The sequence below is a fragment of the Bos indicus genome, chromosome 9, assembly GCF_029378745.1.
Source record: "Bos indicus isolate NIAB-ARS_2022 breed Sahiwal x Tharparkar chromosome 9, NIAB-ARS_B.indTharparkar_mat_pri_1.0, whole genome shotgun sequence".
In the NCBI taxonomy this organism is placed as follows: Eukaryota; Metazoa; Chordata; class Mammalia; order Artiodactyla; family Bovidae; genus Bos; species Bos indicus.
This window is the reverse complement of record NC_091768.1, coordinates 44,962,509-45,539,224: the sequence shown is the minus strand read 5'-3', so window position 1 is coordinate 45,539,224 and position 576,716 is coordinate 44,962,509. Positions and strand designations below refer to the sequence as shown.

General features: G+C 38.4%; 4 protein-coding genes, 2 long non-coding RNA genes and 2 pseudogenes across 19 annotated transcripts; 3 read left to right on the top strand and 5 right to left on the bottom strand.

Moving 5' to 3' along the window:
- Window positions 1–28,305: 28,305 nt before the first annotated feature.
- On the bottom strand, window positions 28,306–146,655 carry HACE1 (HECT domain and ankyrin repeat containing E3 ubiquitin protein ligase 1). Of its 6 annotated transcripts, none has more exons than XM_070796025.1 (24): window positions 146,329–146,654; window positions 139,431–139,485; window positions 138,308–138,397; window positions 137,397–137,501; window positions 129,756–129,831; window positions 122,908–123,039; window positions 106,436–106,518; window positions 99,266–99,362; window positions 97,682–97,783; window positions 96,936–97,042; window positions 87,729–87,879; window positions 79,930–80,264; window positions 71,960–72,028; window positions 71,629–71,716; window positions 64,974–65,085; window positions 64,787–64,884; window positions 64,528–64,615; window positions 59,904–60,053; window positions 59,160–59,356; window positions 47,341–47,472; window positions 41,238–41,336; window positions 40,890–40,960; window positions 29,845–29,958; window positions 28,306–29,046 (listed from the first exon to the last, which is right to left on the bottom strand). In XM_070796025.1, the coding sequence occupies exons 1-24, from the start codon at window positions 146,402–146,404 to the stop codon at window positions 28,944–28,946; spliced, it is 2,730 nt and encodes a 909-aa protein (XP_070652126.1). In that variant the 5' UTR covers window positions 146,405–146,654; the 3' UTR covers window positions 28,306–28,943. The 6 variants fall into 6 exon arrangements, with proteins under 6 accessions (XP_070652126.1, XP_019822864.2, XP_070652130.1 ...); XM_019967305.2 differs by lacking the exon at window positions 146,329–146,654 and adding an exon at window positions 138,589–138,735 and having other exon boundaries at window positions 139,431–139,479; XM_070796029.1 differs by lacking the exon at window positions 47,341–47,472.
- A 31,601-nt stretch (window positions 146,656–178,256) lies between these two features.
- Window positions 178,257–182,871, top strand: LOC139184821 (eukaryotic translation initiation factor 4E-like; annotated as a pseudogene).
- A 1,562-nt stretch (window positions 182,872–184,433) lies between these two features.
- Window positions 184,434–202,643, bottom strand: LOC139184916 (uncharacterized). Of its 3 annotated transcripts, none has more exons than XR_011568452.1 (7): window positions 202,517–202,643; window positions 193,418–193,532; window positions 191,342–191,507; window positions 190,623–190,792; window positions 188,734–188,924; window positions 186,399–186,529; window positions 184,434–185,272 (listed from the first exon to the last, which is right to left on the bottom strand). It is a non-coding gene; the product is annotated as an uncharacterized lncRNA (long non-coding RNA). The 3 variants fall into 3 exon arrangements; XR_011568454.1 differs by having other exon boundaries at window positions 202,420–202,522; XR_011568453.1 differs by lacking the exon at window positions 202,517–202,643 and adding an exon at window positions 198,597–202,413 and having other exon boundaries at window positions 193,418–193,651.
- Window positions 202,644–210,879: 8,236 nt separating this feature from the next.
- Window positions 210,880–345,586, top strand: LIN28B (lin-28 homolog B). Its single transcript, XM_070796023.1, has 4 exons — window positions 210,880–212,211; window positions 220,301–220,488; window positions 291,266–291,450; window positions 340,740–345,586. The coding sequence occupies exons 1-4, from the start codon at window positions 212,178–212,180 to the stop codon at window positions 341,098–341,100; spliced, it is 768 nt and encodes a 255-aa protein (XP_070652124.1). The 5' UTR covers window positions 210,880–212,177; the 3' UTR covers window positions 341,101–345,586.
- A 12,701-nt stretch (window positions 345,587–358,287) lies between these two features.
- Window positions 358,288–409,059, bottom strand: POPDC1 (popeye domain cAMP effector 1). Of its 4 annotated transcripts, none has more exons than XM_019967302.2 (8): window positions 408,901–409,059; window positions 399,807–400,043; window positions 396,366–396,490; window positions 393,641–393,828; window positions 392,550–392,658; window positions 382,246–382,413; window positions 381,178–381,319; window positions 358,288–361,947 (listed from the first exon to the last, which is right to left on the bottom strand). In XM_019967302.2, exons 2-8 carry the CDS (start codon window positions 400,030–400,032, stop codon window positions 361,823–361,825), a joined length of 1,083 nt encoding a protein of 360 aa, XP_019822861.1. In that variant the 5' UTR covers window positions 400,033–400,043; window positions 408,901–409,059; the 3' UTR covers window positions 358,288–361,822. The 4 variants fall into 4 exon arrangements, with proteins under 4 accessions (XP_019822861.1, XP_070652123.1, XP_019822860.1 ...); XM_070796022.1 differs by lacking the exon at window positions 408,901–409,059 and adding an exon at window positions 408,530–408,820; XM_019967301.2 differs by lacking the exon at window positions 408,901–409,059 and adding an exon at window positions 408,366–408,502.
- LOC139184915 (uncharacterized) lies at window positions 408,314–475,169 on the top strand. Of its 2 annotated transcripts, none has more exons than XR_011568450.1 (3): window positions 408,314–408,454; window positions 409,459–409,662; window positions 470,201–475,169. It is a non-coding gene; the product is annotated as an uncharacterized lncRNA (long non-coding RNA). The 2 variants fall into 2 exon arrangements; XR_011568451.1 differs by lacking the exon at window positions 470,201–475,169 and adding an exon at window positions 417,369–421,976.
- POPDC3 (popeye domain cAMP effector 3) lies at window positions 428,613–449,971 on the bottom strand. Of its 3 annotated transcripts, none has more exons than XM_019967299.2 (4): window positions 449,534–449,971; window positions 431,077–431,786; window positions 430,060–430,168; window positions 428,613–429,075 (listed from the first exon to the last, which is right to left on the bottom strand). In XM_019967299.2, exons 2-4 carry the CDS (start codon window positions 431,559–431,561, stop codon window positions 428,794–428,796), a joined length of 876 nt encoding a protein of 291 aa, XP_019822858.1. In that variant the 5' UTR covers window positions 431,562–431,786; window positions 449,534–449,971; the 3' UTR covers window positions 428,613–428,793. The 3 variants fall into 3 exon arrangements, with proteins under 3 accessions (XP_019822858.1, XP_019822859.1, XP_019822856.1); XM_019967300.2 differs by having other exon boundaries at window positions 431,077–431,782; XM_019967297.2 differs by lacking the exon at window positions 449,534–449,971 and having other exon boundaries at window positions 431,077–431,826.
- On the bottom strand, window positions 435,985–449,526 carry LOC139184914 (HIG1 domain family member 1A, mitochondrial pseudogene; annotated as a pseudogene).
- Window positions 475,170–576,716: the final 101,547 nt, after the last annotated feature.

Here is a 576,716-nt window from a genome sequence, read left to right as displayed (position 1 = left end):
GATCTTACACCATCTATTCCCAATCATTGCTTCTTGCTTATTGTGTAAATTGCATTTATCACTCTAAAAGGACTTGAGACATCTTGACTGTTTTCTCCTATGTGGAACTTGAAGTGCATCGATTTCTGTTGCTACAGCCCTAGCTATATGTTTATTATCTGTCAGTTCTAGTTTACACAGAAGTTACCTCGACAGAACTTAACAGTCTAAAACCAGCTCACAAAATAAGAGAATCAAAAGCCAGATTTCATTCACATATTGGCATTTGTCATCCACCCTCCCGCTTCTACTCAACATAATGCTACCAGAAAGGCCTCTGGCATCCAGTGGCTCTCTCTCCCTCACAGGTGGCCAGAAGAAAAGCCTTCTAAAAGCCTCCATAGCTAGAAGAGAACAAAGTTGTCACTTCTTGTGATCAAATTCAGCACTTCCTTTCTTCTGCCACCATCATGAATGTATGTTACACAGAAAAGCCACGTGAGGCTGAGTCCCAGGACTCCCATAAAGCCAGGAATACAGTTATCTCCAGGCAAGTCCTGGGGAACTACTGCAGGTAAGTAAAGGCAGGTCTAGAGGGCAGAGGGTGGGCTTTGGGGCCACAGATGTGGTGTTAAAAAGTCATTTAACTGCTCTTGAGGGGTAGTTTTCTTCTCTATACATGGTGATGCTAATTCAGGGTTCATATAAGAACTAAAAATAAAGTCTCTGGGACTTCCCTGGTGGTCCAGTGGTTAAGACTCTGCCTTTCAATGAAGGGGATATGGGTTAGATCCCTTGTCAGGGAGCTAAGATCCACATGCCTCCTGGCTAAAATAAAAACAAACAAAACAGAAAATGAAAGCAATATTGTAACAAACTCAATAAAGACTAAAAAAGTGGTCCAGTCAAAAAAAACTTAAAAAAAAGGAAAACTGTCTCAAAAAACTTACTTTTATGACTAACAGAATGTCCTCAGTAAACAGTAGCTATTATAGTTATGAAAAGAATTTAACGTAATAGCTTTCTTTAAAATGTTACTTTTAACCAAGTTACACATGTTAATATTGTAAATGGTCTAACGGGACAAACAGTCCTCTTATAAAACACTGTCTCTTACCTTACGCCTACTTTCCCCTCCACATGTGAAACCAAAGTGGTTTGGTACACTGATATTCCCACCAGTCCGTGGGCTCTTTGATTCTGGAAACTCTTGTCCTTCAGTACTGCAATGTTTTAAATATTATTTTTTGGTCTATCTTGTGGCTTATTTCTTCAGCTTTACCTTCATGCCCTTCCACTGACTTTTCATTTCTTCTCTCACAGTTTAAACTTTGGGGATCACTTATTGTTTTCTGAATGTCATTTTTATAGCCACTATTTTTTTTGGTCCATGGCTGCAGTGTGTTCTTCCATCCCTGATTATATTAGTAATTTCTTCTGGTTCTATTTTCTTCTCCTATTGCTTTCCTAGTGCTTATTCCCTCCAAGATGCTTTTTTTTAGGTTGTTTTCATCTCTGTTTGTTTTAATGGACATTTTCCTAAAAGGCATGAAGATCTCTGGTTGTCTGCCTCTCTTTAAAAATCTTTCACTAATAAGTTTATTGAAGCTCTGCATACTTGGATGAGGTTTGGCAACTTTGTTCTTCTGTGTAGTCACCTGCCAAGGTCCATTCACTCAATGTCAGAAGAGGAAGGTCTTTCTCTTGGGTTGATCAGATTTTTCAGACTCTTTCAAGTTTCCTGCATATAGGTAAAGCCTGACTCTCCAACCTGGGAACTGACAGGAGATGTGAAAGGGGAATTGAAACCACACTACCCGTAGGTAAACATTCACTTAATCTGTCTATTTTTAGTATGCCTGTGGACATGCTCAGTCACTCAGTCGTGTCCAACTCTGCAGTCCCCATGTACTGAAGCCTGCCTGGCTCTTCTGGCCATGGAATTTTCCAGACAAGAGTACTGGAGTAGGTTGCCATTTAAGGGATCTTCCTGACCCAGGGATCAAATCTGCATCTTTTGCATCTCCTGCATTGGCAGGTGGATTTTTTACTACTATACCACCTGGGTATGGTCCTGGATAAATAAACCTGCAGTGTTCTGCCACATAGGCAAGAAATAGTCACCTGGCTGTGCAGTTAGAGACAAGGTCCTAAGATCTGTTTTTTTGTTAATTAGGAAGATACTTAATTTTTATCTCAAAAATTAGTTCAGAAGTTGACAGATGGTGATGGGTGGGTGGGCTATGCTTCATGAGGAGAAAAAAAGAAAAAAAATAGAAAAAGAAAAATCCAGGTGCATTCTAACTGTTGCTCCACCTTCTCCTAGGAGGTCCTCTTCATCAGTATGGGCATGGTCAAGGACTCAGCATGATATCTACATTCCAGCCCACAGGAAGAGAGGAGAGAGAAACTGAAGGGCAATTAATTTCTTTTCCAAAAGCCTGACCCATCACATCCCATTAGCTAAAACTGATTCATGTAGCCATCTCTCCCTGCAAAATCAGTCCAAGAAATGCCGTTGCTCTCTGGGCAGCACATGCTCACCTAAAACTCAGTGATGAGGAGGTTTTGTTCCAAAAGGAAGCAAGGAAGACTGGATCTGGGGACAGAAGCTTTAACACTTACCAGACATATTTTTCAATCAGTGCCCCTGTCCTTGGCCCACCTCCACATCTCCCTCTAGAACATTTGACACCAATGGGGGGCTTCATCAGAGTTTTGCAGTGCTACTCAGGATGCTTTTTTAACTTTCCCAACTCTGGACCAGGGTTCAGACTTCTTGAATCTGCTTCAGCATTTGCAAAGAATCCATCTGTTCTACAGCATCCAAAATTTCATGGCTGTTGTCATCTCCTGATCTTCTTTTCCTTGAAGATGTATTCCTTGTTTAATAAAACTTTTTACTTGTATTTTAGTGGGATTATGGGAGAGAATGGTGGTTAAATATGTGTGCTCAATCAGCCAATTTTAAACAATTCTGATTTTACCAATTCTAATTTTTAATCAGGATGAAAGGTGACAGACATCTATTTTGGGCCTGTTCATTGGTCATATTTCATATAGTCATTAATTAATTCCACAAACATCAATTAAGGGTCTGCCATATGGCAGTCATCGTGCTAAACACTGGAAAGACAATGCCTTTATCAACCTCATAGCCCAAGGCAAAAACAGATAAGTAGATTTTTAGAAGGTAAGCATGAAGTAAAAATTAAGAAATACACAATAAAGAAAACAAACATTACACTGAGACAGAAAACAAAGAGAAGGTCTCTGAAGTGGTCACGTTTGAGTTGAGACTTGCAAAAAACCTAGAAGTTACCAAAGCAAGGAACATGTGCTAAATTTGCTTTGTTTGATGAGCTAAAAAGATACTATGTTTTTATGGCTTCTTTACAACTTCTTACCTCAGTTCAGGTCAGTTCAGTTCAGTCACTCAGTCGTGTCCAACTCTCTGCGACCCCATGAATCTCAGCACACCAGGCCTCCCTGTCCATCACCAACTCCCGGAGTTCACTCAAACTCACATCCATCGAGTTGGTGATGCCATCCAGCCATCTCATCCTCTGTCATCCCCTTCTCCTCCTGCCTCCAGTTCCTCCCAGCATCAGAGTCTTTTCCAATGAGTCAACTCTTCGCATCAGGTGGCCAAAGTACTGGAGTTTCAGCTTTAGTATCATTCCTTCCAAAGAACACCCAGGGCTGATCTCCTTTAGAATGGACTGGTTAGATCTCTTTGCAGTCCAAGGGACTCTCAAGAGTCTTCTCCAACACCACAGTTCAAAAGCATCAATTCTTTGGCGCTCAGCTTTCTTCACAGTCCAACTCTCACATCCATACATGACCACAGGAAAAACCATAGCCTTGACTAGATGGACCTTTGTTGGCAAAGTAATGTCTCTGCTTTTGAATATGCTATCTAGGTTGGTCATAACTTTCCTTCCAAGGAGTGAGCGTCTTTTAATTTCATGGCTGCAGTCACCATTATGCAGTGATTTTGGAGCCCCAAAAAATAAAGTCTGGCACTTCTTACCTAGTGACCTCTAAATAGTCCCATAAACTTTTTCTTGTTTTTTCCTCCCAATTTACAGTTGGTGGTGGCATAATAAATAGGACATCTTTTGACTCAAAAGACAGGGGTTCAAGCATCCAGCATAGTGCATTGAACCTGGACTGGACGACCCAGAGGGATGGTACGGGGAGGGAGGAGGGAGGAGGGTTCAGGATGGGGAACACATGTATAATTTTTTTTAATTAAAATTGAAAAAAAAAAAAAAATGTCATAACATTTAAAAAAAAAAAAAAAAGACAGGGGTTCAAATTCCAGCTCTCCCATTCTCCAGTTGTGTGACTAAAGTTATTCAACTTTTCGAACTTAATGTCCTCAGTTGAAAAATGAAACATTATAAAAGGCTTATTTCTAGTAAGAATCAAATTAGATAATTCATGTGGAAGTGCCTGGCATTCAGTAGAAACTCAGAAACTGTTTGTTAAAACAAAATCTGAATATTGAACATGTCCTTAGCTAACATTAAGCCTGGATTCTCACTGGCAAAAGACTCATGAATTAATTTTCTACTCAGATAATAAGGAAAATAAATGAATATAGTATCCTAGGTAAAGAAACCAGAATGACTGGGTTAGATCCCTGGCTTCCCCTACTTATAACTGCATCTGCTGGTGATATCCACACCCATGTACCTTGACATCTGTTTCAAGAGTAGGGATATAACATCCCTTAACACTCTCCCTGTCAATAATCCATTATGGAACTACAGCTAATGGACTTATCTAATGTGTTTTCAGTAATTCTGCTTTTTCAGCACATATGAAGTCTTGGAAGGCATAAGCTCCATAAGTTTGGATTTGGAGTACTCTTGTTTATTTTTCCATAACTTAATGTCTTAAATATCATGAAATGCTCCTAGTGATATTATCTAGACTTAATTTAACAAGTATTTCTCCTTTGCTTCTTAGACACACAATACTGCCTTCATATAGAGGGAGAAATACAAAGACGATGTGAATATTTGTGGTCTAGAATATAATAAATTACAGATAATTCCAAACTCTATTTTCAGTGATTCAGTGTTTTATGACCTTAAAACATCCCAGAATCATCATGATGAACATAAGTTACTCTTCTATATGATCATGCTTGTAAGGAAAGGCTGAATAATGAATAAGGTCTATACTGCTAAGTCGCTTCAGTCATGTCCAACTCTTTGCGACCCCAGAGATGACAGCCCACCAGGCTCCCCCATCTCTGGGATTCTCCGGCAAGAACACTGGAGTGGGTTGCCATTTCCTTCTCCAATGCATGAAAGTGAAAAGTGAAAGTGAAGTCACTCAGTCATGTCCGACTCTTAGCGATCCCGTGGACTGCAGCCTACCAGGCTCCTCCGTCCATGGGATTTTCCAGGCAAGAGTACTGGAGTGGGGTGTCATTGCCTTCTCCAATAAGGTCTGTAAGACACAAAATAATGGCAGAAGAGTACATTGCTTTCTTCACACTCCCATAAAGAGCACTCAGTTCCACGTGGAACTTGGAGGTTTGCAGTAACTCAAATGCAGAGAGAACTGCCCTCCAGATTCTGAAGTGTTTAGAGGCCAGGTCTCTGTCCTGTCCATTTTTGCATCCCCAGTACCTAAAATCAGGTGAGACATGCAGTGTACACTCAGTGAGTGTGGCGTATCTAATTTAGTGCCCTGGAAACTATACAATGGTAAATGTTCATACAAAAGACACTCTAATGGCACACTGAAGCTTGGCATTAGCATTGCTTCTAGTGATGCTATCATTTCTATAGCAGCATGTATAGTGCGAGCAAAGGGTTAACACCAGGCCTGGCTGAGGCAGGCCTGCCTGAGAATGACCTCGGTCTCCCAAGGCCCTGTTTCCTTGGAAACAGTAGAGTTAAGATAAATAGAGAACAGTTGTCTCTCCCTCTGTACTGTGTGAAACAAAAACCTGGGTTGGGGATCTGCGAGCTGGCATGCAGATCTCAGGCTTGATGAAAACCATATACAGGACTGATGGGGGAAGGAGACTGTGGACTCTTTGTAACAAGGTGACCCCACACACCTTGGCTCTCACACTTTGGCCTTGTATGGGTGAGGGGGGCAAAAAAAAAGGCTGCTACTAGGGTACCTGCCAGGCCTCCCCATGAGTTGATGATGCTGTATTTCCTTGTTGGGTCTCTTGTCGTCTTCCCTTCCAGAAAGCTCAGTAAGAGCAGTGTTAGATTAAAGCCTGTCTCTGTCTCCAGAATCTTATTTGCCAACTCAGACTCAAGGGCCACACAGTTGTCATAGTCAATAACCTTCATACCTGCTCTCCTGTTCCCAAATATCACTCTAAACACAGAGAAGAAGCGATGTAAAAGGAAAAACAAAAGAGAAGCAAAATCATCAATACTATGGAAAATAAAATGTTTGTATATATCTGGGGTTGCTGTGAATCCCAGGCAGAACCCCAACTGGCTCCCAAGGGGTCAGCACACTTGATGGTCATGTCCCAGCAAGATCAGAATGGAGGGGATAAAAATTAATCCAAGTGGCAATGTCTGAAGGAGGCACTGCACAATTTAAACTGCATCACCAAAGAAAGGCCATTTGGAAAAGGAAGTGAAAAAGAGAAAAAGCAGGATGAGGGTAATTTGATGACTAGGTAAAGGTCAAAGGGGCATATTCACTGAAGGTCTCTCTGGATCAGTAAAACAAGATGGAATAAAAGCACAGGCATGTTCCCTGAAGTTAAAGACCCTTTTAGGTTGTCCTCTCTGTTAAATTCTTATGGCTTGAAAATGGTTTAAATTCCTTCCTGAAACTCCTTCCCCTCTGAGTGAATGTGTAGCCACTTTAAGATGCTTAGCCTGGGAGTTTCATATGTGCCTTCAGCCAGGAAAAGCTTTAACAGGGTCTACTATTCCCTTTGGACATATGCAATTTTGTCAAGCACCAAACAAACAGGGTCCACAAGCTAATAAGATCTAAAAAGGCCACAAGGGGTGACATCAGACAGAGCACGACTCAAAGCACCAAGCTCATCCTCAGAACTCACATTCACTAAGCTGACCATCTTCACTATCCTTCATTCATTACCATATTTTTAAACTTGTATTGAGAGCCCACCATGAGCAAATCTAAATGGCCTTAAATTTCTTTTACCTCATTTATTCCAAGTGCTTAGTTCCAAAGAGGAGCAAACTACAGGCAATTACTCTCCACATATTTAAAAATATCTAAACCACCTTCAGTAGATCAATTCCAAAAAATACTTATAGCTTTAGTTACATCAACATAATACTAAGGTAGACTCTATGAGAAAAAGCATTTTCCTCCACCAAAATCCTAAATGCAATATATTTAAAGCAGTCTACATATACGAATACTATTTTAAGTAAAACTGCTTATATTCCTATAGTCCTTTAATATCTAAACATTTTGCATAAATCATCGCATTTGATATTCTCAATAACCTGTGATATACTAAAGCTGATATTATCACTACTCACCTCTCGTTAAGAAAAGTGGTTTTAAAATGTCCATCAGAACACAATGTTGTTAAATGACCTTAAACTACAGCCTAGATATTCTGACCTCTAGCAAAATGCTCTATTAGAGAGCTTAATAAAAATTAATGAAAAATTTGTATCAGTTCATTTCTTCAAGTTTTCAGTCAGTTAAAACAAAAGTTGTTAAACGTATCTCTCTCCCTCAGTAATAAAGTAACTAAGTAATTCATCTCTAAGTAATTACGTAAAGAGTCAAGCTTTTGAAAAACATGCAGCCATTTCTGTGAAGCTACTGGGGAAGGAACTTACTCTATTTCTTTTCTATTTTTCAGGAGGGATTTGTTAGACAAATACCAAGTTTAAAAATTCATATAGCTCAAGCATAAATTCAAAAGATTTAATCCCAGCAATACAAATACTTAAAATTTCCTGGGAAGAACATTTTTAAAAAAATCAAAATTTGGACCCAAGTCCTTTAGTACTCAGTTCACCAAGCTCCAAATTTTGTTTCAGAACAATTCTAGTGGGCATTCCATCCCCTTGGGTAATCTTCAGATTTGACTTAATTCTTTTGGAAGATTCATACTTTTATAGTTGGGAAAGGAAATTAATGACTTTTATAAAGGATAGGGGGAAAAAGTATTTATAATGGGATTTAGGGGCAGGAGCTTTGCAATTAAAAATACCATTTAAACATTTTACTTAAATCCAACCAAACTAGAGTGTCAGCGCAATTCTATTTGTTAATTTTGACATGATTTACTGAGTATAATCCCCTTAAGTTAGAAGCTGACCTCCACAGCATTCAAACTTCCTGTGGGATCAAAAGGAATAATAAGAAACATGTAACTACTGTAAAATAAGCAAGGCTGGAGTTGTATGCAGGTTTCTTCCTATGTTGTCTAATAGACAAGCACTCAAATACTCAGCAATAACAAAATAAATGTCCAGAGACCTTTTCCCAACCAACCAAGCCGACAACTCAGCAACTTCAAACAGATTTTTTTTCTTTCAGAGCCAATTCACTTGCAGTGTAGGCTGATAAAGCAGTATTAATCTCCTGCTTTAAATCAAGTTTCTGTCACTGGGCTCCATTAATCTCCACCCTGTTATCAAGTGTCTCCATGGCAGGAAATTATATTTCTAAATTGAATTTTGCTCTGTTTCGATGTAGTAAGAAATATTTTCCAGACTACTAATAGGATGCATAAAGATTGTGACTCTGACAATACTGTTAGACAAATAAAAGCTATAAATTAAAACTACCTTCATTCACTAACCGGCATAATAGCAAAATAGAAAGCATTGATTACCTGGAAAGAGTAATCAAATAAAAGATTTTAAATGAAAAGTGAGGTAGCAGATGGTTAACTTTTTAATTTACCTTTTTATAGCAATTGCCCATAAAGGTAAAAAGAAGAAAAAAAAATCAATCCAATGAGTCTCTCAGTGGTAATAAAACACATATTGATCCTTAGTGCATATGCTTACTCTACAAGATGCTAGAACTTGGTTCTTCCACCCATAATGGAAGCAGATACTGTTTATGAGCACTTCAGTGGAGACAAATTTACAGTAAAGAAATATCTCTGGACTAAATTTATTATCAAAGAACACAAACTTATAACCTCAAGCGACAAAGAGATTTCATTTTATTGGTTGGGATCCACTCACAGGAGGCCAGGACTATTCAGTCAAATGGCAGTTCAGTCACTGGAAAAGGTCTTCAAAATTAGTCTCATTTTTTGTTGGTGAACAATACAGTGATTCCACTAAAGTTTAGATTTTTTTTCATCAATATAAATTACTTTGTATTGCTTGCTTTAACACAGGTCTAGGTTCTCCTTGACAGTAACAATGTGAGGAAAGTCTCTTCAAGATGCTATTGAAAGGATAGTCCCAAGGTGGCCCATTTAAAACTTCCCATATTTAAAGGAACACTGCACGAAAGAGGGGCTTCCTTCATGGCTTAGATGGTAAAGAATATGCCTGCAAAGCAGGAAACCCGGGTTCGATCCCTTGGAGAAGGGAATAGCTACCCACTCTAGTACTCTTGCCTGGAGAATCCCATGGACAGAGGAGCCTGGCAGGCTACAGTCCACAGGGTTGCAAAGAGTCGACATGACTGAGCAACTGACACTCTCACTTTTCACTTGCATGAAAGAAGGTTTTCCTTGGGCATCAGTGTAAGGAGCTTGTGGAACAAATAATGAATGCTACCTATACCAAAATGCTTGAAGGATAAGTAGTATTTAACAAATGTACAAAGGAATGGTTGGAATGTTTTCCAGATGGAATAGAGATGAATGGATACCAACACCTCTTTCCCACTCTGAAGCATGGGAAATAGATAAGATATTCAGATAAAATCACATCTACATTCTTTATATTCAAATTCAGAATATCTCAAACAATTGTCAAGGTTGACTTAAACCACTGAAACACACACTATCTTCATCACCTTAAGTATTTTGAAGCTCCTTTAGATTAAACACATAAAGGTGACTTCTAATGGGTAAAGAAATAATAATAATTTGAAGTCACAGGTCTTAAATTTTACCAAAGTAAAACTAAGAATCTGATGAAAATTATAAAGCATACCTTCAAAATAAGTATTAACTAGAACTGGAAAGCTAACTGAAATGGAATAAATTACTTTCAGAAGAAAAAGAAATAAAATGTGTTCTTTTTTTACATAAATAAAAGCAGGTGGTAAAAGGGAAGCCAGCATTTGAAAAACATACATCCTCCTCCTTTATCCTTTGAGTGGCTCTCACTTATATGTGTGAAAAAGAAATTCCAGCATCACAAAGCAGAGATCATAAGTCACATTCCCTAAGAACAGCCAACTGGTAATGGTAAGTCTGAAACCCTGTGAAGCTTATCTACTATTATTATTATTATTGTCATTTAACATAATTTTGACTAGCAAGCAGACAATAACATGCTCCTGGGAGGAATGGCAACAAAAGAGAACAACAATCATTACTTTTTTATATGCTGAAATTTGACAATATATTTTGCATAAACAACAACACCAGATGTCTAGCCTCTGGACTCACTTTTTATCAGAAAGGCCAGCCATCTCATCAAGTGTGATATACATTTCAAACATTAATATCATGCTCCATTTAATGCCAAAAGGTTTGGTGGGGGGTTCCACATGGAATTAATTTATGATCCTGAAAGCCAGTTTAGGACATTCTCAATTTTAAGCTAAGTCCAGCTGCCACAAAAAGGTTGCTTCACACATGAAGTGTACTTGCTAGTGACTAATTTTCAGAAGCATCTCATAGTCACCCACTGGCACTTAAAATGTATACTTCAATTGCTTAGTCATTAAGGGGGAAAATCGATAGTGCCTAAACAGAGTACAACACACACAAGGGAGAAAAAGCACTTCAGTCTTTCAGTAAGAGGGTCTCATCACATTTTTTGAAATTTTCTAGCATCAAGCATGCTCCTGGGCTGACTGTTCAAGATTTTCATTTTCACCATTAAATGGTTCCATGATTCTATATGCAAGGCAGCAAAAGAGACACATATGTAAAGAACAGACTTTTGGACTCTGTGGGAAAAAGTGAGGGTGGGATTATTTGAAAGAATAGCACCCCACTCCAGTACTCTTGCCTGGAAAATCCCATAGACAGAGGAGCCTGGTAGGCTGCAGTCCATGGCGTCGCAAAGAGTCGGACACGACTGAGCGATTTCACTTTCACTTTTCACTTTCACGCATTGGAGAAGGAAATGGCAACCCACTCCAGTGTTCTTGCCTGGAGAATCCCAGGGATGGGGGAGCCTGGTGGGCTTCCGTCTATGGGGACGCAGAGTCGGACATGACCGAAGCGACTTAGCAGCACTGAAACATATATATTGCCATATGTAAAATAGATAACCAGTGCAAGTTCGATGCATGAAGCAGAGCACTCAAGGCTGGTGCTCGGGGACAACCCAGAGGGATGGGGTGGGGAGGGAGGTGGGAGGACGTTCAGGATGGTGGGACACATGTGCACCCATGGCTGATTCATGTCAATGTATGGCAAAAACCACCACAAGATTGTAATTATACTCCAATTAAAATAAATTATTTAATTTTTTAAAAAATAAAAGGCAAAATATGTTTTGCCTTATTTGGCAAAACATATTTAGACACCCAGTCATGTTGGTTCAAAGGCTTCTAGTTCTAAATGTTTATAGGTAGAAAAGAGAAAAGTTAGGAGCCTACTTCACCTTGCCTTTCCCTAAAATTTGTAAAAGGCTGACCACACACCAGAATGACAAGATGTGGCCAGAGGCTTCATTCTTCTGCTGTGAGACAAAGTCCCCAGGAAGGAAATCTCAAGTAAGAAAGGAATGTAAGAGCTCATCTGTAAAGAGCTCAAAACACTTTTGAGCACAAAATGCTCAAGCCAGCTCTTTTTCTGAACAAAAAAAATCAAATCCCATTATCAGCAAGAAGCAAAAGATCACAAGGGATATTCTATCTCTAGCTCCAAAGAAAAAAAAAGCACCCATTCTCAGTTTTTAAAATGCATCTTTAGTCACTTGCAAATATAGCATTAAATATATTGTGAGTTTTAAATATACTGCTTTGCATAATGGTTCTGGATTTTCTATGGTCATGTGTCCTAGGCCATGTACCTTGAATGTCAAAGTGCCCAGGACGCTTCTTTATGAGAGCTTCGTTTCCAGAAGATACCAATCCTTAAAACTTGAACTGAGTAGGAGAAGAGATGCTTGATTTTAAGCATTTTGTCAAGTTCTAGCTGAGTAAAGGGGACAAGTCCCAGAGCTAACATAAAGTGTCTTTGAAGATCCAACTTCATAAGCAACTGGCTCATCGACTGTGAAAGCTTAAAGAGGGAAGAAAGTTCACTGACATAGCTTCTTAATACCTATCTGGCTCCAAATAGCCAAAATTTATACTAAAAGGCTACAGCTGATAATTTTTTTTCTTGTGTGTGTCAGTGTTAAGATCTAGCCAGACCATCTTCTAGAACTCCTTCGATTATATTCTTTAGCTACATCCATCACCAATTCATAGCAAGCTGAGGATAAAGCAGGATACAAATAAACTAAAACAGCAGGGTCTCTGACTTTAACAGAGTTTTAAGAGTTTTTAATTCATTGCTGCTATTTAAAAATTTGAAGATTTCCCATAAATTTCCAGATTTCCATTATTTTTTTTAATTGGAAGATCCAGCATCACTAGGCCCTCAATCCAGTCTAGCAATAATTGACTGGCACTGACTGGCATTGAGGGGCTGCTGTGTAATCCTTGGGCCAGATAATCTCCAAAACCTTTCCAGGAACAAAATTCTGAGTGTCTTAAATATGACTGCAGAAAGTTTATTAAATTTTTCCATTCAGATTGCATTAGCAAAATAGAATTCAAAAGTGTGAAACTCAGTACACATCTTTGAACTTAAAATGAATTCCAGAATTGTTTATTTAAAATAACTGGGTGGTTCCTCTTAATCAGCATTACCATGGCAACAACATATCAACAGTAGGGTGAAACTAACCTGTCTTTCCACAGTGAAATTCCAGCTCACATTCTCTATTAGGGTGAACGATCTGACCGTTGATGAATTGTGCTTCACAATGATAAGAAGAGCCAACATCGAAGGATGGAAGAGCAGCATCGCTATGAATACTTGGCTGCCACAAGTCAGTTATGCCTCTGGTAACTCTTCTGACATCTCCTACTTAAAATACAAAAGGTCAGCAGGATCAAGAGGCTCCACTTTAATGGTCTATATTCATATGGAATATCAAGATCAAGGGAGGTTTTGCCTCTCTTCCCTACAGAAGGTTTTGGTCCTCCCAGAAGAGCCTAGCTGGCTCCAGTCCATAGGGTTGCAAAGAGTTGGACTCGACTAAAGCGACTGAACATGCCCACACGCCAAGCTCACCTTAGGATATCTGCATACTATTTAAAAGGTCTACTGCCCCAGTCCTGAGCAGCCTGCTGGCCCCGGCACCTAGGCGCTCGTTGAAAGAGATGTTCTGTGGTGGGAATTCAGTCCTAGTTACTTGATCATGTCTAAGAGAGCTGAGGCATCATCTTCATCCAGGCTCATCTGCTCCAGACCCATGACCTTGAACTGTAGTCACTTGAAGATCTCTTTCAGGGCCCAGTAGCTTTTGAACCTCTTCCTGAAGCTCCTTGGACCAGAGGAAATTCATGGCCAGTGGTGAGGAGGGGAATGAGGAGGCGATGGAAATGGACCAGGCCAGGGCTGATGCTGCCAAAGAGGAGAAGGCCGCCCAGAATACGATGCCCATTCCTATGGGACCTGATACAGAGGACCGCACTGCACTGTGCATGACCAGTCTGGCCACATCCCATCCAGCAGCCCCAGGCTGGCTGAACCTAGAGAGACACCTCCACTGCACCACCGGAGTCAGCTCATGCGGCATACGTGTGCCCTTATCGCCATGATGGTGTGGAGCATCACCCACCAGGGCTGGGTGACCTTTGCGCTGCTGCTCTGGGCCTGCCGCATCCAGATAGGGCTGCAGTTCCTATCAACTGGCCGTATTCTGCTTCCCCTTCAGCCTGCTTTACGGGCTTGTGCTACTGGGCCATGTACCTGCCCCACCCTCCGTCCCACCTCCCCTGCCCCTCAGCCCCTCAGCCTGTGCAACTAGGGCGGGGCTGGAGCTCACCCACTGCTGCTGCCTGGACCTAGGCACCAAGGCTGCACACTCTGACCTTCTAACTCCTGCTGTGCTGGTTTAGTCCAAGAACAGCTGCTGAAGAAGGTGAAGGCTGTCAATGCAGCGTCTGAGGTCATCGCAGCAGACAGAGAGCCTACAAAGTCATAGATGATTCTCCAGAGCCTAGGGGGAGCGGCTCGCAGCCATTTGGTCACAGAAAGTCACAGCAAGGCTCTGCCTCTCGCTCTTCCAGATCTACTACACACCTGTGGTGAAAGCTGCTCAAAGCGTTCTGGGAGCTGGAGGAGCCTACATGACACCCGTATTCATCGTGGCCTACACCTTCCAGTTCCGGAACTTGCCCATGATGGAGCACACCTGTGCCAAGCAGGGCCAGGCTGGCCGTGGCCCCCTCCAGGGACTGAGAGTGCGGGATCCAGGGCCCAACAGTCTGGGGGGCTCCTCCCTGCCACAGAGATAGCAGTGGTGGCTCTGACTGGAACATGCCACAGTCATCCACTCCTGGACCTGCTTCCTTTTCGAGTCCAGAGGAGAAAGCCCAAGCCGAGAAGCCCAGGCCATGGGCACAGAGCACCCTCCAGAGGGACTACCAGGCATGGGTAGCCATGGCCCATAAGGTGAGGAGCTGGCCAGAGCCAGGAGGTGGAGGCGGCGACGGTACCAGAGCACAAGGTGGCGGGCCACTGGCACCTGACGACGCAGCGAGTGCCGAGCACTAGGCAAGCAGCTGGGGTGCGGGGCCAACGCTGGCAGACTGGCCGCCCACCTGCACGTGACCGCCGGCTGTGGAGCTGCGCAGCGCCCTCTCGTGGGAGCCCCTCAGGGTAAGAGGTGCACCTGGCCGGTTGTGAAGGAATGAAGCTCACGGCCCCTTGGACGCCCGTTGATGCCCCGAGCACAGCACGCAGAGGACCAGGGGCAAAGGAGCTGCTGAGCAGCCCCCCGAGCACCTGCTACAGCCCTGCGGCACCAGCAGTAGCAGTGAGGAGAGGGTCGCCCACCCCTGGGCTTTCCGCGGCCCCACGCTAACACCAGGACTTACTAGGCCTCCTGGGGCTCCTCCCTGCAGGGCGCCTGCGTATCCGGAGCTGGAGGAGTCCAGGTGGCAGACTGACTGGACGCGCAGGGCTGGGGCTGCCGCTGTTGCAGGTGGACCAGTGTGTCCAGAACTGCTCTGCTACTTGGTCCTTGTCGTCCAACACGTGGCCCCTCCTCCCCAGAATCAGTGAATGTCCTTTGTTCTACTCAGTGCACCCCCAGTTTTAAGTATTTCAGACCCCACAGGGGAGGGATTGAGATTCTGATGTGGCTGGAGATGGCTGTGTATAGGCCGATTACGGGGTGTCAGGTTCTGCTGGGGAAGCACTAGCCAGAAGTGACCAGTTAGAGCTCATTTTGCTCCCTCTCTTCTCTGTGTGAGTGACATTGTTGCTCCATCCAGTACTCGACTGTGTTGTATTTCCCTTGGTAACTGGGATACCAAGATGCAGTGGGCAGAGTGTTTAGATTTATCTTCCTGGTGACTGGCAATGTGATGATCTTTGCTATCCTCCATGCAGGTGGAGTCATTGATTCCTGATACTTGAGTTTCTTTGGGATGATGAAAATGATCTAAACTCAGGTCATCATGATGGTCACGCAAGTCGACAAAAGATACTAATAGATGAACATGGTAATGATGCTATTTGTTGACAAAAATGCACTACAAATGCACTAAAATTAAAACTGTATAACCAAGGCTTTCTGTAGCCTAGGTCCAAGTGAGGATTATACTCTCAGGGGACTTCAACTGCTGAGAGAGTAGACAGGAGCCCATCAAGCCAGGTTTCTCATCTCCTCCTCCTCTCCATCACCTTCCATATTCAAAGAGATCAAGGAGCCCAAATATAAAAGAGAGCTGTGATAAAAGGGATGGTGTGTATGAAACTTTCCTCTTACTCACACTTGTTTCAGGACTGTTTTGCTGATTCACCAGAGATAGAGTGGATGTCAGCTTAATGTCATCTCAACCCCTTTTTTTATCTACAGCTAAGGCAGGCTGGGGATGTAATTTCAGACATCAGGCTTAAATTTCACAAGTCAGATATTCCACTCACTTTTTAAAAGATGATGTAAATCTTAGCATACTACTGTTTCTTCTTCTTGATAGTATTGTTTCTTCTATTAAATTCTGGGGTATGTTCAGAAAGGGGGAATTGTGAGACACCTGTGTATATCTCAAAATACTTTCCATTGTTCAGCCAGAACGTGAGTCCTTCCTCCTCCAGTTCTAACAGTGGTCAGTGTTGTGCAAATGTGATCAGAGTAGTACCTCACACATCTATCACCACCTTCACAGTACATTGGGCACGGATAAAGTTGCTATTAAAAGCAATGTACCCTTCCCTCCCTTGCATATGCCTAGGGTCACTTTTGTTTGGCATTTACACTCCTTCACATTATTACAAAACCAGACCCCAGAGTATTTGCTAACTCAGTTTTCTCTTCACTACAGTGGATGCAATTTTCACATCAAGGTGTTTCTATAGACTGGACACAGTTAGAGTTCAGCTACTTCTAGCCAAAGTGTTTAAATTTGACTAGACAGCAGCAATTGCTTTTTAATCTAAGCAAACTGATCTGTCAAAGGCAATCAACTCAGGGAAGTTATTCCTGGAGGATCCTAATAATCCCGATGAATCACACTGCCCTATGTGAAACTCAGCTGCTGAACCCTTGACATAGTATGTCACAAGTACTTAGAGGAATAAGCACATACAGCAGAACTCTGTGTTGACACACAAACTCTAGCTTCTTGTGCACAGGTTAATGATCACTGCTTTGGGTCTGGTGGAAGAGTACACTCCTGTGTGTGGTGATGTCAATTCATGCTTAATGATATAACATCCACCAGGCTTCATGTCATATAACCCACTCTCCTCACAAGCACCTATCAACCGTGTGCTCCATTCCTCAAGATGTTTGCATTGGTGCTTTTAATGACTCCCTATGTTTTAAACAAGGGTTCCCAAACTCTTAATAATGCTCATACCAATTTAGGGCTTTACAGTTATCAAGATCTTTAAGTACTTTTTCTTGTTTAATTATCACAGCGCTGAGAGGTCGGCAGAGATGGCAGCATCATTTACATCATTAGTAAACTCCCAGGGCTGAAACTCAAACCTAGATCTGATGACCTTGAGTTCTGAGGTCTTCCCAATGCTGGAAATCTTGTTACTGGAGCTTTGGTTCTAGTGTCAGTCTAGACCAGCTGGGTTAAGGGGGAATAGCAGTGTTGAGGGTCCTATTCCTGAGTAGGGTGGCACTGTCCGAGTCCCTCTGCTCCCTACAGAGAACCCTTCCACACTTTAGAGAAGGAAACAGAGAACAAATGTGGAGGCAGCAGTAAATGTATGGGGTTTCGTAGAGGGCAGTGCTGAAAATTCTCAAATTCTCCCTAAGTGATGGGACAAGTGTTCTTTGAGAATGACTTCCACTTATTAACAGTTGGAAGAGAGCTTTAAGAAAAGTATTGACATGTACTTTAAAGGGCAATGAGAGTAGATTGGCTAGAAGGTATATGAAAGAATGGTCATAGTAAGAGGTAGGGAGCTCCCTTGTGGCCTAGTGATTTAGGCTCAGCACTTCCACCACCAGGGCCCAGGTTCAATCCTTAATTGAGGAACTGAGATCCTGCAAGCCATGCAGCAGGGCCAAAAATAACTAATGTATATCAAACACTTAATATTTTCCATTATTCTAAATGCCTTATGTTAGTTATTAAATTCTCATCATAGCTACATTAAGTAGGTACTGTTCTTCTGATGAGATGACTGAGGCAACAAGGGGTTGATTAACTTACCTGTGACCACACAGCTAGCAAATATTAAAAATAAGATTCCAGCCTAAGCAAACTGATTCTCTCACTGGTGCTCTGGTTACTGTGTGGCGTAATGATGAATTAGGGAAGACTTCCTGAATTCTGAGAAATTTCATTAATTTTTCTTACTAAAATCAATAATAAATATTTTCATGTCAGGTCATAGTACAGCATAGATGGGCAGTCCAACTAACCATCTCACTGAAAAACACCCAAAATTGATACATAAACTCAAATAAAAAAAAATTTTAACACGCTAACAAGCTGGCAGGAAAGTAAAGAACACTGAGGTGCCTAAATTCAAAAGAAAATGTGGGCCTAGAGAGGCAAGCTGAACCATGAAGTCAGTCTTCACTCATGATGTTCACTGATCGTGAGGACCTTGCTTTTGATTTCATAGGGTTGTGAAGATGGAGACATAAGTCAAAGTCCAGGGTCTGACCAAGGTGGGAAGGCTAATAGGAGACTTCAGTGACCCACAGATCCACTGCCTCCTCCATCACAGATAAGAAAACCTATTTATAATTTCTCATTCCCTAGTGCTAGTAGCTCTTCCCTGGAAAATCCCATGGACAGAGGAGCCTGGTAGGCTGCAGTCCATGGGGTCGCGAAGAGTCGGACACGACTGAGCGACTTCACTTTCACTTTTCACTTTCATGCATTGGAGAAGGAAATGGCAACCCACTGCAGTGTTCTTGCCAGGAGAATCCCAGGGACAGTGGAGACTGGTGGGCTGCCGTCTATGGGGTTGCACAGAGTCGGACACGACTGAAGCGACTTAGCAGTAGCAGCAGTGCTAGTAGCAAAGGAAAAAGTCTTTCCTGAGAATTTGGAACCACAAAACAGACCTTCATTTGGGTTTCTAGTCCAAATTCACACCACTGGAATGATATCAAAGAAACGTCAAGGTAGGACTAGGGTTTAGAATGATCCTGGGTTGATGGTGCACCCAGATGCCTAGCAGAATCAAAGCAGTCCCACCCTAAAGGAGCCAACCTTAGAGTCAGATGTCACCACATCCAAGTGCCCCTTGAAAGTGAAAGTAGCTGTCTGCAGAGGCATCTCCAGCTCAGTGGTTCTCAACTAGAGGCAGTTTTGCCTCTCACAGGACAATTGGCAACATCTGCAGGCATTTTTGAATGTCATGACCCAGGGACAGATACTACTGACATCTAGTGGGTAGAGATGCTTGTTCCTTGGAAGAAAAGCTGTGACAAACCTAGACAGCATATTAAAAAGCCAGAGACATTAGTTTGCCAACAAAGGTCTGTATAGTCAAAGCTATGGTTTTTCCAGTAGTCATGTGTGGATGTGAGAATTGGACCATAAAGAAAGCTGAGCGAAAGAAATAAAAAAGAATTGATGCTTTCAAACTGTGGTGTTGGAGAAGACTCTTGAGAGTCCCCTGGACTACAAGGACATCATACCTAATGTATGATCTGTCCTAAAGGAAATCAACCCTGAATATTCATGGGAAGGACTGATGCTGAAGCTGAAGCTCCAATACTTTGACCATCTGATGCAAAGAGTTGACTCACTGGAAAAGACCCTGATGCTGGGAAAGACTGAAGGCAGGAGGAGAAGGGGACAACAGAGGAAGAGATGGTTGGATGGCATCACCAACTCAATGGACATGAGTTTGAGCAAACTCCTGGAGATGATGAGAGACAGGGAAACCTGGCATGCTGAGTCCAAGGCATTGCAAAGAGTCAGACACAACTGAGCGACTAAACCACAACAAAGTGGGTAGAGGCCAGTTTTGTTTAGTTGCTATATCATGTCTGACTCTTTTGCCACCCCATGGACTGTAGCCTGCCAGGCTCCTCTGTCCATAGGATTTTCCAGGAAAGAATACTGGAGTGGGTTGCTATTTCCTTCTCCAGGGTGTCTCCCGCATTGCAGGCAGATTCTTTACCACTGAGCCATCAGGGAAGCCCACAGGTAGAGGCCGGGAATGCTGCTTAACATCCTACAGTGCACAAGACAGCCCCCTACAACAAGAAGTATACAAAATATCAGTAGTATCAAGGTTGAGAAACCCTGGACATACACTCCATATATGGCCTGAAAAGAAAACAATATACCTACTACCTCTCTTTGGCAAGAAATAAATATGGTTATTAATGCACTGATTGGAGAAGGCAGTGGCACCCCACTCCAGTACTCTTGCCTGGAAAATCCCATGGGTGGAGGAGCCTGGCAGGCTGCAGTCTATGGGGTCGCTAACAGTCCGACACGACTGAGCGACTTCACTTTCACTTTTCACTTTCCTGCATTGGAGAAGGAAATGGCAACCTACTCCAGTGTTCTTGCCTGGAGAATCCCAGGGATGGGGGAGCCTGGTAGGCTGCCGTCTATGGGGTCTCACAGAGTCAGACTTAGCAGCAGTAGCAGCTATGTCTCTAAGAAGAGACTTAGCAGCAGTAGCAGCAATGCATTAATACCTTACTATGTATTCATTCATTCATGTTACAGTATTGGCTTCTATGAAGCTAGCTAGTAGTCACCGAAAACTCTCAGGGTAGTTCCCCCCTCATTACTTTCAAGCCACATGTTCCCTATATTTTCAACTTTTTTTTTTTAAAGCAAGATATGAAATTTTATAATTAACTGTTTGTTTCATGTTGTTTATTAATTCCCATTTTTCTAGTCCATAGCTATCTTTTTAAAAACTGAGATGTAATTGACATATTAGTCTCAGATGTAAAACATATCGATTCAATATTTGTATATATTGCAAAATGATCACCACAGTAAGTCTAGTTAACATCTGTCATATTTTTGTAACATAACTACAAAAACTTTTCTAAAGATTCTTTTAGCAACTTTCAAATATGCAGTCATTATGAACTGTAATCACCAAGTTGTGATTAATGTAATACTTAATAATACTTAAATGTGATAAATGTAATGGTTTACATTTCCATAATTTATTTACTTTAGGTTTATACTTCTTGACTCTTTTCACCCATTTCATCCACCCTCTACCCTCCTACCTCTTGCAACCACCAATCTGTTCTGAGAACTTGTTCTTTTTGTTTCTCAAGATTCCACACATAATTGAGATCATATGATGTTCATCTTTCTGACTTATTTCACTTAGCACAGCACCCTCAAGGTCCATCCATGTTGTCACAAATGGCAAGATTTCCTTTTTATGGCTGAAGAATATTCCACTCATACATGTACCACATTTTCTATTTATCTATTTATCCTATTTATTTTTATTTTTTTATTATTTTTTATTATATTTTTTATTATTATCCTATTTATTCTATTTGTCTATTTATCCATCTATGGACACTTATGCAACCATATCATGGCTACTGTAAATAATGCTGCAGAAGAACATGGAGGTGCAGATTTCAAGTATTTTCATTTCCTTCAGATAACTATTCAGAACTGGAACTGGTGGATCATATGGTAACTCTATGTTTAATTTTCTGAGGAACCTCCATACTGTTTTAGAAATTTGGAATTTGAATGACAATATTAATTTTACTTGAATACTGTATAGCCATATACACCAATACAGCCAAATATGGCCATATACAGCCAATACATATACATATACAGCCAATACATATACAGCCAAATACACCACTTTAAGAACTCTTTCCCACTTTTACAATAAGCTTTTCAAAAAGTTAGATATTGCCACTCTTCTCAGAAAAACATAGACAGCCAGACACAATAGCCTTCAAATCATGAAGCCACCAGATCAGAATTCTCAATGAATAATCAGAACACAGAACTGAGCAAGCCAATACAATAATGAAAAACTTTAGAAAAACTCACTGACTAGCACACATTAGTTTTATTTCACTCTAAGTTTATCATGTTTAACATTTTCACCTATTTGCTCAATCAACAGGCTAATCATTTGCCTCCAAATCTAGAGGGCAATTTGACAATTCAATTAGACCAGATGCTTAAAGCTGTCTTGGACACTCAAGTCTATATGAATCTCTTCTCCTCACTAATACTTTCTGTAACTGGTTTTTACCCTTATCATATGCCACATGCCACAGTTTTAAAACCCCTCGCCAAGTAGGCCTTCCATCTATCTACCCAACTTCATTTTATTTTCTTTGAGGGGAGTGACCTGGTCACTGTCCCTAAACCAGTGCTGAATACATAGAAGGCATTTAAGGGAATTTGTTGAATTGTTTTGAAAAGTTTTCTCCACTAACCATATAACCAGCACCCACCTAGGACTTCTTCCCCTCCATTTCACTCAGCTAGACTCGATTCACTCACACAAATATACCATTATAGTCATTATATTCTCAGTTTATGGTTTTAATGGTTTTGCAACATTAGATGCACAATGTCTTTCCAAGCACCAAGTATGCTTGAAATTGAACACTTTTATAAAGATAATAAAAGTTAATGACTACCCATGATCTACGATCTGACAATACATCTGTTCTTTTTCATCTTGAGATGGTAAAATATCCACCCTCGCTTATTGTGGCACAGTAGGAGAGAAGAAATACAGTCCAATTAATCACTCTTAACTATCAGCTTATTAAGTTATAGTTTCCCAACAGGCTTGTCTTACATGACTATTGGTAGGCTGCAGGTGTTTTTCTAAGAGTCTTTTTATAATGCAGTTATGACATAAAGAGACAGCATGGAGTAAAAGAAAACCTACTGGACTAAAAATCAGAAAATCTAAGTTCTAAATTCTAGCTTGATTAAGTAGCCATGAAGGCTTAAGGAAGTCATCACCTCTCCAGTCTCTAATTTTCTCATCTGTAAAATGAAAGGACTGCTGCTGCTGCTGAGTCTCTTCAGTCGTGTCTGACTCTGTGCGACCCCATAGATGGCAGCCCACCAGGCTCCCCCGTCCCTGGGATTCTCCAGGCAAGAACACTGGAGTGGGTTGCCATTTCCTTCTCCAATGCATGAAAATGAAAAGTGAAAGTGAAGTCGCTCAGTTGTGTCCGACTCTTAGCGACCCCATGGACTGCAGCCTTCCAGGCTCCTCCATCCATAGGATTTTCCAGGCAAGAGCACTGGAGTGGGGTGCCATTGCCTTCTCCAAAATGAAAGGACTGGTTATAAATTAAATAAACAAATTTATGTCAATTTACACCAAATAGTCAGGTAACCACAATCCAAGACCTAAGAATTTCACAATAGACATTCTAACAGAAATCTTGTCCACATTAAACTATCTTAAATCAAACCACAAAGTTGGGATTTATGTTACTAGTGTTAACCTTAAAAGTATGTTTTGTTGCCTAACAAGTGTGGAAGTATATAGGAAACAGAGCATGTTTCACAGAAAAAGCAATTGTGACTATAAGTACACATCAGTTCAGTTCAGTTCAGTCGCTCAGTCGTGTCCGACTCTTCGCGACCCCATGAATCGCAGCACGCCAGGCCTCCCTGTCCATCACCAACTCCCGGAGTTCACTCAGACTCACGTCCATTGAGTCAGTGATGCCATCCAGCCATCTCATCCTCTGTCGTCCCCTTCTCCTCCTGCCCCTAATCCCTCCCAGCATCACAGTCTTTTCCAATGAGTCAACTCTTCATATGAGGTGGCCAGAGTACTGGAGTTTCAGCTTTAGCATCATTCCTTCCAAAGAAATCCCAGGGCTGATCTCTTTCAGAATGGACTGGTTGGATCTCCTTGCAGTCCAAGGGACTCTCAAGAGTCTTCTCCAACACCACAGTTCAAAAGCATCAATTCTTCAGCACTCAGCCTTCTTCACAGTCCAACTCTCACATCCATACATGACCACAGGAAAAACCATAGCCTTGACTAGACAAACCTTTGTTGGCAAAGTAATGTCTCTGCTTCTGAATATTCTATCTAGGTTGGTCATAACTTTCCTTCCAAGGAGTAAGCATCTTTTAATTTCATGGCTGCAGTCACCATCTGCAGTGACAGATATGCCTAAATTTTGTGGTGAAAATAACCAAAATTTTGATATTAGCTAAATGCCCACTCACAAAGACAGCTATGACACATTCTCCAATTGACAAAAGGGTTGCACTCCAAAAAAACCGTGAGTCCATGTCTGGGAAGTCTTATAAATGGAAGCTAGGTTTCTAGTTTAACACATAAGCACGTAAGTGACCCTTGATGTAGCTGAACTATATAACATTAAATACTTAAGTTCCAGATCCTGAGACTGGGTTTTGTGTCACATACAAGATGAATTTCCTTCCCTATTCTTGGGGAGAAGACTGGAAGGAAGCAATTATTAAAACTAATTTACCTTTGTCACAGCCTTCTAGCTCTTTCTAACCCTTTCACACTCTGGGAGGGTACACAGCCCTAATTGTGCTTTTGGGACAATCCTATCATCCTACTTAAGGGTTCTCTGTTCCAACAGCCCGTTCCTGAGCCTTCCAACAGTAATTCCACAACTATGGAGCAAGTGACGAACATTTCTACTTAAACGTTTCAACAAATAACCCAGAAAATGTAACTTACTCCTGGAAGCCACCTATTATTTATTTATAAAAGCAAAAAATATTAGAAATGTAAGTGTTAATTTTTTTACAGATCTGGTCAAGTAAATTATGAAACATCTATATGACAGAACATTGTGCCATCATTTTTAAAAAGTTTACAAATAAGCTGCAATAACATAGGAAAAGCTTAATATAAATGATGAATAAATAAAAAAGATACTAAATGCTATGTCCTTTATGAACTCAACTATGGGAAAAATGCATGAGAAAGATTAGAAGAAAATACAAATTATTGGGCAGTATAATTTAGTGCTTTTTCTAGTCTACAATAATCCATACTTTCTATATTTTACCATAATAAATAAGTACCACTTCTGTTATTTAAAAAAAAACAAAAATTGGGATGGGGAGGTGTAAATTCAAATACATTTTTAATTAATAGAATTTAAGAGAGCTATAAACAGGGCTGTTTATCAGGCAACATGGAAACAGAGCTTTGTGGGCAAGGAGGCATTCCTTTCTTAGACTTCGTTAGGAAAATAATTTAATTAGGATAATCTTTTATAAAATGTTTTGTGATTATTAAAATAGTATTTATCACTATTGCTGTGGCATTTTATAAATTCAATAAAACCTACTACTGAGATTTCTCTTGATTTAGGATACTGAACATGTAATACATATATCATATAGAAAATAACACAGGCTTGTGATTTAGATGCTTGCTCCCTGGAAGAAAAGCTATGACCAACCTAGACAGCATATTAAAAAGCAGAGACATTATTTTACCAACAAAGGTCCATCTAGTCAAAGCTATGGTTTTTCCAGTAGTCATGTATGGATGTGAGAGTTGGACTATAAAGCAAGCTGAGTGCCAAAGAATTGAGGCTTTTGAACTGTGGTGTTGGAGAAGTCTCTTGAGAGTCCCTTGGACTGCAAGATCCAACCAGTCCATCTTAAAGGAAATCAGTCCTGAATATTCATTGGAAGGACTAATGCTGAAGCTGAAACTCCAACACTTTGGCCACCTGATGCAAAGAACTGACTCATTTGAAAAGACCCTGATGCTGGGAAAGATTGAAGGCAGGAGGAAAAGTGGGCAACAGAGGATGAGATGGTTGGATGGCATCATCGACTCTATGAACATGAGTTGAGTAAGCTCCAGGAGTTGGTGATGGACAGGGAGGCCTGGTGTGCTGTAGTCCATGGGGTCGCAGAGTCAGACACAACTGAGCAGCTGAACTGAACTGTGATTTAGACAAACAGGATAAAAACTTTATATAGTGAAAAAGTCTTCATCCCATCTTATCCTTTCCCAGATATAGCATGTCTCTGGCCCAGAAACTTTTCTTGCCTATAACCCTATATATATATGGTATTTACACACTAATATTAACAGCACTTTGATACATCTTATTTCATTTAATGAACTTAAGAAACATTTACGTATCAGATGTACACATCCATTTCATTCTTTGTAAATGTGAATTAATATTCTATTGGTATAGATATAACACAATTAGCAACCCCTTACTGATATTTATTTCCATTTTTCTCTATAATGAACAAGTCTTCAGTGAACATTCTTGTACAAATATGTTATATATGTGTATAAGTATATCCACAGATTAAGTCTTAGATGTAGAACTGTTGAGTCAAAGACTTGTGTACATTTTAAAAGTCTGATACTGCCAAATTGCCTTCCAAAGAATTTGTTTCATTTTATACTCCAAGAGAACATTTCTAATCAACACAATTTTTTTTTTTTTAAAGCAAACTCCAATGCCATCAATGTCCAGGAAAATAGTGAAGCAGGTTGGGGTAAGAAAATGGCAAACTGGAGACCATGTTCAGCATTCCAAGAAGTGACTTTTACTCAATTCCAGACTACTAATAATGCCTTCTAGGGAATGTCTGCCCAACGTTAAATTATCTGATTTCTCAAAAGTCAAAAATACGGACTTCTAAGTGAAATCTCCTGATTTTTTAAAATGTTGACAACTTATTCAACATTTAGAACTGGCATGACAAACAAAACACATGTGTGAGTGGGAATTATCTGTGAGCCTCTAACACATAACCTATGTTTAAAGCTATCATTCTGCCACCAAAGCCAACAAAGACATCACCACAACTGGCTGTGCTTAGCAGAGATTTCATGAGATTATATTACCTTTTGTTTTTAGATGAATTAGAAGATGGTTTTTATTAACTATGTGGTCACTATCCTCTCAAATAACTTTAATTAGACTTATTTCAAGTTAATATTATAGATATAATGATGATAATATCAATAATATTACTCTTACCCAGATATTTTCATTAGTCAGTTTCCTACAATATGCTCCTTTGCCTTCTAGCTTCATTTCTGTAAAATGCTGTATTTCTCTGTTTTCTTCCTCATATGAAACTCCCACATGTTGTAAGAGTTATTTTCCTATTAGTGTAATCTTTTACCCAAAGGGGAAGAAAATCTCTAATCACTTTTTTATACTTGCATTCAACATATTCATCTACTTACAGAAGAAACTGTGGGAACAGAATAGAGACCTGCTGCCTCTAGTTTAAATAGGAATTTTAATCCATACAAAATCTTTTTGTATTAACTAAATTCTTAAAGTTTAGAAACTAAAGATAATGTTAAAGAACAAACCATAAAATTGCTAGCTCTAGATAAAAATATTCAAATTCATGGATATAAAACCATGAGATTTTAAATGTTCTATTATCTCCTCTCCATAAATACCTGAAAAAGGACCAGCCTGACAAAGCCAATGTATGACTATAAAAAACAGAAATAAATGCTTATAAATACTAAAATTGTAAGCAACATAATATTAAATAACCTATTTGAAGTTAGAAGGCAATGACCTCTTGTACAAAATTTTCAAAACCCAACGTTTTAAAAACTACTAGCTTCATTAAAAGCATCTGAATCCTAATTTTAGAGCTACTAGTAATTTTAAGAAATTGCCTTGTTTCTAATGTAATCTGTTGAAAGATGTTTTCTTAACATTAAAAAAACCAACAGTAATGGAAAAGGACCAAAAACACATATTAAAGAAGTTTTATAACTTAGCAAAGCAAAGCTTTCAACATATAAGCCTATATACACGTATATACATTTTGTCTATATTGATATATACATTGTCTATATTTGTCACTGACAACTACAGTAGCTGCTGTATTTGCATATATATGAGAAAATATGCATATAAGAGTCATTTTACCAATAATGATGCCACCGGATAGTCTATTTTTAGTTTCCAGAGGCAAGGCCATCAGTTCAGTTCAGTTCAGTCGCTCAGTTGTGTCTGACTCTTTGCAACCCCATGAATCGCAGCACGCCAGGCCTCCTGTCCATCACCAACTCCCAGAGTCCACTCAAACTCACGTCCATCGAGTCAGTGATGCCATCCAGCCATCTCATCCTCTGTTGTCTCCTTCTCCTCCTGCCCCCAAACACTACAAATTCCTCCATTAATATTTTTGAATGTCGGAGTGTGCCTGCTTCCCCGCTAAAAGGTATGCTGTAACTATTCAAATGTGTCTTTTCAAAAGAAAACTGATTAGCCCAACCTAAAATTTAAAAATCCAATGCTCTATATTAGGTATATATCACTTGAATTCAACATTTTAATCATAAAAAGCAAATTTAAGGAAGAATTACATACTTAAATTGTAATCTGCACACTGGATTATGTTTTCAAATGTGACATTAGAGTTCACAGATAAAACCACAGTAATGAAAAGAAACATGGTAAAATATCATATTTTAATTTTATCTAAATATAATTAAAACAAAACATAAGAATAACTTTGAGACAATAATTCATACAATACAGAAAAAGCTTTAATATATAAATCAGATGTCATATCATCAGCTGTTTATTATCACATCAGTCTAAACTTTACATATTAAAATACTGAAAAGCTAAAAAACATCATTGCAATATAGATTCAATATGGGAAAATACATATTTGTGGCTTTATATACAATGTAAATTAACCCATTCTATACAGTAGTTTTCCAAAATATAAACGGACTTTACATGCAATAGGACATACCAGGCTGGATATCCTAATACAATTTATTATATAGAAAAATAAAGTGACAACACCTTTTTAACATAGTTACATAGGAGATGTGGAATGTAGAATAGGATGCTGCCTTAACACACTCTTGGATAAGATTAAAGAAATGTGAAAAAGGACAGTTTCTATTATTTTCAATTACCATTTTTGAAATGAAGACTACTGTGATTTTATATTTTCTAATTGTATCACAAACTGAGAAAATATAAAAGGGAAAGTGAGAGAGAAAAAAAGAAAACCTGATCCTTTATGAATTTTAAACATCAGCCCCGCCTATGGGCTGCATTTGGGCTGCTTTTCTGTTGACAGTTTCCTAAATTACTTCTGCCACTCTGAATTGCTCATCAGCAGTCAGAAGAATTTTCCAGACTTCATTATGCCATTGTGTAACCATAGCTGCCACAATGTAGTGCCACAAGAAGCCTGTCCTTGAGTATTTCTTTGCTTGGGTATTCAGGTAACTTGAGCATGTTGATGCTTTAAAAGAAAAATATACCACTATTAAATAGGAAAGCTCTGAAATATTTTATTGTTTTGTCTAGAAGTGAAAACACTACTCAAAATTAACATAAAACCACCCTCTCAAATTTGCATTCAAATTGGAAAACCCTGAAGTAGTATTTAAAAAGGAAAAAAAAAAACACCAAACCCTGCTGCACTGCAGTTTCCTTTAGTATGCAAATTACCAGACCAAAATAAGTTCCCTCCAGTCTAAAATAAATAAGCAATAGGGCAATTAAGTTTGAAATGATAGTGTAACTCAGTGATACTTATGACAGTGTAACTTTAGTGATATTTGAATTATATGTATTCAATTAGAGTATAGGTAGGGCTTCCCAGGTCACGCGAGTGGTAAAGAACCCACCTGCCAATGCAGGCGACATAAGAGACATGGGTTTGGTCCCTGGGTTGGGAAGATCCCCTGGAGGAGAGCAAGCCAACTGACTCCAGTATTCTTGCCTGGAAAATCCTATGGACAAAGAAGCCTGGCAGGCTACAGTTCATATGGTCGCAAAGAGTCAGACACAACTGAAGCAACTTAGCACTCATGCACACACAGAATATAAGTAGGTAGTTTACTCAAACATTTTCCTACCTACAAAGCGGAAGGCAAGAAACTATTACTATATAGTTCTTTATTTATCAGTGATTACAAAATGAACAGAGATCACTGCTGAGATTTTCCTCTCAATGAAGCAATAAGCAGTCAGACCTTTGATCATTTAAAACTAATCAGAAATTCACAGTGCATTTAAATAAACCAATTTAACATACCATGTGCTTGAAGTAGGTAGAAGATTTGGAGTATATGGCACAGCAGCAATTGTGAAGTTTTGCAATCCACTTCCACCCATGATATTAGCAAATCCACCATGTGGGACCCTGGAACTAAGAGTTCATATCTAGTAAGTTGTACCCATGCAAGAAAAATCTTTGAAATAGATATAATTTGAATTATAAAAATGAATATATCTAGCAGACATTCATTAAATATTTGCTGAATAAATAAATGGTTTACTTGATTAATTCAAGCAACAGAGGCTTTTATGTGTAATCCAAAATGATTTCCCTGTCTGTGAAAAATATCTAGGCTCAAAGGTTTTTGTTTTGCATTCTTTTACACAGTGGGAAACTAGAAAATTCTTTACACTTATCTTTCCAGAGATTTACATTGGATGCATTTTTTTAAATGTTACCTGACATAATGAAAATGCATTTGAATACAGAGTTCCAAAGAATAGCAAGGAGAGATAAGAAAGCCTTCCTCAGTGATCAGTGCAAAGAAATAGAGGAAAACAATAGATTGGGAAACACTAGAGATCTCTTCAAGAAAATTAGAGATACCAAGGGAACATTTCATGCAAAGATGGGCTCGATAAAGGACAGAAATGGTATGGACCTAACAGAAGCAGAAGATATTAAGATGAGGTGGCAAGAATACACAGGAGAACTACACATAAAAAGATCTTCATGACCCAGATAACCAGGATGGTGTGATCACTTACTTGCATGTCGTGGAATGCGAAATCAAGTGGGCCTTAGGAAGCATTACTACAGACAAAACTAGTGGAGGTGATGGAATTCCAGTTGAACTGTTTCAAATCCTAAAAGATGATGCTGTGAAAGTGCTGCACTCAATATGCCAGCAAATTTGGAAAACTCAGCAGTGGCCACAGGACTGGAAAAGCTCAGTTTTCATTCCAATCCCAAAGAAAGGCAATGCCAAAGAATGCTCAACCTACCACAAAATTACACTTATCTCATACATTAGCAAAGTAATGCTCAAAATTCTCCAAGCCAGGCTTCAACAATATGTGAATTATGAACTTCCATATGTTCAAGCTGGTTTTAGAAAAGGCAGAGGAACCAGAGATCAAATTGCCAACATCCGTTGGATCATTGAAAAAGCAAGAGAGTTCCAGAAAAACATCTACTTCTGCTTTATTGACTATGCCAAAGCCTTTGACTGTGTGGATCACAACAAACTGTGGAAAATTCTGAAAGAGATGGGAATACCAGACCACCTGACCTGCCTCTTGAGAAACCCGTATGCAGGTCAAGAAGCAACAGTTAGAACTGGACATGGAACAGACTGGTTCCAAATGAGGAAAGGAGTATGTCAAGGCTGTATACCATCACCCTGCTTCTTTAACTTATATGCAGAGTACATCATGAGAAATGCTGGGCTGGATGAAGCACAAGCTGGAATCAAGATTGCCAGGAGAAATATCAATAACCTCAGATATGCAGATGACACCACTCTTATGGCAGAAAGTGAAGAAGAACTAAAGAGCCTCTTGATGAAAGTGAAAGTGGAAAGTGAAAAAGTTGGCTTAAAGCTCAACATTCAGAAAACTAAGATCATGGCATCTGGTCCCATCACTTCATGGGAAACAGATGGGGAAACAGTGTCAGACTTTATTTTCTTGGGCTCCAAAATCAGTGCAGATGGTGCACGCAGCCATGAAATTAAAAGAGGCTTACTCCTTGGAAGGAAAGTTTTGACCAACCTAGACAGCATATTAAAAAGCAGAGACATTACTTGGCCAACAAAGGTCCGTCTAGTCAAAGCTATGGTTTTCCAGGTCATGTATGGATATGAGAGCTGGACCATAAAGAAAGCTGAGCACGGAAGAATTGATGCTTTTGAACTGTGGTGTTGGAGAAGACTCTTGAGAGTCCCTTGGACTGCAAGGAGATCCAACCAGTCCATCCTAAAGGAAATCAGTCCTGAATATTCACTGGAAGAACTGATGCTGGAGCTGAAGCTCCAATACTTTGGCCACCTGATGTGAAAAGCTGACTCATTTGAAAAGATCCTGATGCTGGGAAAGAGGGAGGAGAAGGGGACAAGAGTGGATGAGATAGTTGAATGGCATCACCGACTCTGTGGACATGGGTTGCAGTAAGCTCCTGGAGTTGTTGATGCACAGGGAAGCCTGGTGTGCTGCAGTCTATGGGGTCACAAAGAATCGGACATGACTGAGTGACTGAACTGAACTGAATATAGTGAGACTACAGAAAGGTGAACAAAGTCAGAAGTCTCACAGTTTCTAATTTTGAAATTTAAACTACAAAACTACAGTAACCAAAACAGTGTGTACCGACATAAAGACAGATAGAAATAGAATGAAGAACCTCAAAATAAACCCTCAAATATACAGCCAAATGATTTTTTGACAGGAGTGTTAAGAACATTCAACAGAAAAAGGACAGTCCTTTCAACAAACTGTGCTGAGAAAACTGAATATTCACTACAAAAAAATGAAGTTAGACCTTTACCTAACACCGTATACAGTTAATTCAAAGTGAATCAGAGAACTAAATGAAGAGGTAAACCTATAAAATTCTTAGAAGAAAATCCAGGGGAAAAGCTTTATGACACTGGGTTTGGTAATGATTTCTAGGATACCAAAAACACAGGCAACAAAAGAAAAATAGATAAATTGGACATAAGATTAAAACTTGGGTGCCAAAGGATACCATGAACTGAATGAAAATGTGAGCCATAGGAGAAAATATTTTTAAATCATAAATATGACAAGGAATCAATATTGAGAAAATACCGCATTGGCCAAAACGCATGTTCAGTTTCTTCTGCAACATCTTACGGGAAAACCCAAATGAACTTTTTGCCCAACCCAATATATAGAGTTCCTACAACTTAACAACAAAAATCTAATTTAAAAAATAGGGACAGGGTTCAAACAGACATTTTTCCAAAGAAAATACACAAATGGCTTATAAGCATTCAAAAGATGTTCAATCAAAATCACTTGATTAGGGAAGTGCATTAGGGAAGTCATTAGGGAAATGCAAATCAAAACCACAGTGAGGGCTGAGGGCTTCCCTGGTGGTTCAATGGTAAAGAGTCCACCTTCCAATTGGTTCGATCCCTGGTCCAGGAAGATCCCACATGCTGAGGAGCTTAAACTAAGACTATGTGCTACAATTACTGAGTCTGTCCTCTAGAGCCTGTGACCTACAATTGCTGAGCACAGGCACCACAACTGCTGAAGCCTGCATGCCTGAGACCTCGTGCTCCACAACAAGAGAGGCCATGGCAATGAGAAGCCTGCACACCACAACTAGCAAGTAACTCCTGATCCCTGCAACCAGAGAAAAGCCTGTGCAGCAATAAAGACCCAGCACAGCCAAAATACGTAATTTTTTTTTAATGTTAAAAAAATAACCTACACTGAGATAACTACCTCAAAGATATTAAGATGACAGTTATTTTTTTTTAAAAAGGCATCAGAAAAAATACAGTTTTGGAAAGGTCATGCAGAAATTGAAACCCTTATGCAACTGCTGAAGGTAATATAAAATGGTGCAGCCAAGTATGGAAAACATTATGACAGTTTCTCAAAAAATTAATCATAGAGTTATAGTATATGTCCAATAGAACAGAAAGTAGAGACTCAGAGATATTTGTACATGCCATGTTCATAACAGCATTACTCACAATAGCCAAATTGTGGATGCAACATAAGTAACCATCCACGGATGGAAGGATAAGTACAATGTGGTAAACACATACAACAGAATACTATTCATCCTTAAAAAGGAAGAGAGTTCTGACATATGCTATACTATGGATGAATCTTGAGGACATTATGCTAAGTGAAATAAGCCTGTCACAAAAAGGCACCATATGATTCTACCTGCAACGGACCTAAAGTAATCAAACTCATTTAGACAGAAAGTAGAATGGTGGTTGCCAGAGACTGGGGGTATGGGAAATGGAAAGTTAGTGTTTAATGGGTGCAATTTCAACTGAGGAAAATAAAAAAGCTCAGGAGATGAATGGAAGTGATGGCTGTATGACAATGTGAATGTACACAGAACTGTACATTTAAAAATGATTAAAATGTTAAATGTTATATATGTCTTACCACACACACTAAAAAAACTGTCGAATAAAGCACCAAGATTTTCTATTAATATTTATATCACAGATGATATGCACATATTCACAGAGAAAAAAAACAATCCAATAGAAATAGATCTCTAAAACTAGCAGTTTTCTTTTCTAGCTAGGAAGTAGTTTTGTTGTTGTTAAGTTGCTTCAGTCGTGTCCGACTCTGTGCGATCCCACAGACGGCAGCCCACAAGGCTCCACCATCCCTGGGATTCTCCAGGCAAGAACACTGGAGTGGGTTGCCATTGCCTTCTCCTAGGAAGTAGTTTGGTTACTATTAAAAACTTTATTGATGAAATGCCTAAATTTACCTTAGAAATTCAAGTGAATGCTAAAAGGATGCCTGAATCTTCCTAACAAAACCCTAACATATAAGGAATTCCTACTTAGGGCAAGAGAATATCTAAAGACCTGAACATATATGTCTATAAAGTGAAATAAAATTCAAGATTAGTTTATCTACGCATATTAACCTTTGCCTACAAAATTAACAAAGGTGACCAAAAATAAAAAGGGATGAAAGATATTAGAGGCAGATTTTAAATACAAATATACAACTTCATCAGGACAGGTGAGAAAATGAGTCTTGACACAGATTCTTACACAAATTATATCACAGAATTTCAATATCACAATTCATATAAATAAATTTTGAAAAATTAGTTGAGCCTCCAATTTTAATATCTAAACTGAAAATATTCTGTAAACTGATATTCACAAACAATACCTGAAATCTTACTCCTCTTTTAAACTATAAACAATGACTGGGCCCCCTACCTGAATAACCAGTGGGTCTTAAGCTAAGATTATGGCTCATCAAGCTTAAGCATATATGAGAAAAATGAATGAAATTGTCTTTGCTTGAGTATTATGACACCTGAATTATACAATGTAAAATTACAGTTAATAAAAATGACATATTTCTATTTTATACAAAGTAGTCATATAGTCTGAGATTCATTACTAACAGATAATGAAACAAAAGTTAGAAATTTAAGACTGTCTTGTAGATAAACAAAATACTGTCACCACCATAAAAATACTTTAAAGTTACTGAGGATACAGATTCTTGCTCCTACAACTAGAACACAACTCTAGTCTCCTACAACTCTTTAGTAAGATTGTTCTAGATTAATAATGGATATGGAGGAAGACATTTTACAATCTAAAGGATAAACAGAATTTTCCAGGAAGTGCAAAAAAGCAAAGTACATAGTTTTGGTCTAGAAGGGTAAACACTATACCTATTGATAACTGGGTCTAGTGTAAAAGGAAAGTTATGGTTTAAAAAAAACTTAAGATTTACTCTGTTTAAATTCAAAGCAAGGACTCCATTTCGACCAAGTGCTGAAAAGTGGACTTTTCAACTTGAAGGGAAAGCTTAGGTCCATGTAGTTTCCCCTCAGCCTCTTTGGCTTCTACTCTTTACCCAAATCCTTCACCTCAGTTTAAATGGATTTGCCACTATACTTCTCTATCAGTTAAATAGCAAACCGTGCAGTTCTTTTCAACATTGCTAATTATGACTATAGAACCAGGAGACATATTGTGTATCACTAATCCAACTGGTTTTTATTCTATAAAAGTAGCAAACTAACAATTTTAGTACTAAAGAACTTGAATAATTATTTCCTGCATTTTAAAGGCTCATACCCACCAAATCATGAAGGAAAATATAGCAATTTATTAAATTGTGTTTAAATATAAACCACTTAGAAAAAAATTAAAGAGCCCTGGCTTATAACATAAACCAAAATAAAGTCCAGATGGCTTAAAAACTGGTATGTAAAAACAGAAACAAAAATGTTACCCCAAAATGTACAAAAACATATAAGTATACAAAATCTTGGGAGTAGGGAAGAATATATTAAAAAAAAAAAACTATAGGAAAGCAATAATCAACTTGCAAACCTAATTTAGAATCTTCATTATAGAATTTTTATAAATTAAATTTATAATCTATATGGAAATCTATATGTCTAACTTAATAAAATTAAAAGGCAAATGATAACCTGGGAAAAATATCTACAGAGTTATAAATGTCCCTATCTGTAATATCTAGGGACATTAAAAAACAAAATTTTTTAAATGATGGTAAAATAATGTACTGGAGAAGGCAATGGCACCCCACTGCAGTACTCTTGCCTGGAAAATCCCATGGACGGAGGAGCCTGGTGGGCTGCCGTCTATGGGGTCACACAGAGTTGGACACGACTGATGTGACTTAGCAGCAGCAGCAGCACAATAATGTACAAAAATAAAGACAGGAAATCTATTCCAACACAAAGTAAACACATAAGAAACCATGGAAATAAAAATGATTATATCTTACATTGACAGAATGAAAGAAACAGGGCCTCTCATTCCCTACTGATGTCAATAATGGTATCTTTCTGAAGTTTAAGTGAGCAATGTCTCAAAGTTATAAAAATGTATATAATTTGCATGCAAAATTTTCCCTTTTAAGAATTTTCCCTATATGCTTATCCTATTTATCCTACATTTATAAATAATCAAACTGCTGCTGCTGCTGCTGCTGCTAAGTCGCTTCAGTCATGTCCAAATCTGTGCGACCCCACAGATGGCAGCCCATCCACTGTCCCTGGGATTCTCCAGGCAAGAACTGAAAAAAATAATAATTAAACTTATCTGCCAGTATAAAAAGCATACAAATTCCTTATTTGTTCAGCATTATTCATAAACAGGAAAATTTAGCAATAAAGGACAATATCCATTCAGTTGAGTTTAGTCGCTCAGTCCTGTCCAACTCTTTGTGACCCCATGAAGCACATCAAGCCAGGCCTCCCTGACCATCACCAGCTCTGGGAGTTTACCCAAACTCATGTCCATTGAGTTGGTGATTCCATCCAACCATCTCATAATCTCTTGTCCCTTTCTCCTCCTGCCCTCAATATTTCCCAGCATCAAGGGTCTTCTCAAATGAGTTAGCTCTTTACATCAGGTGGCTAAAGTATTGGACTTTCCGCTATAACATCAGTCCTTCCAATGAATATCCAGGATTTATGTCCTTTAGGATGGACTGGTAGGATCTTCTTGCAGTCCAAGGGACTCTCAAGAGTCTTCTCCAACATCACAGTTCAAAAGCATCAATTCTTCGGCGCTCAGCTTTCTTTACAGTCCAACTCTCACATCCATACATGACTACTGGAAAAACCATAGCCTTGACTAGACGGAACTGTGTTGGCAAAGTAATGTCTCTGCTTTCTAGGTTGATTGTGCGGTAGTTTGAGTATTCTTTGTCATTGCCTTTCTTTGGGATTGGAATGAAAACTGACCTTTTCCAGTCCTGTGGCCACTGCTGAGTTTTCCAAATTTGCTGGCATATTGAGTGCAGCACTTTCACAGCATCATCTTTTAGGATTTGGAATTGCTCAACTGGAATTCCATCACCTCCACTAGCTTTGTTCGTAGTGGTGCTTCCTAAGGCCCACCTGACTTCACATTCCAGGATGTCTGGCTCTAGATGAGTGATCACACCATCATTATTATCTGCGTCGTGAAGCTCTTTTTTGTATAGTTCTCAGAGGATGAGATGGCTGGATGGCATCACTGACTCAATGGACATGAGTCTGAGTGAACTCCGGGAGTTGGTGATGGACAGGGAGGTCTGGCGTGCTGTGATTCATGGGGTCGCAAAGAGTCAGACACGACTGAGCAACTGAACTGAACCTGTGTATTCTTGCAACCTCTTCTTAATATCTTCTGCTTCTGTTAGGTCCATACTATTTCTATCCTTTATCGAGCCCATCTTTGCATGAAATGTTCCCCTGGTATCTCTAATTTTCTTGAAGAGATCTCTACTCTTTCCCATTCTATTGTTTTCCTCTATTTCTTTGCACTGATCACTGAGGAAGACTTTCTTATCTCTCCTTGCTATTCTTTGGAACTCTGCATTCAAATGGGTATATCTTTCCTTTTCTCCTTTGCTTTTCACATCTCTTTTTATTACAGCTATCTGTAAGGCCTCCTCAGATAGCCATTTTGCTTTTTTGCATTTCTTTTTCTTGGGGATGGTCTTGATCCCTGTTTCCTGTACAATGTCACAAACCTCCATCCATAGTTCATCAGGCACTCTGTCTATCAGATCTAGTCCCTTAAATCTATTTCTCACTTCTACTGTATAATCATAAGGGATTTGATTTAGGTCATACCTGAATGGTCCAGTGGTTTTCCCCACTTTCTTTCATTTAAGTCTGAATTTGGCAATAAGGAGTTCATGATCAGAGCCACAGTCAGCTCCAGGTCTTGTTTTTGCTGACTGTATAGAGCTTCTCCATCTTTGGCTGCAAAGAATATAATCAATCTGATTTCGGTGTTGGCCATCTGGTGATGTCTTCTCTTGTGTTGTTGGAAGAGTCTTCTCTTGTGTTGTTGGAAGAGGGTGTTTGCTATGACCAGTGCATTCTCTTGGCAAAACTCTATTTGCCTTTGCCCTGCTTCATTCTGTACTCCAAGGACAAACTGCCTGTCACTCCAGGTGTTTCTTGACTTCCTACTTTTGCATTCCAGTCCCCTATGATGAAAAGGACATCTTTTTTCCATGTTAGTTCTAAAAGGTCTTGTAGGTCTCATAGAACCGTTCAACTTCAGCTTCTTCAGCGTTACTCATCGAAGTATAGACTTGGATTACCATGATACTGAATGGTTTGCCTTGGAAACGAACAGAGATCATTCTATCATTTCGGAGACTGCATCCAAGTACTGCATTTCGGACTCTTTGTTGACTTGATGGCTACTCCATTTCTTCTTAGGGATTCCTGCCCACAGTAGTAGATATAATGGCCATCTGAATTAAATTCACCCATTCCAGTCCACCATCTCCTGTTTGACCATTTCCAATCTGCCTTGATTCATGGACCTAACATTCCAGGTTCCTATGCAATATTGCTCTTTACAGCATTGGACCTTGCTTCTATCACCAGTCACATCCACAGCTGGGTGTTGTTTTTGCTTTGGCTCCATCCCTTCAATCTTTCTGGAGTTATTTCTCCACTGATCTCCAGTAGCATATTGGGCACCTACCAACCTGGGGAGTTCATCTTTCAGTATCCTATCATTTTGCCTTTTCATACTGTTCATGGGGTTCTCAAGGCAAGAATATTGAAGTAGTTTGCCATTCCCTTCTCCAGCGGACCACATTCTGTCAGACCTCTTCACCATGACCTGCCCATCTTGGGTGGCCCCACATGGCATGTCTCACATTGAGTTAGACAAAGCTGTGGTCCATGTGATCAGAGTGGCTAGTTTTCTGTGATTGTGATTTTAGTCTGTCTGCCATCTGATGCCCTCTCTTAGCACCTACCGTCTTACTTGGGTTTCTCTTACCTTGGACGTGAGGTATCTCTTCACGGCTGAGAGGTCAAGAGATTTAAGAATAGATAGCCATTTAAAAAATTAGATCTATAAATGAATCCATTTAAACAATATATTGTTAAACTCAAAAGTTATAAAAGAGGAACAATGTTTTTAAAAAATAAAAATTTGTATATGTCAGAAAAACTCTGGAAGAATAACCAAAATAGATTACATTCAGAGACTGAGATGAGAGATGATTTTATAAAATTTTAGTCTAACCTTCCTACATATAAAAAATAATTTTAAACTCTTTTTATTAAATTACTGAAATCTCTAGGTATTTCTTGGCAGTGAGAAGCCATGTAAACAAAAAACTGACAAGATTTTGTTTCATATTTTTAGTCTATAATCTGTGACTAATTCATGTTTTATTTATTCTTTAAAATTAGGTATTCATTGTAACTCCAACTATTTTTCTAACTATATACTTAAAAAAATAAAAAATACAGCAAAATATTAATAGTGTTATCTATAAACAGTGTAATTACTTAATGGGATTTTCATTTTCTCCTATCTATATTCTCCATTTTCCAAAGTTTCTACAATGGTTACAAACTACTTTAAAAATAAAACAGTGGGAACTTCACTGGTGGTCCAACAGCAAAGACTCTGTGCTCTCAATCAGGGGGCCTGGGTTTGATTCCTGGTTGGCGGACTAGATCCCACATGCTACAACAAAAATCAAACAGCCTGCATGCCAAAACCAAAATGCAGTGCAGACAAATAAATAAAATTAAAAAAATAAAACAATGGACTTTAAGTTACATATATGTAATATAGATATACATTCACACTATGTTTTTAAAACAGGTAGTAAAAAATAAATATATCAAATTATTTATAATGGTTATTGATAGCAAGTGATGGTTTTTCTTATTTCTTTTAGTTTTCTATGTTCCAATTTTCTTAGAAGAACCATGCAAATTTATAATGAAACAACTGAACTATATTTTGATAAATAGAAGGATACAGATGAAATTCTAAGTTATCAAGGATGAAAATCACACCTTTCTTTTACATCTTTCAGAACTGTAAGTTAAGAGAGATTTAAATCATTTAGTTTTCTAACACTGATGATTAATTGTTTCCAAATGTACACTTTTCAATGTATGGTATCACAAATTAGTTTTTAGGCCACAAATCTTAAAACATTAAAATCTGACAAAAATTGAATAAATGGGTATTATATGTATTTTGTGTGTGTGTGTGTTGTTGCAGCAACAACTATTGGCTACTATTATTGACTTACAGATTGAAAAGACTACCAAGTTACAAAATAATATATATGTTGACATTTCTGACAGGAACAATTTTTTATACCTTAAATAAACATATTTTGGGTACTACTATATATTTTAACATTAATGCCTAAATAAACCTTTGTTTAATGTCTAAAAATATAGAAAAGGAGGTGAGAAACAGACAATTCAGAGTAATAATTCACTTTGAGTTGCTTATCTCTAATCAATTAGAAATGGAATACATTAAATTCTTTCTACATTATCATAAAAACACTTCTTACCTGCCAGTAACAAACTGCAAGAGAAGAACTCTCTCCTCTGGAGTAATATCTTCCACAACTTCCCAGAACCACTAAAAACAACAATAAAAAACTAAACTCACATTTCAGAGCAATTGTAGGCTTCTAAGTACCAGAGCAATGTGCAATATTCATAAAACATATCTTATTCTATGAAACTCATTTATCAAACAAGGTTTCATACAAAGCTTTCATATGGAATTCCCATGAGAAGAATTTAGGGAAAAACTTTACTTTGTTAATTAATATAGGTTTTCATTCAATAGTGCTGAAAAGCTTACAAGATTAAATGGCAAAACTTAACTTCATTCTAAGCTCGAGAGATTTTACCTGAATAACTGGATCTTCTCTTTCATAGCCACTTGTGTATTCTGTATTTTTAATCCAATCACTCACATCAATTTCTGGCATGCCAGAAAGCAGTAGCTCCTTTGGGAAAGAAGAAAAATATTTCATTAATCTTCTTTGGGGGAAAAAAGAGATTACATTTAAATAGCAAATTTGTCTTAATTAGAAACTAATCCCATGTAAAACTGATTTATTTCTGTGACAGTGTCTGCATGTTATCAATAACAAGTACTACATGGTAGAGAACCCTTGATACTGATAATCACAAATACTGTGACATGTGGAGATGTCACTACACTAATACAATTTAATTAAAACATAAGTGATAATCCTTCATGTTTATATAGAAACAGATATACCACAAGTTTATATGTGCAACAATTTTATGAACGTTATTCTCTTTGGTTTATATATATTTTATGAATTTGTTAAATTTTATAAAGATACTATACTCTCAATATAGAAATAACAACAGAGACCTAAATAAATCTGAGTTAAGCAAAGAAAAGATCAAGAAACTCTAATCACTAGAAAAAAGAAGTTATAATAAAAAGTTATTTTTAAAAATCAAAACAGATTTAGGCCTTAGAAGAACTCTATTCTGAAATAATTCCAATCCTTTAAAGTCAAATTCCCATAAGGTGAAAAAAAACGCAATTTTCCTACTAATGACTTTTGGTATCCATTTTTTCAGAAAGATCATCAAACAAACAAAATATCAATCAAATAACTAAGAATGAAATTAAGAATGGCAAAAGTATTTTGCCACAGTATTCCGCAAGTGAAAACAGAACATGAAAAAAGCTTGTCCACATCTCTGAATCAGACCATATCTCACAGTTGGATGTGTTTACTCAGTAAAGTAAGGCAATAACTATCCTATGCTCAAAACTGACAAGCCAGAACAGCAGATTTTGTTATTGCAGAGAAGATACAATGTGGTTCAAAGTCACTTCTCCTACAGCAACTCCTCAAAAATATATAAGGTATATATAGTATAGAGTGTGCTCTGAAAAAGATTAACAAAGGTCCATATAAGGTGGTGTCTGAGAAATCTTGGGTGTTTGAGATCTATTCAAGGAGCCTGCAAGGTTCTCCCTTTTCCAACTGAGGCTGAATTTTCTCTATATATTTCAGTCAAACAACATATCACAACAGATTATAAGCAGAAACAGATATGAGAACCCAGTTTCTTCTATGAAGCCAGACATTAAATTTGGAAAGATATAGAACAATAATACTTTCCCACTATTTTTTATTCTGGAAAATAAATAATTTTATTTATTAATTTAATTTCTTTAGATTTAATTTTCTAAATCTTATTTATGTTAATATGTAATTAATTGCTATTCTTATATGAGCTGATAAAATATTTCACATTTCTGTTCAAATTTAAAATACAGTATCAACTACTATAACCAACATAAACTCTTTTCTTGTAAGGGGTCTTAAGACCAAATAATTTAATAATTCCTGTCTAGGGTGTCTTTTAGTCCTCCTTACTAAGTATTTGGCTATGGTCGATACTTTAGCCACCTGATGCGAAGAACTGACCCATTAGAAAAAGACCCTGATGCTGGGAAAGGTTGAAGGCAGGAGGAGAAGGGGACAACAGAGGACAAGATGGTTGGATGGCATCACCGACTTGATGGACATGAGTTTGAGCAAGCTCCAGGAGTTGGTAATGGACAAGGAAGCCTAGCGTGTTGCAGTCCATGGGGTCACAAAGAGTTGGACACAACTGAGCAACTGAACCAACTGACCATAGTATTATAAAATACTTTTAACTGATGAAGGCATTCTGGTAGGTTCCATTTACCACGCCCAAATACATTTTCCATCTTCCTTTGCACATTCTGTGCCCCAAGTGGCTGATCCCTGCAGACTCGCTCTCTTGCCTGTTGGCCTCAGATTGGGTTCCATCACTGGGAAACAGGCAGGAGTCTGAAGGTAAGAGTATATTCTGTTCCTTCCCTCCTCCAGTACATCTTTTCAGTAGCTATGCCTCCTCAACTATAGCTACCACCTGGTGATTCAGACTCTCACAGGGTTCCTCACAATAATTCCTCCACGTGTCTTCAATTTTAGGGATGATAAAGGCTTTCTCCTGTTGCTATTCTCTGGCTGCCTCAACCATATCTTGTTTATTCTTAACCTACCCATGCCTCTGTAAGTTCCTTCATTAAAGTTTCTTTATTTGAACCATCTAGGGAAATTCTGTTCCCTGGCACTAGATACAGATCTGCCAAAAAAGGAATATGGATGATTGTTACATATTTCTCACAATCCATGAGTTTAATCCTCTTCCCTTCTAGGCTGAAGATAAGCTTTTAATAATACTGAGTATTCTTTCTTTGTTAATAATTGTGAATAAAAATGAGACTACATTCTCTCAAGGAATCTGAAGTATTTCATGAACATCAAAAGTTATGATTTTGTGATGGGAACAAAATATCCTTATTAGCTCATTTAACACTTGGAGGGAAAAGTTATTAAGTTGACTAAAAGAAGATGAAATTGGAAGTATACAATAAAAAATATCAATACATATACATATAGCAAAAGATTTTAGTCCAAGTCAACAATTTATTATTTTTTTAATTATGACAAAATAATTGATCTTTTGGAATTGGGTACAAAATATATATCCCCAAAACAGTCAGAAACTGAGTCATGCAAGTGTTCACAGCTGTTAGCTTACCTAGCATTCACATGGCTCAGTGTGTTAATACCCTGGTACCACCATGGATAAACTCATAAGCAGCACAGTATGGCAGGACAGTCCCTCAGACATTTGAGGAACCCTTCAACTGTAATAATACTATAGATATAGTACTCACAACAATGTTGTCACCATTTTTGAACCTGATGATCATCTCTTGACTTGAGACTGCAAGGACACTAATGCTACTAGATACTTTCTTTTCATGAAAACTCTAGAATCTAATCTGTATCTTTAACTCTGATGAACATGTTTATGTCATGAATTTAGATGAAATGAACTTAGATATTTGAGCCAACTTTTTAAAAAAAGTTTCCTATCCCAGTGTAGCAGAGCCCTTTCCTATGAAAGACACACAAGTCACAAAAAAGGTTCCAAATCCAAGTCCCATTTATAACTCACACCACTGAGAGGCAATACTGATGGAGAGGCTGGGCTATGGGTCAGAGAACATGGTTCACAGTCTGGCTGTAACACATACTCTGTGAATGTGAGCATGTCCCATACCTTCTTTGGCCTAGTTTTCCTCATCTATAAAATGAAAATAACACATGATGTGAAGGGGTCTGATGTGAAGGTTTTAAACGTTAATACACATGAAGTACCTGGCAAATACTAAGTGTTTAATAATAATAATCATTACTGCATAAGTCAGTGTCATGCCAACAACAGTGCTCTTCCCAAACAATCAATCCCACCATCTGAATCAGCTCACTTAGTATAGCCGGAGTCTAAGACAGACTAGGAATCCTGATCTACCTTCTAATATATGAACCACAATTAAAAACTTATCAGTAACAGACTCAAAAGTGAAAGACAAAGGAATTAAATATTCAGAAGGAAACAAAGGAAAATACTTTCATGACCTTGGAATAAGAAACAATTTCTTAAATAGGACACAAAAGTTCCATTCATTTAAAACAAAAAAAGATAGAACAAGTAATAAACTGAACTGTGTTAAATCTAAAAACTGTAAGACACCAGAAAAGAAGATATTCACAATACATATATCTAACAAAGACTCCTGTAAGGTATTACATAAAGACTACTACTGCTGCTGCTTCCAAGTCCCTTCAGTCGTGTCCGACTCTGTGCGACCCTGTAGACGGCAGCCCAGCAGGCTCCTCTGTCCCTGGGATTCTCCAGGCAAGAATACTAGAGTGGGTTGCCATTTCCTTCTCCAATGCATGCATGCATGCTAAGTCACTTCAGTTGTGACCGACTCTGTGCGACGCCATGGACAGCAGCCCACCAAGCTCCTCTACCCATGGGATTCTCTAGGGAAGAATACTGGAGTGGGTTGCCATTTCCTTCTCCTAAAGACTTCTACAAATCAGTGTTAAAAAAAAAACAAAGAATGCAGTAGAAAAACAAATTACTTCAATTAACACTTCTAAAACAGAGTATACAAATGGTCAATAAACATATAAAATACACTCAATCTCACTGATCATCAGGGAAATGAAAATTAAAATCATAAGGAAATACCAATACTCTACACCAGAATAGTAAAAATAAAAAAGACAGAAAAATAACAAAAGCTGGCTAGGATACAGAATACCCAGAACTCTGATACCTGTTGGTGGGAGTGTAAACTGACACATTACTTTGGAAAACTACTTGCTAGTATCTACTCTAATGGAATAAATGCATAGCCGAAATCCCAGCAATTCCACTCCAAGACATATAATCTACAGAATGCATATGTATGTTCTCCTAAAGACATGTACTAGTGTTTGTAGCAGCACCAGTTTAAACAGCCTGAAACTGAAAAGTACCCAACAAATGTTCACCAAGAGTAGAAAGGACAGAAAAAAAAAAAAAAAGTAGACTGACACAATGAAGTACTATAGAGCAATGCAAATGAACACATTACAACTGCATGCAACAATACAAATGATTCTCACAAACTGAAGAAGTGCTAAAGAAGTCAGACATATTCTAGGTGACTATTCCATTTATATTAAGTTCAAAAACAGGTAACCTAACCTATATCATTACAATCAGGAGAATGGATACCCATGAGGGGAAAGTGACCGGGAGGGAACATGACAAGGATCTAGGGTATTAGGATTTCTAATCTGATCAGATGTTCTAAACATTGTTTCATGGGTGTACACAGTATGAAAATTCATCAAGCTATACATTTATGATGCATGTTGTGATTAGGTTATACTTTTCTCATGTATACTGTAACTCAATAAGAAGTTTCATAAAACTTATCAGCATCAACAAATTATGAGGCAAAAGTTTTGTCAATTATCTGTATTGTTGCTATTTTTTATACACTGGTCCAGAAAAAGAATATAATTTTCCATTTAATAACTCATAAGTACACCTCCATTTTTGAATGCTAAAAATAGTAACTCTTATGGGTATGCAAAAACTATATGCTCCTATGCTAAAGAAAACCATTCATCTTAAATCTAAAAACAGGGACAAAAAACTCAAAGCTGACATTTAGTGAAACTAAGTCACCACAGCCTTCCACATTACTTATTAAATTTTCTCCACTACTATATTATGATATACTGTGAGTGATAAATTGAAAATACTGCTATATGTAAAATACACCAATGTATTTATTCATGTTTTAAAATGTAAGGCCCAGGGTGAAACTAACTCATGAGACAGAAAAAAAACCAATGAATTCTTTTCCATCGACCAAAAATTTATTATTCCAAATTATACATCTTAAACTAAGAAAACAGCTATACTCTATTTAAAACACTGTATGGTTTCATTACGACATTAGACAACTCAAGAGTTTGAAAATAATTTAATACCAAAAATAAAAGAGAGGAAAAGAAATGGGGGAAAATGCAAACATAAATCATATAAAAACAGAAACTATTAGATCACAGTAAAAAGCAGGCAAATTAAAGAAGCAAAACAAACATTCATGAAACTAGAGGCAAGCAAAGACAGTGGACTCCATACAGGCTTAAGATGGAAAATTAGTAACAAATATATGATGAAATAAGCTAGAGAAGATGACATAAATATAACAAGAAAATTCTTCTATCAATTTTTCCTTTTGGAAGTACAAGAAGTTTCCTTTACCAAATAAAAAAATTCAGAAATAATGTAAATAATGCCTTTGGGAAGATTGGCCTTCATCATTCCATTTTTGTTAATCACCACCTATATTCTACTTCTCATTAAGAACTGCTAACCTAGTTATTAACCTTTAGAGAAGCACAATCACAAATCTTACAACTCCCTAAACATGAACATTTTAATGGTTTACCATATTTTCTACATTATTCCATTCATTATTGTATACTAAAATTATTTCTAAATTACATCAAATGGAGTTTTGTGTTGTGTTGTAACAGCAAAAGAACTGATGCTTTTCCTTACCAATTCGTATTCATCAAAAAGTTGTATGAGGGATGGTGGAATGAACATATGAAAGCCCTGTAAAAAAGCATTGATCTGAGGCTGAATGGCTCTTGTCATTCGCAGTTCAGTGACAAGCTGGACGTACTCCGCCTATTAAAAAAAAACGCTTCTGTGATTATTTTTTTTAATTCACATACTTAAGATACTGCTGACCATTTCTCATTTTAGAAATAAAGGTTTAGAATTAATTTGGCACCAATGTTCACACATCTCAGCAAAAGAGTAATCTATCATTCACTAAGCTGTTTAGGCCAAAATCCTAGGAGTCAATCATCCAGGTTTCTCTCACACCTTCTATCAGCCAGTGCTATCAGCTCTATCTTCAAAAATATTCTCAGTCAGATCTTGTGGCATCACCTCCACCAGTGGCACCTTGGTTCAAACCATCACCATCTCTCATCTGGATATTAGACTATCTGGTGTCACTGCTGCCATGTTTGCCTCTGTATTTCTTCTTCTCCACATTAGAGCAACTTTTTAAACTGTGTGTGTATATATATATATATTTTATATATAATTCAGATCACATAACCCTCCTTTCAAAAACCCTACAATGACTTCCCATAACACTTGGAGTAAAGTCCAAATTCCTTCCCTAGTCCATAAGGCCCCAAACAACCCAACCTCTGCCTTATCCTCTCATCTCATTTTCTCCCACTTTCCCCTTTGTTCCCTCACTCTATCCCCCAGACACAGCTTGTTCAGGTCTCACCGTCTGTATACTTACTGCTTTTTTTTTTTCTCTTAAATGTCTCATTAGACTGTAATCTCTCTGCAAGCAGAGGTTCTGTTTGTTTACCAGTATATATCCTCAGCTCTTCCTCAGTGATCAGTGTAAAGAAATAGAGGAAAACAATAGAATGGAAGACTAGAGATCTCTTCAAGAAAAGGGATACCAAGGGAACATTTCATGTAAAGATGGACACAGTAAAAGACAGAAATGGTATGGACCTAATAGAAGCAGAAGATATTAAGAAGAGGTGGCAAGAATACAAAGAAGAATTGTACAAAAAAGATCTTCACGACCCAGATAATCACGATGGTATGATCACTCACCGAGAGCCAGACATTCTGGAATGTGAAGTCAAGTGGGCCTTAGGAAGCATCACTACAAACAAAGCTAGTAGAGGTGATGGAATTCCATTTGAGCAATTTCAAATCCTAAAAGATGATGCTGTGAAAGTGCTGCACTCAATATGCCAGCAAATTTGGAAAACTCAGCAGTGGCCACAGGACTGGAAAAGCTCAGATTGCATTCCAATCTCAAAGAAAGGCAATGCCAAAGAATGCTCAAACTACCACACAATTACACTCATCTCACACATTAGCAAAGTAATGCTCAAAATTCTCCAAGCCAGGCTTCAGTAATACATGAACCGTGAACTTCCAAATGCTCAAGCTGGTTTTAGAAAAGGCAGAGGAACCAGAGATCAAATTGCCAACATCTGCTGGATCATTGAAAAAAAAAGAGAGTTCCAGAAAACATCTGTTTCTGCTTTATTGACTATACCAAAGCCTTTGACTGTGTGGATCACAACAAGCTGTGGAAAATTCTGAAAGAGATGGGAATACCAGACCACCTGACCTGCCTCTTGAGAAACCCATATGCAGGTCAGGAAGCAACAGTTAGAACTGGACATGGAACAACAGACTGGTTCCAAATAGGAAAAGGAGTATGTCAAGGCTGTATATTGTCACCCTGCTTATTTAACTTCTATGCGGAGTACATCATGAGAAACACTGGGCTGGATAAAGTACGGGCTGGAATCAAGACTGACGGGAGAAATATCAATAACGTTAGATATGCAGATGACACTACCCTTATGGCAGAAAGCAGAAAAGAACTAAAGAGCCTCTTGATGACAGTGAAAGAGGAGAGTGAAAAAGTTGGCTTAAAGCTCAACATTTAGAAAACTAAGATCATGGCATCCGGTCCCATCACTTCATGGCAAAGAGATGGGGGAGCAGTGGAAATAGTGGTTGACTTTATTTCTGGGGGCTCCAAAATCACTGCAGATGATGACTGCAGCCATGAAATTAAAAGATGCTTACTCCTTGGAAGGAAAGTTATGATGAATTTAGACAGTATATTAAAAAGCAGAGACATTACTTTGCCAACAGAGGTCCATCTAGTCAAGGCTATGGTTTTTTCAGTAGTCATGTATGGATGTGAGAGTTGGACCTTAAAGAAAGCTAAGTGCCAAAGAATTGATGCTTTTGAACTGTGGTGTTGAAGACTCTTGAGAGTTCCTTGGACTGCAAGGAGATCCAACCAGTCCATCCTGAAGGAAATCACTTCTGGATATTCACTGGAAGGACTGATGTGGAAGCTGAAACTCCAATATTGGCCACCTGATGTGAAGAGCTGACTCATTTGAAAACATCTGATGCTGGGAAAGACTGAAGGCGGGAGGAGAAGGGGATGACAGAGGATGAGATGGTTGGATGGAATCACTGACTCAATGGACATGAGTTTGAATAAACTCCAGGAGTTGGTGATGGACAAGGGAGGCCTGGCGTGCTGCAGTCCAGGGGGTCGCAAACAGTCAGACAGGACTTAGCAACTGAACTGAACTGATCCTTTTAAAAATGTGGCTGCTGCTTTCTGTTCAACAAATAACGTGATGAATATACATTCAATAAATTCATTTAAAACATATTTTGAACTTGATCAAATGACTCAATTAAGTGTAGCCTATTCTTTGTTAAACAACAACATTCTGAGTTATGGTAAGCTATCTTGACACATTTAAAATATACATCATCAAGAATAGTGCCACTTAAAATTTAACCAGCAGTAAAAAAATGTATTTTGGCTCAAATCAAAGTGAATGACCATATCTTTCTGTATATAAACCCCATCATTGTTATTATTCGTGTGTGTGTGTGTGTGTGTGTGTGTGTGTGTTAGTCGCTCAGTCATGTCCGACTCTTTGTGACTCCATGGACTGTAGCCCACCAGGCTCCTCTGTCCATGGGATTCTCCAGGCAAGAATACTGGAGTGGGTTGCCAATTCCCATTATTATTCTTACATTTTAAATTACCCATCTAAGTGAAACTTCAAGAATTAAAAGCAATATGTATATAGTTCTCACCTCCCAGGAATGAATGCTCTAAGTGCAGAGAGAGAAAGCCTATTTTAGGTTCCTTCTTTTAATCTTTTTTTGGGGGGTTATTAATCTGACACTGTTCCCCTCAACCCCTAAAAAATACCCACAGGCACTGAGCCAACACGTTGTACATGACTCCAGCTATGAATTCTCCATACATCTCAGAGCTACAGAAATGTCACAGTGGATTGCTCACAGCTTTCCCCAACCCTGCATGGCTCTTTCTGCAATCTGGCATGGGGAAAGCTACCATCTATTACCATCTATCACCATGCTATTCAGTCTACTCTCACTCCAAATCCCACTCCCAACCACCCAAAGGTTTTTCTCCACTGAATAGGAATTAATCAGATTCTACAAGTTACATCCAGTTATTTAGAGAGAGGGGGACATAGAAACGTGTGCCAATCAAACAGAAACACAAACTGAATCTTCAGGATCCAATCTAAGAAATAAAATATACACATAATAGCTACCAATGATTTTTGCACTAACACATGATTATCTTTTAATTGATGTCTGCTCTAAACTAAACTGCTTCATGAAAACACTAAAATTTTTTCTGCTCCATTCATTAATTATATATTTCTCTCAAGAGATTTTGCTTTTATTATCTTAAGGTACTATTCACTTGAGTCATTAATCAACACCTCAAATTATGAAGCATGAACTGCTCAAGTATAGTTTTATCTATTTTAATTTGCCACTGCATCCTGTATTTATCTGAATAGTACACACTTTTCTATCAATTAATTCCTATTATTTCCACATACATTCTGTTTTAAAAAATTAATTTTCACAAATATACTATTTCCCACACTTATTTTTGTAGCTCTGGTCCATAGTTATTGGATATCAATTTGTGAAAAATCAGTTCCTTCAAATCCCAGTCTCCATATTAATTTAAATATGGAGAAATCTTGGTCTAAGTTATTTCTCAGTAAAATAATAAAATCCTAGCCAGCAAAAATTCTTCTGAGTTGTTTAGTAAAGTAAGTTTTCAGACAGCTGAAAGATAAATGTGTTTAATAGAAAAAAATCTAATCCAACTGTTTCTAAAATGTTTCCCTGCTTCCTTACAGAACACATCCTCAAAGACAGTAATACATATTAATATGTTCTTGATAATACAATTATTAGTATGAACATCAACTATCATTATACACTAATATTTTTACTATTCATACTGTGCAGAAATACTACACTGGCTACAGTCCCACCACCTACAAAGGCCAAGTGACTCACCCCGACATTTCATGCTCCTGAGTAACTACATCAAATATCTTAAATGCTCTAAGGAAACACTCAACATGTAGATGATCATCAGTCCACAAAACACTGGCATAAAGAGTTGCTCAAATAAACATGAAATATAAGTAAAACTTAAAATCTCACTTAATTCTAAGGTATTTAAAGAGATGACATAACTCAGGGGTGAGGGATATTTTAGTCATATTGGCTCCTACCTGAGTTTTGTTAATCCTTTGAGGGCATAAAATAATACCAGATATCACAGAATTAAACTGGAGAATTAACTATACTAAAGAATCTGAGTGAGTACCTGCTCTGGTGAAATAGTTGTGATTATAGAAAGTTTTCAACTTAGAAAGTCTCAGCACAGGCAACTGAGTCAATTCCTAGGCAGGTTGATAAGAAGTCCGAGGTCCTCGAAGAGGAGAAAGGGGTCTGGGGCTCTTGAAGTGGAGATGGGGTCTGGGATTCTCAAGGAGGAAGAAAGGACAAACATCTTTTCTCTACATTCTTAGTCTTAGTCACATAAAATGTTTTTTTCTTTAAGCCTGGAACTGATGATGAGACAACAAACAACTCAGCTTAAACTCTGTGCTAAGGATTATATAACAACAATGTATCCTCCTTGAGGACAGTTTCTCCTTCCTGAAAACCTTCTGGCTAATCCTGTTATCTTAAAATGTAAATTATGGGAGTGGGTCTAGTAAGATCTTTACAACCTTGAGACATTCGTTTGATTTATTGTAATAAGCAATTTTAAAAGTATGTAACTCCCTTTTCTAAGACAAGCGAGTGGGGCACTCTCCGTCCCCCTTCTGATGTTTATGTCAGATGCTTTCTCTGTCCCTTTTCATACTTTAATAAAACTCTGCTATACAAAAGCTCTTGAATGATCAAGCCTGGTTCCTGGTCCCTAAGTTAAATCTTCAGAGATCACGAATCTGACATCATTCACCATAAGCTATCATAACAATAAAAAAGAGCCTTAGCAAATTCTTTCAAGCTCAACCCCGAGCCTCATATAAGATAGGTAAGCAAAAAATAACTGCAAAGGGAAAAAATAAAAACTGTAAGATTGAGATTCAGTTTTCAGATATAATATTCTAGTTAAATTACATAGGTAGTTACAGAAACATTTTGTTTTAAAATCTCCTAGTCTTTTAAATCTATGGAATGAACAATATCATCCCTTGAAATCTTCCTTAAAATTTTAACTTCTTTTCAGGCTTTGAGTCTAAATTATGTCTTTTATGAGGAGTAGTGGTAATGCTGAAAACTGACACCTTTTTTTAAAGCTATTTTTCCCCTTTAAAATTTTTTTCACTATTTCTTAAAAGATATACTTACTTAACCAATAGTTAACTTTTAATAGTGAAAGCAAGATGTTCTTATCCCCCTCGAAGTAAACTGATAATCTTGGACACACCCGTAAAATTGTTTGAAATAATTATTTTTAGTTTTAAATGAACAGTTTAAATGGCATTATAACTGGCACAATGCAATTCACTGTTTGAATATAAATCCTTTAACAATAAAAGCTTCTTTCCTGGGCTTATCCACTTGATTACTATTGCTATCATATGTAAGAGTTCTTACTGAAAATTTCTTCAGGGAAAACTCAAAGGACACCAGGTTTCTTCTGCATGAATATGTAGGTGTAAGAAAAGAGAGGCACATTTAAACAATGTAACATTTTCCAATAATTTATCCTTTACCAGTATATTATTTTTAAGGTCACAAATTAAGCTATAAAGATTGATAGTATGATAAATATCCTATTACTTCAGTTTCCTTGGAACAAATTCAGTCACTGAAAACAGTGATTCTTCAGATTACAATTACATGGATTTGGTGATCTTTGAAGTGAATTTTTAGAATATATGAACTAAAATGCAAAGAAAAATATATTCTCCATTGTTGACAAAAAGATACTAAAGATAATTTAAAACCCAAATCGAAAAATACACTCAACATTGAGAACCTTAGACCTAAACTGTTTTAAAAGTTTTCAGAGTACTAAAAGATCTTTCCTAGTATACTTTTCTGAAAACACACATAAGCAATCCACTTTAAGTCAATAATCTATATAGAGAGGTTTCAATTTTTTCCTAGTACAGGCATCAAATGTGTCTGTATGTGAAATAAATCAAATGAAACCAGCAATAAAATATAATAAGTACACACACACTGGGCTTCTCCGATGACTCAGAGAGTAAAGAATCTGCCTGCAATGTGGGAGACCTGGGTTCAATTCCTGGGTTGGGAAGATCCCCTGCAGGAGGACATGGCAACCCACTCTGCTATCTCTGCCTGGAGAATCCCCATGGACAGAGGAGCCTGGCGGACTACAGTCCATGGGGTCATAAAGAGTCAGATGCGACTGAGCACAGCATAGTTAACATACACACTGAGAACAACCAAATAAAAATGAAATGGAGGAAACTATACCAAGTTTTTCAAATTGAAGTACAAAATGGTGTTAGTTTCAGATGTGCAGCAAAATGATTCAGCTACATATGTGTGTGTGTGTGTATTCTTTTTCGTATTATTTTCCATCATAGGTTACTACAGTATATTGAGTATAGTTCCCTGTGCTCCATGGTAGGTCCTTGTTGTTTATCTGTTTTATATATAGTAGTATGTAACTGCTAATCCCAGACTCCTAATTTATCCCTCCCTCCCTCCCCACCCTTACCCTTTGCTAACCATAAATTTGGAAAGCATACTAAATTTGTATTTGTTACCTTGTTCATATTCACTGCCTTAGTAGATAAAAGACACAGCAGTTACACAACCATACAGAACTCGATTTAAACTGAGGGTCTACCAGTTACCAATTTTAAACCCTTAGACAGTTATTTAATTTCTAAAGAAATACAGTGTCATAGTTACAAGCTCAGGCTTGAAATTTATAGACTGTCTGGATTCACATCCACCATTTATTACCCTGCGATTTGGAGGAAAGCAATTTAACCTCACCATGCTTGTTTCCTCACCTGCAGAAATGGGTATCTAGACCTCATATGATTGTTTAAGTTAATACAAATAAAACACCTTTACCAGTGCCTAGCACATTACAAGCACATAATAAATATCACATGCTTTTATTATTAAAGCTGTTTCCACACTGAAGGAATAGAAATAATTACCTCAAAAGGTTGTTACAGTAAATGAGAAATGCACAAAGAACACAACTCAAATACATAAAATATACACAAAGTATTCAATAGGCAGTGTTATTACTATCACTAGAAAATACAAATGCTATGATGAGGTTAATGGCTAGGAGGATAATGATACCACTTGTCATTCTGGAGCCCATCCACCTAAGCAGCTCATCCTCCAGTTCTTCTTTTTCACCTTCCCAAACAGCTAGTATGGATACCATGTTCCATAAATTCTACATCCTAAAAAGCTATCTCATTTTCTCTATCCTTGCTCCCACTGTCTTATAAAATCCCTTATGCATGCTCCCCAACACCAATTCCACCATCACCTATCAGCTGCCCCGACTCCAACATTGCCCCATTTCAACTCATTCTTCACAATCCAAGCTGAGATTGGTGCTGTTTTTCTTTAAAAAAAAAAAGTTTTTAAAAACAGAAATTCAATCATATTGCCCTCTGCAGCATCTGCAATCATCCCCTAGCCCTCAGAGTAACTTTCAGATTTCTAATGGTGGATGCAATGTCTTTCAGGATTTGGCCCCTGTCCACTTCCTTCACCTCATCTTCTCCCATTCACTTACTGTGCAGTCTAAGCTAACATCTACAACTCTGACCTACCCGTGCTTACCGCAACATCATGCTCTATCATCTCTGTGCTTTCCTCTATGCCCAGAACATTTCTTTCTCCCCTTCATTACTCCTATCTGATCACTTAATGCTTTTCCTCTGCAACTCAACTTCCATGCTATTTCTTACATTCCCTGATATCCTGTCCCATCTCACCTCACTTTTTTCCCCTCTTAGCCTGAATGAACTTTATGATCAGTAGGGTAAAGGTATTAATGCTTAAAAGCCACAAAGCTTACTCTTCAGTTCTAAGAACTAGAACTGAAGGTCTAACAAAAATATTTCATTCCTAACACCATTTGGTCAAGAATTTAAAACTGAAAATGAAAAGTGAAAGAAAAAAGCTCTTCTTTAAAAAGCTGAAGATACCATTTAAATGTAAATGTTCATCCCCTGGTAATTCAGTCATTTTCTAAAGTGAAACGAAAGGGGGTTTTTTTCTTCTAGATTTTAAAACAAATCACAGATACAAAGTTAAATTTAGAAGAGCATTTTATTTCAAATGTGGAACTGATATATATTGTTCTCCCTATATTACCTGTATTTATTAATGTACTTTTTTTAAACAAATGTATTTTGCCTGTTTGGTTTCAGTCTATAATTACCAAAGCCTTTCAATAAAACAGGAATAAATGACTCCCCCATGTGGAGATCAGCTTACATAGACTTTTTTCTTACTAACAAGCTTGGCAAGTCATTTAAGATTCAATATGCTTACAAATTCTGAAGTTGACTCCAAATGTGACAATTATAACAATAACATGTCTAAAGAAGACAATTTGAAAATTTTATTTGTAAACTGAATTCTAAATCAAGTGATCAATTTAAGATATTTCCAAAGATTTTTAATTTAAAAAATCAGCTTGCTTATAGCTTACTGGTAATATTAGAAAATGAAAAGGCTCAATTTATTGTGGCTTTTGTTTATATTAGAAATACAAAAGCTGAGAACTAACATATTAGTGATTGAGATCCTCTGTTACCGAAGCTCATCATGAGAAAGTAACACTGACATATATACACCACCACGTGTAAATCAGACAGCTAGTGGGAAGCTGCTATGTAAGACAGGGAGCCCAGCCTGGCATTCTGTGATGACCTACAGGGGTGGGCAGGGTGAGAGGAAGGCTCAAGAGGAAGGGGATATACATATAGTTATGACTGATTCACCCTGTTGTATGGCAGAAACCAATACAACATTGTAAACCAATTATTCTCTAATTAAAAACAAAAAAGCAGTTAGCCTGTCATTAACAAAACAATGTCAATAGTATAGTGTTAAACTTAGAAACAAAACTTCCAAGCTTTTTAATATTACAGGATTATTCTAGCGTCAGGCTAGACCATGATCAAGAGTATAAACTTAATGTAAGTGTATTTGTATTTATTATTATTAAAAATGTTCCTTTGTTCTAGATTTCAACAGAAAGATACAAAGGCAAAAGAATTAATAAAAAAACATATTTTTAAAATCTAAACAAAAATCACATCAAAGTGGGAGGGACACTGTTAGGAGATACAAGTATAAATATAGCTATTTACCATGCAATTGCTAATAAGCCTTTATACTTCCTCATATAAAATGTATCTGAGAGGAATGGCAGATCCACCTACCAAACAGTGTATTCACAGAAAGGAGTCATGTATGAGGGTCTCTCATGAAAAGCAATCTCTTGGTTATAATGAAGATTCTATTCTATGACTTTATACCCCTAACTGAGAGGAAGTATCCAGTGTAAAATAAAATAACAAATGCACTATTAGTGTGTGCGTGCTGAGTTGCTTCAGTCATGTCTGACTCTTTGCAACCCAATGGACTGCAGCCCACCAGGTTCCTCTGTCCATGGGATTTTTCCAGGCAAGAACACTGGAGTGGGTTGCCATGCCCTCCTCCAGGGTATCTCCCCAACTCAGGGATCAAACCTACATCTCTTATCTCGCCTGCACTGGCATGTGGGTTCTTTAGCACTAGTGCCACTTGGAAAGTACTATGAGACAGACAATCTAATAATTAGATTTTTTAAAATACTTCCATTCACTGACAAATTCATCAATCTAATTTTGCTATTTTAAAAGCATTTTAATCTTCTAGAGCTAAACATATTCATTATATTAAAAATATATTAAAAGATCTTCCTCAAGGTGATTAATTTTGCTAACAGGATGAAGAACATTAGACTTGAAACTAGGAAACCTGGGTTTTGGCTCCAGCTTTACCATTAACTCTTCAGACTTCAGAGTCTTCATGTGTAAAATGAGAGGGTAGACCAAATTAGTAAGTATAAATGTGCAAAACTTCAGCTCCTAATTTTATTTTCCAAACCTAAATTTCATGTATTTTTTTAATATGTATAGTATCTAAGTTTCAAAAAGTAAAATTACATAGCTTAACTTAGGTCTTCATTCCTATAGATATGTGAAACCCAATAATCTATTTTTATAGAAAACTATTCAATAACAACTAATGTTGAGTTGTGTTTTTCAGTTTACAAAATGCTGGTACCAATTCTGCATGGAAGGTGTTATTATTCCAGTTATACAGAATAGAAAACTGAAGCTCAAACAGGTTAAAATATGGCCAAGTCTTTTGGCCTTTAAAAAAACAAACAAACAAAAATTACATTAAGTCTTTAGTCTACAAAATGATTCAATGATTATTATTTTTATAGTTAGCTGATCCTGAAGCGGTCTTGGAACTAAAATCCAATGAAAGGAAAGGAAAAAGGTTTTAGTTCTGTTTTACCATAAGTTGCTGCTGGTAAGTGCTGCTGCTGCTGCTAAGTGACCGAACTGGAATTCCAAAATCAGATTTTCTGACTCTCAATTTCCTAATTTATCAAAACATAAAACATATATTGAAAAAAAAAAAGTGAAAGTCACTCAGTCGTGTCTGACTCTTTGTGATCCCATGGACTATACAGTCCATGGAATTCTCCAGGCCAGAATATTGGAGTAGGTAGCCTTTCCCTTCTCCAGGGGGTCTTCCCAACTCAGAGACTGAACCCAGGTTTTCCACATTGCAGGCGGATTCTTTACCAGTTGAGCCACAAGGGAAGCCCATATTATATATTAAAGTAATACAACTTTTAACAGTGTAATTTAAAACATGCACAAAGTTTTTAAAAATATATATACAAACAGGAGATAAAAATAATCAAGTTATAAAGTTAAAAACAAAATCAAATTCACAGGTCTAACAGAATATAGTGGATCCCAAAAGTGTGTACAAAGTTTAAACACTGGAATTTTTTCTCTGTGTTAGAACTCAATATTTCACTTTTAAAAGATAAAACAGTGATTTAGTGCAAATATGATATTGATGTGAGTTTGTATTTCTAATCGCATGTTTGATATGCACATGCCCAACTTACACAATCAACTGAACTGTGCTCTAGGCTGCTTAAGAAACTGCCTCAGGATATCTAACACAGCACGGAAATGATCCTTTACAATTTGAAGTTTATTTGATGGTTTACTCAGTTTACATATTTTATCTGCTATAAATGTTACAAAACTCTAACAGTAAAAGTTTTTCTAGCTAGTGCCAAGACTTTGGAGCAATTAGCAAAATATCAGGGCTAAGTTGCAAACAATGGCTAAGGTAAAAATTTGAATACTTACTTTGTTATTTTGTGTTACAAGAATACTTCCACCCCCAGGTTTCAAGGGCACCTCTTCCATTGCTCCAAACACATCAGTCTCAACAGAAAAAGTTAATTCTAGACCCAAATCACTAATATCATTATCTAAAATCCATTGCAAGTTTTTGGCATATTCTGGATCAATGGATGCCACATCTTGGTAATTCACAGGAATACCTAAAAATGCAAACATACAGCAGTTATATTCTAAATGTTACTGCCTTTCCTTATCTGTTTAATGGTGAAACACTGCCCTCTACAGATACTCTGTAAAACTGCAAAATATTACAATCTAATTCAGAGCATGATTTAAATGAACGCTAATTCCTAAATTTGGAAGTCTGTAAATTTAAGCTTATGTTACTGCCACATTTCTACAATTAGCCTTTCTTTGAAAGAGCTCTTCAGGAAATTATTATAAACTTTTAAAAGTGCCAATTCTCTTAAGTATATTCATATTAAAATGCATTTTTAGCACAAACATATATACACTAAAATGGGAATAAATTTTTATCAAAAATGTAGATTATTTTTTCCTCTCTCTCAGGCCCTCAAATGCCTTACATATGCAGAGAGCAAAATAGCAGAGCAAAATAACATCAATCAAATAAATCTCCAATCAAAATAAAAATTATTCACCCAACTGCTACGGCTTACTTAGCTTTCCCTGACTATTAAAAAACACTTTAAATTTATGTCTATGGAAATAACAATAGAGCCATACCAAGAATGTGCTTATAGAATGATCTCGTGAAGTAAATGTTCACCAGTTGCCTATGGTTCAGAGCTAATCCCAAGATCTGTCCAGCAAACCGGAAATAGTTCAAGTGATCAGGATTTACAGAGGAGTTGCTATTGGGTTGAAAAGTTGTTCCTATTAAAATCAAGATAAAATAATTTATTTTTAAGATTATGTATAAGAGAGATCATTTAATGCAGGTAAATTATTAGTTCACAGACAACTTCAGCAAAGCTAAGGTTACAATGTGCATAAACTTCTGTAAGAAGGTTCTGTGTGGAATATTTAACAGTGGAATTGAAAATACTAAAGATAATCATTAATTTTCATATACATATTAAAGGAAGCCTGTGCAGAGAGAAAATTTTAGAATACTTTTCACTGAAGGTAGCTGGAAGATGTGTCAGAGAGATCCCAGAAACACATAAACAAACACACGTGCACACATGTTCACATTTTCCCAAGCAATGTGGAAATAACTATTTAGGCTGTGAATTAGGGCAGACATTGTCTCATTCATCTATACGTGCCCAGTGTAGCAGGTGTTCACCTCATTTTGTTCCTCAGAGAATAGAGCACTGTAAGAGAATAACTAAAATTTCTAAATGTACAACTGTTTTCATCATAACAAATAAACAAGTTTGAATAGGTACCACTGAGGTATAAAAGTTAAAACAGTATCAGTAATAATTACTACTGCCAAACTCTAGTGCAATGGAGTGCAATTCCATTTATGTGGGGGAAAAAAAGCCTGGAAACAGATAGTGATGAATATACTTAAGGCCAGTGAAGTATACACTTCTAAATGGTTAAAATGGTAAATTTTATGTTATGTATATTTTACCACAATGAAACAGTCTCAAAAAAAAAAAAACAAAACAGTGCAATGGAAAAACCTAAACAGCAAGATTTCAATTCTCTTTTCTTATCTTTTCATGTGATCACTACCTCAAATTACAAATTCTCTCATTCACTCAACAATATTTATTAAGATCATCCTATATATTTCTCTTCTAGGCAACTTGGGCAAAAAGAAAGAATAACTGATAAATCTAATGAAATAACATCAAAAAATAAGTAAAGGAAAAGCAAAGTATTGGAAAGTAAAATGTTTGGTTATTGAGCATACATTTTTGTTTGTTGGCCAAATTTATTCAATACCCATTGATGAGCATCACCTCTAACCCCTGCACAGTGCTGGGAACTAAAGACATGAAAGTCTGTCCAAGGGCAGTCTCTGTCTCACTTGCTGGATGACATAACAGATACACAACTGAAACTACTCAACAGGAGCATCCATAAACTCTTTGTGCTTCGCTGGTCTTTATCAGTGCTGGCACTGGACTAAATTACCATGACCAGTAGTAAGTTTACTTAAATGTAAGGTACATGTATGGATACTTACAGCTGAATGACTTAAAAGGGCCACTGTAAAGTATCTTTTGAGAATCATTCCCAGTCACAATGTAAGACTGGGTATTAAAAGTCAAAGCAAAGTTTTGTGAGATGAAGAAACACTTCAAAGACAAAAAAATATAATTTCAAAAATAACAATATTCTGAGAATAATCACAATTTTACCTATTTCCCCTCATAAGTCTGTACATAACTTCTTTAAGTACTTACCGGGAAATCTGAATTATCAAAAAGAATAGATATAGAGAAATCAAAAGAACAAAAAGGAAATAAGGGGAAAAGTCTTCAGGAAATGCATAAGTTTTTAACTTGAAAATGAATTAAGATAGAATATAAAGTTTATGTCATGCTTTAAGTTCAAATCCGTAAAGCTGTGACATTTCATCATCTCAGAAAAAACCTATTCAATAAGAAAATATCATTTTCATAGAATAGTAATAATAGCCCCTAATATTTATTTCTGATTTCTATGTGCCAGGCATTGGACTAAGCATTTTTAGACATCAGCTATTTTCCCTCTACATTACAAACCACAGGTACTCACCATTTTCAAATATGGGAATTGAGCTGCAGAAATATTATATTTATAAGCCCAAGATCACAGCCAAAAGGACAGTACAAGGACTGACATTCAGTAGAACACACCAAAGGCACTGGTCCCTCCCCTCCATGACTACTGCTCTATAATAAGCATCTTAATTTAATTAGAAAGCAAGTTTTAAAGAAATTACTGTATACATTAGGTCTATCCAAGCATCTCCCATATTTGGGAATCCTAAATGTAACTTTCTAGAACAAGAAAATGTTTTCATCTACTTTTTAATTTACTAATAATATAACCCCAAAGAGAAAACTTATATGGCTCATGAAAAGGACAAGTCACAAACTTTATGGTCTATGTGCTTCAACATATTATCTGCTATAAATCTGTAGAGTAAGTGGTGGTGATGGTTTAATACCTAAGCTGTGTCTAACTCTTGCAACCCCATGGACTGTAGCCTGCCAGGCTCCTCTGTTCCTGAAATTTCCCAGGTAAGAATACTGGAGTAGGGTGCCATTCCTTCTCCAGGCGGTCTTCCTGACCCAGGGATCAAACCCAGATATTCTGCACTGCAGGCTGTCTTCTGCATTATAGGCGGATTCTTTAGCAACTGAGCCAGCAAGAATGAGTAAGTACATCTGGTGTGCAATCTAATGATTTCACACCAAATATATTTCTCAGATATGAAACTAAAGAGACAGCTCAGAATAAGGGACTATAAAGAAAAAACATAAATCTAAAATACAATGTCTTAATATTAAAAAGCAGAGATATTATTTTGCCAAAAAAGGTCCATCTAGTCAAGGCTATGGTTTTTCCAGTGGTCATGTATGGATGTGAGAGTTGGACTGTGAAGAAAGCTAAGTGCCAAAGAATTGATGCTTTTGAACTGTGGTGTTGGAGAAGTCTCTTGAGAGTCCCTTGGACTGCAAGGAGGTCCAACCAGTCTATCCTAAGAGAGATCAGTCCTGGGTGTTCATTGGAAGGACTGATACTGAAGCTGAAATTCCAATACTTTGGCCAACTCATGTAAAGAGTTGACTCATTGGAAAAGATCATGATGCTGGGAGGGACTGGGGGCAGGAGGAAAAGGGGACAACAGAGGATGAGATGACTGGATGGCATCACCGACTCGATGGACGTGAGTTTGAGTGAACTCCGGGAGTTGGTGATGGACACAGAGGCCTGGCGTGCTGGGATTCATGGGGTCGCAAAGAGTCGGACACAACTGAGTGACTGAACTGAACTGAATGCTAAATCCTGCTTCAGAGATTAGGTCTAAATAGCTAAACCAGGGCTTCATCAAATTTGTCATAAAAATCACAAAGATGCCAATTTATCTCAGAGAAAATAATCAAAAGGTTACAGAATTAAAGCAGCAAGTCCCACATTCCTAAATAATCTCAAATAGACCAAGTGTATTTGAGGAGCCCATCAAACAGGTGAATTCCTGCATTTGCCTAGCATCATGAAGCCCAGCCCCACTTGCTTCTCTTACAGTCATCCTTCTTATTCAGTGGAGATTTCTGGTGGCTTGGTTGAATGCAATCAGAAACTATAATTAATGAGACACTCTCTTCTTACAGAAAAATTTAAACACTGAGAAAGAAAAAATTTTCAGAAAACAAAAGCAATTGTACAAAGCATTTAAAACCTGAAATCCCACCTTCACTTGGATGTAAGTCTTCTTAAGTTAGAAAACTCTCAGGTATATCTTATACACATGAGGTGGTAACCACTTCCATTTAGTCTACAATGTATGTGTGTTAGTCACTTAGTTGTGTCCGACTCTTAGGAATCATGGATGCAGTTCAGCAGTCTCCTCTGTCCATGAAATCCTTCAGGCAAGAATACTGGAGTGGGTTGCCATTCCCTTCTCCAGGGGATCTTCCCCACCCAGGAATCGAACCCAGGTCTCCCACAATGCAGGCAGATTTCTATACCGTCTGAGCCACCAGGGAAGCCCTTTAGCCTACAATATCAAACTGTAAGTCTGTAGGCAGCAAACAACATTTCAATAAGGAAGAGTCTTTTATCTGTATTACATGATTAAATAAAAGCTTTTTAGTTACCACGTCAATCTTTTAAAAGGACTGAAAACAAAGTTACTATAGTAATGTAAACATACTATAAGTTAAGATTTAATACCATGACTTCTAGACTTGCTTTTAATGATCAAAAAACTTCCAAGAGTTGGAAACTCATATAGGGTTAGCAAATTTTAATTTTTCCAAACAAGGACTTATATTTTTTTAAAAGTTCATCTACTAGTACCATTTTATAAAAGGAAATTTTAATTCAAGAAAAGTAGACTAAAGGTCAAGCCTTAAATTGAATAAATTTAGCTTTATTTTACAAATAACTGAAGAAAACTTCCTTGAGGCCAGCAACAGTACTTGAGATAAGCATTTGAGAACCAACTGCTTATAGAGGAAAGAATGCTACGCTGAGTCAGGTTCTATTCATGATCCTACCACTTGTGAATGGCTATCGTAGACAAAAACTCTGAATTTCAATTTCCTCATCTATGAAAAGGGAACAGTCACCCTAGCTCACAGGCTACTGTAGAAATCAAAGGATAAAAGGCACTGAAGTAGTGCAGTCTGAAAATGTGACAAATCACAGAAAAAGTCATCTTAACTGTACAACTTACCATCAGCTGACTGGGTAAACAATGCATAATCAGGATTGACTATCTCATTAGACAGAATATCAAACCACTCACGGACAACACCTTGACCCTGAGTTCAAGAAAATAAGATTAAGTATCAATAGAAATATAATGGTGAAATTTTTTCTAAATTATAATAACATTAAATTTCTTCCATTATCAATTAAATATTAAACTTTATGCAAAGGCTTTTCAATCTTTTATAGACAGTGATCTTAACAACACTTATTTGTATACCCACCATGCCTTCTTCTCCATGGAACCGTACAGCAATTCCTTGCTTTAGCTTTGCACAATTTGCTTTTGACACAACTTCACAGCTACTCCTAAAAATAGAATCTAAATATGTAGCAGTGGTTAATTTTACATACTAAAATTTACAAAAACTAGTATTTTGTGTCTTATACACATATCATTTCTAAACATACCTCTATGAACCAGCAGGATATCATTTTCATTCACTGGCCTGTGCACCATGTCTGAATCTGGCTGTCCTGAATGCAAATGTTCATAGAACCATTCACAGCGATCTTTAAATGGCTACCCCAACAAATAACAGTGAAATATGTTAGCAGGACTGCAGTCACTTAACTATAAGATTTACTTAACTAGCATTCTAAATGTCCTTTCTACAAATAATCATTCTTATACATTTATAATTAGTTCTAAATAATGTTCTGACATTTTATTTACTATTCACAAAAAGGCCAATCTAAGTTGAAATACTTTGCTACCTAGATAGTGTATTTCTTTTAATTCCCTGCATTATCTACAGAGAAGACTTGATAAATTAGAAGAATTTAATATCAGACACACAATTGAACACACACTCTATTTCTTTTAAACCCCAAAAGGTTTGTAAAAATGAATTTCCATATCCAGAAAAGTTATGTTGCATATTCCATTTAATTTTCTATGAAAACAATCTTTACACCTAATTCTAACTTCTATCCTTCGAACATATGTAGAAACTAAAATGGAATTTGTTAAACTGTTTTTCTTTCCTTCCTCTACCCTAAAAACTGAAAAATAAGATCTTGTGAACAGTTAAGATAGTCTCTACCTTTCGTTCATTTGCCAGATATACAAACTGTAAATGATTTGTAATTTTATTAATCTGAAAGTATTACCAAGTACCTAGAATGTGCGGATACTCCAGGTAACAAGAGCTGTAAAAATTTCACTGCTAGAAACTGTTCAGTATAAAGAGATGAGACTAACACTGAAACAATACAACACATATAATGATACCAAGTTCTAAACAGTAATGTACAGATCACAGTGCACCAAGAATTTTGAGACTGTGTAGATGAGTGGAGTACAAAGGCTTCATGGGATCCTGGTCTGAACCAGGACTTATAAGTGGGTAGGATCTGCTCAAGCAGGAGGAAAAGAAAGCACACCAGGCTAAGGGAGACAAGAAAAAAGGCACAAAAGAAACCACATCCCCTGGAAGAGGCAGTGAAGGTGCCAGCATAACCCTATATACATTGAAGGAAATAAGTTTTTGTAAGTAAATCAAGGACATAATTATGGATCCTTTGAGTCAAGACACAATGGCCACTGAAGGTACCTGGTCAGAGAAATAGCATGGTAAATGCAGTAATTAAAATGAGAGTAGTACCAGGATAAAGGGAGGCCATCTACACAGCAGCTGAAATACTAGTAATTGAGTGATATGGTCCTGGTCATGGTAGGAAAGAATAATTAAGAAAATCTGAAAGACATTACTCCTTTAAGAGAAGGACTCTAAGGACAGAAATTTACATCAGAAATAGCTTAGAGGGGGAACCCCCTGCCCCACCACTATCTACCCCAATTCCTAGAAGGTACTGGTGAAGATAACAAATGAGATCTTATAAATTCTGAATTTAAGGTTAATAGGGATATAACTACTAAGAGCTTGGAAATAAATACTAGAATGTTCTGCAGGTGAGACACTAGAAAGAGTCATGAATGAAGATAATATAGGAGATAAGGTAATATCTCATGTTCAAGACATTAAAGATACAGGGACATACACCAAGAATGGAGAAGTTTATGATCACAGGTCAATACTGAGAATTTGTTTATTACCAAATGATACACACAGCTAGGAAAGTCAAAGGAGAATCAGGGTGCTGCAATACCAGAAAAGGCAACAGTTTCAAGAGATAAATATGATCAATATCCAACACCACAAAGAGGTTCTCTCTCATGCAATTTTTAGGACACCAGTAAATTTCTTTATCTGAGCTAAATATTAGTTTTGCTTCAAAAGACTTAAACACCACTTTCAACCAATTCTTAATAAAATATTTTTATGAAAATAACTTGTGCAAGATTAATTTTTGCCTTTTAATATCTGTTCTTCCAATAAGAAAAAATGTTCCCTTTCCAAAATTAAATGTATAATTTTATCCATACTTCTAGAAGTTTTCCACATCTTGAATAAAATGTTGCTATTGTTATATTCATTACTGGGTATATTTCATTTTTAGTACACAGACTAGAATGTAAGTGCTTGACATTTTAATGCTGATTATTCCTAAAATCTAGGTAAAAGAGGAGAAAACATTACACAGAAGTAATGTATTTAAATACGGGCTTTGAATTTTGATGAACAATGTTTTGAAATCCCAGATCAATCACTACTAGGTTTGTGACCTGAAGGGAATTACCAATCCTCTCAGAACTTCCTACATGTAATCCTCTCAGTATTCCTACCTGTAAAGTGGGGGAAATCATACCTACTTGGAAGGGCTAATTCTGAGGATTAAATGAAGACAGTTATTATTATAATCACAAATTAGCTAACGTTTATTAAAGCACCTATAAGCCAGGTACTATTTTAAGCATTTAACATGCATTTTCACATATAACCTTTACAACACTCTGAGAAAAAGGGACTCATTATTATTATTCCCATTTTACAGAAGGGAAAAATGCAGAACCAAGAGGTTAGGTAATTTGTGCAAATACTCACCTCCCAGAATCCTAACTTTGGCCACCTGATACGAAGAACCGACTCATTGGAAAAGACCCTGATGCTGGGAAAGACTGAAGATAGGAGGAGAAGGGGACAATAGAGGACGAGATGGTTGGATGGCGTCACCAACTCAATGAATATGAACTTGAGCAGGCTCCGGGAGTTGGTGACAGACAGGGAAGCCTGGTATGCTGCAGACCATGGGGTCGCAAAGTCGGACACGACTGAGCAACTGAACTGAATTGAGGATGCTAACACATACTGCTCTTATCACTCACACCAATGTTAAAATGACTGCAAATAAGTATTTTAAATGACAATAAACCTATTTGCCATTATAAGAGATTAAATATTAAACTCTATCCTTTATCTAGAAAATGAGAACCAGTTTTAAAATAAACACACATGGCAACTTTTTTTAAAAAGTAATTCAAATGTAACATTAAAAGGTACAAAAAGCTAGTAAGTTACCTGTTAAGATCAAAATATCTCCCCAACACATATATGTACATATGCCTACAAAACCAAAGGACACATTTCTGTATGTAAACTTTCTGAGTACCTGTATTTCCATAAAATAATTCACAAAACAGGACTGATAACAGAGGCTCCTCTTAACAGTATTTGTACAGCAATACAAAATGTCTCTCCCTTTAACTACCAGGCCACCTGAAAACCACCAACAGAAGAAGAAGTCAATCTTAGCAGAGGTAGTTGTTTTTACTTTTTTCTGTTATAGCCTCCAGTTTCTTAGTATAGTACAATGGTGTCTTCTTCCCCCTAATGTGAGTAAGCTGCTAATATGATGTCCACACAGTCCTAGAAAATACTTTAGTGTATATATCCTACAAACAAGAGAATTCATCTACATAAGCAGTTCACAATCATCAAAATCAGGAAATTAACACTGATATATCTAATCTTCAGACCCCCATTTCAAGTTTTGCCAGGTTCCAAATAATATCCTGTATAGCGTAATGACTCATGAACTGTATTTATTAATATCTGTCTCTTTCATTTGGCACAGTTGTTCTGTGCTTTCTTAATTTTCAGGACCTACATTTAAAGATTGCTTATATTGTAAATTATATTGTAGAATGTCTCTCAATTAGAGTTAGTCTGATTATTATGGTGTCACAGAGAATGGGACACAATTTAGTGACAGAATAACAACAACCATGATTTCCCATGATTAAATTCAGGGTGTGTATCTTTGTCAACAGTATCTAAGAAGTGATGCCATATTCTCAGTCCTGGCACACTGGTATGTCTGCTGGGACCATTGCCAAACTTTTCCACTGTAAAGTTCCTTTTTAATCTTTATAATTAGTATTCTAAAAGGAGATGCTTTGAGATTATAAAAATATACCACCCTTCATCATAGTTTCCATTTATTCATTAATTCTTTCACTATAGACTTATGAGCTTCAATTTTATTTGCAGTATTTTGCCATCAATATTTATTTTGATGTTCAAATTATTCCAAATTTGGCCACTAGAGCCTATTCAAGCTGCTTCTGAATCATTTTGACACAATCTCATCATTCTTTGAACAACTTTCTTGCACGATAAGATGATGCAGGTTCATCTCACACGTTCCCTAAATTAGCCATTTCTCCAACAGGTCCTAGTCTACTGAGAATGGTATTCAGAGGCCAAGAAGTGGGTCCCAGATTTGCTATATCTATCTACTGACACTGGAAACTCTTAAGTTCACACTGGTATCTCCAATTCTAATTCAACAGTACATGATTCATTGTCTTCCTCCATCTTTTAACTCCTTTCTCCAACAGTAAGATGCTAGGCTTCCATTATCTTTACTAATTCAGTCAACTGCCCTACCTCATACATAATCAATCTTCTGTCACTGATGTGGACCATTCATTGCATAGACACCCTATACCCCACTCAAGCTCTGTTACTCCACTCAAGTTCTGTCAAACTACTCTGAGCAACTATCACCAGCTTGCACACTGGACATCCTCCATATACTGCTCCAACTCACACACTCTATGTTGAGCTCCTCTTCCACACATACACCCTCCTTTAGCACATCCAAGTTCCAAAACCTCTCACTGGGCCACCACTCTGCCATGTGGACACCTGTATTGGTTAGGCGACAAAACCCCTTCTGTGAGTCAAGAAGGTGGATAGCTAATCCAGATGGTTTTTGAATGAATCACTCAGGAAGGGAAGAGGGAAAAGGAAGTGAAAAACAGAGACAGTATTAAAAATAACAAACTACCTCTTTCAAAAACTATAAGTTTCTTTTACCTATAATCGCATTTACCCTAGAATGGATAATAGTGTAGATTAAGAAAATGAATTTAAGAACCAGAGAAAATTTTTTAGATTCTAGTTCCCCCACTAAGCAGCTGAATGACTTAAGTTATTTAACCTCTTCAGTAAATAAGTAGCTATATCATATGATTGCTATGAAAATAAAATAATCTATATAAAACAAATGTATGGAACCTGACCTAAAGTTAGCATTCAATAAATGTAAGTTATTAGCACTACTTTCTCTTTTACATCATCATTATTAAACAGATGCCAAAGACCTATATACATGTGTATAATTTTATAAGGCTTAGTTCTTAGCTTTTTTTTAATTATTGAAAGGATCACTGTCCCTGAAGACATTTTAAAACACCTATAGCATTTACCTTATGACTAATAACCAAACCTTTGCCTCCAGTCTAGCCTACATTTCAGACAAATTATTTCCTAAAACTTTGGCAGGATCATGTTATTCTCCTGAAATAAAGTTATCAGTGGCTCCTGCTGCTGCTGCTAAGTCACTTCAGTCGTGTCCGACTCTGGGCGACCCATAGACAGCAGCCCACCAGGCTCCCCAGTCCCTGGGATTCTCCAGGCAAGAACACTGGAGTGGGTTGCCATTTCCTTCTCCAATGCATGAAAGTGAAAAGTGAAAGTGAAGTCGCTCAGTCGTGTCCGACTCTTAGCGACCCCATGGACTGCAGCCTACCAGGCTCCTCCATCCATGGGATTTTCCAGGCAAGAGTACTGGAGTGGGTTGCCATTGCTTTCTCCGAGTGGCTCCTGACAGTCTAGCAAATGAAAATTCTTCAATCTGGCAATCACGATTCCATGTAGTATAACCCTAATCTACTCTCATTCCTCACCTACACAAAATTCCTGCTTTAACCAACTTTTCCATCTACATGCCCTGATCCATATCTTGGCTAGAATGTTCATCTTCCCTATTTATTCCTATCAAAAATTTGCATGTTTTTCAAAGTCTAGATTAAAATCCACCTCGTCTTTAAAATCTCCCTTGACTACAGCAGCCAAACACAAGCCCTTCCTCCCTCAAACTCCTGAAGAACTAGGTAAAACTGTGATACTACAATTACAGTATTTTACAAGTATATTTATTATCTCCCCTGCTAGGCTGAATTAAGATCCCTTTGGAGATAGAACATATGCTTTTGATCTCCAAAACAATTACCACTTATTGAATATATATACCAGTCACTATTTAAAACATATTCTTCACAACAGCAGTTTTATGAAGTTAAAGAATCATTATCTCTGTTTTTGTAAAAGAAGATCTCAAGGCTCAAGAATATTAGAAAGATGCCCAAAGTCACATAGCTGGCAAGTAGCAAAATGAGCTTTTCCCAAGCACGTCTCATAAAAATGAGATATACGGAATGAACCCTTGGGAAGGAAAGCTCTCAGGTCAAATAAGTTTGGAGGGTTAACAAAGTTAAACCACTGTATTTACCAAAGGGCTTCCAAAGCCTTTAGTAAACTGCTGATATGCTTTATAAATCCCCAACAAGGCATTTGTTATATTTTCCAAATGTATTTGGGGATAAAATCCCCAAGAACCACTGGCCTTACAGGATTAGTGTTCCATTTCAGGAATGTGACAAGGTGCTATCTTTGCACACAGTAGGCACTCAATACACATTTCTTAAATTTACACCTCATACAAAAGTAACACATTAGGGTAATGCCATATACTAAAGAATAAGGTAAAGTCACTTCACTTACAGTAGGTGGTCTCTAGTAATTACTGAATAGTATTCAAATTAAAAACTTAATTTTCCTTAGACAGGCTAAAGAGAGATTTTAAAAAGCACTACCTGTGCCTTTATGATATGCATGAATCTTGACATCAATTCAGGACATTCGAGAAGGAAGTGAAAGTGGTCAAATATAATCTTGGGATTCCTAAAAGAAAAACATGCGCTGCTTGTATAAATGGGAAGGATGAGTAGCATTAAGTGACATATAAATTTAGATACACAGATATTGAAATAGAATAAAAATACATATTAACCCACACCTACTATACTTGTACTTGTCAATGAACATTTTTTAGATAATAATAGAAGTAATATTTTTTCTGTTGAGATAAAAACTGTAAGAAAGAAAAAGTTACAAGAGCAGTCCATTAAACCAAGAAAGTTTTACCTGTTAACAAAGCATTTTAAAACTTCATCATGTTTGCAGACAAATTCAATGAAACGGGGCGAAGTCATTCTGTGAAGGGTAAAAAACAATCAGAATACATAGACAAAAGTTGATGATACGGTAAATTTGACTATGTATTGAATTCGACTGGCTTCTAATCAAAAAAGAAAATGGGGATTGGATTTTCTTTATAGACTCTGAGGCATGCCTAGTCAATTTATAATGTGAAATATATAACTATACACACACACTCATATAGATAATAAAATAATTTTTCATTAACAGATGATATAAAGTGACTTTTTAAAAACCTCGAAGTTTTAAGTATCTCTGTTGCCAACATATAATTAAATGATCCTATACAAAGTAACATTCACCATCCTACATGTTAATAACACATATCGATGTTTAAAACTCAAATATTCTGTATTAATTCCAGATCAGTTCAATGAGTATCCTGAAAATTAGAATAGAACCAAAACAGCATTGTATTTTTTATTTCTGCTATTACAAAGAAATTATAGCTTTTCTTCATCAGAAACTGGGTTTTCTCTGCTTTGTAATGCAAGTGCCTGACTTAAGGCTTGGTTGGTGAGGCATCCACTTCAAAGACGGCTATCTTGAATAAACACAATGCCAGCCCCACGACTAGATAAAGTGCCAGAATGCCTCCCACTGAGGCTCCTGTGTTTAGAGATTCTGGTTAACTTTGATAACTGACCATTTGGATCACCTGACTTTTACTCTTCTCATACTTTATATTCCCACTTGTATGTTTTAAATTCACCAATAAAAAGTGAGTCCTCAAAACCTTTCCCAGGTGGCGGTAGTGGTAAAGAACCCGCCTGCCAATGCAGGAGATACAAGAGACGTGGGTTTGATCCCTGGGTTGGAAGATCCCCTGGAGAAGGGCATGGCAACCCACTCCATTATTCTTGGGATTCCCTGGACAAAGATTTGAAAAATAAAAAATAATCAGAATATTACATGATGACCATATAATTAAAGAGAAACAGAGTGTCTTGGGATGTAATTCATTCATGTCACGCTAGGGCCTGACAGCTCAGCTGGTAAAGAATCCGCCTGCAATATGGGAGACCCAAGTTCGATCCCTGGGTTGGGAAGATCCCCTGGAGAAGGAAATGGCTACCCACCCCAGTCTTCTGGCCTGAAGAAAACGATGTAATCCATGGGGTCACAAAGAGCCGGACACGACTGAGTGACTTTCACTTTTCAAAATCCAAGTGCCCCTCCACCCTCAACCCCAAGCTTATATGCATATTTTCTCACTCCCTCTACAATAACCTCACTGTGTGACCCCACGTGTGCCATGTAATTTCCAGGTCCTAGAAGTAATAAATCTTTCTCCCCTCAAAGGTTTCCAATGGTTATTGCTGAAGGACATCTGTAATCATAGTAAGAATCAAGGATTAGTCCAGCCACAACACTGGTTATTGATAGGTGGAGACTGGCACATAAAACGGTTGGCATAATCAGCAGGACTGCATGATTACCACTGCAGTAAATCAAGGGGAATGCCTGTTAGCTGCAGCCTGCTTACTATCACTTAACTCAGGTGAGTAACACCATCTGGGAAAAGAGTACCACTTGCTGAGGGTCTGACTTGCTGCGACGTGCTTTTACATAGTGCCCATCATGTGTTGCCTAAGGCATCCAACCCAAAAGGTTATGGATGCCATAATCCAACAATCTCAGAGAAGTGTGATCAAGGCCATATGGTCTAATGAGATGATGAGACCACTAATGATAAAGACCTTAACTGACTATTAATGTGTGTGCTGCTGCTGCTGCTGCTGCTAAGTTGCTTCAGTCGTATCGGACTCTGTGCGACCCCATAGACGGCAGCCCACCAGACTCCCCCGTCCCTGGGATTCTCCAGGCAAGAACACTGGAGTGGGCTGCCATTACCTTCTCCGAAAAAATGAATGGACAAATAAAAAATTCTAAACCTCTGGTGCCAGTGCCTCCTAGGAACCCTGAGGAGGTACACTAGCTCTCTGATAAACACAAAACCTCCTGGCCGCTTCCTGGGCATTATTCAATGTCATGCATGCTAATATGCTAAAATTGTATATTACATTTCAGATGCCTGGGAGCTTTTCCCAAGAGCCTGAGCATATGATGCTAATATAGGCAGACCACCATTCTGGAATGCTCCCTTGGGACACCCTGGAAAGGAAAGCAGCCACCTACAAAGGGGCTCACAGTGTTGTCGTCTAAAATTTTCCAGTAACAACACATAAGATTAAGGTAAAAGAAAAAAAAAAAAAAAACAAGAAGTAGAAACGGAAATCAAAAACTACTCCTTAACTGACAGAAGATAAGATGGTTGGATGGCATCATTGACACAACAGACATGAGTCTGAGCAAAGTCTGGGAAATAGTGAAGGACAGGGAAGCCTGGCGTGTTGCAGTCCATGGGGTGGCAAAGAGTTGGACAAGATTGAGCAACTGAACAAGAATAGTCTAATACAGATCCTGACCCACTTTCCACTTTCTCCTGCACAAGGCAGAACTAGGAAACATGCCTCATGAGGCTTCCCTGCTGCCAAATCAAAAGCTGACAGGGTTATCAAGGCTGTGAGTGAGGAAAGAAAGGGACACGAGAAGGCAAAAGGCCCCTGGACCCACCAATATTCATTACCATGGCACTGCCTCCCCTCACTTGGGTATTTAATGCCTGACCCCATGCCAACTTTTCCATCATAGTGATCACTGCTAAGGCTCACTGTGAATGGAAAATATTAAGATGAGGTCCATCCCCTGCTGTGCAAAATTGGCATGATCCAATGGATTCATCATGTCCATGACCAAAGTGACCAAACTGCCTCTTCATTTTTAACCCTGGAAAAGCCCCATTTGACCCTGAGTCCAGAGAATTATTTTTACAGGACACTCACCCTAAGTACAAGGTAGCCCTACTACCTTTTGTTGGGATACGAAAACCATCCAAAAGGCACTAAAAATCCTAGGAGGAAATTTATATTCTTCCTCTGTCCCTGAAGATTTAAGTCTCATCATGTCTTTGAAACATAAATATCCAAGAAGGTAACTAAAATTCTGCCCACAATCACCAGAGACTGAAGGAAAAAGTGGGAGGGAAAGAGGCCTTTTTAAAATATAAACTGTTATAAAATCTCTCTTACTGAAAATCTAGTCCACACCCTCCTGAAGATAACTTGCCAAAGACAAATACAAATCTTAGAAGTCTCCACAAATCCTAGTAAAAAGCTCTAGTCAGGAGCAGGTAACCTTAACTTGTTCCATCTGCCAGACACAATCTGGACTCAAAGGTAAACTATAAAATAATAAGTTGTATACTGTTGCACCTGATTCACAGGGAAAATTTTGGAATGGAAACTATAGGGTGGTTCTGTCTGGCTGCATGTTTCTGTATGCCTATGGATATACATTACATGCAAGTGACTTTTTTTCTCTATCTCTGGATAGTATTGACAAAATTAATTTGTAAAAAAAGCTGTATTTAATTGGCTTAAAAATAAATACTATGAATTAAGTATTCTGAAACTCAGTAATACATGAACTAATCCAACATTTTTCAATTCCATGTGATCTGGGATAATCTTCTACAAATAAAAGGTAGTTTAAGTTTGTTAGTTCAATTAAAAGTCATGTCTCAAATTTATCAATATCAGATATAATATAGACATGCAGCTTTTATTCTACTTGGGTTTACTATTCAAATAAGTTCATGTTATCTAGGTTACAAAATTTGTCAGTAAGAAAAATTACTTGGGATGATGACCAATTTTGCCTAATGTCTCATGAGACTTTCATGAGTAATCTAAACATAATTGTTAAGAATAAGTGATTTAAAGAGATGTAAGTAGAATAAGAGTTTAGGTGAATTTTCAGCAATAGTTTTGTTGTTGTTGTTCAGTCGCTCAGTCACATCCAACTCTTTGCAACCCCATGGACTACAGAACATCAGGCCTCCCTTCACCATCTTCCGGAGCCTGCTCAAACTCATGTCCATCAAGCCGGTGATGCCATCCAACCATCTCATCCTCTGTGGTCCCCTTCTCCTCCTGCCTTCAATCTTTCCCAGCATCAGGGTCTTTTCCAATGATTCGATTCTTCACATCAGGTGGTCAAAGTATTGGAGCTTCAGCATCAGTCCTTCCAATGAATATTCAGGACTGAGTTCTCTTACAATTGACTGGTTTGATCTCCTTGCAGTCCAAGGGACTCTCAAGAGTCTTTTCCAACACTACAGATCAAAAGCATCAATTCTTCAGCACTCAGCCTTCTTTATGGTCCAACTCTCACATCCATACGTATTTTATGGAATGTCTTCTTAAAAATAGTTTCCCGAATCTCTTTGGTGACTTGAAACTTCAGAGTTCTGCTAAGTTAAATGATGGAAAATTTATTGACTATCTGGGTCATTTCCAAATAAGGTAAAACACTAATACTGAATATCAGTTTATCCACTTTGAGCTTTTTGGTTCTCCTTGGTAAACATGTCTTGTACCACACTGAAAAATTATACTATAAGGAAGCATGTGCTTCTAGAAATTATCAACTTATTCATAAATTTGTTAATACAAAGAATTCTGATATAGCAGGCAGTTTACAGTTGCTTGCTTCTCAGTTTTCACTAGAAAGTAAAGTTTCTAAGGGTTAAGAATTCTGATTAATATATTCAATTTAAACTAGTGAAAATAACAGAGGAACTGTCTCTGAATGCAAGGAAAGTAGGATGTGTTTTGGAATAAGAAAGGTGTTGATATTCAGTCGCTAAGTCCTGTCCAACTCTTTGCAACCCCATGGAATGCAGCATGCCATGCTTCCCTGTCCTTCACAGGGAAGGGAAGTTTGCTCAAACTCGTGTCCACTGAGTCGGTGATGTCATCCAACCATCTCATCCTATCACCCCCTTGTTAAGAAAATTTTAAGTAATTTTGTCCTAAAGTAAAGCTGGTTATTTCAGAAGAGGAAAGAAGGAAATAAAGAACAAATGATATAGGAAAGACAGGAAGGTGGAAAGATACAGAATGAAAGGATTTTACCTGTACTGGCAGGCTTTTTCCCCAACAAGCTTTATTATCAATGATATGTGTATGCAATTTTTTTCATCTGCTAAAAGGACAGTTTTCCTGCAGTGTTTGTCTGCTGCTGATAGAGAAAGAAACTGTAAAAAGTTTTCCTTTACCCTCTAAGTAATCTGGCTAGAAAAGCAAAGATTTTGTATTTTAGCAAAATAATTTCCTGTATTTCATGCTGTCTTTAAGTGATTAAGTGAAACTCGCTCAGTCATATCCAACTCTTTGTGACCCCATCGACTGTAGCCCACAGGCCCCTCTGTCCATGGAATTCTCCAGGCAAGAATACTGGAATGGGTGCCACTTCCTTCTCCAGGGGATCTTTCTAACCCAGGGTTTGAACCCGGGTCTCCTGCAGTACAGGTGGACTCCTTACCATCTGAGTCACCAGGGAAGTCCCATGCTATCTTAATCGGATATAAGAAAAATGAGTCTTCTCAATAGGAAGAGTTAAGATTTGCTCACAACAACGTAAGTATATGCATTTGCCTTTAAAATCATCTGTCACTTTGGTTAGGTAGATAATTATTATTTCATAATGATCTGTGATCCTATTTAGTCAAGTGTCTAAAATCTTTTTAATATTTTTAAACAAACTTCCCCAAATCAAATTCTAAACGAAGTCTTTTTGACCTAGAAGTAACTTTTGGATTTTTCAAAAGGCCCCTGGAACATCTCAAAAGATATGTTTTCTCTCCTTATAAAAAGAGAGACATTAAACTAATTAGGCTTATCTGATACATTAAACGTCAGATAAGAAATAATGCTAAACCTTCTTTATCAATATCCTTATTTGGATATGTATTATTAACGTAAGTTTTCCAGAAATAACACAAAATTTCCTTAAAACTCTGATATGTAATATTATTCATCATAATTCCAGCTATCATCTTAAAATGTTGTGTGTCACAGAAATAACCAAATTCCCCTGTCAACTGCATTACAATGAACTCTCATCATATCTTCAACCACTGGCATTTTTCAAGTCTTTTCCCAATTACAGCCAGTTATTATTTTACTCTGATGCTTTTGCAAAGGTGCTTCATCTTTAAGGAGATTCATGGAAAGGACTCTGACAAATACAAGTTTCTGATAATTTTCACATCCTACCACTGAACAGGGTAAGCATTTATAGAACTCTAAGGGAAAAAACAGATTCATAACACTGTTAACCAAAGATCAATATCAAGAATTATATAGGACTTAATGAATTCATGAAGGATGATCACAATTTTTATGAATTTTTGTTTGAAACACTGCTACTTCTTCAATATTTTGCTTTTCAGACTTACAGAAACTTCTCCTTCTACACTAGCAATAACTCAACAATTTGGTAAAGCATACCTCTGTGAACAAACATGAAACAACTACTTTTTCTCCTAACCTGATCCCTCCAGAATTTGGAAACTCTCTGGGTATCCTTATTTTCACGGCAATATAGTAACTTGCATAAGTTCAGTAAAAATCTGTTCTCCTTGTAACACGACACAATCGAAAACACCGGTTATACTGCCAAAGCTTTGACTGGAATGTCTCCCTTTGACAGAAGAATGTATAGACTCTGATATGACCAGACAACTTTAGGGAACTAAGGGTGTTAATTTTATGAAGCCAATAAAACTGTGGAAAAATCAACCTGGTACCTTGCTTACAGGGTTCCTGGCAGAGTTACCAGGTAAGTAAGGAAGGTCACTTCCTGGCAGGCCCAGAAACTTCAAGATATTTTGGGGACCTCAAGAAGAGAGGAATTCACCCAAATCTATAGGCACTGCAGGCAAAATGTGATAGTGAGTCCTTGGCTTGGCTTCTTAGCCTCTAGAGGCTTTTAAACGTTCAATCTGAGATTCCTTATGAAAAGTTCTGGCAAAACAGACAAAAAGGAGCCTAAATGACCAATCACTATTCTTCCTCCACTATATAAATAACCAGGTCAAGTTTAACAAAACTCGATTTACTGTGCAAACATACTAGTCTTACTTTGATTATCTCTGATAGGAATGAGGGCAACAGTAAAGAGAAAAATTACATTTCAATGGAAAATTACAGTACACCCTTGTAGATATCAGATTCTAGTCCTCTTAACTGTCTTTGAGGTTTTTTCCCTACCTGTAAACTTGACTGGATACTGAATTTTCATTTCCTCCAACATCTAGCTAAAATTCTCCAAATTAATGTTTCCAATTTTTCTCCCACCCTTCTTACTTGGAATCACTGAGAACTAAAACTGCTCCTTTTCCAAATTCATATAAGACAGATTAGGACAACTTGATGTAAAATTCAGAGAAGTAACCACAACAGCTCATATATGGATAAACTTCGTGCCTATTGCTAGATGGGCCACTCAGGAAAATCACCAGATACATTCAAACTACAAACCAGGATAATCTATCAGATGGCCTCCACTTTGTCCACTTCAAAGATGACTATCTCCAATAAACACAATGCCAGATCCACAACTAGATAAAGAGCCACCCCTCATCTCCAAGCTCCTTTGTTTCAGAGATCTTGATTGATTTTGATAACTGACGGTTTGAGCCACTTGTGTTTTCTCATGCTTTAAATTCCCACTCTCAATGTTTCAAATTCAGCAATAAAGAGTGAGCTTTTGAAACCCCAGGCCTCTACCTTAAACTCCAATAAAAACAGAACCCCAAGCCCTCAAGCTTTTTTTCTACTGGCAACCTTGCTGTGTGGCCCCAGGTGTGTCATGCAATTTCCAGGTCCTGTAAGTAATAAACCTTTTTTTTTTTTTCAAAGTTTCCTGATAGTTATTGCTGAAGGGTGTCTTGCAATCATAATAAGAACCACAAGGGCTGCTCCAGCCACAACACTGGTTACTGACAGGCAGAGATCAGCACACAAAATAAGCAGAAACTTTCTTACCCTGGAGGCATCTGACAAGAACAGCACATGTAAAAAGCTTGAATGACAGCACTTAGCCGGTTAGCTGTCATAGAAATAACATCCTGACAGTCTGCACTGGCTTCCTGTTTCCCTCCAAGCACATCTGGTTTAGATTCCCCTGTGCCAGTGGACAGATTTTCATAGCTCCCAGGTCCTGGAGGTTCAAATGGAGGAATGGAAGTACCATCTTGATCTTGGCCTTTTTGTTTCAGCAAAATAGAAGTGATATCCGTTGAGTCCTTTTTGTTTTTCATCAATTCTGTAGCTATTAAAACTAGCCATTCATCTAATGAGTGCCAAAGCAATTCAAGAGGCTAAGAAAAAAAGAAAAGTGTTTTTTTTTTTTAAATCATCATTCTTAAACTGCAGGAAAAAAAAGAAACCCACTCAGACAAATATTATGAGAGAATATTTACTCTAGATACTTCTATTTTCCCAAGTTTATGTGACTGCAATGCCTAAAGATAAGTAACAAAAATATAAATGTCATATAATTACTTCATTTATGGCAAAAGTAACAAAAATATAAATGTCATATAATTACTTCATTTATGGCAAAAGCTGATTTTGCATTTATTTATTCCTTGGAATAAAAAAAAAGAAAACTACACTCTAACAAAAAAATTTATAAGCAATCTTCCTTCTTTTAAAATTTTTCAATTATTTAGTTTCAAAACCATAATTACTTTTATGAGTACAATTCCCTAAAATCTTTACTGTATTAATGTGTCGACTGTTTTTAATTATGCTGCTTTTCAATTTAAAAAATAAGTATTCATAAAGAACTTAATAAACAACTTGGTTTACTGCCTTTTTCTTTACACGTAATCTCTGAGATTTTGAAAATTTATGACAAGAAATTTTAGATATCACAGCATTTACAAGTACACATACACACAGAGGCATACCCAATCACAGACAACTCATCTCTAATAATAGTAATTATCAAATATTGGCTAGCAAATCCGGAATTCAAAGTAAAGATTAACAGCTTAATGAAAAAGAAAATGGGAATAAACAGTTTATTATTTCTACACTATGTAAAATATTCCGTTTGAGAATAATGAAATGTTTTTTGTAAATTAACAGCAAATGAAAATTTATCTTTAAAATACCATGTGATCACAAATGCTACAACAGGACTAAGGACTGGAGAAGATGAAATACATACATTATCTCTAGTAAATAGTAGTTTTTAACAGAAGGAGAAATATAAATGCCCAACTATTATTAAAAGACATGCTACTAGGGATCTAATGTACAGCATGGTCACTATAGTTATCAACACTGTATTGTACAATTAAAAGTTGCTATGAGAGTAAAGCTTTAATGTTCTCAGCACAACAAGAGCAACAAAGTAGTGACTATGTGAGGTGAAGGATGTGTTAACTAACCTTACTCGAGTAAAGATTTTGCAATACATACTTGTATCAAATCATCACACTATACCTTGAAGTTACTCAACATTTTATATAACAATTATAGCTCAATAAAACTCGGAGGAAAAAAAGACCTGCTAGAACACTTTAATACCCAAATAAAAATGAACAGTGAAGGCATGGGAGGGCAGGGGAGATAGCAGTTGGTCTTCCATTCCCACATGATTCTCAATATTCCTAATGAGAGTGATAAACTGTCTTTCTACAAATGAATATAAAAATTAATCTTACTTTTTGATTCTTATATGATCACAGAATGCTACAAACTAGACATCTGCTTCTGAAAGACCCACCCTTAACTATTTCAAGTAAAAGATTCTTATTTTTTAAAGGCTAGTAAAGAGATTACACAGCCATATTTAGAACTTTCTAAAGTTCTGTTCTGCCAAGAAATTCTTTCTAGTTATTATCTAATAAATCCCACTACTATTACCTTCAGACTATATTCAGATTTCCAGAACATTCTCTTTTTGAGACTATTCTACTTCTTGAATCTGCAAACACTTAAATCACCCCTAAGTTTTCACTTAAATATTAAACCAAAAAGAAGGAAAAAACCCTTCCACCATCAACAAAAAAACAGTTCATTCATTCAACATATATTTAATTAATACAGCCTAGGTAAACAGGTTCACAAAGTGAGAATTTCTGATAAACATTTTCTGAAGTTGAAATGAGCACGCTTCTCTCCCACAAACAAGGCTTTTCCAAGGTTAGGCACAGGAGTTGGGTGCCTAACTTCTTAAAGGATGGCTGAACTGCTTAAAAGAAGGACAAGAAGCACCAGCAGTCATCAACAATGACATGATACCTTCACTGGAAATGTCTTAATTTTAATCATGATCCAGGTTTAGGTCTATAGTTTCTCTTCATGAGAAAAACGTTAGCCCTGCTATAAAACATGAAAAAGAACTTTTTATGTCAGCAAAAGTATTTTAGCTTTACATCAAAAAAATAAACGCCCTCTAAAGAAAGAATAGGTGGTGATGAAAAACTGCTTCAAACAAAAGGAATAAATGGCCTCTAAGTGAGAGTTGACAAAACTCAGAAAATCCCCACACTGGATGGAGATGAAGGCTAAGGCAGGAAGCAATACCTACTGCTCACGTGCGGATGAGAGCACTGAGCCTGAACTGCAACCATCCTATTCCCAAAAGCTGACAACCTGCAAAAATTAAAGGTGAAGTCTGAATAATTCCAGAAATAATATCCAAAAAAGCTGATCTGTGTAAAAATGACAGTGACAAGAACGATACTAAGAAAAGCTAGAAAGAATTTTCAGTAAAGTAGCACAGCTAAGAATTAAAAGAGAATGAGGAAAAAAAGCAGAGAAGTAGTCAGTTATCTTAGGCCTTTCTTTATTTTCTCTTTTTCTCACTGTATATTTCCTCCTTCATATGTACACTAAAAAGAAATCTCAACCTTAAAGCATTTTTACCTAGGGAGTTGTCCCTTTGAAAACTTCTTCAAAAGATTTATTCCTCAATAACAAAAAGAATGCTGTGAAAATAACTTTAAAACTGGAGTAGCAGTCACAGACAAAAAAGATTAAAATAAATTTTAAAAATTAAAAATAAATAATTGCAAACCATTCTATTCATAAATAATACTGATAAAAAACACTAGATACATAGAACCATACATATCCAATGTTACAGAAAAATGAGTAATGGCTATAGAAAATATTAGGCTTCTTGGCACTATGAAAATAATACTTCATTTCTTATTACTGAGTTGATTTTCACCACAGAACTATATTCTACCTATAACATCAATAATTTGACAATCATACATGATTTTCAAAACATTTCAAATTAACAAGTCAAAGCTGTAACATAAAAATCCCAAACTTGTTGGACAATTTAACAATCTTCACTATCCATGTGCCAAATTAGATACAAGTTTGACAGGGAAGCATTATTAACTTAAATTCATCAACAGTATTTTGAAATTCTGTTAGTCTATTCTCACTTCATAATGTCAAATGCCATAATCCGAAAGATAAGATCTTAAAAGTTTCTCAATCTTTCTTGGCTTCCAAATTTCTCCAATTATAATTCTATGAAACCATTAATAGTCACAGTTTACTACTCACAAAAAAAGACCGTATCAGGATTCAAGAAGCCTAAACTGTATTCCTCATGCTCACCCTGCTTCGATAACCAGAACTACCTTCTCCTTCAGATGTTTCAAAGTTTGCAAGGCTCTAGATAAAAATCTCTTGACACTGAAAGAATGGCTAAGTGTTAAGATTAACTTAAAGTACTTCTAAGATAAATCAGAAAACTAGTAACAGGATGTTAAACAATTTCACCTACTAAAAACACATGGCCTATAAACCCACTCATTCTTAATGGAAAACCCATTAGCTAATCCCAGCAATAAAGTGACATGTTAGAGTACCTAGTTAATGAAACAGAAACTAGGGAGCAACTGCTACCTTAGACAAAATGTGGTAAAAATTAAAATGGTATTTCCAATCTTACATTGTAGCAACTCAGCAGATGGTTCAGATTTTTATAACTTCAATCGTCCCACAACGAACAGAAGACATTAAATACATGGATCACAATGTAGTTTCTATTTTTTATCTTTATAACTGGGAGGGAAGATCATTTTGCCATCCTCCAAAGAGTCCACACAATTAATTCATAAAATTAGATAGAAAGAAATTAATTCCTTAAGAGCAACACTTGCTAATGTTTAAAAAAAACTGATTGAGTTTTGTACAAAAATGTTTTACCAAAGTGAAAGGTCAAAATTTAAGAGAAAATAAGTGGTCAGAAACAAAAGCAATTGTCAATGACACAGAAAAAAAATTCCTCAAGAAGAGAAATAAAGACACTAACAAATGAAATAAAATATAAGTAAAGAACTTTATATTAGGTTGATGAAAATGTAATTGTGATTTTGGACCATGAATTTTAAATCATTATCAGATCATATCAGATCAGTCACTCAGTCGTGTCCGACTCTTTACGACCCCATGAATCACAGCAAGCCAGGCCTCCCTGGTCCATCACCAACTCCCGGAGTTCACTCAGACTCATGTCCATCGAGTCAGTGATGCCATCCAGCCATCTCATCCTCTGTCGTCCCCTTCTCCTCCTGCCCCCAATCCCTCCCAGCATCAGAGTCTTTTCCAATGAGTCAACTCTTTGCATGAGGTGGCCAAAGTACTGGAGTTTCAGCTTTAGCATCATTCCTTCCAAAGAAATCCCAGGGCTGATCTCCTTCAGAATGGACTGGTTGGATCTCCCTGCAGTCCAAGGGACTCTCAAGAGTCTTCTCCAACACCACAGTTCAAAAGCATCAATTCTTCCGCGCTCAGCCTTCTTCACAGTCCAACTCTCACATCCATACATGACCACAGGAAAAACCATAGCCTTGACTAGACGAATTTTTGTTGGCAAAGTAATGTCTCTGCTTTTGAATATGCTATCTAGGTTGGTCATAACTTTCCTTCCAAGGAGTAAGCATCTTTTAATTTCATGGCTGCAGTCACCATCTGCAGTGATTTTGGAGCCCAGAAAAATAAAGTCTGACACTGTTTCCACCGTTTCCCCATCTATTTCCCATGAAGTGGTGGGACTGGATGCCATGATCTTCGTTTTCTGAATGTTGAGCTTCAAGCCAACTTTTTCACTCTCCACTTTCACTTTCATCAAGAGGCTTTTGAGTTCCTCTTCACTTTCTGCCATAAGGGTGGTGTCATCTGCATATCTGAGGTTATTGATATTTCTCCCAGCAATCTTGATTACAGCTTGTGTTTCTTCCAGTCCAGCGTTTCTCATGATGTACTCTGCATATAAGTTAAATAAACAGGGTGACAACATACAGCCTTGACGAACTCCTTTTCCTACTAGGCTCAAACACATCTTTATTAATCAAAATATGAACCACTACAATCAGCACATTTTTGCCAACGAGAAATAAGTTTTTTTATTCCTGTAATGTAAAAACCCATGCTTCAGGTTTGGATGAACTCTTGAAAAATATTTTCTGTCTCCAGCTGGTTGTGGAAGTGTTTTCCCTACAAAAGTTGTTGAGATGCTTCAAGTGGCAGTCGGCTGGCGAGAGGTCAGGTGAACACAGCAGATGAGGTAAAACTTCATAGCCCAAAAGTGTTGGCTGTGCAACGTGTGGTCGGGCACTGTCATGGAGAGAACTGGAACCATTCTATTGACCAATACCGGTTGCAGGCATTGCAGCTTTTGGTGGATCTCGTCGATTTGCTGAGCATATTTCTCAGATGTAATGGTTTCACCAGTATTCATAAAGCTGTAGTGGATCAGACCAGCAGCAGACTACCAGTGACCATGACTTTATTTTGGTGCAAATTTCTCTCGGGAAGTACTTTGGAGCTTCTTCTCGGTCCAACCACTGAGCTGATCATCGTGGGTTGCCATATAAAATCCATTTTTCATCACATGTCATAATTAGATTAAGAAATGGTTCATTGCTATTGCATAGAATAAAAGAAGACAACACTTCAAAATGACGATTTTTTGGATTTTTGGTCAGCTCATAAGGCACCCACTTGTTGAGCTCTTTCATCTTTACAATTTGCTTCAAATGCCGAACGACTATAGAATGGCTGACATTGAGTCCTTTGGCAATTTTTTGTGTAGTTTTAAGTGGATCAGCTTTGATGACTGCTCTCAATTGGTCGTTGTCAACTTCTGATGACCAATCACTACACTCCTCATCTTCAAGACTCTCATCTCCTTTGCAAAACTTCTTGAACCACCACTGCACTGTACAGTCATTAGCAGTTCCTGGGCTAAATGTATGGTTGATGTTACAAGTTGTCTCTGCTGCTTTGTAACCCACTTTGAACTCAAATTTTAAAAATTGCTTGAATTTACTTTTTGTTTAACATAATTTCTATAGTCTAAAATAAACAGCAAGTAATGTCATAAGCAAAAAAACACAAAGCAAGAAATGTGCATTAAAATCATCTATAACATAACCACATTTATTTAAGAAACTATTCCAGTACCATATGGCAAAGTGTAACCATTTAAAACCACAATTACTTTTGCACCAAACTAATACATTATTATATACTTCATTGATATTAACAATGAAAACAAAGAGTCTGGATTTCATAAGAGAAATGCTAAAATAAACAATGATATCTTTTTCTACTATGTTTTATCTGTACTGACTGGCTGGGTAGAAAAATAATATTTAAATCAAGTACTAAATGCCTATAAAGAGGTTACTTACTAGCACATAATTATTTTCTGATATCATTAGCGAAAGGTGGCAAATTGAAATCATAACAAAACAAAGACAATAATAAATATAATCTATACTCAGTTTGTCTAAAGTGACTGTATCTATATTTGGTTTGATTGTTTACCCATCATTACAGATGAATAGAAGAACAAGTAGAAAAATCAATCGGGTAGATTCAGTAACTAACAGCATGAGTCATATTAGAAACACATTAAGAACTTCTTCTTGTAATGTGAATGTCTGAGCAGTAAAACTCACTTTAAACAGCACTAACAAAACAGATCAATAATTCAGATTCAAATTTTACAAAGACAGGAAATTATCACTTCTAACCAGTATTAAAGAAAGTGGTACACTTAAAAGCTAAAATCTGACTTACAAGATGCACAACTTCCTTCTTCCAGGAGATGGCACAATGAGGGAAAAAAAGGAAGGGGAAAAAGACACAGACAGAGCTGACGCAATACAAAATACATTAAGAAAATATCTCAATGTTTCTTAACTTGAAGTTATCCCAGGAATTGCTAGTAAACCCAATAAATTAAAGTAAACTTACTTTAAAAAAACATACACACACACACACACACACACAACACACAAGATAATAAAACCTAAATAAAAACTGGATGTTTTCTCTCTTTCTGAATGAGAAATATTTTTTTTTAAATTGTGATGGCTACATTTAAGACCTATAATCCAATTTTTTTCAGTTCAGTTCAGTTCAGTCGCTTAGTCATGTCCGACTCTTTGCGACCCCATGAATTGCAGCATGCCAGGTCTCCCTGTCCATCACCAACTCCCGGAGTTTTTTTTAAGTAGATTTAATTAGATTTAAACATTAAATATCATTACTCTTAGAATAAAAGACCAGTGGAATTAAAATTTCACTTGTAGGAAAAACATAGAAAGCTCACCAACTGACTTGCTGCTGATTAGACAGAAGAAAGGAGAAAGGTCTTAGTTTAAAAAGTGTCAGTCACAGGTATAAACCAAAGTTACATCCTGTTCAAGAGGTTTCTGATTAATGAATGTTCGCTTTGTCAAATTCATCTCTTTTACATCTATCTTCCTAACAACATCATATACTTTTCTGACCTTGAACACCTGGCTCCTTGGAGTTTTATTCCCATTGTAGCCCATATCAATTCCATTACTGGGAGAGGATGGACCAATTCGAAAGACATGACAAAATATCCTCACAATCCTTAAAAGGCTCTTCATTTGAGCATCGTAATTACTAGATATGCTGAAAATAAAAATTAAAATATGAACAGATTAGGTGGAGTAAAACAAATTCATCTTAAAAATACTAATTTTAAAACATTTTTATTATGCTTACCATCTGTTTGATAATTTAATGAGTAAAATTTCTTTCCTATCATGATATGGGATGGAATGTTTTGTTTACCAGAAAGTTAGCAAATACACATTATTTGGATTGTATATGAATGAGTTATTAGCTTTTAAGCAACTAGACTATACCAATGATCAAAGTATAAAATATGAAGAAAATCACCACTTAATTTATAAATTAAGCTGATTCTTTAGAACTCTTGAGAACATTTCACTGAGAACCAATAATAGAAATGCTGATTATAATATTAGGCCAACCTACAAGTCAATGGTAGAGGTTGAACTTTGTTATTCTATCCATAACCCCATTTTCCCTAGCCCATCCCAGAATAGAAACCAAATGTTCACAAACAGAACATATACAAATTAAATAATCTTAAACTTACTATCTGTGTCAGGGTGGTTCTCTATATAATGGGTTGTCTAATGACTATACATAAAAGAAATATATCCTACTATGAAAAAGGCTGATAAAAGTAATTCTAATCAAAAAGCCCTCTAAAATCCCATAGTGCCTGGAAATTATTCATCATCATTATGGATAGCAATCATTACTCTTCCACTGAGAAAATGAGGAAGTTCGACTAAAAGTGTATGGAATCTAACAACTGATCTTAAAAAAAAAAAAAAGTTGTCATTGTTGTTCAGGGGGTGGTTTTATTTTGAAACCTTCAACATAAGTTATCTTGTATTATAATGGTACACAAAAGCAGAGTAAAAAGCTGCATAAACATTTGGGCAGAATGGTATGACTGCCTTTGTATAAATTTAATCATCAAAGCTTACCCTACCTTCCTCAGTTCATTAAAATCTTCCGTTATGATATTTTTGGGTATCCTCTAACACTGAAAACAATAATGATTAGTAATGAAGAAACTGCAAATCCCTATTCTAAGTATTATGATTTGATAAGTGAAAAATCAGAAGCTATTCTCTATTCTAATGACAACTGAACCAAAATTTCATGACATTTTAATTTCAACATTCATGCTGTTTCCTCATTCTAAAAATTATTAAAAATAATAAATAAAAATTAACTATCAGTTACAAGTGTTAGTAAAATATAACAGCTATTGCCGTCCATATTGTATTTGACTAGGATAGCTACAACACATTAGCAAAACTTTTTGTTTTAGTAACTGTGAATCTAATGTGCATAGAATCGTTAGTTTAACTTGCATGGATTTTTACATATTTGCCTTTACAAAGTTGCTTTTAATTCTACAACGTAAGACTCTTGAGACTGACAAAAGAAAAAAGGAATTTGGTTTAAACTAATATTTCTTTCTTCTATTGTGTTGCAGCTATTGCAACGTGAACTCCAATGACTCTCAAATTTTTCTATAAGAAAGATCTGAATTTAATTTTCCTCAGTGAAATTACCATATATATAAATATTTGCTATAAGTACCTGATCTAGAGAACTTCATGAGTTAATTTCAAGGTAAGTATTTTCTTATACAATGGAGTATGAATATCATCAATTATTAACATAGTTTAATAATAGTCATTATACACTCAGTGAGGACCAGCAGTGGGACAACTAGGGTACTGGGCATGCCATCCAGCTACACTGAGTGGCTAAAGGCACATCCCTGCTAGTCAGGGCCTGACAAAACGTAGTCCACTGGAGAAGAGAATGGCAAACCACTTCAGTATTCTTGCCTTGAGAAACCCATCAACAATATGAAAAGGCAAAAAGATGTGACACTGAAAGATGAACTCCCCAGGTCAGTAGGTATCCAATATACTACTGGGGAAGAGCAGAGAAATAGCTACAGAAAGAATGAAGAGGCTGAGCTACAGCGCAAATGATGCCCAGCTGTGGTTCTATCTGGCAGTGAAAGTAAAGTCCAATGCCATAAAGAACAATACTGCAAAGGAACCTGGAACATTAGGTCCATGAATCAAGGTAAATTGGATGTGGTCAAACAGGAGACAGCAGGAGCAAACACTGACATCTTAAGAATCAGTGAACTAAAATGGATGAGAATGGGCATATTTTACTCAAATAACCATTATATCTACTACTGTGAGCAAGAATCCCTTATAAAAATGGAGTAGTCCTCATAGTCAACAAAAGAGTCTGAAATGCAGTACTTGGTTGCACTCTCAAAAATGACAGAATGATCTCGGTTCATTTCCAAGGCAAATCATTCAACCTCACAGTAACCCAAGTCTATGCCCCAACCACTGAAGAAGAAGCTAAAGAAGATGAACCTGAAATATTCTATGAAGACCTACAAGATTTTCTAGAACACCCAAAAAAAGATGTCCTTCGCATCATAGGGAACTGGAAAGCAAAAGTAGCAAGTTAAGAGATACCTAGAATAACAGGCTGGAGAAGGCAATGGCACCCCACTCCAGTACTCTTGCCTGGAAAATCCCATGGGCGGAGGAGCCTGGTGGGCTGCAATCCATGGGGCTGCTAAGAGTCGGACAGGACTGAGCAACTTCACTTTCACTTTTCACTTTCATGCATTGGAGAAGGAAGTGGCAACTCACTCCAGTGTTCTTGCCTGGAGAATCCCAGGGACGGGGGAGACTGGTGGGCTGCCGTCTATGGGGTCGCACAGAGTCGGACACGACTGAAGTGACTTAGCAGAATAACAGGCAAGTTTCGCCTTGGAGTAAAACTCAGTAGTAGCCACAGAACTGGAAAAGGTCAGTTTTATTTTAATCCCAAAGAAAGGCAATGCAAAAGAATGTTCAAATTACCATACAATTCCACTCATTTCACATGCTAGGAAGGTAATGCTCAAAATCCTTCAAGCTGGGCTTCAGCGGTATGTGAACCAAGCATTCCCAGATGTACAAGCTGGATTTAAAAAAGGCAGAGGAACCAGAGATCAAATTGCCAACATCCACTAGATCATAGAAAATGCAAGGGAATTCCAAAAAAACTACTTCTACTTCTGCTTCACTGACTATGCTAAAGCCTTTGACTGTGTGGATCACAGGAATATTCTTAATGAGATGGGAATATGAGACCATATTACCTGCTTCCTGAGAAACCTGTATGAAGGACAAGAAGGAACTGTTAAAACCTGTTATGGAACAAAAGACTGATTCTAAATTGGGAAAGTACATCAAGGCTGTACATTGTCACCCTGTTTATTTAACTTACATGCAGAGTACATCATGAAAAATGTCAGGCTGGATGAATCACAAGTTGGAATCAAGATTTCTGGGAGAAATATCAACAACCTCAAATATGCAGATGATACCACTTTAATGGCAGAAAGTGAAGAGGAACTAAACAGCCTCTTGATGAAGGTGAAAAAGAAGAATGAAAAAGCTGGCTTAAAACTCAATATTTAAAAGATGCAGATTATGGCATCTGGTCCCATCACTTCATGGCAAATAGATGGGGAAAATGTGGAAACTGTCAGATTTCATTCTCTTGGGCTCCAAAATCAATGCAGATGGTGACTGCAGCCACAAAATTAAAAAACGCTTGCTCCATGGAAGAATAACTATGACAAATCTAGACAGTGTATTAAAAGGCAGAGATATCACTTTGCCGACAAAGGTCCATATAGCCAAAGCTATGGTTTTTCCATAAGTAATGTACAGATGTGAGAGTTGGACCGTAAAGAAGGCTGGGCACCAAAGAATTGATGCTTTCGAACTGTGGTGCTGAAGAAGACTCTTGAAAGTCCCTTGGAAAGCAAGGAGATCCAACCAGTCAATCTTAAAGGAAATAAAGCAAGAATATTCACTGGAAGGGCTGGTTCTGAAGCTGAATCTCCAATACAGTGGCCTCGTGATGGAAGAGCTGACTTACTGGAAAAGACCTTGCTTGGGAAAGACTTGCTGGGAAGAGTGAGGGCAAGAGAAGTAGGTGACAGAGGATGAGATGTTTGGATGGCATCACTGACTCAATGGACATGAGTTTGAGCAAACTAAGGGAGATAGCAAAAGACAAGGAAGCCTGGCATGCCGTAATTCATGGGGTTACAAAGAGTCGGACACGACTTAGCGACTGAACAACAACAACAAGAAATACTCTAAGATTATTAGACTATATGAATATTACTTTACCCAGTTTAAACTTCTTCCAAGTTAAGTCATCGATCTAAACAATGTCATTTTTCACTTTCCAACCTGTGAAATATCCTTCATATTATACAGAAAGATCATAGAATCCAAACTTCATCACAAACTGCTCCAGCTCATCATAAAATAATTTCTTCACAAGCCACCAGGTCTCAATATAAGAGTTAAAAAGTTAACTTAACTTTTTAATATTTAACTTTCTAAAAAGTTAATTTAACTTTTATATTGTAAACTTCCTAATTCAAAGCCCTGTCAACTTACTTACTTTTGGTTAATATAAGAGTATACTTTCAGTCAATGTCTTATTTAGCAAATAGCTGTGATTTCTCTTTTATATTTCTCTTTTACAAAGATAGCACACTGATAACTATCTTCACCTTCAATCATAAATATATAGGAAGCAAGATAACTCATTTAGTGAAATACAACACTATGTGCAAAAGGGCCCTCATTAAATATTTATCTTTAGCAAATATTCCTAATATCGGTTAGACAAAAGGCTATCCATTTTTCCCAAATTATGCTAAAGAACATCTCAATCATTGCTAATAATACATATTTGAATTATTTTAATTAAAATTTCATTTTAAATGGCCAAAATTATATCACATTGTGAGTTAAGAAACATACAATGATTCACAAATAAATGAACAAAATAAAGACAATCTGCAAAAAGTACCATTAAACTAACTGGCAGAGAGGGATGATTTGTATTTGAGGTCTTCTTAAGAAACTAACCTGGTAGCTGTTGAGAAAGTAGAAAAAATAAGTATTGTCTTCTGCCCCTCTCCCAACTTTCCTGGTATGAAGCTCCTAAAACTCTTACAATTTCCAAACTGATAAGTACACTAGGAGCATCTTTCATTCTCACATTGGGTCTTTGACCCCAGTTCCTGAAACAGAGTTCCTAAATCCCTTGGAACTTCTTGAGTGAAACCAGTATCTTCTGCTGTAATTAGGCAACTATTACTGGGTTTTTGGATGGGGGCTGGTCACTAGAAACACCAAGTAATGATTAGAAGCTTGGAATTTTAGCTTCAATCTCCATTCTCCAGAGGAGGGTAGGGGCTGCAAATGGAATTAATGATTAACACATCAATGTGATGAAACTTCCATTTAAAAAAAAACAAAAATATGGGGGGTTCAGCAAGCTTCCAAGCGTGCACACACACACACGTAATATAAGGGTGACGCACCCCAACTCTATGGCAACTCCTGTCTCTGGACCCTTTCAGACTTCATTCTATGTATCTATTCATCTAGTTGTTCATCTGTGTCCTTTATTATGGGCTTCCCAGGTGGCGCCAGTGATAAAGAACCTTCCTGCCAACACAGGAGACATGGATTTGATCTCTGGGTTGGGAAGATCCCCTGGAGATGGTCACAGCATCCTTTAATAAAATGAAAAAAGTGAAAGTTGCTCAGCCATGTCCGACTCTTTGCAACCCCATGGACTGTACTATCCATGGAATTTTCCAGGCCAGAATACTGGAGTGGGTAGCCATTCCCTTCTCCAGGGGATCTTCCCAACCCAGGTCTCCTGCATCGCAGGCGGATTCTTTATCAGCTGAGCCACAAGGGAACTAGTTAAAAAAAAGTAAGTGTTTCCCTGAATTATGTGAGCTGTTCTAGAAATCCAAGTGGCAGGTGATCATGAAAACCTCTGATGTGCGTAGTCAGGTAACGGAAGTTGTGGGTAGTCTGGGGATCTACTATTTGCAACTGATATCTGAGGTGGGGGGCAGTCTCCTAGGACTGAGTCCTTAACCTATGGGATCTGATGCTTTCTTCAGGTAGACAGTGTCAGAATTGAGTTAAACTGTAGGACACCAGCTAGTGTCCTAAGTGTCCTACCAAAGAATTGCTTGGTGTCAGAAATAAAAATTCATACACTTGGTTTCTGAAATGTTGTGAAAAGTGGTAGTCTGTCAAAGTAAAGGAGAAACACAGGAGGAGGACTAGTTTTGCCAAGACAGCACCAATACAACAAATTCTAACATAGTACGAATCAATTCTAACAGAGATGTTCACAGACCAAACTGGCCAAAATAATGGATTCCATACGACATCTGAAAGGTATCTTTGTAAGTGGTGAGGCAGTACAGTTTAGCAAAGCAGTTTTAGAACTTGTTCTGGCCATAGAACCCTTTTTGTTACCCTGTTTCCCCTGTTCCACTAATAACCCTATCATTTTTAAGAGCTAAATTGGAGCCCAGGATCTGCTCTTCATTAATTAGTAAGGATATAAGTCCTGGTTCTTCTAGCTAGCAAATCACTGAACTTCAATTTTCTTATATATAAAATGGAAATAATACCTACATCACAAAGCTACTGTGAGGTTTAAAGTAAATAATGTATTTGAATATTCCATAGCTTATTATAAGTTTCTTAGATATGTATTAAAGATGAACATAGAACAAAAATAGAGAAACATAAAAATATAAAAGCTTCTGATTACTAGGAAGAGTGGAAAATAGGCCAAATACTTAAGCAGAAAAAACAAGTTTTCTAATGTAGGAAAACAGGATAAAGATATTATGAGGAATTTTAAAAAGAACTATCATTATCACCATCATCATCTCTACTATGTGCCAGACACAATGCTTGGTAGTATGCTCACAACATCTTAACATTTCATTCTCACAACAATTCATTAAGATATTTACTATCATTTTTCAACAAGGAAATTAAAAGTTGACTAGACTATAAATTAAACACAGGATGAGATTTTGTCTGTGTTAATCATGAGAAACGCTGGGCGGGAAGAAGCACAAGCTGGAATCGAGACTGCCGAAATATCAATAACCTCAAATATGCAGATGACGCCACCCTTATGGCAGAAAGTGAAAAACTAAAGAGCCTCTTGATGAAAGTGAAAGAGGAGAGTGAAAAAGTTGGCTTAAAGCTCAACATTCAGAAAACGAAGATCATGGCATCTGGTCCCATCACTTCATGGCAAATAGATGGGGAAACAGTGGAAACAGTGGCTGACTTTATTTCTCTGGGCTCCAAAATCACTGCAGATGGTGACTGCAGCCATGAAAATAAAAGACGCTTACTCCTTGGAAGGAAAGTTATGACCAATCTAGACAGCATATTAAAAAGCAAAGACATTACTCTGCCAACAAAGGTCATCTAGCCAAGGCTATGGTTTTTTCAGTAGTCATGTATGGATGTGAGAGCTGGACTATAAAGAAAGCTGAGTGCCAAAGAATTGATGCTTTTGAACTGTGGTATTGGAGAAGACTCTTGAGAGTCCCCTGAACTGCAAGGAGATCCAACCAGTCCATCCTAAAGGAGATCACTCCTGGGTGTTCATTGGAAGGACTGATGTTGAAGCTGAAGCTCCAGTACTTTGGCCACTTAATGTGAAGAGCTGACTCATTTGAAAAGACCCTGATGCTGGGAAAGATTGAAGGCAGGAGGAGAAGGGGATGACAGAGGATGAGATGGTTGGATGGCATCACCGACTCAAAGGACATGGGTTTGGGTGGACCCCGGGAGTTGGTGATGGACAGGGAAGCCTCGGGTGCTGTGGTTCATGGAGTTGCAAAGAGTCGGACACGACTGAGCGACTGAACTGAACTGAATCATCATTTTGTAGCAGATGGCCTAGTGGATAGCAGGCACTCAAAAATATGTATTGGCCAGATGGATGGATGATGAAGAGAATCTCCAAAAAGTTACCTGCTGGAGACACACAGTCAATGGTGATGTCTGAATTTAAACCTGAGTCCAGCTAACTCCAGAGCCCACACTCTAACTCAGCATGTCTTAGAAGGGCCTCATCATATAAATGGATTAACAGAAATGACTAATAAAAGGAGAGCATTATGTCGAGCTGGAATTAAATGAATCTTAAAGACAGCATCTAAAGTAGTATCAAAGGTAAAAGAGAATAATAAGAAAATTAGCAAATGGTATACTGAGTAGGACTGTATAAGAAATACTTAACAGATAATAAATAAATCCAAGAAAGCAATCTTGGACCATGAATGTAAGGAATGTTTTAAGCAAATAGTACAGAGTATGATTCTGGTCTGAATGAAAGGTACAAAGGAAGACAGGAACAAAGGGCTGACGTAATGGATTTGACAATGTAGCTGATTTACAGAAGCAGCATCAAGCTGGGAGGAACAAAACCCAGTTGCACACAGAGGTGAGAGAAGATCATGATCTATTCTAAGACCATCAATGTGTTAAAAGTTGAAGTAAAAAGAAAGCTACAAAGGAAGAAAGTATCCAAACTAGAAATGGGCCAAATCTGTAAGCTAAGAAATAACACATTAACTATTTTTAAATAGCTGTTTAGTCCTAACTGGGGTGGCTAACCATATACAAATAAGTGGAGGTGCAGAAAAATATTATAAAGGCATTAACTTCATGGACTTAGTTATGAGCCACTAAAACCACAGAATTGGAAAGAACAAAGAACTGAACTCAGGGGGACAGTTCAGGGAGAAAACTTTATAAAGAATCATGAGGGTTGATTCTTTATAAAGTTGATTTTTCATAAAGAACACTGCCCAGTTGAACAGTAGCCATACTCAGTTTTGTAAATTAAAGCTTCCTAAACTACATTCTTGACACTTTTTTATGAACACTACACATATGACTAGTCTAAGCAATCATTTTATAAAATTCTAGACATATAACCCCAAATCCACTTAAGTCAGTCTCTATTTTAGTCTCTTTAGACAGATTAAAGTCTCCTCAGTTAATTGCCCTAGTCCTTTAAAACAAAACAAACAATAACTCAGCAAAATTTTAGAACATCTTAACACTGACAAAAGGCATCAACAAAATAAACTATTCCCAGAAAAGCCTAAAAAGAGACAAAGCTGACAGATATTGCTGCCTATTGATTTGTGTGTATTTTTAAACACTTACCTAAGCAATTTATGACCATTTGTTGTGGCAACTTCAGCAAGGCTTGTTAGAATCTTTAAATACTGGCTTTCACTTTGCTGAGACAAATGCTCCAGAACTTGCCGTAACTAAATTTTTTACAAATAAAAAAATATAATTACATAATAATCCAGTAAACTTTGTCAAGAAATGAAGTACTTATTAGTTTGGTAAGTATCCCAAAGCTCAATTAGCTGAATCAAGTCCTTTACAATTATCTGGCCTTGTATAAAATCAAAAGCTTATACAGAGATAAGATGACATAAAATTTTTATTCAAACTCACCCAGTGAAAAAGTATAAATAGATAGAACAGAAGTCACCAAGTATTTTTATGGAAATTAATGCCAAACCTCTAAAATGTAAAAAAAACTTAAACTCTATAATTTTTCAAAGAGTAGAGTATTAAAAATACAGAGTTCAGTAAACGTGATTACTAATCATAACATGATATTCCTTCTTAGGTTCTTTTCCTCTACCTATGGGAAATATTCTACTTATCTTAAGAAGAGATCAAAGGTGCAGAGGACAGAAGATGCACAGGGCCAAATATCAGCACAAAGTTTATTAATTACTATGCAATTCATACTCGCCCTATAAGCAGATAAGCCAATTCAAATTATTTAAATATTTACATAATAAAATTACTAAACACATTTGTAAAATGCCATATGCACCACATATGAACAAAGCTTGTTCGTTTACATGCTATTAGCACAATTATATTACCATGTTTTCTCGGAGATCTTCATTCTGTGTCATTTGAATAATTGTCTGGAAAAGCCTAGGGTGATACTGAATTAATACTTCACAGGTCTCTCCATATCCACCCTAAAAACAAGAGTTAAGATTATCTAAGTTTAAATACAAAATTCCTAAAGGAAAACCTGTTTCTTCTACATATAAGTTTGGTACCAAATATGTGAGTCTTCCACACCAAGCAACTGTCCAGTTCTCTGTGGACACTGACTGGGTGTCCCACCGTTTAATTCAGTTATGATGCTAACTGCCTTGGAGTTAGGGCATACTACACAGTAGGGAGTCAGTCCTGCAAGAGTGCCCCCAATTCAAAAGCCAATCACAAGTCCATATCACCCATTCTTTTGACTGACTATAAGTAAGGTGCTCCCAAGACCTACTCCTCAGGTTTAATAATTTGCAAGAACTGTTCATAGAACTCAGGGAAACACTTTACTTACATGTTTACTATAAAGGCTACAACTCAGGAACAGGCAAATAGAAGAGACGCATAGGGCAAAGTATGAAGGAAGGGGCACAGAGCTTCTGTGCTCTCTCTGGGTGACCCACCCTCTCAGCACTTTGATGTGTTCACCAATCTAGAAGCTCTCGGTCAACCACACTGTTTAGGGTTTTTATGAAAGTTCCATTACACAGACATGAATGATTAAATTATCAGTCACTAGTAACTAAACCCCAGAGAAGGCAATGGCAACCCACTCCAGTAGTCTTGCCTGGAAAATCCCATGGACGGAGGAGCCTGGTGGGCTGCAATCCATGGGGTTGCTAAGAGTCGGACACGACTGAGCGACTTCACTTTCACTTTTCACTTTCATGCATTGGAGAGGGAAATGGCAACCTACTCCAGTACTCTTGCCTGGAGAATCCCAGGGACAGAGGAGCCTAGTGGGCTGCTGTCTATGGGGTCGCACAGAGTCAGACACGACTGAAGCGACTTAGCAGCAGCAGCAGCAGTAACTAAACTCAGTCTCTAGCTCAACTCCCTCCCCAGGAATGGGAGACGAGGCTGCCTCTAACAACATGGATGGCTCATCTGTCAACCAGTCCCTTTCCTGAAGCTACCAAGGGTCTTTCAGTCACCTCATTAATACACAAAAAGACATTCTTATTACTCTGGAGATTCCAAGGGTCTTAGAACCTCTTGTGTTAGTAACTGGGATATAGGCAAATATATATTTCTTATACTATCACAGTTTCTTTTAAAGATCATATTCTCAACAGAATAAGAATCTTTGCACCCATCCTCTCACTTGAGGGGAAAAAAAAAAAAAACAATCTTACCTGTCTCAGTTTCTATTACAAAGTAAAGTGAAGTGAAAGTCGCTCAGTCGTGGCCGACTCTTTCTGACCCCATGGACTATACAATCCATGGAATTCTCCAGGCCAAAATACTGGAGTGGGTAGCCATTTTCTTCTCCAGGGGAACTCCCCAACCCAGGGGTCGAATTCAGGTCTCCCGCATTGCAGGCAGATTCTTTACCAGCCGAGCCACCAGGGAAGTCTAAGAATACTGGAATGGGTAGCCTACAGTAGGAATATACACTAACAACATACCTGTACACATAAATCCAGAGGGGTTACTCCGTTTTTATCTGACAGATACTTGGCACCTCGTAATAGAAGAATCTGTGCTGTGTCTCTCTGACCATGACTGTATAGAAACAGAACCAAGTTAACATATGATCTTTTTAATAAGACATAAAAATGTCTTTCACAATAAATTATGGACAGTTAGTATCAATCAACAGAGGATGGCAATTTTGACACACTGAGACGAAGATCTGAACTACAACCTCAACAGTTAGAAAAACTTACCAATGTTAAGTCATACTTTAATAATGTAGATAAGAAACTGACCTAGTGAATCTTAGAATTGAACTTGGGACATATTACTACAATAATGCATAACATTTTGAGATAAGTTGCTGCTACTTGGGCTTACGCTGTTTTTTTCTTTCAATCACTTTCTTCTCAATTCTAGCCTGACCTGCTTTCCACCACAAAGGTCCAAGTCTCCAGATTTCTTAGTCCAAAAGAATCTCAATACAAAAAACAAGTGTATATTTTATGACACTTCAATACTTGGTGAAAAAAAAAAAACAAAAGGAGGAGAAAAGACAAAAATCAAAATAAATAAATGGGGGGAGATTAATTAGCCAAAAATACTACCTAATTTCCAACCTTCATTTTATCAGTCCACTCAGTCTGGTTTCTGCTGACAGCTATTCAATCTGATCTACAATGAAAAATTCTTATCCACATGCCCTATTCACTCTATTTGCTCTTTCAAGTAGGTGTAGCAACCACTCTAAGCCAGAAAGAAGTTGTTTGGGGAGTTACAACCACTAGACTCTAGATTTCATTATTTTTTAATAAGATTTTTTAAACTTTTTTTTTATGTAATTTTTTGGCTGGGCTAGGTCTTAGTTGCTGCTTGGGCTTCTCTCTAGTTGTGGTGCATGGGCTTCTCATTGCAGTGGCTTCCCCTGTTGTGGAGCACAGGCCCTAGAGCACTCGGGCTTCAACAGTTTGCTGCACATGGGCTCAATAATTGCAGCCCCCTGGCTTTAGAGCACAGGCTCAGTAGCTGTGGCACACGGACTTAGTTGCTCCAAGGCATGCGGGATCTTCCTAGACCAGGGATCGAACCCATGTCTCCTGCACTGGCAGGCAGATTCTTTACCACTGACCCACCAGGGAAACCCCTGCAAGTGGAAGTGTTAGTCACTCAGTTGTGTCTGACTCTTTGTGACGCCATGGATCATAGCCTACCAGGCTCCTCTGTCCATGGAATTCTCCAGGCAAACATAGCGGAGTGGGTAGCTATTCCCTTCTCCAGGGGATCTTCCCAATCCAGGGATCCATGCTTCCTGCACTGGCAGGTAGATTCTTTAACACTGAGCCACCAGCAAAGCCTCTAGGTTTCTTTATTTAAAGCTACTTTTACAAAATGCCCAAGGAAGTCATACAGTTTCAAAGAGTATCTGATCAAAGAATTTTATTTTGTGGATGAGAAAACTACTACTCAAGCACAAGTGAAACTCGAACTCATATCTCTGGTTTTCTATACCGATACTCTTCCCACAGTACCGTTATCTAAAAAGGTATGTTATTTCACAGAGATAAAGACTATACAGATTATTAGAAACTTAAATAGATAAAAACAACCTACTCATTCTTTTCCACAAAATGACACTGCATAAAGTGTAACTGAAATTAATTTCAAAAATAGCATCCTAGTATTAACCTGGTGGCAGATATTAGGTTTATCACTCTCTTGAAACTTTATAATACTGATTACCTTCCTTAAAACAAATATCAACAGATGAAAAATAACTTAAGAACAGTATCTAATTTACTCTAAAAAAGCAGAAAATCAAGAAACCAAGTAAATCAACAATCCCTCCAAAAGCAACAGAAACTAATTTTACTAGTCTACATTAAGAAAAGTCTTCATCAAGCATCATTTCAGGTGGAAGTGCTGGCCAACACATTATGTATTACATAGTTAACAGTAATTATTTTACAAATAACACTGTCCTATTCTGTGTAATACCTAAAAATAAGGACTATGAGAAAAGAAACTAACTGGAGCTTACTTAACTTAAGGAAACAATGATTTTCTTAAGAGTCAGACAGGAATGAAGTCACTTAGCACTAGTACCAATACTAAGGTTATGAAAACCCCAGATTTACAAAGCTGTTCTGTTCGACTTTAGTGACATTTTTTTTACAATTATTCACTACCTGGGTCAGATGACCAATCTTCCCAACTAAACTGTAAAATTCTTGACAATAATTTGTTCCATAGCACCAAGCAGGGCAATTGGCTTATAACATGTACTCAATGTATCTGTTGAGTTATATGACGGGCTCTCATTTTAGATTACCATTCATTTGACAAGTGAGCATTAAATAAGGTACTGAGCTACCAAAAATAACAACAAAAAACCTTGAATAATAATTTATTTAGGATTAATTTCTTACCACATATAGCAACAAAAATAATTAATATCAAGGAAAAAAATCACTATGACATTCTTATGAAGCTGGAGTAATTTCCAAAACTACATTAAAATCTCATCTGTAACCAGGTGGCATTTCATTTCAAAAGTAAGTTAAAAGAAACAATTGCTATAATACATAAAATCTGCATAACCTCATTAGGGTCACAAGTGACTCATGTGAAAAATTGCAAAGAAGATTATCCTGTTACAGACTTCTCAAAATGCTGCATGAAAGATTTTTCAGTTCAAATAACTACATACATGTGCTCAATAACTATTCTTTACAATTCAACTTATTTTTTTTATACTGATTGAGATAACTCCCTTCAAGGAAGTGCCAATGTATTTTATGGAAACTAGGAAGTTGGCAGAAGAAGGCAATGGCAACCCACTCCAGTACTATTGCCTGGAAAATCCCATGGACGGAGGAGCCTGGTAGGCTGCAGTCCATGAGGTCGCTAAAAGTCGGGCACGACTGAGCGACTTTACTTTCACTTTTCACTTGCATGCATTGGAGAAGGAAATGGCAACCCACTCCAGTGTTCTTGCCTGGAGAACCCCAGGGACGGGGGAGCCTGGTGGGCTGCCATCTATGGGGTTGCACAGAGTCGGACACGACTGAAGTGACTTAGTAGCAGCAGCAGGAAGTTGGCAAAGATTTAACTAATAAGAAACCTGTAGTATTTCTAAAGCACTTAGAATTGATTTCTCAAGAACTTTCAGGTCTCTAACTTTAGGCTCTTGCAGTGATACAATTTGAAAACTTGGCTAATGTGCATATAGTATACATATCACAACATTTTTTGGAACTGCTGATGAAATAAAGAGGCTGTATTTTCTATATTTTCTAATAATGGTTCTTTCCTATTCTAAAAGTTTGCAATTTTGAGTCTATGGACTGTTTTACGTAGCTACTTTGTAGTGGACTTCCTAACTGAAAGGAGTTGCCTGGTAGTAGCTGTAAACCAGGTTCAGAATCTTACCTCTCTCACTTTTATTACAGACCTCCAAAATGCCATAAAAATCTCTCTAATTTACTGAATTTATATAACCCCAGCTAAACCTTGCTTTCCTTAACAGAATAAAAGTTATCTGCAGTTACAGAAACTATTTGAAAATCACTACACATCCAAACCTTTATTAAAAGAACCAAGTTAAGGGAATGGGAAGTATTATGACTGAATGCAAAACCAACCTAATCATTTAAGGATCTGAAGCATTTTCAGATACCATATAAAAGTCTTGAAAACAAAGGCACCTGAAGATTTGGGCAGAAGGAGAAAATCAGTGTGTGCTTATAGTCCACATGAAAAAAATCTAGTGAATTATCCTAATTCTCATACAAAATACCTAGAGAAGAAAAGCAGCCAGGAGATACTTCCTGTCATAGTTTTAGTTCAAAAGCAATCTGAAATGACTCACTCACAGTAGTATTATTTTATTAAATAGTGTTCAGAATTAGAATAGAATACAAAGGAAGAAAGAAAAGGCTTGCCTGTACTATGGGATAAGAGTCAAATTTGTTAGAAAAACCTGCAGAGCAATGAAACTGAATGAGGACAAAACAACTCTGTGCTCACTAAGTGTGGAAAAGCATGCTAGGGGTTAATGAGCATCTACCAACTACTAAGTGTAAAATCCTCTGCAGGATGCTTTAAATAAGCCATCTCATTTAATTAGCACTATGGTTCCACAAGGTATGTATCAGTATTGCCATTTCACAAGGAAACAAAGCTTCAGAGGTCAAGAAGTTACACAGTTTGGGGGCTGTGATTTGAACCCCACCTCCTATACAGTTCAATACCTTCTCAATTTAATTAAAAAAAAACACCTGTTTCAGCCGATCCTTGAATGAGACACGTTGTGATATACCTACTAACATCTCTCAACAATAAAAACTTACATTAAGTTCAGCTTTTTTATCTTAGAGCCCTGTAACTTGTCTACAAGATCAACTTGTTCTATTTCTCACTTTCCTTTCCCTTTTATGAGAAACAATACATTGGGAATAATTTATAATTTTTAATGTATACCTTTAGATATCATGAATACAATTAGAAGTCCGCCTACAAAATGAATCATCTTCCATGTTCCATATTTATCATCCTGCTACAAAAAGAATTTATTTTCTAGTTTCAATTTTAATTGCATTTGCTTAACCATCTTTGTTCAATGAGATATGTTTGCCTAGTTAAAACTTAATGACTGGTATATAATACTAGCAGAAAGCACATCTAAAAAGTTCTTTTACACATCCCTATGCTCAGACTAACTATACGAATATGACAGTTAAGTACAACACTAATATACCTATATTTTACCAGTACACATGGCATTGTTTTACATAAGATAGTTTTCAAAAACGTAATTACAGTGATTCACTCATTCAAAAACCTTTCCAAAGCATCTAAACACAAAGCACTGTACCACACAAGGAATATAAAGTGATGAATAAGACAAAATTCTTTCTTTCATTGGGCTTTCAGTCCAACAGGGGAGACACATTATAAACCAGTAAATAAACACTATAAAATACAAAGTGCGATGAAGGAAATGATCATGATGCTGTAATAGGAAATATGCAGAGAGGCCTACTTAGATTGGTCAGGAATTCCTTCCTAAAAATTAACAATGAAGCACATGGAGTCAGCCATATAGAAAGTCTATGGAAGAACATTTCAGGCAAAACAAAAAGCATGTAGAAAAAGCCTGCTGGAAAGAATCCACTGCATTTGAAGACTCAAAGAGAACCAATGTGGCTGAACCACAGTGAGCTAAGCAGGGTCAGACCACGAAGGTCTCGTGAAAGAAGGCATACATGCATGCTCAGTTGCTCAGTCATGTCCAACTCTTTGTGACCCCATGAAATGTACCCTGCCAGGCTCCTCCATTCATGGGATTTTTCAGGCAAGAGTACTAGAGTGGGTTGCCAATTTCTCCTCCAGGAAAGAAGGCAGGGTTTGGATTTTAATGGAAATTCAATAAAGAGGCACTGAAAGTTTAAATACAAGGTTTAAACAAAGAGATAACAGCCAAATCATTTTTTAGAAGGTCACCATGGCTTCTGAGGAAAGAACAGAAGGTAGGGAAACAACAGAGGAATCAGGAAGACCAGTTAACAGGCTATTGCAGTATTCTAAACAAGAGGTTACAACTTTAACTAAAGTGGTTTAGCAAGGTAGAGAGAAGTGATGAGATTCAGAATGTATTCTCAAAGTGGAAATTACTTACTAATATACTCCAAGTTGAGGGTCAGAGAGAGAGATAAAGAGAAATAAAAAATAATGACTAGTTTCTGGCTTACACAACTGAGAAGATACGGGTTCCAATGACTGAGATGAGAAAAACTGGAGAAAAGGCTTGAAAAGGAAATCAGAAGCAATATTTTGGATATGTCAACAGTTGAGATTCTCTGAGACTTCCAAGGAATGATGTAAATCAAGAACTGGACATTCAAATCTGAAGTTTCAAAGAAAGGTCTGATCTAGAGATAAGCCCTCAAGATAGGATATGATTTCAGGAAATCAATTATACTATTCATAAATTCAGGACACAAAAAAGGAACGGGTGTTCTAGCCAAGCAATCGAATTTTAAGTATAACATGAGAAAAAACCTGGATTCAGGGAAGATCTAGAGGTCTAGAGATTCAGAAGTCTTTGTGTTCTAATTGAAGGCTTAATGATTTGAATTAGTCAGATCAAAGCAACATTAGAGACCCTATAAGAGAAGTTAAACAAGGAGAAAAGCAGATGTTTCAGCTAAAACAAATCTCCAGGGAATTCCTGGGGGGTCCAGTGGTTAGGACTCAGCTCTTTTACCGCCAGGTCTCAGGTTCAATCCCTGGTCAAGGAAATAAGATCCTGCAAGCAACATAGAGCAACGAAAAAAATTTTTTAAACCTCCGGTAAAATGACATGAAAAAGAAAAGAGCTTTCTGGAGAGCATTATAGCTAAAATAGGGAGCCTAAATAAATACTACAATTCTTATAATCTAAACCAAAAAGAAAAATCAAGTGTACTGTGAACTGCTCCTAACTGCAACTAATTGAACATATTGTATGGGGTTGGGGGGGAGGTATGTGTATAATTATTACGCTGTCAGCTCCTTAAGGACTGGGCTTTATTTATTACTGTATCACTAATGCCTCTAATACTACATGGCACACAGTGAGTGCTAAATAAATGTTTGCTTATTACATGAATGAATCAATGAATAAAAAGTATGCTTAAAGAAAATGAACTAAAACAAAAGTGTAAAAACAACTTAATGCATAACTTAATATTTAATAAGAATGATTAAAGAATTTTTTTTTAAGTTACAAATCCAGAGAAAGCAAAGACACGGCTCTGAACTAAGACATACTTTAATAGCTTATCCTATTGAAACTAAGTTGGTACTTGAAAAAGAATGATGGAAATTACTGGATTATTGATATACCTTTCTTATTACTTACCAAGTAATTAGCCTAAAATTTAAGTAATCAAGTAAATCAAAAGCTTCCACTTACAACATATGAAAACACTGGCAGTATAAAACACTTTTCATCATGCAGTTACATAAAAGAAACATAATGCTATATATGTCATCTTAAAAGGGAGCACAGTATTTCCGGGAAAACAAAGAGTTTTAGAAAATATAAAAGTATGTTTGTGTTTGGAAATACAGCAGATGCAACTTTCTTTAATGAGAGCATCAAGCAATATAAAATATCATACCTGCAAGCAAAGTACAGTGGAGTGGCTCCTGATACATTTGGTCTGTTAATATCAGCACCACTGTCCAGCAAGCATTGCACTGTCTGGGAAGAAAAGAAACAAAACTAAAGCCAGAGAAGTCAAACAAAGACAATTACGACAATTTTAATCCATTTAATAAGGAAAGTTCTTACCACAACCCGAAGCTTTAAAGAAGAGTAGCAACATGACAATTATGGTGGTTGAATAAATTACACTTTTTGGTAAGCTCCAAGCCTCGGGCACTGCACAGTATTTGTGGAATTATCAATGTAATGTAAATTGTGTTAATCTGGGAAGGTTCCAGAAAATCACTGACACATGAAGTAGGTACCAAAGACTTGAAATGTGGCCAGTACAACTGAGGAATGGAATTTTAAATTTTATTTTATTATAATTAAGTTTAAATAGCCACATACGGCTAGTAAACTGGACAGTGCTGCTCTAGATATCTGAATTTTTTGCCTCTGAAAATAAATAGTAGATAGCAGAGCTCTAACCTTCTCAAAATTCAAAGAGCATAATAATTAAAATACAAAATACTAAAAAGCTAAGAAGTCCTTTACTGTTCACAGGAGCCAATGCCAACTCAGTTTCTCTGATAGTCATTCACATACAATCTTGTCCCCTAAGCTCCACTTCTGCAATCATCTGAGGTGTACTAGGGTACACGTTATCACATGTCTTAGGATAAACAAACATGAATGGACAGATAACATTTAAGACAGAACTGAAGCAGGCCTCTAACCTGAAAAACAAACAGAAAAAGGAATAAAAATAAAGAAATAAAGGGAACCAAAGATAATAGCAAAAAAAATTTAAAAAGTAACTAATACTCTTAAGACAGACTAGATACTATCCATGGGACATAAACAAGATTCTGGGGGGAAAATATTCAGAGAATAAGACGTTAAAAATTTGATGGAAGAGTAAAAATTCAATGTATATATGCATGCGAAGCCACTTCAGTCCTGTCTGACTCTGAGACCCCACGCACTCACTATAAATAGCCCACCAGGCTCCTCTGTCCATGGGGTTCTCTAGGCACGAATACTGAAGTGGGTTGCCATTTCCTTCTCCAGGGGATCTTCCCAAGCCAGAGACAGAACTTGGGTCTCCTGTGTCTCCTGCAGTGGCATGTGGGTTCTGTACCACTAGCACCACCTGAGAAGCTCAAAAATTCAATAGAAGTTTAGAAATACAGTGTTGAAAAATCCTACAAGAATCAAAAAGACAAAGAAAACAGGAAAACTAGTAGAAAAACATATTAAGAAAACTAGCCAATCAATCCAAGGAGGCATGTTATAGAAACTGAGAAGAAGGGAAATAAAGGAGACAAGAGACCAAAAGGAAGTAATTAAGAAATAATACCAAAAAAATCTCCAAGAACAGAAGAACATAAGTTACTAGATTGAAAAGGCTCACCAGTACACAGCTTAATACATTAAAAGACCTACAACAAGGCATATCAAAGTAAAATTTAATAATACTGAGGATAATAAGATTCCAGAGATAAAAAGAATTCAGATTGCCATTAAACTTTTCAAGAGCAACATGGAAACGTAAACGATGAAACATCCCCAAAAGTGTTAAGTGAATGACTTTCAATGTAAAATTCCACAGCCAGCCACGCTATCATTCAAATATAAGCTTTTAAATAAAAAACATGCTTAGCTATGTAAGATATCAAAAAATTTAACTTCAACACATCTGTTCTCAAGAAGCTACTGAAGGATACTCTCCTCCAAAACAAGGGAATACAATATATCAGAATAGAAGATGCGGAATCAAGAATATCAAACATAGATGAGATTAAGAAATACTCAGGTTTAGAGAAAAACAATGGACATTATCTAATGATATTGTCTTCGAAGAAACCATGAGAAAGATTTTGTGGGAGCATATAGGAAGAATTACTGATTTACATCTATTGGATCATAGAAAAAGCAAGGAAAATTCCAAAAAAACATCTGAAAGATGATGTTGTGAAAGTGCTGCACTCAATATGCCAGCAAATTTGGAAAACTCAGCAGTGGCCACAGGACTGGAAAAGGTCAGTTTGCATTACAATCCCAAAGAAAGGCAATGCCAAAAATGCTCAACCTACCGCACAATTGCACTCATCTCACACGCTACTAAAGTAATGCTTAAAATTCTCCAAGCCAGGCTTCAGCAATACGTGAACCGTGAACTTCCAGATGTTCAAGCTGGTTTTAGAAAAGGCAACGCATATATATGGAATTTAGAAAGATGGTAACAATAACCCGGTGTATGAGACAGCAAAAGAGACACTGATGTATAGAACAGTCTTATGGACTCTGTGGGAGAGGGAGAGGGTGGGAAGATTTGGGAGAATGACATTGAAACATGTAAAATATCATGTAAGAAACGAGTTGCCAGTCCAGGTTCGATGCACGGTACTGGATGCTTGGGGCTAGTGCACTGGGATGACCCAGAGGGATGGTATGGGGAGGGAGGAGGGAGGAGGGTTCAGGATGGGGAACACATGTATACCTGTGGTGGATTCATTTTGATATTTGGCAAAACTAATACAATTATGTAAAGTTTAAAAATAAAATAAAATTTAAAAAGCAAAAAAAAAAAGAAAAGAAAAGGCAGAGGAACCAGAGATCAAATTGCCAACATCTGCTGGATCATGGAGAAAGCAAGAGAGTTCCAGAAAAATATCTATCTCTGCTTTATTGACTATGCCAAAGCCTTTGACTGTGTGGATCACAATAAACTGTGGAAAATTCTGAAAGAGATGGGAATACCAGACCACCTGACCTGCCTCTTGAGAAACCTATATGCAGGTCAGGAAGCAACAGTTAGAACTGGACATGGAACAACAGACTGGTTCCAAATAGGAAAAGGAGTATGTCAAGGCTGTATATTGTCACTTATTTAACTTCTACGCAGAGTACATCATGAGAAATGCTGGGCTGGAAGAAGCACAAGCTGGAATCAAGACTGCCGGGAGAAATATCAATCACCTCAGATATGCAGATGACACCACCCTTATGGCAGAAAGTGAAGAGGAACTCAAAAGCTTCTTGAGGAAAGTGAAAGAGTTGGCTTAAAGCTCAACATTCAGAAAATGAAGATCATGGCATCCGGTCCCATCACTTCATGGGAAATAGATGGGGAAACAGTTGAAACAGTGTCAGATTTTATTGTTGGGCGCAAAATCACTGCAGATGGTGACTGGAGCCATGAAATCAGAAGACACTTACTCCTTGGAAGAAAAGTTATGACCAACCTAGACAGCATATTAAAAAGCAGAGACATTACTTTGCCAATAAAGGTCTGTCTAGTCAAGGCTATGGTTTTTCCTGTGGTCATGTATGGATGTGAGAGTTGGACTGTGAAGAAAGCTGAGCGCCGAAGAATTGATGCTTTTGAACTGTGGTGTTGGAGAAGACTCTTGAGAGTCCCTTGGACTGCAAGGAGATCCAACCAGTCCATTCTAAAGGAGATCAGCCCTGGGATTTCTTTGGAAGGAATGATACTAAAGCTGAAACTCCAGTACTTTGGCCACCTCATGCGAAGAATAGACTCACTGGAAAAGACTGATGCTGGGAGGGATTGGAAGGAGGAGGAGAAGGGGACGACAGAGGATGAGATGGCTGGATGGCATCACTGACTCGATGGACGTGAGTTTGAGTGAACTCCGGGTGTTGGTGATGGACACGGAGGCCCGGCGTGCTACAATTCATGGGGTTGCAAAGAGTCGGACACGACTGAGCAACTGAACTGAACTGAATTGCTTCATTGACTACTCTAAAGCCTTTGACTGTGTGGATCACAATGAACTGTGGAAAATTATTAAAGAGACAGGAATAACCAGGCCACCTTACCTGTCTCCTGAGAAACCTGTGTGCAGGTCAAGAAGCAACAGTTAGAACCGGACATAGAACAATGGACTGGCTCAAAACTGGGAAAGGAGTACATCAAGGCTGTACATTGCTACTTTGCTTATTTAATGTATATGCACAGTACATCATGTGAAATGCTGGGCTTGATGAATCACAGGCTAGAATCAAAATTGCAGGGGAAAATATTAACAACCTCATATATGCATTGATACCACTCTAATGGAAGAAAGGGAAGAGGAATTAAAGATAAAAACACTGGCTTAAAACTCAACATTCAGAAAACTAAGATCATGACATCCGTTCCCATCACTTCACGTCAAATAGATGGGGAAAAAGTAGAAACAATGGCAGACTATTTTCTTGGGCTCCAAAACCACTGCAAACAGTGACCACAGCCACAAAATTAAAAGACGTTTGCTCCTTGGAAGAAGAGCTATAACAAACCTAGACAGTGTATTAAATAGCAGAGACATCACTTTGCCAACAAAGGTCCATATAATCAAAGCAATGGATTTTCCAGTAGTCACACAGAGATGCTAGAACTGAACCATACAGAAGGCTGAGCACTGAAGAATCAATGCTTTTGAACTGTGGTGCTGGAGAAGAGTCCCCTGGACAGTAAGATCAAATCAGTCAATTCTAAAGGAAATCAATCCTGAATATTCATTGGGAGGACTAATGCTAAAGCTCCAATACTTTGACCACCTGATGCAAAGAGCCAACTCACTGGAAAACACTGATGCTGAGAAAGATTGAAAGCAGGAGGAGAAGGGGGCAACATAGGATGAGATGGTTAGATGGTATCACCGACTCAACGGACACGAGTTTGAGCAAACTCCAGGAGATGGTGAAAGACAAAGAAGCCTGGCATGCTGCAGTCCACAAGGTAGCAAAGAGTTGGACATGACTTAGTGACTAAACAACAACTGATTCACACACCAGAAACAAAAACAAAAATGAGCAAAGTTAATAGTTATCCTAGAGAAAATGTTATTGTATTATACTACTTGACTCAGCAGTAAACAATATTTACTGAACTATATACAACAAAGGAGATCAGCCCTGGGTGTTCATTGGAAGGACTGATGTTGAAGCTGAAACTCCAATACTTTGGCCACCTGATGCGAAGAGCTGACTCATTTGAAAAGACTCTGATGCTGGGAAAGATGGGGATGACAGAGGATGAGATGGTCGGATGGCATCACCGACTTAATGGACATGGGTTTGGGTGGACTCCAGGAGTTGGTGATGGACAGGGAGGCCTGGTGTGCTGCAGTTCATGGGATCGCGAAGAGTCAGACACAACTGAGCGACTGAACTGAATACTGTCTCACAAAAATGTGATATAATTAATTTTAGAAATGGGAAGATACTGCATGGGAAGAGGATTTAAATTAGTTAAATCCTCACTCACTATAACAAGAAATGATTCAGTGATATCTAAAAGTCATAAATTAAGAAAGAACAATAGAAGAATATTATGTGGAAATAGATACAAGAAGAGAAGCTAAAAGAATCGAAAATTGTTGCCTAATGATCATGAATTGAGAAAGAAGGGTATTTAAGGGAGTATAATTTTGTATTACAAAGATTTTGATAAAAAATATTTTAAGAGATAAGTTATTCATATATTATTGCTATTTGAATTTACTTCTATTTCAGGAGGAATTCAAAAATCTACATAATAGCAACATTATTATATTAAACTTTATCATCAGCTATACAATTGTGAAACTCAGGAGGAGTGGTCAAGAACAACTCCCAAATATAAGAAAATAAGCACTTAGGTTATTATTTTATAAGGCAAGGCCCACTTGAACCTTTTGATCATGGTTATTGCCTTTTTGACCTCTGACCTAGCTGTGTTTGTGTGATCCAAATCCGAAGTGAGACGGATAGCAGCAATAATGTTCACTGACTGTTACAGAAAGTACATAGACAATAAGCCATCTCTCAAAAGGCACAGAAGAGATGAAGTCAATTACATCAAAAACACATATTAATATTTATTCAATTGAGATACAGCAACCAGAGAGGAGTTGAATTAAGTAATTAACAAAACATATTATGCATTCATAAAAATTATATAACAACTAAAAGTATATAATGATATAATAATACAAATAACCTTAGCATGTGCTTGGACACTGTGCTAATAAGCATTTATCATTTCATTTATTGCAACCTATGGGGAAGTTGATATTCTTCTCTCCAGTTTTACAAGTAGGAAACTCAGTCTCAAAGGGGTCAAGTAATATGCACCCCAATACACAAATAAACAGGGGAGCAGGGATTAAAACCTAAGTCCATGGTCATAACCACCAGACAATTTACCAAAAAAACAGAAATTCTAATTTTTCTAAATTCAGAATAGTAAATAGAATTATGGTTAATCTGGAATATCTTCTTAAATTACATTAATTGTAGATGATCTAATAGTTCCCTATAAATACCTACTTAAGAGTCAAGCTCAAGGACCAACATAAGTTATTTGTGTTTAGCTTTTAAATAATGCCATTTCTAAATCCACATAGTTTTCACATTATTTCTGCATTTTTAAAATTTATACTGCAGAGTTCACAGCAAAATAAACCAGCCATTAAACTAACATATTCCTCTACAAAGTAGTAAAACTTCAGGCAAATCATAGCAAGAAAGTAAGATGCACAAGATGAACTGTAATACATTTCTATCATATCCTTGTACATAGTAAATATTCTACAAATACATTAAAAATTCTGTTCTTAGGAAAACACTTGATTAAGAAAGAAGAAAAAGCTCATCCAGCATTTTCTTTTATATTCATAAATCTTTCTGCTTTTGTAACAAAATTATCCCAATTAAGAGCCTCAAAATATACAACCATTAAAAGAAACAAATATTTTCTAAAAGCTTCAATAGATCCCATGCAGATGAAATGTTGCCTGAAGACAAACAAGGAGAAAAACCCACTTCCCTCAAAGTAAGAATAAAAAATACATAAAGGGATTTGAAGGTAAAGGAAAAAAAATTGCCTTGCAGCACTGAAATGAGTGAAAAGTCATCAATGTTCGTGATTTAAAAAAAAAAGTTCGCAGATTTCTTTTTGTAAAAGCTCTGTAACAGGAGAAAGGATACTGCAGAGTTCAATTATTGATTAAATTACATAATAAAAGGAGCAAGAAAGTCACATAACTTAAAAGTTTGGTTGTTTTAAAATTTCCAGTCTATGTTAAACTACCTATATGTATAATAACTCTGAAACAAGGAAAATTCAGTTGGAGGAAACTCTTGAGTATTTATTAAATTAAAAATATAAAAGGTCTTGAACAAACAATACTACCTAAGGATTTTAAATTATATAGAAGCACAAGGCAAAACATAATTGAAGAGAATTCTGGATTCAGCTACTAAAATCCCCAAGAAGTTTTCAGTAACAGACAAACAAATCAGATACAATCCTTTATAAGAATGAGCACTATCAACATACACTTCTCTTAAAGTTACAAAAGAAAAAAAAATACAAACATTCAGAAATGGAAAGAAAATGGCAGAAGAATACTGGTTGGAAAGATTTTGCATTTGAATAGTCCATTCTCCCTTATATCAAAAATTTCAAAGTTTGTATGTGCTAGTAGGGGGGGACCACTTTAGATGCAAGAGTCCCAGCACTGAACAAAAATGGACGAACACCTGCCTTCATAAAGTTTACATTCTCATGGAAAAGGAAAACAAAGGGATATAAGAAATAAAATATGTAGTGTGCTAGACCATGATTTAGTGCTATCAGAAAAACTGATAGGATTCTCTATGGCAGATCTGGATTCAATTTGTTTTAGCAAATTTCTCACCCCTAAGCCCCTACATACAAATACTTCTGTGAAAACTGCACTGCATGTGTTTAAAAGACTATAAGCCGTGAAGTCCAAAAAAAAAAAAAAAACATTGTAATTTACAATTGTCATAAGTCCTGTTTTCAAAATTTCATGGCTTCTCACTTACTTGCAAAAATTAAGTTTAGCAGCTTACAATTTAGTAAAGGTAAACATGTAAAGGTATAGTAACATAAATATGTGACTGATAGCTGATTACCTATATCTTTCAAGTTAACATAACAATTTTAAGAACTACACTGAACTGAAATTATTTTATGTATCTAATATAGGTCAGGAAAACATGCTTTTTAATAATTCAGAACTTCAAATTCCCTGTCCGGCCCTCTTCCCTTTAAAACAACAACAACATCACACTATTCTCCTATTCCTAGGTAATCTACAATGGGAGTCTTCCTCCTTACAGAGTAAGAAACTGCTGGGAAGGAATCCTGAAAGAAAAGCATTGAAAGGGGATTTGCATATGGCCTTCAAGAAATCCATAAAAAGAAACTACACTTTCAACAGACTTCATGACCTTTCAAGTGATAAAACAACATCCTGAGTGGAAAACTAATGTGCAAACCTAATGTTTGGGTCAATCTCAAAAGTCATTTAATTGAAGGCAGCGACTAACCAAGACCACCTGTGCCCAATAAGCTGATAAATTACAAAGCAAGAAATCCAAGGCAGCTCTACTTTATCAATGTCAACTGTCTGAACAACAATGATCAAAGTAAAAAGGAACAGTTATTCTACATTAAACCATAAGTAAAAATCTGAGTTGCTGTATTATCATTACTAAAGAAATGATAATCAAAAAACAAAAAAAGCATCTTTCATCTCTTATTAAAAGTAATTCTGATGACAGGACAGCAAAGCACAAACAACTTATATACTAAATGAAACGGCCAACTCACTAATCTGTGACTGGTTTACACAGGTCTTCTCTAGAAACCTGTCCACCTAAGCCTATTGAGACTGAATCCATATGTAATATCAAGCAAAAATCAATATTATCCAGTTGTGTTAGAAAAAAACCACAGTAACAGAACTTTCTTTTATATGCTCACATTTCTCAGAAGTGATGAAAGGAAAATTCTAACATCAGAATAAATAAAATTACTCTGAACCTAAAACACACTCTGAAATGTTAAGTACATCTACCATTGTGCCTCAAGGCTGAATTAAGGTAATGTTTTTGCAAAAGCTTTCAATTAAGTTTGCATGGCTGTCCTATAATTCTCTGGATGAAAAGCTTGGAAGCTGGCTAAAAATTTCAAGAGAGCTGACTGAACATAAGTGAACTGTTCCTTAACAAGCCTACAGTTTTAGGGGAATAAAATGCAGTCAGTTCTATCAAAGATCATCTACTCTAAGAATAGTTCAACTATCATTTCATATTGCTTGTGAACCTTCATATCACTGTATAAATTTAGCACTATAAAGTTTATTCTGATAAAAATAAAATTTCTTTTTTAAGTGAACTGAAATTAGTCCAAAAACTAATACTGCTATATACTCTGACTTACATAAAATTGAGACTGAACCAACTGACAGTTCTCCAGAGTTTCTAAATCCAAGTTATTCAACAAAAACAGTAATCAACCATTTGTGGCAATTAAACGCATCAATAAATCTTAAAGACCTAAAGACAATGAAAAAAGTTATCAAAAAGTAAGTTCAACTCATTGTCAAAAAAATTGGAGTCAATTATACATATATCTTGCCCATGGACAGAGGAGCCTGGCGGACTACAGTCCATGGGGTCACAGAGTCAGACACGATTCAGCAACTACACCTTCACAACAATATAAGTTTTTTTTACTATACTTCTAAAAATGAGATTAAAAATCAAACAACACACTGGGCCTAGCTTACTGCACAAGAGTAAATGAATTCAAGAGTTCAGGTAGTGATCCTTGTACTGTTTTTACAGATTCATATCATCGATATTAATAATGGCAATAATAGTACCAATAGTATCATTACTCTTATGTGTCTTCCAAAGTGCTCACAACACTTTCTTTAATTATGTAATCAGTAGACAGAATATACCTTAGGAGATAGATAAGGATAGACGAAGAAAAAAGTTGCCAGACTATATAGTAAGCCAGATGAATAATCAAATTCTCAAACAATTTTCTATTTGAAATCAATATCCACAGACAATACAATAATTCTGGTATTGTATAGCTCCCCTTCATGGATCACAGCCTGTCTTGATGAAGGGGCTGGTGTAACTTAATAAAGTGAAGAACTATGCCATGCAGAGCCACCAAACAGATGGGTCATAGTGAAGAGTTCTAAGAAAATGTGGTCCACTGGAGCAGGGAATGGCAAACCATTCCAGTATTCTAGCCTCAAGAACCACATGAACAGTATGAAAAGGCAAAAAGATATGACACCAGAAGATGAGTTACCCAGGTCAAGAGGTGTCTAATATGCTACTAGGGAAAAGTAGACGGCAATTACTAATAGCTCCAGAAAGAAAGAAGTAGTTGGGCCAAGGTGGAAATGATGCTCAGTTGTAGATGTGTTGAAAGTGAAGTCTCATACTGTAAAGAAGACTATTGCATAGGAACACAGAATGATAGGTTTATGAATCAAGGCAAAGAGCTGACACATTGGAAAAGACCCTGATGCTGGGAAAGATTGATGGCAGAAGGAGAAGGGGACACCAGAGGACGAGATGGTTGAAGACATCACTGACTCAATGAACATCAGTTTGACCAAACTCAGGGAGATAGTGAAGAACAGGGAAGCCTGGCATGCTGCAGTTCATGGGGTTGCAAAGAGTCAGACATGAATTAGCAACTGAATAAATTAGATGTGGTCAAGCAGGAGATGACAAGAGTGGACATCTACATCTTAGGAATCAGTGAACTAAAATGGACAGGAATGGACAAATTTAATTCAGATGACCATTATATCTACTACTGTGGGCAAGAATCCCTTAGAAGAAATGGAGCAGCCCTTATAGTCAACAAGAGAGTCCAAAATACAGTACTTGGGTGCAATCTAAAAAATGACAGAATGGTCTCCGTTCATTTCTAAGGCAAACAATTCAACATTACAGTAATTCAAGTCTATGCCTCAACCACTGATGCCAAAGAAGTTGAAATCGACTGGTTCTATTAAAATCTACAAGACCTTCTAGAACTAACACCACAAAAAGATGTGCTTTTCATCAGAGGGGATTGGAATGCAAAGGTAGGAAGTCAAGAGATACCTGGCAAGTTTAGTCTTAGAGTATAAAATGAAGCAAGGCAAATATTAAGAGAGTTTGGTCAAGAGAATACACTGGTCACAGGAACCACCCTTTTCCAACAACACAAGAGACAACTCTGCACATGGACATCACCAAATGGTCAGTATTAAAATCAGACTGAGGGGTACTCTTTCTGCCCCCTTCTGATGCCTATGTCAGAAGCTTTCTCTATCTCCTTTATACTTTAATAAAACTTTACTACACAAAAAAAAAAAAAAGGGGGGGGGAAAGAAAAAAAAAAAAATCAGACTGACTATATTCTTTGCAGCCAAAGATGGAGAAGCTCTATAAACTCAGTAAAAACAAGATCTGGAGCTGACTGTGGCTCAGATCATCAGCTCCTTATTGCAAAATTCAGGCTTAAATTGAAGACAGTAGGGAAAACCACTAGGCCATTCAGGTATAATCATCTCCCTTATGACTATACAGTGGAGATGACAAATAGATTCAAGGGATTACATCCGGTAGACAGAGTGCCTGAAGAACTATGGACAGAAGACTGGAACAATGTATAGGAGGCAGTAATCAAAATCATCCCAAAGAAAAAGAAATTTAAGGCAAAATGATTGTCTGAGGAGGCTTTACCAATAGCTGAGGAAAGAAGAGAAGTGAAAAGCTAGGAAGAAAGGGAACGGTATACCAAACTGAATGCAGAGTTCCAGAGTATAGCAAGGAGAGGTAAGAAGGCCTTCTTAAATGAACAATGCTGAGAAATAGAGGAAAACAATAGAATGGATAAGACTTGAGATCTCTTCAAGAAAATTGGGGAAAGGGAACATTTCATGCAAGAATGAAGAATGGGGAGGATAAAGGACAGAAACAGTAAGGACCTAACAGAAGCAGGAGAGATGAAGAGGTGGCAAGAATACACAGAAGAACTGTACAAAAAAAGGTCTTAATGATCTGGGTAACCACAATGCTGTGGTCACTCATCTAGAGGCAGACATCCTGGAGTGTAAAGACAAGTGGGCCTTAGGAAGCATTATTATAAACAAAGCTAATGGAGGTGATGGAATTCTAGACAAGCTATTTCAAATCCTAAAAGATGATGCTGTTAAAGTGCTGTACTCAGTGTGTCAGCAAATTTGGAAAACTCAGCAGTGGTCACAGGACTGGAAAATGTCAGTTTTCATTGCAATGCCAAAGAATGTTCAAACTACTGTACAATTGCATTTGTTTCACATGCTAGTAAGGTAATGTTCAAAATCTTTCAAGCTAGGCTTCAGCAGTATATGAACTGAGAACTTCCAGATGTACAGGCTGGATTTAGAAAAGGTAGAGGAACCAGAGATCAAATTGCCAACATCTGTTGGATCACAGAGAAAGCAAGGTAATTCCAGAAAAACATCTATTTCTGCTTCATTGACTACGCTAAAGCCTTTGACATTGTGGATCACACTGTGGAAAATTCTTAAAAAGATGGGACTATCAAACCACCCTACCTGTCTCCTGAGAAACCTGTATGCGGGTAAAGAAGCAACAGAACCAGACATGGAACAACAGACTGGTTCAAAATTGAGAAAGGCGTAAGACAAGGCTGTATACTATCACCCTGCTTATTTAACATCTATGCAGAGAGTACATCATTAGATATGTTGAGCTGAATGAATCACAGGCTGGAATCAAGATTGCAGGGAAAAATATGAACAGTCTCAGATATGCAGATGATACCATTCTAATGGCAGAAAGTAAAGAGGAACCAAAGAGCTTTTTGATGAGAGTGAAAGAGGAGAGCAAAAAAGCTGGCTTAAACTCAACATTCAGAAAACTAAGATCATGGCATCTGGTCCCATCACTTCATGGCAAACAGAAGGGGGAAAAGTGGAAGCAATGATAGATTTTCTTTTCTTGGGCTCCAAAATCACTGCAGATGTTGACTGCAGCCATGAAATTAAGACACTTGCTCCCTGGAAGAAAAACCATGACAAACCTTGACAGCATATTAAAAAGCAGAGATGTCACTTTGACAACAAAGGTCCATATAGTCAAAGCTATGGTTTTTCCAGTGGTCATGTATGGATGTGAGAGCTGGACCATAAAGAAGGCTGAGTGCCCAAGACTTGATGCTTTTGAATTGCAGTGCTGGAGAATATTGAGAGTCCCTTGGAATGCAAGGAGATGAAATCAGTCAGTCCTAAAGGAAATCAATCCCGAACATTCACTGGAAGGATTGATGCTGGAGCTGATATTCCAATACTTTGATCACCTGATGAGAAAAGCCAACTCATTGGAAAAGATCCTGATGCTGGGTAAGACTGAAGGCAAAAGGAAAAGAGGGTAGCAGAGGATGAGATGGTTAGATGGCATCACTGATTCAATGGACATGAATTTGAGCAAACTCCAGGAGATAGTGAAGAACTGGGAAGCCTGGCACAGTCCAGGGGGTCGCAAGAGTCAGAACTGAAGTAGTTTAAAATCATAATGCTATTGTCACAAGGACAAAAATGATCATACTGTAGTCTTCAACTGACCAAACCACTTCCTTCCAGCAAGAGGATGAAAACATCCTTATCTTGATTTACCTCTAACAAAACACATGTATCTATATGAAATCATGTCAAAAATTACTTGATTTCTTAATTATGACAAAATCAATCTTTCTTCCAAATCTTTTATCTGTAAAAAAAGTAATGTAAATCTACAATTTATGTGTCATCAAAGCAAGAATAAAGTATTCAATTATAAATTCTACAAAGCTTTAGAGCTCTTAGCCAGTTCAAAATCTTTTCATGCATTCTTGAGATTTTCCCTAAAATGAGATTAAAAGGTAAATTTCAGAGCATTTCTTTATCATATCATCCTCTTTAATTTGAAAAGAGCTGATATGCTTTTAAAAATATTTTTAATGGAGCTTCTTTCCCTCTCTAAAGTTTTACATTTTATTCTATAAAATATGTGTACATACTCAGTCCTGTCCGACTCGTTGCGACTCATGCACTGCAGTCCACCAGGCTCCTCTGTCCATGGAATTTTCCAGGCAGGAATACTGGAGTGGCTTGCCATTTGCTACTCCAGGGGATCTTACAAACCCAGGGATCCAACCCACATCTCCTGTGTCTCCTGCACTGGCAGGTGCATTCTCTACCACTGAGCCTCCTGGGAAGCCCCATAAAATATATAATCAATATATAGTATTGATTCTAAACTTAAAAATAGAATCTTAAAACCTATGTGGACTGGTACATGTCTACATGGACATAAGTTTTGAAGACCTTTTAATGAGTTTACGCAAAAGTTAACTACCTGGAGACAACACAAAGGCCATTTTCATTTGCTGATACCTGACAAAGCATTTTAGACTTTGTTCAACTTATGGTAAGATATACAGTTAAAAGCAAAATCAATAATCCCTACACCCTGTAGTAACTTACATCTCAGAGCCCTTAAATCAAATTCAACTTAAGATAAAAGAATAACCTCATCCACTAAGATTTGAACAGATCCCAGAAATACATTATGACAATTAACATAACTATCAACACAGATTTTTAGAGGTGGAATGCCGTCTGGAGGCTAGGAAATGGACTAATTTTTCAAGATTCCTTCTTGCCCTAATCGAAGGACTAAAAATATATACAATGAATTGGAAAATAGTGCTAAGCATTACCTTTGTGTATGATCCTCGCAGGTAACTATAATGGACCAAATATAAAGGAACCTTACTCACTAATACAATCAACCACAAGTCAACGTGGCTTTTTACACTCGTCCTCCTGTACTATATCTGTAAAATCTCACCCTGTGAAACCCATCACCACCATGAAGTCAGGCCACCTATAAATCTGAAAATACAGCTCTTCAAAGGCCATCTGACTATGAGCAATTCTCTCTTACTTTACCACACCTGCTTTAGGTTGTAAACCATATGGAGTGTATTATACTAACTACTCTTCAATAACTTCAGTAGGCAATTCTAAATTTTCAATGCACCCTGTAATGCACATGTTTTGAACCAAGGTTTTCTGAGTAATTTTTGCTTCTTCACTGGCTCAAGGCACCTAAAATTAGCTTTTGTAGATAATTCCTAATCTGAATTTAGTTTTTTACTACACAAATTACTGGGCAACAGATACAGTTTGCAATCTTAGTAAATGATATGCCACTCATTTGTTTCAGCAGAGTGTTTAATATTAAAGCAGGTGCTTTTCTGTTGAGTAAGAGCTACCAGCAGGACTCTAACAGGCAACGGTTGCTTACTGGGGTCTGTCAAGATTAGATTTTAGATGATTTTTCCCCCACCCAGAATACTTCTTAAATTTAGTAATACTGACTTGCAGAAAGTAAAAAGTAATGAAAAGGAATAATCCTAAAAACACTGAATTAGTTTTCAGATGATAAAAGACAAAAGAATAATAATGAACACTGGTGTTCAGAAGAAATGCCAGGAAAGAAAAAAATATTCATATATCTCTTTTATCCAACTCTTATTAAACATATGACAATGTAAACTTTGAGCTCACTACCTTAAAGAAGTGTAATATTTTGTGAATTGAGGTCATACATAAAGCATCTAAGTATGTAGGAGCCAACAGCCTGAACCCAGGTTAAGAAAAAAGTGTTTGCAAAGACAGAAATCCAGATTCCACCAAGAATTTTCCCAACAAAAACATTAGACTCAGAATGTGTACAAAATAATAAACATAAACTTTTTATCTTTGTAGATGCCGGCAGTGTTTTTTTGTTTTCAGTTGGTTTTTCATTTTAGTTAGCAAATAAATAATATTCTATTATCCATAATGTTAAATGTGGGAAAAAACTGAAAGTAACCAGGATATGAAATTATAAAAGGCAGAAAGTCAATCTAAAATCTTAAGCCAACAATCTTTAAATAAGGTAGCAGTCTCCTAATGAGAAAGAAAACTATTAGCAATTTTAAAAGTCAAATGTTTATACATAGGGATAACAGTAAAGTACTGCCGTAAAACAAATGCATGATTTTAGAAATCAAAAGTAAGAAAGAAAACAGCTGTGATTCTAGTACTTATATATAGTACTTATATGCCACGGGAGTAGAAAAATATGATAACCCAAGTTGAACTATTTAAGCAAAGTTGGAGTTTACTCTCTTCATGGTCTAATTCCAAAACTTGAGGCTTAATGGTAAAAATATGAAAACGGTAAAAAAAATAAAATAAAATAGTTGTTTGATAAAACTGACAACAGAATAAACATTATAAACAAATTATTTGTTAATATTTAAAATTTAAAACACATAGCTAATAAATTTATGAATCAAAAATAAAATTGAAATCCAAATTACATTAAACATATTTAAAAGCACTATTTGCTGTTCCTTTTATCCACATAGAATATACTAATTAGAAGTGCACATGATGCAGAAAATGTTTTAAGATTTTGCTTTATGTTTCCAATTATGCACAGTGAAAAGTTTTTCATCGATTCAAAGTTTACAAAAAAAAAACACATGCAACTTAAAGTCCTTGAGGCTTAATTTACCGTCTTGTGACCATTCTGGCAGGCCACATGCAGCGCTGTCTGCCCCATCGCATCCTCAACATCGACATCACTGACGTGTTGTACAAGGTCATGGAGTAGTTCTGTCCGCCCATTCACAGCCAGCCAGTGTATCTGTACAGCCATTTAGTTACTTAACATTTATGCAGGAGTATTTCATATAAAAACAGCAAATAAATAATGCAATTATTTCTCAACTGTGAGCACTACATGCATACCAAAGATTAAAATTAAAATTTAAGCCAATATAATTTTTTCCTATATTTTAAATGGGGGAAAATATGTATCAGGATATAGGTTACACAGTCATGTACTTCAAAATCAAGTTTTGCAATGTTCAAAGTAATTAAAAATCCTAAACTGAGGATCACTAATACTCTGCTTCTTAGATGACCATGAACTGTAGGTATAGCTTATCTCTAGAGAAGAGGTACTGAACATTTTCCCTTCCCCAGAAACAAACATAAGATAAAAAATAATCAACACAGTAGGGGTCATATTCTTTATTTCCTATATTTTACATGTAATGCATAAAACATACATAAATAACACACATGGGGAGGATAAAAAATATAAAACGTCTAGAAGTCTACAACTCAAAGATAATGCTGTAACTTTGGTCTATGCTGTCCATGCATTTTTCATTGGCCTTTTTTCCATTAAAAAAAATATATCATGTAACTTGTTTTAAAATGGTAGCTTTGAACCCAAGAACCAGCTCCTACTTCTTCCCAAACCACTGAAACGACAATAAAGGGTACTTTTTCTTAAACAACAGATCTATTAAGATAATGGAGGAGGAAATGGCAACCCACTCCAGTATTCTGGCTGGGAAAATCCCTTGGACAGAGCAGCCTCCCAGACAACAGTCCAAAGGGTTGCAAAGATTTGGACACTACTGAGCAACTGAATATGCACATTAAGATAAAGAACAGGAGAGAATACAATAGCAACCCATTTTGGAAGCTTTTGTCTATTTTGTCAGAACAGAAAGATGACCCCTAAGCCAGTAAAGGAAAATTGAGATCACAGAACTCCCCCAAAAGGTAGTAAGCACCCTACAGTGTCTCCTGGTTACATATAACTTTTTTTTTTAAAGGCTTAAAATGTATTTTAATAAGTTCATGTTGCATTATTCATTTCTCAGAAAAACTTCAAAGGTATTAGGGACAAATCAAACATGGTACCCCAATAAAAAATGCACAGCATAACTACCTAAGATAGGCAAAGCTAAGAGCTACCGTCTGACACTCAGCATACAGCAACCCTGTTCTCAAGATTGTACTAGGCCTATCAAGAAAGCTGTGAATGGCAACATCACAGACACAAAAGGGCCATTTCTGGGTTGTCCTTACCCAAGAAAAAGATGGAGGCAAGTTTAACACAAGATTTTTTAAAGATACACTAAATGAAAATCTCTAAGAGAAAATGTCTTCCTTGGGACATGAAAGGGTAATATATGGGACATAACAGAACCGTATGTATGTTGTCTGTGACCTCTGTGGACATGTGCCTGAATTCCCACCTGGGAGTGATTGGAACAGTGGGGCCAAGGTCATTGGGGGATGTTTGGTTTTTGTGGTATATGTGGCAGGATCTCTGGGGTGAGACAGTGCACTAAGTCGTGTCCAACTCTTGCAACCCCATGGACTGTAGCCTGCCAGGCTCCTCTGTCTATGGGATTCTCCAGGCAAGAATACTGGAGTGGGTTGCCATTTCCTTCTCCACATATAACTTTTATATGAACTAAGAAACCAAAAGATCTGTGTGACTCGCTTTACTTCAGTATTCATTTTATTAACATGGTCAGAAACAGAACCTGCAGTATCTCCGAGGTATGTATATAAATAAAAACCCAAAACAAGAGAAAGGCAAAGGCATCTCCAGGATGATGGTGAAGAGATATTCCAAATAACACTGTACAGCAAGCCAAGAAATCAATCAGCAGTCTCCGTAACAGACTCCCTCAACACTATTCAAGATGAAAGGTAGTGAACATATGTTATGAGGATATTTACAAAGTTCAGGGAAACTCTAGCAAAGAATTGACAATACACATTTAGAAAACAAAATTCTGAGCTGCAATGAAGAGAGAAACAGAAAAGACATATGGATTGAAAAGGAAAAGTTATAATTATCTTAATTTGCAGATGATATGATTATCTATGTGGAAAATCCTAAGGAGTCTACCAGAAACTCCTGAATTAATCAAGTGAGTTCAGCAAGGTCACAAGATATGTGATCAACTCATAAAAAGCAATTGTATCTCTATGTACTAGCAATGAACATGCAGAAATCAAAATTAAAAATAATGTTACTTACAATTGCTACAAAGAAAATAAAATAGCTATACACTTAAACCTTGCACAAGATCTGTATGCTGAGCAACATAAAATTCTAATGAAAGAAATCAAAGACTTAAATAAATGGAAAGACATACTGTGTTTACAGATTGGAAGACTCAACATAGTAAAGATATCAATTCTCCCCAAATTGATCTATAGGCTTAATGCAATTCCAATTAAAATAATCTCAGCAGGGTTTTTCATCATAGACAAGTTTATTCTAAAATTTATATGGATGCGTGAAAGAACCAAAGTAGCTAACACAATCTTGACAAAAATGAAGTGGGAGGAATTACTCTACCTGCTATTAAGGCTTACTATATAGCTAGAGTAATCAAGACAGTGTGATAATGGCAAATGCATACAGACAGTGGAACAGAACTGAGGACCCCAAAATAACCCCATACAGGTATGTCTAAAACATTTTTGAGAGAGATACAAAGCTAATTTCACACAGGAAGTATACAGTCTTTACAACAAATAGTGCGAGAGTAACTGGAATCCATAGGTAAAAAAATGAGCCTTGACTTAAGCATCACAGACAAATATTAGCTCAAAACAGATCATAGGCTTAGATATAAAATGTAAAATTAAAGAACTTTTTGAAAAAGGTAAGAGAAAATCTTCAGGCTCCACGGCAAGGTAAAGAGTTCCTAAACTAGATACCAAAAACACAGTCCATAAATGCAAAAACTGATATACTAAACTTCATCAAAATTTAAAACTTTCACACTACAAAAGACCCAGTTTAGAATTTTAAAAGGCAAAGTAAAGATGAGGAGAAAATATTTGCAAGTCACATACCTGACAAAGGTTTGATATTTCCAAAATACAAAGAATTCTAACAACTCAATTAAAAAAAAAAAAAAAACAGAAAATGGGCAAATGACTTGAACTCATTTCACAAAATAGGATATATAGATGGCAAATAAAACACACAAAAAGCTGTTCAACATTGGCAATTAGGTAAATGCAAATTAAAACCACAATGAGATATCACTACATACATACCTAACAAGATGACTAAAATAAAATACAGTTACAACACCAAATGCTGGCGAGAATGACAGAAAACTAGATCATTCGTATGTTGCAGGTGGGAGTATAAAAAGATACAGTGAGCCTGGAAAAGCTTTCCAGTGCACTTTAAAACTAAACATGAAACTACCATACAACCTAGCAACTGTATTCCTGGGCATTATATTCCCTAAAACATGAAACCTTTATGTTCACACAAAAACCTGTACACTATGTTCATGGCAGTTTTATTCACAATAGGCCCAAACAGGAAACAACCCAGATGTCTTTCAACAGGTGAATGGTTAAACAATCAGTGGTACATCTACACCAAGAAATACTTGTCAGCAATGTAGAGGAATGAATCATTAATACACACAACCAAGATCCATCCCCGTGGAATATGATCAGCACACAAAAGCCCATTCCTAGTATGATTCCATTTATATTATACTCTTGAAATGACAAAATTTTAGAAATGAAGAACAGATTACTGATTGCCAGGGTTAGGCATGGGATGAAGGAAAGGAAAGGTGTGATTATAAAAGAAAATAAAAAACATCTTTTTGGAGTTGGAAATACTAATATTGACTGCGGTAGTGGACACATAGACCTATAAAGGTAGTAAATCTGTCTAAAACTTAACATACATAAACAGGTAAAAGTGGATAGAAGTTAAACTGGAGAAATCTGAATAACATAAACTATATCATTGTCAATATTCTGGTCATAACATTATACTATGGTTTTATAAAATGCTACCATTGAGGAAAACTGTGCAAAATATACAGAGGATTTCTTTGTTATTATTTCTTACAACTGCATATGAATCTACAAGTATCTCATTTTTGAAAATACAATTATTAATCACATGAAAAACAAAATGCTGTGAGAGAAAGAAAAGCAACTATAGGGACTTCCCTGGCAGTCCAATGGTTAAGACTCTGCACTCCAAGGGCAGGGGACATGGGTATGATGCCTGGTCATAGGACTAAGAACCCACATGCCACAAAACACAGCATTCTCCCCACCCCCAAAAAGCAACTGTAGTAAATTTTTTGGCCTAACTATGAACAGTTTTTATTTAGCCAAAAAATTAAAACAGTGAAAAATGACCTAACAAAAATTACACTTCTACTGGTTGGGTGTGAGGGAAATGTGCTTGTACATGATGGGATAAGAGGAGGTGAGGCTAAAAAAGAAACACTTAACTTGATATTCCAGCAAGTCAATAGGTGATGCCTAAAACTGAAAAGTCAAAAAGCAGTTATACTAGCCTGTTATTTAGAATTAGGGAAACAAAAATTTTAAATCTATTAAAATAATTGAGAAAAGTTGACTGTGGAGTGAGAAATTTGGAAGCTGAGGAGGAAGGTCAAAAGAATGTTACTAAAGACCTAGATGTGAAACCAGACACTATAAAACTCCTAGAGGAAAACAAAGGCAGAACACTCTCTGACATAAATCACAGCAACATCTTTTTGATCTACCTCCCAGAATAATGGAAATAAAAAATAAATAAACGGTGCCTACTTAAACTCAAAAGCTTTTGCACAGCAAAGGAAACAAATTGGGAGAAAATATTTGCAAATATTTGTGACTGATAAGAGATTAGTCTCCAAAATTTACAAACAGCTTATGACATTTAACAGCAGCAAAACAACCCACTCAAAAAATACACAGAAGACCTAAATAGACATTTCTCAAACAAAGACATACAGATGGCCAATAATCACATGAAAAGATGTTCAACACCGCTAATTATTAGAGAATTGCAAATCAAAACTACAATTATCAAAAAAATCACAAACAATAAATGCTGGAGAGGGTATGGAGAGAAAGGAACCCACCTACACTGTTAGCAGGAATATAAATTGGTACAGCCACTATGGAGAAGAGTATGGAGGTTCCTTTAAAAACTAAAAACAGAGCTACCATATGACCCTGCAATCCCACTCCTGGGCATATATCCAGAGAAAAGCATGATCTGAAAGGATACATGCATCCCAATGTTCACTGCAGCACTGTTTACAACAGCTAAGAGAGGAAGCAACCTAAATGTCCACTGACAGAGGAATGGATAAAGAAGATGTGGTAAATATATACAATGGAATATTACTCAGCCATTAAAATGAATGAAATAATGCCACTTATAGCAACATGGATGGGCCTAGAGACTGTCATACTGAGTGAAGTAAGTCAGATAAAGAAATGTCATATGACATCCCTTATATATGAAACTTAAGAAAGAAATGATACAAATGAACTTATTTACAAAACAGAAAGACACTCAGACTTATAAAATGAACTTATGGTTGCCAGGGGAAGGGACACTTAGGGAGTTTGAGATGGTCATATATACATGCTATATTTAAAATGGATAACCAACAAGGGCTTACCATATAGCACTTGCAACTCTGCTCAATGTTATGTGGCAGCATGAGTGGGAGGGAGGTTTAGGGAAGAAAGGGTGCATGTATATATATAGCTGAGTCCCTCTGCTGTTCACCTGAAACTATCACAGCTTTGTTAACCATCTGTGTGTGTATGTATGCTCAGTTGCTCAGTCACGTTCAACTTTTTGCAGCCCCATGGACTGTAGTCTACCAGGCTCCTCTGTCCATAGAATCTTTCAGGCATACTGGAGTGGGTTACCATTTCCTACTCTAGGGGAGCTTCCTGACCCAGGGACTAAACCCGCATCTCTTCCATCACTTGCACTGGCAGGTGGATTCTTTACCACTGTGCCACCTGGAAAGCCCTGTTAATTGGCTACACCCCAATATAAAATAAAAAGTTTAAAAGAAAAAAAAAAAGAGAATGTTTATTTTTTTTCAGGCTAAGAGTGTCATAAATTAGATGTATATTTATTTGACATAAAATGCCATACAATTCACGGCCTTACAATTCATCTATTTAAAGCATACAGCTTACTGGGTTTTAGTACATTGAGAGTTGTGCAATCATCACTACAGTCAATTTTAGAACATTTTCATTTCCCCCAAAGAAGCCCTGTACCCATTAGCACTCCCATTCCCTGAGATGGATACAGAAGATACATGTCTCACTCTGACTCTGCCACCTGCATGAAGAAACTCATCCACTGCCTTCAGTTTTTCTTACTGATATTCTTCTGCTTTTTTCTCATAGGACTCTTAGAGGCAATGAATTCTGACAGTAGTTGGGAGACAGTATAGGCAACATAACAAAACAAACATCACATCATTTTTATTGCCTCACTTTTATAATTCTGCTGAGTTCAGAACAAATCAAGTCTAAATATTTCACCCTTAACATCAATATGTATAAATTAGCTGAGAAGTGTACCTGAAATCATTCTGTATCTTCTCAATTACTACAAAGAAATAACTGCAGAAATATTTGTACTACACTTTGCATTACTATTACTTTTGATATTATTTTCTAAAAGTATTTCTAAAATCTCAGACAAAAACTCTTAGCACTTACTGCAGTAAGACCTTCATTATTACAAATGTTGACATCAGCACTGTATTCTAATAATTTACTCATGCATTTCTTTTGCCTGAAAAGAAAAAGAGACAGTAAAGACAACTGTTACTAGAAAAATAAACAAATGAAAATTATTTTACTGAAATATTAACTACACTCAATATTAACCGATAGCAAATAACCTGTATCTGCAATATTTAAATAAATACTTCAATAAATAAATGTAGCATATGAAACAAAATTGTTTCTATGACTCAAAGATAATAGGATTTTAAAAAGGCACAATGAGGTTTTAATGCCATTGGGACAAATTCATCACTGAAAATGCTATGAAATTTCTAGTGTTGACAGAATATTTGAAATAGTAACCTCCATTAAAAATGTAATACATTCATAAGTTTAATGGAAGGGGAATGGATAGAGTAAAATGACGTCTCAATGAATGCTGTATCCTATATTCTTGATTGTATAGTATTTAAAATACTAAGATGAGTTGTAAAAAATAAATTAATAAAATGGCCATCTATTCATACCCTTACCCACTTAATTCTTTTTCAGCTTTTTTACTGTAGTAAAATACACATAACATAAATTTATCATCTTAACTGTTTTTAAGTGTACAGAGCAGTAATCTTAGGGTTCCCTGGTGGCTCAGACAGTAAAGAATCTGCCTGCAATGCAGGAGGCCTGGGTTCAATCCCTGGGTCAGGAAGATCCCCTGGAGAAAGGAATGACTACCCACTCCAGTATTCTTGCCTGGAGAATTCCATGGACAGAGAAGCCTGGCAGGCTACAGTCCATGGGGTCGCAAAGAGTCAGATACAACTGAGCGACTAACATTTGATCACTTGACCAGCAATATTAAGTATATTCATATTGTTGTGCAACCACCATCACCATCCATCTCAAGAACACTTTTCAGCTTTCCGAAACTCTGCATCCATTAAACAGAACTCCCCATTCCCTCTCCTGCTAGTCCCTGGCCAACCACTATTCTACATTTTATCTCTACGATTTGCCCTTATCTAAATCAATAACCTCAGATATGCAGATGACACCACCCTTATGGCAGAAAGTGAAGAGGAACTAAAAAGCCTCTTGATGAAAGTGAAAGTGAAGAGTGAAAAAGTTGGCTTAAAGCTCAACATTCAGAAAACTAAGATCATGGCATCTGGTCCCATTACTTCATGGGAAATAGATGGGGAAACAGTGGAAACAGTGTCAGACTTTACTTTTTGGGCTCCAAAATCACTGCAGGTGGTGACTGCAGCCATGAAATTAAAAGACGCTTACTCCTTGGACAGAAAGTTATGACCAACCTAGATAAGATCAGATCAAATCAGTCAATCAGTCACTCAGTCGTGTCCGACTCTTTGTGACCCCATGAATCGCAGCACGCCAGGCCTCCCTGTCCATCACAAACTCCCGGAGTTCACTCAGACTGACGTCCATCGAGACAGTGATGCCATCCAGCCATTTCATCCTCTGTAGTCCCCTTCTCCTCCTGCCCCTAATCCCTCCCAGCATCACAGTCTTTTCCAATGAGTCAACTCTTCGCATGAGGTGGCCAAAGAACTGGAGTTTCAGCTTTAGCATCATTCCTTCCAAAGAAATCCCAGGGCTGATCTTCAGAATGGACTGGTTGGATCTCCTTGCAGTCCAAGGGACTCTCAAGAGTCTTCTCCAACACCACAGTTCAAAAGCATCAATTCTTTGGCGCTCAGCCTTCTTCACAGTCCAACCTAGATAGCATATTCAAAAGCAGAGACATTACTTTGCCAACAAAGGTCCATCTTGTCAAGGCTATGGTTTTTCCTGTGGTCATGTATGGATGTGAGAGTTGGACTGTGAAGGAGGCTGAGTGCCGAAGAATTGATGCTTTTGAACTGTGGTGTTGGAGAAGACTCTTGAGAGTCCCTTGGACTGGAAGGAGATCCAACCAGTCCATTCTGAAGGAGATCAGCCCTGGGATTTCTTTGGAAGGAATGATGCTAAAGCTGAAACTCCAGTTCTTTGGCCACCTCATGCAAAGAGTTGACTCATTGGAAAAGACTCTGATGCTGGGAGGGATTGGGGGCAGGAGGAGAAGGGGACGACAGAGGATGAAATGGCTGGATGCCATCACTGTCTCGATGGACGTTGAGTCTGAGTGAACTCCGGGAGTTTGCGATGGACAGGGAGGCCTGGCATGCTGCAATTCATGGGGTCGCAAAGAGTCAGACACAACTGAGCGACTGAACTGAACTGAACTGAAATGTCTCACAGAAGTAGAATCATACAGTTTGTCTTTTTGTGACTGGCTTATTTCACTTAGTATAATCTCCTCAAGGCTCATCCATGTTGCAGCATACAACATGGATACAGAATTTCCTACCTTTTAAGGGGCTTCCCAGGTGGTGCTAGCAATAAAGAACCTGCCTGCCAATGCAGGAGACGTAAGAAACGTGGGTTCAATCCTTGGGTTGGGAAGATCCCCTGGAGAAGGGCATGGCAACCCACTCCAGTATTCTTGCCTGGAGAATCTGATGGATAGAGGGGCCTGGTAGGCTACAATCCACAGGGTCGCTCAGAGTTGAACTCAGCTGAAGCAATTTAGCACTCACATAGGCTGAATAATATTCCACTGTATGTATATACCACATTTAGTTTATCCATTCATGTGCAAATGGATGCTTAGATTCCTTTACTTTAGCTATTGTGAATAATACTGCTATGAATTCAAGTATACAAATATTTCTGCAAGACTCTGCATGAAATTGTGGGGGGTATATACCCAGAAGTGGAACTGCTGGATCATAGTATAATTCTATTTTTATTTTTGAGGAAGCAAAGAACTAGTTTCCAGAGCATCTGTACCATTTCCCTTTCCCACAAACAGAGCACAAGGGGTCCAATTTCTCCACACCCTCATCAACACCTGTCATGTTTTTTTTGATAGCCATACTAATGAATCTTAGTTGGTATCTCATGGTAGTTTTAACTGGCATTTCCCTGATTAGGGATATTAAGCATCTTTTCTTGATCTGGACATCTGTATATCTTACTTGGAGACATATCTACAAAAGCATGTTGCTGCCTTTTGAACTGCCTACCCATGTCATTTTGCTCACAATGCTTGCTCCTAGCCTGATCCATTCTTCCTCACTCTTCAGTGTTTATCTCAATTTCTCCTTCATTAATAATTAAATGAAAACTCATGCTTTGGAAACAAAGTGATACACATCTATATGTATACACACATATGTATATGTGTGTGTGTGTATATATATAAAATATACAATTCATGTATATGCTTAACTATGCTCAGTAATGAATTAAGAAAATATGATTTAATCTGTGGCAAGAAAAAGTTTATGATCTAGTTAAGTAAATGATTATATACATACATTAAAAAATATAAAATGGGGTATACATAATAGCATATTATGTATAATGTTATATAACATAGTATATATCGTATTAATGTGAATACTGAGATATTGTGATTTACAGTAAGAATGTATAGTTATATATTTGGTCTTAATCCACACTTCTTGGCTCACAGTTCTAAACCCTAAACAATTAAAAGCAATGGGCCTCTTTTCCTGAAAAGAGGTGAAGGTGACTTTTGGGTGCCACCCAACTGTGGGGGCTAGTTGCCAGGAGAATCAACCACATATTAGAGGGCACTTTCAGTCCCACTCCTATTTCCAGGGAGGGGATAGCAACCAGAGGTTGAATCAGCTGCTAACAGCCAATGATTTAAGTCAATAATGACTATGTAATGATGTCTGCTGCTGCTGCTGCTGCTGCTGCTGTTGCTAAGTCGCTTCAGTTGTGTCCGACTCTGTGCGACCCCATAGACGGCAGCCCACAGGCTCCCCCGTCCCTGGGATTCTCCAGGCAAGAACACTGGAGTGGGTTGCCATTTCCTTCTCCAATGCATGAAAGTGAAAAGTGAAAGTGAAGTCGCTCAGTTGTGTCCGACTCTTAGCAACCCCATGGACTGCAGCCCACCCCAGGCTCCTCCGTCCATGGGATTCTCCAGGCAAGAGTACTGGAGTGGGGTGCCATTGCCTTCTCCGGTAATGATGTCTACATAGACCCAAAAGGACAATTTTTTGTCTCTTTCAGGAAGAGCTTCCATGGAGGGGAACCAAAATGCTTCTACCTGCGACCATGCCCAAATCTCTTTGTTCAGGACCTCACCCAGTGTATCTATCTCTTCGTTTGATTACTGACTCATATCCTTTAATACTCTCTTATAAAAAAAAAAAAAAACATGGTACTCTAGTGAGTAAACAAACACATTTTCCTGAGTTCAGTGAGCCCTTCTAGCAAATTAATCAAGCCCAAGAAAGGGATCACGGCAACTGATTTCTAGCCAGTTGGTCAAAAGTACTAGTTACAACCGGGACTCTTGACAGGAATACTGAGTTGGAAGGGGATGGCAGAACCTCCAATCTGTAGCCAGTCAGTCAGAAAACTACTTGAAACTGACCTGGCAATTGGCATCTGAAGTGAAGGGTGGTCTACAGGACTGAGCCCTTGACCAACAGAATCTGCTTCTACCTGAAGGTACATCATAGTGTCAGAATTGATCTGACTTTTAGGAAACTGCTGTCATTTGAGACTTGCTTATTGGTTTGATGAAGCCTACAACTGCCCCGCCAACATACACACACACATACACACACTGGAATTGGGTCCAGGAACCCTTTGCAAATAAGCTATACATATATAATATATGGTATACAGAGAATATACATAATACATGTAATATAATAACTATTTACTCTGATAATAAATTTCTTCATACCCTATCACATTTCTTTAATCAACTCAGTACTAAGCATAGCTAACTAATTACTAATTATTCAATCTAATAATAGCTATCGGTTCAGTCACTCAGTCGTGTCCGATCTGTAACCCCATGGATTGCAGCACACCAGGCTTCCCTGTCCATCACCAACTCCTGGAGCTTGATCAAACTCATGTCCATCGAGCCAGAGATGTCATTCAACCATCTCATCCTCTGTATATATAATAGTTATAATTGTTATTAACTGAATAAACCTTTTAAAAGAAAACAAATTACTTTTCTTGCTATGACTCTTTCTTTCTAAAATGAAGTTAAATTCAACTAAAATCAGCATTTTAATCAAAGAAATGGAAGAAAATAAAGCTCTGAGTAAACTTAAAAGTTCAAACATTTACAAAGTTTCTTCATCGAATACAGTTATGAAAACCTTAGGAAATAAATCTTTATTACTGTGAGGAAACAGACTACAAAATCCCATTAAAATTAATATTACATTGTTTAAATTATGCCTCTGTGTGTGTGTGATGGCACCCATAATGTGGGACTTCTAAAATCTATTCAGAAGCCTGATGTGGACCATTGGCCTATTGTCAAAATAAACACTTAGGTAGGACTGTGCCAGGGAAAGGGTTCCAAAGAAGTGTTTAGGGCAGAGGTTTGTTGAAGAGAAGCCACAAAACATAATGCTCCCCCTCCCAAAAATGAACTGCAAAAGGTACAGGGCACTATAAGAGAAATATATCCTTTTTCTTACTTAACAATCATCACTGCTATTTTCCATAACCTTGAGTAAATCAAAAAGACCCATTAAGTGCTCACCTCTTCTGCTTAGAATGGAGCTAAAATATTAACTAATACATGAGCTCTACCCTTTATGAGCTCACAATCTAGCTCAAAAAAAATAGTGAAAAAATGTTTCAAATCTGACCAATATGCAACCTAAAGATAACACAATAATTTTTAAGTCTTCTCTTTTAAAATTCTCATATAATCATGAGCAATGCTGGATCTTTTGTACAGGAAGCAACAACTTTCCTGGCTGGATACTGCAACAATTATAAGTTTATGGTAACCCAAAGGACAGAGGGACCAGTCATCCAAGTGCTCTGAGGCAACCTAAGAGGTCTTCCACTAGAAAGGAAGGCAATTTAGTACTAACGTACACAGCACTGATGGCTGAAGATAAAAACTCTAAAGCTGGCCAAGAGAAATAGTCTACCTTTCTGACAATAACAGATGAGGGAACAAAACAAAAAAATCCCACAAATCAGATGGACCAGCCAAAGGGGCAGAATTCACCTATAACTGCTGCTTCAGTCTAGACAAATTTGAACTTGTAGAGAATCACACCAAAAAACATTTTCTGAAACCATCAAAAGCTACAGGAACAAGTAGCTTTAAGCTGAACAAGCTGTCCCTAAGCTGTATAAGGCACCCATTTAGTAAATAAAAAACAAAATAGTTATGTACTGAATATCAAAATAATCTTTATAGGAATGAAATGCATCCAAGTTAGATGCTATGTAAGGGTTCTGGACTCTTCTTATTCCTTTTCTCTTGACTGATTTGCCATATGAATTATGAAATAATATGTCATATGTTTTCATCTTTAAAATGTAATGGTCTCCAAATTGAATGTCTTACCAAAAAAAAAAAAAAAAAGATAAGTATTTGAGGTGATGGATGAGAGAAATCCCTTCACAATGTATAGATAAAATCATGATGTACAGTATAACTATATTTATAATTTTACTTGCCAATATACTTCAACAAAGCCTGGGGGAGCGGGGGAAGCAATGGTCTCCTAAATGACAAAGTCCCCTACTACAGCAGGAGTAGGCGTTTTATCCCTGCTGTGCACCAACCTGTCCTTCCATTTACAGTTGTTGAGACAATTTTTTATATGTAACTTCTAAAAAGAGCTTTGTCACTAACCTACCAATACATGGGATAATGGATCTAAACCTGACAGGGTAAAAGACTATGCCTCTCCCATGTCCAACCTAGATATCACTATCATTCTTATTTTACTGGTTCTACTTTAACCCTTATCTGAAAAAATTTGCTCTCACATTGATGAAGTTGACAATTTTAGCCCCATATCTATCTCACTTAGGCAGCCACCTTAACTATGCAGAATTTCAGTTCAAAACAGGCAACAAAAATACTTTCCAGAGTAATCAAAAGAATAAACACATAGAAATATTTTTCAAAGAGAAGTTTTCTTAAAGTTCCTCAAGCCCTGAATCAAAAACTACTTATTTTAATTATAAACATAATTCCAACCATTTTGGTCTGGTTTCTCAGTCCAAGAGAACTTTAAGAAGTGAAAAATATTGTAGAGGCAGATACAGATGTGACTGTGAAATTCTCAACAAAAAAGGAGAAATCCATAAAAAGTTCAATAGGGTTTAAAATAGCACACAATGAGTTAGTACACTCATTCACAAATAATTATAAACTAAGTAAAATATATTTACTCTGTCTTTAATTGCATTAATAAAATTAACCAAAGAATTTGGAAAATAAGTCATGGAGTTAGACGTGGCAAAAGACTAGCAGGAAAAAGGACACTGAAACAAAGAGGTGAAAATTATGCTTTTCAAAAAATGTCATTATAAGTAAACTCAGACAAACATATATTTAAGAAGAAAAATATTAGTGAACTACTTAATAAATTATTGATATTATTATAGTTATTTAAAAGGATAACATAATAATCCAAGACCCTCTTTCCAAGGCAAATATTGAGGGGAAAAAAGTACCAAATGAAGGCAGGGTGCTTTCCTATTCATAACTGATAATCCAACTTAAGCTACTCAAGAAAAAATATTTACCCATTTCTAGCTGCCAAATGAAGAGGTGTACAGCCCGAAATATCTTGATAGTTAGGATTTGCTCCTTTCTTTAAAAGCAGAACCAAGCATTCCACTGATCCACAACTAAAACAATATTAAAAACAGTTCAGATGCATTTAACATACGGCCACAGTTGACAAAGCTTAATTAAAAAATGAAAAACTCTATTACACACATTATTTAAAAAAAATAAAATAAAATAAACACATTATTTAGGGGGTCCATATTGACCAATTTAACTCCTATCACAAAGAGTAAATAACCTCTATTTTCAAGATGGCACATTCTACTACAAAATCTACGAAGTATTTGAGAAATTCATATGAAACAAAATTTGGCTTTAGCACATAAAAGAAAACATGTAATACTCTGAACTTTTGGCCTTCCAGAAGCCAAATTTATATTGAAAAATCAATTTTATTTAGGGAGAGTTAGCACTACCTAAATCTTAAAAGGTGATATCAATAAACTGATTAGTTACACACTGGAACATTATGAATAAAAATCATTCTCACACCTAAGAAAAAAGTATAAAGCCAACAGCTTCACATTCAATTAGCATATAGAATCTTACATTGGTGGTATAAAAGTAAAATTTTGATTAATGTACCCTCTTAAGTATATCCAGGAAAAGATAAACCCCATACCTAACCTCCTCTAATCTGATCTAGGACAAACAAAAACATAAGATATGACTTGAGTCCAATCCCAAAATTAAAAAACTATCTAGAGAAATGATGCAAGCGTGGCACACTATGGCCTCAATAAGACAAAGAACCACTCAGCTACCTGTTCTCATCTCTCTCCATAACTACTATGGAATCACATTGCTTCAAAGCTTACTGATCATCACTTTAGACCAGAGCTTAATCCAAAATATTTAGTCTTACTTTGCTGCAATGTGAAGCAAGCTTCTTTTCACACGTCCAAATGCATAATTGACATCAAATTTTGAATTTGATAGTAGTTCAGAAACAGACCTATGCAAAAAGAAGAATGTTTAAAAAAAAAAGTTTTTAAAAACATAATAACTCAAGTTAATAGCTCTTTAGTGTTACCCTTATCAATTACTCAAAAGGTTTTGTCTCACATCAGCCAAAAAACAAGGCACTACTCTCTACGCAGAGCATAGCAGCCAGTGCAGCATCATCCAAAATTCAACTGCCCTCACCTATAAACTGGTGCTGAAGGGTTCCTCATCTGCCGCTCTGACTATGTCACCTGCTCTGAGGACACCTAAGTTGGCTTCAGCTCCCACTAGATTCTTGAGAAAAAGACAGTAGGGCTGGCTGCTCCCTTTGCACAAAGTTGAGCCTATCTGTATTAATTTTGGCCAAATAAGAAAAATCAGACAAACATATTTTAATTATATCAGACAGGAATTTCAAAGCAAAAAAAAAATCATCTATATTTTAAACTTGTTTCAAAATACAGTGTCTCTTTCTCCTCATACCAAACTACCTAATGGCTAACCATAGCAGAGTTGTCTGTTACAAGTTACACCTCATCACACAGCCAAACAACTGTATCTCACACAAGCCCTATAAGAGAAAAGTGTCAATGCTATATTAATAAAAAGAATATTTAAAGAAAAGAACTTCAAAATAGTAGAATATTAAGGAATAAGTTGTCCATCAGGCCTAACTTTCTGCTACAAAGGTCAGTAGTAACCTCTAATAGAAACCATATTTTTTTCACTGTAAGTAATCAAGCAAGTTATTTTAATTTCTGACTATTCATTTAGAAAATCTCTTCACAACACTGTAAATCAACTATACTTCAAAAAATATGTAAATTTTTTAAAAAATTAAAGAAAATCTCTAACCATAGATTATTATAGTTGATAAAGAACTTGGAAAATCCTGTTTCTTATTTCACAGACAGAAAATTATAACAGAGTTAAATAACTTGCCCCAGGTCATTATGTCCAAACTCTGTGTCCATGTTTATATACACAACATCTAGGTAAATTCATATTCTTAAAATATATAAATTTCTGAAATATGCACTCACCTGTGTTGATCAGCCATAACCATTGGCATTAATGTATAAACAGCAGTTTCATTATCTAAGTATTAAAAAAAAAAAAAACAGAAAAAGGAATTAATTTATCTCCTGTTTTTTCCAAAGGGTGAAACTTAACGACTATTTTAAAGTTTTCTTAACTTTAAATAAAACCCTAGGAGAAGAGGTGGAAGATAATTATAAACAGTGCCAAACATCAGAAGTATTACACATACTATTTGCAAAAATGTAGAATGTTTCATCATACCTACTAGTATTTTGGAGGAATCTTAAGTATATATGAATATCAAAGATATACATGCTAAATTTAAAACATTAAATATGCATAATGGTTGCTTCATGTCAATACTGTAACAAAAGAAATTCTTAGAAGTTTTTATAAAACAGCATTAAAGTCTTACTTTTACTAAATTTACGTTTTCATTTTTTATAGAATTCACAGAAATGATTCAAAAGAAGTTAAAAGTCAGTAATACCTATGATCTCATGTGATACTTATGTAAATTTCAGCCAGTGTTTGCATTTACTTTTATATATTACTAGTGGTCATTCCTCAATTCAATGCATTTTAGAGCTTCATGTTTTTTAATAAGTTATTTAAAATGAATACCCTAATACATCCCATTGGAGAAGGCAATGGCACCCCACTCCACTACTCCTGCTTGGAAAATCCCAAGGACGGAGGAGCCTGGTAGGCTGCAGTCCATGGGGTCGCTAAGAGTCGGACACGACTGAGCGACTTCACTTTCACTTTTCACTTTCATGCATTGGAGAAGGAAATAGCAACCCACTCCAGTGTTCTTGTCTGGAGAATCCCAGGGACAGGGGAGCCTGGTGGGCTTCCGTCTCTGGGGTCGCACAGGGTTGGACACGACTGAAGCGACTTAGCAGCAGCAGCAATACATCCCATTTAGTCCTTAAAAAGTTAATAGTGGTGCTAAAATTAATGAGTTAAAGTTTGAGAAAAAGAGTATTTGCATATCAAAACATCTCCCCCAAATACTAACTACAAAGGAAAAATAGTGAATTTACAGTGGAGAACACAGCAGATGTCACCTTAATCAACTCAAAAAGGGTAACATCACCAGAAATAATACATATCGATATTTCACAGCGCTTGAGTTTCCACCGAGAAAAGCATACCACTTTCACAGTATTATTGCCAAAAATCTTTAATTTACTCATGGGAAAAATTAGACAAATCCAAATTAAGGAGAATTCCACAAAATACGTGATTAGTCCTCTTAAAAAAGTCTCAAGACCATGAAAGACGAGGAAAAATTAGAATTATCACAGTTCAAGGGAGGCTAAGGAAACATGACAACTAAATGCAATGTCGTATCCCAGACTGGATCCCAAAATAGAAAAAAGGTATTAGCAGGAAAACTCCTGACATTCTAATAAACGTCTGTAATGTCTCTAATAAATGTCTTAAATGCTAATAGCAATACACCAATATTAACTCCTTAGTTTTGATACTTGTACTTTGGTTGTATAAGATGTGGACATGAGGGGAAACTGGCTGAAGGATATACAAGAACTGAGTAGTATTTATGCAACTTTTCTTTAAGTCTAAAATTACTTAAAAATGGAAAGTTAAAAAAAAAAGGAGAAGGAAAAGTTACTAAAAGATTCCTAAGAGATGAGTCAACCAAATGTAATTAAGCTGTGGACTATGACTGGATGCTGACTCAAACAAACCAACTGTAAGATAGTATTTTTGAGAGGAGAAAACTGAATATGATGAACTAGGTATCTGATGAGAATTAAAAATTACTGTTGTGTTGGCTCTAATAATGGTATTGTGATTATGCTTGAAAAAATATTTAGAAATATATCTTGAAGTATTTATAGAACAGAACTAACCATTTCTGCACATTTTTATTCATTATTTTAACTATTTTTGAGTATGGACTTGAATAAGAATTTGGTCCCAGGAAACTTCACAAGTCCAGTGTGCAAATGCAACAGTTCTTTCACTATAAAAATAAAGTTAATAACCAAGGAATCCTATTAATAACTAACAGCCAACATGTTTTAAACCATTATCTTTAAGGTACTGTTCTAAACACTTCACATGCAAATACATCATCTCTTTTATCCTCACGGGCACCTTATGAAGTAGGTACCAGTATTATCCCCATTTTGCAAATTAGAAAATTGAAGCACTAGTTAAGCAATAAGTATGTGACGGTGGCATTAAGTGGCTAAACTGGAATTCAAAGCTGGCTGATTCCAAAGCCCCCATTATAAAAATTTTACAGTGCACACAGTATACACTACATGTAAATAACCAAAAGGTCTACAATACACTACCTATTCTCAACATGTACAACACAGTCTGTTTCATTCTCTTCTATTTCGATTTTTTCAAAATGTTATCTGCAGTCACTAAATCATTTTCATTACCTATCAGGGAATCACCAACAGGAGTTGAAAAAACACTGGACTAAGCCTCCCTCAGCATGGCAATGCTCTTTCTCTCTTATAAAACACTTGCCCCCAAAAATCAAGACAATTTCAATTAAGCCACTCCATAATAAAGTCATAAACAGGAAATACCGTTATTTGTGAATTTAAACTTATATAACAAGATAGTACACAATTTTAAGTGAACATCATAAGTCCACATGGGTTTATTTACAGTGTTTATTTAGATAAAATTTATAGATAGATCTTATTTTTAAGTCAAAAAAATATAGCTTACATACACTAAAAGGTATGAAGACACAAATATAACCACAACTCTGATGCTAGGAGGAGACTCTCCAGCAAATACTAAGAAAATACTGAATAAAATTTGCTGTCAGGTGCTTCCTTCTCCACACTCATGAAGAAATCTTGAGAATTAGGTATGTAATGAAAGTTCAGAGTGATAAGATTAAACTTTCTCTCACTTAAGAGTGGTAAGACTAAACTTTCTCTCACTTTATTAGATACATTGGCCATTTTTATTAATAGTTTCGGAAAATTGTTTAAAGGAAAACCTCAAAGACCAGAAAGCTCAGATTCACTATGCTATATTCAATTTCTCCTCAAACCATAAAATGGAGGAGGATTTTTTTAATTGGTAATTGCACTCATCTCACACACTAGTAAAGTAATGCTCAAAATTCTCCAAGCCAGGCTTCAGCAATATGTGAACCGTGAACTTCCAGATGTTCAAGCTGGTTTTAGAGAAGGCAGAGGAACGAGAGATCAAACTGCCAACATCCGCTGGATGATGGAAAAAGCAAGAGTTCCAGACAAACATCTATTTCTGCTTTCTTGACTATGCCAAAGCCTTTGACTGTGTGGATCACAATAAACTGTGGAAAATTCTTCAAGAGATGGGAATACCAGACCACCTGACCTGCCTCTTGAGAAACCCATATGCAGGTCAGGAAGCAAGTTAGAACTGGACATGGAACAACAGACTGGTTCCAAATAGGAAAAGGAGTACGTCAAGGCTGCATATTGTCACCCTGCTTATTTAACTTATATACAGAGTACATCATGAAAAACGCTGGGCTGGAAGAAGCACAAGCTGGAATTAAGATTGCTGGGAGAAATATCAATAACCTCAGATATGCAGATGACACCACCCTTAAGGCAGAAAGTGAAGAGGAACTCAAAAGCCTCTTGATGAAAGTGAAAGAGGCGAGTGAAAAAATTGGCTGGAAGCTCAACATTCAGAAAACGAAGATCATGGCATCTGGTCCCATCACTTCATGGGAAATAGATGGGGAAACAGTGGAAATAGTGTCAGACTTTATTTTTGGGGGCTCCAAAATCACTGCAGATGGTGATTGCAGCCATGAAATCAGAAGACGCTTACTCCTTGGAAGGAAAGTTATGACCAACCTAGATAGCATATTCAAAAGCAGAGACATTACTTTGCCAACAAAGGTCTGCTAGTCAAGGCTATGGTTTTTCCAGTGGCCATGTATGGATGTGAGAGTTGGACTGTGAAGAAAGCTGAGTGCCGAAAAATTGATGCTTTTGAACTGTGGTGTTGGAGAAGACTCTTGAGAGTCCCTTGGACTGCAAGGAGATCCAACCAGTCCATTCTGAAGGAGATCAGCCCTGGGATTTCTTTGAAAGGAATGATGCTAAAACTGAAACTCCAGTACTTTGGCCACCTCATGCAAAGAGCTGACTCACTGGAAAAGACTCTGATGCTGGGAGGGATTGGGGGCAGGAGGAGAAGGGGAGAGTATGAGACGGTTGGATGGCATCACTGTCTCGATGGACATGGGTTTGAGTGAACTCCGGGAGTTGGTGATGGACAGGGAGGCCTGGCGTGCTGCAATTCATGGGGTCACAAGGAGTCAGACACAACTGAGCGACTGAACTGAACTGAACTGAATTATCCTAATCATCATTCAAGCATATATTCCAATGGGCTCAAGTTCTATTCTTTTATTAAACAAATTACATTCAATGTAAATGCAGTTTAAGATTTTTTTCCCCACATAAACAAACAATATAAGCCAACTTTTTAAAGTGCACTGAGAATCTATACCCCTAAAATCATTGTTTTCCCTTACTTCCTATCTCACAAGATTCCTGTTAGTCCTAATAATCAGCACTCCATTATTTAGTGGGAATACTCAGGTTTTCATCATCTCAAGGGAACATAAATATGTCCGCCCAGTATCCAATTCAGTAAATATCTGCAGTTTAATCCTATGTAACAAAGTTAACTTTAGAGTGAAGTCTGATTAAAAACGCCAACCTTAATAATTTATTCCAATCAAATGATTAATAACCGAATTCTAACAAAGCAAGGTAAATATTTGATTATTTCCTAAATTTAACTAGAATTTAGTCTCAGAAATTCTGTTCAGCCCTTAAAACGTAAGCAATACAATCTGGATTTTTGTAACTGGAATGTAACACACACACACACACACACACACACACATGCACGTACGCATGCGAGAGCGTACTTGAAAGAGCCAATTTCAAAGAATTCAAAAAGAGTCATCAGAATTTGGGGATAAATTAAAACAAGATGAGGAAACTCATTATAATCAAAGAAAAATGTAAGCAACTTGCAGAAAAGTTTTATTTTTCATTACTCTAGTGTCCAGGGACTCTCAGACTGTCAGTGGAACTTTCTGTTCCAGAGAGTAACTTGAGAGGCTGATACTTAGTCTTTAAACTTGATATAATTAGATCTATATTCTTCTATGTAATAATCCTAAGGAAATAATTATAAAGGCAGACTAAGATTTAAAAATCAAAGATGTTCCTCATAAAATCTATCATAAAAAATTAGATTCAATGTTTGTTACATATTATCATATGAAAGCCTGAAAAATCATTAAGCATGTTTAAAGATATAAAAAGCGTTGTGCTTTCCAAAAGCAGAACAAAAGACTATATGCAGTATGATCTTAATTTGGTAGAGAAAGAAATAATAATAGAAAGAACTCAAGAAAATACTAGGCATTGTTTATTACTGGGTAAGAAATAATACATTTTTTTTTCTTTCAAGATTTTCTACAATGAAAACATACTACCTTTAAAATCAGGAAATATTATCCAAGTATTCTAAGTCACATTTATGTTAAAAATAATAACAATAATGGAGATTTAAGCTGAGCAATACAAATTGCTGTGTCAATGAAACTACACACGCAGCAGCAGACACCAGAAAATCTGTTAGAAATGAGTAAGCACTTAAAAAAAGTACTCAAAGTGGAAACGAAACAGAGAAAGAGTAAGCTGAAGCCAAAAGTCTTGTTCCTAACATCAGGATTATTTTCAGTCTGTTACATTATACTAGCAAAGTACCAAGTACAAACGTACTTTTCAGAAACCGTCAACTCAAATTATGCTGTTCTCAATCATAGGTGGAAACAAGGGAAAATCTTTTCAGAAAAATCATCCCTAGGTTCCCAGTCCACATTTCTCTGATGACTCTGTGCCAAGGTCTCCTTCCCTAACTTAAAAATCACTGCTCCAGCAGCAATTCAAAGAAAGTTTCCGGGCGGGGGCGGGGGCGGGGGCGGATATAAACTAATACAATGCATTAAAAAGAAAAACAAATCACCAGCCATAACTGCACCCTTTCTCTCAGTTGCGCATACACAATCAAAAGCCTCTAAGAGGCAGCACGGCTCTCACCCACTACCACTAAACCATTCATGAGGCTGCAAACAAAACGGCTTTCTCACCTCTTTTACTACTTGTGTGTTACCTATCCTGAAGGAACTCTTACACACTTAACTAAAAATTATACTAAACTACAAGGATCATGCCTTACTCCTTTGTAGAAGCACCATAGCCCCAAACTGTCTGAAGTGGATATGCATATTAAAGTGTATACATGTAAACAAACAAGCACTTCAAGTACACGTTTGACATTTGATCTCCTTTTATTTATCTGCTTATTGTAAAAATAAAATGGCGCTCTACATGTTGAAAAAGAAAAGACCGCTTAATTACCCTCAGCAGCTTAAAGAAAACGATACTACTTGGGTTGGGGCGGGGGGGGATCTCTCTACCCTACCCCCCCCCCCCCACCTCCCCAGCATTTCCAGGCAGCAAATGGAATAAGCCCAACAACTATGCTGTCTTCTGAATCCGGGTCTCCGCCATCCGGGGTGATATTTCTGCTCCTTCTCCGAAACCCCTAACCGACCGGAGAAGTCCGGAGAAACTTCCTTCAAGTCCTGCTTCTTCCAGCTGCGGGACACCCACGGCCCGGGCCCCTCCCACAAACTCCACCTGCCCGGGGCGGGAGTGCTGGCCGAGAGGTGGCCAGGGGTCCCAGACCGGCCCCTCCCTGCCAAGGAAAGTCAATGTGGGCGTTTGTTCTGCTTGCAGTTAGTCTCCCCCACCCCCCGCAGCTCCCCGAGCCCAGCCCCCGGCGGCCCCAGCCCCGCGGCCGGCTCACCATCGGGCAGCTCCACGGTGCGCGCGCGGCGCAGCGAGCGCGTCAGGCGATTGAGCTGCTCCATCGCTCTCTCCATCCTCGGCGCGCCCTCCGCGCTCCCCCAGCCCGCCCGCGGCCTCCGCGCTCGGAGCCCTACATCCCGCCCCGCGCCCGTCCCGCGGGCGGTGATGCCGGCTCGCCCGGACTAACTCCCGGGGCTGCGGGGAAAGCTCGGGCCGCGTCCTCCGTCCGGGGGCTGTCGGTCCGACGACTGAGGAGACACCCGCCGACGAAGACTGCGCTGTCGCCCTTCCTGCGGCCGCCGCCCCCGCTTCCCTCTCGGACTCGCACAGCCTTCTGGGAGCAGTAGTTTGGAGCCGCGCGCGCCCGGGGCGGAGCCACGCTCGGTGCGCCAGTGGCTACACGCCTCCATCACGCAGACGCCGGGGTAGAGCGGTGTGTGCGGGAACCAATGCGCAATCTGGGCGTACCCGCAAGTTCATGGGGAAAATAACAGGGTGTTCCCACGCCCTCTTTTCCTGCTCCACAAAGTTTTACGCGAGTAGCTCCCTTCAACTCCATCGGATTATATAGCTGATTGGGGATTTGCACAATTGTTCTTAACAACAAAAAAATCCATCTTCAATCATGCCAGTATTCGTACGTTTTCCAGATACTTGAACTTTGTTAGATTTTCATATGTCAGATTTAAACAATCATAAAGTCAAACAATGCAAACGCAGAATATACATTTTCCTTCGTTCAGTTCAGTCGCTCAGTCGTTTCCGACCCTTTGCGACCCCATGGACAACAGCAGCCAGGCTTTCCTGTCCATCACCAACTCCCTGAGCTTGCTCAAACTCATGTCCATCGAGTTGGTGATGCCATCCAACCATCTCATCCTCTGTCATCCCCTTCTCCTCCTCCTGCCTTCAACCTTTCCCAGCATCAGGGTCTTTTCAAATGAGTCAGTTCTTCCTATCAGCTGGCCAAAGTATTGGAGCTTCAACATCACTGCTTCAAATGAATATTCGGGACTGATTTTCTTTAGGATGGACTGATTGTATCTCCTTGCAGTCCAAGGGACTCTAAAGAGTCTTATCCAACACCACAGTTCAAAAGCATAAATTCTTTGGCGCTCAGCTTTCTTTATAGTCCAACTCTCAAATCCATACATGACTACTAGAAAAACTATAGCTTTGACTAGACGGACCTATGTTGGCAAAGTAATGTTTCTGCTTTTTAATATTCTGTCTAGGTTGGTCATAGCTTTTCTTCCAAGGACTAAGCATCTTTTAATTTCATGGCTGCAGGCACCATCTGCAGTGATTTTGGAGTCCAAAAAATTAAAGTCTCTCACTGTTTCCATTGTTTCCCCATCTATTTGACATGAAGGATGGGACCAGATGCCATGATCTTAGTATTCTAAATGTTGAGTTTTAAGCCAGCTTCTTCACTCTCCTCTTTCACTTTCATAAAGAGGCTCTTTAGTTCTTCTTCATGTTCTGCCATAACGGTGGTGTTATCTGCATATCTGAGGTTGTTGATATTTCTCCCTGCAATCTTGATTCCAGCTTGTGCTTCACCCAGCCCGGCATTTCACATGAAATAATCTGCATATAAGTTAAATAAACAGGGTGACAATATGCAGCCTTGACGTATTCCTTTTCCTATTTGGAACCAGCCTGTTGTTCCATGTCCAGTTCTAACTGTTGCTTCCTGTCCTGCATACAGATTTCTCAGGAGGCAGGTAAGGTGCCCTGGTATTCCCATCTCTTGAAGAATTTTCCAGTTTGTTGTGATCCACAGAGTCAAGTAACTTAACTGTAGCTTAATTATCTGCTGGGCGATTTTGTGAGGGCAAAGCTGTCACTCTATCGTGTGCCTTGCATTCTTGTATTTACCACAGCACCTAATACAAAGTTAAAACTGGGGAAGATATTGATGATGATATCCTGAAAGAAAACTGGTTTATTTGGCACAATGCTAAAGCATCGAGGTGATCATAGATACCACTGGGAAATTCAGAGGCTGATTGTGGGAGCTGCAAAAAACTTGACAGAACCAACAACGTGTGGAGGAAATGAACTACAGAGAAATTCCTGGGGGGAAATCATGTTTGTCAGCTCAACACAGAAGTTAAGCACAAGTCAGGATAAAAACAAATTTGAAGCAGCTAAAACTTGAAAAAATTAATCCAAGTCAAGTAAATAGGAGCCTACTGACACCACTGACAACAAAAAGGGAGAATCTTTTCTCTTCTTGGATACAACCAGATATATATACTTGGATATATCCAAGTATAACATATTTGGATATTATGTCCAAATAATGCTGGAGTTAAGAGAGAACCAAAGAGCTTGGTCTTTCTCAGCTTCTCCTTCCTCAGAGGCAAAGCTGTTCCTGCAATGAATGAGCACATGTATGTTGGTGTTATATATTGGCTGGCCCAGGAGGCATAAGAGAATCTCACCTGCCAGGATATCCAAGGGCAGATGGTGGCTGGCCTGGGTGTTCCCTGCCAATGCCATCCTGAATCAGTTCCACCTGCTGCCATAAGTCATATGTACCAGTGATACAACAGGCTCAGGACAGACCTCCTAACCAGTTGATTCAGATTAGACCTAAACCAATCGAACAAGGTGGAGATGTCAGAGCTTCAAAGGAATTCAAATACTATGGACCAGGCCATGTCCAACCCTTGGCAACCTAGCTTCAGCTGGAAATGCTCCTGCTTTTCTTGGCTTCCTCATACCATTCAGAAAGTCAAGATCCCCACTGCTCTACAGATGTTAGCATCTCAGCCTCTATCGCTGCCACTCCTTAAGCTGTTACTCCATATAAATCATTTCTGATGCCCTGTGGGCACCAAGTCTGGAGTTTATGTGCAGAGCAGAAGCCCCCAATAACCTCCATAGTGAGCATCACTCCCTATGATGGTCACTATTCACCATAGGAGCAGAAGATGATAGAAGAATTACAGTTACAGAATGCAGCAGTGGATTGTCAATTCTGAATTCTGTAACGTGATTCAGTCTCTCAAACAGTTCTGCTGTAAGGCATATGAAACTGTAGTACCACTATAGGCTTATCACTGCCTGTCCAATAGAACTTTCTACAGTGACAGCCATGTTCCATAATCTGCACTGTCCAGAATAGTAGTGACTAACCAAATGGTGCAACTGGGTGCTTGAGATGCGCCCAGTGCAATTAGATTTTAAATATGAATTTAAATGTAATTAGTCTAATTAATGAAGTAGTCACATGGGCCTGCTGGTTTCCATATTGGACAGAACAGTTTATCACACCAAGAATGAACTGCCCATGAGTACAACAAAGAAACCAAATAGCTCCTCATACTTTATAGTTGAAGAATTTAAGATTCTCACTTGCTGGTGGAAGTCAACACCAAGAATATCAAATGAAAGCTTTAAAAGGATATTTTGTATCATAACATCCATTATCAAAAGCATAGAGCTTTTCACTGATAAGAATCTAGATTTTTCTGTGACCTAGTTTTAACTTTATTTTTTCTATTTCTGGATTTTTTTTTCCTCCCTGAAAATTGGTTTTATTGGATATACCCTTGCTTAAGTTTCTCCACTTAAAAGAAGAACACAATTAACTTAATTAAAAAATAGGAAGAGATTGGAAGAACAAAGTAAAGAAAAAAGAACTACCATTGTAGAAACAAAAGACAAAAATAAGATGGTAAAAATAAGTCCTAATATATCTATGGCCATAATCACAGAAAATATAAACAGAGTAAACTGTGGATAGGGTGGAAGACGTTCTCCTTTCCAGACAACATATATGCTTAATAAACAGGAAAGAATTAGTTCTGGAAAAATATAACTGCAATAAATGTTATTTCTATTTTCTTGTGTCCTGAGATAACACACTACAGACATTGAGGATATACATTAAAAATCCATATCTAGAGGGTAGTGGAGAACGGAGAGGGTGAGATGTATGGAGAGAGTGACATGGAAATTTACAAAACCATATGTAAAATATATAGCCAATGGGAATCTGCTGTATGACTCAGGGAACTCAGATGGGCTCTGTGACAATCTAGAAGGGTAGGATGGGGAGGGAGGTGGGAAGGAGGTTTGGGAGGGAGGGGACATGGGTGTACCTATGGCTGATTCTTGTTGATGTATGACAGAAAACCACAAAATACTGTCAAGCAATTATCCTTCAGTTTGAAAGAAAAAAAAGCGTTCATCCATTAAGAAAAAAAATCCCGTATCTAACTACGAATTACAAGTACTATAAAAACCAATTCTCCTCACTGCATATCAACCTTGGGAAGGAAGTCTATGCCAACAGCAACTGTTCCTCATGGATATGAATTACAAGCCACCAGAACAATCTCAGGAGTAAGTTACTGCAAGCCTATATAAAGTTTAGGATTAAAAATGTCTTAGCTCTTGGGAGAGATATAAAGTATGGGATTTCCATATAAATTAGGATTGTGGAAAGTAGGAGCTTTGTGCTATCACTAAAATAATCTTGATGTTTCAAATTTTCATACACCTATTGCAAAAATTTCACAGTTCCTACTAATATATATATATTTTTTATTGAAGTATAGTTCCTTTACACTGCTGTGTCAGTTTCTGCCATACAGCAAAGTAAATCAGCTATATGTATACATATATCCCCTCTTTTTTGCATTTCCTTCCCATTTAGGTCACCATGGAACACTGAGCAGAGGTCCCTGTGCAATACAGTAGGTTCTCATTAGCTATCTATTTTATACACAGTGATTTTGGAGCCCCCCAAAATAAACTCTCTCACTGTTTTCATTGATTCCCCATCTATTTGCCATGAAGTGATGGGACCAGATGCCATGATCTTCGTTTTCTGAATGTTGAATTTTAAGCCAGCTTTTTCACTCTCCTCGTTCACTTTCATCAAGAGGCTCTTTAGTTCTTCTTCACGTTCTGCCATAAGGGTGGGTATCATCTGCATATCTGAGATTGTTGATATTTCTCCCTGCAATCTTGATTCCAGCTTGTGCTTCTCCCAGCCCAGCGTTGCTCACAATGTACTCTGCATACAAGTTAAACAAGTAGGGTGACAATATACAGCCTTGACGTACTCCTTTCCCGATTTGGAACCAGTCTGTTGTTTCATGTCCTGTTCTAACTGTTGCTTCCTGACCTGCATACAGATTTCTCAAGAGGCAGGTCAGGTGGGCTGGTATTCCTTTCTCTTGAAGAATTTTCCAGAGTTTGTTGTGGTCCACACAGTCAAAGGCTTTGGCATAGTCAATAAAGCAGAAGTAGATATTTTTCTGGAACTCTCTTTGGAGACAGAGTATTGATGTTGACACCAAAAAACTGTGATTCATTTCAACTGTTTGATTTCAAGTTTCCACATCTACAAACTGAAATTTATTAATCAGGGCTTTTCCAGTTGCAAGTGACAGAAACATGACTTCAGCTAGCATATATAAAATAAAAATTCATTGATACAAAAGGATGGCTTGATGGAAGGAAGCACTATTAGAAGAATGTTCTCTGGTCTCTGTCAGAGTTATCTTCTTAAAAAACAACTGGAAACATTTTACTTCCTGCCTCAGAATCTATGCAGCTGTCCTCATTCTCCATAATTTAACCTCCTAAGCAAATTATCCAAAGCCTGACACAATCTGTTCTCAAACAAATTTTCCAGGCTTGTTTTAATTGTTGCCTGTGTTTACTGAGTGCTTACTGCAACCAGGATTTGTCTTAGAGGGAAACAAGCTATGATTAGAATTCCTGGCTTTATCCCTACTAACCATGTGTCTTGAAAAAACTTCTTTAACCTCTGGAAACCTCCATTTTCATCATTTGCAAAATGGGGGTAATTCCAGTAATCTGTCTTATTTCACTCATTTCATTCTGCATTTCATGGTGGGAAACATGATCTCACATTTTACAGCTTTTCTTGATGGCTCATTCCTGGATCAAGGCACAGGGTCAAACTATTTAAATAGGCTGTTTTCTTAGAAACCATGTGCATGGGAGATGTATTATAGTTCCTCAAAAGGTAGAAGCTGAGAGATGCAAAATAATTTTGGCCAATATAGAGGAATAGACTTATTTATTCAACCCTATGTCTGTGTCTGGAAAATAACATCCTTACTTGGCACAACCCTGACATCTATTCTTCCAAATTTTTTATTTTTTTCTTCTTTTAATTGTTTTTGCTTTTTTCCCCAGCCTTGCATTTGTCTCTTGAATTCTTCATTTTTAGCACTATCACACCCCCAAGAATTCTTGATTAATTGAATGAATACCTTAGTATTTGGGGCAGGGGTGGGAGGGTTAAAAAAAAAAAAAAGTAAGCTGAGGTGATCTAACAGAACCTGCTGTCCCAAGCTTTCTGTTATCGAATTAGATGGCTCTGAACACCTCATTTCTGGAAGGGGTGTTCCCAGGAGTATTGAGGGTGGGAAGAAGTCAGATTCTCAGTGAGAGACCCACATGCCTATGAACCTCTTACAATGTTGCTCAGGGAAGTGCCAGTAGGCTAGCACTATTCTAGTATAGCTATTCTAATATAATAACGGAATAGCTTCTCTATTAGCTATTCTTTTCTGAACAGCTTTTTATAATTGAGTTGATTATAACTTTAAACATTTTTGGAAGATATCATCAGACTGTAAGGCTAAAAGGAAGCTTTTCATCCTTCTGACACCTCTTTATTTCTCCAAATCCCTAGTTCATCATGTGCTCAATAGATGGAACAAGGGCAGAATGTGTGTTTCATGCTGAAGGAAACACTGGCTAAATTTAAGGTGCTATCTTTGTCTTTAAGAAAAGAGAAAGTGAAAGCTGGTGGTGGAGATAAGAGAGAGGTGAAATACTTGACAGAAAACAATTAAGACATGCACATTTTAATTTACTGAACACATACTAAGCCTGTTAGTTTCTCAATTTTAAGATCGCAAAACCTAAGAACAGCCAATCACAAATAACCAACTAGGCTTCCCCAAATAAGGCAACCACTCAACCTATAGCCATCATATAATTTCCTTGCTTAGCTTTCATGTCTTCTCTATTAAAGTCTTGCCCCAGCTCCTCTTAGTGGAGCACTTCTAACCACTTCCAGTTGAATGCTACCCAATTTGAATGGATTTTTGCTCAAATAAACCCTTAAAAATTTTAACATGCCCCAGTTTATCTTTAAACAATACCTGTCTGACTCCTCCTGTCATTTTCAAGATCATTCATCTTACTTTTTATCATATTTATTTCTGCCTGACACACAGAGTTGTTTATTTAATCTTCCCACAGTAGAATGTATGATCTGTGAGGGCAGGACCTTTGTTTATTTTTGCTCATGGCTATATCTTCAGGACCTATCATAGTACTTGGCAAGTGTAGGCGCACAAATACTTGTTGGCAAGAATGAGGCTCAGGAGGGAAATTATTCCTATTCTAATTTCCTGACTAGTTGGATTAGACCCTGTCCCTGAGGATGTGCATCCTCCAAGTGGTAAGCCTTTAGTTCTCTGCTCCTGTTTCTCTCCAACTATCAGTTCTCTACCAGTACAACTTTTTTCTTAGTAAAACTTTAACCCATTTCTTATCTTTTGCCGCCACTTCAAAATTTTAGTCCCCTAGTCATTACTCTATGATCATCTGAAAATTGCTATCTTCAGTCCACTAATGTCTCTAAGATACATGAACACACTTACTATTTCTTCCTCTCTTTCCTTGTTTGTTAATATTATCCTGAATACACACACATACACACACACACACATACACACACACACACATACACACACACACACACATGAAGTTTCTAAAGTAGAGACAGAGCCTTATTATTCACTTAAAAACAAAAGAATAGGGAGCGCGGTGGAAGGGAGCTCTCAGAGGGAGCTCTCTCTATATATGTACACATATAGTTGATTAACTTTGTCAGAAGAAACTAACCAGGGAGAAACTAACCACAATTGTAAAGCAAGTATGCCTCAATAATTTTTTTTTAATTTAACAAAAAGCAAATAACCACCCTGTGGTTCCCCATGTCCCTATTCCTTCCCCTGGGGTAATACAGCAAAAGCCAGATATTACTCTACAAATAGAGGGATTGTGTTGGAGGAAAGAAGTTCCCACCACCAACAAAAAGCAATCAGTACATTTACATAGGTCTTCCCTGGTGGCTCAAATGGTAAAGAATCAGCCTGTGGTGCAGAAGACCTGGGTTCAGGCTTTGCGTCAGAAAGATCCCCTGGAGAAGGGAATGGCTACCCACTCTAATATTCTTGCCTGGAGAATTCCTTGGACAAAGGAGCCTGGTGGGCTATAGTCTATGGGACTGCAAAGAGTTGAACACAACTGAGCAACTAACACTACTACTACTACTACATTTATATAAAGGAATCAGGTAGCTGTTCCCTTTCCTTCAGAAAGTCTCTTTAGAGGTGGGATGGAAAGGGTCCTGGGTTCTCAGGTGGGATGGAAAAGGGTCCTTGTCTCTATTCTCTGAAAATAGAGCTCTCGTGGAAAAGGTAAGACAATTGTCTTCAGCTTTATAGCCCAGGGATGCCGCCAACATCCTGGCTTTCACATGCCTCATCCCCAACTCTAAATACATGCCTCTCTGAGGTAAATCTCTCCAGAATTCTCTCATTATCTGGTTAGTCATAAGTCACTTTTAAGAGCTTGCTAGAGCGAGTTCCAGTAACATTGTTCAGAAAGCCCTATCTAGACAGAAACATAAAAATATTTTCTCCAAATTTGCTAGTATCATCAAAGAACTTAATTGCAAGCATCAGAAACTTATCTGACTGATTTAAACTGAAGGGAAGACATTAGAAAGCATACAGCCAGGCTTAGGAAGCAGGCAGTTTCATGGGGATCTGGACAGCAGCCAGATCACTGCACAGAAAGAGTCCAATGTGACTGCTGATGAATGCCAGGCACCACAGCCACGCGGCTGCTATCAACTGCTAGCTGCTGACACAAACACTGGATGCCTCACCAGAGCTGGTACTTGGCTTCTATGGTGAGATGTGGGTGCTGATTGTAGCTAAGACTTATGGAGAGTTGCCCTCCAAAAAGAAAGGAGTTCTGCTGCTGGGCAGCCACAAAAACAACAAATGTCCACTATCTTGTTATTCTATCCATATTTTTTATCTCAGTATTTATCTACATCCATCCAAATGCATAAGCCAGAAATCACATATCATCTTTGAATTGTACTACCCCCCCCAACTTAAGAACTTCTCCCCCTCCAGGTTTATTGACACACTATTGACATTACTTTTAGTTTTAGGTATACTACCTATTGATTTGATATATGTGTATGTTGCAAAATGGCTACCACATAAGTTTAGTTAACATTTATTCACTTTAGTTACACTTTTTTCTTGTAATGAAAACTTTTAAGATCTACTCTTTTAGCAACTTTTGACTACAAAATGCAGTATAAACTGTACCATGATGTAAATTACATCTCCTAAGCTTATTTACCATATAGCTTGAAGTTTGCACCTTTGGATCACCTTCACCATTTCCTCCATCCCATCCTTTAAGTCTTTCTTATATCTATTCTTTTATCTCTATCCCCATTATCATGGCCACAATTAGGCATTCATCCCTTGCTCTTGGATATTCTTCTTCAATATTTGCTATAGTATTCTATTGGTTCACTTGAGGCAGGCCTCACCCTTTGCAATCAATCTTCATACTCCTATAATATGTCTCTTTCTAATATTTAATCATATCATTCCCCTACTTAAAGTCTGTCAAGTGGTCTTTTTTGTCCATGCCATGCAGCTTGTGGGATCTTAGTTGCCCAACCAGGGATTGAACCCTGACCCTCAACATTGAAAGCCTGAAGTCTTAACCACTGAACTACCAGAGAATTCACTATCAAGTGGTCTTTATCATGTTCATGACACCGTTTAGATTAGTGGAATGGCATAAAAGGCTCTTCTAAAGCTCCATTTTCAGCTTCATCTTCTTTTGATATTCTGATAGATGAACCCCTCACTCCAACCATGACAAAATACTTCTGCTCTAAATATATAGTGGTTTCTCACATATCACATCTATGATGTGCTGTTGCCTTTCCTTGAAATGTTCTTCCAGCCTCATTTACTTGCCTAACTCCTACTGTTTCTTCAAGACTCAGCTCATGCCACTCCTTAGATGAGTTAGGGGTCTGGCTTCTAGGACCCCACTGCTTATTCTACACACAGAGAGTCAGAACTGAGCAACTAATACTTTCACTTCATACATTACAGTTTTATCACCACGTTAGGTTATTTTACTGTCCTCCTCACAAATTGATTTCTTTTTCTTTTTTTAAATATTTTTTTGGCCATGTCCCATGGCATATGAGATCTTAGTTCCCTCACCAGAGATTGAACCCATGGCCCTTGCATTAGAAGCTCTTGGAAGTGAGAGAGTAAATTCTTAGGTAGGTTGATAAGGAGTACAGAGCCCTCGAGGAGGAGAGAGGGTCCAGAACCCTCAAAGAGGAGAAAAGGAGAAATGTTTTTTTCCATATTCGTTCTTCTTAGTCACATAAGATGTTTTTTTCTTTAAGCCTAGAGCTAATGATTACACAACAAAACAACTCATCTTGCTTAAGAGTATGTTTTTCCTTAAACTTTGTACTAATAATTATATAACAGCAATATATCTTGCTCCAGGACATGTTTCTCCTTCTTAAGAACCTTCTAACTAATCTTGTTATTTTAAGACCTATATTTCAGGAGTGGGTCTGGTAAGACCTTTAAAACCTTGAGGTATTTTTTAAATCTATTCTTAGTAACCAGTGGAAAAAGGACATAAAGCCTTATCTAAACTAGTAAGCAGGGCACACTCTGCCCCCTTCTTATATTTGAACCTTTCTCTGTCCATTTTTGACTGTAATAAAACTCTGCTACACAAAAGCTCTGAGTGACCAAGCATTGTCTCTGGTCCTGAAGCTAAATTCTCTTCTTTGGAGATCACAAACCTGACACCCTTCACTGTAAGATATCAGAAGCTTGGAGTCTTAACCACTGGACCACCAAGGAAGTTCTCACTAAGTGATTTCTTTGAGGTAGTCTTTCTATCTCTACATTCTCACTGCCTTAAATATTCAAAAAATACTTGGTGATGGAAAAAAAAAGCATCACTGCAGGCAGAAAAGACTTTCCATTGGACAGATGAGATTGAGATCTAAGCAAATTAGATGAGCTGTCCAGATCTACAAGGCTAGTTATGGCAAAACTAAAACTAGAATTTTAAATACCTAACTCACTACTCTCTCCTTCCTACTATGGCTGCTGCTGCTAAGTCGCCTCAGTCGTGTCTGATTCTGTGCGACCCCATAGACGGCAGCCCACCTCTTGTTCAAAACATATTGCCTCCTATAAAAATCTTACCACAGGTTTGATTCTGGAAATACACCCCTGTATATGGAAGAGTTGGGCTTTCCTGCTGGCTCAGGACTAGAAAAGGTCAGTTTTCATTCCAGTTCCAAAGAAAGGCAATGTCAAAAAATGTTCAAACTACCGCACAACTGCATTCATCTCACATGCTAACAAAGTAATGCTTAAAATTCTCCAAGCTAGGCTTCAACAGTACGTGAACCATGAACTTCCAGATGTTCAAGCTGGATTTAGAAAAGGCAGAGGAACCAGAGATCAAATTGCTAACATCCACTGGAATATAGAAAAAGCAAGAGAATTCCAGAAAAACATCTACTTCTACTTCAGTGACTAGGCTAAAGCCTTTGACTGTGTGGATCACAACAAATTGTGGAAAATTCGTAAATAGATGGGAAAAACAGACCACCTTACCTGCCTCCTATGGAACCTGTATGCAGGCCAAGAATCAAAAGTTAGAACCAGACATGAAACAATGGACTGGTTCCAAACTGGAAAAGGAGTATGCCAAGGCTGTGTATAGTCACCCTGCCTATTTAACTTCTGTACAGAGTACATCATGCAAAATACCAGGCTATATGAAGCACAAGCTGGAATCAAGATTTCCAGGAGAAATATCAATAACCTCAGATATGCAGATGACATCACCCTTATGGCAGAAAGCAAAGAAGAACTAAAGAGCCTCTTAATGAAGGTGAAAGAGGAGAGTGAAAAGGCTGGCTTAAACTTCATCATTCAGAAAACTATGATCATGGCACCTGGTCCCATCACTTAATGGCAAATAGATAGGGAAACAATAGATACAGTGAGAGACTTTATTTCTTGGGCTCCAAAATCACTGCAGATGCTGACTGCAGCCATGAAATTAAAGATGTATACTCCTTGCAAGAAAAGCTATGACAAACCTAGACAGCATATTTTAAAACCTGGCATATTACTTTGCCAACAAAGGTCTGTCTAGTCAAAGCCATGGTTTTTCCAGTACTCATGTACAGATGTGAGAGTTGGACTATAAAGAAGGCTAAGCATCAAAGAATTGATGCTTTTGAACTGTGGTGTTGGAGAAGACTCTTGAGAGTCCCTTGGACTGCAAGGAGATCAAATCAGGCAATCCTAAAGGAAATCAATCCTGAATATTCACCAGAGAGACTGATGCTGAGGCTGAAGCTCCAACACTTTGGCCATGTGATGTGAAGAGCTGACACACTGGGAAAGACCCTGATGCTGGGAAAGATTGAAGGCAGGAGAAGAAGGGATGATGGAGGATGAGATTATTGGATGGCATCACTGACTCAATGGACATGAGTTTGAGCAAGCTCCAGGAGACGGTGAGGGACAGGGAGGCCCAGCGTGCTGCAGTCCACAGGGTTGCAAAGACTCGGGCACGACTGAGCAACTGAAAAACAACTGTGGTAAAGAATCCACCTGCAATGCAAGAGACTCAGGTTCAATCCATGGATTGAGGAGATCCCTTGGAGAAGAAAATGCAATCCACTCCAGTATTCTTTCCCGGGAAATCCATGGACAGAGAAGCCTGGCGGACTACAGTCCATGGGGTCTCAAGAGTCAGACATGACTTAGCAACTAACCCACTACCACCATGATATGGAAGGGACATATGATTTTCAGTAGAAAATATTTTTAATATCACCCCAGCAGCAAGTCTCATTGATAAGAGGCTACACTGCCTCAGGAAAAGTTACCCAGGTTTTATCAATTTCATATACACAGAAATTCTATCATAATTTATTTAAAAGTCAATGCCTTGGACTTCCTTTGTGGTCCAGTGGCTAAGAATCCACCTGCCAATGCAGGAGACATGGGTTCAATCCCTGGTATCGGAAGATTCCATATGCTTCGGGGCAACTAAGCCCACAGGCTACAACTGCTGAGCCTGCACCTGAGAGCCTGCTCCACAACAAGAGAAACCACTGCAGTGAGAAGCCTTAGTGCTGCAGTAAAGAGTAGCCCCCACTTGCTGCAACTAGAGAAAGCCCACACACAGCAACGAAGACCCAGCACAGGCCCCCTCCAAAAAAAAAAACTCTTCTTAAAAAAAAAGTCAGTATCTTATAACACCATTGCTGAGCTGCCTCAGTGATGTTTGAGGTGATGTAACTTACACAAAGGCAAAGAAATTGGGGTTTTGAGAAAGACAAATAATCTATAATATCATTTATATGGGGAATCTAAAACAGACAAATTCAGAGAAATAGAGAGTAGAATGGTGGTTCCCAGAGGATGGTGGGGCGGGGGGAAGGGGAGAGATCTTGGTTAAGCGGTACAAACTTTCAGCTATAAGATTAACAAGTTTGGGGATGTAGTATATCAGATCAGATCAGTTGCTCAGTCATGTCCAACTCTTTGCGACCCCACGAACAACAGCACGCTAGGCCTCCCTGTCCATCACAAACTCCCGGAGTTCACTCAAACTCACGTCCATCGAGTCGGTGATGCCATCCAGCCATCTCATCCTCTGTCGTCCCCTTCTCCTCCTGCCCCCAAACCCTCCCAGCATCAGAGTCTTTTCCAATGAGTCAACTCTTCGCATGAGGTGGCCAAAGTACTGGAGTTTCAGCTTTAGCATCATTCCTTCCAAAGAAATCCCAGGGCTGATCTCCTTCAGAATGGACTGGTTGGATCTCCTTGCAGTCCAAGGGACTCTCAAGAGTCTTCTCCAACACCACAGTTCAAAAGCATCAATTCTTCAGCACTCAGCCTTCTTCACAGTCCAACTCTCACATCCATACATGACCACTGGAAAAACCATAGCCTTGACTAGACGAACCTTTGTTGGCAAAGTAATGTCTCTGCTTTTGAATATGCTATCTAGGTTGGTCATAACTTTCCTTCCAAGGAGTAAGCGTCTTTTAATTTCATGGCTGCAGTCACCATCTGCAGTGATTTTGGAGCCCAGAAAAATAAAGTCTGACACTGTTTCCACTGTTTTCCCATCTATTTCCCATGAAGTGGTGGGACTGGATGCCATGATCTTCATTTTCTGAATGTTGAGCTTTAAGCCAATTTTTTCACTCTCCACTTTCACTTTCATCAAGAGGCTTTTGAGTTCCTCTTCACTTTCTGCCATAAGGGTGGTGTCATCTGCATATCTGAGGTTATTGATATTTCTCCCAGAAATCTTGATTCCAGCTTGTGTTTCTTCCAGTCCAGAGTTTCTCATGATGTACTCTGCATATAAGTTAAATAAACAGGGTGACAATATACAGCCTTGACATACTCCTTTTCCTATTTGGAACCAGTCTGTTGTCCCATGTCCAGTTAAGCATGGTGATTAAATCTACCAACACGGTATCATACATATACTTGAATGTTGCTAACAGAGTAGATCTCAGATGTTATCACCACAGAAAAGAAATGGTAACAATGTGATGGCAGAGAAGTGGTAATCATTTTGCAATTTATAAATGTATCAAATCAATATACTGAGCACCTTAAACTTAAATCAACACATCCCAATAAATATGGGGAAAAAACACAAAGAAAACTTTTAATGCAAGAGGAAAAAATAATCTGGCATTTAAGGGAGCAGGTAACGTTTTAAAACACTGACATGTCAATAATGTGAGGTGGCTTTATGCTATCACCCTCATTAAGCAAATTAGATAATTGTTTATGTCCCTGACAGAGCTTTGATGCTGTAATTGCAGTAATTGTATGTGCAACAAAACTAACAGAGAACAACTGACAGGCAGTCTGAGCACATGGATGACCCAGAACAATGTTGTCAGACTCTGCAGGTTAGGCTGTAAATTATGGACCAGAGCAAAATTCACCATGATTGGAGGTCTAATTTTGGCTCAGTACCAGGACTCTCAGAAAACTGGAGAAGTATTTCCTTATAAAATACTGCCAGATATTTTATTAGCTCAGGCTAACAATTAGTCATACCTACATGGACTGTGGTAATAATAGGTGGTAAATATTTTCTTTTATCTTTAAAATTGCATCCTTTTTTCCCTCTTCTATACCAGCAAGGTTCAGAATCTTGTCACTAGAATAGTGGGATGACAGACCAAGTTGTAAGATAGGTATTTTAAATGGTTGAAATAGGTATTTTAAATGGGGGAGTAATTTCCTTCAAATGACTATTACTATCTTCCAAATACAGTTAAGTTTAAAATTCAGTTGTCAGGAAAACATTGCATAATGTGCTAACACATATATGTATAATAGAACTATGTATTTATAATTTACACACTGATATTAATTCACTTTTTAAACAGTCGTCAAGGATAATACCCTGAACCTGATAAAGGTGTCACTTCCGAGGAGAGACATTGTATCAGGAGAAGAAAGGTTAAGGTGATATGAAGAAATTTATACTCTTCGTGTCTTTATATTTTTTAAGTTTTTAATCAAAATCTCAAGTTGTATTAAGTATTAATCTTGCCAGTTTAAAAACAAAACAAAAAAACTTCATGAATTGGTTAAACAGAATTTGACACAGACTTGATAGAATTTCCCATGTTTCTAACAGCTCTGTTTCTATGACTTAATTATAAGCCTATTTACATAAAACACTCAGAAATAATTTAATATGTATCTGGTATTTTAGCATATAGATGTAGTACAATTTTTTTCAAAAGTCTCTTACTTCCAACTATCTGCTGCCTCTGCTGCTGCTGCTAAGTCGCTTCAGTCGTGTCCGACTCTATGCGACCCCAGAGATGGCAGCCCACCAGGCTCCCCCGTCCCTGGGATTCTCCAGGCAAGAACACTGGAGTGGGTTGCCATTTCCTTCTCCAATGCATGGAAGTGAAAAGTGAAAGTGAAGTTGCTCAGCCGTGTCTGACTCCTAGCTACCCCGTGGACTGCAGCCTACCAGGCTCCTCCATCCATGGGATTTTCCAGGCAAGAGTACTGGAGTGGGGTGCCATTGCCTTCTCCATCCAACTATCTAAAACAACTTTAAAAAATTTTATGTTTTTCAAACATGAACAAAAGTAGAGGGAATATATGTAAGAAGCCCCCATGTATTGTTAGCCCAACTACTATGATTATCAATTTATGGCCAAATTTGTTTGCCTAAAATGAAAACTTCACTTTCTCTACTCATATAACCTATTCTTCTTTGTAATCATCTTTATCTAAAGATAAAGGAAAATTTTTATAATATCTGGATTCTTATCAACTCAGCATTCTCAGTGGTGTTCATTAGGCTTTGAAATCAGCTTTCATTAATGATATAGTCATTTATCCGAGTTTCACAACTCTCTGGGCAAACTTATTTAACATCTAGATGCTCTAAGATTTTCTCTGTCCCTGTGACAAAAATAAAGTTCCAAAAAAATAAAAATTAAAATCCTGTGCAAAGTACCAAAATGATAATTATGTATATAAACCTATCAGTGTACCTTGACACACAGAGCCCAGGCAGGGCATAGTTAAAGTGTTGAGTAATATAGAGGGATTGGAAAATAAAATAACTTGGAAAAAAGATCTGAAAGATCTAAGAGTTACACCCACACACAACATTTTCTTTCAAGCCATTGCCTTTGGTTTTAAACATCTTTTCATCAAATGAAAATAAACTCAGGTGGCAGATACAGGCCAAGTCCACTATTTCAGGGTCTCCACATAGCATCCTCCTAGAGGTGCTTCACAACTTAAAAATAGTGCTCACGTCCAAAGCTTGGCAGAATAGAACTCAGAGGCCAAGACCATGAACCAGACTGGAGAGTAAGATAAATGGAATGTAGGCAGATCTGAGAAGACGATACCACCATGGTGTTTTAGTACAGTGGCAATTCAGGACCATGGACAGGGATATGTGGATCTCTACTTTGGATAGTTTGCTTTTACAGAAAAGCATATTTTATTGTATCAGGCAGGAGTGGCTGGAGTGACAGCACAGACACAGTTCAGCGGGCAACTACAGAGGCCAATCTGGCATCCACAGAGCCCAGGAGGAGGCACGGTAAAGGTCTTAATATCAGGTATCCAAAAGTCACAGGAAAAGTCAAATCTGAGGACAAAAAGGATTGAGGTATAAGCTGAGGCTGAATAAAATAGAAAAGGGAAAGCATTCAGACTTGAGAACTAGAAACAGCACTTTGAAGTGAAGAAGCAGGCAAGCATATGCCAACAACAGGGCACAGAGAGTAAGGTCTTCCTGCCCTTTGATCTGATTCAATTCAATTTGATTCAAATTCAAAAGTACTCCATGCATGCCAATAATAGTGAGATAATCATTTTAAACAATGATCCTGTGTGGATAGATAAGAGCTAACATTTGCAGTGCTTACAGTCATGAGCACCATTAATTGGAGGCCACTGACTAGAGGTCACATCTGTGACCTAGGTCCTCTGGAGCCCTCATGGTCTTGACATTTTGGAAGCAAATAACTTAATTCACTACTGATTATTTTGCACTAACCCAGGGAACCAGAGATTTTTTTTTTTAATGAAAAGAAAGTGAGGTAACCGGGGAACAGGGAAAACTGAAAAGATCTGACATGATTATTCCCATCCTTATGTGAGGAATTTCATTTTAACTTTTTCTCTCAAGACAAAAAATGACTTTATATGAACTGGCTTTAGGAAGAAAACCACAAATGTGTGTGTGTGTGTGTGTGTGCGTGTACACATGCATATAAGTTGAGAAGATCTTTTTGTCTTGATTTTATCCAAAATAGATAAAGGGATGCCAAAACAATTGGGAAAAATAGACAAGTAAGCTGAGTATATAGGGTAAAGTTTTTTTTCCATTCAAGAAGAAAATCACCTCTTACTTAAGGGTAAAAACAGAATCCTTATAATCGCTTATTACATATTTTTAAATATTTCATTTTATTTATTTACTTGGCTGCACTGAGTCTTAGTTGCGTCATGCAAACTCCTAGCTGTGGCATGTTCCCCAACTGGCCCAGTTCCCCAACCCAGGCCCCCTGCACTGGGAGCTTGGAGTCCCAGCCACTGGACCACCAAGGAAGTACCTTTAAATAATTTAAATAAAGGTCAGTCTTAAAGAAACAAACCAAGCGTATAAGAGGTAAGATGCTTATCATCAGAGACTCTTTCCTCAGAGATTGACAATGCTGGCCAATTAAGTGGAAAGAAACTGGAAGTAGAAGTTCAAGAGTTTGGCAAATGAGCAAGCAAAAACAGTAATGGACCATATACCCACTTTATTTTGCTACATCACCTGCATAATTATCATGGATGCAACTGTAATGTGGTACTGACATAAGTTCATTGACCTCCTCAGTGGATCTGGTATGATGTGACTATGTGGATGTGTTCAAACTTGTTCAATGCTCCATGTGTACTTTTGCCAAACTTGTGCTTTGTTGGTTACAGGATAACTTTCTAGATTAGAGACTCATTCTCTGGTCAGAGATATAGAGGAAACTATACTACTGTCTAACACAGTCAGGTCTTGCCTAATAACTAGGACTATCAAGAAACAAGCCTGGACCATCATGATTTTCATTCTGACCATGCAATGATTAGGGCCTTGGAGCTAACTCCTAGAATAGAGATCAACTAACTGTATCTATAAAGGGCCATAGAGTAAATATTTTTAGACCTTTGTAGGCCCTATATTCTTCTCCAGCACATATTCTCCTTCACTAAAAAAAATGTTTAAACAACAATTTTAAAATATTTTTAAAAAAAATTCTTAAATAGACAACAAGCCAGATTTGACCCATGGGAAATAGTTTGTCAAATTCTGCCAGGAAAAATGTTAGAAGATTAGAGTTACTTGGCCTAAAGAAAAGTACTGGGATGAGGGCCTATCAATGAAAACCAGGGAAATATCAATAACTTTCTAAAGATGGCCAACTCCTTTTTTCAAAGGAATGATAAGGCCATGCTATATATGTTTTGTTTTTGACACTGTCCTTTGGAAAGGAATATGATATGTCCATTCCCTATGAGCAGCAACGTTTTTGGCAGGGTTTATTGCAAAGATTGAGGAGCAAATTAATAAGACAGACTCAGGTGGAGTATCATTATCCTCCTTGATTTTCTTCCTCACAGCAGAGCCACTTAAGCAACAATTCAAGAGAAGAAACTTTTTTCTATGTTATGTGGAGAAAATCTGTATGTGTATCATCAGTCTGCGTTATTCGCTCAGTCATATGCAAGTCTTTGCAACTCCATGGACTGTAGCCCACCAGGCTCCTCTGTCCATGGGATTTTCCAGGCAAGAATACTGGAGTGGGTTGCCATTTCCTTCTCCAGGGGATCTTCCTGATCCAGGGATCAAACCCTGGTCTTCCGCATTACAGGCAGACTGTTTACCATCTGAGTATAAATGTGTGTATTTGATATAGGAAACAGATAAAATATATGTCTCTCTATATATAAATATATATACATACACACCTATAATAATGAATGTATAAAATATGTGTACATAAAATTATATTTACATATTTTCTCTAGTTCACAGTTCCCACTTCTGCAGAACACAGCTTTCATATATAATTTCAAAAATGGTCATTGCACAGCCATCTAGTTTTGCAATCAGTGCCTCCCACCCCATAAGGTACCAGACATACCCATTCATGCAGCGAAGAGGTCTTCCAGTGCTACGTTGTAGAACAGTATTCCTATCTGGAGTGAAGAAACTTCTGCACTTGCCTGTCAACCATTGCCAAGGTACACCTTGCTTGTGTGCTAAGTCTCTTCAGTCGTGACTGACTGCGATCCTATGGACGGCAGCCCACCAGACTCCTCTGTCCATGGGATTCTCCAGGCACGAATACTGGAGTGGGTTCCCCTGCCTTCCTCTAGGGAATATTCCTGAACCAGGGATTGAACCCACGTCTCTTACATCTACCTGCATTGGCAGGCAGGTTCTTTACTGCTAGCACCACCTGGGAAGCAATGTACTCCTTAACTGTTTCTAATTAATCGATCTGCTGCTCCTCTTAGGGGAGGAAGTTTTTCATAAATGTTTGCATTTAAACTTATTATCAAAGACTGCCTGCTCCAGTCTGTGACACTGCTTGCAACAAATGGATCCCATATGTGCTAATTACTGTACAGAACACAGAAGCTATAGAGAGATTAGGGTAATGACTTGGATGGATGAACAAATAGGTCAGCAAGAGATGAGGGAACTGATTTGTCTAATATTAGAACCAAGTCCTACAAACTCCCTGTCTGAACTAAATCATTCAGTTGCTTCTGCAGCTTTAGAAGTTTAGAAGTATGATTTTAAACGTTCCAAGTTTTGATTTTCAAGTGATGTGCCTCTGGGGAATTACAGGAGATATAAAAACACACTATTTAACAATAATGCATTCCTGGGGGTTTATGATTTATTGAAAGATTCTCTCAGTTCAGTCGCTCAGTTGTGTCTGACTCTTTGCAACCCCATGGACTACAGCACTCCAGGCTTCCCTGTCCATCACCAACTCCTGGAGCTTACTCACGATCATGTCCATTGAGTCAGCGATGCCATCCAACCACCTCATCCGCTGTCATCCCCTTCTCCTCCCACCTTCAATCTTTCCCAGCATCAGGGTCTTTTCTAGTGAGTCAGTTCTTTGCATCAAGGTGGCCAAAGTATTGGGCTTTCAGCTTCAGCATCAGTCCTTCCAATGAATATTCAGGACTGATTTTCTTTAGGATAAACTGGTTGGATCTCCTTGCATTCCAAGGGACTCTCAAGAGTCATTTCCAACACCACAGTTCAAAAGCATCAATTCTTCAGCGTTCAGCTTTCTTCACAGCCCAACTCTCACATCCATACATGACTACTGGAAAAAATATAGCTTTGACTAAACAGACCTTTGTTCGCAAAGTAATGTCTCTGCTTTGTAATATGCTGTCTAGGTTGGTCGTAGCTTTTCTTCCAAAGAACAAGCGTCTTTTAATTTCATGGTGCAATCACCATCGGCAGTGATTTTGGAGCCCCAAAAAATAAAGGCTCTCACTGTTTCCATTGTTTCCCATCTAATTGCCATGAAGTGATTGGACTGGATGCCATAATCTTAGTTTTCTGAATTTGAGCTTTAAGCCAACTTTTTCACTTTCCTCTTTCATTTTCATCAAGATGCTCTTCAGTTCTTCACTTTCTGGCATAAGGGTGGTGTCATCTGCATATCTGAGGTTATTGATATTTCTCCCAGCAATCTTGATTCCAGCTTGTGCTTCTTCTAGCCCAGCATTTCTCATGATGTACTCTGCATATAAGTTAAATAAGCAGGGTGACAATATGCAGCCTTAATGTCCTCCTTTCCCTATTTTGAACCTGTCTGTTGTTCCATGTCCAGTTCTAACTTCTGCTTCTTGACCTGCATTAAGATTTCTCAGGAGGCAGGTCAGGTGGTCTGGTATTCCCATCTCTTCAAGAATTTTCCACAATTTGTTGTGATTCACACAGTCAAACACTTTGGCATAGTCAATAAAGCAGAAGTAGATTTTTTTTTTTTCTGGAACTCTCTTGCTTTTTCAGTGATCCAACGGATGTTAGCAATTTGATCTCTGGTTTCTCTGCCTTTTCTAAATCCAGCTTGAACATCCAGAATTTCATGGCTCATGTACTGTTGAAGCCTGGCTTGGAGAATTTTAAGCATTACTTTGCTAGTATGTGGAACATTCTTTAGCATTGCCTTTCTTTGGGATTGGAATGAAAACTGACCTTTTCCAGTCCTGTGGCCACTGCTGAGTTTTCCAAATTTGCTGACATATTGAATGCAGCACTTTCACAGCATCATCTTTTAGGATTTGAAAGAGCTCAACTGGAATTCCATTCCCTCTACTAGCTTTGTTTGTAGTGATGCTTCCTAAGGCCCACTTGACTTCACATTCCAGGATGTCTGGCTCTAGGTCAGTGATCACACCATCGTGGTATCTAGGTCATGAAGATCTTTTTCATATAGTTCTTCTGTGTATTCTTGCCACCTCTTCTTAATATCTTCTGCTTCTGTTAGGTCCATACCATTTCTGTCCTTTATTGAACCCATTTTTGCATGAAATGTTCCCTTGGTATCTCTAATTTTCTTGAAGAGATCTCTAGTCTTTCCCATTCTGTTGTTTTCCTCTATTTTTTTGCATTGATTGCTGAGGAAGGCTTTCTTATCTCTCTTTGCTATTCTTTGGAACTCTGCATTCAAATGGGTATATCTTTCCTTTTCTCCTTTACCTTTAGCTTCTCTTCTTTTCTCAGCTATTTATAAGGCCTCCTCAAGCAACCATTTTGCCTTTTTGCATTTCTTTTTCTTGGGGATGGTCTTGATTACTGCCTTGTGTACAATGTCATGAACCTCTGTTCATAGTTCTTCAGGCACTGTCTATCATATCTAATCCCTTGAATCTATTTTTCACTTCCACTGTATAATTATAAGGGATTTAAGTCATACCTGAATGGTCTGGTGTTTTTCCCTACTTTCTTTAAGTTAAGTCTGAATTTGGCAATAAGGAGTTCATGATCTGAGCCACAGTCAGCTCCTGCTCTAGTTTTTGCTGACTGTATAGAGCTTCTCCATCTTTGGCTGCAAAGAATATAATCAATCTGATTTCAGTGTTGACCATCTGGTGATGTCCATGTGAAGAGTCTTCTCTTGTGTTGTTGGAAGAGGGTGTTTGCTATGACCAGTGCATTTTCTTGGCAAAACTTTGTTAGCCTTTGCCCTGCTTAATTTTGTACTCCAAGGCCAAATTTGCCTGTTACTCCAGGTATCTCTCGACTTCTTACTTTACCATTCTGTAAAGCTTTCATGATTTCCCAAATACCCACCACATAAAAGCTGTACACGTGGAAATCCTCAGCAGCTGCATGGGTTGCAGTCATGAACAAATATCAAAATATAACAGAAAGATCTCCCTCCATAATATTTATCAACAGATTGGACTTTATGATTTGAGTAGATAATATAAAATGATAAGCAAGCAGCCAACACAGAGGGTTGGCTGCTGATTTAGGAGTCAAGGGACACAGACTTTTAGTTCTCCTCTGCCTTATAGGACTTTGTGAATTTAACACATTGAATCCCTCAGAGCCTCGTTTTTCTCTTTGTAAAACTGATTTCATGTGCTAGGATCTATACCTTAGTTAATGCTAACATTATATGAAAGAAGGAAAAGGAAAAGATTCTTTATTGTGCATTTCTTCCTGCCGTTTGAATGCACCCTTCTCAATTTTTCTCCCACAAAAACAAAAATACCAGTTTCAGTGATAGAATGAGAAGGACCATTAGTTAAAAAAACAAAACAAAAGCTAAGCTACTGGGCAATATGATCTAACACTTGTATAATTTCCTTTAACAACCACGGACCACCTCTGTATGGGCCACCCAGACATCTCACCAGTATGGTGAGAATTAGTTCAAGGAGCTTAAATGAGACCAATTTTTACCATGATAGGAAAAATTAAAGGTTATTCACATTATTGGATGTAGCAGAGCCCCACTGAGTCAAAACCAGCATTTAGACATGTCTGGACCAGACTTCTGTCTTGTTTTTCTACTTTTCTTTTCTCCCCTGCCATCTCTGACACCTGCATAATCCCCCTCCATCCCTTGAAGGGGGAAGCCAAAGATGGAAGAAACAGTAAGTTCTGTGTCTTGGATACTTGTCCCCAGACTCCACTACATTTGTTCTTATTGGAACCCTCCAGAAAGAAAAGTTACCAAAAATTCCAAGGAATGTATTATATGGCACTCTAGGAGCTAGGAGAACACAGCTTGAGATAATCCAGGAAGAGGGGTATCCTCCACTTGCCTTTTCACAGATCAGCATGACTTGGCATCACCAGCAATAGAAAATATAGGGCTGCTTTGGCGCCTCCAGATTTGGCAGCTCTGAAAGCAATGAAAGATGACACCTTCAATAGATTCTACCTTATACTGGACAGAGGCAACAGTGCCAGGCACAACTTTCAGGGGCTTCCCTTCCTGGGAAACACATTAACCAGGTAACCAGAACCCCAGAGCATTGAGAGGACTTCCTAAGCTGATGTGAAACATGCCCTAAGAATTCAGAGGGATTCTGGAATTCCAGTAATAGTTGTTGGGGGCAGGAATGTGAAATTTGATTGATCCCTTATTTAACTCCAGGTTTCCCTGATGGCTCAAATGGCAAAGAAACTGCCTGCAATGCAGGAGACCTGGATTTGATCCATGGGTCGGGAAGATCCCCTGGAGAAGGAATGGCCATCCACTCCAGTACTCTTGCCTGGAGAATTCCATGGAAAGAGGAGCCTGGAGGGTTACAGTCCATGGGGAAACAATGATTTGGACACAACAAAATGATTAACATTTAACTAACTAATTTAACTCTATTTGTTATACACACAGGCTTGCGAAGACAGAAATTTGGCATATGTGGATTTTCTGGTAAAATCCAGATTTCAAATAAACTGTGGAAATGCATAAATTTCATCGTTAAATTATATGTCCTATTTGGGAGCAGAAATATAGCTGACATATTCATATATTACCATCAAGAAGTGTTGGGAAGAACCCTTGCTAAAAGAAAAAATCATTTTCTGAGATTGCTGAAATTCCACTATAAATAAGGTATCCCTTTTTGTTAAGCACTGCTGTCTGAGAGCAGATCTGTTTCTTTATCAGATGAAAAGAAGGTGGAAAGGGAGTTAAGGGAGTAGGGAAGAAGTGAAAACGAGAGGAAACAGTGAAGAAAATGTCTTGTGCCTCACAGTGTTAACTCATGCTGCTCCTCGGGCTGGAAGGCGGAGGAAATGGCCCTTTAAGTCTCAGCTTCAGTCTGCCACTCCCCTGTGTGTCTCTGAGCAGTTTCTGGGTATGCTGGTGAGATGCATAGCATGGTTTGGTGAAAGGATCCCTGGACTTAGGAACAGAATACCTGGTTTTAGACCTGCATCTCTAACTAACTACAGCTCTTGGAATTGGGGTGGGGGTGGGGTGGAAGGTGGGTGGCCGTGATTTGCAGCAATTGACAATTTCTGTGAGGTATATGTTCCCAACATGACCCATTTCAAGCTACCAGCATGATATCAGTGAATGTGGAATTGTGCAGAGATGAAAAGCGGCACAATATCATATGTCACCATACTGATACAATATGTGTAAACAGTAATCCCAAGAACATAGATGACAACAGAATGTGGAAAAATAATTAGGAAATGATAAGTTCTAAATATTTCTTATCTGTGTGTGTGTGTGTTCAATACAGCTAAATTTTACTCAATCACCACTGTGGGTCAGACTTTTTTTAACTGAGGTCTAATTGACATAAAATAAAAAGCACATGTGTAAAGTGTACAACTTGATAATTTTTGATATATTTATGTACCCATGAAACCATCAATAGAATATCCATCACCCCCCAAACTTCCCTTGTACCCTTTTGTAATCCCTTCCTTCTGCCCCTCCCATCCTTACTCTGTTCCTCAGGCAATCAATGATAACTGCTGCCACTATAATTTGGATTTTCTAGAACTTTATATGGGTAGAATCATACAATGTATACCCTTTCGTTATGATACTTCTCTCAGAGACTAATTATTTTGAGATTCACCCATATTGTACACATCAATAACTTATCCTTTTCACTGCTGAGCCAAATTCATTGTATGAACATACTATACTTTGTTTATCCACCTACCTACTGATTGATATTGGGGTTGTTTCTATCTCCAAATTCAGTGATGCTCATTTCATTAAAAAATTTTATTTTCACTCTTTGGGTTTTATTTCTATTGCTATGTATTCAACTTCACCAACTTCCTAATGTCTGTATTTGAACTTAAATGTTGAGCACATGGAATATAGCTAAAATAAATAAGTTTTATAGTTTTTCTGCCAACTATGAACTCTGTATGTTCTGAGTTGGCTTTAATTGATTAATTTTTCTTTCTCCGGCTCCTGTTTTCCTAATTCTTTGCAATCCTGTAATCTTGGGTTAGACATTCTGAATTTTACTTTGTTGAGTGCAGCATATTGATGTACTCCTGTACATCTTCTTAAGCTTTTTCTGAGATGTGCTGCTGCTGCTGCTAAGTCGCTTCAGTCGTGTCCGACTTTGTGCAACTCCATAGACGGCAGCCCACCAGGCTCCCCCGTCCCTGGGATTCTCCAGGCAAGAACACTGGAGTGAAAAGTGAAAGCGAAGTCGCTCAGTCATGTCCAACTCTTAGCGACCCCATGGACTGCAGCCTACCAGGCTCCTCTGCCCCTGGGATTTTCCAGGCAAAAGTACTGGAGTGGAGTGCCATTGCCTTCTCCGTTCTGAGATGTAGTTATTTGAAAATGGTTTGTTCCTTTTGGGCCTCAATTTTCAGGGTTTTTAAGGTGAGGCCAGAGCAGTGTTTTGTCTAGATTTGGATGTTCCCTAGTACCAAGGGAAGGCCTTTCTGAGTATTTTATCCAAATTATGAGTTTTTCCAGCTGTGGGAACAGGCACTATTTCAGATCATGTGTGAGCACAGACTACTATTTCCTGTAATCCTTTCAGATAGTTGTTTCTCCAGGATCAAATTATTTTCTTACATGCATGTACTGGTTGGTACTCTGCATAATATTCCAGTAGGACCCTATCCAGAGTTCTAAGATGCTCTCTCCCTGCAGGTCTCTCCCATGGTATTGGCCTGAGAACTGGACTCCCTTGCTATCTATCCCTGGACCCTCAGGTCTGTCTCCTCAGCTCAGCGAGTCCTGGGCTCGCATGCTCCCTCTCTGCTCCATGGCTGCGAAGTTTCTCAGGGCAGTAAGCTGGGGCCACTTGAAGGCTTCTTTTCATTTGTTTCTCATCCCTTGGGGATCACTGTCTTTTGTTACCAGATGTCCAATGTCCAGAAAACTGCTATTTCATATTTTTGTCTAAGTTTAAAAAAAATTGTTTTTCATGTGTGTGCTAAGTCGCTTCAGTCGCATCCAACTCTTTGAGACCCCACCAGACTCCTCTGTCCATGGGATTCTCCAGCCAAGAATACTGGAGTGGATTGCTATGCCCTCCTCCAGGGGATCTTCCTGACCCAGGGATTGAACTCATGTCTTTTACATCTACTGCACTGGCAGGTGCGTTTTTTACCACTAGCGCCACCTGGGACAAGTCAATCCATTTCCTGTTACTTCATCTTGACTAGAAGCAGAGGAATTATCTTTATTTTCAGTATATTGTATTGTAAGTTTATACAGTTTAATTTTTAATAATATAAATCAATATTTTAATTTTTAATATGTAAGGCAACTGGCTCACAAAATTCTTGATAACTTAACAGTTGGTTCTTACCAAGTCAGTATAAGCTGCCTCTAGTAAACCTCTGAGTTCACTTTCTACATCATCCAACAGGAGACTATTTTATGCAATTAAAGATTACTTCTCATTTATTAAGTCTAAATTCCATGGCCTGAAGAACTGCTCTGGTCAGATTTATTCAGTAATTTTAAAGAACAAAGCAATAAAATAAAATTAATAAATTCTTCAAGATTCAGCCCCAGGATTTAGCCTACTGTATTACTGTCTTCTTTTTATTCAATGGAATCTCTTGCCTCGATGCAGGCCAAGGCACCACTCTAGCTCAGGCTTTTGTCATCTTTAAGAAATCACTACAACGTATTATTTGTATTTAGTCAGGGTATTTCTGCTTTTAGTCATATTTGTCTTCAGTTCTCTTCTCCACAACATCAGGGCAACCTGTGTTCTAAAATCAGGTTTGGGACCTCCCTGGTGGTCCAGTGGCTAAGACTCTCAGCTCCAATGCAGGAGGCCTGGGTTTGATTTCTGGTTGGGGAACTGGATCCCACATACTGAGACAAAACATCCCAAATGCTGCAACTAAAAGAGCCCATGCGCTGCAACCAAGATTGAGGATTCTGCCTCGGGGGTTTCCCTGGTGGTTCAGTGGTTGGGAGTCTGCCTTGCAATGCAGGGAACACCTTCCTGGTCCAGGAAGATCCCACTTGGTGTAGGGCAACTAAGCCCATGAGCTACAATTACTGAGCCTGTGCTCTGGAGCCCATAAGCTGCAACTACTAACCCCACATGCAGCAACTACTGAAGCCCATGTGCCCTAGAGTCCATGCTCCAAAACAACCTACTGTGATGAGAAGCCCTCACACTGCAACTAGAGAATGGCCCCTGCTCACTGCAATTAGAGAAAAGCCCCGGTGCAATAGCAAAGACCAAGCATAGCCAAAAATGGAAAAAAAAAAAAAGAAAGAAAGAAAGATCCCACGTGCCACAACTAAGGCCCAGCACAGCCAAATAAAATAAATATCCAAAATAAATAAATAAAATCACAGGTTTGATCAAGTGTTTTCCCATTACCTGAAGAATGAAGTTCAAACTCCTTAGGATGATACATAAGGCCTTTGCTATTAAAAAAAAATATATATATATAACAAAGTAAATCACTGCCAAACCTTATTCCTTTCTGTATTATACATCCACATCCTTGTCATTTTTCCATGAAAGCATAGAGTGCTTTCCCGCCCTGACTTTTGACTTAGCCATGTGATTACTTTGACTAAAGGTATGTTAGGAATGTGGCATGAATAGAGGCTTGAAAGGAGCTTGCATGGTTGGGCTTGTGCTTCTGCCATCACTCTAAGAACATACCCTGATTGCCTTTGTTCCTGAAATCTGAGCCCAGAATGAGATATGTGGGTTAAGCAGACAAGCCTGAAGCAGAACTTCCTGGCCAACCACAGTCTAGATCAGTTGATCACCAGTTGACCTGCAGACTCAATGAACATGAAAATAAATGCCAATTATTGTAGGCCACAAATATTTTGTAGTTATTATTCAGCAAAAGATGATAGATATAATAATTAATATTTTAGTCCTTATTTGATGCCATGAACTATTACAACTATAAGCTCATTTAACTTTCCTAATAACCTAATAAAGTCTTTCTTATATTGTTCGGATGGGAGAGCTGATATTTAATGAGCTTATGTTATTTGCTGATGTCTATAGACCAGGTACGGAGAAGGCAATGGCAACCCACTCCAGTACTCTTGCCTGGAAAATCCCATGGATGGAGGAGCCTGGTAGGCTGCAGTTCATGGGGTTGCTAAGAGTCGGGCATGACTGAGCGACTTCACTTTCACTTTTCACTTTCATGCATTGGAGAAGGAAGTGGCAACCCACTCCAGTGTTCTTGCCTGGAGAATCCCAGGGACAGGGGAGCCTGGTGGGCTGCCATCTATGGGATCACACAGAGTCGGACACGACTGAAGCAACTTGGCGGCAGCAGCAGCATAGACCAAGTAAGTGTGGTGGATATGGGATATGAATTTGGATATATCTTTCCTCAGTTCACACCTTCATTTCCTACTGCTCCATCTATTTATTATATTTTTGCTTTGGCAATAACATATTCTAAAATATCACTTATATCTCCAGCCTTTGCATGTTATACCCCATGAGGCACCTACTACATGGTAGACACTCAATAAATATTTATTGAATGGCTAATGGCCTGTCTGGAATGCCTGTTTTGTCACCTAGGTAATTCATAAATAATTTTCAAAACCTGGCTTATAGATCACTTCTTTGTAAAGATTTTCCATCTCTCAGATAATTTTCTCCTTGTGCTTTGCACAGTCAAAAGTTTTACCTTTCATTTGCTGTTGTTGTTCAGTCATCCTGTCATGTCTGACTCTTTGCAACCTCATGGACTGGAGCACCCCAGGCCTCCCTGTCCCTTACCATCTCCCAGAGTTTGCCCAAGTTCATGTACATTGCATCAGTGATGCCATCCAGCCATCTCATCCTCTGACGCCCTCTTCTGTCCTCAATCTTTCCCAGCATCAGGGACTTTTCCAGTGAGTCAGCTGTTCACAACAGATGACCAAAACACTGGAGTTTCAGCTTCAGCGTCAGTTCTCCAATGAATATTCAGGGTTGATTTCCTTTAGGATTGTCTGGTTTGATCTCCTTGCTGTCCAAGGGACTCTCAGGGGTCTTCTCCAGCACCACAGTTCAAAGACATCAATTCTTCAGCATTCTGCCTTCTTTATGGTCCAGGTCTCACAACTGTATGTGACCACTGGGAAGACCATAGCCTTGACTATATGGACCTTTGTCAGCAGAGTAATGTCTTTGCTTTTCAATACACAGTCTAGGTTTGTTATAACTTTCCTGCCAAAAAGAAAACATCTTCTGATTTCATGGCCATAGTCACCATCCACAGTGATTTTAGAGCCCAAGAAGAGGAAATCTGTCACTACTTCCACCTTTCCCCCCTCTATCTGCCATGAAGTAATGGGGCCGGATGCCACGAACTTACTTTTTTTTAATATTTAGTTGTAAGCTTGGTCTTTCACACTCTTCCCTCACCCTCATCAAGAGGCTCTTTAGTTCCTCTTCACTTTCTGCCATTAGAGTGGTATCGTCTGCATATCTGAGGTTGTTGATGTTTCTCCCACCTATCTTGATTCCAGCTTGTAAGTCATCCAGCCTGGCATTTCTCATAATGTGCTCAGCGTATAGATTAAACAAACAGGGTGACAGCAGACAGTACTGTCGTACTCCTTTCTCAACCTTGAACAAATCAGTTGTTCCATATAGGGTTCTAACTGTTGCTTCTTGACCCGCATACAGCTTTCTCAGGAGACAGGTAAGGTGGTCTGGTATTCCCATCTCCATAAGAGCTTTCCACAATTTATTATGATCCACGCAGTCAAATGCTGTAGTCAAATGGTGTAGTTGATGAAACAGAGGTAGATGTTTTTCTGGAATTCCCTAGCTTTCTCTATGATTCAGCAAATGTTGGCAATTTGATCTCTGGTTCCTCTTCCTTTTCTAAACCCAGCTTGAACATCTGGAAGTTCTTGGTTTGCATAATGCTGAAGCCTAGCATGCAAGATTTTAAGCATGACCTTACTAGCATGGGAGATGAGTGCGATTGTCCAATGGTTAGCACATTCTTTGATACTACCCTTGGGAATTGAGACGAGGATTGACCTTTTCCAGTTCTGTAGCCACTGCTGGGTCTTCCAGATTTGCTGACATATTGAATGCAACACCTTGATGGCATCCTCCTTTTGGGTTTTGAATAGTTCTACTGGAATTCCAACGCATTACCTCTCATACTAAATCGAAATTATTTTATGACACATTTGGCTTCCTGATCTTAAGATTTCTCAGTGTTAAGGTTCACAATAATTCATGTTGTATCCCTAGGGCTAGTCTGGGCACATGCCTAATAAGTGTATGTTTTTATTCTAAGTGATCTTTTTTTTAAATCACCAAAATAGTATGCGATCTAAGCTTCCAGGAAATTTCAACAAATTTAAGTATCATGACTATCCAGCACTGCTATCCACATTCAAAAGCAGTAACTAAAGACTGACTTAAAACTAGTGTTTCAAGAGGTTCAGGAAACTCCTCACCTGCACCCTAGGACTCACCTCTCCTCCATGACCCTCCTGAAAATCACTGCATCGAGCAGGATGTTATGAAGAGAAAGCACCATACTGTGAAGGGCATAGTTGCATGGGGGAGAAGATTGAAAAGCCTGTGTTTAGTTTCAAAGTTTTAGACTGGTTTTTCTTAACCAAAGCATTTGAAATACAGAGTTTTATAAGGAGAAATAAAATAACCCATGCTTTGAAGTACTTTTAAAATAACTTATTATGGAGAGGGATCTAAGATGGTGACTGTGGAACCAGAAACCACCTCTACTCCTAATTCCTACCTGCAGAGAAAAGAGAAATCTATCAGGAGGTGGCTAATCCAGAACAATATATGAAACATCCCTTACAGAACAGATGGGCACTCTGGCTTTTTAAAAATGATAAAAGCAAAACTTGGCAAAAGCAAACCTTCAGCTGATCTCTAAGTTTGATACTCTTGAAGGCTTTTGGGCTCTGTACAACCATATCCAGTTGCCTAGTAATTTAATGTCCAGCTGTGAATACTCACTTTTTAAGGATGGAATTAAGCCTATGTGGAAAGATGAGAAAAACAAACAAGGAGGATGATGGCTAATTACACTGAACAAACAGCAGAGGTGAAGTGATCTCAATCGCTTTTGGCTACAGATGCTGCTGTACCTTATTGAAGAATCTTTTGATGATTACTGACTTCCCTGGTGGCTCAGACGGTAAAGCATCTGTCTACAATGTGAGAGACCTGGGTTCGATCCCTGGGTTGGGAAGATTCCCTGGAGAAGGAAATGGCAACCCACTCCAGTACTCTTGCCTTGAAAATCCCATGAATGTTGGAGCTTGGTGCAGGCTACTATCCATGGGGTCACAAAGAGTTGGGCACGACTGAGCGACTTCACTTTCACTTTTCACAGTGATAATATATGTGGTGCTGCTGTTAATGTTAGAGCTAAAGCTGATAAAATAGCAATATGGACTCTTGACTGTGAAAAGAGAGACACTGTTACACATAATAGGGAGGGTAGACAATCAGATTGATTATATTCTTTGCAGCCAAGGATGGAGAAGCTCTATACAGTCAGCAGAAACAAGACCGGGAGCTGACTGTGGCTCAGATCATGAACTCCTTATTGCCAAATGCAGACTGAAATTGAAGAAACTAGGGAAAACCACTAGACCATTCAAGTATGACCTAAATCAAATCCATTATGACTATACAGTGGAAGTGAGAAATAGATTTAAGGGACTAGATCTGATAGACAGAGTCCCTGATGAACTATGGATGGAGGTTCATGACATTGTACAGGAGACAGGAATCAAGACCATGCCTGCCAGGAGCCAGCATGAGGACCTCCGCCTGTGGCAAAGGTCATGAGGAAGGAGGTTCAACATACGGAAAGGCGGGATTGAGCCTCAGGAGTCCTCCTGGAAATTCTCGAGCATCTACCCCCAAAACCAGAGACTGCCTACTTTACTACTTTGTGCTCTCACCTACACCTCTGACTTTACGGGGGGCTGTCCCCCACCACCTCTTTCGGAGAAGGAGTTAACTTAGAGCTCCAGTTAATAATAATTCCTGGGTGTGATAGGAGTGTTTCAATCTACAAACTCCTCTGAAGGTTCTCTAGCTCGCCTGACAGGCTTGTCTGGCCACATGTGATTGTTCACAGCCTCCCAACCGTGAGAGGCACGAGATGCTTTAAACCTTCTAAAAACAGATTCTTTTGAGAAGTTAGAAAATTATTAGTGTAGTATAGTGGGCTGATTAGAAATTGTATTGGTGAAGGATTTTTCATTTGTTGAGCCAATGTTTACTGCTAAGTCTCCATATCCCCTGCCCTTATACACATTAATGAATATATAGAAGAAATAAGTATTAACCTTTGATATTAATCACGTTAGACCTTAGGCTAAGCAAATTCTTTCCTTAATTAAAACCCACTACACCCTCACCCTATAAGAATGTAACTTTATCTGGTGCCTTCGGAAGGTGGCATTTGTTTTAAGAATAATCACCCCTGGAGAAATAAGTGTTCTGGTTGACTGACTGCTGTCACAAGGAGAGGGTCATAAGTTGTCAGCATGCCCCCTGGCCAGAAGATGATGTAACACCCCTAAGACCTCTGTATACATTTGTATGAAGCACCTGACTTTAATAAAAGTCAGGACTGCTGACCCCGCGTGACTTTTGTATAACATCTCAGTGTATAAAAACAGACCCTGGAAAAATAAAAAATGGGATCAGTTCCTTGAAAGACTGGTCTCCTCATGTCGTTCTTTCTCTCACCTTCTGGCTGAATCCCCATCTGGAACGTGGAGGCTCGTCAAGCCTACTAATTATGCCTGGGCTTCTAAGATCTGACTGGGGAGGCCTTAGTGTCTCCTCTCCTTTGGGAGAACGGGAGGACGCCTGTGGCCTACATAGGTGATGTAAATTCCTTATTTTGGAATTTTATTGGCTTTCCACGTAAACCAAGTTATTCAGCCTCTTTTCTCCACTGAATTTTCTCGATGAGCTATCCTTATTCTATTACTCTTTATAACTCTAATTAATATTTAATTAAAGCTATCATATCCTGATCGCCGAAGCCGTTTCTCCTTCGAATTTCCCTGGATCCACTGGGGCTGGACCCCGGCATATGCCCAAGAAAAACAAATGCAAAAAAGCAACATGGCTGTCTGAGGAGGCCTTAAAAAGAGCTGAGAAAAGAAAAAAGGAAAGATATACCCATTTGAATGCAGAGTTCCAAGGGATAGCAAGGAAAGATAAGAAAGCCCTCCTCAGTGATCAATGCAAAGAAATAGAGGAAAACAATAGAATGAGAAAGACTAGAGATTTCTTTAAGAAAATTAGAGATACCAAGGGAACATTTCATGCAAAGATGGGCTTAATAAAGGACAGAAATGGTAGGAACCTAACAAAAGCAGAAGATGTTAAGAAGAGGTGGCAAGAATACACAGAAGAACTGTACAAAAAAGATCTTAATGACCCAGATAATCATGATGGTGTGATCACTCATACTTACCTAGAGCCAGACATCCTGGAATGTGAAGTCAAGTGGGCCTTAGGAAGCATCACTATGAACAAATCTAGTGGAGGTGATGGAATTCCAGTTGAGCTATTTCAAATCCTGAAAGATGATGCTGTGAAAGTGCTGCACTCAATATGTCAGCAAATTTGGAAAACTCAGCAGTGGCCACAGGACTGGAAAAGGTCAGTTTTCATTCCAACCCCAAAGAAAGGCAATGCTAAAGAATGCTCAAACTATTGCACAATTGTACTCATCTCACACGCTAGTAAAGTAATGCTCAGAATTCTCCAAGCCAGGCTTCAGTAATACATGAACCATGAACTTCCAGATGTTCAAGCTGGTTTTAGAAAAGACAGAGGAACCAGAGATCAAATTGCCAACATCCGCTGGATCATCAAAAAAGCAAGAGAGTTCCAGAAAAACATCTATCTCTGCTTTCTTGACTATGCCAAAGCCTTTGACTGGGTGGATCACAATAAACTGTGGAAAATTCTTGAAGAGATGGGAATACCAGACCACCTGACCTGCCTCTTGAGAAGTCTGTATGCAGGTCAGGAAGCAACAGTTAGAACTGGACATGGAACAACAGACTGGTTCCAAATAGGAAAAGGAGCACATCAAGATTGTATATTGTCACCCTGCTTATTTAACTTATATGCAGAGTACATCATGAGAAATGCTGGGCTGGATGAAGCACAAGCTGGAATCAAGATTGCTGGGAGAAATATCAATAACCTCAGATATGCAGATGACACCACCCTTATGGCAGAAAGTGAAGAACTAAAGAGCCTCTTGATGAAAGTTAAAGAGGAGAGTGAAAAAGCTGGCTTAAAACTCAACATTCAGAAAACTAAGATCATGGCATCCGGTACCATCAGTTCATGGCAAATAGATGGGGAAACGGTGGAAACAGTGTCAGACTTTTTTGGGGGGGCTCCAAAATCACTGCAGATGGTGACTGCAGTGATGAAATTAAAAGACGCTTACTCCTTGGAAGGAAAGTTATGACCAACCTAGACAGCATATTAAAAAGCAGAGACATTACTTTGTCAACAAAGGTCCATCTAGTCAAGGCTATTGGAGAAGGAAATGGCTACCCACTTTGGTATTCTTGCCTGGAAAATCCCAGGGACAGGGGAGCCTCGTAGGCTGCAGACCACGGGGTCGCTGAGAGTCGGACACAACTGAGCAACTTCACTTTCACGCATTGGGGAAGGAAATCGCAACCCACTCCAGTGTTCTTGCCTGGAGAATCCCAGGGACAGGGAAGCCTGGTGGGTGCTGTTCATGGAGTCACAGCAGTCAAGGCTATGATTTTTCCAGTGGTCATGTATGGATGTGAGAACTAGACTATAAAGAAGACTGAGCACAGAAGAATTGATGCTTTTGAACTGTGGTATTGGAGAAGACTCTTGAGAGTCCCTTGGACTGCAAGGAGATCTAACCAGTCCATCTTAAAGGAGATCAGTCCTGGGTGTTCATTGGAAGGACTGATGTTGAAGCTGAAGCTCCAATACTTTGGCCACTTGATGCGAAGAGCTGACTCATTTGAAAAGACCCTGATGCTGGGAAAGATTGAGGACAGGAGAAGGGGACAACAGAGGATGAGATGGTTGGATGGCATCAGTGACTCAATGGACATGGGTGTGGGTGGACTCCAGGAGTTGGAGATGGACAGGGAAGCCTGGCGTGCTGCAGTTCATGGAGTCGCAAAGAGTTGGACATGACTGAGCAACTGAACTGAACTGAGACAAGGAAAGGTTAGAACTTCCTCCAAAGATAGCTGTCCCATGAAGGCACAGCTACTAAGAGTGGCTCCACCGTAAAAAGTAGGTGTGTTGTTTAAGACGACACCTTCTGAGTATTCTCATAGGAGACTGTGTCAAGCAATCAATATTTGGGAGCTGAACCAAAGCCTATTCAAAAGCACATTGGATGGCATTTAAATTTGATTTCCATCTAAATGATGTTAAGAAATAAGGGAAGCCTCAGTTACCTTTATCCTGTATTTCTGTGTTTATATATTTTTTTTTAATTTTTGGCTAGAGTGTCCACTGTCCACTGGGGCTTCCCTGATAGCTCAGTTGGTAAAGAATTTGCCTGCAATGAGGAGACCCCAGTTCAATTCCTGGGTGGGGAAGATCCCCTGGAGAATAGATAGGCTACCCACTCCAGTATTCTGGCCTGGAGAAGTCCATGGACTGTATAGTCCATGGAGTCACAAGGAGTGGGACACAACTGAGCGACTTTCACTAGGTCTACATCACTAGGTCCACTGTCCTTCAAGAATTCGAGTAGGCATCATCTCCAGAATCCATAATGTTCCTGGCCCATTCTGTAATAGCTTAATTAACCATTACAAACACATTTGATTCATCTACAATAGTAAAAAAAAAAAAAGAATTTGCATTTCTGTGCCTTACAAGAGAACAATTCTGTTTATATTCCATTGTATGCAGGAGCACATTTTGCTAGTTTGAAGGAATATGATGCACAGTTTTCTAGCAGTTCTGTTTCTTTTTACAGAATTGTCTGTGTTGTACTCTTGCTGATGGCTGCTAGATTTTGTTTCCCTACTTGACAACATTGATGATTCTAATGATAACATTAGTGATTAGTGATAACATGTTAGTGATGGTTAATGTTAGTGATAATGTTAGTTAATGTTAGTGATAACATTAGTGGTTTCAGTTTTTCATTTGTTTTGCTTTTCTTTTTTTTTTTTCTGTATGTAACATTAGTGAAGCGTACAGAAATATGACACAAAGGTGAAATAAACATTAATCTGTGCATTCTTTGGTAATTTTGTTTGTTTTTTGTAACTACAAAGCCTTGCTACAAATTTATGCATTTCTTTCAAATCAGTGATCTGTTTGTGTGATTTTCTAGACAAAGTTGTGGATTATAAAAAAAAAAAACCATGATAATTACATTCCTAATTAGAATTGTCATGCTCAGTCACTTCAGTTGCATCCAATGCTTTGTGATCCCGTGTACTGTAGCTCAGCAGGTTCTTCTGTCTGTGGGATTTTTCAGGCAAGAATACTGGAGTGGGTTGCCAAGCCCTCCTCCAGAGGATCTTCCTGACCTAGAGATTTGAACCTGAGGCCCCTCGTCTCCTGCACTGCAGGTGGATTCTTTACCACTGAGCCATCAGGAAAGCCCCAATTAGAATTAGTATCTCTGTTTTTTAACTCTGTTTTTTAATGCTGTATTTTAACACTTTGTACTACATAGGTTATTTTGCTTTGGTTAAAAAAATAGCTAAAAAATAAAAAGTATAAAAGCGGTCCCACTCACATTAAGATAATGTACAAAAGTGTAAACAAAATGTGTACCATTAATTGTCTTTTAGACAATAAATAAATAAATCACTTAAGATAGAACTCGCAGAAAAGAATTCCTGGATAATACTTTAATAAAGAACTTTATTAAAGTGTAACCACTAGATGTCAGCACTTATGAACGGCAATCCCACCCACAGTTCTGAGGTCCGTGTCATTTTTTTTCTTTATTATGATTGATGAAAAAAGATAATTGGTAAATAAAATGTTTGCTTGAAATACATAAAATACTATATTTAGAAAATAATAAATTCAATTATGACAATTCTCAAAACAAGAACAAAATCTCAATTTAAGTGACCAGTTTGCAGACCCTGGAGGTTCACAAACTGACCTTTGCCAGGACAAAATTCTAAGTGCAAGGATTCTCCACAAGCAATACCGAATCATCTCAATCAAATAAGTGGAGTCTGAATCTGTCTTTGGGATTTCCTTCAGGTCATGAGAGCAAGATGTTCTTCATGAAAGAACCACACTAGTTATGGTCCTGCACACGTGCTGCCTGTGTAGCTTTTTGGCACCTGCCCAACTATTTTCAGTCTCTTCTTTTAGATTTAGGTCATGGAATCACTGAGTTCCCTAGTGCACCTCTTTTGCTGCACAGTCAACAAAACAAACCAAAAATCACTGCACCAACAGAATGCTTAAAATACGAAAGTTGTTTGCTTGTTTTTCCTAGAATATAAAAATCCCTCTTGGGCTACTTCTAAACAGCAAAACCAAGTGAGAAGCACCAAGAGAAAGGAGCATGGCAAAGGTGTGTCGACTGGGCGGGGTCTGTGAGCCTGGCTGAAAGTACTGCAAGTCTAATTAGCTGCTTAATGAACCATTATTAAGCTGTCTGGGGTTGAGTGAGGAATGTACACACTTGGCTCAGCTGACTGGCATCATTTTGCTCCGAGTCTGAAATGAAACAATAGAATGTGTTAGGCCATTAGATATTTTCATAGATAGCCTCAGAGATCTCTTCTGTAACAGTTCTACAATACGCGAGGCTCTATAATACAGCTAGTCTGTTGCATCACCTGAATTTAGTTTTAAGAAAATGAAAAGGGCTTTTCTCATTTAAAAATAAAAATATGGCAAAAATCATACCACAGAATTAACGTTTCTATTGAGCATGTCTTATGACAGAGAAGGAAAATAAGGCACTAATCCTGCTTTCCATTTTCCCCAGCCTCACCATTTTGTTTGCATGCTCTGAGAATTTTGTCCCAGACTATTAGTTAAATTATTGTTATACACCAAGATTTTCTTTTAGTGATTTTAAGATTTAGATTCTGCCTTCTAAGTATAATTACCAGAGTTATTTGAACTTAATTCTGTGTTTAATGTATATCGGCAGGTCTTTCCTACACAACTTGATCATATGTTTTCCTTTACATTTTAAAGATGAAAAAATAAATTCTTAGAGTGCTTTTGTTTACTTGTTTTAGTAAATACTATATGGACAGTTAGAGATAGAATTTGGGTTATTTGACATTCTTCTCTTGCTTTGTAGAGTCCTTATTTTCTTTAATCTAGAATCAAAGAAATTTTGTAAAATTTTGTTCTTCCAAAGTGTGCTCTTCATCCTCTAGTCCATTCTGGTTTTGTTCTAGCATTTTTGCACAGGTTTCATAGGAGTGTTTCTTGCAATTTGCTGAAAAAATAGTGTGGTAGAATCATCTTAATGCATGTCTTTACTCACTTGGGGACCTCTGAATCACTACCTTAGAATACAAAGGTAGAGGTTTCATTTTGATGCTTTTTATCCTATAATCAACCAGTCCCCTTGTTGCCTAAGGGTGGAGGCGTGGGTGGGGTTAAAAGCTTCTGGCTGAAAGAAGCTTTATGTTAAAAAAAGAAACTCCACCACTGTCCAGGTATGCCAAATTGTGAAGAGTATTTTATTGTTCTTATTCAGTGGAATGTCCTTGGGTATTGGCTTTTTCTCTACTTTAAGGATAAGTCAAAATTTGGTTAAATACACACACTACTATATATATAAAATGGGTAACCAACAATGGGTATAGCACAGGGAACTAACCTTAATATTAAAAGAAGAATTATTTATTTGGCTGTGCTGGGTCATTGTTGCTGCACAGGCTTTTCTCTAGTTGCAGAGAGCTGGGGCTACTCTAGTTGCAGAGAACAGGCTTCTCATTGGGGTGGCCTCTCCTGTTGCAGAACACACAAGAGCTTTAGGGTGTGCGGGCTTCAGGAGCTGTAGCACCTGGGTCAGTAGTTGCAGCTCCCAGGCTCTAGAGCACAGGCTCAGTAGTTGTCGCGCACAGGCTTAGTTGCCCTATGCATGTGGGATCTTACCAGACCAGGGATAAAACCTTTGTCTCCTGCTTTGGCAAGCGGATTCTTTACCACTGAGCCATTAGGAAGCCCTAACCTCTATAGATTTTATAATAATCAATAAGGGAAAAGATCTGAAAAAGAGTACATATACATACATGCATATATATGTACACATACATATGAATGATTGTACTGTACATCTGAAATTAACAGGACATTGTAAATCAACTATACTTCAATAAAAACAAATAACAATGACAACAAACAAAACCCCAAAGACTTTAGTTGAGAAATCAGGTCAGTGTGACACTGATTGGTTAACCATTTTCGTTTTCCCTTCTTTCCTTCCTTTCCCTCCCTCCCTTCCTCCCTCCTTTCTTTCCTGATCCTTTTTCATCCCATCATTTTTGTTCCTTTGCAGCAAATTTGACTTCCAACATAGACTCCTCTCTCTCTCATACTTCAGAGCCCTCTTGCCCTGATTAAGAATCCAGGTTGTTTTTATTTTTAGTCACTAAGTCATGTCGGGTTCTTTTGTGACCCCATGGACTGTAGCCCACTGGGTTTTTCTGTCCATGGGATTTCCCAGGCAATAATACTGGAGTGGGGTGCCATTTCCTTCTCCAGGGGATCTTCCCAATCCTGAATCCATATCTCCTGAGCAACTCAACTGAACTGAGGGACCACAGGGTCTGTTACAACTGATCATCTGCACTAGAGAATGGGCTCCAGGCAGCTTGGTCTCTGCCGTTCTTGCTACCGCCCATGATTTTAGTCATGCACTTTCAAAATGGGGGTACAGGGAATCCCCTGGCAGTCCAATGGTTAGGACTCTGTGCTTCCACTGCCGAGGGCGCTGGGTTCCGTCCCTTGCCTAAGAACTAAGACCCTACAAGGCACTTGGTGCGGCCAAAAATTTTTTTTAAATGGGGGTACACTGGGCAGCTGAATATCTTGATTTACTTCTGATAATAACTACAAATGACCAAAACTATTGGAATGCTTTGTTGATGCTATGTAAAAGTATATACCAAACTCGTATCTCTGAAAATTCTACTTGGTACATTATGTCCTCTATCCTGTTTTAAACTTGTTTCATTTCAATAACTTTAAGATTAAAGTTCAGAAAATTAAGCAGCTTTAATATTTCAGAAAATAAAATTTTAGTACCAGAAATTTACATGTGGAATGGTTATGTATAAATAAAAATACCTTGTAGAAAAATGAATAATGAGTAAAAAGAAATAGCAATAATAAAAATTTTTCCAAATGAAGATAAATACACTAGAACAAGTACACAGGCCAAGAAAGGGCACTAATCTTATTGGAATGCAACAAAAATTGTATTCAATATAATCTAATTATCAATTTGAAGAAAATATTCAAGAAAAAGAGGTCTAGGGCCTCTTATTGAATTAACTGACTTTACAAATATTCAAATATTTGAAGATGCTGGGACTACTTTTGCATTTATAGATGTGCTCTGATTTTCCCAATCATCATGAAAACTATTACAGCTCAGTAGACCACAGGCATCAATCATTGGCCCTTGAAACAACCTCTCAAGTGTTTCTGTGAGACAGTGATTATATTGCAGATGCTCACAAACACACAGATATTATAACCTGAATCAGACAATTCTCTCATAATACACTAATCATTATTAAAACCCCTTTCAGGTTACCTGTTCAGCTTAGTAAGGATGCCTGCGCTTCAAGCCTTTAGGGAACCCTGAAGAAACTAGAGAGTCTAAAGATTTTGAGCATCTCCACAACACTCTGAATCCACTGTTTATTTTATGGCCAATTGCCCCACAGCTTTATTTTGAAGGTAGGAACATCACCATAGCAAAGGGAGTTGTTAGATAAAAACACTGTTCCATGACTCAATATCAGAGATGATATTTTTGTCCCAATTTGGCTTCTTATTAGTTGTGTGAAACACAGCCTTAATTGTCTCCTGTACATGTTTCTTATTACTGTCCAAACAACTTCTGGACTAATCAAACCATCCTCTACATCTCTCCCCAGCGTGTTTCTGGGAGGTGATGAGAATTGGCCTGAGCTTCTACCTACTGTCAGGACCAGGACTCTCAAGTCCATTCCTTTGACCAACCCATGTAGCTCATGTTCTTCTTTGGTAAACACTGCAGGATTCTGTTCCTTGGCAATGCTTTCTGGGCTACTATTTTCACTGTCATTCTGAAGTCAGCACTCTTCTTTGCACCTCTAGCCATAACGTGCTCCTGGTCTTTGTTGTATTGACCCTACAGTGGAAGATACAGAGATGATAAAGTGTTCTTTATAAGTGGTACCATTTTGGCCTCCAAGTATAACTTTTACTATGAAATAATTCCCCATTCTACTGAACAGTCAGTCCCCTCTACGAGGGAAGGCACCAAATATACTTTGTTCATTTTTTATCTCCATGACACTTCCTGACACATAGTAAGTGCTCAACAACATTTGTTCAGTGAATGTTTCAGGTCCTTCAAGGATTGGTTGGAGAATATTTACAACAACACTGCCTTTTAAAATAGACTTTCTGGTGGGCTTTTGGTCCAGACAAAATGGTATAGATTTGTCTGTCCAAGTACAACTATAAACCCTGGAAATAACAAAAGCAGCAACCATAGAGGACTCTGAAAGGTGAAAAGGGAAAGGCAGACTGGCTAGAGACCCAAGAAAAAAGGACCATCCCAGTGGCTGGGTATCTTATGATCCTCCCTACCCAGCAATGAATTTTGGACTCCAAAATCACTGCAGATGATAACTGCAGGAATGAAATTAAAAGACGCTTGCTCTTTGCAAGAAAAGTTATGACCAACCTAGACAGTATATTAGAAAGCAGAGACATTACTGACAAAGGTCCGCCTAGTCAAAGCTATCGTTTTTCCAGTAGTCACGTATGGATGTGAGAGTTGGACTATAAAGAAATCTGAGCGCCAAAGAATTTATGCTTTTGAACTGCAGTGTTGGAGAAGACTCTTGAAAGTCCCTTGGACAGCAAGGAGATCCAGCCAGTCCATCCTAAAGGAAATCAGTCCTGAATACTCATTGGAAGGACTGATGCTGAAGCTGAAACTCCAATACTTTGGCCACCTGATGCAAAGATCTGACTCACTGGAAAAGACCCTGATGCTGGGAAAGATTGAAGGCAGGAGAAGGGGATGACAGAGGATGAGATGGTTGGATGGCATCACTGACTCGATGAACATGAGTTTGAGCAAGCTCCAGGAGTTGGTGATGAACAGGGAAGCCTGGAGTGCTGCAGTCCAATACTCAAGTATTCTTGCCTGGGAAATCCCATGGATAGAGGACCCTGGTAGGCTGCAGTCCATGGGGTCACTGAGAGTCGGACACGACTGAGCAACTTCACTTTCCCAGGCAAGAATACTCGAGTGGGTTGTTGTTTCCTTCTCCAGGGGATCTTCCCAACCCAAGGATCAAACCCATGTCCCCAGGATTGGCAGGCAGAATCTTTACCACTTGAGCCACCAGTCTTCAGACCTCTTTTCCTCTTTAATAACAGAAGAAAAGCACCATTTCCTAGCCACCTGTACACCTAGGTTTGGCCAAATGCCCAGGTCCTAGCCAATGGGATGTGCCCAAAAATTATATAAGTACTTGACAAAGCTAAGCTTGTTTACTATAGCCACACTATGGATTAGGTGCTGTCCTATGAACTTTACATGTATTAACTCACTTGTGCCTGGTACCATCAAGTCCATTTTCCAGATGGGAAACTGAGGAACAGCAGGATAAGTAACATGTTATTACTGAGGGCACAGAGCTGGGAAATGGCAGCGCTGGGATGAGAAGCCAGGCTGTCCAGCTGCAGAGTCTGCTCTGACCTGACCACCAAGTTTTCTATTAGTTCCACACAACTTCTTAGATATCAACTACCCCAGACTCAGGTTTGAACTGGGGGAAGACTCGGTAAAAATGCAGAAGCCCTAACTTACCTCCTGATTTATTTTTCTTTTTGGCTGTGCCACATTGCATGTGGGAATCTTTGTTTCCCAACCAGGGATCGAACCCACACCCCCTGCATTGGCAGCTCGGAGTCTCAATCACTGGACCTCCAGGAAGTCACTCGCCTTCTGATTTCTGACCTTCTGATCCAGGATGCATCCTGAGAATCAGTGTGATACCATGTGGAGACAAGGCAGAGAGAAGTGGCAAGGGTGAAGTTGAATATCTCTGCATGTGTTTTTTTCCCTCCTTATCTGAGGCCATTTAACAAAAGCACATACATAATGGTAATAATTGTAGCCGACATTAAGTGAATGATTAGTAGGTGCTAGACATTTAAAACACTTTCTAAGTGCTTTACTTATGCCTCAGTCACTCATTTCATCTTCATAATAACCCTATCAAGCAGGCACTATTTTTGGTCATCAATCCAAAGGTGAACATTTGATGATGTTGAAATCTCAAAAACTAAGGTGGCCCACAGCCAGGCTGTGGCCACAGCTCAGCTGTCTTTTTGTTACCTTCCAGTAGGATCAAGAAGGTTCTGGGGTCAGTCTTAGCTACAGCACTGTCCCCATCTTATAGATGAGGAAACAGGCACAGAGAAAGTCACTTGCCTGAAGTCACATAGCCAAGGAATAGTTGACGCTGTATTTGAATCTAGGCCATCTGGTTTGAAGGAGCAGATGTTCCTCCTTCCACCACTTACCACATGATCCAGGAGACCAGCACCAGGGTGCATCACTGAAGGAGCTGAAGAAGCAGATGAGCAGCGCTCTCTCAGGGCCCAGCTTCTGCAGGGCCACACCAAAGATGATGGCAAACACCACCAGCCCCGGGATGTTCACACCCTCCACCTCACCTCCTACAGGCACCTTTGGACAAGAACAGATGGAAACAGGAAAGGACAGATAAACAAAATTCATTGAACCTGAATGACAGACCAAAAAAAAAAAAAGGCTGAAAGGAATCTTCTGTTCCTGATGATCAGCAAGAACGTCTCTTTTGCTATGTGGTCAACTGTTATCTCTGCTTGATGCATTAATCTCAACCTTCATTCTGTATAGATGTTGAAGGGATTTCATCTCCCCTTTTTACTAATTTCATTATCACAAGGACCTAGCTGTTAGGTGCAAAGTTTTCTCCAAGGGCTCCTGAGTCTCTAAACAATAAAGGAAATTCTGTGACCTGCTTTGAGGTTCACATGGGTAGATTAATAAGCAATGTCACTTTCTGCATCCTTGCATCTCCTGTCCATCAGATATTTCTTATAGTTCTTCATATAAGATAGCATTGGGCTTCCCTACATGGATTCAGAAGCACAGGCTACTAGCTGGAATCTATGACAATTCTTTAAACTAAGTAAATGTTTAATGTAAATAAACTTTTATTGGGGGCTTCTCCGGTGGCTCAGATAGTAAAGGACCTGCCTGCAATGTGGGAGACCTGGGTTCAACCCCTGAGTTGGGAAGATCCCCTGGAGGAGGGCATGGCAACCCACTCCAGTATTTTCGCTTGGTGAATCCGCAGCTATTCATTATACAAAATGAAAAAATATACAAAATGATATAAAAGAAATACATCTTTTTAGGTACAAGTCACATTGCTTTCAGAGTAAATCTTAACTTACATCTATGATGATCTTTAGTTTTCTTTGCTACTGCTATGAAAAATAGAAATATCCCACTTCAGGTATTTTGGACCTGTTCACAATTATGTTTGCTGCTTCAATTTAAATGTTCTACTTTGGGAACATTATTCTAAAGCTTTACTTTAGCTATTTCAGTGGCTTTGCAACTTTATGTGGTCAAGGCTTAAGCTGGAAGTCTGTTGTTAACTAATTAGTTCTCGCTAATTACTTGCATATTCTAATTGCCCTAGCTATCTATGTCTGAACCCACCATAATCTCTGAGACCTGATTTCTTGGCACTTCTCTTACTGTCAGATTTGGCTTCCGTCTGTTCTGAAGCACGCCTGTTAAACCCTCTCCTTTCTGTCTCTCTTCAGACCATGAGCAAAACATGGAAACACAGACTCGAATCAAAAATCACGTAATATGACTCTTGCCACTTCCTTCTCCAAAACTCAAGGTGAGCTCATCATGGTTAGTCATATACCCACAATTCAACAAGAGCTATAGTGTTCTAGGCAAGGGGCTGGTCTGTTAAGGAAAGCAACCATACTTTCCAACCATCTTTCCAGTTAAGTCTGACTTTCCATCTTATATGCTGGGTTTTGTGTTCATAATACTTGGCATACTCTTTTTCCTGAGTTTAAATCTTAGTTTAAGGACCTACACATGTGTGTCCATGAACACACTATTTAATACCAACTCCTCCCCCCACCAAGTGTCAGTTTATCCATTTATACAGAAAGAATTATTTTGGTACCTAGAAAAATTGATTCCATGGTAAGGACCAACTGTGATCAGTGATCACCTAGAATACAGTAAACACATGATAAATGTTGGCTGTTGTCACTCTTCTAATTTCTACTACTGAAGTAAGTTCTTCCTATCTCCTTTATTTACTAAATTATAAATGCTGTGAGGGTGGGACAGTCTCATTCCTCTCTGTATACCACTTTAGGAGGCTTCATCTGAAGCTGAGTGACTCCACCGTTAATGTCGCCATTGCCACAGACTGTCATACTATTCTATCCAGAACTCTCTGCTACATGGCAGCAAAAATAAAAAAAAAAAGCAAAACTCTCTGCTACACAGTCACAATACATACTCATACATATTCTAAATATGTCTCAATACAATTGTACTAATACCCATACCTGACTTGAAACTGTCTTCTAAAAGCATGGCTGGAGGCTACTACTTGTCTCTGTTCCCAGTCTCCAGGCTCGACATTTGAAGCAGTGATTCCAGGTAAGTGGGTCATTCCAAGGTCTGTATGGTGAGAAGTATTAGGAAGCTTGATTGGTTGTTGATCTAAGCCTTAGTTTTCAATCTAGCTTTTTAATCTCCATCTGTCTTGCTTCTCTGTATATATTGTAAGTGGTTCAGAACTGGGAAAGTAGAATGGAGTATTACTCAATACTTCATCAAGTCAGCATAAACTAGTAACAAACCCAAGGCACAGTAAGGGAAGAAGAAAAACTGGTGTACAATAAGATATTGAAAAAGAGAGACTGAAATAAGGAAAGCAAAATAAAAAGGATATATTACTAAAATAACCACTAGTGTGCCTTAAGAATGGCACTAACAATTGCTTTTGATGCTATTCCTGACAGTCAACTGAGGAAGAGATGAGGTAAACATCAAAGTCTAGAATGCTGGTCTCTTTCCTCTTGATTATGCTGTCTTTATTTACAGGTGGAAAATCAGTAATTGACCATTTATAACATAGAAATGTAATCCTAGATACAGATATTGGTCACTAAGGAACTTTGTCATGAACAGAAAAAGATTAACTGATGACCTTAACATCCACTCATTAAAAAAGTTTATGTATTTTATGCCTTTTGGTTCTCTTGAAGGTGTCCCAGAAATTATGATTCAGGGGAATCTGATTTGAGGTGTAAGAATTTAAACTTCTATTAAGCTCTCTGGGTGGTTTTGGTGTAGGAGATCTGTAAGAAACATTGAGGAGCCTCAGAATCCTCCTCTCTAAAGGGAATCTACTGTGCTTATTTCATAGATTTCTTATGAGATGAAAATAAGATAATGTCCGTGAATGCTTAGAACAGGGTCTGGCACTTAGGATTCATACATGTTAATTCTTTACCCATACCCCGTCTTTTCAGTTTTAGAAGTTATTTTCCACTATACAAAAATGTGGTGAATTACAATATAATTTCTCCCTAGTCACTTTACAATAAATACATTCTGGTTTTCAGCCAAATTTACTTCTGAATAGCTTTACTGACTGCTTAACATTAGTTTATCACCTGCTTCAGGTTAACATCCATTATTATATTGCGTTTCTAATAAATGGGAATCAAGATGGCTATCACAATATTTTAATTCAGTTGCATAATTTGAGCTAACTTGTTCATGCTTATCCTCTTTCTATATCATTTTATTTATTTATTTTTGGCTGTGCTGAGTCTTCGTTGCTGCGAGGGCTTTTCTCTTGTTGTGGAGAGTGCAGGCTACTCTCTACTTGTGGTTGCAGGCTTCTCATTGCGGTGGCTTCACTTGTTGCAGAGCACGGGCTCCAGGGTGCAGGGGCTTCAGTAGTTGTGGCACATGGCCTCAAGGCTCTAGAACACAGGCTCAATAGTTGTGGTTCATGGGCTTAGTCACTCTGCGGCATGTGGGATCCTCCCGGATCAGTGATCAAACCTGTGGCTCCTGCTCGGGCAGGTGGTTTCTTTACCACTGAGGGACGCTCCCATGATTATCTTAAATAACAAGGGAATTTAAGCTCCCATGCTTATCTTAAATACCAAGTGCAATTTGTACTTTAACACTAGCTTTCTAGCTTGATCTGTAGTGCTGAAAGCACAGCAATTTCAGTTACTAAGGTAAGACTAAAGGAGAAAATGACCCGGGGCAGATCTCAATTTGGAATTCTTCATGCACCAATTCTATATTTTAAAAAGTCAAGTGTTTAATATAATGTATGCTAAAGTTAAATAACAAGACAAGCTGTGTGCAAATCTGCAAAGTTTTGAGGCATCCTTTTTTTCCTTTTTTGACATTTCAAAATATGTTGCAACATAATAAATCCAATGTCTTTTTTTTCCTCAATAATTCTATTTTTAAGGTCAGTCCCTGACCCCTCCGTGAATTTTTGTTGAGGGAAAATCTAAATGAAAATGGGCTCTAAAAATGAGTAGATACAGTTTCATGGCTATCGCCACCTACAAGTCTGAAGGGCACTTCCAGTTTAAAAAAAGAAAACCATTACAACAATTATTTAAAATATAGTCTCATATGTTGTGCTTCTGACGAAACTAAAAGCAGATAATGCCAGGCACTCCTTTTCTGCATTAAATGATGATTACACAACAGAGCCTTGAACTATACTGCCTTAGTACCTCTTACGATTTACATTTAGAAGAAGTTCTGAGTAATATTATTGAAGAGAGATGGAAGTACCTGAATTTATTTATATATATATGTCATTTGTTAACCTTTTGATTCAGTGGCTAGTGAATCAATCATAATTTTATGTAAAAAAAGATGGGTATGTTTTGAAGATTAACAAAGGGGCCTCCACCTATGTTGCCCACATACCACTCCCTATTCCCCCCATCCTGCAAGCAACTCAGAACAAATGTGTCTATCCTGAGAATTCTTGTCCTGTTGCCCACACTGGCCACCTCACTGGCAGAAATGACCATCACCGTCACCTTCCGGGTGTGTGCCCAGCTCGGGGGCCCAGAAGTTGCAAAGTCCAAATAGCTTGCAACCAAGTAAAGGCCTTAACCCAGCTGCCCACCCCGCAGTAGCCAACACTCACCATCCCCACCCACCAAGCCTCTATTCTATTTTGATACATTTATCTTGTATTTTTCTCAAATAAAGTTAGAAGCAATTGCCCCCTCCCTCCATAAATAACTAAAATTGCCTATCTTTGCTTCCTAGTTAGTAAGCAGAGGTAGGAGAAGTTGTGTGAGAAGCCACATAAAAAGAATTCTTGCCTGTGATTACATATGCACACGGGGCATGTGGGCTTCAGTAGTTGTCGCATGTGGGCTTAGTTGCTTCACAGCATGTGAGATGTTCCTGGACTAGGGATTGAAACTGTGTCCCCGGCACTGGCAGGTGGATTCTTTACCACTGAGCCATCAGGAAAGCCCCTCAAGACTAATTTTTAATTAGCCAAAGCTTTTCAAACTCTTTACATTTTACTGTATGAGGTAAACATGTAGTTGCCTTTTTAGTATTGCAAGACCCTGGATTTTGGACTTTCTGTGGCTAGTATTAATAAATCCTTTCTTGTCTCAAAGACTTGGGAGAATTGGGTGAAACTGGTGCAAGTATTCATCTACTGGATCTAATCCACAACTGTTTTTTTGTGTACCTACTCCAAAGAATAAAGCAAACACACCTGTCCTTGTGGGGCTAAATTAATACACAAAAATGATGCTACTGATGCACATCATTAAATCTTGGATCTTAGTTTTGCAGAAGTAAAGAAATGGGGACAATGTTGTTGTTCAGTCACCAAGTCATGGCCGACTCTCTGTGACCCTGTGGACTGCAGCATGCCAGGCTTCCCTCTCCTTTGCTACTTTCCAGAGTTTGCTCAAAAAGGAGGATACATTTTCTACTAAACTGTACTTTTCTATTTTCATTGTGCCCTTAAGCAATAGCAGGGCAGGATCAGGACTGTGCACTGTCCTTAGCATCCAACGTGGATGCTCCAATCCAGTGGTTTCCAAGTGGAAAGAGAGCAGAAGACAATCCAATGAGAAATGGAAAATACAAACTCAAAATTTGATTTTTACCTCATTATCTTAAATTTCTACTTTGTACATATTTTACAATATACATAATATACTTTTATGGTCTGAACATAGAGTTTTTGATTGAATCAGCAATAATACGCAGAAACCTATGCAAACAAAGTCAATTATTAACTCAAGGAAATAAAAATGCAGTACAGAGTAAGAATAACATGTCACTTATATAAGATTATGTTATATAATCTTAAATATATAAACATTCTTAATCATAGTCAATAATGTAAACACTGAATTACACATGCTGGGAAAAGGGGAGCAGCAAGAGAAAGTATAATGGTTTTAGTATAGGAGTATGCATACATGCTATAAATACATATATATACTGGAGGAGATATATGCTCATTGATGAGGTAAAACATACAATTTTTATACCATAGCTCTAATAATTTAAAATTCAATTAAAATGAAAAATTTAAAAATGAACTATAATGATTCTTTTAGAAGTTGGAGCTAGATGAGGCAGTTCAATTTAAAAAGTTGGGGTCTACAGTTCTGGGTATGACTATGATAGATACAACTGGCAAGGCTGTTGGTTGCATATAGAAAGATACTATTATAATAATAAGTAATCTTTCAACCAAGCATTCCTTTTCTCCTGGTTGGCTTACTTGACCAGACTACCCATTCAAAGGAGGCTTTACTAGTTATTTCTAGCCAACTGCTTTAAAGCTCTGAATTAGGCAGACTCCTCCAAAGCCAAGAAATTTAGGCATTAACAATTAAAAAAATAATAATTTTATTTATTTATTTTTGGCTGTGCTGGGTCTTCGTTGCTGTGTGGGCTTTTCTCTAGCTGCAGAGAGTCGGGGCTGGCTACTCTCTAGTTGCAGTGCACTGGCTTCTCATTGAGGTGGCTTCTCTTGTTGCAGAGCATGGGCTCTAGGGCGCGTGTGCTTCAGAAGTTGGGGCATGTGGGCTCCGTAGTTGCAGCTCCTGGACTCTAGAGCACAGGCTCAATAGTTCTCGCATAAGGGCTTACCTGCTTTGTGGCATGTGGGATCTTCCTGGACCAGGGTTTGAACCTGTGTCTCTTGCACTGGCAGGTGGATTCTTTACCACTGAGCCACCAGGGAAGCTCGACATCAACAATTTTTAAGCGACATCTGATTTCTCTAACTTTTTAGAAATTTATCTAATTTTTACGTAACTCATGAGATTTTATAAATCCTAGTGATTAAGAGAACGTTAGAGGGACTTCCCTGGTGGTCCAGTGGTTAAGAATCCATCTACCAATGCAGGGGACATGCGTTTGATCCCTGGTCTGGGAAGATCCCACATTCTGCAAGGCACCTAAGCCTGTGCTCTGCAACAAGAGAAGCCACCACAACAAGAAGTCCACCCACCACAACTAGAGAATAGCTCCCTTTTTCTGCAACTAGAGAAAGCCCATGCACAGCAACGAAGACCCAGCACAGCTAAAAATAAATAAATGAGAAGAATGAAAAACGTATACATAAACAGAGAGAACTTTAGAAATATGAAGATATTCAAATACATCTTATTAGAGAGACTAATATGGTGAACTACCACATACCTATACCAAGATTCAACAGTTAAGGTTTTGTTACATTTGCTTCATTAGTCCATTCTCTCTCATTTTCTGGAGATATTTTTTAACAAATGAGTTTTCAAGAAGCAGAAAGATTTTAAATAGTGGTTTTCACAGAAGTAGCGTTGGTTTTCATAGAAGCAGCATTTGTTTTCATAGAAGTAGCATTTGTTTTCACAGAAGCAGGATTAATATCTTGTCACTCTTCACTGTTTTCACTAAAGTTTTTCAAAAAAGTAACACATTCACATGGTTCACATACCAAAACTATTAAACAGGCATATACTGTCTTGCTCCCACCCCTAGTCTATACACGCTGACCTATTCGTCCCCTGTAGGCAAATGTTTGATTTCCCGAGTATCTTTCCAGTGTTTCTATATGCAAATAACAACAAATATAAGCAGTATACTCATATTATGGCCTCTATTTCTCACACAAAAGGCAGTATATGTGGAATCTGGCATGTGACTTTTCATATTTAATAATGTATTCTAGAGTCTTTTCCATGAAAGTGCACAGAGAAATTTTCCATCCATTGTATCAACGTACCATTGCTCTTTATTTATTTGACCTCTGTTGATGGATCCAGGTTATTTCCATTCTATTTGCTATGATATGCTACGCTAAGAATGTTCAACCCAGGTATATACATAATTTGCCATGTGGGCATTTGTATCTGTAGGATAATTTTCCAAAAGAGGGATTGCTAGGTCATAGGCTACACTTATAATTTCAAAAGATGTCACAAAATTGCCCTTTCTAAATGTCATACCCCTTTTGCATTCCCTCAGTAGGGTATGAAGGTAGTGATTTATTCAGTCTTGCCAACACTCAGTGCTGTCAAACTAGGATTTTTGCTAGTTCTACTGGCAAGTACAAGTTGGTCATAACTTTTATGAAGGTTAAGCTTCCTGTCCATTTTCATTTTTCTCTTTTGTATATGAGAGAGAGAGAGAGTTCAATAGATACCTTACCTTACAATTTGGGTGACAGTGCTTGCTTTATAAACTTTTAATTTTGAAAAGAAGATAAATTATGTTTGTGATAGGCATATAGCAGTCTAAAACAAGCTTTCATGACTGGAGTTATTTCTCTTACCATAATATGGAAGAAAAAAATCCTATGTGGATCTAGTCAGTACCTGCAGAAAGCTATCAGTTAAGAAGAAAAATCATCAGCTCTACCAATGATACCTTATGGCTGAACTGTGCCCCTTCCAAAAATTGCTTAAGTCCTAACCCCCAATACTGTGAATGTGACTTTATTTGGAAATAGGGTCTTTGCAGATGATCAAATGAAGATGAAGTAATTAGAGTGGGCTCCAGCAAACAAATACAATATTTCTTCTTCTTTTTTTTTAATCTAATTTTTCATTATTCTTAAACTCTATTTTGAAGTTGTTTTTGAGCAGGAGAATAAAGACATACAGAGTCTAGTTTTTCAAATGATAACACTCAATACTTCTAATGCATAAGTAAAATGTCATGATGTCTGGGATTTATTTTCATATACTACAGTCACTAAAAAAGGGGAAGGTGAGATATAACACACTGCATTCTATATTTTCTAAATGTCTTGTTAATTATGGCTTAAAAATACATTCAGAATGCATCCTCATGTGTTAATTAAAAAATGACATTTCTTTCACATCTACTATGTGTCAGGTAATGTTGTAGGCAATGAGGATATTAACATGGGTAAACAAAACAAAACAAAACAAAACTTGTGCTCCCTGGGAGTAATTATCAGATATAATTTTTAAAGTAAAGCAAATTAGGCTTCCCTGGTGGCTCAGACAGTGAAGAATCTACCTGCAATGCAGGAGACCAAGCTCAGGTTCAGTCTCTGGGTCTGGAAGATCCCCTGCTGATGGAATGGCTACCTATGTCAGTATTCTTGTCTGGAGAATTTCATGGAAAGAGGAGCCTGGCGGGCTACAGTAAATGAGGTCACAAAGAGTCAGACATGACTGAGCGACCTTCACTCACTCACTTACAAATTATCACCACAGCCTCAGGTAGAAAAATACACTTTTAACAATTGCCATGAGCCATGCCCAAATGATAAATTCATTTGCTTTTAACTTTCTCTTGTGGCTTTTCATCCACTTTTAATCATGCTAAGATATTCTTTACTAAGTGCTTAGTCTATCAAAGTTCATTATCTCCTCTTCCTGTCACCTGATATGAAATAATACATTAAGCATTACAATGTCTCATTTTTCATTTTTGTAACAGTGGCATGGAGCCATTGTAATAATCAGTTAGAAATAAAAAAGAAAGATGATTTTGTGACTGTTTGGAATACTAAGTCTAGGTTATATTTTAATGTTTTAATTTTTGTTACCTGATTACAAGTCTTCTCAGGAGTTTAAATAGACATTACATAAGTATACTTAAAGTCTTACAAAGCATCTGAAACAGTATTGCTGGGGAGGAAACTCAGAACTGATAGTAGGTTCTCCCAAGCTTCTGACACTACTATGCTCACTAGATTCTGAGATACGTTACGTTACTCATTGCTCTGAACTGCCGTTAGGAATTCATTATCTCCTAGTATCTTCAGAGGGTTTGTTGGTTAAGGAGCAGACACCCAGGCTGAGGATACTATTTGGTAGCGTCTTCCATTTCGCTGCTGCCTCCCTCCAGGCGCAGCCAAGGGAAAGTGTCCTGGTAGGTGTAAGTATATCATTTGTAAGCTCTACTCATAAATAAAAACTTACCATAATGCTTTTAAATCAAAGCATATCATATATTTCAGATGGTGATATATAATTAATTGCTGTTTTTATTTCCAGTGATCAATGAATGTCTGCATCATTTTCCACTAAATTATCTTTGAAATCATACTGTAAAGTATGCAGCATTGTAGCAAATCAATTGCAATGGATTGATACAATGGTTAAAACTAATAATTTTTACTAAGTTTTTACTAAATACTAAAGAATCCTCAGTATTGCTCCATAAGTAATGAGAACTACTTTATGAACTTCCCAATGAAAAGGCAACTTTAAAGTCAGTCAACTTGTACACATGCTCAGTAGAAAATTAGGCAGCCATTTAGGCAATGTTTCAAAGGTGGTCGACCTGGAAAATTCTTAGGGAGTCAAATGGGATTTTGCTTCTGATTAGTTTGTCTGCACTTATCTCAACCCCAGGCTAGAAGTGATTTTTCTAGACTGTGGTTATCCCTGACAGATGAACTGGCTTCCTAATCCTAATGCAGGAGCTGGAATGGAAAATATGATCAACGTTATACAGGAATGGTTTCGAGGCTTGCCTTTTAGTTACAGGTTATCCAGCTAACTGGCCTTTATTGATCATGTTTAAATTTTTCAACTTTAATTGGATATATATACACATCTAGTTTTTAGTTGGCTGAAACATTTAATCCTTTTAATCAGTTCCGCCAAATAGTCTATATTTGATCATATCCATTCACAAATCACAAGGCTGTCATTTTTGTAGCTGGTCAGACAATGACTGATCAGAACTTCGCATCTGGTTCTGAGAAAACAGAAACTTTGACAAGAAATAACTATGAAGTCGTTAGGTAGGAAATAACTATGAAGTCGTTAGGTAGAAAATAACAGGGGCGAAGGAAGCGTTATTTTGGAAAGAAATACCATAGATAAACACAGCACAGTATTTTTGGCCACAGATCTTTGGGCATTGTGTGAGGCAACGTCTGTATTTAATTTGAGGTTCAGTATTTTGTTGTTTAGGAAATACAATGTAGAACTGATATTAGGTTCCACCAAACTTCTGACACTACGATGCTCACTAGATTCTGAGATGCGTTACTCACTGCTCTGAACCGCCGTTAGGAATTCATTATCTCCCAGTACCTCCAGAGGGTTTGTTGATTAAGGAGCAGACACGGGGCTGAAAATACTATTTGGTACCTTCTTACAGTTTCGCTGCTGCCTCCTTCCAGGCGCAGCCCAGAGACCGCCGGCTGAGGGTCCTCCAGGAGCCCGTGCAGCGCGCAGCGGGACCCAAGTGACAGGCCCCGACGCTCGCACCGCCACTCGAAGAGCCGGCGGCAGCGACCGTGCGCGCCCACAGTCCGCGCGGGGACGCGCCTTTCGGTTGGGGCGGGCAGCGCGCGTCCTCGAGAGCCCCCGGGGAAAGCTCCGCCGCCGCCGCGCGCGCCCGGCAGGCCCAAGAATGAATGGAAAGTTCAATCTCGCGCGCTCCGCGCGGACAGCCAATAGTGCGGCCCGGAGCGGCGGCGGGCAGGTGTGCGCGTGCCGCCGCCTGACGCAGGGCTCCAGTCGAGCAGTCTGGTGTCGCCGCCGCCGCCGCGCCCCGCGGTTCCCCCCACCCCGGCCCGGCCCCCTCCTCCCCGCCGGGCTGTGGCGGCCGAGCGGCGGCGACAGCGGATTCCAGTCCGGCAGCCGAGCGCCGCCCTCGCTCCCCGGCCCCTCCGCGCCGCGTCCCCTCGCCGGCTCACAATGTGCTGAGCGGCCCGGCCCCGCCGCGCGCATCCCGGGTGTCCGGCCGCCGCGCTCCCTCAGGAAGTGACAGAGTCCAGGCCCCTTCCTCCGCCCCGTCCCCGGACTGAACGCCACACACGTACTCACACCCTCTCCCCCGCTCTGCCCGAGCGAGCAACGCGACCATGAGGCCCCGGAGGTAAGCAGCGCGCCCCGCGGCCGGGCGAGTGTTCGAGGGGCTGGGTGTGCGCGCGGGTGCCGACGGCGCTCGCGGCCCCGGGTCTGGCACGTGAGCAACGTCGAGGGGAGCTCGGTGCGGCGCAGCCGGGAGAAGGGAGGAGGCGTGAGCGCCAGGGAGGGGGAAGAACGGGGCCAGGTGGGGAAGTAACAGGTCTCGCAGCAAGTTGTTGTTCGGAAGCCGGAGCGGTGTCCTGCCTTCGCCGGCCCTGATTTATTGCCCCCGTTTTCCCACCGAGATGCGGGCAGGCGATGTACTTCCGGGTTCACACCTTTCTCTCCCAGCTCCGAGCCGCTGGGTCGGCGCTGTGTGCCGGCGCGGCATTGCCTACGCGGCAGCCAGGTCTCACCGTAGCGGTTTGCCGCCGGGCCGCTGGAGCTGGCGGGCCGGGTCGGGAGGGGGTGCGGGCCACTCGGGGTGCGATGGTGCGGCGCGGGCTGGAGTCCTGGCGGCCAGTTTGGGCGCCTCGGGCCCGCGGGGCTGCGCCGCCAGGGGGCGTCCGCTCCTGCCCTTCGCGCACTCCGCTGCGGAGCTGCTTTGTAGCCGCAGGCGTCGGGGATCCTTTTTGCTTCGGGATTGGTAATGTAAATTCATGAATTAAAATTAAGGATTTGAGGAGAACAGAGAAAAACGCACTTGGATCTAGGTTGCTTTTGAAAAAGAAAAAAGCCAAAGAAGAATCGATACATTCGCAGGAACAGTAACTGACTACTGGCTGGAACACTGAATGCGGGTGCCTTATGAGGATTTGTACTCCCAAAACTTTTTTTTTTAAACTACACGTTGGTAAATATTGAGTGTTTTCGAGTAACATCTTGCAGTATGTATTTAGTGCCCTCATTGCGGAAAATTTTTAAATGTAAGTAATAGTCCGCCATTTTGAATTGTTTCATGTAACACAGACTGAAATCTTAGGTTCCTGTGTTTCCTTGAGTTCCTTTCTGATCTCTCTGTGGATTTGTTTTCATCCACAGGATATTAACGTTATCAAGTATTATTACTGCTCATAGAACTAAATTCTCCATTGAGGATTTTTATCCCTATAGCTGTTAACGCAAGGGAAAATAGACTCGTGTTTTATTGCAGTTTTTAATTTCTTGGTCAAAATATTGTGGAAGTTAAAATTACACATGGCAACTGATGTTAGAATGAATTTAAAACATTTAACACCATCCTTAGAAAAGTATGACAAAATGATATTTACTCGGATTAAAAAAATCCTTTCATTTTTTTGTTCAGATTATTAGCGTATTTAGTTAGGTGATAATGCAGTAACGCTTTTTAAAATGCATCTGATGGTAAAGGATATTTTTAAGTCCAACAATAACTTATGAAACATCACAGTTTAATTTTTTAAGGACTTCAGGGAAACTTCAAAATTTTAAATTGAACTACTGGAAATTTATGCCAATTTGTGTGATTTTCAAAATACAAATTTAATTATTATGGAATTTATGCCATTAGTTTTTTTCTGTTATGGGTTTGCACTAACGTAGTAGAGAAGTCATATTATAAATTAACAACACAATAGGTAATACTGTTCCATTTAGATTAGTGATTAAATAGATTCTTGTTCATTTGGGGGACAGCTCTTGCTTCCCATTATTCTTTCTCTCTGAATGTGTGAAATAGGGCAATCCAGTGTGCCCAAATTTCCTAAAGAGCTTTAAGAATTAAATTGACATAGGCCTCTTTCTAGTACTTGCTGGGGAGGGGAAGTTACTAAAAATGAATAAAATGCTTTACTTGACTTTCCCATTTTACAAATAGGATCAGCTAATCATTGCTTGATATTAAAATATCGAGAGAATTTAAGGATATGAATCAATTCGTAGTTCATGTTGGTTATTAGAACTGTTTATTGATGCTCCTCAATAGATCTGGAACCAAATAATTCAGCGATCAAGCCCCATTAATCCTTGTCAAATTGTAGAGTGTCTTATTATATGTCTGTGCCAAATTTCTTTCAGAAACAATGAAAAATTTGTGAAATTAATCAGGATTTAGATTAAAAATTGTATTAATGGGGGTAAATGAAGTGAACTATATTTCTGTGTAAGCGAAATAGATTAAGTTTTAGTATGGTAGTATTCAAAATTAATCTTCAGAATGACTTAAAGTGTGTTGTACATGTAAATTAAAAAAACAAACACTAGAATTTTAATAAATACAGTGGATATAAGCGTTTTTTTTTTCCTGTTTACGCTGAACAAAGAGATTAAGCAGATCTTACCTAATAGTTTGATAATGTTTGGTATCTAATCATGTAACTGTTTTGTATTTATAACACACTGCTATCGTAATTTACAAATCATAATTAAGAGAAAAATAAGTTATTAAATAAATGTTGTATGCATGTTTTCAGGTAATGGTCTTCATGACAGTCTTCAGGTATAGAGTTGACATTTCTTTAAACAAAATGCTATTCAAAACTGCCAATTTGGGGGACCTTATTAGGAAGCGCGAGTCAGGAAATGATCTGTTAACATTTATCTTAATCCATAGTGGAACTGATTGGAGAAAAAGGAAAATGGAGATTTAGAGATGAATCAGTTCAGAAGTAATTAAGCTATTGATTATGAAAGGGACTATACAAAATTTTGGTCAACTAAAGAGTTTTCTTATTTGGTAATTTTAATAGAATATTATTTTCTTTTAAAAATCTGTAGTCATAAATACTTCTAAGGTTTTATATTTAATTGCTTTAGAGCCTGTACTTGATTTTCTTGTCTTTTGAAGGAACTGTGTTTGGATTGTAAGTAAGTGTTGTTTTTGAACTGTTTTTGATGAACCACATAGTAAAGAATTTCTACTTTGTCACACATAACTAAAAATACTTTACAATACTTAAAATTGATTTATATGCTCATATCTAGGAATGTATGGAGTATAGAATCATATTGGTTTGAGAAACTTACCCAGTATAAACGTGTACAATGTGTTGGATTTCTCTGACACTGACTCTCTATGAAGTCGCTGACCATAGTGCTGAACCAAGACAGCCATGTTGGCCATTGCTAAATCTGACTGAAAACTGCACACAGAAATAGTGTAGATGTTCAAATAGCATCATCACTGTAAGAAAATATATATATCTCATACATAATTTTTTATATATTCTTTTTACCCAGATGAAATTTGGTAATCATTAAAATCAACCAAAAATTGTGATAGAGAAATTTCATCTCTGAAGTATATTAATATAACATTGATTTTGGGTAGTGTCAGTAAAATCAATGGGATCAGTGCTAGAGGTTTTCTCTTTCTTTGCAAGTTGCCACTTAACAGATGAAGACAAGATTTTAAAACCAATTTAAGAGACTAGTGAGTTTTCTCAAAAACTGTCCAATTCTAGGGAACACCACTGTAAACTTCAGTATGAATTTGCTATTTGCAATTTTTGACTTGGTTTTATATCACTATCAAAGTGGCACTGTGAAAACCAACATCAAAACATGTGGTTACCAAAATAATAAAATTAAATGACTCATGAAATAAGTTCTACTAGAAATAATAATCATATATGCATTTTTAAATAAAGAGAAAAATATAAATTTGAAATTATAATAATCTTGAATTAGCATTTTGTGGGAATTTTCTATTGTTTAAAGCAAGATAAACACCAGGCTGTCACCTCTAACAATATTATTGTGTTCTGTATTGTGTGAAAATAACACTAATATGAAACCATTATAGAAATTACCTGAAAGGAATGTTGTAATGTGTTTAATATTTCAGTAAAAAGTACTATTTTAGGCATAGAACTTTGACATTATTTTCCTAAAAATAGAATGGGTTGACATGCAGGATCATCAAATTGAGGGTCAAAGGTGACAAACCAGGACAAAGGGCATGCAGCTCATTTCAAGCAATCAGTTTCTAGTTTTTTCATGGCTGAACAAAAGCCTAATTATATAGGAAAAAGGACTTAGCATTGAATGGCCAGTTCTATTGGTGGGAAAACATGTTTTAAGTTTTTTATAAATTTTCAAATCAATATTTCTTATTGGGGAATGTGAGAGCCAAAATACTATATTTATATTTTTCAAACAGTTCTTTTATGTAACATTTCTTTCAGGCACTACAAAAACATTTCAGCTAAATAGCTTATACTGTATAAGTTAAAAACAAAATTTACTTTTTTATAGATTAAAAATTTTAGAAAACATGTATAAATTATGTTTTGTTTTTTTTGCATTACATTTTTGGTATAATCTCCTTTGCTAGTTAAAATCCTGATTAAAAAAAAAATTACATTTATTACACTATTTGGTCACTGGCTGTGATGTAAAAGTGAGCAGCCTCTAAAACATCTCTTGATCTTTATAAAGTGTTTATTGAAACTATTTCAAGTGCACTAAGTTTTCATTTAGTTGTTAATCTCTTGTGATATAAAATTTTAATCATTAATGTATATCAAAACTTAAAATGTATATCAAATAAAATTTTCTTGTTAATATTGTACTTATGTAGAAATATTCAGGTTTACTTAGAATCAGTTTTGTTTATCATATCAAGAAGCTCCCCTAGCTGGAATACTCCTCCCACTCATTAGCCCTTGAAATTACCCACTCCTATAAAAACTGACAGCCCCATGCCCTGGGGCTGCTCTCGCTTTCTGAGATGCCCACACTGTCCGTGGAGTATGTTTCTCTAAATAAATCTGCTTCTTACCTATCCAAAAAAAAAAAAATTGAAGTAATTTTAAAGTTTTGTCTTAAAGTTATGGTAAGCCGTCAAAATATATGTGATCAGCTTCTTAAAGATGGGACTTCTGCCATTATTTTGACTCTTTTAAATTTAAAACCACTAATTTTTTCCTCCTATTCAATATGACCTCAACAAATGACTCAGCTGTGAGCTTTATTGTATAAAACTGTTGTTTGATATGGTAGAAAATACAAACTATTTGCATTAGCAAACCCAACTGTGCCATGGCTTAGTTGTGTTACAACATTCACATTTAAGCTGAAGAATTGTGTTTACCAATTATTTGTACTATGGTTGGTACCTTTAAACAATCTTGACAATATGCCAGTTGACTTAAATGATTACTCTTTGAAATTTTTTATTTTCTATTATATATTATCTTTCACTACAGTAGTTGCAGAGAAGACTAGAGCTGCCCATATTTTATGTGAAATCAATAAAATTTCAATATGTAAAATGGTCAATAAAGTTAAAATCATCTCTGATCGAGTAGCAGTATGACAAGTACTAGCCTCTAAGGTTAACTTTTTAAAATATATTATAAAAAGTAATTTTTGCTTCATAAATATAAAAAATATAATTTTGAAATGTTTTCTAAAGTGATACTGATTTTTTTTTCCATTCTCTAAAGATAATTTCAAAATAGTTCAGTGAGGTTTCCTGTTTTAACAGGAAAACAATTACATAAAGTCACAAGTAAATATTTGTCTTAACTTCAGTTTCAAATAGGTTATTTCTTTAAATTTTCTGTATCTGTGTATAATTGAAGGTGTAGCATTTTCAGTTTTTTCTGAAGTTATAGTAGGATGTTGAGTTAAATTACACAATAATTTACCCTGATTTTGCTTAGGTGGCATTTGAATTTAATCTATTGACTAATTTGTAAAAATATAATTACACTGAAACATTTCCTACCTTGAAACATTCCTTTACAGGACAGTTTAAGAAAATATTTTTCATAAAGTGCACACATTAGTGTCAGCGTTGAACTTCCACATGTAATGTTTTATTTCATATGTGTATCTGCTATATTTAAGTTATAGTAAGTGTAAATAAATACTGTGCTTTAGTATTACTCTGATATTTGTACTGTGTTCACTCTGGTGTTTGTACTAGGTTTGCTGTGTGCCTTTAAGTAATCATTTAAAAACTTTACCCCCAACTAACTTTCTAAGCAAGGAAAGTCACATTCCTGCCTACTTTGCTTTACAAAGACAGATTGAGACATACTGTAAATAGACTGTAATTTTTTATAAGCCATGCATGAAGTGAATATTTAGCAAACTATAATGTACTTTATGCTTACATTATTTTGAAAATACTAATGATAAGAAACAAAAATTTGTTAACTTTTTGTAGATGTTGAGAAATTATGGTGATGAGAATAATGAAATAAATTTGCTTTTATTATGGTGAATGTTCTTGATTACTAAACCATTCTTTGCCAACCTGAAGTTACTGTTGCATTTTATTAATATTAGAAGTAAAAGCTAACATGATGTAAATTGAATTTAAATAAAGTTCTCAATAATATGTAGCAGTATTTTATTTATTATTACTCAATTCTCTGGGCTTAACAGCATGTCAGTTTAAATAAATTATAGTGTATAATGCATAGTAGTAATCGTTTTCTTTTATAATGAATAGTTACAATAGTGGATTAACAACATTATGTAATGTAGTTGAGAATATTATTTTACATATTTTACTATGAGGAAATATGAAATCGAGTGTTTGTAATGAATGGTGTTAAATTAGGCAATTTTATATTGGTAAGTCTATGGTTTATTTAAAATAAAATTATTGAAGTCACTTTATATGTGCATTTTTTTTTTTTACAATAATCAATGATTGTGTATCACATTCTCTTAAAAGATAGTTTATAAGAAAAGTTTGTTTGTATGTCCATTTAATTCATAAAAGGCATCCTAGAGATAGTCAACCCAGGTTCAGAAGTTCATTGTCATTGATTAATTAAAAAAAAATGTATTAAACACTAAAGAATGTTAGGATTACAATGATGAGCTAAATATACACTCTCCTTCCCACCATAGAGCATAGAGTTAAGTTGGGAGAGCGAACAGCATCTTCTTGAGCACTTAGAGTTAACTACAGTACAGTGCTGGATGGTAGAGGCATTGTACTCAGTATGGAACAGTGAGAAAAAGAGGGCCAAGTGGAGATGTAAATGATAATTAGGGAGTATTCTAGTGAAGGGGCAGATAAATGCATTGTAATAAAAATGCCTATGTATAAAATAACAAAAAGCTGTTTTGGGAATATTTCATTGCCATTAAAGAATTATTTTCATTATCATTATTATTTCTTTTCAAAAAATAGTCACCTATAGTAAGAATATGAACATTTAATATTATGAATATTTTATATAACATTAATCTATCATTCCTATCATAGTTGTTCATATAGGTAGATTTTAATACTCGTATTTAAACAATTGTACTTTCTCTTCTAACTTTTGTTTTTGAAAATTTTTAAATCATTATTTAACATCATTGGAATATATTGATATCTTTGAAATAATTCCACCTTTTCCTTTGAAAAGGATGATAACGTTAAAACTATCAATAACTGAAAACATCACATGTAAGTTTGAATAGTGAAAAATCTGAACATCTTTATCATTCAGATTGACTGGATTTCATTAAATCCAGAAAGCTCTTAGTTAGAAATCTTAAAATTGAATGATGTTATTTAGCTAATTCTTATACTATTTGATGTTTAGTTTATTAGATCTATCATTTATGGTAATTTTGCACCTGAATTATTTGAAAAAATAATTTTTGCAAACATTTTCTGTTTTTATCACAGCTTTTGAATATGTTATTTTGAACTTTTTTGTAAATATAAGCAGAGAAAATTAAGCCTGGGCTGTGGGCTATTAGAAAAATATGAGCTAGGTTTTGCTGAAATTTATGTATAATATTTAAATATACCCTCACATAAACCAAATGTGTAAAATTAATATAGGCTCAATGTAAAGGAAAAGAACTTCAGTAAGTTTTGATAATGAATTTTGTTAACATTAGGATCTGTCATTATCTCTGTATTTTGGTTGTAAACAGAGGATAACTGAAGGATTTAATAAACAGAGGTTCACGTGCCTTTTGTTCATATTCTGCCTCTATTCTTTTCAAATCTTACTCAGTGGGGTTGTCATCCTTTGTAAGAAAAATCTTGTGTCAACATTCAGTAGAACTCTGAATTTGGGAAAACCCTCCATTTTGCTTTGAGAAAAAAATGAGATTGTGACTTGAGAATTTACACATAATGATTTATTTTTTGTGAATTGATTTAGTAGATATAGAGTATAAAACTTAGTTAAGAGGGGAATGACATCCTGGTAGTAGCAGGTGAGTGGATGCATATTCAAACCAATCTATTTTGCAAGCCATAATAACTCTGACCTGAAGATAAAAATAATAATTCAGTGGTCATCAGGAGTTTTTGTTGCAGTTGTTGTATTTCATTACTGGGTGACCTCTTTATTGCAAGTTTTATTGTACCGTGACATCTGCCAGTGGATATATTTGAAAATCATTACTTACTCATTTTTTTTAAAAAGAACTTTTTTCTTTAAAATCTGTGTTAATGCACATTAGATTCCTTTAGTTAAATTTATTCAGTGATTAAATTTACCACCATTAAAGTTAATTTTTTCTTCAAAATTCTTTATATGTAATAGACCCAGGATCAGTGGTGTAGTATCACAATTAGAGTCTCATGATTTATCTTCTAAAAGATGTCTGAAGAGAATAGTCAAATAAGTTCATCAAGGAGCACAATATTGTGGGTTGGGTTCATTGTTAACTGTGATTAAAGAAGAATGGGATTCTTGAATTGCAGTGTAAAATTAAATATTAAAAAATTTTTAAACTGCATCGTTTCTGAAATCTTTGCATCTTAATAGGTTTTAGAACGTTTTTAAAAATACTGTCCTTGAATTGGAATGAAAGGCAAGTTTATGCCAATTGGTTATCTAATTTTGCTAGGTGAGTCTTACATTGTAAAAAGAGAAAAGTTTACAGGTCGCTTCACAGAGTCAAAACCTAAGCATTTTACTGCTTTCTAATGAGCCATTAAGCTGAAGAAGAGTCAATTAAATGAGCAATTAATGTAGTACTGACTTGAGCTCTCTGATTTTAGGTTCTTCAGAAGACAATGAGGTCATTCAACCAGGTTTCATCAGCCCCAGGTTAGTCTTTTTTTCAATTACATTTTTACTTAACTAACATTTATTTAAAAAGATCACTGGAGGCATATGAGAAAATGTGACAGCTCTTAGAAATTCTCCACTGTGGCACGATGGGCACCATATATTCTACTGTACTCCGGATCACTTCATTTATAAACTAGTACTCCCACCAGAATTGCAAGGGTGAAATCTTCTAATTAACTCTTTTTCCTCCTAATTTTAGCAGTATTGAATTTTGTGGTTGCTTTTTCCCTGTCTCAGGCAAAATAGATAATATTTAAATGTTTATGGACCTGAATAAAAAGTAGTTATGGCTTGTTCATTTTTGTAAGTCCTTTTGTAAGTTCATTTTGAAAAGAGGCCTCACAAGTATTTGTTAAATTAACGATAGAGACTTGCTGCTGTTTTAAAATAATTTACTATAAGATAAATAGTCCTATATAGTAGCCATTTTTTCAGGAGATTAGAGAATTTTCCTAATCTAGGACAGTCCCATTTATTTTGCTTTTCACCAGTTTGTATCAAATTAGTTGCTCATTATATTATTGATAGGCTTCTATGGAGGCTCAATTAGTAAAGATTCCTCCTGCAATGCAGGAGACCTGGTTTGATCCCTGCATCAGGAAGATTCCCCTGGAGAAGGGAATGGCTACCCACTCTAGTATTCTTGCCTGGAGAATTCCTTGTACAGAGGAGCCTGGCGGGCTACAGTCCATGGAGCTGTGAAGAGTGGACATGTCTAAGCAACTAACATACTATTAATACAAAATGTGTCATGTGAACTTTTAACATCTTAAACCTAACACTTCAAAAATACATACCCTTTCATTTGTTTAGGTGTACTTTAAAACCTAGGTTTTTGATGTATAAATATTCTCTTGTATTACTGAAACTAACTGAAAACTGACAGCACTCTTCTTTCCAAATGGTTTTATTAGTAACAGTGTATTGCCAGGCTTCCCCCTTGGTTCAGCAGTAAAACAATCTACCTGCCATGCAGAAGACACAGGAGATGGGGGTTTGATCCCTGGGTGGGAAAGATCCCCTGGCAGAGGAAATGGCAACCCAGTTTTCTTGCCTGGAAAATTCCATGGACAGAGGAGCCTGGTGGGCTTCAGTCCATGGGGTTGCAAAGAGTTGGACTCACTGAGCCCCTGAGCACTCATGCATGCGATAATGTGTTATTCTGGCTTCTGCTCTTGTGGATTTAATGTCTTGGCTCTTCTCTTGACTAATGCTATCAAAACTCTTAAAAGCTATAAGATGACAGAGTTCATGAGCATTTATAAGTACAAGTAAAAAGATATTAGTCTAGTATTAAGCTTATCAAATACAGGATTGTAGGTAGAGAGAGGAAAGCATTAGGGATCAAAAGGTTTAGTGAGTAGACCACTGATTGGCATTGTCTTTTGACAGCACTTTACTTTTTTTCTAGAGTGAATCCTTTGACATAGAGGTGATGCTCTAAAGAGTACCATGAAAAAGAAGATTCTGAAAAGTTGCCACAATATATTAATTTACCAACTAGTTTCCCCTTACTCTTGGATTGTGGTTTTCCTCTGGGGGCATACTGGAGGCAGTCCAGAGGCCCTTTTCTCTTCTGCTGGAAGTAATGTTAACACCAATGTGTTAAGTGAGTGCAATAAAGTTTCATGTCTGTGTTTCCTTGTGATTAAAAAGGGGTTGGCCAGGGAGAGGTTGCGCTTTCCCCAAAAGAAAGATTATTGTCAGAGATTACATTTATGCCTAAAACTTGAATGTCAACTGCTCCAAGGTCCTCACTTTGCAGGTAAGGAAACTGAGGGCTGGAGAAGCTTAATGATCCAAGGTCACAAGGTCATTAAATGGGACCAGAACTCTGGCCTCCAGTTTGTAGCTGGATGCTTTTTCTCCACAGATTTTCCTCTCACACAGACATCTTTAAAGCCTGAAGATTTCTTCTCATTTGCCTCATCTTTTACTCTTGTAGTGTTTTTTCCCTTTCCATTTTCCTCCTACCTATTCTTTTCCCCGAAATAAACTGAAAATGAAGACATTAAAGGAAATACCTAGGAAACAGCCCCTATTCTTAATTATTTGTTTTGATGAGATTTAAGTTTTAAAGAATAAACTTTGATTCATTGCTTTCAGAGGGGAAAAAATTGTATGCTTAAATTATTTAGTGTCATTTCTGTAGACTCAATATTTATTGCACAAGATCTTTAAATTATGAAGCATAACTCTTCAAGTAGTACAGGTGAAAAACATGGGACTCATTTCAAATAAAACAGAACCTTCATTTTGTGCTATTCTGGGCAAGGTAAAATAAATGCTTATTACTAAATGATTTCTAAATGCTTATTACTAAATGATTTCTCTAACATACTGCTGTCATAATTAAAATTACATAGCCAAGTGTTTGTTTAGGACAATTCAGAAAATATTTGGGAGGAGTGATAATAAAATTTTTATTTTTTTGTTTCAGTTGAAGTATGTTAACAGTGATTTTTTACTATTCGTTTTAAAAAATAAACTTTTATAAAATGATGGTGTTAAAGTAATATCCCCTTTCTGAAATAATTTTGTTGTTCTAAATACTTAACTAACCAAAATGAAGAAAACGTTTGCAAATGGTTGTTTTCAAGCATTGTTGTTCAATGCTTGAACTATAGAGGCAATTTGTCTGGCAAACTTAAAATGCTATTGTTTTCTGTATTTCTGTAATTTTATTTCATTATACCTGGGGAACTATGTTAAAATATTTAAGGAAAAATTTTAAGAGGTTTTTATAGCTGTGTAAAAATTACCAAATCGGAACAATTGTGTTAAGACAGAGCATTTTGCTTTCAGATAAGGAAATTAAATGAGAACGGAATTGTGCTCTTTGGGGAAAAAAAAACAAATAGCCCCCATATTCTAAAGTGCCTCTGTTGTAAGATCAACAGCAGAGGCACTCCTTTCATTTGACTCCGTATTGTAAGAATTTCAAGAAAGTTACTTGCCGGTAAAGGAGTTTACTGAAACGCAGTGGGAGGGATCGGCAACAGTTTGCCCGACGTGCGGGTCCGCAGCTTTTGCGCGGGAAACCTCACGCCGCGGCCAGAGAAGGGGTTCCCTAAAATCGCCCCTGGTCGCCCTCCACTCCCTTTGCCCCCCACCGCCTTCCCCACAGACGGCTTTTCTTGACCCTCCAAAGGCGCACGGCGACGTTTTCGTGGCTTCCCGAAAGGACGGCGGCGCCAGGGGTCTGAAGACAGCTCCATTTTAGGCATGGCCTGGTCGGGGAGTAGGGGGTGGGGTGCTCCTTTTCTTGGCCGCTTCTGATAACCGCCCTCCATCCCCCGACTTCACTTTTCTGATTGCGGAGACTTTGACACATCACAGATGAAGAGATCAGATTATAAATGATATATGTGTAGAAATGCAATGAAGGTAGCAGATTGTGCCAAACGTTGCCTCCATCCCAGTGGAGGCAAGGGTTCCTTTTGTTCGGTGTTCATTTGGTTGGGACAAAATGACAAATGTGAAAGTACCCTAACTAGTGAAAAATCCTCACCCTTCTTGGAAGGACTCAACTTCTAGAACTGAGGTGGTGATGTGGTGAATAAAGGAAAAGGTGACTGAAGAGAGAAAGGGGAGAGGAAGTGGCAAGGGCGGGCGGTGGAGGGAAGGGGCAGATCCGCTGACCTGGGGGTCTCGGCGACCTTGGGGCGCGGGACTGCGCGTGAAACTCCGCGGCTGCGAGGGCAGAGCGGGCTGCAGACCCCGGCCTCATTTGCCGGGAGGGGAGCACGGGTGGAGCCGCTCGCCATGGTGCCGCAGCCCCTCCTCCTAGTTTTAAGAAGAACCGAAGCATTGTTTCAGCTGTATAGAAGTCACTCATTGCTTTTACTTGAAAACAACAACGGTGGGCTCTGGAACCTTTTTCGGCTCCTTGCATTGTACTGTTGGAATTTTTAAAAGAAAGAAAAAATTGTGTATTTCGTTTCATAACTGTAGAAATTTTAGATTGTGATAACCAACGGGGTTTAATAGGTTATTTCCTTTTTTTTTTTTTTTTTTACCCTTAGTGCATTGAGGATTCTTTGTAGCTACTTGAACTCATTTTAAAGACATTTTGAAAGAAGTATGATAAATCAAGCTACTGAAACATTTGGCTTCCACAAGTATAAAACATGCGTTTTGAGTCAAGCACAGGTCTTTCTGGCACTAAAAACAAATAGGAAATGAGACAAAAATTAAAACCAGAAGACTTCAGGAAGGTGACAAATTGGAAAGCGTTCTAGGAGATTCAAGGGACCATTTTAGGTGAAAGAACTCTATGAGCTTAAAAAGATTATGGTTAGTTTTAAACAAGGATCTTAGGCTCAAAAGATTGAGGGCAGGGAGCAGGAAAAGATGAGTCTATTTTCAAAGACAGTGCCATATCCCTGAAATGGAAACTGGTATTTTCCATGTCACTGTCTCCTTTCTCTTCCCTCCCTACCCTTTCCCTTCCCTGCTTCTCCCTCTCCTCTCCCCTCCTTTCCTTTCTTTTACTCTCCACATTCCCCCTCCCTCCCCCAGGTATGTAAATGCATTTGCCTTAAATTCTCTGTGAATGAATGTTAGAGGATTTCTCAAAGTTCCCGGTTGGAAAAAGCTTTCTACGCGACTTGAAAGGCCGATGTCCCTCTCAGGAAATGAATGAGTCGATAACCTCTGACACCAGTGACCAGTCCAGTGAACCCTACCTTAATTCCACTAATACTGGAGGCCCCTATTCCGGCTAAACTGAATCTCATAACGCATATCATCCAATGTGGTTCACTTATGGTATTTCCCACTTTTCATCTATGTATTTATAGGTTTGAATTTCATCATATTGAACAAATAAGAATTCAGAACCCACCTACATGTTTCTGAGTTTATGCTGATTAGTCCATTTTCTGATTAAAAACAAACATAAAATATTGTTTATCAGATGTGTGTCAGTGACAAAACTAAATTACACTGCCTGTGAATTTTATAATTTTACATAAATAGTGACATTTCCTCAATTTGTGTTAATAATTTTCATGTTATTTCTTTTATCAGATGTTGATTTTTAAAAGTGATTCATTTAAAATATTAAAACCCCCACTATTGATTTAAATTAATTTTTATATTTCCTATTATTCAAAACATTTAACCTGGAGTACCATTGTTAAAGTTATTTCATTATAGGTCAGTGTAATCGGTTGATTTCTAATAAAGTAATGCCAAATGTTGTTAGCAATTTTTTTTTAAGAGCTAAAAGCTTTTGGGACTCTTGCAAAATAATTTGCATTTTTATACTTTTTCTTTCCTCCCTACCAGCTGGCACATGGTTATCTCCCCCTCTCCACCAAAGTAAATAAAATGAGATAGCTTTGCTCCCTTTCTTGAGAAACAACAAAAGAAAGAAACAGACGAAAAATCTTTTCAAATTCATCAGTCTCCAATGAAGCCTTTTACCACAAACAGCTGAAAATAACATTTATATACATCCATTTATTTCAGATCTGAACTAATTAGTATAATTGTCCATTTCATTGTTTAATATGGGGAGGAGGTGTAAATAGGTGGATTCTGTGGGTTTTCCAAAGCTTTTGGACTCAGAATCCCTACGTTTTAGTTTGTGTGAAACAGTGTTAAGAGTTAGGAGTGTGTTGGGGGGGAGGTGGATTGCGGGTTTGGTGGGGGAGGGTAAACTCGGTAGCTTTGCCGAAGGGAAGTGGTATCTGTACAGTTTCTCGGTAAACTGCTTGTTTAAGAAAATGGGGGGTGGGGTGGGGAAAGGGTGGTGGTGCGTTTAAATGTTTCAAAGACCGGTGTTATTTTATATTCTAAAGGAAATCAAGCATTTCCAGTTGATCTGTAGTATTTACTGTAGTAGTCGATGAGGGAGGCAATATTGGTGTCAGCATCTGGTAATCAACAATCGTTTGTAACAATCTGAAAGGTAAAAGGATAAGCATTTTGAAACTGGGGTGCTGGCCGTGGAAGGGACGGTAGGAGCCTAATCCGTTATTAAATTTTCGTTTATTCAACTCTTGTATCCACTGGTAGTGCACTTTTAAAATGTCAGGGTCCAGTCAATAAGATGTGAATTTACCTTTTTCCTCCCACTGGCCCCTCTTTTTCACCCCTCCCCCCACCCTCGCCCGCTGTTTCTCCCCCACCTCTTTCTCTGGCTCCTCTTCACCTCGCCTGCCTGGCGCTCCCCTCCCCCTCCCTGCCCATACATACGTCGCCTTGCTCTTGGGGAACAATCGCCACTGATTGAGGTTCACTCTTATGTTAGGCTGGAAAACTGGGCTGTTATTTAGGAAGTCATTAATCACATCTCCTCCCCCGGAAAGAGATGGCGGAGAAACCTGTGAAGTACAATTCCTTACCAACCCCCTCCAAAATGTTCCGAAACGGTAAACCTAAACACTATTTGACTGCATGAAGGTGATAGCGATTTTTCCGGTAGGATTTTATTTTAAATTTGAAAAATACTTCAGGGCACAATCAGGTACTTGTGTGCATTTCTCTTACTGTGGGTGTAGATTACCATTATATAAAGTTTCATGGATGTGTAATTAGGTTCAATTAGATCCTTTGTAAATTACATATTTTCCTCTAAGAATTGAGTTAAATGTGAAATTTGCATCCTAAGCAGGTTTGTTGTTACTGATCAGTTGAATTCTTGGGGTGGGGGGGGGGGAGCATAACATCGGTTGCTTTATTTAAGTGGCTTTCCCCCCCTAAATGAGATTATTTAGACAGGCTTGTGTGTAAGGCACGCGTGTGCACATATATGACTGTGCCGTTTCTCTAAATCGACGATTCACAAGGACCCTCCATTGTGTTTAAGTAAAAGCACGAAATCGGCATTCTGATTTATCGTAAAGAAGCGTCCCAAATTGTCTTTAAGATAACATGTTTGAGTTTTTCGTGTTCATTCATAAATTATTTTGGTGTCAGCATAGATGAAATGGCGATTGGTTATCTCTTCCTCTTGCCAGCCCCTTAAGGATCCGAGGTGAAATTAGTAGCAAGAAAGCATGTAATTGACAAAGTCACGTGTGCTCAGGGGGCCAGAAACTGGAGAGAGAAGAGAAAAAAAAATCAAAAGAGGGAAAGCACATTAGACCATGCGAGCTAAATTTGTGATCGCACAAAATCAAGATGTTAGATTGATGCAGAAGACCACTCCGTTCCAAAGGGAAAGTTTTCATCTCACGAGTTTGGAGCAGAGGGCCCGTGGGGCAACATGGCCGAAGGTTAATTTTCTTTTCTATTGTTTTACTGTGATTTTCTCTCTTCCTTCTCCCCCTCCCCCTCTCCCACCCTTCTTTGCCCGTCCCCCCCTTCCCCTTTTTACCCCAATACTGAGCAATACCCCCACCCCCCGTCGCGCAATGGGGCTTTCTGCAACCTATTGTTATAGATCTCCAAAAATGTTTTGTACCGCCCACACTGATTCACAACTTGAAAAGCTTTCAGGGGGCTATTGTTTGAATTGTTTGAGTGTGATTAAGCGCAGTTTCAGTTAGTGAGCCCGAGAAAACTTTTATACACCTGCCCCCTCCCCCATTCCACCCCAACTTTAATTGAAAGTTATTGGGGGGGAGGGGAATGCACATTGCAAATAACCCTGGATTCAATGCTGCCGCATGTGCATTAACTAGTTCTAATCATCTTCACGATTTCTTTCCTCCTCGTGCATGCCGGAAAGAATTAGTTTCGCTGAAAATTTCTTTTTATAAATGAGATCAGTGTTAAATCAGCAATATGCAAGTAAAGTATCGCATGCTGTACTGTAATATGTGGCTGAAAAACAGTTTAATCAAAAAGTACACGTATGTACAGAAACGTGGAAGTTGTGATCGATAGAACATTGTGGCTTCCTCCCTCCTCCGCTTCCCCCTTTAACCCTTTAATTTATTTTCAGCAGAAAAAAAGGAATCAACCATTTAGTAACTTCTCCCCCCCCCCATTTCCGTTCCCCGATCCCCACTCCCAAGCAGTTCCCCACGCCCCCCCCCCCCCCCCCCCCCCCCCCTTCAGTGAACTGTTTGGGACTTCTGACTAACTGACTTTTTTGTCCTGTTCTACTCAGGCGGGGCAGGCAAAGGTGGTGGAGAAGAGCCCGGGAAGCTGCCAGAGCAGGCAGAGGACGAATCCCAGGTTTTGCACGGAACTGGCCACTGCAAGTGGTTCAACGTGCGAATGGGATTTGGATTCATCTCCATGATAAGCCGAGAGGGAAGCCCCTTGGATATTCCAGTGGATGTATTTGTACACCAAGTAAGCCAGACTGTGGTGTGTTTTTTTTTGTTTGTCTGTTTTTTGCTTCCCGTCTTTACTTGCTTCTCTCTGGAGGAGCTGACCGGTAGTTTTGTCAACTGACTTATAATTGTGTGTCCTTCAAAATCTTCTTTAAAATCACGAGTGATTGCAGTTTTTAGGGTATGTGCATGGGCTCTTTCCTGCGTGTCTTTTCCTAAACAGAAAATCAAATCTTTGAAATTTCAGTTCTGGGTGCTGATTGAGTTCAGTAATTTCCCCTCTTTGCACAGCGAAATTGTCGTAGTGTAGCTTCCGGTGTTACTGGTTACTATATTACGTGGTTTGTGTCTGGGAAATGAGTGGGAAATGAATTAAGAAACGGTGATCATACTAAGTTAAAAAAAAAAAAAAAAAACAACCGCCAATGTTTTACTATAACAATCTCTAGGTACCCTTACTTTAGACGCCTCTAATCACGGTAGGTTCCCCAATTATTTTATATTTGCCTGTAGTCATTTGTAGAATCGAGTGAAAATAATTTGATTTCACAGTAAAATAAAGTCGGACATTGTTGATCTAGTATGGATATGAAGAAATGCAGGAGAGGATTTTTGGTAATCAAACATTTTGGAAACGTGCTCCTTGTAGGGCATAGATCCAAGGATACTGTCTCTTTAAGAGACTGAACTCAAAAAAACATGTGGCCAGTGGCGGCTCTAGTTTGTGTGTTTAAAATGTACTAGTTGGCTACTTGGGACAAATTTCCACCGTTGCTTATATTGTGTTGTAATTTTAAAAGATGCTTAAATACCAAATATGACGTCTTTTCTTCTCATTTTCGAAATTTTATCCGGAAACAAGAAAATGAATACGTCTTCCCCTTTCACTCTTCTCTTCATAGTAAAAAAAGGTATCTACAAGTTTGCAAGCTTGATTATTTAATCCATAGAAGTTGGAGAAATATAAATGATCTGTAAAGAATTATTCGAAGTAACGGATTTAAGACTAAAGAGGTTTATTTTAGCTTGACATCTGAGTTAAAAAGAATTGAATGCATGGCTATCAGTCCTACAGGTTCACTAACATAGATACATGCAGGAAATAGTGTATTTGCAAAAAAATTATGTTTTGATTGATAGTATGTTGCATGTTCCTGGTAATAATTTACAACCTCTTTTCCTCCCTAAGGAATATCATCTTCAAATTAAGTATATAAACAATAGAAACATATGAAACCATTTTGTTTTGATCTGTTGTCCTGTGCTTGGTAGCTTCCTGACCTTGCTATGTGGTGTGTTTTCCTTTCCTAAAGGCCTGGCTATCATTATTGGCTGTTTACATGAGGAAGGATCAGCATAATCTGTGAATTGAAACAGGGTTTAAATACATAAATAGAAGTCCACAGACAGGCTACTGGATTTTATGCCTCCTATTTTATATGTGAGAATGAAGCCACATTTTCTGCTTTTCTCCTCCCTACACAGAATGACTGAAATCATTGACAAATCCATTTTCTCTCAGGCTCTGGCTTTCCCCTCTTTGAACCTTCTTTAGGTTGTTAAATTGTTCTTTACAATCTCATAAATTTGTTTTATAGATGAATGAAAAAAAATAGCCCTTTTCTTCTTTGTCTTATCACACCTTGTTACAATTGGTTTTCTATGTTTACCTTTTAATATATTCAAATATTAGACATTTTATTAACTGATATTAATGTTTAGAACAATGAGTCATCCAGTTTTAAGCTGTTTCATGGTTATATGTTGATAAGCATTTCTGTATCTACCAAATTAAGAAATGCTGTATTGCTGAAAAGTTTTTTTTTAAATAAATAGTGAACAGTTTCTAGAGTACAACATAGATTATTCATATCATATTAGACTTACTTTAATCTTGTTACACATCATGTATTTACTAAAGAAGTATTAAAATGATATATGTGATTTAAAAAATGTCTCAAATATATGTGTATTGTTCATAAGAACAGCCTGGATATATTCTTAGGAAAAAGTATGTAAAAGTCAATAAAACTCAAGTATTAGTATTTTTGTGGTGAAAGAAAAATCAGGGCAGTAATAATCTTTAAATTTAAAATTAAAAGTGATATTTAAGAGCTTTTTTTAATGGTTACAGTATTTGTGTTTTAAAATATATTTATTTTTCTCCAGGGAAAATTATTTTGAATCAGTTTCTTTGTTATTGTTTCTGGTTTTGTTTCTTCTTGACTTTGATGCCTAGGTGAAGGGATTTCTGTCTTATATTGATAACATATAAATTGCATATAACTCATGAATAATTATTTTGAGGAAGGCAGAATTCCACTGATTTCAGCAATGCAACTGCAAGTAACAATTTGATGTCCATAATGATGTGTGCAGGTATCATGTGAGCATCACTTTACAAAATCAGATTGTGTTTCATGACGATTACATAAAAGTTTTTAAGACATTTAAAAAATTATTTCTTAGCTGCCATTTTTAACTGTATGGGCATTTTGGAAAGCATACTAGATTTTATGTATAATTATAAATTAGATTTTCCCCATTATATATATATTATTTTGTAATGAAAAGGCATCATAGATAATTAGGAATTTTAAATGTTTAACCGCAGTGGCATCTAATTATTATTTTAAATATATGAAATAACGGAGTTCAGTTTTTTGGACTGTTTAGAAGTACATGTGTTACTGGAGTTTTAAAAAAGTATTCTGAAACATGTTTTTAAGAGTATATATTCGGGGAAATAAAAAAATGGTTTTAGTTACTTTAAAATAATATTTAAAAATTCATGCCAAAGCACCCAGGATACTTTTTTCTCCTTTAAAAATATTGACTGCAAAGAACTGCACATCAAAAGCATTAAGTTGCTATGAAAATTAAGAGAATATATGAATGTGTTCTTAAAATAGAGCTGGACATTTTTGGTTATATAATTCTGTTTAAAATTTATTGGCAACAATACAGTCAAACTTTGATTTAGTTTCTATAATGTACCAAGTCCTAAAAAATAAACCCAAGACTTGGGTACTGTCCTTTCTCTATCTTCAGACTTGTTGATAAATATAATGAGACTGCTGTTTGAACATGGTATGTGACCACTGGTTTAAAATGACTGCCTTCATTGGACTTCCTGATGTTAACTGGTGATTTAAATAATCGTATTTTTATGGATTTGTAATGAATAGCTGTATTTTGACACATGTTAATAGTGAAACATTGATAGCATTCAGTATTTTTTAAAACTTAACCAAAAGGTATAAATGTTATATTTGTGAATTTTGTCATCGTTTTAAGATGTTCCTTAAAATTTTTGATAATGATATAGTTTGTAAATAGGATAAATTTGTAGAAATTTCTTACTTAAGCAAACAGTGCAAAACAGAATTTTGTCTCTCAACTGAAGGAAGAATATAGATGGTTAATACAGATATGTAAGTATTGCTTCCTACTCAGGTTATTTCAAGTTATCTTGAGTGCTAATAATTAATACTCTTATCAGTTTATTATTATTAATAAATTCTTTAAAATTTGCACTCACAGATTGTAGAATGTCAACTTTCTGAAATATTGTAATCTTTTAATAGGACTTAATATGTGATGATATTTTTAAATGAATCACATGGTAATTAAATACTAGATCCTTTATGAAGGAGGGCAGTATTACTCAATAACTACCTGTTGATGTTATTATGTAACTTTTTCTTTATGTAGATTTTTACATTTATTTTTAAAGTCATTACCTCAACTGATAAGATAAAATGATCATTTGAACTTTGTTTTGTCCAGAGGAAGGATAGAATCCATTCTCCTTATTACCCTCTCTACAGCTCATTTGCATAATAATATTTTCTTGCTGAGTTACATATTTGGGAGTGTTAGCCATCAACTAGGATACAAAGAATTTTTAACATAAATATTTTATTTGCTTCACAATTTATGGAAGAATTTTTTTCAAAAATGACCATCATTTAGCTATTGTCTTAGGTGTCTTCAATAGTATTTTAATTTGGTTTTGAAGTCTTTATTTACCTTTTAACTATTGATGTTTTCTTATGCTTTCTATTTCTGATTTTTAGTTTGATGTTTATGGAGAATACAAATGCCTGTATTACAAAGATTTTATATATTTTATGTTCCTTTTATTACTTTGCTCAAAAACATTTCAAAGAATAATGAAAATAGAAGAAATAAGAGTAATTATCACAGTATAGGATGTAAAAATATTTGGAGATGGCTAATATTTAATATATAAAAATTGAAGTATTATACACAGTTCAATTGACATAGGACAGAGTTCATGTCTCTGTTTTTAACATTAATTAGCTACACAGTTATGAGAGTTAATTTACTACAATGTGCTCATGTTTAAGGGTTTTTCATAATAGTTAATTATTTATTAGCCATATCACTTTTGTTATAGTTTAGTATGAAAACATTTTCCAAACTCAGAATATATATGATTATGTATTTTATCCTTGGTGCTGTTGATAAATAGATAAAAGGATAAAAAACATTTTATCCTTGGTGCTGTTGATAAATGTCACTGTAAAAAAATACATATATTTAGATTGAAATCTTGGAAATTTAAAATGTGATCATGTAACAGAGCTAATTTGTTAGTGAGTTATGCATGTTAACATTGTGAAAATGGTTCCTAAAACTACCAAATTTTCCAGATGAATTTCCCAGTTGACTAATTCGAAAGAATCCCAAGTGAAATGCTTTCAAGTTATTTAATCATAAAGTCACATTTAAAGGTATTTAAATAAAAATATTATCAGGCTTTAATTATTTTAAAAGATACTGGGTACTTTCCTTCTGAAAATGGTGATCCATTTTCAGGACCTTTTATACTTCTAAAGTGATATTCTTATTTGATTTAAACATAAAATGTGAATTGTGTACATAATTAAGACGTTTTTCCTCCTCATTTTAAGTAGTATTGCTGTAACTCTTAAATATTTCCCTCTTATTTTTGATTCTCCTTTTTTAAAAAGACCATTCACAGCAAATGAAGGTGATAAATTGAAGAATTGTTTTTTTAAACAAATATGTAAGTTGCAAGCCACTTACAAGTGTAGCATAAAATCTTTTAACCTATCTTTAACTCATCTCAGAGTTCTTGGGTTTCTTAAGAAATTAAAAACTTGTTTTGTTACCTGCCCTCAACATGCTAGGTCCTTTGTTGTAAATTTTGTTGCTTTTGACACCAAGAAACCATAATAAGGGTTTGAATTTGAATTATCTTCCTGTTCAGAAATTATGTAATTTCTATTGCAGATAGTTTTGTATATCTTAACTGAGCAGTTTTATTGGTATTGGGAATTAAATTTACTAGTTAAAAATATGATGTAGTGTAGTTTTTATTTCTAAACCAAGTATAACCTCATAAGTAAAGTAAGGGTATTTCTGACTATGAAACTGGAAAATTTTTACTTTAAATATGTAGTATGGCATTGTAACATACAGTCTATATGAAACAAATTATTTGTATTCTTCTCTAATTTGATAACATTTTCTAATAATCAGACAAATTGATAGCAGTAATATGTTAAAAAACAAATTGTAGATCAGTGGGAGTACATGTAGAAATGACTTTTTGAAGAGTATCAATTGAGTAGCAAAAGTGTTCATTGTGTTGTATTTTGATACATCAGGATTAATCTTATCTTCTATCTGGCAATAAATTAGAAGATTATCTGATGATTGCCCCCCTTCCTATATCTAAATTTTGACAGTTTAGAAATGCTGTCTCAAATACTTTTATAGATAATTGGTAGCTTTAGTCTTATATTTCTTTCTATAATCAACCTTAAATTGGAATGAAAATACCTAACTTTCGGTGGGTTTTCAAGACTAGAGCTCTGTTGTATAAACTGCCTAGCAAGTATGTGTTGACTAAATAAACTAAAACGTAAACTAGTCTTTGCCATGATAAAATCTTGAGTAAGTTATATATACGATATGTAACTCATAGTATATATTTGTGGTAGAAAATTAAATTGGTATCTTTTATGTGCTCTCTGTCAAATTAGACAAAATGTATTGCATAATATTATAGCTTAATTTTAATGACAGTGAACTATGTCTTATTATAATTTTATGGTGTACAGTATGGCTTAATATTGTTTAACACATCAGTTATATAAACTGAGACTTGGACGTAATTTTGTGATGTTTTTGTTTTACTGCTAATGGTTTGTTGTATTGTGAGGTTTTACCTGTGTATTCAGGTATACATATTTAGTTTGTATATTCTTCAGTGTAAGCTAAGGGGAAAATATGAAATATTGTCTTCAATAGACTTATTGTGATAATTTAATATCTATTGCTCTATTAATAATTATTTAATCCTCATCAGATACAGTGGTATAGAGTCTGGTCAAATAGATTAGTGTTCAAATCCCAGTTTATTATGTTTGTAGGGCAAGTAAGTTACCTTGTCAGTATTTCAGTATCTTAGAAAGGAAGGGACAAGAACATACCCTCTTTGTATAGGGTTATTATGAGGATTAAATGTTATTACACATGTAAAGCATTAAACACAGAGCTGGGCAGATCATAAGGACTCAGCAGTGTTTGTACATAGTTATTACAAAGGAGATGTCATGTGGTAGAATGAGGGAGAAAATACCAGAAAGGAAGGTTTGAGTTTGGCTGTGCCACTTGGTGGAGTTCTTTCTTTTGGCTAGTTGCTTCCAAAGAGCTTCAGTTCTCATAGGTAAAATGTGGCAATAATAATTTTGGTCTCTATTTTTGAGGGGTGAGGTGTAGGGGTCAACTGAGGTAGCATGCATGAAAATCATCTAAGAATTCTAATGATCCAAATTTAGTTTTAGTCTTTATTTCAAGCCCTGTATTTTTAGTAACACTTTCACCAAATAAATCATTGTCACAATTTTCAAAAGATACTAAGCTCGTGTCAATTATTTTTTACCTTGTCAACTTAATTGAGGTATAATTTATATAGATACAGTTCACCAAAGTTAAGTATAAAATGAGATGAGTTTTTACGCATTGTGTAACCACCACCACCATCATGATACAGAACATTTCATCACCCCAGAAAGATCCCTTGTGCCCATTTGTAGTCATCCTTGAAGAAGAAAGGCTCCGTTGTCCTGTATGATATCGATGTCATATTAACTAGTTAACTGCCCTGTTTTCTTTTAACTTTGTGTCTTTAACTATAAGCAACAATCCAGTATCCTTTATGAAATACATTCCACCCTTATATTATGTTCTTTGTTTTTGTTTATTTCTGCTTTCCAATGACCTTTTCCCCACCAGTAGTTGTCTGTGCTTGTCAAAGTAAGATTAATTAGTATACATTTCACTAATCTTCAATCTTAATTTCATTTATCCTAATGGTACTTTTTCACACACATAAACTGCTTGCCTAAAGGACATAATTAAGCTTATTAATATTCATATTTCTTATCAGAAATTTAATGGATTTCTTTCTCAACTGAGTTTTTGTATAGATATTCTTAGAGTTTTAAATCAGCAAGATGGCTGTATCCAAGTATTAACTTTTAAGAAAATGGTTACTCTGAGAAAAACTTATGGTTCAGTAGTTTATCTATTCAACTATTTTTTTAACTGATCACATACTAAGTGTAAAGACTTAATAAGAGTTTTGCTCTCCAGATTGCTGTATGTTCTTCCTATTTTCTTCCTTTTAGCAAACTTCTTAATAAGATTTTTCCAATTAATTCACATTCTTTTCATACACTGTATGGAGCAGAGACTCATTTACCCTTGTATTATTCACTTTCTTTTTACAAAGTTTAATTGTGCTCCTCTACCTGTAATTTGGGGATAATTATGATGAAAAAAATGTTTTTAAACTTCTGAACTAAATGCAATGATTTCTCACAATCATTCTCATTAATTCTTATATAGTTTTAAGATTCCATGTATAGAAACTAAACTATTTTTAGTATTGCTGAGAATCAGGTCATTTTATTGTGCTATTAATAATATGCTTAATTTTCACCAACTTTTGTTATAAGACACCTAATCAAACCCCACTGAAATGTATTACCTTTGTTAATCTTAAAGGTAGCTTCTGTTTTAAAATCTTTATGTTAATAGCTAAAATATTTACTGTTTTATTCTATATTATATAAATACTCCTTGTAAATTTCAAATTAATTGTACTTTGGCCTTCATCGTTCATGAACATTTCTTAAGCTTTGTAAGCAATTCCCTAAGTCATTATTGATAGAGACTAGAATGTTCCTAGCTACTATAATTTCTAAATTTTTTTTATCGTAACGTTTTCTTGCAAATGAATTATCTTTATCTTTAATTCAGTCTGTAACAGAAGTCTGACAACACAGGTTATATCACTTTAAATACTTAATAGATCATTGATGTGTTGTAAAGCTTGGAATGAATCCCATCAACTTTTCTCTGAAGCTTAGATTTTTATAACACATCGTTTTGCTTACAATATGGCAACACTGGTGCTTGGAAACTAATTCCACTTTTCAGCAACTCCTTTAAATAGATTAAATGATACTAGAGATGCGTACCTAACACAGTTAAGTATAAGCCATACATTTAAAAAGATAAATGAATAAATCTTTTTCAGTTTTAACAACAAACAGAAAGCTTCTCTTTTTAAGATTGGTTAAACTATGAGTCAGAAACGTAATCACAGTCTTGACCTCACTTTTTTTTTTTTTTTTTAGCTCTCTAATTAAAATTTTTAGTTGAATACTAAATCTCAGGACAGTTGGATTTGCATGTTTGCCCCTTTCACTGTTTCCTCCCCCATGCCATTGAAGAATTTTGAATGGGGAGGAATTTGCGCCCTTTGGCTCAGGTTGCAGACCCACTTGATCAAGCCAGAGAAGCCAGGGTCAGAACTATTCATTGCTTATCTTTTCCTTGGGCCACTTGTAAATCCTGCCTTTCTGCTCTGCAAAAAAATCTCTTTATATTAGACTTATAATAAAGTCTGGAGAATGAAAATAGGCCTAATAGTTGATTCTTGATTGTGAATCCACATGGGTTAATTTCACTTTTTTTGAAGTTTTTCATGGCATTACAGTTTATTTGATGTACATAATTTTGTTTAAATGCATGCTATTTCATTGAAAGACACCAGAAAAGTATCCTCTTGGTAGTGAAAGTATGATATATAATATTATATCTCAGGTTGAGATTTAACACCCTTGAAATGTAGTAATTACTGTTAAGTGAATTAAATTAGTTAATTTGAATTAGATCTATAAAAAGCACCAAAGTATTTTGTTTTGAAGTGCTTAATTTCTAGCATGTATGCTGACACTTAAAATTTGCCTGAATCAATTATAGCAGAAGTTTATGAACTGTATCAATAATGGTGTAAAGACTTTAAATATAGACCCAGGTTTAAACAAACACAAAACACTTTGTTCTTATCTCAGCATCCCTTAAAAGTATACAGCTCTGGTTCAAGACCTCAGGACCACCCATCACCCTGGACATTGGATACTCCTATTTATTCAAGAAGCTTGTGAAGTATCTGTATGTCAGTGGGGGGATGGTCTCATGTGTGTATCTGTGTAGGGAATCACAGTTAGGTGATTTTATCCCAACAAAACAGCACCGTTGTTTATAAACTGAATTATGTTTAGGTATCCGTAGAATTTCCTAGTTGTAAAAACCTAATTTACATTAAATATGTGTTATTTTACGCAAGTGCTGGTTGCAGTTTTCACATTTTTGATGCTTTCCGAAGGTTAGAGTGGGCGTCCATTAAGATTAACCTCAATCCATTACAGCTTTTTGGTTTGCAGGCCCCACCCATTGGCCTTGGATAGCTAATACCGAGCTTTTGTTTCTTCCTGTAGAAAGGAAAGGACAGAAAACTGTTCTTTCTTTCTCATTGTGTAAGTCATGTGACTTCCCTATTAGTTAGTTACAGAGTTGAAATGAATCTCAAAATACATAAGATATCAAAGGTTATGTGAAGTATTTATTGAAATACTTATTTAATTCCCCCTTATTTAATTCCTGTGTTTTATGCATTAAAATATTTGTTTTTAATAACTATACCTTTTTTTACATCCATGCAGTTTTTTAGGAAGCCAAAAAGATAACTAAATATATTTAAAAAATAATACTGATCTTTTTATCTATATCATGGTAATTGCTTAGTTTACTCATTTTTCTGTCAGTTATCTTGTAGCATTGTTTGAGGTTTCTAAACTGTAGCTTATTTCTCAGAACTCAGTGTGAAAAAAGTAGGAGTGGTATTTGGGATGATTTTAGCAAGGAAAACTTGCTGATAGCAAAAAAGAAATGTGTAAATACAAGAAGGAACTAATTGGGTATATTTCTTTTTGCTCCTCTTTTCTCTCACCTCTCTATAATAATAAGCAGTGTAGCTAGCTGTTGGAAAATGCTGTCCAGCTCTTAGAATATTTATGCTGATGTTTAGCCTCAGTTTGGTGATTAGTCATGATGTTACAATTTACTATTAAATTTTTAATCTTTAAAATTGTTGTAATCTGTTTTTAAGCTGTTTTTCCAAACCTTTAAAATCTGTTTTAGTAAACAGTACAGCTGTCCTCAAATAATAAATATTTTTAAAAGAGTAGTTCTAAAAGAAGTATTTTTAAAATATAATGTTCTTTGAGAGTGATATTTCCCTGCAAATAAGTATTTTTAAGACTTCTAAGAAGAATGCTTCTGTGTTTTAAAATCCTCTATGCATTTTTATTTAAAATGTGTTTCAATAAAATATGTTGTTAGTGTAAGATAAAAGCATTTTTCTTACATTTTGTCATAGTCTAATAGATTAAAAAAAGACAATGATATTTAATGCTATGATTTTGCTATTATCCAAAGTTACTTGGTTAGATAAGATTTTTTAATATGAAAATTTTGTGAAGTTATGTAGAAAAGCTACTTAAGTTTAATAATACTGGGTCATTAATTTGTAAATAACCAAGATCTAGTTTGAAGTCAGTAATGTGCTAGTCCATGTTTTCATTGGGATTAAAATTCATAGTAAGTGATTTATTTTGCATGTGTTTTATAATTGAATATTTGAACTTCCAATTATTTCATTAATGTTACTTTTAAATATTTATTGATATTTTATTTAATGTTTATAAATTGCCACTAAAATTTTCCATTTAGAAAAGATTTAAGATACTAAATATTTCAAATTTGTGATACTCCTTTATTTACTATTTGGATAACAAAATATTCATAAAACACCAGCAATCTAGTTTTAAGTATGTGAATTAGTACTGGCATTTTTTGGTTGAAATAACCCATTCAGTATCTTAGTATCACTCTGAATTTAACATAAAAGATTAAGAAATAAAGACTAGTTAAAAAAGATTACTACCAGGTTTTTCTGTGTAACATGCTTTTTTTAAACTTTGATATCAGAAAGTGAAAAGTTGGTTGCTTTTCCCTTTATCATTTATTTTCCTCCTGCTAAAGTTTTCTTTAACTTGTGTGGAGAAAAAGTCATTTTTAAATGAAATTAGATGACTCTAAGTCTCTTCATGTTCAGTCAGAAGTATTAATACAAGGTTTATTTGTGGGGAGTAATACCACCTGGGATATTGCTACATGTTTTCATGAGGGTTATTGTAAATATATGATTGATGAATCACTTGATTTCTGGACTTTTTCTCCTAAAATAAACTTTATAGTAAATGGGAAATGATTTTTCAAATTGTTGAAATACCTGAAGTTCCAAGTAAACAGGGACATTTGTTTCAGTACACGTTCTTAAAGGTATTTTCTTTTAAAGATATTCTAATATAAAAAAGTCTTAGTGTGTAACCTTAGGGAAGTTGTCTTGTTAGTTATTGACCACTTTTCCTGATTCTCTGCCTTTATTTTTAAAGTGTCTGGTCACTATTAAGTCATTAATATTCCTAAAGGTAATCCATAATGCGCTACGAGATTCAGTGTTGAACATGTATTCAATTATTCAAATTTACAAAATTCAAACGATTTTTTTGAATATCTCTTAAGATATAGGATAATGTCCTCAGAGTAAGATTTTGACAGAATAGAATTCATTATTTTGATATGCATGTATAGATTTCCATTTTTAGCTGTAAATTGAACAAAGAAATTACTCCAATTATTAAAGTATTATGTTGTCCCAAAATGATTCCCTGCCCTAACATTATCATTTGATCTGCCACCAGGAATTATTACTGCCTTAAGTGGTCTGTCTTTAGTGTCCGCCTCCCTTTTTTCCCCTCCCCCACCCCCCTTCGGGAAGGAAGCCTGGGGCCCTGGCTCTAGAGATACCAGGAAAAGCAATCACTCAGCAGAAAGTGTTTGTCTTTAGCAGAAGTATCATCCCTTGCAAAAGCTTGTAGTTGAGAAGAGGTTAAAAACAGATTAATTAGAGTTTATCAAATTTACTTTACATTCATTTAGAATGCATTTTTGGTACAGCTGGATATTGTGGTGTTATGAAAAAAGTTTCAGGCATTAGCAAAGTCAAATTTAGTCCTTCACCACTTTTCTTTCTTAGCTTCGATTAAATCTTTTATGCTCTTTCTAAAGGGTGTTGCCAATGGTTTTCCTGACTTTGAAGAGGAGAGTGAGTTCTGAATGAAAACCATGAGTGGTTAGGTAATTTTAACGTTTCTCAACAGTTAATGATTATTTGAAGTATTTTCCTAGATTTCCTAAAGAAAGTATATATGAAATGTTTCACTAAGTGTAAGTTGTCATCTAAAGATAATGTTTGTATGTCTAGCACATTTTTGCTTAGAAGGCTTTTTAAACCACAGACTGACTCATAGAGTAGGCTAACAGTGAAAATACTGATACTGATAGATCTAGAAATGTTTTAATTATTTACTTCCTTAGATTGTTCATAAAGTGCTTTTCTTGCTGGTTTCAGGATGAGTAAAGAAATGCAGATTTAGTAGGGTAAACACCGTAAATTTTGGCATAAGCTTGCTGAAGGGCCCAAGTTTCTTTGTGCTATAGATACTTGGGCCAGCATTTCTTCATCTTAAAGGGCAATCCCTTTTCTTAGCTCCACATGTGTTTAAGTCTCATACTTTTGACCCTTTGAAAAAATTAAGCAGCATGGCCATGGAATCTCACAATGAACTTAAAGAGGATTTTAGAAGTTATAGTTCATGTCTGAAAGATAAAAATAAATAATATAATAAATAATATTGTATAATACTTACTTTTTATAGAGTAAATCAAAGATGTTTGAAATTTTTGAATGTTGTTTACTGAAAGGGCAAATATAAAAGTAAAATTTCATGCATATTTCAAATAATGTAAAAATGATGAGTATAAGTAAAATTTTGGTAGAATAACTTGAAAAAGAATATGATCATATATTCCTTTCTGTTAGTCTAGCCCCTCTCCAGATCAACAGACATTTGTATTAGTTTGTTATAGCCACTGCTGATGCTAAGTTCCCACTACTACCATTCCCTGGGGATAGACCCCAGTTTACCATCATTTGATCCTGTCTTCCCATCATCCAGACTCCCCTGTATCGAGGTTTCTATTCGGCCAACACAAGAGACCATTCACCTACAGCCAATCAGTATTGTAGCAATGACAGTGATTATGACATCAATAACAGTAGAATGATAATTGTATCATGTAATTTTATAGTGTTTGCATGTGCAAGGTACCATGCTAAGCGTTTTACAGCCATTAAATATTCTCAAGTCTGAAAGATAGTTACTATTATTGTCTCATATTTACAGATGAAAACAATGCTCTTAGAATTAGAATTGCCTACTTTACGCAATTGAGCCAGCAGTATGACTCCAGAGCAGTGCTCTTGACTCTCTGGGTTCCAGCCACATTTTTAGCTGTTTTAATTTTATATTGATGTGCTTATCTTATGCTAAGTACTTCAGTTTCAATTGTGAGCCACAAGCAGACAGAGATTCTGATTCTGACTTCACGAGTTTAAAGAGCAGTAGGGGTGACAGACAATCAGACCACATAAATGAAAGTAAAATAAAAACCACAATGAGTGCCTTGAAGAAAAGGTACATGGTCCTGTGAGTATGTAATTGTGAGAGCTCTAACCTAGTTTCAGGGTCAGGATGACTACTTTGGGGTAGTAAATTTGTGATGAGAGTAGAAAAATTAATAGATAATGAATAAGGAAAAGAATATTCCAACAGAGGAAGGGAGAATAATGTAGAGAGGCAGGAGGGAAAATGAACATTAGCTTTACAATGTGTTAGGATTAAAAGATCAGTAATATCCTGTCCCTGTCTTTAAGAAACTTGCAGTTAGGGGCATGTGTGTGTATGTGTGTGTTGTGTGTGTGACCAGTGGTTACCACAGAGTGATAAGTGCTAAGATAAGAGCATTAAGGCATTGCCTGTGCTTTTAGTAGTGAGAAAAGTTTGATGAAAGAAGAGGCCATTTGAGATTTGCTGTGGAAATACATAGGAACTTGGTAGCCTGGGAGGGCATTTAACATCATACTTGTGCAGAGATGACAAGTGAAAGAGCCTCTACAGGCCAGTGTGCAGGTAGGGTGCCAGATGCTTGCTGGGTGGAAGGAATAGGCAAAGGGCAAGGTGGAACTGTGCTGAAGGATGAAACTCTCAGGCCTGGGTGGGCCAGTTAGAGATTAGGCAGGTTTATCCATTGGTCCTCACCTTAAACATTGCTATTTACGAATTTCTTTAAAGGACTCCTGCCCCCCAAAGCTTCATTGGCTCTTTGTTTTTAAATAGAATTTAGATTTTTTTAGCCAGGCATTCTAACTCTTCATGACCTGATTGAATCTACTTTTACAGTCTTTCTTGTCATACTTATTTAAATTGTTGTCTTTGTCAAGTCACAACATAGCCTATATGTCTTTGCCTCTTCCTCTTGGCACAGACAATACTGTCTTTCCCCTAAATTCCTTCCTACATTCACCTTTGAAAATTCTTGCCATCTTTGAAAATCCAGCCCCAAATTCAGATCCTTCTTTGCCTGAAGACTTCCCTCATCATTCTAGCTAGAATTGCTTGCTTACTTCTTATAAACTTCAAAACTCTGTTTGTCATAGATTGTCTTCTGTTAAATTTTGTTGTGTCTCTGACTAAATTGTAAACTCTTGAGTGGAATTGTCTTACCAAATTTTGTATTTTGTGCAGTATAATGCTTTTCATAATTCATACACAAAAATATTTCTTGAACATTAAAAAAGTATAATACATTAGGAACATTCCCCCTATCTTCCATTGAATAAAAGATATGGATGTTATTCAAGAAAGCATATGTAAACTCTTCTTTAAGAAAACCTAGTGTTCAACTTCGGAGAAGGCAATGGCACCCCACTCCAGTACTCTTGCCTGGAAAATCCCATGGATGGAGGAGCCTGGTAGGCTGTAGTCCATGGGGTCGCTAAGAGTCGGATACCACTGAGCGACTTCACTTTCACTTTTCACTTTCATGCATTGGAGAAGGAAATGGCAACCCACTCCAGTGTTCTTGCCTGGAGAATCCCAGGGACGGGGGAGCCTGGTGGGCTTCCGTCTATGGGGTCGCACAGAGTTGGACACGACTGAAGCGATTTAGCAGCAGCAGTGTTCAACTTATATTTGCTTCTCTTTTAATATCACTAACATATTCATTATGCATCAATTTATACATGTTAAACTCTGCTTTTGTGGGCCCAGAATACTTTGGGGCTTCTGCCCCTCTCTTTTATTTTTTAGGAGAAAAGATGGTGGCTTCTGTGCTGCATTTATTGCCACAGTTTATTGCTAAGTCTAAAATGTCTCCAGTATATTGGAGGGGAAGGACTTAACATGTCTCATCTATTTAAGTCCAAAGAGCTTGAACTTTATTCTTTTTCCTTGGGTAAAACTTACATCTGTGACAATTCCTTTCATATATACTGATTTCCAGTCTGGAGGACATACCTTTTCACTTCTCCCTATGAGATGGCTGGATGGCATCACTGACTCAATGGACTTGAGTCTCAGTGAACTCCAGGAGTTGGTGATGGACAGGGAGGCCTGGCGCGCTGCGATTCACGGGGTCGCAAAGAGTTGGACATAACTGAGCGACTGATCTGATCTAATCTGATCGCAAACATTCACCAAAGTGCTTTAGTTGCCTAAGAAAAGTTAGTGTCATTTCTGACTCATGTCTCTTCTTTATCCTTCATGTCCAACCAGTAATTGTTGTTGCTGCTTTTATAATCTCAAAATGTCACACAATTTCCTATCATCTGTACTTGAGATCTTACTGATCAGAACCCAGCCTTGATTAGCTACCTAGGTTCCATACTGAAAAGAGCAAAGACCTGAAAGTTAGGCAAATCAGAGAAAGAAGCTTTGGAATTAGACAGGCGTGTGGTTTTTCCAGTGGTCATGTATGGATGTGAGAGTTGAACTGTGAAGAAAGCTGAGCACTGAAGAATTGATGCTTTTGAACTGTGGTGTTGGAGAAGGCTCTTGAGAGTCCCTTGGACTACAAGGAGGTCCAACCAGTCCATCCTAGAGGAGATCAGTCCTGGGTGTTCGTTGGAGGGGCTGATGCTGAAGCTGAAACTACAATACTTTGGCCACCTCATGCAAAGAGTTGACTCATTGGAAAAGACCCCGATGCTGGGAGGGATTGGGGGCAGGAGGAGAAGGGGACAACAAAGGATGAGGTGGCTGGATGGCATCACCGACTCAATGGACATGAGTTTGGGTAAACTCCGGGAGTTGGTGATAGACAGGGAGGCCCGGCGTGCTGCGATTTATGGGGTCGCAAAGAGTCGGACATGACTGAGCAACTGAACTGACTGACTGAAGATGTGATGTTGAGGTATTTCTTCCATTGATGAGTTTCTGCAAGTAGATCGCTTTCCAGAGGGGACTTGGTGGTAGGCAGTCTTCATCAGGACTTAGCTCCATCAGTTCATTCAACGGATTGAACACCTAGTATGTGAGATATAGCAATGAGGAAAAGAAGATGAACAAAGATACCCTTTTCATGCACTAACTCTTATTCCTCTGCCTCTTTTTTATCTTCTGTTTTCATTGTAAAAAATAGGGACATAGACTAACAATACTCAGTACAAAATATGGCATCTCTAAGAAATTCCATAGTGATATTTGAACTCTGGAAAACAATCTCAGGAGAATTGGCACATGTGCATTAAAAAAGGTTTTATTTTGGGAGAAAAGAAAAAAAAATAACATATAAGATGATGGCTGTAAGTCTGAATTAATTATACTTTGAGGTACATAGAGTATTATTCTTAATAAAAAGAAGTAGAGGTTAATGATTCACAGCAGGATTTCTCAATCTTAGCACTTTGGGCCAAGTTGGAGCTTTGGGACCAGATAATTCTTCGTTGTGAGAGGTTATCCTTTGCTTTATAGAGTATGTAGCAATATCTCTGACCTCTATCCACTAGATACCAGGAACACACCTCCCCAGTTGCGTTAACCCAAAACATCTCTCATCATTGCCAAATGTCTCCTGGAGGACAAAATTGCCCCTATTTGAGAACCTCGGATTAAATTACTTTGTTAAGTGCTTTACTAAATATCTAGCACTTCATAATTATTATCTGTAGTCTTTTGTTTATACAGAATTAGGCTAAATGATTTTAGAGGGCCTGAACATTTGGGATAAGACCAATAAATTCATATTTATATAACCGTGTGAACTGAAAGCTAAGTATCAAACATTCTAACATTTTATTTTCAGAATGTCATATCATTCTGATGATAAATGTTGTATATGTTGACTATGGAAAATTTAGACAAAGGAAAGTATAATAAGAATTACCCATTATCCCACCATCCAGAGCTAACCACTGCTTACCTTTCATTTATTTTTTTTTATGCTATTTACCAAAAAAAAAAAAATTTTTTTTTTTTGCAAATGGGGAAAATAACTTTCAATTGTCAAATTATTGCCAATTTAGAGAAATTTTAAACTAATTAAACTATAATAGGAAAATAAATTTATAAATTAATATAGAAAATTTTGTCATCTGGGAAAATTCAATAAAAAACCAATGGCATTATATTAATATGTTACATTAATATGTCTTAAGTTTTGCATGCTAAATATAGAAAGTATTGGTATGTTCTGTTTATTTTGTATAAAAATTTAGAAGGTCTTTATTAAATCGTTGACTAGTTTTCAGTTTTATAGGCAAGTTAATATTTTTTTCTCCTAGCTGATATGGAATTCAATTCTGCTAATTATATTTAGAGATGACCTCATTTTAAAATATATTATTTGAAATTCTGTAATTTAGTATCTTAAATTTTTTAAGTAAAATTCCATGAAAGAATTGTTACTAAAATTTATCAGTTTGTACAAGCTTTGATGAATCTATATAGATAAGAAAAGCATATTAAGTACCTTGTTAGTGTTATATGCAGTTGAGAGAAGGTGAGTTTTTATTTCTTTTAGAAAGGATGATGTTTGGCCACAGAGCAAAAAGTAAAAAAACATTCTTGGCAGAAAAATTAATGCAGATAGTCAAAGGTAAAAACTGTCCTTATTTTGAGTTTGAAAATTTTTATATATGACATAGGGAGTTCCCTGGAGCCCCTCTCAACTTGAAATTCCCAAATTGGTTTCAAAGATGCACAAAAGTATATATTCCTTTTTTATGCTCAGAAGATTACGTGATGACCTAGATTTCAGTGGCAGATATACTTTAGGTCTGTCTGGCACTATAGGAATTAAAAACCTATATTAAAGGAACCTATATTAATTTTCACTTAATATGAAAGGAAATAGGCTTTATTGTACCCTCTTTATATGTTTGTTTCTCAACAGCGATTGATTAATTATATGCTCATCCACATATTTGTTAGTTATCACCCATGTATCTTTACTCATTGAGATTCCCCTTCTACACTCAGATTGGATTAACATTTTCGTATTGTGTGCACTTAAATTGTTGGCTAGGCCACTCATTTTCTCAACGCAACCACGAGGAACAGTTGTGCTGAGAAATCTAATGTCCATCCTTAGTCTAATGTCAGTAATTTTGTTCCTACCACATATTCAAAGGTATGCCTGTTGATATCAGTTTCTGCTATGGGATTTCATGCTGTAAATTTTCTCTTGTCTCCTGGATATTTGGCCCATTCTCAAGATAAATGCTAATCAGAATGGAGGTTGGACTTCGCAGTAGGTTTGGGAACACATTATTTTAGCTAGTAAAAAGAAAGCATCACAAAGGATCCTGGATATATTCTTTCTCATTTTAAAATTCACCTTAGCCTTTGCTTTCTTTGTGCTATTATTTTCCCCATCTCTTCTAAAATACTGCTGTTTTGAAATCTTTCACTCATTTTGCTCCTCTCACTGTGTTGTGTGTGTGTGTTTCTCCTCTTGCTCAATTTCCACCCCCACTCTCTCTTCCTGGTGTAAAGAGCTTCTGTAGGAAATTGATAATCGGTGTCTTTCTGCTTCAAAGTCTTTAACACATGGAGCTGGCTGCTAAGAGAAATTGACCAGGTTCCTGTGATCCTTGTCAGTTTCTCTGATTAATCAATTTTTCTTTACTGGAGAAGCTGCTTTTAACAAAAGAAAACTAGCTTGAAATTTCAATCATTTGCCCATTGCTGCCAAGCTTCTATCTGCTCTTCTGTTCCTATCTATCACTTTAGCTTTTTATTATAAACTTTTAAATCTTGACTTTCAGTTACCTCATTTATACTGGAGGATGAACAGCCAATTTCATTTAATTCATACATCCTTGACAATTACAGCTAATTTTAATACTTGCACAATTTAATTTGTAATGCTGCTTCCTATTCAGAAGGGAATGATTGCAAATCAAAATGAGTGCATTTCTTTCCTAACTCTTGTTGACTTTCCTACAAAACCAAGGCAAAGCACTTCCAAAGCACTTAAAAGAAAATCATGCTGTCATAGAAACTAATGCAGTGAGATCTAGAGAAACCAGGGAGAGTTACTGTATTGCTTTTTCTTTAATAGAGGTATTTCTTTAAACATGTCAAGTACTGTTATACTTAGATACAGAGTTAAAAGAATTTGTCTTTAGGTCATGGGCAAGTTTGAGCTGCCAGTTAGCCTGATAATAAGGTTTATAAGATCTGATGAGAGAATTTACAAAATGACCAAAATGTATTTGGACTATTCCTTAGGTATTATATAAAGGTGTTTACACATAGTGGTATTAGATATAGACAAGACTATTCCTGGGAAGGAGTTAATTTGAATGATTTCAGGCCCAGTGGTAAAATTGAATGATGGCTAATGCTCCAAAGCATGTTTTGCAAATGAGTATTCTATGGTGTTTTAGTAAGTGTTCCCTGAAAGGGAAAAAAGTCCTTATTCATTAAGTTCTGGAAATTCTTGGTTACACAAAGTTCAGCTAGTTTATTCATTTAATGTATGACTTTTCAATGCCATATTATACTTAAGTATGCTATCAGCTTCCAAGATAAAGATGCAGATTATGATATTTTACACACTTGAACATTGGCACCTTGGTGGTACCACTTTTTTTTTTTAAAGAATCATCTCATGGGGCATGGTTCCATGAGAACAAACTGAGAAATTCTTGGGTGATAGTCACAAATTTCAGTTCAGTCGCTCAGTCGTGTCTGACTCTTTGCGACCCCATGGACTGCAGCACGGTCACGAATTAATAGTGATTAATTTGTTGGTTGGTTGCTGAGTCATGTCTGACTCTTTGCGACCCCCATAGACTGTGGCCCTCCAGGCTCCTATGTCCATGTGATTTTCCAGGCAAGAAGACTGGAGTGGGTTGCCATTTCCTTTTACAATTACCATATAATTATTATTGTGTAATAATACTGTATATCAATAAATGTTAACATCTTTACTCTTTAGCTCACAGTTTATCCTTAAATTGAAAGAAATTAAAGGTCTTTTAAACATCTTCTAAACATTTTCATGATATATTTTAATTTTACAAAACCATAGATATAAATAATATTTAGGACATCCATTAAAGCTGGGAGAAGGGGGTGGTTCATCATATAAAAATGCCTAAGAGATGAACTAAAATCAGGTGAGCATTTAGAAAACATTAGCCATGCATTTGGGCATTTAAAGGAGAGTGAAGATAGCTCAAGATTGGTAAATGGTATTGGTGGTGATTATAAGAAAGTTGTAATTTGGCTGAAGGTTCTGTGTTAAGTGGAATAAAAAGAAAAATGGTACACATTTGTCTCTTACTAGCAGCTTCTGGGCCTCTGGCCTGTGGCACCTGGCTTCCTGCATCTTTTTTTTTTTTTTTAACTTCAAAAAAAATTGAGCAATAGTTAATGTACAATATTATGTTTCAGAAGTATAACATAGTGATTCACAATTTTTAAAGGTTATACTCCATTTATAGTTATTATAAAATGTTACCTATATTCCTTATGTTGTATAGAGTATCCTGGTAGCTTATTTATTTTAAACTTAAGTTTGTACCTCTTAATTCCCTACCCCTATCTTGCCCCTCCTCTGTTCCCTCTCCCCACTGGCTTGTTCTTTATATCTGTGAGTCTGTTTCCTTTTTGTTTTATTCCTTAGTTTGTTGTATTTTTTTCAATTGCACATATGTGTGTGTTTGAGTTGCTCAGTCGTGTCTGACTCTTTCTGACCCCATGGACTATAACTCACGAGGCTTCTCTCTCCATGGAATTCTCCAGGCAAGAATACTGGAGTGGGTTGCCATTCCCTTCTTCAGGGGATCTTCCTGACTCGGGAATCGAACCCAGATCACCTACTTTGCGGGCAGATTCTTTACTGTCTGAGCCACAAGGAATCCCAATTCCACTTATAAGTGCTATTGTACAGTATTTGTCTTTCTCTGTACAACTTACTTCACTTAGCATAGTACCTTCCAAGTCCGTACTTGTTGTTACAATAGCAAAATTTCATTCTTTTTTACGGCTGTCTCCCTTTTTTTGAGTGTAGCAGAGCGAGGAGATCCAACCAGTGCATTCTAAAGGACATCAGCCCTGGGTGTTCTTTGGAAGGAATGATGCTAAAGCTGACACTCCAGTACTTTGGCCACTTCATGCGAAGAGTCGACTCATTGGAAAAGACTCTGATGCTGGGAGGGATTGGGGGCAGGAGGAGAAGGGGACGACAGAGGATGAGATGGCTGGATGGCATCACCGACTCAATGGACGTGAGCTTGAGTGAACTCTGGGAGTTGGTGATGGACAGGGAGGCCTGGCGTGCTGCGATTCATGGGGTTGCAAAGAGTCTGACACGACTGAGCGACTGAACTGAACTGAGCAGAGTCTGCTTGAAGGTGGCTACCTCTGTTACTCAACAGGATTGTATCAGGTGTAGTCTCCTGGCAAACTCTAGGTGTCCTAGAGTAGTGATTCTGAGCTTTTTTTCTTCCAGTGTTAATAATTTCTGATCTCTTGCAGATGATACACCTTGGAGCAAATCCTTTCTCAGTTTGTATACTTGTCATGGTCCAGTAATGAACCGCTTACTTAGCAGGACTTATCCTCAGACTGCACCAGTACTATTACTAGATTATCACTACTTCCTCCCTGCTCTCAGCTGGTAAATATCTCACCACTTACAACTGCCAGAAATTCTTCCTATTACAAACTAAACCTTTTATTCCACAACCAGAGAAAAAAATGGTTTAAAAATTTAGGTGCTGTTTCAGAGATTGTAATTTTGTTACTTTCGTGGACTAGTAAACACTAAAAAAAAAAAAAATAGGGTGACGTGGTAACTGTTTAATAATTGGCTTTCTAAAAAAATTGTGCCTTATAGTTTTTACTGATATAAGTTCTACTAATGTAGAATACAATTTGCAAATAATAATATATAGTACTTTTTATTATAAATTCCATGTGGCCAATTGATTCTCACAGAATATCTTCTTTTTTTTCTGAACTGTTTTTTATCTATAGCCAAACTGTGCTTGCAATTGATGAATAAATATAGTTAATACATGAATGTTAAGTGATATTTTTACACTAATGAGTTAGCCGGTAAGTCAAACAACAAAGACAAAGATGTATATTCGAATTTTATTGTGACTTTTTGCTGAACAGGATAACAGATTTTGAATATTTTGGACTATTTCCTTAATTTTGTGCTATTTACAATGTAACAGCTATAGAAATGAATCACTGTTAGGTTTAATCTGTATTATTAACATTTTCTCCATCACTTTCCTAAGTGTGTAGACAATCAGTAAAACAATGCATCTTGCCATGATTTGTACTACTTGCCAGTTTTCATGGTATCAATACTTCCACCATAGCCAATCTGAAGCTATCAATGCAATGTCAGTGATGTGGAACTGGGGAGAAACGCACAGTGACACACAATTAGGTGCTAGTTCCACTGTACATATTCAGAAGATGTAAATAACCTCACAATGTGGGTAATAGTAAAGGTAGTAAAATAATTAGGGAGTGATAACTTTTGAGTATTTTTTAACCAGTTTTTCATATAATTTATTTACTTTTATCTTTATGTTAACTTTTAATACTGGCCATGTTTAACAACTATCTCATGAAATTCATACAAATTTAACAATGAGCTGTCTTTAGCTGGTATGAGCCAGCTCTGGCATGCTGCTGCATAGCCTGTTTCTTATTTTGCCACATAAGAACATGTATTTGTAATTACTGTCAGTTCATAAGAGGGATACCATCTCTGAGTAAAGGAAATACCCCAAGAAAGACAACTTGCAAGCATTGACATTGTCCCTATGTTTTACATTTCTGCAATGCAGTATTTAAAATGTCATATGAGTTTCTGCACAGCTATAAGGGAAGTACTGTCCCGGATAGTGTAAGTAGCATCCGAATGAAGCTAATTTTTATTAGCTAGTGAATACATACCAGGGATCACTCAAATATTTTTCTGTTTTGGTTGAGATAGTGAGTTACTGTTAGTCTTAAGAATTTTGTAATCTTCAGTGGATGAGGAAAGGCACTCACAGATAAGAAAGAATGTAGAAAACAAACTCCAAAGACTTAAAATTTGGTGTCGTTTTTTCTTTTTTTTTTAACCTTCCACACTGCATTGGTAGGTAGTTGCTGTGTAAGAGCTGTTATTACTCTAGGGCTGTTTTTTTCAGCTGTAAGATAGTCCTTGAGCACTACGTTGTACACTGCTTCCTGCTGTTGATGAGTTATACGTTTTTTTATATTTCTCTTCTTCCTTTTTTCCTTCCTCCCACTTCGATACTGAATTAGCTTTCTATTACCACAAACTTAGTGGCTTAAAACAGTACCCATTTATTAGCTCACAGTCTATATAGGTTGGAAATCTCCTCACTGTGGCTGGGTTCTCTAGTGCTGGGTGCTCAGATTATCACAAGGCTGAAATCAAGGTATCAATCAACTTGTTCTCATCTCTAGCTCAGTGCTGTCTATCTAGCTTATTCCTATTGCTAGTATAAAATACTTCTTTGTGACTATAGAGCTCAAGAATCCATTTTCTCATCAGCTAGGAGCCAGATACCACTCTAGAGTCCTAGAGGCCTCATGGACCCAATGTCTTCATGTCAGCAATGGTGGGTCACATTCTTTGCCTGCTTCAAATCTCTCTGCCTTCCCTTTTTGTCACCAGCCAGAAAAAAAATCTGTTTTTGGAAAACTCATGTGGTTATATAGAGCCCAAGACACACCCCATAATCTCCCTTTTGATTAACTCAGGGTCAACTGTTAGTAACTGTAATTACAACTGTGTAACATAATGACAGGAGTGATATTCCGTCACCTTCACCAAGGAGGGAATAAGTAAAGGGTTAGGGATGATTGTGAGTGACAGAATTCTGTCTACTGCAAATACTCACTGAAATATAATGATGGCTATGTTAACACTTTCCATGTAATAAAACTTTAAAAATTGTATCTGAACCCAATAGCTGTTTCCTTCAGAATAGAAATTAATTTTTAGTGTACATAACAATTTAATCTCTTGAATGAGCAACTTAAAATAATGGAGTGAAGATACTAACATTTATAAAATAGCGAAGACAAGATTGTATTTAATTCTTAAGTCTAAGTAGTAATTAATTACTTAAAATGTATTAATTAAAAAGGCAACTTATTTTTAACATCTAAATGTCAGTTCAGAAAATAAGTTAAAAGTACCTACCTAAATGTAGGTACCTAATACAGTTGTATAAAATATAAATTCTTGTGCCTGAAGAGGTAGTCCAACTAATATGCTTTCTCAAGAAAAGGGAGTTTCACCAAGGTAGAGGGAAAAAGGTTGAAACTCATAATAGATAAAAAATTATTCTTTGTTGATGAGTCAGGCTTATAAGGAAATAGTTAAACAATGGCTTATGGCAGAATTTATTTCATTATTGATAATAGTGCAAATATTGACATTAAGAAAATCTGTAAGAATCAGCATGTCTTTAAATTATAATATATCCATACAATGGAAAAACTTAGGCCTATTCATTCATCCAGTATTTATTGAATACCTACTACATGTAGGTATTCATTTTGCTTGGCTTTGCATAAAATATGTTATTTGTTAAAAAATAATTTGAAGAATAACTAATGACTCAGAATATGTTCTTTATGAGCTATTAAGTGTTATAAAGCTAAACTTACTAAGTACAATTTTAGTACTATTACTGATAAGCATAGAAAATTTGAAAATAAATACATTTTTAATGCATTTGGCTACACTATGTGACTTCCAGGATCTTAGGTCCTTGACCAGGGGTTGAACCTGTGCCCTCAGCAGTGAAAGCACAGGCTCTTAACCTGTGGGACTGCCAGGGAATTCCCCCCCAAAATTTTGATCGGTCCTTCCTTTATGTTCATTGGAAGGACTGATGTTGAAACTGAAACTCCAATACTTTGGCCACCTGATGGAAAGAGCTAACTCATTTGAAAAGTCCCTGATGCTGGGAAAAATTAAGAGCAGGAGGAGAAGGGGACAACAGAAGATGAGATGGTTGGATGGCATCACCGACTGAATGGACATGGGTTTGGGTGGATTTAAGGAGTTGTTGATGGACAGGGTGGCCTGGCGTGCTGCAGTTCATGGGGTCGCAAAGAGTCAGACACGACTGAGCAACTGAACTGAACTGAACTGAATAAGGATTAGACACTGTGTAATGTAAAGGTATTATTTCATTTCATCTTGGTATTCATCTGGATTAGAGATTATTTCATTTTAAAATGAGAAGATTGAAGCTCAGAAGTTTAAATAAACTTGACTGACATCATAGAGTAGTAAGTGCCTTAGCTAGTATTCTCATCTGTGACAATAGAGACTTTCCTATTAAATTTTTGGGGGGAGAATGGAAATTTAATTTAGTTGTGTGTTTTCAGTAGTTACACAGTTCCGGTGGAGATTTTTAGATGTGGAAGGACCTAGAGAAAACATGTAAAATTTCTTTTTTCTAATGAAACATCTTTCTATCTAACATCTGATGTTTGATTTAATGGTGAAAGTTGAAGAGCAAAGAATTATTATAAATTTATATAGACTTACTATTAAAGAAAATCAACAACTTATTAAGATGCCAAAACTATATATTTTATGCATTGAATAATTATTCTTCTAGGTTCTATTTCTATGAAGGAAATACTTAAGTCTATGCTGTTCATGTGATAATCAGTTATAAAGAAAATTGTTTATAAAAAATCACTCTTGAAATGGATTAAAATTAAAAATTTAGTTTCTCCGCTGCAGTAGCCATATTTCAAGTGCTCAGAAGCTAATATTATTAGTAGCTATTGTATTGCACAGTACAAATATAGAACATTTCCATCATCACAGAAAGTTCTGTTGGACAATGCTGACTTAGATTATTCGTTTTTATTTTATAGGAAATAATAGTTTGGTAGTTGTCAGCTTAACTTTTAATTTTAAGAATTTTTTAATTTGTTAGTTATGCCATAGTTCTCCCACTTATATTTCTTTGGGATTAGGAGACTAGAAATTGATTAAATCATTGTTTATTATGGCTTTTTAAAAACTATTTTAAAACTGGTTTTTGTGCTTAATATTTAAAGACATCATATATAGTTGTAGTTAATCCATATTCTTATATGGATTTTCACCTATCTATAATTGGAATTATATAGCATTGTCTTCTATGAATATATCATATTATCATCATTATTATCAATTGATGTTTTGTTTGTTCCATTAAAACGATACTGTACTGAACATTCTAAGTCTTCCAGTACACATATACAAGAATTTTTCTAGACTGTATCTCAAAATAGAACTTTTGAATCATATGGTATGTGTGTTTTCAACTTGATTCAGAAATGCTAAATTGTTTTGTTCAGTTCAGTTCAGTCGCTCAGTCTTGTCCAACTGCCTGCGACCCCATGAAAGGCAGCACGCCAGGCCTCCCTGTCCAACACCAACTCCTGGAGCTTACCCAAACCCATGTCCATTGAGTCAGTGATGCCATCCAGCCATCTCATCCTCTGTCTTCCCCTTCTCCTCCTGCCCTCAATCTTTCCCAGCATCAGGGTCTTTTCAAATGAGTCAGCTCTTTGCATCAAGTGGCCAAAGTATTGGAGTTTCACCTTCAACATCTGATCTCCTTTAAGATGGACTGGTTGGATCTCCTTGCAGTCCAAGGGACTCTCAAGAGTCTTCTCCGACACCACAGTTCAAAAGCATCAATTCTTCATCGCTCAGCTCTTTACAGACCAACTTTTACAGCCATACCTGACCACTGGAAAAACCATAGCCTTGACTAGACTGACCTTTGTTGGCAAAGTAATGTCTCTGCTTTTTAATATGCTGTCTAGGTTGCTCGTAACTTTCCTTTGAAGGAGTAAGCGTTTTTTAACTTCATGGCTGCATTCACCATCTGCAGTGATTTTGGAGCCCCAAAAAATAAAGTCTGCCACCGTTTCCCCATTTATTTGCCATGAAGTGATGGGACTGGATGCCATGATCTTAGTTTTCTGAATGTTGAGCTTTAAGCCAACTTTACTCTCCTCTTTCACTTTCATCAAGAGGCTCTTTAGTTCTTCTTTGCTTTCTGCCATTAAGGTTGGTGTCATCTGCACATCTGAGGTTATTGATATTTCTCCTGGCAATCTTGATTCCAGCTTATGTTTTGTCCAGCCCAGCATTTTTCATGATGTACTCTGCATACAGGTTAAATGCGCAGGGTGACACTATACAGCCTTGATGTACTCCTTTTCCTGTTTGGAACCAGTCTGTTCTGCCAGTATAGAATTTGGGGCTGTATCAATAAACAAAAGGGATTAATGACATATCTGTGCCTTCCCACTTTGTGTGAAATAAAGATATAAATGTTTGGAGCACAAGGAGCTTATTTTTTTTTTTTTTTAAGGAACAAGTGTATATTGGCTTGTGGTGGAAACACATTGTATCAGTAAATGCATAAAATTCACTATGACCTGTTTATAAGTATGTGCTGAAACTAAAAATAGCTTGGTTTCAGATGATGGAGACTTTTTAGTTACTATGTGATTTGAACAAGATTAAAAGGTAAAAGTAAAACGCATTATATAATTATATATGTGTAACTGCCATCAAGAATATACCTGAAGAGTAAAAAAAAAAATTAGATATATGATATTGAGGCAGCAAGGAGCATGGTACATCATGTGTCACGTTGGAGCATCTCCGTAAAGGGGGTGTTAGAAAAGATTAGAGTTTTGCTTTGTGATCTGGGAAAGGGGTCAAGGAAGTTGAGACTTGCTCTGGAATGGATGCTATGAGAAGAAAGGAATCATTCTATGGTGGGTATCTTAATAACACTTTTCTAGTAGGCAGAAAGAACAGAGTGTAGCTATGACTGGAACTGGTAAGAAAGCATACAAATTAGTCAGAAAAAGGGAGTGTTTGATCATTTGTTTCATTTAGATGATGATTTTGTTTCTTGTTTTGGTTTCTGTTCAGATAAAGTCAGAGTGGCTCTGTCTGGTATTGGTGTCCTGAAATCATTTGTGTTGAGAATACAGTGTCATGCTCTGCATACTGTAGCATAGTTGTGAGTGCCAAGCCAGCATCACAGCCTGACTCAGAGTGACAGGCCAGCCCCCAGCTGTCAGGCACTGCTTATATCTTTCTCAGTCTATAACAGTAGTAAGAGAAGAAGAGAATTTAGCAAAGGCATGGTTCACTTCAATTCAGTTCAGTCTCTCAGTCGTGTCTGACTCCTTGCGACCCCATGGACTGCAGCACGCCAGGCCTCCCTGTCCATCACCAACTCCCGGAGTTTACTCAGACTCATGTCCATTGAGTCGGTGATGCCATCCAACCATCTCATCCTCTGTCATCTGCTTCTCCTCCTGCCTTCAATCTTTTCCAGCCCCTAGGGTCTTTTCCAATGAGTCAGTTCTTTACAGCAGGTGGCCAAAGTATTGGAATTTCAGCTTTAGCATCAATCCTTCCAATGAATATTCAGGACTGATTTCCTTTAGGATCGACTGGTTGGATCTCCTTGCAGTCCAAGGGACTCTCAAGAGTATTCTCCGACAAAACACAGTTCAAAAGCATCAATTCTTTGGCGCTCAGCTTTCTTTATAGTCCAACTCTCACATCCGTACATGACTACTGGTAAAACCATAGCCTTGCCTAGACGGACCTTTGTGGGCAAAGTAATGTCTCTGCTTTTTAATATGCTGTCTAGGTTGGTCATAACTTTTCTTGCAAAGAGCCAGCGTCTTTTAATTTCATGACTGCAGTTACCATCTGCAGTGATTTTGGACCCCAAAAACATAAAGTCTGACACTGTTTCCACTGTTTGTCCATCTATTTGCCGTGAAGTGATGGGACCAGATGCCATGATTTTAGTTTACTGAATGTTGAGTTTTAAGCCACCTTTTTCACTCTCCTCTTTAATTTTCATCAAGAGGCTCTTTAGTTCTTCTTTGCTTTCTGCCATATGTGTGGTATCATCTGCACATCTGAGGTTATTGATATTTCTCCCAGCAATCTTGATTCAAGCTTGTGCTTCATCCAGCCCAGTGTTTCTCATGATGTACTCTGCATAGAAGTTAAATAAGCAGGGTGACCCTATACAGTGTTGATGTACTCCTTTTCCAATTTGGATCCAGTCTGTTGTTCCATGTCCAGTTCTTAAGTGTTGCTTCTTGACTTGCATACAGATTTCTCAGGAGGCAGGTCAGGTGGTCTGGCATTCCCATCTATTTAAGAATTTTCCAGTTTGTTGTGATCCACACACAGGTAGAAAGGATAGAAAGGCATGGTAGAAAAGATAAATGTTGGATGTCATTAGGAACTACTCTTGTAAGTTTGTAGTTGGAGTACAATAAGGATAGTAAGTAAGATTAGGAGGGTTGGAAGGGTAAGGAGAGAACATTGGTGAAATGTTTTAAATGATCAGCTTAGAATATAGTTTAGGTAGGTTACCTAAATCAGGTCATGGTGTGATGAAAATGAATGTTTGTGGACAATACAATTGCTTTTGAAATTATTAAATGTCTAATAATGATTTTAATGAATATTTCACCTTGCCTGTAACTTAAAATAACTTTATTTTTATTAAAAATACTTGTCCCTATACTTTCTTGTACTTTTATAGTTATAATTTTGTATTCTGAACTTTAAAAAGTTTTTGCTCAGTGCACCATGCATGATACACTTTATTCTGCATCTTTACCTTTTTTCATGGCATCCAGTCCCATCACTTCATGGCAAATAGATGGGGAAACAGTGGAAACAGTGAGAGACTTTATTTTTCTGGGCTCCAAAATCACTGCAGATGGTGATTGCAGCCATGAAATTAAAATAAAAACAGAGACAGTTGCCAACAAAGGTCCGTCTAGTCAAGGCTATGGTTTTTCCAGTGGTCATGTATGGATGTGAGAGTTGGACTATAAGGAAAGCTAAACGATGAAGAATTCATGCTTTTGAACTGTGTTTTGTCGGAGAAGACTCTTGAGAGTCCCTTGGATTTCAAGGAGATCCAACCAGTCCATCCTAAAGGAGATCAGTCCTGGGTGTTCACTGGAAGGACTGAAGGTGAAACTCCAATACTTTGGCCACTTGATGTGAAGAGCAGACTCATTTGAAAAGACCCTGATGCTGGGAAAGATTGAAGGCAGGAGGAGAAGGGGAGGACAGAGGGTGAGATGGCTGGATGGCATCACCGACTCAATGGACATGGATTTGGGTGGAGTTGGTGATTGATAGGAAGGCCTGGCATGCTCTGGTCCATGGGGTCGCAAAGAGTCGGACACGACTGAGTGACTGAATTGATTGATTGAATACCTTTTTGAAGAAGATCATTTCAATAGTTTTATGTGAGGCTATCAGTTTTCTCAGAAAGGGAGAGACAGTAAATACAGTGGTATAAAGGAAATGGCAAACATTTTAGAATAAGAATTAACAAGCCTCTGTTACAGATAAATGGAGTAAAGGAAGAGAAGAATAAAAAATTTTGAACCCTCGACAATGACAAACTTGAAGTATAGCTTCACAGGTGGAATTGGTAAAGAATGCACCTGCCAATGCAGGAGCCTCAAGAGATGCACATTCAGTTCCTGGGTTGGGAAGATCTCCTGGAGGTGGGCATGGCAACCACTCCAGTATTCTCACCTATAAAATCCCATCAACAGAGGAGTCTGGTGGGTATAGTCCATGGACTCGCAAAGAGTTAGACATGACTGAGCAACTGAGCACACTATATATACATAGTTTCTTTGTTAAATAATAGAGTATCAACAAAGTAAGTAATACCCACCAATGCTATTTCTGTTAATATAACTTGAAAATTTCAAGCTATGCCTGATTATCAAAATGTGTTTTTAGTTAAAAGATTTGATATTTGGTGACAATGAGAAGATTATGATGGTGGTAGAATTTGCTAGTGCTAAGTTCATACTTAAACTGAACTCAGAATTTGTAATCTGTGTGTGGCTGGGTTCACATCCCATAAAAATTAGTCTCAGAGCATTAGTGAAGGCTGACATTTAACGGGTTTCGATGCCTAACATCCCCATTAGTGTTGGTATTCATCGGAAGGAACACTAGCCTTTCATCCTTAATTTATTCCCTGGTGCCTATTTGATAAAGTGGTTTCTTTAGATGCCTTTGAAAAACTGTCTTATTTAAACACACTAATAAACTGAGGACAGAAAGTTTCCATTATTGAAGTCTGATTGTCCAAAGAATTATTTTAAATGTTTTTATACTGTAAAACATGAGCAATTTTTTATCCACCTGATTTGTTTTAATTATATTTAGAATAGTTTTAGATATAGTACTGTTATACAAATCAAACCATAGTATAACAGAATATTGAAGTTCATATGTGTAATTCCTGGATCATAATTTTAAGAAGTGTTTCATGTTGTAAAAATTAATAAGTAAAGAAGTTGGAAATGGTTGAAGTTCACTGCAGTACAATTTATTGTATAATTCAAGTCCTGAGACTACATTCATAAAGTTCAGAAAAAGAAGGATATAAAATTAACATTTTGTCATTTTATTTAGATTATTCGATGTTAAGCTTTAGCGGGAAACAAACTTAACAACGAACATACCTTAAAATAGTTTAGGGTTAGATGATTTACTTTATCTAATTTTATTTTTAGTATAATAGTTTAATTTATGTTTAAAATATAGACAGCAATAATGACCAAGTAATTATTTGTGACTTAAAACTTTTTTGACTGTCACCACTTATATTTAACTGCCTTTTGCTGTCCAAATGTGCCAGCTGTGTCATGTTACAGCTGCATGTATAAAAAATTAATTTCTTCTTGCTCATTCATTTCCTCTTAGAATCCAATATTATTAATCATTCACTGACATGGACACTTAAAGTCAGTTTTTAATTTAGATGACCTATGGTTTATAAATGTAGTGAGAGCTATTTAATGAGTGAAATCTTTTATTCCAAATATATTTTAATTCCATATACTACAGTGTAGTTACACATTGGAGTCGTATACATTTAAGTAAAGTGTATAAATCAATCTCGAATAGATAAACCAGATTATTTTTATATTGTGCATGACCATGAATCTTTTTCATATTAACTCTATTTTAATTTTTACTTAGATTTAAAAAGCTTATAGAAACTTGTTAGGAAATTAAAAGGAAAGTTGCCAAAGAAGAAAACTTTGCAATGCAGAGGCAGAAGTTTACTGTCTTTGCAGTATAAAGAAGTCTTCTGACTTAGTAAAAAAATACAAGTATCCTTGTAAAAATGGGCAAAGGACAGGATCATAGAAATTCATAAAAGTATATATAAAAATTAAGTTTAAAGAAGCATTTAATGCATTTAAGTTTGGCAAATTTTTATTATTTCAATGATCATACCTGATGTTAGTAAAGTTGCAGAGAAATGATCAGTCTCATTTACCTCTGGCAGAGATACATACTGATACAATTTCTAGGGCATAATTTAATAATACATGTCAAAAATTTGTAAAGATGGATGTACACAAATGTTTTTATCATAGGATCTTTTTAAATTTTATTTATTTATTCCACCTGGCATGTGGAATCTTAGTTCCCCCACCAGGGATGCTTATCCTCTAGTGGAAGTATCTTTTGGGTCTTTTTATTTTTGGCTATGCAGTGCTTCTCACAGGGGATTTTAGTTCCTTGACCAGGGATTGAACCCCTGTCCCTTGCTTTGGAAGTGCATAGTCTTAACCACTGGGCTGCTGGGGAAGACCCTCTAACATTTTTTATAACAAAACATTAGAAGCAATTAAATGTTCATTATGTAATTAAATTATGAACACCCACATAATGTAATACTGTGTAGCCAGTTTTATAAAATGATGTTTTCAAACTTAGATTGTTCAACTGTGTTCAGAATGCCCTTGATTTCTTTGGAGGAAGTTTGAGGACCCTCGAAGCGGAGGAGGCAGAACACGACTTCCTTCTGCTTCAACCATATCAGCTTTGTCTTACTTGTTTTTGGTTTTGTTTTTATTAAAGTATAATTTACTTATGATACTATATTTATTTCAGATATACAACATAATGATTCAGTATTATATACTACAAAATAATCACCACAATACATCTAGTCACCACCTGTCCTTAAAGTCATTACAGTATTGTTGACTGTATTCCCTTTGCTATACTTTTTTCCCTCTGGCTTATTTATGTTATAACTGGAAGTTTATACCTCTTAATCTCTCATCTGTTTTGCTCATCCTTCTCTCCTCTGTGGCAACCATCACTTTGTTCTCTGTATCTGTGAGACTGTTCCTGTTGTGTTATCTTTGTTTTGTTTTTTCAATTCCACATATAAGGGAGATGGTACCAAGTTCATCTTTCAGTGTCTGACTTACTTCACTTTGCATAATACCATCTAGGTCCATGTGTATTGTCTCAAATGGCAAGATACTATACTTTATTAGGGCCGAGTAGTATTTCATTATGTGTGTATGTATGTGTGTGTGTGTGTGTGTGTGTGTGTATACACACCACATTTTCTTTATCCATTTATCTGATGATGGACACTTAGGTTGCTTCCATATCTTTCGTCAGTTCAGTTCAGTTCAGTCGCTCAGTCATGTCTTGACTCTTTGCGACCCCATGAATCGCAGCACGCAAGGCCTCCCTGTCCATCACCAGCTCCGGAGTTCATTCAGACTGATGTCCATCGAGTCGGTGATGCCATCCAGCCATCTCATCCTCTGTCATCCCCTTCTCCTCCTGCCCCCAATCCCTCGCAGCATCAGAGTCTTTTGCAGTGAGTCAACTCTTCGCATCAGGTGGCCAAAGTACTGGAGTTTCAGCTTTAGCATCATTCCTTCCAAAGAAATCCCAGGGCTGATCTCCTTTAGAATGGACTGGTTAGATCTCCTTGCAGTCCAAGGGACTCTCAAGAGTCTTCTCCAACACCACAGTTCAAAAGCATCAGTTCTTCGGCGCTCAGCCTTCTTCACATTCCAACTCTCACATCCATACATGACCACTGGAAAAATCATAGCCTTGACTAGATGGACCTTCCATATCTTAGCTGTTATCAATAAGGCTGCAGTGTGTATAGGGGTACATATATCTTTATGAATTAGTGTTTTTGTTTTCTTTAGAAATACATGAAGTGGAATTGCTGGATCATATGGTAGTGTTTTTATACAAAAGTTTCAAATAAGAGTCTGTCTGAAGAAAGGGTACTGCATGTGCAATTTTAAAAGGTTCAGTGCAATGAAAAGTTCCACATGTTACTGCTAAATGAAAAATAGTAGTGTGAAAGATTGGGTTATAGTAACATGCAATGTTTGAAAAAAGTCAAATCTCTTATCTATCTATGCCTATGAAAAAATGGAAGCTTAGTGATGATGAGTAACAAAATGATTTTTAAAATGATAGCAGTGGTAGATGGAATTTCAGGTGATTTTTACTCTCTTTTGTATTTGTAGATTTTATATTTTTAAAAGTTAATGTTCTAATTAAGTTTTTATTACATTTATAAAATTTACAGGTGCTACTTGTGATAAGAAAAAAGACAATAGCAATTACTTATACTTTTAAAATGTTATTAAATTTACATACAAATTTCCCTTTAAATGTGCATGTGGTCAGAACTAGTTTTGGCCTCATTGGCTAGCTATTCATGAGAACTTTATTTATATAATAGATGATATGTTGTAACTGAGTTTCTCTTTCATTACTATTTTTAATTGATAAAACGGTTTAAGTTTAAAGAATATGTAAAGGAAATAAGCAGAACTTGAATTAAAAATATGTATTAAATTAAAAACATAGAAAATGTTTCTTTACCCATGAATAATAGCAACTAATTATAAGATCTACTATATGCCATGTACTGTTCTAAGTGGTTGAACTCATAGACTCATAGAATTCTTATAATAACTCAAGTTTAGGTACTCTTATTATATGAGAGCTTAAGTAATATGACCAAGGTCATATTCAGACTACATGGGTATATCTTCTCTTGTATTCAAAGAACTCCCGTTCCTTGAATTCCATTTTATAATACTAATTGCCTTAAATTTCAGGAATAGTTCTCAGATGGTAGATGTCAAAATATATAAACGTACTGACATGTTTGTATATATTTTATATTTTGTTTGGATTTTCAGTTTGTTTTTTAATATTTATTTATTTAGCTGTGCCAGGTCTTAGCTGTGGCATGTAGGATTCAGCTCCCCAACCAGGGATTGAATCCAGCCCACTGCATTGGGAGTGCAGAGTCCTAGCCACGGACCATCAGAGAAGTCTAAAGATTTTCCGTTTTTTTATCTCATCCTGTTAGAAACATTTAAAACCTGCTGCTGCTGTTGCTTCAGTCATTGCCACTATCTATGCAGAAAGGAAATTAAGAGGATCTTCTAAGTCAGTTCAGTGCCCATTCTCATTAAAACATTTTTGAAACCTGTCTTTGGTAGGCGTGGCCCTGAATTCTTGTGTTTGCTTTAAAGTAGGTTGAGCACCACACTTATATAGAAATGTATAGTGTCCATATACTGTGCCTCTGGAACATGTATAAGTCATTTGTCCTTGGAACATACACAAATCAGTTTTTTATATTTGAAGATGGCATTTCTTTTAGTATTATTTCCTGGTCCAGACTTCCCACTGTCAGTAAGATTTATGCCTGACTTATTTATGGTAGTAACTGATTGTCTTGAGCATTCACATACTCTGTTATCTGTGATCCTGTGGGCCTTCACAAAGCTAGGTAAAAAAAGCTGGGAGAGATTCAGGTGCATTTAGACACCAGTCATTTCTATGGATGTGCTTTTTCTCAAGAAGAGATCATTCATTTCCAAAATTTTAAAAATTACGAAGATTCTAAGGGAAAATGGGATATGCATAAGAGAAAGGAAGAATTATTAAGTAGGGCAATGAAGTATTCAGAACAATTGGATAGGGAAGACAGGAGAATATAAATTTGGGGTTAAACATGCTAGTGAAAATATCATGGATACTGAAAGAATATTACTGAAAGATGATAAGCTAATTGTAGAAATATTGTATCTCTATGAATAAAAGGGATATATGAGCCCTCCTCTAAGATTTTCTTGATAATAAAAAAACAACATATTCCAAGCTGGAAGTTGATTTTTTAGCAAGTATTTAAACAATAGAGAAAAAGGGGAGGAAGGATAAAATACATAGCACATCATAAATTAATGAAGCCCTTGCTTAAAATTACATCTTTTTCTGTCTGATTATTTGGAACAATTTGTAATAACGTAGAGATTGTATTGTGGCATACCTGGGGCATTGCCGTACATATATCTAGTGATTTATCCAGTGAAAGAATTAGAGAAGAGTTGTGGAACTTGTTTCATGCCTGGGAAGATCCCCTGGGCTTTGTGACCCTTCTGTAATCATTGGAGCAGACTGGACACTTGAAGAGATCCTGTGATTTTTTTTAGAGGAGGAGGGTTTGTTCATTTTTTTGCCCAACCTTGCACCAGCCATAAAGATTTTCTCCCACGGTAATAATACCCCACAATCTGATATATTGCTTGGAAAATGAAAGTGGCCATGCAGTTTATAAAAAAATTTCAAAATAATCTATCTTATGGTCATACCTATGTTCATTCTTTTACATTAATAGAACTGAACTGTAGGGAATTCCCTGGTGGCCCAGTGGTTACGACTCTGCTCTCAGTGCCGAAAGCCTGGGTACAATCCTTGGTCAGGGAAGTAAGAACCCACAAGCTGCACTGTGCAGCCAGAAGCAACAACAGAAACCTCAGTCAAACAGTATAGTGATCAATTTTCAAACTTCCTTTGTAAAGTACCTATCAGATTTCTGACATAATTCTAAAACTGCACTGTTAAAGATGGCAGTCACTAACCTGAGTGGCTATTTAAATTGAAAGTAGTACAAATTATAAAATAGTTAGTTCCCCAGTTACACTGACAGTAATTCAAGTGCTCAGTAGCCACATGTGGCTAGTTAGCAGCTACCATCTTGGATGGCTGAAATATGGAGAATTTTTATCATTGCATAAAATTGTATTGGTCAGCATTCCTCTAGAGGATATATGTTTTGAGGCAGTCATTGATTTTGCTTTATCTGTAGCTTTTAAAGTGTAGGTTTATTGATGAGAAACCATTGTGTTTTTTCGAGTTGGGCAGATGTTGTTCTTGTAACTTTGATGGTATATTACAATGGCAGTGGATTTGTGAGTTAGCTAACTCTACTATAGGGGAGTTTCATTCAAGTTAATCAGTAATGGAGATTTACAGTATTAAGCTGTAAAACAAAAAGTTGGGCTTGTGGGAAAAAGCATTATGTAGATAGTAAAGAAGAACACTAACTTGGAAGACAGGAAATGTGATCTTGTCTTAGCTTTGCCACTAACTAGTTATAAGACTTTAGGCATTTAATTCTCCAAAGTTAATTTGCAATTTAATTTCTTTATCTCTGTATTATAGGTTTGAATAAAATATTTTTAACATTTTTTTAAATTATAATATTAAATTCTGGGCCCTTTGTTCCCTCAGATAGAATTTTGATCAAAGACCTGATGGAAGAGGTAGTGCAAAGAGAAAGAGGTACTGATGAAGCTGTTTAAAGAACCTGCCCTGGTTCACAATCATCTTAGGAGAGAGCAGTTAGAAACCACTAAACCACTGCCCAGGAATATGAGAAGGGCTCTCTTGGTCTTAAGTTCTAGCAGTTCATCCTAAAATATTGTTTTCATTATGTTCACTCCTTCTGCCTAAAATCTTTCTTTTTTAAAAAACCTTGTTTTTTAAAAAACTTTTTAATTTGTATTGGCGTACAGCCAATTGACAATGCTATAATAGTTTCAGGTGGACAGCAAAGGGAGTCAGCCATACATATACATGTATCCATTCTCCCCCAAACTCCCCATTCACCCAGGTACCACATAGCATTGAGCAGGGTTCCCTGCACCATACAGTAGGTCCTTACTGGTTATCCATTTCCAGTATAGCAGTGTGTACATGTTGATCCATCTAGTCAAGGCTATGGTTTTTCCAGTGGTCACGTATAGATGAGAGTTGGACTGTGAAGAAAGCTGAGCGCCGAAGAATTGATGCTTTTCAACTGTGGTGTTGGAGAAGACTCTTGAGAGTCCCTTGGACTGCAAGGAGATCCAACCAGTCCATCCTAAAGGAGATCAGTCCTGGGTGTTCTTTGGAAGGACTGATGCTGAAGCTGAAACTCCAATACTTTAGCAACTTGATGCGAAGAGTTTAGTCATTGGAAAAGACCCTGATGCTGGGAGGGATTGGGGGCAGGAGGAGAAGGGGACGACAGAGGATGAGATGGCTGGATGGCATCACCAACTCGATAGATATGAGTTTGAGTAAACTCCTGGAGTTGGTGATGGACAGGGTGGCATGCTGCGATTCAGGGGATCGCAAAGAGTTGGACACGACTGAGCGACTGAACTGAACTGAACTGAACATGTTGATCACAAACTTCCTAAAAACCTTCTCATGCAGATCTGGATTTTGATAACATTTCCCCTGATCGACAACTGTGTTGACTGTGAGCAAGTTACATTACCTGCCTGTCTCCATTTCCAGTTGGATGGGTGAAATGAAGTGGTAGCTCTTGGAACTTGCAGTCAAATCAGAGGGAAAGACACATTATTATAGTAATAGATGGGAAAGTCTATTATACATATGTGCCAGGTATTTTAAAACAGAAAGGAACGTTGTCACTCAACCTGGCCAAGGTAGGGAAGAGAGTAGTGGAAGGGTATTCCGGGTAGAGGAGAGTGCTCGTGGACACTGGGATGCAAGGTAAGTAGGTGAAACACTGAAGTGTGGTACGACTTAAGCCTGGGAATACAAGCAGAGGCTAGAAATTCAAAGGACCAAGAAGTTTAAAGTTCATGCTGAACCCTGCAGGGCTACACTGAAAGTTTCAAGACTGGATATGTGAGCATCGTTGTGAAGTATGAGGAGAGAAGGAACAAACCCCCAAGATGTTCATTCTTGAAGTAATGTGGAGAATGGCTTAAAAGCAAAGAGACCAAGTAGGAAGCTATTACTCCAGTTAAAGTGAGATATGAGGAAAACTCATATTAGGAAAATGGGGGGAAAGGAGCTGATGCTTGTAAGTGTTAAATGAGAATGAGTTGGTGACTGGTTGATGTGGGGTTGAGGGAAATGGATGTCTCTGTGTGAAGCAACTAGATGGATGATGGTCAGTTTTCACTGGGTAAGGAAAACAGTGGAGAAGGCAATGGCAACCCACTCCAGTACTCTGCCTGGGGAATCCCATGGACAGAGGGGCCTAGAAGGCTACAGTCCATGGGGTTGCTAAGAGTCGGACATGACTGACCTTACTTTCATGCATTGGAGAAGGAAATGGCAACCCACTCCAGTATTCTTGCCTGGAGAATCCTAGAGACAGAGGAGCCTGTTGGGCTGCTGTCTATGGGGTTGCACAGAGTCGGACACGACTGCTGTGACTTAGCAGCAGCAGCAAGGAAAACAGTGATGTGACTGGTGAGGTAATAAAGTGTGTGTCTCAGAGGCTATATCTCGGTACCAGACTACCTGGTCTGAAATCGTAGCTTTGCCATTGATTAGTTTTGTGGCGCAGGACTGGTTAGTCTGATTCTTTCATTAGATTCATTTACACATGTGTTAGTACGTGTAAAATGCTTAGAATAATGCTTGGCAAGTAATCATTGTATGTATTTGCTGTTATTTTTCATGGAAGATACAAATTAGTTAAGTTTTAGACATAGTGGAGAGTTGTTGTTCAGTCACTCAGTCATGTCTGACTCCCTGTGACCCCATAGACTGCAGTAGGCCAGGCTTCAGAATCCTTCACCATCTCCCAAAATTTGTTCAAACTCATGTCCATTGAGTCAGAGATACCATCCAACCATCTCATCTTCTGTTGTCCCCTTCTCCTCCTGCCTTCAATCTTTCCCAGCATCAGGGTCTTTTCCAGTGTGTTGGCTCTTCACATCAGGTGGCCAAAGGATTGCAGCTTCAGCATCAGTCCTTCCAATGTATATTCATGGTTGATTTCTTTTAGGATTGACTGGTTTGATCTCCTTGCTGTCTTAAGTGACTCTCCAGAGTCTCCTCCAGCAACACAATTCAAAAACATCAGTTCTTTTCACTCAGCCTTCTGTATGGTCCAACTATCACATCTGTACATGACTGCTGGAAAAACCATAGCTTTGACTATAAAGACTTTTGTTGGCAAAGCGATGTCTCTGATTTTTATACTGTCTAGGTTTATCATGGCCTTTCTTCCAAGGAGCAAGTGTCTTTTAATTTCCTGGCTGCAGTCATCATGTGCATTGACTTTGAAACCCAAGAAGAGAAAGTCTGTCATTGTTTCCACTTTTTTCCCATCTATATGACATGAAGTGATGGGACCCGATGCCATGATCTTCATTTTTTTGAATGTTGGGTTTTAAGCCAGGTTTTTCACTCTGTTCTTTCACCTTTATCAAGAGGCTCTTTAGTTCTTAGCTTTCTGCCATTAGAGTGGTATCATCTGCATATCTGAGGTTGTTGATATTTCTCCCAGCAATCTTGATTCCAAGTTTATGATTCATCCAGCATGGCATTTTGCTTGGTGTACTCTGCATATAAGTTAAGTAAGCAGGGTGACAATATGCAGCCTTGACATACTCCTTTCCCAATTTTGAACTAGTCAGTTGTTCCATGTCCACTTCTAACTTGCTTCTGGACCTGCATACAGGTTTCTCAGGAGACAAGTAAGGCGTTCTGGTATTCCCATCTCTTTAAGAATTTTTCAGTTTTTTGTGATCTACACAGTCAAAGCCTTTAGCCTAGTCAGTGAAGCAGAAGTTTTTCTGGATTTCCTTTTTTTTTTTTTAATGAGAGTTGTTATACAAGTAGTAGTTGAAATTAGTGGAATATAGAAACTCTTCCGGGGAAGCAAATATAGTGAGTAGAAGGCCACAGTGTGGTTCCAGGAAACTATGATAATTTACAAGTCAAGGAAGAAGGGCTTATGGGTGTCACTAAAGGGCAGTGACCGGAGGCATAAAGAAGAAAATTAGGCCTTCAGATCCTGGATACTAAGGGCAGTGAGGGAATGATTGATGTCAAATGCTGTAAAGCTGACAAAATACGATAAAGACCGAAGATTGAAGGGTCCACTGGATTCACAGTGAGAGCAGTTTTGTAGAGTTTGGGGCAGAGGTCACTTTACCAAGACCTGAGGAATAAATGGATGAAGATGTAATGGAGATGGTGAGTTTTCATCTTTCTCCCGCTCTCTTTCACTGATTTTTTAAAAATTAATTTTATCAAAATAATAGTTAAAAAATCAAATGGTTAAAAAATGAAATAGTTCTGTTAGGCTTAGTAGGCAAACAACAAAAAGCAATCCTGTGTTCCATTCCTCCTCTGCCACTTCCTTTTTCTAGAGGAAATGAAACAAAATTGTCCAGCTATTTCTTCTGGAATTGACTGCTGTGTTTCATACTATTTCTTTTGCTTCTTAGATATTATCTATAGACGTTCTACTGCAGAAAATTACCTTTACCTCCTCAGTCCTCAAAAAAAAAGTTTAGTACAATTTTTGATTAAAGAAATATTTACTATTATTGTAGTGCATGAAAGTTAAGATAGGAATCACAGTGTACTGTGATTTTTTTCCCCTTTTTTAAAGCAATTTTTAGAGTTAATAATTGCTTTTTTCTTTTTCTTAATTTTTTATGTATACATCATTACTATGTCTCCAAAATATTCAACAGAACTGGAAAGCTGCTCTGTAGCTTCAGACATCTCAGATCATTTGCCAATTTAATTTCATTTTTCTTGGAGTATCTCTCCTGAAGTTTGCCATACTCTTGCTCCAGTCTAAACTCTGTTGTGAAGACATACTGGATAGCTCTTGTCCCTATGCTTTAAAAAAAAAAAAAAACTCATTTTGTGAAGTTTTTTGCCTCTTTACTATTTCTAGAACGCATGTCATCATCTGTCTTGGTTTTATCCCGTGCATGGATGGAACACATCCTTAAACTGCTTCCTAAGAAAGAGTAAAAAGGAGGTGAATGTGTTAAGACTCCACATGTCTGTTAGTTTGGCTAGGTATAGAATTCATATGGAAATAGTTTCTCCTCATATTTACAAATATTTTTCTGTCATGTTCTAGTGTCTGTTGTTGCTGTTGAAAAGTCAGATGCCATTTTGATACTTACCCCTTTTTATGAGACTCCAGCTTTTTTTTTCTTTCTCCCTAGAAACTTTTAGGCCACTCCCCTCACCAACCTGGGTTGCTCTGAGGTTTCAGAGATTATTTCCATATGGAAACTCATGCCCTTCTGTTACTAAAACTATTCTCAAAGTCCTTGCCTCCTTTCTTATTTCTTTCTTTCTGTAATTCCTACAGGTGGATGCTGTATTTAAATTTTTTCACTATTATTGCCCATCAGTTTTTGTCTTTATGCACTTTTGGAGTATTTAATCAGATTTCTAACACTTCTGTTGAATTTTCAGTGTCTCTAATCATATATTCAATTTCTAAGAGCTCTTGTTTTCAGGAGAACCCTAACTTGTTTTATGAATGCAATATAATCTTTTGTGTATCTGAGGGTGTTAATTGCAAATTTTTAAAGCTTTCTTCTCCCTATCTGCCATTTTTCCTTCAGACTTTATTTTTCTGTTTGCCTATGTTGACTTCTTTCTCCCATGTTGAAAGCACGGTGATTCTTGGCTGTCCATTCTTAAGAATGACCAAGATGCTTTGTTATGCGACAGTTTCACTGAATGCCTTGACACCACATGGCATGGATTGCCTTCTAGTATAATTTTGTTTTCTCCCACTTGCCAGTCTGTGAGATAATGGCAGATACTTTTAGGTTTGGGGTATGGTTACAACTCAGTTCTAGATTCCTTTTTCTGTACCACATAGGAAAATCTATGTTTTGGTAACAGACAACCTTGAGGGTGACATATACAATTAAAGTTTTTTTTCTCTTACATGTACAGTGTGGTCTGCAGGACCTTGTACTCATGATCCTCACTTCAGGACTCAGGCTAATGGAGGCTGTATCATGAAACTAACTTCTCTAATTGATGAGGCAGGAGTAGGTAATACAGCAGATTGTGCACTAGCCCTTAAAAGTTCTACCCAAAGTTATGGAAGTCATTTCTACTCACATTTCGTTGGCCAAAACTAGTCACATGGCCATGCCCAATTTAAAAGACAGTGGTTAAGTACAAGCGTACGATTTATACTGAGGGAGAGAATAACCAGAATGTTTGTAATAGCTACAATGGCTATCACAATGGTACTCCATTTACATATGTTCTTTAATTTCTTTATGCTCTTGCATTTTCATGGATTGTACTATAGATGTATCTTTCAAGAATGGGATGCCTAGGCTTTCCTGGTGGCTGAGTCGTAAAGTATCCTCCTTCCAGTGCTGGAGATGTGGGATCGATCCCTGATCTGGGAAGATCCCATATGTCTCAAAGCAGCTAAGCCCATGTGCCACAACTACTGATGAATATATGCCCTAGAGCCTGGCAAGCTGTGATTACTGAGTGCACAGGCTGCAGTTGTTGAAGACTGAGTGACCTAGAGCCTGTGCTCCACAACAAGAAAAGCCACGGCAATGAGAAGCCCACATACTGCAACTAGAGACTAGCCCCCAGTCACCACAATTAGAGGAAAAAAAACCATGCAGCAAGGAAGACCCAGCCCAGCCAAAAATAAATGAATAAATAAAATTATTTTTAAAAAAGAGAATTGTTCAGTTGCTCAGTCGTGTCCAACTATTTGCGACCCCATGGACTGCAGCACTCCAGGCTTTCTTGTCCTTTACTATCTCTTGGAGTTTGCTCAGACTCACGTCCATTGCATCGATGATGCCATCCAACCGTCTCATCTTCTATCATCCCCTTCTCCTCTTGCCTTCAGTCTTTACCAGCATCAGGGTCTTTTCCAGTGAGTCTGCTGTTCATCTCAGGTGGCCAGAGGATTGTAGCTTCAGCTTCAGCATCAGTCCTTCCAGTGAATATTCAGGGTTGCTTTCCTTTAGGATTAACTGGTTGGATCTCCTTGCTGTCCAAGGGACTCTCTCGAGTCTTTTCCAACACCACGGTTCAAAATCATCAATTCTTCAGGATTCAGTTTTCTTTATAGTCCAACTCTCAGATCCATACATGACTACTGGAAAAACCATAGCTTTGACTAGACGGACCTTTCTTGGCACAGTAATGTCTCTGCTTTTTAATATGCTGTGTAGGTTGATCATAGCTTTTCTGCCAAGGAGCAAGCATCTTTTAATTTCCTGACTGCAGTCCCTGTCTGCAGTGATTTTGCAGCTCAAGAAAATAAAGTCTGTCACTGTTGCCATTTCCCCCCATATGTTTGTTGTGCAGTGATGGGACCAGATGCCATGATATTCGTTTTTTGAATGTTGAGTTTTAAGCCAGCTTTTTCACTCTCCTCTTTCACCTTCATCACGGGGCTGTTTAGTTCCTTTTTGCTTTCTGTCATTAGGGTGATGTCATCTGCGTATCTGAGGTTATTCATATTTCTCCCCCCAATCTGATTCCAGCTTGTGCTTCATTCAACCTGGCATTTCACATGATATGCTCTGTATATAAGTTAAATAATCAGGGTGACAATAAACAACCTTGATGTACTCCATTTCCAATTTTGAACCAGTCCGTTGTTCCATGTCCGGTTCTAAGTTTTACTTCTTGGCCTGCATACAGGTTTCTCAGTAGGCAGGTACGGTGGTCTGGTTTTCCCATCTCTTTACAAATTTCACAGTCTGTTGTGATCCACATGATCAAAAGCTTTAGCCTAGTCAATAAAGCAGAAATAGATGTTTTTCTGGAATTCTCTTGCTTTTTCTATGATCCATGGATGTTGACAATTTGATCTCTGGTTCCTCTGCCTTAAATCCACCTTTACATCTGGAAGTTTTTGGTTCACGTACTGTTGAAGCCTAGCTTGAAGGATTTTGAGCATTACCTTGCTAGAATGTGAAATGAGTGCAGTTGTGCAGTAGTTGAACATCTCTTGGCATTGCCTTTCTTTGGGATTGGAATGAAAATTGACCTTTTCTAGTCCTGTGGCCACTGACTGCTGAGTTTTCCAAATTTGCTGGCATGTTGAGTGCAGCACTTTAATAACATCATCTTTTAGAATTTGAAATAGCTCAGTATGAAAAGGCATAAAAAAGAGAATAATGTGTCTTAAGTTCCCTTACAGCTTCAAAGTCTATGGGTATATGACTTGCAAACTGCCACTCATCCCTGACAACTTGTTGAAAATTACTGTGTTCAAAAAATGTTGTAAAAATAAACCCACTAATATTCTATCGAAGATAGGAACTGTTTTCCTCAAAAGCAGTTTATTTTTTTCAAGAAAGACTCAGACACTTGAGAGAATGGTAGGACATTTTTGTTTCTGTGTTGAATGACTGGCAGTATTTAACAGCTGCCTTGATTCTTGAATTATAAACATCCAATTGGGGGTTTTAAATAACCAGATACCTTGGTCTTGATTGAAAATAAACATGTATTAAAAAAAAAATCTTGTTAAAAATTATATTATTCTTATTCTATCTTATCATTTAAAAAATACTTCAAATATTTTACTACCTTTTCAGTTAGATAAACTTTTTTAAATCTAACTTTCATTTATTTTGTGCTTTATGTTCAAACTTTGTTGTAATTTTACCACTCATGTTATCTTTGTAAGTCCAGGGACATTGCAGCACTACATGCTAACCCAGTAAGCTTTTTCCTTGTCCATGACTGTTTTTCCAAAATACTCCATTTAGTACTTTTTAAAGAAATGATATAATTTTGTTTTCCAAACCACTAAAGTTGTTTAATTTCCTTTAAAAATAAATTAACAGCTTTATTTTCATTCTGTTTTAGAAAATGATATAGTATCTAGACAGTGACCATACAAACACTTTGTTCAGCCTCATTATTTGAAATATATGTATGTTTGAACAAATTTTATTTTCAAAAAGGAATATGCCAACATGAAATAATGTTATAATATTTTCTTGCCTTTAAATGATGATTTTATGTGAAAGATTTGGACACTGTTCACATAGTGGAAACGACTGACCAGTTTGTTATCAGTATAATGGAAATGTGTTTTGCTTTAATTCTAAATAGACTCAACATATTTTTAATTATTTTTTTTTATTCAAGTATAGTTGATTTGCAATATTTATTGTGTTAGTTTCAGGTATACAGCAGAGTGATTCAGATATATTATTTATGTATATACTTTTTCAACACACTTATTTTTAAATGTTCTACTTTTAAGGAAGAAATAGAAAATTCTTTTTAACTTTAAAAGTAGTTATTTTCAGCTCACATCTCATTGATATTCAACTCAGAGGAACACTTAAGATATTATAACAAAGCTTGTTATGTTTATTTCCTAATGAACAGCTGACAATTTACATTATATGGCTGGGTCTTGCCACATTTGTATATGTCACATGTGCTTAGAAGTAATTGCTCTTATTTTTTTGTGAGTAGCCTTGAACAAGTCAGAAGCTTTAATGAAAGAGCAATAGAAGGCTGTACTATTTTAAATCAGAAGCCCAAGTTTTAATATATACACTGAAAGATACTAGTTGAAACTTCTGAAATCTGCACGCCCCCCCCCACCCAAATGTATAAAGCTAGTGGCACTGAGTAATATGTTAGATGTCCTACTGACTTAATTTAAGTGTATATTATGATTCTTGCAAGTTATAGATCTTTACAGACTTAAAAATGATAATTAAAAATAGAAATTCAAATCAATTATTGTAGAATCACTGAAGTATTTCTCTGAATTCCAGAGTTTTTTCAGTAACAAAGTTTAAGAGCCATTCTTTCAAAGGGCCTCAGATGGGAATAAATAAGGGGAGTTGTGGAAAGCCTTAGTTAATTGATTTTTTTTTTTCTGCATTGGATAAACCTAGAAAGAAAAGTTCGGAGATTTTGTTATCGTCTGTGCAGCTTGAGAATTTCCTAATTTTTTCCTTAGCTCTAAAGGGAAAGTGGATGCGCTTCTTGTTGAATCATCTTCTCTGCTACCTATCCCTGCCAATGTTCATTGTACTAAAAGGTGAATTGCGTATCATTCTCAAACCCAAATCAGCTCCATGCAGAAACTGCCTTGGAAGAAAGGAGCAAATGTCATTCCTCTCAGAATAAATGCTAAAATGGAGAGCAGTATTCCTCTCTCAGTTGTCCTCTTCAGGTTCAAAATCTTGGCTCTTCTGTGCTGTTGTCTAAATCACCTTCCTGTTGCCTTTCAAATTCAGGCAGCAGCCCAGAATGTAGAGTCTGAAAATAATTCTGCTAATTCATCCCAAAGTTCTTATATTTATTTATTCTCAGTTCCAGTCATGTGTATATTCATTATTTCTTACTCATCTTTTCTTTGTCCCCACCATCCACCTCTCCCCTTTTCCAATTTTACAAGTAATATAAAATGGCAGGTTTTGGGAGGAGCTGTGCTGGGTCTTCATTGCAGCATGTGTGCTTTCTCTAGTTGTGGCATGTGTGATCTTAGTTCCCCAACCTGATCAAATCTGAGTCCCATGCAGATTGGAAGGTGGATTCTTAACCACTGGACCATCAGGGCAGTCCCTAAAAATGTTAGATGTTGAAGTCACTCGAATATTTAATTTTCTAAAATTACAGGATAATCACCAATATAGTGCCATGTACAAACTGGTCTTATTAAATGCCTTATAAATATAATAATGATAACTTTAATTTCAACTTAATACTTTAAAACGGTTTTAAGAATGGCAACATATCTCTCAAAGTATCTATCAAAGATGTATTTATACAATAATTTTAAATGAAAAATTTGAAATATACAGAAGAGTTGAAAGAATTTTAATAGTAAACCATTATATGCAATACCTAGATTGTATAGTTAGCATTTTCCTAATTAGTTTTTTCATTTTTCATTTTAATATGGATCTATTAATCTGTCTTTTTAATGTGTTTCAAAAGAAGTTGCAAACATCAATGTACCACTCCCTAAATCCTTCTGTATGCAGATCATTAACTAAAGTTCAGTGTCTGTTTTGAGTAAAAATTGATATATAATGACATGCACGAACTGTAAGTGCACCATTCAATAACTTTGACAGATGACTGCACTTTCGTAACCTGAGCCACTTTTAAGACGTTAAACATTATTATTGCTCCAGAAGGATCCCTTATGTCCTTCCTAGTCAATTCTGTACTTTTTTTGTATAGATCTACTTTCACTCAGTACCATTGGGAGACAATTTTCTCTTGGTTTCTTAGGTTGCTGCCTGTTTATGTGTGAGGCACTGACCCTCTTTTGTTCTCGGCTATATTTTCAAGAATACTTACATAGCAAACAGCCTTGGAACATAGAGACAGATGTTTCCTTCCAGTGTAAAGGGCAGTGCGTACTGCCCATTATAAAAATTCAGGTTCCCTAAGGTCAGTGTTTCTCTCTTATAATGCAGCTCATAGTGTATATGTTTTACTTGACCTTTTTCACATCACCCTGTAGGAATAGGGACTTATTGAACCAGCATAAAGAGGCTGATAGTCCCTGGTTACTACTATTGGTTTGAATAATAAACTGTCCTTTGTATGTGAATCTGTAGTACTATGCCTCCTGCCATAATCTGAAATTTTAGCAGGCTAATTTTTTAATTTGCATTTGGGGTAAAATCAAAGACCCTTTATAGTTCTTGACAAGTACTGTGATGTGTACACCAGTAGTTCATTTCTTTTTATTTCTCAGTATTGTTCTGTTGTATATGCATTGCACAGTTTATTTATTTGTTCTTTCATTGAAGGATGAAAAAAGGACACCATTCCTAGGTTTTAGCTATTATGGATAAACCTGTTATAAACGTTGGCATACAAATCTTTGGGTGGACATGTTTTCATTTCTCTTGGGTAAGTACGTAGGAGTGAAATACTGGGCCATATGACAGGCATATATTTAAGTCTATTAAAAATTGCAGAAGTTTTTTCCAAAGTAGACATACCATTTTATACTCCTACCTACAATTTATGATAGTTTAACTGTTACATAAGATTCTGACTCCAATTTAGATTTGTGGATTTTTTGACCACACTACCAAGCAATTCTGTGATACCAACTGGGTGTACTACATTCAACTCAATTCTGACACTGTCTTTCTGGAGATAGCATCACATCCCACAGGTTAAAGGCTTAGTCCTCTCGAACTGCAACCCCTGCTTCAGATGGCAGCTGCAAGTCCACCTTGTCACTTGGGCTCCTGACCTAATGACTGTTAGATTAGAGACTCCTATGACCCTCTCACTGGTTTTGATTAATTTGCTAGAGCAGCTCACAGAGCTCAGAGAAACATTTTACTTATTAGATTTCTGTTTTATTATAAAAGAATATCAATAAGGAGCAACTCAATGGAAGAGATTCATAGAGCAAGGTGTGTGGGAAGAGGGAGGGATCTTCCCTGACCTCTTCAAGCACACCACTCTCCATCACCTCTTCGTGTTCATCAAACCAGAAGCTATCGGAACTCAGTTATTTTAGTGTTTATAGAGACTTCAATATAAAGGAATGATTGATTAAACTATTGTCCACTGGCAACTGAACTCAATCTCTAGCCCAACTCCTATCCCCAGAGGTTGATGAGAAGTTGGGGAGTATAAGTTCCTACCCTCTAATCACAGAATTGGTTTCCTTGGTAACCAGCAACCCCCCCCCATCCCAAAGTTACCTTATTAACATAACAAAAGACACCTTAAATAAAATCAAAGGTTTTTAGGAGCTCTATGTCAGAAATTGGGATGAAGACCAAATATATTTCTACCTCTCCGTCCCCCTTTCTTGTTGCAGTGGCTAGGACCTCCAGCACAATGTTTAATAGACGTGTTGACAGTGAGCACCCTTGCTTAGCCCCAGTCTGAGAAAGAAAGTGTTCAGTACTTACTCATTTTGATTTTGCTATAGGTTTTTCATACATGTCATTTAAAGGATTGGGATGTTTCCTTCTGTTCCTAGTTTGCTGACAATTTTTGTTGAGTTTTATTTTCTTTTCAGTTACTATTTTCTCTTTCAACTGTTACGTCCTATTTTTCAAAGAACTGTCCTTTTCTCCTGGGTCTCCAATTTTATTGGCAATCTTTAATTCATGATATCCTCTATTATTCTTTCAATGTAGGCTCTAGTTCTTTGGTTCCTTCTTTGAGTAATTTTGTTCTAATTTTTTCTTATTAGTCTACCTAAGAGTTTATCGGTTTTGTTGAAAGCCCTGACTTTTGAGTTTCTTAGTTTTTTCTATTTTTTCCTATTATATTGATTTATGCTCTTGGTATTTTTTTCATTTACTAACTTTGGATTTTCTTGTTTCCTTGATTCTTAGGTGAAACTCTACGACACGGATTTGAGACCTCTCTTTTATTTCTGATATAAGCATTTAAATCTATAGGTTTTTCTCTATGGATGGTTTTAACCACATTCTACAAATTTTGCTGTGTTGTATTTTTCATTATCATTCATATAAAACATTTTCCTAATTTGGGAGGATTTCTTCTTTACCAGTTTAATCAAAAGTATCTTGTTTACTTACAAATATTTACATTTGTTTACTTTTCTATTTTTAAATTAGTATTGTTTTCTATTTAATTGTTTTGATGTGAGAATATACTCTGTAAGATCATCTGAAATGAATTGAGACTCTGGTGAATGGGCCATGTGGAATTGTAAAGAATTGTATCTTGTAGTCAATGGATGTAGTTTATGTATGTATGTATGTGTGTATGTATGTATGTGATCTATCTTTATCTATCTGTATAATATCTGTATATCCATATTTATGAGTTTCCCTGGTGGCTCAGATGGTAAAGAATCTGCCCGAAATGCAGGAGACCTGGGTTTGATCCCTGAATTGGGAAGATTCCCTGGAGAAGGGAATGGCTACCCATTCCAGTATTCTTGCCTGGAGAATTCCATGGACAAAGAAGCCTGGCAGGCTACAGTCCATGTGGTTGCAAAGAGTTGGACATGACTGAGTGACTCATACTTCACTTCATCCATATTTGTATCTATGTCTATTAGGACAAAGTGATTAATTGTATTTTTTAAGATTTTCTTTTTGTCTTAAGTTATTTTTGTTCTAGTTCTATCAGTTGATGCAAATAGCATATTAAAAAACCTCCAACTATGATTGGGCTTTGTCTGTTTCTCTTTATAATTCTGTCAATGTTTGATTTAAACGTTTCAGAGCTCTATTACCAGATACCTATTATGATCATTATTATTTATTGCACGCATGCGTGTTAAGTCCCTTCAGTCATGTCCGACTCTCTATGACCCTGTGGACTGTAGACTACTAGGCTCTTCTGTCCGTGGGATTCTTCAGATAAGAATACTGGAGGGGATTGCCATGCCCTGCTCCAGAGGATCTGCCCAACATTGCAGGCATGCTCTTTACCACTAGCACCATCTTGGAAGCCCTGATTTCTTATTAAGTTGTGTGTTATTTCATTTTGAAATGTCCTTTTTAATTTCTGGTACTACTCTATCTTAAAGTCACATTTACTGTTACTAACATGGCTGTAGCCTTCTTACTGCTTATTGCTTTCACATCGTGTCTTTTCTATCCTCTACATTTTTTTGTGTGTTCTATATCTTTTGTAAACAACCAGTAGTCAGATCTTGCCTTTTCATCCATTCTATCAATCTTTGTGCTTTGGTTGGAGTTTTAAGTTAGGTATATATGATGTATTATTTATATACTTTGATTTAGATCTATCACTATGCTATTTTTGTTTACCCTATCTTGTTTTTTTTTTTTTTTTTTTGTACCTATATTCTATTTCTGCCTTCTTTTGTCTTGGTATGATATTTTTAAAGTTCTATTTTAATTCACCCATTGACTTTTTGATTATACCTTTTGGCATTATTTTTATTGGTTGCTCTAAGGCTTGCATTCTCAAATAGGATGATATCTCAAGAATGTGTAAATTGGTTTAAGGGGTAGGAGCAAAAAAAAAAAAAAATCCTGGATATTGTATTAGTTTGTGGCCATGCAAAGAGCCACAGTACATAAGTTAATATTCAGTATATCTATGTTATTAAAATTTCATGGGAGAGACAAATAAGAAAAAAAGCTTAAGAGGGGATGATGAAGAACAGGTTGAGAAATACTTGTCTCAAAGTGTTCATTCTTAAACTTTTCATAATATACATAGACTTAATATCCTGCCACACTTTGAGTAAAATAGTTACATTTTTTTAAATTAAAAGATTGTCTTTATGACATCTTAAGTTATATCCAGATGTTCAAGCTGGTTTTAGAAAAGGCAGAGGAACCAGAGATCAAATTGCCAATATCGACTGGATCATCGAAAAAGCAAGAGAGTTCCAGAAAAACATCTATTTCTGCTTTATTGACTATCCCAAAGCCTGTGACTGTGTGGATCATAATAAACTATGGAAAATTCTGAAAGAGATGGGAATACCAGACCACCTGACCTGCCTCTTAAGAAACCTGTATGCAGGTTAGAAATCAACAGTTAGAACTGGACATGAAACAACAGACTGGTTCCAAATAGGAAAAGGAGTACATCAAGGCTGTATATTGTCTCCCTGCTTATTTAACTTACATGCAGAATACATCATGAGAAATGCTGGGCTGGAGGAAGCACAAGCTGGAATCAAGATTGATGGGAGAAATATCAATAACCTCAGATATGCAGATCACACCACCCTTATGGCAGAAAGTGAAGAAGAACTAAAAAGCCTCTTGTTGAAAGTGAAAGAGGAGCGTGAAAAAGTTGGCTTAAAGCTCAGCATTCAGAAAACTAAGGTCATGGCATCTGGTCCCATCACTTTGTGGCAAATAGATGGGGAAACAGTGTCAGACTTTATCTTTTTGGGCTCCAAAATCACTGCAGATGGTGACTGAAGCCATGAAATTAAAAGATGCTTATCCTTGGAAGGAAAGTTATGACCAACTTAGATTACATATTGAAAAGCAGAGACATCACTTTGCCAACAAAGGTCTGTCTGGTCAAGGCTATGGTTTTTCCAGTGGTCATGTATGGATGTGAGAGTTGGACTGTGAAGAAAGCTGAGCGCCGAAGAATTGATGCTTTTGAACTGTGTTGTTGGAGAAGACTCTTGCAATCCCTTGGATTGCAAGGAGATCCAACCAGTGCATCCTAAAGGAGATCAGTCCTGGGTGTTCATTGGAAGGACTGATGTTGAAGCTGGAACTCCAAAACTTAGGCCACCTGATGCGAAGAGCTGACTCATTTGAAAAGACCCTGATGCTGGGAAAGATTGAGGGCAGGAGGAGAAGGGGATGACAGAGGATAAGATGGTTGGATGACATCACTGACTCAATGGACATGGGTTTGGGTGGACTCCAGGAGTTGGTGATGGACAGGGAGGCCTGGTGTGCTGCAGTTCATGGGGTCACAAAGAGTCGGACAGGACTGAGCGACTGAACTGAACTGAAGTTATATCCTTTATGATTTTGTTTTTTTAAGGTAACTTTAGGTTCATAGCAAAATTGAGATAAAACTACAGAGATTTTCTATATACCCTCTGCTCCCACACATGCTTAGCCTCCCCCATTATCAACATTTCCTGCTTGAGTCACACATTTGTTACAGCTGTGTGTTACCGTGACACACTGTAATAGCACAAAGTCCATAATTTACCTTAAGATTCAGTCTTGGTGGTTTTATATTCTGTGGGTTTGGTCAAATATATAATGATATATACCATTGTTATAATATCAGTGTTTTCACTGCCCTAAAAGCCTTCTCTGTTCTAGCTGTTCAGTCAGTCATGCTTCCACAGACCCCTGGGAAATAATGATCTTTTTACTGTTTCCACAAAATTATGTAATTGGAATCTGACAATATACAGCCCTTTCAAATTGACTGCTTTCACTTAATAATATGCATTTAAGGTTCTACCATGTCTTTTCATGGCTTGATAGCTGATTTCTTTTCAATGGTGAGTAGTATTTGGTTGTCTAGATGTTCCAATGTCTGTATTTATCCATTCAGTTACTGAAGGACATCTTGGTTGCTTCCAGGTTTTGACAGTTATGAGTAAATCTACATTAAACATCTGTGTGAAGGTTTTTGTGTAGACATAAATTTTCAGCTTCTTTGAGTAAACACCAAGGAGTGTCATGCAGTTGCTGCATTTTGTGCTAAGAGTATGTTTAGTTTTTTTTAACTGCCAAATTGTCTTCCCATCTGCAACGAATAAAAGTTCTTGTTGCTAAATATCCTGATAGCATTTGGCATTGTCAGTATTCCAGATTTGGGGCATTCTAATAGATATATAATGATATTTCATTTTAATTTACATTTCCCTGATGATATATGATATGGAGTGTCTTCTCATGTGTTCATTTGCTATCTGTGTGTCTTTTAGTGAGATGGTTAAGATCTTTGGCCCATTTTTAAATCAGTGTTTATGTTCTTACTGTTGAGTTTTCAGAGTTCTTTTTATATTTGAATAACAGTCCTTTATCAGATGTGTCTTTTGCACATAAGTTTCTCTGTCTGTGCAATATCGTATTTTCTTGATGTTGTCTTCTGCAGAACAGAAATTTTTAATTTTAATGAAGTCCAGGAGCTGCAGGATACACAGATTTGATCCCTGGGTGGGGAAGATCCCATGGAGGAGGACATGGCAACCCACTCCAGTATTCATGTCTGAAGAATCCCGTGGACAGAGGAGCCTGGAAGGTTCATAGGTTCACAAAGAGTCAGATACGACTGCAGCGACTTAGCATACATGCATGGAATAAATCATAACAATCATAAATATGTATCTGGTAATAGAACTCTGAAAGGTATAAATCAAATATTGACAGAATTATAAAGAGAAACAGACAAAGTCCAATCATAGTTGGAGTTTTTTAAATAGGTTATTCACAACAATTGGTAGAACTGGATAGAACAAAAACCACTTAGGACCAAAAGAAAATCTTAAAAAATACAATTAATCACTTTGTCCTAATAGACATAGATTAAATTTGTATGAAGTGAAGTGTGAATCGTTCAGTCCTGTCCAACTCTTTGCGACCCCTTGAACTGTAGCCTGCCAGGCTTTTTTGTCCATAGAATTCTCCAGGCAAGAATACTGGAGTAGCTTGCCATGCCCTCCTCCTGGGGATCTCTTACAATTCAATGTATCAGCTAGGAAGTTTTGCAAAAATTTTTTGAAAGTATCTAACCAAACAATTAAGGGATAAAGGCAGAGCATGAGTTGAGTAGGGAGGCCTGACAGAGACCTGTAGCTTCAAGATTCTAAGCCTAATGTTTTGACCTTCATATTGAGGGACAGTAGAAATATTACGGAGAATGTTACATTAGGCATTGTGGCATACAGGGCTTTTGGTGTCAAAAGATCTGACTTTGAGTTGTGGCTCTACCATTAATCAGATTTTACCTCTCAGTGTCCTCATCTAAAAGAGACAAAGTCACAGATACTTTGTCCTTCCTCCCTCCCTCTTTTCTTTGCTCCCTACCAGCCTGATTGTCCTCCTCTGCCTTGAATATATATTAAACACCTGCTGTGTTTCAGGAATGGTTTTGGGATGGGGATATAAATGAAAATTTATGGTATTTCTTCTGGGGAAGTTTGTAGCCTGATAAGAAAACACATGATAATGTGAAATGGTAGATGTTAAAATGGTGATATATGCCATATATGATTAAAAGGTACTTGTATTTGCTTAACAATGTCATGAAAAAGTTTAAAGATGAGATAATGTTTAAACTGAACCTTGATAATGTGCAGACATTTGCCAAGTTGGGGTCAGGGGTAAGGGTAGGTTGGATCAAATGAAAGGATTCAGAAAGTACTTGTGTTTTTGTTTTCTGTTATGATTTATGACAGAGTATTGAATATAGTTTCATGTGCTATATAGTAGGACCTTATGTATCTGTTTTATATATAGCAGTTTGTATCTGCTAATTCCAGACTCCTAATTTATCCCTCCCCCACCCTCTTTCCCCTTTGTAACCATTAGTTTGTTTTCTATGTCTGTGAGTTTCTATTTCATAAATAAATTCATTTGTGTCCTATTTTACATTCCACATATAAGTGATATACGATATCTGTCTTTGACTGTCCTCAGTTAATGAAGATATCTGAAGATATCTGTCTTCAGTTAATCTCTAGGTCCATCCATGTCACTGCAAATGACATTATTGTATTCTTTTTTATGCCTGATTAGTTTTCTATATATATGTACCACATCTTCTTTATACCTGTTGATGAACATTTAGGTTGTACCAATGTCTTGGCTATCACAAATAGTGCTGCTTTAAATAAAGGGGTGCATGTATCTTTTTGAATTAGAGTTTTTCTGGAGTGGGAGTGCTGGATTGCATGGCAACTCTATTTTTAGTTTTTTTTAAGGAACCGCCGTAGTGTTTCCCCTGTGGCTGTACCAATTTACATTCCCACCAACACAGTAGTATGCTTTCCTTTTCTCCACACCCTCTCTAGCCTTTATTATTTGTAGGCTTTACTTAGGTGATGTAGGTGATGACCATTTAACTGGTATGAGGCGGTACATCATTGTACTTTTGATTTACATTTCTCTACTCATTAGTAATGTTGAGTATCTTATTGGTCATCTACATGTCTTTTAGTCTTCTGCCCATTTTTTTTTATTGACTTGTTTGTATTTTTGTTACTGAGTTGTATGAACTATTGTATATTTTGGAAATTAAGCCCTTGTCGACTGCATTGTTTGCAAATATTTTCTCCCACTTTGTAAGTTGTCTTCATCTTGTTTATGGTTTCCTTTGCTGTGCAAAAGCTAATAAATTTGATTAGATCCCATTTGTTAATTTTTGCTTTTATTTTTATTGTCTTAGGAGACTAAGAAAGCATTGGTATGACTAACGTCAAAGAATATTTTGTCTATATTCTCTTCTAGAAATTTTATGATGTCATGTCTTATATTTAATTCTTTAAGCCATTGACTTTATCTTTGTGTATCGTGTGAGGATGTGTTCTAACTTCATCGATTTGCACTGACTGTCCAGCTCTTTTAACACCACTTGCTGAACAAACTGTCTTTTCTCCATTGTATATTCTTTCTTCCTTTGTCAAGATTAATTGACCATGGATGTGTAGGTTTATTTCTGGATTCTCTATTCTGTTCCATTGATCCATATATCTGTTTTTGTGCCAGTACCATGTTGTTTTGCTGTTTTACTGTATTGGAGACAGCACTTGTTTTTGAATAGATTCTTGAACCTGTTTGTTTTTCTCTTACCTGTCTCCCATATGCAGAGTGGATACCTATAATAGTATAAACCATTTATTGAGCTGCTATTCAACCTCCTAAGCACTGTTCTAGGCATTTTACATTAATTACTTAGAATCTAATAATAACTGTTGTTAACTGGTATTGTTTACCCAGTCCTGTCTGACTCTTTCTGATGCCATGGACTATATGTAGCATGCCAGGCTTCCCTGTCCTTCACTACCTCTTGGGGTTTGCTCAAAATCATGTCCACTGAATAGTAGATGTTTTTTTATTTCTTGATGATATTATCATCTCCAGTTGATAGATAAAGAAACTTAGGCACAGGAGTTTTTAACATGTCTCTAGTCATGCAATGTGAGGTTGTAAGTAGTAGAATTAGGATTTAAACCAGTATTCAAATCCAACTTTAACCTCTGCCTGCTTTCCATTATGTCTCTTTTTAAAAAAACTTAAAAAATATATATTTATTTTATATTTTTATTTATTTATTGTCTGTGCTGACTATTTGTTGTTGGGCTTTGTTTAGTTACAGCCAGCAGGGGCGATTCTTCATTTGCAGTGCTTGGGTTTCTCATTGCAGTAGCTGCTCTTGTTTCAGAGCATGGCCTCTGGGGCGTGCGGTCTTCAGTAACTGCAGTGCATGGACTGAGCTGCCCTGTGTCATGTGGAATCTTCCCGGACCAGAGACTGAATCCATATTCCCTGCATTAGCAGGTGGATTCTTAACCACTGGACCAGCAATATTGTCAGTTTTAGTATAGCCTTCTCAGTTTTGAAGCACAGGTCAGGTGAAGGAACTTAGTTAAGGTTTACTTTAATATCAAGAAAAGTATAAAACTCAGTATTTTTAATCCTATTTATGTGAAATTGAATGATTTGACTGGGGCTAAACTGAATTTTATCTGTTTAGATAAAGCTCAGTAAACATTGACTTCTACAGCACCACCATACTTCTTTTAGCCTCTGTTTTCTTAAGGGATTTGACTTAAGTTTAAGAATTAAAGTCTTGTTCCTCTTTAGTAAATTGGGAAATAATAAGAAAGCATAAATGGAAATTTGAGCATTGACTAGAAAATGTATACTCATTCATTTTAATTTACGTCCACATAGAGTGAAGTCATAGAATTTAAAAAATATATTTTAACAAAGGATAAAGATCTGTGTCCTATAACAGAAAGAAAAGAAGGAGATCCACTCAATCGTAAGCAATTTGTCCATTGTTGTGCAAGATTGTGCTAAGGCTAGGTCCCAGATCGCCTAATACTTAAGTCTCTTGATATTTTTGTTGTGTTATTGTTCAGACTCTAGACTTCATGATTCTTGGAGTGTCTTGGCGTGCAGATCAAAAGCATATGGTCCTTAAGAGTCTTGACTGTTACTCATGCATATTGTGTACTATCTCTACTGCATATTTGCCCTTCACTAATTGTTTAGTTTTCCACTGATACCTTAGAAAAAATAGTCTTTGCCTTATAAAAAATATATAAAAATATTGAAAGAAACAATATATTGGACTTTTCAGCACTTTTACCTCCTAATATTATAAGGTATTCAAGAATTTTTTTCTAACAAACCTGTTATCACCCAGCTTTATTGGACTGACATTCTTCTACAACTTGATTTTTAATTATATTCTTATTATACTGTCTAACAATGAAGTGAATCACTTAAGTGTGTTGTTATTAGAGTAAGTCAACTATCAAGAAGGTGTTAATTGGCCTGTTCAGGGAGTGGTGGTTTTAAAAAATGCCATATTTTGATTTTTAGAGTTGTTGTCTTCCAGTGGACAGTGTTATCAACAGATAATCTTTTCTGTGATAAAACACTTGGAGCAGTCTTGCAAAGATATTTGTGTTACTCGTATAACATAGCTATCCATTTACCAACTATTTGTGACATGGGACAAGTAATAATTTATACCAGGTGATATGTATGACTCAGAATGTGTTCTGCAAAACCAGTTCCTCTTTTAATTTTTTGGTTTAGTTGTAACCATGTCTTGCTAAGACTGTGACTGTTACCTTATAACAGGTATCCACCTGTAACTGGCATACATTCCTCATGTCTCCACCTGTAACTGGCATACATTCCTCATGTCTCCATGCATCCGTATTGCCAAAAAAGTTATATATTTTTTAAAACACAGATTTGATCTTGCAACTTGTGAAAGCAAAAAAATATCATTGTTTATGTCATGCAGAATAAAATGCTTGGGATATCAGTCAAAGTTTTCCATTTTCTAGCTTTAACTTGCATTTTCCAGCCTCATTTTGGTCACCCTTTTCACACTAATACACTTAAAGTAAGCTTCTTGCCTTCCCCAAGATTCTATTAATTATTCTTGCTGTACAAGCACATGGTTAAACCATTAGCTCACTTTGGATTACTGTCTTCACTCCCCATTGAAATCTTACTCTCTCTTCACGCATGCAAAAATGTCGCTCACATGTAAAAGCTTCCATGATACATATTCCATAAAATATGCTTTACCCACTATAAGCTTTTCCTTGGCATTCCCCTTAGCTCTGAGAGATTTTCTCATACTATTCATTGCATAGTTTATCTTCCTCCCTGTTTTATATTCTTTTTGCTGGACCCCCTAGTCCCAGGTTTGGATTTTTGCCCTTTTGGATTCATCTTTTGTTTTTCCTTTCTTTCATATATTTTGGGGATCCATTTATGTTTATTCTATGTGCTGAGAGATTTTTCTTAAATGTTTTTTTCCAACTCATAATTTCAACAGTCATTTTTAACCATCTGAGTATATTTTTAAATTTCTCTGATTGTTTTTGTTCTTGTTTTATTCATAGTATATTGTCTCAAATATCTGGAGATGTTAATTAGATGGTGGATAAAATTTCTTTTGTTTCTTCATTTATCTTGGCTTTTCTTCATTATGCTGCATGTTTAGTGATTCTTGGTTGACCCTTCAGATGTATGAAAGGGGGACATATAAGGATAAGGGATAGGAATGATTTAAAGTTGAGTGGGTAGGTAGGGCGACAGCTTATTTACCAGCAGCCTCCTAACTGTCAGAATGAATAGAGATTCGTGTGCAGTATCCAGTATTTCACAAGTTGTCCAGATATTTTCTTCAGTCTCTTAACAGAAGAGTCTCACATTATTTGCACTGGGATATTGTTTGCCTGTTTTCACATGTATAGGTGGGGAGAGGGGTGGGAGAATTAAATGGGCATCTAGTCTATATACAAACTTTCCATTAACCCTTCTGTTTTCATAGTACATGTCATGTCTCAGCACAGTCTCTTTGAGCTCTGTTAGGAATGCTGGTTCCTACTTCTGCTGCAGATCCTTTTATGACATTTCCTAGGGTGTGGCTCTTTCACGTTGGTTGATCAGTCAGCAATCTTTCTAATTTCCAGAAATTTCTTTAAGTCTGCTATTTCTTGATGACACTCCTTTTTTTCTCTTCCTTATTGTGAATTTATTTCTTTTTATTATTTTATTGTTAGTTTTCATGGCTTTTAAAGAGTAACATGAGACATGTTTATTCAGCCTGCCGTCTTAAATTGGAAGTCAGCTTACGCTTCTCTAAGGAGAATCAAGTCTAAAACTGTGGCAACACTTCATTGCCTTCCCAGTCTAGTTGGAGAGAAAATGCAAATGCCAAAAGAGAAAAGGAATCTCATTACTAACTAGAACTGTAGGTAGAATACTTGGCAAACAAAGTATAGTATTTGGACCACTCTGATTTGACTCCGTGTTTCTATCATTCTTTGGAAGTCAATTAAAAACAATTCAGAGGAGGAAAAGGAATATAGCAAGACAGTTGAGCATCAGTATTTTTATAATTCTGAAATAATTTTTTCCAAGATGAATTTTAAAATGTGGAATAAAGGGAAGTGGGAGAGTCTTAGAGGTGTTAGAAGATGGTTAACTCAATATGTGCACATTCAAAATCAGCCTATTCCCTTTGTAAGTGCCTGATATCTTTAGCAGGCATGTCTGCAGCTTCTAAATGCTTCTATATTTTTCTCATCATTCCTTTGTTCATTTATTTATTCAACAATTGTGATTCCTTCCTATAAAAAATAAATGCCTATTTTGTCCAAACAGATGTCACATATGACAGTGTAAGCCCAAACACCAAATGTTTCTCCTTAAGCAAGTCTTACATGTAGATTGAATAAAAATCTACATAAATCTGCATTTCTTGGTTCTTATAGGCTTATAGGTTCTTATGTATTATGAAGCATATTATCAATGAGACTGATTAGAGAATATTAGAAGAAGGAAGAAGAAGAAAAATAGATCCATATTAATCTCTGAATGGCAGGCGCAGGAGGGCCTAGAGGAGCTATCCCACACTGAAGGCAAAATGATAGTATGAACAGTATGAAAAGGCAAAATGATAGGATACTGAAAGAGTAACTCCCCAGGTCAGTAGGTGCCCAATATGCTACTGGAGATCAGTGGAGAAATAACTCAAGAAAGAATGAAGGGATGGAGCCAAAGCAAAAAGAATACCCAGCTGTGGATGTGACTGGTGATAGAAGCAAGGTCCAATGCTGTAAAGAGCAATATTGCATAGGAACCTGGAATGTCAGGTCCATGAATCAAGGCAAATTGGAAGTGGTCAACAAGAGATGGCAAGAGTGAATGTCGACATTCTAGGAATCAGCAAACTCAAATGGACTGGAATGGGTGAATTTAACTCAAATGACCATTATATCTACTACTGCAGACAGGAATCCCTCAGAAGAAATGGAGTAGCCATCATGGTCAACAAAAGAGTCCATAATGCAGTACTTGGATGCAATCTCAAAAACAACAGAATGATCTCTGTTCGTTTCCAAGGCACACCATTCAGTATCACAGTAATCCAAGTCTATGCCCTAACCAGTAACGCTGAAGAAGCTGAAGCTGACATTATGAAGATCTACCAAGACCTTTTAGAACTAACACCCAAGAAAGATGTCCTTTTCATTCTAGGGGACTGGAATGCAAAAGTAGGAAGTCAAGAAACACCTGGAGTAACAGGCAAATTTGGCCTTGGAATACGGAATGAAGCAGGGCAAAGACTAATAGAGTTTTGCCCAGAAAATACACTGGTCATAGCAAACACCCTCTTCCAACAACACAAGAGAAGACTCTACACATGGACATCACCAGATGGTCAACACCGAAATCAGATTGATTATGTTCTTTGCAGCCAAAGATGGAGAAGCTCTATACAGTCAACAAAAACAAGACCGGGAGCTGACTGTGGCTCAGATCATGAACTCCTTATTGCCAAATTCAGACTTAAATTGAAGAAAGTAGGGAAAACCACTAGACCATTCAGGTATGACCTAAATCAAATCCCTTATGATTATACAGTGGAAGTGAGAAATAGATTTAAGGGCCTAGATCTCATAGATAGAGTGCCTGATGAACTACAGAATGAGGTTCATGACATTATATAGGAGACAGGGATCAAGATCATCCCCATGGAAAAGAAATGCAAAAAAGCAAATGGCTGTCTGGGGAGGCCTTACAAATAGCTGTGAAAAGAAGAGAAGTGAAAAGCAAAGGAGAAAAGGAAAGATATAAGCATCTGAATGCAGAGTTCCAAAGAATAGCAAGAAGAGATAAGAAGGCCTTCCTCAGCGATCAGTGCAAAGAAATAGAGGAAAACAACAGAATGGGAAAGACTAGAGATCTCTTCAAGAAAATTAGAGATACCAAGGGAACATTTCATGCAAAGATGGGCTCAATAAAGGACAGAAATGGTATGGACCTAACAGAAGCAGAAGATATTAAGTAGAGGTGGCAAGAATACACAGAAGAACGGTACAAAAAAGATCTTCACGACCCAGGTAATCACGATGATGTGATCACTGAGCTAGAGCCAGACATCCTGGAATGTGAAGTCAAGTGGGCATTAGAAAGCATCACGACAAACAAAGCAAGTAGAGATGATGGAATACCAGTTGAGCTATTCCAAATCCTGAAAGATGATGCTGTGAAAGTGCTGCACTCAATATGCCAGCAAATTTGGACAACTCAGCAGTGGCCACAGGACTGGAAAAGGTCAGTTTTCATTCCAATCCCAAAGAAAGGCAATGCCAAAGAATGCTCAAGCTACCCCACAATTGCACTCATCTCACATGCTAGTAAAGTCATGCTCAAAATTGTCCAAGCCAGGCTTCATCAGTACGTGAACCGTGAACTTCCTGATGTTCAAGCTGGTTTTCGAAAAGGCAGAGGAACCAGAGATTAAATTGCCAACATCTGCTGGATCATGGAAAAAGCAAGAGAGTTCCAGAAAAACATCAATTTCTGCTTTATTGACTATGCCAAAGCCTTTGATTGTGTGGATCACAATAAACTGTGGAAAATTCTTCAAGAGATGGGAGTACCAGAGCACCTGACCTGCCTCTTGAGAAATCTGTATGCAGGTCAGGAAGCAACAGTTAGAACTGGACATGGAACAACAGACTGGTTCCAAATAGGAAAAGGAGTACGTCAAGGTGGTATATTGTCACCCTGCTTATTTAACTTCTATGCAGAGTACATCATGAGAAATGCTGGACTGGAAGAAGCACAAGCTGGAATCAAGATTGCTGGGAGAAATATCAATAACCTCAGATATGCAGATGACACAACCCTTAAGGCAGAAAGTGAAGAGGAACTAAAAACCCTCTTGATGAAAGTGAAAGAGGAGAGTGAAAAAATTGGCTTAAAGCTCAACATTCAGAAAACGAAGATCATGGCATCTGGTCCCATCACTTCATGGGAAATAGATGGGAAAACAGTGGAAACAGTGTCAGACTTTATTTTTTTGGGCTCCAAAATCATTGCAGATGGTGACTGCAGCCATGAAATTAAAAGATGCTTACTCCTTGAAAGTTATGACCAACCTAGATAGCATATTGAAAAGCAGAGACATTACTTTGCCAACAAAGGTCCGTCTGGTCAAGGCTATGGTTTTTCCAGTGGTCATGTATGGATGTGAGAGTTGGACTGTGAAGAAAGCTGAGCGCCGAAGAACTGATGCTTTTGAACTGTGGTGTTGGAGAAGACTCTTGAGAGTCCCTTGGACTGCAAGGAGATGCAACCAGTCCATTCTGAAGGAGATCAGCCCTGGTATTTCTTTGGAAGGAATGATGCTGAAGCTGAAACTCCAGTACTTTGACCACCTCATGCGAAGAGTTGACTCATTGGAAAAGACTCTGATGGTGGGAGGGATTGGGGGCAAGAGGAGAAGGGGACGACAGAGAATGAGATGGCTGGATGGCATCACTGACTCAATGGACGTGAGTCTGAGTGAACTCCAGGAGTTGGTGATGGACAGGGAGGCCTGGCATGCTGCGATTCATGGGGTCACAAAGAGTCGAACACGACTGAGCGACTGAACTGAACTGAACTGAATCTCTGAATGGCTTCCCTGGTGGCTCAGATGGTAAAGAATCCACCTGCAGTGCAGGAGATCCAGGTTTGATCCCTGGGTTAGGAAGATCCCATGGAGAAGGGAATGGCTACCCAGCGCAGTATTCTTGCCTGTAGACTCCCAGGGACAGAGGAGCCTGGCGGTCTCCAGTCCATTGTGTCCCAAAGAGTTCGACATGACTGAGCGACTAACACTTTCATTTTAAACCTCTGAATGGAGTCAGAGAATAACGTATTACCATGAATCATTATAATCCTATCAGTATTTTATTCCAAAGGTACCATGTGTGGTGTCACCTTGGCACTAAAAATAGAACTTATTTTATATAGCAGAAGTAGCAGCTGAGAAATTTGACTTGGCATGAGCAATTCACTTAACCCCTTATAATTCAGTCCACCTTTTGTTCAAGTGAGGTTTGGACTAAATAATCATTAACAATCTTATTGATACTAAATCCAGGATTCTTTAAGCACTTACTGAATGGTAATTGTTTGCAGGTATTAGGCTAAGTCCTTTGGGAAATATTAAGATATATATGTCACAACCCCTGGCCTTCAGGAGAAGATAAATCCCAAAGTGCAAATGCATACACAAATACCACATTATGTAGATATATATTGTAAAAACTAGATAAAAGAATCAAGTAAGTGAGAGAGAAGATTATTTCTGACCTGGGCGATTTGAATGAATGCATAAAGGATCACATGGGTTATGATACTTCACTCTTCAGTAAGATTTTGATAGACAGCCATGACGAAGAGAATAACGTACCCCCATCAGCCTAAGTTGAAATACAGAGATGAGAAAATACGAAGTGTGTTTAGGAAAGTACAAGTTGTGCATGTGTGCTCAGTCACTCAGTCGTGTCTGACTCTTTGCAACCTCATGGACTGTAGCTCACCAGGCTCCTCTGTCCATGGAATTTTCTAGGCAATAATACTGGAGTGAGTAGCCATTTCCTCCTACAGGGGATCTTTCTGACCCAGGGATCAAACCTGCTTCTCCTGCAGTGGCAGGTGGATTCTTTATCACTTAGCCACCAGGGAAGCTAAGTTAGCCAGCTTTATTAGAGTAATGGGAAAGGAAGTGGAAAATATATCTAGAGGTAACATTATGAGTGGTCTAACCTACAATTTAAGACAAGTATTGTAAATTTTTGAGACAGGGAGACCAACCAGCTACAGTTTATTCAGAGAACATACACAGGTGTAGAAGAAGCTAAGGATAAGAGAGGAGTTCTGATGCTGAAATACCAATAAGAAAACTATTACACTCATCCAGGTAGAAGGTAGTTAGGACCAGAAGTAGGGCAGTGGCAATCCAATGAAACATTGAGGCAGGTGAAAGAAAGGATGCATGCAATTCAATAAATGATTGGGTAAATGTAAGATTGGAACCAGTGTGACTGGAAAGACGGAGGCACCTTTAATAAAAATTGCTGAGGCGAGAAGTTGATTTTTTTGAAGAAATAAAATGAGCTAATTCCCCATCTTTCAACAAATCCTTCCCACTTATGTAGCAGCAATTTTGGTATAATAGCAGATAGAATATTCTCTCTGAATTCATGTCCTTTTCTTGCAGGCCATTATAGTTTCTTAGGGATTTTTTTTGGTCAATGACTGTGAATCCAAATTGCCTTGTGTGCTCATTTGGGGAAGGATGGGAGTATATGATAGAATGGAAAAAAGTTTTCTTTCAGAATATTATGAAGATTAGAAGTAAGAGCAGGATTTTACTTTAGATTTGGAAGAGCAGTTCAATTACAGATGATCCGTATCAAGAATTGTAATAGTAGAAAATGAAATCAAATTAAGTGCACCCATATACTAGGAACTATGAGGAAATAAGTGACAGAATTTTGATTACACAGACAAAGCATGAACATATGATAGCTCTAATTAAAACTGATATTTCTTCCTTCTCTTAATTATAGTAGTTGACCTGTGCTCCACTTCATCTGAATTCATAATCTGCACTTTCTAGAGTGGGGAGTGAGAAAGGGAATGAAAGTAAAGGACTATTTATAATTAGTGAGGAGGGAGCTTAGGAGAAAAAAAATAGTTCAGTTCAGTCACTCATACATGTCCAACTCTTTGTGACCCTATGAATTGCAGCATGCCAGGCCTCCCTGTCTATCACCAACTCCCGGAGTTCACTCAAACTCAAGTCCATTGAGTCGGTGATGCCATCCAGCTATCTCATCCTCTGTCGTCCCCTTCTCCTCCTGTCCCCAATCACTCCCACCATCAGGGTCTTTTCCAGTGAGTCAACTCTTTACATGAGCTGGCCAAAGAATTGGAGTTTCAGCTTCAGCATCAGTCCTTCCAAAGAACACCCAGGACTGATCTCCTTTAGGATGGACTGGTTGGATCTCCTTGCTGTCCAAGGGACTCTCGAGTCTTCTCCAACACCACAGTTCAAAAGCATCAGTTCTTCAGCACGCAGCTTTCTTCACAGTCCAACGCTCACATCCGTACGTGACCACTGGAAAAACTATAGCCTTGACCAGACGGACCTTTGTTGGCAAAGTAATGTCTCTGCTTTTGAATATGCTATCTAGGTTGGTCATAACTTTCCTTCCAAGGAGTAAGTGTCTTTTAATTTCATGACTGCAGTCACCATCTGCAGTGATTTTGGAGCCCCCCAAAATAAAGTCTGAAACTGTTTCCACTGTTTTCCCATCTGTTTCCCATGAAGTGATGGGACCAGATGCCATGATCTTCGTTTTCTGAATGTTGAGCTTTAAGCCAACTTTTTCACTCTCCTCTTTCACTTTCATCAAGAGGGTTTTTAGTTCCTCTTCACTTTCTGCCATAAGGGTGGTGTCATCTGCATATCTGAGGTTATTGATATTTCTCCCAGCAATCTTGATTCCAGCTTGTGCTTCTTCCAGCCCAGCGTTTCTCATGATGTACTCTGCATAGAAGTTAAATAAGCAGGGTGACAATATACCACCTTGACGTACTCCTTTTCCTATTTGGAACCAGTTTGTTGTTCCATGTCCAGTTCTAACTGTTGCTTCCTGACCTGTACATAGGTTTCTCAAGAGGCAGGTCAGGTGGTCTGGTATTCCCATCTCTTCAAGAATTTTCCACAGTTTATTGTGATCCACACAGTCAAAGGCTTTGGCATAGTCAATAAAGCAGAAATAGATATTTTTCTGAAATACTATATAAAGCTCTAAAAACAATTTTTAAAGAATTGTATACTGTATAGGCAGTGGTGATTTTGTTTTTTCCATCTGATTCCTACATAGCATCAGAGAGCAGAAAAAGTGATGCCAAATTATACTTCCACATGAGGGACTTCTCAGTGTCAGATTACCTGCATGAGAAACTTCTTTAAAAAAAACACAAAACCTGTTTTGGGGTCTCTATAACAACCTAGAAGGGTGGATGGGGTGGGAGTTTTGGGAGGGAGGAGACATGGGTGTTACTATGACTGATTCTTGTTGATGTATGACAGAAAATCACAAAATTCTGTAAAGCAAATATCCTTCAATTTACAAAATTAAGTGGCAAAAAAAAAAAACCCTGTGTTGCGTGTTGTATTACTTTTCCAATGAGTATTCTCCTTTTGCATTGGAATTTGAAGTGTTGGTTTTATCTTTTCCATGTAATTATTTGGTTATATGTAATTATTTAGCTGCCTTTAGAGTCATAACTTCGTAAAGTTAGAGATTTCTCTAATCCAGCATTTCTCTAAGGATGTTAGTCATCTGTAGTTATATCTAAGAAAGGTCTCTGTGAACAATTAGGTTGAGAATTTGCTGGGTTAAACATTGTTAAACAAGATTTTTTAGTGGAGGCGGGGGAGGGTATGAAATATCAGAGTTTTAAATAGGCTAACAGCAGTAAAGAATCTGCCTACAGTGCTGGAGAATCAGGAGACCTGGGTTCAGTTCCTGGGTTGGGAAGATTCCCCTGGCTGAGGAAATGGCAACCCACTCCAATATTCTTGCCTGGAGAATCTCATGGACAGAGGAGCCTGACATGGGGTTGAGAAGAGTTGGACACGACTGAGCAACTGAGCACACACATACACATATACATGATCCAACTAAGAGGAAACTACATTTAGCAGCAATTCACAAACTTATTTTACCACCGTCCTTTTCTCATGAAATCTTTTTCTGAACCATTGTTCCTCAGAACACTGTTCCTTAAATTTACAGATAAATTCAAAAAAGAGAGAATTGACTCATTCAAAGTTGCATGACTGTTGACTTAAAGAATTGGACTTGAATCAGGGTCTCCTACCTACCATATTCAGATTGGCTTCCTTTTTTCCCCCAAATTCAAACAAGTGTTTAAGACTGCTACATGGTATTTGAAACTAGATCTGTTAAATGCATAAGGGAATTCGGAAAAATAAATAAAATTAGGATGAATTAATTACTTTATTATTGTTTGAATTGGCACATAGGTTGAAAGAGCCAATTATTATTTGTAACCTAAGTTACATTTTTACAATCAGGAAATTAAAAAAAAAAAAAATCAAGTTATCTTTCAAATTCCCCCCCCCAAAAAGCTATAATGGTACAATAATGTGTGTATCCAAGAGCTTCCCCACTTTCCCCCCCAAAAAATTGGAGAAAATGGCTGTTTATAATTTGCTGTCAGTTATTCCAGACCCCATAATTATATAAGTAAACATGTACCTTTTAAAAACTTCTCTGTATAGACAATATTATGGGAGATACACTGTTCTTCCCCTTAATTTTTTTACTCGGCAGTATTACAGATTTATCTTGCCCACAGTAATACATGTAGATCTTTTAATGACTCAGTGGTATTACATTATATACCTTTATTATAATGTATTTAATCAGTTCCCCATTGGTGGACGTTAGGGTGATTGTTGTTTAGTCGCTGTGTCCCCTTTAGACTCTTTGCAAACTCATGGACTCTAGCCCTCCAGGCTCCTCTGACCGTGGTATTTCCCAGGCAAGAATACTGGAGTGGGTTGGCATTTCCTTCTCCCAAGTGATCTCCCCAACCCACTGATTCAACCCTTGTCTCTTGCATCTCCTGCACTAGCAGAAGCAGGCAGATTCTTTATGAAATGGTATGAGTTTATTCTTTCACTGCCAGCGTTATTACAACAGGAAACTTTTAAATGGTATCCCTTTCACTGAATTTGAAAAAAAATGATTTTATACTTAATAATGAATAACTGGAGATGTCTTGCTATGTTAATCTTAAAATCATGAGATAATTTGTAAAGCATTAATAATAATCATAATCTCTTTTTCTCTCTTCCTCTTCTGTTCTTCTCAGAGCAAATTATTCATGGAAGGATTTAGAAGCCTAAAAGAAGGAGAACCAGTGGAGTTCACATTTAAAAAATCTTCCAAAGGCCTTGAATCAATACGGGTAACAGGACCTGGTGGGAGTCCCTGTTTAGGAAGCGAAAGAAGACCCAAAGGGAAGACACTACAAAAAAGAAAACCAAAGGGAGACAGGTAATCATTTTACTTTGTTAGTCTCTGAGTTTATTTTATTTGGAAAATATTTCTGAAATCTCAATTTATATTTTTATTATGCTATTAAATCTTGCCACAATAAAATAAAATGCCACCACTGAGTGTTTGAATAGAATTTATCAGAAATATAGGCTATCTTGCAATTTGAACTCTGCAGAATATGTTTAACTGAGCCTTCAGCATTAGGCACTCAGCAGTCCCTTAACCACTATTTCCACCAGACTATTCAGATAAGTGAAGTTCCTAATAGACAGAGGTAGGTGCCCCTCAGTACATCCTAACACTTCACCTGTTTGTTTCAAATGAGAATACACTTATTGTTTTGACTGTTTTGAAAGATAATTCACTACTGAAAATTCAAATATAAAAAAAAATCACCAAATATCTTAACTACAGGTAGGTTGGAATCATGATATATGTGCAATATTTTTGATTTTGCATTTTTTTTCACTTAACAGTGTATTTTGGAACATTTCATGTCAGTCTTTGTCATCTACATAAATTCCCACTGTGTGAATGTAACAAAATTTAAACAAGGCTCTGTTAAATTAATGTAATTGTTAAATTTAGGCTATTTCCAATATTTTTAATTTACCAATAGCACCGTAGTAAGAATGCTTATATGTACATTTAAAAAATTGTCTGATTCTGTCATTAAGGGATACATACCTAATACTGAAAAATCTGGATCAGAGACTATGCCTTTTAAAATTTTGATATCTGTTTCCAAACTGTTCTTTAGAAATAAGGTCAATGGATAACCCCTTTAAAAGTGGGACTGTTCATTGAATAATGTCATCTTTTAAATTTTGCCGATTACATAGGTTAAGAAATGCAGCTCATTTTTTTCCTTTGCATCCTTTGACTAAGGTTAAATATATTTTCATATGTTGATTTTCAATTTTATTTTTTTCTTCTATGAATTGCGTGTTCTTTGTCCTTTGCTTATTTCTTCTGAGATGTTCATTTGTCATTGTTGATTTCTAAGTTCTCTTAGAAAAAAAAATCTCAGTTTTCCTCTTTCCTATGCTGGGAAAAACTCAGTTCTTCCATGTTATGTTTCCCTCCTTCATGTCTCTATTACTTTTACACAGAACGTTTAACTTTTGATGACCAAATGTGCGGAGGTTTTTCCCCACACCAAGCAATGCTCCACTATCCAGCTGAATGTTCCACTGTTGAACTCAGTTCTTACAACATCTACCTGGAGATAGTATCAGGTCCCACAGGTTAAGGGCTCAGTCTTACAGGACCATCCTACCATATTTCAGATGCTGATTGCCCTGCAACTTCTTTCTCAGTTGGCTTTAAATCAGAGGTTTCTAAGACTCCCTCTTCAGGTTTGATTAATTTGCTACAGCAGCTCACAGAACTTAGAGAAACCCTTACATTTACCAGTTTATTAAAGATTATGATAACAGCAGATAAAGGATACACATAGAGAGATTTTACATAGGGTGAGGTCGAGGAGGGTCCCAAGCATAGGAGATTCTGTTCCCAGGGGTTTGGGTGCTTTATCCTCCCAGTGTGGATGTGTATGCCAGTCTGGGAGCTCTCTGGATCTTTACTTTTGGAATTTTGTGGAGATTTCATCATATAGACTTGATTTTCAGCCCCTTTCACTTCTCTCAAGAAAATTGGGATAGGGCTAAAAATTCCAAGCTTCAGTCATAGCTTGGTCTTTCCAGTGACCAGCCCTCACTCATGAGCCATCTAGGAGCCCACTCATTGTCTGTCACCTCCTTAAATGGAAGACTGTCCTATCATGTAGGAAATTACAAGAGTTTCAAGAGCCCTGTGTCAGGAACAGAGGTCAAAAACTGATACCAGATAAAGAGGTACTCCTACTGTTCTTATCACTTAGAAATTACAAGGGTTTTAGGAGCTCTGTGTCAGGAACTAGGGGCAGAGACCAATATATTTCTTCTTATCTCACATTCTCTTTGTATACTTACCATATTAATCTTTTTTCTCAAATAGGAAATATCTGTTTCAGCTTGTGAAATATACTTATGTATGTGTGTGTTTGTATGTATTTTTTACATAATATACATACAAGTAAAATACCATATGATCAAATAGTATATGATAAAATATGATACGATTTGCCTTGCAAATTCTATGTAATCTCCCTTACATATAGAATCTAAAAGCAAAAACCAAGGTCTTGTAAACAGAAAACAGATTGGTGGTTGCCAGAGGAGACTTGGGGACCTTTCATATGAATTGATATTAGAGTAATATTAAGAAATTGTTTATTTTGATGGGAATGATAAGGTGTGATTTTTTTTGATTACTGATTCTTACTAGTAACTTAGATATGCTTAGATTTTCTTTCTTCATGATCCAGGCTTGGTAGTTTGCATGTTTCTTGGAATTTATTTATTTTAGTTTCTTCAATTTGTTGTTGCTTAGTCACTAGGTCGTGTCCAATTCTTTTGCGACCCCATGGACTATAGCCCATCAGGCTCCTCTCTTCATGGGATTTCCCAGGCAAGAATACTGGAGTGGGCTGCCCTTTCCTTCTCCAGAGGATCTTCCCAACCCACGGATCAAACCCATGTCTCTTGCATTGGCAGGAGGATTCTTTACCATCTGAGCCACCAGGGAAGCCAATTTATTTAATTTGCTTGTGTATAATTGCTCATGGTAGTCTTTTATAATCTTTGTATTTCTGTTGGATCAGTTGTAATGTCTTCTCTTTCGTTTCCAATTTTATTTATTGGAGTTAAGTTTGGTTCAAGCTTTGTCTGTTTTGTTTATCTTTTTGAAATATCAGTTTCATTTATCTTTTCTATTGTCTATTTAGTGGTCTTTATTTTCTTCTTTCTACTAATCTGGACTTCGTTCATTTGCAACTGACTTTGAAATTGACTTATTTTACTCAATATAATGGTTTTGAAATTTATACAGGTTTTTGAATATATCAATTCCGTATTTCCCTCTTATCTGCAGTTTTGTTTTCTGGGGCTTCATGAAATCCCAAAAAGTTATCCATGGTCAACAACTGTCAAAAACATTAAATGGAAAATTCCAGAAATAAACAATTTGTAAGTTTCAAACTGTGCACTCTTCTGAGTAGTGTGATGAAATCTTGCCACATTTTCTTTGTCCTACCAGGGATCTGTATCACCCCTTTGTCCAGTATATACCCTCAATAGTCACTTAGTAGCCATCTTGTATACTAGGTTGACTGTCATGATATTGCAGTGCTGTGTTCACATAACCCTTTTTTTAACTTACTAATGGCGCCAAAGCAGAGGAGTAGTGATGCAGGCAATTTGGATTTGCCAAAGAATATCCACGAAGTACTTCTTTTGAGTGACAAGGAGAAAGTTCTTGACTTAATGAAAAAAAATCGTATGTTAAGGTTACTAATACATGATATGAAGACGTCTTCTGTGTGTGAAGTTGTGAGAAGGAAGAGGAAGTTTGTGTTAATTCTGCTGTTGCACACCAAACTGCAAAAGTCATGGTCACAATGCATGATAAGTTCATAGTTAGGATGAGAAAGGCATTAAATTTATATAGTAAGATGTTTTGAGTGAGAGAGACATTAATATAGCTTTTATTATACTATATTGTTATAATATTTATCTTATTAGTTGTTGTTAATCTCCTGGTGGCTCACATGGTAAAGAATCTGCCTGCAATCTGGGAGGCCTGGGTTTGATTCTTAGGCTGTGGCGATCACCTGGAGAAGGGCATGGCAACCACTCCAGTATTCTTGCCTGGAGAATCCCCATGGAGAGAGGAGCCTGGTTGGCTGCAGTCCATGGGGTTGCAGGGTCAGACAGGACTGAACGACTAAGCACACATGCCTAATTTATAAATTAAACTTTATCATAGGTGTGTATATAGAAAAACATCTTATGTATAGGGTTTGGTGGTATTCATGGTTTCAGGCATTTTCTCAGGGTCCTGCAATATATTAATATCCCCCACAGACAATGGGGGCTAATAATTCATTCCTTTTTATTGTTTAGTAGTATTCCATTTTATGAACATAGCAGTGTTTTTCCACTTATCTATTGAAAGACATTTAGGTAGTTTCAGTTTGATAATTATGAGTAGAGCTGCTGCAAACATTTGTGTACAGGTTTCTGTGTGAAAAGTTTTCATTTATCTAAGAGTGAGGCTTCTGGATAATCTGGTTGTAAGTTTATGTTTAACTTTATAAGAACCTGCCAGATTTTTCTCCAGACTGATTGTACCATTTTGAATTCCCTCCAACAACATATGAGTATTCCGGTTGCTCTGCATCTTGACCAGCATTAGGTATTGTCAGTACTTCTTACAGAATTTTAAGCATTCTAATCTACAGTGATATTTCATCATGGAATTTCCATTTCCCGAGTAGCTACTGGTATTTACTGATATTTAGCTCCTTTTATCGGAGAAGGCAATGGCAACCCACTCCAGTACTCTTGCCTGGAAAATCCCATGGACGGAGGAGCCTGGTGGGCTGCAGTCCATGGGGTCGCTAGGAGTCGGACACAACTGAGTGACTTCACTTTCACTTTTCACTTTCATGCATTGGAGAAGGAAATGGCAACCCACTCCAGTGTTCTTGCCTGGAGAATCCCAGGGACGATGGAGCCTGGTGGGCTGCCGTCTATGGGGTCGCACAGAGTCGGACATGACTGAAGTGACTTAGCAGCAGCAGCTCCTTTTATGTTTTTGTGTCATCCTTATATCCTCTTTAGTGAAGTGTCTGTTCATACCTTTTGCCCATTTCATACTGGATTCTTTTCTTATTGTTGCATTTTGAGAGTTCTTTATATAAAATGTGGATACAAGTCCTTAGATACATGATTTGCAGATATTTTTACCTCTGAGTTTATAGTTTATCTTTCCAATCTCTTACAGAGCAAAGGTTTTAAGTTTTGATAAAGATATTTATCAATCTTTTACTCTATGTCATGTTTAAAAAAAATCTTTGATTAACCCCAGATTTGATTAATCACAAAGTTTTTTCCCCTGTGTGAGGTGTGAGGTTGAAGTCTAGGCTCATTTTTCACCTTTAATAACATGAATTGTTGAAACACCATCTGTTGAAAACTATATCTTTTCTCTTGAAATGTTTTTAAATTAAAAAGCTTAATTTCTATTATATAGTATCAATGTTTAACACATTCAAATTTGGTTTCATCACTCAGAACTTATTTGTTCCATATATGTATATACATATAATAGAATTATATCTTGTGAAGATCTATGTTCTGTGGCAAGAAATAAAAATAATTTTAAAGATTCTGTCAATTTTAAGTAAACTATTAACAGAAGAAAATGGGTTTACTTTTGAGTTCTGTCTTAATTCTGCTGAATGCTGTTTAGTATGCCGATAGTAGTGTCCAGCTATGTAATAGCAGTACATGTTAACTTGTTTTGTTTTAAATCCTCCTTGTTTAAAATATTCTCTTGAAATTTTAAATGGAATAATTTTTTATTTATATTTGCTGTTTACTTTTTTCTTATGTTCATTATCAGAGATTAAGAGATTTAATGATCTTATAAAAGCTCTCTTTATACTACTGATAAAAATTGTTAATTAAAAATTTAAAAACTCATTCTCAAAAACTGGCCTATATTTGGTATCTTTTTATTCTTTGAAGAGCTGCAATTTACTCTTGAGGGAAAAAAAGTGACCTCTAACAGAATAAAATTGTGAGGGAAGATAGGAGAATGATTTTTTTGTCACTATCTTTACTATTTATATGAAATAATCATGTCAACCTATAATATAAAATTAGATATTTTATATAATAAAATTTTAGTTCCTATTAATGAATGTGTTAGATTAGTAAAAAGGATGTGAACTGAAACAGATGGTATGTTAATGTTTCTATATGTAGGTTAAATGATTTTAATCCTTTCAGAACAAAAATGTGTAATTTTAAAAATATTTGAAATGCATACATATATGATAGGTATATACACATTGAGTATATACATAAAACTGTGTTTTTTGAATTTATGTTTTTTTTAAACCTCCTCTTTTACTCTGATTTTTTTCTAGCAGAGTGAGTATCTTCTTTGTTCTCCTGAACCTTCCACATCTTTTGACCCAACCACACAGTCCAAGAAGTGCTATTCATAATAATAATGCAAGTTCCTTTTCAACAATGTTGACTTGAGATTTACAAAATAACTTAGAAAATAATGTCAACGTTGTGTTGCTTTTATTCTATTTCAGGCAGTAATACGTTTGCATCACTGCATTGGCACATGAGTAAGCTTCCTGATTTTCTACATGAGTTGAAGTTTAAATGTTTTTTGTTTAGAAAGAAGGCTAATTGTTATGATGTTCAGTATTACTGTTTTTGGCATGAAGTGCAGGAAATTCCTTTCATTTGTTCATGTTAGAAATACTTACTAATTTATCATTTTTAAGATGTTTTTTATTTAGACTTAAAAATTGATTATGAAATTTGAAAATCCTTATAGTTCAGTATTAAAATGGTGTTAGAATGGTACATTATGTTTTATTTGAACAAGGTGAATGTAAATAGAAACTCATTGTATATGTCTAAATTATTCTCTATTCGAAGAGCTTACTTGTCTTTTAAAAAAAATTAGAGCGGTATGATAGAAGAATTATTTTTATAGGGTCCTAGTTTTGTGATTTCAAATTCTTTAAATTTGCAAGGTTTTGAAGTCCTAATGCTTTTTTTTTTTTGCTTATGTTTTTAATCTATTTACTTTATCCTCATTGAAGGACTGTATATTTTCACTTGTCTATTAAAAAGAAAAAAATATTTATGTGATGCCCTCATTCACGTTTAGAGCAAGGGTCTCAAAACTGACTGGTGGTGAGCCTCCTCCACACCTCTCCCCACAAACCTCTATGGCAAAATAATCTCTTCCTGTTATCTCTGTGGTATAATGTGAAGTTTTCCAGGTACTTTATAGTTAGGAATTCTTGTGCTATATTTTTGAAATCCACATAGCATTTCCAGAAATAATGAAGCTATACCTAGTTATGGTGCTATTTTACTAAGGATATCTGTTTTATATTAAAAGTTCTTTCAGTGATTTTTTAAAAAAATATTTATTATGTCCCAGAACCTGCTCCCAAAAGAAAAATAAAAATGCTGAAGATGTTTGAAAAATGTAAATCAACAAATTCCAATAAATAACTGTTTCACCCTGATCCTTGTGTGATTAGATTTAGGAATTTGCTGTTTAGTAGGTTCCTATTGTGGAAGAGAAATCTCTCAGGCATGAATTGATAGTCCAGATCCTTTGAGGTCTGTCTAGTCTGACCTATGACCCCTATTCTTACAAGGTCAACATCTGAGGGCAGGAGATTAAGGCAGTTTAAAGACTGGAATGGTAAATGGAATGGAAAAATTAGCCAGCACATTTTGGGTGCAAAACATCAAAGTCATCAAATAGTTTGCTTATTTTAAACCTGGCTTGTGGTTGTAACAAGCTAATTTTACTATGTTTTTTGGAATCAGAAAATTTTACTAATCATAATTCTCAAGATTCTATTTATGTATTATTAACTGTATAATACAAATTAATAAAGCTTAATCTTTTGAAATATCAGGAAATGTGGAGATGTCACAATTTCAATCATTTTAGTGTTTCATTCAGCTTAGATGCTTAATTTAAATTAAAATTGGGAACAAATTTACCTTAGCTTTGAATGTGAAATAATTTTATCAACATGTTGAGTAAAATATATGTTCAGTTGTATATAATTTAAAGTGACCAAGGCTTTAGTTGTAATTATATGCTATTGACTTTTAAGAAAAATCTCTTTTTAAAAAGTAGAGATAGAAAATAGAAGAAAGTAAATTGGTTAAGCGGAGACAATTTCCTTTTTTTCCCTGCTAGTTCCTAGACTTTACTCTTTTATATCTTACCTCTTTCCTGCTTATGCCTTTAATTGTATGCTTTTCATTGTAATTTCAAAATAGGCTTTAAATCTTAATTCCTAAGTTTTGGTCTGTAGTAAGCAATTCCCACCACCCTTTTACGTTTGTAGCCTGGACAGCTGTGAATTTGCATCTTCTGCTTCCCTACTAATAACTGGCAAGGACTAGAGTTGAATAACTGAACTGTTGAGTCCACATTTCCATTCATTCATACAGTGACTAAGGAAATTAGTAACACCAAAGGAATACCCAAGTATCCTTAATTCTCCTGCATATTTTATTCTCCCCCAAATTTTCTTTATTATATACTTAATTTTAGGGTGTTTCCTTTCTTCTTGTGATTACTTGGCTAGAGATCTCTTAATGAGGCAATTATGGTTGTTTCCTTCATTCACATTATCTTAGCAGATGCTCTGCCTGCTGTGACCTCTGTTCAGACCAGGCAGACAATGTGTCGTTCTCATCACCCTCCACAAGACATTGTGTGGGCTGAGTTTCATTTGGCGCTGCATAGGTCTCCCAAGATGACTGATAAAAATGGTCAGAAGCCAAGTGGCAAATAATCACAATTTTAGGTTGATTTTCTGATTGCTGTTTTATTCTAATCAAAATAAATAGTAAAGTAATGCCTAAAAAAAAAAGGGTCCAGAAGCAACTGATAATAAGTAGAAGTTGTATGTCTAAACTCTGATATTTAAGGATCTAAAAGTGTAAAGCCAAACTTACAGCTCTTAGATTTGAGAAAGATTTTAGTTTTCTTAAACAAGACCCAGAACACACAAACTCTAAGCGATAAGGTTAAATTGACTACTTCAGAATTCAAAACTTCTACCTGGCAAAGATTTCAGTCAGGAAGATAGTACCACTTTAAGGGTTATGAAAACCGAAGATTTAGAACTTAGATAAATGTGGGAGAGTTGGTGGGGAAGGGAAGAGTCAGCGCATTAGAGAACTATTCACTAACCAGTCTTCAGAAGCCCTGAACTAGATAGACAAATCAGAGCTTGCAGTGAAATCTGAAAAGCCAAGCATATCTGGTATGGCAGAGGAACTGGGGAGAGCTGTGGAATCTGCTGCCTCTGTGTTGCCACAACCTCTCTGGGTTTGCAAAGAACTCATGGGAGCTGAGTCGGACATGATTAAGTCACTGAGCATGCACATGCTCTGGGTTTGCAAACAAGTGATGGTGTCAGGCTGATGGTCAGCAGGACCAATTTGGGAAGACAAGCTAGGTACAGAGCGCCACAGAGGACACACTAGGGCCTGCCTGGCAGACCTGTGTGGCCTACTGTGTCTCACCATGATACCCTTCCAAGAACTGTGGCTTCTGCTTTATTTTTGCTTTCTTGTAGGATACCAGTTTCTCTTCTGGCTGACTCCAGCTACCTTTATCAATCCGGATTGTTTTTAAAAATTTCACTATAATGTTGAATAATAAAGCAAGTTGCAGAGTGATCCATGCAATATTATTCAACCTGGAATCATCCTGGAAGAAGTCTCTGGGAAGTACAGTTAGCAGACATAACCAAATTGAGATAAAATAGTCCAGCACCAACAGTGTAAACCAAGTCAGAAAATACAATATAGGGTGGGAAAAGATATTTGCAATGTGTGTAGCATGAAAGAATTAATATCCATAATGTATAAAGGACTACAAATCAAGAAGTACAAGCCCAAATGAGCAAATAAACAGCTACCTTTATCAATCTGGGTTACTTTTAAAATACTGATATTTCAAATTTAATTTTATTAAATTTCGGATTTAATCTATTAATTTTTTCAGTTAATCATCATTTTAATTGTTTCCCTTCTATTTATTGTGAATAGATTGGATTATATCAAAAGACTTCATCTGTTAGCATAATTCTGTAATTTTTTACTTCAAGTTATTGATAAAATGAATTACATCTACAAAGTCTGTGAAGTTGAATAATTCTTAGATTCTTGGGGGCGGAGAAACCCATCTTAGTCATGACATGCTAATGTATTCAGTTTCATAATGTTTATTTGTCTTCATGAACTTGGGCTGTAAAATGTGTTTTCCTCATCATATTTGATTATTAAGTTTACTTAATTCATATTTTAGGGAGGTTTATGTCTATTTCTGTGTTGTGAGGGTTTTTAATATACATAAGAACTAAAGTTGTTGTTTAATCACTGAGTTGTGTCAGACTCTTTTGCGACCCTGTGGACTATACCCTGCCAGTCTTCTGTCCATGGGATTTCCTAGTCAAGAATACTGGAGTGGGTTGCCATTTCCTTCTTCAGGGGAACTTCCCTACCCAGGGATCTAATCCAGGCCTCCTGTATTGGCAGGTGGATTCTTTACCACTGAGCGATCAGGGAAGCCCCGAGAACTAAAGTACTGGTCTTCAAATTGGAAAATCTACACTCTAATAGATAAGATAATAGATTCATTTTCTTCATACATGAAACAAACACGTCTTGATACTGTTTTATTTACTTTATTTTTTGTTTTATTATGTATAGTAGCATGCATCCACCCACTCCAGTGTTCTTGCCTGGAGGATCCCAGCGACAGGGGAACCTGGTGGGCTGCTGTCTATGGGGTTGCACAGAGTCGGACACGACTGAAGCGACTTAGCAGCAGCAGCATGCATCTACTTTGGGCTCCCCTCATGGCTCAGCTGGTAAAGAATCCGCCTGCAATGCGGGAGACCTGGGTTTTACCCCTGGGTTGGGAAGATCCCCTGGAGAAGGGAAAGTCTACCCACTACTGTATTCTGGCCTGGAGAATTCCATGGACAGAAGACTGGCAGGCTATAGTCCACAGGGTCGCAAAAGAGTCCACGGGGTTGCAAAGAGTCGGACACAACTGAGCGACTTTCACGTGCATCTACTTTATGAATACAAACAAATGTATGTATATTGGGATGGATTTTCAAAAATATTTTACTGATAAGTGTGTGTGATCAAAATGACTTGGAACCCGCAGCTTAGAAGGTTATAGAATGGAGCTACAAAACATCTAAGCCCCTCATTTGCCTTTTGTAGTTTAAAGAATTTAATTTTCAGAGTCTTTTTTATTAGGTTTTTGTGCTTCCTATTGGTCAAATTTAGTATATTTTGCTGGGGAATTATTTACTTCCTTTATATTTTCTCATGAGCTCAGTCCCATCCGACTTTTGGTGCCCCCATAGAGTGTAGCTCACCAGGCTCCTCTGCCCATGGAATTTTCCAGGCAAGAATACTGGAGTGGTGTGCCATTTCTTCCTACAGGGGATCTTTCTGACCACTGATTGAACTCGACTTTTGCATCTCCTGCATTGGCAGATGGATTTTTTTTTACCACTAGTGCCACCAGTATATATAGCCATAAAGTTGCAATGAGAGTCACTTAATTCTTTTAGTCTCTTACATTATGCAGTTGGATTTTAATAATCTCTAGGATTTTACATTTTTATTTTCTCTCTTCCTGTTCAGGCTTCTTGAGGATTACCTTTTCAAAGAATTAGCCTTTCTCTTGTTTATAGTTTCTGCTGCTTTTGTTGGTTTTCTCTACTTCTTTACTTTCAGATCTTACAGTAAAAAGTCTTCAGCTTTTGTTAATTTTATTGTATTTTTCTATTTTCTGAAGTTGAGTATTTAACTTACTTTTAGTCATTATTTTTATTAACAATAAAGATTTCACTTAAGTATTCCTTTAAGAAAAGCTTCACTGTGTTGCATAGTTTTGGTGTGAATTTCTAATTATTTTCTAGATAACTTAAAATTTTCATTTTAGTATTCATTTTGCTTTCTGGTGGTTTATAGGGTACAGAATCTTCCTGCAATGCAGGAGACTCTGGCTTAATCCCTGGATCAAGAAGATTCTCTGAGGAAGGGAATGGCTACCCACTCAGGTATTCTTGCCTAGAGAATTCCATGGAGAAAGAAACCTGGTGAGCTACAGTCTATGGGGTCGCAAAGCATCGGACTTGCCTGAGTGACTAACACTTTCATTTTTGCTTCAAGGATTATTTCATTGTTTTTCATCTGGCTGGAGATATGTTGGTTACTAATCAATCCTTCTGGTGTAAGTAATATGAACCAACTCATAAAGGCAGTGGTCGCTGTACCAGCATTACATGGAAATGTTAGAAATGGAGATTCTCAGGCCTCATCAAGATTTACCTCAGGATGTGGACCTCAGCAGTCTGTCTTTTATTTTTTTAACAAACCCTCCAGATAATTTTGATGGTGCTCTGAAGTTTGCAAACCACTGGTTCCTCCTTAAGGAGGAAAAGAGGAAAGGTATTAACACAGAATTTTATAATTCCAAGAATTAGAATAGCTTTAGATACATCTGAATTGAAGTGCTCAATCCACATGCCAGGAGGGACAGAATTAACAGCAGTTCTAGCAGAAGCCCAGGATTGAGTCTATGGCTAACCTGTAACGTGGGACTCTTAATTTGTTAGACAGAAGTCATTTGCCTACCCTTGAGCTGAGGAGTGAGGTGAGCCCTATCCAAACCATAAGATTTAAAGTAGAGGAAAGAGAAGTCTCCAAAAGAAACCAAAGTGCTATTATGAAAAGAAATGTTGGATGAGTTAGGCAAAAACAATTGATATCCATAAAACAGTGCTATCCAGAGAAGCAGGTCTGCAAACTGTTTGCTTTTGTTCTTCAACAACACTAGGAACTTGTGCTATAATGTAAAACATCATATTTCCTTCACTGATAAAGTCTAGTACAAAAACAGGGTTGCCTGTGCTAAATATCCATTTCTTTATGTGTTTAGAAATTTTCTACTGTAATTTTTTCACATATTTATTTTCTTGTTTCCTTCTTCTCTTTTTAGAGCCCTTTTATTCAACCATTAGTTCCAAAATTGGCCTTTAACATTTCTTCTTTCCTTAGCATTTCCATCTCCTGTCTTACTTTTTGTTGTAATATGGTCCCTCTTGAACTTCCAGAATATTGAGTTCTCAGGTGTTACTCGCTCCCTTCGCTGTACTTTCTATTTAAATTTAAAATTTAAAATCATGCTCTTAGTTCCAGACAGACTTTCCCCCCTCTGTTCTAAACTAGCTGGTTTAGGTTAAAATTTTCTTCAGAGAAATTTCAGTGGGCGCGTTTTCTAAAGGTATGTGTTTCTTCATCAGATTACATTGTCCGTATGTTTTTCTCTCAACTGTTCATTTCTCGGGTCATGGTTTTCCTTCCCTCAACAAGAATACAGCACTGCCTTTTAGCATTTCTTGTGTAGAGGCAAATCTCTAAGCTGTGAAAAGTATAGTTTCTGCTGTTCTGAGCTGTCAGTAGACTGAAAACATGACCCTTCTGCTAAGGGAGATAGGGAGATGAGGGGATGGAGGGCAGAGGAGAGAAGCTGTGTTTTCCTCTGCTTACTGAAGAATATATTTAATTTACCAAAGGAACAAAACACGAAAACACTTAGCAACAAATATTAATGAGAAATATGTGGGACCTAAATAGAGAAAATGAATGCTTTGTTAGCGTAAAAGAAAAGTAAACACATCTAAAATCTATCCTGGATTCTATTATTGTGTATGTGTTTGGGTACTATTAAAAGTGACAGTTTTTCCTTCTTTTATTTTCATCATCTTTTTTTCTAAATAGAATTGATTTTGTTTAATAATTTTTCAAAGTATTTATGGTTTCCCATGTATGAAATGTTTTTACCTACAAATAATAATTCTACTTCATCTCTGATAATTTTTGGCACATCTAATTTTATTGCTCTTTCATTTGTTGAGTTCCTGCATTTTGTTTCTGTCTTTGTTTCTTATATATCAGATAAACACTGATCTATATTTTTTTCTGGTTTATTTCTTTTAACTATTAAATCCATCTAAAATTTGATTTGAAAATTTACCTAAAATAAAGCTTCATTCTAAATTTCCCCATACTCAGCATCTCGTTTGAACTCTTTCTATTAATTTACGAAGTTTCTTTGGTTTTATAATGATTTCTTCTATTATTATTTCTAATGTGTATGTTTCAAGACTCTAATTTTGTACTGTTTGTCTTGATTTTTCTTCACCAAGTTGTCTTTATTTCTCTGTATTTTTAATACCTTTTAATACCTAGAAAACAAATCTCCCTTTATTACTGTTCTAAAATATTCTTGTAGCTCTTGGATGAACTTTAAATCTCTTTGTCAGGTCTTCCCGTCACTACCAAGAGAATCCCACTGGTATTTTGATAGGAATTCAAATCATTTTATTCATTCCTGAGGTACAGGAATCCCAACTTTACAATTGATAAATCTGAGGAACAATACTATAAATAGAAATTTAAATTTTCATAATAGAGTCATAAGTCTGATCATAGCTGTAAACTATGACTTTATATACCTTGATCTATTTTTTTCATATTCTAAAAATTGTATTAATACAGTTATTGGATATTACTTTAATAGCAACAGTTTAACATCTTTATATTTGTTAAAAATAATTTACCTCTATGTAATAAGTAAATTTGGATCTCTGGTGTATTAGAAAGATGTTGTTAAAGACAGAAGAGAGGGGACTTCCTTGGTGGTCCCGTGTCTAAGACTCCGTACTCCCAATGCAGAGGTCCTGGCTTTGATCCCTGATCAGGGAACTAGATCCCATATGCTGCAAAAAAGAAGCTCGCGTGCTGCAACGAAGATATAAAATCCCATGTGCCACAACACAGCCAAATAAATAAATAGACTTTTTTAAATAAAGGGAACAATAATTCTATAGGTACGTGTTTATGTATAGCAGTTAAACTGTTAAGAGTAGAAACAGGAAAAGCAGACAAATAATCCCATCACAGACTGAAAATTATGGGATAACTGAAGGCTTCATTTGTTTCTTTGTCTATTCTAGGTATATTTTATATAGGTAGATCTGTTTAATTAAATACTGAGTGATCCTTTACCTGGTCATTTTAAATTATATTTTCTTAAGAAATTGAAAAGCTATCACGTCTGCAAACACTGGTGTGCTCGTCGTGTACAACTGTTTGTGGCCCCGTGGACTGTAGCCTGCCAGGCTCCTCTGGCCATGGAATTTTCCGGGCAGGAATACTGGAGTGGGTTGCCATTTCCTTCTCTAGGGGATCTTCCCGACCCAGGGGCAAACACTTGAGCCGTACTTTTAAAAAATCACTCACTTTTTGGCTCAGGAATAAAGTCTGATGTCTTGTCGTGCATGGCCAGGCTCCTTTTCAAATTCCAGTTGGTTGGATGCTAAGCAAAAACCTGGCCAGAACTCAGATCCGTAAACTTTACCACATGCCTCCAAATGGTCGGTATACAATGTCCTTGCTATCTAATACTGCTGTTTAAAAAATCTGAAGCTTCCATATTCTTTCATTCATGAACTGTTTTCCTTCTATTTGGCATTTTTTATAGTTATAATTTTGATCAATACTAAGTGGATTTTAATGTTTTAAAATCACTGTTTTTATATTATCAGGTCAATTATAGGCCTCATTAATTTTTTAAAAATTTGTTTCTTAAATCAGATATAGATCACCAAAATATCTGCGAAATGTTGATTTAGCCACTTTGTTTTATTAGAAAATTCAATACATGGTATAAAATGGAAGACTGTGTTTTACAAGTGATGTAAAAGGTATGTAGGACTCATGTAGGCTAAGTTTAGTTCAGTTCAATTCAGTTCAGTCGCTCAGTCGTGTCCGATTCTTTGCGACCCCATGAATCGCAGCTAAATAGGTATATCTAAATGAAAAAAAAAGTGCTTATAATGGGAAGTTGTTAAGAGAGTCTTTTTTTTTAGTCTATTTATTTATTTATTTATTTTTTGGAGGCTAATAACTTTACAATATTGTATTGGTTTTGCCATACATTGATATGAATCCGCCACAGGTGTACATGTGTTCCCCATCCTGAACCCCGCTCCCAAGAGAGTAAATCTTAAAAGTTCTCATCCTATGAAAAATATTTTGTAATTCTGTAATGGATATTAACTAGCCTTTTGTGGTTGTCATTTCACAATATATAAAATGTTGAATCATTATGTTATATACCTGAAACTAATGTTGTATGTTAGTTATAACTCAGTTTTTAAGAAACAGATAATCAGAGGACACCTAGTTATAATTAAATTATTAAAGAATGTTTTGTCGTAGCTTTGTGTTCAATTCTCTTAAAGGACTTTTTAAAAAGATTCAGAGAAGTGTGTCATAGATCAGCAGGCCATGAGACCTACAATCTGAGTTACTTTGACATATAAAATCCATGAGAATAGGATCTGATATTCCTTATTTCTTATTGTATATCTAGTGTGGTATATAGTGATTGGTAAATATTTCCAATGTCTGTGGTTGTTTGTCTACATATGTATGTATTCATATTTGCCTAAATATATGGTTATTCTATAACCTGGTAATTTTTAGTCATTAATCTATTTTCCATTGTTACACATTTTCATCTTAACTGAAATCCATACCATATTCAAATTTCTTCTAAATAACTGCAAAATGTCCTCTTCAGGTGGTTTACATAATTAGTATCTAAAGTGGTGAATTTGTGAATTTCTCCCTCTATATTTGTCCATTTTTGTATGTAGGTATAGAAGCATTTATAAATTGAACTATTTTTCATTATGTAGCATACTCCTCTATTCCTAAGAATATATTTTTGCCTCAAAGTATATTTTTACTGTAAATATCAATAAAATCAGCTTTCTTTTGGTTAATAGTTGTCTGATGTTCCAGTCTGCTAAAACTGCCATAACCAAATACACAGATGGGTGGTTCAAATAATAATTCATTCTCACAGTTCTAGAGGCTAAAAGTCTAAGATCGAGGTATAAAGATCAAGGTTTCTCCCGAGGCCTCTGTCCTTGGCTTAGAGATGGTGCCTTTTCACTATGTCCTCACATCCTGGTGTTTCTTCCTCTTCTTATAAGGGTACTAGTCATTTTGTATTACAGTATCACCCTTAAGACTTTATTTAACCTTGATTACCATATATGTGTGTGTGTGTGTGTGTGTGTGTGTGTGTAATTTTATTTATTATTTTTATTTTTGACTCTGCTTGGCCGTCAATGCTGTGTGCTTTTTTCTCTAGTTGCGACAAGCAGGGGCTACTTTCTAAAGTTGCGGTGCATGGGCACCTCATTGTGGTGGCTTCTCTTGTTGCAGAGCATGGGCTCCTGGAAACACAGGTTTCAGTAGTTGTGGCACATGGGCTTAGTAGTTGGCGCTCACAGGCTCTGGAGCACAGGTGCATGGGCTTAGTTGCCCTATGGCATGTGGGGATCCTCCCAAACCAGGCATGGAACCCATGTCTCCTTCATTGGCAGGTAAATTCTTTACCACTGAGCCATCTGGGAAGCCCCTTGGAGGGGATCAGTTCAGTTCAGTTCAGTCACTCACTCACATCTGACTCTTTGCAACCCCATGGACTGCAGCACGCCAGGCCTCCCTGTCCATCACCAGCTCCCAGAGTTCACTCAACCTCATGTCCAGTGAGTCAGTGATGCCATCCAACCATCTCATCCTCTATTGTCCCCTTCTCCTCCCACCTTCAATCTTTCCCAGCATCAGGGTCTTTTCAAATGAGTCAGTTCTTCGCATCAAGTGGCCAAAATATTGGAGTTTCAACTTCAGCATCAGTCCTTCCGATGAATATTCAGGACTGATTTCCTTTAGTATGGACTGGTTGAATCTCCTTGCTGTCTAAGGGACTTCCAAGAGTCTTCTCCAACACCACAGTTCAAAAGCATCAATTCTTCAGCACTCAGCTTTCTTTATAGTCCAACTCTCACATCCATACATGACTACTAGAAAAACTATAGCCTTGACTACATGGACCTTTGTTGGCAAAGTAATGTCTCTGCTTTTCAATATGCTGTCTGGGTTGGTCATAACTTTTCTTGCAAGGAGCAAGCGTCTTTTAATTTCATTGCTGCAGTTACTATCTGCAGTTGGAGGGGATATATAAGATCTAATATAATTTCTTCCATCTCTTTCTTTTCAATCTATTTATATTATTTTGTTTTATATGTTCCTTATAAACATATATCTGATTTTTATATTTTTAAATCTAGTCTAACAATCAGTATTTAAACTTGTACATATAGTCTGTACACATTAAAAGCTGTTATTGATATATTTTTACTATAGGTTTTGTGCAGTCTATTCACTCTGGATTTTTTTCTTTTTTTTTTTTTTATGTTGTTTTCCTTTCTTCTTTCCTTGATTGAAATTTCAATCATTTACTCTTTGTTTCTTTTACCTTTCCCCCTCAGTTGTATAGAAGTTATACATGTACTTCTACTCTTCTATGATTCCCTTGAAATTCTGCCATGCTTAACATAAGTTATCAAAGTCTAAAGTTAGTCTGCAGCTTAACTAAGGCTGATGTTCATCAGTAATGCGTTGGTATAGTCATCATCAGTGCAGTTCAGTTCAGTGGTTCAGTCGAGTCCGACTCTTTGCGACCCCGTGAATTGCAGCACGCCAGGCCTCCCTGTCCATCACCAGCTTCTGGAGTTCACTCAGACTCACGTCCATAGAATCAGTGATGCCATCCAGCCATCTCATTCTCTGTCGTCCCCTTCTCCTCCTGCCCCCAATCCCTCCCAGCATCAGAGTCTTTTCCATGCGAAGAGTCAACTCTTCGCATGAGGTGGCCAAAGTACTGGAGTTTCAGCTTTAGCATCATTCCTTCCAAAGAAATACCAGGGCTGATCTCCTTCAGAATGGACTGGTTGGATCTCCTTGCAGTCCAAGGGACTCTCAAGAGTCTTCTCCAACACCGCAGTTCAAAAGCGTCAATTCTTCGGCGCTCAGCTTTCTTCACAGTCCAACTTTCACATCCATACATGACCACTGGAAAAACCATAGCCTTGACTAGACGGACCTTTGTTGGCAAAGTAATGTCTCTGCTTTTGAATATGCTATCTAGGTTGGTCATAACTTTCGTTCCAAGGAGTAAGCGTCTTTTAATTTCATGGCTGCAGTCACCATCTGCAGTGATTTTGGAGCCCCAAAAAATAAAGTCTGACACTGTTTCCACTGTTTCCCCATCTTTTTCCCATGAAGTGATGGGACTAGATGTCATGATCTTCGTTTTCTGAATGTTGAGCTTTATGCCAACTTTTTCACTCTCCACTTTCACTTTCATCAAGAGGGTTTTTAGTTCCTCTTCACTTTCTGCCATAAGGGTAGTGTCATCTGCATATCTGAGGTGATTGATATTTCTCCCGGCAATCTTGATTCCAGCTTGTGCTTCTTCCAGCCCAGCGTTTCTCATAATGTACTCTGCATAGAAGTTAAATAAGCAGGGTAACAATATAGAGCCTTGACGTACTCCTTTTCCTGTTTGGAACCAGTCTGTTGTTCCGTCTCCAGTGCTAACTGTTGCTTCCTGACCTGCATACAGGTTTCTCAAGAGGCAGGTCAGGTGGTCTGGTATTCCCATACTGTTTATTTTATTGATCATTCTGATTGGCTAGTATCCATGCTGTAGTAATTGTTAAATATTTTTAGTATTATTTCTGCTTTTGCTTCCTTTCCATCAAACAGTAATACTAGAGTAAAGCCTAGGAACCTCCTCTAAACCTTTATGTTATGTTTCAGTTTTTATTTTTTGACCTTATAAATAATTATTATCATTATTATAATTTTTATATTATATCAGTCATTGTTACATACATGCTTAATGAATTGTATACTCACTTTTTTTACATCTCTGACTTTCCTTCTGGGATAATTTTTCTCAATATATATCTTTTGGAATTTTCCATAAGTAACCTGTTTGAAGTTAACTCTATTGTTTTTATCTCAGTATATCTTTATTTTACTCTGATTCCTAAAAAACTAGTTTCACAGGGTATGTGTTTCTAACTAACAGATATTTTCTGTCAGCATTATAAAGATATTATGATACTGATTCTTGGTTTCCATTAATGTAGTTAAGATATCTGCCATGATTCTGGTTGCTGTTTCTTTGTAGATGATTTTTTTCTGTCTAGCTGCCTGTGAAATCTTTTTGTCCTAGGTTTTTACAGTTTCAGTGTATTATATAGATGTAGATTCATTTCTCTTTGTCTTGCTTAGTATGAGTAATAGTCCCTTAATGTGTATATTCCAAGTTTTTCATCCCTTCTGGAAAATTTTCAACCATTATATCTTTAAATATTGCTTTCCGTTATTTTCTCTATGATCTCTCTTTATTACACATGTTTATGATGTACTTTAAATATTTTTACTCTATTCTCAATATCTCTTAAACTCTCTTTTAAATTTTTAATCTTACCTGTCTATGCTGTATTCCATGCAGTTTCTTCATATTTATTTTCCAGTTTACTAATCTAACCTTTAGCTGTGTCTAAGTGCTGTTTTCGGAGAAGGCAATGGCACCCCACTCCAGTACCCTTGCCTGGAAAATCCCATGGATGGAGGAGCCTGGAAGGCTGCAGTCCATGGAGTTGCTGAGGGTTGGACACGACTGAGCGACTTCACTTTCACTTTTCACTTTCACGCATTGGAGAAGGAAATGGCAACCCACTCCAGTGTTCTTGTCTGGAGAGTCCCAGGGACGGGGGAGCCTGGTGGGCTGCCGTCGTGGGGTCGCACAGAGTCGGACACGACTGAAGCGACTTAGCAGTGGCAGCAGCAAGTGCTGTTTATAACTCCACTAAGGTTGAAATGTCAGCAGTATTGGTTTGGTATCTAACAGTTCTATTGAACTTTATATTTTCAAATATACTTGGTTATTTTTGCTGATCTCTTGTTGATTGTTCATTTTTATAACTTCATCTTTTATTTCATTATAAACTTTGTCTCTAGCTATTTTATAAGCTGTTCTTTACGATTTAAGTATTTTAGAAATCTAACTTGGTGATTTGTTGTTTCTACTGACCCTTACCTCATGGTGGTTTATTTCCTGGTGTCTCATCATCTTTGATTATAAGGTCATATGTGTTTGATTATAATCTATGGAAATAGTACAGGCTTAAAGTGAGAAAACTTTCGTCTAGAAGGAATTGTGTTTGCTTCTGCCTGGAACTATGGCTTTCCATAGCCTTGATCATTATAACTAATTTCAAAAATCTTTGCCTTGGTATAGAAGACAATTAGGTGCTGCGGAGCCTATGACTCAGTCTAGTCACCTATTACAGCACTAATATTATTCATCCTTAGGGAAGCCCTGCCTTTCCAGCTTGTTTACAGCTCACTGCTCCTTGCTCTAACTTTACCTTTTCATTTGGGGAGGCTGTTACCTTTGTTTTCTGCAAGCCCAGTATATGTGTTTTTTTTTAATCTGTGCATTGTTTAGAGAACCTGGCTGGTCATGTTGCTGGAAGCAGAAGTCCTTAATGTTCTCTTCAGCTGTTTCTGATCTACTTCTTAAAACATCCATTTGCTTTTTACTTCCAATTACATTTTTAAAAATTTCTAGGTATTCTGTTTGTTTTTTGAATCTGTTTGCCTTTTGCTCATGATGATATTTTCAGTCGTTTGTTATTTCTCTAGATCAGAGGTTCTTTATGAGCACAGTTCTGTCACACAGTTTGGAAATTTGTGGGGGAGATTTGGTTATTTTCCCTACAAATGGATGGTAGTCAGTGATGGGAAAGGGTTTTTTTTTTATTATCTCCTCTACTATGGTCAGTAATGGGAAGGGGTAGTTAACTATTTAGGAATATTAGATGATTTCAGTGTGTGAGACAGTCTCAGAGGACCCACACATTGTCCTACCTACATATTAGTAATGTCTTCTTGATATAGGCTTTCTTTGTTTCATTGATTTAACTTCATTTTTGTTGAAAATCAACTGGCTGCGCAAAGGTAGCATGTTTATGGATTCTTTTCTTTTAAGCTAACCTAGTTGTCCATCCTAGTCCCAGTATCACCCTGTCTTGTTTATTGTATGAGAGTTGGGGTTGAGTTTGCCCTGGCAGGGACATTTGGCAATGCCTGGAGACATGTTTGGTTGTTACAGTTGAGGAGCCGAGTTGCTCCTGGCATCTAGTGCTTAGAGGCTAGGGACACTGATAAAAATCTTAAGGTATATAGGACAGCCCCACAATAAGAATTTTTTGGCTTAATGTCATAGTGCTGAGATTGATGAACCCTCCTGTATCTTTGGGCTTCCCAGGTGGCTGAGTCGGTAAAGAATCTGCCTACAATGCAAGAGACCCAGGTGATGAGGATTCAGTCCTTGGGTCGGGAAATCTTTATCTTTACAGTAACTCTTGAAATCAGGTGGTATCAGTCCTTCAACCTTGTGTATCATTTTGAAAATTGCCTTGGATATTTAAAGTCGTGAAGTCACTCTGTCGTGTCCGACTCTTTGTGACCCCATGGACTGTAGCCCACCAGGCTCCTCCATCCATGGAATTTTCTAGGCAAGAGTACTGGAGTGGGTTGCCATTTCCTTCTCCAAGTCCTCTGCATTTTATAGAAATTACAAATAAACTTGTAACCTGGAAATTTGGTTGGGATTACATTTAATCTATAGTTCAGTGAGAATTTATATCTTAACCATTTTGAGTTTTTGGATTCATTAATCTGATGTATAATCATTATATTTAAGCTTTCTTTTATGTCTCTTAGAAATATTTTACCGTTTTTAGTATTAAAAGTGTTCCGTATCATTTGTTAAATTTTTTCTTGAATATTTTATGTTTTGGATGCCATTATATATGATTTCCTTAAATTTTGTTTACCGTTTGCTGCTAGTATATAACAATACAATTGACTTCTTAAGTACTGTATTTATCTATTAATTCTGTTATCTTTCGTAGATTCCTTAGGATTTTATGTGTTAACCATCATATTGTCTACAGTGAAGATAACCCTTTTTTATCTTTATGCCTTTTATTTCTTTCCTTTTTCTTGGTTTTATTTTTTATTTTTTTTTCCTTAGGAGTGATGGACATCATTACCTTCTCATTCTTTGGAGGAAAGTGTTCAGTATTTCAATATTAATTATTTTGTGATAATCCTTTGCCAGCTTGAGAAAGTTTGCTTCTGTTTGTAATTTCTGAAAATTTTTAATTGTGAATGAATGTTGGATTTTCTCAAGTGCTTTTCTTTGAATGTACTGAAACGATCAGCTGTTTTTATCTCCTTTATTAATATGACTTTTAAGTCAACTAATTGACTTTTCAATGATAGTACCAACATATAATATATTTCTGGGATCAACCTCAGTTGGTCATGATACATAGTTTTTTATATTGCTAGATTCTTTTTGCTAATATTTTGCTATGATTTGTGTATTCATGAAGGATATGTGTATATAATTTTATTTTCTTATAATGTATTTGTGAGGCTTTGGTATTAGGATTATTTAGGTCTTATAAACAATTTCCCTCCTTATAAGGAAAAAGATTTTGTAATATTGTATAATTTATTTAAGATTTTTTCTTTAAATATTTGATAGAATTCACCAGTAAAACCACTGGACTTGTTAAAAAATTTTTTATTACTAATTCAACTTCTTTATTAGATAGAAAGTACAATAGAGAGCCCCTAGGACACAAAACCAGTGTTTTAAAATAAAAAACTGATTTTAAAAATGTGGTTTTTTTTAAATCAAACCTGACAATCTGCTTTTTATTTGGAGAACTGAGACTATTTGTATGTAATTATTGGTATAGTTAGATGTAAGTCTACAACTTTGCTATTTGCTGTTTTCCTCTCTTTATTCATTCCCTGTCTTTTTTTTTTTGGCTTTATATTGTTTAACGTGCTGTAAAATGTAAGCACTTAGAAAAGGGTTATTTCATTCACTCCTATGTCATGCTCTGTGCTATTAGGTCATTCTTTGTCCTATTATGTCATATATTTACTTTGATACAACTTGTAAATTCCACAATTTAGTGTTATTACTTTTGCTTTAGATTGATATTTATGTTAGAAATAAGTAAGAATAGAAAATAGCATTTTATGTTTATGTACACACTGCCCATTTCCATTTCTCTTCATTTCTTTGTATAGATCGAAATTTTCATGTGGTAGCATTTCCCTTGAGCCTGAAGAAATTTTTTTCCTTTTTTTTTTTTTAGCATTTCTTCTTATGGAGGTCTGCTGGCCACAAGTTCTCTCAGGTATCTTTATTTTATCCTCAATTGTGAAGGATATTTTTAAAGATTCAAAATACTCAATTGAAAGTGTATATTTTTTATCTTACTACTTTGAAGATGTTGTTTGTTATCTGGCCTCCATTAGTTCTGAAAAGGCATTAAATGTCATTCATTTCTTTGTTCCATGGTGTGAAATGTGTCCTTTTGTTCCCCTTGCCTCTAAATTTGGATTTTTGGTAGTAAGTATCATGTGCTAAGGTATGTTTTATTTGCATTTATCATGTTTGGGGTTCTCTGAGCATTTTAAATCTGTTGATCCAAGATGTTTTTCATAAAATTTAGGACATTTTTAGCCATTATTTCTTCAAGTATTTTTTTTCCTGCTCCATTCTCTCCTTTTTTTCTGGGATGACTTATATATATAACACACTATTTCATATTATCTCACATGTCACAGACACTCTGTTCATATTTTTCAGCCCTTTATTTTATCTGAAATCCAGTTCATGTTATTTTGCAGTCTGTTTTTAAAGTCACTGATTCTTTTCCTGAAATTTCTAGTCAGTGCAGTTTTTGTTTTAGCTCTGGTTTTCAGTTCTAGAATTTCCAGTCAGTTTATTTTGTTTATCTTCTTGCCAAGATTCCCCATTTTTAAAAATTCAGCATGACTTTCTTTTCCTTTATGTTGTTGAACATATTTCTCATAGTTGTGTTGAGCTCTTTTATTTCCAACATTTGGGTCTTTTCAGCGTCTTTTGTCTGCCTTTCCCCCCCCCTGTGCTTCTTTATATGTCTAGTAATTTTTTTTTTTTAATGTAGAATGTTGCTGCTGATAGTTGTAGGGAGTCTGGGTTTTTGACCTTCTTTATAAGATGTTGAGTTTTCTTCTGGGCAGTTGAATTACTGTTAGTTTTTTTTATTCTGCCAGCCTTGTTTTTATTCTAACTTAGTGTAGATCTGTTTTGGTTTTAGTCCTAGGATGCAGCCCTTCCTCTAGGGTATGCTCCTTATTCCTAATTATTAGTTACTGGGATCTCAAATGAATGCCGAAGGTACTGGATTAGGAATCCAGTGTGGTCTTACTACTTTGTCTGTGTAGAACTCCTGTATCTTACAGCACTGTGTGACCTTGGGTATCTGCTTATATTTCCACCAAATAACAGCTTCTTTCTGCTGTGCTTAGTAGTCTCACTCTGTGTATAGGGGTAGGGGATGCTCTTTTGCATAGATTTCTTGTATCCAGTAGTCTGTTCCACAATTTAAACTGCTTTGTAAACCTTTAACTCAAATCTTTAATTCTTCTGCTCATTGACATCACTGTGCTATGCCTGGATTCTGTCTCTCTGACTCTCTTAGTCCCAAGTCTGCTTGAGAAGCCAGGTCACACAAGGTGCTTATACTGAATGTTACCTTTCCATAAAGCATCAGGTTGTCACTGCCTGTTGTCCCATTCAGTGCCTGTAAACAGTTACCTCATATATATCAGTTGTTGTTTACTGAAGAAGAGCAAGTCTAGTGAGTCTGTCATGGTCAGAAGCCTACTGAATCTGTATAATCTTAATTTTTCTGTAACATAGAGATTTAAAAATTGCACATAGAAATTATTTATTTGGGAGTTGCAGGTTGTTTATGAGAGCTACTGTGATACTGTCTCCAAAAACAATTTTTCTACAAGCTCTCTTATTATCATCTTATTTTCCAGTTCATCAGCTATTTCTTGTCACCTGTTAAAAGGCATGGTTTCCAAGGTCTTTTTATATACTTGACACTGAATTTATGAGGTAGAGTTGAAAGATACATGTTTTCTGCTGTACTTCAGCATGATTGTCTACCATGTTACAGTATGGGGAATGGGATACTGCAATTATAAATAAAGTGTAGCTTTTCCCTTTCATGCATTGGAGAAGGAAATGGCAACCCACTCCAGTGTTCTTGCCTGGAGAATCCCAGGGACGGGGGAGCCTGGTGGGCTGCCGTCTATGGGGTCGTACAGAGTCGGACACAACTGAAGTGACTTAGCAGCAGCAGCAGCTCATTTAAAGAGTGTTATTTTCTCATATTTTATATGTTGATTATTTTCAAACGTGCCTTGATATGTTATGTTACTTCAATTACAGTCATTCCCTTTCTCCTTGTGTATAGTATATTCACACTAACTTTTTTTCTAGTATTCCTCTGTACCTCTTTTCATTTTCCTTTGCTTGTACAGAATGGCTTCTCTTAAGTTCAAATTTATTTCTCATAATCAAGTATCATCCACTGACAATTTTACTGTGTCATCTAGTGTGGTTTTTTTACTGCATTTTTTATTGAAATATAACTTTACTATTAATTACTTTTTCTCCTATATTTTATATTTTGCATATGTATATTTATAAATATAAGATATATAATGTGTATGTAGATTATATTAAATTTCTTTCATGAAAAAAATAGGGGCATTACAAAAATATTTATTATAAAAAAGTAGATATGGGCCTGATAAAAACCATTGCTTTAAACATATCAAAATATTTATTTTACAGTTTGAATCTAATCAATGCAATATCTGAGATCTTTGGGTCTGATTCTGCTGGCTGATTCATGGTACCCTATTTTCCTTTTGTTTTTCATTATTTTTTTAACCAATCATATTTCTTGGACTTTTACCTATAGGAATTCTTTGGCTCCTGGCTTGAAAAATACATTTTTTTCCAGGAATTTTTTGTGTTTGCCTGGAGACATTTGTACCAACTGGGAGCCATTTTTTAAGACATGCTCAGCTCATGCCACATCCCCACATAAGCTGCAGTCTGGGTTGTGGTTATCACTTCTCAGGGGAAATAGGTTTCTCTTCCTCCCAGCATCATGTTGGGGGTTAGGAAAGTTTCCATGCCATCCCCTTCTTCAGGGAAAATTTATTTTTCATTTATCTTTTCATTGTGGGTTTAGTTTTGAGGGGGTTCCAGCTCTTGGGACAGGATCTCCTCTGACAGCCCCAACTTCCGGGCAGATCCTGGAGTTTGTTTCCTCCCCTTCTGCTTCATCATCCCCCTTACAAGGTCAAAGCTTAAGGTTTGCAGGGTTCTGTGGATGCCTCCAGGGTGAGAGTGTTTCAATGCTCCACTTACTGCCCTGGTTTCCTGTTTTCACTTCCTTTTTGACTTCTAAGCATTCCTTATTTTCTTGCCTGATCAGTAATGCATTTCAAAAGATGTTTTAAAAATATTTTGTCCAGTATTTTTAGTTGTTTTTGGTGGTATGGTCAGAGTATTTTTATATGCTACTTTGAGGGGAATATAATTCGTTATGGGGTTTTTGGTATGGTTGATTCAAAAAATTTTATTTTTGCTAGTTTTTAAATTTTAAAAAAATTAAAAAAATTTTTATGTCATTTTTCTTTCTCTTTTTGTAAATTTGCTATTTGTGTGTGTTTGTGTTTTCTTTTTTTTTTTTTTTTCCTGCTTTTCTATTTGATTCTGGTGATTTTCCAAAAAAGTGTGTACAGCTTTGGAAAGGGCTTTTTCTCTACTCTTTGACAGACTTCTACTTCCCTAAGATATGCGTGTTTGACTCTTAGGAAGTTAAGTTTGATACTGGCACTGCAGTTCAATTTTAGATCTTTATTCTTTTGTTTTTATTGTATATTCTATCTGAGGCTTCTCACTACTGCCTGATTACTAAATCCATCAACCTATTATTTTAATACCTCATCTTATTAGCCATTTTCTCCACTACTAAACTATTTTCATTTTTAACTGGAGAAAACCTTCTTTTCTTGCCTTCCTGCTGTCAACGGAAAAAAAAAAATTCACATAACTGAATTTTTAGGTTGTACAATTTTTTTCAGTCAACACTGCTACCCCTTTGACAATTTCTTGTTAGACACTTTGCTGGTTCTTCCACCTGAAAATTATAAATAGAAGTATCTCTGAAAACTTTGTCTGCAGATCTGTTCTCTTCACGTTTTGCTGGTTGACCTCTGTCCTGTAGTTTAAACTACCATCTGTCCTTTCAATGATGTCTGCCAAATCCATGACTTCAACCTTAGCACCTCAAAAAATTTTATTTTTGCTAGTGTATTTAAAATTTTTTATGTCATTTTTCTTTCTTTTTTTTTTGTAAATTTGCTGTTTGCTTGTGTTTGTGTTTTCTTTTTTTCAGAATAGCAGTACGTCCAGAATGCATGTCAGCTGACTTATAACTTTTAGTTCTTCCGTTACAACTTCTTTGGAAACTCCTTTTTGAAAATTACTGATTTATTTTGCTGCGTTGGGTCTTAGTTGCAGCACACGGAATCTTTCATTCTGGCACACAGGCTTAGTTACCCCCCAGCATGTAGGATCTTAGTTCCCCAACCAGGGATCGAACCTGAATCCCCTGCATTGAAATGTGGATTCTTAACCACTGGACCACCAGGGAAGTCTGCAAATTCCTTATGTAGTGATTACTGAAGCTTGTCCAAAAGACTTGTCAAAAGATGAGGAAATTGAGCTGAGTTGGTAGTTTTTGCCCAGGAGCTAAGGCTGCTGCCTCAGGTTATATGACAGCGTAGTAGGTGCCTCTTCCTCTGCAGTATTGTCTAGAATACACAATAGTAACGACAGTACAGAAAGTAAAGTGGGTGGGAATGCATGCCTTTCTTTCCTTTTTTTTTTTTTTTTGACATTAGTTACTCTATACCTCACTCACTTGCATAATGATGCCCTTTTGATACTAAATTCTCTCTTTCCACCTTCAGGTTCCAGCAGCTCATAGTAGTTTTCCTTTTCACTGTTAATTTTTTATCATGCTATTAAAACTAATACAGGGTGACTAACTTAATAAGTTTTTATATTTCACTTATAATATTTAAGATAATACTAACATGGTCATCGCTGGTTGGTAATTGAGTGGAACAGGTAGGTTGATAGATGTACCTGGAATATCACTTAGAATGACCAGTCTTGGTATGACATCATGATGGAAGACCAGAAATCTGTCCCCAAATGGACAAGGTACCTGAGAAGACTGTTTATAGGTTTAGGAAAGTTGACCCAAGAATAAACTTTATGTTTCCATTTTGCTTCTAAAGGACAAAAAGTTAGTGTAGATTTTAATAATACCTTTTCCTTTTCTTTGAGGCAACCAACTAATATGACCGTAGACACTATGAAATGCAGTGATAAAGGAAGGAACTAACAGGAAAATTAATCAATATTGGAAGACATCTGGAAACACGGGGTCAGATGGCCTTGAAGAGATGAATTGAGTTTGAGATTACAGAAAGACATCAAAGTGGAAATAATTTATGAGTGATCAGCATAAATAAAATTGCTTAAGGAAATGGATCAGTTGTTCAAAGGAGAGATGATAATAGATAAGCATACATTTAGATCTTGGTGAATCCAAGAAGATACTGAGAATAAGTTAGGCAAATAATGCCAGAAAGGTAGAAAGAAAGCCATTATAACAGTATCCTAAGAGCTAGATGAAAAAAGTAGTTTCTAGAATATGCAAATAGTAAGCCAGTTTGCCATACATAAAACTGCAGTATACACAGATTAATGTCTTTATAATTTTCTTCATCTATAGAATTACTAATAGAATTTATTAAAACAAAGTTACTCTACATTTGATTTTTAGGTACTCCAAGATATAAATCAGAAAAATACTGAACATTTCAACAATTATCTATATACAAGAAAAAATGTTTGGCATCTGCAACAAACCAAATAAATTTGCTAATAGCTCATCAAAATTCAGAGTAAGAGACAGTAAAGAAAATCCGAGTGGACAAGGAATGGTAAATACAAATTAAATATAGCATTATAAGATAAGCAAAATATTATTATTAGGCTATTTAGTTTTTCTTCAGTATTGTTGAAAAGATATTTTAAGCTTCTCTTGTTATTCATTTTTGCATTCTCTTACCCTAACTCATGAGAACTTCAGTTCTTCTTCCATTATCTCACCACCAATGAAGTGGAAGTGCTTCAGGAATATAATATCCAAGATAAGGGAGAGAAATTGTACCTACTGTTTATATAGAGCTTTGTAGTTTGCAAAGCATTTTAAAATATTTATCTCACTTGAGACCAACAGTGGCCATGAAAAGTAAGTGGGAATCATTATCATCTTTATAAAAGGATTCCTAAATGATGAAACTTATTTTAGATGAGGAAACCCAGAGAATATTAAGTGATTTATCGTGCATCACTAGAGTTGTAGAGGGAAATCCTGGGCTGTCCATTATTAAGTTTGTGGTCATGAGCAATGCATATATCAGCTTTGAAACTCAATTTTTTTCCCAACTCTTAAGATGAAAGATTTAAAAATATTAAATTATAAAATATATTTAATATTCTGCTCAGTAATCTTCTCCATTTGCTTTTGCAAGCTAACCAGTTGCCTTCCTAGATAGATCCTCCAGTTTTCCACTTCCATTTTCTAATTCAAGCCATAGATTCACCTGGTGTGTTTTTTCTCTTCCATCTATACAAATCTTATTTTAAGTAGCTTTTGACTAACTTGTTGTAGCCAGGTCAGCTCCCTTACAAAACCATTCTTATTGCTCCTAATAATTGTGACCATGACTAATCTTGAAAAGATATAACATTTTCTATCTCTTACACCATTTGTCAAACTCTACATTTTATTAGCCATGAGCATACCAGGACGGAGAAGGCAATGGCACCCCACTCTAGTACTCTTGCCTGGAAAATCCCATGGACGGAGGAGCTTGGTAGGCTGCAGTCCATGGGGTCGCGAAGAGTCAGACACTACTGAGCGACTTCACTTGCACTTTTCACTTTCACGCATTGGAGAAGGAAATGGCAACCCACTCCAGTGTTCTTGCCTGGAGAATCCCAGGGATGGGGGAGCCTGGTGAGCTGCCGTCTATGGGGTCGCACAGAGTCAGACACGACTGAAGCGACTTAGCAGCAGCAGCATACCAGGAAGAATAGTCATTGCCAGTTACTCTCTGAGTTCAGTGTCCTCTTGTAAAACATATTTAAAAAATCACTTTATAAATAATTTACAGATACAAAAATGAAGGGATGTTGTGAAAAACAACTGGATTGGAAATTAATAAGAATTTAAATGTAACAAACTCAAAGTTTATTCCATATTTTTCTGGTGTAAAGATATATACACCCAAAATGAGCAATATCCTTTGAATGAATGTAACTGCTCATGGATGAACTTGGAACATAGCCGTCTTACAAATAGTGATCCAGGTTTCAAATACATTTCTAAGAATTCCAGCTTTTTATTACCTCTGTTTCTTCTTGTATCGTCAAAATACAGTGCTTTAAAAACTTTTATGGTTCATAGTTTTGTGGAAGAGAGTGGTAATTTTCCTCAATCAATAGCAACAAAATATTCTCATTTTAGATGCTGATTAGAATGATCAGTTCAATGAGATTTTTCATTTCTGTGCTGTTTATCTCCTTACAGTCAGTGCCTTCATCATTTGTCCACTTATGAACCATATCAAATAAATTCCCTAGCACAAACTTGATAAAAGGTGAAAAAATACTGTTACATGTCCTTGTAGCAAACATGTCTTTTCAAAAAATATTACATGATTTAATCCTCCCTGAAAGACTAACAAATTTCCTTTTTGTCTATAGAAGTATATTTTTCACTCATTGATTCATAAGTTTGCTAAAATATATTTCTAGGATATATTATGCGAGTACTCATGATCTGAGCTTTATCTTATATGATTAATTTAATCATCATCATTATAGTCTGGAGTATTACTGTCTGTCTTTTTGTATTTGTGTTCTTTTTCATCTAACAACTGCAAAATATCTTCTGTCAGTTTTCTTCCCTTTGCCATTATGCAAAAGGTGAAAATTTCTGAATTCTCAACTGTGTTCAGTGAAGAGTTAAAAAGAAAAAGACAACCAAAGTCCTGTCTTCTGATGTCTTTTATACCTTCTGGAAAGATCGGACAATACTTTGGACAATGCAATAACAAGGATGATGAAATAGCGATTTTTTCATTATTTTATCATCCCTCTAGATCACATCATTTTTAAATTTTCTCCTTTATTTTCTGTGAACATTTTAAATTCAGTATGGTTATTTGCCAGTTATCAGAAAGTTATTTCATTGTATAATTAATCGATTATTCTGGAGGCAGATCAGAATAATATTAAACAGATTCTTTGCCAACAGTTCTGCATGCCAGGTTTGTGCAGGGCAGTTGAGTGATCAGTTTAGCATAATTGATATTTAGGGTTATGAAATTAGAGAAGATTGAGACTCTTGAGTCTAGGTATTTAAAATCCTCCCTCCCACTCCCACCCCCTTTTTTCATCCTCTGAGTTGCTTCTGATCTCAAGTGCCCCTTTCCCAGCTTGGATGGACTCATTTCAATAAAGCTTTTATGAGCAAACTAGTCCCCCTTATCCTTTGGTCCCCTCCCAACCCCAACTTAGATAAATTTGAGTCTCTTTTACCTACCATTGCCCACTATGGATCTGGAAGATATTTCTCAGAGAGTATCATTAAATCAGACTAAGTTGTGCATTATGAGAGTAGAGAGATATAGACAGTTTAAGTTGGGAAAGAATCAAGAGAAGTCAAGTCCTAGCACTGGAGATGTGTGTGCTTGCTAAGTGGTTTCAGTTGTGTCCAACTCTTTGCACCCCTTTGGACCAAAGCCCACCAGGCTTCTCTATCCATGGGATTCTCCAGGCAAGTATACTGGAGTGGGCTGCCATGCCCTCCTCCCGGGGATGTTCCTGACCGAGGGACCAAACCTGCGTCTCTTATGTCTCCTGTATTAGCAGGCAGGTTCTCTTTCACTTGCACCACCTGGGAAGCCCAGCAAGTGCATGGAAAGTAATGGAGAGTTAGTTCATAGTAGAGCTAAAAACAAAAGTGGAAGTCTCCTGATATTTGTCTCAGTGAGTTTCCAGCACAGTGAATTGAGAATAGGAAAGTTATATAAAATAAAAGAGAAGAGAAAAAGTATTAAGTGGCATGAAGTCCTGAAAAGGAAACATTCTAAGTCTTCTCCCCACCCTAGCTTTATTAAAGTGTAGTTAAGTTAAATTGTAAGATTTTTAAAATGTACGATGTGATCATTTGATACATGTATACATTACTAAAGAATTCTTCCCATCTAGTTAATTAACATGTCCATCACCTCACATATTTATCTTATTTTTTTTTTCTTGTAAGAACATTTAAGTTCTACTCTCTTGGCATTTTTCAGGTATACAATACAGCATTATGATTTGTAGTTACCATGTTATACATTAGATCTTCAGAACTTATAGCTGAGAGTTTGTATCCTTTTACCAACCTCTCCCTATTTCTCCCACCATCCAACACCTGGCAACCAATTTTCTTTCTATGAGTTTGACAATTTTTTTTTAGGTTCCACGTAAGTACTTGTCTTTCAATGTCCGATTTATTACATTTAGTGTAATCCCTTTGAGGTTCATTCATGTTTTTGCAAACGGCAGGATCTGTCTTTCTTATGGCTATAAATAATATTCCATTGTGTGTATAAAAATACCACATTTCTTTATCCATTCATCCATCAGTGAATGCTTAGGTTGTTTCTATGTCTTAGCTATTGTAAATAATGCTAGAGTGGGATATCTTTTCAAGGTAAGGATTTCATTTCCCTTAGGTCTGTACCCAGAGTGGAATTGCTGGATCCTATGGTAGTTGTATTTGTAATTTTTTTGAAGCATCTCCATGCTGTTTTCCATAATAGCTGCACCAGTTTACATTCCCACCAACAGTGCCCAGACTTGATTTGTTTCACATCTTCATCTACATTTGTTAATCCCTTGTCTTTTTGATGACAGCCGTTCTAACAGGTGTAAGGTGATAAACTCATTGTGATATTAATTTGCTTTCCCTGATTAATGATGTTGAGCATCTTGTACCTGTTGGCTGTTTGTATATCTTCTCTGGAAAAATTGAAATTTTCTTATTTTTTTCAACTCCTTACAATAGTTGGATATACTTCTCAGGATTATGAAAGAGCAAAATGTTTCAAGGTGTAGGAAAAATAACATTCCTGAAGAGAAACACAAAAACTTAAATTCGGTCCATTAACCCTGAGTGTTAGGACTTCCCTGGTGGTGCAGTGGATAAGAATCTGCCTGCCAGGACAGGGGACACAGGTTCAGTCCCTGGTCCAGGAAGATGTCACATGCTGTGGAGCAACTATGCCGTGTGCCACAACGAAGAAGAGCCCCCACTCCCTGCAAGTAGAGAAAGCCCTTGCACAGCAGTGAAGATTTAGCCCAACCAAAACAATAACAACAACACAAAAAACCTGAGGGTTAAAGTTAGCTGTGCATTTATGCATCTGATCTCTTTTCTAGATTCTGTGTGCTTAAAAAATGTCATCAGGATGTCATAATGATCTTTGCATCTCATGAAGTGGCTTCTATATAGATTTACTGTATGAGAATTACAGGATAGTTTTCAAAAAAGATGACATCATGACTTTCATACAGATATAAAATAAGCAAGTGATAAAAGATATTTTTTAAAGTCAAATGAAGGAAACAAGCAGATGTTACAAACTTTCAAAGGAGAATCCAAAGAACAGACACATGTAGATGAGAAATATTGAGATTAGCATGCAAATAAAGGCAGCACTAGCTTTTTCCACATGGGAAAGGAAAGTTAATTGAACCTGACAGGGCAGAATTTGCTGCTGTGTGGGCAAGAATAACTTTGCAGTTATCGGCAATTTAAAGAGCTGTAAGATAACTCTCATAGAATCAGAATCAGATAATCCATAATTGTGAGTGCTGGGTCTAGACAATGCAGTTTTCCAGTGAAGCACTACTTTTTCCTTACACATATGTTGTATTCAGGCATCCCAGGTAGCTCAGTGGGCAAAGAAAGAATCTGCCTGCAATGCAGGAGACGCAGGCAGGTGGGGGTTCTATCCCCGGGTTGGGAAGATCCCCTGGAGGAGGGGATGGCTATCCACTCCAGTATTCTTGCCTGGAAAATCCCATGGGCAAGGAGCCTGGTGGGCTACAGTCCATGGGGTTGCAAAGAGTCAAACATGACTGAAGCGATTGAGCACACACATATTCAATTAATTATAAAAATAAAACATATAAAGAGAACTTCACACTCAGTGTGATAAATAGCACTTTGCCACTTGCATCTATCATATTTTTCAGTGTTTATTGTTCTCTGAAATACATACATTTTTATAGTGAAAAGATCAAGTATTATCCAAAGAAGGTCACCTCCTTTTACCACTTCTACCAGGATATTTTTCAAGAATTTTTTTGTTAGGGAATTCCCTGATGTCCTTGTTGTTAGGATTCTGGACTTTTACTGCTGTGACCCAGTTTCATTCCCAAGTTGGGGAACTGAAATCCTGTAAGCTGTGTGGCACAGTGAAAAAAAAAAAAAGAGTTTTTTGTTAGAGACACATAGAAAAATTCTTCAGTGGCTTTATTTCTTTTGTCCCACTGAGAAGATAAACGAGATTCTTCGTGTAAACTTTATCATCCAAATTTAAAGGATGACCAAAGGAGATGAAAACTCTTAGCATTCAAATGTTAAAGGAATTGTTTCCAAGGCAAGCCATAGTTTGGCTTATAGAATTTGCAAACGTAAATTTGTTAATGGACAGAATCTAGTCCTAATGGTTTTTACTTACTAAGAGTATTGGGGGATGTTCCTAGTCGTCCAGTGACTTAAGTCTCCGGGTTCGATCCTTGGTCTGGGAACTAAATCCCACATGCTGCAACTAAGAGTTCACATGGTGCAACTAAAGATCCCACATGCCATGCCTGAGACCCAGTGCAGCCAAATAAATATAAATAATATTTTTTTTAAAAAAGTATCTGGTTGTGGGTAAGCAGTCCTGGCTTAGCTGTGTCCATGGAGCTACCTGCCCTTCTCATACTGCATATTTTACCTCCATCCTTTGCTCCTCAGTTGTCTCTTTTTGTTATAGTGGCTGTGTACTCACAGAATCACAGCCTTAAAATGTTCAAATAGGGAATCAAAATTTCTTAAGGGATCAGTGAAGATCTGTAAGAATACTTTAGCAGCTTGGCCATCAATCTTTAGTCATATAAAAAGGTGGGATGACATGAAGGGCAGCAGCAACCAGTAAGGAGGAAAACAAGAAGTAGCTAGGTTGCTCAGTCATGTCCAACTCTTTGCAACCCCATGGACTACTCCAGGCCAGAATACTGGAGTGGGTAGCCTATCCCCTCTCCAGCGGATCTTCCCAACCCAGGAATCAAACTGGGATCTCCTACATTACAGGTGGATTCTTTACCAGCTGAGCTACTAGGGAAGCCCTACATGATTTTAAGCTTTAATTTTCATAATGAGACCTACACAGAGAGGGGATAAATATCACAGTTTATGAAGGTTGTCTGAACATAGTAGCGATTTTCTTTGTTCAGTTTGCACTTACCTACATACCGACATGGTAAACGATATAAGAACTGCTGATTCTTGACAAAGTGCAATATTATATAGCCAGTCACAGGAAGACCAATTGGGCTGGAGGGAGAAGTGGACAGAGGTCATTTACATCTCATCTGTACTTCATTATTTTCCTCAGCAGTAGCTGGTGCTGGAACAGGAGGAGATCAAACTTATTGATCAGTAGAAACCTTTCTTTGGTGATTTCAGCAGGATAGTTTTTAACTCCTTCTGATTCTTGAGTAGCTGTAGTGATGGAAGATGATTTGGCACAATCTTCTTTTGCATCTTTCACATGAATTAATCCTGAGAATGACATTTTGGGTAGATCACACCAAGCAACTTGCTCTAGGGCAATAGGTCCTTTAAAAACATATTTTAATGTGACTCGTATAAACATTGTCAATATGGAAAGCTTACAAGTAGTTCTTATTAATTCAAGAATATAGCAACAATTCAGTGTTAACATGAAAAATATTGATTGAGTAATAGGGAGTTGTTTTAACACTATCTTCATAGAAACTCAAACACTACCAACATTATTATTGGCACAAAGGTAATTAAGCCGTGGTAACTTCAAAGCTTTAAATAGTCAGTTTGGCTAAATAAAACAACAACAATACCTCAGTTGGCTAAAAGTAGGATTGCATCTTAATCCATCCCTCTTTTTTGCTTCCAGCTTGCAAATAACCAGCATAAATCTGAAACTGTTATCTAACCTTATTCTGTGCAGTTCATCAGTCATGCCACTAAAATTGATTCTTGACCTCTATACATCATTCTTTCCTTTGAAATTTCTCATGCTGTCTCTTCCTTTTATGCTTTAACTGAGAAGGTGTGTGTGACAAAATAGGAGCTAGTCACTTTTTAATTTTACAGTCCCTGTTTGAATACCTAAGGTGTTTTAATCTTTAAGTATTTTTATTATGTGTTTAAATCATCTCATAAATTGTTTTGATATTTATATCTACTTCTCTAGATAACAAATTATTATTTCACCTATCAAGTAATCATAATGAAATTCCTCTTAAATTTCTTGTGCTTTGGACCAAATGTTTAATAAAAAATTCAGTGTACACATAAGAGAAAGATACCACTTTAGAATGATTTGTGAAATATGGCAACCATAAAAATAAAGCTAGTATTTAGCCAGTGCCTAAAAGAAATCATGCAATGAGCAAAAAAAAAAAAAAAAAAACCCAAAATTTATAAAAGTTGACATAAAAGCAGTGGTGGAATTGTCTTTCTTCAGGGCAAACCAGTGTTTATTTACAGCAGGTGTCACACCTCTGACACTGGTGAATGTGAAATGGTCTGGTGGAAAGCAGGCAGCACTGGGGTTTTAAGTTTTCAGCAGGACTGCTGTAATAGATAAATGAACCAACATTTTCACATTGCTGTAATCAGATTACTATAATCTGATTCTTTCATCAAAGTAAATACCTAATTTTAACCACCTCAAGATAGAAAAATATTGAATGTCTTGCTTTCACTTTACTACCTGCACTAACCTTTTAAAAACACTTTATACCTAAAGTTCGGTGTGACCAAAAATGGTAGATAAATTGACCTTGGTTCCAACTAGAACGAATTTAAACCAGCAGTTTGGATAGTTGCAACTCTGCCACTTCAAAAATACAGTGCCTTGTGTGTGTGTGTGTGTCTGCGTGTTGTCCTGACCTGGACACTTCTTAGTTGTGATGGGATCATGCAAGCTGTGCTGTCAGAGTGCCCACTGCATGTGAGATTGGGTCCTGTTGTATAACGGACTGTTTTGACTTCCCCAGAAATTGGAAAGCATTAAGTTATCTGTGTTTGAGTCTATCTTTCTCCTTGTTTTTTCAGCTTTTCCATTAGCCAGAAGAGATTACCTATGCGGCATGTTGTTTGCCACCTAAAAGAGAGATAACATTTCTATTCCAAATACAGATTTAACTTATGACCTAGAATTCATTATAATGCTCCCTCTCAAGTTATGGTACAAAGTAGCCAATTCTCAACAAACAATTATTGTTCCATGGAATTGCTGCATGACTTCCAAGTACTTTTAAACATAATGGAATGAAATACAAAAATGCCTGGCTTATACTTATAAGTGATGGAAGGGCCCTTACATGAAAAAGGCTCCCTTTGCTCCAATTTTTCCAGTGGTTTTTCTCTCCCCTTTCATGTCCTCGACTCTTTAAAATCTGCTGTATGTTCTGTCCCTACTTCTCTTGACCCTGCACCATCATTCATCACATGTCTGTCCCACACATTTTCCATCTTATCTTTTTGTTTTTATAAGATGATGAAAGGTTTGCGAATAGAGCTATTACTATATTTTAGCCGGTTGTCAAGATACTGCAGTACATTTTTAGCTGGTGTTATGATACAGATGACAGACCATGGCATTAATCAGAGAGAGTGTCCAAAAACTAATAAACATAAGCAATCCAAAAAGCAGGCAGGCGAAGACATCAAACAAGATTTTACACACACACACACACACGTATATATTACCATTTAGCTAACTATTCACATACATTTCATTAGTATCTAGTATGAAGTCATACTCGTAGATATTCTTAAGTGTTTGGGTTTTTTTTTTCTACTTTTCATATATATTTATGAAAGTGATTGCTTGGGTATTGTAAACAATTGAATCCACTGACAGGCAAGGTATCTTAGGTAATTGCACATTGTAGAATCAGGTGGTAAAAAGAGGTGCAGTTCAGTTCAGTCGCTCAGTCGTGTCCGACTCTTTGTGACCCCATGAATCACAGCATGCCAGGCCTCCCTGTCCATCACCAACTCCCAGAGTTCACCCAAATTCATGTCCATTGAGTCGGTGATGCCATCCAGCCATCTCATCCTCTGTCGTCCCCTTCTCCTCCTGCCCCCAATCCCTCTCAGCATCAGAGTCTTTTCCAATGAATCAGCTCTTCGCATGAGGTGGCCAAAGTATCGGAGTTTCAGCTTTAGCATCATTCCTTCCAAAGAAATCCCAGGGCTGATCTCCTTCAGAATGGACTGGTTGGATCTCCTTGCAGTCCAAGGGACTCTCAAGAGTCTTCTCCAACACCACAGTTCAAAAGCATCAATTCTTCGGCGCTCAGCTTACCTCACAGTCCAACTATCACATCCATACGTGACCACTGGAAAAACCATAGCCTTGTCTAGACGGACCTTTGTTGGCAAAGTAATGTCTCTGCTTTTGAACATGCTATCTAGGTTGGTCATAACTTTCCTTCCAAGGAGTAAGCGTCTTTTAATTCCATGACTGCAAAGCAGTTGATAAGTAAAAAGTACCCTTAGAACTCAGCTTTAGCAAATGGTCTGGATACTGAGGTTTGGAAGAGGCATATGCATTTCCTCTGCCAGTAGTTTTAGGGTTTAGAGTTCACGTTAGTTTTGTCTTCATAAGACTGACCCATGCTAACACTAAGCCATACAGAGCCATCCAAACATCTAGCATTTATTCACCAGAAAGAATTGAATGGCGGTTAGACTCAGTTAGCTTTTTAAAAATAGCATTGAAAACCAATCCTTAGGGTGGTCTAACCTGTAAGCAGGTAAAGAAGCAACAATTAGAACCGGACATGGAACGATTGACTGGTTCAAAATCAGGAAAGGAGTATGATAAGGCTGTATGTTGTCACCATGTTTATTTAACTTACATGCAGAGTACATCATGTGAAATGCCAGGCTGGATGAATCACAAGCTGGAATCAGGATTGCCGGGAGAAATAGCAATAACCTCAAATATGCAGATGATACCACTCTATGGCAGAAGGTGAAGAGGAACCAAAAAGCCTCTTGATGAAGGTGAAAGAGGAGAGTGAAAAAGCTGGCTTAAAGCTCAACATTCAGAAAACTAAGATAATGGCATCTGGTCCCATCACTTCATGGCAAATAGATGGGGAAACAATGGAAACAGTGACAGACTATATTTTCTTGGACTCCAAAATCACTGTGCACAGAGACTGCAGCCATGAAATTAAAAGATGTTTGCTCCTTGGAAGGAAAGCTATGACAAACCTAGACAGCATATTAAAAAGCAGAGACATCACTTTGCCGACAAAGGTCCATCTAGTCAAAGCTATGATTTTTCCAGTAGTCATGTACAGATGTGAGAGTTGGATCGTAAAGAAGGCTGAGCAATGAAGAATTGATACTTTCTAATTGTGGTGCTGGAAAAGACTCTTGAGGGTCCCTTGGACTACAAGGAGATCTAACCAGTCAATCTTAAAGGAAATCAACTCTCAATATTCATTGGAAGGACTGATCCTGAAGTTGAAGCCTCAGTACTTTGGCCACCTGATCCAAAGAGCCAACTCATTGGGAAAGACCCTGATGCTGGGAAAGATTGACATCAAAAGGAGAAGAGGGCAGCAGAGAATGAGATGATTAGACAGCATCACCAATTCATTGGACATGAGTTTGAGCAAACTGGGAGATGGTGAAGGACAATGAAGCCTAGTGTGCTGCAGTCCATGGGGTCACAAAGAGTCAGACACAAGTTAGTGACTGAACAACAATCTATTATACATTTTATTTATCTCTAAGTTTAAAAAAAAAACAGAGTAGGCAGGAGTAATTTTATCAGTGGCAGTCTTTTAGATGAAATGTAGTTTAAATTTTAGAGGTTTTAAAAATTCCATGGGTAACATACTTTATAAAACCAGAGATCTTTTTTTTATTTTATATTAATTTTGTATTTAATATCCAACAGAATTTGGCCATTAGAAATATTTGGCCATTAGAAATATAGGAATATATCTACAGGAAACAAGTTTATATGGTTTTGAGAATATTTATAGATGGAGGCAACAGAAATGGAGAATTAAAAGAATTATTATGAGAAGTCAATAAATATTAATTGGTGATAATAGTGAAATTTAGAGAAAGGAGCAGTTGATTCAATGGCTGTAAGTTATCACCTGTTTTGATGATATGTGTGCATACACATTTAACACATAAGGATGAACTAAGAATTGAGTAATGGCGTCAGAAACAGAGAAACTACTTTGGAACCTAGACTCCATAGATTTTTGTAGTCTTTTCCTACCAAAATAAGCAGGAGACATCCCTGGTGGCTCAGATGATAAAGAATCTGCCTGCAATGCAGAAGACCCAGGTTTGATCCCTGGATTGGGAAGATCCTGTGGAGAAGAAAATGGCCACCCACTCCAGAATTCTTCCCAGGAGAATTCCAGGGACAGCAGGGAGCCTGGTGGGCTACAGTCCGTGGGGTTGCAGAGTTGGATACGACTGAGCAACTGACACACACAGTGATGATAAAAAGATGTAGGTTTCTGTGCTGTTAGAATCAGAAGTTTCAGGGAATCATTTTTAGTTCATAGTAAAGAAACAAGATCCATACATAATCTTTTTCCTCTCTCCCCTCCTCCTTTCTGCCTTCTTCCTTTCCAGGCATCAGTGAACTGTTGAAACAGTGTTTGGGGAATATTTGGTATTCAGTTTTGAACTACATTTCTTGTGGTTGGGATCACGAGGTGATCTCTTGGTTAAAGTTGTCAGTGGTAAACTCTGTTTTGTATATAGTGGTGGTTCTCAAGTAGCTGCTCACTATCAACAGGGAAGTTTTTTAAAAAGTATTGATGCCTGGGGTGTGCCCTCAAAGATTCTGATTAGTGGTCTGCAATAGGACTCAGGCATAGGTATTTTTTACAAAGCTTCCAAGGTGGTCCTAGAATTGCTCATGTGCAAGTAAACTGTTAGATGACTGATAATAATAATGGTCAAATTATAAAATGGAAATGCAGCTTTAGAATTGCTCTTTTTTCTTTTTCAATTGTACAAATAATTATAAATTTTCTGGTTATTTTAAAAAGAAACTATAAAGAACTTATGGAATTCTTATATGAAACTTCCCCTTCACCTTACATCTACTCTCTCCAGATGTAACCACTTTCAGTGGTTTTCTGTGCATCTAAAAATGCATACACTTACTTGTTTTTGTTTGTTTTTTTTTTGGTAAAAAATAGTTTTTGTTTTATTGTGGAGATGATAAACTATCTTTACATTTCATGTTTAATAAGAGAAGAATAAGACAATAGCAAACAGAACACAAAGATTTTTAGGAGGTGCTTGGTGACAGTGGTTCAGAAATCATTCATTCAACATTTACTCCTTTATTATACTTTAAGAAAAATATTTGAGTATGTCTCTGTGTCAGACGTTATTCCAGGTACTGGGAACATAACAGTGAACAACAACAACAGAATACTGTACTTGAAGTGGAAAAAATACAATAATAGAAATGCATACAGTTACTTGTATATAGTGTTTTTGAAACATAAAGGAGATCATACCTTCTTTTATATATTATTATGTGTTTTGCTTTTTCCACTTAATTTATCTTGGAGATCTTTCCATGTCAATACATAGAGATCTACCTTATTTTTAAAATATTCTTTTACTTCATTCCTTTTAATATCTGTAGAGTGTTTCTCAGTTTATGGGCTTTAATTTCTTTCCCATTTTCACATATCTAGCTCACCGTTACAGAGCAAAGATCCTGTAACCAGACTACCTGGTTTTGACTATAAACATTTATTCTTGTTGGTGATATTATCATTTTAATTTTTCAATTTTTTTACCAGTATGGACAACACTGTAGTTAATATTTTAGTATCTAGATCATTGTGCTTATCAGTGAATATTCCTGTAGGGCAAATTCCTGGAGTTAGAGTTGCTGGCTCAGAGAGGACACATATTAATATTTTGAATTATGCTATCACATTTTCCTCCAAGAGCAATTTATATTTGCGTCAGCCAGTAGAATCTCATTGCAGTTTGTACTTCACGGCCTGAATACATTGTTTATATCACAGTGTGATCGCATGGGCACTACAGTGGCAACTACCGCATGGAAACTGCAGTTCCAACTACAGTGATTGGAATTCATTTTCTTTATTTTGGCTGGAATTTCTTTGAGTTACTTTAATAGCTCTGAGTATAGCTTATTAACCTGAAGTTCCAACTTAGGGTCTTAAACATATGATTAAGAAGAACAGAAAAATTATTTACTGATTTTTTTTTTTTAGACAAAAACTTTGGACAGTAGAAGAGGAGTAGAAAGTACAAGAGGAGTAGGAAAAAAAACTGGGCATTGGCAGTCAAAAGTCTGGCCTGGATTAGTTGCTGCTTTTCATTTTACAGATGGAAAGAGAAGCTCACTTCCCCACAGCACAGTGACAGAACAATAACCAAGTCTCAAGAAAAATCAGCTTCAAATCCGTGTGTTTGTTGATGTTTTAAATTGAGGACCCTGTATTTTTTAGATTACATGTGATAACATTTACATCAATATTGTTGGGTATAATGCTTTTATATAATGAAAATACAAGTGTAATGTATTATTTTCAGGTAAAATTTCCTTCTCTGTATACTCTCCGAGACTTCATTTTCTCATCAATACACTGTTTTGCTTTTTTAATAAAGAGCAGTAAGCTGTGAGTTTTTAAAGTAATTTTTATTCCTTTATTTATTTTTGGCTGCGCTGGGTCTTCACTGCTACATTGGCTTCTCTCTAGTTGTGGTGCTCAGGCTTCTTTTGTTGTGGAGTGTGGGCTCTGGAGCGCACAGACTTCGCTTGTGGCGTGTGGGCTCAGTAGTCGCAGCTCCCAGGCTCCAGAGCACAGACTCAACAGTTGTGGCGCATGGGTCCCGCTGCTCTGTGTCACGTGGGATCCTCCCAGACCAGGGATCACACCCATGTCTTCTGTATTGGCAGGCCACTTCTTTATCACTGAACCATCAGGGCCTGATACACTGTTGATATTGTAGTACCTACTTCATAGGGTTCAGGGGAGAATTCAATTTTATTTTACATATTCAAAACCTTTTGCACAGTGTCTGGAATGTAGTAAGCTCTTAATAAATCGAACTTCAGTATTCCTATAATTATCATTTTAACTCTCTTTTAACAGTATGTTCAGCCTTGTTGTGACACCCCTTTACCTTCTAAGGGTAAGAGAGACAGATTCGTAGGCCAGAAGACCCCATTTTGTCTGAAAGTTTCCCACCAACCTAAATTCACAACTGGGTATAGCTTATTCACTCCATAGAACCCCCCCAAATACCAAGAGGAGAGTTAGAAAACGTTGATGAACCACATTTCCTGACTTTTCTTTACCCCTCTGGATTTCCATTTTGAAATTTGATTGATCTTTTCTTTCATCTCTCTTTTCCAGGGATTTTTATGTACTCCTTTCCTGTATTTATCCCTCCTTCCTGCCCTATTGTCTGCACTTTCCCACTTTGTTCTCTTTCACTGAGACTGCCTTACTTATGTTCTCTCAACATTTCCTTCCTCTTTAGAAGCCTACAGATCACTGTGTCTTTATCTTCTTTTTCTCTTAATATTCATTTATTTGGCTGCACCTGGTCTTAGTTGTAGCACACGGGATCTTCAGTTGCTGCATGTGGGATCTAGTTCCCTGACCAGGTATCGAACCCGGACCTGCTGCACTGGGAACGTGGAATCTTAGCCACTGGATCACTAGGGAAGTGCCTGTATCATTATCTTTAATGCCTCCCTCTTAGCTCTCAGAATATAAGTTTCTGTATATCTTCTTATTAAGACTTTCAAATATTTAGAAGCACCTACATTGTATTTTTTTTTCCGTTACATTTTTAGACAAAACTGGATTTCTGTCTATGTAGTGTCACTCCTCATTTTTTAAAATCACTTTTGGGACTTGTTTTAATGCTCACATCATAACATAAAATTCATTCAAATTAAACTGATTTGGAGGGGTTGTGAGAGTGAACAAAAGAGACTAGTACCATGCAGAGCTTTGTATAGAGAATATGGTGTGATATTATTTGTGAGCTGTTCCATTTTGGTGTCAGTCTCTAGGGAAGGAAGTGGTTTCCTAATGGGGTGTGATCTGCACTCTTAGAAATAGTGATTGGCATTGAATGATTAAATAGAAAAAGAGAATACATACCACTCCTCCCCTTTAAAGCTAAGCACGTATATACTGAATGTCTTTTCATCATGGAAGGCAGTCTGGCCTAATCATAGAACGAATCTGAAAAGCTAAGGGAGTGAATTAACTATGCAGATCAAAATGCAAGGAAACCAAAATGATGCAGTGTTCTTAAAAGTAACTTTCAGAACCCAAGTAAATGTAGTGGTAAATGTACATATGGAATATAATGGAAGACCCCATTTGAAAAAAAATGAAATCCTGACATGAGGCCCTTGGTAAATGAGCGAGCAAGTGGCTCCCTGAATTGGAGAACAGTGTGCATTCCACAATGACTGATGAAATTGATGTGTCTGTGGGAGAGCAGCTCTATTACTCAGCCTTTAACCTATTTTCTCTCTCTTCAGAAATGAGCTCCTAAGTGGGTGTTATCCTCAAGGAAGTGAGTTTAATTCAAAAGGAGGTATTTTATAGATGGGCAAATTTAAGAATTCACTTTGCACTTATAGGAGAGAAGTATGTGGAAAAGCATTATTATAAGTAATAGGCTTATACTTCTCAAAGATGCCATTTTAGACTATATATTTGGGGACCCTGAATTTGAAGCATTAATGAGTAACTTTTATTGTTTAATTTTGCATTATCTCTGAGAAATACCACCAAAACAGTATTGAATCTGCTTTGTAATATTTCATTAATTTATTAAAGTATAATAATAAATAATTTAATTCTAAAATGATTTTTTCCCCTTTAATTTTTGAAGATATGATACTGTTCTTCCCTGACATAAGTATTTGTTAATTACTGAAAAAAATAAAAGCCCATCTTGTAATCACATTATTCTAAAATTTACAAGATAATATTGATAAATGGAGAAGCACGGTGTTCGTTATCCTAGTTTTTGCTATGTTAAAAAAAAACTCTATTACTTATTTTAGAAGATAAAAAATATATTCCTAAATATGATTAGAATGATCAGTTCAGTGAGAGTTTTCATTTCTGTGCTACTTATCTCCTTTCAGTAAATGCCTCAGCATTTTTCCACGTATGAACCATGTCAAGTAAATTCCCTAGCACAAACTTGATAAAAGGCGAAAGAATACTGTTGTATGTCCTTTTAGCAAACATGTATCATCAAAAAATATTGCTTGATGACATCCTCCCTGAAGAATTAAGGAATAAATTTCCTTTTTGTCCATAGACATATATTATTCACTCATCGATTCTTGAGTTTGATAAAATATATTTCTAGGATATAGTATGTGAAGACTCATAATCTGAGATTTAGCCTACATGATTAATTTCATCATCATCATTAGAGTCTGGAGTATTACTGTCTTTTTGTATTTGTATTTTTTTCCATCTAACAATTGCAAAATGTCAGTTTTTTTCTCTTTGCTCTTATGCAGAAAACAAAAATTTTTGAATTCTTAACTGTGTTCAATAAGAGTTAGAAAAAAAGAACAAAAGTCCTGTCTCCTGATGTCTTTTATACCTTCTGGAAAGATAAGACAATAGCTTGGGCAGTGCAATAACAAGGATGATGAAATAGCCATTATTTATTTCATTATTTTATCGTCCCTCTAGATGATCACATCATTTTTAAATTTTCTTATTTTTTTCTATGAAAGCCTTAAATTCAATATGGTTATTTGCCAAGTATCAGAAAATTGTTTAATTGTGTAACTAATATATTATTCAGGAGGTAGAATAGAATAATGTTAAACAGATTTTCTCTGCCAACAGCTTTGGATGCACTAGGATTGCATGGGGCAATTGAGTGATAATTATTATATAATTTCATTACTAATAATTGATAATTATGATATAATCTCAATTCCAGAGATTCTTGGAATTGAGATTATATAATTGATATGGTAATGAAATTAGAGAAGTTCAAGACTATTGATGCTTCTGGTCTCAGGAGTCTCTCTTCCCAGCTTGGACTGGCTTATTTCAATAATGCTTTTATGAACAAACTAGTCTCCCTCATCCTTTTTTCGCTTCCCACCATCCACCGTCCCAATTCCAACTCTAGATAAATTTGGATCCTCTCTCCCTCCCATTGCCCACTACCAGGCTGGCAGATATTTCTTGGAGAAAGTCTTAAAATCAGACTGAGTTGCACATTATGAAAGTAGAGAGACACCAAGATCATAGATAAAGTTGAAAGAGAATCAAGAGATGTCGAGTCCTAGCACCGTCTTGCAAGTGAGATGGAGAGTTGGTGAATAGTAGAGCTAAAAACGAGTAGAAGTTTCCTGACCTTTGTCTCAAATGAGTTTCTATCCCAGTGAATTAGCAAAGTTATATAAACTAAGAGAGAAGAGAAAAAATGTTAAGGTGGCATAAAGTCCTTTAAGGGAAACATTCTAAGCCCCATCCCCACCTCAGTTTATTGAAGTGTAGTCAACAAGTAAAACTATAAGATTTTTAAAGTGTACATTGTGATGATTTGATATATATATATATGTGTGTTTTGAAAGAATTCCTCCCATCTAGTTAATTAACAGGTGTCCCAAGTGGCTCAGTGCTAAAGAATCTGCCTGCCAATGCATGAGATGTGTGTTCAATCCTTGGGTTGAGAAGATCCCCTGGGGAAGGAAATGGCATACCAGCTCCAGTATTCTTGCCTGGGAAATGGCATAGAGAGAGGAGCCTGATGAGCTATATATATAGTCCATGGGGTCCTAAAGAGTCAGACATGACTTACCGACTGAACAGTTACAATAACAACAATCCTATGTATACCTCCCAGTAGGTTAATAGTAGCTTGTTTTGGAAATACTTGGCAATATAAGTTACTAACTTTCTAGTCTCACACACACTAGCTGGCTAGTTAATTACAACTAACTCGTTTGTCATGATCTTAAGCTGATTCCCAGTTACCACCTATTTTGCTTTGATTTTGTAAAATGACCTATTGTGTGTATTTCATGATGAGAATTAATGAAATCATAAATGTATTTGGAAAATAAATTTAGGATAGAAAAACCCTTAAAACATTTCATTTGTAGACAAATTTTGTATTACATAACTAGGTAGATTAAAAACCTTCACAAATATAAAAATACATTTTCTCTTGATGTTTTATTGTTTTTAATATGAAATTTTAAAAGAAAATCTGATTGAAATATATCTTCCAAATAACTTCTCAGCTTTTAGAATCTTAGTCAAAATTTCAAACATAGTACAAGCTGTGCCCCCAGTGTGCATTCATTTATTAATTAAAGATGGATTTATATTTATCTCAATTTAGAATTTATCCTGAAGGAAAACTTAATTTCTTACAGAAAGAAAGTTTTTCCCGTTCCTGAACTAGCATCAACCTTTATTAATCTCACATAGGTTTCTATCTAGAAACCTACGTGAGCATTCTTCTGAATAGCATTTCTGAATGCTATTTCTGAATTCTGAATAGCATTCTTCTGAATCAGACACTTTTTATTTTGCTCTAATATTACTTGATAATTTCCCAGATATTCACCATAGATGTCTGACTTTTTATTTATCAAATTTCGCTGCACTCATCTGTGCAAAACGAAAAAAATTCCTCCAGTTCAACCAGTTTCTATAGCCAAAATAATTAACAACCGAAGAACTGTTAGACTCATAAAATTTAATTTGCTCTATAATTTTTCCATTTGCTGATTGAATTGGTGTTGCATTTTAAGTCAACTGCTGGATTTTTAAACTTTTGTTCAAGCTAGCTGGTTGTTTTTTGTTGAACGCAGCTGCCCTCTAATGGACTAAACTTCCTTTACAATAACCTGACTCAAATATCAAGGAGTCATTTATCTGTGGAAGTGATTAGTCTTTCATGCTTTCAGATTCTGGTTTTTCATTTTTGTGTTTAGTACAACACGGTTTGTGTGTGTGTGTGTGTGTGTGTGTGTGAAGAAGGCATACTGAAATCAGCTGATCTCTTTGACAGTCTTATATTTTAGCATATTTTTGATTTCTGACATATTTTATGATATACCTGCTCCTACTTAAGAGGTTTTTCATTGTTCTTGCTGCAGATGCTACAACTGTGGTGGCCTTGATCATCATGCTAAGGAATGTAGTCTACCTCCTCAGCCAAAGAAGTGCCATTGCTGTCAGAGCATCACGCACATGGTGGCGAACTGCCCCCACAAAACTGCGGTGCAGCCGCCAGCCAGTTCTCAGGGAAGACAGGAAGCGGAGCCCCAGCCGTGCACGTCGACGTTCCCTCGGGAGGTGGGGGGAGGGCACAGCTGTACATCATTTCAGGAGGCGAGGTCCGAGCTCTCAGAGTGGCCAGGCAGGTCCCCTCAAGAAGCTTCCTCCACCAAGTCGTCTGCAGCACCGGAAGAACAAAGCAAAAAGGGGCCTTCCGTTCAAAAAAGGAAAAAGACATAACCCTTCTTTAACGTATCATTTTCTCTCCCCGGTTGGGAAGTCTACCTCATGCAAATTCAGGGGAACAGTATTTCACATACAGCAGCTGACCTGGGATTTTTAACTACTGTTGAGGAACTGTGAATGTTTTTAAACAGACAAATCACTCTAAGCAAATTACCTTGGAGCAGGGTGTCATGTGTTATGTGACTCAGAGAATGAGATGCTGTTATCTGTATGTACACGTGTGAGAGGGAGCGAGCCTGAGTCTGTGTGTGTGTAGGAGAATTTTCTTTATAATGTAGACATATATATAAAGAGGGCTTGTCTTTATATATGTGTGTATGGAGATACAAGCACACACCCTCCCTCACAGAATTGGACATCCCGCAAGAATTGAAAGCCCACAGTGAAGCATTTTTAGATGGTTTTGAAAATAACCCTTGGAATTTTTCTTGAAATACCATTCCCTTTGTATTACATTAGAGAAAAAAAAGACTGTTACCTTTTATGTGAACCAAAGGATATACTTCAGATCTCAGAGCTGCCAGTCATATGGTACTAAAGGTTTTTAAAACATCAGTTCTCCCGAATTTGGGATTGCCTCTTTTTCTTGGTATCTGTACAGTGTATCCCCCCACCCCACCCCTTTTCAAGGCAGTACCTTAACTCCATATGCCTCCGACTGCCGTTTAAGCTTTTTTGAATCTGGGATACAAACCAGAAAAGACAATGAATGTGTAATCTCTGTGCCGATATTTCAGTGTTTCCAATTCCAATGTTTTGATTGTAAATTAGATGCCTATTCAGAGAAATGAAGGGGGAGGGCAATGTATAAATGTAGTGATGTGATTGTTTTCAGTGGTATTTTGATACCAGCTCATTGTAATCTCTTACATGTTGTGAGGTTTTTGAGGGACTGTGGCGACAGCAGCTCCCCTTGACTAAGTCAATCCTTCTAACCATCACTTCGAGCAGGGGCCTCCTTGTTTACTACTGAAGACCTTGGAGGAAAACTCCAGTCATTGGGTGTATGTTTTTGGTGGCTGTTTTTATTCCCCCTGGAGAGTTACCTAACTTGTTTCTAAAACAAACACACAAAACAGCACAGTAAAATGCCAGGGTTGAGAATGAATATTGAGTGGATGCTCACAATTGCCCATGATGTATGACCTTGAATAATACGAAAAAGCATCATGTTTGGTGGCAGGCGACTAGAGTGATGAGCCTGGGGAGAAAGGTTCCCAAACCTCTCCTACCAGAGAGCGAAGTGTTTTTTATACAATACAGTTGATCTTACGAGAATTCCCTCATGACTGCTACTGAAGGGACGAATATGGGAGATTCGGGATGAGCATTCAGTGATGGAGACAGAGACAGTAGTGTCGATGGCTAGGGGCCAACCACAGTATTGATCCCTTCAGCTTCCAGTCATGAAAAACACTCATTTTGCTGTCATCCTGGTTCTAGATCTTATGGGTGAATTTTGGGAACATCTCTAAGAAGGTACCAAGTAGTAGTAAGGCTTAACATTGGCAGTAAATAGAGTCTTGTATAAGCCTGTTGGTGTAAGCTCAGATAATCAGAAACAGAAAATAGCATGATTCAAATGAGACATGTTCTGCTGAACAGTTTCTGCTCCCTCCCAGCTTGTCCTGCCGAGGGAGACTTGTACGGTTTTGCCCCCGTTTCAGCAAGCAAGCCACGCGGAAGGAGAGCAAGCGAGCCTGTGGCTGGGCCACCAGCCCTTCCCAACTCAGCTTGAGTTGACAGTGTTTGTGAGAGTCTCCATGGGATGTACTGAAATCTCAGTATGCTGTGATGCAAAGCTTACCTTTGACGATATTGAATGTGATAAATAGCTATAGAAAAGTACTTCCTTGCCTTATGTGAGGAGTGTAAGCTTATTTAAATTATGTAGACAAATCAAAGTGGCATTGCTTAATTTTTAGCAGGTATAATAAGCAGGTTAACAGTAAAAATGCAAAATGTAATAAGTCACTTTGAAAATTCAAACCAAAGTTCCTTGACCTTATTAGAAATAGGAAATTATGGACTTGAGAATTGGACATTCCCTGTTTACATATAAAAAGTTCAGAGCTGAGATCACGATTTAAAAAAAGAAACATTTTATAACTGTGGACCTTATGGGTGCAATTTGAAATCACTTTTCAGCATCTCACCAGACTGAACTAAGCACATACCAAACCTATCTTTCATGAAAAGTTGGGGTTTATTTTTTATATAAGAATATTATCACTATTACATAAACATACTCAGGACAAAGAACTTCGCTCAGGGAACATACCGTATAATAATTGTTGTTTCTTTACAGAATAGTCTACAGTCCTGCTTACTCAAAACAAACCAAATAACTTAGACCTTTATGTAAGTATTATGTACTGATGTTAGTAATAACTACCTCTGAGTTTGACATAGATCAAAATGTCCAAATATCAATTATCAGCTCTCCTTTTTTAATTTCATGTGAAAATTACTCAAGGAGACTTTCTCCACTCCTTTCAGATGTGAATATCACTGACATAAGCACAGTGTCCATTTACATGGGTGAAATATTCTGTTTACAGCAAAAGGCTACCTCATAGTTGATGCATAGCACACCTTTATGCTGCTCCAGCCTTACAGTGGCTGATAATTCTCTGGTACAGAATCTTTTTATCTAAAGTATAGATAGCAATTCATAACTGCATGTTTCTGACAAACACTTGTGAATAATGAAGCATCTAGTTAGCAAAGTCTCGGAGCATTTCCTTCAAGTGACCATGTGTTTAAAGACATAGACTCTTCTACTGAAGCAAAACAGAGCACACAAGTCAATCTTCGAAATAGCTGCTTTGCCCAGAGGTCGGTAGTGGGAAGAAGTCAGGAAGTGAGGTTGCTTGTATGAGTGTATGTGTGCTGGGCAAAAGTATCAAAGATGCCAATCTCCTTCGTTTGTGTCTGTGCTGCCCTGAGGCCAAGTGATTGCAGCATTGTTGTCCAGGCACATAATTAACAGCACTGGCTGCCAAGGAGTGAACGTACAGTGGACGTGCAATGCCCTTTCTAGCTACTGAGGGGTAGGATCTGTGTGAAGCATCAGTTTACTGGAGTTGCTAATGGGTTGGGCAGGAGGTCTGTGAAATAGTTCCCCTTTGACCTCTCCCCACCCACGTCAACACAAATGTAATTCCTAGGAAAAGATGCACGACCGGTCTCCTAGCCCTGTGAGCTATTCATTGCTACGTGGCAGATTATAGTAGAAACATTTTTATACTTGCATTTTTCGTCTTTATTAGAAGCCTTTGGATGTATTTTTACAGTTGAAAGATTTAGAAAGATTTTTACCTGCTTATAACTTGGAAATTTGGCGTGCAATGTATGGGAAAAGATCGAGAAACATCATGTTATTAGCATTGGTCCATCTACAAATAAATACAAAGGTGTTTCTATTGCCGATATATATTTTTTTTGGCCCAGTTTTATTTTGCACCAATGTGGCCCCAAGTTACTGCTAGTTGTATGTAGTTTGTGAATAGGAACCCATAAGTGTTAATAGACTTTGTAACTTTCACTGTAAGATGAGTTATACAGGACATGGAAAATCTCATTAAGTCTTAAAGATAATTTAAATTAATTTATCTGTTTTCTCTAAGAAATGTTTATCATAAAATATATATGTGTATTTCCCCTTTGGTTATAAAATTTGGGAAAGTGTGTACACGTGCAGCTGCACGGACTTTAATTTTCTAGATGTCTTAATGAGATTTATTTGTTTTAGGGAAGAACAACTTGTTACAAGCATCAAATTCTGTCTTACATCGCTGTCAACAGCCTCTTGCAGATGTGGTGGTTGTGTGATCTGTGTCATAGTTCAGTTAGAGTGAGAGGTTGACCTCTGAATCATTGTTAAATTGTCTGTTTGGAGCAAAGCTGCAAAGTTATGGTCAAGTACTGTACAGTGAGAAACTATTGCAACGTTGAATATATCTGTGGCTTCACATGTGTGAGAGTTAACCAGCTTGAAAATGATGGTGTTGACTACCTCTTGAATTACTTACAGCTACCAACCACTGGCACCCACCACCAGCTGGCTTTAATTAGTATGTATTGCTTTTTTGGTATTAACAACTTTAACCACAATAGAGACCAAAGTGAACACTGATTTCTATATGACTTTAATATGGTGTTTTATCTAGTGTTTTATAATTATCCTGTGTAGTCTTTAGATGACCTCATTGTCCATTTTGGCTCATGTTGTTTACAAGTGAAAATAAAAAACACTTGAACTGTATGTTTTTAAAGGACAAAAAAGGAATAGATGGTCGGAATGGCGTTTCACTTGTGTACAGTCATCTCAATGGACTACAAGTACTGTTTGCCTTTCTGCAGACCGTGGATTTTATATTATCATCTCATGGCTAGTGTCTTATTCTGTCAATTATGGATATTTTGAGGTTTAAAGAAATTACTTGATTAAAAATAAAACATATAACGTTGGCATTTATGATGAGTGTTGGAGAGTTTTCATGATTTGTGTGATGGCTAAATTTAATGAATGGGTAAAAAGGCTACTTAGTATTTACACCAAAATGAGTATCAATTAAATAGTTTTAACACAGCCTCAAGTCACAGTGATTTTAAATATAAAACTTAGCTGTGACAGTACAGATGGCGAATAAATTCCACCTTAATGAAGGAGAAAAGGTGGGTCCTGTCCTCATTAGGAATCATCCTTTGTCAACCAGCATGGACTGTGCAAGCTTGGTAATCAAGACATACTTCTGGGGTCAGGAAAAGTAGCCTGGAGCAAAAGTGTTCACACCCTTTTGGAGAAACCATTTTAGAATTTTCCTGCAATTTTTTCCCAAGAATTTAAGTATTTGAAAAGAACAGTCAGGGACCTGTGACACCAGTACCAAATACCTAAGCTATGAAGGTAGATTTGATATACTCTACAACAAACTTTATAAAACTGCTGAGTTCTATAAACTGACCCGCCTCACCATCACACAGATTGTCATTTCCAGTCTATATGTGGATGTTTCACTTTTTCCCCCACTGTGGTCTGCTGGACTTTTTTTACCTTTTAATTATGGTAAAAAGCGAAAAACATAACATCATTTATCATCTTAACCATTTTTAAGTGTACAGTTCAGCAGTGTGTAGTATATTCGCCTCGTGCAACAGTGAGTGATGTGAAGGGCTCGATCATGAATGCTCATGAGAGGCTTATTAACAGCATGTTTACTTCCATTGATTATTATTGAAAATAGTAGCTTTTTGTTACAAAAGTAGTGCTGTACTTTACTGCAGAAAATATGGAGAACTTTGAAAGAAAATGGTATATAATCCCATCACCTGCATTTTATTTTACATTTAAATTTTATTAATTTCCAATATGGACAGCCTTTTAAACTCATAATCTTATCACCTATAAATAACCATTAACATTCTTCATTGTCTTTTTTTTTCAATAAATTACATACAGGTATTTTAATATAAAATTAGATAATATATGGTTTGCCACTCTACTTTAACATCTTATATTGTTTATCAGTAAAAATTGTTCAAAATCAACATTTTTGATAAGTGCAGGTGTGGCTTGAGGTGAGATTCAGTGGGGCAGGAAGATGGGCTTGGTTTGGGAGGGTGAAAAAAGAATCTGGGACAGAAGAAATAGCATAAACAAAAAGTTGGAATCCAATCGAAGCAGTGCATGTTTAATCAACCAGTAAAGATATGAATTTGGTAGAACGAAGTATTTTTTTAAGTATTTATTTGGCTGCACTGAGTGTTATGGGATGTAGGATCTACTTCCCTGACCAGAGATCAAACCCGGCTCCCTGCATTGGGAGGGCAGTCTTAGCCACTGAAACACTGGGGAAGTCCCAAACAAAGCATTTTAAAAAGCAACATTTTGAATGTAGGGGAGGGCCACTGATGCAACCGGGAATGTGAGGGGTGTCCAAGTTTGCAAAGGGAAAAGCATGAGAGGTGAGCACGTTTGCCCCAGGCTTTTCCCCTGTGGTCACTTTCCAGGTCTTGGAGGTGACCCAAGGTGGCAGGCCACACCAGAGGTGGCAGTCTCACTGAGCTGAGGAAACAAAGGCAGGGCTACTGGAGCAACAGAAAATGGGAGGATAAATCCCAGAGAGGAGGGCTTGTGAAGAAGGGAGCCCCCAAAATCTTCATACAGATTCCTTCCAAGTCATTGACAATCTGCAGACCCAGCAGATCACAGCAGTTGAGGGCAGAGTCACAGCTAGGATGAGGCCAGAGAAATGTCTGGGGTGTAAAAACTCAGAAGTGCTCACTCTCAGGGAGCTTCCTTGCCTAAGGCAGCATCCTTGTCCTGTCCCCAGTGCAGCTGCTGGCTGGGAGGCTGAGGGAATTACAGGACGTTTCCTCAGCCATCTTTGCTGGAGAGAGAATCTGAAGTCTCAGAGAGTGAGATGGGCCTTGATAAACACCTGAGTTTTTTTGTCTGGATCCCAGTAGGGCGAACCCTAGGAATAAGGGTCACTCGCCGAAGAATTGATGCCTTTGAACTGTGGTGCTGGAGAAGACTCCTGAGAGTCTCTTGGACTGCAAGGAGATCAAACCAGTCAATCCGAAAGGAAATCAGTCCAGAATATTCATCGGAAGGACTGATGCTAAAATTGAAGATCCAATACTTTGGCCACCTGATGTGAAAAGCTGACTTATTGGAAAAAACTCTGATGGTTTGACAGATTGAAGGCAGGAGGAGAAGGGGATGATAAAAGGATGAGATGGTTGGATGGCATCACCGACTCAGTGGACATGAGTTTGAGTAAACTCCGGGGGTTGGTGATGGACAGGGAGGCCTGGCATGCTGCAGTCCACGGGGTCACAAAATAGTCAGATAGGACTGAGCAACTGAACAGCAACAACCTTACAGAGTACAGGATTCAGGATAAGAGGGGGCCCCAGAATCCTAGGCTATCCTATGTCCACAGAGCAGTGCGTTTAAGCCATCTCTTGAATAAGCTTTTTGTAAAAGCCTTGATATGAATCTTTTGCTTGCCAGTCTACTAAATTAAAAAAAAAAAAATGCTTGTTTGCCAGTCTACCATTTTGTGGCTAAATCCTGCTCCTGTTTTCTTATTATTTTCATGACATTGATTTCTTTCCCCTCAAAAACTCCTTCTATGAATTATTTGTTTTGCTTTCTAGAAACAATTGAAATTTAAAGGAAAAGCCTTTAGTGTTATCCAAATGTAATTTCGGCCATCTTCAGTATAGAAATCATCATATATTACTCTGTCTAATCCTCTCTGTCTCTCTCTCTCACACACACACATACACACTTTCTGAAGTATCTTGCTGCTGCTGCTAAGTCGCTTCAGTCGTGTCTGACTCTGTGCGACCCCATAGACAGCAGCCCACCAGGCCCCGCCGTCCCTGGGATTCTCTAGGCAAGAACACTGGAGTGGGTTGCCATTTCCTTCTCCATTGCATGAAAGTGAAAAGTGAAAGTGAAGTCACTCAGTCGTGTCCGACTCTTAGCGACCCCATGGACTGCAGCCTACCAGGCTCCTCCGTCCATGGGATTTTCCAGGCAAGAGTACTGGAGTGGGGTGCCATTGCCTTCTCCCCTGAAGTATCTTAGGTACCCTGAAAAATGATAAATGTCTCTGAGGCTGCATATAAGCCATGTTTCTTAGCACAGAATTTCCACTTTAAAAGCTTCCTGACTTTAGGACACATGTGTGTGTACTTTGTTTCTAAAATTAATGAAGTTTCTTGAAGACATGAATTATTTTTTTCAAGGTCAAGGGCCTCAATTGTTAGTTAATTTCCGAGCCGCCTAGCATCTAGACTGCCTGCTCCAGTTTGTAAAAATTCTTTTCAACCTTGGGTGTTTTGCTTGCACCCCAATGACATGGTTCATTCTGTTCTTTTGTCAGGAAAACTGGACTCACACCTAAGTATTATAGCGGCAGCAATATTGCAAAATCAAGGTATAGTGAAAGACAATTTCAAATTTAAGACACAAACCATATTTGATATGACTTAGTTCAGATATGTGTATTATTGACATGTGATACTTTGTATTTTCCACATTTTCCTCTAGGAATGTGGCCTCAAGTATTTATGGCAGATATTTCAAGTCCTATTTATAATCACTTCTTTCATTTAGATTGTCATTTCACATATTCAAGCCACGACAGTTATCTTCACATGGGCTCTTCAAATTCTTTCATTTTTTCATGAAATTAATTCTGAACAAATAACTTTAATTAGCTAGTCCAGATATTAGTTTGCCGGTCCTGTGTTAAACTTGCTTCTGCCACTCATTCAGGACAATCCATTTAAAACAATAATAATAAAATCTCATTACAACCACAATAAACTTTATCATGGTAAAAAATTGGAAAAAATACAGAGGAGGGGCCGAAGTGTGAGCAGCCGTTGCAGAACCATTCTGGAGATGTGGCAGAGCTCATTCTGTTTCCTTAGGTTTGTATTTTCCTTCTACTTGTTAATACTGCACAGCAATAACGGAGATGTATCAGATTGCCAAGGAAAGTTTAACATAGAACAGAGCGGTTGGAAGACACCCTAGAATGTCATTTGGGCCAATATTCTGTCTTTGCCTAGATTACATGGATCATCACAGATTTTATTCCCAAGCCTGCCAGAAAAGATTCAACAAGTCCCGTAAAAACCCTAGGACAATGTCTAAATGTTCCAACACAATTCCTAATCCAACCCCAAACCAAACCAAAACAAATAAGCAATAGAAAAAACTCTGGACCAGGGTCAGATTATTTAAGAGATTCCATTTGGAGGTGCCATATTAATAACCTATAGTGCTTTTTAATTAAAAATTATTTCTTAATGGAACATTCTCAATTAGAATTTTCTTTAGGACTTCTGTAAAATATAACCTAAATAACACAACAGTTAACAGGTGTGATCTAATACAGTCCATTTTACAATAGGCCTTTGGAGATGTAAAAATTCTCTCTGATTAAGATGAAATTCCGTTTTGGGGGCTTCCTGGTGGTTCAGTGCTAAAGAATCTGCCTGCCAATGCAGGAGACACAGGTTCAATCCCTGGTCTGGGAAGCTCCCACATGCCACAGAGCAACTAAGCCTGTGAGCCACAACTATTGAACCTGTGCTCCAGAGCCCTCGAGCCCCAACTATTAGCCCATATGCTACAACTATTGAAGCCTCCGCCACCTGCCGTAGAGCCCATGCTCTGTAACAAGAGAAGCCACCGCAATGAGAAGCCCGTGCTTCTCAAATAGAGTAGCTCCTGCTCCCTGCAACTAGAGAAAAGTCAGCGCAGCAACAAAGATCCAGCACAGCCAAATACATAAAACTATTCAAAGAAAAAAAGATGAAAGTCTGATTTTTAAGAAACTGTAGAACAGTAGTATAGTAATTCTTCAATTAAAGACCAAGCATGATCCTTGGGTCAGGAAGATCCACTGGAGAAAAAAAGGGCAACCCACTCCAGTATTCTTGCCTGAGAAATCCCACCGAGGGGAGAAGCCTGGCGTGCTACAGTCCATGGGGTGGTAAAGTCGGAAAGGACTTAGTGACTAAAACAACCTTGATACAGTTCAGTTATGCATGACACCACCAGAGGGCACTCTTCACTCACTTTGCATCACCTCAGCTACTACATATTTGAATTTCTGATCATGATTGATAAACTTATCTAGGAAAATTTCTGCCTAGAAAAATGTGTACTTATAAGTAATGGCTTTATAGGCTCTTATGAACAAGAGAGTTCATTGTGGAGTTCATGATGCTGAAGGGATACTGATAATGTTTCAAAGTATTTTATCTATTTCTAAGTTTTCTTGTAATAAAAAACTTCAAAATGGTAAACAACCCTAGAGAATTAAATACTCATGTTGCATTATTACCCCAGAAGTTCTCATCTACCTTTCAAGCTGTAAGAAATAAAAGACTTTTAAAATTTTTGTTTGGTATTTTATTACCTTAATCTTTGGTGGTGTTTTTTTCACTTTAGACATCTTACTAAGTCTGTCTGTGCTCCCAATATCTGAGAAGAAACCATATTTTGTTAAAGTGCTCACATTATCATACCCAGGTCTTCTGGATTTGGGGTTTGAATGTTGGAGTCTAAGAGCAAGGACAAATTAGACACAAGTTCCAACAGAATTCCCAGGCATAGTTTAGTGAAGAGATATTTCTTTCACTTTTAAGCTCCCATTTGTGTGTCGCTAGTTAATTTAATAATAGGTTTCACTTTTATAGTGTTTTATAGTTTATATGGGCTTTGAAATCTGGTTTTCACAAAGCCCTTCTAAGGTAAAGATGGCAGATATAACTATTTCTGTATTACAAAGAAATGTACAATTGTACTTAGGGAGATGACATTAACTACTCAGGTCACACAAACAGACGTGGAGCTAGAAAAGACACTTCAGGATTCTGCTTCTAATTAATTTTTTTCTCCCAAACACCAAAACCAGGTAGAAAGCTTCTTTCTAACTCTGATACATAGAAAGCCACAGGGAGCCAAAGAAAGTAAGGGAGTTGGAAGGATCAAAATCACACACCAACAGTGGTCAAAAGGTACAAACTTCCAGCTACAAATGAGTCCTGGGGATGTAACATATAACATGGTGACTCTAGTAAAACAGTGTTTTACACATTTGAAAGTTGCTAAGGGAGTCAATCATAAAAGTTCTCATCACAAGAAAAATAATTTGTAACTATGTGTGGTGATGGATGTTAATCAGACATATTTTGATGATCATTTCATAATATATACAAATATCAAACCATTAGGTTGTACATTTGAAATTAATATACTGTTCTAGGTTAATTATGTCTTAATAAAAAGAGACTAAATGTTCCAAGAATAAATATTGTTATACATAGGAAAATAGACCCATCTATGCCCCTGGTATTCACTCTTCAAACCTCACACTAACACTTCAGTGTTTTCCTAAACCAGGAAGTAAGATCAGGAAAACCTTTGCCTGCGAAGTATAGACCAGCCTGCAGCTACAGCCAAATTACCTGGGATGTCTGGACTAGTAAAGCTTTCTGACCCTCCTCCAGGCCAAAACTTTTCAAATTTATTACCCTCTTTGAGTTACTTGGCCTTCCCTGGTGGCTCAGAGGTTAAAGCGTCTGCCTGCAATGCAGGAGACCAGGGTTCAATCCCTTGGTTGGGAAGAGCCCCTGGAGAAGGAAGTGGCAACCCACTCCAGTACTCTTGCCTGGAGAATCCCATGGAGGGAGGAGCCTGGTAGGCTACAGTACACGGGGTTGCAAAGAGCCAGACACAACTGAGTGACTTCATTTTCTTTCACTGAGTTACTTGGGGAGCTTTTAAGAATCCTGATGCTCAGATAAATTACATCAGAATCTCTGACTCCAATGTACAGCCAAGGTTAAGACTCACTGTTCTAGGTGTATTGAGTTACTGGAGCCAGCTTTTAACTGACTCCCTAACTGACTCATTAAAAGTTTGGGAACTATTGATCTAGAGCAAAAGAAAAAAAAAAAGCTGCTTTTTTAACTGAAAGCCATCGGACTATGGACAAGGATACTTGGGTTCTAGTTTTTCTTGGGTTCAGTTTTCTCAGCCGCTCACCCTTCTCATCTGCTAATAAGGGGGTTGGACTAGTTAAGGGGACTTCAAAGAATGGTCCCTTTAATAGCAGCATCAATATTATCTGGGAACTTAGAACTGCAGCATTCGGTCTCTACCCCAGCTATATCAATTCAAATTCTGAAATGGGATCCGATGAGTTGTTACCCCCTCCCCTTTGTTAAACTTTATTGTATAGACTAAAATTTTGGTTTCCTAGACCAACTAGTACTAAATTGCCCATTGGGATTAGTGGCTTCTTGCATCAGCTCCTGCAATTTGCCAATCTGTTCACCACAAATGGCATTAAGTTTTTCTTCTGGTCGGGAGATTCCAAACATGCTTTTATAGTTGCATTTTGTCTGCTTTCATTAGCTTGTTGTTATAGCACTCCTGCAAGAATCCCTTGCCCTCCTTATAACCAATGGTCCTATGTTTCCTAAATTTGTCCTTCATGTGTGTGTGCTAAGTTGCTTCAGTCATGTCTGACTCTTTGTGACCCCGTGGACTGTAGACCACCAGACTCCTCTGTCCATGGGATTTTCCAGGCAAGAATACTAGAGTGGGTTCCCATCCCCTCCTCCAAGGGAAGTTCCAGACCCAGGGGTCCAACCAGAGTCTCTTGAGTCTCCTGCATTGCAGGCAGTTTTTTTAAACCACTGAGCCACTGGGAAAGCCCCATAATGTGTGTGTGTGTGTGCGTGTGTGTGTGTTTTAGTCACTTGATCGTGTCCAACTCTGTGACCCCATGGACTGTAGCCTGCCAGGCTTCTCTGCCCCTGGCATTCTCCAGACAAGTATACTGGAATGGGTTTCCATTTCCTTCTCCAGGCGTCCTTCACATACTGGTCATCAGGGGCTTTGAGGTCTGGGGGCAGAACCGGGGGCAGCATCAAAGGCTCCAATAAGAGGCCGGAACTTGCAAGACTTTTAGGGGAGGCAGAACGCCACACCTGTGCCCGAGTTGGTTTTTAATAGGGGCCTCCAGGTGATCCTGGTGAAATTTACCTACCTGCTCTAAAATTCTACAGTTCTGTCCCCTCCAAAGGAAAACCCCAATCCACACCATTCTGGAAAGGTCTGGAAGGGATTTGTCAGCAAGCTGACTGTTTTGAAGACAACTTTCAAGAAAACTTTAAATGATACACCAGAAACACAGACTGCATGGTGATGCGAGTCATTACGGTGATAATACTATTCCAACTTCACACAGATGATACAGCATTTGTGAAGGACAGTCCGAGAATGGGGGGACTCTGGATAGAAAGACAGCAGGTGAGACTTTGCCTAACCCCTCAAGTCATCCTCAAGCAAAAACAGTCGTGAGTCGCTTGGACCACGAGGCACACTTGGAGCAAGAAGATACCATGGCAGCCCTTAGAAGCCCACACACTGGGAATTAAACTACCAGAACTGGCATATCCCTCCCTCATCTGGTTGCACCTCCTTTTACAGATGAAACTGGGGCCCCCCTAGGAGACATGAGCTGCCCAGGGTCCTAGCATTCTTGAATAATCAAACTGCATTAGGAATACATGTCTCCTTAGTGTTTAAGACCTCCCCTTCCACTCTTACTCTCTGGGGTCTAGAGGAGCTTCTCTCCATCCACACGTATCCAGCACACCTGTTCTTGGCTCTCACGTGGTCCCTGTGGGGAGCTCAACAAAAGATATTTATTTGTTCAAAACAACCACAGCTGAAGACAGTCGTCTCTTCACCTCCTGGAAAGCCTCATTTAACCTAATGCTAGCATTTTCTACTCACAGCAACTTCCCACGAGAGGCACCTACAGCCTCCTTTCCCCGCCTCCAGCTTTCTGGGGCCACGTGTGGAAGTCAAGATGGGCTCTCTCTCTGCCTCAGCCAAAGAGGTCCAGAGAGACCGCAGCTTAGGAACTGCGCCCTAGGCCTGCAGACATTTCTGCTGTGAGCAGGAGGGGCCTTAGTGCCTGTCCTTCAGGTCCTGCTGGTACCAACTCTCTGACTCTTTACAAGAACTGTGGTTTCTGAGACTCCAGAATCATTAAGGGTTCAACGTGGCAACCAAAGGGAAAAGGGGATGAGAACGAACTTGTACTTTGTGCCAACTATGCCTTTGGAAAGGTTCTAGAATACAGGAGAAGGAAATGGCAACCCACTCCAGTGTTCTTGCCTGGAGAATCCCAGGGACAGGGGAGCCTGGTGGGCTGTCATCTGTGGGGTCGTGCAGAGTTGGACACGATTGAAGTGACTTAGCAGTAGCAGAATACAGGTAAGGACACAGTAGCTTTAAAAGGCATAAGAACTTGGTGAAGATCACATGGTCAAAGCCCATGTTCAGAACTACATCTGTCTGACTTCAAAGTCATGTCCAAGGACAAAGACTCTGCCTCCTTTTTCAGGTTGGTGCTTTGAGCTAAGAGAGGTGGACAGCAGAGATTAGAAACCAGTTTGGGACATCATGTATTTAGGACCCTATATTTTCACATGAGCTGATAGATTATGTTAAAGATAGATATGTCGCTTCAGTCATGTCCGACTCTGTGCGACCCCACAGACGGCAGCCCACAAGGCTCCCCCATCCCTGGGATTCTCCAGGCAAGAACACTGGAGTGGGTTGCCATTTCCTTCTCCAATGCATGAAAGTGAAAAGTGAAAGTGAAGTTGCTCAGTCGTGTCCGACTCTAGCGACCCCATGGACTGCAGCCCACCAGGCTCCTCCGTCCATGGGGTTTTCTAGGCAAAAGTACTGGAGTGGGGTGCTATTGCCTTCTCTGAAATTATATTAAAGGTCAATATCAAATCTTGGCTTTTCATTTTTCTAAAAAAAAAAAAAAGCCTCTCCCTAAAAAAAAAAAAATACATATTTTTTTGTACAAAAAATATGAAGTATTATAGTCTTTAATTTCAGCATGGAAACTCCTTTGATAACCTAAGGTGAGAAGCTGAGAACAGGTGGTAGTGGCGGCTGCAGGCTTCCTGTTGAAGAGGACTGGAAAGAGCAGCAGGTTGAGCAGGGCCACAGGCTGAGATATCTGGGATGGAACACGGCCCTTTTCCTGGCTGGTTTGTTCTGGCAAAATCAGCTTATTTGAACTTCAGTTCTGTTGTGTGAACCACCTTATAGGATTTTTGTGAAAATACTAAATTGTGTGTTTTAAATGTCTTTAACAGTCTCTGGTAAATAATATGCACTTAATAGACAGCTATTACTACTACATTATATTGTAATTATTCTCATAGCAAAATGTATCTGTACTAATAAAGAGAAGAGTTAAAGAGGTTAGATAAGAACAATAGAAATAGTGGGAAGCACACTGAAAAACATTAGGGAGGCCTCCAAGATAACAGAAACCCTTTAAAGAGAAATGAACAGAGCAGCTGACGGTTGTTCTGTTTTCTGTGCAGCATCACCCCCGCGGGAGGCCAGGGCCTAAAACTTGGCCCCTGTCCGAACTTTTTCAAGGGGACCCCTCTGTCCGTCTCTACACAAATGACCTAATTATATGTAACCACCAAGGAACAGGAGCAGCTCTGAAGTTTTCAGCATTCGCAGAGAAATATCAAGAGGTAAATGGCGCTAATCATTTTTCCCTGAAGGCTCCCTTCCTCTACCAGTCGGGTTTTGGTTGTGAGCCTTCGTTTACTCAGCTGTAAGGTAGTTTAGCTTCATTCAAGCCACACTTGCCTCTGCTGGTCTGTCGTGCAAGAAGTCAGAGTGAAATCCTGAGCCACAGTGCTGCTCTCCTAGGAGCAGGCCCAGAGTCAGTCCTGCGATGTGGGGTCCTGCCTGTACTTAGCGGCTGGACCAGGCGAACGGGGCAGAAAAGCAGAAAGCTTAGCTGTAAGCTGGGAAGATGGGAATCATCTTGTGACAGGATGACAGAGGAGGCTGGGAGAACCTGAAGGTCAGTGGGGATATATTTGCCCTTAGTAAATAGCAAGGAAATATTTTTTTACACTAGGGCCTTTTTTTTGTTGTTGTTGTTGTTTTTAACCTATTTTATGTATAGTGATTTGTATCTGCAAATCCCAAACTCCTAATTTATACCGTCCCCATCCCTTTTCGGAGAAGGCAATGGCACCCCACTCCAGTACTCCCGCCTGGAAAATCCCATGGATAGAGAAGCCTGGAAGGCTTCAGTCCATGGGGTTGCTGAGGGTCGGACACGACTGAGCGACTTCACTTTCACTTTTTACTTTCATGCATTGGAGAAGGAAATGAAAACCCACTCCAGTGTTCTTGCCTGGAGAATCCCAGGGACCGGGGGAGCCTGGTGGGCTGCCATCTATGGGGTCACACAGAGGCGGGCACGACTGAAGTGACTTAGCAGTAGCAGAAGCATCCCTTTTTCCATTTGGTAACCGTCAGTTTGTTTTCTATGTCTGTGAGTCTGTTTCTGACTTGTAAATAATTTCATCTGTATATTTTAGACTCTACATAGATGCAATTTCATATATTTGTCTTTCTCATTCTGACTTATTTCAGTTAGTATGATAATCTCTAGGTCCATCCACATTAAGGAAATATTGGTGTAGTGTATTCATTCATATTTATTCATCATACACACACCCTTTAACAGAAAATTTTGACCTATCGGGAAGCTGTCAAGCTCACGGTGCCATCTTCAGCTCAGAAATCTGTATCCTTAGCCCCAAGCCCTCCTCTGAGTTCCAGATTTGACACCTCTCTGCTGTCCCAGAGGCCCCTCAAACACAGCATGAAGAAAGCAGTCTCTCCACTCAAACCTGGTGCTCACCAGGGAGTAACCAGCAGCAACTCCAGCTAGAGCTCTGTGACACTCTCCCCTCATCACCAACTCTGCTCCCACAAATCTGGAACCAAGTCCTGTCAATTTTAGCTCATGTTGGGTTGTACCCACACCCATTCACAGAAAACCCCTCATGGGCATAATGGGAAACTCTTAAGTTTCACAGCACAGGCTGGGTAAGGGGAAGCTGCCCCAAAGATGGGTCAGGTTGAAAGTCAGGGCTTAGAACCAGACATTAGGCCTGAATGACATGCCTTATTGGGCAAGAGAATTAACTCTTTAGTGATGTAAGATGCCCCGTCCAGCTGGGTCTCGTCTTGGCACTGATCAGGGCAAGTTAATTAGGTGTCAAGGACCTACTGCAAACAGCCAAGAGATGGGCTTTCCAGTCCCTGTTTAACATCGAGCACAGGTGACAGAAGCAAATATGAGTTTCTTTATGAAAAGAAAGACCGCCCACCACAGAGTAGACCCAGGGGCCGTGTTCTGTCCCCTTCATGTGAGTCCTTGTATTGCTGAACCTTATGAAAACCAGAAGTGAAGTTTCAAATACAGTGGATTAAAAATCTGAAATACATGTATCCTCACATTGAAAGTCTGGAGGCTTCTCAGTCGCTGCATCCAGGCAGGACTGTCCACTGCCTCGTGGCCCACCCTTTTCATGACCAAAGGCAGCAAGATAGCCCGCCTTAGGAACTAAGTGGAGCTAACCCAGGAGCACGCCTTGTGCATGTCTGCTCAGATTGCCTAAACCAGAGCAATTCCCATAACCTCCGAAGGTTCTTGAACCTTTGGGCATTAGAGCAAACCAGCTACATATAAGAGAAATGAAATTTTAAAAAGTGTACATATTCCAAGTAAGAAGTTTATTTGATCAAATGACAAAATATGAAGATATTTTAAACTATAAAGCTCTATTCAGACAAAATGTAAATTTATTATAAAGTAAGATAATATCCATGTAAATGGCACCTAAAAGCAGAAAGAATGCAATTCCTATAAATACTATGTCTTTATAAAGCATTCACAAAATTCTCAGGTACTTTAAAACTAGGTTGTAGGTATATTGGTAAACTCTCTAAATAGTGCTTAAAGTGGGTTTCTTAAACTTCCCCTACAGTATGTCATGGGGGTCCTGTAATGATCAGAGTGTCAGTGAGATGTGTCGTGAGTGTGGAACAAACTTGAGTTCCCCGCACAGTCCTATCCCTTCACATGGAGAATTGGAATTAAGTGGATGGGAATTTCTAATCACTCTAGTTGGGCATAATTAGAAAAAGGTTGTGAAACCAGGTTAGGGAAAAGGGAAGGGAGGGGAAACATGGCAGAGTCAACGGTTTCTGCAGAGCAGCTTTACAAATGACCAGGAAAATGGATTTAAAAACAGTAACAGTGAATCCTTGGAGCTGCACCCCAGGGTCTGGACCAACCAGCATGCCCAAGGGCTCGGCTGGGTGCCACGCACACTAGCATTACATCCTCACCAGAGGGCAAGGTCGTCACCTGGGTGCCCCACGGGCAGAGCTAAGTGTACAGTTACATAACTTTCCCTACTAAATATTTTTTCTAGCATCTAAGTGACTCTGCCTTTGAGGCCACGATAGGACCTGGGAAGCAAGAATCGGCAGCTCCAAGTTACAAAATCAGAAAAGCTTCAGGTGTGTGGAAGGAGAACCAGATGCGACGAAGGTGGTGTCTCCCGGTGGGCACAGCACACTGTTGGCAGCAAAGCACAAAGCTACAAAATGACTAAAGTGAAGTGAACCACAGGGAGACACAGAAAAGATCCCAGGAGGCCAAGGAGGTAACTGAAAAATAACTATATAGCACCCATTATTACTAATTTAAATCTATAAACATCATAGGGCTTGTGCTATTATTTTATAAATACAACATTTATGAGAGCTTGCAGAATATTATAAATGTCACACATTCTGGTATAAATGTTGGCTCCAGCTTCATACAAGGAACTTGATGTTACATTTCAACATAGTGGATTTGGGGTGATAGAGTAATTTTTGTAGGCCATTTTCTGGACCTTGGTCACACAGCTAAGTGAAGGCCAGAAAACACAGGAAGCATTTTATTGGTCACTTTGGCAACAGATGTGTTTTTTATCTACATGTTATACAAAGATACACTTGTGTCCATGAATCTATAAAAATCATCCATAGGAGATCTTTTATGTTTTCTTATCTGCTTCATTGCTATCAAGTCTAATGGGAGGACTACTCAATGGCTTTGGCTCCTTCACTGTCATCCTTAGAGGGATGTATTTACAGATAGTTTTATGTTTCCTATTCAAGATAAGTGGCTCTTTGAAGATTCCTAATCTTGAGATTATAATCTTCATTATCGATGACACTGACACACACAAACACATTAAAAAAGTAAATGACTTCATATCACCTAATTTTAGCAGTGTGCTTTTAAACAGTGTGCTTTTCCAGCACTACAGAAAATAACCTCTAAACACATCCAGGTTGATCATTAGAGATGCTCCCCTCTGCTGTCTAAGGTTGATTAAGTGAGACGCGTCTGAAAATGGGTCAGGGTAAGAAAATCTCAGGGTTCTATGGACTCACATAACATTACAAATATGGCTTTTGTAGAATCTAAGATTGCTTTCTACTTAGACAAGGATGTAATATCTAATTACTCTGTTGAATGATTTTATAAATTAGTCCTATGCATGTATAAACTCAATGGCCCACATAGCGTCACTTCAATAGTTAAAGTGGTGTTAACATCATTACTTCATACACTTGATTCAGGCACTGAGAGAGTTCAACCTGCTATATCTTACATCTTAAAGTCAAGGTAAAGTCATTCATTCACCTTTGTTTCATTTCCCCAAAATAAAATCTTAATTTAGCAAACAGAAGAGACCACTACAGCAGAAAGTGAAATCAGCCTTTCTATGGTGAGGTTAACAAGCTATACATTTGATGGATGTGTTAGCTGGATACCCAGTCTGTGGAATTTTTCTCAGTGAGTGATCAAGCATGTAAATTTGACTCAATTGAAATTACTAAAATAACTGGCTTTAAAAAATGAGTTTAGGAAAATGAAGTGACCCTGGAGTACTTAAGTTTTAAATCTTCTCTCATAGAAATCACCTCTTGGCAAAAGATGCTTTTGGCTCAGCTCACCTGAAAATAATTTCATATGAACTTTTCTTGTTATTTAACATAATGGGACTAGCTCAGAGTTGGAGTACACAAAATAAAGATAGAGGGGCACGATGGAGCACAGCTGTTCAGGGGGACTTCCCCCAAATGGGTGGCCTGTGAAGGGCCACAGTCACACTGACCCGCTAGATGACTTACGCAAATTTCCCAAGTACCACCATGTCTGGAATCACAACTGGTGGAAAAGAGAGATCTAGAATCAAGGTCCTCACAGCACTGTCAGGGTTGGGTGATTACGGCAGAGTTTGTGGTGGACTGTCTGCCTCACAGCTGTGTCTCCGTTTGCAGCCCTGGCATCTGGTATCTCACACACACACAGTAAGGAGCCATCTGTGCCCCTGGAGGAAACATCTGAACGTCAGAGTAGTAGCCAGAGAGTGCAGTGGCTCTGTCAGCCTCATCATTCTGTGACACTTCTTTGGCCACTTGACTGCTGTAATGTGCTTCCTACAGCAGAGCATGGGGCGAGATGGCTCTACATCACACCCTTAGAAGGGTGACCCTGAGCTCACTCAGAACTGCTCCCACCGTTACCTTTCCAGGTCTAGGGTTCATCCCAACTTCCAAACAGTGTAATATCAGGGTAATGTGAGTAAAGTCTGACGAGCTTTGTCCATTATCAACCTATCCATACAGTGTCCACAAATGTGAGATATTCTAGTAGAATGATGTATCTGGCCTGAGAGAAAAATATACATGAGTCGCACCACATCTTTCTTTAAAATTTTCCAGCCAGAAAATCCACTGAGCAAAGCCTGAGATTCCCTGCTTTTTTTTTAAAAAAACATTCCCTCCACCTCAATCAAATGGACAACCCCATTGCTACAGCAGAGAATAAACTCTCTGATGAAAGTGAACAACAGCTTGGAAAGATAAAGTGAAGGGGTTTGAAATGACAAAGCACTAAGATTTTTTAAAATTTAAATGATATCTAGAAAACACTGTGAAAATGTCTCTCTCAAAAATAGCACACATTTTAGTCAGAAGGCTCAGTGAAACTGAAAGCTGACCAGTAGAAAGTGAAGGTAACCTTTCCATTTTTGAATTTCCCTCACTTTCCGGCCCTCCGACTCTACCAAGCTGGGTGTATGAAAGCAGAAAAAAAATCTAAAAGCCATGAAAAAGTGCTGGTATTTTTCAGGATCTCTCCAAGACAGTTTCCCTCTGGGTAACTTGAATCCTGTCTTGGGATCAAGGCCACTGACGAACTTTAAATGTATTTGGAGGTGCAGGTTCAAAGACGTCGTCGTCATCTTCCACCCCTTCTTCTATCGGTTTCATCCTGGGCGAGGCTCGCTGGTGTGGGGATGGTACATCTGTCAAAGACACAGAAAGGAAAACCACTTAATGTACAGCCTGCCCTGATACTGGCATGATGTATCAGTGAAAAACTCCAACTGGAAAATAAAACTCTCTGGGAGACTATAGCTGGCCCCAGGAATGCAGTTTCCCTAATACTGCATTTTCTTTTATTTTTATTTAATTTTTAAAATTTTATTTATTTTTAATTGGGGGATAATTGTTCCACAATGTTGTGTTGGTTTCTGCCATACATCAACATTAAATTGAATTTTTATTTTATATTGGAGTGTAGTTGATTTACAATGCTATATTTCAGGTGTACAGTGAAGTGATTCAGTTATACATACATCTACCCTATTTCAAATTCTTTTCCCATATAGGTTATTACAGAATATTGAGTAAAGTTCCCTGTGCTATACAGTAGTCCTTGTTGATTATTTTATACGTAGTAGTGTGTATATATAGAGGTTTCTTTGGCTCAGCAAGTAAAAATTTGCCTGAAATGCAGGAGAGGTGGGTTTGATCCCTGAGTTGGGAAGATCCCCTGGAATAGGAAGTGGCAGCCCACTCCAGTATTCTCACCTGAAACGTCCCACAAACAGAGGAAGCTGGTGAGCTACAGTCCAAAGGGTTGCAAAGAGCTGGACACGACTGAAGCAACTGAGCTTGAGTGTATATATGTGAATCCCAAACTACTATTTTATCCCTCCTCCCTCCACCTTTCCCCTTTGGTAATCATAACTTTATTTTCAAAGTCTGTGAGTCTGTTTCTGCTTTGTAAGTAAGTTCATTTATATCTTTTTTTTTTAATTTCACACCTGATATCATATGATATTTGGTTTACTTCACTTAGTATGATAATCTCTAGGTCCCTCCATGTTAATGCGTGTGTTTGCTAAGTCACGTCAGTCTTGTCTAACTCTTTGCAACCCTATGGGCTATAGCCCACCAGGCTTCTCTGCCAATGGGGATTCTCCAGGTAAGAATACTGGGATGGGTTGCCATGCCCTCTTCCAGGGGATCTTCCAGACCCAGGGATTAAACCCGCATCTCTTATGTTTCCTGCACTGGCAGGTGGGCTCTTTACCACTAGTGCCACCTGGGAAGCCCGGCAAATGGCATTCATTCATTCTTTTGTATGACTTAGTAATATTCTATTATATATATGTGCCACATCTTCTTTATCCATTCCTCTGATGGACATTTGAGGAATGGACATTTCATTGCTTCCTCATCTTGGCTATTGTGCGTGTATCTTTTTGAATTATGGTATTCTTTGGATATATGCCCAAAGGTGAAACTGAAGGATCATATGGTAGCTCTGTTTTCAGTTTAAGGAAACTAAATACTGATTTCCATAGTGACTGCACAAATTTACATCCCCACCAACAGTGTATTAGGGTTCCCTGTTCTCCACACCCTTTCCGGCATTTATTAATTTGTAGACTTTTTGATCATGGCCTTCTGCCTGGTGTGAGATGATACTTCACAGTTCTGATTTCATCTGTCTAATAATTAGTGATATTGAGCATATTTTCACGTGGCTTTTGGCCATCTGTATGTCTTCTTTGGAGAAGTGTCTGTTGAAATCTTATTTTTAAAGTTATTCATTTAATAGTGAGCTGCATGAGTTGTTTATATGTTTTAGAGATTAATCCCTTGTTGGTCGCACCATTTGCAAACATTTTCTCCCATTCTCTAGGTTGTCTTTTCATTTTGTTTATAGCTTCCTTTGCTGTGCAAAAGCTTTTAAGTTTAATTAGGTCTCAGTTGTTTATTTTGTTTTCTGGAGCAGATGGATTCAAAAATATATTGCTGTGATTTGTGTCAAAGAGTGTCCTGCCTATGCTTTCCTCTGGGAGTTTTATAGTATTCATTCTTAAATTTAGGTCTTTAATCCATTTGGAGTTTATTTTATGTATGATGTTAGAGAATGTTCTAATTTCATTCTTTTACATGTAGCTGTCTAGTTTTCCCAGCACGACTTATTGAAGAAATGGTCTCTTTTCCATTGTATAGTCTTGCCTCCTTTGTCATAGATTAATGGGTTTATTTCTGGGTTTCCTACCCTCTTCTCTTGATGTATATTTCTGTTTTGTGTGTGTGTGTGTGTGCGCCAGTACAACACTGTTCTAATTACTGTAGCTTTGTAATATAGTGTGAAGTCAGAGAGACTGATTCCTTCAGCTCCATTTTTCTTAAGTTTGCTTTGCCTTCTCGGGTTATGTTTCTATAAAATTCTTTTTTCTAATTCTGTGAAAAATGCCATTGGTATTTTGATGGGAATTGCATTGAATCTGTAGACTGCCTTAGGTAGTATAGTCATTTTAACAATATTGATTCTTCTAATCCAAGAACACAGTATATCTTTCTATCTGTTTATGTTATCTTCAATTTCTTTCATTAGTGTCTTAATAGTTTTCAGAGTGCAGGTCTTTCATCTTCTTAGGTAGGTTTATTCCTAGGTATTTCATTCTTTTTGATGTGATGGTAAATGAGATTGTTTTCTTAATTTCTCATTCTGATCTTTCTTAGTGTATAGAAATGCAACAGATTTCTGTGTATTAATTTTGTATCCTACAACTTTACCAAATTCATTGATGAGCTCTAGTATTGTTTTCTGGTAGCATCTTTAGGATTTTCTATGTATAGTATCATGTTATCAGCAGACAGTCACAGCTTTACTTCTTTTCCAATTTGGGTCCCTTTTACTTCTTCTCTGATTGCTGTGTACGCCAAATCATTTGGGGCAAGACCAAATATTAGGGACCTTTTGGCATGGACTGAATGTCTTCGGACATTTTAGACAGCACTACATGGTCCTGTAAACATCAAGGACCTTAGCATGGACCAGATGTCTTATAGACCAATGTTCTGCAAGGCAGCAAAGTCAAGAAGCCGTTGTTAGTCCATGAGAACAGATGTAGAGAGGATGTCACTTCAGGTGCTTGGATAGTATAAGCTTCTCAAACATATGCAGTTCCCAGTGCTTTGCACCAAAGTCTGTTTAGGACTCAGAATGCATGTTCCTACATTAATATCATAGATGGTAATTTTAGTCCCTTGAAGGTGGATTTAACTCCTACTTTCCCTAAGGAATGGTTCTACTCTGAAACTATAGAACCTCCACCATCTGGAACATCATCCAAAAGAATATTTCTTGCCACCAACTGTCCAGTCACTCCCTGGACTTACAGGGGAGAGGGAGAGAGAGAAGGAAGGGCAAGGAGGAGAATCCAGGCATGCAGGAAGGAAGAGCTGGATGGAGCAAATATAACCCAGAAAAGCAGCTGCTGCTGCTAAGTCGCTTCAGTTGTGTCCGACTCTGTGCAACCCCATAGACAGCAGCCCACCAGGCTCCCCCATCCCTGGGATTCTATAGGCAATCCCAGGAACCTTCCTAGGAAAGGTTGCCATTTCCTTCTCCAATGCATGGAAGTGAAAAGTGAAAGTGAAGTCGCTCAGTCGTGTCCAACGCTTAGCGACCCCATGGGCTGCAGCCTACCAGGCTCCTCCGTCCATGGAATTTTCCAGGCAAAAGTACTGGAGTGGGGTGCCATTGCCTTCTCCACAGAAAAGCAGCAGAGGCCCTTATATCAAAGAAACCAAATAACCCATTCATTCTGTCTGTCCTTCATTCATTCATGCAGTCAACCAAATGCTAATTGAGCTTCTACTATAATGGACACCATGCTTGATGGAAGAAAAAAACAGTCTAAAAGTAAGAGTAGAAGTTATTATAAATGAGTGCATAGGCTTCTCAAGGTGCCTACTATTATAGCATACACAAACTCCCTCCTGTATAGTTCCCACATTCTGTGTCAGGCTCCACTTTATGAGGGTCTCCCTCAGCCCCACCCAGGCTTGTGCTATATTCTTGCTCTGCCCTCCAGCAGGGCGAGGTCAGTTAGCAATCAATATATCAGCAAATGCTGAACTCAGGCTAAGTGTAAGGTTGATGAAGGAGGAACAATGGGAGAAATCTGACTTTTCAAATACTTGCTCTACAGCAAAGAACAGTAGTGGGATCTTATGAAGACACAAAAAGGCAACAAGAAATTTATCAGGATCAGCTCTTAATCCCTAGCCAGAGGCAGCTGTGTACTCTACGCACAGGGGTGAGGGTGCAGAGCCAGTGGCCAAGACAGAGGCTCAGGAAACCCTTCCAAGGTTCAGATCCCTGCTGTGCAGCTTCCTGGCTGCGTGACCTGTCCTCCATTACTAAACCTCTCTAGGCCTGTTTCCACCTTTGTGGAAAGGAGACATTCACAGGACCTGCCTCACGGGGTTGTTCAGGGGATTAAACAAAATAATCATGGAATGTGCTTGGCACATATAAAATGTTGCTGTCATTTTTTTTCAAGATATATATATATTCCAACTTGGATAAAAAGTGTACATTGCTTATTTTAGATCGAATTTTGAGATCAGGATAAAGATACTTGGGAAAATGACTTCTGGGAACTCTGTTCCTTCCATTGACAGCTTCAGAATCAGTCACCATTGTTAGCACATCAATACCATCAAAGAAAGGATTCGTTTACATATAAATTATTTCACTTAAGTCTCTTTGGCGTATATAACATTTATCACTGTTTTCCAGTTAGAAATTCATATAACACCATTACATAAACATTAAAATTTTTTTTGTTAATTTTATTGAAGTATAGTCGATGTACAATACTATAAGTTACAAGTGTACAATATAGTGATTTACAATTTTAAAGGTTATATTCCACTTATAGTTATTATAAAATATTAGCTAGATTCCTGTGGTATACAATATATATTTGTAACTTATTTATACATAGCAGTTTGTACCTCTTCATTCCCTACCTCTATATTGTTCCTCCCCTTCCCTCTCCCCACTAGTAACCACTAGTTTGCTTTCTATAAGTCTGTCTCTTTTTTGTTATATTTACTAGTTCACTGTATTTTTTTAGATTCCACACAGAAGTGATATCATACAGTATTTGTCTTTCTCTGTGTGACTTATTTCACTTTAGCATAATACCTTCCAAGTCTACTCATGCTGTTGCAAATAGCAACATTTCATTCTTTTTTTATGGCTGAGTTTTTTTCAGGGGTACAAGGGGAAGCAAAAAGTATATACAAAAAGTTATATACAGTAACTGTCATTTATTTTAACTATATAGTCATTGCCATCTTGGAAGATGCCATGATCCACAGCTACATCTTTCAACATAAAAGATCATAATTATACAGTGCGGAGCTGGACTTTGGCAGAGCTAGTGTGTTTGTCATATATAAATGGAAATTGTTCACTTTTCAACATTTGCAGTTAGTTAAAATACTGAGTTTGCAGGGAGACAACTACTGATGTAACTGGTAGAAAATTAGCTTCTATTAAAACAGTCTAGGAACACAATTCTGCCTTGAGCACAGCATGGGAGAATCTCTCAGACATATTCTTTTTATCCTTTTTCACACAGGTTACAGCAGACATACCAAACATAACCTGGAATTTGCATGTGAATTATTCAAATGGCAATGTAACCTATCTGTGTGACCTTGGGCAGGTTACTTCACTTCTTTGTGCCCCAATTTCTCTATCTGTAAAATAAAAGTCATAATAATGGCATGTATTTCATATGGTTGTTAAGAGGATTACATGACTCAAACTTATTAAATTCTTATATCTGTGCCTAGGATATCATAATCCCTTTGTAAATATAAGTCAGTAAAATGACTTAATAATATGGCCTTAGGAGAGCAATGGCCTAAATCATTAGAAAACTTGTTAAAATTCATCATCGCTCATAGGAATAGCAAATAAAGGAAATGAGACTTGTGCTCAAGTAGCATTTTGTGTTGCTCAGTGTAAGAGTGCAGCAAAATTGTCTATTATTTTTTTAAGAAAAACAATAGCCATGACTTTCATCATATTTGTAGCCTCAAGTTATGACTGAATCTCATGAAATATTAACTTAGGCTGAGTATCTGCAATCAGATAAACCCTGAGAACAAGCAAAATGGCATGCCTACGAGCATCATGCCAAATCAATTATGCAGAGCATCCAGACGTACGAAGACCTACGATACACATAACACGAACATGCCCATTGCGTTTTGGCTGGGCAAGTGGGGAGAACTGGTCTGTAGATTTTAAGCCCATCTATCAAACTAGAGAACTAAACGTATAGAACTATCCAACCAAAGGCATGGAACTACAGGTTCTATAGCAATCTGAGATAGTTATCCACGTTGGGGCCAAAATGTTATCTGCCCCTTTAGCTACCTCACCAATCACTGCCTTTTTCTGTTGAGAGAGAATGATGAGAGGAACCAATATAACTAGAAATGACGTAGAGAAACTCTGGAAGAACTTTTAGCTTCTCTATTGTCAACTGAAAAAAAAAATGCACAATTAAAAGTTGAGAACTATGTTTTATTTGGCAGACAAAACTGAGGACTTAAGCCCAGGACATAGTCTCTCAGATATCTGAGAGACTGGTCCCAGGAGGGAAGGGAGGGGCCTGGATATACAGGATTTTTTGTAACAAAGACCAGGTAGTCAGAATATCAAAAGGTTACTGTTAATTAAAGAAAACCAGACATCTCAAGTAATTTAGCACTTTTCTATGTATGAGAAGATGCAAGAGTTTGCACTGACTGAAATCACTCCTTTGCCGTGCACCTCAGCTGTCTGGGGCCAGTGTCCTGTGCTTTTTCATCCTGAGTCTCCTCAGGGTGTGTGATCAGGGTGGCTCCAGTGGTAACTGCTATGTGTCAGGCATCCTGTTTGAATCTTGAGTTCCCTCGGGGCTCACCATCAGGGTGGCTGTCATGAGATGACTTGACAACGGCAATATCTTGTTTACTGATACGACGGGAAGCATTTTTTTTTTTCATTGATGCGTGCTCAGTCAAGAATGCTGGAGTGGGTTGCTATGCCCTACTCCAGGGGATCTTCCCACCCCAGGGACTGAACCCACATCTCTTTTGTCTCCTGCATTGGCAGGCAGATTGTTTACCACTATTCTGAGAAAGAATTTATTCTGTTCCCACTCTATTTGCCTGAGAAAGGAAGAACTGTAGTCTTAGGATGTAACATTAAAAAGTAAAGCAAGAGTTAACTTCCAGTCCTGGGGTGACATCCAGGGGCCCCCCTCCCTCCTGGCCAACTTGCAATGTCCCAAATCCAGCCCAGTGTTTTCCTCCTCTTCTCTTGCTTTTCTCTCCTCGTGAACTGGTTTCTCCACTCTCCCCACCAAATTCCTCTCCACTCCGCAAGGTGAGCCTCAAGCCCTACCTCCTTCATTTGTAGTCTTCCCTAATTCCTTCTCTGGGGAGATTCTGTTTTCCACCACAAGACAAGTACTTGCATCCCTCCCTTACTAGAAAACAGGCATCTTGTGGGCTGTCATCACAGCCTTTTCTCTCAGGCAGCCTCTCTGAAGTACCCACATGTAGCTAGGTCCTTGATAACTACTTAGTACATGAGAAAAATCCCGCTCCAAAACTCTGCATGGGGCCTTCCCTGAGGACGTGGGGAAACCACACAACCACACACTGAACTCTGATGGGTCAAGCCAGTGGGCCACCACCAGTGGCCCTCAAAGCATGCAGGTCTGTTTACAGTAAAACCTCACTGCAAAAAGTGATTGTTATCACTGCCTTCTGTACTACACGCCTTGAGGGAAATCACTCATATCACTGATGATTCGACAGTGCTTACAGCCCAGGCAGGAGTACCGTCCGTCCGAGTCAGCATCAGCGAGGTGCATCGGTGCTGTCACCTGCTACAGAGTTTTCATCCAGTCGGCCTAGACAATCCCCAAGGGACTACCTTGTGCAAGAGGCTAGGTTAAATGTTAGGGAAATCAAACCAAACCTAGTTTCTGCCTCTGTCTTCTCAGAAACTCCATTGTACAATAGAGGAGCAATTCATCCTCACGGCATCCATATCAGTATTTCTACTTTATACTCAGAGGCTAAAGCAGAGACCACCTGGACACCTAAGAAAAAAGAATAAATAGCTGGGAGATGATGTGGATGAACCCCGTTCCCACCAGAGAGGGAACCACTGAGAAACAGAACTGGCCAGGGCAAAGCAGGAGACGCTGACAGCCCAGCAAGATTGACAGCTAAAGATTTTTTTTTTCCACACGGAGAAGACTAAATTCAGGCTGTATGGTGCATTAGAGCCCACAAGTCCCCTCATCCCAGTTCCCACCACTGCGCCTGTTGCTGTTTTCTCCATCGAGCAGACGGATGCACTGGAAAGTGACCGGAATGAAGCCTGACTTACAGCTGCCAGAAGCCGCCAGCGCCAGCAGGCTGTCTGAGCCCCGAGAGGAATCGGAGTCTCAGAGAGAGCCCACTCTTTGTCTCAGCCTCAGGTGGCCTGGCTTCTGTACCACTAAGAGCCAAGTATGACAGTCATCTGGCCCTACCTGGGAATCGGCCACAGTCGCAGCCAGGAGCTTCCTGGAGAAGGAGTTCACTGACCCTGACCTGGTGGTCTCTGCCCTCTGTAGGAGAACCACTGGTTCAGTGGAAAGACTCAGAGGCCATCACCATGCTGCCAGAAATCATTTTTGGCCACTAATGAAAACCCAATTTGGAGTGTGAACAACAACAACAAAAGAATATCCTGCTTCAAGGGGACTAGTTATATTTCAAAAATTGAGTGTTAATAAAAATTCTTTCTGCAAGCTTGCCCAGTTTTTCACTAACCTTGTGCACTGATGCATCATCAGAAGTTTGCCCAGAAGGCCCAATATCTTCCCTAAGTGTGAGAGCATGAGGAGAGAACAGAGGGAGAAATTGAGCTAATCTTTAGCTAAGTGCATTTTCAAATTACTTTTGCCTCTCAAGGACATGACGATGAGGTTCATGACCTCTGTATAATGCTTCACTTTTCATTTATTCCAAATTCTAGAGGGGCACATAATTCCATCTCCATAAATTTTCTAGGAAACTGATTTTTATCCTTCTTTTAAAGCCAGTTCTACAGTTGAGACACAGAAGTGGTTAACTGTATCTTTGATATTTATGATAATCAAGAAGCGATAACTAGCATTATTTTTGGCTTTTAGTTATCAATATCATCCAATTGCCCCTGGCTGCCAATTAACACAATTTATTCTAAAAGTAAATAAAACAAATGTCTCAGACTGAACTTCAATCCAGACTTATCAGGTGTGAACTTGTTAAACAGCTACATCAAGAATTACTTTTGCTTAGCAAAAAAAAAAAAAAAAATTCTGTCAAGAAGACATATACTTGCATGCATAGATAGCAAGGCCTGGAGAACACACACAGCAGAGCAGAACTGACTCAGCTGTGTGCCAATTCGGTGTGTTAGGTGGGAAAGAGAATGGGAGCACCAGGTAGCCATCCTGCTTAGGATGTAAGAGAGTAAGATTAAAAAACATGGGCTCTGAGCAAATGCAGAAGACAGACTTAGAGGAACCAAACAGTGGACACCTCTACTCATGCCAGACCACAGCAGGACACCCAAAGGCGGCTTTGGATCCAGGAAGCAGGGTCTCTTCTCAGCACACCTGCTTAGCAGCTTGTGCGTGAACCTTGCTGAAAAGAAAAGGAGCTGGCAATGAAGAAGCGCTTTGCGTCCTTGAGGGTTGTTGCCGGCAGAGGCAAACCAGCAAGGCGCCTCCACGGAGGATGGGCTCAGGCTGCCCTGCCAGGCCTTGTACCTTAAAGTCCCGAATTAAACACAGGAAGCCTTCTTATACACAGACCCAGGGGATCTTACATAACCATCCGTCCAAACTCTCCTATAAGTGCTAAAAAATTAGGTAGGAGAAATGCCCTTTGACAGAACTCTATCCTTATTGAGCTTATTTCTATTTTGGTGTGCTTCTGATTACATGAGGGCCTGAGGGCTTCTCCTTGCAGGAGAAAGTAAACAGACATAGTTGTTCTTATTAAATCCAGAGTGAAGGTCACACTTGTTCCAGAGAATGAGTAAGTGACCTCAAGTTTGATCTTTAAGTAAGCAAAGGACCATGATATGAAGTTTGTCAAGTGACTTCTCTCTCTGCTTCAGAAATGTTAACAAGGAATGACACTTTTATAAACTCTCCAGTATAATTGTGGTAAGATGTTTTTCCCCTTTCCTTTGTTAACTTTGATGACATTTTCTTCATTCCTTTCAAAGTGTTCTTTTATTATGTTTAACCATCTGGCCGACTGCTTTAACAAGTAATTAAAAACCTTACAGGGGTTTTTAGAATTTTAATTAGATTATACATTTTTTGATGTATGAGGATGGGGGAAAATGTAATGGCTTTTTTGCTAGAAAAGGATTATCATCCCCTTTATGCCTTTGCCTTATGTATATTATAAGACTTTGTTAAATTTAAAAAATGTGTTTTTCATTGAGGTCATAAGATTATTTCAGATTGTAGAAACTGAGTTTGGATGGAAGTTTTCTGAACAATAATACTGAAGAGTAGGTATGCCTTTAGACCTAATTTCCTTAAAGGGACTCAGCACCACTGAGGGACTCAGCAAAGAATTATACAAATTATGGCAAATGGGGAGGATTAGGAGGCTAGTGGCTCTCAAGAGGAGGTTCTCAGATCAATTCCTGGCTTCTCAGATGGGTGGTCGGGGCCCTGAGAGGCCGGGCAACAGGTGTGAGTAGTCAAGGAATAGCCTGAGTCCTCTCCTGCACTAAAGAGAAAGCTTTAGGGTTGCAGAGCTGGTGGATAAGCTCAAGGGAACAGGAAAGGCAGTTCAAGGATGACAGCTGTGTAGCAGAGCCAGAGAATCACCAGTTTGGGGTGAGGTAGGAGGGTAAGAGGCTTCATGAGGAAGGTCTGAGACAAAGGGGACATGGAACTGATGGCCGGGGAGAATAAGGATGTGAGACCAAAAAGGTAAGGATAAGGAAAAAGAGAGGCCACTAGAGATACCCATGAAAACAAAAAGCAGTAGGAAAAGGCATGGCTCAAATATCAAATAACTACTCAGACTTTAAGAAGAAATGAAATGATTCACCCAAAGCAAAAAGCCACTAGCAGATATTGGGGATCTGGTGAATAGGACGGTCCTGACAGCTAGGCATAAAAAAAAACTTTAAAGGAAAAAAGGAGAGGCATGGCAGGAAGTAAACTACGGTGGCATTATTTGTGTTTTTACAAAAGGAGAATCCATTTGAACTTATCAGAAACAGCCTCCTTTGAACAGATCAAGAATCATGATGACATTGGAACCCAAAGAAAGCAATGTAGTCACAGCCCACTATTCTGAATAAAGCATAATGTCAATATTATTCATTTGCTTTAAACTTTATAAAATAAGCCATGGATGAAGCAAGGAAGACCTAACTACAATTGGCAGAGAGAATAATCATATTTAATACCTTTTAAACCATGAACTTCCAGATGTTCAAGCTGGTTTTAGAAAAGGCAGAGGAACCAGAGATCAAATTGCCAACATCTGCTGGATCATTGAAAAAGCAGGAGAGTTCCATAAAAACATCTATTTCTGCTTTATTGACTATGCCAAAGCCTTTGACTGTGTGGATCACAATAAACTGTGGAAAATTCTGAAAGAGATGGGAATACCAGACCACATGATCTGCCTCTTGAGAAATCTGTATGCAGTTCAGGAAGCAACAGTTAGAACTGGACATGGAACAACAGACTGGTTCCAAATAGGAAAAGGAGTACGCCAAGGCTGTATATCGTCACCCTGCTTATTTAAGTTCTATGCAAAGTACATCATGAGAAACGCTGGGCTGGAAGAAGCACAAGCTGGAATCAAGATTTCCGGGAAAAACATCAATAACCTCAGATATGAAGATGACACCACCCTTATGGCAGAAAGTGAAGAAGAACTAAAAAGCCTCTTGATGAAAGTAAAAGAGGAGAGTGAAAAAGTTGGCTTAAAGCTCAACATTCAGAAAACTAAGATCATGGCATCTGGCCCCATCACTTCATGGCAAATAGATGGGGAAACAGTGTCAGACTTTATTTTGGGGGGCTCCAAAATCACTGCAGATGGTGAGTGTAGCCATGAAATTAAAAGACGCTTACTCCTTGGAAGGAAAGTTATGACCAACCTAGATAGCATATTGAAAAGCAGAGACATTACTTTGCCAACAAAGGTCCATCTAGTCAAGGCTATGGTTTTTCCAGTGGTCATGTATGGATGTCAGAGTTGGTCTGTAAAGAAAGCTGAGCGCCAAAGAATTGATGCTTTTGAACTGTGGTGTTGGAGAAGACTCTTGAGAGTCCCTTAGACTGCAAGGAGATCCAGCCAGTCCATCCTAAAGGAGATCAGTCCTGGGTGTTCACTGGAAGGACTGATGCTGAAGCTGAAACTCCAATTCTTTGGCCGCCTCATGCGAAGAGCTGACTCATTGGAAAAGACCCTGATGCTGGGGAAGACTGAGGGCAGGAGGAGAAGGGGACGACAGAGGATGAGATGGCTGGATGGCATCACCGACTCGATGGACATGAGTTTGGGTAAACTCCGGGAGTTGGTGATGGACAGGGAGGCCTGGCGTGCTGCGATTCATGAAGTCACAAAGAGTCGGACACAACTGAGCGACTGAACTGAAACTGAACTGTACATTTAACAAATGGATAAGATGGGTAATTTGTGTGTTACATGTATTTTACCACATTAAAAAACAATTTAGCAGAAACCAACACAACATTGTGAAGCAATTTTCCTCCAATTAAAAAAGCATAAAAACTTCTGCGCAGCAAAGGAAACTATAAACAAGATGAAAAGACAGCACTCAGAATGGGAGAAAATAATTGCAAAGGAAGCAACTGACAAAGGATTAATCTCCAAAATATGTAAGCAGCTCATGTAGCTCAACATCAGAAAAACAGCCCAATCAAAAAATGGGCAGAAGATCTGAACAGACATTTCTCCAATTAAGACAACAGATGGTCAATAAACACACGAAAAGATGCTCAATATCGCTCATTATCAGAGAAATGCAAATCAAAACTACAAACAGGTATCATCTCACACCAATCAGAATGGCCATAATCAAAAAGTCTACAACATTATATGCTGGAGAGGGTGTGGAGAAAAGGGAACCCTCTTGCACTTTTGGTGAGAATGTAAATTGATACAGCCACTAGGGAGAACATTATGGAGATTCCTTAAAAAAACTAGGAATAAAACTACCATATGATGGAGCAGTCCAGCTACTGGGCATATACCCCGAGAAACCACAATTCAAAAAGACACAAGTACCCACCCCAACATTTGCTGCAGCACTGTTTACAATCAGATCAGATCAGATCAGTCGCTCAGTTGTGTCCGACTCTTTGCGACCCCATGAATCGCAGCACGCCAGGCCTCCCTGTCCAACACCAACTCCCGGAGTTCACTGAGACTCACGTCCATCGAGTCAGTGATGCCATCCAGCCATCTCATCCTCTGTCGTCCCCTTCTCCTCCTGCCCCCAATCCCTCCCAGCATCAGAGTCTTTTCCAATGCACCAGGACATAAAAGCAACCTAGATGTCCAATGACAGATGAATGGATAAAGAAATTGTGGTACATACATACAGTGGAATATAACTCAGCCATAAAAAGGAACGAACTGGAGTCAGTTGTAGTGAGTTGGATGAACCTAGAGCCTGTTACACAGAGTGAAGTAAGTCAGAAAAACAAATATTGTGTATTAATGCATATTTATATGGAATCTAGAAAAATGGTACTGATGAACCTATTTGCAGGGGAGGAATGGAGATGCAGACATAGAGAATGGACTTGTGGACCCAGTGCAGGAAAGGGGGTGGGATGAATTGAAAAGCATTGATATATATACACTACCATGTGTAAAACATGTTGAGAAGTTGCTATATAACACAGGGAGCCCGGCCTGGTGCTCTGTGATAACACAGAGGGGTGGGATGGGCTGAGAGGGAAGCTCAAGAGGGAGGAGATATATATATATGTATAAAATGTTGACTAATTTGCATTGTTGTATGGCAGAAACCAACACAACGTTGTAAAGCAGTTTTCCTCCAATTAAAAAATAAATAAGAAAAAAGAAGGAATAGAAATATGTTTTCAACCTTGATTGTTGAAAAGTTAAAGAAGAGACAGGAGTTTGAAGGTAGAAGGGGAAAGAATAAGTAACTGTAGGGAAGCTAATGTCCTCACCTTAGAAGTGCTTCAGAGAGAAAGGACTTCCCGGGTGGCTCATATGGTAAAGCGTCTGCCTACAATGAGGGAGACCGGGGTTCAATCCCTTGGTTGGGAAGATCCCCTGGAGAAGGAAATGGCAACCCACTCCAGTACTCTTGCCTGGAAAATCCCATGGATGGAAGAGCCTGGTAGGTAGGCCCCAGTCCATGGGGTCGCAAAGAGTTGGACATGACTGAGCGACTTTCTTTCTTTCTTTCTTTCTTTTCAAAGAGAAAAAGGAATAGAGGTTTATATGTATTACTTAATGTTATAAATGTAAACAATAAAGGGATAAAAACTAGTCATATTTTATACTGAGCAGAAGCATGAAGGGAAGTTAAAAGTGAGCTAAGTTAGGTTAGAAGATAAAGGTTAGGAGGATAAATCAATAAATAACAGCACACTATTTAGCATTTTGGACAAAAATTGTTCCAATATGATTGCTCTTAAAGACTGGTTAGGTGGGAAGGGGTCAGTTCTTTTCATTGAAAAAAAAATTTTTATTATTTGATAACTGTATATTAACTTGATAATTTTAATTTTATTTTATTAAAAGACTGAAAGTACACAGCCCAATAAAATTCTTTTACAGTCATTTCACAGATGAGAACATGCTGGGTGAGGAGAGAGGCCGTTTAAAGAACTGGTGAGGGCTGGGGCCCTGGAGACGGTCCTGCAGCCAGGAGGAGCTTGTGCGCTAAGGTCCCAGAGGAGATGAATGGCATATTCCTTGCCATGAAAAGGGGGAAATACAACACTTACCTTGTGAAGGTAAGTGAAGATGAAATGAGAACATGTATGACAGTGGTCAGGATATGTCAGTGGCTGCAACAGGGGCTGAATATTCCCAAACAAGTTTACACTCATGCACGGGTATTTGTAAGGTCAGAGGCAAAGCAAGACCTTGGAACCAATTCAGTACTTCTTAGTTTCAGGGCTGGCGAGCGGCCCTGAGCAGGTTATTTAACCTCCCTAAGCTGCATTCTGCTCATCTACGAAGTGGGGGCACTGCTTTTCACTAGCCCTTCTGGTGGGTCCGAGAACAGTTCTTAGGCTCATCTCCGGGTCCCTACTGCCTTTCCACCTTCCCTATAATCCTGTTTGTAAGCCTACAGTTGTTCACAGGGGAAATGAAATACAAATTGGATTGAAAAGATTATTTCATGAAACTCAGAAGATGGAATTGGTTTTTTGTATATTTCCAGGTAAAGAAATATATAAGAGAGCTGAGGGAAACTTATTATGTCAGATAAGCTGCCTAGTCTTAGCAGACAAGAATACTAACCAGATGTAAACGAACTCAGCTTAGCACAGATCTGTACCCTAGGTCGGGCTTCCCTGGTGGCTCAGATGGTAAAGAATACACCTGCAATGAGGAGACCTGGGTTTGACCCCTGGGTTGGGAAGATCCCCTGGAGAAGGGAAAGGCTATCCACTCCAGTATTCTGGCCTGGAGAATTCCATGGACTACAGTCCATGGGGTCCCAAAGAGTCAGATACGACTGAGTGACTTTCACTTTCACTTTTCCCTAGGTCATATGAAATTAGTAGACTGTCCAGAGCTCCTTCTTGACATTAACAACAACAAAAAAATACTCGAAAAGGCTTTTTTGGTCAAGAAGAAATATCTCTTAACTATTCCATAGTCTGTTAAAGAAATAATAAATTTTAATTATAATTTCTGAAAAACATGGTTTAAATTAGCAAAATCTTTCAAAGATGAGTCTAACAGGCTGGATCACCTATACTGACTCAGCATTTTTAAAAAACAAACAATAGGTTATTTAACTCCAATTAACTAAAATAAAGTTCTCAACTTGCAAAGAAACATTGTATGTCCACCTGTTGCCATGACAATGCCTGTGCTCAGCACCACTTATCATGATGGAATTGCCAAGGACAGTCAGTCTGCATGTGTGTTTTATATACTACGTGTAGGGAACTAAACCTGTAAGGAGGGGAAGACAGAGATGACAAGGCACCTCGATGAGCACCTTGCTCCAGGAGCAGAGAGAAGAAAGCTTATACCTGTATAAGGGCATTAAATCCTCCTCACACATCCTGGACAACCTGTCTCACAATCACACTTCCAAACATGGAACTCAAGCAAATGAAGCAACAGGAGAGCAAAAAAGAATTAAACAGCTTTAAGAGCTGTGTTGTGATTCTGCCATCACTGTCTTCCCTCAGCCACGAGTGGCAGTGACCCAAACAGCAGCTGCTCCTTCAGTGTCCAGAGTAAGGAGGACCCAGCAGCACCTGTGTGCACGTGAGAAAGAAAGAAAGCAGCCTCTCTATCGTAGCCAGAGGTTGGGGGAACTATCTGTTAGCACTGTGTCGTCTAGTGAGAGCTAAGATACCTCTCTTCCATGCAGACTGCAGTGAAAATTAAATGTGATTATGTTTAGAGAGTACCTGAAAAAATAGTAATTGCTATTGTCAATAAACGTGTGTTCCCTTCTTTCCACTAGCATTCATGAAGCTGATACTTACTGTTGCTGAGTCCAGCTGCCCTGGCTGCCCCCATGTGTACATCAAAAATCCAGAATAATCAGAGCTTAGGCATTTGTTTTGGGGACCTCACATGCTCAAAGCGTGCTGAATTTTGTTATTTCAGCCTGACAGTCCTAAGGGATTGGTTTTGTATTCTCTGTTTTACAAGGAATGTAAATTGGATAAGTTGATGCCCTATTGATGGGTTGGGCAAAAGAAAAACAAAAACAGCCTTCCATAGTTCTGGGACAAAATCTAAGAAAAAGTAAGAACTAACCAATTTTTAATGAATCACATGGTAGGATGAATAATTCATAATTAATATCAGTGTTGTGCTCAAATACTAATGTCTTCCATTAAGCTGCAGAGGTGAAACTGAGAAACTCAGAATGAGGACTGTTAAAAGGAAGCAGGGATGAAGGTCCATCTGCTGTGCAGTTCACACACACACACACACACACACACTCAAAACTATGCATATATGTGGCTCTATGCATTTACATCATACATGTAAGAGCTTGTGTAATAAACCTGAGGCTAAAATATATATTTAATAATTAAATAAACAACATAAGCAGGCTGTACACATTTTCAGTACAGCAAAGTGCAACTGAACAAGGGAACTGAGAAGGAAAGCTGCAGCCAGCCTCTTCAGACATGGACGTTTCAATTACCCATGCAGGAAACAGCCATTTGGATTAAACTCACAATTCACTATAAGGAAGAGGGAAGGAAACAGACCAGGAATTGTGCCCTGACAATCTGATATGACAGCTCATGTCAGATTAGAAAGGTCATGCAATTTATTCCAAGTCATACAACTAACAATTATTAGAGCAAGGACCCAGGTCTGTATGCACAAGATGTGTGATCTATCCACAAGATACCCGGAAATCTAGGCTTCTGGAGGCAAGTATAGTACAGATGTTAATCTTGAAAAACTGTTCTCATTCTATTTAAACAACATACCCTAGAGAAGGTTTTCTTTTCTAAAATGTTAAAATGTCCAAAGGACTTCCCTGGTGGCTCAGATGGTAAAGAATTTGCCTGCAATGCAGGAAAACCAGGTTTGATCCCTGGATTGGGAAGATCCCTTGGATAAGGAAATGGCAACCCAATCCAGTATTCTTGCCTGGAGAATCCCCATGGCCAGAGGAGCCTGGTGGGCTACAGTCCATAGGGTCACAAAGAGTCAGACATGAATGAGCAATGAACACTTTCACTTTCAAAATGTCCAAAAGCTTTAGATTATACAATAAAATACTACAGAAAAACCAAGCTGATTTTAAGAAAATGAATGGCCGTCCCATATACTGCTTGTTCTCAGGGCTTCCTCAGCAATACTGCAGAACTATAAAAACTACAAAAAAAGCCATTCTACAGGAAGAATAATCACATACAGTATTTCAGTGTAATTCCCCTTCTTCTGGCCTTTCTTAGAAATCACTGTACAAGTAATTAAGATGGGTCCATTGGAAAATGCTTATTAATGATCACCAAAATGTTTCAATAAGGCAGTAATACATCTGACATGCTAGTAGATTCAGAGTTTCGTCAACCTCAGTTGTACTTTCAAAAAGTTACTTTGGAATAAAATATAGCCATTTCCAGGTTCTCATCTGTATTATTTCTGAAATCTCCTTTAGGCCCATAATGCATTTCTGTGCCTAGTCTTTGCTTTGACACTTACACCAATTACATGGCCTTGTCAATTCCAGCAATACTGTGCATTAAAATCCTTAATCCATTTTCTCTAAAGCATCCAAAGTTACAAGACCATTTACATACATGTTTAGGATTGTTGAATGTGTATCTGATGTGTATCTGGAGGTTCTTAAAGTTTCTTTGGTTTTACATATGATTGCAAAGATGAATAGTTTTTAGTTCATGCACTGAGAGAATCTGCCTGTCTGCTATTTCCCATGAATTGGTTCAACATTCTTACACTGCCATTATTGGAATAATTCTTATTATAAAATAATTTTAAGTATTAACATTAAGCATCTCTTGAAATAATTCTGTTTCATCTTATTAACCTCAACATCTGTGTCATTAGTGCTATTTAAAATGTTTTAAAGCAATCTAAGCTGCTTAATAGCAGAATCTAGAAAAACTTGCCTTTTGGTGACTGAGGGGACTCACAGTGGAGCTGAGTGGCCTCCTTCATCTTCGGGAAAGTTCTGTTAACTGATCACCTGTTAACTCTAGGTGGTCACATTGAGATAACTAGCTGGCAGTATAACCTCCAGCTGTTGCTTCCCACCATTTTAAACACTGGGTGTAGTTTCCACAAAAATCATGAAAACAAGAAGACCATGCCCAGAAAGCCATATGGACTGTTTCATACTATTCCACTCAATAGATTGAGAAAAGTATATGGCAAAACAAGTGGACAACTTCTGAAATGGAAATAGGAGTTCTAGAGTTAGATTTTAACTGATGGGCAATAGAGAAAAAAAGCTAGAAAAGGTGATTATTTTTATTGTTGCCTTTAGGTTGTCAAATAATTTCAACTTGAAAAGTTACTTTCCTGATCAAAGTTGTCATTTGTCCTTTTCTAGCAACATCCATCAGAATCCCAGGGTGGGGATAACTTACGAAGAGAGGATACGCTGGAGGTGCCCCGAAGAAACTGGTGTAAGCCTTCTTCGTCTTCGCTGGAGCTGACTATACTGTTCCTCATTTCTAGCATGGACAACTGAGTGCAAAGGCTGAGCTGGTGGTCCAACTTTTTGATCTTCTGTAAAGCAAAGTTTTAAGATTTCTGAGTGCTACGGGACTTATATCATAGCTTTCCTGTAAGTAGCATTTACTTTTCCTTGAAATAAAGAACTGTTGGTACATAGTCCCAAATAAATAGTAGCTATAATTTTTTATTATAAGCTATTACTACAAATACATTATAAAAATTTAATATACTCACTGGACTACTTATTAATCTGAAAAATGCTAAGCACCAACCTAATTTGATAACAGCCTAGACAAGATAACTTGAAGAGTGCACACACCCATACTCATAGTCCCTGGGGAACAATACTTATGGAAACAATGTTTTGCAAGTTCTCTTCTGTACTCATTTAAATTTCTTTCTCATCAAACATGGGGAAATGAAGATCAAATTGTTGAAGATCCAAACAGCTCTGAAATGCCTAACTGAATGGCCACAGGCTTCCATCCTATACCTCTCTTGTCACTTATGGGTTTTCTGGAAAGGGACCTGGTCAGTAGGATGTGCAAGGCTGGAAGACACGGGGTTAAAATGCCAACCGCCTGCTTGCTGGGGTTGATCAGCATTTATCAGTCTGCCCTGCCTCCCCTGGCCTACACACATCGCCCTTAGTCCTCCGTCTCAATTACCATCTTCTTTAGATTCCTTGAAAGACATATTATGAAGAGGACAGCACATCCTCACTACACATGAGGTGGCTGATATGCACAGACACCTCACTAGGTCATGGGAAATATAATAATTACATGGTATTTTCTCACTCTTGAGAAATGATCCCCTGAAGGGTCTCTCAATTATAAGCATCCCCACTTCATTTAACAAAGAACTAATTCATGATTAGTTAATGAAGATTCAGGAACCTATACACTGCATAAAGGAGGGATACCTCACTCTACATATGTATTTAACAAAGTGAAAGGACTCAGAAAAATACGTACTTTATCGTTTAAGGTGGGATCATTCAATGAGTAGAGCTTGTTTGTAATGTCTTTTCCTATTAGATACCTAAATATTTCATACAGAAAAGGCTCTGATTCCAGAAAGTACGTTAATCTTTCTCTTGACCAGCATAAAAATCTGCAATTATCATCTGCAATAATGGTGACCTGCCAAAGAAACAGAAAGAAAAATGTATATGAATTATGATGTCAGTAATGTGGGACAAGGGAAGAGTGGAATAATTGAGTGGATATTATTGTAGCAATGTTTTATCATATAAGTTAAAATAGGATTCATAAACATAAGCTTCTATAAATATAACATTATATTTAAAATCAAGCAGTCTGTACACTGGGCTTCCCAGTGTACAGTGAAGAACCCGCTTGCAGTGCAGGAGACATAAGAGATGGAGGTTCAATCCCCAGGTCAGGAAGATCCCCTGGAGGAGGGCATGGCAACCATTCCAGTATTCTTGCCTGGAGAATCCTCATGGACAGAGGAGTCTGGTGGGCTATGGTCATTGGGTTGTAGGAAGTCAGACATGACCAAAGCAACTGAGTATGCCATCGGCAGACTAAATGAAAATAAAGTCTTCAGGTTTTGTTGTTCTGTTTTGTGAGGTCTGGTGATAGAAGATTGGCCTCCATGTCAATAGTACTGCTAGAGTGTACTAGACTGATGTCCCAATTGGGTGTTCAGGATGGCTAAATATTTCTTTATACCTGGATTATTATACTAGAGAATGAAAAAATGAACTCATGTGAATTGATTTTAGGACCCAGATTGTCATTGATGAACAAGGCTAGTAGGGGTCCTTTTTGGTTCCTTCTGTCATAGGTATTTCTCGTGTGTGGACTACCAAGGGTAGCACAATGGGGACACACAGAGAAGCCCCAGCCAGCTCAGAACTGGGAAGCATACTATTTCCTTTAGTGTCATTACATAAGAAAGTGGGAGAGCGTTGTAATTGCACTGTGCAGAGCTCAAATATTCCGTAAAGAAATCCTCTCTCCAGAACGAGGAGCTCATCCTCACATGCCCTTCCTCCCATGCAGGTCCTTCCATCAGCTTCACATGGCATGCCTATCACTGAACTCCAGCTCATCTGTGGACCATTCTCTCTCCTGAGCACCCTGAGGGCAGGGACTGCATCTTCATACTGAGTGCCTGGCTTTCAACACAGAGTGGTGCTCAGTGCAGATTTACTGATGAAGGAATTAACAGATGAACACAAATACTTAAGGCAAAAAGTGTTTTTATATCTTTAACATTAAACCCAATGCCTTTCCAAGTGGGAGATTAATAAAAGTTTTCAAAATTGACATGAAGTCATATCTGGGCTCAGAGCAAATGTTTCCAAAGGAGCTCTTTACCCTTTGTTAGTCAGAACTAAATGTATTTCAGATGACAAGAAAACCCAGCTTCTCTCCTTGTGTCAGTGGCTGAAATCTGATCCTTAGTAACTCAGAGGGTTTGACTACAAAAGATGGGTCAGTGTTCCCAGGAAAATAAAACTGTACTTATTTATCATGTTAAATAATGTTAAAATATTACATTAAATAATATTAAATAATAAATCCACCAAACCAAATACATTGGCATTTAAGAAACACATCAGCAGCTCTATGGTTCCATAAAATGCTAAATTCCATTTATTCTTTCAATATACATTGTTAGGCTAGTAATTTATGCCAGACCCAGTTCAAGGCACTGAGGTTATCACGGTGAACAAGAAAACAAGATACCTGCCCTGTGATGCTTACATTAGTGGAGGAAGCTGATAATAAAGAAATGTGACAATCTCAGGTGGCAGTAAGGACAGGACAGGAAAAAATGGAAGAGAATGACTAGGAAATTCCAGGTACACATAATGCCCTTCCTTTAAGAATGTATTGCATTTTGAAACATTTAAGGTGCTTTTATATCTATCATGTAAGCAGATCCTTAAAACTGCCTTTGAGATAAGACAGATAACATTCTTCCTCATTTTCCAGATGCCAAATAAGCACCAAAAAATTTATATATGGACACATGTTAATGAACAGTGGAATGAGTGCTTCTGACTTCCAGCCCAGACATGTTTTCCCACCAGGTGGGAAATCCAATATGTTCTAGATTCATCAAGACAACCACCGAGAAAGCCATTTGGTGAAGTAAGCATAAGGCTGACTCACCATCGAGAATCCTCTGTGTAAAGAACAACTGAACATACTGTCATAAAGCCTACATTCTAGTGGAGCAAGCTGGTAGTAAGTAAGGATACGCGACCAAGAACAAAAAGATTTATAGGAAAAGAAATATAAGATCAAGAGACATAGAAGCCTGTCCTTAGGAGTTCCCAGAAACAGTAGGAGATGAGTATGTAAACAAAAGGCGACTGAATAATATTCTCGAGGAGGGAGTGTTTTCAGAGAACGTGAGCACCGGGCATTCAGGATGACCCAGTCCTGCACCCAAGCATTGAAGAAAGGGTTAGAAGAGTTGAAGTCCCTTCATTCTGCAAAGACGTCATCCATGCCTTTGGAAGATACAATTCATGCACAGTGGGGGAAGAAGTAAAGGAGGAGTTGGAAATCACCCAGGAAAAGAAGAAGCCATTGCACAGGTGATGTATTGCACATGCATTTAACTTTTATTCAACCATTTTAATGACCTCAGGTTTTCCATGAGGTGAAAATACTTTTAATATGATATTATAGTTTGCTCAGAACCATTGCTTAGAACTATTTTTAAAAATTGAAGTTTAGTTGATTTAGTGTTTCAAGTATATAGCAAAGGGATTTGTTTATACATATATATGTCTCCTTTTTCAGATTCTTTTTCATTATAGGTTATTATAAGATGAATACTGTTCCTTGTGGCATCAAATCGGGAAAGGAGTACATCAAGGCTGTATATTGTCACCCTGCTTATTTAATTTGTATGCAGAGTACATCAAGCAAAATGCTGGACTGGATGAAGCACAACCTGGAATCAAGATTTCCAGGAGAAATATCAATAACCTCAGATATGCAGATGACACCACCCTTATGGCAGAAAGTGAAGAGGAACTAAAAAGCCTCTTGATGAAAGTGAAAGAGGAGAGTGAAAAAGTTGGCTTAAAGCTCAACATTCAGAAAACTAAGATCATGGCATCTGGTCCCATCACTTCATGGCAAATAGATGGGGAAACAGTGGAAACAGTGGCTGACTTTATTTTTTGGGGCTCCAAAATCACTGCAGATGGTGATTGCAGCCATGAAATTAAAAGACGCTTGGTCCTTGAAAGAAAAGTTATGACCAACCTAGATAGTATATTAAAAAGCAGAGACATTACTTTGCCAACAAAGGTCCATTTAGTCAAAGCTATGGTTTTTCCAGTAGTCATGTATGGATGTGAGAGTTGGACTATAAAGAAAGCTGAGCGCCGAAGAATTGATGCTTTTGAACTGTGGTGTTGGAGAAGACTTGAGAGTCCCTTAGACTGCAAGGAGATCCAACCAGTCCATTCTAAAGGAGATCAGTCCTGAATATTCACTGGAAGGACTGATGCTGAAGTTGAAAGTCCAATACTTTGGCCAGCTGATAGGAAGAACTGACTCATTTGAAAAGACCCTGATGCTAGAGAAGATTGAAGGCAGGAGGAGAAGGGGACAACAGAGGATGAGATGGTTGGATGGCAGAACCAACTCAATGGGCATGAGTTTGAGTGAACTCCGGGAGTTGGTGATGGACAGGGAGGTCTGGTGTGCTACAGTCCATGGGGTTGCAAAGAGTCAGACGTGACTGAGCAACTGAAGTGAACTTCTGCTATATAGCAAAGTGATTCAGTTATACATATATACATTCTTTTTTAATATTCCTTTCCATTATTGTTTATCATAGGAGTTGAATATAGTTCCCTGTGCAATACAGTAGGGCCTTGTTGTTTAAACATTCTATACTTAATACCTTACATCTGCTAACCTGAAACGCCCACTTTATCCCTAACTCCCACCTCTATGGCAACCATAAATCTGTTTTCTATGCCTGTGAGTCTGTTTGTTTTGTAGATAGGTTCATTTGCACCATATTTTAGGTTCCACATATAAGTGACATCATATGGTATTTGTCTTTGTCTTTCTGACTTACTTTACTTAGTTTGATAATCACTAGTTCCATTTCAGTTCACTTCAGTCGCTCAGTTGTGTCCAACTCTTTTCGACCCCATGAACCGCAGTACGCCAGGCCTCCCTGTCCATCACCAACTCCCAGAGTCCACTCAAACCCATGTCCATTGTGTCGGTGATGCCATACAACCATCTCATCCTCTGTTGTCCCCTTCTCCTCCTGCCCTCAGTCCTTCCCAGCATCAGGGTCTTTTCAAATGAGTCAGCTCTCCGCATCAGGTGGCCAAAGTATTGGAGTTTCAGCTTCAACATCAGTCCTTCCAATGAACACCCAGGACTGATCTCCTTTAGGATGGACTGGTTGGATCTCCTTGCAGTCCGTGGGACTCCCAAGAGTCTTCTCCAACACCACAGTTCAAAAGCATCAATTCTTCGGCACTCAGCTTTCTTCACAGTCCAACTCTCACATCCATACATGACCACTGGGAAAACCATAGCCTTGACTAGATGGACCTTTGTTGGCAAAGTAATGTCTCTGCTTTTTAATATGCTGTCTAGGTTGGTCATAACTTTCCTTCCAAGGAGTAAGTGTCTTTTAATTTCATGGCTGCAGTCGCCATCTATAGTGATTTTGGAGCCCAGAAAAATAAAGTCAGCCACTGTTTCCACTGTTTCCCCATCTATTTGCCATGAAGTGATGGGACCAGATGCCATGATCTTAGTTTTCTGAATGTTGAACTTTAAGCTAACTTTTTCACTCTCTTCTTTCACTTTCATCAAGAGGCTCTTTAGTTCCTCTTCACTTTGCCATAAGGGTGGTGTCATCTGTATATCTGAGGTTATTGATATTTCTCCCAGCAATCTGGATTCCAGCTTGTGCTTCTTCCAGCCTAGCGTTTCTCATGATGTACTCTACATAGAAGTTAAATAAGCAGGGTGACAATATACAACCTTGATGTACTCCTTTTCCTATTTGGAACCAGTCTGTTGTTCGATGTCCAGTTCTAACTGTTGCTTCCTGACATGTATACAGGTTTCTCAAGAGGCAGTTCAGGTGGCCTGGTATTCCCATCTCTTTCAGAATTTTCCACAGTTTATTGTGATCCGCACTAGTTCCATTTATGTTGCTCAAATGACTGAGTAATATTCCATTATATGTATGTACTACATCTTGATCCATCCGTTGATGGACATTTAGGTTTCTTCTATGTCTTGCTGCTGCTGCTGCTAAGTCGCTTCAATTGTGTCCGACTCTGTGCAATCCCATAGACAGCAGCCCACCAGGCTCCCCCGTCCCTGGGATTCTCCAGGCAAGAATACTGGAGTGGGTTGCCATTTCCTCCTCCAATGCATTAAAGTGAAAAGTGAAAGTGAAGTCGCTCAGTCGTGTCTGACTCCTAGCGACCCCATGGACTTCAGCCCACCAGGCCCCTCCGTCCATGGGACTTTCCAGGCAAGAGTACTGGAGTGGGTTGCCATTGCCTTCTCCAATGCATTAAAGTGAAAAGTGAAAGTGAAGTCACTCAGTCGTGTCCGACTCCTAGCGATCCCATGGACTGCAGCCCACCAGGCCCCTCTGTCCATGGGACTTTCCAGGCAAGAGTACTGGAGTGGGTTGCCATTGCCTTCTCCGATGTCTTAGCTATTGTAAATAGTGCTGCAATAAACAATGGGGTGCTTGTATCTTTTTGACTTATAGCTCTATATGGACATATGCCCAGGAGGTAGATTGCTGGATCATATGGTAATTCTATATTTAGTTTTCTGAGGAACCTCCATACTGTTTTCTATGAGGGCTGCACCAACTTACATTCCCACCAACCACCCTCTCCAGGCCAATCTGACCAGTGTGAGATGGTACCTCATTGTAGTTTTGATTTGCATTTCTCTAATAATTAGCGATGTTGAGCATCTATTCTTGTGCCTATTTGCCATCTGTATTTCTTCTTTGGAGAAATGTCTGTTTAGGTCTTCTGCTCATTTTTTCATTGGACTTTTTGTTGTTGTCAAGTTGTATGAGCTATTTGTATATTTTGGAAATTAAGCCCTTGTCAGCTGCATCGTTTGCCAATATTTTCTCCCATTCTGTAGGTTGTCTCTTCATTTTGTTGATGGTTTCCTTTGCTGTGCAAAAGCGTGTAAATTAGGCCCCATTTGTTTGTTTTGTTCTAATTTCTATTGCCTTGGGAGACTGACCTAAGAAAACATTGGTATGATTTATGTCAGATAATGTTTTGCCTATGTTCTAAGAGTTTTATGGTATTATGTCTTATGTTTAAGTCCCTAAGCCATTTTGAGTTTATCTTTGTGTGGGTGAGAGGGTGTATTCTAACTTCATTGATTTACATGTGACTAAGCAACCATTTTTTATTGATGGTTGAAAACTACTTTAAACCTGTTTAAATTATTATTCATATAATAAGCTATGTGTGCATGCTAAGCCACTTCAGTTGTGTCCACCTCTTTGTGATCCTTCAGACCATAGCCCCCCTGGCTCCTCTGTCCATGGGATTCTCCAGGCAAGAATACTGGAGTGGATTGCCATGTCCTCCTCCAGGGGATCTTCCAACCCAGGGATGGAACCTGATTCGTATGTCTCTTGCATTGACAGGAGGGTTCTTAACCACTAGCAATACCTGGGAAGTTGAGTCTTCCAAGTCAAGGTCAAGCATTTAGTTGGAAGCAGGTAGTTAGCATATTGACTGAGGTCATTTCACTCGATAGCTAATGCTTCATTTCTGTCAAATAGACAGTTTTACGTAACGATTTCCTGTCACAGCAGCCAAGTGAAACATATCTTTAATGAGGAATTTTTTGAAGCACCTAGGAATTCTTAAAGCTTCCATAAAATACATTGCTTTTTAGATTATTAGGGTATCTCGGCAGTGCCATGCTTGAGTTCTTGTGAAGAATTTTACAGAAGAAATAAAAGCCTACACAGTAGTGGAAGACAAAAGAATTTCTCTCAAGTAGAGAGTTAGACAAAGCATTTGTAACCAGGTTTGCTGCAATTACTCAAGGTGCTGGATTAGTCCCAAACCAATCTTACACCCTCACTTAATGAAAATACCTTATCAAGAACCAGGGAGGGAGGGAAATGCTGAATGTGCTAGCATGGGAAATGGCAGTCTGACATTATGACTGACTGACTGTCCTCAGGGGAAAATTTATTATTTTCTTTGTGTACTACACAGCATTTCACACATGAAAATGTCCCAGAAGTGGTCCATTCAGCTAATTTTTATTGAGTTCTCATCTGCACTAAAACACAGCAGAGCCAAGGCTGGCAGATTAAATTACTTTGCAACTTAACCCAAAGATTTACTTAACACTAAGAGAAGGTTTTATTTAAAAGCAGTTAAAACTCAGTGTTCCTTTATTTCACCAGAGCCTGGACATCTGCCTCCAAGACATTCTTTTTCCCTTAAAGTCAATAAAGGTTTGTTTTTCAAGCTTCACAGCACAGGATGTGCTATCGATTATGGGAAGGCAACAGCGGGAGGTAGAACCCAAAAGAAAAATGAAAATGGCAAAGCTCACTGAGATGAAATAACTGTACAAAGAAGAAATAAGACACAAAACACTACTTCTGCCTTTTGTGATATTGATACTCAAGATTCTCCCAAGAGTTCTCAGCAGCAGCCTGTGTCTGTAGGTCCTAGCGGAGTACCAAGGGAGCAGCTGGATGTTTAGAGTTGGTATGTCAGCTCTGTCACTGCCTGTCATCATAATTACTGCACGTTCCTGAATGACATTCACTGTGTGATCTCAAGGGACAGCCGCCAATTCTACTGGCTTCCTTTCCTCCTCTCATCCTACTGCTGAATTCACTAGCACCCCTACCAAAGAATGAATTTAAAGAAGCAAAAATGCGAAGGAAGCAGCGCCTTGTCAGAACACTTATAACTCTCCAGAGTTAGAGAAAAATGAAATTAGCAGGTAAAAGTGTATGTGGGTGCAGAAGTCTGGCCACTGACAATTTCAAGTGTCCTCTGCCATTGGCATAGAGAGCGAAAAGGTGATCCTGGGAGCACATGATGGTTTTCATCTGGGAACTCGCTTCAGGAAGAGGCAATATACTCCTACACAGATGTGCAACAGCTATTTTTACTCTTGAGTATCCGCCAATAGGAACATTTGGTGAACAATCAACACAGAATCTCTCCCGAGGGCTTACTCTGATGGGAGTCTTCTCCAACTGTACGGGACTTAGGCTCGATGATGCCAGAGCAGTTTTTATCCATTGATCAATCAGCCACACCAGACTGTATGCAGAGAAAAGCTAACTAGTGCTTGGGGAGGCTGAACCAATATCTTTCACCCAGTTAGGGTACCTTGAGTTTGGTCATGTTTTTAGAAACATGAGAAGCAAATCAATCATGAGGACTATTTCTCAAATGCCAAATCCCAATCCCTGAGAAGTGTGATGAGGGGTAGAAATTCCTTTGTATGTTAATTTAATTACACATATAATTTGAAGTCCGGTGTTAAAGACAGTACATGCTATGTCCCAGGGGCTACAAGCTGCTGGAAACGCAGGAGGTTCAGTCCCCTTCTCTTCCCCAAATGCTGGTCTCTTCAGGTTCCTATGAAACAGTTATTGTGCAAAATCACTTGCTACTATAAACAGAAATAGATGCAACAGATAAATGTTGGGCTTTGGAAGAAGAAAGTGGAAGCAGGTCAGAGGAAAAGAGGGAGAGAGGAAAGAAGTAGCCCTGGACCAGTTTATAGATGGTGGTGATTAAAGATACTGTAAGAATAAATCTCAGTGCAGAGCTGACCCCAGAAAAACCCAAGGGAGTGTGTAAGTTAGAGGAGGCAGGATGTAGGTTCTGCTTTTTCCTCCTGTATCTTTAGCTCAGCAAGCCTGGGGACAGCATTGCAGCCAGGTAGTAAATTTATATGAGACCCTCTAGTAAATGCACATAACTTTAACACGTTGTGTGGTTATTCAGGCAGGGTAGGAGCACGGCAGGCCTGAAACCATTGTAAATCCACTTAACTAGTGTCTGTGAATGTCCCTTTGTATCTCCATGTGGCATCCCCAAGAGTGTGGCATCTCAACATGAGACTCAACAATAAGACTTTGTCACCAAGAAACACTGATTTTTCCTCTGTCAGGTGGTAGCATCCCCTTCTATTCCATTTCCCACCTGAATGTTTACATTTACCCTCCTGTCAGTAATGCCTAATGTGGCTCCCATTCATAAGAAACCCTATTCTCAGGATACTTCCTTACTGCTGTTTAGCTAGAGGCTCAGGCTAAGGAAACTCTCATCCATTTTCTTGGTTACTTTCCTGACAATACTGAGGGGAATAAAACAGACGACAGCTGGACATTTACAGGAAGAATCAGAACAAAGTATCACATAATGCAGCATTTTCATTTTTTTAAGATATTAAAAGAGTCAGGCTGAGTACTTCAAATTATTCTAACTGTAAAGAACTTCATTCTTTGCCCTTAAATATATTTATTACATTTAAGAGTATAGTGGTTAAATTTTTTTTTCATGAGGATTAACAAAGTAGGTTCTCTAGGGCAAAATCAATTTCCTGCTTTTCCACAGTAAAAGTAACCAATTACATGTTTTAAGAACACTGATTATCCATGACTGAACTTTTCCTTTTTTTTTTTTTTAATAACAAAAGCATTAGATGTTCTCTATGGGAAAAATATAAAAATTCAACTAAACAAAAAGGAAGATAACAAAGCAATCAAACTTTCAGAAATATGTGTTAACATAATAGCTAAATTAGGATATATCTTTCTAGATCTCTTCTTGGGTACCTATACACACCACTTTCAGTTTAACAAGGAACTTCCCTGATGGTCCAGTAGTTAGGAATCTGCCTGCCAGTGCAAGGGACACAGATTTGATCCCTGGTTCAGGAAGATCCCACATGCTACAAAACAACTAAGCCCTTACCACAAGAGAAGCCACCTTCAATAAGAAGCCTACACATCACACTGAAGGGTAACTCCCATTCTCTGCAGCTAGACAAAAGCCCACATGCAGCAATTAAGACCCAGGACTGCCAAAAATAATTTTTTTTAAATTTTTGCAAAAAATGGGATCATACTATATATACCATATGGTAATCTCTTTTTTCAATAAATCATGGCCACTTTTCCATCCATATCCTTTGGATTTTGAATACGACATTAATTGAATAAGACATTCAATCTTCTTTAAAATCATGCCAAAACATACCTGGAATTTTTCACCTTTGTGCATCTGGGTTGATCTAAATTCAGGAGAATCTATAAAGGCACAGGGGTAAATGTTATGCAGAAAATGTCCTCGATAGGAAACCTTCATTCTGATAACAGAAATTAGTGTTAATAAATGCATAATAATTCACACATAACATGACAAGCCTTAAAATCTCCATAATCTTTATGGGTTTTTTTATTTTGTAAAAACTTAAACACCCCACAGGAGACTGACTTAATTAAAAAGCACTTCCCGGGGCACACGTATAAGTTTCAAAATGAGTTTCACTAACAACAAGGGGAAAAAAGTGTCCATATTGAAGCAGACATGTCTAATTTCATGAGTGTCTAGCTGCTGCTGCTGCTGCTGCTAAGTCACTTCAGTCGTGTCCGACTCTATGCAACCCCATAGACGGCAGCCCACCAGGCTCCCTTGTCCCTGGGATTCTCCAGGCAAGAACACTGGAGTGGGTTGTCCTTTCCTTCTCCAATGCATGAAAGTGAAAAGTGAAAGTGAAGTCGCTCAGTCATGTCTGACTCTTAGTGACCCCATAGACCGAAGCCCACCAGGCTCCTCCATCCATGGGATTTTCCAGGCAAGAGTACTGGAGTGGGGTGCCATTGCCTTGTCCGAGTGTCTAGCTGGAATGACCACATAATTCATTATTCAAACTGGTACACTTCTGAGAGAGAACAGACAATGCTGTCTCCCCAGGAGACTGATATTCCTAGAAGTTGCATTTTTGTGATATTCAAAAAAATAAGCAAGTCACCTCTAAAACACGCATAAGCTTCTTAAATTTTAATACCCAATTTAAACCTATTTCAGTTCTGCCTCATTAAACTTACTAAAAAGGTGAAAATTATTCACAAGTAAAAATCCTGATAGCAACATGATTCACTGAGATAAATCCTACGTAACTTTACCACGTTACTCTCTAACATTCTATAATGCAGTTGTCCAGATGAAAATTTACCTCCATGACCGCTTACTCCATTAGTTGGCAACATTCCCTTTCTTTCATTTCCTACCCAGAGGCCAGAAGATTCCAGGCAAGCAAGGCATTTTGATTTCCATAGAGCACTTACTTTCCTTTCAGGAGAATACTCAGACGGTCGTCAACTGAGGTTAGCTCCTCTACAGCATAGCTTTCACCCTTTTTCAATGTTTGGATCATGCAAAACTGTCCAGTTAATCTTCTGAACAAATCTGGAGACACACGGAGGGGTTCAAACAATCGCCGGTAGATGCTTTTGAGTTCCTTTTCGATCTTTACCTGAAAGGAAGCAGTGACCGAATGCCACATCTAATGCAGCAACCCCGAAACATCAGCTGCTGTGGTCTAAGTAGAGTTTTCAGAATAAATGGATCTGCAATATATGCCATCACCCTTCTATATTTTGGTCAGTGGAATCTGACACCGAGAGTAAGTGGTGATGTAAGTTTAGATGCTAAAAGGGCACGTTTGCAGTTAAGCTGAACTCGGACAGCATATGGTGAAGATCTGCATCGTTGATTACATCTCCTTCTATGCACTGTCAAGCAACCGTGGAGGTTCTGATTGTTGTCACAGGATTCACCTTGCCCATCTTAGCATTTTCTATAAATAACATATTAATAAAAGCTTTTCATTTTAGAACATTTCTGTTTCACAGAAGGAAGTTACACTAACTCTGAAATATTACAGCAAGGAAATAAGTACATAAATTAGGAATCAACTTGGAAATAAATTTACGAAGATTGATGCATTAAATGTTTTACTTATGTGCAATTATTATCCAGTGAGTTAATACAGGAAATCAAATATCCTTAGCTGTAATTACTACTTCTCATGTATTTATTCCAAAGCAAAGTGAAGAATGTAAAATTCAAATGGCTCAGTCGCCTCTGTTGTCAGACTATCCAAGGCCAAGTCAAGCCTATCTGTATGCCCAGCATTAGTCTGGGAAATCTGTACTGCATGCAAATGAACTTCTATGTTCAAGTGATCATCCATCTCAATGAAATCTGTGGCAGCTATGCCATGAAGCTACAAACCCAGGAGATCAGGGCTGCTCAGATGTTACTTGCAGCCTTTCTGACACTCTCACTTTCCTGCTGTTTCATTTTAATGAAGAATTAGCATTTATATTTTTCAAAAAGATAGGCTTATAGCCCGAGAAGAAACAAAAGCACAGATACTGAGTGATTTACTTCCTTGGTGGCACTATCACATCAATGACTACTGAATCTTATGTTCAGAACGTGGGATTCTAGTAAGTTCTGATATTGAGAAGCTGAAATCCTTATTATTACTATCATCTACCTTCTCCACTCTAGAGCTTTCATAATGAGTGTTTAATTCATAGATGTCTCACTTTCAGCATGCACACTAGCCAGTGTGGCACGATGAACATATGAACTGAAAAAACTGACTTAAATTCATAATCAGCTCATCCGGCCAGCCTTAGCTCAAGCCCCAGTTCTTCCATGAAGCCCTATAAATTCCTCTCTTTGAAAGCATTCAGTTATCACAGGTTTTCTTGAGCACCAGTTACGTGCCAGCCATGCTTGGCTGTAACAGGGAACACAACAGTAAGTGTGGTAGATGATCCCATTGTGTGCAGCTCCTGGCTGCTTCCACCCCTGAAAGAGGATCGTATATCCTCTTACCCCATCCTACTCCACATCATCAGGCTTGGTCATGTCAGTTGCTCTGGCAAGCAGAATGGATATATGCTCCTTCTGAGCAGAAGTTTTAAGAAACAGTAAGTGTTTCTTTTGTTCTATTTTTCTCTCTGCCGTGACAATGCATGTCCAAATAGAACCTGCTGCTTCAGCAGAGGCCCTGAAATGACGAAGACACGTGGAATAGAATTACAGCTGTACACAGCTGCCACAGTCCATATATTAGGTGAGTGAAGAAAAAAGGTGTTGCTATTATATGGCACTGAGACTTTCAGACTGTTAAACAGCATCACGTAGTGAAAACTGACTAGTACAGTAAGCAAAACAGAGTGGGTTACAATGTTTGAGGAGGTCACAATCTAGTGGAATGTCTATGACACATATCAATCTGTATCAGGGAAATTGTCACTTCCTAAGAATTATCGTTTCTAACACTTTTCTATGTGCATGTCTGGCCTTGAACATAAGATTAGAGCAAGCATGTTGTCTTTTGCTCTACTGAATATTTGTATGTGCTTTGACAGTCACCAGTCAACAAACAGCTGTGCAGTGATTGCTAGAGGCCATGCTATTTTCCTTTTCTGTTAGCATCAATTTGTTCTTGGTATGACCAAGGAAACACAGCAAGAAAATTGGATTGGAAAAGAAAAAGTTAGATATTACTGTTTTCATTACAACTCACTGAAAATGGTGATTTCCTTAAATGAGTATTTTGGACATAGGAAAAAAAAAGCTATTACATTTAAAAACTAGCATAAAACATAACATGAGCTATTTGTAAATCATTAGTGTGTTCTGAAAGTTGTCTATGAGCACTTAATTTTATAACTAGGCAAAGATATTACCAAATGACATTTGAACATCAATAGGAAGAAGAAATAATGAACTTATGACTAAAAAGAAAGAATACTGTCATGTTCTTTCATGTCTAAATTGCCCTAATGATTAAAAATGTTTTAAAAACTCGTTTTGGAACAAATTTCATATTCAAATATTTCATTTTCAGGCATATATACACAAAACGTCTCATCTTCAGAAAAATGATATTAAAGGGCCTAAAGATATTAGATGCTCATTCTCAAATATGAACAAAGTACTTGATTAGCTTTAAAATCTCTTACTATTCAATTAATTGTTAGTAATTACCGGTCTTTTCTTGTACAAAAGATATGAAAGATGCAGAATGTTGATCCCCAGGAACACTGAGTTCCAGATCATGATATCCAAGGCACATCGGTAGAGAGTGGCCCAGACGACATAAAGGGCACATCCTGTGAACCACGAAGTGGGCATGTTAGATGTCTTGTAGCTTAATAAGCTTGTCTTCTAGCTTCAGCGTGTAGCTTAATACATTTGTCATCCTCTGTATATGAAATAAACCAAACACATCTTGGAAATACCTGTCAAATATCACTTTGTCACATTTTGGTTTTTGTTTGATTACCAAAGCAAACCACATGTTGTTGCAGAAAACTTGTAAAGTATAAAAATCATTTTTAAAAGGAGAACAGAACCTCATAATTCTGCTACTTAAAAGATAGCCACTGTTGATAGTTAATACTGACTCATAGTTTTTCTGTATTTTTAACTGATGGGAAACCTAATGAATCTACAATTTAAAACTTACTTTTTTATTTATTGCAGTGATTTTCTCATTTCATTAAAGCACTTTATATCACTTCATGGGAAATAGATGGGGAAACAGTGGAAACTGTGTCAGACTTTATTTTTTTGGGCTCCAAAATCACTGCAGATGGTGACTGCAGTCATGAAATTAAAAGACGCTTACTCCTTGGAAGGAAAGTTATGACCAACCTGCTGCTAAGTCGCTTCAGTCGTGTCCGACTCTGTGCGACCCCATAGACGGCAGTCCACCAGGCTCCCCCATCCCTGGGATTCTCATTACTTTGCCAAAAAAGGTCCATCTAGTCAAGGCTATGGTTTTTCCAGGGGTCATGTATGAATGTGAGAGTTGGACTGTAAAGAAAGCTGAGCACTGAAGAATTGATGCTTTTGAACTGTGGTGTTGGAGAAGACTCTTGAGAGTCCCTTGGACTGCAAGGAGATCCAACCAGTCCATCCTAAAGGAGATCAGTCCTGGGTGTTCATTGGAAGGACTGATGCTGAAGCTGAAACTCCAATACTTTGGCTACCTCACACGAAGAGTTGTGTCACTGAAAAAGACCCTGATGCTGGGAGGGATTGGGGGCAGGAGGAGAAGGGGACGACGGAGGATGAGATGGCTGATCGCATCACCGACTCGATGGACATGAGTTTGAGTGAACTCTGGGAGTTGGTGATGGACAGGGAGGCTGGCGTGCTGCGATTCATGGGGTCACAAAGAGTCGGACACGACTGAACAACTGAATTGAACTAAACTGAATACATAGTTTTAATTGATTGTTAACTGATAAACCATAATTTATTTAACTATCTCCCTGCTGGTGGACAGGTGAAATATTTTGCTGTAATTTAAAAAAAGTATTTATTTTGGCTGCATCAGGTCTTAGTTGTGGCATGCAGGATCTATTTTCCTGACCAGGGATCAAACCCGAGCCCCTTGCATTGGGAGTGCAGAGTCTTAGTTACTGCACTACCAGGGAAGTCCCTGTCATTTTTTATAAAAGCAGCTTTATATATAAAAATGTATCTGTTCTTGTGACTACTTGCTTAGGGTGGATGACCCAACAGTGAGCTAAGGGAATAAGCTTTATAGACTCTGATGACATTAAAGGACTGTTTTCCAAAAGATTTATGCAAATTTGCAATTTCTTTTGATTGGTTTTATGATGGAAGAATCAGTATATATTTTAAATTTAAAATTATCCATATCAGTTATCAGTACAAATGTATCAACAGCACATACACACGGAAAAACTAAATCTTCCTTTTTAAAAAAGTTATTCACTTGCAATTTTAAAATTTCATTAAAATGATGTGGAGCACCTGAATAATAACCCAAAGTGTAAAAATTTTAATCTTCTTTAGATAGTGAGTGAGTGAAGTCGCTCAGTCATGTCCGACTCTTTGTGACGCTGTGGACTGTAGCCCACCAGGCTCCTCTGTTTATGGGATTCTCCAGGCAAGAATATTGGAGTGGGTTGCCATAGCAAATACTGAAGTCATGTAAAATCTTATTACTTAAAGGAGACAGGATAACATGATGGAAGGACTGACTGGGAAGCTGGAGGACCCGAATTATAGTCCTGGTTTGGCTAGTGTTCTCTGGTCTTAACCTTGGATGATTGATTTGATTTATCCCAGGCCTCAGTTGCTTTGTTTCTACAGTGTTGGACTAGGTGATCTCCCTTGGTCTGTTCCACCTCCAAAGTTCTGTCTTAAAAGTCATAATTAGCTTTTGCTTTTTTATACAGTGTGGTTTTATTTCTTCCCTCAATACTGTTCCTCCTGCTATAATCCCTACCTGACCCAGAGGTAACAGCCACAGAACCCTACCTTCCAGCCATCCTTCCAGCATTTTCTTTGACCCTTCCTTGTCGTTATCGTATATTTCAGGCACAGTGAGCTACTTTTCATCCTCCCTCAATGTGCTGGATCTCCCTCTCCTGTCCTTTTACCTGGATACCACACATACTCACACTCAAAGGAATCCTTTGAGTGTGAGATGAGGAATCCTTCATCTTCCCAAAGCCAGCTCCACTGCTGTCTCTGCAGTGCACCCTGGTCTGCTTTCCTGCTGAGCCCATCACCCTGTCCGTTTCTCCCTGGCACTGGAACGCCCACCTGCATCACAGCCTCTGATGTGTCCTATGTGACTGCCCACCTGTTTCTCTTTGGCCCCCCAAAGAGTGTCTTTCTCAAGGATGCAGACTTCATTGTTCACTTTCTGTCTGACAGTTTACACATGCTCAAAAATGCATCTGAATAAATGAATCACCAGGGACATAATCACATAGAGAGTAACTTGTCCAGAATCACTGGCTAAAATGGTAAATTCGTCTGTTTTAGTATTTTGATATAGATTAATTTAACTTGCTTCATCAGGGTTCACAGAGTATCTCCCTAAAATTTTATTTTAACTATTGTGTCTGGGCAACTATTTTTATTCCCAGGGTTGCTTTACTGCTCCAAGCAAGTAAACGAGTATTCAAATGATAGTTAAAACTATAGAGTATTTACTATATGCCAGGCACTATTGTAAGTCAAATATCACATATACACACACACTCATAAACACTCACCTAATTCTCAAACCCCAGGAGGTGGTATTATTTTTACCCTTAGTGACACCTGGGGAAACTGAGCTATAGAAAGGCTATTGCCCCAGTTAATAACAGTTGGCAAGTGCTGGAACCAGTATTGTAATAACACAGTCTGGCTCCAAAGTTTGCACTCTTAAACACAAATGGATTTCTGATGTCTGGAAAATCTAAACAACATATGAACATGTTGTTAGCTTTATCTAAAGTACAAAAGGGTGAAGGCCTATGTTCTAACTTACTCAATGTACTGCTAATTTGCTAATGAAGGCTCATAGTTTTAGTATGCTATAGACCCTCTCTAAGACAAAGCCCATCAGATGCAAGTTATAGAAAAATTTTATATAACATCAGTTAAGTATCTTACCTACAGCTAACAGCCCCCTAAGAAGTATCATATGAAGGTGAAGTGTAGTTGGAATAACCAATCCAATTGCGAAAAAAATATTTGCTACATGAAAAACTAGATGATGTATCTCTCTCCAGTTTTCACAAGTGGTCTCATTGGAAGGCACAGGTAGGATTCTTTCTAACTCAGGTGTAAAACCTATTGCAGTTGCTTCTGCCAGTGGGCTGGACTCTGTATAATTCATCTTGAAAATTCCTGTAAAAATGAAAAAACGAAAGGACAGTCAAAAAATGACAGCTGTATCTTATCACCCACCCCTATGGGTATTAAATTATACCAAAATTATTTCTGTGAACTAGATGTTGGTAAATAGACTTGTCTGGTGCTTATGAATTAGACAGACCTAGGTTCAAGTTCCCACTCTGTCATACATTAAATGTATCCATTTTCTTATCTGTTAATGATGATAATACTTCACTGACTTTATGATGAAATACATAAAATACTTAGGATAGTGCATAACTATTCCCTGATGTATATACCTATACATATCTACATTTACCTATTAATATGTTTGTATCTAAACATACTTGGTGGGGTAGAGAGGAAGGAGGGATTTAATTAGCCTATAAACAATCACCAATATTCATAAACCACAGCAATTTAAAAGTTATTTAATATAGTTTTCTATTATGCTGCCATTAGAGACACTGAATCCAAACACAGGAAAAATGACTAGAAAATGGGTTTTCTGAATACTTTGAAAAATTAACACCTTGTTATTTACTATTTGAAGGGTTAGGATGTTTTGTTGTTGATTAGCTGCTAAGTCGTGTCTGACTCTTTGTAACCCCATGGACTGCAGCCTGTCAGGCTCCTGCTGCTGCTGCTGCTGCTGCTAAGTCGCTTCAGTCGTGTCCAACTCTGTGCGACCCCACAGACGGCAGCCCACCAGGCTCCCCCGTCCCTGGGATTCTCCAGGCAAGCACACTGGAGTGGGTTGCCATTTCCTTCTCCAATGCATGAAAGTGAAAAGGGAAAGTTAAGTTGCTCAGTCATGTCCTACTCTAGCGACCCCATGGACTGCAGCCTACCAGGCTCCTCCGTCCACGGGATTTTCCAGGCAAAAGTACTGGAGTGGGTTGCCATTGCCTTCTCCGTGTCAGGCTCCTATGTCCATGTAATTTTCCAGGCAAGAAAATGGGAGTAGCATGATATTTCCTACTCCAGGGGATGTTCCCGACCTAGGGATCAAACCTGCATTTTTTGCATCTCCTGCATTGGCAGGTGGATTCTTTACCACTAATGCTGTTGTTAATCACTATACCATATATACGTATGTACTACATTATCATATTGTTGTTCAGTCACTAAGTCATGTCTAACTCTTTGTGACCCCTTGCACTGTAGCACTCCAGTCTTCTCTGTCCTCCACTATCTTCTGGGGTTTGCTCAAATTCACGTCCATTGAGTCAGTGATTCTGTCTAACCAGCTCATCCTCTACCACCCCCTTCTCCTTTTGCCTTCAATCCTTCCCAGCATCAGGGTCTTTTCCAGTGAGTCAGCGCTTCCCATCAGGTGGACAAAGTACAGGAGCTTCAGCTTCAGTATTAGTCCTTCCAATGAATATTCAGGGTTGATTTCCTTTAAGATTGACCACTTTGATCTCCTTGCAGACCAAGAGACTCTCAAGAGTCTTCTCCAGAACCACAATTCAATATCATCAATTCTTTGGTGCTCAGCCTTCTTCATGGACCAACTCTCACATCCGTACATGACTACTGGAAAAACCATAGCTTTGACTACATGGACCTTTGTCCGCAATGTGATGTCTCTGTTTTTTAATACACTGTCTAAGTTTGTCATAGCTTTCCTTCCAAGGAGCAAGCATCTTTTAATTTCATGGCGCAGTCACCATCTGCAGTGATTTTGGAGCCCAAGAGAATAAGATCTGTCACTGCTTCTACTTTTCCCCCTCTATTTGCCATGAAGTTATGGAACCAGATGCCATGATGTTTGTTTTTAGAATGTTGAATTTTAAGCCTGCTTTTCCACTCTTCTCTTTCACCCTCATCATGAGGCTCTTTAGTTCTTCTATATTTTCTGCCATTAGAGTCATACCATCTGCAGATTGTTGATATTTCTGAGGTTGTTGATATTTCTCCTGGCAATCTTAATTCCAGCTTGTGATTCATCCAGCCTGGCGTTTCATATGATGTACTTTGCATATAAGTTAAATAAGCAGGGTGACAATATACAGCCTTGATGTACTCCTTTCCCAAATTTGAACCATGTCTGGTTCTAACTATTGCTTCTTCAGCTGCATATAGGTTTCTCAGGAGACAGGACAGGTGGTCTGGTATTCCCATCTTTTGAAGAATTTTCCACAGTTTATTGTCATCCATACAGTCAAAGGCTTTAGCGTAGTCAATGAAACAAAAGTAGATGTTTTTCTGGAACTCCCTTGCTTTCTCCATGATTCCAGTGAATGTTGGCAATTTGATCTCTGGTTCCTCTGCCTCTTTGAAACCCAGCTTGTATATCTAGAAGTTCTTGATTCACATACTGCTGAAGCCTAGCTTGAAGAATTTTGAGTATAACCTTGTGAACATGTGAAATGAATGTAATAGTACAATAGTTTGAACATTCTTTGCTGTGCTGTGCTTAGTCACTCAGTCATGTCCGACTCTTTGCAACTCCATGGACTGTAGCCCACCAGGCTCCTCTGTGCATGGGGATTCTCCAGGCAAGAATACCGAAATAGGTTACCATGCCCTCCTCCAGGGGATATTCCCAACCCAGGGATCAAACCCAGGTTTCCCGCACTGCAGGTGGATTTTTACCATCTGAGCCACAAGGGAAGCCCAAACATCCTTTGGCATCGCCCTTCTTTGGGTTTGGAATGAAAACTGACCTTTACCTGTCCTGTGACCACTGCTGAGTTTTCAAAAATTGATGAGCTATTGAGTAGAGCACTTTAACAGCACTATCTTTTAGGATCTTAAATAACTCAGCTGAAATTCCGTCACCTCCACTAGCTTTGTTTGTAGTAATGCTTTATGTAGAGTTGACATCACATTCTAGGATGTCTGGCTTTAGGCGAGTGACCACACCATTGTGGTTATCCAGGTCATTAAGACGTTTTCTGTAATGTTCTTCTGTGTATTCTTGCCACCTCTTTTTAGTCTCTTCTGTTTCTGTTAGGTCCTTACCGTTTCAGTCCTTTATTGTGCCCACCATTGCACTCAAGCTGGAATCAAGATTGCCAGGAGAAATATCAATAAACTCAGATATGCAAATGACACCACCCTTATGGCAGAAAGTGAAAGGCACTAAAAAGCCTCTTAATGAAAGTAAAGACAGAGTGGAAAAGCTGGCTTAAAACTCAACATTCAGAAAACTAAGATCATGGCATCTGGTTCCATCACTCCATGGCAAATAGATGGAGAAACAATGGAAACAGTGATAGACTTCATTTTCTTGGGCTCCAAAATCACTGCAGATGGGACTGCAGCCATGATATCAAAAGACTCTTGCTCCCTGAAAGAAAAGCTATGACCAACCTAGACAGTATATTAAAAAACAGAGTCACTGCTTTGCCAACAAAGATCCATCTAGTCAAAGCTATGGTTTTTCCAGTGGTTATGTATGGATGTGAGAATTGGCCCATAAAGAAAACTGAGTGATGAAGAATTGATGCTTTTGAACTGTGGTGTTGGAAGAGACTCTTAAGAGTCCCCAGTCGGTCCTAAAGGAAATTCATTTCAGTGTCTGACTTTTTGCGACCTCATGTACTGCAGCACACCAGGCCTCCCTGTGCATCACCAACTCCCAGAGTCCACCCAAACCCATGTCCATTGTGTCAGTGATGCCATCTAACAATCTCATCCTCTGTCATCCCCTTCTCCTCCTGCCCTCAATCTTTCCCAGCATCAGGGTCTTTTCAAATGAGTCAGCTCTCCGCATCAGGTGGCCAAAGTATTGGAGTTTCAGCTTCAGCATCAGTCCTTCCAATGAACACCCAGGACTGATTTCCTTTAGGATGGACTGGTTGGATTTCCTTGCAGTCCAAGAGACTCTCAAGAGTCCTCTCCAACACCACAGTTCAAAAGCATCAATTCTTTGGTGCTCAGCTTTCTTTACAGTCCAACTCTCATATCCATACATGACCATTGGAAAAACCATAGCCTTGACTAGATGGACCTTTGTTGACAAAGTAATGTTTCTGCTTTTCAATATGCTGTCTAGGTTGGTCATAACTTTCCTTCCATGTAGTAAGTGTCTTTTAATTTCATGGTTGCAATCACCATCTGCAACCATGTGATTTTGGAACCCCCCCAAAATAAAGTCTGACGCTGTTTCCACTGTTTCCCTATCTATTTGCCATGAAGTGATGGGACCAGATGTCATGATCTTTGTTTTCTGAATGTTGAGCTTTAAGCCAACTTTTTCACTCTCCTCTTTCACTTTCATCAAGAGGCTTTTTAGTTCCTCTTCACTTTCTGCCATAAATGTGGTGTCATCTGCATATCTGAGGTTATTGATATTTCTTCCAGCAATCTTGATTCCAGCTTGTGCTTCTTCCAGCCCAGTGTTTCTCATGATGTACTCTGCATGTAAGTTAAATAAGCAGGGTGACAGTATACAGCCTTGACGTACTCCTTTTCCTATTTGGAACCAGTCTGTTTTTCCATGTCCTGAATGTTTATTGGAAGGACTGATGCAGAAGCTGAAGCTCCAATACTTTGGCCAACTGATGCAAAGAACTGACTCACTGGAAACGACCCTAATGCTGGGAAAAATTGAAGGCAGAAGGAGAAGGGGACGAGAGATGATGAGATGGTTGGATGGCATAACTGACTTGATGGACATGAGTTTGAGCAAGCTCCAGGAGTTGGTAATGGACAGGGAAGCCTGGAGAGCTGCAGTCCATGGGGTTGCAAGGAGTTGGACATGACTGAGTGACTGACTGAACTGAACTTGCATAAAATGTTCCCTTAATATCTCCAATTTTCTTGAAGAGATCTCTAGTCTTTCTTATTCTGTTTTCCTCTGTTTCTCTGCATTGTTCATTTAAGAAGGGTTTGTTTTTTTTTTTATCTTGCTTTGCTATTCTCTGGAACTCTGCATTCAGTTGGGTATATCTTTCCCTTTCTCCTTTGCCTTTTGCTCCTCCTCTTTCGTCAGCTGTTTGAAAAGCCTCCTCAGAATACCACTTTGCCATCTTGCATTTCTCTTTCTTTGGGATGGTTTTGGTCCCTGCCTCCTGTACAGTGTTATGAACCTCCATTCATAGCTCTTCAGGCACTCTGTCTACCAGACCTAATCCCTTGAATCTATTTGTCACTTCCACTGTATAATCATAAGGGATTTGATTTAGGTCATATCTGAATGGCCTACTGGTTTTGCCTACTTTCTTCAACTTAAGCCTGAATTTTGCAATAGGGAGCCCATGATCTGAGCCACAGTCAGCTCCAGGTCTTGTTTTTGCTGAATATATACAGCATCTCCATCTTTGACTGCAAAGAACATAATCAGTCTGATTTTGGTATTGACTGATTGGTATTGGTGATGTCCATGTGTAGACTCCTCTCTTGGGTTGTTGGAAAAGGGTGTTTGCTCTGACTAGCATGTCCTCTTGACAAAACCCTGTTAACTTTTGCCCTGCTTCATTTTGTACTCCAAGGCCAAACTTGCCTGTTTTTCCAGAAATCTCAACTTCCTACTTTTGCATTCCAATCCCCTATGATGAAAAGGACATCTTTTTTTGGTGTTAGTTCTAAGCGTTGTAGGTCTTCATAGAACCAGTCAACTTTAGTGGCCCTGCACAGCATGGCTAATAGCTTCATTGAGTTACACAAGCACCTTCGCTGTGATAAGGCTGTGCTCCATGAAGAAGACATTAACATATACACACATAATAACTATATTACTATAGTCATTTATATATACAGAGAGAGTTAACATTTACTCCTTTAACCTTCTAATTTAAACATTTACTTTCTTTCCCATAAAAATTCTAGTTAGAAGGATCTCACAAATTGAAAAGTAATAAACTTCCAGGTTCTTTATATGTAGGAGGGGTCATGAGTATGCATTTGACTATTTAATATTAGAATCAGTAGCAAATACATTTCAAAGAAAATACATTTTACACATGTTTACATAAACCTTAACACAAAATGGCACTACTTCACGACTATATGATCAGTCTTCTCTGGTACTTTAAAAATTTTATTATTAATTATACAAATTGGTCCCTGACAAAAACTATGTAGATTTACAGAATAAGTGAATTGTTCTGTTTCAGGGAAAGAATTCCAAATGGAGACCCAAAATATGTTAAACATTTCATTTAAAAATATGAATTTCCTTCCAATAAGTTCACACAATAAGCCATATGTTTCCATTTCTTTCTTTTTCATCATACTGAAGTAAAGGTTTCAGGTGATAGAATGAATTGGTATCAGGTTGGCCATTTTTCAAGGATGTTATTAATACATTAATGTGAAAGAATTCCACATCTCTTAAGACGATAGAAAAACATGCATGCCTAAATTTACAAACAGTAAATAAACAAGTCAAAGATCTCATCTCATAATTCTAAAACGGTTCATACATATAAGGAATAGTTGACTTAGATATTGATTTTCTGAAAAGAAAGAAATCATAGAAATTCAACTACTTTTTAATTGACGTATACGTGATGTACAATATCATATGTTACAAGTGTATGATACAGTGATTCACAATTTTTAAAGGTTATGCTCCATTTATAGTTATCATAAAATACTGGCTATAGTTCTGTGTTGTTGTACAATATATACTTCAAGGATTTGAATAGGCTTATTCAAGCCCATTTTAGGATGGTGGAATCATTATTTTAATAACTCAATTTATACAGTTTGTTTTCAAGAACCAAATCAGAATTAATCTCACAATTTTTTCAAGAAGGAGAATGATATTAAATTCCTCTATCACTCATGATGTCAACATCAGCCTATGCATTAGTATCATATAAGCTAAAATTCACTGCCATTTCTACTGCATTTTAGAATGTGTTTTCATTTCCATTGTCCCATTTGTTCCTCAAATTACCCTATGTTCCCTACAAGGCAGACTATGTCATATTCATCTAGGTATATCCAAGCCTAGTCTCTGTAGAGAATGCCAGAGGCAGAGGTAAAAGCCATATGTAAAGTATATAAAAATGACAAACACTTTTAGAAATTACCTTTCAGTCTCCCCAAGCCTAGTAGTAAAGGCAGGAGACCGCCAAGCCTTCCGGAGGTTGAGAGTCAGGTTCTGTACTATGAGCTCCAGGAAAGCCAACCTAAGTAAGAGAAAGTCACTTCTGCTCTTTGGGTGGGTTTCTTCCTGAGAATTGAGACAACTGGACTAGATGGTCATTGAAACCTTTTCAAGTTTTAACAGCCTGTGGCTCTAGTAGAGATTTACGCAGTCAGTTAATACATATTCTCTCTCACATCCACATGATTATACCTGTATTGTCAATTAATCCACTGTAATTCAATTTCAGGCTTTTAAAAGTTCTCCAAGTGGAACTAGAAGTACCAATTTATGGTCAAGAAAAATGACAGGGAAACGATGATCTACTAGCCCAAGAACCAAGGACACAGTAACATGGATTTTTAAAAAGTGAATTAATCCTATAACATATTTTGATGTAGCACACCTTATTAAAATACATAGTCTATATACTATATAGTTATTAACACTTTATTAAAATACATAGTCTATATATTATATAGTTATTAACATATGATTCATTTTACTTGTATGTTTATATGTCTACTATTTATCTATAGGTCTAGTATTTACCTGTGTATACTTTTCTATATGTCTATTTTGAAATGCCAGTGATCTACTGTCAACAAATACTGATAGGATCTTGCCGGTTTCGATTTCTTTTGACGACTACCTAATGGATTCATGTGGCTTACACTGAATTATCCTTATGCAGAGAATGCACGGGTCTAACGGAGAGAGGTTAGACGGGTAAAATGATAAGCATTCACATTAATTCTGACTAAATCAAGAGCAATTTTCTTTCTTGTATTAGTTTCCTTGGAGTCTAATTTCTTAAATTCCCTGTTCTAGTAAAGTCCTGTTGATCTGTTGGTTTTCAAATAGGTGTGTGCAGGGCTCAGTAGCTAGATGGTGAAACTAACCTTAATCCTTTACCAAACTGCAGAAATGTAAAAGGTAACAACAATGAGCAAAAGTTGTGCTCCTAGACTGGCTCAATTCATTGCATAACCTTAACTGAACCTTTGTTTATTTTCGGAATGGTAAAGGCATTATGTTACTAAGTCTTTTCACACTTAGTCCTGCTTCAAAAGCCAGCAGTTTCTGGGACTTGTCTGGCCGACAATCGGTTTCCCAAAGCCTCCGAAACGACGGAGAGAGGGCGCGGGTGGATCACCGGTCCCCTATCCATTTGCACTCCCCAGGCGCCCGGCTCACCTCGCTCCTCAAAGAGGAAAGGCCATATCAACTGTTCTTGGTCCGAAGCTCTCGGGCCCAAGGGGTGTGCAGTGAGCGCCCTGACTCACCTCGCATTCCCAGCGGCAGTCCAGGGCGGGCGACACGGTGCGCCCGGCTGCGCGCTGCCTACGCGTGGGACCCGGAGGCCCTACAGAGGGTGAGGAAGAGCGGTACTGGGTTCGCGGGTGGGGAGCCCTGGGAGCGTTGCGGGGAGTGGAGAGGCTGAGCTCACCCAGGGCTTACGGGCAGCAGACCGCGGGAACGGACACCCGATGGGGCCGGGGCACCCGAGGACGCTGGCATTGCCAGACTCGAGTGGCAGCAGTTGACATTTGAAGGTTTGTGACCGTGCTGTCCAGACCCCGGGTGAAGGGCGGCTTCCAAGGACAGGGAACCCCATGAGGGCGCGGCCAGAGAGGAGAGGGCGGGGTTCCCAGTGATCCGGAGCACGGAGATCCCGCAGCCACCGCCCGGGAGGACAAAGTTGCTCCCAGCGGAGCAGGGATCTAACTTTCACTTCCCGATTTAGCCTAGAGAGCGCGAGCCTGCAAATAACCGGGCGCCCTGGGGGAGCCCGAGGCAGCTGTTCCTCTCGCTCCTTACCTGGCTCGTCCCTGGCGCGGAGCCCGGGCGGAGCTGGCCAAAGTTTAGTGCAGCAGCGGCGGCTGAGGGGGACACAGACTTGGCCACCCGACGGGAGCGCGACGCGAAAACCTCAGCCGATCCCGGGTTGAGATGCTGCTCCTCCGGTGCCGGGTCCGGGCGCCGGCAGCGGCTTTGACTAAAATAGGCATCGCGGCAGCTGCGGCTGGGGTTGGGGCCGCACCGCGCACGCGCCCGGCGTCCCTGCGCCCCCCGGCGGGCGGAGTCCCCGGCCTCAGCCAGGATTCCCGTCCTGGCTCTTGCAACTCCGCTGCCGCGTCGGCACAAGTGTGGTCCATTTGAAACACCCGCTTTTTCTTTTCTGGTTTCCTCTCTTCTTCTGGGTTCTGCCCTTGTTTGGGCACGAGTGAGGGGCGGGCAACATCTTGGGGCCAGCGGCGAAGGTTGTTCATCCTCATGGGGATAACTCGAAGCGGTCGGGTCCCAGGAGAGAGAAAAATCAGGAGAAGAAAGAAAACTAGAATCATTTCCCCACAAAGTCGCCTAACTCCTTTCTAGGATAGTCGCTCGCATCTGAGCACAAGGCGAAAGGACCCGGAGAGCGCCCAACTCTGGAGTCTGAACCTGGCGGCGGAGCTGGCGGTTTGGTCCCCACCGTCGCGGACGCGGGATGGCGCCCTCGGGGAGCCGGCCCTGCTGCTGCTTGGGGGGCCACGCGGGAGACTTCGACACCAGCCACTGTTTTGTTTCCATCGAAAGAAGGTATTGATCTGAAATTTGCATTTCCGTGGCAACGCCAGGTCTCCACTGGAGGCGAAGCTCCACCGGAATTTGCCACGTGAATTTGGCAGATTCGGGACCCCTAATTTGAAAAGCCAGCTTATGAAAGTATGCCCCAATCAGTCTTTACTGTTTATAGAGGACAACTGTTTGGGGTAAGAAATGCTAGGCAAATTAATGAAAAATAGGTACAGGGGAGGAGTTGGAGGACAAAAGGGGAATATTAGCTGGGCATTCACAGTTTCCACCCCAAGTGTTCCATTGACGGACAGAGTTTGTGCCGAGTATTAAAGTGTGAGGTCTTTCGTGTGTGCCAAACATGCTCCAGAGACCACGGGCACATTATAAAGTGAGTAGTTGGGTGTGGACCCTTGCCAGGTGTGTCTAGTGGAGAAGCAGTGCCGCATCTTCTTCAAGAACATGGCTCAGAGTGCTTCAAAGACCAGGTTAGAATCCTTCCTCTACCACCAGCCCTCTGTGTGGCCTTGGGGAAGTTACTTAGCTTTTCTGTGCCTCAGTTTCCTCTTTTATACCTTGGGGATGATGATGATGATCATTGCACCTGTCTCAGGACTGTTTCAGAGAAGGCAATGGCACCCCACTCCAGTACTTTTGCCTGGAAAATTCTATGAACGGAGGAGCCTGGTAGGCTGCAGTCCATGAGGTCTCTAAGAGTCGGACACGACTGAGCGACTTCACTTTCACTTTTCACTTTCATGTATTGGAGAAGGCAATGGCAACCCACTCCAGTGTTCTTGCCTGGAGAATCCCAGGGACGGGGGAGCCTGGTGGGCTGCTGTCTATGGGGCCGCACAGAGTCGGACACGACAGAAGCGACTTAGCAGTAGCAGCAGCAGGACTGTTTGGAAGACTAATTGATTCAATATGTATAAAAGGCTTAGTATGTATTACAGAGCAAGTTCTGTGTGTATGGCTACATATTCTACTTATAGACCTCCTTCTCTATCATGTTTGAAATTTGCTGTATCTATCCAAAATTTACTTTCAGGGCTACTTCTTCAGAGTCTGTTTCTTTTTTAGATGCACTGCTAGCGATTTTGGTAGCTACCACTACATGCAGTTTAAGATGTAGGTTTAATCGTAAATGCGCACAAAGATTTTGCATGGATAATCATTGGAGAATGGCTTATAGTAATGAACACTGGAACTAACCTAAATTCTAATCATAGGGGACTAAGTAAATTTTAGGTCATCCAAACAGTTACCTATAATTGTTCTAAGCAGCTATTAAAAATAATTCATAGAAAGATATTAGAGACATAATAATATCTGCAAATTATACAGAACAGGGGGTCAGTAAACTTTGGCCCAGAGACCCAGCCAACTACCCATCTAAGATAGTTTTTACATTTTTTAATGGTTGACATCATCAAAAGAAGAACATTTCATGATGTGAAAATTATATGAAATTCAAGCACAGTCTTCATAAAGTTTAATTGGAACCCAGCAAGCTCATTAATTATGACTGCTTTTGGGCTATACTGAGGAGTTGTGATAGAAACTATACGATCTTGCGGAGCCTAAAGTTTTTACTATCTGGTTCTTTACTGAAAAAGTTTGCTTCCCCTTGATATAGAGTATACTTTGTGCCAGGCACTTTTATAAGTGGATGTAAGTAGCTATATTAAGCCACTGAATCCTCATGATGGACTCTATGAAGAAGTAGTTACTATTATTATCTCCATTTTGTAGATGGGAAACTGGGGTAACAGAGAGGTCGAGTAGGCTGCTCAGGGTCACACAGCTAATGAGAAGCTGGGCCATGATGTGAATCAGGCAGTCTAATTCTGGAGTTTATGCTCCTGTCCACTACCTATGCAGTTCCTGCCAACTTCTGTCACTTCCTAGACTGCCTCCCATAAAAAGATGTTAAATAGAAAAAGGCAAGTTACAAGAGTGTGGAGAACATTACAAATCACCCAGGATGTTAAAGTACTTACATTTCTTACCTCAGGGTACTGAAGTTGTAGATGATTTTTCTTTTTTTCCTCCTCTTCTCCCTCCCTCTCTCTCCTTCCTTTCCTCTTCATCTTCATTCATCTTCCAACCTCTCCTGCCCCTCTTCCTGCTGCTGCTTCTGTTAAATTTTCTATGATTATTATATGTTAAAATTTAAACACATACTTACTAAAATAGAGCCCAGGTTCTGGCTTTTGCATACTGGAATGGCAGACTCCAAAGGTGTAGTTATGGAGTCAGCTGTTACAGGACATCCTCACTCCTTACCTAACAGGATAAGATGTCTGTGAGGCAATCATGTAAAGACTGCATACTTTTATGAAAAGAGTACTGCATTTGATATCATCAAACTTGAGTCTTGGCCTTGGATAGAGCCTGTTTTCTTGGAGTCTGTGTTCCACAGAATGGTTAGATTGAATTTAACCCATCTCCTTCACTATACCCTGTCTAAGGATTCAAAGCATAATTTTATTTTTAAATTTCTTACTGTTGATATATGAATACCAGCTCTATAAAATTAGAAATAAGAATTCTAGACATAAAAACTCAGGTTTGGGAGTGCCCTAGTCTCCTTGGTCTCCTTCTGCTGGTCATGGAAAGATCAGATTGAAAGATTCTGAGAACTGTGGGAAAACAAATATGATGCAGAAGGGTAGCTTGCACAGAAATGTAGAATGAAAGGATATGAGGCATAAATAGCAAAATGTAGGGAACCTGTCTCCTCTGCAAAAGCTCTGGCTAGTACAGGTTGCTGCTGCTGCTAAGTCACTTCAGTTGTGTCCGACTCTGTGCAACCCCATAGACAGCAGCCCACCAGGTTCCCCCGTCCCTGGGATTCTCCAGGCAAGAACACTGGAGTGGGTTGCCGTTTCCTTCTCCAATGCATGAAAGTGAAAAGTGAAAGTGAAATGGCTCAGTCGTGTCCAACTGTTAGCGACCCCATGGACTGCAGCCTACCAGGCTCCTCTGTCCATGGGATTTTCCAGGCAAGAGTACTGGGGTGGGTTGCCACTGCCTTCTCCTAAGCTTCATGAGGAACCTCCATACTGCTTTTTCCGTAATGGCTGCACCAATTTACATTCCCACCAGCAGTGTAGGATGGTTCCCTTTTGATTAGATTCTTTCTGTACTTAAGCTCATTAAATATTACATTAACTCTTTCATTGACCAGTTTGAAAACCAACCTCACTAACTGTTTTTTAAATTTATTTTCCTTTTTAAAAAAATAATAGACTTGGTTTTGTTAGAGCAGTTTTAGGCTCACAGATGATCAGGCCGATAGTGTAGAAAGCTCTTATGTACCCCTTTCTCCCTTGCTCAGTTTCCCCTGCTGTTAACATCTTGCATTGTTGTTGTTCAGTCGCTCAGTCCTGTCTGACTCTTTGCAACCCCATGGACTGCAGCATGCCAGGCTTCCCTGTCCTGCACTATCTCCCGGAGTTTGTGCAAACTCACGTCCATTGAATTGGTGATGCCATCCAACCATCTCATCCTCTGTTGTCCCCTTCTCCTGCATGCTATCTTTCCCAGCATCAGGGTCTTTTCCACTGAGTAGGCTCTTCTCATGAGTTGGCCAAAGTATTGGAGCTTCAGCTTCAACAACAGTCCTTCCTGTAAATATTCAGGGCTGATTTCCTTTATGATTGACTGGTTGGATCTCCTTGCAGTTCAAGGGACTCTCAAGAGTCTTCTCCACACCACAATTCGAAAGCATCAGTTCTTCAGCACTCAGCCTTCTTTATGGCCCAACTCTCATATCCATACAGGACTGCTGGAAAAACCATAGCTTTGACTATATGGACCATTGTTGGCAAAGTAATGTCTCTGCTTTTAATTATGCTGTCTAGGTTTGTCATAGCCTTTCTTCCAAGGACCAAGCATCTTTTAATTTCACGGCTGCAGTCACCATCTGGAGTGATTTGGGAGCCCAAGAAAATAAAGTCTGTCACTGTTTCCATTGTTTCCCTATCTGTATGCCATGAAGTGATGGGACCATATGCCATGGCCTTAGTTTTTTGAATGTTGAGTTTTAAGCCAGCTTTTTCACTCTCCTCTTTCACCTTCATCAAGAAGCTTTTTAGTTCCTCTTCGCTTTCTGTGATTAGGGTGGTGTCATCTGCATATCTGAGGTTATTGATATTTCTCCCGACAGTCTTGATTCCAACTTGTGCTTCATCCAGCCTGGCATTTCTCATGATGTGCTTGCTCTACATATAAGTTAAATAAGCAGGGTGACAGTATACAGCTTTGATGTACTCTTTTCCCAATTTGGAACCAGTCTGTTGTTCCATGTTCAGTTCTAACTATTGCTTCTTGATCAGTTATACAGCTTTCTCAGGAGATAGGCAAGGTGGTCTGGTATTCCAATCTCTTTCAGAATTTTCCACAGTTTGTTGTGATCCACACAGTCAAAGGCTTTAGCAGAATTAGATGAAGCAGAATTAGATGTCTTTCTGGAACTCTCTTGCTTTTTCTATGATCCAACGGATGTTGGCAATTTGATCTCTGGTTCCTCTGCCTTTTCTAAATCCAACTTGTACATCCGGAAGTTCTTGGTTCATGTACTGTTGAAGCCTAGCTTGGAGGATTTTGAGCATGACCTTGCTTAGCATGTGAAATGAGTGCAATTGTACCGTAGTTTGAACATTCTTTGGCATTACCCTTCTTTGGGGTTGGAATGAAAACTGACCTTTTCCAGTCCTCTGACCAGTGCTGAATTTTCCAAATGTGTTGGCATATTAAGTGCAGTACTTTAACAGCATCATCTTTTAGGATTTGAAATAACTCAGCTGGAATTCCATCACCCCCACTAGCTTTGTTCGTAGTGATGCTTCCTAAGGCCCACTTGACTTCACACTCCAGGATATCTGCCTCTAGGTGAGTGATCACACCATTATGGTTATCTGGGTCATGAAGATCTTTTTTGTACAGTTCTTCTGTGTATTCTTGCCACCTCTTCTTAATATCTTCTGCTTCTGTTAGGTCCATACCATTTCTGTGCTTTATTGTGCCTATCTTTGCATGAAATGTTCCCTTGGTATCTCTAATTTTCTTGAAGAGATCTCTAGTCTTTCCCATTCTATTGTTTTCCTCTATTTCTTTGCACTGATCACTGAGGAAGGCTTTCTTATCTCTCCTTGCTATCTTTGGAACTCTGTATTCAAATGGGTATATCTTTCTTTTTCTACTTTGCCTTTTGCTTCTCTTCTTCTTTCAGCAATTTGTAAGGCTTCCTCAGACAACCATTTTGCCTTTTTGCATATCCCTTGGGATGGTTTTGTTCAATGCCTCCTGAATAATGTTACGAACCTCCTTCCATAGTTCTCTGTCTATCAGATCTAATCCCTTGAATCTTATTTGTCACTTTCACTGTATAATTGTAAGGGATTTGATTTAGGTCATACCTGAATGGCCTAGTGATTTTCTCTACTTTCTTCAATTTAAGTCTGAATTTTGCAATAATGATTTTGGATTTTAGCCAGGTGTGTTTTCTGCTTTTTACATTGACTCACTTGGTTAATTTTTTTCAGGTTATACACTGAACAAATGTTTTATATCTTGGCTAAATAAAAAACAGGAAATAATGAAGCAAAAGGGTATAATCTTTCATATAACTGTTGCAGCCCAAAGACCCACAGTCTAAAACAGTGGCTAAATATTTCTAATACTCCATTCTGGGAGGAGCTCCCTAAAAAGTTGAATTATACTTTGTTCATTGAACAATGAGCTTTTACCGGAAGGGTTCAACCCTTAAAAGAAACAAAATCTAACTGAAACTCAAAAAAGTGACCCAGTACTTTAAGAGAACAGTGAATTATAAGAGGAGGGTATTTGGAATTAGCAGCTGAATTTGAATCATGGTTTTACATTTAGTAAACTGGGTAAATTCAGATCATTTATTAAACTTTTCTGAGCCTAAATTACTTGTTTGTAAAACTTCAAAGGTAATTCTTAATTGACAGAATTGTTTGGAAATTCTAATCTTTAGAATTAAAGTTTTTACAAATGCCTCAGACTTCCCTGGGGGTCCAGTGTTTAAGACTCTGCACTTCTAACGCCAGGGGCTTGGTTTCAGTCCCTGGCTGGGGAACTAAGATCCACATGCTTGTCATGCGGTGCGGCTGAAAATACAATAAGAGAAAATGAGTGTGGCATCCATCTTTTGGTAGCTTAATTGTACACCTTTTCACCCCACTTACAGTGCACTGCACATGGCACCCAGTCAATAAGAATGATTAGAATTCCCATCATCAAAATTCCCTGATGAAATGGCTGAAATATTCTGTGAACATATGAAATGAAGATGTAGTTTCATCTTCAGTGTCATTGGCCTGCTCTAATAGCTGAAACATAGCATATACAAGACCTAGAGATTTCAAACAAAATTTGTAGATTGCAAGACTTTGACTCGTGCTAAAATATCTGGTGTTTGGGATTTCCTCGGAGTAGCCAGAAAGGAGATATTGGCTTCAGAAGCAGATTCATAAAATATGTACTAGAACAGATTCTAGAAACTAGGCTCTTAGAGAACTAAGTTACAGTAATTCACTGTGTGGGCATTGACAGAAATGTGCACACAACAACTCTAGGCAGAAACTAGAACCCTTGCTACTCCCTCTGTCTGTTTTTCCTTCCATAACTTTCCTTCTAAAACAGCAGAGTTGCATTTGTGAATTATTTGTTTTAAATATTAAAATAACAAAGGCCATAGATGAAGCATTTAATAGGATTTCCTAATCTCTCAGAAAGTTACTTCCAAAAGAAGAATTTATTATAAGTAACTAAGCATAACAGAATAGTGATTTTTTTTTTAAAGTGTGAAAAGAGAATCAGAGAAATATCAAAATCACAGTCAAATCCCAAAGAAGCCTCAAGGCCTGGCTTGTGTTGGATCCTTAAAACAGAAATGGATCCCTCCCAGACGGATCTCCCACAAGCGCAGGTTCAAAAATCTGGCAACAACTACTGCCAAGACCTCTCTTGTGTTTTGTTCTTTCCCTTTTGGGAATTTCTAGAAAATGACAGACCCCTTGAAGCCTGTCTATGAATCCCATGGTAAGTACCTTTACTTCTAGAGAAGAAAAATGCTACAACCCCAAGGATGATACTTCTAAAAATACTGTTTTTAGTGTATAAGTAGCTTTTTAAATGAATAATTAATTTGGTGATTAGAAAGGAAAAGTTGTTAATGATAGAAAAACAGCTTATAGCAATTCTTAATGTGTAATTTGAATGTATAGATAAGATTTTGATTGAAAGTAAAGCCAGGGAATGACTTTTGATCTATATCTAGTGAAAGCAAATCTTTCAGTCATAGAATTTCTACTGAGCACTATCATTCTGTTATGTAATTAATCCTCAAAAAACCTGGTTTTGGAGGCCTGATAACAGCCAGCCCAGTAATTGACATTGGCTAGAAACAAAAACCCAAAGCAACATACTATAAAGATGGAATAATAAAATAAAGTTGGGAATAATGATGCTGTCATCTGGCATTAATTGATGTGCAAAAGCACTCAGAGTTCCCAAGAGAAAAGAATTATTTAAATGCAAATTTTTATTATTATGACTACTTTAATTGTTGTAATAAATTCATGAAAATAAGACACCTCACTAGCTTATGCATATATAAAACCTAATAAAATATTTATGAGCCACATACCAGCAGCTTTATCATTTGGCATAAAAAATGATATAATATATTTTAGTCCAAGAAGACGACAGAGGATGAGATGGCTGGATGGCATCACTGACTTCGATGGATGTGAGTCTGAGTGAACTCAAGGAGTTGGTAATGGACAGGGAGGCCTGGCGTGCTGCGATTCATGGGGTTGCGAAGAGTCGGACACGACTGAGCGACTGAACTGAACTGAACTGAACTGAGGGCTGCAGAAAATGATGACAGTGATGTTTGGCTTGAAAACTACAGAAAACCTCACACACTTACATAGGAAAAAAAAAAGGTCATGATTTGAAAAGATAGATTTTGCAGGCATTGAGTCTCTTTAGAGTAGGGGAGGATTGGAACTCCTTGGTTAGCACATTTTCCAACAGAACACCATTTTGGTTTATATGCCGTATACAAAACTATTCTTATGCAGTTTTACTGTATGCTACAACTTAGGGATTTCATGTCTTTATATCAACTATACCGCTTTAAATTATCTGAAGAGAAGTGTAATGAATATAAGCTCAGAAAATGGCACCTGAGAGCAGCAGAACATTCTAACACGAGTCAGGAAATCTTGTAGATGATATCATATGACTGTTTAATGAATAATTAACATTTCTAATACCTAGATAATTGATGTTGAGTAGGAAAATATCTAGTAGAAAATGTTAGTATTAATGACCATTATAAGATGCCATATGATTAAGTCATTAAAATACCTTGGCATTTAGTACTGAAATTATTAATGGCTTAACATGTTGGCATGTGTTACCATGTGTTTTAAAGTGATATCACAGAAGTGGGTTCCCCAGAACAGTTTGTGCCTCTGTTGTGGCTTTTATTACTTGCTCCATTTTATATGTTTATGTACAAGCCTTGCTTTTCCTTCCATTTTGTAAGTTTCTGGTGGGTAGAGGTGTGTCTGATTTATCTTTCATGTCTCCATGGTACCTATGTTAGCTGATAGAATACTTTCATTTGCTTTCAAATATTATCTTCCAATAGAAGAACTACTGAATATTTTTAAAATGGTGTTTTACAACCTAAATTGCTATGAATGGTGGATATAGCAAAATAAATAATCATGCTATCTTTCTAATGAAATATTAATAAATAAAATAACACTTAATATTCTGCTAGATTGAAAATGACTTTATTCGAGCTATGATGACCTCTCCATTATAATAGTGACCCTTCTCTCCCTGCTCACCCTCACGTTCCCCATCACTACCTTCCTCCCCCTTGCCCGCTTACCATCTAGATGATTTATGCTGGAACAGGAACATATATGCATATATAAAACATAATAAAATATTTATTTTATTAGATGGAAAAGTTAGGTTTGGAGGGTAGAAAAGATAGGTTTGGAAGGTGAGAAAAAGTGATGTTAACCCTGAGATGCTCATTCTTAAATGGTCTGAATGGTGGCAAGTGCCTGGGGTCAGGAAGTAGCAGTAGTGGGGGAGCGCAGAGAGCTCAATGTCAGAGGCAACTGGAGGACACTGGGGGCCTCCATCCCAGAGGCCAGGTTGCCAAGCAGCATTGCCATCAATCCAAGGAGGACTCATAGCACACGGAGAGAATGAAGCAGCCCTCCTGCTGTGCCTGATATCTTATAAATTTGCCTCTGCACCTCCTGGATCAAGAAGAGAAACTCAGAATGACTCATGAGTTCATTTTAAATGGTCATTTAAGATGGGAAGAAGTTACTTTTTAAGTGGTTGTTGTTGTTCAGTTGCCCAGTTGTGTCTGACTCTTTGCGACCCCATGGACTATTGCATGCCAGGCCTCCCTGTCCCTCACCATCTGCCGGATTGCCCAAGTTCTTCAGCTTCGGCATCAGTCCTTCCAGTGAATATTCAGGGTTGATATCCCTTAAGATTGACTAGTTTGATCTCCTTGCGGTCCAAGGGTTTTAAGTGATAGTGTCAAGTATATTTTGCCGTCACTGGGAAGAGGAGGTGAGAGCAGGATGAAATCAATTGACAAGTTAAAGGATAGGTATGTTTTCTACATGTCTGATCAATGTCTCTTCAGTTTACACTTGCTATATATTTTATTCATTTTTTTCCAAAAAAAAAAAAAATAATGAGCACTTGCTATATACTAAGCACTAGACCAGGGTGAGAAGGCAATGGCACCCCACTCCAGTACTCTTGCCTGGGAAATCCCATGGACGGAGGAGCCTGGTGGGCTGCCTTCCATGGGGTCGCTAAGAGTTGGACACGACTGAGCGACTTCACTCTCACTTTTCACTTTCATGCATTGGAGGAGCAAATGGCAACCCACTCCGGTGTTCTTGCCTGGAGAATCCCAGGGACAAGGGAGCCTGGTGGGCTGCCGTCCATGGGGTCACACAGAGTCTGACATGACTGAAGCAACTTAGCAGCAGCAGTAGCAGACCAGGGTAACTTTTCACAGAAAAATATAATTACAGTACAAGTATGGAGATTGGCTTCAAGTGAGGTCACAGTTACACGTTTTTGAGAAAAATAAAGTACAGAGACCAGTTATATTATTTATTACTTTAAATGGAATTCCTTACAGGGAACACAGTAATCTGTTACATGCTACCAGCACTGAAGTCTCTAAGCTAAATCTGCTTACAGGTTTTCAGTCCAAAGAATGATCTTGGAACCTGAAAACCAATAACTGCATCCTGAACAAGTGCTATTCAACTCTCTTCAATGATATTGGGAAGAAAAATGTGACTTTGAAAGTCGTTTAGAAGAATACCAGTTCTGTCTCAGAGAAAATGACATACAGAAAAAATGACATTATTACAAATCTTACATTTTGTTTCATGACAAAATCATTGATAGCATTGCATTACTCAAGTCAAATTAAAAGGGGGATTCGCTGTCAAAATTCTGATATGGATTCAAGAACAGATGCAATTACTTTCCTTATACTCAGCAAATATTTACAAAGCAGCTGCCATATGCCAGGCACTGGTTCCCAAATGGTAAGCAAGATGTAAACTAGTAGAGGAGTTTAAAAACAGAATTCTTTTTCTCAGAAAAATAGACATTATGCTTGTGCATCAGCTAAACTTTTATCTCAGATGAACTGAGTTATTTCCCACTTCAGATATATTCCATGATCTTCAGAAATCCCAACTTACTTCACATCAAAAAATATCCTCTCTGTCTTGGAGACCTTGCTAGCTACCGTTTGAAAAAACTTCAGTTTACAGAGTTTCATTGTACATGAGATTTTATCCCCTCTTAGGAAAGAGAGAAATAGCACCACAAGGAACACTGAATTAGTTTACCTGGAACGTAAGTAGGGGAGATGGCCTAAGATAGGAAACCCTTCTCAGTAAAATTTCAGGAGACATGAAAATATCTGAAATGAAACTGGACAGATTCAGAGTTTAAAGAAGTAATTTAAACAGCATCAAAGAAGCTTGGCCATGTTTTCTTATTATATAAAGTTATAGCCATTTTAACAGAGTTACGTTTAATTGCACTTTTTGCTCGTAAACCACATTTGAGCTCAAGGTCGTCGCTGATGATTTAGAAGAAGGTTCATGTCTGGATGATGTTCCCCATACTGTCACTAACTAATTCAGCAGTGTGTAACTAGCATTTTGGCTTTGAGTTTTCTTTCAGTTCCAACTGGGGGCATTTTACTTCTCTCAGGTCACTTAGTAGCACTGTGGCTGGTGTAGCATGGAAAACACAAGGACACTGATTTGGAAGAACTGGCTTGAGTTGGGTGTCACCATTCACTGTGATTCAGCCTCTCTAATCTTTTTTTAGCCTGCTTTGAAAATTCTTCTCCATTATGGTTTATTATAGGATTTGAATATAGTTCCCTGTGCTGTACAGTAGGACCTTGTTGTTTATTTAATTAATATATAATAGTTTGTATCTGCTCATCTTAGGCTCCCAATTTATCCCTCCCCCACCCTCCTCCCCCTTTAGTAACTATAAGGTTGTTTTCTATGTCTGTGAGTCTGTTTCTGTTTCAAAAGGTAAGTTCATTGGTATCATATTTTAGATTCTACATGTAAGTAATATCGGATGGTAATTGTCTGTCTTTCTAACTTACTCCACTCAGTATGATAATCTCTAAGTCCATCATGTTGCTACAGATTGCATTAACCATTCTTTATGAGTAACATTCCATTGTGTATGTGTATATACCACATTTTCTTTTTTCACCTGTTGATGGACATTTCGGTAGCTTCCATGAATTGACTGTTGTGAATAGTGCTGCTGTGAGCATCAGGTTGCATGTATTTTTTCAAATTGGAATTTTCTCCAGATGTGTGCCCAGGAGTGGGATGGCAGGGTCATACAGTAGCGCTGTTTTCAGTTTTTTAAGGACCCTCCATACTGTTCTCCAATTTGTTCTCCAATTTTATAGTAGCTATACCAATTTACATACCCACCAACAGTGTAGGAGGGTTCCCTTTTCTTCACATTCTCTCTAGCATTTATTATTTGTAGATTTTTTTTGATGATGATGATTCTGATGAGTGTGAGGTGACACCTCATTGTAATCTTGATTTTCATTTCTCTAACAGTTAAGAATGTTGAGTATCTTTGTCTGTGGTTATTGGCCATCTATATGTCTTCTTTGGAAAAATGTCTATTTCTGCCCATCTTTCTGGATTGTTGTTTTGTTTTTTTTTTTGTTACTGAGTTGTGTGAGCTGTTTGTATATTTTGGAAATTAAACCCTTGCTCGTCACATCATTTAAAAATATTCTCTAAGTTCTCTCTTCATTTTGTTTCTGGTTTCCTTTGCTGTGTAAAACTTATGAGTTTGATTGCAACCTCTCTAATCTTTATCATAAAATGGAATTCTTCAAAGGAACAAGCAAATGAAACCTTGTGTACATGCATGTGTTATGAACTATAAAGCATTAAATAGAGGTAAGATATTATTTTGTAATTAAATAATGTGGGAGATAAATTTATAAGAGAGGTAATCTCAAGTTAGATGACCTAAAATATCTGGTGTTAAGTGAAGGTAAAAGTTCTACTATAAAATTATGTAGAAATAAATATTTTTGGACTCCTATAAATAAAATTACATTTATTAAGATCACCAAGGCTTGAAAGGGAGTAAAGGGAAAAATTATAGTTCAAAACACAAATTATCTATTCTGAGGGGCAAAAAAAGTTTCCTGTCAATCTTTAATAGCTAGCAGGTTTTAAAGCTAGTCAAATTTAGCATAATAATAAAACTTCATTATGTTGAAACCATGCTGATATCATATGCAAATGTACAATCCAGCATTAAAATGATGGAAATACTCAGTGCGGTGACCAAGTGCTAAAGTAACTACTATTTCATTCTTGCTACATCTTTCCATTCCTGTAAGATTTTTGAACTTGAAACATAGTTATATCAAATTAAACCTGTATTTTACTATAATAGGTCCATATGATGTTGATATTTGCATTTTATTGATATTTACATTAACTTAGGGAAACAGTGGAAACAGTGTCAGACTTTATTTTTGGGGGCTCCAAAATCACTGCAGATGGTGACTGCAGCCATGAAATTAAAAAACGCTTACTCCTTGGAAGAAAAGTTATGACCAACCTAGATAGCATATTCAGAAGCAGAGACATTACTTTGCCAACAAAGGTCCATCTAGTCAAGGCTATGGTTTTTCCTGTGGTCATGTATAGATGTGAGAGTTGGACTGTGAAGAAGGCTGAGCGCCGAAGAATTGATGCTTTTGAACTGTGGTGTTGGAGAAGACTCTTGAGAGTCCCTTGGACTGCAAGGAGATGCAACCAGTCCATTCTGAAGGAGATCAGCCCTGGGATTTCTTTGGAGGGAATGATGCTGAAGCTGAAACTCCAGTACTTTGGCCACCTCATGCGAAGAGTTGACTCATTGGAAAAGACTCTGATGCTGGGAGGGATTGGGGGCAGGAGGAGAAGGGGACAACAGAGGATGAGATGGCTGGATGGCATCACTGACTCGATGGATGTGAGTCTGAGTGAACTCTGGGAGTTGGTGATGGACAGGGAGGCCTGGCGTGCTGCGATTCATGGGGTCACAAAGAGTCGGACACGACTGAGCGACTGAACTGAACTGAACTGATGTTAACTTTTGATAGATTGAAGAAAAATAATGGAATTAGATTCATTGATTTCTCAAATTTGTGTAAAAACTGTCTTTCACTAAAAATAATATTAATTTGGGAGCAACATTTTTGAAGATTTATTTCTTCGATAACCATAGGCAACATAATGGAACATGGAACCTAGTTTGAAGGTGCAATCCAATGGCACACATATTTAGCCTTTGGTCAAACCAGGGGACTCAAGTACATAGTGTTGTATGTATATAGCTCTTATATTTAAGACAGTGTCTAGTCTGTTTTTTTATGGCTCTTGCCAGCTTAGTTGAGGGATTTCACTTTGTAACTACTTTGTCAAATCAATTCTGTCCTTCTGGTTCTATGCAGTGTAACAGTATGACATCCACAGCTTATTCAGATGAGCAGAGAGAAAATGAATTTCCTTCTGTTCCTCTGTTGAAAGAAAGAGAAAATTCTTCCACCTCTGAATGCTGAGCGCATTGTACTATTCTTTATGGTACATACATGTCAGCATTTTGGGTTCCTGAGGGTACAGAGCCAGGGAAAATCCCACTGGTCCCGTTTCATATGTGCACAAAGGTCAGATCAGGTTAGAAAGTCTAGCTCTGCCCCACATCCTGTCCCAAGAGGGTGGGAAGCTTCCAAACATCTAAGTGACATAAGCTGTGTAACTGGGGCCTGCAGCCTCTGGGAACTGGCCTTGGTGCCTGGGGTGGGAGTGTTTATGGGTGCATTTTAAGCCAGAGACCCACCCTTTCCCCTTCAGGCTACTTCTCAGTTCTTCCTGACCACGAAATTTAGCACAGAAAAATCACAAAGCGATCACCCCATTTCCTTCAAGTCAGAGGGACCGTTCTTGGCCTGTGCCAGCTTCATGGGCCTGGGTCCTATACAGTCACAGAGAGCCCGAGGCTATGAAAGCTCCACACTTGGTATAAATGCTGTACTGTCTTAATCGTGAAATTCTTTATTCTTTGTGAACAAGGTGCTCCACTTATTTTTGCATATACATATTTTGTGTACAAAGCCACAAAGCATTTTTGTTTGTTTTTTGGAGTTTTTTTAAATTGTGAATTTTTAAAATTATTTTAATTGGAGGATAATTACTTTACAATATTGTGATGGTTTCTACCATACATCAACATGAGTCAACCATAGATATACATGTGTCCCCCCCAACCCTGAACAGCCCCCTACCTCCCTTCTCACCCTATCCCTCTGGGTTGTCCCAGAGCACCGACTTTGAGTGCCCTGCACAAAGCATTTTTAACACAAGAAAGCAGCTGGTTCCTTATCTTACTGCTCTATTACCAACAATAAATGAATCAAAGGAATTTAGGGCTGGAAACAATTAGACTGAGATTAAATTGAGCCTAGTTTTTAATAGAGATTAAATTTAAATGCACTGTGATATTGCACTTCCAGGATACACTTCCAGTATATCACTGCTTTCTTCTTTCCATCTGGGTTGATTAGAATATTTAGAGATGGTAAAGTGCTGTTTGCTAGACACTTCAAAGCAAACATACAGAGTGGATCCCTGGAGGTCACTATAGGGTTTTTTATTTTTTAAGTGAGAAAAGCTGGGTGCAACCAAGGTATTGAGTAATAGCCGATCTGTTAATACCGAGGGATGGTGCCAGGCTAACCCAAGTGTGAAGATGAAGAGGTCTGATAGCATCTCTTAGGTTCAGCCTGTTACGTTTGTACTCCTTCTTCCTCATCTAAAATTGATTTCATTTCTGGAAAACTTGACTAGGAATTCTTTTCCTCCCTCTGCCACATGATTTGAGCCAGAAGTCTATCTCATCTCTGCCTGGCTTTGTTCTCAGTTGACTTTCATGGTTAGAAAGCTATCTGATAATTAACCCCTGTCGTTCCATTAGCTGGTAGTAACTTAAGGTGTGACTGCTCGTTGGGGTACTCTGTATGTTAATATTTAATACCGTGCAGTCTTATAGGCACAAAGAGAAGAATTTCTCCCAGAGCCATCGTGAAGCCTGCTGACAAGCTAATGGGTGCTTCCTGAAGGCCTTCAGTGGCACCAGGCAGACATGTGCCATTGTGTCTGCTCGTAAGCACTGCCTGTGTGTAGCTGGGAGACAGAGGAACCACCTGACTATCCATTTAGTTCACGCCAAGCTTAATAGCTCATCCAGACTCGTTCAGACTATCATATTGTCCCATTTACGGCAGGTGCACATACAGAGAAAATCATGTACTTTACTCAACCCCACTACTTCTTACCCCTCCTCCCCGTGACTTTGCTTCCTTGCTCACTGAGAACACAGAATTGTGAGAGAACTTTCATATGCTCCCATCACATCTCTCATTTGTGAGCAACAACACTCCTATATACTGTGCCTTCTCACCTTAACTAATGATTGTCTGTGCTTGATTGACTTTGACTCATCTGCTCAAGGTCGTCACCCCAGCAGTTCACCCTTCTCTTCTGGATCATCCCCACCCTCATACTAATATGCCCTTATTTTTCTTTCTTCTTTTAAATTTGCTCATTTATTTATTTAGGTCATGCTCGGTCTTTGTTGCTGTGTGGGCTCTGTGTGGTTGCTGGGAGCATAGGCTATTCTTGAGTTACGCAGCGCGGACTTCTCGTTACAGTGCCTTCTCTTGTTGTGGAGCACAGGCTCTAGGGTGCTTGGGCTCAGTAGTTGTGGCACACCGGCTTAGTCGCTCCAAGGTGTGTGGAATCTTCCTGGACCAGGAATTGAACCCGTGTCCCCTGTATTGGCAGGCACATTCCTATCAACTGTACCATCAGGGAAGTCCCGTTGTTTTTCTCAATTAAAAATATATACAATAAGAACATCCTCTTTTCTTGACCCCACTTCCAGCTCAGGCTACCATCTATTTCTCTTTCCCTTTACATCAAAATTTGGTAAGCATTATTATACTTGCTCTTCCAATTTCGTGCCTCTCATTTTCTCTCAGCCTGCATCAGTCAAGCTTTTGTCCCCAGTTTACTCCACTGAAACTGCTCCTGTCAGCTTCATCGGTGGCCTCCATGCTTCTCAACCCAGGTGTTTATTCTCAGACTTCCTATTACCTGATTGTCGCTACCTTTGAGGCAGTCCACCACTCCCTTCTCCTTGAAACACTTTTCTTCTCTTGACATCCAGGACTGCACACTCTTGGTTTTCTTCCTTCCTCACCAGCTGCTGCTTCTTGAATCCTTTGCCAACTCTTCCTCTGCTACCCCATCCTCTTAACAATGGAGAGGCCCAAGGAAAAGTCCCCAGACCTTTTCTTCTTCTGAACCTATGTTCACTCCCTTGACCATCTCATCTAGTCCCATGGTTTTAAATATCATCTACATGTGAAAAAAAAAAAACAAATAAACAGCTAATCCCTGGTAGCTCAGATGGTAAAAAATCTGCCTGCAGTGCAAGAGACTCTGGTTCAATCCCTGGGTCTGGAAGATCCCCCCGGAGAAGGAAATGGCAACCCACCCCCGTATTCTTGCCTAGAGAATTCCATGGACAGACCATAAGGTCACAAAGAGTCAGACACGACTGAGTGATTAACACACACACGTGAAATACTCCCAGATCTTTATCTCCAGCCCAGACCTTTCTCTGGAACTCTAGACTCCTCCAGCTATCTCTGCTTCAGTCTAATAAGCATCTCTCACTGAACCCTGATCTCCCCTTCCACGACCAGTCCTGACTCCTCCAGCCTATTCTCAGCAGACTGACCAAGGTGATTCTATTAAAATATAGGGCAGATCACATCACTCTTCTATTTAAAACTCTCCAGTGGCTTCTGGTCATTCTCTCGTAAAAGTCAAAGTTCTTACCATGAATTAATTAGGCCCCACGATTGACCTCTGTGCCCTCTCCCTTGCAGTCCTTCTGCTCTAGCCACACCGGCCTCCTAGCTGCTCCTGCTCTTGCCTAAAGACCTCATGTGCTTTCCTTCGGCCCAGACTGCTGTTTCCCCAAATAGCCGCATGCATCATTTGTTTGCCTCCTTCAGGTCTTTGCTCAAACATCACCTTTCTCTCTCGGGCCTTCCTTGACTACTGTTAAAATTGCAGTGCCCCATCCCAACCACCTTCTCTGGTTTATCTTTCTCTACAGTACTGTTTCTTTCTGTCTCTAGGTGTTTCTGATTTATTTTCTGTCTCCTTCACCTCCAGAATGTGAGCTCTGTGAGTGATAGGATCTCTGTTACCTGAAATATTCCTAGTGTCCAGGTCAGCACCTGGAGCAACAGTGTGTTAGTTGCTCAGTGGTGTCCAACTCTTTGCGATACCATGGACTGTAGCCCACCAGGCTCTCCTGTCCATTTTCCAGGCAAGAATACTGGAGTGGGTTGCCACTCCCTTCTCTAGGGATCTTCCCAATCCAGGGATCAAACCTGGGTCTGCTGCACTGGGAGCAGATTCTTTACCATCTGAGCTACCAGGGAAGTCCACAGTAGGTACTCAGGATATACTTGCTAGCTGTAGGATGCTGTATGTCTCTACCAAAGAACACGGCTTGCATGTGAGCTCCAGAGAACCAATTTTCCAGATAGGGATCAGATCTGTCTCTTTACAGAGCTGAAGGAATGGCTAGAAGTTTGACCACCTGCCTGCCCCTGGCGGTGGGTAAAGCTTTCATTAGGAGTCCCTCACCATCCAGTCAGACCACACCTCTTGCCCTTAGAACCGAACATGTAAAATTGAGATCCTCTGCTACATTTTTACTATTGATTCACAAGTATTCTTTTTACTCAGTAATTAGTATGCAGCTTTTCATGAAATGCCTCTGTTTAATATATGTTAGTCATGATTAAGCTGATAAATTATTTGTAGTAATAAAACAGTCTCTAAGATTGCCATACTATCATCTCAAGAGATGCAAACATTTCTTCCCCTTTCTACTCATGTTAAATAACTTCACATTTAAAATAAATAATTGCTGCCTACCCCACAGTAACACATGTTGCTTTCATCAGAGGTTGAAGCAAAATTCTGGCAGCACTGATGTGGAGGTAGCTACCCACTCGCCTGCTGAGAGTACTTACTGGCTGCTTCTTGAGAAGTGGCACCTAACTCAGTAGGGCACAGCAGCAGATTTCCCTAAATCTGAGGACATACTTGAGAATGCAAAATTTCACTCTCCCGGTTCTGGTACAGAAAAGGACAAAAGTGCCCACAGTTTTTTCACCCCCCTCCATATATTCCAATGAGAAATACAGAAAAAAAAATTGTAAAATTTATTCACAATGTACAAGTTAAGGTGAATAAAACAGCTGGCAATGGCATCTTGCCTCTGAGTTGGATTTATAAAAATATTAGTGAGCTCAGTTTGCTATATTTTGCTATTTCATTTGGGGAATGATGAAGAGAGTCTTTTATAATTATAAAACTTAAGACTTCGATGTCATTTATCACAATATCGTCTGGAATTCTGAAAATGTTCTGTCAGGGATGACTTGGACATTTCAGGACTTGACATTTGAAGGAAGTTGGGTAACCGAATATCATAATGGTATCTTTTTCCTATGTACACCCTGTCATTCAAGGCATAGAGTTTATCTGCAATGTCACTGCCAATTAAAACCGAAAACAGGCGGGAGATATAACGATGCTGAGCCAAGAGCAAGTATAATTTCTTTCTCCTCCAAGACACATATCGACAATCAGTTTCTGCTGTGAGGGTTACCTAAAAAAACATAAGACCACACATAAACAGAGGTTAGGAAGCAAGAAATGGCCTGCCCTTTTTCTTGGCCCCAAATTTTAAATGAATTTCTCATGCTGATTTTAATGTTAAAACCCACAGTATATCATAAAACATAGCAAAAGTACAAAATTTATTACTATGTATGTAATTTATAACATGAATAATCACAATGTTGTGCCCATCTCCAGTTCATCTGTTTCTAAATTTAGATATCTATATTTTACATTTTATTAAAGTGAGAGCTACTTGATATTAAAAAGTAATAAAGTTGGCTAATGTTGGGGAAATATTTCCATGTCTGTCCTGAAGACTGTGGACATTTAACCCTAATCCATTTCCTGTAGTACTGAATATAATTAACCTAATCCACATATGTGTATGATTCTATATATATAAAACACACATGTATGTTATATGAATTAACCAGAGGAAAACAAATGCCATAATAGAACCTACTGAAAGGATTATCTTTTAATACTACCAGATATGGCAGCATAGTAATGACATTTTGTTTAGCATTTTGTTGCTAGAAAACAACTGAAATTCATCACATTTTGAATTTTAAAAATCACTTATTTTGTCATAAGGACAGATTTTCATTCTTGGTGTTTTTCTAAACTGTGACAGGTGGCAGTGTTTAGAGTCAAATATCAGTTAATTATATTTTAATTCCCATGTACTCAGTTAAGCAAAGGAAAATTTAAGAATATTTATCACAGACTTCTTTCTGTCCTATGGGATACCCAATCTTCTCCTTGTTGCTGGACCTATAAAGTGACATTAATCAGTAAGACTCAAGCAGAATGGGGAAGACATGCATGCTACCAAGTACATTCCAAAGTTAAGTATAAATTACTCCTATGTCATCTGCTGCTCTGTTTGCTTGTTTGCCTGTTTTTAAACAGGCAGCGTTTATCTGGTTGAAAGAGGCAGTGTTCCCAGTGTGGTCCAGTTATCCCTTACCTGAAAAGTGCCTTCCTCTGTGGGTTTCAGTGAGTCCCATTCAGGAGAATCCAGGAACTGGAAGGGGAAAATGTAATGCAGAAATTCGCCATCAACTGTCACTCTGATCCTACCCAGACACAAAGGACATCAGTCAGGAGGGAAGGAGAAAGAATTAAATTGGTGACAAGGGCAGGGAACACTATTTCTGATCTCTGATGATTCTTTTGGCTTTTAAAATCTTGAAGGGCAAAATATTAAATTCATACATTATAATAAGTGACAAAAATCTCCTGTAAAATTTATGTACTGCTGTTCCTCCCATAGTTAGGATTCTGGAACAGTGGGTGAAATTCATCAGAAAATTCATCAATTAATATGTGCCCATTTAGGTGTGTATAATATATTACAATTACAAGTTTAAATGCACTCAGTCAGATTTTAAATTAAGTAGAACTCTGAAGAACATAAAGACGTACCACTGGAAATACCTCTGTAAACTATTTAACCTTTTAAAAAACATGAATAATCACATTCCTATTTCTCCCCCAAACTTTTTTTTCAAAATTTATATGTAGTACACTTCCCCTTTGAGCAAGTGGGCATTTGCTAGAAATTACTGAAAAAAAAAGTGATCATTATAAAATTTAAATGTTCTCTATTACTTAAAAGAATGCCCTAATAGAAAGTTTCAAATACTTTGTATGCTAAATAACTATAAGTATTCTATTCATTCAAACTGGCATCATCTTTTTCTTGACTCTAAGTGATTAGTTTGGAAACAAATAGCATATCCAGACAAACCAATTCATACCTTTGATTTCTACAAAGAAATATTAAGACTAAATTATATCCTCCTTCAAGTAAATGGTACCATGTATTCTAAATGCCTATGTAAACGACTCATGCGTCAAGGGTTTCTCATGCCTCAGAGTACTAAATGCTGCTGAGGACTATGCAATGTTGAGATAGGAAGAAAAGAAACAAAAGTTAGTAAGTAATAAAGCAGAAAGACACACAAGTGCCAAGGGTACAAACCTTCCTGAGACAAGCAGGGAGAGTTTGTCGATGGAGGTTTTCCCCTGCATGGCGTAACAGTGCTCCTTTTCCAGAGTAACCACTTCTGAGCTCATAGCAATAGTTCTGAAGTCAGGCAAAGAGGTCCCCAGAGGCTGGAAGAGGGAGCTGTACAACAGCTGAAATTCTCGGGCAAAGGTTATGCTGTGAACTTGATAGGCAATGTGAACAAACCGTATGAAGCAGATGACAAACAGTATAAAATTCCAGGAAAACATGTCGGCTGCACAGACATCCACCCAGGCCCAGACAGCAGAACAGAGAAAACCCAATCCCAGCAGACTGAAGACGTAAAGGAGCCCGAAGAATCCACTGCCACCCATGAAACCTACTACAAATAAAATGCTGGCTAGATGATAGATGGCTCCTTCAGCCTCCTGCTTCCAGATGGTGCAGACAGGGTGTTCATCGATTAGGTTCTTCCATAAACTTGAATTTCCTTCCATGGCCGTAGTACTGTCTGGTTCACTTTTCAGTTGATATTAAATAATATCAAAGCAAATAATTAAGTCCTTTGCTTTTCCATCATCAGAGTTGAGTCTTCACAAAACCAGAGAAAGCCCAGACACTGGAGCTCGGGTGATTATGGGTTTGGTGTTTGTGGATCTTGAAAAACTAAGAATCCCATGCTAGCATCCTTAAGTTCATCTGGGCTTCTCATTGAGTTCTAGCTGACAAATATGTTGTTGTTGCCCATGTAAGAAATAAAAACAGGATTCTAATTAAACAGAATTGAGAAGTGTATTTAATGAATCACCAGCATTTTACTTATTCAAGTTGACATCCTACTTTCTATGAAGTTAAAATATATTCAATACAAATACTGAAAGTATTACATTTCTAGGATAGAAAAAATGCATATTTTCAAGTTAGGCTTAATTATAAATAATTTACAGAAATTTTAGTATTTGTTACAATTAGCTAACTATGTATTTTTCAAGAAAGCTAAGTGCTATAATCAGCTGCTTTCTATAACAGTAATTCAGTGCACCTCAGAATCTTTCATGATAGTGACTAAAAATGCAGATTTATAGACTGTTTCCAGATATACTGAGTCAGAAATCTCTAAGTGTGGGGCCTCAGTGTTGGTACTTTGAACAAGCTCCCCACATGATTCTGATGCATCAATTCACGTCTTCCATGGCCCACCCTTTTAGAGATGTTGTTTGACAATACGTTATTCACTCTTTACAAATGAAGAATTTGAGGCTCAGAGAGACTAATTTATCCTAGGCCACACAGTGGTTGATGGCAGAGCAGAACTTCAGCATGTAAGCCTGCATGCCAGATCCAATCATGAGGTCTCTCGTGAGAGAGATTTTAAAATAGTCACCGTAAGGAGCCCTAATCAATAAATGTAAGAAACACACCATTAGGAGTCAGGTTTTAAGAGTACATGGTAGACTGTGAAAATGTTTAATTAGATCAAAATTATTTGAGAAATATAAATTCAGTTCTCCTTTACTGTATTAGAGGCTCTTTCAGGCTAACGGTTGCATCTATATAACTAAATAAATAATATTACAGTTCCTGCAACTTACACATTTATTTGCCAGATGGTCAAAAATGTTAGTGACTAGTTCCTCTGCACATATATTCTCTACCCTTTCAGCCATATGGTAAAAATGCTAATATGTGATCTCATTCAGGAGAGATTTAACTATGATGACAGAGTTGTAGGATAGATATCATTTATCACCAAGTTTCTTAACAATGAATGGTTTCAATATGAAGCATTCATTGGATTGATTTTTTTGAAACCAAGATAACATTCAAGAACCTTGAACTTGTGTGCTATATTGTTTTTGAGATAGATTTTTTCCAGAACACCTGGTAATAAAATACCAAATAACATAGATCTAGTCTTATAGAAAAAAAGTACCTACAGAGGTGAAAATGACTTAGCTGAAATAAAAAAAGGACCAGCATTTTACTACCAACAGAACTAGAGATGAAAATAAAGAAGCTGATACTGCTCAAGTTCCTGGTTTTTCATCCTGGATAGTGATTCTCTTCTCAGCAAGGAATGACTTTAAGAACATCACCAGGTGAATCATTAAAACAAGAAAAAATAACACAGAACTATAACTTACAACCGTATTATTTCTACTTATGCTGCTTTTAAATGCAAACATTCTGCATCCCTCTAATTATCACTCCACCCATCCCTCTGTGAGGGGTGAGACTCAAGGCCGACTGACACTCTGAACATGTTTCCCTTCTCTTCTTTAAACAAAACCCAAAGTCATATATCACTGCATATTCACAACAAAGAAACATTTTTTAAAAATACAATGAGTAGTTGAGAAGTGTGACATGCAGACCGCAAATGTCAGTCTCCCTGCTGTTTTACTTTTAAAACTCAAGTATTTTAAGTTAATGCCTCAAGATGCCAAGCAAATAGCCACAAAAGCAATATTAAAAAGCACTACCAGTGGAGCTCTGAACTTGGATTTGAACCTCCTGGAAATGTAAAATCCTCAACAAATTGCTAAAATGATGCTAATGTGAAATTTAGCATTATGTTTGTGGTAATTCAGAGTTTATTGGAATCTTACCCCTTAAACTCTTGACTTGGGGAATAATATACTGGGCCACCTGCATTCCTGGAGTGTGACCCATTATAATTATATGAGGAACTTTGTTTCTGGCCCTTTCCAGTCAGCTTCTGTTTCAGTAAGCTGCCACCAAACCACCTTCCTACCCTTGATCCTGTATCACTCAACAAAGAGTGCTGACTTGCCCTGATTAGATTGCTCCACACCCAGGCTTTCTCCACTTGGTGTGTTTTTATTCAGTCACCAAAACAGATGTACTTTATTAGAAGAAGAACTGACAGGGGCAGGTGACAAGCCCGAGTGTTCCTCTGCCATGTGCCAGCAGCCCTGTATGAATGCTGAATACGACTCATCAACCAGCTGCCTGTGTCAAAGCCTGTGGGCCTGAAGTCATGTTTTGCGGTAAATAAATGCTGGAATGCCAAAGGAGCACAATGGATTTCTTACGTAGTTGATCTTCCCTGCAAAAGAAGTTAACACATGGGGATACAAACGATGGAGACAAAGTGCAAATAAACATACTTCCCCTTTTTACTCTTTACATCGTCAGAGCCTGAGTTCAAAGGAATAAGGACATGTAAAGGCGGACACAAGAATGCTCAACTAAATGTGATATAAATTGGGTGGCACAGTGATGAAGATTAACTTGAAATGGCAGTTACGGGTTCAGAACGTGTACATTTATTATCTCACAGCATCACACTTACTGCCACGAGCGAGGCAGTATCTAAACCGTCATGCTCAGCTTACAAATGAGAAAGGTGGAGCCCAAGGCAGGTTAAGTAACTTGCTTCAGGTAGAAGTCACAGTAAGTCACAAAACTGGAAGTTCAAGTCCTCTTCCGCTCAGCTTCATGCTCGTCCCAGCAGGCAGTGTGTCTTTCAAGGCTGCAGATCTGATTTAATGTGTTGGGAGACCAGTTGAATAATCTGCCAGGACGGTTTGCCAGGAAAATAATAATCCTAACAGTGGATATTTGAGACAGGCTCTATCTGCTCGTCCAGTTCAGTTCATTATGCTTAGAATACCACCAGGGACATAGACATAGAAAGCCACTCATGAAATAATCTTCTGTTTTACTGTTCAACACTGACTCATTTCCTCTTCTTGATTCCAAAATTATTAAAGGGCAAAGACAAATGTTTTTGTATTTCAGACCCTTGGCACTAAGGGAATGTGGATTGAACACACTGATACAGAGGAACAAGTCCTCTCTTTTCCATCCTCACTCTATCCAGGACAACAGATGTTCTAACAGATGTCGCCTAGGGGAACAGAAGTGGAGGATTTCTTGACTGAGGGGTTGTTTAAGATGTCCGGCACAACTCCAAATTCATAGGAGAATCCTTCTGTCTTCTTACAATGTTCAGTTCCTTAAGAGCAGCTGAATTCCTGATTTCATTAAAACAACTCTGGTAGCTTGTGGTATTATGTTAGTTGTGGTTGCTAGGCAACCTAGAAGATCAAAATTCTATCAATATTATCCTTATTAATTGGAATCATATCCCAGCTTTGGTATGTGTTACATATGGAGAAGATCATTTTCTCTACTTAAACCTTTAAGTATGTATACTTACTCAGCAACTATGTACCAGACATTTAAAAAATTATTTAATCTGCACAACAACCCCATGAGGAAGGTACTATTATCTCCATCCCACAGATGAGAAGATTGAAACTCAGAGAAGGCAAGTAAATTGTACAAGGTCACCACACTGTTCATATTGGAACTAAGATTCCATCCAGGTCTGTCTGACTCTGAAACTCACTGTCTAAACCATATCATTCTGCTTCCACAGTACCAGGATTTAGAAAATGTAGACTTTCGTTTCCTCCTTGCTACTTAGATGAACTTAGACATATTTATTCATCAGTAAAGCAGAGGTAATGTCACCTATTGTGTCTACTTTAAAGGGTACTGGAACATCCAAATGAGAAAATCTATATTAAAAATTCTTAGCAGATTTTATTCTTTTAATTTCTCAGTCTTTTGGGAGCACTTGTTATTTTTTAATTTTTATTGGAGTACAGTTGTTTTACAATGTTGTGTTAGTTTCTTCTGTATAGCAAAGTGAATCAGCTATATTGTTGTTCAGTTGCCCAGTCATGTCCAACTCTTTGCGACCCCATGGACTGCAGCACACCAGGCCTTCCTGTCCCTCACCATCTCCTGAAGCTTGCCCCAGTTCATGTTCATTGCATTGGTGATGCCATCCAGCCATCTCATCCTCTGAAACCCTCTTCTCCTCTGCCTTCAATTTTTCCCAGTATCAGGAAGAGGAATCAGCTATATGTATACATATAGTTCCTCTTTTTCTGGATTTCCTTCCCATTTAGATCACCATAGAGCACTGGGTAGAGTTCCTTGTGCTATACAGTAGGGTCTCATTAGTAATCTATTTTATACACAGTAGTGTATATATGTCAATCCCAATCTCCCAATTCATTGCACCCCTTCCCTCCCTTGGGGTCTATACATTTGTTTTCTGCATCTGTATCTCTATTTCTGCTTTGTAACTACAGATTCCACATATATGTGTTAATAGTTTTTCTCATTCTGACTTACTTCACTCTGTATGACAGTCTCTAGGCCCATCCATGTATCTGCAAATGACCCAGTTTCATTCCTTTTTATGGCTGAATAGTATTCCATTGTATATACGTACCACATCTTTATCCATTCCTCTGTTGATGGACTTTTAGGTTGTTTCCATATCCTGGCTATTGTAAATAGTGCTGCAATGAACATTGGGGTGCATGTTTCTTTGAATTAAAGTTTTTTCTGGGTATATTCCCAGTAGTAGAATTGTTGGATCACATGGAAGTTCTCTTTTTCGTTTTTAAGAAACCTCCATACTGTTCTCCATAGTGGTTCTACCAGTTTATTGATACATTTTTATCAACAGTGCAAGAACATTCCCTTTTCTCTATACCCTCTCCAGCATTTATTGTTTGTAGATTTTGTGATGTTGGCCATTTGGACAGGTGTGAATTGATATTTCATTGTAGTTTTGATTTGCATTTCTCTAATAATTAAAGATATTGAGCATCTTTTTATGTGTTTGTTGGCCATCTGTATGGCCAGCTCATCTTTGAAGAAATGTCTGTTTAGGTCTTCTGCCCATTTTTTGATTCAGTTTTTTTTTTTTTTTAATTTTATTGAGCAGATTTTTAAATAACAGAGAAATGGCATTGCTGTACTTGTTGCTTGTTTGCTACAGAGCTGAGCCATTTGAAGATATAGATTTTAAAAGCTTTCTTCAGAGGATTTCAATAGAAGACAAACCATCCTTATGTTCTAAATTCTAAACTTACTTATTTCTGCAGGAGTGATCTGTCTTATTCTTCCCTATGTTGTGTCCTGACCACCCAGAACTAACCTATCCTTGAGTAAAGAAACCAGTCTCTGGAAGCCAGTAACAATCAGAATCACCCAGGGACCTGTTAAAATGCCCCTTCCCTGGCCCCACCCCAGAATAACTGAGCCAGGGAGGGACCCAGACAGATGCCTTTCTAATAGGCTCTCAGTTGATTTTTTTTTTTTGATGTGTTCATTTACTTTAATAACACTACATTTACCATGTTATCACCATGGAATGTAAATTCAGGTTAGACGAGAATTTCACAAGTACAACAAAGCATTTTGTGATATACCAAAGTTTGTATAATGTCTGACCAAACCAGCTTGCTCATCAATGACTTCCATTATAGGGATTTTATTTAGTTGATGATACTTTTGGAGAAAATAAACATACTGCACACATTTTAAAAGTGTTTTTTCATTTACCTTTACATTAGCACTTAAAATACATGTTTCAAAATAATTTAAAATTATTCTAATTTAACAGCAGCAAAATATAATTCTGCAATTACTAAAGAGCTAAAAGGGATCCACAAGTTAAGTTACTCTCATGTTTATAACTATGATTCTAAAATAAATACTACTTCAAAGTGGCTCTGTTACCAGCTTTTTAGTGTTGGTTTAAAAACACACACAGACTTCCAGGGAGGTTTGTAATGGTGTATTCCATGCACTGTTCTGAAAGGGTTCCTCAAGAGCCAACCAGCCCATAAAACAGTACTCAGTCCACAAGGCCGTCAGAAAGTTAAATTAACTGGGGTAAATAGGATTCCTACATTACATCAAAAGCATATGATATTCTGCAGCAACTGGGAGCATTTTCAGGATTGGCATGTTGTCTTCTTTAGAACTAATTTCAACAGAAGAGTTTAAGAAGGTGGATAGGTACCACTATCAAGTGTATTTAAAAGTGACATGTTTCTTTTGTGCTGGTCTGACTCCCCTGAATGACCTAGCTAGTGAACTAGTCACCAGTAACTTGGTCACCAGGCAAATCAAGCCTGCAAGAAAGGAGGCCAATTTTCAAATTACCATGTTCTTGTCTGACCCAAACAATTTATTTTCAGCATAAACATATAACCTCAATATGAGATGTCTAACTATAGCAAGCACCACCAAGACAACCAAGACAGCATCTCCTCTTCTAAGGTTTAGGTTTCCCCCAGAATTCTTGATACAGGGAATAGCCCATACCAAGAGTCATTGCTCCCACAACAAAGCCTTGGGCTGCCGCACGCATGTGGATCAGGTGAACAGACATTTTAGTATGTCCCCTGCTCTTCAATCTATATAATCCATATGCAACAATTGCTGCAAAACATGCCATTCCCATGGGGACAAATGGTGCCTCTCTAGCTTTTCGGATAAGTTTAGATCCCTGATCTTCATCATATGAATAAAGAGAAATATCTGTGTCGCTTGACATAGTGATTGAAGAATCTTCAGACAACTTCAAGACGTTTCAGGTTCCTACCGGATTCTCAGTTGATTTTTTTTTAACTTTTTATTTTGTATTGGGGTATAGCTGATTAACAATGTTTTGATAGTTTCAGATGAACAGCAAAGGGAACTCAGCCATACATATACAGGCACATCTTCACACCAGGTTTGTGACTGGGGCCCTGCTCTGGAAATTGTTTAATTATTTACGGACTGTAGGGGGACCCAGGCACTGGCATTTTTCCACAGACTTCCCATTGATTTTGTTGTGCAACCAGGGTTAAGAACTTTTAGGGGGATGGGGTAAGAGACACTAGAACATTCTATAGAGTAAAGGATCTGGATTTTAATCCTTCTTTTTCAGGGGCTGGAAAGGCACATTTTCTCTTGTGTTTCTCACTACCATGCTTGCTCAGGTCAGGAGGCATTTTCTTCCTCACACTCATCTCTGAGGGGGCTCAAGGTTTGTGCATGTTCTGCATCAGCCTTTCCTTAACACGGTGGCTGAAGTGCACTTTCTAGGCTCTGAATTTCTATGGCCTTTACTATCTGTCTACATGGCTTCCACTGTATATTATATTGAACATAATATATATTTTCTTTTTAATTTTTTTTAAGGTATGTATTTATTTGGCTGTACCGGGTCTTAGTTGTGGCATGCGGGATCCTTTTTAGTTGAGGCATGTGAAATCTATATTTGCAGCATGTGGGTTCTAGTTCCCTGACCAGGGATCAAATCCAGGCCCCCTGCATCAGGAGCTCAGAGTCTTAACCACTAGACCAGTAGGGAAACCTCTGTTTTCCTTTTTAAAGCATCATAATTTGTTTATTCTTTCAGTTGGGGTACATATTTAAGTAATATTTTAAAGAATCTCATGTAGATAGTGTGTATATTTTTAAATATTGGCTTTATTAATTGGTCATTTATATATATATATATATATATATATATATATATATATATGATATAAATAGTGTTCAGGTAGAAAAACAATGTTTAGAATATAGTTTTGGAACAAGCAGGTTAATAGCCAGGAAGCCCAAGTGAGATATGACCGATACCTGAATCAATGGGTTAGGTGTTGGACAAAGAAAGAAAGAAAAGCATGTATTATATTAACCATGAAGAAGAAATGAAAGGAAGACGTGTCTCTGCTGAGACAGAAGAACAGAGAAGGGATGAAGACACTTTGGAGTTATAAGAGATCCTGAAGCTTGGAAAGAAATCAGAGGAAGTTTGGGGGCAGGGGACTCGCTTTGAGTCATGTTTAACCTGATGCACCTGGTCTAGCAACAGAGTTCACAGCAGAAGATAAGGTGCGGGATGGAGGTATATTTAACAGTTGTCCTAAATTACACAGGACAACACTGAATAAGGATTGGAGCTGATGAAATTATCTAGAAAGTGAGTACAAAGAGAAATGAGAATTGAAGTTAAATGCCCATGACCAGAAGCCTTAGAATCCTAGGGTTGTGCTGGCCACTGCAGGAGCCATCAGCCACACGTAACCACTGAGCCCCTAAAATGTGACTGGTCTGAAGTAAGATGCGTTGGTCTCAATGGATTTCAGAGACAGTACAAAGATTAGGGATACATCATTAATAATTTCTTTATTGGTTATGTGCTGAAATGATAATGTTTTGGAAATACTGGGTTAAATTAAACATATTATTAAAGTTAATTTCACCCATTTCTTATTTGTTAATGTGCTACTAGAGAATTTTAAATTATGTATATGGTTGCATTATATTTCTCTTGGACAGTGCTAGTCTAGATCCTCTCAAGGAAAGAAGAAATTAATTTCTTCATCATGCCAAGACTTGGCATGATGCTGTACAAACAGTGCATATGTATAGTATATAAATGTATAAATATGGAAGAATTATCTAAGATTAAGAGCAGAGAGTTGATGTAAATGTAAATGATTTTGGCTACAGTGTTCATATGCTACAGTCAGTCAGATGTTATCCAAGGCATCGATGTGTCACCATCTGGCTTCTGCCTATAGAGATGGCCAACCCCACTAAGCTCTTGGCTCCTTTATTCTACCAAGAAAAATGGTACTTTTTTCTTTTGCCTTAGGAAGAATCCTACTTTCTTAAGCAATTATATTACATGGTCTCATTTTCTCATTTCATCTTCTGATCTCAGGTAGACAGTCTCATAAATTTTATGCTGGAGATTGGATTGTGGCCTTCTAGATTCCAGAAGATCCACACAAGCTTTGGGGGGTTTTCACATAATACCTAAGTCTCTTCATGCACCACTAGGCTCCCAGGCTGGAATATGCCTTTGACTTTTTATACCAATGAAAGCTTGGCTTCACTTGAGACTTGAGGAAATTAGAGAACCTGCCCACAAGCTATGCCAGGCTTCTCTGATTCTCTTGTCTCAGCTAAAGCCACATTTGATTATTTCTAGCCATGTTTGGTTTCTCACTTTATCACCTATGGTGGTAGGGAGAATTCTAACATTCCTACCCTGCTCATACACAGGTCCTGTAATCCCCTTTCCTTGAGTCTTCCCATTGAATGGCATTCCCATGTGAAAGGCATGGCATAGAGAGTACCTTGATTAGGTAACATGTTCTGGCCAATGGGACTGGAATAGTCATGTCTGTGATTATGTTAAGCCATGTAAGACTCACTATAGGACTGGAAATTAGACAAACATATTCTTACTAGCCTAGAAAAAAGCAACACCATGCTGTGAACTGCCTGTGGGGGCCACTAGGCAAGGAACTGCAGGCAGTCTCTGTGAGCTGAAAGAAGTACCCAACCAAAAGTTACCAGAATAATGGGGACCTCAGTCCTTCAACCACAAGGAGCTGAATTCTGCCAATTACCTGGAAATTTTGGGAGAGGATCCTAGACTTCAAATGAGGAGTGCAGTCTAGTTGATAACCTGAATTGCAAGCTTGTGAAACCCTGAGCTGAGCATCCATTCTAGCTATGCCTAGACTTCTGACTCACAAAAACTGTGAGATAGTAAATTTGTATTGTTTTAAGCCACTAAGTTTGTGGTAATTTGTTACAAAGCAATAGAAAATGAATATACATACTTATGAATATCCACTATAACTGAGGCTTTTCACTAAGGTAATAACTACATTTTACGATGGACTTGAAATACAGGTCTATGGAGAAGAAGACAATCCTCGTGAGATTTCTATTAGGAAAATCAAGTAATAACAGGTCTTTAATCATATCTGGAAAACAAGACAGGATAAGTGGCCCTGGCAATTATATTTAAATTAACTGTACCACTTTATAGGTTTTTCTTTCATGGAGTCCAGTGGCCCCAACACTATTAAGCATCTGTACATGTGGGCAACTTCTAGAATGCTTCTGTCATTCATATATTGTTGTTTGGGGTCCCTGGTGGCTGAGATAGTAAAGAATCTGCCTGCAATGCAGATAACCAGGGTTTGATCCCTGGGTCGGGAAGATCCTCTGGAGAATGAAATGGCAACCCACTCCAGTATTCTTGCCTGAGAAATCCCATGGACAGAGGAGCCTGGCGAGCTTAAGTCATGTGTGACTCTTTTGTGACCCCATGGACTGTAGCCTGCCAGGCTCCTCTGTCCATGGGATTTCCCAGGCAAGAATACTGGAGTGGGCTGCCACTTTCTTCTCCAGGGGATCTTCCCAACCCAGGGATCAAACCTGCGTCTCCCGCATTAGCAGGCGAATTCTTTACCGCTGAGCCACCAGGGAAGCCCATATGTCATTCATATACCAATCTCCAAAATTCCTGGAATACCATGTTTCCTTGGTTAACATTTAGCTGGATCAATTCTTTGCAAAATTGAGCCATTAATGTATGGCAAATACTTGATGTTTCAAACACATCCAGAGAATAATACTAAAAAAAAAAAAAAAGCCCATAGAAACTCAAAACAAATAGCTACATAATTTGAATTGTGACTCCACCAAATTTAGATGAGTTGAGCAATGGGAATTAATGAAGTAACTATGTGCCATCTTCTTAATCCTCATGTACTATTACTACTAGTAGTACTACCAACGCTGTTACTATCAGCACCTAATATTTACTGAACACTTACTATGTGCCAGGCACATGTCTAAGAGCCCTAAAATGCTATGTCACTTAATCCTCACAACTTTTTGAAGTAGGCAAATTTATCTCCCCATTTTACAGATGAGAAATCTAAAGTCTAGGTTGCTTAAGGATACAATATTGATAGAACCCAGACTCACTCTCAGGCAGGTGGATGCCAAGGCTCTGCTGTCTTAACCCTCATGACTTAACTGCTTCACGTACAGTTTGAATCTAAATATCTGGACTTACTGGAGCAAATCACAGCGTTCTTGTTTTCTCACTTCAGTCCTAGATTCAGTGAATTTAAATGTTTTCTTAAGAAATTACAAATTTTCAGGTGGGAGGATGAAATAGGTGAGTGGGGTTGAGAGGTACAAACTTCCAGTTACAAAATAAATGAATCGTGTCTAAAATGTACAGTCTGGGGAATATAGTTGACAATTATAAAATATCTTTTTTAAAAATTGGAGGATAATTGCTTTATAATGTTATGCTGGTGTCTGCTGTCCAACAATGTGAATTAGCCATAAGTATACATATATCACCTCCCTCCTGAGTCTCCCTCCTAACTCCTCCATCCTACCCCTCTAGGTCATCACAGAACACCAAGCTGAGCTCCCTGTGCTACGCAGAAGCTTCTCACTAGCTATCTGTTTTATACATGGTAGTGTATATATGTCAGTATTACTCTCTAAATCATCCCCCCTTCTCCTTCCCCCACTATGTCCAGCAAGTCTGATCTCTATGTTTGCGTCTCTATTCCTGGCCTGCAAATAGGTCCATCAACACCATTTTTCTAGATTCCATATATATGTGCTACTATATGGTATTGGTCTTCCTCTTTCTGACTTACTTCTAGGCTCTAGGTTTGTCCACCTCACAAGAACTGACTCAAATGCATTTCTTTTTATGGCTAAGTAATATTCCATTGTATATATGTACCACTAACTTCTTTATCCATCCATCTGTTGATGGACATCTAAGTTGCTTCCATGTCCTGGCTTTGTAAATAGTGCTGCTGTGAACACTGGGATACATGTGTCTTTTCAAATTATGGTTTTCTCAGGGTATATGCCCAGTAGTTGGATTGCTGAGTCAAATGGTAGTTTATTCCTGTTTTTTTTTTTTTTTAATGAATCTCCACAGTGGCTGTATTAACAACTTATTAATACATTCCCACCAAAAGTGCAAGAGGGTTCCCTTTCCTTCCCACCCTCTCCAACATTTATTGCTTATAAATTTTTTGATGATGGCAATTCTGACTGGTGTGAGGTGATATACCTCATTGTAGTTTTGATTTGCGTTTGTCTAATAATGAGTGATGTGGCGCGTCTTTTCATGTGTTTGTTGGCCATCTGTATGTCTTCTTCAGAGAAATATCTGTTTAGATCTTCTGCCAATTTTTTGATTGGGTTATTTGTTTTTCGGATATTGAGCTGCATGAGCTGGTTGTATATTTTGGAGATTAATCCTTTGTCTTTTATTTCATTTGCTATTGTTTTCTCCCATTATGAGGGTTGTCTTTTCATGTTGTTTATAGTTTCCTTTGCTGTGCAAAAACTTTTAAGTAGGTCCCATTTATTTAGTTTTTATTTTCATTACTTTAGGAGGTGGGTCAAAGAAGATCTGTGCCAAAGAGTGTTCTGCCTATGTTTCCCTCTAAGAGTTTTATAGTTTCTGGCCTTACATTTAGGTCTTTAATCCATTTTGAATTTATTTTTGTGTATGGTGTTAGTAAGTGTTCTAATTTTATTCTTTTACATGCAGCTGTCCAGTTTTCCTAGCACCACTTATTGAAGAGGCTATCTTTTCTTTATTGTATATTCTTGCCTCCTTTGTCAAAGATAAGGTGCCCATAGATGCATGAGCTTATCTCTGTGCTTTCTATCTTGTTCTATTGATATATACTTTTGTTTTTGTGCCAGTACCATACTGTCTTGATTACTGTAGCTTTATAGTATAGACTGAAATCAGGAAGGTTGATTCCTCCAGCTTTGTTTTTCTTTCTCAAGATTGCTTTAGTTATCAGGGGTCTTTTGTGTTTCCATACAAAGACAATTATATAATATTAATCTTTGTATGTTGACAGATGGTAACCAGACTTATCATGGTGGTCATTTTGAGATATATAGAAATATCAACTCACTATGCTGTGCACCAGAAACTAACATAGTGTCATAGGTCAATTATATTTCAAAAATGAAGAAAGTCTTAGAAAAAAAAGTCAAATTTGTGGTTATCAGAGGCAGGAGTTGGGGGAAGGTTGTCAAAAGGCAGAAACTCCCAGTTATACGGTAAATAAGTACTAAGGCAACATGATAAAAATAGTTAACACTGCTGTATGTTATATATGTGAAAGTTTCTAAGAAAAATCCTAAGTGCTCTTATCACAAGGAAAAGTATTTTTTCTGTTTCTCTAATTTGTATCCATATGGGATGATAGACTTTCACTAAACTTAATGTAGTAATAATCATTTTATGATGGAAATTAGACTATTATGTAGATCATTTTAAAGTCATATAGTGCTGTATGTCAGCTGTATTTCAGTAAAACTGAAAGAAAAAAAGCAATTACAATTTTTGGAGCAACAGAAGGACAGGAGGTTGAGTCACTCAGTGCCCTATAATTCTTAATGTGAAGAAACAGCTATAAACCTCTCCTTCATAAGCTTATCATTTAACTGCTTTAAACGAACAATCCCCATACTCTGCTTCAAGTTCTTTTGACTTCTCCATGTTCTGGAAATGGCTAAAGGCACGAGCAGGAAAACATTCACTTTCAGTCAGCTGCAGTCACGTCATGCAGTAAGTTCACCAGAGATTCCTGATGAAAGATGCAAGAGAAGCTGGACTCACAGATGCATGAGTCTTTCCTTGATATGCATCCAAGGAAGACACCTTCACTTAGTTCTCCTCCAAGTGTCCTGCACACAGCAAATGAATTCACTTTTTCTATGTTTACTTCATGTTCCTTCCTGGCAAACACACCTAATAAGCTCATGTGTGCTAGCTAATTAGCTGTAATCTTTCCTTTGTCATTTTTTTGAGCTTAATGAGCAGGTGGATCACACACCAGGGTCAGCAATGTTTGAAACCACCAAACCAGCCACTCCTGGTGCTACTAGGAGCATTTCTGCAAGGAATTCCATTTCCTTTTGAGTGTTTATAGGGACAGGAGCTTTTTCTTTGTGAGAAAAATTGTTCACTGGTTCTCCTTCCTGTCATGATCTTCAGTGTGGATTACTCCCTTACTCCTGCTGCTCAGGAAATACTGCACATTCTCTTCTTTCAAAATATTTGATTATCTCAAGCTTCTCTTCAGTGTTTAAGCTGTCCTTTTGAATGCACTATTTGACATTTTTGAATCAAGATGCTTAAATATTCTTGGGATATTAAATGAGTGTTTTTCTATAGAAAAATGCATAAGTGCAAAAGAGTAACAAAACATAATCTTGCAGGATATCACTCAGTGAACCAAGGTAGCTCGTAATGTTTGAGGTCTGTGTGTGTTATATTCCTATAGGGCTTGGTTAGCTGGTTGCAGTTTAATGTGTTCAGCTGGTGTTTCTGACTGAGCAAATCATTGAATAAGTTAGTACAAAATTTGCATCATGCTTGAATTGTTACTAACATTTCAGTTGCATTGGAATGATGCTGGTTTTCAAAATAAGCATTATAGCATAATTGACTGTATCATCAACTTTCAAATAGACAAGAACACATTAATAATTAACATATGTAAGAATTCAACATATCCCTGCCCTCATGGAGCTTGCATTTTAGTGAAATTCAAATATTGACACCATTTAAGCCCAGTTTCAAATTATGAGATCTAAGATAATCTAAAAATACATTTTATATGCAAATAAGCTACTTAAAACTCATTAAAAGTCAGTTGTTGCATACTGAATTTTTAAATAAATGCTATATTTTAAAAGACAAACTAAAGTCTTAAAAATCAAAATGCAACCAAGTTGTTTCTTAGAAATTCAAGACCAAAAGCAACAAACAAGCCCTAAAATGTTGTATGTGTCACAGGTAATCAAGTAGCATATTACATATTAATATGCCTGTATTCTTCTATTTGTATAAATGCAAGGGCATGTGGAGTGATTTTTTACTTAATGCTAAGAAAGGTTATTCCTGGATGGCAGGACACTACTTTTTTCTTTGCATATACCTATATTGTTTGCTTCCTTTATTCTAATCTTATAAAACTAAAAGGTGATTTTATGTTAATTTGAAAAATTTTAAATACAAAGATATCAGAGAAGAAATATCCATGAACCCAACAACCAAAATTATCAAATATCAACACTGTCATATTTTTGGATCTTTTTAAAATAACAAAAGATTCCACAAGAAATTAAAGATCACCATGGACTACCCTCTAGTGCCATTCCTCACCCATCTACTCCCTCTATAAAACTGCATTTCTTTCCTGTCCATATAGAATAATTTTTATAATTGCAATTAAAAATGTTAGGCTAGACTAGAAATGTATCTTATGAGTTTTTCAGCTTTATGCTAATTTTTTTCTGATGAATAATTTTAAACATATTCCAAAACAGAGAAAATAATGTATGATAACCCGTCTATATACCCATTACCTAGATTCAGCACTCATCAAGGTTTTGCCACATGGAAGTTTTGAAATCAAAAGCAGAAAACTGTAACCTACTGTTCATCCTACAATTTGTTCAGTCAATAAACAACCACCTACTAAGGAAGACAGGGAGAAGTGAGATTAGCTATGTTCTCACTATGTGCTGCGCACTGGGTCTTGTCTACACTGACCCACTGAGGAGTCACAACAACTCTGCCACTCAAATAGTATCATTAGCATTCTTCAGAGTGGAAAATGAGGCTTGGAAAGATGAAAGTTCTTCCACAGGCCCAGCTGCTTGCTCTTCTCTCTAGGCCGTAAATCCCTCCTCCCCCACCAATTTCAGTATGTGTGAAAGAGTCACTAGAGGTTATTCTGTTGAAAAATACAAAATGAGAAGGTCTCACTTTGTAGTTGTGTGAATTGATCCCTCAATTCTCTGAGCTGGAGGAGGGTCCAGCGTTGTTATGGGAGTTTTAAGTCAGCAACTTTTGTTATTATTTAATTTATAAGATAACCTGTTGTAACTTTCACTTTAAGATATTTTCCTCTAACTATTAAGATAAAAGAGAGGAATGTTTTCTCTTTTCCTTTAAAAAAAAATCTCATTAATGATTCAATACACTTTTGTAAATTCTTACTTATTCTCTATAGCTAATAATCCCAGCTGACCAACACCCATAATTACAGAAACCAATTTCAGTTGCAGTTTGCGGGCTTGCAAATATATCACAGACATTTTCCAAAGCAGTTTTGAAACTTCTTGCCTGTCATGTCACTTATGTGTTGTTATGCTCATATGCTGCAGCAAATGCTTCATAACCATTCTTGATCTTTCCTGGGGACTCTTCAGAAAGCAGACATGAATGCTCCAGTGTATCAACCCTATTAGTCAGTCTTGTGATAAGAAGCATGGGGTTTGGGTTTCCCCTGACACATATTTATTTAATAGCATAGACTGTCATCATTTAGAAGCCCAGGATGTACAATGATTCAGCTATTTTGAGAAACTGATGAGATTAAAGAAACTCAATTATCAAATGTCTCCCAGCTTATATGTATAAAATTTTAGTAGAACAGATAACATCTTATTCTAGATTTCACTTAATATTTGTATCCCAAACTCTTCAAAAGACAAACCCAGTGTCCCAGAGAAGGAAAGAACCTTAAAGATCATGTGGGATCAGACAGACCTCTTCATTTGGCAAATGTGGAAAGAGATCCAGTATTTATTTTGCTAATATTTTGTTTCAGGTAGTTCTTGTTTGGTTTTCAGTTGCCACAAAGAACAGTGCCAAGTTCCTGTATTGTCACACCAGGGAGTTGTTTGTGCAACAGTCCCTGGTATTAAAAATAACGGAAAAGAAAATAGCCACTAAACTTGAGCATGATCAGAGAGACAGCAGTAAATTTTTTAAGGCTGCCATAAAACTCAACTGCAACGTGCAAGCTTGCAAACTGAAAATACTTAACCACAAGAATTGGAGTAAAAAGTCAGGAAGGAAGGTTGTCACATTCTAGAAGTTCAGTAAATCAAATTAGTTTATGTTCAAAAGTGGGTTTCTAATTCTGCTTTCCCACTTATTTACATATACAACTTTTCCACTTTTTGCAAAATGTCTCCTGACTAAAAATGTTTTCGTGTGTGTGCCATAGCCATATTACTGTATTTGATTCTGTGCCTTTAATCTTTTCTTAAAATACAGACCCTCAAAATACATATCTCTGTAACCGACCTTGGTGAGGAGGTAGTTTAGTGGTTTTCAAATGTCTTTCCCTTTCTTTCCTTCCCTTCCCCTTGCCCAGGGGGATTCCCCAAATAGAGTAAACAGGTCAGCGTGACCTTGGATGTGGCCGCTTTCTGGGTCCCAAACTCAACGGGAACACCCTGCCCTGCTCAGACTTTTTGCCCAGGGAAGCTTCTCGTCTCTGCCCGACTTCCCCAAGGCCAACCGAAGGCTGTCAGGGCCCCCGAAGCAGCTTTTCTCCCTCTAAAATCCGACCTTTGGGGGGTCTCCAAGGTGCTGCCCGGGGCAAGAGTGGGTCCAATAGCAGATGTAGGAAGAAGATTCACCTCTGTGGGCGGAGGACCCGAGCGCCTAGGACCGGTGCGCCGACCCCAGCGGGCCAGCCTCCAGCGGCACCCGCGCGGACCCCCGGACTCGCCGCTGGCCGGAGCAGGGCCAGAGCGGGAGGAAGGTGGCAGCGCCGTGCAAGCAGGGGCACAGGCAGCGAAGCGCGCTGCTAGGGGGTCTGCAGGTCGTGATCCCCTTCCAGGAGCGGGGCCAGGACAGAGAACCGCACCCGGCAAGAGGCCCCAGTGCCGCAAGGTGTGAGGGTGCAGACGGCGGCGGAAGGGTGGCGGCCGAGGCGCCCCGGCTCCTCCTTACCTGGCCTTTCCCGGTCTCACGCAGAGCTCCAGCCTCGCGCCCGCAGAAGTTTCCCAGCCGAGTGCATCGGGCCCCCCCGACCAGCGCGAAGTCCCTGTTGCCCGGCTCACGCGCTCCCGGCTACCCCGCGCCGGTGCCCGCCCTGCACCCGGGCGCTCAGTGACCGCAGCCCGGTTCCGGAGCGGCGCGGTGGCGCAGGCGGGGGCCGGGCACGAGCGCGCGCCCCGGGGACCGCGGGGAGGGCGGGGTGGCGGCGGCAGGAACGGCGCGGGGCCCGGGTAGCCCCAGCCTCCAGGGAGTCGTCGGACTGCTGATCAACCTAGCCATTGAGCGGCGGAACAAAGTTTGCAAAGATGGGTCTCTAGTGAACGCAGCTTACAGTTGTAAAACGAACCTCGTGTTCACTATATGCCAGGCAGAGGACCATGGGGTTCACTCCTTGGATGGGAAGGGAAGCAAGTGTACTTCTGCCCTCTCTACCCCACCCCCACTGTAAACAAAATGAGATCAGTGACTGGAATGGGGATGGGAATATTTGGGTAAAGAGGGCACAGAACAGTTAATATCTTGATTCAAATCAATGAATGTCTCCAAGGCAAATGGATGAAGAGCATGGACAATAATAGAAGAAAAAAAATTTAAATACAGATGATCCCCACAAAAAAGTTCGTTAGTAATGAGCCCTAATGCATACAACTTAAGGCAGAAATCAAATGCATTTTTTCCCTCCCATGAAGTTAGTGAAGTTTTCTTTGGTTTTGGTGATCAGACTCTGGTGGTTGGTGAGGGAACAGTGAAACACAACCTACTTGAGAATTTGCATCTCCTCCCTTCTCTCAGCACCCTCGCTCATGTTCTGTAACTGTTCTGGTTGCAGTGATTCCAGGAACATTTACTGAATAATCAGGGGCTCTTTTGGTCCCTAGAATAGCCATTAAAGTAATATAAATGGTAAAAATTAACTTCTTTTAATGGATACTAGGACTGAGGAGCAAAAAGTACCTGTATTCCTATACTCTATATGGGGCTGGAAACCGCATGTGTTCCAGGCCTTTGCTGTTGTGCTTCATTCTAGGGATTTACTCAGAAATGTTGGAAATCCAGTTTAAATTGGATATGGCTGGGGAAGTAAGAAGGTCAGGAGGTTTGACATCAGATGTATTTGAAACTGCTAAGTGGCATTTCAGGAGGTTCCAAGGAGCTGCAGTCCTTTATGTCTCAGCACAAAAATAATTCTTCGATAGGCAAAGTGATAGATAAGAGGTGATAGGACGCTTGTGAGGCTTATCAGTGGGCAGGTGAGAGGGTGCCACACTGAGAACTTAGTGGGCTACAGTTTTATAAAATAGGAAAAATAGGTAAGGGGGAAAGACAACTTTCTCCCTTATTCTTAAGTAGGTATCATGCTTGCATCATTAGCTCCTCCCCCAGGTTGGGCAAGGAAGTCTTTTTGTCCCTATATGGTCAAGCTAGGACTGTCATGGCAGAAATGGAAAAATTATTTCAAGTCTCAGTACAATGGGCATCTTTCACTTTGAAATGTCACCTTTCCATAAACTGCTGTTCTTTATGTGCAGAAACCAGTTCTATGGATCATCTGCTTACTGAGCTCACTGGGAAGGATGTGGGGCTCATGCCACCATTGTTCTTTGTTATGTCTTGTGCTTCTCTTCCACAGTTTTGTTGCTAAGCAAGCCTGCTTGGTTTTGTGGTTGAGTCATCCTGCTTCCTTGAGTAATCATTACTACAGGGGTTGCCCATATTTATTTCTACTTACTATCCTCTAGTGTGGTTAACTATTTAATCACCTACTTTGTTTACTCTGTCCCTATCATATTCTGGGTTTAGATTTACTTCTTATTTAGTATTATATGTTACATTTTTTAAGGATTATATTCATGGTCATTTTTAACTTAAAAATTCCAAAGCAGCAAAAGATATGATTGTTCAATAGATTGTAAGGTGGCTTCATGAATTCCTGCTGACTCCTGGCATTCACACCTTTTGGGATCCCCCTCCCCTTGAGTGCATCTGGGACTTGTGACTTGCTTGTAAAACAATAAATATAGCACAGGTGGTGGATGTCACTCTTGTGACTACATTATGTTTCAAAAGACTTGGTCTTGCTAGCCAACTCTCTCTAGAGACCATCTGATCTGGCTTGATGAAGTAAGCAGCCATGCTGGGAAAGTCCACTAGTCAAGGAATTTTAGGTGACCTCTAGGAGCAGCCTCCAACCAGAAAGAAGCCAGTGCCCTGGGATACTACAAGCACAGGGAAATTAATTCTGTCAGACATCTAAGTGACCTTAGAAATGTTCTTCCCCACTCAATCCTCCTGATGAGAATGCAGACCAGAGCACACCTTAATTTTGAGTTTGTAAAACCCAAAGCCCTAAGCAGAGGACCCAGTTAAGCCTTGTCTGGACTCCTGTCCCACCAAAAATGTGAGATAATAATTGTGAGTTATTTCAAGTCATTAAGTTTTTAGTAACTAATATAGCTTGTTTGTGTGGTTCCGTTTTTTAACATATTAGTAATAGAGTATAGTTTCTTCTTTGATAAACTTTGTGTTAAATATTACTGTCCTGTTGCATTCTAATTTTTTCTTTCTTACTCCTTCACATATATGTCTCTACCTTGATTTTCATTGCAAAGTCATGAGACAAAAACTCTAATGAACTTCAGTGAGGTATCATATCACACCAGTCAGAATGGCTAATTATCAAAAAATCTATAAACAATAAAGATGCTTTTTTATTGCTGGAGAGGATGTGGAGAAAGGAAACTGTCTTGCACTGTAGTGGAAATGTAAATTGATACAGCTGCTATGGAAATTCCTTAAAAAACTAGGAACACAAACTACCATGTGACCCAACAATCCCACTCCTCAGCATATACCTGAGAAAACCACAATTCAAAAATACACATCTTCACTGCAGCACTAGTTACAATAGCCAGGACACGGAAGCAATGTAGATGTCCAGCAACAGATGAATGGATAAAGAAGTTGCTGGGTGCAGTTGCTCAGTCATGTCCAACTCTTTGCAACCCTGTGGACTGGAGCCCACCAGGCTCTTCTGTCCATGGGATTTTCCCAGCAAGAATACTGGAGTGGGTTGCCATTTCCTACTCCAGGAGATCTTCCCCACCCAGAGATTGAACCTGCATCTCTTGCATCTCCTGTATTGGGAGGCAGGTTCGTTACTGCTAGTGCCACCTGGGAAATGTATACATATATTCAATGGAATATTGCTCAGCCATAAAAAGGAATGGATTTGAGTCAGTTGTATTAAGGTGACTTAACCTAGATCCTATTACACAGAGTGAAGTAAGTCAGAGAAAAACAAATATCATATATTAATGCAACTACATGGAATCTATAAAAATGGTACCGATGAAACTGTCTGCAGGGAAGGAATGGAGATGCAGACATTGAGAACAGACTTGTGGACACAGCAGGGAAAGGAGAGGATGAGATGAATTTAGAAAGCAGCATTGACATATATACACTATCATCTATAAAATAGATAGCTGGTGGGAAGCTGATTTAACACAGGGAGCCTAGCCTGGCACTCTGTGATGACCTAGAGAGGTGGGATGAGGGGGTGGGAGGGAGGCTATAGAGGGAGGGGATATATATATAGAGAGAGAGAGAGAGAGAGGGAGAGAGAGAGAGAGAGCTATGACTGGTTCGTGTTGTACAGCAGAAGCCAACACAATATTGTGAAGCAATTATCCTCCAATTAAAAAAAAAAATCAAGGGAAAAGAAAAGAAGTGGTGCCCCATGCATCAGTCCTAGGTCTAGGGATCTCTGGGACTTCCAGCTGCATTTCTGCTTCAAAGATTGTGTGTCTAAGGTCCACAGCCTTGTTAGTCTCTACTAAACCTCTAGGGCAAGACAAATACAATCAACTCAGCTTGTACAACTGAAGTTGCAACTGCAGTGTGAAGAATACTTATATAAAGAGCTGGAAACAGTTAAGTACTAAACCAGGTTTCATTTAATTGAGTGTACTTTCTTGCTAATTAGACCAACTTCCATATATGAATTTAGGTGGGCTTACTCTCCAATCCCTTCCTTCCTCCTTCCCTCCCTCCCTCTGTTTCTTCCCTGTTTTCTTCTTTCTTTCTTCCATGCTTCTTTCATTTTTTAATCTCTATATAATTCTCCATAACTCTGTTTCTCTGTATCCCCCATTTTTATTTATTTATAGTTGCTGTATAATATTGTATGAATTATAAGTATACAATATAGTGATTAACAATTTTAAAGGTTATGCTCCATTCGTAGTTATTGTAAAATATTGGCTATGTTCCCTGTGTTGTACACTATGTCTTTGTGTTCTTATTTTATACTTAATTGTTTGCACCTCTTAATTCCCTAACCCCCTATATTGCCCCTCTCCCCATTGGTAACCTCTGGTTTGTGCTCTATATCTGTGAGTCTGCTTATATTTTGTTATATTCACTAATTTGCTTTATTTTTTTAGATTCCTCATTTAGTAATATCATACAATATTTGTCTTTCTCTGTCTGACTTATTTCACTTAGCATAAGCTGTCTAAGTCCATCCATAGGACTTAGTTGCTGCAAATGGCAATATTTCATTTTTTTTTAATGACTAACTAGTATTCTACTGTGTATCTATATATACCATGTCTTCTTTACCCATTCATCTGTTGATGGACACTTGGGTTGCTTCCATATCTTGGTAGTTATAAATAATGCTGCTGTGATCATTGGGGTGCATGTATCTTTTTGAATTAGTGTTTTTGTTTTTCAGATAAATACCCAGGAGTGGAATTGCTAGGTCATATGATAGTTATATTTTTAGTTTTTTGAGAAATCTCCATATTATCTTGCATAGTGGCTGTGCCAATTTACATTCCCACAAACAGTGTAGGAGGGTTCCCTTTTCTCCACATCCTTGCCAACATTTGTTGAGTTCTTTTGACAATAGTACTTCTCACAGGTGTGAGGTAATATCCCATTGTAGTTTTTAAAAAATATTTATTTGGCTGCACCAGGTCTTAGTTAGGGAACGTACGATCTTTGATCTTTAGCTGTGGCATGCAAACTCTTAGTTGTGGCATGTGGGATCTAGTTCCCTGACCAGGGCTCAAACTTGGGCACCCTGTATCAGGAGCACAGAATCTTAGCCCCTGGACTACCAAGAAAGAACCTCATTGTGGTTTTGATTTGCATTTCTCTGATGACTACTTAAAACTAGACCATCGAGAAAATGAAAAGACAACCTACTGAATGGGAGAAAATATTTGCAAATGATATGACGGATAATGAGTTAATATCCAACATATGTAAACAACTCATACATCTCAAAGTAAAAAAAAAAACCCGATTAACAAATGGAGCAGATGAACTGAACAGACATTTTTCCAAATAGGAAATGCACACAGCCGCCAATAGGCACATGAAAAGATGCTTTTGTTTTCTTTTTTTTATTAAGATAAACTTTTATTATATGAGTAATACATCATTTACAAGTGTATTCAGTATATTGTGTGACATCAAATTTCTTTCATCAGCTATCTTTTTCAGACCAGAAAATAACTTGGAGCTCATTTCTTTTTTCATATATATTTCATATATATTCATTTATATTTCTTTATATATGGTTATATATATGAAATACATATAATTACTCTTAAAGTACTGCATGCTGTCATCCTATTATTAGTATATCATAATGTATTCATCTGTTTAACTGTCTAGATTGTTTCTGATATTCTGATGTAAGCAAATGCAAAAAGCATGATTCTGTCAGCACATGTCTAATGAACTTCCTAAGGCAGATTAGATACCAGAAGTGAAACTCTGAATGCATCCATTTTATTTTTATTTTTTATTCTTTGTATTGAGTTGTAATTGACACACAACGTTATATTAATTTCATGTGTACAACTTAATTATTTAATATCTGTATACATTGTGAAATGATCACCCTAGTAGGCTAGTTAACATCTGTCACCATACAGAGTTACAAAATTTTGTTTTCTTGTAATGAAGAAAGTGAAAGTGAAAGTCGCTCAGTCATGTCCGACTCTTTGCAACCTCATCGACCCCTCCATGAAATTCTCCAGGATAGAATACTGGAGTGGGTAGCCTTTCCCTTCTCCAGGGGATCTTGCCAAGTAATGAGTTAAGATCTACTCTCTTCAGCTCAGTTCAGTTGCTCAGTAGTGTCCGACTCTTTGAGACCCCATGAATTGCAGCACGCCAGGCCTCCCTGTCTATTACCAACTCCCAGAGTTCACCCAAACTCATGTCCATTGAGTTGGTGATGCCATCCAGCCATCTCATCCTCTGTCATCCCCTTCTCATCCTGCCCCCAATCCCTCCCAGCATCAGGGTCTTTTCCAATGAGTCAACTCTTTGCATGATGTGGCCAAAGTATTGGAGTTTCAGCTTTAGCATCAGTCCTTCCAAAGAAATCCCAGGGCTGATCTCCTTCAGAATGGACTGGTTGGATCTCCTTACAGTCCAAGGGACTCTCAAGAGTCTTCTCCAACACCACAGTTCAAAAGCATCAATTCTTTGGCCCTCAGCATTCTTCACAGTCCAGAAGATCAAACTGCCAACATCTGCTGGATCATGGAAAAAGCAAGAAAGTTCCAGAAAAACATCTATTTCTGCTTTATTGACTATGCCAAAGCCTTTGACTGTGTGGATCACAATAAACTGTGGAAAATTCTGAAAGAGATGGGAATACCAGACTACCTGACCTGCCTCTTGAGAAACCAGTATGCAGATCAGGAAGCAACAGTTAGAACTGGACATGAAACAACAGACTGGTTACTGGTTCCAAATAAGAAAAGGAGTACATCAAGACTGTATATTGTCACCCTGCTTGTTTAGCTTATATGTGAAATGCCAGGCTGGATGAAGCAAAAGCTGTATCAAGATTGCCAGGGGAAATATAAGTAACCTCATATATGCAGATGACACCACCCTTATGGCAGAAAGTGAAAAAGAACTAAAGAACTAAAGAGCTTCTTGATGAAAGTAAAATAGGAGAGTGAAAAAGTTGACTTAAAACTAAACATTCAGAAAACTAAGATCATGGCATCTGGTCCCATCACTTCATGGCAAATAGATGGGGAAATAATGGAAATAGTGAGAGACTTTATTTTGGGGGGCTCCAAAATCACTGAAATGGTGACTGCAGCCATGAAATTAAAAGACGCTTGCTCCTTGGAAGAAAAGTTATGACCAACCTAGACAGCATACTAAAAAGCAGAGATATTACTTTGCCAACAAAGTCCATCTTCAAAGCTGTGGTTTTTCTAGCAGTCATGTATGGATGTGAGAGTTGGACTATAAAGAAGGCTGAGCACAGAAGAATTGATGCTTTTGAACTGTGGTGTTGGAGAAGACTCTTGAGAGTCCCTAGGACTGCAAGGAGATCCAACCAGTTCATCCTAAAGGATGTCCTGAGTGTTCATTGGAAGGACTGATGTTGAAGCTGAAACTCCAACACTTTGGGCACCTGATGCGAAGAACTGACTCATTTGAAAAGACCCTGATGCTGTAAAGATTGAAGGTGGGAGAAGAAGAGGACGACCAAGAATGAGATGGTTGGATGGCATCACTGACTCTATGGACATGAGTTTGAGTAAATTCCAGGAGTTGGTGATGGACAGGGAAGGATGTCCAGTTGTGGATGGGACTGGTGATAGAAGCAAGGTTCAATGCAGTAAGGAGCAATATTGCATAGGAACCTGGTATGTTAGTCCATGAATCAAGGCAAACTGGAAGTGGTCAAACAGGAGATGACAAGAATGAACACTGACATTCTAGGAATCAGCGAACTAAGATGGACTGGAATGGGTGAATTTAACTCAGATGACCATTATATCTACTACTGTGGGCAGGAATCCTTTAGAAGAAATGAAGTAGCCATCATAGTCAACAAGAGTCTGAAATGCAGTACTTGGATGCAGTCTCAAAAACAACAGAATGATCTCTGTTCATTTCCAAGGCAAACTATTCAATATCATGGTAATCCAAGTCTATGCCCTGACCAGTAATGCTGAAGAAGCTGAAGTTGAATGGTTCTATAAAGACCTACTAGACCTTCTAGAACTAACACCCAAAAAAGATGTCCGTTTCATCATAGGGGACTGAAATGCAAAAGTAGGAAATCAAGAAACATCTGGAGTAACAGGCAAATTTGGCCTTGGAGTACAGAATTAAGCAAGGCAAAAGCTAATAGAGTTCTGCAAAGAGAATGCACTGGTCATAGCAAACACCCTCTTCCAACAACACAAGAGAAGACTCTACACATGGATATCAACAGATGGTCAACACTGAAATCAGATTGATTATATTCTTGCAGCCAAAGATGGAGAAGCTCTATACAGTCAGCAGGAACAAGACTGGGAGCTGACTGTGGCTCAGATCATGAACTTCTTATTGCCAAATTCAGACTGAAATTGAAGAAAGTGGAGAAAACCACTAGACCATTCAGGTATGACCTGAATCAAATCCCTTATGACTATACAGTGGCAGTGAGAAATAGATTTAAAGGACTAGATCTGATAGAGTACCTGATGAACTATGGACGGAGGTTCATGACATTGTACAGGAGACAGGGATCAAGACCATCCACAAGAAAAAGAAATGCAAAAAGCAAAATGGCTGTCTGAGGAGGCTTTACAAAAGCTGTGAAAGGAAGGGAAGCAAAAAGCAAAGGAGAAAAGGAAAGATATACCCATTTGAATGCAGAGTTCCAAAGAATAGCAAGGAGAGATAAGAAAGCCTTCCTCAGGGATCAATGCAAAGAAATAGAGGAAAACAATAGAATGGGAAAGAATAGAGATCTCTTCAAGAAAATTGAAGATACCAAGAGAACTTTTCATGCAAAGAAGGGCTCGATAAAGGACAGAAATGGTATAGACCTAACAGAAGCAGAAGATATTAAGAAGAGGTGGCAAGAATACACAGAAGAACTGTACAAAAAAGAGCTTCAAGACCCAGATAATCACGACGGTGTGATCACTCACCTAGAGCCAGACGTCCTGGAATGTGAAGTCAAGTGGGCCTTAGAAAGCATCACTACGAACAAAGCTAGTGGAGGTGATGGAATTCCAGTTGAGCTACTTCAAATCCTGAAAGATGATGCTGTGAAAGTGTTGCACTCAATATGCCAGCAAATTTGGAAAACTTAGCAGTGGCCACAGGACTGGAAAAGGTTAGTTTTCATTCCAATCCCAAAGAAAGGCAATGCCAAAGAATGCTCAAACTACCACACAGTTGCACTCCCTGGTAGCTCAGAGATTAAAGTGTCTGCCTGGAATGCAGGAGACCCCGGTTTGATCCCTGGGTTGGGAAGATCCCCTGGAGAAGGAAAATGGCAACCCACTCCAGTACTCTTGCCTGGAGAATCCCATGGAGGGAGGAGCCTGGTAGGCTACAGTCCATGGGGTCGCAAAGAGTTGGACACGTCTGAGCGACTTCACTTTCACGTGCTAGTAAAATGATGCTTAAAATTCTCCAAGCCAGGCTTCAGCAATACGTGAACCGTGAACTTCCAGGTGTTGAAGCTGGTTTTAGAATAGGCAGAGGAACCAGAGATCAAATTGCCAACATCCGCTGGATCATAGAAAAAGCAAGAGAGTTCCAGAAAAACATCTACTTCTGCTTTATTGACTGTGCCAAAGCCTTTGACTGTGTGGATCACAATAAACTATGGAACATTCTGAAAGAGATGGGAGTCCCAGACCACCTGACCTGCCTCTTGAGAAACCTATATGCAGATCAGGAAGCAAGAGTTAGAACTGGACATGGAACAACAGACTGGTTCCAAATAGGAAAAGGAGTACGTCGAGGCTGTATATTATCACCCTGCTTTTTTAACTTATATGCAGAGTACATCATGAGAAATGCTGGGCTGAATGAAGCACAAGCTGGAATCAAGATTGCTGGGAGAAATATCAGTAACCTCAGATATACAGATGACATCACCTTTATGGCAGAAAGTGAAAAAGAACTAAAGAGCCTCTTGATGAAAGTTAAAGAGGAGAGTGAAAAAGTTGACTTAAAGCTCAACATTCGGAAAACTAAGATCATGGCATCTGGTCCCATCACTTCATGGGAATTAGATGGGGAAACAGTGGAAACAGTGTTAGACTTTATATTTCTGGGCTCCAAAATCACTGCAGATGGTGAGTGTGGCCATGAAATTAAAAGACACTTACTCCTTGGAAGGAAAGTTATGACCAACCTAAACAGCATATTAAAAAGCAGAGACGTTACTTTGCCACCAAAGGTCCATCTAGTCAAGGCTATGGTTTTTCCAGTGGTCATGTATGGATGTGAGAGTTGGACTTAAAGAAGGCTGAGCGCCAAAGAATTGATGCTTTTGAACTGTGGTGTTGGAGAAGACTCTTGAGAATCCCTGGACTGCAAGAAGATCCAACCAGTCCATCCTAAAGGAAATCAGTCCTGTGTGTTCATTAGGACTGATGTTGAAGCTGAAACTCCAATATTTTGGCCACCTGATGCGAAGAGCTGACTCATTTCGAAAGACCCTGATGCTGGTAAAGATTGAGGGCAAGAGGAGAGGAGATGACAGAGGATGAGATGGTTGGATGGCATCATGAACTCAATGGACATGGGTTTGGTTTGACTGGGAAATTGGTGATAGATAGGGAGGCCTGGCGTGCTGAGGTTCATGGGGTCGCAGAGAGTCGGACACGACTGAGCGACTGAACTGGACTGAACTGATTATTAACCGTAGTTGACATGCTGAACATTATTGTGTATGTCCATTTTAATTTTGTTAACTGTTGACTAGTTGTTCTCCAGTGTGTCTGTGCAGCCCACATTCCTACCAGCTGTTCTAGGGCTTTCTATACAGGTCCCACTGACACTTAATGTCCCCTGACATTAACAGAGCTCTACCTCTATTTCTTTTCTCCTTTTTCTCATCTTGTTCTTCCTACTCTTTTCTCTTCCCTCCCTTTCTCATTTCCCTGTCTCTCATTCTCTCTCTCCCTGTTTCTTTTGCTCTTTTGTTTCCTCATCCTCTTTTGCTTTTTTTGTTAATAATTTTGAAAATTTAACTTTATTTTTAATAAAATAAATTACTGTTTTATTACTTAATGAAGATCATGAAAATATCTGTCAGCAAATGAACATTTATAAAGTCATTTTCAAAGGCTAGTATGTTTTCTACATCATACTTTTAAAAACCAAGGTAAAATACCCATAACATAAAAGTTAACTATTGTCAAGTGTACAGTTTAGTGGTATTTAATACATTGACAATGTTATACAGCCACCATCTCTATAAAATTCTACGATATTTTCATAACCCCTTAAGATATGGGTATGGGAACCCCATACTCATAAAGCAGTCACTCCCTAATTCTCCCATCTTTAGCTCCCAGTAACCACCAATCTGGTTTCTTCAGTATGGATTTACCTGTGATGGATATTTCATGTAAATGGATTCATACAGTATGTGACCTGGTATATCTGCTTTCTTTCATTTTGCATGTCTTTGAGGTCAATCCATGGTATAGCATATGTCAGTACTTCATTCATTTTTATGGCTGAATAATGCTCCATTGAATGGTTATGCCACAATTTGTTTATCAATTTACCCAGTTGATGAAGATGTAGATAATTTCTACCCCTGGACTAATGTGAATAGTGCCACAGTGAACGCTTGTGCATAAGTTTTTGTTTGAATATCTGTTTTCAGTTCTTTTGGGTCTACACTTGGGAGAAGAGTTGCTTGGTCATATGGTTGTTCTGTGCTTCACTTTCTGAGAAACTGCCAACCTGCTTTCCATAGCAGCTGTACCATTTTACATTTCTACAAGCAAAGTACAAGGGTTCCTATTTCTCTGCATTCCTGACAACACTAATTATTTCTTGTTTTTCATTTAAAAAAAAATTACAACTATCCTCTTGGGTATGAAGTATATCGTGTTGTTTTGATTTGCATTTTCCAATGACTAATGATATTGAACATCTTTTCATGTATGTGTTGGCCATTTGTATATCTGTTTTAGAGAAATGTCTACTAGTCCTTTGCTTATATTTAAATTGGGTTGTTTGTCTTTTTGTTGTTGAATTGTAGGGATTCTTTATATATTCTGGATACTGGATGACTCCTATCAGATATATGGTTTTCAAGTATTTATTCCCATTCTGTGGGTTGTTTGTTTTTCAGTTTCTTGATAGTGTCGTTTGATGCACAAATTTTTAATTTTGATGTTTATCTTTCTTTTTGTTACTCATACTTTGGGGACCATTTCAAAGAGTCTGTAAAATCCAAGGTGGATAGCATAAGCTATCTCATCATTATTATTTTTATTATTATCCACATCATAGACTATTATATAGCTGAGTTTTTTCTTTCTTTTTTTATTTTTTAAATTATGAAAGTATGATAACACATTTATAAGCAACTTGGAAAATACAGAACAAAGTTACATAGAGTTCCACTCTATATTACAATTATTTTTTAAGTAGATAAAGTAAGATACTTAGTTGGAGTTTCAATAGCAAGCTCTCAAAATTAATAGAATGAAATTATCCTTCAATTAAAATAAATAAATTTTAAAAATTAATAAATGAATAGATAGAAAAGTAGAAGGATATAGTAGGCCTGAAAAGCATTATGAACCAATTCAACATAATTAAAATTTATACAATTTTCATGAAACAGCAGCTTACAAATTCTACTTAAGTTCCCATAGACTATAAGCCAGGAGACACTGGAAAATATCCAGGAACATAAAACGAGGTGCAAAGATTTCATGATCTAAAGGTATTGGAATCACACAGAGTCTGTTCTCTTACCACTGTGGAATTATATTAAAAATCAATATCAAAAGATATTTGAAAATAATCCACATATTTTCAAGTGCAATGTGACATTTACTAAGAAAGATCCTTCACTTAGCCATTAAAAGCCTCAATAAAGTTAAAAGACTGAAGAAACACAGAGGGTGATTGCAGAGAAGAAAGCATTTAAATGAGAAATTAATATAAAAATGAGAGATTAATATCAGATACTTTATAAACCCCATGTAATTAAAAATTAACATTAATGGATGTATCTTTTCATTTTTATTCTGTTATGAATACAGAATAAAAATGAAAAGAGAATTCATCAGAATTTGTTGCATGCAGCTGAAGTGGCTCAGTGATATTAAATACAATATGGATTCTTGAATAAGGTAGGAAAATAAATAATGGACACTAATATAAAATTTTGTGAAATTTAAACAAAATCTGTACTTTAGTTAGTAATACTGTATCATATGTTAATTTCCTGTGGTTCTTTTGTTGTTGTTGTTACTTAGTTGTGTCTGAATCTTTGCAACTTTATGGACTGCAGCACGCCAGGCTTCTCTGTCCTTCACTATCTCCCAGAGTTTGCTTAGACTCATGACCATTGAGTCAATGATGCCATCCAATCAGCTCATCCTCTGTCGCCCCTTCTCCTCCTGCCCTTGAGAATCTTCCCCAGCATCAGGAGCCTTTCCAATGAGTCTGATCTTTGCATCAGGTGGCCAAAGCATTGGTGCTTCAACTTCAGCATCAGTCTTTCCAATGAATATTCAGAGTTGATTTCCTTTAGGATTGACTGGTTTGATCTCCTTCCTGTCCAAGGGACCCTCAAGAGTCTTCTCCAGCACCATAATTCAAAAGTATCAATTCTTCAGCTCTCTGCTTTCTGTAAGATCCACCTCTCAAATTTGTACATGACTGCTGGAAAAAACAAAGCTTTTTCTATATGGACGTTTGTCAACAAAGTGATGTGTCTGCTTTTTAATATGCTGTCTATATTTGTCATAGCTTTTCTTCCAAGCAGCAAGCATCTTTTAATTTCATGGCTTCAGTCATTGTCCGTAGTGATTTTGGAGACCAAGAAAATAAGGTCTTTCACTATTTCCATTTATTACCCATCTATTTGCCATGAAGTGATGGGACCAGATGCCATAATCTTAGTTTTTTGAATGTTGGGTTTTAAGCCAGCCTTTTCACTCTCATCTTTTACCTTCATCAAGAGGCTCTTTAGTTCCTCTTCACTTTCTGCCATTAAGGTGGTGTCATCTGCATATCTGAGGTTATTGTTATTTCTCCGGCAATCTTGATTCCAGCTTGTGCTTCATCTATACCGGCACTTGCATGATGTACTCTGCATATAAGTTAAATAAGCAGGGTGACAATAAAGCCTTGATGTACTTCTTTCCCAATTTTGAACCATTGTTCCTTGTCCAGTTCTAACTGTTGTTTCTTGACCTGCATACAGATTTCTCAGGAGGCAGATAAGGTGGTCTGATATTCCCATCTCTTTAACAGTTTTCCATAGTTTGTTGTGATTCACACAGTCAAAGACTTTATTTTTTTTTTCCTGTTTTCTTTTGACCTTTATTTTTATTTTTTTTTAATTTTATTTTATTTTTATTTTTTTATATTTCTATTTTCTTTTCTTTTTTTTAAATTTTATTTTATTTTTAAACTTTACAATATTGTATTAGTTTTGCCAAATATCGAAATGAATCCACCACAGGTATACCTGTGTTCCCCATCCTGAACCCTCCTCCCTCCTCCCTCCCCATACCCTCCCTCTGGGTCGTCCCAGTGCACCAGCCCCAAGCATCCAGTATCGTGCATCGAACCTGGACTGGCGACTCATTTCATACATGATATTATACATGTTTCAATGCTATTCTCCCAAATCTCCCCACCCTCTCCCTCTCCCACAGAGTCCATAAGACTGATCTATACATCAGTGTCTCTTTTGCTGTCTCGTACACAGGGTTATTGTTAGCATCTTTCTAAATTCCATATATATGCGTTAGTATACTGTATTGGTGTTTTTCTTTCTGGCTTACTTCACTCTGTATAATAGGTTCCAGTTTCATCCATCTCATTAGAACTGAATCAAATGTATTCTTTTTAATGGCTGAGTAACACTCCATTGTGTATATGTACCACAGCTTTCTTATCCATTCATCTGCTGATGGACATCTAGGTTGCTTCCATGTCCTGGCTATTATAAACAGTGCTGCGATGAACACTGGGGTACACGTGTCTCTTTCCCTTCTGGTTTCCTCAGTGTGTATGCCCAGCAGTGGGATTGCTGGATCATAAGGCAGTTCTATTTCCAGTTTTTTAAGGAATCTCCACACTGTTCTCCATAGTGGCTGTACTAGTTTGCATTCCCACCAACAGTGTAAGAGAGTTCCCTTTTCTCCACACCCTCTCCAGCATTTATTGCTTGTAGACTTATGGATTGCAGCCATTCTGACTGGCGTGAAATGGTACCTCATAGTGGTTTTGATTTGCATTTCTCTGATAATGAGTGATGTTGAGCATCTTTTCATGTGTTTGTTAGCCATCTGTATGTCTTCTTTGGAGAAATGTCTATTTAGTTCTTTGGCCCATTTTTTGATTGGGTCATTTATTTTTCTGGAGTTGAGCTGTAGGAGTTGCTTGTATATTTTTGAGATTAGTTGTTTGTCCGTTGCTTCATTTGCTATTATTTTCTCCCATTCTGAAGGCTGCCTTTTCACCTTGCTAATAGTTTCCTTTGTTGTGCAGAAGCTTTTAAGTTTAATTAGGTCCCATTTGTTTATTTTTGCTTTTATTTCCAATATTCTGGGAGGTGGGTCATAGAGGATCCTGCTGTGATGTATGTCGGAGAGTGTTTTGCCTATGTTCTCCTCTAGGAGTTTTATAGTTTCTGGTCTTACGTTGAGATCTTTAATCCATTTTGAGTTTATTTTTGTGTATGGTGTTAGAAAGTGTTCTAGTTTCATTCTTTTACAAGTGGTTGACCAGATTTCCCAGCACCACTTGTTAAAGAGATTGTCTTTAATCCATTGTATATTCTTGCCTCCTTTGTCAAAGATAAGGTGTCCATATGTGCGTGGATTTATCTCTGGGCTTTCTATTTTGTTCCATTGATCTATATTTCTGTCTTTGTGCCAGTACCATACTGTCTTGATAACTGTGGCTTTGTAGTAGAGCCTGAAGTCAGGTAGGTTGATTCCTCCAGTTCCATTCTTCTTTCTCAAGATTGCTTTGGCTATTCGAGGTTTTTTGTATTTCCATACAAATTGTGAAATTATTTGTTCTAGCTCTGTGAAGAATACCATTGGTAGCTTGATAGGGATTGCATTGAATCTATAAATTGCTTTGGGTAGTATACTCATTTTCACTATATTGATTCTTCCAATCCATGAACATGGTATATTTCTCCATCTATTAGTGTCCTCTTTGATTTCTTTCACCAGTGTTTTATAGTTTCTTTATACAGTCTTTAGTTTCTTTATACAGTCTTTAGTTTCTTTAGGTAGATATATTCCTAAGTATTTTATTCTTTCCATTGCAATGGTGAATGGAATTGTTTCCTTAATTTCTCTTTCTGTTTTCTCATTATTAGTGTATAGGAATGCAAGGGATTTCTGTGTGTTGATTTTATATCCTGCAACTTTACTATAGTCATTGATTAGTTCTAGTAATTTTCTGGTGGAGTCTTTAGGGTTTTCTATGTAGAGGATCATGTCATCTGCAAATAGTGAGAATTTTACTTCTTCTTTTCCAATTTGAATTCCTTTTATTTCTTTTTCTGCTCTGATTGCTGTGGCCAAAACTTCCAAAACTATGTTGAATAGTAATGGTGAAAGTGGGCACCCTTGTCTTGTTCCTGACATTAGAGGAAATACTCAAAAACTTTAGTATAATCAATGAAGCAGAAGTTACTTTAGCACTAACTTCATAGATGCCAGAATAAATGGAACTACATAAGAAGTAGATGTTTCTCTGGAATTCCTTTGCTTTTTCTATGATCCAACAGATGTTGGCAATTTGATTTCTGCTTCTTCTGCCTTTTCTAGATCCAGCTTGTACATCTGGGAGTTCTCGGTTCACCTATTGCTGAAGCCTAACTTGAAGGATTTTGAGCATTACCTTGTTAGCATATGAAATGAGTGCAATTTTGTGGTAGTTTGAACATTCTTTGGCATTGCCTTTCTTTGGGATTGGAATGAAAACTGACCTATTCCAGTCCTGTGGCTACTGCTGAGTTTTCCAAATTTGCTGGCATACTGAGTGCAGCACTTTCACAGCATCATCTTTTAGGATTTGAAATAGCTCAGCTGGAATTCCATCACCTCTACTAGCTTTTTTTTTTTTTACAACATAGTATTTCTTATATTCTCAGAATTGGAATAGAAGTTTCAACCTCACTCAACTTAAAAAAAAAATCACTCAGGTAATAAGCTTTCTAGACTTTTAGCAATAATACTATTAGATTGGTGCAAAAGTAATTATAGTTTTGGATGCTGAATTTTAATTCATTATAACTAGGCTCAAACACATCATTATTAATCAAAATAGGAGTCATTACAATCAACAGATTTTTGCCAATGAAAAATAAGTTTCTTTATTCCTGTAGCATAAAAATCTGTGCTTCGGGTTTTGACAAACTCTTGGAAAGCATTTTCTGCATCCTGGTGGTTGTGGAAGGATTTTTTCTACAAAAAGTTGTCGAGATTCTTGAAAAAGTTGTCAATTGGTGAGAGGTCAGGTGAATATAGCAGATGAGGCAAAACTTTGTAGCCCAATTCATTCAACTTTTGAAGTTGGTTGTGTGACATGCAGTCAGGTGTTGTCACGGAGAAGCATCTGGCCCACTGCATTGACCAATGCTGGCTGCAGGCGTTGCAGTTCTCGGTGTGTCTCATCAATGTGCTGAGCATACTTATCAGATGTAACGGTTTCACTGGGATCCAGAAGGCTGTAGTGGATCAGACTGGCAACAAACCACCAAACAGTGACCATGACCCTTTTTAGGGTGCAAGTTTGGCTTTGGGAAGTGTTTTGGAGTGTCTTCTCGGTCCAACTCTGAGCTTGTCATCCCTGGTTGTCGTATAAAATCCACTTTTCATTGCACTTCACAATCCAATTGAGAAATTGTTGTTTTTGCGTAGAAGAGAAGCAACATTTCAAAACGACAATTTTTTTATTGCGGCAGCTCATGAGGCACCCTTGTGTCAAGCTTTTTCACCTTTAAAATTTGCTTCAAATGCCAAACAACTGTAGAATAGTTGACAGTGAGTTCTTGGGCAACTTCTTGTGTAGTTTTAACAGATCAGCTTCAGTGATCCTCTCAGATGGTTGTTGTCAACTTCCTATGGCTAGTCACTGCGCTCCTCAACTTCAAGCTTCTAATCTTCTTTGCAAAACTTCTTGAACCACTGCTGCACTGTACATTCATTAGCAGTTCTTAGGCCAAATGCATTGTTGATGTTGTGAGGTGTCTCTGATGCTTTATGACCCATTTTGAACTTGAATAATAAAATTGCTTGAATTTGTTTTTTGTCTAACATCATTTCCATAGTCTAAAATACATATAAAATAAACAAGTAATAATTCACTAGCAAAAAACATAAAGCAATAAATTCTAATTAAAATGATGTATAACATAACCACATTTATTTAAGAATGTATTCTGATATCATATGGCAAAATTCAATGATGCAAAACCAAAATTACTTTTGCACCAGCCTAATAGATGCCAGAATAAATGGGACTATGTCAGTTTTGAGTGAATATAAATTAGAAATCTAGCATTCTATTCTTAGTCAAACAAGTGTAATCAAAATGTCAAAATTTTCTAGCTGGGCAAAAATTCATTGATTTTCTAAAATATGTATTCATTGGAGAAGGCAATGGCAACCTACTCCAGTACTCTTGCCTGGAAAATCCCATGGATGGAGCATTCCATGGGCTGCAGTCCATGAGGTCGCTAAGAGTTGGACACAACTGAGTGACTTCACTTTCACTTTTCACTTTCATGCATTGGAGAAGGAAATGGCAACCCACTCCAGTGTTCTTGCCTGGAGAATCCCAGAGACAGGGGAGCCTGGTGGGCTGCCGTCTATGGGGTCACACAGAGTTGGATATTATTTGTACATATTTATACCAAAACTTTTTTCCTGTACTTGATAAAGACTTGAGAAAGAAAACCAAAAAAAAAAAAAAAAAAAGGAGATGGAAAAATTGGAAAACAGAAACTAAATGGGAACACTTGAATATGAGTAGAAAAAGTGAAATGATCTAGATGAAAGTAAAATATCATCATCTAGTCCAGTTGTTTTTAAACATGACTGCTTATTAGAATCACATCTGGAACTTTGGAGAAAAAAGAAATACCTGGGTATTTGAATTTTCAAAAATTCCAAGATAATTCTAATGTGCATCTGAATTAAAAGGTGATTACAGGTTTTTCTATTAAATAGTTTTACTGATATAGAATTATATTATTTTCTGTTGACCAATCATGATACAATGGTATTAAATGAATAATAGTTACATAATCACAATAGTAAAAGATGTTTATCAGTTTTCACAATCAATAGCCAGACAAAAGATAAAAGATAATTATAATTACAAGCCATAATGGAAACATGATCTTAACAATATAAAATAATTACCTACAATTTGGGGGGTTAAGTAGAGGGATCAGTAAATGGAAATGCCTACACGCACATGTTTTCATCCACCCAGCCAGTCTATGTCTTTTATAGCTGAGTTTTATAAGGAAAAAATATACCATATAGAAATATATGACCTTTTTTGAAAATCGAAGTATATTTGACTTACAATGTGCTAGTTAGTTTCAAGTGTACCTACCGTAAAGTAAATCAGTTATACATGTACATATATCCAGTTGGTTTTTAGGTTTTCTGCCCATACAGGTCATTACAGAGTATTGAGTAGAGTTCCATGTGCTAACAATTGGTTCTCATTAGTTATCTATTTTATGTATATTAGTGTGTATGTGTCAATCCTAATCTCCCGATTTATCCCTCTTCCTCTTATCCCCTGGTAACCATAAGTTTGTTATCTACATCTGTGACTCTACTTCTGTTTTGTGACTAAGTTCATTTATACCTTTTTTCTTAGATTCCACATATAAGCAGTATCATATGGCATTTGTTTTTCTGTGTCTTAGTTCACTCAGTGTGACAATCTCTCAGTCCATCTATGTTGCTGCAAATGGCATTTTTGTTCATTTTTATGACTATGGTGTTTTTGTCACTAAGTCATGTCTGATTCTTGTGACCCCATGGACTGTAACCTGCCAGGCTTCTCTGTCCATGGAACTCTCCAGGCAAGAATACTGGAGTGGGTTGCCATTTCCTTCTCCAGGGGATCTTCCCAACCCAGGAATCAAACCTGGGTATCCTGCATTGCAGGCAGGTTTACCAACTGAGCTATGAGGGATGGCTGAGTACATACACACACACACACACACACACACACACACACACATGTATATACCACATTTTATTTATCCATTCCTCTGTTTCAGTTGCTTCCATGTTCTGGCAATTGTAAATAGTGCTGCAATGAATACTGGGGTGCATGAATCTTTTTGAATTGTGGTTTTCTCTGAGTATATGCTTAGGAATGGAATTATTGCATCATATGGTAGTTCTGTTTTTATAAATACGTATTCCTTTTCAGATTCCTTTCCATTTTGGTTTATTACAGGATATTGAATATAGTTCCCTGTGATACACATTAGGACCTGATTATTTATCTGATCTTCTTTATATTGTTTATCTTATTTTATACATTTTTCTGTTTTTTCCTTTTGGATCATAGGAAAAGCACAAAAGTTCCAGGAAAACATCTACTTCTGCTTTATTGAATATGCCAAAGCCTTTGACTATGTAGATCACAACAAACTGTGGAAAATTCTTCAAAAGATGGGAATACAAGACCACCTGACCTGCCTCCTGAGAAATCTGCATGCAGATCAAGAAGCAACGGTTAGAACTGGACATGGAACAGCAGACTGGTTCCAAATCAGGAAAGGAGTACATCAAGGCTTTGTATTTAGCTGCTTATTTAACTTGTATGCAGAGTACATCATGAGAAGTGCTGGACTGGATGAAGCATAAACTGGAATAAGATTGGTGGGAGAAATATCAATAACCTCAAATATGCAGATGATACCACCATTATGGCAGAAGGTGAAGAAGAACTGAAGGGCCTCTTGATGAATGTGAAAGAGGAGAGTGAAAAAGCTGGCTTAAATCTCAACATTCAGGAAACTAAGATCATGGCATCTGGTCCCATCACTTCATGGCAAGTAGATGGGGAAACAGTGGAAACAGTGACAGACTTTATTTTGGGGGGCTCCAAAATCACTGAAATGGTGACTGCAGCCATGGAATCAAAAGACCCTTACTCCTTGGAAGAAAAGTTATGACCAACCTAGATAGCATATTCAAGAGCAGAGACATTACTTTGCCCATAAAGGTCCATCTACTCAAAGCTATGGTTTTTCCAGTAGTCATGTATGGATGTGAGAATTGGACTATAAAGAAAGCTGAGCACCGAAGAATTGATGCTTTTGAACTGTGGGTTGAAGCAGACTCTGGAGAGTCCCTTGGACAGCAAGGAAATCCAACCAATCCATCCTAAAGGAAATCAGTCCTGAATATTCATTGGAAGGACTGATGCTGAAGCTGAAACTCCAATACTTTGGCCACCTGATGTGAAGAACTGACTCATTGGAAAAGACTCTGATGCTGGGCAAGATTGAAGGCAGGAGGATAAGGGGACAACAGAGGATGAGATGGTTGGATGGCATCACCGACTCTATGGACATGAGTAAATTCCAGGAGTTGGTGATGGACAGGGAGGCCTGGAGTACTGCAGTCCATGAGGTTGCAAAGAATTGGACACGACTGAGTGACTGAACTGAAGTGATATTGTATTATGATCACAAAAAGAAGCAACTAAAAGAAAAAGAGCCCTTTAGAAAGAAGGCCACAAGAAAGGATCTGACTTTACTGTGGACCAGTGATTTGAGTAATTGGTGTCTTTCAAAGGCCTATTTACGCAGAGGGATGGGCTGGTCTTGTGGCCACAGGTATATATATGGGATCAGCCTTTAGGAATATTCCCCTGATTACACCCTATTCCCCACTACCCCCTCAGGCCCTGTGCACTTTCTCTTGGCTAAGGGTGGGCATGGACACTTGCTGATGGCTGTGGAGTCCGCATGGGAAACTGATAATATGAAGCCAGTGCCCTTGGGGCTGCCTGTCCAGCAAACATGTTGTGGAGCAGTCACTGTTCTGGGAAGCGAGTGTCAGGGCTTCATTTCCCCTCATTAAATGAGAAGACAGTAATATCTGGTCCTCCTTCAGAGAGGCATTCCAGGAATCAGCAGAATAGTATCTGTAACTAGCTGTGGGCAAAATCTCTCTAGCTTTGCTCCATTATTAGTAATGTCCAGGGTGGATTCCTAGAACTGTGGATGGAAAGGACTCTTGCTTGAGAGGCCCCCATCCAGTCCCATCTGCAAGGAGAGCTGCAACCAAGGCACCCAGATCTCTGGGCTCTTTCTTCTCAGCTTCCCTGTATAACTTATTTATGGCTCTAAAACCCAGCAGAGTCAGTAATGTCCTTCTATCCCTCTTTATATCTTTCCACTCTTGAACTGCATCCCTCCTGGGACTTCATTCAAAGGAGTTCCTTAGTCTTTTTTGGAGTTCCTCCAACTTCTCTGCATTCAATTCAAGAAGCTCTAAACACAACCTTTCCTGTAATAGATGCTAAGTAGTCTTGCTTGAGCAGAATAAAAGACAATTTATATCCTTCAGTGTTGCACAAATGTGATTCTAGGCTGAGGGAATGCGTAGAGAGAAATTAGGGGCTTTGTGAGCTGAGATCAAAATTCTGCTGCATAGCCCCCCGGCCAGTGACCACAGGTGAGTCAGTTACGTTGCTTTGTCTCCGTCCTTAGAAGGTAGAAAATAATATGTACTAATTCTTCAGAAGGCCCCTGCGAGGACTAAATGAGATCATGTATATAAACTGCTTGGTTTATGTTGTGCATTTTTTTTTCATGCAAACTGGCTTAACTACAAGTCAGTTTCTTCATCTGGTTTTCAACAGAAGAAATGTGATCTGCTCCAAAGCTGGAGGAAAAAAAAGCGGATTTACTGACAAACAGAACTGTCCTATTCTCTAAGAGATGTTCAAGAGTAATTTTAAAGATGTTTAATTTTTGCCTTAAATGCTAATTTTAAAGCTGAGCTTTATGATAAGATCCAACTTCCTTGAGGGAGCTTTTGCCTTGCAATTTTATTCTCGGCAGTTTACAGTCCAGTGCACTTTTGAAAGCTTAGTAAGATTTTGGGAACCATTGACCCAAAGATAAATAATTTATCACTTATAGTCCTCACAAAGGGATAGCTTGATTTGGAAATATCTCCTTCCCAGAAATCCTTATGAAATAGAAGGGGGGAAAAAAACATATATGAGCAGTATTTGGACTAATCAGTGCATGAGAGAGAAACAGTACACCCCCAGCTTTGCAGGACAGAGTAAAAACTGTTGCAAATGGGACAACATCCCATAGATTCACTAACAAATAAATGAAGAAAAAAATCCAAAACCTTAGCATGTCTCCCATACGTCCATCAAGATAAATAACAGGTAACAACCGCTTATAGTAGACTGGGCACTGTTTTATGCAAATCGTATGTATTGTTATTTATCCTCCTATGAATTTATGGGCAAGTATTGTGTCTGTTCTGACTTTCTAGGTAAAGAAGCTTAGGTACAGAGAGATAAAATTTTGCCACATGTGCCAAATCCTGGGGTTTTATGGCACGTGTGTTAGAGCTGGATTCAGACCCAGGCAGTGGCTTCCAAGAGGCCACCTTGTACCGGCTGCTTCTCTTGAGTGTCTCTGGTTGGGAACTCCTGGCCCAGCCCAGTCTGTATCCCTAACTGGGAAAGCAATTCTAGTAGTGTAGTGAAATTCACATATTTTAGTGTCTAAAATTTCCTCTTTTAATCCTGGCTCCACCACTTAGTGGAGGAGCAGGAAGGGAATTGATTACCTTCCCCACTCCCTCTATCTCAAATCCTAGCTGGTTAAGAAACTGAGGTCTACAGGATTTAGATATTTAAAATAGAGATCATATTCTGTGCCCGAACACTGAGTTGTTTTGCCACCTCTGAGTCAGCTTGCTGTACTCAGATCATCATCAAAGCCTTCAGAAAGCTTCTTATACGTCAGCTGCACTAAGTGGTGGTGTTTTTTGTTGTTGTTGTTCTGTTTTGTTTTGTAATAATTTAACATGGATAAGGCATTGTGAATTATGGAGAAAATTAGTGTATTAACACTTTGGGTTAATTCTAATAAGGTAAATTTTTATTATTGCTCTGTGATTTGTTACATAATCTTCACTATCAGTTGAAGCATAAGTATTGTATTGATTTAATATTTAAGCAGTTAGTAGGAATGCTTATTGAGTATTTACTTTGCACTAGGAGCTTACTTAAGATTTTTCATTCACTTTTCAGTAAGGTTGGTAGCTATCTTTCCTCCTCATTGTTGATGGCAATTGTTGAGTTATAGAGCAGTCTCCAGTAATTAGCTTCAGTTCTCATTATAACCTAGAGTGATAGAGGAAGTCTGAAAACTTTGAATCATTCTAATGTTCTCCTGTGCATATTTAACCACAATCCTTTACTCCTTCCCAAAGAATTGATAAAGGCAAAGCTATGTTTGTAGCTTCAGACTTGCTACATCACAGCTTTAAAGGCCATACTATGGAATATGTATCTAATAAACATTTTGTTACAGAATGTGCATAGTTGTTGATCCCTTGAGTTCAGTTCAGTTCAGTCGCTCAGTCATGTCCGACTCTTTGTGACCCCATGAATCGCAGCACGCCAGGCCTCCCTGTCCATCACTAACTCCTGGAGTTCACCCAGACTCATGTCCATCGAGTCAGTGATGCCATCCAGCCATCTCATCCTCTGTCATCCCCTTCTCCTCCTGCCCACAATCCCTTCCAGCATCAGAGTCTTTTCCAATGAGTCAACTCTTCGCATGAGGTGGCCAAAGTACTGGAGTTTCAGCCTTAGCATCATTCCTTCCAAAGAAATCCCAGGGCTGATCTCCTTGATCCCTTGAGAACCTGACCCTAAAATTAATCTCTAATCTGGCAGATTCCATAGTCTGATCCTCATAAAAGAAATCTTCAAACTGAAAAAACAAAAGGCTTATTGATGGGCTGTCTCAAAAACTATCAATGTTATGCAGAAAGGAAGAAAAATCAAGAGATGCCTTTCCTCAGGTGGTGACAAAAGATTAACTTTGATTAACTCAACCACTGGCTCTGAGTTATTTCATAGTAGCAAGGGCAAAAATTCTTGGCTATGTTAATCACATTTGGATGAGACATCAGGTTTTATAGAAATTATCCCTACATCATTGCTTTCTTTCTGGTACATTAGTACAGCTAATTCATGAGCAGAATGAACAAGCCTTTCTTGCAGCAGAGGTCTTCCTTTAATGAAACAGAGCCACCATAAGCTGTCCTCCAGAACCTGGGAAAAGATTGTATTAGTCTGTGTTACACATGTTTTGCTTTTGCATTCAGTTGGCCACCAGCAAGTATGTGATCATAATAACTATTTAAGGCAATAGGAAGCCTAGTTATAGGACATCAGTTGTAGGTTCTTCCTAGTTTGTTTTTCAAAAATGCTTTTTCTAGATTACTTGGTGGTTCAGATGGTAAAAAATCTGCCTGCAATGCAGGAGACCTGGGTTTGATCCTTGGGTTAGGAAGATCTCTGGAGAAGGGAACGGCTTCCCACTCCAGTATTTTGGCCTGAAGAATTTCATGGACAGAGGAGCCTGGCAGGCTATAGTCCATGGGGTCACAAAGAGTCAGGCATGACTGAGCAACTTTCACTCTCAGATTAGCTAATTAACTCACATACATGTTTACACACCATTTCAGGCCATATGAATTTCTTTATTGTGTGATCTGTTTACTAACCAAAATGTATGATTGAGAGAATGTAAACACAAATGAGCCAATCCAGTGGAAATGGGAATCAAAGCAACTGATCTGAACTTAACAGGCTCCTATTTCTCCTCCATCTCAAAGGCGTGTACACAGATATGGGTCAGATATATTTTTGCCATGTGTGGAGACAGGGAGTAACAATTCTCTACTGGAACTGAGATGACAAGGGAGACCCAGAGAGCAAAGCTGATTGGTGAGGAGTAGTAAGAGTGGTTGTCCTTCCCTGGAGGGGGAAGGACATGTAAAAACTGGAGTTTTTAAGAAACATCAATTGACTATTGAGTAAAAGAAAGCAGATGTTGTCAACAGCCCTAGGACACATTCTCTATAAAATACCTCCTATAATAAGGTAAAATTTATAAAATATGTATGGTGCATGATTCTTTTGATGAATTTGACTTATTGGTTTAAACAGTAAGTTGATCTTTGGGGATAGGGCTGAGAAGTCCTTTCTGGAAGCTATAATAACATTTCTGAACTATAAGGATACATTACTGGTTCCTATGGACTGGGATTTACTCGGTTGTACACTTGTGTCCTGGAAAAGATGAGAGAACTTCGTCAGAGTCACAGCAGGAGGGTATGAGAAGTAGAGCTATTGAAGCTGCAGGATGGAAAGAAGTAGACCTAGGGGCTTGAATATATTCAAATGTAAAATTTTCTTTCAGAGGGTCCTAGGTGTGAAATGCTTGAATTAATTCAGCTTAAACCATGTAGAAAAACAAACATACCAGACAAAGGAAAAGTCATGAAAATTCATTTAAACAGCTAGAAAATAGTATGTGTAGACTGCCTCTCAACTGCAGCTTTTTAAAAATTCACCCATGATGGTTGGTTTGGCATTCATTCCTAAAACCTCTTTTGTTTCTTGATCTGCACAGAGAAATCAATTTGCAATGACAAACTGACATGTTAAACACCAATCTCAAATTTAACTGAAATTATTTCATGCCCCTGTGAAGCATAGTAATCCATTATTTTGTTTTGCCTTGACTACAGAATGGCAAAGGAACCAGAAATTTTTTTTGTTAAAAAAAAAAAAAGCTGTTAAACTCCTTTTGCCTTGTCTACAGCATAGGGAGGAGGGAGGTTGAGTATTTCCATTTAGTGTTTGAGCTACTTGAGAAGATAAATTAGGTGAGGCCACACAGGAAAATCTCACCATTATTTTCTGCCCTTTAGCCATGCATGTGGCTCCCTCCCAGGAGCTCACACCATGACCCTCTGTAATTGAAGTATGCAGTTTGTGCCAAGATATGCTCTGAGTAGGGTTCTCACAAAGAGTCATGCTGTGATTGGCAGCAAGCCAGGGTTTTATCCTTCTTTGGCTCTAGCATCTCCATCCCAGTTTGGGGAGATGGGATGTGAGCGAAGAAACAAAGTAACACTCCATTTGCTTGTTGGAGTGGAGTGAGCCAGGGAAAGAACCTCCTCCTCCACTCAAAGAAGCCACTTTGAGAAGATGAAACTATATGCTTTCTACCTGTGGCAGAGTATCTGGCAAACAAAGGGAAACCATAAACAGACTCATGGAGACAGATAACAAACCAGTGGTCTCTGGATGGAAGCAGGTAGAGGTGAAGAGGGGCAAAAGAGATGAAGAGGATTAAGAGGAACAAACTTCCAGCTCTAAAAGAAGTAAGACCTGGGGATATAGTGTACAGTATAGGGAATCACTTCATGGGAAATAGTTGCGGAAACAGTGGAAACAGTGTCAGACTTTATTTTTTGGGGCTCCAAAAATCACTGCAGATGGTGACTGCAGCCATGAAATTAAAAGGCGCTTACTCCTTGGAAGGAAAATTATGACCAACCTAGATAGCATATTCAAAAGCAGAGACATTACTTTGCCAACACAAGTCCGTCTAAGTCAAGGCTATGGTTTTTCCAGTGGTCATGTATGGATGTGAGAGTTGGACTGTGAAGAAGGCTGAGTGCCAAAGAATTGATGCTTTTGAACTGTGGTGCTGGAGAAGACTCTTGAGAGTCCCTTGGACTGCAAGGAGATGCAACCAGTCCATTCTGAAGGAGATCAGCCCTGGGATTTCTTTGGAAGGAATGATGCTAAAGCTGAAACTCCCGTACTTTGGCCACCTCATGCGAAGAGTTGACTCATTGGAAAAGACTCTGGTGCTGGGAGGGATTGGGGGCAAGAGGAGAAGGGGACGACAGAGGATGAGATGGCTAGATGGCATCACTGACTCGATGGACGTGAGTCTGAGTGAACTCCGGGAGTTTGTGATAGACAGGGAGGCCTGGCGTGCTGCAATTCATGGGGTCGCAAAGAGTCGGACAGGACTGAGCGACTGAACTGAACTGATAGGGAATACAATCAGTAATACTATAATAACCTTGCATGGTGACAGATGATAACTAGATTTATCATGGTGACCATTTTGTAATGTATAAAAATATCAAATCACTATTCTATACTGAAATTCACCTGAAAATAACAGACTATTTTAAGTCATTTATACTTCAATTAAAAAAAAAATTTTTAATGTATTTGAAGTGTCTTCAAAGATAAAACTACCATGTTTCCCCTAAAAGATAGATATAAGAAGTATCCAAATTATTTAAGAAGTTGTATTGAATTTATGTTGGCAATGCCAAATTCAATTTTCAATTTTTTAATGAACTATAGAATACATCAAAAGAATATTTTTAAAATATTTGTCATGTTTCTTATCCCTCAGTTCAGTTCAGTTGTTCAGTCATGTCTGACTCTGCAACCCCATGGACTACAGCACGCCAGGCTTCCCTGTCCATCACCAACTCCTAGAGTTTGCTCAACTCTTGTCCATCCAGTCAGTAATGCCATCCATCCATCTCATCCTCTGTTGTCCCCTTCTCCTCCTGCCTTCAGTCTTTTGCAGCATCAGGGTCTTTGCCAGTGAGTCAGTTCTTCACATCAGGTGGCCAAAGTATTGGGGTTTCAGCTTCAGCATCCGTCCTCCCAATAAATATTCAGTACTGATTTCCTGTAAAATTGACTGGTTTGATCTCCTTGTAGTCCAAGGGACTCTCAAGAGTCTTCTCCAACACCACAGCTACAGTTCGAAGGCATCAATTCTTGGGCACTCAGCTCTCTTTATGGTCCAACTCTCATATCCATATATGATTACTGAAAAAGTCATAGCTTTGACTATACTGATTTAGTCAAAGTTGGTAATGATAAACTGATATAGTCAAGTTGATAATGTCTCTGCTTTTTAATATGCTGTCTAGGTTTGTCATAGCTTTTCTTTCAAGGAGCAAGCATCTTTTAATTTCATGGTTGCAGTCACCATCTGCAGTGATTTTGGAGCCCAAGAAAATAAAGTCTGTCACTGTTTCCCCATCAATTTACCACGAAGTGTGGGACCAGATGCCATGATCTTAGTTTTTCTTATCCCTGGGAACTTAAAAAAACTCTGTTATGAAACATTTCAAACATATAAAAAAACAAAGAGAATGATATGGTGAACCTCTATATACCTACCACCAAACTCTATCAATTATCAACACATGGTCAGTCTTGATTTATGTAACCTTTATGTACACCATTATTTCAAAGAAAGTTATACACATGTTCCCCATCCTGAACCCTCCTCCCTCCACCTGTGGCGGTTTCATTTTGATATATGGCAAAACCAATACAATATTGTAAAGTTAAAAAAAAAAAAAAACATTAAAAAAAAAAAGGACAGTAAAGGCCAAACCCCCCCCCCAAAAAAAAACACTACCACTTTAGAGAAATAAATAAAATTGTAAAGGAAAAAAAAAATAAAACCCAAAGTTATAGATTTCATATCATTTTATCCATGCTATGCTATGCTATGCTATGCTATGCTAAGTCGCTTCAGTCGTGTCCGACTCTGTGCGACCATAAACACTTAAAAATGTACCTCTAAGAGATAAGGACTTGTTTTAAATTTAATACCAAGGTCATATCTAGAATTAATAATAATTCTCTCCCTTAAAAAAAAATCAGACCCTTGAGAGAACAAGATGGCGGAGGAGTAGATAGACGTGGAGTACATCTCTCTCCATGGATACATCAGGAATACACCTTCAGACACAGAAATGCATGCAGAACACCAGCTGAGAGCGGACAGGAGTACCTGACCAATGGAAAGAAACATAGAGAACCACGAAAAACTTGGTAGGACGAAGGAACTAGGGGGAAAAACAGGAGTGTTAGTAGCATTGGACCTGCCCTTGGCAGGTGGGGGAACTGAAGCAGGGGTCTGATCCCCACATCAGGGCAACTGTCTGAGTCAGAGGAGAAACATTTAAGGCTAAGAGTGAAACAGCTGATCTGTGGCAGCCTAAATGGAATGAGAATCAGACAGTCCTTGTCACAGCTATACATACCCCAGACAGGGACGCAGGTCCCCTGGAGGGTGCAGAGGCTGGGAGCTGAAGTTCAGGGATTGTGGAGCAATCCCAAGGCGAGGGCTGCTGTTGACTGCAGAGAGATGGATCTAGGGGATGTGAGGGCGGAGACTGTGCTGGGAAATGCCTGTGGAGGAAAGCTCGACAACCATGGAAGAAGGTGATATTACTGAGTCACAAATAGTGGGTGGAGCCATCACCATATTCTCTCTCCCCACATGCCAGCATTGGCAGCTGAAGAATAGAAAGGCTGGCCCATCAAAGGCCTGATGGACTGACCTACAGAGTAGGACCCCACTGAAGGTGCCCCTTTAAATGCCTGGTGTGCCGATCTACAGAGTAGGACCTCAGCCAGGGGGGCCCCTCCATGTGCCTGATGCACCGAACAACAGAGAAGGACCCCAGGCAAGGGAGCCCTCTAAGTGCCTGAATGGACAGAGCTACAGAGAAAGACTGGCCAAAGAGGCCTTCTGATCACCAGCTACAAGAGGCTCAAAAAAAAGACTCTGTTAGAGCCATAATTCCTGTGGCAGAGGCAGTCTGTGTCCCTCCACACTTGGTGCCACCAGGATCCCCACAAGCCAAGCAGCTGTGCCACCTTCACGCTCAACTCTCACTGGAGCAGAGCTGCCACAGGCAAAAAAAAATTCTTGTGGCTATGCATGCAGGGTCGCTTCAGTTATGTCCCACTCTTTGTGACCCTGTAGACTGTGGTCTGCCAGGCTTCTCTGTCGGGATTTCTCCAGGCAAGGATATACTGGAGGATATTGGCCAGTACAGGTTACCATACCCTTCTAGAGCACTGTATTTCCTGCTGCCCTGGCCACCAACTCCCATGAGTACCTGGTCCTTCCAAAACCCTTGCAACCCAAGCAGCTGCACCACCGCCACACCTGGTCTTCACAGAAAACCCAAGTCCTCCAGGGCAAAGCCTCAAGGGCAAACTCCAGTAGACGACCCACATGCAGAGGTGGAAATAGAACAACAGTTGAAATCCAGGGGCAGTGTGGCTAAGGAAGAAGACCCAAAACATTCCCACCAGCTGTACGAGCTGCAGGTTAAATCCACACCATCAACTAGGCAGACTCTGTGTCTATGGAAATGTAAAAGGTCATTGAGAGCTCCCACAAAAGAAAACGCAGTAGTTTGATAGCTGTGGACACTGGAGGCAAGAACACAGAGTAGGACCAGATTAGAGTCTGAGCTGCCCCCACAGCAGGTCCAGAGATCAGCACAGTGTTGGAGGGCTTCCTAGGGAGGTGAGGTGGACTGTGACTCCCAGCGAGGGAAAGGACTCGACAGCAGTGACTCAAGAAAAACATTTATTATTCTTATGTTTTGACTTGTTCTGTAGATTCTTTTGAAATTTTTCCCCTCCCCCCTCCCACCTTCTGTTATCAGTTCAGTTCAGTCACTCAGTCGTGTCTGACTCTTTGTGACCCCATGGACTGCAGCACACCAGGCCTCCCTGTCCATCACCAACTCCCAGAGTTTACTCAAACTCATGTCCATTGAACCATCCAACCATCTCATCCTCTGTCAGCCCCTTCTTCTTCTGCCTTCAATCTTTCCCAGCATCAGGGTCTTTTGCAATGAGTCAGTTCTTCGCATCAGGTGGCCAAAGCATGAGAGTTTCAGCCTCAACATCAGTCCTTCCAATGAATATTCAGGACTGATTTCCTTTAGGATGGACTGGTTGGATCTCCTTGTAGTCCAAGGGATTCTCAAGAGTCTTCTCTAACACCACAATTCAAAAGCATCAATTCTTCAGTGTTCAGCTTTCTTTATAGTCCAATTCTCACATCCATACATGACTACTGGAAAAGCCATAGCCTTGACTAGATGGACCTTTGTTGGCAAAGTAATGTCTCTGCTTTTTAATATGCTGTCTAGGTTGGTCATAACTTTTCTTCCAAGGAGTAAGCATCTTTTAATTTTATGGCTGCAGTCACCTGCAAATAATTTTATGTTGCAGTGATTTTGGAGCCCCCCAAAACAGACTGTCACAGTTTCCACTATTTCCCCATCCATTTGCCATGAAGGGAAGGGACAAGATGCCATGATCTTAGTTTTCTGAATGTTGAGCTTTAAGCCAGCTTTTTCACTCTCCTCTTTCACTTTCATCAAGAGGCCCTTTAGTTCTTTGCTTTCTGCCATAAGGGTGGTATCATCTGCATATCTGAAGTTATTGATATTTCTCCCAGCAATCTTGATACAGCTTGTGCTTCAACCAGTCCAGCATTTCTCATGATGTACTCTGCATATAAGTTAAATAAGCAGGGTGACAACATACACCCTTGATGTACTCCTTTCCCGATTTAAGTTCACGGTTCATGTACTGTTGAAGCCTGGTTTGGAGAATTTTGAGCATTACTTTACTAGCGTGTGAGATGAGTGCAATTGTGTGGTAGTTTGACAATTCTTTGGCATTGCATTTCTTTGGGATTGGAATAAAAATTAACCTTTTCCTGTCCTGTAGCCACTGATGAGTTTTCCAGATTTCCTGGCATATTGAGTGCAGCACTTTCACAGCATCATCTTTTAGGATTTGAAATAGATCAACTGGAATTCCATCACCTCCACTAGCTTTGTTTGTACTGATGCTTCCTAAGGCCCACTTGACTTTGCATTCCAGAGTGTCTGGCTCTCAGTGAGTGATCATACCATCGTGATTATCTGGGTCATGAAGATCTTTTTTGTTCAGTTCTTCTGTGTATTGTTGCCACCTCTTCTTAATATCTTTTTCTTCTCTTGGGTCCATACCATTTCTGTCCTTTATTGTGTCCATCTTTGCATGAAATGTTCCCTTGGTATCTCTAATTTTCTTGAAGAGATCTCTAGTCTTTCCCATTCTATTGTTTTCCTCTATTTCTTTACATTGATCACTGAGGAAGGCTTTCCTATCTCTCCCTGCTATTCTTTGGAACTCATATACTCTCAAATGAGTATATGTTTCCGTTTCTCCTTTGCTTTTCACTTCTCTTTTTTTCACAACTATTTGTAAGGCCTCCTATGACAGCCATTTTTCTTTTTTGCATTTCTTTTTCTTGAGGATGGTCTTGATCCCTGTCTCCTGTACAATGTCACAAACTTCCATAGTTCATCAGACACTCTATCTGATCTAATCCTTTGAATCTATTTCTCACTTCCACTGTATAATCATAAGGGATTTGATTTAAGTCATACCTGAATGGTCTAGTGTTTTCCCCAACTTTCTTCAATTTCAGTCTGAATTTGGCAATAAGGAGTTCATGATCTGAGCCACAGTCAGCTCCTGGTCTTGTTTTGACTGTATAGAGCTTCTCCATCTTTGGCTGCAAAGAATATAATCAATCTGATTTTGGTGTTGGCCATCTGGTGATGTCCATGTGTAGAGTCTTCTCTTGTGTTGTTGGAAGAGAGTGTTTGCCGTGACCAGTATGTTGTCTTGGAAGAACTCTATTAGCCTTTGCCCTGCTTCATTCTGTACTCCAAGGCCAAATTTGCCTGTTACTCCAGGTGTTTCTTGACTTCCTACTTTTGCATTTCAGTTCTCTATGATGAAAAGGACATCTTTTTTGGGTGTTAGTTCTAGAAGGTCTTGTAGGTCTTCATAGAACCGTTCAACTTCAGCTTCTTCAGCATTACTGGTCAGGGCATAGATTACTGGATTACTGTGATATTGAATGGTTTGCCTTGGAAACGAAATCATTAGTTTTTTTGAGATTGCATCCAAGTACCACTGCATTTCGGACTCTTTTGTTGAGTATGATGACTACTCCATTTCTTCTAAGGGGTTCTTGCCCACAGTAGTAGATATAATGGTCATCTGAGTTAAATTCACCCATTTCAGTCCATTTTAGTTCACTGATTCCTAAAATGTCGATGTTCACTCTTGCCATCTCCTGTTGGACTACTTCCAATTTGCTTTGATTCATGGACCTAACATTCCAGGTTCCTATGCAATATTAGTCACTCAGTCATGTCCAACTCTTTGTGACCCCACAAACTGTAGCCCACCAGGCTTCTCTGTCCATGGAATTCTCCAGGCAAGGATACTGGAGTGGATTGCCATTCCTTTCTCCATCAGATCTTCCTAACCCAGGGATTGAACCCTGGGCTCCTGCATCGCAGGCAGATTCTTTACCATTTGAGCTCAGGGAGGAACCCCCTCTGTTGTAGTTGTTGATTTTATTGTCACTATGAAATCTAATTAAACTTTTGAACTTTTGTTTTTTTCTTCAGTCACATTTTTTATTGTTGGTTTAATCCTCTGCCTCTACGTTGGGCTTTTGCAGTTCTGTGGAGTTTTCTTTCCTTTTTTTTCTTCTTTTTTTTAACTTTATTTTTTAATTTTTAAAAACCTATTATTATTTTTTCTACATTTATTCCTTTGTTTGCTTTTCCTACTGTTCTTTTCCCCCATGCAGTTAGTCTTTAATGTATATAAATCTTCATGAACCTCTATTTAACTTTGCATATCTATTCTTTTCTTTTCTATATCTATTTCTTTTCTTTCTGTCCTTTATTCTCAACATATTTGTTAGTTTTATTTTCATTCCTTTATTCCCCAATTGGCACCTTGCTTTAGTTTTATTTTCCAGTTTGTGCTTTAGTTAGTTTCATTCTTAACTGGTAGATATAATTCCTGGTTTCCTTTGTTCACTGGGTCAATCTACCATACTTTATTTTTGTCGGACTGTTTTGACTTTGCTTATGGGTGTATATGTGTCTACTCCATTATTTTAATTATTATTTGCCTGATTTTGTAACTACCATTTGTCTGGGGTTCATGTTTGGTTTTTCATTTTGGTTATTTGTTTTAATCTCACTTAATGCCATAACAAAGCACTTGTGGAATCTTTGTTCCTGACCAGAGACCAAGCCCTGAGCCTTTGGAGTGGGAACACTGACTCTAAGACCCTAGGCCACCAGAGACCTAACCCTGCTGCTGCTGCTGCTAAGTCGCTTCAGTCGTGTCCGACTCTGTGCAACCCCTTAGACGGCAGCCCACCAGAAGTATCAAATAGTGAGAACTCACACAAACAAAACCACTTGAATACAAGACCCAGCATCGCCCAGCCACCAGTGGCACCCTGTGCAGGAAGCCTCGTCTAAACAACAAACAAAACAAAAATACAAACCCAGTCATCAAGAGACAGGATTACCACCTCACTCAGCCTTGCCCATCAGAGGAAAAACAAACAAAAACACTCAGCACAAATGTAGGAGACAGGAAGAATAAAAGAAAACCAGGCCTCAGCAAGGGCGCAAAAGAAATTTATAATTATTGATAAACTGAATGCTGTAAAGCATGAGACTCTTGGAACAAGTCCAGAGGGAACAGTTCATAATCTTGAAAACAATATATGATCCTGGGGTCAGAAAACCAACCCAGACTGTTTCCCAACTGGCATCTCAGAGTCACACGTTTTACATATCTGGTGGAAAATCTGTAGATAAGAATATTAGTCTTAGTTACTGATTTGTTATTGATTACTGTTTCTTAGTTACTCAGTGATTAATGATCACTTTGTTCTTTGGCCCTGAAGGCCACGTGAGTTATAGCTTAACTCCCTGCACATTGTTTCCTTCAAAGCTGAGAGTATAATAAAGCTGGCTTGGATTCCATTTCGGCACCTTCACCTTGGAGTGGTGTTGGTCACCGGATCCTCGCTTTTCATTGAATTCTTGTGTCTTGTTTCTCATTCTCCCCTGTATCGCACTTTCGGAAATCCTACTTGTTGAGCTGGTCTCGACACAAAAATCTCACCCTATATGAAGCTTACACAAACCACTGGACCAACCTTAGGAGGGCAGAAACCAAAAGGAAGAAAGAATTCAATCTTAAAGGCTGAGAAAAGGAGACCTCAAACACAATAAGTTAAAAAAAAATAATGAAAAGGCAGAGAATACTACACCAATGAAGGAACAAACTAGAAATACAGAAGTCCAAATAAATGAAAAGGAAATAGGCAAACTACCTGAAAAAGAATTCAGAATAATGATAGTAAAGATGATCAAAAACCTTGAAAACAAAATGGAGAAAATGCAAGAATCAATTAACAAAGACCTAGAAGATTTAAAGAATAAACAAAGAGATGAACAACACAATTACTGAAATTAAAAATATCTAGAAGGAATCAATACAGAATATCTGAAGCAGAAGAACGAATCAGTGAGCTGGAAGAGAAAATGGTGGAAATAACTTCTGAAGAGCAGAATAAAGTAAGAAGAATGAAAAGAACTGAGGGTAGTCTCAGAGACCTCTTGGACAATATCAAACATACCAACATTCGAATTATAGGGGTCCCAGAAGAAGAGAAAAAGAAAGGGTATGAGAAAATTTTTGAAGAGATTATATTTGAAAATTTCCCCAACATGGAAAAGGAAATAGTCAATCAAGTCCAAGAGGCACAAATAGCCCCATACAGGATAAACCCAAGGAGAAACATGCCAAGACACATACTTAATCAAACTAACAAAGACTAAACACATTGAAATAATATTAAAAGCAGCAAGGGAAAAGCAACAAGTAACATACAAGGGAAACCCCATACATTTAACAGCTGATCTTTCAGCAGAAACTCTGCAGGCCAGAAGGGAATGGCAGGATATATTTAAAGTACTGAAAGGGAAAAAAAATCTACAACCAAGATTACTGTACCCAGCAAGGATCTCATTCAAAATTGATGGAGAAATAGAAAGCTTTTCAGACAAGCAGAAGTTAAGAGAATTCAGTACCACCAAACCATCTTTTCAACAAATGTTAAAGGGACTTATATAGTCAAGAAATATAAGAGAAGAAAAAGATCTACAAAATCAACCCTGAACAATTAGAAAATGGCAAAAGGAACATATATATCAATAATTACTTTATATGTAAATGGATTAAATGTTCCAACCAAAAGACACAGACTGGCTGAGAGAATACAAAAACAAGACCCATATATATGCTGTCTACAAGAAATCCACTTCAGACCTAAAAACACACAGACTGAAAGTGAGAAGATGGAAAAATATATTCCATGCAAATGGGAAGCAAAAGAGAGCTGGAGTAGCAATCTCATATCAGACAAAATAGACCTTAAAATAAAGAAGATAATAAGAGGGAGGACACTACATAATGATCAAGGAATTAATCCAAGAGGAAGACAACTGTAAATACCTATGCACCAACATAGGAGCACCTGAATACATAAGACAAACACTAACAGACATAAAAGAAGAAATTGACAGTAACACAATAATAGTGGGAGACTTTAACACCCCACTCACACCAATGGACAGATCATCAAAACACAAAATTAATAAGGAAACACAAGTCTTAAATGATACATAATATGGGATGGATCTCATTGATATCTTCAGGACATTCCATCCAAATGCAGAAGAATACACCTTCTTCTCAAGTGCACATGGAACATTCTCCAGGATAGACCACATCTTGGGTCACAAATCAAACTCAGTAAATTTAAGGAAATTGAAATCATATCAAGCATCTTCTCTGACCACAATGCTATGAGACTAGATATAAATTACAAGGAAAAAAAAATTGTAAGAAACACAAACACATGGAGATTAAGGAATACATTCCTAAATAACCAACAGGTTATGGAAGAAATCAAAAAGGAAATAAAAAAAATTTCTAGAAACATATGACAATGAAAACAATAATTCTCTAGTATCATTAAATATTTACCTAGACCCCTTTATAACAAATATAGATAATGAGTGGTTATCTATTGCTATGCAACAGTTCAGTCGCTCAATCGTGTCCGACTCTTTGTGACCCCATAAATTGCAGCACGCCAGGCCTCCCTATCTATCACCAACTCCTGGAGTTCACCCAGACTCACGTCCATCGAGTCAGTGATGCCATCCAGCCATCTCATCCTCTGTCGTCCCCTTCTCCTCGTGCCCCCAATCCCTCCCAGCATCAGAGTCTTTTCCAATGAGTCAACTCTTCGCATGAGGTGGCCAAAGTACTGGAGTTTCAGCTTTAGCATCATTCCTTCCAAAGAAATCCCAGGGCTGATCTCCTTCAGAATGGACTGGTTGCATCTCCTTGCAGTCCAAGGGACTCTCAAGAGTCTTCTCCAGCACCACAGTTCAAAAGCATCAATTCTTCAGCGCTCAGCCTTCTTCACAGTCCAACTCTCACATCCATACATGACCACAGGAAAAACCATAGCCTTGACTTAGACGGACCTTTGTTGGCAAAGTAATGTCTCTGCTTTTCAATATGCTATCTAGGTTGGTCATAACTTTCCTTCCAAGGAGTAAGCATCTTTTAATTTCATGGCTGCAGTCACCATCTGCAATGATTTTGGAGCCCAGAAAAATAAAGTCTGACACTGTTGCCACTGTTTCCCCATCAATTTTCCATGAAGTGATGGGACCAGATGCCATGATCTTCGTTTTCTGAATGTTGAGCTTTAAACCAACTTTTTCACTCTCCTCTTTAAGTTTCATCAAGAGGCTCTTTAGTTCCTCTTCACTTTCTGCCATAAGGATGGTGTCATCTGCATATCTGAGGTTATTGATATTTCTCCCAGCAATCTTGATTCCAGCTTGTGCTTCTTCCAGCCCAGCGTTTCTCATGATGTACTCTACATAGAAGTTAAATAAGTAGGGTGACAATGTACAGCCTTGACGTATTCCTTTTCCTATTTGGAACCAGTCTGTTGTTCCATGTCCAGTTCTAACTGTTGCTTCCTGACCTGCATATAGGTTTTTTAAGGGGCAGGTCAGGTGGCCTGGTATTCCCATCTCTTTCAGAATTTTCCACAGTTTATTGTGATCCACACAGTCAAAGGCTTTGGCATAGTCAATAAAGCAGAAATAGATGTTTTTCTGGAACTCTCTTGCTTTTTCTATGATCCAGCAGATGTTGGCAATTTGATCTCTGGTTCCTGTGCCTTTTCTAAAACCAGCTTGAACATCTGGAAGTTCATGGTTCATGTATTGCTGAAGCCTGGCTTGGAGAATTTTGAGCATTACTTTACTAGCTTGTGAGATGAGGGCAATTGTGCAGTAGTTTGAGCATTCTTTGGCATTTACTTTCTTTGGAACTGGAATGAAAACTGACCTTTTCCAGTCCTGTGGCCCCTGCTGAGTTTTCCAAATTTGCTGGCATATTGAGCGCAGCACTTTCACAGCATCATCTTGTATGATTTGAAATAGCTCAACTGGAATTCCATCACCTCCACTAGCTTTGTTTGTAGTGATGCTTTCTAAGGCCCACTTGACTTCGCATTCCAGGATGTCTGGCTCTAGGTCAGTGATCACACCATCATGATTATCTGGGTTGTGAAGATCTTTTTTGTACAGTTCTTCTGTGTATTCTTGCCATCTCTTTTTAATATCTTCTGCTTCTGTTAGGTCCATACCATTTCTGTCCTTTATCAAGCCCATCTTTGCATGAAATGTTCCCTTGGTATCTCTAATTTTCTTGAAGAGATCTCTAGTCTTTTCCCATTCTGTTGTTTTCCTTTATTTCTTTGCATTGATCCCTGAGGAAGGCTTTCTTATCTCTTCTTGCTATTCTTTGGAACTCTGCATTCAGATGCTTATATCTTTCCTTTTCTCCTTTGCTTTTCACTTCTTTTCTTTTCACAGCTATTTGTAAGGCCTCCCCAGACAGCCATTTTGCTTTTTTGCATTTCTTTTCCATGGGGATGGTCTTGATCCCTGTCTCTACCCCAAAGCCTAGAGGCTTTAAAGATGAACTCATTATTCTTAAAACATAGGAGTGTTTATTAAAAACATAGGAGTGTTTTTAGTCATTAAACTAATTTCTTTGGGAGGATTCAGATATTTCATTTCTTCTTGAGTCAGTTTTGGTTAAGTTTTAATTTTCTAGGAATTTGTCTTTTTCGTTTAAGTTTTAAAATTTATTAGCGTATATCTTTTTATAATGTCTATAGTATCTATTGATATATTTCCTTTTTCATTTCTAATATTTTTTTTTTTTTGTACATGCATGGTAATTTGCTTCAGTTGTGTCTGACTTTTACTACCCTATGGATTGTAGCCCACCAGCCTCCTCTGTCCATGGGATTCTCCAGGCAGGAATACTGGAATGGGTTGCCATGCCCTCCTTCAGGGAATCTTCCCAACTCTGGGATTGAACCCATGCCTCTTACATCTCCTGCGTTGGCAGGCAAGTTCTTTACCTCTAGCGCCACCTGGGAGGCTCAAAATTGATTGTTTGTACCTCTTCTCTTTTTTTCTTTATCGGTGAAATTAGAGATCTGTCAATTTTACTAATCTCAAAGAAACAAATTTTGTTAATTTTCATTATTGTGAATTAGTTTTCTTATTTTTAATTTCTGCTTTTATCTTTGTTACTTCTTATCTCCATCTTTCTTTGGATTTATTTTACTATTCTTTTCCTAATTTCTTAAATTGGAATTCTTTGTTCAATAATGTGTAGCTCTTTTTCACTCCTAATTGGTGCAACAGGAGTTATATGTCTCTACTTACTGTTTTAAGACTTCCCTGGTGGCTCAGACAGTAAAGCGCCTGTCTACAATGCAGGAGACCTGGGTTCCATCCCTGGGTCGGGAACATCCCCTGGAGAAGGAAATGGCAATCCACTCCAGTACTATTGCCTAGAAAATCCCATGGACAGAGGATTGGCTACAGTCAATGGGGTCGCAAAGAGTCGGACACAACTGAGTGACTTTCCTTCCTACTTATTGTTTTAGCAGCATACCAAAAACTTTGATATGTATAATTTTCATTATTGTTTAGTTCTAAATATTGCCTAATTTCTTAATTACTGTTATAATTTTTTTGACTAATTAGTTATTTAGAAGTGTAGTTCTTTATTTTCAACTATGGTATATTTCTAGCTATTATTTTGTTAATTGGTTCCCAAGATATGTGATCTGTCTGATACATTCTTTTGAAACTTGTTGAGACTTGTTTTATTGACTAGTATGGGATTATTTTTTGTTACAACTTTTTTTTTCTTCTTTCACACATTGACAATTATCTTTGCCATCCCTTGGGAGATAGAGTTTATTCTAGTACATTTTTCCATTGAGGTTGTATGCCTTGGGTCCTAGCTCCATAGTCTGTTCACACCCTGGATTATATCTTCTCTACCCTAGTCTCAGAAGGCATGCATATCAAAGATCCTGTTCACCCAGTTCAGTGCATGCCCTCAAAATGGAAGCAGAATCAGTATTCTCTCTTCCCTGCCTGTTACCTTTTAGTTTTTTTTTTTAATTGAATTGTAATTGATTTACAATGTTGTGTTAATTTCTTCTGTACAGCAAAGTGACTTAGTTATACATCCATACATTTATATATATTATTTTTTTTAATATCCAGTCTTTTTTATTCTTTTCCATTATGCTATGTCCCAGGGTTTGAATATAGTGCCCTGTGCTACACAGTAGGACTTTGTTGTTCATCCTTTCTCTTCCCTATTAGTTTTTTTTTTTTTTTTTAACTTTACAATATTGTATTGGTTTTGTCATATATGAACACGAATCCGCCACTGGTATACACATGTTCCCCATCCTGAACCCTCCTTCCTCCTCCCTCCCTGTGCCATCCCTCTGGGTCGTCGCAGTGCACCAGCCCCAAGCATCTAGTATCGTGCATCGAACCTGGACTGGAGACTTGTTTCATACATGATATTATACATGTTTCAATGCTATTCTCCCAAATCTCCCCACCCTCTCCCTCTCCCACAGAGTCCATAAGACTGATCTATACATCAGTGTCTCTTTTGCTGTCTCATACACAGGATTATTGTTACCATCTTTCTAAATTCCATATATATGCGTTAGTATGCTGTATTGGTGTTTCTCTTTCTGGCTTACTTCACTCTGTATAATAGGCTCCAGTTTCATCCACCTCATTAGAACTGATTCAAATGTATTCTTTTTAATGGCTGAGTAATACTCCATTGTGTATATGTACCACAGCTTTCTTATCCATTCATCCGCTGATGGACATCTAGGTTGCTTCCATGTCCTGGCTCCCTGTTAGTTTTTGACCAGAGTATTTCTTACAGTCTTTTCTAGCCAGTTTGTTGTTGGATTTAAGAAGATTTTTTAAAAAATAAATATTATCCATCACTTTTCTTTGGTTGTGAACCTAGTCTGCATACATCAATCAGCAGAAGCCCATATTGGCATCTTATTTGATTACTGTTGAATTCCCATAACACATAGTAAGTAACATGTTCAAGGAAATTTAAGACCTGGTCATTTCTTGATGTAATCACTAGAAATACTGTTAGGGAAAAATTTAACAGAATATATACAGTGAGTGATCACAATTATTAACCAAACTTCAAATAGAGAAATATACCCTGGAAAGAGAAAAATGATGTTTTTAAGTATCATTCAAAGTCCTCAAAAATACAGCCAATAAATCTGAATAATTCTGAAATGACTCCCATATGTTCACTAAAAAGATACACAGGGGTGTTCATAGCACCATCTCGCCCATCAAAAATTGAAGAAAGAAATAGAACCAGCAAATACCTATCAATGGTAGGATAGATAAACAAGTTGTGGAATGCTTCAAAGCAATGCCAATGAACAAACTAGCACTTGATGCAGCTGGTTACACGAATTTCATAAATACAGTGTTGAATGAGAGAAGCTCAGTAAAATAATATATAAATTTGCATGATTCTATTTATATGACATTCAAACACAGACAATGAATTTATTGAGTTATAATTCAAGATGATTGTTAACCCTTGAGAGAAGCTAGTGACAAGACACACGAGGACTTCTAAGGATCTGGTCATGTCCAGTTTCTTATCTGAAAGATTGTTATATAGGTGTACTCATTTTATGAAAGTTAGTTGAACTGTCCACTTTTAATATGTGCATTTTTGGTATATATACTTCAGTAAAATTTTATGTTACAAAAAATCCAAAGTGAAAGATTAAAAGCCATGAATTTATTTAAGAAATAAAATATTTCCCTGGTGCTGCTCTTGATTTTAAAAAGTAAGATTGTGCTAGTGAAGTGTTAACATAATGACATTGTAGCTGTTTAATGACTTGTTTGGGAAAGCTTGGGACCTTGAGCTTGAGAAGTGGGAATAGGAATATGGAGATATTTTTCTTCTAAGTTTAGGAAAACACTGCTTTCCCCAGATCGGGCTATACTGTAGAATTGTAAAGGGCTTTTCCTTTTTTTCCCCAGTAAATTTTGTTTTTTTATTGAACTGTAGTTAATCTTCAGTGTTGTGTTAGTTTCAAATATACAGCAAAATGATTCAGTTTTACATATATATATATACACACACACACACACATATATGTTTATATACATTCATATATATATATATACACACACACATATATGTTGTTTTTCAGATACTTTTCCATTATCAGTTATTATAAAATGTTGAATATAGTTCCCTATGCTATACAGTTTTATAGTGGTTATGTTTACTGATCACCTGCAGAATTCCTGGAAAGTTAAAGATCTGTCCTTAAGAGCTAGTACAAAAAGGCTCCAGCACAGAAATCCCTTTTCCAGCTTTGTGTGACTTTAGAGATATCACTTACGGAGCTTTAGTTTTGTCATCTGAAATATACCAATACAATATTAGGTTACTGAAAGGGTAAAACATTTGCAACCATGCCTCACAGATGGTTAGCTGTTTTAGATGGCTGGATGGTTTGGGCTCTTCTTGGGACATCAGAGGTCTGAGCCATGTGTTAATCTTCTTCTTTGACAGTTGTCCTCAATCCACTCTAAGCCTGTTACTTCAACTGTACAAAGAGAATACCTGCCTACCACTCTGTCTGGTACCTGGTAAGTAATCTTCTGATTATTAATAATATTATTAAAATATTGTCACATAGCAAGTTGGGTTCTATTTGTCTTAATTTCTGCAGTGACTTATCATCCAAGTGCCATTATTTCCGTGGGAACACTAAATTATTCCTCTGCATCTACCACAAAGAAAATTCTTCAGTGGGCTTCCATTCCCTGCCATTGCCCTCTCTGTAAAATTTTCTTTGTCACCAGTAAAGCATCATCATCTCACTAAGAAATGCAGTGGGTGGTTTCATTCTAGATCTATGGTTTGTCTTGGGCTAGAGAAAAATCCCAAGTTCTCTAAGGAAGAACTCCAAGTCCAGCTTACTTGCCAAGACTTGTCAATAGATTTGTGGATTCTTTACAAGAAGAATTTTGGCTCCTCATTTTAATTTATGCCTCAACTTTAAACATAGATTATCCCTTACTCTGTTGTTTGCCAGGATTCCTGCATTTTTCATTTTAACCTCATTTTCTGCATCGTAGGTTTCCATTCTGAGATGGAGATAAATCATGCTGTCTCAACCTGTTTGTAGTGTATTAATCATCCAGTTCTCTTCAATGGGCTTTTCATATGGTTGCTTGGTTTACATCTGTTATTCCTTTCTCACACAAGATGCACAGCCTATTTCTATTTCCTATTTCTTTAAAAAAAAATCTGATATAGAACAGTGTATTTTTCCCATGACATTTCCATTGGTTGAATATTTATCAAAAATTATTTGACTTAGGGGGACTCCATCATTTTTATTTACATTATTTCATGGTATTTCACCTCCCAAATCCCTAAAGGAAAGCAGCATCAGCAATGACCTCTCCAACTGATTTCCTCAAGTCTTCCTTTTTAGAGCTTAGACAGGTCTCACATTTCTTGAGGGCAGAGATTACCTGTTTCATTTATCATCTTAATCCACAGGTAAACCTAGTGATTCTTTTGCTACAGTAGGATTTAGAGAGGAATTAATTTGCAAGGGAAATTTTAAAAAACTGAACTTTTATACTCTTAAGACAGGATGTTGGGAGAAACTTATTCTTCAAAAATGTGTATCTTTTCTGAAGACTCAGTTATTCCTGAAGTGAGCATAAGTTATGATTTTTTACTTTAAAATTAGAGTTAAGATAGAAACTGTTACTAAAGTCTTGTATAGACATTCTGCTACTGCCAATTACTTTAGTCATATGATAGTAACCATGACATCACTGGTATAACCTAATATTCATTTGAGTTTGGGGTTATGTTTTGACAGTGACCTTCATCTGTGCTTTTGAAAAGATAGATAAGAAATTGCTCTGTCTCCTCCACCCCAAGGAAGCATTTGTAGGCTATTATTGGTATGTTTTGACATATATTAGTTGAAACTAGAAAACAAACTTTCAAGTGCTCCCAAACAGTATGTCTGCATTTCACGTGGCTGGGATTCATACTTTTCTCTGCTTTTTCTCTTTCCCTGGTTCTCCAACTTTCCTCTTAAGTGTCACTGTTCCCGGGGTTCCATGTTTGCTCCTTTTTCTTCTCGTATTACACACTTTCCTTGTGTCTACAAACATTGTCACCACCCACACTCCTCAACTCCCACATTTCCATCCCCATCTCACTTTTCAGCTTTCCTTTCTTTAACTCCAGCTACTGGCCCGCCCTGGAAGGTGTTTTCCTTGGATCTCAGTATCCGAGAATGGGTGGTTCTCTGAAACTATCAACCTTCTTTTGACTTAGGGTCTCAATGAAAGATGTACTTGATTGTGTTTTTCTGTTTTGCCACTAGGAAGCTCAGGGCAGATTTGGTGGCCTATCTGTGGTTGCTGTTTGGGGTCTGTTTTTTGTGTATTAACTTCCCTTGTAATTCTCTTCACTTCAGTTTTTCATCTATTTGTTTTCATCTTGCTATAATGCATGTATTTATTTAGACTTGGTTTGGAATAGTCAAGGTATGCCTATAAGTAATACGATATGATTATATATATATATATCCCTTCTGAATAGCTCCACCCTGATGGTCCATGTGCATATAACTTAGTGTCAGTATGTTAGAAATATATCCTCCTCCTAATATTCTCTGCCACAAACTAATCCAACTAGACTCCCAGACCAGTAGTAATTCTAACTTAATCTTCAACTCTTCTTTCTCTCTTTCCCACATTATATCCAATTAGTCACCAAATTCTCCCGGTGTATCATGAGATTTCCTCTTCATTCCCACTGTCACTGTCCAACTGGACTATTGCAACAGCTTCTTGGTGCTCCAGTTTGTTCTATGTTCTGCTTCCAGAACAACCTTCCTAAAATATATATCAGATTAGTGACCTATTTTGAAACCCTTCACTGTTTTCCCATGGCCCACAAAATAAATTCCAAACAGGGCTCTTCATGATTTGAACAGTGAATTCTTTCCTCTCCATAGTGGGATCTTATTCTCCCTTCTGGGGGTCCCCCACTGCCTGAGTAACCATTGGATTCCTTTAGAATAAGACCCTGAGACAGAATGGGTGTGCAGGAGTTTGATCTGGGGAGGGTCTTGGGATTACCAAATCAAGAAGGGAAAAAAGCAGAAAGGGGCTAAAAGAGAAGTCAGGATGTGACAAGAGTCAGCTTGTGTGAAAACTCAGATAACTGTAAATCAGGGCTTTCCCTCCTGCCTTGGAGAGCCTGCTTACCAGTTCACCTCTGGTTGCAGTGCAGTCTTAGACAAGGCCTCTGAGGAACCCATCAGGTGTCTGAAAGCTGGAATGGCCTTTCAGGGTTGTCTTAAACTTGAGGTGAGGGAGCTGGACTTTTAGGTGAAAAAAGATGTTGGTTCCTCCTGACATTTGCATGTATTTCAGGCCACTTTATTGTAAACACCCAATAGCAAATGCTTGGATATGTATAGCTCTCTGTACTTTTCCAGTGCATTATCTCAGGTTAATGTATAGGTTTCTGACCCTGTCATACCTGCTCTTTAATTGATTACACACACACTGTCATACCCTAGTGTAATAGCCTGGTTACTATATTTACTTCCTCAGTGTAAAATAGGTGTATGTCCCCTGAAGATCTTACCTTTATTATTCAAATTCATTTCAACATGTGTTAGCAGTGCCAAAGTAAACAATGCTGGCAACAATTTCCTAATGAAGTAAAGCTAGACAGCGTGACTTTTCATTTCTGTCTTTGATTAATTGTGTGCTCATTTCCTCTTTTATGAAAGATAAATCCACATGTAAAGTTGTATCAAGTTAGAAAAGCAAAGACTGTTTTTAAGAGTTCTTAGTTCCAGTGTGACATTTTTGTTTTTTGTTTTTTCTTGTTGTTACTTGATGGATCTTTTCATTTACCTTTTCTGACAACATCCAAAATGAAAAATTCTGTGCTTCATAGATGAGCTAGTGATCCCCTGACAGGGCTCTACAAAAGTTTCTGGTCATAAAATACTAATACTGTCTTGACGACTCAGAAATTGCCACTAGACTAGGGCAATTTTTTAAAGTGAATTTAATGAGACACCCTGAAGGAGAAATCTAGAGGCAGGTCCATTTTGACTTTCACATAATGACTAGGGGTGGACAATTTACCTGTCACTGTTGGAGATGTTTGGGGATATTGGTAAGAACCCTTTTTACAAGTTAACATACCCAAACGCAGGGTTGCTTCTTCATCACTGCCCGAAGTGTCTATCTATACTGTCATCCATCATAATTCCAGGTTTATAGATGAAGAAACTGAAATGTAGGAAAAGCAGACCACAGACTCAGAATTAGAAGTCAAATTGAAAACAAATAATGAGATAAAAACCCAATGCTTTTCTAGTGGAGGAGGGGAATCCTTCCCAATCGGAGGTGGGTCATCATAACCCAGTGGCCTTTGTCTTTAAAAAAAAAAAACCTTTTAATTTTAGAATAGTTTTAGATTTATAGAAAAGTTGTAAACATAGTACAGAGAGTTCCTATTTGCCCCATGTAGGGTAAGGGAGTTAGAGAAGGTGAGGTTTGGAAAAAGAACGAGACCGGCACTTTACAGGAATAGATCACCTTTAATGAGATGAGAAGGGGCAGAAGTCAGATTACTGAGCTGCTGCACTAACCCAAGAAAAAAGTAAGTGTATATAGGCATATATGTGGAAATCTACTGTCTTAAGGGGCTTGTTCTTCTCCAAGGTTGTTTGGATTAGTTATCTCTTAAATGTCTGGGGCAAGAAATTCTGGAGATTGGCCAGAGGCTGGGACCAGCTGGGAGCTGGTCGTCATCAACCTTAATGTCCACTTTTTCCTTTGGGTGAGAGAGTTGTTTTGCATAGAATGGTGGGGAGGACCCCGAGGGGAGTTTTAACTCCAGGCTATTTTGAGCCGTGTAACTTTCCTTCATTCCAGACCCTAAGGAATATATATAAAAAGAGAAAGAGAGGTGGGCGTCGTTAATGTTCAGGGCTTCTTCATGCTGATAAATGAGGGTCAAGGGTTTGTGGTCTGGGAGGAAGGAAGTCTAAGGCCCATAGTGTTGATTTTCTATTGTAGCCATCAGGGTCTCAAGCAAAAGAACAGTCTTGGACTTGGGAAATGGCTCAGATTCGGTCTTGGAGGAATCCCTGGAAAAGATTAAACAAACAAGGCCCAAAGATGAGTAGCAGGTTGATAAAAATGAATGGTCCGAGAAGGGGTAAAACTCAAGGCATCTAGTTCCAATCTGTCAACCATGACTGCCACGAGTTGCTTAATCTCTGGCGGATTCATGAGGCTTGATCTGTAAGGTTTTTTGCAGCTCCTTGGACAATACCCGACTGGTTGGCATAGAAACAGCAGGATTTGTCTAGAAAAAGGCACAAACCTCCCTTCTCTGCAGTGAGTAGGTCTAATCCCCTTCTGTTTTGTAACACTATGGCCGCCAAGTGTTGACCTTCCCACGTAGAAGGTCAGGAAGGGTGGCAGTGAGGAGATACCCCTCGTCCAAGGTAAGGAGCAGGGGCTGCACTTTGCTGGAGTAGCCGTGAAGAGATACCCCACGCCCAAGGAAAGAGAAACCCAATTAAGATGGTAGGTGTTGCAAGAGGGCATCAGAGGGCAGACACCCTGAAACCATACTCACAGAAAACTAGTCAATCTAATCACACTAGGACCACAGCCTTGTCTAACTCAAAGAAACTAAGCCATGCCCGTGGGGCAACCCAAGATGAGTGGGTCATGGTGGAGAGATCGGACAGAATGTGGTCCACTGGAGACAGAAATGGCAAACCACTTCAGTATTCTTGCCTTGAGAACCCCATGAACAGTATGAAAAGGCAAAATGATAGGATAGTGAAAGAGAAACTCCCCAGGTCAGTAGGTGCCCAATATGCTACTGGAGATCAGTGGAGAAATAACTCCAGAAAGAATTAAGGGATGGAGCCAAAGCAAAAACAATACCCAGCTGTGGACGTGACTGGTGATAGAAGCAAGGTCCAATGCTGTAAAGAGCAATATTGCATAGGAACCTGGAATGTAAGGTCCATGAATCAAGGCAAATTGGAAGTGGTCAAACAAATGATGGCAAGAGTGAATGTCGACACTCTAGGAATCAGTGAACTGAAATGGACTGGAATGGGTGAATTTAACTCAGATGACCATTATATCTACTACTGAGAGCATGAATCCCTCAGAAGAAATGGAGTGGCCATCATGGTCAACAAAAGAGTCTGAAATGCAGTACTTTGGATGCAATCTCAAAAATGACAGAATGATCTCTGTTCGTTTCCAAGGCAAACCATTCAATATCACAGTAACCCAAGTCTATTCCCCAATCAGTAACGCTGAAGAAGCTGAAGTTGAACAGATCTATGAAGACCTATAAGACCTTTTAGAACTAACACCCAAAAAAGATGTCCTTTTCATTATAGGGGAATGGAATGCAAAAGTAGGAAGTCAAGCAACACCTGGAGTAACAGGCAAATTTGGCCTTGGAATACAGAATGAAGCAGGGCAAAGACTAATAGAGTTTTGCCAAGAAAATGCACTGATCATAACAAACACCCTCTTCCAACAACACAAGAGAAGACTCTACACATGGACGTCACCAGATGGTCAACACCGAAATCAGATTGATTATATTCTTCGCAGCCAAAGATGGAGAAGCTCTATACAGTCAGCAAAAACAAGACCAGGAGCTGACTGTGGCTCAGATCATGAACTCCTTATTGAAAAATTCAGACTTAAATTGAAGAAAGTAGGGAAAACCACTAGACCATACAGGTATGACCTAAATCAAATCCCTTATGATTATGCAGTGGAAGTGAGAAATAGATTTAAGGGCCTAGATCTGATAGATAGAGTGCCTGATGAACTATGGACGGAGGTTCGTGACATTGTACAGGAGACAGGGATCAAGACCATCCCTGTGGAAAAGAAATGCAAAAAAGCAAAATGGCTGTCTGGGGAGGCCTTACAAATAGCTGTGAAAAGAAGAGAAGTGAAAAGCAAAGGAGAAATGGAAAGATATAAGCATCTGAATGCAGAGTTCCAAAGAATAGCAAGAAGAGATAAGAAAGCCTTCTTCAGTGATCAATGTAAAGAAATAAAGGAAAACAACAGAATGGGAAAGACTAGAGATCTCTTCAAGAAAATTAGAGATACCAAGGGAACATTTCATGCAAAGATGGGCTCGATAAAGGACAGAAGTGGTATGGACCTAACAGAAGCAGAAGATATTAAGAAGAGATGGCAAGAATACACAGAAGAACTGTACAAAAAGACCTTCATGACCCAGATAATCACGATGGTGTGATCACTGACCTAGAGCCAGACATCCTGGAATGTGAAGTCAAGTGGGCCTTAGAAAGCATCACTACGAACAAAAGTAGTGGAGGTGATGGAATTCCCATTGATCTATTTCAAATCCTGAAAGATGATGCTGTGAAAGTGCTACACTCAATATGCCAGCAAACTTGGAAAACTCAGCAGTGGCCACAGGACTGGAAAAGGTCAGTTTTCATTCCAATCCCAAAGAAAGGCAATGCCAAAGAATGCTCAAACTACCACACAATTGCACTCATCTCACATGCTAGTAAAGTAATGCTCAAAATTCTCCAAGCCAGGCTTCAGCAATATGTGAACTGTGAGCTTCCTGATGTTCAAGCTGGTTTTAGAAAAGGCACAGGAACCAGAGATCAAATTGCCAGCATCTGCTGGATCATGGAAAAAGCAAGAGAGTTCCAGAAAAACATCTATTTCTGCTTTATGGACTATACCAAAGCCTTTGACTGTGTGGATCACAATAAACTGTGGAAAATTCTGAAAGAGATGGGAATACCAGACCACCTGACCTGCCTTTTGAGAAATCTATATGCAGGTCAGGAAGCAACAGTTAGAACTGGACATGGAACAATAGACTGGTTTCAAATAGGAAATGGAGTACGTCAAGACTGTATATTGTCACCCTGCTTATTTAACTTATATGCAGAGTACATCATGAGAAACACTGGACTGAAAGAAACACAAGCTGGAATCAAGATTGCCGGGAGAAATATCAATAACCTCAGATATGCAGATGACACCACCCTTATGGCAGAAAGTGAAGAGGAACTCAAAAGCCTCTTGATGAAATTGAAAGCGGAGAGTGAAAAAGTTGGCTTAAAGCTCAGCATTCAGAAAATGAAGATCATGGCATCTGGTCCCATCATTTCATGGGAAATAGATGGGGAAACAGTGGAAACAGTGTCAGACTTTATTTTTGGGGGCTCCAAAATCACTGCAGATGGTGACTGCAGTCATGAAATTAAAAGACACTTACTCCTTGGAAGGAAAGTTATGACCAACCTAGATAGCATATTCAAAAGCAGAGACATTACTTTGCCAACAAAGGTTCGTCTAGTCAAGGCTATGGTTTTTCCTGTGGTCATGTATGGATGTGAGAGTTGGACTGTGAAGAAGGCTGAGTGCTGAAGAATTGATGCTTTTGAACTGTGGTGTTGGAGAAGACTCTGAGAGTCCCTTGAACTGCAAGGAGATGCAACCAGTCCATTCTGAAGGAGATCAGCCCTGGGATTTCTTTGGAAGGAATGATGCTAAAGCTGAAACTCCCGTACTTTGGCCACCTCATGCGAAGAGTTGACTCATTGGAAAAGACTCTGATGCTGGGAGGGATTGGGGGCAAGAGCAGAAGGGGATGACAGAAGATGAGATGGCTGGATGGCATCACTGACTCGATGGACATAAGTCTGGGTGAACTCTGGGAGTTGGTGATGGACAGGGAGGCCTGGCATGCTGCGATTTATGGGGTTGCAAAGAGTCGGACACGACTGAGCGACTGAACTGAACTGATGGCCACCAAGGAATTGAATTGATTTTGGATAGTTATTAGGCCTTGAGCTATTTTCTGGAGGCTGTCTGATAGGTCTTTAGATAGTGTCTGGTAGTTTTGGATGGAGGTGGTTAAGCCACTGGTTCCTGTTCCAATTCCAGCCACTATTCCTAGTCCTACTAAGAGGGGAATGAAATGAATGGCTCACTTTATTCACTTGTGGATGAGAGGAATAGGCAAGGGTTGATCATTGGGGGCTATTAAAATGTTTGGACTGGAGTATACCAGGGTGCAGGTTCTGGTCCAATTAGTAGGTAGACAGAGGTATGTAGACGTCCCACACAGGAAAAATAGGCCAGGTGTCATAATACAAAGCTGACGTCAATGGCGAAGAGGAGTCAAGGCAGGGGGTTTTGATTGCTCGTTCAAGAACACTCAGAGACCCCACTAAGGTGGCCCCAATGATGGGAGAAGTGGAGGAATATGCTGAGGGAAACCGTCCTGTAAAGGTTAACGAGTGTCCTGTAAGACCAGAAACATTATATATAGCATTTCCAGTGGCAAAGAGTAAAGTGGAGGTATGGTTGCACATGTGGTTAGGGATTGTGCCCATGGGTTGGTCATATGAACTGTTTCGGGAATTTCTGGATATGCAAAAAGGAGCTGGTTTTAACAGTGTTACTCTCTGGGCAATAGGGCCTCCTATTGGAGGTTTTTTGTTGAAGGACAGAAGTTCGGTGAGTAAAGATTCTAAGAGTATGTCCGAATTTTGGATTTGGTCACTAGTGGGAAGATATTTAAGACATGAGACAAATAAAGGCTCCCCATGGTATGAGTGGTGTAGGAACATGTTACCTGTGGTCCAGTTGAGGATGGATGTGGGGAGGGCTGAATCTCCCAGAGGAGTTACGGATAGACATATCCAGCAGTCTTTGGCCAAGTGAAGGTTGGAAGCATTGAGAAGTGTATGGGTTAAATAAAGGGTCTGGAATACATAGTTGAGGTTAGGATTTTGAAGGAGTTTATGGGTCAGAGGAAGAAGGGAAGATAAGAAAAAGATGTTAAAGAACATTTGGGGAAGTGAGTATAAGATAGACTACTATGAAAAAGAATTGGATTTCGAAGGGGTAAAAGTTATAAAAGGTTCCCTGTAGTCACAGGGTGGAGATGTAATCTTCAACGTATTCGAACATGGATGCTTGAGGACTCAAGACCCAGATAGCTGCCAGAAGTTGTTCCAGGAATAATTGTATCTGTGAAACCGACAGGCTCATCCATCACCAGTTGGGGCCAGTGGAAGCTGTGAGAACTTTAGAGTTGTAGGGCCTTTGTGAGAAACTTGATAAGTATTAGTCTGACAAGCATTTTCATCATTGGGCTGCATAACCTTTTTTAGCTGAGTGATGTGTACCCAAGGGGTGATTTCTTTTAATTTTGCAGTGGTAGGGGTCAGCAGAATTGTGTCAGGAACTTGCCACTTTGGGGTTAGATCTGAGTGGGACTGAGTTGTCATATAAACTTTATCTCCTATTTGAAGGGATGGGTATGGAAGATTGGGGTGTGGTCGAGGGAGTAGGTCATCCATATGTTGCCAAAGGGCATCTCATATCTGGGCAAGTAAAGGAAAAGGAAGGTGGGGTGGCAGTTTGAAACTGTCCTGGGATGGGGAGAGATCTAAAGGTACTATGGGCCTCCCATACATGGCCTCGAATGGACTGATATTTAAGGATTTCTTTGGTAAGGCCCAGACCTTTAAGAAGGCTAAAGGACTGATATTTAAGGATTTCTTTGGTAAGGCCTGGGCCTTTAAGAAGGCTAAAGTTTAGTCCAGTCTTGATGAAGTTTGATTGTTAATTTGGTCAGAGTTTCTTTTAGGACTTGGTTGGCTCTCTAAACCTTACCAGAAGACCAGGGATGATAAGGAATGTGAAACCTCCAAGGAACTTGAAGGGCTCATGCAATATTTTGGGTGATTTGGGATGTGAACTCGGGCCCGTTGTCAGACTGGAGGGAGGAAGGCTTTCCAAACCTGGGGAGGATTTCAGTAAGAATAAGGCGAGCACAGTAAGGGCTCATTTGTTAGTGGTGAGGAAAGTTTTGATCCATCCAGAAAATGTATCTATGAAGACTAGGAGAAATTTAACCCTTTTTATGGGTGGCATGTGGGTGAAATCTACCTGCCAGTCTTGTGCAGGAAGATGTCCACAAATCTGGTGGGTGGGGAAAGGAGGGGGGCAAATGTTAGTATTAGGATTTGTCCGCTGACAAATAGTACAAGTTTGGGTCAGACTATTTAAATAAGTCACATCGTCCTTAGTCAGTTCAATAAAGTTCTGAAGGAAAGCCTTACGTACTTTGGCAGAGGGGTGGAAAAGGGAATGTAAATATGAAAGTAATGTGTGGAGGTTAGGCTCGTCAATTTGGGCCATAGTAAAGACAGGACTAACAGAGGCAGTCTGCCGCTTTGCTTTTGCTTCGTGATCTTTTATATTGTTATAAAAGGAGATAGGACCATGTTGCTGATGTCCCTGGCAATGTATTACAGCAGCTTGTTTTGGGAACTGAGCTGCATGGAAGAGTTCAGAAATAAAATAAGCATTGAGAATAGGTGTGCCCTTCTGAGTCAGGAATCCCCTCTCCCTCCAGAATATAATGTTAGAATGTAATGTTATAGACATACTTGGAGTCAGTACAAATGTTTACCTTTTGGTCTTTGTCTAGGGTCAAAGCTTGTGTAAGAGCTATCAGTTCAGCCTGTTGTGAGGATGTGTGAGCTGGGAGTGTGGCTGACTTGATGAGGCAAGGGGGGATAACTTTGTCACACTGTCCCTGGACTATAGCATATCCAGCCCCAAATGGGGCTTGTTTCTGGGCACTGCCATCCATGAACTAGGATGGGACTTTGGGGTCAGTAAGGGGCTGATCGTTTATATGTTCAAAGGGATTAAGTGTCATATCTAAGGTCTGAACACAGTCATGAGATAGGTGTTCTGCTTCTGGATCTGGTGTAGGGAGTAAGCTAATAGGATTAAGAGGTTTACAAGGCATAAAAGAAAGGGATGGGTTGAGGAGGTGTGCGTGGAGGATCTGTAGTCGAGCAGCGGGTAGAGAAAGGAAAGCCCAATGAGAGAGTAAATCTTTGAAGGAATGAGGTGAGCATACATTTAGAGGAGCATTTTGGGTTAGTTTTTGGGCTTCAAGTATTAAGAGGGTAGTTGCCGCTAAGGCCTGGAGACAAGGTGGCCATCCGAGCATGACAAGATTGAGTTGTTTGGATAAGTAAGCTAGAGGCTCCCATATGTCCCCCCTTTTTTGACACAGAATCCCTAAGGCATGTCCTTGTCTAGAATGTACAAAAAGGAAAAATGACTTGGCATAATCAGGTAAGTAAAGAGAAGGGGCCTGTAGTAAATGTTTGGTAAGAGTTTGTACTGGGGTATGGAGAGAGGTGGGGGCCGATAAGGGTTCATCTAAGTTTCCTCGAGTAGCTTGGTAGAGAGGTTTTGTGTGGAGGGCAAAATTTGGGGCCCATATTCAGAAGAAGTTTAATAGGCCGAATAGAGAAAGAAGTTCCCTCTTGGTTTGGGGCCTGGGGGTCTGGGTCAAGGCTTGAATTCTCTGAGCTGGAATTATTTCAGATGTGGGAGTGAGAAGCAATCCTATGTAACTGACAGTGGTGGAAGCAATTTGTGCTTTGGAGAGCGAGACTCTGTAGCCCCAGTTGCCTGCTGCTGCTGCTAAGTCACTTCAGTCATGTCCGACTCTGTGCAACCCCATAGATGGCAGCCCACCAGGCTCCCCCATCCCTGGGATTCTCCAGGCAAGAACACTGGAGTGGGCTGCCATTTCCTTCTCCAATGCGTGAAAGTGAAAAGTGAAAATGAAGTCGCTCAGTCCTGTCCAACCCTTAGCGACCCTTAGGACTGCAGCCTACCAGGCTCCTCTGACCATGGGATTTTCCAGGCAAGAGTACTGGAGTGGGTGCCATCGCCTTCTCCACCCAGTTGCCTAGGGCATTTAATATGTCGCAGTGTGGACTTGGTAGTTATGGCAAGAGGAACTGCTTAACAGTAAATCATCTACATATTGGAGTAAGGTAGTAGAGCCTAGGTCTAAAGTTTGTAGGTCCCGTTGAAGGGCTTGCAGAGAAGGCAATGTCACCCCACTCCAGTACTCTTGACTGGAAAATTCCATGGATGGAGGAGCCTGGTAGGCTATAGTCCACGGGGTCGCTGAGGGTCGGACAAGACTGAGCGACTTCACTTTCACCTTTCACTTTCATGCATTGGAGAAGGAAATGGCAACCCACTCATGTTCTTGCCTGGAGAATCCCAGGGACCGGGGAGCCTGGTGGGCTGCCGTCTCTGGGATCGCACAGAGTTGGACATGACTGAAGTGACTTAGCAGTAGCAGTTGAAGGGCTTGACCGAAAAAACGAGGGCTATCTCTAAACCCATGTGGTAAAATGGTCCAAGTTAATTGTTGAGATTGATGTGTGTCTGGGTCCGTCCAGGTGAAGGCAAATAGGGGCTGTGAAGAGTGGCATAGAGGTATAGTAAAGAAAGCACCTTTGAGGTCTAATACTGTGAAGTAGAGTGTGTCAGGAGGAATAGATGAGAAAAGGGTACAGGGATTAGTGACCATGCGGTGTACGGGTATTGTGGTCTCATTGATCCTGCGAAGATCTTGGACTAGACACCAGGAGTGGGGGTCCCTTTTTGACTGCCAGTATAGGAGTATTATGAGGAGAACAGATAGGCTGCAAAAGGCTGGCTTTGAGCAGTCAGGAGATTATTGATTTAAGTCCTTGTCGGGATTCTGTGGTCAGGATATATTGAGTCTGGGTTATTACCTGAGAGGGATTTTTAAGAAAAACCTGTATAGGGGATGGTGTCAGGCTACCAGTGGGGTTTCGGTGTCCCAGAACTGAAGATCTATTGGGGGAAGGTCAGGGGGCAGATTTTGGGAGTGAGGGCTGGCCAAGGGTTCGGGTGCCATTTGGATACAAAGAATTGATGCGGGATCTAAGAATGGGAGGTTTATAGAAGTTTGTACCTAAGCCAGAAGATCACGTCCCATCAATGCCATTGGGCACTGAGGAACTACTATAAAAAGAATGTGTTAGTGTTGCCTTACCAAAGGAACAAAGGAGAGGAGGGGTTATTTGGGGATAAAAAGGGATGCCTGAGACCCCTTTGATGGCCACTTCTGAAGGTTGGAGAAGGTCCTTAAAAGAGGTTAAAAGTGAAAAGGCCACTCCAGTGTCTATTAGGAACGAGACTTTGTGTCCAGCCACTGTGCCAATTACCTGAAACTCCAAGTCTATCTGTATGGGGCGGACTTGGGGTCTGAAGCTTGGGTTTCATCACTGGAATAATTCAGGCACAATTGGATCATCCCTCACCTCATCTGAGGAACCATAGTCTGGGGTCCTAGGACCCCCCTGAGTCTGGTTCCTGGCCCATTGTTTTTGGGCCTGGGGTGGACCCCGAGATTTGGTGGGTAGTGTCTGAGGACAATCCATTTTCCAGTGGCCCCATTGTTTGCATGTGGGGCAGGGTTTGGTGGGTGGCCGGGGGTCTGGGCAGGACTTAGCCCAGTGTCCTGTTTGGTTATATCTGAAGCAGGGGCCTGGAGGGTTAGGTCCTATACGGGTGGGCCGAGGTTGATAGACCAAAGGGGTTGAATTTTTTTCTTGGATAGCTGCAGCAAATACAGCATATTTGGCTTTTCTTTTTCTTTTTTCACTTCTTCCTCCCTAATGTTGAAAACTTTAAAGGCTATTTCTAGGAGATAGACTGAAGTGACTTAGCAGCAGCCGCAGCTAGGAGATCTTGCTGAGGGGTCTCGGGGCCCTTCTCTAACTGGCGTAGTTTTTGGTGAATATTGGGGGCTGACTGGCTTATGAACTGGACGTGTAGGTACAGAAGTCCAGCAGGGGTGGAAATATCTAGATTAGTGTATTTGGGGAGTGCCTCAGTAAGCCGTGAAAGAAAAAGGGCAGGATTTTCATCTTTTTCTTGAGTCACTTCCCTAACCTTATCATAGTTAACATGAATGTGAGAACTTTTTAGCATTCCTTCTAATAAGCAGGTGATTATATGATGCAGGTACCAGATGCCAGCATCGCCTGCTTGATATGTCCACCGTGGCTCAGTTAAAGGGACTGCATCATCAGCCACCAGATTAGTCCTATCTTGGTTATGGAGCTGATCAGCATGAGTCCAGGCTGCCTGCCATATCCGTTCCTTTTCATCAGGGTTTAAAGTGGCATTTCAGTTCAGTTCAGTCGCTCAGTCGTGTCTGACTCTTTGTGACCCCATGAACCGCAGCATGCCAGACCTCCCTGTCCATCACCAACTCCCACATTTAGGATATAATAAGGATCATTCCAGGTTAAATGATATGCTTGTGTAAGGTGGAGGAATTCTTTTCTATACCTAGTAGGATTTTCTGAAAAGGATCCCACTTTTTCTTCAGTTTGGCTCATATCAGAAATTGAGAAAGGCGCATGGACCCGTGTAGGGCCCTCTGGTCCCGCTACCTCTCTGAGAGGAAGCACGTGTTTGCTTTGGGTCTTGGCTGATGGAGGGGGTTGGAAATCTCTTTTGGGGTTTTGGAGTCATCGCCTCTTGTTTTAGAGGAGGAAGGGCTAGAAGATGGGGTCTCATCTCTGGAAGTTTCTTCTCTGGGGCAGTAGGGAGGAGGCTCATCTGCCGGGTCAAAATAGGGGCCTGATGGTTTAGGGGGCCTTTTAGGGGCTTTAATTTTGGATTCTTTTGTAATGGAGGGAGAGAGAGAGCAGAGAAGGATTTGATAGGTAGAACAGTCCTTGCAGAGAGAAGGATGGCTTCTAAGATCCCAGAAGGCTTGAATATAGGGGACCTCCGACCATTTGCCATTCCGTTTGAAGAAGTTAGATCTGATAAAATATTGAAATCGAAAGTCCTGAACTCAGGCCAGTGGTTTTGGTTATCCAGTTTGTATTAATGCCAAATTTGAGTGTAAAGTGACTCGAGTTTATGAACCTTGAGATCGGTCAAGAGTAGAGGTTTGAGGTTTCGTTTTACACAGGCCAAGGGAGAGTCCTGCGGGATGGATTGGCTCGACCCCGTAGCAAATGGCTAGTGACTGTCCGGTTGAGAGAAACGATCATCACCTAATCTTTTGACCGAGCAAAGAGAGAGAGACCCTGAAGGAGGGAGGGGCGTCCCCCAAGAACCTCCCCAGAGGGCCTTTTGGCCAGAGGGTTCCCTGGGAACATGGAAAGAATGATAGTCTGTGGCACCCTAGAGTACCGTCTGAGCTACCTGGGCTAATGGGTCAGGCGCGAATTCATGGTGCATGGGGGGAGGTCGAATGGCAAAAGCCCTCTGTCCTAGAGCTGGTTGGTCTCGTGGAAAAGAAAGTGTAGAGAAAAGAGGGAGAGAGAGAATGAGAGAGAGAGAGAGACCAATATTCCTTGCGGTATGTGGAAAACCAATAAAGCCCTTACACAGGACTTATACTGCTCACAAAGGCACAGGAGGTCTTGAAAGCCGGGAGGGAAAGTGAGCTTGGCGGGCTTCCACTCTCCGAAGAGCTGGCCTTGGAGAACGGGAAGGAACCTCAACCTCCTAGGTTTCAGCACCAAAAAATGTAAGTTAGAGAAGGTGGGCTTTGGAAAAAGAATGAGCCTGGCACTTTATAGGAACAGATCACCTTTAATGAGGTAACAGTGGAAACAGTGTCAGACTTTATTTTTTGGGGGCTCCAAAATCACTGCAGATGGTGACCGCAGCCATGAAAATAAAAGACGCTTACTCCTTGGAAGGAAAGTTATGACCAACCTAGATAGCATATTCAAAAGCAGAGACATTACTTTGCCAACAAAGGTTCGTCTAGTCTAGGCTATGGTTTTTCCTGTGGTCATGTATGGATGTGAGAGTTGGACTGTGAAGAAAGCTAAGTACCGAAGAATTGATGCTTTTGAACTGTGGTGTTGGAGAAGACTCCTGAGAGTCCCTTGGACTGCAAGGAGATCCAACCAGTCCATTCTAAAGGAGATCAGTCCTGGGTGTTCTTTGGAAGGAATGATGCTAAAGCTGAAACTCCAGTACTTTGGCCACCTCATGCGAAGAGTTGACTCATTGGAAAAGACTCTGATGCTGGGAAGGATTGGGGGCAAGAGGAGAAGGGGACGACAGAGGATGAGATGGCTGGATGGCATCACCGACTCAATGGATGTGAGTCTGAGTGAACTCCGGGAGTTGGTGATGGACAGGGAGGCCTGGCGTGCTTCGATTAATGGGGTCGCAAAAAGTCGGACACGACTGAGTGACTGAACTGAACTGAACTGAATGAGGTAAGAAGGGGCAGTAATCAGATTAGTGAGCTGCTACACTAACCCAAGAAAAGAGTAAGTATATATAGGCATATATGTGGAAATCTACTGTCTTAAGGGGCTTGCTCTTCTCCAAGGTTGTTTGGATTAGTTATCTCTTAAATGTCTGGGGCAAGGAATTCTGGAGATTGGCCAGAGGCTGGGACTGGCTGGGAGCTGGTCTTAATCAACCTTAATGTCCATTTTTTCTTTGGGTGAGAGTTGTTTGTTTTACACAGAATGGTGGGGAGGACCTGGAGGGAAGTTTTAACTCCAGGCTACTTTGAGCCGTTTAACTTTCCTTCACCCCACACCTAGTTTCCCCTTTTGTTATTATCTTATATTGAGGCTTTCCTGATAGCTCAGTTGGTAAAGAATCTGCCTGCAATGCAGAAGACCCTGGTTCGATTGCTGGGTTGGGAAGATCCCCTGGAGAAGGGATAGGCTACTCACTCTGGTATCCTTGGGCTTCCCTTGTGGCTCAGTTGGTAAAGAATCCGCCTGCAATGCAGGAGACCTGGGTTCATCACTGGTTTGGGAAGATCCCCTGGAGAAGGGAAAGCTACCCACTCCAGTATTCTGGCCTAGAGAATTCCATGGACTGTATAGTCCATGGGGTCGCATATTAGTATGGTCCATTTGTCACAGTTAATGAACCAAAACTGTTAGATTGTTTTAACTAAAGTCCATATTGTTTATTCAGATTCCGTTAGCTTTAAAAAAATATATAATTGACATATAAATAATATTAGTTTCAGGTGTACAACATAATGGTTAGATATTTGATATACTGCAAAACAGTCACCACAATAAGTTTAGTTAACATCCATCACCACACATAGTTACACATTTTTTTCTTGTGGCGAGAACATTCAAGATCTACTTTTTTGGAACTCAAATATATAATACAATATTATTAACTATTGTCACCATATTGTACATTGCATCCCCGTGACTTACTATTTCATAACCAGATATCGGTACCTTTTGACCACTTCCACCCATTTCACCCACTCCCTACTTCCTGCCTCTTGCAACCATCAGTCTGCTCTCTAGTTTGTTTTTTTCCAGATTCCACATCTAAGGGAGATCATTTGGTATTTATCTTTCTCTGGCTATTTCACTTAGCGTAATGCCCTCAAGGTCCATCCATATTGTCACAAATGGTAGGATTTCCTTCTTTATTAATGGCTGAATCATGTTTTGGTGTGTGTGTGTGTTATATTTTCTTTATCCATTCATCCGTTAATGGACTCTTCAAATCAGATCAGATCAGATCAGTCGCTCAGTCGTGTCCGACTCTTTGCGACCCCATGAATCACAGCACGCCAGGCCTCCCTGTCCATCACCAACTTCCGGAGTTCACTCAGACTCACATCCATTGAGTCGGTGATGCCATCCAGCCATCTCATCCTCTGTCGTCCCCTTCTCCTCCTGCCCCCAGTCCCTCCCAGCATCAGAGTCTTTTCCAATGAGTCAACTCTTCGCATGAGGTGGCCCAAGTACTGGAGTTTCAGCTTCAGCATCATTCCTTCCAAAGAAATCCCAGGACTGATCTCCTTTAGAATGGACTGGTTGGATCTCCTTGCAGTCCAAGGGACTCTCAAGAGTCTTCTCCAACACCACAGTTCAAAAGCATCAATTCTTTGGTGCTCAGCCTTCTTCACAGTCCAACTCTCACACCCATACATGACCACAGGAAAAACCATAGCCTTGACTAGACGAACCTTTGTTGGCAAAGTAATGTCTCTGCTTTTGAATATGCTATCTAGGTTGGTCATAACTTTCCTTCCAAGGAGTAAGTGTCTTTTAATTTCATGGCTGCAGTCACCATCTGCAGTGATTTTGGAGCCCCAAAAAATAAAGTCTGACACTGTTGCCACTGTTTCCCCATCTATTTCCCATGAAGTGGTGGGACTGGATGTCATGATCTTCGTTTTCTGAATGTTGAGCTTTAAGCCAACTTTCTCACTCTCCACTTTCACTTTAATCAAGAGGCTTTTTAGTTCCTCTTCACTTTCTGCCATAAGGGTGGTGTCATCTGCATATCTGAGGTTATTGAGATTTCTCCCAGCAATCTTGATTCCAGCTTGTGTTTCTTCCAGTCCAGCATTTCTCATGATGTACTCTGCATGTAAGTTCAATAAACAGGGTGACAATATACAGCCTTGACGTACTCCTTTTCCTATTTGGAACCAGGCTGTTGTTCCATGTCCAGTTCTAACTGTTGCTTCCTGACCTGCATACAGATTTCTCAAGAGGCAGATCAGGTGTTCTGGTATTCCCATCTCTTTCAGAATTTTCCACAGTTTATTGTGATCCACACAGTCAAAGGCTTTGGCATAGTCAATAAAGCAGAAATAGATGTTTTTCTGGAACTCTCTTGCTTTTTCTATGATCCAGCGGATGTTGGCAATTTGATCTCTGGTTCCTCTGCCTTTTCTAAAACCATCTTGAACATCAGGAAGTTCACAGTTCACATATTGCTGAAGCCTGGCTTGGAGAATTTTGAGCATTACTTTACTAGCGTGTGAGATGAGTGCAATTCTTAGGCTATTATAAATACTGCTTGGCTATTGTAAACACTGCTGCAGTGAATATGGGGGCACATATATCTTTTCCAACTAGTATTTTCATTTTCTTCAAAAAATATGCAGAAGTGGAATTTCTGGATCATATGGTAGTTCTGTCTGAAACTTTAAGCTTGATTTAGTCCTGCTGGCTTATTTTTGCTTTTGTTATCTTTGCTTTTGGTTTTAAATCCAAAAAAATCATTGCCAAGACTGATGTCAGGTAGCTTACTGTCTATGTTTTCTAGTTCAGGTCTTAATTTTTATATAGGGTGTAAGATAGTGGTCCAATTTCATTCTTTTACACATGCCTGTCTGGTTTTCCACTGTTTATGCCACTGAATACACCACTGTGTATTCTTATCTCCTTTGACATAAATTAATTGACCATGTACATGTGAGTTTATTTCTGGGATTTTCATTCGTTCTGCCTGTCTATGTATCTGTTTTTTTTATGCCAATACTATAATGTTTCTATTACTACAACATTAAAATGTAGTTTCAAATCAGGGAGTATGATGCTTTCAGTTTTGTTCTTCTTCCTCAAGATTGCTTTGACTATTCAGTGCCTTTTGCGGTTCCATACAAATTTTAGGGTTGTTTAGAATTATTATATTTCTGTGGAAAACACCATTTAAATTTTGACAGGAATTGCATTGAATCTGTAGGTTGCTTTGGGTCGTATGGACATTGAAACAACTTAATTCTTCCAATTATGCTTTTTGTGTTATACAGGAAACAAATCAGCAAACTATTAATTCATGTAGATTGTCTCCCATCAAGAAAAGTAAAGCAGTGTCAGGGATACAGGGACAGGCCATTCTAGATGGAGTGCTCAGGAAAGGTATGTCTGAGGAAGTGAGGTGAGACTCTGTGAAGATCTGGGAGAGAAAATACCAGACAGAGAAAAGAGTAGGACAGAAGTTTATTTGTGAATGTAGCATATGTGATTCTTAGCAACTGTGGTCCAGTCTGGTAGATTATGGCTTCTCCAGATAATTGAATATAACATATAATCAGACTGTAGCTGTGCACACATGGATATGTGCACATGCATGCAGGCACATTCTTCTCTCAAGAAGCCAGCCAGTTACATAAATTAGCTAAGTGGTTCTCAAACTCTCATATATGTGAGAGTCACCTACTGTTGTTGTTCAGTCACTAAATCATGTCCAACTCTTTGCAACCCTATGGACTGCAGCACACCAGTGTCCTCTGTCCTCCACTATCTCCTGGTGTTTGCTCAGATTCACGTCCATTGAATCGATGACACTATCTAACCATCGCATCCTCTGCCACTCCCTTCTCCTTTTGCTTACAATCTTCCCCAGCATCAGGTCTTTTCCAATAAATTGGCTCTCAGCATCAAGTGGCCAAAGTATTGGAACTTCAGCTTCAGCATCAGTCCTTCCAATGAATATTCAGGTTGATTTCCTTTAGAATTGACTGGTTTGATTTCCTTGAAATCCAAGGGACTCTCAAGAGTCTTCTCCAGCATCACAATTCAAAAGCATCAATTCTTTGACTCAGCCTTCTTTATGGTCAAACTCTCAGATCCAAACATGACTACTGGAAGAACCATAGCTTTGACTATATGGAACTTTGTTGGCAAAGTGATGTCTCTGCTTTTTAATATGCTGTCTAGGTTTGTCATAGCTATCTTTCCAAGTAGAAAGTGTCTTCATTTCATGGCTGCAGTCACAATCTGCAAGGATTTTAGAACCCAAGAAAATAAAATCTGTCACTGCCTCCACTTTTCCCCTTCTATCTGACATGAAGTGATGGGACTGGATGCCATGATCTTAGTTTTTTGAAAGCTGAGTTTCAAGCCAGCTTTTTTACTCTCCTCTTTCACTCTCATCAAGAGACTCTTTAGTTCTACCATTAAAGTGGTATCATCTACATATTTGGGGTTATTGATATTTCTCTGGGCAATCTTGATTCCAGCTTATGATTCATCCAACCTGGCATTTTGCATGATATACTCTGCCTATAAGTTAAATAAGCAGGGTGACAATATACAGCCTTGATGTACTCCTTCCCCAATTTTGAACCAGTCAGTCATTTCATGTCTGGTTCTATTGCTTCTTGACCCATATACAGGTTTCTCAGGAGACAGATAAGGTAGTCTGGTATTTCCATCTCTTTAAGAATTTTCCAAAGTTTGTTGTGATCCACACAGTCAAAGGCTTTGGCATAGTCAATGAAGCAGAAATAGATGTTTTTTTGGAACTCCCTTGCTTTCTCCACGATCAAACAAATGTTAGCAATTTGATGTATGTTTCCTCTGCCTTGTTGAAACCCAGCTTGTACATCTGGAAGTTCTAGATTCACATATTGCTGAAGCCTAGCTTGGAGAATTTTTAATATAATCTTGCTAGTATTTGCGATGAGTGCAATTGTGCAGTGGTTTGAACATTTTTGGCATTGAACAGTTTTGGGGATTGGAATGAAAACTGACCTTTTCCAGTCCTGTGGCCACTGCTGAGTTTGCCAAATTTACCGACACACTGAGTACAGCATTTTAACAGCAGCATTTTTAGGATTTTAAATAGCTCAGCTACAACTCCATCACCTCTACCAGGTTTGTTCGTAGTAATGCTTCCTAAGGCCTGCTTGACTTCACACTCTAGGATGTTTGGCTTTAGATGAGTGACCATGCCATCGTGGTTATCTGGGTCATTAAGACCTTTTTTATGTAGTTCTTCTGTGTATTCTTGCCACCTCTTCTTAATCTCCTTGGCTTCTATTAGGTCCTTACTGTTCCTGTCCTTTATCGTGCCCATCCTTGCATGAAATGTTCCCTTGATATGTTCAGTTTTCATGAAGAGACCTCTAGTCTTTCCCATTCTGTTGTTTTCCTCTATTTCTTTGCATTGTTCATTTAAGAAGCCCTTCTCATCTCTCTCCTTGCTATTCTCTGGAACTCTGCATTCAGTTAGGTTTATCAGTCGCTTTCTTCCTTGCCTTTTGTTTTTCTTCTTTCCTCAGTTATTTGTAAAGCCTCCTCAGACAACCACTTTGCTTCTTGGGTTTCTTTTTCTTTGAGATGGTTTTGGTCATTGCCTCTTGTACAATGTTATGAACTTCTGCCCATAGTTCTTCAGGCACTCTGACGACCAGATCTAATCCCTTCAATCTATTTGTTCTCTGCACTGTATAATCATAAAGCATTTGATTTAGGTCCTACCTGAATGGCCTAGTAGTTTTCCCTACTGCTTAAATTTAAGCGTAATTTTGCAATAAGGAGCTCTTGATCTGAGTCACAGTCAGCTCCAGGTCTTGTTTTCACTGACAGTATACAGCTTCTCCATCTTTGGCTTCAAAGAATATAATCAGTTGGATTTCAGTATTGACCATCTGGTGATGTCCATTTGTAGAGTCATCTCTAGTGTTGTTGGAAAAGTGTGTTTGCTTTGACCAGCATGTTCTTTTGACAAAACTCTATTAGCCTTTGTCTTGCTTCATTTTGTATTCTGAGGCCAAACTTGCCTGTTATTCTGGGCATCTCTTGACTTCCTGCTTTTGAATTGCAACCCCCTATGATGAAAAGGACAAGAATACTAGAATGAGTTGCCATTTCCTCTCCAGTTGGAACTCTTCACTCTGACCCAGGTGGCCCTGCATGGCATGGCTCATAGCTTCATTGAGTTATGCAAGCCCCTCTGTCACAACAAGGCTATGATCCATGAAGGGGGATAGTCACATGGGCATCCAGGTAAAATTGAAAAGTGACCATTTCAGGATTACTGCCAGGCTGTCAGTGATTCAGTTAGCTCTTGTTTTTCATAGCAGCTCTCATAGTGATCAGTTTTCAACTTCCTCTGAGCTTAGTTTAAACTTTTTTCACTAAAGTATAGTTTGCTGCTGTGGATCCAGGGACCAGAGGGTCACCCTGAAAAGACTAAAGGGTCACTTCAAGCTGGAAATAGCAGATAAGGTCATTTGGAACAGTTCTTCTGCTGAAGATGACTACAAAATCTAGACGAACAATTTTGAAAAGTGTTAAAGCATCATAGAGTTAAACAATTGCAGGGGTTTACTAGGCTAGATTTCTGGAGAGGAAAGTGGAACCCCTTCTACTCTTAATCTCCTAACCCCTCCCCCAGGTCCCAGGCCCCAGGCCAGGACTTCAAAGGGCTACACCATGGAAGTGCAGCTACAGGTGGCAGTTCAGACTATTAGCACCCGCAAGGTCTGGCAGAAGAAGTACTTTCTAGAGGAACAAAACATCTTTGTAGGTCCAAGTAGTTCTATAACTATTTTAAAAAATACAGTGCCCTGCAAAACGAAAACAAAATAACCAAAATCATGGTCAATCCAACCATCTCAAAATTTTTGTACTGATGATATGAGGATGCATCTAATCAGAATTCAGCAGTTAACTGTTAATAGAGTAGAAAATACTAGTTTACTACATAGTATTGTACGGAGAAGGCAATGGCACCCCACTCCAGTACTCTTGCCTGGAAAATCCCATGGACGGAGAGGCCTGGTAGGCTGCAGTCCATGGGGTTGCTAAGAGTTGGACACAATTGAGCGACTTCACTTTCACTTTTCACTTTCATGCATTGGAGAGGGAAATGGCAAGCCACTCCAGTGTTCTTGCCTGGAGAATCCCAGGGACGGGGGAGCCTGGTGGGCTGCCGTCTATGGGGTCGCACAGAGTCGGACATGACTGAAGTGACTTAGCAGTAGCACATTGCATTATAAGTCAAAACAACAAATACATTCTGTCCAACAGACAGTAATTTGGCCATGACAATGAACTGCTTTTTCATGCAAAAACATGGATGACTTACAGAAAGATCGGTGGTGGTTTAGTCGCTAAGTCATATCCACTTGTTGTGACCCCACAGACTGTAGCCCACCAGGCTCCTCTGTCCATGAGATTCTTCAGGCAAGAATACTGGAGTGGGTTACCATTTCCTTCTCCAGGGGATCTTTCCGACCCAGGAGTCAAATCAAATCAAATCAAATCCGCCTGCATTGCAGGCAGATTCTTTTCCAACTGAGCTGTAAGGGAAGCCCACAGAAAGATTAAGCTCAGCCAAAGAAGGCAGCCTGGTACTGTACCTATATATGGTGCCATTTATACGAAATTCTAGAAAATGGAAAAATAACCTGCAGTGGCAAACATCAGATTACTGGTTTCCTGGAGCCAGGGCAAAGAGGGATTAAATGTAAAAGGGTATGAGGAATATTTTGGGGTGATGGAAATATTTTATATCTTGATTATGGTGGTGGTCACATAAGTGTGTTTGTGTTTGTCAGATTCATCAGATTTTACATTTAAAATGGATGCATTTCATTTTTTGTAAATTATACCTTAACAACGTTGATTTGAAAAAGATATTATGTCCATTTCCCCTAAAACTTCTATTCTATCTACTTTGCTCATCCAAACAATTCCAAGACTCATTTAGTATAATGATAATTATTGCATTATTTGTTTTAAAAGGTGATCTCATTTACTGTGTGTGTTCTGCCAGTAATGATAATAATATTATCAACCATATTTTATTAAATTGATATTCATGTTATTTAGTAAATGTCTTCTTTAGGACCTACCTGATATGGACATCTACATTAAAAGATGCTCCTGAAAGCATCCCAACAAAATTTTCTCATTGGTTTATTCTTATTTGTTAAGAAACAATAGATGTGATAAATTTCATAATTTTAATGCACTATGAAATATACAAATGTACATATAAATGTGCATTAAAGGAGTAGGGGAGATTAGTGAATGCTGATTTCCATCTTAGTCTCTTTGGTTGGTTATTATTACAAATAATAACTTGTTGAACTTAAGTTCTTTTTCTTACTACAGGTAGAATTATAATTATGTTAACAAAATAGAACTAACAAGGGAAAACATAAATATAAACAGCCCAAATGAAAGTATTTATATTATGAATCTTACAGTAAGAAATAAACAATGAAACAAACTTGGCATTTCTAAGAAGTCTTGAAAACCACGATCCATGCTAGCTGATTCTCTTGGTTCTGTTAACAAGCCAGTCACTTTTGCACTCAGATTGAGAAAATCATTATTTCTTTTGTTGGTTGTAATTCTGCTGATGCTGGTACTCTTGTTATCACAATCCTGTGACTCAGTTGACCAAGATGGATTGTAGACTCTGGGTCTTCACTGATAACCTTTACTGACCTTGTAAGAGTCGCAGATCCTCATTATGACAAAAGTTCAAAGTGCTTCATGAAACAAAATGTTGTGTCACAAACACGTGATTCTGAGAATACTAGACTGAAGAGCTTGCTATGCCACAAGAAACCATGCTATTTAAACCAACAAGTTTCCTTGAAGAACCCAGTGTCAAATATGCACATGGATGTTTATCCCCCAGCAGGGCACATCTAGCTCCCAACCCCTGCATCCCTTGTACACCGAGGAAATTAAGGCATGCCTTGAATTCTGATAATATCTGAGTCAACATAAAAAGCACTAAATCTTCTACATATCTGTGTTGACATAGATTGAGATCCTTTCCAGCTCTCACAGCAAAATTGAATTCCTGCATACAAGAATTATATGCAATATATAATCTCTTAAATCTTTTTACCAATGATTTCTTAGCATTAAATCCAGAGAATTATGTTTCAGGAATGTGAATATATTCGTGAAGAAAATAATGTTATGAAACCCAGAGAAGCAGCTTTTTATTGGTATTCATAAAACCAAATCCTTATTTTCTGGAAGAGCAAAGCTATGATGACATTCCCTGCAGTAGCTTCATCAATTAGTTCATAAATTTCCTTAAGTGTCCACCCACGGTATCACAAAGCCTCTTTTATATGCTCTGCTGGAGCACTGGGAGAGGAAACACTGGAGGAGTTATTTTGCCCCCAAGTTATGTACCTTTGAGTTATTATTAAACGGGAATCAAAGAAGACACAATGTGTGCATCATATACACGTGCCTACATTATCTATCTGTCTGTCTTCATTGTCATCAGCATCATCTGTCTACTGTAGCTAAATACAGAGATTAACTAAGGGCAAAGGAGAATTAAGTGGATTATAAAGTGTAATTACATACTTTTAAAAAACCTCTGCTAGTACTGCCATAGTCTGCTTCTTTTTAAATAAGGGGCTTAATTTGACTTGTGTTAGACATTGACTTGGAGAAGGAAATGGCAACCCACTCCAGTGTTCTTGCCTGGAGAATCCCAGGGACGGGGGAGCCTGGTGGGCTGCCGTCTATGGGGTTGCACAGAGTCGGACACAACTGAAGTGACTTAGCAGACATTGACTAGGGACAGGTAACTCCTCCTGCAACAAGAGTATAGAAAGAACTTGCTCTGTGTGAGTCTCAAAGGACTCCCTTTGATCTTCAGTATTTTCCCCACGATCTTTTAATTTTAGGGAGAACCATAGTCTGCAGTTGACACTGGTAGAAGGATTTAGGATATCTTTTTAGTGTACTCGTTTGTTTTTACCAAGTCCCCCTACCAGTCAGGATCTGAGGATCAAGCTGATATCCTAAGGAGGAGCCTCTGACACTTGGTACTCACCTTCTGTCTTCATAGGGCCATCTTACAGGAGTTGTAACCTTTCTCTGCCTCCTAGCCTCCATCAGGCACATCCCAGGCCATCTGTACATGTTTCCATAAACTTGAACCTTGAAAAAACAGGACTGAGGTCTCAGTCTTTTCTCTATAGAAGACTTCTTGTCTCCCCATGAAAACAAACACTTCATTTTTAAAAACTTCAAGCCCATAGGAAAGAATATAAAAAAGAACACATATATGTGTATAACTGAGTATATAATTGCATAACTTTGCTGTACAACAGAAATTAACACAACATTGTAAATCAGCCACACTTCAATTAAGAAAAAATTGAAAAAAAATTTAAGCTCCATATAATAATAGCAGTGGAGAGGTATATTACATGAAGATACCTGCCTACTCTCCAGACCCTCACCAAACCAGAGACATGTTAAATCTGTCCATGTAGAGCCCGTCCACCTCCCTCAAACAGGGAGCATAACATAGGGAAGTTGAAGATCAGAATTTAAAGCTGCCTCCAACGTGTCTTACCTGAAAAAATTAAGATACACACTGAAGTGTATATATATTCTTATTTAACATTAAAATGGTCTTTAAAAATTTATTCTCTCAAATATTTAAGTAAAATTGACTGCTTAGGAAAGATTCTTATTTAATCTGTGGTTTCGCCTAAATCCTCACCCATTGTCAATGTGGGTATAAATACTTACGTTTGAAAAGTGTGGAAATGATGATTAACTTGCCAGAAGTAAAAAGCACATGCTTTAGAAACTCATGGGAGGGAAAAGTCATTTCTGTTTGGAGAATATTCAAGGCAAACTTGATGGAGTTATTTTCTCAAGTGGCATCAGTGGCACAGACTTGAGCCGGCCACGTGCACAAATGTTTGATTCATGCAGTGCTTCTCCCTTCCTAGTCCTTCTACATATGTGCAAGATGGCATTTTGAATTACCAAAGAAAGTCAAGGGAGGATATGATGAAGAGTGTGGTACAAGTTGTATTTGTAGAATCGGAGACTGTTTTGGCTGAATTATGTCAGGTTTATGATGTCAGTGTGAAGAGGTTACTCTCAGATGTCAGGGGCACTGATGATAGAAACTCTCCTATCACATGAGTTTCTGTGAAAAGAAAGACCCTTTTTCTCAACCAGAAATCAGAATGCAGACTTTCTCTCTGCTTGCTTTCATAATGGGGATATATTAATAATATCTACTTATCTCCCTTGTGATATTTTCAGCCATTGCTAGGCATAAAGTAATGGACACGTTATTTTATGAGAGGTTGTGAAATTGTGATATTCTAGTTCTATAATTTCATCATGTATTTTATTTTTTAAATCTTTAAATAGAGGATAATTGCATTAAAATGTTGTGTTGGTTTCTGCAACAACATGAATCCACCATAAGTATGCATATGTCCCCTCCCTCTTGAACCTCCCTCCATCCCCTACCCCATACCACCCCTCTAGATTGTCACAGAGCATCTGGCTGAGCTCCCTGTGTTATACAGCAACTCACCACTAGCTATTTTACATATGGTATAGTATATGTTTCCATGCTACGCTCTTAGTTTGTCCCACTCTTTGCTTCCCCCGCTGTGTCCACAGTCTGTTCTCTGTGTCTGCGTCTCTGTTCATGCCCTGCAATAGGTACATCAGTGCCAGCTTTCTAGATTCCATATATATCTGTTCAGTTCAGTCGCTCAGTCGCGTCCGACTCTGCGACCCCATGAATCACAGCACGCCAGGCCTCCCTGTCCATCACCATCTCCCGGACCTTGCTCACACTCATGTCCATTGAGTCAGTGATGCCCTCCAACCATCTCATCCTCTGTCGTCCCCTTCTACTTCTGCCTTCAATCTTTCCCAGCATCAGGGTCTTTTCCAATGAGTCAGTCTTCACATCAGGTGGCTAGTTATTGGAGCTTCAGCAACAGTCCTTCCAATCAATATTCAGGACTGATTTCCTTTAGGATGGACTGGTGGTTGGATCTCCATGCTGTCCAAGGGACTCTCAAGAGTCTTCTCCAACACCACAGTTCAAAAGCATCAATTCTTCGGTGCTCAGTTTTCTTTATGGTCCAGCTCTCACATCCATACCTGACTACTGAAAAAGGCATAGCTTTGACTATACAGACCTTTGTTGGTAAAGTAATGTCTCTGCTTTTTAATATGCTGTCTAGGTTTGTCATAGCTTTTCTTCCAAGGAGCAAGGGCCTCTTCATTTCACAGCTGCAGTCACCATCTGCAGAGATTTTGGAGCCCAGGAAAATAAAGCGTCTCACTATTCCCATTGTTTCCCCATCCATTTGCCATGAAGTGATGGGACCGGATAATATGATCTTTGTTTTTCGAATGTTGAGTTTTAAGCCAGTCTTTTCACTCTCCTCTTTCACTTTCATCAAGAGGCTCTCTAGTTCCTCTCTGCTTTCTGCTATAAGGGTGGTGTCATCTGCATATCTGAGGTTATTGATATTTCTTCCGGCACTTAATTCCAGCTTGTGCTTCATCCAGTTCAGCATTTTTCATGATGTACTCTGCATATAAGTTAAATCAGCAGGATGAAAACATACAGCCATGATGTATTTCTTTACTGATTTGATATCAGTCCGATGTTCCATGTCTGGTTCTAACTGTTGCTTCTTGACCTGCATACAGATTTATCAGTAGACAGGTAAAGTGGTTTGGTATTCCCATATCTTTAAATTTTCCACAATTTGTTGTGATCCACACAAGCAAAGGCTTTAGCCTAGACAATGAAGCAGAAGTAGATGCTTTTCTGGAATTATCTTGCTTTCTCTATGATCCAACAGATGTTGGCAATTTGGTCTCTGGTTCCTCTGCCTTTTCTAAATCCAGCTTGAACATCTGGAATTTCTTGGTTCACATACTGTTGAAGTCTAGCTTGGAGAATTTTGAGCATTACTTTGCTAGCATGTGAGATGAATACAATTGTGTGGTAGTTTGAACATTCTTTGACATTGCCCTTCTTTGGGATTAGAATGAAAACTGACCTTTTCCAGTCCTGTGGCCACTGCTGAGTTTTCCAAAATTGCTGGCATATTGAATATAGCACTTTCACAGCATCATCTTTTAGGATTTGAAATAGCTCAGCTGGAATTCTATCACCTCCACTAGCTTTGTTCATAGTAATGCTTCCTAAGGCTCACTTGACTTCACACTCCAAAATGTCTGGCTCTGTGTGAGTGATCACACCATCATGGTTATCTGGGTCATTAAGATCGTTTTTGTATAGTTCTTCTGTGTATTCTTGCCACCTCTTCTTAATATCTTCTGCTTCCGTTAGGTCCATACCATTTCTGTCCTTTATTGTGCCCATCTTTGCATGAAATGTCCCCTTGGTATTCTAATTTTCTTGAAGAGATCTCTAGTCTGTTCCATTCTATTGTTTTCCTCTATTTCTTTGCATTGATCACTGAGGAAGGCTTTATTATCTCTCCTTGCTATTCTTTGGAACTCTGCATTCAGATGGATATGGCTTTCCTTTTCTCCTTTGCCTTTCACTTGTCTTCTTTTCATAGCTATTTGTAAAGCCTCCTCAGACAACCATTTTGCCTTTTTGCATTTCTTTTATGCATTAATATATATTTGTTTTTTTCATTCTTACTTACTTCACTTTGTGTAACAGCTCTAGGTTCATCCACCTCACTAGAACTGACTCAAATCCACTCCTTTTTATGGCTGAGTAATATTCTATTGTGTATATGTACCACAACTTCTTTATTTATTCATCTACGGATGGACATCTTGGTTGCTTCCATACCCTGGTTATTTTAAATAGTGCTACAGTGAACATTGGGGTACATGGGTCTTTTTGAATTCTTGTTTTCTCAGGACATATACCCAATAGTAGGGTTGCTGGATCATATTGTAGTTTTATTCCTAGTTGTTTTTTTTTTTTTTAAAGAATGTCCATACTGTTTTCCATAGTCGCTGTATCATTTTAAACTCCTGCCAACAGTGCAAGAGGGTTCCCTTTTCTCTACACCCTATCCAATATTTATTGTTTGTAGATTTTTTATTTTTATTATTATTTTTTTTTTGATGATGGCCATTCTGGCCAGTGTGAGGTGATAACCTCATTGCAGTTTTGATTTGCATTTCTCTGATAATGAGTGATGTTGAGCATTTTTCCATATGCTTATTTGTCACCTGTATGTCTTCTTAGGAGAAATGTCTATTTAGGTCTTCTGCCCATTTTTTGTTTGGGTTGTTTGTTTTTCTGATGTTGAGCTGCATGAGCTGTTTGTATATTTTGGAGATGAATCCTTTGTTAGTTGCTTCATGTGCAATTCTTTTCTCCTATTCTGAGATCTTCATAATTTCTTAACTTTCATAATGGTTTTTTTTTTTTGCTTATTCATCCATCTGGTTACCCTATGAAATAATGATGCTCCCTAAAAGCCACGTCTTGAGGCAGAGTCTGCATGCTAAAGTTTTACTGGGAGATACAATTCAAGGCATCATGGATGACAGAGAAAGGAAGTGAGGTGGGGAGGAGGAAAAGCAAATGCAAAGTGGAATGTTTTAAAGCTGATATAACCTTACAACAATACACAACTGGTTGTTTGGTCACATAGGATGTCTGCCACATAGGATGTAAGCAGTGTGAAATACTATATCTTGGAATAGTCTCGAAGGAAGGAAAGAAGCAAAAGTATCTGCTAATGATTGCCCATATCCATTGGTCAGAGTTCAGCGTTCACTTCAAGAGGTGTTAATTCCTCTCACCTTCCAGGTTGACCCATCAGCCTGCCCAAGGCTGATGGGCATTCAGGGAAGCCAGATTATATGCAGTAATGTTTAACACTGTATCTGGGTCCAGAAGTAGAGGGAGGAGCCAGCATCTTTATGCCCATCCCCTCGAGTTAGACATGAACCAGAACTGCTGCTGCCCCCAGAGTAGCAGGTGTGACAACCACCATGCTCAGAGCCCGGCCCTTAGCTCAGGGGAGGCCGAGACAGTCAGCAGTACTAGGAGAGCAGACGACAGTGATAGCGGTCAAGTCTCGGGGGCAGGTGGGCTGTGGAAATACAGGGAAGTGCATGAACTCAGGTTTATATGCTCTGAGGTCTTCTTCATATAAAAACGGCAGGATAAATGCTTGAATTTTTTCTTTTCAATTATTTTTCAGAATAGGGTCTTAGCTCTATGGATCCTCCAAGGATGATCAATGAGGGTTTTAAACTTTGGTTTGTTTTTTTAGAGGGATGGGCATATTCTAACAAATCCATGTTTTTTGTTTTTTTTTTAAACTGAATTATCTCAATCCATTGAAATTTGTATTTCACATAAATGCATATTTTAGAAATGTCCAGATTGTCCCTTCTTTGGCCAGTGGAAGCCATCTCAAGTTCCTTCCTGACTTCTGCTGACGTGCTTCTGGAAGTCTTTGAGAGTTTCTTTGCTTTCTGGTGTGACAAGGTATCTTGTACATTTCCTCCCTCAGACCTGGAATCAGCCGCGTCTGCAGGCAGCCCTGGTTCTTTTTTGTGGGAATAACATTCAGAGCCACACTCTGTACACTAAGGTAAAGTAGCAGAATATTGAAGGTAAATCTAAGTGTTACAAAATTTTTATTAAGTAAAAACCTTCAAAAATAGGAAAATTAGATTCTCAACAGGTAAACCAAATTTTTAACAAATGCATGTAATGGAAATGTATATATATTTCAAATCTAGAGGAAAATTCAAAATTTTACTTCAGTGATTTAGCATACTCCTATTTAAAGACTCCTTAGTAAACCATTCATTCTGTTGATCAACAAAACATTATTTGGGTACTTTGTGTTTCAAAATTTTAGGCCCTCTGAGCGCTCATAGGTTTCTAAAAAGTGTACCTGGTCCTGAAAATGAGAGCTTGAAACTAGCTAGGAATCTGTGTACCCACATTTTACAAAGGAAGCTCTCTTAAACGGTGAAGTATAAATGGGCCCAGGGAGAACTAGGCAGCGAGTGGGTGGAGCAGAGAATTTATTTATTTACCAAACAGCTATTTATCTTTCACTCCGAGGTCTGCCATGGAGAATTCAAATGCAAAAGGTTTATTTAAATACAAAGTTTATCCCTCTAGGTATTTCCAGATAATTTGAAAGTAAGAGAAGAAAATAGTTAAAACACTGTGTCTTACCTAGTTACCGGGTTGCTAACTCCCATAGACAGAAGAAGGAGAGACCTACAGCCAAGGTGGTGTTGGGGGTAGGCTACTAGCAACAAGAAGCATTAAACTTGGGCTTGAAGAAGAACTTCCTCAGGTTGTAGAAAAGAGAACATTCGAACTGTAGAAAAAAGCATGGACAAAGCCACAGAGATGAGTAAGGGACTGGTCACAATGGAATGGCAAGATGCTCTTCCTGTGTGTGTGTTTTCAAAACAGACAAGCACGTGGAGCAGTCTTACAATGACAGTAGAGGAAACTGAGTCTGTAGATACCTATAAGTAGTCAAATTGAGAATGAGGTTATACTCCATGCCAAACACTTGAACTGTTTAAATAGTTAAAACAAGACTGAGTTTGTGTGAGACATATCATTTAAGAATACAGTTTTGTTATTTCCTTCATAGATAAGATGTTGACCTTAAAACAACTTTCAGTGCAAAGACCACAGTGTTCTGAGCAGGCCAGTGGGTGTTGGGAGGAGAGGGCCTCAGATTGGGGGTGTGAGAAATGCACGTAGGAGGTAGGTGCTCACACAGCCAGGAGAGTCCCAGAACTCTCTTACTGTAGCTTTAATGTAATGACTGCAATCCCTCTCTTGGCTGCCAGTCTGGACCCCGGAGAGAATTTTCGTTAGGAACTCTCTTTCTCAGCTCTTAACTTTGCAGATGATCTCCGAGAGGCTGAATCCTCTAGGACACTGATCTCTAGTTAGTAGTGGGGACTATCTTTGGGTGCTGAAGTCTCACCTGGTAGATCTCTAAACTGATAAACCCTGACGGGGTTGGTAAGTTGATCATAGGCACTTCTTCAGGATTTGAAATAGTGTTTGACAAATGAGATCCCGTGGACAGTGTCACACACACTTATTAGGATAAATCTAAGCTTAAGTGATAAAGACACTCCAGAATACCATGACTTTAATAATAGTAATAATAATAAAAGTTTCTTTCTCTTCCTCACATAGTAGTTTCAAAGTGAGTGTGGCATGTCAGTGGGATTGCTGTGCTCAAGTGAGGACCCAGGTTCCTTCCAAGTTGTGGCTTTTCCATCTCTTGGCCAGTATGCCTCAATAATAATAATAATAATAATAATAATAATGTGCATATGAATTCCCTGGGAATCTTGTTAAAAGCAGATTCCATTTTAGTAGGTCTGAGGTGGGACCTGAGATTGTGTGTCTCTAACAGTTCCTGGATGGTACAATACTGCTGTTCCCTGATCATACTGGAGTAACAAGACCCTAGGGCATTATCATTGTCTGCATGGTCAACACGGAGTCACTGCTACAGCCAGGGAGAGGCAGGGGGCGGAGGCTCCCTTGATGCCTTGGAAGTGGCACACAGCACTTCTCATGTTCCCTAGGTGAAATCTTATTTACATGGCCACATCTAATGGTACAGATGTCTTAGAAATGGAACCTTGCTGGGCAGCTGTGTCCACAGTCACAGTCCTTACTTTTGCAGAGCAGGGTGGGGGCGGGGGGCAGATGTTGGCAGACAGCTTGCTGTGCCTGACACATTCCTCTACCTGGAGTCCCCTCATGTGCCCCTCAGAGTCTTCTGATGGTCGCCCAGTAATGTGAGGTATACCCAGCGAAGTGTCCGTGAAGTTTTCCAGACAGCACTTCATAGCATTCTTTCCTCAGGCACATTCTTGAAATACTCGACTCCTGCAATTTCCTGGGTACAGAGGTGGCCTATTTAGGAGAGAATGCGTGAGTAGACTTTCTCTTTCTGCCTTCATGACTTTGGAGGCGAACAAGATGACCAGATTATGCTTCTTTAAGATCTGCTTGTTTAATGTTTCCTAGTTTTATGAGAGTAAATTAATGCTTCAAATCCAGTTTCCCATTATCCCAGTGAAGAGAGTCTTGCTGGGCACTGCAGATTTTCCCCTCCAATGAGTGAGATAAGATAATAAACGAGTCTAGGCCACTGGCAAGATGCATAGGCAGCCTCAGAGTGAATCATAATCACAGTACATTTGTAATAAAGTCCCAGTTTAGATGCAAGCAGGCAGCAACGTTAGATGGTCAAATAGCTCAAGGATATTGAATGAAAAACTTACTGTTCATGAGCAATAATATTTGCCCTTCTGTTTTTATTTATGTGATTGAAAAGTGTCTGGCTTATTCACTGAAAGAAATTTTCATTTCCTGATACTCCTCTCAATATTCAAGCAAGTAAAATGGAATTAACTAAAAATGGAATGATATAATCTGTTTTAGCTGAAATGCTAGAAGGGCAAAGAATGATTGAGCAAGCACTCCATGACTGCTTTAATGTGACCTTTAATAAGCGAATGTGAGGAAGAGATACTAAGCTGCTCTCTGAAAAAAAAAATTAAATATGTATACTCTCCCCTCAAAATACAGGCCTAGGGAACAATGAGCCTTTAGTTGAATTTTCTCCTCTGCATGACATTTCTCTGTTGTCTTTCACTGAAATGAAAAATTTCAAAGTGAGAAAAAAAAACCCTGAAATATTATTCTCAAAATCAAATAAGGCTACCGTGTCCTTCCATTAGCCCCAACAGTTGCTTCCAATTATTGTGACCAGATTTCCTCATTTGTGCATTTTACAGAGACAATATTTGAATTTCAGGAGGAAAGCTGAGAACTGAATCATGTTATATAAATGCTCAAGACTGTAGCAGCATTCTAGAAGAGATGGAAAAATTCTCTCTGGATTTGAGTCAGAGATACAGATTTAAATCCCACTCATTTAGTTTTCAAATAATCATGGTAATGATGAAATTAGTGATGACAAAGATGATGATGATGACAATACCAGCATCTGTGGAGTGCTGACTGCAAACATGGCACTGTTCCAATGCTGGCCATGCACTAACTCATTTAATCCTTATGAAAATTCTTTGAGGCAGGTCATATTATAATCCTCACTTTACAGTTGAGAACAAATGAGGCACGGAAATGCTAAGTAACTCCTAAGGTCACACAGCTATGGTCACAGACACCATTCACCCAAGATCAGCTTCTTCTCTCTGGGCACATATCCAGTGGACATTTCCCAGCCTCTTTTGCAGGAAAAGTGGCCACTGGACTGAGTACCAGCTGATGGAACATGAGAGATGTATGCCATTTCTAGACTAAAGCTCTTCAGAAGCAGGAGTGCCCCCTCCATGCTCTTTGACCATGTAATTTGCCTTCTGAGTGGAGACTATGCTGAGGCTCAGGGGGATGGCAGAGCCACAGGTCGAAGGGGCACCAATGACTCCCACCAATCAGGAACATCCTTGGAGTATCACAGAGATGGAAAATAAAGTTGAACTCTGTCTAAACCATTACACCTTTGAGGGTCTGCTTGTTACCACAATAGAGCCAGCCCTGGTTAACAACCCAGGAAGTGGTGGAATCAGTATTTGAATCCAGGCAGTCTAGCTGCATCATCCACCAAGGTTAAATCACTTCACCTCTTCATTTGAAAAATGGGAATGATTATTATTACCTGTCTCTCCAGGCTTCTAGGCTGGTGTCCTGAGGTCTCCTGAAGAAGACTGAATTCTCTGTAGCTCCTGAGAAAATCTGGGACAGGCAAGGTGTTCTGCTTGGTTTTGGTTAATAGTCTACCTGGGATCAAGCTTTGCCATAGCTAGAGCTAGGATACTCTTTTCTGTAGACCTTAGTCATCAACTTGCCACCTATAGGCTCCATGAGGCTCTTTCTGCTGTTCACCTTCTCCAGATGCGATGTCTTCCGGCCCAGGGCTGACTCAGTGCATCTCTTCTCTGTCGTGTGTGCCATGGCCTTCCCTCTAGGGGGTTTGCCTTTCAACAGTGCCTGTTCTCCTAATTCCAGTCCCCCTCACTGAAACTTGATTCTCTTTCCTGCCTGTCTACTGCTGGATTCTAGTGTGATATAAACCAACTTGCCTGACTTTTCACCCTGATAGTATATGTTCTACCTTACCTGGCAGGGTTATTGTCAGGTTGAATTTAAGGTATCAAATTGTGTTTCACATGTATGGTATAAAATTTGGTATTGTTATTAACATGTTAAAATTTTTAAATATCAAATGAAAGAGGCAAATTTACTTCAACTAGATATTAGTTGAAGAACTGGGCTAAATATTTTTAAGCAATAGTTAAAATTGTTTTAATTAAGGTATAGTTGATTTACAATATTACATTAATTTCAGGTATACAGAATAGTGATTCGGTATTTTTACAGATTATACTCCACTAAGTTACTACAAGCTATGGTTCCCTGTGTTATATACAATATACCCTTGTTGCTTCTCTGTTTTACACATAGTAGTTTGTGTCTCTTAATCTCAGGCCCCTAACTTGCCCCCACCCCTTCTCTCTCCCCTTTGGTAACCACTGGTTTCTTTACTGTATCTGTAAATTTGTTTCTGTTTTGCATATACATTTATTTGCATTATTCTTCAGTTTCCACATATAAGTAATATCATACAATATTTTCTTTTTAAAAATTTATTTATTTATTTGACTGTGCTGGATTTTATTTGTGGCATGCAGGATCTTTAGTGGTTACAAGTGGGATCTAGTTTGCTGACCAGGGATCAAACCTAGGCTGCCTGCATTGGGAGCACAGTTTTAGCCACTGGACCACCAGGGAAGTCCCCAGTATCTGTTTTTATTTGACTTGTTTCACTAAGTGTAATATTCTCTAGGTCAGTCATCCATGTTGGTTCAAATGGCAGTATTTCATTCTTTTTTATGACTGATTAATATTCCATTGTATATGTAGATGATATTTTCTTTATCCATTTGTCTGTTGATGGACATTTGGGTTGCTTCTTGTAAATAGTGCTGCAGTGAACATTGGGGTGCATATATCTTTTTGAATTCATGTTTTTGTTCTTTTCCAAATAGATATCCAGTAGTGGGATTGTTGGACTGTATGGTAGTTCTATTTTTAGTTTATGAGGAACCTCCATACTATTTTCCATAGTGGCTGCACCAGTTTACATTCCCACCGACAATGTTCAAGGGTTTTTTCTCTTTTCTCAACAACATTTGTTATTTGTAGACTTTTTGACAATAGCCATTCTAGCTGGTGTGAGGTGATACATCATTGTGGTTTTGATTTGCATTTCTCTAATAAATGACCATCTTGAACATCTTTTCATATGCCTGTTAGCTATCTGTGTGTCTTCTTTGGAAGAATGTCTATTCAGGTCTTTTTCGCTTTTTTTTGATTGGCTGAAAAAAGTCAGTTGTTTGCTATTGAGTAGTATAAGCTGTTATATATTTTGGACATTAACCCCTTGTTGGTCGTGTCATTTGCAAATATTTTCTCCTAGTCAGTAGGTTGTATTCTCATTTTGTTGATGGGTTACTTTGCTGTGCAAAAGAGTTTATGTTTAATTAGGTCCCATTTGTTTATTTTTCCTTTGGAGACAGATTCAAAAAATACTGCTACAATTTATATCAAAGAGTGTTCAATCTATGTTTTCTTCTAGGATTTTTACAGTTTCAGGTCTTACATTTAAGTCTTTAAACCATTTGATTTATTCTTATATATTGTGTGACAGATTGTTCTAATCTCATTGTTTTATGTATAGCTGTCCAGTTTTTCTAGCACCACTTGTTGAAGAAACTGTCTTTTCTCCATTGTATAGTCTTGCCTCCCTTGTTATTGGTTAATTAACCATAAGTGCATGGGTTTATATCTGGGCTCTCTATTCTCTTCCATTGATGTATGTGTCTACTTTTGTGCCAGTACCTTGCTGTTTTGTTTACTGTAGCTTTGTAGTACAGTCTGAAGTCTGAGAGGATGATACCTTCAGCCTCTGCATCCCAAAGTCCCTGTGGCCCCAGATCCAGTGCCATGCTATGGTGTGGGATGAGGCGGGCTGGGTGTTTGCTCAACTTGGGCTGGGTACACAGTTAGGTGGTTGTAGGAAACCTGGCAACTATTAGGGTAGACCTCTCTCTGTCTTACACTGAGGGCAAGTCAGCACCTGTGCGCTCCTCACAAGCCGAGTGCAGCCTTCTCCAGACTTTCTGTCTGTCACAGTGATCCTCTAAGCAGCTAAGGGGGCTTGTGTCCACTGCACAGGACTCCAGGACCAGGATGCTCAGTGTGTGGCTCAATGCGCTCACTCCTCAGGGTGGGTGTCTGCCAGTGCAATCTCCCTTTTCCTCTGAGTCCTCTCCCAGGGGCACAGGTCCCAACCTGATCATTTTTCTTAGCTTCCTAACTGATAATGTGTGTACAGCTTTGGTTGTACAGGAGTCCTTCTTCCAATCTCGTTAGTATTCAGTGAGAACTCTTCCACATGCAGATGTGTTTTTGATATGTTTATGGGGAAAGTAGAGCTTCTGTGACCTCTTATTCTACCATCTTGATCTCCACCTCTAGTTTTTAAAATTTGAATTTGCAGATAAGGTTAATCAAAATACACATATTAATCAAAATATGTTTTGTAAGAGAGTTTTAGAAAGAGTTGGACTGAAAAATGAAGGCAGTGTTGGAGCATGAAAGTAATTACCAAAGATCACAATTGAGAAGTGTTAATAGCTGCAAATAACACATTCATTAGTTTTCTTAATGGCAAAGACTGCTGGTTCCTTTGCAGTTTCTTTTATGCAGAATTATGGCACTGAAGCAAACTGTCAATCAGATGCTGAGATGTAGGCTTTTCAGTGCTGACCTATAACTCTTTTGTATTTGCTTCTCTTTGGCAGATGCTGTCCCTGGGCATCACAAGCTCTGCCCATGAGGATGAAAGTATTTTTATAATATTCAGTTTAGTTGTTGAGAAGGTTCTCTTCCAGATCCACTCACCCTGGTCAGTTGCAAGGAATCAGGTTTCAGCTTCCAGGCAAAGCAAATTCAGAACAAATGAAATAGAAACACCAAGGATGGAGAGGGCACTTTTATTTGCTTGAGTCAGTGCCCAGTACTTTATGTATACTATATATAGAGAGAGATATCCCTGGTGGCTCAGATGGTAAAGCATCAGCCTGTAATGCAGGAGACCCAGGTTCGACCCCTGGGTCAGGAAGATCCCCTGGAGAAGGAAATGGCAATCCACTCCAGTACTCTTGCCTGGAAAATTCCATGGACGGAGGAGCCTGGTGGGCTACAGTCCATGGGGTCGCAAGGAGTCAGACATGACTGAGCAACTTCACTACATACACACACACACACACACACATATATATATATACATACACATATATATATATATATATATATATATCCACACACACACATATATCCACACTATATTTATATGTATATTTATATATATAACAATTTGCCTGGTTCACAGTCCATATTTGGTATATCTCAGAATCCTCCCAGGTGTGTGCATGCATCTCTTAGCCAGGATGGATTCTACCGCAGAGGCCTGTGGGTAGCCTGACATTAGTTAACATCATCCCCTTTGACCTCCAAGGAGGCTTTTCTGTGAATGTATGGTTGGAGACGTCTCCTGACTTTGAGAAGAAATAAAATGTGGTCTGGGCAGGGCCCAGCTTCCTCTCTTAATTGTCATGACTTGGATTTTCAGTCCACAGGGAATGAATCTGCAATCACTTTACCTCAGGGGTGAGTGGGCATCTACCTCCTGCCTCAGTAATGTCTCCTTAATTGCTCTTGGTATGTGACAGTTTCTTAGTTCCTTGCTTTTCATGACCTTGATAATTTTAAAGAGTAATGGTCATATATTATTTGTAGATTATCCCTCAATTTTTGGTTTGTCTGATGTTGTTTTATAACTAAACTGATATAAGGTGTTTGGGGTCAAATACCACAGAGGCAAGGTGCCATTCTCCTCACATCATATCAAGGAGTGTATATGATAAATTTATCACTGGTGATATTAACCTTGATCTTCTGACCAAAGCAGTGTTTGCTAGGTTGCTCCACTGTAAAGTAACTCTCCCTATCTGGCCATAGTCTATCCTTTGCTAAATCAAGGAGGAAAGAATATTAAGCTGTACCTACTCCAAAATGGAATATCTATGTAAGTTATTTGAAATTGTTTGTAAGGGGGGACTTGCCTTTGCTCCAACATTTGTTCCTTCAACCATTTCTATCAGCATGGACTCGTGGATATTTATGTAGTAGCTTGGGTTGTAATCCAGTGCTGTGTTATTTCACGGCTCAAATTGCTCCAGGTTTGTCCATTGGGCACTCTTTCACGTTTACTCTTGAATCCTTTTGACATTGCCTGTCTCTGTTCCTTTTATTTATATTTTGAGCAATGCCATCTTTTCTGAAACTAAAAGATTATCCCACTTTATTTTGTGTTCTCACTGCCCTACAGCCATCCATGTATTCAAGAAGCTCTGGTTCCTCTTACTGGAGAATCATACCTTGTGTTTCATGCTTTAGCAGTGTTCTCTATACAGAAAACTGTGGCACAGAGTGGATTGACCTTGGACCTAGACTGACAGTTGAAGTATAGTGCTATCAAGTGGTCCTACAAGGGACTCGGGGCATGAATCCAGAAGATTGGATACTGTAGGTGAGGTGACTGTAGGTGAAGTTCTTGGCCTTTCAGATTTGATGCAGAGAAGTACAAATCCTTTTTCAAGCTTCTCAACAGGAATTGGGATGCCTAAGTCAATATATCTACATGGCACTGTCGTTGTGATCATTAGTCTTCTAGAATTAATATTAATGCCTCTGTTACCAACAGTTGTTTCAGTTAGAGATCGCTTTTGTCAATCATAAATTGTTGGAAGTTGTTGTCTCTGGATGTTATAAACAGAAAATAGACTGAAGATGTCCTGTGTAGATTGTATATTAGAGAAAGGTTGAGTAATAGTGAATTGTCTCTTAGTAGTAGAGAAATGATACTGAAGAAGAATTGCTCCCTGGTATTAATAAGTAAAAGTCTTTGGTTAGAATGTTCCTTAAAAAAAATTAAATGTACTACCTTTGTAGCAAGATAACTTATTGATATACTATTTTTATGCCTTATTCCTACTGTTGTAGAAGATGTGAAGAATAAAAGATTAATTCCCACCTACTCTCTCCTGATACAGTGATATTATAAGAAAAATATATTTTGTGTTCGTCCTCAGTCTCTGGCTACTAAAACTTTTGAAATTTCCTGAGCGATAGGGGTGAGAAGAGCAGCTCTTGTTATTTGTAATAGTTCCCTTTCAACCACACCAGGGTTTATGCTAATGAGGTGACTCCTGGAAGGTGACAGCTGGTCAACAGAGGAAGTGACCAGGCTGTTGGGGAGTTAGAACTTTCAGCCCCATCCCCTGGCCTCTTTGGAGGGTAGAGGAGCTGGAGGTTAACTTAATCACCAATGGCCGAGTATTTAATCACTATGCCTATGTAATGTCAACTGCAAATTGGCACCTGCCATCTATATCTACAAGGATTAAATCATGCACTGCTGCAGCTGATTTTGAGTAAAATTTTTTTCCTTTTATTACTCCTTTTTTTCTCTCTACTTCCTTAACACACCCCCCCAACACCCCCCCCCCCCACACACACACACCCCCATACCCATTCTCATTTATCAGACATTAGATCTTTGCTCTTGTGCTCTGGCAGTCATAGGCCCTGGGAGGAATTAGCAGTCTTTAGGGACTGAGGACCAAACGCCAAGGAGCAAAGATTTCTACTAGTTGTCTGAAAGGGAGAGAGAGGGTGTTCCCCTCAAGAAAGAAAAGGATTGGGATGGACTCTCTGGAGACGATATTATTCTTGAGTTGTCTGAACTTTGGCACAGGGAGTGGGAGGTGGGAGATGTGTCCATATCTCAGCTTGTGGACATCAGGACATACTGCTCAGATGGACACCATCAAAGTGCCTGCCACAGGGAAAGAAGCAGTAGTGAAATAGCAGCAGCCACAGAATGAGAGCTTCTTACAGGGTTCTTCCATAATTCTAGGGAGAGCAGGGAACCTCAAAAATGACAAGTACATATGTCAGCCTTGGAGAATGATGGATGTGGACCCAAATTGCTTTGATAAGAAAAGTAAGGAAACATTATGGCATCTGAACTGGAAGAATGACTACCATGATTCACAGCTCATGGTTCAGCTCATTGTTGTACTCAGGATTGTGATTCACTGCAGCAAAAGGATGTCCAGCACAATCAGCAAAGGGAAAAAGTGCACCAGCTGCAAGCTTCCAAGGGTCCTCTCCAGTGGATCCATGTAGTATGTGCTTAATTCTCCCAACAGTGAGTTGAGACAATATGAGTAAAATGTTGCAAATCAGGGATACTCACTAGAGACTCCCTCTGTGTTTTTAATGGGGGCACTCTCTGCCTGGCAGATACCCAAATCTAGACTCCCAGAAGGAAAGTATGTGTTCATCATAGACCACATTGTCTGTACAAATTGTTAGACACAGCAGAGATACTCACTCTTATTAACTGATAAAGTTAATGATGGGAACCCTTCTGAAATCTAACTTCCCAGACAGCAGCCAAAGGCCAGCTTTGTAAGCAGGTCTTTCAGAAGAGAGCATCAGATCTGCTACATGAACTTTACTTCACAGCATGATTTTAGATTCTGATGGGGTAGGACAAGTTGATAGAAGAACCTTTGTGGGAGTTCCCTGGCAGTCCAATGTTAGGACTCCACCCTTCCACTGTCAAGGGCCCAGGTTCAGTCCCTGGTAGGGGAACCAAGATCTCACAAGCCATGTGATATGCCCCTCCCCACAAAAGAACCTTTGTACTAGTGTTTCCTCCAGAATGTATGAATATCACTGATGGTTTTGAATGATCGTTTGTCTCTGTTGTATCCATGGGATTTTAAATGTATGGAGGTTACTGAGTGGAGAACTTTTACAGTTCCTGAGAGAAGTGGGTGGCAGGGCATGCCCTGTAAGGTACCATGGTGAGGAGGCAAGAAGAGTGAAAAGAAAGCATGCCCCAGAGCTTTTTTGTGTTTCCTACAGGAAAGACATGGCAGAGTGTGCAAAACAGTTTAGGATTAGTTAGTCAGGATAATGTCAGCAGACTCTGGGTTCTGGGCTGGTCTCTGGTTTCCTGGTACCTGGCCCTGGCTTAACTTAGGGGAGGAGAAATACTGACTTGGTGTATGAGTTATATAAAGGAGGTAATTGAGAACATGAACTTAGGAATCTTTGGTTTGTAGATGAAAGACATGTTTGTGGCTGAGTTATTCATTGTCTCTAGGAATTAGCCAGCCCTAGGAAGGGTGTTAGGGTTAGGGTTAAGCTGTGAAAAGAAGAGAAGTGAAAAGCAAAGGAGAAAAGGAAAGATATAAACATCTGAATGCAGAGTTCCAAAGAATAGCAAGAAGAGATAAGAAAGCCTTCTTCAGTGATCAACGCAAAGAAATAGAGGAAAACAACAGAATGGGAAAGAGTAGGGATCTCTTCAAGAAAATTAGAGATACCAAAGGAACATTTCATGCAAAGATGGGCTCGATAAAGGACAGAAATGGTATGGACCTAACAGAAGCAGAAGATATTAAGAAGAGATGGCAAGAATACACAGAAGAACTGTACAAAAAAGATCTTCACAACCCAGATAATCACGATGGTGTGATCACTGATTTAGAGCCAGACATCCTGGAATGTGAAGTCAAGTGGGCCTTAGAAAGCATCACTACAAACAAAGCTAGGGGAGGTGATGGAATTCCAGTTGAGCTATTCCAAATCCTGAAAGATGATGCTGTGAAAGTGCTGCACTCAATATGCCAGCAAATTTGGAAAACTCAGCAGTGGCCACAGGACTGGAAAAGCTCAGTTTTCATTCCAATCCCAAAGAAAGGCAATGCCAAAGAATGCTCAAACTACTGCAAAATTGCATTCATCTCACACACTAGTAAAGTAATGCTCAAAATTCTCCAAGCCAGGCTTCAGCAATATGTGAACTATGAGCTTCCTGATGTTCAAGCTGGTTTTAGAAAAGGCAGAGGAACCAGAGATCAAATTGCCAACATCTGCTAGATCATAGAAAAAGCAAGAGAGTTCCAGAAAAGCATCTATTTCTGCTTTATTGACTATGCCAAAGCCTTTGACTGTGTGGATTACAATAAACTGTGGAAAATTCTGAGAGATGGGAATACCAGACCACCTGACCTGCCTCTTGAGAAACCCATATGCAGGTCAGGAAACAACAGTTAGAACTGGACATGGAACAACAGACTGGTTCCAAATAGGAAAAGGAGTTCATCAAGGCTGTATATTGTCACCCTGTTTAACTTATATGCAGAGTACATCATGAGAAACGCTGGACTGGAAGAAACACAAGCTGGAATCAAGATTGCCGGGAGAAATATCAATAACCTCAGATATGCAGATGACACCACCCTTATGGCAGAAAGTGAAGAGGAACTCAAAAGCCTCATGATGAAAGTGAAAGAGGAGAGTGGAAAAGTTGGCTTAAAGCTCAACATTCAAAAAAAAAAAAAAAAAAAAACCTCAACATTCAGAAAACAAAGATCATGGCATCTGGTCCCATCACTTCATGGGAAATAGATGGGGAAACAGTGGAAACAGTGTCAGACTTTATTTTTCTGGGCTCCAAAATCATTGCAGATGGTGAGTGTAGCCATGAAATTAAAAGACGCTTACTCCTTGGAAGGAAAGTTATGACCAACCTAGATAGCATATTCAAAAGCAGAGACATTACTTTGCCAAATAAGGTCCATCTAGTCAAGGCTATGGTTTTTCCTGTGGTCATGTATGGATGTGAGAGTTGGACTGTGAAGAAGGCTGAGCGCTGAAGAATTGATGCTTTTGAACTGTGGTGCTGGAGAAGACTCTTGAGAGTCTCTTGGATTGCAAGGAGATGCAACCAGTCCATTCTGAAGGAGATCAGCCCTGGGATTTCTTTGGAAGGAATGATGCTAAAGCTGAAACTCCAGTACTTTGGCCACCTGATGCGAAGAGTTGACTCATTGGAAAAGACCCTGATGCTGGGAGGGATTGGGGGCAGGAGGAGAAGGGGACGACAGAGGATGAGATGGCTGGATGGCATCACTGACTCGATGGACGTGCGTCTGAGTGAACTCCGGGAGTTGGTGATAGACAAGGTGGCCTGGTGTGCTGTGACTCATGGGGTCGCAAAGAGTCGGACATGACTGAGCGACTGATCTGATCTGATCTGATCTGAGGAAGTGTGTTGTCTCCCCAGCTAACAAGGGCCTCGAGATGTCAAAACATCTTAAAATTTAAAAAACATGATCACTACACCCTTATTCCAAGCTCTTACTTGCATAACAACCGTGTGATCACTTACAGTTAGCCCGATCTATCCCTGTGGATCAAGTTTCCACAAATAGGCGTATCTACTTACAAAGACCAAAGCATTGTTGGTACAGTTAGTGACAACTGGGACTTGTCATTGACTCTAAGGAAAATGATTTATGAACTTTTATAAAAAAACATTTTATGAAATGTTTTAGGGACACTTGAGAAGATGGTTGGAAAGAGAGAAACAGGCATTCTAACTGGGTAGAAAGATCTATTTTATGAAAATGGAAAAGCCATATGTGAATACTGCTTAACTATTCAATTTGCATGAACTAGAGTATAGACTGAGATAAATTCAGTTGAGTTACGGCAATGGGGAGGGAAGTTTGGTTGTTCTTAAATGTGTGAATTGAGAAGCAAGTGGAGGTTACCTTTTGAGTCAGAAAATGAAGTACTAACAATTGTATATCAGAAAGAGGAATCTGAGAGTGAAGTATTGAGAATGATTAAAGAAACATAGGGGTAGCGTGTAGGTAGGAAGGTCAGTAATGAGGCTTATAGGGAAACAAGCCAGGAACAAATAAGGGCTGGATGTTGGAATAAAGAAAAGGAACTTATCTTCCAGTCATGTTAATGTAAAGGATGGGTAGCAGAAAGGTGGAAACAACCCAAGTGTTCATCAACAGATGAATGAGTGAACAAAATGTGGTATATACATGCAATGGAATTTTATTGTTCAGTCGCTAACTCACGTCCAGCTCTTTGTGACCCCATGGACTGTGGCATGCCAGGCCTCCCTGTCCCTTGCCATCTCCTGGAGTTTGCCCAATGGGATATTTCAGCCATAAAAAGGAATGAAGTTCTAATATATATTATAACATGAATAAACCTGAGGACATTATGCTAAAAAATTAACCAGGCAGACAAAGGACTCTAATGGTATATAACACCACTTACATGAGGTGACTATGATAGGCAAGTCCATAGAGACAGAGAGCAGAATAATGGTTACCATGGGGCTAGAGGGACGGAGGGAAGGGGGAGTTATTTTTAGTAGATACAGAGGTTCTGTTTGGGATGATTTAAAGTTCTGGAGAGAGATAGTGGTGATGATTACACACCATGTAAATGTACTCAGTGACACTGAGTTGTACACTAAAAAATAGCTAAAATGGTAAATTTTAGGTTATGTGTATTTTACCACAATAAAGAAAGAAAAGAAAAGGAAAAATAAACTCACAATTGAATTAGTGGCAGTTGAAGAATGACTCTGAGATGATCAACACAGGGAACAAGATGGATAGTGGTAACTCTCAGAGACATGGGAATCTGATGGTCGGTAGAGCTGATATTGGAGAAGGCAATGGCACCCCACTCCAGTACTCTTGCCTGGAAAATCCCATGGGTGGAGGCGGCTGGTAGGCTGCAGTCCATGGGGTCGCGAATAGTCAGACATGACTGAGCGACTTCACTTTCACTTTTCACTTTCATGCATTGGAGAAGGAAATGGCAACGCACTCCAGTGTTCTTGCCTGGAGAATCCCAGGGACAGGGGAGACTGGTGGGCTGCCGTCTATGGGGTCGCACAGAGTCGGACACGACTGAAGCGACTTAGCAGTAGCAGCAGCAGCAAAGCTGATATCAGGGCTTCCCAGGTGAGGTAGCTCAGTAGTAAACAATCCATCTGTCAATTCAAGAGACACAGGTTTGATCCCTGGCACAGGAAGATCCCCTGGAGGAGGAAATGACAACCCACTCCAGTATTCTTGCCTGGTAAATGCCATGGACAAAAGAGCCTGGTGAGCTATAGTGCATAGGGTCACAAAGAGTCGGTATGACTGAGCAAGAACACAAGAGCTGATACCAAGCTCATAGACGCTATGTCCACATGGACCTGTGAGCTTTCCCCTGTGGCTGGATGCTGACTGCACCATTATCCCTAGTTAAGTACTGTGTGAATGCTTTTCATCTGTTATAGTGGATGAGCTGTCCTTGCTCCTGTATAAAGACTACATCTTCATTTGTACATGATCCCACTCTCTTTTACCTACTTAAGGACATCAGTCTCTTTCCTTATTGTCAATTTTCCCCTCTCTACTGGGTTATTCCTGTTGATATACAAATATCTCCCATTCAAAACAGAACAAAAACAAAATAATACACAACAATCTGCTTGACTCCATCTCCCAGGACAGTCACTACTCCATTTCCTTACCATTATGCCAACATTCTTTGAAGTATTTCTCTTTACTTCATATTCTCCATTGCCATCCTCTCTTGAGCCCACTCCATTTAGACTTTTGTCTCTGCCACTCTTTAGAGGCACTTACCAAAGTCTTCCATGTAACTCTGGTAACTTCCATGTTACCAAATCCAATGGCCAATTCTCAGTTCACACATTTTTTCACTCATCTGGAGCATTTGGTACAATTGTCACTGTCTCTTTGAAATATTTTATTCAGTTGGCTTTCGCTATTCCCTTCTCTTTTGTTTGTCTTCCTACATCCTGGGGCTCCTGCTCAATTTTGTTTGAAGTGCCCTTAGGACTCAGTCTTCAAAACTCTTCTGCTTCTTTTTACACCCCCAAAATGATTTTATTTAATTATATTCCATCACTACAGTGATATACCTCAACTCAGAATGACAACTCAGTGTATCCAACTTTCTAGTAGATATTACATTTGATTGCCTAAGGATCATTTCAAATTTAACATTGTTTGATACTGTACTCTTTATTATTCTCTTAAAACTGCTTCCCGCCCCCCATTCCTTTTACATCTTAGGAGATAGTCTTGCCAAAATTTCAAAATCTTAGAATCATCCTTGATGCTTAAAAAAAAATTTATATATATATATATATATATGTATATAACATATATACAGGATATATATGTGTGTGTGTCTGTATATAATATATATATCCATGACAAGAGTCAGACACAACTTAGCCACTGAACAACAACAATATATATCCAATCAATCAGCAAATGCCTCTTGGTTCCATTTCTGGTGCTACCATCTTTCTCTGTTTTACTGTCAGCACTCGTATTATTGCAACAGATTCTGTATCAGTTATGATTGAATCTGACTATGAACAAATTGTTTACTAAAGTACTCTTTTCTTGGACTAAGATTGTTCAGATAATAAAGGAGTATTTAATGCCACAAATAAATAATGGAATCTGGATGTAAGATCACTTTCCCAGAATAATCACAGTAAGGATTTTTTAAGCTTCTCAGTAGGAAAGTTTTCTTTTTAAATTTTTTATTGAAGTATAGTTGACTTACAGTGTTTTGTTAAACAACAAGGATTTTTTATTGCTTCTCTTCCCTAACACTATTTTTTCCCCTCACCTTTATGAATAAGGGAAAGAAATGCTAGCCCTACTCCTCATTTCTCCTGAAAGATTTCCTAATTCTTAACCTTGTTTCACCAGGACAGGCCTGTGACCTCCCATTTTTCTTTCCATGTCTACAGTGCTACAAAGGGTGCCACTGAAAAAGGTCTTGATTTGACCCTGCTATTTCCTACCTTTAATAAACCTCAGGGAAACTTGAAACTGCAGGGAGCAGCAGGCAGCCATAACCTGACCCTTGCCTGGCCCCTCTCAGAGCTGAATACTGTAACACTCATTAAATATTCAGCAATCTATTGCCAGTTTAAAACAAACAGAGGTGATCTTTTCAAACCATCTAGTGGGTCTGCAGTACAGCTGAAGAATGACTTTTCTGCTTCATTAAACATTTAGGCGACTCCTTGGCTTCGTACAGTTGCCTGTAATTCTGACAGCAGATAGAGCAGATCAGTGTAGACTCCCCTCTTAATGGAGGAAAACTCCCATCATATTCTTATTGATGATTTTTGGCAAAGATGACAGGAAGAAGGATGGAAACATCAGGAAGATAAATAAATCTTCTAGTTCCCAGAAAGTTGGCACATGTTCTCAAGAAGTGTGAGAGCTATTGAATATATAGGTTGTTTGACAGTTGCTTTAATACCATTTCTTTCACCTTTGAAAAGCTCTTTTGCTCTGTAATCTTGATGAAAGCATGAGGGATTTCTAAGAGCTTTGCTAAAATCATTCATACACTTGCACTACTACTCATAATGATGACCTAAAAGATAATGAAAATTTAAGCTCTTCTGATACCTTCAACTTTCTGCTTTGCATTTGGAGCTCTTTGGCCATCCTAAATTTTACCATTTATTATTTTGTCATGTAACTGTCTTTAGAGCCCATCTTTGGGTTTAGTTGTCAACTGCTGCTTTTGTAGCATATATTCAAGATCCCCAAATAAGTGCTGAGTGCACTGAGATTTCAGAGAGCCTGTATTCCCACTGAACTAGTTAAATAATAATGAAAAGAGTAACTGTTGTGTGTTTGTGAAGTGCTTTAAAATTGTGCTCACAATTCTTCTTTCTAATTGACAAGACAACTTTGCATTTTTTCTTCTACCCCTAAGATCAATAAAAATTTAAAAGATATTAAGTATGAATGAATTCATGTTAAATATAAAGTCTCAAAGTATTTTGTTTTCTTTTCACTGTCTCTCCTTTCCATCAACTTTGTCTCACACTGTAGCCGCCTTCTCTTGTTCCCATAGAATCAACTTCAAAAAGACTTTGTATGTTGATCACTTGCCGCTCCATTTTTTCACTCACACTCTACCTTGGAACAGGGGTTTCCTTATTGGTTTAATGTATATTGTCATAGGATGCATTTCATGGGATAGCTCAGCTTTGGCCTGATTCTTCTGCTTTCTGTTGATCCTTAAGTATCATTTAGTAATGACATTTTCAAGCTGAATCTGATTTCAAAGATTTTCTAATCCAACTTCCTTATTTTAGAGATGTGAATCCGAGGTCTAGACAGGCAACATGTACTGCCTGAGGATTGTTTCAAGTCCTTCTCAGTTTTCTCAATCTGTTTGCTATTCCATGGGATAAGAGTTTCCTATTTGTCCTCAGCTCCCTGGCCTTTATGAAGCTCCTCCACTTTGCTCCACTTAACCATGACCTTTTCAAGGGCATGCCTTTCTGGGTTGTACATATCTTTCTTCCCCTCTGTGGTATCTCTCCAGCTCCGTTACTTTGTGTCTGGTGGGGAGGGTAGGTGGAGGGGGTGGAAGTTTTACCCTTGACAACCAGATCTTGTCATCTGCCTTAAACAAACTTATTAAACTGAGAAGAAATCATGTTTAAACAATGCCCCATGCCCTCTGATGGTGAAGAAATATTTTCTGAGTCCTTGTCCTCATTTCACTGAGCTGGCTAGTTTTCTATCCATCAGATCTCCATACTTTGTTCCGATGAGCCATATATAACTAAGGCACAGGAAGTTGACACCAAGAAATTGCTTAGTTTGTTTTGTTCTACTTCCTTCAGTTAATGTCCAGAGTAACCATTTATATCTTGCCCTTTCTATTTTTATGTCACAGATTTTAATTTTCATGTTCTTTCTATTTAGAATTTTCACTGGCCCAGCTCCCATGCATACATTGTCAATGACATCCCTTTTTTCTGCTTTCTTTTGAAGTTTTTCATTTTGCTTTGTTGACTCTTGTTTTACATTTTCTGGGTTATCAGATCTGAATGGCAAGCCAGAACATTGAGGTATTCGTTTGCATGAAGACATAAAACATCCAGAATCAGCATCCCCTTTCCTGGTCAGGGCTGGCTAAGCCTCACCCACCCGGCTCCTTGACTCCCCTTTTCTGGACTTCGGACTGAACAACAGTTTCCTAAGCATAGTGCTCCTCGCTGTCAGATTAAGGTTCAGGGGAGTAAAGTACACTGGCCACATTCCAGGCCCAGAATTGTACCCTGGTCACCATGATAGGGCTTTGCCAGCTCTCGGCACATGATGTGAATAAGAGACCCTTAGGTGTTTATGTAAGTGGGTCTATTTTAATGTTCAAGGACCCAGAAAAATTTTCCCAGTGATAATAGGGTGGCTTATTTTCTCTTTTGCTTGACTTCTCCCATTTTATTTATTAGCTTTCCCTGAAGGCTCCTTTTCTAGTTCTCAACTTCTTCATCTCCTTCATTAAAGGATGCCACGTTTATCAAATACAATTTCTGGGTTAATATTTAGGAATGTCAGTGGTCTTCAGTGCTTAACATTCTTCCTATTTGCTTTTACAAGTAATCCTTGCCAGCTCTCGTTTCGTTGTGCTCGTCTTTCAGGCACTGCTTTCTGTGGACTCCTCTCTGCCTTCCATCTGCATGAATTCTGGGGATAAAGAGTGTGGTCTCAAGTTTCACGACACAACAGCAACCTTACCCTCCTCCACTTATCTGGTTTCCAAAGCACATGTCCTCTCTCAATCAGCAGCATAGAATACCACAGAGAACGTCAGCAGATGCCCGTGCTGACTGTTGCCTCTTCCTGGCCCCTGTCCACAATCCAGCTCCTAACAAAGCTTGGCGTAGAGAAGTGCCATTTAGTCCAAGAGCCTTGCTAGCACTTGAGCCTCCTCCACTTAATCAGAAGCCAAAGGACTGGAACTATGATGGTTTGGTTTGAGGTGGTTTTGTTAATGGGCATTGGGAGAACTCAGTTTCAGGGAGGCCATGTCTGCATTGGCTGTCAAACAACTTTGAGGGCATTTTCCAGCACATGACTAAGTGTCACCTATGAGGTCATATATGAGGAGTGTCCTTTAGGATCCACTCGTAGCACTTACATGGCGTTTTGTTTCCATTGTTCCACAGCTGTTTTACAGTTGCTCACCTCCCCTCTTGGCTCTCTCACTCGACTGTAAATTCCTGACTTACTCATCTCTACATTGCCTGCAGCCTTGTGCCTCCAAGGAGCTGAATAAAGTCCCTGTGTAAGGTGTTTCACAAAATATTTCCTGGAATTGTAACTGAGAATGTGCAGAATCCTCTAGGGGTAGTAATGAATTGTTAGGGGCACGTATCAGAGGTTTGAAACTGTTCCGAAGTTCTTACAAGGATGCATCATCATTTGAGACAGTATTGAAAGGAAAGGAGTCTACATGCCTCGATCCAGCCATCGTGGGGTGTACGCATGACAAACAGCAGGGCTTGATGTGGTTAAACGCCACACAGCTTCCTTCACCCTCGATTCAGCCTTTGCTCACCGTGTTTTCCCCAAGTTCCCAGTTTTAGCTTGTCTTCTTAGGGAGGCTTTTCAGACCTATTTAATCAGGAGAAAGGAAACGGGAGGTGGAAAGAAAAACTGTCACAGGGAGAAGTGTGGCTTTCTGAGGAAAGTGTATGTTCTTTCAAAACATTAAAGTGCAGATTTGCATTTTTCTGACCAGAAATGTCTGGTTTGCCTTGAGGAAGGATTAGGAGCACACAGCAGGGATACAAAGAGAAAGATTCAATATCTAGCCTTTGACATCTGGAGTAGGACTTCTGGGTCTGCAGAAAAGCTTTCGTTTTGAAAGACAATCTTTGTGGAGAGAAAATTTCTTCACCTACCAAGAGCCATCTTGTGAACTAGGTCAGAAGAAAAGGCAGGGGTGGAAAGGAGTCAGCATGTGACATAGGGTAGGAGGCCTGAGTTGAAGAGGAGGAAGAGAAAGGGGAGAGGACACAGGCAGCGAGACATCTGTGTCCCGACCACTGCTCTTTGAGCTGATGTCCAGGAGCCTCCGTGAATCAGTGAAGACAAAACTAAGGGCTTAGTGCCCTGTGCACCTCTTGGTCCCTAGGAGCCTGGTGGTATCCCCGGTGAGCACATCCACCGTGGTCCAGCCCTGAAGGAGAAGTTGGCTTGACAGAGGGGCCTGAGGCAGCGCCCAGCTCTCCTTGGTCTGCAGAAGGCTCAGAGAGAACCAGAGGTCCTACATGGCCCAGTGAAGAAATTCAGAGATTCTGCGAGGACAGAGTCTGGGGTCAGGAGGCAGAACTGCAGAGTAAGGGAAAGTGGCCAGCACGCTGGAACCAGGGGATGGGTGACAGGATGCTGTCCTGGTGGGCAGACAGACGGTCCTGCTGAGCCTCAGCTGTCACTGGGTGGAGGATCCAGCCAGGCCATTACTGTGTCACAGAGGTTCGACCTCAGGAAGAGGCTGAAGAGAGACCAGCTAGAGAAATATGATCCTTAGTCAGGGAAGGCATTCTCCCATTGAATCCATGAGTACATTGAGCTAAACAGTATTTTCATTTTGTGCCTGAAGAAGCTGCAGCTCTCGAGTTTAGGGTCATTTATCCTGCTTCATCCAGGACCTGCAAACTCAGGCTAAACTTAGCTCTCAGCTCCCTCAGTTCATCCAGGTATCCAACATTGCTTTTTCTGCTCGTTGAAGCATTTTATTTCTTCTGGTTTCTCCTTTTAGATGTCTTGTTTAATTTTGAAAGACACTCAAAATTCTTCCAAGATCCACACTCCAACAGTAAAATGCAGTGGTTTGGTGCTGTGGTAATGACTGAATCCATTACTTTTTTGTAAAAATGCTATTGTAATCTACATGAAAAATTCCACACAAGATAAAAGTGCCTATTGGAGAAACCCCTGATTAATTCTCCCAGTCGATTTTATGACTCACTCATTTGGAGTTTATTGGATTTACATTTCAGACTGCAAACTCAAAGGGAAATAGTTAAACATAGAATACTGAATTTTCAAGGCTTCATGCATTTTCCATTTTCCCGTGTTTTGCATATGGCCAGAGTTTGATAAAGCTCTATCTTTTTTTCCCTTTAAAGTTTTCCTTCTCCTTCTTTTTTTGGCATTTATTTTTTTTAAAATTGGAGTATAATTGCTTTACAATATTGTGTTAGTTTCCGCTGTACAACAAAGTGATATAGCTATCTGTATACACATATCCCCTAGCTCTTGAGCCACCTTCCCACCCTCCCATTCTGCTCCTCTAGGTCATCACAGAACACGGAGCTGAGTTCCCTGTGAGCCTCCTGTGCTATACAGCACAGGATATCCCACTGGCTATCTTAATTTACACATGGTAGTGTATGTATGTCAGTGCTACTCTCTCAATTTATCCCACCCTCTCCTTCCCCACCCGTGTCCACAAATCCCTTCTCTATGTCTGAACCTCTGTTCCTGCCTTGCAAATAGGTTCATTAGAATCATTTTCCTATATTCCATATATATACCTTAATATATAACGTTTGTTTTTCTTTCTGACTTCACTTTGTATGACAACCTCTAGGTTCATCCACATCACTACAAATGACCCGATTTTGTTCCTTTTTATGGCTAAGTAATATTCCACTGTATATATGTCCTACATCTTCTGTATCCATTCATCTATTGATGGACATCTAGGTTGTTTCCATGTCCTGGGTGTTATAAATAGTGGTGCAGTGAACACTGGGGTACATATGTCTTTTCGAATTATGGTTTTCTCAGGGTATATGCCCTGTAGTGGGATTGCTAGGTCATATGGTAGTTCTATTTTTAAGGAACCTCCATATTGTTCTCCATAGTGGTTATGGAGAACGTGTGTATAAATTCACATTCCTAGCAACAGTGCAAGGGAGAAGACAATGGCAACCCACTCCAGTACTCTTGCCTGGAGAATCCCATGGACGCAGGAGCCTGGTAGGCTGTAGTCCATGGGGTCGCACAGAGTCAGACACGACTGAAGTGACTTAGCAGCAGCAGCAGCAACAGTGCAAGCGGATTCACTTTTCTCCACACCCTCTCCAGCATTTATTACTTGTAGTCTTTTTGATGATGGCCATTCTGACCTGTGTGAGGTGATACTTCATTGTAGTTTTGATTTGAATTTGTATAATAATGAGCAATTTGAGCATCTTTTCATATGTTTGTCGGCCATCTGTATGTCTCCTTTGAGAAATGTCTGTTTAGGTCTTCTGCCCATTTTTTTATTTGGTTGTTTGTTTTTCTGATACTGAGCTTCATGAACTGCTTGTATATTTTGGAGATAAATCCTTTGTCAGTTGCTTCATTTACAAGCAAAAGTGACAAAACGTTATCTTGATACTTATATTTTCCTCATCAATAAACCAAAAGAGAAAACATTACCCAAAGAAACTGCATTTACATCGTTTTTCTTGGAAGTTAAAAAAATATATACTTTTGCACATTCCCTGGAGGTCCAGTGGTTAGGACTCTGTGCTTCCATTGGGGCCCAGGTTCGATTGCTAGTCAGGGAACTAAGATCTTGCATGCCATGCAACATGATCAAAAAAAGGTATTTTTGTCACACACACACACAACTAACAAAGGAAGAGGTGGTGAAGGAATTAGGCTTGGGAAGGAGGCACATTCTCTGAGATTCTGACTTAGAGAAGAAAAACTTAGGGAACCAGGTAGTTACAGCCCCATCACAGGCCAATATAGACTGCCTACTGGCTCCCTGTCTTGTCTCTCTCTGCCAGCATTTCCCCCCTTAAGTTGAACTACAAAACCCTTCCAGAAGCAGAGGGAGGTGCATGCTAATTATAAAAACGGTCTAATTGAATTTAAATGACACTTCTCTTACTTTGTTGGGAGATAAAATATGTGTTCATATTAAATATTTTGTTGTTATTGTTCAGTTGCTAAGTTGTGTCCAACTATTTGCGACCCCATGGACTCCAGCATGCCACGCTTCTTGTCCTTCACTATCTCCCGGAGTTTCTGAAACTCATGTCCATTGAATTGATGATGCCATCCAAAAATTTCTTTTTCTGGCACCCCCTTCTTCTTCTGCCCCAGTCTTTCCCAGCATCAGGGTCATTTCCAATGAGTCAGCTCTTCGCATCAGGTGGCCAAAGTATTGGAGCTTCAGTATCAGTCCTTCCAATGAATATTTAGGGTTGATTTCCTTTAGAACTGACTGGTTTGATCTCCTTGTAGTCCAAGAGACTCTCAAGAGTATTCTCCAACACCACAGTTGGAAAGCATCAATCCTTTGGTGTTCAGCCTTCTTTATGGACCAGGTCTCACATCCATACATGACTACTGGAAAAACCAAAGCTTTGACTGTATGGACCTTTGTCGCCAAAGTGATGTCTCTGCTTTTTAATATGCTATCTAGGTTTGTTACAGCTTTCCTTCCAAATATTACATATTTAACTTGACTTTAAGTCTCATTGATAATGTGTATTTTGCTTAAAAATAAGGCAAAGGACTACTTTTGGGAATGGTGCTGAGGCTTATGTAAGTCTGACAGGGTTTTGAAATGTCTCAATCCCTATAAAAATATAATAAATGACATAAATAATCACTTTCTTGAGTTTTTGAAATTGCTTAATTTTTATTTAAATTTGAAAATATTTGGAATGACTAAAAAGGCAGTATTTACTACTGGAACTGACTGTATTTGTGATTCAAACCTCGGGTGCCTACATGACACATAGTTGGCACCTAAGGTGTCACAGCCTGGCACACTGCTGTGTGCATGTTTAAAATATGGGGACCAGAGCTTGAAGAAGTCTTTACTATAAACTAGCAGTGGTTGGGATCTTTAATATTAAGGACAATAAGACTTCATATCAGGATGTCAGAAAGATTATATCTATACTACTAGAGAGTTAAATTTAATGAATATTAAATTAAAGTTAAATTTTAATTTAGTTAAAGTTAGTTAAAGTTAAAATATTAAAGTTAAATTTAATGAAATAAAATGATCACCTTTATAAGTAAGAAAATTATAACATCCTGTAATATGTACAGATTCAACAGAAGTTAGAATATGCTAGGACTTCTTATTTGGCAGATTTTTTATTTAATTTCAAATATATTTAGGTGCATTTAATGATTAGAGAATAATTAAAATAACATTACAGAAATTTAGAAATCAGAGGAAATCTTTCTCATAGCTCCCCCTAAGAACAAGCACCATGTTGAGTAACAATGATTCTTCAGCTGCCCCTCCATCTGGATCACCTGGGAGGCTTGTTATAGAGTGGATCCCAGGTTCTTCCTCTGAGTTGGAATCTCTGTGGGTAGGAGCCTGTGGGTTTATAGTTTTAACAGGCTCCCTGGTGGATTCTGATTTGCAGCTGGGAGATTAACTTGTTCAGTTACCCGGGGATCATTTTATCTGCAGTTCATGAAGAGGGCCCATTCCAGTGTTTGCTACCCACATCATTTCTGCTTTAGAGCAGTGGGAAGCTGCTGGAGCCTCAGAGCGGGAGGTAGCCTGGCCTTATTTGCTTTTTCTTTTTTAAAACTGTATTTGGTTGCACCAGGTCTTAGTTGTGGCATGCAGGAAGTCTTTAGTTGCAGCATGCAGACTCTTAGTTGTGGCATGTGGGATCTAGTTCCCTGGCCAGGGATCAAACCCAGGCCCCCTGCACTGGGAGCTTGGAGTCTTAGACACTGGACCACCAGGGAAGTTCCCTTCTTTTCTTTTCTTTTTTTTTTTTTTAATATTTTTTAAACTTATTTATGGCTGTGCTGGGTCTTGGTTGCTGGACAGGCTTCTTTCTAGATGTGGCAAGTGGGGACTACTCTCTAGCTGTGGTGCACAGGCTTCCCAGTGCAGTGGCTTCTCTTGTTGCAGACCACAGGCTCTAGGGTGCACAGGCTTCAATAGTTGTGGCTCCTGGGCTCTAGAGCACCGGTTCAATAGTTGTGGCCCACGGGCTTAGCTGCTCTGTGGTATGTGGGATCTTCCCAGACCAGGGATCGAACCCATGTCTCCTGCATTGGCTTATGCAGGAAGCCCCCCTATTTGATTTTTAAAGCTCACTCTGGAGTTAGTGAGTAGATAGGATTTGAGAGGATCAAGACATGGAGTCAGGTAGACAAATTACAAAACGTGGTGAAAATGGAGAGAAGTGGACACGGCTGAGAGGCATATGTATTAACAGAAGATGGACTTAGTAGAATCTGGTGATGACTGGATTTAAGAAGGAAATATCAAGACCTCCTCCAGGTTTTGGAAACAGAAAAGGACTATTTGTCAAGATAGGATACACAAGAATCTAATTTGTATGTATCTTATTGTAATTTGTCTCAGATACCTTTCCAAAAGGTGGCATTGAATATGTGTTTTAATTTAGGTAAAATATAACTATCATGAAATTATAAGGTAATCTTCAAGAGGGAAATGTGGTTAACTTTACAGTGGAGAAACCAGGTAGATACCACCTTAACCAAGGAATCCAAATTAATATCACCAAGATAAGACATATCCACACTGTGCACCCCCTGATATGATACACTGAAAAGGTCATAGCATCATATCTGGAGCATTCTTGCCAAAAATGCATAACTTCATTATGTGAGAAAACATCAGACAAACAAAAAATGAGGGACATTCTACAGATAACCAGAGCCAGTCCTCTTCCACAGAGTCAGGGTCATTGAAAGGCAAGGAAAAACTGAGGTGCTCAGACTAAAGGAGACTAAAGGGATGTGAGAACTAAATACAATGTGCTACCAGGAGAAGAAAAAAAGACATGTAGTGGAAAAAACTGACAAAATTTAAATAAAGTGTGTAGGTTCGTTAATTGTATTGTATCAGTGATAGTTTCCAAGCTTTGATAATTCCACTGATTACGGAAGATGTTAACATTGGGAAAATCTGTATAAAGGGCATATGGGTTCTCCCTGTATCATTTTAGCAACTTTTCTGTAAATCTAAATTACAACTATAAAAAATTACCATATTTATTTTTGCAATAATTTTAAAATATTAATAACTTTTTCTCAAAGTTGTGCCACTTCTGGGATAAAAAGCACTGATGCCTGAGACTGTATAGAGGTGGCTAGTATCTGTGTGAATTAATTCTGCTTCCTATGTGTCTAATAATTTTCCTTTACCAGTTTGGACTGGTTCCGGCTATGAAACCTCTATACAGCTAACACTTGAATGACGTAAGGGTCAAGGGCATCAACAATCCATCCAATTGAAAATCTACATATAACTTATAGTTTTCCTGCCAGATACATCATTCCATGGTTTCCAAGGTTCCATGTCCATGGATTCAACTAACCACAGATGGTGTAGTACTGTAGTATTTATGGGGAAAAAATAATCTGGGTATAAGTGGACCCATGTACTTCACACCTGTTTTGTTCAAGAATCAATTGTATTTTTACCACCATAATCATTGCTCTCAGCTGGCCCTCTAGGCATTGTGGGATTGGGGTGGGGGTAAACTCCTCCATGACAGGTGAGGTCAGGTAACAGCATTCCCAGGCTGAGACCGGACATCAAGAGTAAGAGGTAGGCAAAGTCTGCAATATCTGTTCACTAATTTCCCTCCTGGAATCACCTCTTTCAGAATCTACCACTGTATTCTGACCATTCTCTCCTTTGCTAAGTAATGTGGAAACTCACTTCCACTCACACGCAGGCACAGCCTTGCTATTCACTAGGAAATAGTGCAGTCAGCACAGAAGTTCAGGTGTTAACAACTGATGAAGCCCCTTCCATTTACCTTCCCTCCCAAAGACTTTCCCATTGACCAGCTCTCCAAGGAGTTAGAGGGAATTGTATCCTGAGCTGAGACCAGAGCAGTGGCGGAGCTGGGGAGTTGCCGGTGTGCCTAGAGACACCAGGTATGTGCAGCTCCCGGGTATTGAGGTGGAGGGTAACCCCGGCATTCTAGAAAAGGCCATTCCTGGAGCGAGCACCTCAGTGTCCTGGGAGGGGTAACGTGGTGTTACTTGTGTAAACTTCCGTCATTTCCCCTAGAATTTTGGGTTCTGTTTTGATGCTGACCTTGGGTTCAGGTTAACCTCAGTTTGATTCCTTATTCAAAGTGACTGTAAGCTCTTGCCTTTGATACTTACCGAAGCCTTTGGAGTCAGAGAACAGTAATATATTTTCATTGCCAACTGAATGTAAATCACTTTCTAAATCACATATTACCATGAAGGTGGTTTGTTTACAACTCCTAGGGTTTGTTGGCATTTGTAACTCCCATAAATGGCCATCAAGCCAGTTTCTCTTGAACAGTAGAGGAAATGATAGATTTCTTAGATGTTCACCCAGTGTTAACGGAGTCTGCTTGTCTTGTGCCTCCTGATTGAATTCAGCTGCTGCAGAAACGTGTCTGCAGGAGTCCCTGAGCCTTGAGCAGAGAGAAATGGATTCAAGGCATGATTTGCAAAGACATGGTATCAGCAATCTGATCTACAAGACTAGACTCAGTAGAGAGGAGAGGGACAAAGTGGTACCTTGGGAGGGAACTCTGCTCTGTAAGGACCCTGCTCAAAATAGTCCTCATCCTCCTTGCCCAGACCTGATGACAAACTTTAATCTCAATTCCTCCCCATCATCTGCCTCTCCTACATGACCCTTGCGGGTGGCTGTTCCTGATGGTGCTCATTCAGAGGTTCATTTGCTGCTTTGGATTTCTCTATCAGCATTTATTTTGACAATCTAAGTATAATGTACATACCATGAAAACCATCCATTCAAGTGTGCAACACAATGACTTTTTTGTAAATTTACTAGGGTGTGCAACCATAACTGTAATTCAGCTTTAGAAGATTTTCATCACCCCAGTAAGATCCTTCATGCTCAATTATTTTTTAAATTAACTTATTTATTTTAATTAGAGGCTAATTACGTTACAATACTGTGGTGGTTTTTGCCATACATTGACATGAATCAGCCACAGGTGTACTTGTGTCCCCCATCCCAAACCCCCCTCACACCTCCCTCCCCATCCCATCCCTCTGGGTTGTCCCAGTGCACCGACTTTGAGTGCCCTGTTTCACGCATTGAACTTGGACTGGTGAGTTATTTCGCATACGGCAATATACATGTTGCAATGCTATTCTCTCAAATCGTCCCACCCTCACCTCTCTCACATAGTTCAAAAGTCTATTTTTTTTTTATCTGTGTCTCTTTTGTTGTCTTGCATATAAGGTCATCATTACCATCTTTCTAAATTCTGTATATATGCGTTAATGTGCCGTATTGGCGTTTTTCTTTCTGACTTACTTCACTCTGTATAATAGGCTCCAGTTTCATATCTACCTCATTAGAACTGATTCAAATGCATTCTTTTAAATAGCTGAGTAATATTGCATTGTGTATATGTACCACAGCTTTCTTATCCATTTGTCTGCTGATGGACATCTAGGTTGCTTCCATGTCCTAGCTATTGTAAACAGTGCTGCGATGAACATTGGGGTACACATGTCTCTTTCAATTCTGGTTTCCTTGGTGTGTACGCCCAGCAGTGGGATTGCTGGGTCATATGCATCCCCAATTATTATATATAAACCCCATATGCACCCCAGACTCTAGGCAACCTCTCATCTATGTTCTTCTGTCTTTATAGTTTTGTGTAGTCTGGACACTTCATATAAATGCAGTCATGCAGGACATGGTCATTTATGTCTGGCTTCTTTCACTTAGTATGATGTTTTTATTTTTCTGATGGTGGGTTCCAATTGCCCCAACCCCCAAACTCCTTAAAGTTGCTAAGACTGCCTGCTATCCATATGGTCCTCCTGCTTCTCTTCATGTCCCCTGCAGTCAGTGTCCCACATGGTTACTGGGTCTGACTCTGTCCTTTCCTTGCTCAGCACTTCATATGGCATCACCTGGGCTGAACCATCTGTCCACTTCAGTCTGTCCTGCCAGGTTCAGATCTTTGTTCAAATGATACTTCCCTTAAAGGAGTCCTTGCCAAACTTCTTGACTAAAATGGCATCCTTTGTCATGGCCTTTTCACTTGCCCTGCTCTATTTCTTCACTTCATTAATTCCTGAAATAAATTTTCTGCTTAGTATCTTTATTTTAATTTAAAAAATTCTATAGGAATATAGTTGATTTACAATATTGTGTAATTTCAGGTATCTAGCATAGTGATTCAGTTATACATATACAATCTATTCTTTTTCAGATTCTTTTACAATATAGGTTATTATAGAGTATTCAGTAGGGTTCCCTGTGCAAGGTCCTTGTTGATTATCAATTTAATATATAGCAGTGTATATAAATCCCAACTCCTAATTTATCCACTCAGCACCTTTCTATTTTGGTAACCATAAGTTTGTTTTCTAGGTCTGTGAATCAGTTTATGTTTTGTAAATAAATTCATTTATTTCATTTTTTTAAGATTCCATAGACAAGTGATATCATATGATGTTTGTCTTTCCCTGTTTGACTCCACTTAGTATATGAAAATCTCCATGTTGCTGCAAATGGCATTATTTCATTCCTTTTTATGACTAATATTTCATTGTATATATGCACCACATCTTTTTTAGCCATTCATCTGTCAGTGGATATTTAGGGTGTTTCCACGTCTTGGCTATTGTAAATAGTGCTGCAATGAACATTGGTGTGCCTGTAACTTTTAGAAAATAATTTTATTTATTTATTTTTGGTTGTGCTGGGTCTTCATTGCTGTGTGGGCTCTTCTTTAGTTGCTGGGAGCAGGGGGCAGCTCTTCATTGAAGTGCACAGGCTTCTCATTGCGGTGGCTTCTCTGTTGCAGAGCACAGGTTCTTGGGCACGTGAGCTCAATAGCTGCAGTTCCCGGGCTCTAGAACACAGGTTCAACGTTTGTGGCACACAGGCTTAGTTGTTAGACAGCATGTGGAATCTTCCCAGATCAGGGATCGAAACTGTGTCTCCTGAAATTGGCAGGTGGATTCTTTACCACTAAGCCACCAGGGAAGCCCCATGTGTAACTTTTTGAATTATGATTTTCTCTGGGTATATGCCCAGGAGTGCGATTGCTGGATCATAAAGTAGTTCTACTTTTAGTTTTTAAGGAGCCTCCATATCGTTCTCCATAATGGTTGTACCAGTTTATGTTCTCACCAACAGTGCAGGAGGGTTCCGTTTTCTCCACACTGTCTCTAGTATTTATTGTTTGTAGATATTTTGATGATGGCCATTCTGACCACTGTGAGATGATATCTCACTGTAATTTTGATTTGCATTTCTCTGGTCCCATCACTTCATGGGAAATAGATGGGGAAACAGTGGAAGCAGTGTCAGACTTTATTTTTTTGGGCTCCAAAATCACTGCAGATGGTGATTGCAGCCATGAAATTAAAAGATGCTTACTCCTTCAAAGGAAAGTTATGACCAACCTAGATAGCATATTCAAAAGCAGGGACATTTCTTTGCCAACAAAGGTCCGTCTAGTCAAGGCTATGGTTTTTCCAGTGGTCATGTATGGATCGGAGAAGGCAATGGCACCCCACTCCAGTACTCTTGCCTGGAAAATCCCATGGATGGAGGAGCCCGGTGGGCTGCAGTCCATGGGGTCGCTAAGAGTCAGACATGACTGAGCGACTTCCCTTTCACTTTTCACTTTCATGCATTGGAGAAGGAAATGGCAACCCACTCCACTGTTCTTGCCTGGAGAATCCTAGGGAGCCTGGTGGGCTGCCGTCTATGGGGTTGCACAGAGTCAGACACGACTGAAGCGACTTAGCAGCAGCAGCAGCAGCAGCATGTATGGATGTGAGACTTGGACTGTGAAGAAAGCTGAGCGCTGAAGAACTGATGCTTTTGAACTGTGGTGTTGGAGAAGACTCTTGAGAGTCCCTTGGACTGCAAGGAGATCCAACCAGTCCATTCTGAAGGAGATCAGTCCTGGGTGTTCTTTGGAAGGAATGATGCTAAAGCTGAAACTCCAATACTTTGGCTACCTCATGTGAAGAGTGTGTCATTGGAAAAGACTCTGATGCTGGGAGGGATTGGGGGCAGGAGGAGAAGGGGACAACAGAGGATGAGATGGCTGGATGGCATCACCAACTCAATGGATGTGAGTTTGGGTGAACTCTGGGAATTGGTGATGGACAGGGAGGCCTGGCGTGCTGCAATTCATGGGGTCACAAAGAGTAGGACACGACTGAGCGACTGAACTTAACTGAATAATCAGTGGTGTTGAGCATCTTTTCAGATGCTATTTGGCCATCTATGTGTCTTCTTTGGAGGAATGTATATTTAGATCTTTCACTCAATTTTTGAATGGGTTATTTGGGCTTTTGATACTGAGCTTTAGGAACTGTTCGTGTATTTTGGAGATTAATGCCTTGTTGGTCACATTGTTTGAAAACATTGTCTCCCATTCTGTAGGTTTAACTTTTTGTTTTATTTATGGTATCCTTTGTTGTGCAAAATCTTTTAAGTTTAATTAGGTCCATTTGTTTATTTTTATTTTCATTACTCTAGGAGGTGGAGTATGTCCTAGAGTATGTCAGAGAGTGTTGTGCCTCTATTTTCCTCTAACAGTTTTATAATATTCAATATTACATTTAGGTCTTCAATCCATTTTAAGTTTATTTTTGTATATGGTGTTGGAGAATGTTCTAATTTCATTCTTTTACATATAGCTGTCCAGTTTTCCCAGCACCACTTATTGAAGAGACAGTCTCTTCTCCATTGTATATTCCTGTCTCCTGTGTCATAGATTAGTTGATCATCAGTGCATGGGTTTATCTCTGGACTTTCTGTTCTGTTCCATTGATCTTTATTTCTGTTTTTGAGATAGTACTATACTGTTCTGATTACTGTAGCTTTGTAATATAGTGAGAAGTCAGCTTCCTTCAGCTTCATTTTTTTTTTTTTTCCCTCGAGATTGCTTAGCTATTCAGGGTGTTTTGTGTTTCTATATACATTGTAAAATTTTTTGTTCTATTTCTGTAAACAGTGCCATTGTAATTTGACAGGGATTGCATTGAATCTGTATATTACTTTGCATAGTATAGTCACTTTAACAATATTGATTCTTCCAATCCAAGAACATGGTATATCTCTCCATTTGTTTGCGTTGGCTTTGATTTCCTTCATTAGCATCTTATAGTTTTCTGAGTCCAGCTCTTTTGCTTCTTTAGGTAGGTTTATTCCTAGGTATTTTATTATTTTTGTTGCAGTGATATGACATTGTTTCCTTGATTTCTCTTTCTGATCAAATGTCATTAGTGTATAGAAATGCAAGAGGTTTTCTGTGTATTAATTTTGTATCCTGCACCTTTACCAAATTCATTAATGAGCTCTAGTAGTTTTCTTTCAGTGCCCTATCTTTTTGCCTTTTCATACTGTTCATGGGGTTCTCAAGGTGAGAATACTTATGTGGTTTGCCATTCCCTTCTCCAGTGGACCGCATTTTGTCAGAACTCTCCACCACAACCCATCCGTCTTGGGTGGCCCTACATGGGATGGCTCATAGTTTCATTGAGTTAGGAAAGGCTGTGGTCCATGTGATCAGTTTGCTTAGTTTTCTGTGACTGTGGTTTTCATTCTGTCTGCCCTCTGATGGATAAGGATAAGAGGTTTATCCTTATTAGATATGATAAACAGAGTGCCTGAAGAACTATGGGTGGAGATTCGTGACATTGTACAGGAGGCAGTGATCAAGACCATCCCCCAAAAAAGAAATGCAAAAAGGCCAAATGGTGTCTGAAGAAACCTTACAATTAGCTGAGAATCTAAAGGCAAAGGAGAAAAGGAAAGATATATCCATTTGAATGGAGAGTTCCAAAGAATAGCAAGGAGAGATAAGAGAGCTTTCCTCAGTGATCAGTGCAAAGAAATAGAGGGAAACAATAGAATGGGAAAGACTAGAGATCTCTTCAAGAAAATTAGAGATACCAAGGGAAAATTTCATGCAAAGATGGGCACAATAAAGGACAGAAACAGTATGGACCTAACAGAAGCAGAAGATATTAAGAAGAGGTGGCAAGAATACACAGAAGAACTGTACAAAAAAGATCTTCATAACTCAGATAACCATGATGGTGTGATCACTCACCTAGAGCCAATCATCCTGGAATGCAAAGTCAAGTGGACCTTAGGAAACATCACTATGAACAAAGCTAGTGGAGGTGATGGAATTCCAGTTGAGCTATTTCAAGTCATACAAGATGATGCTGTGAAAGTGCTGCACTCAATATGCCAGCAGTGGCCACAGGACTGGAAAAGGTCAGTTTTCATTCCAATCCCAAAGAAAGGCAATGCCAAAAAATGCTCAAACTACTGCACAATTGCACTCATCTCACACACTAGCAAAGTAATGCTCAAAATTCTCCAAGCCAGGCTTCAATAGTATATGAACCATGAACTTCCAGATGTTCAAGCTGGTTTTAGAAAAGGCAGAGGAACCAGAGATCAAATTGCCAACATCCGTTGGATCATTGAAAAAGCAAGAGAGTTCCAGAAAAACATCTATTTCTGCTTTATTGACTATGCCAAAGCCTTTGACTGTGTAGATCACAACAAACTGTGGAAGATTCTTCAAGAGATGGGAATACCAGACCAGCTGACGTGCCTCTTGAGAAATCTGTATGTAGGTCAAGAAGCAACATTTAGAACTAAATATGGAACAACAGACTGGTTCCAAATCAGGAAAGGAGTATGTCAAGGCTGTATATTGTCACCCTGCTTATTTAACTTATATTCAGAGTACATCATACAAAATGCCTGGCTGGATGAAGCACAAGCTGGAATCAAGATTCCTGGGAGAAATATCAATAACCTCAGATATTCAGATAGCACCACCCTTATGGCAGAAAGCAAAGAAGAACTAAAGAGCTTCTTGATGAAAGTGAAAGAGGTGAGTGAAAAAGTTGGCTTAAAATTCAACATTTAGAAAACAAAGATCATGGCATCCGGTCCCATCACTTCATGGCAAATAGATGGGGAAACAATGGAAATGGCGAGAGACTTTATTTTTTTTGGGCTTCAAAATCACTGCAGATGGTGACTACAGCCATGAAATTAAAAGACTTTTGCTCCTTAAAAGAAAAGCTATGCCCAACCTATACAGCGTATTAAAAAGCAGAGACATTACTTTGCCAACAAAGATCTGTATAATCAAAGTTGCGGTTTTTCTAGTAGTCATCTATGAATGTGAGAGGTGGACCATAAAGAAAACTGAGCACTGAAGAACTGATGCTTTTGAACTGTGGTTTTGAAGTAGACTCTTTCTTGAGAGTCTGTTGGACAGCAAGGAGATCCAACCAGTGTATCCTAAAGGAAATCAGTCCTGAATATTCACTGGAAGGACTGATGCTGAAACTGAAACTCCAATACTTTGGTCACCTGATGCAAAGACTCATTAAAAAAGACCCTGATGCTGGGAAAGATTGAAGGCAGAAGGGGAAGAGGATGACAGAGGATGAGATGGTTGGATGGCATCACTGACTTGATGGATATGAGTTTGAGCAAGCTCCGGGAGTTGGTGATGGACAGGGAAGCCTGGCGTGCTGCAGTCCATGGGGTCCCAGAGTCCTACACAGCTGAGGGACTGAGCTGAACTGGGTAGTTTTCTGGTAGCATCTTGAAGATTTTCTGTGTATAGTATCATGTCATCTGAAAGCAGTGACGATTTTACTTCTTTTTTTCCAATTTGGATTCCTTTTATTTCTTTTTTGATTACCATAGCTTCCAAAAATACGTTGAACAAAAGTGGTGAGAGTGAACATCCTTCCAAAACTATGTTTTGGACACCCTTCCAAAGCTATGTTGAATAAAAGTGGTGGGAGTGGACGTCCTTACTTTGTTTCTGATCTCTAGAGAAAATGCTTTCAGCTTTTCATGATTGAGAATGATATTTGCTGTGGGTTTTTCATATATGACCTTTATTATGTTGTGGTATGTTCCCTCTGTGCCCATTTTCTGGAGCTTTCTTTTCTTTTTATCATAAATGGGTTGTTGAACTTTGTCAAAACTTGTATTGCATCTATTGAGATTATCATATGGTTTTATTCAATTTGCTAATTGGTGAATCACAATGATTGATTTACAGATATTGAAAAATCCTTGCATCCCTGGGATGATTCCCATTTGATCATGGTGGATGATCCCTTTAATGTATTATTGGATTTGGTTTACTAGTATTTTGTTGAGAATTTTTGCGTCTATGTTCATCAGTGATATTGGCCTGTATTTTCTTTTTTTGTGGTATCTTTGTCTGCTTTTGGTATCAGGGTGATGGTGGCCTCATAGAATGAGTTTGCAAGAGTTTCTTCCTCTGCCATTTTTTGGGAAGAGTTTCAGAAGGATAGGTGTTAACTCTTCTTTAATGTTTGACATTTGACAGAATTTCCCTGTGAAGCCATCTATTCCTGGACTTTCGTTTAATGGAATTTTTAAAGTCACAGTTTCAATTTCAATACTGCGATTGGTCTCTTTGTGTTTTCTGTTTTTTCCTTGTTCAGTTTCGGAAGGTTGTATGTTTCTGGGAATTTGCCCATTTCTTCTAGGTTGACCATTTTATTGGCATATAGTTTCTTGTAATCGTCTTTTATGATCCTTTGCATTTCTGTGGTGTCAGTTGTAACTTTTCATTTCTGACTTTATTGATTTGAGCTCTCTCACTTTTTTTTAATGAGCCTGGTAAAGATTTATCAATTTTATTTAATTACCATTTCAAAGAACCTGCTTTTAGTTTCATTAATCTTTTATGTTGTCTTCTTCGTCTCTCATTTATTTCTGCTCTGATCTTTATGATTTCTTTGCTTCTACTAACTTTAGGTTTTTTGTGTTCTTCCTCTAATTGTTTTAGGTATAAGGTTTAGTTGTTTATTTGAGATTTTTTCTTGTTTCCTGGGGTAAGACTGTTTTGCTATAAACTTCCTTCTAAGAACTGCTTTTGTTGCATACCATATGTTTTGGATCATCATATTTTCATTGTCATTTGTCTTGGCATTTTTTTTAATTTCCTCTTTGATTTCTTTGGTGATTCATTGGTTATTTGGTAACATACTGTTTTAGTCTCCATCTGTTTGTGTTTTTTACAGTTTTTTCCTGTAATTTATTTCTAATAGCATTTTGGTTGGAAAAGGTGCTTGAGATAATTTTAACTTTCTTGAATTTATCAAGGCTTCCTTGTGGCCCAGCATGTGATCTATTCTGGAAAAAATTCTATGTGCACTTGAATGTGTATTCTGCTGCTTTTGAATGAAATGGTCTATAAATCTCAATTAAGTCCATCTTGTCTAATGTTATCATTTAAGGCCTGTGTTTCCTTATTGATTTTCTGTCTGGATGACCTGTCCCTTGATGTAAGTGAGGCGCTAAAGGCCTCCACTGTTATTGAGCTCCTGTCGATTTTACCTTTTATGGGTATTAGCATTTACCTTATGGATTGAGGTGTTCCTATGTTGGGTGCATAAATATTTATATTTAATATTGTTAATCTTCTTGGATTGATCCCTTGATCATTATGTAGTGACCTCCCTTATCTCTGGTAACAGTCTTTATTTTAAAGTCTATTTTATCTGATATGAGTATTGCTACTCCAGCTTTCTTTTGATTTCCATTTATGTGGAATATCTTTTTCATCCCCTCAACTTTCAGTCTGTATGTGTCCCTAGGTCTGAACTGAGTCTCTTGTAGATAGCATATGTATATGGGTCTTGTTTTTGTGTCTGGCCAGTCTGTGTCTTTTGGTTGGATCATAAATTAGATTATTTCTTATTTTGCTTTTCAATTGTATGAGTTTTTCATATATTTTGGATTGTTGTTGTTGTTTAGCTGCTAAATCATGTCTGACTCTTTTGTGACCCCGTGGACTGTAGCCTACTAGGTTCCTCTGTCCATGGGATTTCCCAGGTAAGAACACTGGAGTGGGTTGCCTTTCCCTTCTCCAGGGGCTCTTTCTGACCCAGGGATTGAACCTGTATCTCTTACACTGGCAGGTGGATTCTTTACCACTGAGCCACTAGGGAAGCCCCATGTTTTGGATGTTAATGGTTATCAGTATTTTCTCCTATTTGGTAGGTTGCGCTTTTGTTTTGTTGATGGTTTCCCTTGCTGTGTAGAAGCTTTTTAGTTTGATATAGTTCTACTTGATTGTATGCTTTTATTGCCTTTGCTTTTAGCATCAAAGCCAAAAAATCCCCAATATTGATATCAAGAAGCTTACACCTTTGTTTTCTTCTACAAGTTTAATGCTTCCAGGTTGTGTGTCCAGGTTTCAGTACATTTTGAGTTAATTTTGGGGTATAGTTTCATTCTTTCATTTTTTTCCATGTGGCTGTCCAATTTTCCCAACACTATTTATTGAAGAGATTGCACTTTCTCCATTATTTATTCAGCCTCCTTTATTGTAACTTAATTGCCCATATAGGTATGAGTTTATTTGGGGATTTCTATTTTGTTCTGTTGATGTATGTATGTTTTTTTTTTTTTTTCTTGCCAATACTATGGTTAATACTGACACTGTTTCCACTGTTTCCCCATCTAATTCCCATGAAGTGATGGGACCAGATGGGACCAGTGATGGGACCATGATCTTAGTTTTCTGAATGTTGAGCTTCAAGCCAACTTTTTCACTCTCCTCTTTCACTTTCAACAAGGGGCTTTTTAGTTTCTCTTCACTTTCTGGCATAAGGGTGGTGTCATCTGCATATCTGACGTTATTGATATTTCTCCCGGCAATCTTGATTCCAGCTTGTGCTTCTTCCAGCCCAGCGTTTCTCATGATGTACTTTGCTTACAAGTTAAATAAGCAGAGTGACAATATACAGCCTTGATGTACTCTTTTTCCTATTTGGAACCAGTCTGTTGTTCCATGTCCAGTTCTAACTGTTACTTCCTGACCTGTATACAGGTTTCTCAAGAGGCAGGTCAGGTGGTCCTGTATTCCCATCTCTTTCAGAATTTTCCACAGTTTATTGTGATCCACACAGTCAAAGGCTTTGGCATAGTCAATAAAGCAGAAGTAGATGTTTTTCTGGAACTCTCTTGCTTTCTCCATGATCCAGCGGATGTTGGCAATTTGATCTCTGGTTCCTCTGCCTTTTCTAAATCCAGCTTGAACATCTGGAATTTCACAGTTCACATATTGCTGAAGCCTGGCTTGGAGAATTTTGAGCATTACTTTACTAGCGTGTGACATGAGTACAATTGTGTGGTAGTTTGAGCATTCTTTGGCATTGCCTTTCTCTGGGATTGAAATGAAAACTAACCTTTCCAGTCCTGTGGCCACTGCTGAGTTTTCCAAATTTGCTGGTACATTGAACGCAGCACTTTGACAGCATCATCTTTCAGGATTTGAAATGGCTCAACTGGAATTCCATCACCTCCACTAGCTTTGTTCGTAGTGATGCTTTCTAAGGCCCGCTTGACTTCACATTCCAAGATGTCTCGCTCTAGGTCAGTGATCACATCATCGTGATTATCTTGGTTGTGAAGATTGTTTTTGTACAGTTCTTCTGTGTATTCTTGCCATCTCTTCTTAATATCTTCTGCTTCTGTTAGGTCCATACCATTTCTGTCCTTTATCGAGCCCATCTTTGCATGAAATGTTTCCTTGGTATCTAATTTTCTTGACGAGATCTCTAGTCTTTCCCATTCTGTTGTTTTCCTTTATTTCTTTGCATTGATCGCTGAGGAAGGCTTTCTTATCTCTCCTAGCTCTTCTTTGGAACTCTGCATTCAGATACTTGTATCTTTCCTTTTCTCCTTTGTTTTGGTTTCTCTTCTTTTCACAGCTATTTGTAAGGCCTCCCCAGACAGCCATTTTGCTTTTATGCATTTCTTTTCCATGGGGATAGTCTTGATCCCTGTCTCCTGTAAAATGTCATGAACCTCCATCCATAGTTCATCAGGCACTCTATCAGATCTAGTCCTTTAAATCTATTTCTCACTTCCATTGTATAATCATAAGGGATTTTGATTTAGGTCATACCTGAATGGTCTAGTGGTTTCCCCCACTTTCTTCAATTTAAGTCTGAATTTGGTAATAAGGAGTTCATGATCTCAGCCACAGTCAGCTCCCGGTCTTGTTTTTGCTGACTTTATTTTTTTGGCCTCCAAAATCCTTGTAGATGGTGATTGCAGCCATGAAATTAAAAGACGCTTACTCCTTGGAAGGAAAGTTATGACCAACCTAGATAGCATATTAAAAAGCAGAGACATTACTTTGCAAACAAAGTTCTGTCTAGTCAAGGTTATGGTTTTTCCAGTGGTCATGTATGGATGTGAGAGTTGGACTGTGAAGACAGCTGAGTGCTGAAGAATGATGCTTTTGAACTGTGGTGTTGGAGAAGACTCTTGAGAGTCCCTTGGACTGCAAGGAGATCCAGCCAGTCCATTCTAAAGGAGATCAGCCCTGGGATTTCTTTGGAAGGAATGATGTTAAAGCTGAAACTCCAAAATTTTGGCCACCTCATGCGAAGAGTTGACTCATTGGAAAAGACTCTGATGCTGGGAGGGATTGGGGACAGGAGGAGAAGGGGACAACAAAGGATGAGATGGCTGGATGGCATCACCGAGTCGATGCACATGAGTTTGAGTGAACTCTGGGAGTTGGTGATGGACAGGGAGGCCTGGTGTGCTGCGATTCATGGGGTTGCAAGGAGTCGGACACAACTGAGCGACTGAACTTATGGCTAATACTATGGGTAATTTTTTTGCCAATACTATACTGTTTTGGGTGTTAGCTCTTTAATATTGTTTGAAATCAGGGAACGTGATGCCTCCAGCATTTTTGTTCTTTCCCAGTATTACTTCAGCTATTCAGGGTCTGTTGTGGTTCTATACACATTTTATGATGGATTATTTTCTGTGAAAATGGCATTTGAATTTTGAGAGGAATTGCAATGAATTTTGGGGTATTGGGTTCTTTGGATAGTATTGATATTTTAACATTCTTCTAATCAGTGAGTACAGAATATTTTTCCATTTTTTGTGTTATCTTCAATTTCTTTCATCAGTGTCTTACAGTTTTCAGTTTACAGTCTTTTAATACTTGGTTAAACTTATTCCTAGTCTTGTTTATGTTTTGTTTATGGTTTCCTTTGTTGGGCAAAAGCTTTTAAGTTTAATCAGGACCCTTTGTTTATTTTTGTTTTTGTTTTCATTAGGAGGTGGGTCTAAAAAGATCTTGTGATTTATGACAGAGTGTTTTTCCTATGTTTTCCTCTAAGTATTTCATAGTACCAAGTCTTATGCTTAGGTCTTTAATCCATTTTGAGTTTGTTTATGGATGTAGTATTAGTTGTTGTTCAGTCATGTTTGAGACCCCATGGACTGTAGCACACCAGGCTTCCCTGTCCTTCACTATCTCCCAGAGTTTGTGCAAACTCATGTCCATTGAGTTGATGATGCCATCCAATCATCTCATCTTCTGTCATGGACTTCTCCTCCTGCCCTCAATCTTTCCCAGAATCAAGGTCATTTTCTAGTGAGTTGGCTTTTTACATCAGATGGCCAAAGTGTTGGAATTTCAACTTCAGCATCAGTCCTTCCAATGAATATTCAGGGTTTATTTCCTTTAAGATTGACTGATTTGATCTTCCTGCTGTTGAAGGGACTCTCAAGAGTCATCTCCAGCACCATAGTTCAAAAGCATCAATTCTTCAGTGCTCAGCCATTTTTATGGCCCAACACTCACATCCATACATCACTACTGGAAAACTATAGCTTTGACTATACAAACCTTGGTCAGCAAAGTGATGTCTCTGCTTTTTAATATGCTGTCTAGGTTAGTCATAGCTTTTCTTACAATGAGTAAGCATATTTTAAGTTCATGGCTGCAGTCACCATTCACAGTGATTTTGGAGCCCAAGAAAATAAAGTTTGTCACTGTTCCTATTGTTACCCCATCTATTTGCCGTGAAGTGATGGCATCAGATGCCATGATCTTAGTATTTTGAATGTTGAGTTTTAAGTCAGCTTTTTCACTCTCCTCTCTTACTTTCATCAAGAGGCTCTTTAGTTCCTCTTTCATTTATGCCATTAGAATTTGAAATAGCTCAACTGGAATTCCATCACATCCACTAGCTTTGTTCATAGTGGGCTTCCTAAGGCCTATTTGACTTTACATTCCAGGATGTCTGGCTCTAGGTGGGTGATCACATCATCGTGGTTATCTGGGTTATGAAGATCATTTTTGTATAGGTCTTCTGTGTATTCTTGCCACCTCTTCTTAATATCTTCTGCTTCTGTTAGGTCCATACTGTTTCTGTCCTTTATTGTGCCCATCTTTGCATGAAATTTTCCCTTGGTATCTAATTTTCTTGGAGAGATCTCTAGTCTTACCCATTCTGTTGTTTTCCTCTATTTCTTTGCATAGATCGCTGAGGAAGGCTTTCTTATCTCTCCTTTGGAACTCTGCATTCAGATGGGTATAACTTTCCTTTTCTCCTTTGCCTTTAGCTTCTTTTCTCAGCTATTTGTAAGACTTCCTCAGATAACCATTTTGCCTTTTTTCCTTTCTTTTTCTTGGGAATGGTCTTGATCACTGCCTCCTGTACAATATCATGAACCTCCATCCATAGTTCTTCAGGCACTCTGTCTATGAGATCTAATCCCTTGAATCTATTTGTCACTTTCACTGTATAATTGTAAGGATTTGATTTAGGTCATACTTGAATGGTCTATTCATTTTCCCTACTTTCTTCAGTTTAAGTCTAAATTTGGCAATAAGTAGTTCATGGTCAGAGCCACAGTCACTCCCAGTCTTGTTTTTGCTGACTTCTCCATCAGAAGACTTATAGATGGAGAATGACTTATAGAACTTATAGATGCAGAATGATTTAGAGAATCTTTGCCTGCAAAGAATAGAATCAGTCTGATTTCAGTATTGATCATGTGGTGATATCCATATGTAGAGTCTTCTCTTGTTTTGCTTGAAGAGGTTGTTTGCTATGACCAGTGTGTTCTCTTGGCTAAACTCTGTTAGCTTTTGCCCTGCTTCATTTTGTACTCCAAGGCCAAACTTGCCTGTTGCTCCAAGTATCTCTTGACTTCCTACTTTTGCATTCCAGTCCCCTATGATGAAAAGGACATCTTTTTTTTTGGTGTTAGTTGTAGCAGGTTGTAGGTCATCATAGAACTGTTCAACTTCATCTTCTTCAGCACTAGTGGTCAGGGCATAGACTTGGATTACTGTGAGATTGAATGGTTTGCCTTGAAAAGGAACTGAGATCATCCTGTTGTTTTTGAGATTGCACCCATGTACTGCATTTCAAACTCTTGTTGACTATGACTGCTACTACTGTTAAGTCACTTCAGTCGTATCCGACTCTGTGCGACCCCATAGCCGGCAGCCCACCAGGCGCCCCCATCCCTGGGATTCTCCAGGCAAGAACACTGGAGTGGCTTGCCATTTCCTTCTCCAATGCATGAAAATGAAAAGTGAAAGTGAAGTCGCTCAGTTGTATCCGACTATTTGCGACCCCATGGACTGCAGCCTACCAGGCTCCTCCATCCATGGGATTTTCCAGGCAAGAGTACTGGAATGGGGTGCCATTGACTTCTCCTGTTGACTATGAGGGCTACTTCATTTCTTCTAAGAGATTCTTGCCCACAGTAGTAGATACAATGGTCATCTGAATTAAATCACCCATTCCTGTCCATTTTAGTTCACTGATTCCTAAAGTGTCGATGTTTACTCTTGCCATCTCCTGTTTGACCACTTCCAATTTACCTTGATTCATGGACCTAACATTCCAGGTTCCTATGCAATGTTCTTTACAGCATTGAACTTCACTTTCACCACCAGACACATCCACAATTGGGGGTCATTTCCACTTTGATTTAGCCTCTTCATTCCTTCTGGAGCTGTTTTTCTGCTCTTCTCCAGTAGCATATTGGGCACCTACCAACCTTGGGGGGTGGTTCATCTTTCTGTGTCATATCTTTTTGCTTTTTCATACTGTTCATGGGGTTCTCAAAGTGATAATGTTGAAGGGGTTTGCCATTCCCTTCTCCAGTGGGCCACGTTTTGTCAGAACTTTCCCCTATGACCCATCCGTCTTGGGTGGCCCTACATGGCATGGCTCTTAGTTTCATTGAGTTACACAAAGCTGTGATCCATGTGATCATTTTGGTTAGTTTTTTGTATTGTGGTTTTCATTCTGTCTGCCCTCTGATAGATGAGGATAAGAGGCCTGTGCAAGCTTCCTGATGGGTTGGACTGGCTGTGGGGAAAACTGGGTTTTGCTTCGATGGGCAGGACCATGCTCAGTAAGTTTTTAATCCAATCTTCTCCTGATGGGTGGGGCTGTGCTTCCTCCCTGTAGTTCGGCCTGAAGCCAAACTACGTAGGGATAATGTCCTCCTCCAAAACGACTGATTCCAGCGTGCCACACCTCCCAGGACTGCTGCTGCTAGTGTCCCTGACCCCATGGCAGGCTACTGTTAATCCACGCTGCTGCCAGAGACTCCTAAACACTCACAGGCAATTCTGGTTCAGTCTCTCGTGGGGTCACTGCTCCTTTCTTCTGGGTCCTGGGGTGTACAAGGTCTTGTTTGTGCCCTCCAAGAATCTGTTTCCCCAGTCCGATGGAAGTTCTGTAATCAAATCGTGCTCACTTTCAGTCAGGTTCCCTGGGGATTCTCAGTCCCTTTGTTGGATCCCCAGGTTGGAAAGTCTGTTGTGGGCCTAGAACTTTCACAGAACTTCTTCGGTATAATTTTTCTCCAGTTTGTGTTTCACCCAGATGGTGTTAGAGAATATTCTAATTTTATTGTTTTACAAATAGCTGTCCAGTTTTCCCAGCACCACTTATTGAAGAGCTTTTCCCCATTGTATATTCTTGCCTCCTTTGTCAGAGATTAGTTGATCATAGGTGCATGGGTTTATCTCTGGGCTTCCTATCCTGTTCCATTGATCTGTATTTCTATTTTTGAGTCAGTACTATATTGTTTTAGCTTTACTGTAGCTTTGTAATATAGTGTGAAGTCAGGGAGCCTGATTTCCTTCAGCTACATTTTTCTTTCTCAAGATTGCTTGGCTATTCAGGGTATTTTGTGTTTCCATATAAATTATAAAATTTTTTATTTTATTTCTGTGAAAAATGCCGTTGGTAATTTGATAGGGACTGCATTGAATCTGTGTATTACTTTGGGTAGTATATAATTTATATCATGTTAATTCTCGAATCCAAGAATCAATCAAAGAATATCTTTCCATCTGTTTTTGTTGTGTTTGAGTTCTTTCATCAGCATTTTACAATTTTCTGAGTCCAGACCTTTTTGCCTCCTTAGGCTGGTTTATTCCTAGGTATCTTATTCTTTTTGTTGCATTAAGTGAGATTGTTTCCTAAATTTCTCTTTCTGATCTTTCATCATTTGTATATAAGAATGTAAGTGGTTTTTTGCACATTAATTTTGTATCATGCAACTTTACTGAAGTCATTGATGAGCTCTAGTAGTTTTCTTGTGGCATCTTGAAGATTTAGTATGTATAGTATTATGTCATCTGCAAGCAGTGACAGTTTTATTCCTTTTTTCCAATTTGGATTCCTTTTATTTTTTTATTTTTTATTATTTTATTTTATTATTATTTTATTTTATTATTTTATTATTTATTTTTTATTATTTATTCCTTTTATTTTTCTTCTTTGATTGTCCAAAATACGTTGAACAAAAGTGGTGAGTATAGACATCCTTGTCTTGTTCTTGATCTTTAGAGGAAATGTATTCAGCTTTTTTCTGTTGAGAATGATGTTTATTGTGGGTTTGTCATATATGGCCTTTATGTTGAAGTTTGTTCCTTCAACAAGGGGGCTTCCCTTGTGGCTCAGTTGGTAAAGAATCTGCCTGCAGTGCGGGAGACCTGGGTTCGATCTCTGGGTTGGGAAGATCCCCTGGAGAAGGGAACAGCTACCCACTCCAGTATTCTGGCCTAGAGAATTCCATAGACTGTATAGTCCATGGGGCCACAAAGAGTCGGACGTGAATGAGTGACTTCCGCTTTCACTTGTTCCTTCTATGCTCACTTTCTGGTAGATTTCTTTTTATCATAAATGGGTGTTTAATTTTGTCAGAAGCTCTTTCAGCATCTATTGAGATGATCATATGGTTTTATTCTTCAGTTGCTAATGTGGTGAATCATTCTGATTGATTTATAGATCCTGAAAAATCCTTGCATCCCTGGGATGAGTCCCACTTGATCATGGTGTATGATCCCTTTAATGTGTTATCGGAGTTGGTTTGCTAGTATTTTGTTGAGGATGTTTGTGTCTATGTTCATCAGTGACATTAGTCTGTCTTTGTGTGTGTGTGTGTTTGTGGTATCTTTGTCTGCTTTCGGTATCAGGGTGATGCTGGCCTCGGAGAATCAGTTTGGGCGTGTTCCTTCCTCTGCCGTTTTTTGGGAGAGTTTCAGAAGGATAGTGTTAACTCTTTTCTAAGTGTTTGACAGAATTCACCTGTGAAATCGTTTGACCTTGGGCTTTTGTTTGTTGGAGGTTTTTAAGATACTGGTTCAGTTTCAGTACTTGTGATTGGTCTGTTCATATAGTCTATTTCTTCCTGGTTCAGTCTTGGAAGGTTGTACTTTTCTAATAATATGTCCATTTCTTCTAGGTTTTCCATTTTATTAAGGTACAGTTGCTTATATTAATAGTATACTCTCTTATGCGCCTTTGTATTTCTGTGGCGTTAGCTGTAACTTGTCCTTTTCATTTTTCTGACTTTATTAATTTGGGCCCTCTGCCTTTCTGTCTTGATAAGCCTGGCTAAAAGTTTATCAATTTTGTTTATCTTTCCAAAGAACCAGCTTTTAGTTTCTTCAATCTTTTCTATTGTTTTCTTCATCTCTATTTCACTTTTTTTCCTGCTCTGATCTTTCCTTCTACTTTGGGTTTTTTGTGGTGTTCTTTCTCTAGTTGCTATAGGTATAAGGTTCAGTTGTTCATTTGAAGAGTTTTGTTTCCTGAGGTATGATTGTATTGCTGTAAACTTCCCTCTGAGAATTGCTGTTGCTACATTCCATAGGTTTTAGATCACTGTGTTTTATTGTTATTTGTCTCTAGGTATTTTTTGATTTCTTCTTTTGCTTCAGTGATCCATTTATATTGTTTTAGTCTCCACATGTTTGTGTTTTCTACAGTTTTTTTCCTGTAATTTATTTGGTCCAAAAAAGATACTTGATATGATTTCAACTTTGTTAAAGTTGCTGAGACTTGATTTGTGGCCCAATATGTGTTCGATCCTTAAGAATGTTCCATGTGCACTTCAGAAAAATGTGTATTCTACTGCTTTTGGAGGAAACATTCTATAAATATCAATTAAACTCATCTTGTCTAATGTGTCATTTAATGCCCATGTTGCCTTGATTTTTCTGTCTGATCTCTCCACTGGTGTAAATGGGTTGTTAAAGTCCCCACTATTATTGTGTTGCTATCGATTTCTCCTTTTATGAATGTTAGCATTTCCTTTATATATTGAAGTGTTTCTATGTTAGGTGCTTATATATTTGGTGAGCATCTCTGTGACTGTTACTTTGAACTCTTAGCTAGGTAAATTTTCACTTATGTCTGTTTCATTAAAGCTTTTTCTGAGGTTTTATCATTTTCTTTTGTTTGAAATATATTGCTTTGTTTATTCATTTTCCTTTACTTGCTGCGTTGTTCTGTGCCTTAGCTGAAACAATCTCCTCTCCCAGTCTTGGAGTGGCCTAATGTAACAGGTTAACCTTATTTTGCACCCTGCTCTAGCTCTTAGTTGTCTTAAATCTTTGTGATTGTCTAAGCAGCCTACTCTATTCTTAGTGGCTTTTGGTAGTTGATGGTGTGCAGTGACCTGTCATGGAGAAGGCAATGGCACCCCACTCCGGTACTCTTGCCTGGAAAATCCCATGGACGGAGGAGCCTGGAAGGCTGCAGTCCATAGGGTCGCTGAGGGTCAGACATGACTGAGCAACTTCACTTTCACTTTTCACTTTCATGCACTGTGAAGGAAGCGGCTTCACACTTCAGTGCACTTCATGCATTGGAGAAGGAAATGGCAACCCACCCCAGTGTTCTTGCCTGGAGAATCCCAGGGACGGGGGAGCTTGGTAGGAGTCACAGAGAGTCAGACACGACTGAAGTGACTTAGCAGTGACCTGTTGGTGTCCCAAAAAGGGAAGATCTCAGGCAGCACCTAGACTCAGGCTGATGCTAAGCTAGGCCCTCAGGCAGCAGATTTTCAATTGTGTGAGCACACCTCTTTCAGGGGCAGATGGGCCTTCCTGTCTGCTCTCTCTACCATGAGCTCTGAGGTGTCAGCTAGTTAAGACGTTTCTTTGTTTGCTGCTGTCTCATTAACACAAGAACACAAATCCCATAAACACAGGCCCTGCTGGCCATGAGACTCAGGCTGTCAAGTGATGTAGCACAGCCACAAAAGCTGGGGCACCACATGTATACACAAGCTTCTTTCCTGGAGATGCAGGTGACGTGGGGCAAGACAAAGGGAATGTGGAGATGATACCCACTGGTCTCCCTCATCTCTGGAGGGGATTATAATCAGGCTTTGTGTGTACTCAGTCACTCCTATGACTTAGCTCCTCTGTCCATGGGATTCTGTAGGCAAGAATACTGGAATGGGTTATCATGGCCTCCTCCAGGGAATCTTTCCGACCCAGGGATTGAACCCATGTCTCCTGTGGCTCCTGCACTGTAGGTTGATTCTTTACCACTGAGCCACCAGGAAGCCCCATAATTAGCCCTTAGATGTGTTTAATTAGATGTCTGCACCTCAAGCCGAAGCTACGAAGCTAAGCTAATAGGCCTCTTGCACAGAATGTCTGGGGGTGTGTTTCAGGCTGCTGTCTCTCTGCTGTGTCCTGGGGTGGGTAGCCAGTTAGGAGCTGTTTCTCCATTTGTGACAGTCCTACAGGACCCACTAGCCACTAGAGCCACGTGTTTAAGGGGTGTCCCCTGGTGGCAGCCAGAAAAACCAGGACACTAGATGTATGCACAAGGTCCTTTTCTGGAAGATGTCAACAGTCTGGAGTGAGGTGGAGGGACAGTATGAAGATGGCCCCACCAGCCTCTGTGGTCTCTCCAAAGAGAGTATTTCAGTAGGCTTCTAGATGTGTGTTAAATTAGAAAACTGCCCCCTAGGCCAAATCTTTAAGATGTGCAGATAGGTGTCATTCATAAAAAGACTAGGAGTGTTTCAGCAGAGGTCTCTCTGTGGAGTCTGGAGGGGAGTAGCCAGAAAAGTCTGCATGAGCCTTTTAAGAACTACTTTTTTGGGTGGTTAAATTGAGTGAAGGTGGTCAAAGGTACAAACTTCCAGTTAGAAGCAAGTTCTGGGGATGTAATATACAGTATAGTATCTGTAGTTAATACTGTATTATATGTTTGCTAAATAGATCTCTTTAAAAAATTAACTAATTGAAGTATAATTGATTTACAATGTTGTATTAGTTTTAGGTGTCCTGAATTCAGTTATACATATATACATGCATACATATTCCTTCTCAGATTCTTTTCCTTTATAGCTTATTCTACAATACTAAGTGTAATTCTCTGTGCTGTATACAGTAGGTCCTTGTTGGCTATCGTATACATAGTATTATGAATATGTTAATCCCAACCTCATAATTTATCCCTCTTCTCCTCTTCCCCTTTCCCCTTTGGTAACTGTAAATTTGTTTTCTGTTTGTGAATCTCTTTCTGATTTGTAAATTAGTTCATTTATACTTTTCAAAAAACATTCCACATACAAGTGATATCATATTTGTCTTTCTCTGTATGACTTAATTTACTTAGTCTGATAATCTCTAGTTCGATCCATGTTGCTGCAAATGCCATTACTTTAGTCTTCTTTATGGCCGAGTAATATTCCCGCTGTCCTTCTTTGTGACCCCATGGACTGTAGCCCACCAGGCTCCTCTGCCCATGGGATTTTCTAGGCAAGAATACTGGAGTGGATTTCCAGTTCCTTCTCCAGGGCATCTTCCTGACCATGGGATCAAACCGGGGTCTCCTGCACTGCAGGCAGATTCTTTACCTTCTGGGCCACCAGAGATATATGCCACATTTTTTTTTTTTTTGATGTATAGTTGGTTTACAATGTTGTGCCAATCTCTGCTGTACAGCAAAGTGACTCAGTTATACACATATATACATTCTTTTTTAATCTTTTCCATGATGGTTATCACATATTGAATATAGATCCCTGTGCTATACATTAAGACTTTGTTGTTTATCCATTCTAAATGTAATAGTTTGCATCTACCAATGCCAAACTCCAGTCCATTCCTTTTCCTCCCTCCTCCCCCTTGGCCACCAGAAGTCTGTTCTTTGTGTGTATGAGTCTGTTCATGTTTTGTAGATAGGCTCATTTGTGTCATATTTTAAATTCCACATATAAGTGATATCATGGAATTTGTCTTTCTGTTTCTTACTTCACTTAATATGATAATCTGTCATTTCATCCATGTTGCTGCAAATGGCAGTATTTTGTTCTTTTTTATGGCAGAGTAGAGTTCCATTGTCTATACATACCATCACATCTTTATCCATTTA

What these genes read in the sequence shown, in the direction of transcription:
- POPDC3 (XM_019967299.2), bottom strand. Translation starts at nt 431,561, where the DNA reads ATGGAAGGAAATTCAAGTTTATGGAAGAACCTAATCGATGAACACCCT. An exon ending in TCCCTGCTTGTCTCAGGAAG is followed by an intron (nt 430,169 to 431,076) that starts GTTTGTACCCTT and finishes GTGTCTGGGTAG; the next exon opens with GATCAGAGTGACAGTTGATG. An exon ending in CAGAGGAAGGCACTTTTCAG is followed by an intron (nt 429,076 to 430,059) that starts GTAAGGGATAAC and finishes ATGTTTTTTTAG; the next exon opens with GTAACCCTCACAGCAGAAAC.
- LIN28B (XM_070796023.1), top strand. Translation starts at nt 212,178, where the DNA reads ATGAGGTCATTCAACCAGGTTTCATCAGCCCCAG. An exon ending in CCAGGTTTCATCAGCCCCAG is followed by an intron (nt 212,212 to 220,300) that starts GTTAGTCTTTTT and finishes TGTTCTACTCAG; the next exon opens with GCGGGGCAGGCAAAGGTGGT. An exon ending in TGGATGTATTTGTACACCAA is followed by an intron (nt 220,489 to 291,265) that starts GTAAGCCAGACT and finishes TGTTCTTCTCAG; the next exon opens with AGCAAATTATTCATGGAAGG.
- HACE1 (XM_070796025.1), bottom strand. Translation starts at nt 146,404, where the DNA reads ATGGAGAGAGCGATGGAGCAGCTCAATCGCCTGACGCGCTCGCTGCGC. An exon ending in CATTTGGCAGCTAGAAATGG is followed by an intron (nt 129,832 to 137,396) that starts GTAAATATTTTT and finishes TTTTCTTTTCAG; the next exon opens with GCAAAAGAAATGCATGAGTA. An exon ending in TTGTAACACAAAATAACAAA is followed by an intron (nt 47,473 to 59,159) that starts GTAAGTATTCAA and finishes TTTTTTTAATAG; the next exon opens with GCGGAGTACGTCCAGCTTGT.
- POPDC1 (XM_019967301.2), bottom strand. An exon ending in TTTTGTACAAGAAAAGACCG is followed by an intron (nt 393,829 to 396,365) that starts GTAATTACTAAC and finishes GCTTCCTTTCAG; the next exon opens with GTAAAGATCGAAAAGGAACT. An exon ending in CTCCAGCGTATCCTCTCTTC is followed by an intron (nt 361,948 to 381,177) that starts GTAAGTTATCCC and finishes TGTCTTTGACAG; the next exon opens with ATGTACCATCCCCACACCAG.